The sequence below is a fragment of the Schistocerca gregaria genome, chromosome 6, assembly GCF_023897955.1.
Source record: "Schistocerca gregaria isolate iqSchGreg1 chromosome 6, iqSchGreg1.2, whole genome shotgun sequence".
NCBI classification, from domain to species: Eukaryota; Metazoa; Arthropoda; class Insecta; order Orthoptera; family Acrididae; genus Schistocerca; species Schistocerca gregaria.
In genome coordinates this window covers 4,818,822-5,395,537 of record NC_064925.1, presented here as the reverse complement: position 1 = coordinate 5,395,537, position 576,716 = coordinate 4,818,822, and the positions used below count along the sequence as shown (strand labels likewise).

At 43.7% G+C, this 576,716-nt stretch overlaps 1 protein-coding gene across 2 annotated transcripts; it reads left to right on the top strand.

Moving 5' to 3' along the window:
* The first annotated feature begins 138,595 nt into the window (after positions 1–138,595).
* Positions 138,596–517,609, top strand: LOC126279135 (protein FAM151B-like). 2 transcript variants are annotated; one of them, XM_049979636.1, is made up of 5 exons: positions 138,596–138,967; positions 315,591–315,749; positions 421,112–421,359; positions 480,899–481,285; positions 512,145–517,609. In XM_049979636.1, the coding sequence occupies exons 1-5, from the start codon at positions 138,655–138,657 to the stop codon at positions 512,295–512,297; spliced, it is 1,260 nt and encodes a 419-aa protein (XP_049835593.1). In that variant the 5' UTR covers positions 138,596–138,654; the 3' UTR covers positions 512,298–517,609. The 2 variants fall into 2 exon arrangements, with proteins under 2 accessions (XP_049835593.1, XP_049835594.1); XM_049979637.1 differs by lacking the exon at positions 138,596–138,967 and adding an exon at positions 198,212–198,353.
* Positions 517,610–576,716: the final 59,107 nt, after the last annotated feature.

Sequence of the window (576,716 nt, the reverse complement as noted above, 5' to 3'; positions counted from 1 at the left end):
TAGAGCCGTTTGAACCATTTAGAAGGCTTTGCTAGAGTGAAACTAACAGGCAGATTCTGTAAACCTAGATTTTCGGAAAGCTATCGATACAGTGTCCCAAGTCAGACTGTTAACAAAGATCCGAGCATACGGAATAGATTCTGAGACATGGCAGTGACGCGCAGACTTTGTAAGTTAAGAAATAGAATGCATGAACGGCGAGTGTTGATCACAGACAACAGTATAATCAGGAGCGCCACGCCGAAGTGTGATACCATCGCTCTTGTTCTCAGTATACTGGGAGCTTGACAATTCATGTTACACACTTCTAGAGGTTGCAGACGGGACTTATTAGATGAGCTTTTACATAGGAACCCATGTCCGTAAACATCAATCAACGACGCTACATAGCGTCAAAGTTACAGGTGACGGCAGGTGTTAATATATTCCGTGATTATGTTACAAACTTTCTAGGATGATGGAGGCAGAGAAATGTGACAACTTGAGGTAGGAGTTCGTGTACAGGAAACGAACTAGACGAAAGTTATTAGCGAAAATCGTTCTGTTGTCTCTGAAAGTGAAATTCATGTACTGGTACTGTTGTTGCTTAGATTGTAGGGTATGCAGCTTTCAGAGGTGGTAACATGACGAAAATAAGAAAAAAATGTCTAGTAAACATGGGTTCAAAAGAGCTATGAGCACGTGTTCAATAGAGGAGAAGTGTTTCACAGTAGCGAACGAGTGCTGATGGCTCCTCGGGTATGCGTTTTAGAATCCATGTTTACCAGACATTTTTTCCTCGTTTTGGTCCATACTAACACCTCTGAAAGCTGCGTACCATACAGTATTAGTAACAACAGTACTAGTACATGTATTGCACCGTATGAAGTAGCAGAACGATCTTCGCTTAACTCTTGACTCTTTCGTTTCCGATACAGAGACTGTTACCTCAAATTGATACGTTTGTCCTTCGCCATCATCCTAGAAAGTTTGTAACATCATCACGGAATCACTCGGTGTAGTCTTCATTTTACCTGAAGACATTGAAATATATCGAAAACTACACATCAGGTCAAAAAAAGTTTTAACTCCAATTTGCTTTCTCGGAAGGGGACAGCCAACGGCACCGCACTCGACACACACCCCTAACCCGTGCGTGGGCGGCGGGATAAACATTGAAATTTTCAAACCCCTGGTTTTTATCGAAAATTAAAATTCTATGGTAAAATCTACATACGTGTTGTCTGAAGCATTTTCTGCATTTCACGACAGATGGTGCTGTAATCGGAGGAATAGAAATGGGTACACAGCCGTAATTTACGACATGCTATTCATTGCACTTTCAGTTTCCAGTGGCACATTTGGCCTCACCTCCATTCTGCGAGGGCAAGACGGGACAGTATTTCATAACTTCAAACTGGCAACGCCATTCACATAGTCGTATTCCTCCGAGATATCGAACAGGGAACTTCTCGATGAGCCACCGTGGCCGTCTAGAGAACTACCACGAATCATAACAGGCAGTACACCGCGGCCGGAGCTCACGTATCGTGCCGACGTAGAACAGGTAGCGGCTCTAAACGTTACGATACTTGCGGAGTGTTTATTACCTGCACACCTACTTATGATCTGGACAACAGAAGTCTAAGTGGACGATGGATGTTGCAACCACAGAAGAAACGAAATAATCCTGATTTACGGAGAATGTAGGAGAAATATTGAGGCTGCTGTTGCCTTGTACGCCGAGCGTTTTTCGCAGAAACCTCGCTCTCGTTGTTTCTGTAAACCACTTTATCTCTGATGGCAGCGTACGGACCGGCAAAAGGAAAGGAAGCAAATGTTTTACAGGAGATGCCAGTGAAATAGCTGTACTAGCGACAGTCCACCGCAACCCACGCATAAGCGCCTGGCAAAATGCGCTATGATTCCGGTATGTCGATAGGTGGTATTGTCACAATAGTACACCGGCATAAGTATCATCCGCAACCACATGCCACTGTGTCAGGAACTTCATGGCGGGAAGTGTTTTGTGAATGGGCAAATGGAAACGACCCCCGCCTTCTGCAGAGGTACTATTTTCCGATGAGTCTACATTCACATATCACGGTAGCGTTAACCGGCATCACATGCTTTAATGGAGTGTGAACAATCCCCACTAGTTACGGCAAGCTGGCCATCAACGTATGGTGTGGCATCATGGTGAACAAAATCGTAATTTCGTATTTTATCGACAGCACGTTGAATGAAGGCAAATATCGAACGCTGCGGATCTGGAAATGCCGGTATTACTGAAGGAAATCGCCCTCAACGTTCGACAACGTATGTGATTTCAGTATGACGCTTGCACAGCCCATTACGCAATTAAAGCATTGTAGGTATTAGACCGTGTTTACACTGGTCGGTGGATCGGCAGAAGTGACCCTATTAATTGCGTCGCTGGTCGCAGGATTTAACGTCGCCGGATTTTTTTTCTGTTGTTATATTTAAGAGAAAAGGTGCACCAGCAAGTGTCAACATGCCGTGGAGACATGGTCGTGCACATCAGAAACGACTGTGCAGACATTCCCACAGATGCAATTCTCTACTGAGTACGGTCATTTGATAGGCGTACCATAGAACGTCGTAATACTTACTCTAATTGGGAAAGTAAAGTACTGTTCGTATGTCGGAGAAATACAACGTTCGGAATGGGGTTTTCAATTATAAGTTATGAGAAACTGTCCTTTCAGCATGGAGATGGGGTGTAACGTGCCACTTGATATTCAGGGGCCATTGAGTAACATGTTATAAATTACCATTGTGTAGCCGTTTCTATTTATCCAATTACAGCGTCATATGTGGCGAAAGGCAGAAAATGCTTCAGACGTATGTAGACTTTTCCGCAGAATCTTAATGTGCAAAAAATCCGAGGGTTTCCATTGAAGATTTTGAACTTCTCCTTCCCCCCCCCCCCCCCCACCATCCCCCCTCCCCCATTACCCATTTACGGGTGGGGTGGTGGGTTGAGTGTAGTACCATTGTATGTTATCCTCCGGGACAAACGTACTGGAACTATAACTGTTTTTGATGCGATGCGTAGTTTTCGATATATTTCAATGTCTTCAGTTGAAATGAACACCCTGCACGCATATACATTTACAGGCGCCAGCTTCTATGGCTTTGACGCTCTGTAGCGTCATTGGAAGACGTTTCCCGAAATGGGTTCCTACGTAAAACTCGATTCTACTAAGTCCCATCTACAACCTCTAGAAGTGTGTAACATGAATTGCGAAGGATCGATGACCCACCCGATAGGGTGAACAGCAACCAACAACTATTTACTGATAGTGACAGTTTAGTGTATGGAAAAGCGTCGTCGTAGAGTGACTGTAGAAGGATAGAGGATGACTTAGAATTTCCATTTGGTGTAACGAATGGCAGCGTGTCTTAATGCACAAAAAGGTACGTTAATTCAGATGAGTAGCAAAATAATCCTGCAATGTTTGAACACAATGCAGCAGTTGGTGATGTGCCGATTGATACGGAATGTCAAGGAAATATCTAGCTATTACATTGCAAAGCAATATGAAGTGGAACGGTAACTTATAGTCGCATGTAGAGGAGGTGTGAGAGAATTCTAGGATAGTGTAGCTGTTCCATATGGCAGACCATGTATAGAACTCTCGAGTGACTCACTCTTAAGTACTGCTCTATTTCCTGGGATCATCACCAGGTATAATAAAAGGAAGACACCAAAACGAATCAGTTACGTGCTGCAAAGTTCTCGGACATCCTTGTCACATATCAGTATATGGTACTAGTCCATTTTTCTGCCACGTTTTTGTCGTTATTTTGTTGAGAGAAACGATTTTCGTTTTCTCGTCGGGAAGGTGTGGTTCCAGTGTTTTCTGGTGCTCCAGCCCGCTCTGTGCTTTTGTTAGGTGGAGCCGGCATCTGTCGTCGTCGGAGGCGTAGACCGTCATGGCGCAGCTGGCATGCCCACAGAATTACTGAGCGTGAATCTTGTGCTTTCTGTGTATGGACATCGAAGGATGGGACGCCGTGGCACCACACAAGCAGCGCGAGAGAGTCGGTTGCTTTCGCTCCAAAATCACGGTGTATCCAATCGCTTGGAACCCAGTGCTCGGCGTGAAGAGTTTGACCTGTCGGTGGAACACCGCTACATGACAGTAATAGGTTCCTGTTGGTTAAGGCGCCTTAGCGTGTCTACAGGGTGAAGTTGCTCTTGTGTTCACCTGTTAGTACGTGTAATTGTAACAGCATTGAGTCGTCTTCTCCATGTGGAGCTTCTTTAAAGTTGGACAGCTGAAGGCTGTGAAACAATTTTCTGGGCTATTCTTCTCCTCCTCACCATCTGGTACTAATTCACACAGCTTAGCTGATTATTAGAGAAATGTAAGTGTCGCAATTGCGGTAACGGGATCCATTGGCAGACCAGCTTCCAGCTTACTTATTCCACCATGCGATTTGTGTTGCTTACTTCGTTATGATTTTTGGTCCCGTTTGTCTCATTAGCTTTGAAATCGACAACCGCCCGTATGAGAAAACCTTACTACATTTTCTCCACACAGTTTTCCATATAACTTGGTCCTTATCACACATTAGCGATATTTTGTGTAATTTCAATTGTGATTTTTAGAAAAATTTGTTCTCGGACAATTTCATGTGAATTGTATGCTCGATAAAGAAAAATATATTGCCGGAAAAAATTAGTACACCGTTGTAGTTTTGCAACAATGCACATGAAGTACATTAAATAATTAAATTTAGAGACAGTAGCACAAGCAGTCCTGAAGAACCATCAACCCATGCTGAAACACCCATATTAGTACGTGGTGTAGCGTATAGGGGATGCAATTAAAATGCTGACTTCGGCATCCAATCGGTGGTAGAGATTGCGAACCTGTTCAGGTAGTTCTGTACGAGTTGTTGAGTGACGAGTAGCGTGAGACGCTTCTCGCCTCACCATATCCCACACGGGCTCGACTGGAGACAATTCCTGAGACATCGCTGGCCAGGGGAGTTGATGTACGTCTTGTAGAACACGTTGAATTTCAAGGGCAATTTGGGGGCGCGCATTATCCTGTTGGAACAACACGTCATACGTTGAAAGAACGGCAAAAAAACGGAAAAGAAAAACAAAAGTTATTCACGTACCAAGCGCTGGTTAGCGACCACTCCAGAAACAATGTGTGAACAAGAGTTGTAGCTCATTGTATCCCAGAGCACAAGGCCTGCGGTGGGAGCCGTGAGTCTTGGACGAATGCACTCCACGAAACAGCTCTCACCATGTCTACGTCGTACGCGCTAACGACCATAACTGGTGTCTAGGCAGAATCTGCTTCCACTACTGAAACCCACGGCGCGCCATTCCGTCTTCCAAGTGACCCTCTGACAGCACGAGTCGAGCAGTGCATGTCGATGTTGTGGCGTGGACGGAAGACGGGCCAGAGGTTTGCGTGCCCGTACACCCATTGCCAATAACTGGTTGTCACTTCTGGGCTCACAGTTCCTCTTTATCTGCGTGTTCTCTGGTAGCTTTACGATCTACCACTGCTGGCTTTACAAAACGACGATCCTGGCAGGCGTCTGTGCTGCGTGGACGTCCAGAACCTAGTCTACGGTGTGAGAATGTTCACGTGAGCACTGATAAAAGCACCGCTGCACAACTGACGGACCATCAATACTACACGCTCCAGCGGCCTTATCACCAGGCGACAATTGGAGCTACGGCCACCGTATGGACGTTCTCCTGGAAGTTAAGTTGCTGGTTTCCGACGCACCACTGCCAGTTTGCTGTAACCCTTCAACCCTCACATTGTCGATGCCACACACAAATTGCCTCGCGACTCAATACTACAGCTTCCAGCGGCGTTCTCTCCAAGCGACTAATGCGGCTACCGTCACCATATTGACATTCTCCTATGAGTCATGTTGCTGGTTTCCGACGCACCATTGCCAGTTTACTGTAACACTTGAACCCTCACATTGTCAACGAAACATACAAATTAACTACCCGTCAATGCTACAGGATCTACCTGCTGCGACTAAGTCGGAAACGGTCACATTATTAACATTCTGCTGGGAACCAAGTTGCTAGTTTCCGACTTACCACTGCCAGATTACTGTAACCTTCCAACCCTCACATTGTCGATGAATCTCACAAGTTGCTTCGCCATCAATACTACCGGATCTAGCGGCATTCTCTCCAAGCCACTAATGGGGATACGGTCACCGTATGGACGTTCTCCTATGAGTCAAGTTGCTGGTCACCGACGGATCACTGCTAGATTTCTGTAACACTCGTACCATCACATTGACGATGAAACTCACAAATTGCGTCAGTACTCAATACTACAGTTTCCAAGAGACTGACCCTTCTACGGTCACCGCATCAACGTTCTCCTGGAAGTTAAGTTGCTGGTTACCGACGTTCCACTGACAGTTAGTGTAATCCCCGCACCCTCACATTAACGATGAAACTCCTTAATTGCGTCGCGACTCAATACTACAGGCCCCAGCCGCCTTATATCCAAGCGACCAATGCGGCTACGGTCACCGCATTGACTTATCTCCTGGGGTCAAGTTGCACCACTGCCAGTTTGCTGTAATACTTGTACCCTCACATTGTCGATGAAACACACAAATTGCTACGCCATCAATGCTACAGGCTCCAGGGGCCGTCTCTCCAAGCCCCTAATGAGGCTGTGTCGACCGTATTGACGTTGTCCCATGAGTGAAGTTGCTGGTTTGAGACGTATCGGAGCCAGTATTATAACACTCTTTCCATTACATAGAAGATGAAACTCACGTATTGCGTCGTTAGTCAATACTACAGGTTCCAGAGGCTTTCTCTCCAAGCGACTAAAACTTCTTCGGTCACCACATGGACTTTCTAATGCTAGTCATGTGGCTGGCTACCGATGATCCACTGCCAGTTTAATGTAACCCCCACCCCCTCACATTGACGATGAAAATGGCAAATTACGTGGCGATCAATGCCACAGGATCCATTGGACTTCTCTCCAAGAGACTAAGGCGGCTACATTCACCATGTGGACTTTCTCCTGGGAGTCAAGTTGCTGGTTTCCGACGCACCACTGCCAGTTTCCTGTAACCCTCGCACCCTCCCATTGACGATGCAACACACGTGTCGCGATTCAATACTGCAGGCTCCATCCGACTTCATTCCAAGTTACTAGCGCGGCTATAGTCACCGTATGTACGTTCTCCTGAGGGTCAAGTACCCTGTTTGCGATGCACCACTACCAGTTTACTGTAACCCATGTACCCTCACATTGCAGATTCCACACACAAATTGCGTCGCGATTCAATACTACAGGCTCCACCCTTTACATATGTGGTACAAGAAATTCATAATCAAATATCTGTTACCTAATGTATTTCGATACAACTCTCAGAATTTCCTTTTCCTTTAACATTCCTGCAAGTTGTTTAACACCATATAACAAGTTGACTGTTTTGGTGGGTTGTGTGGCTCTGTGGTACGATGTCAAACTGCCACATGTGTGGCCTTCGATTACCAGTTGTGGTAAATTTTAAACAAGGTTCCACGTTCCACGGGCTTTTTTGTGAAGCGTTGGGTAAGTGAAGACGGAAGAAAGTGAACCCGAAATGTTTTTCTTTTTTAAAAAATAACCTTGTATATAAATGATAGGTGATTAGTGAATTGTATCTTCAATGAAAAGGGATTTTTGTATGTCCAATGTAATTAGAAATTGAATGACGTACATTTTTCATTAAGATGACAATTAAATAAGTGCTAATTATCTATATTATTTGCTAATTTGTAGGTATCGAACTGAAAGAAAACTAAAGAATAATGACCGAAACTAGACTCGAACGAGCAGCCCAGCTAATCCCAGTCTCGAGTGTTGTCTTTTCTTTTTTGAAAAGAAAAGCAATATATCTTTCACACTTCATGTAAATGCTTGTAGAGCATCTGACTATATTTAAAAATATATATCAACTATGGACCTATGCTGATAATTACAGTCTACTTGGGAATCATACCCTAGCACTCCACATGAAAGGCTAGCACACACATGAGGAAATCCGCTCTCAAAAATTAGGTCCGTCTTCCGAAAAGTTTGGCCACCCCTGGTGTTGAAGCATATAAGTACGCTATAGAGGTCAGAGTGTAAACAGCTGCATCTAAGTATACTGTAAGGATTTGTTCTGAAGCACCTGGACCTAGGTATATTCTATAGGCCACTGTATGGGCAGACTGTAGTAAAGTATATTGTAGAGGTGAGTGCATAAACAACTGCAGGCATGTGTTCTGTAGAAGTCAGTCTATAAGCAACTGCGTCTGAGTATACTGTTTTGGTTGGTGTATAAGCAGTTGCATCTATATATAGTGTAGAGGTCCGTGTATAAGGAGCTACTGTTAGTTGTACCGCTAAGGAAGGTGTAGAAGCAGCTGCAGAAATGTAAACTCTATAGTTCAGAGTATAAGCATCTGCATTTAAGTATTCTGTAGACTTCAGCCAACAAGCGTCTGCGAAGTGTACTTCAGATATCATTGTATTTACAGTTGCAGATGGGTCTACTGTAGGAATCTGTGCTCAGGCAACTGTTGTAGAGGTCAGTGTACCAGCAGAGGCAGTATATTGAAGAGTTCAGTGTACAACAACTGTGGCTAAGTGTGCTAGTAAAAGAGGTTAGTGCTGAAGCAACAGCAGATACGTAAGCTGTAGAAATCAGTATATATGCAGCTCCATTTCAATATACTGTACAGGTCAATGCATAAACAGCTGCAGCCATGTGTACTGCAGAGGTCAGTGTATAAGCAACTGAAGCTAAGTAATCTGTAGAGGTCATTGTATAAGAAGCTACCATTGGGTATAATGTAGAGGTCAGTGTACAAGTAGCAGCAGCTAAGTATACTGAAGTAGACTGTGTAGAAGCAGCTGCAGCTAATTATACTATAGAGGTTAGTTAATAAGCAATTTCTGCTAAGTATACTGTAGAAGTAAGTGTATAAGCAAATGCAGCTAAGTTTACTGTATAAGTCAGTGTATAAGCAGATGCAGTTAAGTATACTGTTGAGGCCAACGTATAAGAAGCTGTAGCTAATTATACTGCAAAAATCAGTGTAAAAACAGCTGCATCTATCAACAGTACTGTAATCAGAGCAGAAGCAGCTGCAGCTGTTCAAACAGTAGGTGTCAGCTAAACTAACTGATGAGGACACTGTTTTGAAGTCTTCAGTTAAGCAATCTGTGTTGGCTAGTTTAAAAACAGATGGTGGTTAGTATACTGTAGAGATCAATGTTGAAGCAGTTGCTACTCTATGGACTGTGTCTGATGTAGATATCACTGCATAAACAGCTGCAGCTATGTCTACTGAAGGAGTCAGCGTCGAAGCAAATGCAGCTATGTGTACTGTGGAGGTACGTGTGTGAGCAGCTCAGCTATGAGCACTGCAGACGTAAGTTGAATCAGCGACTGCAGCTGGAGGACCTGTTAGATGACGATCAGTTTGGCCTTAGGGAAGGTATTGCGCTCTTTAATAGAAGCAAGGCTTAAGTAAAGTTACATCTTCATACGACTCGTCGACATAGAAAACACGTTCGACAATGTAAAATGGATACAGCTTGTCTTCTTCTATATAAACAGTTCCATAAAATCATCACAACGTGGAATCCACAAAAATTGCATTTGATAAGCTGTACCAAAATACCAGTTGTAGTGCATATAACGTGCAAATATGTGAAAAACAGTAGGTACTGTGAAGAAAAACGAAAGAGAGCCGTTCACGAGAGTGAAACATCATTGAATCATGTGTGAGTGACAGAAAGAAGGAACGTGGGTTTGCTCAACGCGCTATTTACGCAAAGGATATTCATTTGACAGCTAACATGGACACAGGAAGTGACGTTCGAGCTCATGATAATTATCCCCGCAAGTAATTCAGCCTCAGAGCATTCTTCAGTTTGAAGCACTGGTTGGATGCTGTCCTCTCAGAACGCTTCGTGAGGTCTTCAGTAACACTTCCCAGTTACACTTCCCAGTTTTCCATGGCCCACTATTAGTAATCGTACTTCCTCCGGTAACAGTTGAACGTAGTCGTCAAATGTGGAGAAGGTCTCTTGCGTGCAATTCGGTATCAAATAGTCATGCAATACAAATTCCCCGACGTTTTTGTTCGGCAGCTGGGCGAGTACAAGCTAATACTTTTAATTTGCGTGGTTGGTGATATATGACCATAATCGTTAAATGAGAACGAGTGACACAAATATTTGAGTGCTCGCCTACGTACGTATGCCTCAGATTATGTTGTACTACAATGTGAAGAAGCGGAACCTCTTCGTGCAGTGCGACAGCAATTTTTCGGTCCTTTGACGTACATTCCAAACACGAGTTTGAAGTGTTGTAGATCCTTGGATGCACCTGCTCGTAGTAATAACCACCACGATATATCGCCGCAAGTCGTGTGACTTGGCGAGATTCTTAGAACAATGTAGCGAATGGCGCAGGAAACTCGGGCGCATGTTGCTGGAAGGATTGCGTCACGGAGGTGCTGCGAAAGATTCGTAGAACTCCGAGGCGTTGCGCTAATCACACAAGGTGAGTCACGCAGCCGTAAGAGGAGTGCGCTGATCATCTCTCTCTCTCTCTCTCTCTCTCTCTCTCTCTCTCTCTCTCTCTCTCTGTACATCGTCGCTGTTGTGTCGGCTGCTGTGGGAATCAGCACCGACACAAACAAGGGAGGAGAGAAGTTGCGATGGCCGATGGCAGGAATCCAAAATTATCTATAAAAATCACTTTAAGATTAACTGAACCATTTATTTCTACAAAGAAAACATAGTTAACTCTACTTTTCTTTATTCCTGTGTCTCTTACATACAAGTACCGTATTCTCTGTTACTGCTCGCAGAATGCAGTCCAAGTAACATATTCCTATTACTCAGTACCGAACCTCTCGAAGTCTCCGACCGAACTGGGGCCGACCAGCGATGGGTGGCAGGATAGGTCAGCGTTGACAGGAGCACCGATCTGTCTTCCGAGAGGTGTGGCGCTGCCCGCTCTTTCCATTGGTGAGCGAGTCAGCACCTTTTTAGGGCGTTTTGCGGCTCTGCGTTGGTGGGTGTGAGGCCGATGCTTCAGGACTTCACAGTCGGCATTGTATACTTGGTGGTTCGTCGTGAAGTAATAGCGTATTCCTTTGACACCTAGGGAAGTTGTGTCAGGAACCTGTAAAGCTGGCCTGGAGCAATGTACGGTTGGGATGAAGTGCTATGAGGAGGGATCATCAGAATGCAGACCTCTGACTCTGTGCCGAAAATGTGGTACACACGGTAAACCGTCTCGCAGTTGCAAACATCACACTGCAAACTGATTTATAGCCTGTTAGGAGACGCAGAATTGACTGTATGTTCCAGAGGTGGTGAACGTTCAGACAGTGAAAAACTGTCACAAAATCCCAACAGCTTTTGTCACTGATGTAAATATTAATCCCCACCTGAAGATGTAGAGTTGAACCGTCGAAATGCACTGTGGGTAAAATTAACATTAACTGTCCAAACGCACTGCGGGTAAAATGAACATTAACGATTACGAGCAAGCTTTTACATTTTTCATTTAATTTATAACATACGAAAGTGAGAAGCGTCTCATTTCACCTAGACTCATTTCATTGGTAAGTTAACATGATGCTATCATTTCTTTCACAAAAAGGCACACATGTTGACTCCTTCGTACAATGGTGTCCTGGCTATTATAATTTTTTGGCCTGGGCAGATGCAAGACATATCTTTCGGGAGGCTCTTTGGCTTGCACCGGTCAATCATATGGTTTCCCGTGACATGTCGTCCTGAACTCTGTGCAGAGTGGGATCAGACTGCAGGTTTCCGAGATTCTCGTTAGTTTTACACACATACAGACTTAACACTCACACTAACACGTCTCAAAATAACAGTAAAACACAAAGCCCTACCGCACCCACATCAGAGACTCCAAAACACGATACAACAAAACATCGACCTCACATAAAGACAGTTCGCTTTACTTATGGATGATGTAGACACTGTCAAAGCATTCGAGTACCTGTAACAGAGAGCTCAGCAACATACGAGCAGAGCAGAAATAAATAAAAAGCAACACCAATGACAGTTAGTAGAAGGAAGGCAACAATAGTGTAAATGTCACATACACAGACACGAGATCCATACAGACATATAAAACACATGAAAATACAAATACCGTAAGTAAAGACAATCCGCAGCCATCTGTGTTACATATATTATCAGCAGACGCAGAGTATCCCAAGCAAATACCAGAAACGGGTATTGATTCCATAGACTAGTTCCTAACTAATAAAGAAAACCATCCTGACATATCACCAGACGCAGACTAGAAACAAGAATGTGACATACCACATGTAATCGACTATGATAACATTCAGACAAACCCAGGTATCAGTAGGTTCGGAAATAAAGATATATTTTAAACGGCACAGCGCTTAGTTACACATCTCAATCATTCAAATAGACACACATCATGCTACCCGACCATTGAGCAATTGTAAACCTCCCAACCGACAAACGTGATCTCTGCAACCTCTTGGGAGCACCATGTACATGGAGGGGAGAGGGCTTGAACTTAGAGAAATTCTTCCTCGTAAGAACAGGTGGACGCTTCTACTTCAAAGAGACCACACGTCAGTATTTCGCTTACACTAAATACCCATTCTGAAGACAATAAAACTGAATTGTATGAGGAGTACATTAGTATCCATCGAACTTGGTAGACTTCTGGACGAAGTGCAAGCGGAGGTATTCTGTCTCCAGGAAAAATACATGCATGTTGGAAAAATTCCAGGGCTTCCAAAACAGTGTTAGGAGCACATAGCCACAGCTGAAATCACTTACGGTCGAAACTCATGAATAATCAGATCTATGTACACATAGTAATCGTACGACATTGAACCATTTTAGACCTAATCAGAGGAATTGCACAGTTTTCGAGAGGTAAAAGGCTACTTATACTCACAGAAATTAAAGCCCGCTCTACGCTCTGGTATGCTGATGGAAAAGATATTACAGAACATATTATAGTTCACATCATAAATTAAAGCAACCTCTTTGTATTAAACAAGGAAGGGCAAGCGTCAACACATTGTGGTAACACTGGAGGAGTCAGTAATATAGACATATCACTAGCAAACAAAAAACTCACTATCACACCTAAGAAAATGGGAAGTATAGACAGAGCAAAGCACAGTGACCACAATGCCATAATCATTCACACAGACACGTACATGAACACACACACCACGACCTCAAAACATCAGCGATTACTTCTTAGCAGGGCAAACTGGCAAAAATTAGAGGCACAGTAGTTTTCCACTACACGCTGTCCAAGGTAGCAGAGACTACCAAACGTATCTTTTAACAGACTTACTCAAAAAGACCGCAGTCAGCAGCCATTCCATGACCGAAACAAAGATTCAACAAATAACTAAACAAAACATGAACAAGGCATTGGGACAACATCGTTAAGACACAAATACAGAATAACACACGGGAGAATCGTTTAAGTTACAGACAGAACGAATTAAGATCCCGGAAGTTCTGTGAACATTAAAACGGGCAGACGGTACGTCGACACAGGGCTGGAGATGCTCGGCAGAGTTTCTGCTGGGCAAACTCCTCCCTGATAACGAAGAAACACATACCATAAGGCCGTACATGATCAGATGAGCAATATTGACGAAAATAGAAGTATTACCATCCCTTTTGCCGGTGAAGAGGTAGCGCTAGAGAGAGCTAGGCTTAAAGATAGAAAGGCGCCCAGCGCAGATCAAATACTTTCGGAAACTCTTAAAAATACTGTGACACAGATCAGTCCCTTTGTAATGGACATGCTAAACGACGCCTTGGAACAAGCAAGAGTCTCTGCTCTTTGAAAAATAGTCAACCTGGTCACTATTAAGAAATTACAGGACAGGGACCCAACTGACCCAAAAACATACAGGCCAATCTGCCTCCAAAACACGTTGGCCACGGTACAGGAGCGGCTCCTATGGGATGAATTGGACAGGAGGATCCGAAAACAGAGAATAGTGAATGAGACACACTTGTGGGAGGTCCTGTAGCAAGAATGGAAACTCAAATGAAACTAAATGGTTCCAGAGACCTTTCCAAGTATCAAACATCTGCGATGAATATATGTAGACTGAAGCGAAGAATGAAAATCTGTACCAAGAAAGAGATTTTAGGTAGGATCCTCCATTTCGTTGAATGATGATGTGCTATTCTTACGCTAATGGAGAGCCTATGCAATGCTCCTCGAGTTTAGATAAGAATACCAAGCGGACTGAGGCGTAAATGGGAATCTGGATTGAGTAGGGAGGTGTGGTACGGTAGTCTGTGCAATTGTGGAAACCCACTGTGCCAAAGTGCCGTAGTGGGTAGCACATCTACCTAGTTAGCAAGACACCCAGGCTCGAAAAGCGATCTTGGTACAAATTCTCATTCATCACTTCAGCATACATATATACATCACGGAATCGAGACAAGTTCCAACTGAAATTCTGTTAAAATTAATCCGTTGCATGCTGAGAGTATGAAAGCCAGTGATTAAAGCAAAGGGTGTCTATTTTCATGGATCTAAAGTTTAATAGTTACATTTACCTACGTATTGTTTGAGCCTCATAAACATTTAGAAAACCATAAAATGCAGTTTTATAATGCATTTCCTTTCCATTTTCATTAATTTCTTGGTGTTTGAAAACTTGTGGAGGATGGTATAGAACCACGAGTAAGTAGAGGAAAGATAGATAAAGCCTTTAGCATAATTAAAAAGGCCTTTGGAGAAAAGAAACACCTGTACGAATGTCAGGAGCTGGAAGACAAGAACTAAGCACAGAAGGGAAATCCGAAAATTGGAAATAGTATATACAGGAGCTATACAAAATAAATGAACTTGAATGCAGTATTATAGAAAGGAGAAAGGATGTAGGTGAAGATGAGATGGGAGATATGAGATGGGAGATATGATACAGCAAGAAGAATTTGACAGAATACTGAAGGATTTAATTCGAAAGAAGGCCGCTGGAGGACACAACATTCGGTCAGAATTACTGATATCCTTCCGAGAACCAGTCATGAAAAAACACAGCTCCGATAAAGTCCACACCGATGATGTTTCGTTGAATGGTTCACACGCTGACACTTGTTGATGGCCGAGAATTGAAATCTGCAGCAATTTGCGGAAGCGTTGCACTTCTGTCTTGTTGAACGATCCTCTTCAGTCGTCGTTGGACCCGTTCTTGCAGGACCTTTTTCAGGCCGCAGCATTGTTTTACCAGATTCCTGATATCCATGGTACACTCGCGAAAAGGTCGTACGGAAAAATCCCCACTTCATCGCTACCTCGGTGATGCTATATCCCTTCGCTCGTTCGCCGACTACAACACCACGTTCAAACTCACTTAATTCTCGATATCCTGCCATTTTAGCAGCAGTAACCGATCTAACAACTGCGCCAGACACTTGTCCTACACAGGCGTTGCCGACCGCAGCTCCATATTCTGCCTGTGTACATATCTCTGTAGCTGAATACGCATGCCTGTACCAGTTTCTTTGGCGCTTCAGTGTAGGTTTAAGTGTCAAGAGGTTTTTTCCGAGGGTATTTGTGTTGTATGTGCCTTGTTTCGAGATGAAACGTGTAAAACAGTTGAGAGAAGAAGAGAATAGAAGCTTCTGAAATGTGCTGCTACAAAAGAATGCTCCAGATGAGATGCGTAGATCATGTAACTAGTGACAAGGTACTGAACAGAATTGGGGAGATAAGTAATTTGTGGCACTACTTGACTAAAAGTAAGAACAGTGCAAAAGAAGGGATCGACTGATAGGACACATCGAAGGATTGCCGATTTAGAAATGGAGAAGAGTGTAGCGGAAAAGACGAACACAATTATCAGGTCCAAAAGGACATAGGTTGCAGTAGTTACTAGATAGAGAGGCTTGCACGGGATAGGGTAACATGGACAGCTGCGTCAAAGGGTTCACGAGGTTCCGACTGGAGACCACTAGCACTCCGCTGGGGCGCGCGTCGCCACCCCACACGTGGCGGAAACACACTCAGCCGAAGGCACTCCGGGCTGCTTACTGCCCAGCTGGGGGTGCTCCCGGGGAGTCGCGCAGTAGGAGGGGCTACAGCCGGAGAGCCTCGGCTCATTCTGCCCACTGTGCGGCGCCACCGCTCCAACACCGAGCCCACATAAATAGGGCGTATGGTCCAAGTGGAGACGATGCCAACAGTTTAATCACACAACCGAACAATGCTCTTCACCACACAAATGTAGCGGCTGTGGCAAGGATCACCCCCTCTCATCCTGTGAACTAGACCCTTCCGTCACCCCCACCTGCGCCAACTGCGGTGGCCCACACTCCTCCCGCTCCTTCCGATGCAAAACACCGCCCCCAACAAGCAGAAAACGACCAAGCCCCCCTCCACCTCGCTGACACCCCGACCACCCAAGGTCCTCACTTTCTCATCGAGGACTTTCTTAAATCCATCACCTTCACACTTGCTTCCCTCTTCCAAGGCCGGCATCAAGAGATAATAATTACTCTCCGACAGGTAGCCCAAAAATTCTTCCTCAAGGACCTAAAATACAATCAAGCAGGCAATAACGTCACGAAAACAATAACCAAAACACCATACTCGCAAGCACTGAGAAGCTAAACACACATGCTAACACCCTCATCCCCCCCCCCAATCCCATTCATGGCAGTACACCCCAATCGAGAACTCACCAACCTCCTTTTTGTCAACATAGAAGGCATCCACAACCGCAAAGCCCTTCGCAAAGACTGCCTCTGCAGAAACGACATAGATATCCTTGGACCAGCAGAGACCTGGACCAAACCTACCGACAATATGAGACTCAACCGCAACTACGACCATTACGCCAAACACCGACCTGACGGCAGAGGCGGCGTTGCTATATACACCAAGACAACCCTGGCCACCCAAGAGGTCCCATTCCCACCTCAATATAAGCATCTAGAGGCAGTCATGATATCCATACCCCGCCCCAGACGCAGACGCCTCATCATACCCTGCCTATACAACCCACCAAGACTCCACTTCCAAGATCCTTCCTCCACTACCTAACAACCTGTAAAGAATACTTCCTCCTACCTGACCTGAACGCAAGACATGAACTACTAGGAGACACCACACACAATCAAAATGGATCCGACCTACTTGACTTCCTCAGCACCGAAAACGCAACAAGACTTCCCATCAATACCTTCACCTTCATAGGACACAACGGCTGCTCCCTCCCCGATCACATCCTATACAGCCCCTCCCTCTCTGATACCATCGCCCAGTATTCAATAGGTGACACCCTCACCAGCCCCCACCTACCCATCCTCTTCAGCACCACTGCCCTCAATCCCCCTCCCCAGCTCCCACTTCCTGAACGATCAAACTCTATAGCAAAGCTGACTGGGCAGAGTACAAGGAGACCATCAACAACAACCTACTAGCCCCACTATCCATTACCGACACCGACGACCTTAACCACATCAATGTCAGAATAATAGACACCATAGAGACAGCCATCGACTCAGCCATCCCCACCAAAACCATCGCCTCCTTCAAACCGCACCTTCCCCCCGAAATACTCAGACTTGTCCGAGAAAAAAGAAAGCTCTACCGCGAAATAAACAAAGACAGAAACCCCGACCTTAAAACAATCTGGAACAGGCTAAACAACGAAATTAAGCGACTAACCTCTGAACACCCACAAAAACAATGGGATGAAACCTGCTTCAAACTTGACTACAGACAAGGACGCAAATTTTGGAACAAGTTTAAGACACTCACGGGACAAAACACCGACAGGACATTCAAACTAAACGTAGACGACTCCCCCACCACCGACTCCACCCAAGTAGCAGAAGTCTTCAAAACCGTCCTAGAAGACACCCACAAATTCCCACAGGACCCCCTATTTAACGAACCATTCCACCACACAGTCACCACAGAACTTCCCCCTGCTACTCGTCTCCTCCACCGCCCCCACAGAAGAAGACATTAAACTGCAAAATGTGATCACTGAGAGAGAAATTAAAAAGGCCATCTTCTCAGGCAGAAACTCAGCTCCTGGCGAGAACGGAATACAGCGTCTACACATCCGCAACTGCACCCTCAACACCATCATCCCCCTCCTGTCCCTCCTTTTCAACTTCTGCCTCTCCCACAACACCATCCCCACAGCGTGGAAATCCGCCAAAGTCATCATGATCCCCAAACCAGGCAAACCCAAACCAGATCCCAAATCCTACCGCCCCATATCCCTCCTTGACGTCCTCCGCAAGACCTTTGAAAGAATAATTACAGACAGACTCACTCACTTTACTGACAAACTCCAACTCATCCCTCACCTCCAGTCCGGCTTCCGAAAACTCCACTCCACGAATAATCCCCACATAACAAGATATCAGAACCTTGGACAGTGCACGCTCGCTGTCTTTCTGGACATCGACAAAATCTGGCATGGCGGATTTCTATACAACCTGCTTAAGACAGGCTTCCCACCGCAGACAGTACGACTAATCCAAACCCTCTTACTCGACAGACGCTGCCAAATCCACATCAACCAAACCACCTCATCCCCTTTCCACCCCAAAGCAGGATTAGCTCATGGCGGGATTATCTCCCCCCTGCTCTACTCCCTTTACACCATTGACATCCCCACCCTCACAAGAACTACCGAACAACTCCAATTACATGCAGACGACACAGCATATTGGAACTCAGGACCCTCGACAAACACCATCAACAACCAGACAGCGACCTACCTAACCAAACTAGAAGACTGGATGCGACAATGACGCATCAAACCCTACCCCACCAAACCTCTACTCATCCTATTCAAACACCGCAATATTCATAATAAGACAAACCAAAATCCCGACCACATCTCCCTCACGCTGTGGGGCACCCAGCGTCTCCCCTCCTCCAATGCAAAATACCTAGGCGTCCACCTAGACAAGTACCTCAACATGAGCAACAATATAAAGGAGACCCTGAGCAAAGTCCGTCAACGCCAACACCTAATACGACGTGTCCTAGCAAATTTACAGGCTGTAATGATAAGACAGCTGTAAATAGCTACAAAACGTTCGTCCGCCCACTATTTGGATACGCGGCAGCGCCTCTCGCCTGCATCTCCAAAACCCAAGCAGAAAGAATCTTCCGCACCGAGAGACGAATAATACGCAGCATCCTACGACTCCCACCCTCAACCCCCAGACAAGAGGTCTTTGAGGAAGCAAAAGTCATCCCCGTTCAAACAAGACTAACTATCCTGAGAGCCCGCTATGGGAAAACCACCCTCACGTCCCGACCTGACCTACACACAAAATACACCCACAGAACTAGACACAGAAACAAACCAAAACACAAATACACATACCCACCAAGAACAATCATAAACAACACCCTCCTCACCTTTCCTGACACAATACACCAACACGAACACGCAAGACAATTACACATACAGAACAACGACAAACCCCGCCACCCCACCTCCAGGCGCTGAACCCCGACCGCCCACCACCATAAACCCGACCTAGTCGATTGCAACAAAACGGCAAATAAATCCGCCTCCACTGTCACCCTTATTTCTATTCCTATTTTTATTTCTATTTCTTTAAAAATTGTAATTAGTCTTTAAGATAACAAAACAATTATGTATTGCTAAATACTATTTTAGGAAAACTGTAATTAGTATGTAAGTTAGCAATAAATTCAAAATAAATAAAGAAAAGAAAAATGTAATACCTTCATCTCTGGCCCCAATAGAGCAATAAGCTCTCCAGCGGCCCATCCGCCTCCCTTTAGGAGCGGAAATGAATAGTCAAAAAAAAAAAAAAAGTGGAGACACAGCTGACGGTGGTTGCCCGTCTTGGCTGTACTATCTGAACCTGGAAGAAAGAGCTGGCAAGCCACATGGAAAGACACTCAGGTTCAGGTTCGGGATTCAGTTCTCTCTCCCTTTCTCTCTCTCTCTCTCTCTCTCTCTCTCTCTCCCCCCTCACCACGCCGCCACCACCCAAAAAAAAACCCAATTGATATCACTTGCCATGAACCACACGTTTAATCTGCCACAGATGGATGCGATTTTATTATTAATAATAAAATATATAAAGTGCTTTAATGTTGTACTAATAAATTATTTAATTACCATTAAATATACAACATTTCAATGTATTAATAATAATGGGTTAAAATTATTGAATAGTACAGTTTTATCATAACGTCCAAGAAGTTGTAATTCAGAAATAGGTAGCCTTTGAAAAGTATAATCGATAAATTTGAAAATACACCGTTAATTTACGAGTTAACAACAGCAACAATATCAAACGAATTTAATAACCATGTTATTCAAACAATAGGTACATTACTGGCCATTAAAATTGCTACACCAAGAAGAAATGCAGAGGATAAACAGGTATTCATTGGACAAATATATTATACTAGAACTGACGTGCGATTTCATTTTCACGCAATTTGGGTGCATAGATCCTGAGAATAATATAACGGCCTTGATACGCCTGGGCATTGAGTCAAACAGAGCTTGGATGGCATGTACAGGTACAGCTGCCCATGCAGCTTCAACACTATACCACGCTTCATCAAGAGTAGTGACTGGCGTATTGTGACGAGGCAGTTGCTCGGCCACCATTGACCAGACGTTTCCAATTGGTAGGGGATCTCAAGAATGTGCTGGCCAGGGCAGCAGTCAAACATTTTCTGTATCCAGAAAGGCCTGTACAGGACCTGCAACATGCGGTCGTGCATTATCCTGCTGAAATCTAGGGTTTCGCAGAGATCGAATGAAGGGTAGAGCCACGGGACGTAACACACCCGAAATGTAACGTCCACTGTTCAAAGCGCCGTCAATGCGAACAAGAGGTGACCAAGACGTGTAACCAATGGCACCACATTCCTCCACGCCTGGTGATACGCCAGTATGGCGATGGCGAATACACGCTTCCAATGTGCGTTCACCGCGATGTCACCAAACACGGATGCGACCATTATGATGCTGTGAACAGAACCTTGATTCATCCGAAAAAATGACGTTTTGCCATTCGTCGACCCAGATTCGTCGTTGAGTACACCATCGCAGGGGCTCCTGTCTGTGGTGCATTGTCAAAGGTAACCGCAGCCATGGTCTCCGAGCTGACAGTCCGTGCTGCTTCAAACGTCGTCGAACTGTTCGTGCAGATGGTTGTTGTCTTGCAAACGTCCCCATCTGTTGACTCAGGGATCGAGACGTGGCTGCACGATCCGTTACAGCCATGCGGATCAGATGCCTGTCATCTCGACTGCTAGTGATACGAGGCCGCTGGGATACAGCACGACGTTCTGTATTACCCTCCTGAACCCACCGATTCAATATTCTGCTAACGGTCATTGGATCTTGACCAACGCGAGCAACAATGTTGCGATACGATAAACCGCAATAACGATAGGCTACAATCCGACCTTTATCAAAGTCGGAAATTTGATGGTACGCATTTCTGCTCTTTATACGAGGCATCACAATAACGTTTCACCAGGCAACGCCGGTCAACTGCTGTTTCTGTATGGGAAATCGGTTGGAAACTTTCGTCATGTCAGCACGTCGTAGGTGTCGCCACAGGCGCCAACCTTGTGTGAATGCTCTGAAAAGTTAATCATTTGGATATCAGAGCATCTTGTTCCTGTCGGTTAAATTTGGCGTCTGTAGCACGTCATCTTCGTGGTGTAGCAATTTTAATGGCCAGTAGTGTAAAATCGGAGCTTGCTCTCACAGTCATCAGTGTTTCACTTTGCACTATGACTGTGAAGAGTAATGTGGCATGCCGAAAGCCCATCCACGTGAACAAACTGACTAAAAAGCATCCTGTGTTACACTTAGCTTTTAACCTCTAAAGTTCTTGATTATTTTCGAAAATATTTATTTACATGCTGTTTTATTTTCCGAAAGTTAGCTGTGAATTTGCAAACTGATAAACGTAAAAGTGTAAACCTACAACGGCTTTTTATAGTGTGGGCCACAGGAGGGGTATCTGGCTAACCTGTACCACTAACATAAAGAGATCCAGATTAGCATGCCAACTCTGTGAGGATACGAGATGAAGGCCAGGAAACACAAGATGTTCATCTTATAGCCTCTTTTCATTACAGTGTCTTTTCTGTCCCACTGCTCTTCCAAGTACTTTGACGTCTCTGATAGAATTGCAATGTCACTGACAAATCTCAAGGTCTTCATTCCATCTCCCACAACTTGATGTCCCTTTCCCAATTTCTCCTCATTGTCCTTTACTGTTTGCCCACCGTACAGACTGAATAACATCGAGGAAAGGCTGCATCGGTCTCTCACTCTCTTCTCAACCGCTGCTTCCCTTTCACGACCTTCCACACTTATAACTGGAGTCTGGTTTCTCTACCATAGCAGATAATCTTTTGCTCCCCATATTTTATCCCCGCTTCCTTCAGTGTGGCAAACACTGTATTCCAGTCTTCATTGTCGAAAGCTATCTCCAAATCCACAAATACTAAAAATGCTTGTTCGCCCTTCTTCAATCAGTCTTCCAAAATAAGTCGTAGGGAAAGGGCTTTGTTTCTACATTTCTACCGAAGCCAAAATGTGCTTCCCTGATGGTTGCTATTATCAGCTCTTGCATTCTTCTGCAAAAAAACCTGTCCTTGTTTCGTAACTGTGATTTATGGAATGATGATTTATTAACATTGGCACCTGTCAACATCCGCTGTCTTTGGAATTGGAACCAACACACTCTTCTCGAAGTCTGAGAGTAGCTCAATTGTCTCGTAGATGTTGAATTCTACGTGAAATAGTTTTGTCAGATGACTCTCCCAAGGATCTCCGTAATTATGAGTGAGTGTCGTCTACTCCAGGGACCTTGTTTCAACTGAGGAACTTAATTTTTTTCGGTGCTCTAGCAAATTCTTCATGTAGCGTCTTTTGTTTCATTTCATGTTCATTTACTTCCTCTTTGGTTTCTAAACTATTGTCTGCAGGTTAGCCTCCAGTGCACAAACGATCTATACATGTAACCTTTCAGCCTTTCTTTCTTGCCATCTGTGGTGTGCGTACTTTAAGACCTTCGGTACACACACCATCAGATTATATGACTTGTCGCTCTAACGAAGTAGGCGAGTGTCAGCAATATGTCTCGTGGTCTTATCGTGGCGTGTTTATCTACTGCCGTTAGCTCAGACGATGGAAATGCCACTTGCACGCTTAGAGTAGCAGATTGACGGTGACCAACTTTAAACAGACCTTGATTAACTTTCACACACATTTATTAAAATAATAAAAATCATAGATATTACGTAACTTGATTCTGGTGCGGTTTACAACTGACAATCTGAAGTTCCTTTGGTCTTGGTACGTTAATCTTATTCTCACTTATCTCTGATACTTGACAAAGCGTCTATACATTTCTCTTCATGGCTATGTACAGGAATATGATAATCTTATTACGGGCAGACTGAAAATTTACTACAGACTAATGCAGACAAATGCAGACTGACTAATCGGAGGTCTGTACACTCGTTATAATACCTCGCGCGTTCAGGTATCACTGCGCGAGTGTGTTCCGCGAGGAGAAAAGGTTCTACGTTAGCAGCAATTTCATTGGCTGCGTTACATATTAATACGCGAATCGGCGGAAGCAGAATTTGGTCCGTCTCTATGACAGCGCCATCTCGTAGTGCGGAGACGGACGAGCGCTGTGCCTGCGCTGTTGTGCTTAGCGGGGCGCGCTCTATTGGGAAAGTTGTGTACGCGCTGACTACGCGGAACTATGTACACAACACCATCGGAGCTCTCGGTACTGATAGAGCCCCTTTTTCCAAAGGGCTCTTTGCCGCGCGGGATTAGTCGATCGGATTACGGCGCTCCAGTCACGGACTGTACGGCTGGTCCCGGCGGAGGATCGAGTCCTTCCTCGGGCATGGGTGTGTGTGTTTGTCCTTAGGATAATTTAGGTTAAGTAGTGTCTAAGCTTAGGGACTGATGACATTCGCAGTTAAGTCCCTTATGATTTCACACATATTTGAACACAAAGGGCTCTTTCATTTTCCTATGGGCGGCACCTATATTTTCCCTAACCATGCACACTTCTACGGCCTAGCATTTGCCCTCTAGCCATTCTTGCTTTACCATTTTGCACTTCTTATCTCATTTTATAGACGTATATCTTCTCCACCAGCCCAGGAAAATCCAGCCGGGCAACATGCGGTGATAGGGTAAGCGGGCGGGCGGACGCCCTCGCCTGTTAAGAACAGACATGTTGCGGAGAGCCTGGTGGACTGCGGCGGGAAGCATGCTGGTAACTGATGGACACTGCGGCCGTTGGGGTGGAACGTAAGAACGCCCACCCCAAAGCACGCGAATTCCTGTGGCCTGACAACATCCGTTTTACCTGCTTTAGAAAGCAAGAATGCGTCGACAATTCCAGCACCCTACGGACACTGGGAGGAGGGCACACAAAGCGTAAAGAATTCACACAGTGAGGTGTGTGATAGAAGTCATATTAAAAAGATGTTTTCTGGGCAGTAGGGACGTTCCTTACACACTGAAGTGCTACGAAACTGGAACAGGCAAGCGTATTCAAACACACAGATATGCAAAGAGACAGAACACGGTGTTGCGGTCGGCAACGCCTGTATAAGACCACAAGTGTCCGGCGTAGTTGTTAGATCGGTTACTGCTCGGCACGCGAGCGCTGGGGCACAGCATCTCCGAAGTACCGATGAAGTGGATTTTCCCGTACGACCATTTCACGAGTGTACCATGAGTATCAGGAATCCGGTAAAACATCAAAACCCCGAATTTTCGGCAGCCGGAAAAAGATTCTGCGAGAAAGGGACCAACGACGATTCAAGAAATCGTTCAACGTGACAGAAGTGCAACGCTCCCGCAAACTGCTGCAGATTTCAGAGCTGGGCCATCAACAAGTGTCAGCGTGTGAACCATTCAACGAAACATCATCGAGATATGTACCCTTGATCACTACACGACACAAAGCTTTATGCCTCGCCTGGGCCCGTCAACACCGACACTGCACTCTTGATGACTGGAAACATGTTGCCTGGTTGGACGAGTCTCGTTTCAAATTGTTTCGGGCGAATGGACGTGTACGGGTACGGAGACAATCTCATGAAACACTAAACCGTACATGTCAACAGGAGACTTTTCAACCTGGTGGAGGCTCTGTAACGGTGTGGGGCGTGTGCATTTGGAGTGATATGGGACCCCAGGTACGTCTAGATACGACTGCCACAGGTGACACGTACGTAAGCATTCTTTCCGATGACCTGCATACATTCAAGTCCACTGTGCATTCTAGCAGGACAATGCGCCATCCCATACGTCCAGAATTGCTACAACAGGTGGATCCAAGAACAATCTTCTACCTTAAACACTTCGACTGGCCACCAAACTCTTCATTATTGAGCATATCTGGGATGCCTTGCAACGTGCTTTTCAGAAGAGATCTCCACCCTCTCATACTCTTACGGATTTATGGATAGCCCTACAGGATTGCAGTACTTATGCGTGCTCCGGAGGACCCTGCACGATATTAGGCAGGTGTACCAGCTTCTTTGGCTCATAGTACGATGGTTGGTGCTTTAACAGTGCCAAATATTTATTTACATCTAGTACAAAATAGATACGTGTTTCAAAGTTTTACTGACCTTCAAAGTAGTCACCAGCATTGTGTGTAACCAGTTGCCAGCGATATGGAAGTCGTAGAATACTCTTAGCAGTGCCAGTTCTACCGACGGTTCGAACGGCGCGGTCTATTGATTTGTAACAGTTCTGAAGCGAATGTTGTGAAGTGTTTCCTTCAGTTTAGGAACCGAGTTGAACACACGAGGGCTTAAGTCATGGGAGTGTAGTAGGTGGTATAGCACTTAGCAGCCCCATCAGTCAAACAAATCAGTAACAGCTTGCACTGTACGTGCTTGAGCATTGTCCTGCAAAATGATGGTCAGGTCCTGTAGAAAGTGTCATCACTTCTATCTCTAAGCTGGTCGTAGGTTGTGTTCCAAAAATGAACAGCATAGAGACAGAAGTGATGACACTTCCTGCAGGACTTGACCATCATTTTGCAGGACAATGCTCAAGCACGTACAGTGCAAGCTTTTACTGATTTGTTTCACTGCTGGGGCTGCTAAGTGCTATACAACCTACTGCAGTCCCCTGACTTAAGCTCTCGTGACTTCAACTCGATTTCTAAACCGATGACATTCGCTTCGGAACTGCTAAACATTTGTCGGGCAACAGACCGCAGCGCTCGAACTGTCAACACAACTGGCACTGCTAAGAGAATCTTACGACTTCCACATCGCTGGCAACGGGTTACACACAATGCTGGTGACTACTTTGAAGGTCAGTAAAACTTTGAAACACGTATATATTCTGTCCCCCCAATGAACCATGAACCTTGTCGTTGGTGGGGAGACTTGCGTGCCTCAGCGATACAGATAGCCATACCGTAGGTGCAACCACAACGGAGGGGTATCTGTTGAGAGGCCAGACAAACGTGTGGTTACTGTAGAGGGGCAGCAGCCTTTTCAGTAGTTGCAGGGGCAGCAGTCTGGATGATTGACTGATCTGGCCTTTTAACACTAACCAAACGGATCGGAGCGTGGAATGTCAGATTCCTTTATCTGGTATGCAGGTTAGAATATTTAAAAAGGGAAACGGATAGGTTAAAGTTAGATATAGTGGGAATTAGTGAAGTTCGGTGGCAGGAGGAACAAGACTTTTGGTCAGGTGAATACAGGGTTATAAATACAATATCAAATAGGGGTAATGCAGGAGTAGCTTTAATAATGAATCAAAAAATAGGAGTGCGGGTAAGCTACTACAAACAGCCTAGTGAACCATTATTGTGGCCAAGATAGACACAAAGCCCACGACTACTACAGTAGTACAAGTTTATATGCCAACTAACTCTGCATATGATGAAGAAATTGATGAAATGTATGAGGAGATGAAAGAAATTATTCAGGTAGTGAAGGGAGACGAAAATTTAGTAGTCATGGGTGACTGGAATTCTAGAGTAGAAAAAGGGAGAATAGGAAATATAGTAGGTGAATATGGATTGGTGGTAAGAAATGAAAGAGGAAGTCGTCTGGTAGAATTTTGCACAGAGAATAACTTGATCATATCTAACACTTGGTTCAAGAATCATGAAAGAAGGTTGTGTACGTGGAAGTGGCCTGGAAGTTTCACATAGATTATATAATGGTAAGAGAGAGATAGGAATCAGGTTTTAAATTTAAGACATTTGCAGAGGCAGATGTGCATTGACGACAATCTATTGCTTATGGGCTGTAGATTAAAACTGAAGAAAGTGCATGAAGGTGGGAATTTAAGGAGATGGGAACTGGACAAACTGAAAGAATCAGAGGTTAAAAAGAGTTTCAGATATAGCGTTAGGGAACGATTGACAACAGCAGGGGAAAGAAATACGGTAGATGAAGAATCGGTAGCTTTGAGAAATGGAAATAATGAAGGCAGCATTGGATCAAGTAGGTAAAAAGACAAGAACTAGTAGAAATCCTTGGGTGATAGAAGATGTTACGTCTGCCACAGACGGCCCCTGCCAGGCAGACTACACTCAAGACACCCCTGTGTACCGTATAACATACACAAGCAGTTGCAGAGGCAACCGATAGGAAAACAATTCTTCAAAAATAAACAGAACTTGCTAGCGACTAATGCGAAACTTTTTCTGCAGGGGTCGCCTCACAGACACAGTTAAGTTGAAGTACTCCGCCGACCTCCTCCGGCTTTATAAGGCCAGCGCAGCACCAGTACAGCCATTCTCCGGCGGTATTCCATAAGGTTACCGCCCTTCGATTGTGCAGTCCCCGCACTAATCGCAACGCTACGGTTTCAGGTGCGAGCCAGCCAGCCAGCCCTCCAGCAGCAGCAGCAGCAGCAGCAGTAGCAGTAGCAGCGGTCCCGACCAGCATCGCGGTCCAGCCTGTAGCAGCCAGCCACCCCTCTGGCAGCAGCGGTCCAGCCAGCCAGCCAGCCAGCCAGCCAGCCCGATCTCCAGCAGCAGCAGCAACGGCCCCGTCCGCGGCAGCAGCGCCAGCTGCGGCATTCCTGCCACTCGGCGTCAGCTTCAGATTCCGCGCCAGCAGCGTGGGACTCTGATCGTCGTCCGTCTTCGTCTTCGTCTGTCTTCGTCTTCGTCAGTCTTCGTCTTCGTCAGTCCCCAGTTTTCTTCTTCTTCTTCCCCTTTCCATTTTGTTCTGTGTACTTTTCTATATCCTTGTATCACGTCAGCTCCCACCACCACTACGACCACTACTACCACAGCCATAGTCTACACGTCCCCCTCTGCCGCCACCACCACCATTACATGGTGTGGCCAATCACACCCCCCTCTTTCCATCCCTCCTCTTCTCACTCTCCCTTCGCCTTCGCTCTTTGTCGCCCCCTCTCCAGCTTCTTCCTCCCGCTCCTCTCCCTCTGATCCTTTCCCCCCACTCCCCCAGCCTGTTACTGCAGCTCCAGCTAGGGTGGTGGCCCGTCGGGCCACTGCCCACGGCCAACTCTCCCCATCGCCTTCGCCGTCACCGCCACCGCCGTCGCCTTCACCTTCACCATCTCCGGCGCCGTCTGCTGCGTCCACGCCGGGACCCGCCCGTTCCCGCCACCTCCCTATAGCTCCTATCCCACATGTCACCACCCACCCTTCTGCCGCCGTTAAACGCTCTAGTGGCACCGCCACCTCCTCTGCTCCCAAAAAGGCCAGACCCCATTCTCCTTCCCCCTCCCAGGATGCCATGGATGTCGCCCCACCTGCCCCTGCTCCCTCCGCTTCCTCCTCCCCCCCCCCCCCCATCTTTATACAAATACCTCCTCTCCCGTCTGGATCCTTCCCTTCTCGAGGCCCGGAATATCTCCATTCTCCTCCATCAACACATCCCTGGTGCCCCCGCCGCTCTCCTCACTCCCAGACGGGATTCCGTTCTCATCTCCTCCCCCAGCCCTACCCTCCATACTGACATCCTCTCCCGCCTCCCCATCACCCGTTTTGGCCCCAACGATTCCTTCACCCCTGCTCCTTCTCCATCCCCCAACCGGCAATCCCAACCCCCGCGTCGCCCACCGACCCTCACCGCTGTGATCACTCGGCTCAGTCCGACGATCACGGAGGAGGAGGTGTTGGCGGAGCTCAAGGCGCATCCCACACTGGAGGTGCGGGCGGTCCGCCGCATTTTCAACTCGTCCGGCCCCACCCGCCTTATGCGGGTTTTCTCCGAGGACGCCCCCTCCATTGACCGTCTATTGAAGGAGGGTGCCCTCCTCTTCCAACAGCGCAATAAGGTCGACCCCTCCCGTTCTCCTCCTCAATCCCTGCGCTGCCAGAGGTGTCTGCGCTATAACGCACACCCAACAGCTGAGTGCCGCGAGGCCCCCACCTGCCCGCATTGTAAACAAACACACTTCCTCCGGCAATGCCCTAACTTACAATCCCCTCCCTCCTGCAATACCTGCAATCTCCCCCATCCCACCTACTCCCAAAAGTGTAAAGCCCGACCCCCTCTGACCACTCCTGAACAAACTGTACCTGTCCGTCCTCTGGACGCTCCCACCCTTCCTGGCAATTCCCTTCGTCCCCCCCCCCCCCCCCCACTGCTGAGGACATCATCAGGTTCCTCACCATTGTCTTACAAAACATCCACCCTTTCCAGAGCCCTCACACCCTTCAACAGGTCTCCCTCGCCGCCCATTCCATTTTCCACTTGAAAATGTATGCCACCTACTCCAACAACCAGGCCCATTTCACCTTCTCCCGTCTTGACACCATTGTCTAAATCCCTGTCATGGCGCGACAGCACTGTATCCTTTTCAACAACATCCGCTCCCTTCCCGCCAACAAGAACCTCTTCCTGCACACCCTTGCCACCCACCGCGTGGATGCCTTCCTCCTCAATGAAACTTTCCTCCAACCCCACCACACCGTCCACACATCGCCCTACCTATTTCACCGCTCTGATAATCCCCTCCCGATTGCGCGTGGTGGAGTTGCCATTGGTCACCACCGCCAGATCCCAGTACGCTCCAACCTCTCCTTCCCGACCCCACTGAACACCTGATCCTTAGTCTCTTCTTCCCTGGCCTTACCGTCACCTGCGCCACCATCTATGTCCGCCCTAACGTCCCTATTCCCTTCGACTTCCTCTCCCACATTGACCATACCTTCTCCTCCTACGTGATCGCCGCCGACCTCAACATCCATAGTTGTTCCGCCGCCCAGTTACGGCGGTGGCATCGGTTCCTCTCCTCCCTTCAAGGGGACCTCATCCCCATCCCCCAGCACACCCGTCCTGAATCCAACTCCACTCCCGATGTTATCCTTTCATCCACTAACCTCCTTGGCCGCATAATGGTGAATGTCCTGGAACCTATTGTTAGCGACCATCTCCCTGTCCTCCTCACTGTTTCCGACGGTCGTCGCCCCCGCCCCAACCCTCGTTATGACCCTCCCCCCAAAGTATATCCATGACTATGCCCGTGCCAACTGGAATGCTTACCGGGATACCCTCTCCACCCAGGTCGATAGCCACCCCTTCACCTACCGCCACCCTGACGATGTAACCCATGCCGCCTCCTTTCTCCAGCAGACCTTGTCTGAGGCCGTGGAGGCCCACGTCCCTACTGTCGCCATCCACCCCCACCGTCCTACCTTACCCCCACAGGCCGTCCTCCTCCTCCGTGAATCCCGTCGTCTCTACCGTGCCTTCCTCCACACGCGAGACCCGGACACACTCCGACGCCACAGGCAACTCCAGCGACATGTTCGTAATTTGCTCGCGGCCAAGAAACGCCGGGACTGGCGACAGACATGCACCCGTTTGAGTGCCACCCTACCTATCAACTCGTCCAAGTTCTGGCCAGCATTCCGTCGCCTTACCGGAACTAAACCCTCCCCGTACTATCCTCTCCTCCATGATGATCACCTATTCCCTGACACTCTTAGTAAGGCCAATCACTTTGCCTCCTACCTCTCCGATGTCTTTTCCATCCCCAACGATCCCCAGTTCGATTACTCCCTCTTCCCGGATGTCTGCGATCGAACTGACACCTCTGTCCCTCCCCTAGCGCCTGGTTTCCAGTACTTGGACAACATTGCACACACAGAACTCAATGCCCCTATCACTACATGGGATCTCATTGCTACACTCCACACCAAACGCAACACCGCTCCTGGTCACGATCGTGTCACCTACCGTCACCTTCGTGAAGCTCCTGTCTCTTTCCTCTCCACCCTGGCCAGGCTCTACAATGTAGTCTTGTCCACCGGTTACTACCCCGACCTGTGGAAAACCTCACGTATCCTGGTGTTCCTTATACCTGGTAAACCGCCATCCACCGTCTCCTCCTACCGTCCCATCAGCCTTACCTCGGTCTTCAGCAAGGTCCTGGAATCTATCCTCACCCACCGCATCCACCAGCATCTCCGCCAGCACCGCCTCCTTCCCATCACCGAGTGTGGCTTTCGGCCATCCTTCTCTTCCGATGACCTTCTCCTTCACCTCACTCATCTCCTTTCTGAACAGCTTAATTCCCGTCGCTCTGCAATCTTCCTCTCCCTGGACCTCGAACGTGCTTATGACCGCGTATGGCATTCCGGTCTCCTCTTCAAGCTCCAAACCTTCGCCCCTCCCATTAATTACGTCCGTCTGATCGGCTCCTTTCTCTACCGCCGTCCTTCCTACGTCACCATCCATAACACAGATTCCTACACCTTTTTACCCTCCGCCGGTGTGCCCAAGACTCCGTCCTCTCCTCCCTTCTGTACCTTTTGTATACGGCGGACATGCCGCCGCCGTCACCACCCATCCACCTTCTCCAGTTTGCCGGTGACACCGCCTTCCTTGCCCTTGCCCCCATCCTGCAGCGCTCCCAACACCTTCTCCAATCCCATCTTGACCAGTTCACTACTTGGTGCAACCAGTGGTTGCTCAAGGCCAATCCCTCCAAAACCCAGGCGATCATTGTAGGCAAAACCACCCCTTCCTTCCGCCTCCTTGATTTCTATCTCACCATCTATGGCCGTCCTATCGCCCTCACCCCCACCCTCAAGTACCTTGGCGTCACCCTCGACCGTCGACTCTCCTGGACCCCACATCTCCGGACAATCCAAGCCAAGGCACGCTCCCGTCTCCATCTCCTCAAGCTCCTTTCCGGTCGTACGTAGGGTCTAGACCCCTCCACCATACTCCACACCTATAAATCCCTCATCCGCCCTATCCTTTGTTACGCCCATCCGGCCTGGATCTCTGGCCCTGCTACCTTTTACAAATCCCTCCAAATCCTTGAACGCCATGCTCTCCACCTCGCCTATCACATCCGTCTCCCCTCCCCCACACGGATCCTGTATGATCTCATTCCATTACCCACCTGCTCCTTTTCCTTGAGAGGCTAAGGATCCAGTACACATCACGCAAACTCGATCCTCCTCACCCGCTTGTCTCGCCCATCCTCTCCCGCCCCCGCCCACTGCCGCGCATGTATTCCCACGTCCCACCCGGTCTCCATCTCTCTACCCTCCTTACCCTCTCCCAAGGTGGCTTCCGCCAGCTCCCCCTCCCTGATGATGTCCTCCTTCCATCCATATACCCCTCCTACCAACTTTGATCCTCCTTCCCTCTTCCTGTCTCTGTTCCTTTGGGCATCCTCTCTCCCTCATCCCTTTCTCCCCACTCCTCCCCCGTCCTTCTTCCCCTCTTGGCAGGTCCCCGGACTCGCACACTCTACGTGGACTTTCGCGCGCCGGAGATCATCGCCATCAGTGTCTCGTGTGTGCCGTCGTGTTTAGTGTTCAGTGTTCACCGTCGCACTCCATCGTTCACCTGTGCCATCGCCGTCTTCCGTGTTTGTGCATCGTGTCACCAATTTTAAGTGTGGACTATCGTCAAGTGTGAACGGCTCCGTGTTTGCCTTTCTGTGTCAACTGTTTTCTTGCCCACCGTTCTGTAACCTATGTGTAATCTTTCAGTTTTTTCTCATCTTGTATCCTCTGGCTGAAGAGCAGCATAGAACGCTGCTGACAGCCTGCCTGTTGTACAGGTTTTAAAATTACAATAAAGAAAGAAAAACCAGTACAGCCAGTTCCTTGCCGAGCAAGGACCAGCTCCGACGTACCTCACCGACGCTGTTGATGAATGGTTCAAATGGCTCTGAGCACTATGGGACTTAACATCTGAAGTCATCAGTCCCCTAGAACTTAAAACTACTTAAACCTAACTAACTTAAGGACATCACACACATCCATGCTCGAGGCAGGATTCGAACCTGCGACCGTAGCAGTCGCGCGGCTCCAGACTGAGCGCCTAGAACCGCGAGACCACCGCGGCCGACTCTTGATGAATGGTCGTCTACAAGTTATTTGTTTTTGTGTGTGTAGAGTGATTGTTCAAGAAGTGTAGTTCAGTTTCAATAAAAGACATTACACTGAGTGTTCTATAATACTGAGTATTCTTCAGAAGAGGTACTGAATTTAATTGATTAAATGAGTAAAATAGAAAAATGCAGTAAATGAAGCAGACAAAAAGGAAAACAAACGTCTCAAAAATGAGATCGACAGAAAGTGCAAAATGGCTAAGCAGGTATGGCTAGAGGACAAATGTAAGGATGTAGAAGCTTATCTCACTAGGGGTAAGATAGATACTTCCTACAGGAAAATTAAAGAGACCTTTGGAGAAAAGAGAACCACTTGTAGGAATATCAAGAGCTCACGTGGAAATGCAGTTCTAAGCAAAGAAGTGAAAGCAGAAAGGTGGAAGGAGTATATAGAGAGTCTATACAAGGGCGATGTACTTGAAGACAATGTTATGGAAATGGAAGAGGATGTAGATGAAGATGAAATGGGAGATACGATACTGCGTGAAGAGTGTGACAGAACACATTACATCAGAACTACTGACGGCCTTGGGAGAGCCAGTCGTGACAAAACTCTACCATCTAGTGAGGAAGATGTATGAGACAGGCGAAATACCCTCAGATTTCAAGAAGAATATAATAATTCCAATCCCAAAGTAAGCAGGTGTTGACAGATGTGAAAATTGCCGAACTATCAGTTTAAAAAGCCACGGATGCAAAATACTAACACGAATTCTTTACAGACGAATGGAAAAACTGGTAGAAGCCGCCCTCGGGGAAGATCAGTTTGGATTCCGTAGAAATATTGGAACACGTGAGGCAATACTGACCTTACGACGTACCTTAGAAGAAAGATTAACGAAAGGCAAACCTCCGTTTCTATCACATGTAGACTTAGAGAAAGCTTTTGACAATGTTGACTGGAATACTCTCTTTCAAGTTCTAAAGGCGGCAGGGGTAAAATACAGGGAGCGAGAAGCTATTTACAATTTGTACAGAACCCACATGGCAGTAATAAGAGTCGAGGGGCATGAAAGGGAAGCAGTGGTTGGGAAAGGAGTGAGACAGGTTTGTAGCCTCTCCCAGATGTTATTCAATCTGTATATTGAGGAAGCAGTAAAGGAAACAAAAGAAAAGTTTTGAGTAGGTATTAAAATCCATGGAGAAGAAATAAAAACTTTGAGGTTCGCCGATGACATAGTAATTCTGTCAGAGACGGCAAAGGACTTGGAAGAGCAGTTGAACGGAATGGGCGGTGTCTTGAAAGGAGGATATAAGATGAATATCAACAAAAGCAAAACGAGGATAATGGAATGTAGTCAAATTAGGTCGGGTGATGTTGAGGGAATTAGATTAGGAAGGAGTTTTGCTGTTTGGGGAGCAAAGTAACTGATGATGGTCGAATTAGAGAGGATATAAAATGTAGACTGGCAATGGCAAGAAAAGCGCTTCTGAAGAAGAGAAATTTGTTAACATCGAGTATATATTCAAGTCTCAGGAAGTTGTTTCTGAAAGTATTTGAATGGAGTGTAGCCATGTATGGAAGTGAAACATGGACGATAAATGGTTTGGACTAGTAGAGAATTGAAGCTTTCGAAATGTGGTGCTACAGAAGAATGCTGAAGGTTAGTTGGGTAGATCGCATAACTAATGTGGAGGTATTGAGTGGAATTGGGGAGAAGAGGAGCTTGTGGCACAATTTGACAAGAAGAAGGGACCGGTTGGTAGGACATGTTCTGAGGCATCAAGGGATGACATATTTAGTATTGGAGGGCAGCGTGAAGGGTAAAAATCGTAGAGGGAGACAAAGAGATGAATACACTAAGCAGATTCAGAAGGATGTAGGTTGCAGTAACTACTGGGAGATGAAGAAACTTGAACAGGATAGGGTAGCATGGAGAGTTGCATGAAACCAGCCTCAGGACTGAATACAACAACAACAACAAAAACATCTATTCTGTACGAGCTGTAAATTAATAGTTGCCGCTATTAAAGTTAGAACCCTCGTATATCACGGTCCACCAGAAGACACTAAGACAAAGCACAGCCTGGCGTGTGTCCCAGCCTCAAGAAGAGATGGCGTTTACAAACACGTGTTGTGTGGCTGCTCCCGGAAAAATTCGAAATGCAGAAAGACGTCGGAAGAATGTGGCAACAACGCTGGTGAAATTGTGAGAAATATGCCAGTTCTATAGATACACATTAGCCCAAACAAGATAGGAAATGTTCACCCTGCACGGAGAGGCAGTTGAGTGGGAGTGCAACACTGTGGGAGGAGCTGAGAATTGGAGGAGGAGGGACGAAGGAGTCGGTTACACATCTCGGAAGCAAGAGGATATGGCCGCTCTTCCATCCATCGCCAACATCCGCCTTCCGACACCGTGAAATCGGAACTTCGGCCACGCAACCCACAACGGGCAGACACGCGGAGGTCGTACTTGCGCCTCGCCACAAAGCCGCCGGTACGGAAGAAGGCAGCTCCGATGCGACGCGGCGTGGCGACGCAACGCCTGCCGCCGACAGCGCTGCTCGACGAACGATAACGAATAACGGTGAGACGATTCGTCGCTCCTTCCTTCACCTTAATAACAGAGTCGTGCCCACGCCCAGCCAAATTAGCCCCGAGATTTGTAATTTTCTTTTGGATTGTAGAAACGGTACTGAAATGAATACTTTTTTTAATGATTTATTCATCTAAGCAATCTGTTCCATTCATAGATCAACCCCTTAACTGCATAACCTTTCGCCGTTGATTTCATGTAATTATTGGCATCAATTAATTGTTTGCTCTAAGTGTGCGGTGATATCATTCGTAAGTACACTCCTGGAAATTGAAATAAGAACATCGTGAATTCATTGTCCCAGGAAGGGGAAACTTTATTGACACATTCCTGGGGTCAGATACATCACATGATCACACTGACAGAACCACAGGCACATAGACACAGGCAACAGAGCATGCACAATGTCGGCACTAGTACAGTGTATATCCACCTTTCGCAGCAATGCAGGCTGCTATTCTCCCATGGAGACGATCGTAGAGATGCTGGATGTAGTCCTGTGGAACGGCTTGCCATGCCATTTACACCTGGCGCCTCAGTTGGACCAGCGTTCGTGCTGGACGTGCAGACCGCGTGAGACGACGCTTCATCCAATCCCAAACATGCTCAATGGGGGACAGATCCGGAGATCTTGCTGGCCAGGGTAGTTGACTTACACCTTCTAGAGCACGCTGGGCGGCACGGGATATATGCGGACGTGCATTGTCCTGTTGGAACAGCAAGTTCCCTTGCCGGTTTAGGAATGGTAGAACGATGGGTTCGATGACGGTTTGGATGAACCGTGTATTATTCAGTGTCCCCTCGACGATCACCAGAAGTGTACGGCCAGTGTAGGAGATCGCTCCCCACACCATGATGCCGGGTGTTGGCCCTGTGTGCCTCGGTCGTATGCAGTCCTGATTGTAGCGCTCACCTGCACGGCGCCAAACACGCATACGACCATCATTGGCACCAAGGCAGAAGCGACTCTCATCGCTGAAGACGACACGTCTCCATTCGTCCCTCCATTCACGCCTGTCGCGACACCACTGGAGGCGGGCTGCACGATGTTGGGGCGTGAGCGGAACACGGCCTAACGGTGTGCGGCACCGTAGCCCAGCTTTATGGAGACGGTTGCAAATGATCCTCGCCGATACCCCAGGAGCAACAGTGTCCCTAATTTGCTGGGAAGTGGCGGTGCGGTCCCCTACGGCACTGCGTAGGATCCTACGGTCTTGGCGTGCATCCGTGCGTCGCTGCGGTCCGGTCCCAGGTCGACGGGCACGTGCACCTTCCGCCGACCACTGGCGACAACATCGATGTACTGTGCAGACCTCACGCCCCACGTGTTGAGCAATTCGGCGGTACGTCCACCCGGCCTCCCGCATGCCCACTATACGCCCTCGCTCAAAGTCCGTCAACCGCACATATGGTTCACGTCCACGCTGTCGCGGCATGCTACCAGTGTTAAAGACTGCGATGGAGCTCCGTATGCCACGGCAAACTGGCTGACACTGACGGCGGCGGTGCACAAATGCTGCGCAGCTAGCGCCATTCGACGGCCAACACCGCGGTTCCTGGTGTGTCCGCTGTGCCGTGCGTGTGATCATTGCTTGTACAGCCCTCTCGCAGTGTCCGGAGCAAGTATGGTGGGTCTGACACACCGGTGTCAATGTGTTCTTTTTTCCATTTCCAGGAGTGTATTATCTTATGTGATGTCAAATAATTTCTCACGTTTGTAAGATGGCAAGAACTATGCCCCTCACATGAAGTCATTAAAGATCACCTAACTCACGTTGAGCGAATAGTAGGGCTGAACAAAAATGACTGACAAGGCACAATGCATCTTGTAGAGGGTATAGTAAGGATGTATTGGAATAATTAATGTTGGGTGGTGGTTTTAAAGTAATTCAGGCGACATGAAAATTTTGTGGAATCGCGTCGGTTTACTGGAGGCTAGTTTATACCAAGGAACTATTCAGAGTTGACCGCAGCTGGGCTGGGCAGTGGCGAAGGGAAGCGACAATAGGCAGCTTAGGACGGCTCAAACTCTGAGAAAGCGGTAAGGGGGCGCAGCCTCCAGCCGCCTTGAGTGACAGTGAGGGGAAGTGGTTGACCCCATGCTTGTGTACCAGGAAGTAGATGGAGAACTTGTACGCCTGTTCATAAATGTCCGTCATCCTGTTTTCAGTGAAACATTCGAGAAAGCCACGCAAAGCTATGGCGGAGCGGTCAACAGAGGTCAAAATATGCGTGTTCGTTACTATAGCAACTGTATGGTGAATTCACGGTCCACAGAGCCTGAAGTAAACCAGGTGAAGAGCGACAGAATGAAATACGTCGGCCTCCGATGGGAACATAGGACCGAGGAATTTTAAGTATTCTCCTGGGAGTCAGAATTCCGGAAAAATTAGTGTTTTGTGCAGACGCTAACCTTGATGGGTGGCCTGGGTGGAGCTAAATAGCAGAGGAAGGAAAATTTTGTGGGAATTTGTTCACTTCCCAGAGCAAGCATTAGTCAGCGCTGGGCAGCGACGCATAATTAATGCGTCTTGCGCTGCAATTGGCGTAAGTGATTTTGCTGGAGGGGAAATCGAGGCGAAGAGTGGACTGACAGAAGTCTCCATAGAAATCTTCTGTTCCCAGCTTGCCTAGAATGCGTTCTTTACTCAACTTGCCTGAGAGATTGTGAGCATCTATGCAATTTAGGATTTAGCAAATGGAACTATTGAGCTTGGAGATAGGAAGATAGCTAGGAGTGAATAGACGAGTGCAGCCTTGCAGCACCACGAGGTCGGCTGACGTCCGCACAACTACGCCGCTCTGCCACGCTGTGTTTGGTGATATTGCGCCCGCTCCGGCCGCTGACCAATTTGTTGGATCAAGTCAGCAAAGTTTCCACGAGGGTTTCATGGTTCTTTTCGCACTTCGTATTATATCTGGGTCAGTGGACAGGAATTAATTTTGATTTATCGCGCTTTACTCCACGTAAACGCAATTTATTCCCACTGCCTGTTAGGAGAGTCATGTAATGTGATGATTGAAGGTCGTGAGTTAAAATAAATTTGTGATAATCGACTGCATCTGCTTTGAATCAAGTAATTGAAATCCCAAGTCACTTTCTTAATTAATTTTGTGTTCAACGTTTGCATCTGGTGTTCAATAGCTGAATATAACCTCAATGTGCACACCTTTTTAATTAAAAGGAATCAATTCTGAATCAATTAATGTCAACACTGCCACAGCAGTTCAATCAGGAGCTACAGGACCTTATTACTTTCTTTGCGTTATCCGACATTGCCGCAGTTTTGCATTCTCTGTTGATCTGATGGTCAATCAGCTGGGGTGAACACACGCCAAAACCAGATAAGTAACGTGTGGGGTGTTACACGTTCACTACCAAAATATTATTGAAATTTAGTTTGTTTTATGCGGGTACACCTGAAAAGTTGTATTCTTTTTTTAGTTGCGAGTTTTTAAATAAAATTCGTCCGTAGAACAGCAGGCGTTGTCCAGGAGAAATGGTTTTAGGTTAGATTTAAAATTTGATTTGCTACTTGTCATTTTGTTATTCGGCAAATGATCAAAGATTTTCGTTGCCGCCTATTCAACTCCTTCCTGAACCAATGATAAATTTAATAGAAATAAACAACATGTGACCTGACTGTCCTCCTCAAATTGTGATGGATGTCTTATGACGAAGTTCGTTAGCGAAGATTTGTAATGTGATGGCGTCGTTCAAATGCCTAGTTACTTGAACAGATATCTACATGACGTCCGTGGATGAACATAGCATATTATTATTACTGCTCGCTTTTGCGCAGTCAGTTCTTTCTATCTAATAGGTGAATTACCCCGGAAAATTATTCCGTAAGACATTATTGAGTGGAAACATAACAAATGTGTCAGGATGTTAATTTGTTTGTTTCTATGATTAGCAGTTGTACGAAGAGCAAAAGTAGAGGGCCTTACTTGTTTTACAAGCTCAATAGTACGCTTATTCCAGTTTGTTTTCATCAGTATTAACACACAAAAATTTAGAGCATTCTATCTTGTTTACTTATACCTGCTCGTGTGCTACATCAACTGCTGGTATGGATTTCTTTGTTGTACGAAACTTACTATAGTGTGTTTATTCCAAACTTTTGGTAGCATTCGTTTCCTGACAACAGCTTTATAATTATATAGAAAATATCATTTACAGTCTCTTGTGTTGCTGTCTCGCTAATATGATTTATTGTAACGTTAGTATCGTTTGCAAAAACTACCACTTCTACTTGTTGAATCTTAAAAGGAAGACCCGCTGGAGTGGCCGACCGGTTCTAGGCGCTACAGTCTGGAACCGCGCGACCCCTACGGTCGCAGGTTCGAATCCTGCCTCGGGCATGGATGTGTGTGATGTCCTTAGGTTAGTTAGGTTTAAGTAGTTCTAAGTTCTAGGGGACTGATTACCTCTGCAGTTAAGTCCCATAGTGCTCAGAGCCATTTAAAAGGAAGATCATTGACATATCTAAGGAATAGGAACGGGCCCAAACCTCTTGTGGGACTCGTTCTGTGATTTATCCCCAGTCACTCAAAATTTCTACCCTTCCGCTATTGTTTACATTATTCGTCACAAATTTCTGCATTCTGTTTGCTAAGTATGATTCAAAACGGCTGTGCTAAAAAAACCATCAAGCCCATAAAACTTGAGTTTTTATGGGAGAGTAACAGATGTACACAGTCTAAATCCTTGGAACGGCCTACAAAAATACCAGCTCTCGACATCTTGTTATTTAAGGCTTGTAGTGTTTTATGAGTGGATGTTTGAGGGTGTGCTGAAAAGTAATGCCTCCGAATTTTTCTGTTCTCAATGTCGTTCAAGATATTAATTGTCATGCGTATTACGCAGTCTACTTCCCTGCAGCCCTGACGCAAGTTGCAGGCTTCTGTCACTGGAGGGTTCCGAGTTGTAGCGTGTAACATTGTGGTGTGTAACGTAACTGCGTCGGTGAGTGAGAAGCAGCCTGTTGTAATTGAGTTTCTGACTGCAGAAGATCTCACCCTCACATGGAGCACCCTCTCCTCCAGCAGGATAACGCCAGACCACGTACGAGTGCTGGCACACCTGTAACACTTCGTTGCCATGGGTTCACTGTTATCGGTCATGCTCATACAGTTCGGACTTGGCCCCACCCGACTTTAATGTTTCCAGAACATAAACAACACCTTCGAGGACTTCATTTTGATAACGATGAAGCGGTGCAATAGAGGTGAGATTGCGGTTCCAGTAACAGAGTCAACCATTCTACAGGGATAGTATCAAAAAATTGGTCTCTCGTTGGGAGAGGTTTGTTTATCGTCAGGGTGCCTATGTTTAGAAATAATTTTGTAGACATGAAGAAAAAATGAAGTTAACAAAGTTTGTTTTGTTTAAAAAAATCTTAAAAGATTTCAACTAAAAATACAAACCCATTACGTTTCAGCACGCCCTGGTATAAATAGAATTCTCAGTGGTATCCATATTGTGACATGCCAAGAAAATTGTTTTTACATACACCGTGAGGTTACTACACTTGAGTATATCACTTTACAGAATATTTTGGAAAAAGATGGGGGTAATTAAATTGGACGGTAATTGCTTATGTCTGTTAGTTCGCTTTATTTTCATATTTTCTACTTTCGTGTATTAAATCCAGTGCCTCGTGTGTTACTCAAGGTTTTGTACTAAGCCTTCTCATTTTGCTTGTCTGACACACCCGTTGCCTTCACTATTTAATTTGTCAAAGCTACCCATTGATTTCCTGTTGTATTGCTCTTCTCTGCTTCACTCGCTCGTTGCGTAATCCTCCCTTTGTAACTCTCAACATCTGGTTCCCTCAATTTATCCAGACCCCATGTTGATTTCCTACTTTTCTGCAAACTTTTCTTTTAATCTGCAGTTCGTAACAAATAAATTGTAGACACTCTACATTCCAGCTTACACTCGGGTTTCGAAATCTCCATTATTTAATGTATCTGAAACCTTCCGGTGTCTCGAGATCTCTTTCACGTACATAATCTTTCTTAATGATAACTCAGTGCAAGTGTCAACATTGATTAAATTACGCTCTACACAAAATTCCATTAGGTGGCTTCCCTTTTCATTCCTTGATCCCAGGTTATGCTATCCCATCCCATTATCCTTCCTTGTCTTCCTTTTCCTCCTATTGAGTTACAGTTAAAAAAATTGTTAATCTTACACCCGTTACTCGAAAGCTGTTTGTACAAAGCATTGAGAAATGAGATTACATTACCTCACATCGTTCTGTTTCATTAATTTTTCTATACTGATCCTCCTTTTCGGACCTAATGTATCTCGTTTTAAAGAGACTATAATATGTCAACATGTTGTAATGGAATGTTGTTTCTATTGGCAGTTAGTCGAAATAAACTCTGTGTAAAATTGCAGAGGCTGTAACGCTCTTTCCTGTACGTAACAGCTGCACAGATTTCAGAGCTGGTTTTAATGAACGCGTGCTGCGAGGTCCATCGTTTTAATAATGTAAAACTCCTGTGCCCTGTTAAAGGGGATTACTGAACGAAGATTAATTTTTTGTGCTTTCGCAGCACTTGAGAATGTGAATAAAATCATGAAATGCATCATGCGTTGCATAAAAAACGAAACTGGTTGTGTTTATTTTTTGTTCGAAATCTGTGCAAACTATTGATCTACATTTGACAATAATAGGAATCAGCAATTCGTGGCGAAAGTAACGAAATTCGGCATTTGCCTGAACGGCTGCAGAGAATCCTATGGCAGGTTTCAATTAACACGGATTACCTCCTGTAGAAAACATAATTCTCTAGTACAAGTTCGACTTAAGGTCCTAACGGCAACAGTTCCTCCGAGAGGTACAACTGCCCCTCTCGCGATCGCGAAGAGGGCAAACAGATAAGTCCGGCCCTAATGGTCCAATTATCAGCCTAAGCCGAGTTCCAGGCGGCCATTACCGGGGCCAAAGTTTGCCGACGTCTGCGACTGTTGGTCACATCAGCACACAGCACAGAGCGAGTGATTCCAGGAGCGACGGAAATGTCGCGGTTCCGCGAATTAGGCGCCGTTCCGGAACGGTTCTCTGGAGTGCAGGAGTGGATCGAACAGACTAGTGAAGATCTTAGTGCTAGACTAGAGTCGGTCCTTTTTGCAAGCATATAGAACAGCTTAGACCGCGAAATATCCGTAACTCAAAACTAGAAAGTTAATTCAGTTGACACCAACAGACAAGAAGGTAAACAGAAGTAATCCGCCGAAATGTCGAATTATATCACTGTCGCCGATTAGCAGTAAGATATTGGAAGATTATTAAATGCCTCGAAGAATAAGATCTATTGACATACACACATCAAAAAATGTCCTTAGGTTAGTTAGGTTTTATTAGTTCTAAGTTCTAGGGGACTGATGACCACAGATGTTAAGTCCCATAGTGCTCAGAACCATTTGAACCACCATCAAAAAATGTTTTGCATCACCTCGGATCCGAGACTTCCAGAACCTGTACAGAAAACTGGAATAGAGATCAACATAAACAATATTTCCACCCTTTCTATTGCTGTACACGTCGGTACCCCTAATATCCAGTACCACGTCCTTTTGCATTGGTATGTGGCTGTATTCGTCGTGGCATACTATCCACAAGTTCGTCATGGCACTGTTGGTCAGATTGTCCCACTCCTCAACGGTGATTCGGCGTAGATCCTTCAGAATAGTTGGTGCGTCACATCGTCCACAAACAGACTCTTTTCAACTTACCCCACGCATGTTCGCTAGCGTCCATGTCTGGAAAACATGCTGGCCACTCTAGTCAAGTCATGCCGTTATCCTAAAGGAAGTCATTAACAAGATGTGCAGGATGGGGGCGCGAATCTATGAAGACGAATGGCTCGCCAATATGCTGCCGATATGGTTGCACTGTAGGCCGGAGGATGGCATTCACGTATCGTACAGCCTTCCATGATAACCAGCAGCATGCGTCAGCCCCACACAATGCCTCCCCAAAACAGCAGGGAACCTCTACCTTGTTGCACTCGATGAACAGTGTCTACGGCGTTCAGCCTAACCGGGTTGCCTACAAACACGTCTCCGGCGATTGTCTGGTTGAAGGCACATGCGACACTCATCGGTGAAGAGAGCGTGATGCCAATCCTGTGTGGTCCATTCGGTATGTTGTTGGGCCCATTTGTATCGCGCTGCATGGTGACGTGGTTGCAAAGATAGACGTCTGGAGCGAAGTTGTGCATCATGCAACATATTGCGCACAGTTTGAGTCGTAACAAGACGTCCTGTGGCTGCGCGAAAAGCATTATTCAACTTGGTGGCGTTGTTCTCAGGGTTCCTCGGTTCCTCCGAGCCATAATCCGTAGGTAGTGGTCATCCAATGCATTAGCGTCGTTTGGGCGGCCTGAGCGAGGCATGTCAACGACAGTTCCCGTCTCTTGTATCTCCTCCATGTCCGAACAACATCACTTTGGTTCACTCCGAGACGCTTCGTCACTTCCCTTGTTGAGAGCCATCCCTGGCACAAAGTAACAATGCGGACGCAATCGAAACGCGGCAATGACCGTCTAGGCATGGTTGAAGTACAGACAACATGAGCCGTGTACCACCTTCCTGGTGGAATGACTGGAACTGATAGGCTGTCGCCAGCCGCTGTGACCAATCAGTACTTGGCGCTTCAGTCCGGAACCGCGTGACTGCTACGGTCGCAGGTTCGATCCTGCCTCGGGCATTGATGTGTGTGAAGTCCTTAGGTTAGTTAGGTTTAAGTGGTTCTAAGTTCTAGGGGACTATGACCTTAGAAGTTAAGTCCCATAGTGCCCAGAGCCATCCATTTTTTGATCAATGGTTGTTTACATCTTTGGGCGGGTTTAGTGACATTGCTTAACAATGAACGGGACTGGGCTTGTGATACAATACCCACAGTCAACGTCTATCTTCATGAGTTCTGGGAACCGGGGTGATGGAAAACCTTTTTTTTTGATGTGTTTGTATTCAGTAGGCATTCATAAAAAAAGTCATTCCTGAGAAACACAACTGACTCATTACGCGCAATAACTACTATCGACAAGGGATCTCAAGTTTACTCCATATTTCTAGATTTCCAGAAGGCTTCTGACACCGTTCCTATTATGCGGCTTCCAATCAAGGCACTTGCTTATGGAATATCGTTACACCTGTGGTCTGGTTCGTGATTTCCTACTGAAAGCTCAGCGTTCGTAGTAACTGACGGGAAGCTAAATAGTGAAACAGAAGTTATACCTGCAGTTGTCCAAGAAGCCGTCATAGCCCTCCTGCTGTTGTTAATCCCAACAAACGATTTATAAGCCAATCTAAGCAGTCCCCTTAGCTTTTTCCCTCATGACCCTGTCGTTTACCGGCTGGTAACACCAGCAGAACTATTCTAAATACAGTGTATTTTAGACAAGATATCGGCGTAGTGCGAAAAGTGGCAGTTGGCTACGAACAATGAAACGGGTGAGGTTCTCTACTTGAGTTCTCAAAAACTTTCGTTAAATATACGATTTCATAAATTACCCAAGTGTAGAGACTGTGGATTCAACAAAATACCTGTTGCTGTTGTTGTGGTCTTCAGTCCTGAGAGTGGTTTGATGCAGCTCTCCATGCTACTCTATCCTGTGCAAGCTTCTTCATCTCCCAGTACCTACTGCAACCTACATCCTTCTGAATCTGCTTAGCGTATTCATCTCTTGGTCTCCCTCTATGATTTATACCTTCCACACTGTCCTCCAATGCTAAATTGGTGATCCCTTGATGCCTCAGAACATGTCCTACCAATCGATCCCTTCTTCTGGTCAAGTTGTGCCACAAACTTCTCTTCTCCCCAATCCTATTCAATACCTCCTCATTAGTTATGTGATCTACCCATCCAATCTTCAGCATTCTTCTGTAGCACCACATTTCGAAAGCTTCTATTCTCTTCTTGTCCAAACTATTTATCGTCCATGTTTCATTTCCATACATGGCTACACTCCATACAAATACTTTCGGAAATGACTTCCTGACACCTAAATCTAAACTCGATGTTAACAAATTTCTCTTCTTCAGAAACGCTTTCCTTGTCATTGCCAGTCTACATTTTATATCCTCTCTACTTCGACCATCATCAGTTACTTTGCTCCCCAAATAGCAAAACTCCTTTACTACTTTAAGTGTCTCATTTCCTAATCTAATTCCCTTAGCATCACCCGATTTAATTTGACTACATTCCATTATCCTCGTTTTGCTTTTGTTGATATTCATCTTATATCCTCCTTTCAAGACACTGTCCTTTCCATTCAACTGCTCTTCCAAGTCCTTTGCTATCTCTGACAGAATTACAATGTCATCGGCGAATCTCAAAGTTTTTATTTCTTCTCCATGAATTTTAATACCTACTCCGAATTTTTCTTCTGTTTCCTTTACTGCTTGCTCAATATACAGATTGAATAACATCGGGGAGAGTCTACAACCCTGTCTTACTCCCTTCCCGACCACTGCTTCCCTTTCATGTCCCTCACTCTTATAACTGCCATCTGGTTTCTGTACAAATTGTAAATAGCCTTTCGCTCCCTGTATTTTACCCCTGCCACCTTTAGAATTTACAACAGAGTATTCCAGTCAACATTGTCAAAAGCTTTCTCTAAGTCTACAAATGCTGGAAACATAGGTTTGCCTTTCCTTAATCTTTCTTCTAAGATAAGTCGTAAGGTCAGTATTCCCTCACGTGTTCCAACATTTCTACGGAATCCAAACTGATCTTCCCCGAGGTCGGCTTCTACTAGTTTTTCCATTCGTCTGCAATGAATTCGTGTTAGTATTTTGCAGCTGTGGCTTATTAAACTGATTGTTCGGTAATTTTCACATCTGTCAACACATGCTTTCTTTGGGATTGGAATTATTATATTCTTCTTGAAGTCTGAGGGTATTTCGCCTGTTTCATACATCTTGCTCACCATACATAGGCATCGCAATTAGGGTAAGGTCGTCTGAATAGGATACAATTGCTTAACGACGAAATAGAAGACAGATTTTCATTGTAAATACTTGAGAAAAATGTCTGTTTTGCTACAGATTCTAATACGTAACACTACATCCATGTTGTTCATAGTTTCATAAGATTAATCTGAGCACATAGCTGCATGGTCCAATTGGCCTTGTTCAAGCAAGGGGAAAAGGTCATATGTCTGGTGAATGGGGTTAGTGCAAACGTATATGAGGGCATGCTGGGAAATAATGCCTCTAAATTTTTAATCGAAAAATGAAAGAAACATCATTAACATTCTAAATCTTCGTGTCTTTACTTCTGTACATAGTCACCCTGGTGAAAAACCAGTTTGTTGATACTGTCACTATAGAATGTTTGACTTTGTTGACGAAGACACAACTTCACTTTTGTTTCTACTGCTTCATCACTATCAGATGGAAGTCCTCGAAGGTGTTGTTTAAGTTTTGGAAACAGATGAAAATCGGATGGGCCCGAGTCAGGATTTTATGGAGGATGATCGATGACAGCCAACAGGAGTCGTCGCATTGTTGCAGATGTCGCAGCGCCCATGTGTGGTCTGGCATTGTCATGCTGAATCATGTGTGGACGAACTCTTCGAATTCGAAACTTGATTACATCACGCTGTTACTCACTCACTGGGAAAGTTACATCACACACCGCCATGTATTGGATCCTTAGTTTTTCATTTCTTCACATGAGGCCTCGTTCATGCTGTCATGGTATTTGGACATGCACTGTTATCCGCCGGAAAAACACCGTCAGTAGTTTGAAGAGCCTAATGTCGAAATTGGTGTTTGGATGTACAATCCCTGGATGCGGCACATTAATATGAATTTTTCAGCACACTTTAATGGCGACTGGTATATCCAGAACCTGTTTAATCCTTTTGTGGATCAGCTGAAACGAACAAAACTGATTTAGAATGTTAATGATGTTTGTTTCATTTTTCAGATAAAAAAATTTAGAGGCATTACTTTCCAGCATGTCCTCATATATACTAGTACTAACCCTATTCATCAGACGTATTATCTTTTTTACCTTGCTTGAACAAGGCGAATGGAATCATGCAGCTAAGTGCTCAGATTAATCTTCTGAAACTATCAACAACGGATGTAGTATTATGTATTAGAATATGTAGCAAACCATACATTTTTCTCAAGTATTTTCAGTCAAAATCTCTCTTCTATTTCGACGTTAAGCAATTGTATCCGATTCAGACGACCTTACCCTAACTGCAATCAACGACTTATGGATATTTTTAGCAAGACGGAGCACAGCTTACATGCCTTAACAATATTGTGTTTGGTGTATGAGATTTTCGGTGGAGAGACAACAATCAACAGAGGCAGTGGAGTCAGCGAGCAAACGCGGTCGCCCCTTGTCTGTCCCTGCTCCCTGTTATTTTTACCTGGGGGGCAAATTGGAGGCTCAGGTGTGAGCTAGAGTTGCTGCCAGGCGCCTGGGCAAACAGACATTAGGTGCTGCCCCATCCAGCAGAAGCAGCAGGAACAGACTAAGTTCCTCTCTGAGCCAACACACTAATCACTCCTACAGCCGAGCCTTCAGAGATGCTTCCGTACATATCGTGATGATTAAGTGAGTAGTGATGGATCTGCCGTTGGCATCGTGGTAGCACGCTGCATACAGCCCGGGGTGTTCTGGGATCTATCACGGTTATGTGTAATTTTCTTAAAATACTTGTTTTTTCAACAGACCTAATGTGCAATATCCCTCGTTTCAAGTTAGTAATAATTATGTATTTCTCAATAACATACGTATTTACGCAGACAAATGGGACGAAATAACGTCATTACCCTCTACAACAGTGCTAAGGTCACTTCGGAAGTTTCATTATTTCTATAATGGTAAACTCCTTCCATAATAATGAAATCAAAAGGTCCCTATGACTTTTGCATGACAATAATAGGTGAGAGCTGCAACACACACTGCCGAAAACAAAATTAGTACTCCTGGATAGATGATTTCGATGTTGATCCGATGACGGCAGATACCATCGGGGGGTTAGTAGATGTGCTGATAATGGCTGTTGATATACTTTTCGGGATGTGAGGTCGTGGTCCAAGAACTTTTCTGCTCCTTACGTTTCGTCCAGGAATGCGCTGGACTTCCTCAGACGCGCTGCTCCGCTGAGTCTTGCCGACTGACTGGTCGGGTGTCTGAGAGCGACTTATATATTGTGAGAAAGGGGGGAGTGGTTCAGGAGACACGTGATGAGCAGTGATAATCCATAGGAGAGTTAAGGTTGACTATCGATTACCACCTTGTCAAAGATAAAACTTGTTAGCATTTTTGTAGAGACACTGTCCATATATCGCTCAGTTTCATAGCTTCCTCTTTCCTATTAAAATTATCGTGATGTTTATAAATTTCAATAGCTTCTCTATATAACCGTGGATAGTAATTTTGTAGATAAAACTTCGGTATCCGAAAACTTCACTTGGTTGTTGCCTGGTTGAAGAGCATGTTCCACTGCAGCTGATTTTTCTATTTTTCCAAGTCGACAAAGATTTTTATGCTCTTTACGCTTCTTTTGGTAGTACCAATAAACTTTACCACAGGTACATGGAATTTTATACACATCACATGTCGACAGGGGAGGGCGTTTATCCTTCACAGATCGTAGTACTTGACTTATTTTCTTTGTTGGTTTAAAGACCGGTTTTATGTCATGTTTTCGTAAAATCTTACCAATCCGATCTGTTACTTTTTTAATAAAAGGGAGAACTACTGTATTTTTCTGTCGTTGCGGTTCATTCTTATCTTTTGGTCTTCTGTTCCTTGGACGCAAAATTCTATTTATCTCTTTTCTTGAGTAGCCGTTTTTTTCAAAATCCTGCTTCAGATGTTTCACTTCAGCATCCAAATATTCAGGGGTACATATCCGTTCCGCTCGATCGACAAGACTTTTTATGACACCCCTTTTTTGTTGTGGATGATGATTAGAAGTTTTGTGTAAATATCTGTCCGTATGTGTTGCCTCCCAAAACCTTTATATTCCCTGCTTGTATAGGACGGTCTCATAACTAAGACACCCAAGAAAGATATTCTGTTATCCTTTTCTATTTCCATGGTAAACTGTATTTTTGGGTGAATTTTATTTAGATAATCAAAGAAATCGTCCAAGGCCTTTCTGCCATGAGATCAAACCACAAATGTGTCATCTACGTATCGATACCAACGAGATGGTTTGTTATTAGCTTTGTCTAGGGCTGATTGTTCAAATTTCTCCATGTAAAGATTGGCAATCGCTGGGCCTAATGGATTACCCATTGCTACTCCATCAAGTTGTTCATAAAATTCATTATCCTACTGGAACTGACTTGATGTTAGACAATGACTGAAAAGAACAGTCAAAACTTCTGGAAAAATATCCGCTATGAAAATCATAACTTCGTTAACAGGAATCATTGTGAACAAGGACACAATGTCAAAACTTACAAGAATATCTTCAGGGGCCAGAGTTACTCCCTCTAGTTTTTCAATAAAATGACGCGAGTCTTTTATATATGAGTCAGTTTTTCCAATAAATGGTTGTAAACAAGTTGTTATAATCATCCGGGCAGCTCGTGTACATCGGATTTATGATTATACAGAAAGAGCATTACTTCGAGAAAGGATACATTACACAAGACGAGAAATGGATTCTGTTGACTGTGAGTTACTGAAGCTTCATTTATTCTTAGCTTGTAAGATACAGATAGACCTGTGGAATAAATGATTATCTTACGTTTACAACTATGGAAGCTACGATAGAAATGACTACTAGTAGACATAAGAAAAAAGTTCGGAAAGTTGCAAGCTAATGTAACAACTACAAGTAATACGATGATGGCTGATACTGTTATAAACAAGTCAAAGAAGTGTTATCTCAAGACGAGATTTCCGTCCTTGCAAAAGGAGGAAATTACGCTATAACACCTGTCAAAGTACCACTTGAAGATATTATCGCGAATATAGAAGCAGGTATACGAAATATCCCTAAGGCAACCGCGAATGCAATTCGAATGGAAACCACTACAGTTTTAAGCCACAGCAGACCTCTAGAAAGTAATTTAACAAAAGGTGAGAGGAAGGCTCTTATGGATTTGAATGCAGATAAAGAAATAGTGGTTTTCCTGCAGATAAAGGGAACGCTACTGTTGTTATGAATACAGAAGATTACCGAAGAAAAATTTTGAACCTTTTAACGTCAGGACAGTATAAAAAACTTGCGAGGGATCCTACAGCCAGTGTACTTAGGAAAACAAATAATTTGATTAAGTCATCTACCTCTATCCGAAAAGAAGATAAAAGTGTTGAAAAGTGAAGCTATGTGTCCCCGATTGTATGGTGTTCCTGTTGTTGTTGTCTTCAGTCCTGAGACTGGTTTGATGCAGCTCTCCATGCTACTCTATCCTGTGCAACCTTCTTCATCTCCGAGTAACTACTGCATCCTTGCATCCTATTTCCTTCTGAATCTGCTTAGTGTATTCATCTCTTGGTCTCCCTCTACGATTTTTACCCTCCACGCTGCCCTCCAATGCTAAATTTGTGATCCCTTGATGCCTCAAAACATGTCCTACCAACCGATCCCTTCTTTTAGTCAAGTTGTGCCACAAACTTCTCTTCTCCCCAGTCCTATTCAATACTTCCTCATTAGTTACGTGAACTATCCACCTTATCTTCAGCATTCTTCTGTAGCACCACATTTCGGAAGCTTCTATTCTCTTCTTGTCCAAACTAGTTATCGTCCATGTTTCACTTCCATACATGGCTACACTCCATACAAATACATTCGGAAATGACTTCCTGACACTTAAATCTAAACTCGATGTTAACAAATTTCTCTTCATCAGAAACGCTTTCCTTGTCATTGCCAGTCTACATTTTATATCCTCTCTACTTCGACCATCATCAGTTATTTTACTTTCTAAATAGCAAAACTCCTTTGTTACTTTAAGTGTCTCATTTTCTAATCTAATTCCCTCAGCATCACCCGATTTAATTTGACTACATTCCATTATCTTCGTTTTGCTTTTGTTGATGTTCATCTTATATTCTCATTTCAAGACACTGTCCATTCCGTTCAACTGCTCTTCCAAGTCATTTGCCGTCTCTGACAGAATAACAATGTCATCGGCGAACCTCAAAGTTTTTATTTCTTCTCCATGAATTTTAATACCTACTCCGAATTTTTCTTTTGTTTCCTTTACTGCTTTCTCAATATACAGATTCAATAACATCGGGGGGAGGCTACAACCCTGTCTTACTCCCTTCCCAACAACTGCTTCCCTTTCATGTCCCTCACTCTTATAACTGCCATCTGGTTTCTGTACAAACTGTAAATAGCCTTTCGCTCCCTGTATTTTACCCCTGCCACCTTTAGAATTTAAAAGAGAGTATTCCAGTCAACATTGTCAAAAGCTATCTCTAAGTCTACAAATGCTAGAAACGTAGGTTTGCCTTTTCTTAAACTTTCTTCTAAGATAAGTCGTAAGGTCAGTATTCCCTCACGTGTTCCAACATTTCTACGGAATCCAAACTGATCCTCCACGAGGTCCGCATGTACCAGTTTTTCCATTCGTCTGTAAAGAATTCGCGTTAGTATTTTGCAGCTGTGACTTATTAAACTGATAGTTCGGTAATTTTTCTCATCTGTCAGCACCTGCTTTCTTTGGGATTGGAATTATTATATTCTTCTTGAAGTCTGAGGGTATTTCGCCTGACTCATACATCTTGCTCACCAGCTGGCAGAGTTTTGTCATGACTGGCTCTCCCAAGGCCGTCAGTAGTTCTAATGGAATGTTGTCTACTCCGGGGGCCTTGTTTCGACTCAGGTCTTTCAGTGCTCTGTCACTCTTCACGCAGTATTGTTTCTCCCATTTCATCTTCATCTACATGCTCTTCCATTTCCATAATATTGTCCTCAAGTACATCGCCTTTGTATAGACCCTCTATACACCTTTCTGCTTTCCCCTCTTTGCTTAGAACTGGGTTTCCATCTGAGCTCTTGATATTCATACACGTGGTTCTCTTGTCTCCTAAAATTCATAAAATAGATTTCATAAAAATAAAATAGATTTCATAAAATTCATGAAATAGATTTTCGTTTAAGACCCATAGTCAGTGCCATCAATTCTCTCACTTATGAAATAGCAAGATATTTAACAACCTGTTTACAACCATTTATTGGAAAAACTGACTCATATATAAAAGACTCGCGTCATTTTATTGAAAAACTAGAGGGAGTAACTCTGGCCCCTGAAGATATTCTTGTAAGTTTTGACATTGTGTCCTTGTTCACAATGATTCCTGTTAACGAAGTTATGATTTTCATAGCGGATATTTTTCCAGAAGTTTTGACTGTTCTTTTCAGACATTGTCTAACATCAAGTCAGTTCCAGTGGGATAGTGAATTTTATGAACAACTTGATGGAGTAGCAATGGGTAATCCATTAGGCTCTGCGATTGCCAATCTTTACATGGAGAAATTTGAACAATCAGCCCTAGACAAAGCTAATAACAAACCATCTCGTTGGTATCGATACGTAGATGACACATTTGTGATTTGGTCTCATGGCAGAAAGGCCTTGGACGATTTCTTTGATTATCTAAATAAAATTCACCCAAAAATACAGTTTACCATGGAAATAGAAAAGGATAACAGAATATCTTTCTTGGATGTCTTAGTTATGAGACCGTCCTATAGAAGCTTGGAATATAAAGTTTTTCGGAAGGCAACACATACGGACAGATATTTACACAAAACTTCTAATCATCATCCACAACAAAAAAGGGGTGTCATAAAAAGTCTTGTCGATCGAGCGGAACGGATATGTACCCCTGAATATTTGGATGCTGAAGTGAAACATCTGAAGCAGGATTTTGAAAAAAACGGCTACTCAAGAAAAGAGATAAATAGAACTTTGCGTCCAAGGAACAGAAGACCAAAAGATAAGAATGAACCGCAACGACAGAAAAATACAGTAGTTCTCCCTTTTATTAAAAAAGTAACAGATCGGATCGGTAAGATTTTACGAAAACATGACATAAAACCGGTCTTTAAACCAACAAAGAAAATAAGTCAAGTACTACGATCTGTGAAGGATAAACGCCCTCCCCTGTCGACATGTGATGTGTATAAAATTCCATGTACCTGTGGTAAAGTTTATTGGTACTACCAAAAGAAGCGTAAATACGCGACTGAAAGAGCTTAAAAATCTTCGTCGACTTGGAAAAATAGAAAAATCAGCTGTAGCGGAACATGCTCTTCAACCAGGCAACCACCAAGTGAAGTTTTCGGATACCGAAGTTTTATCTACAAAATTACTATCCACGGTTATATAGAGAAGCTATTGAAATTTATAAATATCACGATAATTTTAATAGGAAAGAGGAGGCTATGAAACTGAGCGATATATGGACAGTGGCTCTACAAAAATGCTAACAAGTTTTGTCTTTGACAAGGTGGTAATCGATAGTCAGCCTTAACTTTCCTATGGATTATCACTGCTGATCACGTGTCTCCTGAACCACACCCCCCTTTCTCACAATATAGAAGTCGCTCTCAGACACCCGACCAGTCAGTCGGCAAGACTCAGCGGAGCAGCGCGTCTGAGGAAGTCCAGCGCATTCCTGGACGAAACGTAAGGAGCAGAAAAGTTCTTGGACCACGACCTCACATCCCGAAAAGTATATCAACAGCCATGTCATCCGGTCGTGAAAGCCTTCATTCTAAGTGCTAATAATGCTTTTTCAACGTCGTCCGCCAACAGACAGCGTAGTGGCATATCTACCAGAGCGCCGTCTGTGTCTACCCTTGTAACAAGGAATGCTCACAGCAAGAAGTCTGCGTGTGGTGTAAGCGTATGAGGCAAGCAAGGAACCATGCCATGGAGAAGCACTTGTGCTTGTTTCAACCAACTGAGGTAGTTTAAAAGGGGTGAAATTGTGACCTTCCAGTTGGCGGGATGACCCTTTCGGAGAATTGCCACACTGCTGCGTCAGTTGTGCAACGGTGCAGGTGTCAGTAGTCACGTAAACGTATTTATACCTGTGGGTGACGTTCTGAACATCCACGCAGCACAGACGCCCCCAGGATCGTCATATTGTAAGGATAAAAAATGGTTCAAATGGCTCTGAGCACTATGGGACGTAACATCTGAGGTCATCAGTCCCCTAGAACTTAGAACTACTTAAATCTAACCAAGGTAAGGACATCACACACATCCATGCCCGAGGCAGCATTCGAACCTGCCACCGCAGCAACAGCGCGGTTCCGGACTGAAGCGCCTAGAACCGCTCGGCTACAGCGGCCGCCTATTGTAAGGACAGCAGTGGCAGATCGTATTCCTACCTACACATATAGCACAGCTTGTGAGCCCAGACATGTCAACAAGAACTGTTGCAAACCAGTTGTTAGAAGTAGGCCAGCAGGTAGGCAAACCTCCATCCCGTCCTCCAGTCACGCCACAGCAAGTACGTGCACGGCTCGACTGGTGCCGTCAGAGGGTCACTTGGAAGATGGAACGGCGCGCTGTGGTCTTCGAAGCAGATGCTGCCTGCACGCGAGTGACGGTCGATTGAGCACACGAAGCAGACCTCGTGAGCGCTGTCTCGTAGAGTGCATTCGCCCAAAACACCCTGGCCCCACCCCAGGTCTCATGGTCTAGGGTATGAAAAGCTTCAACTACCGTTCACGTTTAGTCTTTCTGGACTGGACCCTAACCAGCGCTCGGTACGTGCAGAATATCATTAAACCCGTTCTTTTTCCGATCAAGGTGAAAGTTATATGTTATTCCAACAGGATAATGCTCGCCCATACACTTCCCGTGAAATTCAACATGCTCTGCAACTTCCATGACCAGCGCGATATCCGAACTTCTCTCCAATCCAGCAGGTGTGGGATATGTTGGGACGAGAGGTGACTCTTGCAACTCGTCAGTCAACAACTCTTGCAAAACTATGTGAACAGATCGAGCAAGTGTGGCATAGCGTATCCCAGGACAGTTTTCGCTATCTGTATGATCGGCCAGATGCCAGAGTCAGTGCCTGCATTACTGCCGGTACAGGTCACAACACATACTACCATGTTTGTTACAGCGTGGATCGATACCTGGTATCTCAGAAGCGCTTGTGCTATTTATCGCTAAATGTAATCATTTCGTGTACTCCATATGCACTGTTGCAATAATAGATCTTGACTGAATTGGAAACCTCTAAAAGGGTGTACTGTTTTTTGCAGCAGTTTATCATAAAATTTCACCTCAGTCAGTAAAGGATTCCATACCATTGCTATGGACAAGGACCTCAGAAATTTTAAAACTATCATAGCTATCAGGGACTTATTATCACGCTACTTTATTATGACAAGCAACCTGCGTGTAGTTTGTAGGACCTCGAATGGGATTCCATGGAAGAAATACAATGAATTTCTCGCCAAACCACATTAGACATCACAGAGAGTCATGTCAGTGTGCAATCGTGAGCTGCAGAGCAATTCCAATACTTTATCGTAGTTCAGTGGTACAGGTTTTTGAAGGGCTACCGTATACAGGCTGCCACTTGAGTACAGTACACGCATCAACTTTCCACGCTTTTAGTTTGCTCTTAGTGCAGTGTACAGGTGCCTTCATTATCAGAGTAGAAACATCTGAACGCCTACTAGTCCGCAGTAACATTGGGTGTGTCTGTCTGTCAAAATGCACACTGGCTTGAGGTCCTCCGACACTACTTCTAATTTATGGGAACCACTCAGATTTATTGTCGAAAAGCATCTACACTGCTCTAAATCATCGAGTGTTTTTCCAATGCTAGGTATGTGATATACAACTGCCTGTTCTACTGTTTAATTGGTGATAATCGCATCAAAATCTGCACTTTCTCATTCCGCCTAACGACTTCTTTGCAACAGTAATGACAGCAGAGCTTCATAGGCTAGTGCCTTTCTCTTTTGCTCCTTCGTTCAATTTCAGAATGACAAATTCTTCTGTACTCAGTTGCAAATGACGGGGGTTCTATAATATCTTTGATACAAAGGTGTGTTGTGTTACGGATGTCACCGCAACAGACAACGAGAATTAAAGTCCTAAAATTCCAATATCAACTTCTCTTCGCTACTCTGTGGGTTTCCTTCAGCTGCTCAGTTTTTGCAGGTAATGGAGCTTTGCTGGTGGCTCCCTTCTGGCTATCGTCCATACTTGATTTGTATATCAATTCTGAATAAGCAACTAACAGCCCCTTTGCCAAATTTGCTTCATCAGCACAGAAATTAACCACATGCCGAAAACCACTGTCTCACTGTCTTTATCCTGTATGCATATGATACTTCTACATGCGACACGTCATGATGCATCCAGCACATTGTTCTCCTCTAGTGGTTCTGCTACAAACAACAGGTCAACAGGTAATTAGAATTATATTAATGCCAACGATATAAGGTCAACAGGTAGTCCCGTCCCCACGTTCACCCCCAGTAATTCCGTGGTGTCTTGCGGTACTTTATGATGTGAACCAGGTGATCCGAGTCTTTGTTATTTTTACCTGCAGATTAATTGCTTTGTTCTTCATGACAGACGAACGATGCAGCAGTTCGTGACTAGCGACTGGTTCCCCCAGCTGGACTAATATTCTCCAAGTTCTACTGTGCATCAACAAATGTCAGTTTTAGAGCGATGATTAAGCAGGAAATCCAACCCTAGGATCGCGCAGTACCCTTCCTCTGCATGTGACACAACTTCCATATTCTCCATAACCTAAAAACTCAATATTTAAGTTATTTCCTAGTGGATCTGGAAATTGTGCTGTGGCAAAACAACGGTGCCAGTTGTAGAGCTAAACATTAGCTAACATCCAACAGTAACTTTAAAAGCTACTAAGTGAACGTAAATAGCAAGTACATTCAATGTTTTTGTTCTGTCAATCCTCACTTGGTAGTAATATTATGTCAAGCGTTTTTGGGTTATTTCTGAGGGAAACGAAATAACCGCATTTTAAATTTGGTTCCATTCCATGCTGGCTGTCTTGTACAGAAACCGGTTATGAATTTCTTGAAATAAAAATTTCGTCTGCAAAATCTTTTTTATTTACGGAAAAAGACGCGTTTCCCCGTTTTGGGGCATCATCATATGGACGAATCTTGGTTTCCCACATTAATTTATGCGCTAAACCGATGATTCCCCAAAAGAGCGAAACGCGTAATTTCCTGTAAATAAAAAATATTTTGCAATTAAGACGATCTTATTTCAAGAAACACATTTTATATTTGTTGACAATTTCATCTCCACTTATTTAAGAATCTTCAGTGGCACATATTTTCACTTTTACTTTACGTTTTCTGCTATTGTATTTATAAATATTTCTGATCGTGGCGCTTCCTTGCAAAATATGGTTTTTTTAGTGCTACTTGCATTATGTTCCTTCTCTATACGTACTAATGGAGCTTGTAGATTATGCACATAGATGTGATTCTCTTACTTCCGTAAAATTCTTAGTTTTCTGTTATTGTGAACCAACTTCATTGAAACACATGCTTGTAGTGTACGAAAGGAAGTTTCAGAACAGTCTGCATTGTTGCCAGATTTCGAATGACATTATCAATTATGTCAGCACACAGTGCTACCGCCCACTCCTCCCTTGATATATCTGATGTCGCAGGCCAGTTGCCCTATTTATAAAATGGCGGCGAATTCAAAAATCGGTGGGAAATTAATAAAATCGACGATGGTGGACCAATCCCGATTATCCTAAGTATAAAATTAAAGAGTGAACCTCAGGACAGCCTCTGTCATGTCATAATCCTAGATGGCTAAACAAGATGGCATACCTAGACCAACAGCCCTGCATTTAAAGTCCAAAATGGCAGATTAGAACAGTCTGCCAAAATTGTGGTCCTGTTGGATGCTGAGACAGTTTGCATGGTTGGATGGCCACTTTTGCTGAGTTTAGAATCCTCTCTTAAGATAAACATGGCAGGAAATTCAAAAATCATAGGTTCTTCTCACTCATGTGATGTTACAATTCTCTTGTGATAAGAATCCACTGACTCACAGTTTTAAAACAATGTAGGAGCCCACTGGTGTAAACTGTACTTTAACAGTATCAACCACTCTCTGACATTACCATTGATTCACACGGCTTGCGTTTTTAAACACTTGCCACCCCAAGCTTCGAACCGAAGAGCTAACGTGCCCTAAGTTTAAAACTGTAGACTGTTTGGGCATTTATGGTAGGAGTGAGAAAAAAACCAATTGCATCTTTATTTAAAAATTTTCCGCACGTGCCACAGAATGTTGAGTGTTGACAGCGCTTCACTGGGCAGGTCGGAAAGTTCACCACCTCGTGAGGCCCCGTTCCGACATACGAGTCGGGCACAGCACCGGCCAGCTCGCCATAGTACATACCACCATTGGCCAGTAACAGCTCCAAGCCACGTGCGGAGGCGCTGCAGGTCGGGGGCCGTTGAAAAAGCCTAGCGGTTCTAGGAACTTCAGTCCGGAACCGCGCTGCTGCTACGGTCGCAGGTTCGAATCCTGCCTCGGGCATTTATGTATGTGGTGTCCTTAGGTTAGTTAGGTTTAAGTAGTTCTAAGTATAGTGCACTGATGACCTCAGATGTTAAGTCCTACAGTGCTTAGAGCCATTTGAACCATTTTAACGCCGGATACGAATAGCCAGCTCGACTATATGAGGTAAAGTGCAGACCAACGTCTTCTAAACCAACACAGAGCACATCTGCCGTAAATTAAAAACTGTGAAAATTAAAATATCCAAAATATTAGTTCCGATATCTGCCACTAGCATTTTATTTGAGATTCTGCTACAGGCGTAAAGTAAAATGGCGCGGAAATGTGAAAGTACAACTCATTAACCCAGTGGTTCTCAAACTTCGTCCCCCCTCCCCCCACCCTTCACAAGGAAAAACAGTATCAGCTTCCCGCCAGCTTATTTTTTAATTAAAAATAGGCTTTTTTATATTTTTTGCCTTATTTTCTGGTCTACCAAATTCAATTTAGAAGGGTTTTACGCAACTGGAACCAAAACTACATGAATTATATTATTTTTATCGCATTCTTATTTCTTCCCAAACTATGAAATGAACACTATTTAAAATTCAGCAAACAATGATTAACAGAGTATTAAAAATTTAAATTAAGGAGTTCAGTGTGATGGATGAACTTGCTTTTGAGAAGGAAATTTCTCAAGACCTGGTGCAGCAGCAGAAGCAGCCACTCGGTGTTCTTTGCCTTTATTTAGCTTTGAGTGGTAGTTCGACTTCAGAGCAAACAAAGCTGAAAAGCCAGTCTCACGGAAGAGTGTTGTTGCAAAAGGAATCAGGATCTTCATTGCCTTTTGGCTCTGCCTAGCAATTCCTTGCTAACATATATCCGAAACTCTAACAAAGACACTTCATTAGATTTACACAACCAAGAACAATAAGTTGTTCTAGCTCTTTTGTTTTGTGGAGGTGATGGTCCAGGGCATTTTTTGATAAATTTTTAATCGATTTAAATTTATCTAAATCGTCGCTGAAATAATTTGAGAACTCAAATTTTACTGTAGCGAGATGATGAAGAAACCAAGCTTTTATCTTCATTGGAAGTATCGGATTATATGTGTCACTTGACATTAGAGTAGGGAACATATCTAGAATTGCATTTGAAAGTTGGTTTTGCCACAGATCTAATACCTTTTTTCGTTACAAGATAGAACAGCTGAGGCGAATTGTTAAGAATATTCAGTTTCTAACAAATATGAGTAACGTAACCCATTTTCCGAGAGAAAAACTCCTTTGATGAAACAGTCTGCCAGAGAGTGACTTTCCTCCTTAAAGAAACAGAACACCACATTCTTCAGTTCAGACATTCTTTTCAGTATTTTACGCCTTGAAAGCCATTGAGCATTACTAAAACACAGCAATTGGATGTGTTCAGCACCCATCTCGTTTCGTAGCACTTCGAGCAGCCTTAAATTTATAGATCACTTAAGGTGTGGACTAAGTTCTTTAGCGGCCAGAGCTTCTAGATGTATCATGCAAAGAATCCATACTGCATCGGAAGCTATAGCTTTAAGTTTCGTTTGTGATTAACAGTGAGTTCCAGACATTGAGCGACTTGCAATTGCGCCTGCTTTAATTCAGCTATTCCATGAGGTCCCGTTTTGATTAAAAACAGTATTGATCATGTCGAAAACGGTCTGGGATGTAGCTGTTTAGGTGTTTTCAGTAGCGACTCCCAGAAAAGCGATTGATCTCAAATGTTAAACTCATCAACGAAATTAAAATAAGCAGTCAAATTTCAACCTTTATGAATAGTACACGCTTCGTCCACCTGAAGTTCAAAACAGTTGTTGTTATGCAATTTATCGATTAACTGCCCGAGTAAATTGTCAGAAACGTCTAAAATTCTTCTACGAATTGCATCATTAGAGAAAGGAACACTTTTCAACTGCTAAGCAAATGAGTCACCAAACGTTGGTGATACTACAGCAATCGCTGCTGGTAAAACCAGAGTTTCCGCAGCCGTGTGTGGTGCCTGCATGTAGCAGTCATATGCGGAATCTGATAAGAGCTAAAAGGGCCTTAGAAGTCACATTCACCGTTTTACTTAATTTCTTTTGGATAGACAGTAAAACACTCGGTTTCCTGAGAAAAAGTTCTTTTCATTTTCTCGTTAATTCAGAATTTCGGGTTTCAATATCTCTCTTTAACTTGTTAGGCTCTATGCTAACAGCAGACGTTCTTCACCATTGATTGTAGTTTCCATGAAGCCTAGCAATTAATATTTCTTGGTCTGTCTCCCTGTCCTCCGCCAGTTGTTAGACCACCAGTGTCTTCATGTCTTCTCTAAACAGGAACCGCTTCATGGTGAAGTTAAGTCATCCTCACGAAGTCTGAAAGACTGTAAGGAGGCGCCGAGATACACACCCAGAGCTTGAACTGCGACATCAGCCAGCTTACCGGATCGTTCAGATAACGCAAAAATATGATCGCAATTCCGCTGTCTTCGACTGTGTCTGGTGTAACACTGATGTCGGGCGAAATTCAATGCAGATCAATGGCACCGTCAATGTTCTATATATATATATATATATATATATATATATATATATATATATATATATATATATATATATATATATAATTTTTGCTGCTGAGAATACATATGTATACATACACAGGGTGTTTCAAAAATGACTTTCCAACTTTGAAAATTCATATAAATTAATTCGTAGTACCTACAGAAAGGACTGTAGAGACAGTTTGTAGGGAAATACATCAAGTGTGATATTCCTGGCTGTGGCCGCCAGTATTTTATCTTTCTAGTAGCTCTCGGTGATGCAGCTTGATACACGTGGAGTATCATATGGCACAAAAGTGGAGTGAGGTACAGGCGACAGATGATACAGTGGGCACCAGTCCCATGGGAGAGTCTGCCAACTGTAGTGAACTTCCTTCTGATTGATGGCACATTCGGGTGTTGGGTGCCAAAACACCTAAATTCTTCTATTCTTCTATTAATAATTTATATACTTATCATTCTATTTAACAAAGATTTTAGTATGAAAATCTCTCATGGTTACACTGCGAGTCTATCGTTTTTGTCTATTAAATTTCACTAGTTTTGAGAAACATAAGAGTAACGATATTAGAACTGAAGTCCTTTGGACACCTTCTGGTCGCTTTGGAGCGCCTTGGTGACGAAGTACTTCGGCTACGTTAGCCACTCTCTTTCGGGCGTTCTGGAAGTACGGACATGTTGTACCTTATATCGGAAGTTACATAGAAAAGTTACCGTGCAATTAACAAATATTTATACTTACCGGAACCTTGGTCAAGAATTTTAATAAATTTTTATCCTGCAACTGTTTTGGCTGTCATCCTTTATCGTGAAGAATTTCAACAGTTGCTGTTGCAGCCATGTTTAAAATCTTGAATTCAGAAAGCTATGTTGAGTGTTGTAAAAGACAGTGTAAAATGTGTGAATATTTAAATAATAACCAAACAGGATACATTAATGAGAAGTGTCGCCTACCATGATTGCCAATACTGCAGACCTTGCCCTCTGTAGATACTGAGTACAACCTGGCCCAGTGGCGTTCCATAAAAAGCCGAGACACAGAACTTTAGAAGACGACGGGTTGGTGGAAACAACGGTTAGAGACTCTTATTCAGCATCTCCAGATCTCTCCAGCTTCTAGATCCAAGTTCCAAAGGACGCATAATCTATACAAGTCTTGTCTCGTGTAGTTCGCTAGTGCCGAATCGTACGGTAAGGAGCGCTAGCGGCAGCTGCGTTAAATATGGCTGCCTTCACTGGACTGAGCGTGGTAGCTGTATGTTTTGGTTTGTAGAATCGAAGTCGGCGACAACAGTTCAGCGTAAATTCTATACCAAGTACACCAAAGATTCCATTAGAAGGCACAGAACTTATGAGTAACATAAATGTTTTGTATAAACAGGGTGCTCGGTAAGACATGGGAAATCATCAGGTCGTCCAAGCACCTCTGACGACGTTGTTGAGCGAGTGACACATCGTTTTTTCAACAGCCCCACAAAATCGGCTCGGCGTGCATCTCGTGAACTTTAAATCCCACATACGACTGTTTGGCGTGTGTTGAGAAACCGTTTGCATTTGAAACCGTACAGATTGACGATCGTACAAGCAATACAAGACACTGATAAAATTGCACGGCAAGGACTTCCGTGTGGATATGTTAAATCGGTTACATTAGGATAAACATTTCTAGGAGAAAATCATTTTTTCTGACAAGTCAACTTTTCACTTAAGTGGCAAGGTTAACACAAATAACTGTATGATTTGTGGCAGTGAAAATCCACATCAAACATGTACATCTACACACATACTACGCAATCCACCTTACGGTGCGTGGCGGAGGGTACTTCGTACCACAACAAGAATCTTCTCTCCCTGTTCCACTCCCAAACAGAACGAGGGAAAAATGACTGCCTATATGCCTCTGCACGAGCCCTAATCTCTCTTACCTTATCTTTTGTGGTCTTTCCGCTAAATATAAGTTGGCGGCAGTAAAATTGTACTGCAGTCAGCCTCAAATGCTCGTTCTCTAAATTTCCTCAGAAGTGATTCACGAAAAGAACGCCTCCTTTCCTCCAGAGACTCCCACCCGAGTTCCTGAAGCATTTCCGTAACACTCGCGTGACAATGAAACCTACCAGTAACAAATCTAGCAGCCCGGTTCTGAATTGCTTCTATGTCCTCCATCAATCCGACCTGATAGGGATCCCAAACGCTCGGACAGTACTCAAGAATAGGTCGTATTAGTGTTTTATAAGCAGTCTCCTTTACAGATGACCCACATCTTCCTAAAATTCTATCAATGAACCGAAGACGACTATCCGCTTTCCCCACAACTGCCATTACATGCTTGTCCCACTTCATATTGCTCTGCCATGTTACACCCAAATATTTAATCGACCTGACTGTGTCAAGCGCTACACTACTAATGGAGTATTCAAACATTACAGGATTCTTTTTGCTATTCATCTGCATTAATTTACATTTATCTATATTCAGAGATAGCTGCCATTCTTTACACCAATTACAAATCCTGTCCAAGTCATCTAGTATCCTCCTACAGCCACTCAACGACGACATCTTCCCGTACACCACAGCATCATCAGCAAACAGCCGCACATTGCTATCTATCCTATCCAAAAGATCATCTATGTAGATAGAAAACAACACCGGACCTACCACACTTCCCTGGAGCACTCCAGATGATACCCTCACCTTCGATGAACACTCACCATCGAGGACAACATAGTGGTTCCTATTACTTAAGAAGTCTTCTAGCCACTCACATACTTGGGAACCAATCCCATATGCTCGTACCTTAGTTATGAGTCTGCAGTGGGGCACCGAGTCGAACGCTTTCCGGAAGTCAAGGAATATTGCATCCGTCTGATATCCTTCATCCATGGTTCGCAAGATATCATGTGAAAAAAAGGGCGAGTTGCGTTTCGAAGGAGCGATGCTTTCTAAAGCTGTGCTGATGCATGGACAGCAACTTCTCTGTCTCAAGGAAATTCATTATACACGAACTGAGAATAAGTTCGAGAATCCTGTAACGAACCGATGTTAAGGATATTGGTCTGTAATTTTGAGGATCCGTCCTTCTACCCTTCTTATATAAGGCGTCACCTGCGCTTTTTTTCCAGTCGCTCGTGACTTTACGTTGGGCAAGAGATTCGCGATAAATGCAAGCTAAGTAAGGAGCAAATGCAGTAGAGTACTCTCTGTAAAACCGAACTAGAATCCCATCAGGACCTGGCGATTTATATATTTTCTACCCATTCAGCTGCTTCACAACCTCAGGGATATCTATCACTATGTCCTCCATACAGTAATCTGTACGAGACTAAAACGGCGATATGTTTGTACGATCCTCCTGCGTGAAAGATTTCTCAAATGCTAAATTTAAAATTTCAGCTTTCGTTTTGCTGTCTTCCGTTGCCAAGCCAGACTAATCAGTGAGTGACTGGATGGAAGCCTTCGACCCACTTACCGATTTTACGTAAGACCAGGATTTTCTTGGGTTTTCAGCTTTTGCTAAGGTATGACGATGGTAGTGGTTGTATGCTTAGCGCATCGCTCTTTTTACAGCAGCACGAATCTCTACTAACTTTTGTCTGTCCTCGTTCTCCTGATCTCTCTTGTACCGCGAGTGCAACTGTCTTTGCTCCCTGAGCATTCTCCGAATTGCGCTGTTAAGCATTGCAACATGTTCGTGATAGCCCTAAAATGAACGTTTTTTGTGCATTGAGCAAGAATGATGGGTATAGCCCCTTTTTTTCCATGAGAGAACCATCAACAGGATAGCGTACCTGGATATGTTACAATAATCTTTGATACCAGAGATCGATTAATATGACCAAGAACGAAACGTTTACTTCATTCAAGATGGTGGGCTGCCCCACTACCCGTCTGACGTCTGGAATTTTCCAGGTCAATGGATTGGCCGTGATGCGACAATTGCATGGCCCCACGTTCCCTGGACTCTATTTTTTTTTTTGGGGGGGGGGGGGGGAGATTCATCAAGGATCCCGTGTTTATAACTCCTGCGCCGGCGTCTCTACCTGAACTTACAGCAAGAATTTACGACGGCACTGTGCAAGTTACACCTCCAATACTACAGCGAGATAGCGAAGAAATTGTCTTCTGGTGCGATGTGCGCAGAATAACCAATGAATCTACATACAGCATCTTTAGTTTGAGGTAGAAAAAAAGCTAGGTGTGTTTAACTACAAAATAACACAAAATGGTTCAAATGGCTCTGAGCACTATGGAACTTAACATCTGAAGTCATCACGCCCCTAGAACTTAGAACTACTTAAACCTAACTAACCTAAGGACATCACACACCTCCATGCCCGAGGCAGGATTCGAACCTACGACCGTAGCGGTCTCGCGGTTCCAGACTGAAGCGCCAAGAACCGCTCGGCCACAGCGGCCGGCGCAAAATAACACTAAACCCAGCTCTGTATCTTCTTTCCATATATTTATACGAATTTTTAAAGTTGTAAAGTCCTTTTTGAAGCACCCTGTATATATATACACTGCGCCTCCCACACACGCCATCCCCCCTTCCTCTCCCCCCTCCCCCTCCTGGGGGTCGTTCCCACAGCCTGGGAACCACAGCTTCACCCCATATTGAAAGATGGCGGGTAATAAAAAGAAAATACCTCTCCTAAGTTTGAAATAACCAAATACCCCACATATGTACACCCAACAGCAGAGTTTTACTTCCATTGTCCTTTATGGAAATGCAAAATTCACGGATGCACATTCGTCCTTTGCAGAAAACTTATGCAACAGAATGATCTGATACTATGCATGGGATGGATGGTCGATATTGAACAGGCAGTAATCTGCCTTGACCATACCCATGCCCCAGTTTCGTCAAACACATGTAAATGTTATATGCATCCACAATGTACTCACTGCACTGAGAAAAAAAAAACACATTTTAGCACTTAATTTACTAACCGAATTGCTCTCATCAGAAACATGTCAAAAAGAAAGCCGAAAAGGATGACGAGTGATGATAGTAATGGCTGACAGATGCTTGTACACAACCTGTCATCAAGTCTAGGTCCAAGACCCTAGCACCTCCTGTCGAACGAGGAGCTGAACTGTCCCACTGACTGACACGTTTGAATTTCTTAATGATACAGCGCATGGCATCATGCACATGACTCGCCGGAGGCTGTAGTTGGGTGGTGGGAACTCGAAGGACTATGGCCGGGTCGCAGTCCCCGAAGCCGGCTGGTGTGGCCGAGCGGTTCTAGGCGCTTGAGTCCGGAACCGTGCTGCTGCTAAGGTCGGAGGTTCTAATCCTGCCTCGGGCATGGATGTGTGTGCTGTCCTTAGGTTAGTTAGGTTTAAGTAGTTCTAAGTCTAGGGGAGTGATGACCATAGATGTTAAGTCCCATAGTGCCATTTGAACCATCTGAACCCAGACTCTAGTAGTGCCTCTGTGCACCACGCGTCACAACACACACCGCTGGGTGACGACAGTACGTGCAGTCGTGTTGTTAATTGCTCAAGCATATGCACACATCCGCTCAGATGCCGCGACACGCTTCTGCTCTTTACAGTTGCCTAAGAGTGCGTATTTGCTAGGACACTGGTAAACTTTGAAGAGGAGTACAGTGACATAACGCCTTGTTAACGTTTTCTGAAATTAAATACATCGGGAAAAAATATGGAAAGTGAGGGAATGTGACATCAAAGACGACAGTTTTTATGCCTCCTCTATCCTAGAGTACTCATCCATCACAGGATTGCGATCGAAAATAATTGGCGGTGCAGTACACAGAAGATCTGTAGTGAGTTAATTGTCAGATATGGATTATGTACATTTCCACAGGATTTTTGAACCATTTCTAACAAACTTCGGTGTGAGTTTTTCGATAAGGTCACTATAGATTTATACACTGTTCAGCTGAGCCGCATTTTGTTTCTACGAATCTGTATGTTGACAATATATTAAACCCCATTCATCGTATCGTTTCTATAGCAGCATTCTATCTAGTATTCGAGATAGTACTGCATTTTCTAAGCGACTTCTCTTAAATCGTGGTGAACGACTCCATCATCGCATGTATCTAGTAGGTATATAAATCATCTTTGAAGAATTTCGGTGTGATTCCTTCAACAAAGTGACTAACTACAGGAGTGTATTCCACGTCTCAACCCATGTGGGAGGAAACAAATATTGTAGACGTCATATGTCTCTGGGAGGTCATAGTCACTCGTCAGCAGAAAACCGCCATCAGATGTTACGACTGGAGACGGTGGGAATGCTTGTCATAAATGTTTAGCTGTTAAAGATTAAAACTGGCTGAGAAAAACTTATGAAGCTGTCTGAAACTGAAATATTATTGTATTTTTATCTGCAGCGTAATGCTACCAAGATGCGTTTTTAGCGTCCTTAGACACTGAAGCGCCAAAGAAACTCGTATAGGAATGTGTATTCAAATACAGAGATTTGTAAACAGGCAGACTACGGAGCTGCGGGCGGCAACGCTTACAGCAGACAAGTGTCTAGTGCAGTTGTTAGATCGGCTACTGCTACAACAATGTCAGACTATCAAGATTTAACTGAGATTCAACGTGGTGTTGTAGTCCGCGCACGAGAGATGGGACACAGCATCTCCGAGGTAGCGATAAACATAGGGATTTTCCGGCACGACCATTCCATGAGTGTAGCGAATATAGCAGGAAACTGGAAAACATCAAATCTCCGACATCGCAGCGGCGGGAAAGGGGTCCTGCAAGAACAGGACCAGCGACGACTGAAGAGAATAATTCAACGTGATGGAAGTATAGCCTTTCCGTAAATTGCTGCAGATTTCAATGCTGGGCCATCATCAAGTGTCAGCGTGCGAACCATTCGACGAAACATAATCGATTTGGGCTTTCGGAGCCGAGAGCCCAATCACGTACGCTTGATGAGTGCATGACGCAAAGCTTTACAACCTCATGAATCGATGGAACCTGCACGTCAGCAGGCGACTGTTCAAGCTTGGTGGAGGCTCTGTAAAGGTGTTGTTTGTTGTGTGGAGTTGGAGTGATATCGGACTCCTGATACGTCTAGATACGACTCTGACAGGTGACACGTGCGTAAGCGTCCTGTCTCGTCACCTGCACCCATTCATGTCCATTGTGCATTCCGACGGACTTGGGCCTTTCCAGGAAGACAGTGCGGCACCCCACACTTCCAAAATTGCTGCAGAGTGACTCCAGGAACATACATCTGAATTTAAAAACTTACGCTGGCCACCAAACTCCCCAGACATGAATATTATTGAGCACATTTGGGATGCGTTGGAACGTGCCGTCAGAAGAGATTTCTACCCTCTCGCACTCTTACTGATTTATGGAAATCCCTATAGGATTCATGGTGTCAGTTCCCTCCAGGACTACTTCAGACATTAGTCGAGTCTATGCCACATCACGCTGAGGCACTTCTGCGAGCACACAGGGGCCCTATATGACATTAGGCAGGACTACCAGTTTCTTTGGATCTTCAACGTATGTTTCCATAGGATTTCAAAATCAACAAGATTCTATCCAACCGCCCCTGTGAGAGCAATAATTGTGACAACTTACCCATTACACCACAATGTTACAGCAAAATTCGCTGAACGTCTGCAAGCTGTGGAGTTCCATGAGAGGTGAAGGACAGGAAACAGACCCAGAACAGTAGGTCGGGTGAAGCTCTGTGTCGCTCATACACCGATTGTGCTGATATGGGACTATCAATAGATGCAACATCATAGATTTCAAATATTTTTCGGTGCTGTTAGGAAATATTATTACCTTCAACACAGTTGTGTCCTACTGGTATTTTCCCTGAGGTTGAGAGATTGCAGGGCCCTGTCACTTTTGATACAGTGTCATGTTGCTTAATGTTCTTAGGGAAGATGATCTTTACTACTTGGTTGCTACACTGGATACGATGTGACTTTATTCATATGATGAAATTGTTGGCAGTAGTTAACGCTCTTACTTGTGTGTTCTAGTGAAGGAATAGCGGTAAGCTTTACCTGCGTTCAAAGGAAGAGAGTGCCGAGTTAATTGATTAAGGGACCAATGACCATAGTAGTCTGGTCCCTTTAATCCCACAAGCCAACCAACCAACCAGTTAATTGATTGCAGTAAAAGTTTACAGCAACTGAGGACTGAGGAGAGCGTTTTTTCAGCGGAATCTGGGTGAAAACGTTTGCAGACTGCCAAGCCCCTCGGTCTCATTGTGCACACACGTTGGATGGCGACAGTCGGTCGGTGGCCACGTCCAGGTAGACTGATTAGCGCCGAGGAGTCGCTGCAGCTATGAGCAGAGCATTGATGACTGGCAATAAAGCAGAGGATGGGCCCTTGTGAGGTAGTAAGACGATGAGGCAGCTGTGAGTTTCTGCAAATATCCGTGGGACAGAACAGTGGCGCCCAGGCGTCCAGACTCTGCTACAAAACATATTTGTGAAGGCACGAGGGTTTTAGTGAGTTTATGCCCGTTATTTGGAAATTTCGAAATGGACGCAGCAGGAAAGATAACGATCTCTTTATGGGGGGCTGTGGTTCCATCCAGGTCATGCTTTTAGCAAAGACACCACATTAACGTGCGGGAAAGAGGCCGCAAAGCTGAATCTTTTTTCCTTTTTTCCAAATTAACTTTGAAAGTCACTGGTTGGTCAAAATTCTGTATGCAAAGCAGGCGCCGGTCTCCCAGCTTCGAATGCTGAGCTCCAGCTCGTGATTGACTTGGGCTAAAGTGAGTGTAGTCTAAGGCTGTAAATGTGCTATCCTTCTGAGCTAGTGAGGAAAGAGAAGAGAAAGAGAAGAATTCACTCTTGTACTGGCACTTCGCTGGTAAAGAATGGTAGGTCTTTACCTAAACGGCGAGACTTGTATCCTTTGGTAGTGTGCCTCTTAGAGCCTCTGCCAGTCACCATCTGAACCATCAGAGGTACCACTTCTTGCATCACACACACAATGAGTGAGGCATGGGTGTATTTATTTGTTTTGAGGCCGTCTAAGCATTTGACATATTCCGTCACGCATAGTCATGTCACGGAGTCAGATTGGTTTGGCAGACCAAAAAACGGGTCCACCTGCACACTGGAATCCACTGGGGATTCTGAGGCTCATAGGGAAGTACCTGTGTTGCGAATCAGCCGAACACGAGACCACATATTTGCATACTTTTGGGCGTGCGCCATTAATAACAGATTGTCGCTGTCCATGGCTGCAATCGGCGACCGCGTCATGCTGTCCCGCCCTCACCTCCAGAAGGGTAAAATATTCATTGCTATGGCTTAGGGCTCCAATATTTGCTTCTCAGCACCCTGTTCTTTGGAACCATATTTTTGTTTGTGGGGTAGTAGAGTGTAGAAGCTTCATAGTAGCGTAATGTTTCCTCCATACCACGGATTCACATTTATGAAGCCAGTTAAAGCGATAGTTCTGGTTAGTGTAGAGTGTTGGTCCCCAGACCGTAGACTGCATACTATTAAAAGCGTTTGTCAAATAGAAATATTTGTGTGGGGTTCCTTTAGCCATCTTTTGCCATGTGAAGTTAAGAATGAATAAATCAATTGTTATTTAGACCAAAACTCCTCCCAATGTTCTGATAACATTAACTTTGTCATTTGTATTAAAGTCTTGGCTGCAATTGAAGGAGCAGAAGTTTGCAAGGCCATGGTATGGGTATAGCTCACAAACATCCCATAGCCAGTGTAATCTTTACTAGATTTCACTTATCCTGTACGGGTTTCCCATGGTATCGCAGTAGAACTGGGTACTCGTTCTATGTACAGTATATAAGACGACCACTTGCAAAATTCCAAGCTGCCCCTCGTCCTGTTCGGGTTTTCCTCAAGATAATGTGATGTGGCAGTTATTTATAGCTGACCTACATTTCTTATGCAATGCTGATAGCCCAAAATAGTTGTTCCAAATTCCGTGGCACTGAAGTCATTTGCCCCACCACTTATCCGCAGCACCCTGGCTTACAAGTCATCAGACTCGACACTCGTGCTCTGTTCAACATAGTAGTGGTTGATCATCATGAAGCATCATCAGGTCTACGATCTCCAGACAGAAGAAAACTGCATGACAACTGACAACAACCCATATCACTGAGCCACCGATTTCTTCAGTAGTAGCATCAATGCATTCATCATCAACATGTTTGGCATGACATATTGAAGCTAGACATCTCAAGACCCAACATGGTGTACGTATTAAAACCGTACAAGTGTTGTGAAGAAGTTGTGTAGTTTGTAGTCGCAATATAGTTCACAATGGGCAGACTCAATCTGTGTCAAATATGTTTAAGCACTCTTCAATGAGTTGTCGAAAAAGTGTTGGGACACAAAGTTCACGAGGAGAAGGTGGAGCTAAACAAGTTATAAATGGGGTATTTGTGTTAGCCCTAAGTCTGCTAGTATTACTCTTCCAAACACGAATTCCATACATTTCGTATTTACAGTTGGCATACCTAAGTTGATTAGAATGGAATACAAGCTGAATTAAAGCCATTTGGAATAGTTAGTTGGAAAATATTTCAGACTGCTGAATGTGTTTCTAGTAGAAAAAAATTTAATGATTACACTGAGGCGACGAAAGTCATGGGAGAGCGATGTGTACATAAACAGATGGCGATAGTATCGTGTAGAGAAGGAATAAAAGGACAGTCCATTGGCGAAGCTGCCATTTGTGCTCAGACCACCACATGCGACGTGATTATGGCCGCTCCATGGGAATTAAAAGACTTTGAATGCGGAATGGTAGTTGAAGCTAGTGCAGTGGACATTAAATTTCGGAAACCATCAGAGAATTCAATATTCTAAAGATTCACAATGTGAAGAGTGGTCCGAGAACACAAAATTTCAGGCGTTATGTCTCACCACAGGCAACACAGTGGCTGACGTCCTTCACTTAACGACCGAGAGCAGCGCCGCTTGCATAACGTTGTTAGTGCTAACGGGCAAGAAACAGTGCGTGAAATAAACGCAGAAATAAATGTGGGACATACGACGAACATATACGTTAGGACAGTGCGACGAAATGTGGCTTAATGGGCAGTGGAAGCGTACGATCGTAAGAGCACGACATCGTCTACAGAGCCTCTCCTGGGCTTGTGACCATATCGGCTGGACCCTAGACTTTGGAAAACTGTGGTCTGGTCAGATGATTCCCTATTGCAGTTGGTAAGAGCTGATGATAGGGTTCGTGTGTGGTGCAGACCCCATGAAGCCCTGGACTTAAGTTGTCAACATCGCACTGTGCAAGCTGGTGCTGGCTCCATTATGGTCTAGACTATGTTTACATGGAATGGACTTGGTCGTCTGGTCCATCTGAAACGCTCATTGGTTGCAAATAGTTATGTTCAGCTACACTATGTGATCAAAAGTATCCGGACACGTGGCTGAAAATTACTTATAAGTTAGTGGCGCCTTCCATCGGTAACACTAGAATTCAGTATGGTGTTGACCCACCATTAGCCTTGATGACAGCATCCACTCTCGCAGACATACGTTCAGTCAGGTGCTGGAAGGTTTCTTGGGGAATGGCAGCCCATTCTTCGCGGAGTGCTGCACTGAGGAGAGGTGTCGAAGTCGGTCGGTGAGGCCTGGCACGAAGTCCGCGTTCCAAAACACCCCAAAGGTGTTCTGTAGGATTCAGTTCAGGACTCTGTGCAGGCCAGCCCATCACAGGGATGCTACTGTCGTGCAACCACTCCACCGCAGGCCGCGCATTATGAACAGATACTCGATTTTGTTGAAAGATGCAATAGCCGTCCCCGAATTGCTCTTGAACAGTGGGAAGCAAGAAGGTCCTTAAAACATCAATGTAAGCCATGTTGTGATAGTGACACGCAAAACAACAAGGGGTGCAAGCCCCCTCCATGAGAAACACGACCACACCACAACACCACCGCCTCCGAATTTCACTGTTGGCACTACACAAGCTCGTAGATGACGTTCACCGGACATTCGCCATACCCACACCATGCCATCGGGTCGCCACATCGTGTGCCGTGACTCGTCACTCCACAAAACGTTTTTCCACTGTTCAATCGACCAATGTTTACGCTCCTTACACAAATTGAGGCGTCGTTTGGCATTTACCAGCGTGATGTGTGGCTTATGAGCAGCCGCTCGACCATGAAATCCGTTTTCTAACCTCCCGCCTAACTGTCATAGTACTTGCAGTGGTTCCTGATGCAGTTTGGAATTCCTCTATGATCGCCTGGATAGTTGTCTGCCAATTACACATTACGACCCTCTTCAACTGCCGGCGGTGTCTGTCAGTCAACAGACGAGGTCGACCTGAACGATTTTGTGCTGTACGTGTCCCTTCACGTTTCCACTTCACTATCACATCGAAAACAGTGGACCTAGGGATGTTGAGGAGTGTGGAAATCTCGCGTACAGGCGTATGACAGAAGTGACACCCAATCATCTGACCACGTTCGAAGACTGTGAGTTCCGCGGAGCCAGCGCCCCATTCTACTCTCTCACGATGTCTAATGAATACTGAGGTCGCTAATATGGAGTATCTGGCAATAGGTGGCAGCACACTCCACCTAATATGAAAAGGGTATGTTTTTCGGGGCTCCGGATACTTTTGATCACATAGTGTACTTGTAGCTCATCTTCATCCATTCATGTACTTCATGCTCCCAAACAATGAAGGAACTTTTACAGATGGTAATTCGCTATGTCACCGAGATACAAATGTTCGCGATTGGTTTGAAGAACATTGTGGACAATGCGAGCAGATGATTTAGCCACCCAGATGGCCCAACACTGAACATTTAGGGAGATTAACCGATATGTCAGTTCGTTCACAAAATCCTGGATAACGCTTTCGTGATTATGAACGGCTATAGAGGCAGCACGGCTCAGTATTTCTTCAGAGGACTTCCAACGACTTGTCGGGTCCATGCCACGTAGAGTTGCTTCACTACACCTGGCAAAAGAAGCTCCGATGCGATATCAGCTCGTATGCCATGACTTCTGTCACCTTAGTGTACGGTTTAACGACAGTTAATTATATTTCAAAGTTAAAGTATCAGAAATGCATATATCAACAATGCATAACAATTGTAGCAAAGTATGTATAATAAAATCAGTTACTGGTGTGTTGAAGAGATATAACACATTTTCACATTTGAGGAAAACTGACAATTTTTCTATTTCATTTCTATTGCAATGTCGGAGAGGGAGAGAGACAGACTTAACAGTTCATACATTCCTTCAGTTCTGATGCTAAGGTAGAGAGACATAGTAGTTCATACATTTTCCAGTTCCTGTTGGATTTAGCTGTTCATTATTACAAGATACAAAGTTACAAATGAAAATAATGGAACTATTTCATATGTCAAAACTATTCATTAATGCACCATTTACTATAACATAAGTCTCATACTATAGCAAAAATAGGGTTCCAACACACTAAGCTTGAGGGAAGGGAGGTGCACATTTAACTCAAACAGAAATGTATCTGCATGGAAAGAAGAGAACACACATCTCTTCAAGGAAGCAAATTTTATACAGGTGAAGATTAACAAATAAACCTCATGTTCATGTGGTGTTCAGATGACGATGCACTTGGTGCTCTAGGGGTAACAAAAATTACAGGTATATGAAGATTTGGAGCAAGTTCAATATTAGCTGGATTCTTTGCTGTAATTAATACGTCTTTGTTCTGAGATAAGTAGCTGTAAAATCCTTACCTTTCAAAATTATCGTCGACAAACACTCAGAAAACCACACATCATGCTCAGTACATGGATTTTGCATTTCTTCCTAACCCTTCAAACCCCCACCACAATGGAAACACATGGTTCGATCTCCATTACTAACGTAAGTGAATGCAGCGTCACTGAGTGTGTCTGGACGTGGCTCTACCTACAGCCATGTTCAGCGTAAATGTTCTCCATTTACGAGAGGCTGACCTCTTGGGCGCCATACATTGAACTTGTCAACATCATTAGTTCAGGAGATGAATGCAGATGTATTTCCATTCTGTACAGGCTACAAGTATCGTACAAAAACTCCATGAGGTGTAACATTTTACTCATCACAGACTGTCAATAGTCTTCCCCTGACCTAACTCCTTTTCATTTTTTAATGAAATTGTATCCTTATATGATTTTCATGACATTCATGCCGTAAATCTGACAAAAGGTTGCACAGGTTTTTGATACATCTACGTACCAATGGTCTTGCCACAATGGAAACGCCGGTTTCCGTGAGGTCGCCGAAGTAAAGAACAGTCGGGCTGGGCTAGCACTTGGATGGGTGACCATCCGATCTGCCGAGCGCTGCTGGCAAGCGGGATGCACTCAGCCTTTTTGAGGCAATCTGAGCGGCTACTCGACTGAGAAGTAGCGGCTCCGGTCTCTTAAACTGTCATACGGCCGGGAGGGCGGTGTGCTGACCACATGTCCCTCCATGTCGGCGTCCAGTACCGCCTGTGGACTGAGGATGACATGGCTGCCGATCAGTACCGTTGGGCCTTCCAAGGCCTTCGGACGGAGTTTAGTTTTTTTATACAACTATGGGAACAACTACGACCACGTACCGCTTTTTCGCATACATCAGTACCTGCACGGCAATAGGCAAAATCCTGCGCTTTTATTTCGTGAACTGGCTCACTTTTTTCTGAAAACTGCGCTTCCTCCTTATTGGACAAAGCAAAATGTGTGCATATACGCATGCAACATTGGTTACTGGAACATTAAACACCGTACAATCGAATCATACGAGGCACTGGTAGGAGGTAGGCTGCCTTCCTGGAGACCCAGCCCATTCTGCAGCCCATTATACCACTACTGGGTTCGGTACCATATCACACTATCCTGTCTGGGCACTGTGTTATATTATCCAATATCGGTACTGTCTTACTATACTACCCCAACCAGGTACAATGCCACCTCGGAAGTGCTTCGTACTAGTATGTCTGTGTACTGTCACACCATACTATCCCATCATGGCAGCATATACAGATGGCAATGAAGGAGGGCAGCCTATTCTTATATATATCTTGTATGGTTGATCTATACATAATTGTAATTTTTGAATCACTAACATTGGGTGTGTGTATATATAAGGTCAACCCTCTGCCACAGGAAGTGTTAGCAGCGTGAATTTTGGAGTATATAAGGAACTTTAAGAGAAGACTACACATTTTGCTTCATCTTGTATGAAGAAAGCTCAGTTTTCAGAAAAAAAAGAGACAGTTCACTAAGTAATTACGTGGGATTTCACCTATCGTGGTGCTTGTATTGGTCCACGGCAGCACATGATCGTAGCTGTGTAATGTCGTGAGCTGAATCAAGAAGAAAGTCTGTGTACTGATTTGATGCCTGCTACCACTTAAATGTAGCACATAAAGAATACAATTCGGTTATATATCATGTATATGTAAAATCTAATATGTTACTGCATAAATTACGTTAAGGAGCTGTACTGCTGAGGGAGAAATAAGTGAAAGGAATGAGAACACACAAACATACGCACAATGAATGGCAATAAACACTGAGAGAGAGGAATGAGTTAATACTTACTTTTCTCGACTGGAGGTGGTTGCTCTCTAATGACAGTTCATGCTGATCAACTGTTCACGATGGCGTACGAAGCACGAGTGTCGAGTCCAGCTGACAGCTACTGAGGATAGACGATTACATTGCCATGGAAACTGAAACAACTATTTTGGACTGGCAGCGTTACAGAGGAAAAAATTGATCAGATACAAACAGCTTCCACATCTTATGATGTCATGAGAAAGCCTAATAAGACAAGTAGCCATCTTGGATTGGTGATCCCTTGATGCCTCACAACATGTCCTACCAACCGATCCCTTCTTCTGCTCAAGTTGTGCCACAAACTTTTCTTCTCCACAATCCTATTCAATAATTCCTCATTAGTTATGTGATCTATCCATCCAATCTTCAGCATTCTTCTGTAGCACCACATTTCGAAAGCTTCTATTCTCTTCTTGTCCAAACTGTTTATCGTCCATGTTTCACTTCCATACATGGCTACACTCCATACAAATACTTTCAGAAATGACTTCCTGACACTTAAATCTATACTCGATGATAACAAATTTCTCTTCTTCAGAAACGCTTTCCTTGCCATTGCCAGTCAACATTTTATATCCTCTCTACTTCGACCATCATCAGTTATTTTGCTCCCCAAATAGCAAAACTCCTTTACTACTTTAAGTGTCTCATTTCCTAATCTAATTCCCTCAGCATCACCCGACATAATTCGACTATATTCCATTATCCTCGTTTTGCTTTTGTTGATGTTCATCTTATATCCTCCTTTCAAGACACTGTCCATTCCATTCAACTGCTCTTCCAAGTCCTTTGCTGTCTCTGACAGAATTACAATGTCATCGGCAAACCTCAGAGTTTTTATTTCTACTCCGTGGATTGTAATACCTACTCCGATTTTTTCTTTTGTTTCCTTTACTGCTTGCTCAATATACAGACTGAATAACATCGGGGAGAGGCTACAACCTTTTCTTACTTCCTTCCCGACCACTGCTTCCCTTTCATGTCCCTCGACTCTTATAACTGCCATCTGGTTTCTGTACAAATTGTAAATAGCCTTTCGCTCCCTGTATTTTACCCCTGCCACCTTTAGAATTCGAAAGAGAGTAATCCAGTCAACATTGTCAAAAGCTTTCTCTAAGTCTACAAATGCTAGAAAAGTAGGTTTGCCTTTCCTTAACCTTTCTTCTAAGATAAGTCGTAAGGTCAGTATTGCCTCACGTGTTCCAGTGTTTCTACGGAATCCAAACTGATCTTCCCCGAGGTCGGCTTCTACTAGTTTTTCCATTCGTCTGTAAAGAATTCGTGTTAGTATTTTGCAGCTATGGCTTATTAAACTGATTGTTCGGTAATTTTCACATCTGTCAGCACCTGCTTTCTTTGGGATTGGAATTATTATATTCTTCTTGAAGTCTGAGGGTATTTCGCCTGTTTCATACATCTTGCGCACCAGATGGAAGAGTTTTGTCATGACTGGCTCTCCCAAGGCCGTCAGTAGTTCTAATGGAATGTTGTCTACTCCGGGGGCCTTGTTTCGACTCAGGTCTTTCAGTGCTCTGTCAAGCTCTTCACGCAATATCATATCTCCCATTTCATCTTCATCTACATCCTCTTCCATTTCCATAATATTGTCCTCAAGTGCATCGCCCTTGTACAGACCCTCTATATACTCCTTCCACCTTTCTGCTTTCTCTTCTTTGCTTAGAACTGGGTTTCCATCTGAGCTCTTGATATTCATACAAGTGGCTCTCTTATCTCCAAAGGTCTCTTTAATTTTCCTGTAGGCAGTATCTACCTTACCCCTAGTGAGATAAGCCTCTACATCCTTACATTTGTCCTCTAGCCATCCCTGCTTAGCCATTTTCCACTTCCTGTCGATCTCATTTTTGAGACGTTTGTATTCCTTTTTGTCTGCTTCATTTACTGCATTTTTATTTTTTCTCCTTTCATCAACTAAATTCAATATTTCTTCTGTTACCCAAGGATTTCTGCTAGCCCTCGTCTTTTTACCTACTTGATCCTCTGCTGCCTTCACTACTTCATCGCTCAAAGCTACCCATTCTTCTTCTACTGTATTTCTTTCCCCCATTCCTGTCAATTGCTCCCTTATGCTCTCCTTGAAACTCTGTACAACCTCTGGTTCTTTCAGTTTATCCAGGTCCCATCTCCTTAATTTCCCACATTTTTGCAGTTTCTTCAGTTTTAATCTACAGGTCATAACCAATAGATTGTGGTCAGAGTCCACATCTGCCCCTGGAAATATCCTACAATTTAAAACCTGGTTCCTAAATCTCTGTCTTACCATTATATAATCTATCTGATACCTTTTAGTATCTCCAGTGTTCTTCCATGTATACAACCTTCTTTCATAATTCTTAAACCCTATGCTTAGCACGAGATATTTCCACTGTAATGTCACGAGAAAACCGAGTAGGACAAAGGAAGTCTGACAACCATGCAAGCTGTGTCAGTTACAGAATGTTTATGAGCTATTAATAGACGACACAACCATGGCACCAGGGATCAACGTAGTCGTGTATAGCTGTGTTGGAATGAAGAGGTCTTTGTTAACAACATCGAACACTTGTGAACACTGTGATGTGCTGTTTATTAATAGCTGCATATGTACGTGGTCAGTACACGAGTGACATAGAACTTGTACCATCTGTTATGTTGTTGTCTCTTTGGTCTGGTCTGTAACTCTCTCAAGAAAACGTCAAAAATGATTAAGAAATCCTATGGAAAACGTACAAACCTGCTAAAAACACGTTGCTAAAAGCAGGCTGTGCAGGAAGGAACGATAGCATTTTGGGTGTTTCTGACCATCTCTTAAGATTTTTTCAGCCATAAGATTTCATTTTACTGACATGTGTGACAAGAACTTTCTAACAGTAAAATACGATGCCAGGTAGCTGCTAATGACTGACTAGTCTTTCCAGAGAAAGGTGACGCCTACATCAGCTATTTTCACCCGCATGGAATGAGGCTTTGCCGTTCAACGTCATGCTTTGATGATCGCTTTGGTTTTCTTTCTTTTTTTCATAGGATACATACTTCCTGTTTACAACCTTCTTAAAGGAGTCATGCCGCACACCGGGATTCTTCAGAAATGATTTATAAATTCAGTAGAAACATCCAATGATCGTGTGGTACTTTCGAATTTATCTGGGGGAACGCTCAAAAACCCCTTAAAAGTGCTACGATAGCCCAAATCAAATTCTAACGTTTCTCATTGCATAGACAGAATTTTTGTAGGCGGAGCTTAAAGTTAACATTGAGACCTTGATTGGTCAGATGAAAACACAGCCAGATAGTTTTTTAACCAACTTTGGTAAATTGTAGTAAGGAGAAGTTAGGAGAGAGTTGCTACCGAGACGGCGAGCTGGATGGAGCTGCGCCGGCCGCCGCCTCCTGGCGAACACCGACAAGGTAATGAACGCACGCGAGGCCGCATTTTTGAGCGCATAAGGCTTCACTCAGAACTGCAGAAGTCTCATCTGTTACACCCCCGTTTTGCGTAATACTGGTGTCGATCCTCAATTAAAGCTCATGGTATTCACATTAGCTACATAAGTTAAAATCTGAAACGTGATAATTTTTCTGTTATATAATTATTGAGAAGCCACATCAGCCACTGTAATTTACGACAAGTGAGATAAGTAATTAAAGATAACTGAGGGTCACTGTAGACCATTTTGATAGTTTTCTCTCTTGTGAAACTTAATTTAAACCTAGATTATAGATGTGATATGGCATAGGTCATCCTTCGATCCATTGTAGAACTTTGAAACCCATTCAGGGAATATTCGTTCACATTTTTGTTGAACGCAGTTGGTTTTTATCATCCTGTATTAAAACATTTCCTTTTATCAATACTGCAATTTATAAACAATGTTTTGTGAGTGGAATAAAATTTCCAGTGGTAAACTTAAATGTTTTCTCTACGTTATTTTACCAGCTAACTAAAAATAGGAAAACCTTGAACCCCTTCCACTAAATTTAGTTAGTATTAAGATTCTTTTACAGGGACTGCAGTGGAGCTGACGCTGAAATCATCAAGTATTTGGTTATGTCATCGCTAGTCTCATGTGTGGTCTGGCGTCTCCTTACCAGCAACAGGTCCCAGGTTCAAACTAGTCAACTCCCTAAAAGACACGCTCAGAGCGTCGTTGCGCGAAAGAGCATAGAACAACAGACACCACGCAGAATATTAGAACGGGTGCCCTCGCCTCATGGTGTGTATTGTGGTGAGTGGCACTCCAAGGCGCATCTTGCGTGGGGCTGGACCCCATCCACGGTACTGCTCTATGATGCAGAGCAGCGTACTGAACTGACACATCGTCAAGGAACCCAGCCGTGTGACTCGTGGGTCACTGCCTGCTACCGAGTTCAGCTTCTCGTCTGACAGGAGGGGCTACTCGCTTGCTCCTAGAGCTGGTGACAGCATTTCGTTTGACAGCTTTTATCATTCAAACACGGTGCACAACAAAGCTACCGACCGCTATTCTCGTAACAGTTGTTTTTGTCATTTGTATTTGCCGCTTTTTTATGGTAACAATTCAACTCGTGGATTAGGATAAACCTGTTTTGTTATCAATGCAATGAGTACAACGTGAAAGCATATAAGACTGGCGTGTCTTTAAGAGAACGGGGCTTGACTATGAACAAGCCAGGTTGCTGCTTTTTTTAATAGGTGCCACACATCCGAAACATTAATTTTTGTGATTTTTGTAAAAATAATAACTGAGTCCTCTGTTGCACAAGTTTTCAGCTGGAGATGAATGCTTACCTGCAAACTTCGAATTTCCCTTCAGGACAATTTCAGTAAAACTTTGTTGCAATACGTACGTACGGGCTACTATTCATTTTATACTCAGGTCAACTTTGAATTTTGCGCAGTTTCTCAGTATCGTCTACAGGATAAGCACGCTATTTGCATTTTCAAATTTCCCGCCACTTAAACTCACGATGTTGGTGGGTGACTAGAGCACCATCACAAATAATGGCAACCAATATCTTGGATATTTTAATTTTCCACAATTTTCAATTTTGGGCAGCTGTGCTCTGTCTTGGTGTCGGAAATCCTGCTCCATTACGTCACTTCATGTTGTTAAAGCAGCAGCACACATTTTGCATCCTGCAGTAGCCCTCCGTACGCAGCTGTTACCGTCAGACAGTAGACATCTCCCTGTGAGGTGGCCGGTGCTGTGCCAAACCCAAATGTCGTCACACGACCGTACCGGTGGCAAACTTCATGACCGGCATGGCAAGGCATTGTCGGCACTCGGCACTCTCTGTCATGGCTTGGAAAATGCCTAAATAAAGGCCCAACTGCTACTACCTTACCCCACCAAAATTCTTAGAAAGCACATAGTTCTGCACTTAGAGTGGCAATTGGTTAAAAATGCACAAAAGAGAATTTCAATGCCGTATGAGTGCCAAAAATCACTGTTTTATTGATCTTCCTGCCATTTTAAACTTAGAAATAGATTCTACTCTCAGCGCAATCATAAAAACTGTCCTACCGTCCCACTGCCCTCAGGTTCGCGGTCTTCAATTCTATACTTAGCACAGATAACTTGGCAATCAGGCAGAAACTCCCAGTATACAGCAGGTCCGAGAACTTGGATTCTGACATCATAGTGCTGGGGAAAACACAGAACATCTGAAAACCATGCAGACTATTCTAAGGTCTATCATATCTGACTTTATACTTAGGACAATGGAGCTGAATCCGCCGTCTTAAATTGTTTAATTTCTTCCCCAGCTTTTTTTTTTTTTTTTGGAGGGGGGGGGGGGGGAAGGACATAATGTGACAAAACAATTCCACCTTGAGTGCAAGATTTATGTGAGAGTAGCGAGCTAAACTCATAGCTGAGTTAGACTCTAATAATACCAATTCCAGCTGCTAACATATGCGAATATTACTATCACTTAAATAGAGCATCGATACAAAATACTTACATACATTATTTACGGAAGAAATCGAACTCGAGGAATTTCCGTTTGTGTTTCGGAGAAACACGAGAAGCAATGCTGACTGTACAACATATCCAACAAAATGAACTCAAAAAAGGGAAGCTTACGTTTATAGAATTTGTACATTTACAAATAGCGTTTGAAAATGTTGACTGGAACATACTTTTTGAAATTCGGAAGGTATAGGGATACAATTTAGGGAGGAAAAGGTTATCATCAACTTCTAGAGAAATCAGATTGCACCTATAAGAGTCGAAGGACAGGAAAGAGAAGCAGTGATTAAAGAGGCCAAGATACAGAGTTGTAGATTCTCCCGTCTGCACACTGAGAAAGTAGTAACGGACAGCAAGGAGAGACTTGGAAAGGATTTTAAAGTTCAGGAAGCAGGACTTTGAGGTTTTATGATGGCGGCAAAGACTTAGTTCATCTGAACGGAATACATACTGCCATGAAAAGAAATTATAAATTGAATATCAATGAAAGTGAACGATAACTGTGAACTGCAATCGAGTTAAATCAAGCAATGCAGTGGGTATTACACCGCCTGCAAAAAACGCTCGCAACACCAAGAAGAAGTTATGCGACATATACGAAAGTTGGTAGGTGTGTTTCTACATCTTAAAGATGATGTCTATTCCAAGTCCATTCCAATTTCGGGCCAGCCGCAAGAGAGTGGCGCTGGTACCGCCACAACGAGGAAGCAAATGTGCTTTGCTTTAAACACACTCTGCAACGGCGGTGAGCGTTCGTTGTCTTTGATATTGGACGTGGTAAGTTGATGCTAGTCAAGAATGCCTCTAAGGTCACAAAGACTCCATTACCAACACGTCACTCAGTTTGAAAGAGATCGTGTTACAGGACTACGAGAAGCTGGATGTTCCTTCTTCGATACTGCAGAAAGACCTCGCAGGAATGCAGCCACTTAAATGACTGCTGGCAGTGGTGGTCACGGAAGTCTACGGCCGCGATAAGACCGGACTCCGGATGGCCACGTGGCACTAGCGTTGATCGTGTTCGGCGGTCGGCTCTGGCGTATCGTACTCCATCTGCAGCAGCAATATGAAGACCAGTTGGAGCCGTAGTGACACAATGAACTGTTACAAATTCGTTACTTCAAGGACAGATCCGTGCCAGATGTCCTATAGCGTGCTTTACACTGACCTCAAACACCCCCATTTGCGATTTGAGTTGCCAAGCGACATCCCTGAGCCGAGGTAAATATTGCTGTTTTGAAGAGCGCGCCGCAGCGCGTAGTGTGAAGCAGTCGCCCTCCGTTTCTGGCTGTGTGGCCTCTGTGCAATCGCAGCTTTGATGTCTCCCTCTGGTGGCAAAGGGGAAAGGTTGCCTGTTCACGTGCATTTAAGGGGCGCTATGAGCTTTCCAGTCGGTCAGTTGGTCAGCCAGGTCAGTGTGGGGCAATTAGAGTCTGTCTGTCGTCCGGAGTGCTAGTATGTGTTAGGCCGCCAGTCTGCTCGAGTTTGGCGGTTGGATCGATCGGTTGATCGGTAGCGCACCGATACACAAGACGACTTGTCCGCCGGGAGCGTCGGAGCATGTGAGGTCGCCACGTGAGTCCAGTGGGCCGCGCCTTATAGCGAGGGGTAGTGGCTTCGCGGCCGACACGAGAGCAACAGGAGTCAACCCACGACATCGGTCTGGCCGGCGCGAGCAGCGACGCCGTGAGACGGGAGATCGGCGCGCCTTCCTGCGTCCGTTGAAGCGGCTGGCAGCGGACGGTTCGGGAGAGCGTTTTGGGGTGCTGCGCCAGGTTTCGACAATTGGTTCAATTGGCTCTGAGCACTATGGGACTCAACTGCTGTGGTCATTAGTCCCCTAGAACTTAGAACTACTTAAACCTAACTAACCTAAGGACATCACACACATCCATGCCCGAGGCAGGATTCGAACCTGCGACCGTAGCAGTCGCACGGTTCCAGACTGCGCGCCTAGAACCGCGAGACCACCGCGACCGGCAGGTTTCGACAGACATCGCAGTTTATTAGAAGTTAAGTGATCCGTGATATGTTGTTTCATTTACTTGTTAAATTCTACTTGTGTTCTTGGTCAGTCTCTCGTCTCCAGCTTCCTAGTATGTCTCCCGTCCACATTTGTTAGGCAGTTAGTGTCTGTCTGTCTGTCGGTCTACCATACGATAATAGCTGCCTCTGTTATGTTTGTCGGATTCGGTGTTAATGAATTTATTGCTTGAAGTGTAACGGCCGAATTCCTGAAATACGTTTTTATCTTGCCTATCATCTTGAGAGGTGGTATATATGGAATGTAGTCATGTTTGGCCAACCTTGTATATTTTATGTAAGACTGTACTTCATGCGTTTTTATTGAAATGGTCATTTTAGTATATAAAGTTGCGACCCTTCCATCGTAAGACTTTTTTCTTAAAATCAGGTTGCACCTTCGGTGGCAAGTTAATCTTTTAATGTTAGTGTTTTGTACCATTTCAATCCCTCCTACGGGGTGCATAGTTTATATGCTTGTGTGAGTTGTGTGTTGCAGATTTGGTGTGTTGCAGATTTGCACCAGTGTAGTCTTTCAGAGATTATTGTGAGCGGTCGTGACTACAGCCATGTCAAAATGAGTGGCAAGGTTCTCAGCCGAAAAGCTCATACAGTCAAAAAAATTTGTTCTTTCTGCCTCTGAATAAATTGTAATTTGATATTTAGAGGGTGATTTCTGATTATAATTTTTAATCTGTTTCTAAAAAAAGGGGGGGGGGCTTTAAGGAATAAAATTTCCATTTCTTGAAAGAAATTTCTTCCACGCTCACATAGTGTGATTAAATGAGTTAATGTTCTTGATGAATAGCTAGTAAATAAGGTAAATTCTTAAGAAAAGGTTTTGAAAGTAAATTCACGGTTCAAGCCCATTGTAGGGCACTGGGAAGTTGTGTTTTCTGATAAAAGCTGGTTCTGCATCGGTGCTGGTGATGGGCGTGTGTTGGTTAGAAGGAGACCAGCTGAGGGCCCGCAACCAGTCTGTCTGCATGCTGGTCCCACCGGAACTACACCTGGAGTTACGGTCTGGGGTGCGGTTTCGTGTGACAACAGGTGCTATCCCTTGGGTATTCCACAGACCCTGACTGCACATTTGTACGTCAGTCTGCTGATTCGACCTGTCGTGATGAAATTCTTTAACAGCGTACCAGGGGCTGTTTTCCAACAGGATAACACTCACCCACATACCGCTGTTGTACCCCAGCGCGCTCTGCAGTGTGTCGTCATGGTTCAAATGACTCTGAGCACTATGGGACTTAACATGTATGGTCATCAGTCGCCTATAACTTAGAACTACTTAAACCTACCTAACCTAAGGACATCACACAACACCCAGCCATCACGAGGCAGAGAAAACCCCTGACCCCGCCGGGAATCGAACTGTCAACATGTATCTCGGCTTGCTCGATCAGCAGATCTGTCTTCAGTCGACCACACAGGGGACATCATCGGACGACATCTCCAGCGACATTCACAAACAACATTAACTGTCTCTGTATTGACTGACCAAGTGCAACAGGCATGGAATTCCATCCCAGAAACTGACAACCGGCACCTGCAAAACTCAGTGCATGGACGCTTGATGCTTGCGTTCAACATTCTGGCGGTTGCACCGGTTATTGAAGTAGCAGCCTTACACATTTGCAATGGCTTATCTCGCGCTTAAGTTTACCTGGACAATTAATGCATTCTCGAAATTTCCTTATTCTACATTATTTATTTTTTGGTGTTGTGCTTTTTTTGTCAGTGTGGATTAGGAAATGAGACACTAAAAACAATAGATTAATGTTGGTATTTGAGCAGTAAAACAACTGACGATGGTCGAACTAGAGAGGATATGAAATGTAGAGTTTCAATGGCAAACAACGTTGTTGTTGTGGTCTTCAGTCCTGAGACTGGTTTGATGCAGCTCTCCATGCTACTCAATTCTGTGCAAGCCTCTTCATCTCCCAGTACCTACTTCAGCCTACATCCTTCTGAATGTGCTTAGTGTATTCATCTCTTGGTCTCCCTCTACGATTTTTACCCTCCACGCTGCCCTCCACTACTAAATTGGTGATCCCTTGATGCCTCAGAACATGTCCTACCAACCGATCCCTTCTTCTAGTCAAGTTGTACCACAAACACCTCTTCTCCCCACTTCTATTCAATGCCTCCTCATTAGTTATGTGGTCTACCCATCTAATCTTCAACATTCTTCTGTACCATCACATTTCGAAAGCTTCTATTCTTTATTTTCCAAACTATTTATCGTCCATCTTTCGCTTCCATGCATGGCTGCACTCCATATAAACACTTTCAGAAACGACTTCCTGACACTTAAATCTATATTCGATGTTAACAAATTTCTCTTCTTTAGAAACGCTTTCCTTGCCATTTCCAGTCTACATTTTACATCCTCTCTACTTCGACCATCATCAGTTATTTTGCTACCCAAGTAGCAAAACTCCTTTACTACTTTAAGTGTCTCATTTCCTAATCTAATTCCCTCAGCATCATGCGACGTAATTAGACTACATTCCATCATCCTCGTTTTGCTTTTGTTGATGTTCATCTTATATCCTCTTTTCAAGACACTGTCCATTCCATTCAACTGCTCTTCCAAGTCCTTTGCTGTCTCTGACAGAATTACAATGTCATTGGCGAACCTCAAAGTTTTTATTTCTTCTCCATGGATTTTAGTACCTACTCCGAATTTTTCTTTTGTTTCATTTACTCCTTGCTCAGTATACATATTGAATAACATCGGGGAGAGGCTACAACCCTGTCTCACTCCCTTCCAATCACTGCTTCCCGTTCATGCCCCTCGACTCTTATAACTGCCATCTGGTTTCTGTACAAATTGTAAATAGCCCTTCGCTCCCTGTATTTTACCCCTGCCACCTTTAGAATTTGAAAGAGAGCATTCCAGTCAAATGGCAAACAATAGAGTTTCTGAAAGCATAAATATTTTAAAAACATAAATTTAAGAGGTATGGAGTCTTACGTGAACATATTTGTCTCGAGTGAAGCGTTGTAGGGAAGTGGAACTTGGACGGCAAACAATTCGGACAATAAAGGAATGGAAGTTTTTGAAATATGCTGCTGTAGAAGAATGCCGAAGTTAGACAGTTAGATCGGATTCCTAGTGAGAAGGTATGAAGTCGAACTGAGAGGAAAAGGAACTGATGACACACTTTGACTAAGAGAAGGGGTTGTTGATACGACAGACACCGAGACATCACGGAACTGAAAATTTGGTAATGGAGGGAAGTGTGTATGAGGGGGGAGGGGGGAGGGGGCAGAGGGGGAGTGAAAGTCGTGCTGACAGACCAGCGACTGACTACAGTAAGCAGGTTCAAGCGGATGTGTGCTGCGGTAAGGCGGAGATCAGAAGTTTCGCTCAGGATAGACCAGCACGTAGAGCTACATTCAACCAGGCTTCGCACTGAAGTTGAGTAAAAACACCCATAACAACAAAGTATGGCCGATATCACTGTCGTTTTCGTTCGTTTCTTTGCGTTCGGTGTGTGGAACGGAAAGAAACGTTGTAAAGTTACACCGTTAATGAATTATGAAGTACATTTACCGTACCGTGAAAGCAAGATTTGCTTTTTGGTGCTTTATATATTCGTAGAACATCTCCTGTGATTCAGCTCCACACTGTAACCAAAAATGAAGTTATTTTAAGAGAACTGTTTCATAACGACAAACTGAATGTCCCCATGTAAAATAACCAAGATATGCTCCCACTAGTGTACGGATTACAATAAACAGACACTATCTTCTAATCATTTGCTCTATGCTACCTCTAGACATACTTCACACTAGGGAATTCGTCAAAAATTTTTCGATTTTTTTTTAATGTTAAGTTGTACCCTTGTCCTTTCTGAACAAAAATGTGGTTGATAGGAAAGAGAGACAGTTTTCTGAACAACGACACGCCACATTTTGTCAGTTCAGCTGCGCTTATCACGGGCACCCTCTCCGGTGGCGGTGGTGGTAAGTTCCTATGGGACCAAACTGCTGAGGCCATCCGTCCCTAGGCTTACACACTACTTAATCTAATTTAAACTAACTTACGATGAGAACAAAACACACACACACACACACATATATATATATATATATATATATATATGCCCGAGGGAGAAATCGAACCTCCGACAGGGAGAGTCGCGCGAACCGTGGCAAGGCTCCTAAGACCACTCTGTTACCCCGCGTGGCTCTCTCTCGGGCGTTGGAAAACTTGCACATGGGGTGATATTTCCACAGAAGGACACCTGCTCTTGCCTGGAAAACAGCGTTTTCAAAGTTTCAGGCGCACTTAAGAAGTCTGGCAGTTCAGCACAGCTCGCAGAACAGCAGTGAGCAACCATGTATCGCTTCAGGATGGTTCATTAACGCGTTTAAATGTTCAGATTGGTGGATCAAACTGCTGAGGTCACCAGTCCCTATACTTACACACTACTTAAACTTATGCTAAGAACAACACACACACACACACACACACACACACACACACACACCCATGACCGAGTGAAGACTCGAACCTCAGGCGGGAGGGGCCGCGCGGACATGTTTTGTCGCAAACTTATTTTTAAGACTGTTTTATTAATGAGAATTGATAATGAAATTCAGTAAATGAGAACCGACAGCGAAATTCAACATCTCTTTTTTGATTGTGCAAAGAACCTGGGTCGGCTAAGTGAGAAGCATTGTATTTCTTACGGCTGTCACAGCCGTTCTAGCATGAAATTTAAATTGACAATTTTGTATTTAGTTACCATTTTACTTAAACGTTAAGCATAAAAATGCAAAATGTCAATTAATATTACTTATATTGCTTTTCACTAAAGGATCAATGTGTTGGACAACTTTTCAAGTAATACTAATTCGAAGACAAACTCTTAAGTTGAAATCTACCAGGGTGCTTCACTGTGCGGATTTCGTTCTCTTCACTGCGTAAAAAAGAGACGCATGTACAGTCGTGAAAATTTGCGGTTTAAGAAGCTGAACTCCACGAGAATAATTTTGCTGTGAAACCAAACACGCAAACGTCACGCTGAAAGTGTAAAACTTCTAGCTGTAGGAGAGTTTCCACACTGTCAACATAACCAGAAAATCAATGAAACTGCCCAACCCTTTGCAAGATGGAAATCGGTATGGTGACTTGATCTAACTGCAGATTGATTCGTTGAGCATTCCTCTTGAAAACAAAAATGTATTTTTATAGTAAAAATTATTTAGACGTTTATTTCTCTTCTCCCCTGTGATGAATGGTTTCTTCAGTCGCATCACCTAAAAGCTTTTTTTTTTTTCATATGGGCTCCCAGTTGCTCGCCTCCAAAGCGTCTGTAATCTCTTGCATGGAGTCTATTGTAATGTTCCTGTAAACTGAACTTTTTCGTTGTGTTCAAAGTTTTGAAACACCTTAATAGAACGCTAAGTGAATCAAGAAACCATTGCATACAATAAACCTATAGACTAAGCATCCTACAATGATAAATTGGTGTTGATGCGTCCGATCACTTTGAAGTTCCTAACCCGAGAATAACACTACTTTTCATCCCTATAAAATCAGCTACCCTCTATTTTAACAAAATTTTATGGCTGTTTCACATCTTTGAAGTGTTTACTCTTAGATCCCAAAATCATTTGGCTGTATTCGAACTACAAGTACGTCTAACAAATTTTGAAATACGGACTGCATAATGGGCTGTGGCACACCGAAAGATGCCAAAGATAGTTTCTGATTTCTATCGCCATCAAACAGAACCATCTTTGCTACGAACTTGGCATAAACTCAAACTGGGAAAAACAAGTTCCAAGATTTCCAGGAAAAGTGAAGCGAAACAACTGGCAGCCAATCGTTGGAAATCAATTAATTTTCCAGTTGACTGTGTACAGTCCTGTTCAGTACAATCAACAAGCTCCAAGGAAACAGGCATTGGCTCATAATCAGATATCCCTACCACTGCCCTTCCTCAAGAACACTGTGAGTAGTTTTTTTTATTCAGGAAATTTGAGGAAAAGACTACACTGATCTTGAAATTACAAGAAGCAGCCACGAAGGGAAAACGTTATGGTGTCAGCTAATTTTAATGACTATGTGACTTCCAGTAACATTCATTTTTTGATATAATGTTCAAATTCATTTTTCCATAAGTTTGATTTACTAAGCTCAGTGCCAACTTTTTTTATCAAAAATATTAATCAGTCTGAATGAAAGTTTTGCAGGAAATAGTCCTGATGATTTTGCACATATTTTGTATTAATAGGAGCGAAAACATAATTTGTTTATTTTATCACCACATTTATGTACCGATTTCTGTGGCCGCACACTTCGGACATCGTAGCGCCTACTGCATCAGCATCCCACTTACTTCCAACCATCACGAGGTGCCTGAATCACAGGGTGTATATTCACCAGGAAAGCCTACGTCGTCTGTGTTGTCAAAACAAAGACTTACCGGCGGCCATAACACGACACACCACGAGGTCTCCACCAACGGCCGTCAGGGACCGGTACCCGTTCGTGGAGCCTGCAGAACAGTTTCACCAGAGGTCGCAGCTAGCTAAGGAACTACTCTGCTACGACAGGCACGTAATGGCAAATATTTTCGGCAGACACATTCGCCAACGGGCTTTATCAGACGGCGCACTGCCGGCAAATGCAGTTCGACGCACCGCTCGGAAGGATACAGAGCTGCCGCCCCCGCAGCCACGTCCAGACGACTCCTCTAGCTGGACGATCTCTTGGTATAGACGACGAACCTCTTGACGTTGTAGAACTGTTTGTATTTGCTCTCCGGGAAGAGTCCGGTCTTTTCTATTATTATTATTATTATTTATAATTTTTTGTTATTTTCTATTTAAGTTGATCCGCAGTTAAGGTCGAGTCGGTTGTTCTGTTGAAGATTGTATTTTTGTTTCCTTTTCGTGAGTCCAATAAATTGTTTTCGAACTTGTTTTCCGCATTTCTAATCTGCTAACTCAGATACATCACCGATAAGTAAAGAAAATTTAATGCTGGTATTTGAAATAAACACCGAAAACAAATTATTAATGTAATGAATGCACGCAACCGTTGAACTATGTCTTGTGAATGTAGCTACAAAATCTAGCAAGTGAAAATTGTGGTGTGAGTACCCAAATTTGTTTTTCAAGAATAGCTTTAAAAAATCATATCGCTTGGACGCTGGCAACTTCAAAGTCCATCATGAGAGATGCAGGGTTCCATCCAGGAACATTACTTTTAATATCTTTACGAAAAACGTTCATATATTTCTCGCTTTTTATTTGGCAGCAAGGCGAAGCAATTGGAATGGTGTTTGTTCGCTCCCAAGAACTATTAACATCGCCATGGAGTATAAACAACTGCTCACACTGCTTGCTCGGGCTCTTGAACGTTCTGTTCAGTAAAAATGATTCACAGTTTGATAAACACGCTCTTTTTTCCTGTTCGCTGGCAAACACCGATATTTTGTCATTCGATCGCCTGTTATCATCTACAAGTAAAAAACTCCTACCATCATTCATCAGTAAATTAACTTCTTGGAAGAATATGCCTACAGATTCGGTGGACTCTGGTGTAGTTCCCATATATTTTCCAAGATATTTTTGCGATGTTACAATTGTTTCGCACTTCTGTGTGAGGGTAACGATGTTACTAAATCGTAGCCTCGATTGAAGAGCTCCCCTGCTTGTTCAAAAGTAAACTGACGAAACTGTAGCATCTGTTTATTTTGCCCGCTTCTTTGCGCGAACAAAACGTTTTACCACTTCACTTGCTGCTTCATGTAGAATACAAACATGGCTACCTTTCTCTAAAACTGTTAATTTTTGTGGATAACTGTCCTTTGCATTTATTCTTCTTAACGTTTACACAACGCCAGTAAGTCACTTCCTGTTTGTATAGTCGGCTATATACTGGTACCCGTTGTAAACCAATAAAGGTTTCGCTTTGGTGGTCTCAGTGAACTCCGCTATCTTAGCACTAAAACACGGAACACTACTTGCCAGTCGGAGGTTAACTGCAATATTGAACACACCTATTTATTCTTTGAGCACTTCTTTTCAAGTTGGTCATCCTGATCAGCAGCGAGTGTAAGTAGCAGCCGAGCAATATTTCAGGGATCTGTTTACGTTTTACTTGTGGTAGAGGCTTCAAGGAAACGCTTGGTTTCAGGCCAGGATTGTGCTTATAGATGTATTTTATCGGTATTGATCGGAAGGACGGGCAGAGTAATGCGGAGAAACACTAATAAATTAGAAGAAATGAGAAAAGTGGTGAAGGCCTCCTTCCTTCACACAATTGCATCATTCTCTCGGTCGAAAGTAGGACTGCCGATATTTTAAAAAACATATCAGGCATCAGATATAGCGATATTTAAAAATAATCATTAACGACTCATGAGATATAGAAAAAAATTATCGATGTATCGGCATATCAATGGAAAGAATATCGAAGTACCGAGCTAAAAAAAGATCGGCAGCTCACTGTAAATATACTGCCCGTTTTAGAGCAGTATATTTAAGTACTGATTTATTATTAGATACTCTGTACATCAACAAGCAGCCAGCCTGCTTATCGTCCTGAGAGCAAGAATTGAAAATAAAACGGCGCACGTTTGCGCTTGGCGATAACCTCTTTACTAACGACGCTTAGTAACTGGCACAATAAAAGATGTCCGATGGGTCCGTCGTTCGGTTTCCTCGTATATCAGATTTGTCTGGAACTTCATATCGACTTCCCTGGTTTTCTTCTTTTTTCTTCCCCGCAAACAGCAGCGACCTAGCAGTCGTAGTGTCGAAATTGTGTGTTGAAGCTAAACGTTGTAGTTTCTGCTGGTTGCGTCCAACGCCGATTACGTCAGCATTTACCCTCATCGTCTCCACTGCATGGACCAATCTTGTCTATATTTTTGTTCATCAGTTTGAACAACTGTTTTTGATGAACGTCGATGTGAAGAAATAGCGCATTAATTGCGTTAAAATTGCTTTTTTTTAGTGCAACTGGTGCCATTTTTTCGCATCAGATATCTTGTTATTCCATTCACACCGCCATTCCCCCCTCCCCAGTGCAATCAGACTTCTTCTTTGGGCCATCTATACTTGCTTCACACTCACAAAGAGGGACTGAACGTGACGAAAGGTCAAAAGTAGTAAGACTCCTTCATATAGTAAAAGTAAAATTATGTTCTAGTACAATTTCAAATATTTACAGAAAACTGCGAAAAAATGTAATATGAAATAAAAATATTGGACCTCTGTATTGCCATTTCAATGTCGATATATAGTTGAATATAAAACCGATATTTATCGATATTTATTTGATGAACGTCGATATATCGATGTTATATTAACGGCACCAGACCAAAGGGACTCGAGTCACAATGGAAAAATCGGAGAGCTAGTGTAACAGGTGATGTATGCAAGCACAACCATGCTATACCGATGTAAATAGCGGATTTTATAAAAACTATGTGCCGACACTTATGTAGCAAAAATCTTGCGTGGTAAATGCATCCATAGCAGAGCTCAGAATCCTAACGAAACTTTCCATAACTCTGTATGGATATGCTTGCCTGAAACACTATTTAGGGGCCTCAAAAACCCTAAAAACTGGTTTATTGGTCCAACGTTCTGCTCCAGTGATGAGTCAGTCAGCATGGAGCAGGTGTTCAATGATAGGCCTATTAACATTAAGAATGCACTTCGGCTAAGTGAGCAGCTGGGGGTAAGGTACGCTGAGAAAAGTATCTAAGAAGTGACAAGAGGACGGAATTCAAATGAGAGGCTCTAAACGTGAGCTGAAGAACACAGAAACCTGCAATGATGAAAGATATGCACCTGGCAAGTTTTAACTTTTAATGTAGATGGAACTGATCGTATCAAAAACTTTAAACGTATTTTCCCGAAAGCATGAAATTTTTAGTTTTAGGTACAATTTTCTCTGAAGTTAGCGCATCTGTGTGAATGAAAGTTGGTACAGAAATTAATGTCATCACTTTCATTAAATTGTAGTAGAATTATGGCAATAAAACAAAATATGTGTCGAATATTTCGATATTCTTTTTCTTAATTCCAGTTTGTTAGGTCACATACGTTCATATGAAAATATACTAAAATGACAATGCTTCTGCGATTAAGTAATACAGCTTGAAGAAGATGTGATAGGTTATACACGTTTCAAATTTGGTTAGATACGAACAAATAGTTTTTGAGAAAAGTGTACAAACTTTAGCATCGTCAACCATAGGAAATATAGTCCTGACTGAGTTCCCTTAACTGTCTACATGGTTCCGACAACAACAAGTACCGATAAAATGGATATCACCTTATGTGTTGAAATTGAAAGCGATCTATAATTCCTGTAAAGGGTTGCAGAGTCACGTCTTCCATAGGAAATACTGCTCTAGTGCCTGTGACAGATATTTGTTTTGTGCTGAAGCAGTTGAAAGGTAGCATACCACTCTCTTACTTTAACGCCTCTATCCGTCTGATTAATATTCATATTTTAGGTCATTTCTCTGTGTTTCTCAATGCTACATTTGGTGGCTAATGTTTTTTTTTCTTTACTTCAGGAAATTCTGAGCAGAACGTTCTTATAACAGCATGTGTGGCCTTTAAACAACTTGTACCCGAGGGGCCATAGTGGAGGCGAAGGAGAAAAGGCAGAAAGATGGATTGTGGGCGATAAATGTTGTGGCTGCGAGTGATTTGGGGAAACAGCGCTCTGTGAATTGTACCTGCAGAGGGACCTCAGGCCATGGCACTCCACTTTCCCACTCAGGTTCTGAACTGGAGGGTGTCGGGTCGCAAAGCAGCCAGAAGTGAGTGGAGGAAACCATGTAAGAGAGACTGCTGTAATCTGAGATTTTGTGTAAACGGCGGGACGGTCGTAAAACTATAAGCAGTCTCGTGTCAGAAGTTCGGACGATGCGATCAGAGTGGCTGGTGCACGTGTTCAGCGGGGGCGAGACCGTAACCCCCCTGACATCCAAGTGGTCGCCAGGTTCTTTTAGCGTGTTGAAAAAAAAAAAAAAACCTATATTTCACAGGCACGACTGTCTGGGAAGCTTGACAGCCTTCTTACGCAAATTGGAAATGGTCCGCCTGGAAAGATTAGATTTCTTTGTAAATGAGGGACTGCTGAAACATGGCCATGCTTACCTTAAGAACGTCGCCTCCCTATTCTAAAATCTTCTTGTTTCAGAATAGAGAGATTGTGAGTCGCTGATTGGCTCCTCTAAGGATATGGAAAGAAGAGGCTTGCTCCCCCATCGTGGAAACTCCAGAGTGTCTGAATTGGCTACCAGGCCAACAGAACAGTCAAGAGGGGAGACTCAATGAATGGAGTATAGTTCGTTTGTACAACATGGAGGCGGTTTTTTTCTGCTTCTGTACGAGGCTTGGTGGAAAGTGGTTGTGATTCTTTGCAGTTTTCGTCTTCTGATCCTCCCACGGCGGAGAACTTCGGGTCTTTCCCTAGTGGGCGAGACTTGTGGTCTGTATCTTGAGGTAGACTAAGAGCCAGTTTCCAACTGTACTGATAGTGGTACTGCATATCATCTCGGACATATCGTGTGCCACGAAGGCGAACTCATTCTTCCTGAGTCAGCTGTCTGATGTGAGACAATTCCAGCACGTGCCGTCGTGCCTGTGAGTCAAATTGGTTGGCCAGACGAGAGAACGGGTGCGTCTCACACTGATATCTGCCGGGATTTCAGTGCTCTTAAGGGGAAGTTTCCCGCGTTCTAATAATCGGAACGTCAGTTCATGTTGCCTGCAAGTTTTCGTGGACGCGGCAGAACATTACAGCTGCCGCCCCTATCCCACAGCGCGTCGTTTCCTGCTGACTCCTGAATCAAGGTGAAGTATTGCTGCACCAGTATAGGGCTGTTAAATTATATTCACAGATCCTTGTTCACCGTGAACCATAGGTTTTGGTGTGCCTTGTCGTAGCTGATTCTACTGAACAGAATTTGGCCTCACGCTGGATTCCTGTAAACAAAGTCTGATTGTGTTGTAAAAGGGACAAATTCAGAGTAGAATTTGTATAGTTTCCATCCCAATGACGATTGCCAATCAAGCACCATTCCTTTCGTGGTTTATGTTTGCATTTTTTGTAAGATTTGTCAGCTCAATTGCTGACGAAATAAATCTTGCGTGAACAGCCTAGTATGAGTGTGCATAGGACACAATATTTCCGCAATCGACCATGTTGCCATTATCAGGTGCGCTGATGTACTGAACGGCGGTGGGGCGGCAGCAAGTATATATAGGACAATCCCCCTCCCTCTCCTCCCTCAGGCTCTTCCTATGAGTCGGTGCGGTCCAGGTACAGCGTCCGTTCTCCCGCCGTCTGGCCGCTGCGTCCTAGGTCTTCTAGTTCAGGAGGGTATGCTGGCACCGCTCTCGTTATTCTTCCCTCCTCCCCCGAAGTCGGTACACTCTGGGAAATATCCTTTTTCTTCTTAGTCTGGGTGATCGCGGGGTCCCACGCCTTGGTAAGGATGTAACCGCCGTCGCGATTGATTTGTGGCTCCCTTACTCTAATCTCTGTGGCTTCTTTGATGAAAAGGGTGAACAAAAGTTGGTCATTATTTTGTAAACTTAATTTGATGATTATTCTCAGTACTGAAAGTGACCGCAGACAAAGCCAACAAAAGTACCATGAGTAAATTCACTGATTTCATATATAAATATTAAGTGTGCAGCTCACGGTTTGAAGACTGTTGAGAAGATAATACTTTTCTGCCCGTAAATATAATAACATTTAGCATCCGTTGGACATATATTTAAGATAAAGCAAGCAATTCTTGCACAGTGCGAAAGCAAAGAGTACTACAGCGCATACAGAGGATGCAGTTGGTATGAAAGATTACCCTGTCACTTCACTCATACAAATTGTATTCTACCCTTCAGTGCTAATTATTTTCTCTGGAAAAATCTATTTTTAATTACTATTGGTCAAATTAATTTGACTTACTCAGATAGGTTTTTCTTTCGGCATATTACGTTGATCTGTTATGCAGTTTCTTTCAGCATTAGACTCGGTTATGCGTATGAACACAGTCATGCATTTAACAATGCTGTTACAGAATACACAGTTTTTACTTTGTGTTGTTGCGTGCAATTATCCGGAAGCCATCCCAGCTAGATAAAGCGAATAACGAGCAATTATCCATAATAACACATACCGCAATATTTACCGAAATACACTACTCGAAACGAAATAATTATATAAATTCCACCGTGAACGATATTTGTTAATTTCAATTTAAAATTACGTTATGACAACAGTGATGTGTTTCTTGTTTATTTGGAAATGATAACTCAGTTGTGACCACGTATGGCGGTGCGCCTATGTGGCAATGTCAATAAAGCCGCGTAACTCCAGTTCCTGGTGAACAATATCACGTGTGTGTCCACTTTTGAGGATATCCCCAAGGTTGCCGAAGGTCCTTATTATTACCACGAAATAAAAAAAAACTGAAACCGTCATTTATCTTCGCGCAGATATTCTTACTGCAACAGAAGGAAGGTGCGGCTTCCTCATCTAATACTTCTCAGATGCCTCAGCAGTGTGTGGTAATCCATCGACTCCTATACAAAGACATGAGCTTCGCGCCCTTGCAATTCAATGTAGCTTCAGCGTACGTATCTACAGGCAGCTTATCACTTGATAGGTTTGCCTGAGATTGAGCAGTAAGAGACTTGACCCACAGCCTACATCGCAAGGGCCCCCTCAAAGAGTGGTCTTTAGCCCAGTACTGTACAATAAACAAACTTTATGCACCTTACTTTACAACAGAACTTAAAGAACGGCATCTCCTACGGTCGCTTTTTCATGCGAAGTAGCTGCTTTAATAATATTGGCTACCTACGATTATCACATCACGATAGTCAACTTTTTACATGTCGTTTTTTACTGATGTTTACATTCGAGACTATCTGAATTATTTTCGTATGAAGGTCTCCAACGAAAATCACTATAAGAGATGAGTTTTGAAAAATATAATGAACATTCATTCCAAATTTCACGATTCTTCTATTTTAGAATAGGTACCGTTTTGCGGAATCAGAGATGGCCTTCGTTTCCGCAGACAAAAGTGAGTTCGGTTTTAGCCTCCTTAGAGGGCAACTACCTTTCATAACGAAAGTTCCTTCAAAATATCTTATTTATAATGACAACGTGATTTGACTGAATATCAATATGGCAACAAAGCATGGAATGCCTATTTAATCTTTTTTGGAGTTGCAAGTTGAAAACGTAATTTCATGGTGGTCGTCTAATGTTGCTGCACATTTATCATACCGTAGTCTGCGTTACCTCCTTCGCCTTTATAATCGCATTTGGACCGATAGTACTTTTCCCAGATGATGGCGGGAAGCTATCGTCGTTCCTGTTCCGAAACCTGGAAAGGACAAACATCTGCCCTCCAGCTATCGCCCCATTTCTCGCGAGTAGTGTATGTCAGGTTTTGGATCGTATGGTGAATTGCCGTTTAGCGTGGTGGCTGGAGTCCCGAAGCCTTTTAACACCTGCCCAATGCAGTTTCCGAAAGCATCGTTCAGGAGTTGACCATCTTGTTGCTCTCTCCGCTTATATCATGAACAATTTTCTCAGGAAACGCCTAACGGTAGCAGTATTTTTTGATCTGGAGAGAGCATATGATACCTGTTGGAGGACAGGCATCCTCCGTGCACTGTTCTCTTGGGGCTTTCGAGGTCGGCTGCCCCTTTTTTATTCGTGGATTTATGACAGAGCTCACATTTAAAGTACGGGTGAACACTTCTCTCTCCCGTACTTTCTCCCAAGAAAGCTGGGTGCCCCAGGGCTGCGTGCTCAAGTGTTGTACTGTTTTCCATCGCCATAAATCCAATTATGGAATGTCTCCTTCCCGATATCTCAGGCTCCCTCTTTGTCGACGATTTTGCGATCCACTACAGCTCTCAACGGACCAGCCTTCTTGAACGATGTCTTCAAGGATGTCTCGATCGCCTCCACTCTTGGAGCATCGAAACCGGCTTCCGCTTTTGGACTATGGAAGCATAGTTTACTCTTCTGCTCGGCCGTGTATTCTTCGGCGTCTCGACTCTGTCCACCACCGTGGATTGCGTTTAGCGTCTGGAGCTTTTTACACTAGCCCTGTGGAAAGCCTTTTGCTGAGACTGCTGAACCTCCGCTGTCCAATGGAGGAGCTGTCCTTCTGGGTCGTTATGCTAGCCATCTGTCTTCCATGCCTTCTAATCCGGCTCACGACCTGTTTTTCGACGCCTCCTTGGATTTAGGGTGTGCAGGCCGCTCTTACTCCCTACTACCATCGGGAGTCCGCTTCCGTCAACTGCTACGTTCTCTTTCCTTTCACTTTCCTAAAACTTTCTTGTCAACTGGGGGTACAGCACCGCCTCGGTTACTTCCCCGGACCTGTCAGCTCCGTGACCTTTGTAAAAAAAAAATTGTGTATTTATAGACACAATCACATGTTTATGACACAGTCATAACCGGTTTCGGCCCTACAATGGCCATCATCAGGTGCTAAAGGCGGCATACACTGAATACATTGCATTGACAACGCATGAACCTGTGTTCAGTGTATGCCGCCTTCCACAAGGTTCTATCTGCTGCCACGTGTCTTGCAGTAGCTCTGTGTAAGGAACATGTTCTCACGCTTTTGTCACGTGGTGGATGGCACCCTTAGCGAGATCGTCGGCAGTACAATTGCCCCCGTCACCACGTTGCCTCTTTACACACAGCGTGGCGGTTTTCTTGTTACGATGCTATTGTGCTGTAATACGATCTACGACCTGACACACCAAGTAACTGTTTGTATTACTGACGACCCGATTCCATACGAGCAGCAATGCTGACTGCGAGTCTCGCAAAACAACTACTGTATCTTTATCTAAGCCATCATCACGTTGCGGTGAACTCCACTGTAACTGCCGAGGCTTTCAGATAGCTGGAATTGGCCACTGTGGTGTGTGTGTTCGTCATAACATTCGCTTGGAAAGCTATCTGCAGTGCGTATTCCATCCGTGTAGAGACGTTTCACGTGTTCCACACCACCTGAAGATTCCGTCAGCAATTACGGCCTCATATTAGGTTCCACATGTGGTGTGTCTGTTCGTATGTCTAAATCTGTCATCGTATTTCTGTTATTCATTATGAAACTTGGATGGTGCGAAACTGACAAAGTGACGAAATAATATCAAAGATATAGGCTAATGGCGAAAGTCTCGTTATAAACCAGTGTCTACTAGAAAAGCATTTGTCTGCCAACATCCGAATGCTCGAACACAAAGACTCATGCCCAAATTGTGTGCTGTTGAGAAGATACGTAGAGCCAATGTACTGTCTTCTGAGGTTCGAATGGAGATTCATTATCTTTGACAAGAAGAGAATTCGTAGACGTTGACCGCATAGCACTCAAGCAGTACCTTATAGCTCTTTACTGACATCCATCAGGTGTTTGTAGGACTGAATCAGTCTCCGTACAATTGCAAACCTAACCGTAGTCCATATATGGCCAGATTACCATACATACACCTGGATCGTCACATCACCAGCCTGCCATAATTGAATGCCTAATATTAACAGCCTTCTCACTTTTTTGTAGGATGAGCCACAAATGCATGGGCTAAGTAAGCTTCCGGCCTTTGTAGAAACCAAAGTATTTGACAACTTCTTCGACTGCCATACGATAAGGAATCAGTAATATCATTCTTGTATTTGCTATCTATGCTGCACGTATTTGGAAGCCAAGGATTTGACAGGCAATATTTTCAAGGAATTCCGATGGAACGGCCCTCGAAATTTTTACATTCCATGAAGCTCAATCTCGTTGTGTAGAAGCAGAGGTCGTTTACGTATTGCATTACTTTGACATTTCCTGGCAGAAGTAAATGAAGAATTACAGTTTAAAGATTAAATAACTGCGGCGATAAGATCAAACCCTGTGGGTAACATCCGTCCCATAATTGGTGCTCTGTTGCTCAGTAAATGATACAGATTGCGGATAAACATACGAGAGACTCCAAGGTTCTTCAGGTGCTGCGCTAATCGTTGGAGCAGATTGCAGTCATTGACTTTATTTAAAAAACGGCAGGTCCTTACAACACGCGTTTCTTCCACTTACTCAGCTGAACCGATAATCAGTGCTCTGAGGCCAATGATATTATCAGAGAGAGCTGACAGGGGTTGTAACGCTGAATTCAATGGTAGCTTGATCCATGCAGTTACTTGAGGTGAAGTCTTTCGTCTGGCAACCACGACTGCTGCAGGTGACGCTAAATGGTGTTAGTTGTAAGATGACCAGCTGGAGAGGTGCATGGCAGAAGTCGTCTCAGAGGGTGCCGACAGAGCTATGGGGGGGGGGGGGGGGGGGGAGTGACCACGAAGAGCGAATAGCCAGGTGCAGAAACGTCTTTAGCAGAGTTGCGTAGGAATGTGCGAGCAGAATTTGTTCCCGGATAACGCAAAGCACAGTCCACCGTTTCAGCAGTGGGCCTCGTATTGTTTCCTGCTTCCGCTTAGATTGGTATCAGCTTGGACGGTGAAAACATTTCGCGGAAGCCCTGACGGTGGAAGGACACTAGGTGACCCAGAATACTGCAGCTTTTTAATTAAGCCGTGTACATGCACAGGACTGCGCAATTTCCTCTAGGTGCAAAATGACAGATGGTTGGTGGGCCGCAGTCCCTGACGTCACAAATCGTCAAAGTGGATGGCTGTCGATGTGCTGCCATCTTGTGTTACGCATAGAGGCTGTACGATACGTGAAGTGATGCGCAATTGGTGCAGGAGTGTTTCCTGAATTTTCAGTTGGCGGCTGTGGTTTTCTAGGCAAAAACTCCACAGAGTTTTCCGTGGTCGTGCTGATAGTGTGGAGAAGGTGTTTCGGTGGCGAACTTGCGGAGAGTGAGGACGAGATTGGCGGAGACTGTGGACCTGAAGTCTGGGCGTGAAGCTGCATCCAAACGAAAGGAGGTGACGGAAGTCCACTGTCCGTCTCGACTGTGGCAATGATTCTCGTGTTTTCTGTACGTGTATGTTGAACATTTCATAGCGCTGGCACTAGGAACCTTTAGAGTGAGCCCACTTAACTGACTTCACGCCCACGGCAGAAGCAGTTGTTGTCCGGTTCAAGCGCATTGTTGTAGTTTGTTTCCGGATTCAGTTCACACTCACGAAGTCCCTTGCTTCAACTTTGTCAACTGATAGCTTTCCTTTAAGAATACGAGATGGACCGTAATAAATGTTATATTGTCCCATATTCCATTTAATTCATGTTCTTATGAATTAATATGCCGTAGGTGCAACTGCAACGGAGGGGTATATGTTGAGAGGCAAGACAAACGTGTGGTTCCTGATGAGAGGCAACAGCCTTCAGTAGTTGTAGGGGCAACAGTCCGGATGATTGACTGATCTGGCTAACCAAAACGGCCTTGCTGTTCTGGTACTGCGAACGGCTGAAAGCAAGGGGAAACTACAGCCGTAATTTTTCCCGAGGGCATGCAGCTTTACTGTATGGTTAATGATGATGGCGTTCTCTCGGGTAAAGTATTCCGGAGGTTAAATAGTCCCCCATTCGGATCTCCGGACGAGGACTACCCAGCAGGACGTTGTTATAGGAGAAAGAAAACTGGCGTTCTACGGATCGGGGTGTGGAATGTCAGATCCCTTAATCGGGCAGGTAGGTTAGAAAATTGAAAAGGGAAATGGATAGGTTAAAGTTAGATATAGTGGGAATTAGTGAAGTTCTGTGGCAGGAGGACCAACACTACTGGTCAGGTGAATACATGGCTATAAATACAAAAGCAAATAGGGGTAATGCAGGAATAGGTTTAATAATGAATAAAAAAGTAGGAGGGCGGGTAAAATACTACGAACAGCTTACTGAACGCATTATTGTAGCCAAGATAGACACGAAGTCCACGCTTACCCCAGTAGTAGAAGTTTATATGAAAGCTAGCTCCGCAGTTGACGAGGAGATTGAAGAAATGTATGAAGGGATACAATAAATTATTCAGATAGTGAAAGGAGACGAACATTTAATAGTCGTGTGAGACTGGAATTCGATAGTAGGAAAAGGAATACAAGGGAAAATAGTAGGTGAATATGGAATGGGGGTAAGGAATGAAAGAGGTAGCCGCCTGGTAGAATTTTGCACAGAGAATAACTTGATCATAGGTGACACTTGGTTCAAGAATCATGAAAGAAGGTAGGGTACGTGGAAGGGGCCTGGAAGTTTCACATAGACTATAGAATAGTAAGAGAGAGATTTAGGAACCACGTTTTAAACTGTAAGACATCTGCAGGGGCAGATGTGGACTCTGACGACAATCTATTGGTTATGGACTGTAAAACTGAAGAAAGTGCAGAAAGGTGGGAATTTAAGGAGATGGGACCGGGACAAACTGAAAGAATCAGAGGTTGTAGAGAGGTTCAGAGATAGCGTTAGGGAACGATTGACAAGAGCAGGGGAAAGAAATACGGTAGAAGAAGAATGGGTAGCTCTGAGGGATGAAGTAGTGAAGGCAGCAGAAGATGAAGTAGGTAAAAAGACGAGGGCTGTTAGAAATCCTTGGGTAACAGAAGAAATATTGAATTTAATTGATGAAAGGCGTAAAATACGAAAATGCAGTAAATGAAGCAGGCAAAAAGGAATAGAAACGTCTCAAAAATGAGATCGACAGGAAGTGCAAAATGGCTAAGCGGGGATTGCTAGAGGACAAATGTGAGAATGTAGAGGCCTATATCACTTGGGATAAGATAGATTACTGCCTACTGGAAAATTAAAGAGATCTTTGGAGAAGAGAGAACCACTTATATAAATATCAAGAGCTCAGATGGAAAAGCAGTTCTAAGCAAAGAAGGGAAAGCTGAATGGTGCAAGGAATGTATGGTCTATGCGATGTTTTTGAGGACAATATTATGGATTTGGAAGAGGACGTAGATTAAGATGGCTTGGGAGATATGATACTGAGTGAAGAATTTGACAGAGCCCTGAAAGACCACAGTCGAAACAAGGCCCCGGGCGTCGCCAACATCCCACTAGAACTACTGACAGCCTTGGGAGAGCCAGTCCTGACAAAACTCCTCCTTCCGGTGAGCAAGATGTATGAGACAGGCGAAATACCCTCAGACTTCAAGAAGAATATAATAATTCGAATCCCAAAGAATGGAGGTGTTGAAAATGGAGGTGTGAAAATTAGAGAACTAGAAGCTTAATAAGTCACGGCTGCAAAATTCTGACACGAATTCCATACAGACGAATGGAAAAACAGGTAGAAGACGACCTTGGGGAAGATCAGTTCGGATTCCGTAGAAATGTTGGAACACGTGAGGCAATACTGTCCCTACGACTTACCTTAGAAAATAGATCAAGAAAGGGCAAATCTACGTTTCTAGCATTTGTAGACTTAGAGAAAGCTTTTGAGAATGTTGACTGGAATATTCTTTTTCGAATTCTGAAGGTGAAAGGGGTCAAATACAGGGAGCGAAAGGCTATTTACAATTTGCACCGAAACCAGATGGCAGTTGTAAGAATTGTGTGGCATGAAAGGGAAGCAGTGGTTGGGAAGGGAGTGAGACAGTGTTGTATCCTATCCTCGATGTTATTCAATGTGTATATTGAGCAAGCAGTAAAGGAAACACGAGAACAATTTGGGATAGGAACTAAAATCCATGGAGAAGAAATAAAAACTTTGAGGTTTGCTGTCGACATTGTAATTCTGTCAGAGACAGCAAAGGACCTGGAAGAGCAGTTGAACGGAATGGACAGTGTCTTGAAAGGAGGATATAAGATGAACATCAACAAAAGCAAAACCAGGATAATAGAATGTAGTCTAATTAAATTACGTGATACTGAGCGAGTAAATGAGACACTTAAAGTAGTAAAGGAGTTTTGCTATTTGGGGAGCAAAATAACTGATGATGGTCGAAGTAGAGAGGATACAAAATGTAGACTGGCAATGGCAAGGAAAGCGTTTTTGAAGAAGAGAAATCTGTTAACTTCGTGTATTGATTTAAGTGTCAGGAAGTCTTTTCTAAATAATTTGTATGGAGTGTAGACATTTATGCATGTGAAAAATGGACGATAAATAGTTTAGACAAGAAGAGAATAGAAGCTTTCGAAATCTGGTGCTACAGACGAATGGTTCAAATGGCTCTGAGCACTATGGGACTTAACATCTATGGTCATCAGTCCCCTAGAACTTAGAACTAGTTAAACCTAACTAACCTAAGGACATCACACAACACCCAGCCATCACGAGGCAGAGAAAATCCCTGACCCCGTCGGGAATCGAACCCGGGAACCCGGGCGTGGGAAGCGAGAACGCTACCGCACGACCACGAAATGTGGGCTACAGACGAATGCTGAAGATTAGATGGGTAGATCACGTAACTAATGAGGAGGTACTGAATAGAATTATGGAGCAGAGAAATTTGTGGCACAACTTAACTAGAAGAACGGATCGCTTGGTAGCACATGTTCTGAGGCATCAAGGGATCAGCAATTTAGTATTGGAGGGCAGCGTGAAGGGTAACAGTCGTAGAGGGAGACCAAGAGATGAATACACTAAGCAGATTCAGAAGGAAATAGGATGCAAGGATGCAGTAGTTACTCGGAGATGAAGAAGCTTGCACAGGATAGAGTAGCATGGAGAGCTGCATCAAACCAGTCTCAGGACTGAAGACAACATCAACAACAACAACATCATCATTCAAGTATACAGGATCCTCTCATCGCCTCTGATTATTTTCTTTGCTTATGTTGGAGGTAGTAGGAGTGGTCTCGCAGGATGAAATGCAGTATTTCGTCTCCAGTTCCATCACACGGGGCCACATTTTACTGTCACGGGCATTAAAATCCGTTGCGTTTAATTTTCATACTAGTATCACTCAAGTGGGGGCTCTTAGAGTTGCTGAGGGACAGGGGTTCATTAGAGGTACCCACATGCTTGCCCACGAGAGAGATAAGTTGTATACATTGTCTTTCCTTTCCAGGATCTAGAATTTTTTCCGATATTTTGTGACTTAGAGCACTACTGGTCAATGAATGGTGCGCAGAAGTCATTGCCTGACAGGATTGTGTTTTTCTGAATAAATACTAATTTCTGACATAATTTTTAATTAGTTACTTGTGAATTTCATATTGCAGGATTGTGAACCATTAATGCATGGTAACTATAAGGGTGGGCGCAAATTTACTAATCGATGTATTTTTTTACCGCATACGAATAATTTTGGTGTGTTCGTCTGTGGTTTCTGCACCACGGGTTGTGTTTTTGATAGCGCAGTAGTAGCACTATCCTTTTGGAATGGTTATTTATTACATATGTGTCAATATAGGAGAAATTTTCATTTCGCGTGATAAGCCATTTCCATTTAGGTCGATAATAGCGACTTGGTAAGAGATAACGTGAATGACAACAAGGAGCAAAGCACGTGATTGGTCCCATCGGATTAAGGAAGGATGGGGAAGTAAGTCGGCCATGTCCTTTGAAAGCAACCATCATGGCGTTTGCCTGAAGCGATTTATGAAATCAAGGGAAACCTGTATCATGATGGCCGGACGCGGGTTTGAACCGTCGTCCTCCAGAATGCGAGTCCAGTATGCTAACCACTGCGCCACCTCGATCGGTCAAGGAGCAAAGCACGACAGGAGCTTAAGGAGAGTGGCAACAGAGATTTCGGTCTGCATCGAGTGCAAAACTGGGAGGTAGACTAATTCGGAGACGAACTGATTAACTTCGGCGCAGGGTAGTCAGGCTGCAGTGGTGTATGCGGAAAAGTAGCATCAGACTGCGGGGAATTGTCCGATGTGTGCGATGACAGTGTGGACGAAGGGGCAGCAGTTTCACGCCTTGTGGAAACAGTAGTCTACGCCAGAAATGACGAAAAAGAAGAGCACACAAATCGATGCAATTCTCGAATTTTTCAAACAGGCAGAAGTAAAAGGTGGAAGAAAAGTGAAGAAAATTTAAAAAAATAAAACAGACAGTAGACAAAAAGCAGAAGGAGAAAGAGAAAAGACGGAGGAAAATAAAGAACTTTTAAAAGAGATGTAAGAAGAAAGGCAGAAACCAGAAGAGAATAGGCGGAAGTTCGATAACGACTTACGGAAAGTGGTAGAGATTACGAAATTACGAAAGCTCAGTAGAGAGCAACAGAATCAAAACATATGGCAGCTGATGCGAGGAAAGAACAAGAATAGCTCGTATTAGGGCACAAGTTGCAAAAAAAAAAAAAAAAAAAAAAAAAAAACCAAAAAAAAACAACGTGCGTGACAAGCCCGCCAAGTAGCTGCCGAACAGTGAAGGTACTAGCTACACTACAGGAAAATGAAAAGTAAATTGTAAAAGAAACCCAGGAACATATACCACAAAATTCGGAGAGGATAAGTAAACTGGAGCATCAGCGTGAAGAACCATCGGAAGTACGAGAGAATGACTCTCGAATCAGTACATGGCAGAGCAAAATTGTTAAAGACGTTAAAGAAACGTAAGATCACGTGAAACGCATTGAAAGTCGTTCCACGAAGAGATAGCTGCAGGACAGCTACAGCAGAAAACGAATGGGGCAAGAAGAGGATACAGAAGGAACGCAGTCAGATATAATGGCAGCTGCACATACTATAGAATCACCAGTGTGCCGCATGGCCGTTGCACGCCCATCACGAATAAACATGCTACTAGTAACCGAGCTACGACTCAGGGTATGTCAGGTAAATTCGTACCACTGCGGAGATGTGTACCACACATTAATTAGAAAAATAACGCAGGAATATGTAGTAGAAAGTGGGTTAATGATACCATACACCATACAGAAGAAATTCGCATTTCAGAAGCAAAAGAACGAACTATCGAAAACAGCGATATGGGCATCAAACACAAACATTTCCTGTCTTTTCAAGACTTTCAGAACTATAAGGGCAGTGGCGATATTTTGCGTCCAAAGCTTTGAATTGCACAGTCTGATAGGTCGACACCCCCTTCTTGGCCATTAAGATGTAAAATGGAATTCGTCTGGAGGCTCATCTACATCTACTCTACATCTACATCCATACTCCGCAAGCCACCTGACGGTGTGTGGCGGAGGGTACCCTGAGTACCTCTATCGGTTCTCCCTTCTATTCCAGTCTCGTATTGTACGTGGAAAGAAGGATTGTCGGTATGCTTCTGTGTGGGCTCTAATCTCTCTGATTTTATCCTCATGGTCTCTTCGCGAGATATACGTAGGAGGGAGCAATATACTGCTTGACTCTTCGGTGAAGGTATGTTCTCGAAACTTTAAGAAAAGCCCGTACCGAGCTACTGAGTGTCTCTCCTGCAGAGTCTTCCACTGGAGTTTATCTGTCATCTCCGTAACGCTTTCGCGATTACTAAATGATCCTGTAACGAAGCGCGCTGCTCTCCGTTGGATCTTCTCTGTCTCTTCTATCAACCCTATCTGGTGCGGATCCCACACTGCTGAGCAGTATTCAAGCAGTGGGCGAACAAGCGTACTGTAACTTACTTCCTTTGTTGACGGATTGCATTTCCTTAGGATTCTTCCAATGAATCTCAGTCTGGCATCTGCTTTACTGACGATCAACTTTATATGATCATTCATGAAAGGTTCAGTCATGGAAAAGTTGCGCAGCGTTGCAGGTAGCTGCGAAACATATAAAGAAGTTAGAGGCACGTTCCTTGCCAGTTATTGGTCACGAGAGGCGCAGAGTAGGATAAAACAGGATGTCATGATGTGCTGACATTGAAATTATCTGGCTACAAGAACCCTGTGAAATTGCTTGAATCGCTTGTCAAGAAGAACCAGATTCTGGATGAACCATGTAGTAACAGCGAAATTAACCGTTTCTGCTCGTGACATTGCCTTCCAGTTACGAACAAGTACTTTCAGGAAGGTGCAGGTGAAGGTTTGCAAGCATTCCCCGTGAACTGGAGTACGCCTGCGAAACAATCAACACACGAGAGAAGAGGAGGAACTGGGAAGGAAACTTCCTCAAACTGGAAGGCAGAAATAAGGAGAGAAGGAGTAAAAATGAGTATGGAAACGTATCGTCAGGACATACTTGTGGCCAGCAACAAGCAGAGGCACGCCATCCAGAGAGATGAAACAGCTGTAATTTTGTGGAGGAAATGGCAATCGAAACTCCGATCGAAACTGGAGAGTACCAGACCAGAGACAGCAACTGGCCGAGAATGTAAGAGTGTGGCCGCCTGACCCATCATAGTGACATCGTAATGGAAACCTCTCATGATTCACTGACAATAGACGCGGGACGGGCTGAAAACACATCTGCAGAAGGTATCAGTACGAATCGTACCATACAAATTTGGTGGAGTATGAGGATCATACCAGTTGTATTAGGTGAGAAAGAAGAGGATAGCAGGCGGGAAAAAATGGTTGAAATGGCTCTAAGAAGTACGGGACTTAACATCTGAGGTCATCAGTCCCCTAGACTTAGAACTACTTAAACCTAACTAACCTAAGGACACCACACACAGCCATGCCCGAGGCAGGATTCGAACCTGCGACCGTAGCAGGCACGCGATTCCTGACTGAAGCGCCTAGAACCTCTCGGCCACAGCGGCCGGCGTATAAATAATCCAGATCTTTTTTTGACTTATGGAATTCGATCGAGAGGGCCGCAGCTGAACAAAGGGACAAATGATACGATTGAACTGAAGAGTTTGTATCAAACAGAACACAGCGTGTCATTCTGAATAGAGAGACGCCTTCAGACGTATAAGTAATTGCTTGCCTGCCCAAAAGAGTGTTGTACGTCCATTACTTTTCACGATACACTTTAGCTGACAAGTCATGGGATACTTCCTTACATTACGTCGGAGCTCATTTTCACCAACCTATCGCAGCAACTTGACGTGTCATGGACTCAATAAGTCATTGGATGTCCCCTGCAGAAATATTGAGTCATGCTACTTCTATTACCGTCCATAATTGCGAAAGTGTTGCCGGTGGAGTATTTTGTGCATGAACGATTCATATCGGGCGACTTCGGTGGACAGATAAAAAAACGTTTAAATATGTGTGAATTCCTAAGGCACCAAACTGCTGAGGTTATCGGTCCCTAGAATTGCACTGTGCTTAAACTAACTCATGCTAAGAACAACACACACATTGATGGGCGAGGAAGGATTCAAACCTACAGCGGGAGGAGCCACGCAATCCGTGATTTGGGCCTCAAACCGCGAACCCACTCTCCGCGGCGCCAAATCATTCCCGCTAGATGTCCAGAACGTTCTTCAAACCAATCGTGAGCAATTGTTACCTGGTGGCATGGCACGGTGTCATCCATAAAAATTCCATCGTTGTTCGGAAACATAAATTCCATGAATGGCTGCAAATTGTCTCCTAGTAGCCGAACATAACTATTTCCAGTCAATGATCGGCTCAGTTTGACTAGAGTACTCAGACCATTCAGTGTGAACACGAGCCACACTATTATGGAACTACCAACAGGTTGGACAATGCCTTGCTATCAACAAACGTACATGGCTTTGTGGGATCTGCGCCACACTCAGTTCCTACCATCAGATCTTAACAATTGAAATCGGGGTTCATGTGACCAGACCACGGTTTTCCATTCATCTAGGGTCCAACCTATATGTTCACAGTCCCAGGAGAGGAGCTGCGGGCGATGTCGTGCTGTTACCAAAGACACTAGAGTCGGTCGTCTGATACCATACCCTATTAACGTCAGATTTCGCCGCAATTTCCTAACGGGTATCTTGTTCGTGCATCCTATATTGATTTCCGCGCTTATTTCACGCAGTGTTGCTTCTTTGTTATCACTGACAACTCTACGCAAATGCCGCTGATTTCGGTCCTTAAGTGAAAGCCATCGACCACTGCGTTGTCCTTGGTGAGACGTAATTCATGAAATTTGGTATTCTAGGCACACCCTTGAAATTGTGAATCTCGGAATATTCAATTCCGTAACGCGTTAAAAATTCCCATGCGTCTATCTCAGACTATCATCCTACTTTCAAAGCAGACCCTATGTTAATTTCTGTCTTGCAGCCATAATTAAGCCGGAAACCTTTTCACACGAACCATCTGAATCCAACTGACAATGCACTGCCGTTTTGTACTTTGTGTGCGCGATACTGCAGCCATCTGTACATGTGCATATCGCTCTCTCAAGACTTTCGTCGTCTCAGTTAACTCATAAATGACCCAGTAGATAATGTCGCAAGTACCATGAGGCTTTTCGCGGATGATGCTGTTGTATACAGAGAATTCGCATGAGTAGAAAACTGTAGTGAAATGAAGGAAGACCTGAAGAGGATCGACGCGGAGAGGAAGAAGTTGCAATTGACCCTCGAGATAAAGAAATGTGACGTATATTGTATGATTGTACGCTTGCAAAATTCACTGGAAGTTGTTACCCAGGACTATGCGTATGGAGCTATGTGAAGTAGAAAGACCACATAAAACTAATGCTGTAAGGCAGACACCAAACTGAGATTCATTGCTAGAATGTTCAGAAATGTAGTCCATTCACAGAGGAAGTAGATTACACGAAACTCGTTCGATCAATAGTTGAGTACTGCTCGTCAATCTGGGATCCACACCACATAGGACTGATGGAGGAAACAAAGGAGATCCAAAGAAGAGAAGCGCGTTTCGTTAGAGGTTCATTTAGTTAGCGAGAAGCCTCATGGCGCGGCCCAGCCAAGCCAAGGGCAGGCACTACAAGACAGGCGTTGGGTATCACTGTGTGATTTACTATTAAAGTTCCGAGAGCGAGCGCTCATGGAAACGTAAGCCAACATGTTGCTTCCCCGTATGTATATCTCGCGGAAAGACCATCGAGATAAAATTAGAGAGATTCGAACCTACACTGAGGCTTACCAGCGACTGGAGGAGAAAAAGAGAAAAGTGACACTGGTACTCGAAGTCCCCTTCACCGCACACCGAAATGTGGCTTGCTTAGTATAGATGTAGATGTAGTTGTAGATGCAGATTCATTTGGTACAACTAGAAACCTTTTGACGTTTAAAAACCACCGCAGTGGGGTCCTAACAGCTTGCTATCAGCTACATTCTTGATCTCCTTGAAATACACACAGCAAAAAAAGTTTTTTATCACCTCAGTTCCGAGAGTTCTGAAACCTGTACAGATAATTGGAATAGAGATTAACATAAACACGATTTCTGCCCTTTTTATTCCTCATGAAAACCACACACTGCACGTTGTACCACCAAACAGCGAGACCTTCAGAGGTGGTGGTCCAAATTACTGTACACACCGGTACCTTTAATACCCAGTAGCACGTCCTCTTGCATCGATGCATGCCTGTATTGGTCGTGGCATACTATCCACAAGTTCATCAAGGCACTGTTGGTCCAGATTGTCCCACTCCTCAACGCCGATTCCAGGTAGATCCCTCAGGGTCACATCAGCTATAAACAGCTCTTTTCAATCTATCTCAGGGATGTTCGATAGGGTTCTTGTCTGGAGAACATGCTGGCCACTCTAGTCGAGCGATGTTGTCCTGAAGGAGGTCATTTACAAGATGTGTACGATGTGGACACGAATTGTCGTCCATGAAGACGAATTCCTCGCCAATATGCTGTCGATGTGGTTGCACTATCGCTCTGAGGATGGCATTCACATATTGTACAGTCGTTGCGGAACATTCCATGACCACCAACGGCGTATGTCGGCCCCACATAATGCCACCCAAAAACAGCAGGGAATCTCCACCTTGCTGCACTCGCTGGACAGTGTATCTAAGGCGTTCAACCTGACCGGGTCGCCTCCAAATACATCTCCGGCGATTGTCTGGTTGACACCCAATAGTCAGGGGTGAAGAGAACGTGATGCCAATCCGAAGCGGTCCATTCGGCATATTGTTCGGCCCATCTGTACCACGCTGGTGTCGTGGTTGCCAAGATGGACCTCGCCGTGGACGTCGGGAGTTAAGTTGCGCATCATGCAGCCTATTGCGCACAGTTTCGGTCGTAAGACGATGTCCTGTGGATGAGCAAAAAGCATTATTCAATATGGTGGCGTTGCTGTCACAATTCCTCAGAGCCATAATCCGTAGGTAGCGGTCATCCGCTGCAGTAGTAGCCTTGGGCAGCCTGAGTGAGGCATGTCATCGACAGTTCCTGCCTCTTTGTATCTCCTCCATGTCCGAACAACATATTTTTGGTTCACTCCGAGACGCCTGGACACTTCCCTTGTTGAGAGCCCTTCCTGGCACAAAGTAACAATGCGGACGCGATCGAACCACGGTATTGACCGTCGCGGCATGGTTGAACTACAGACAACACGAGACGTGTACCTCCTTCCTGGTGAAATGACTGGAACGGCTGTCGGACACCTTCAGTATAATAGGCGCTGCTCATGCATGGTTGTTTTCATCTTTGGGCGGGTTTAGTGACATCTCTGAACAGTCAAAGTGACTGTGTCTGTGATATGACACCCACTTTCAATGTCTATCTGCAGGAGTTCTGGGAACTGGGATGATGCAAAGTTTTTTTATGTGTGTAAGTAACACTCAACTTTTTAAATTTTGGGATCCTTTTGACAGAAGTCAAGAATTGCGAGCTTACTGGAAACTGTCTTTGCCGCTGTCATTCTCGTGTCTCGATCTCTGTAAAGTTTCTACGTGGCACAGTGCAACAGTGATTCATGTGAGTACAATTCCTGGAACTGCATGGTTTCGCTCTCTTGTAATTCTACGATCCGACATGGCGGAGGAAAACTCAGGAAGGAAATTCAGACAGGCCTGATAAGAAGCGTGAGTCCTTACGCTCTCTTGTCACGTCATTGGCGTGCTTCGACGTCTTATTCAAGCGGGTCGTAGCCCGCTAGAACGTGGTTCACGCCAGCGCAACACGCCCCGTGGAAACGCACATTAATGCAGCACGTGCATGTGGAACGTATTATTCCCGATAAGCAGTTCGAGTTTCGTGGCGGGCGTTCCACGACCTGTCAACTTCTGCGGGTGCTGCAGGAGGCGGTGGAAGCAACAAAGTGTCGGCAGTGTTCCAGAGACGTCCTCTGTGCTCTCGACTGAAAGTAACACGACGGCTTCCTCTTCAGACTTTTTAATCGAGGCGCTTCCTGTACATGCGTCCGCCTCCAGCGACGAACCCTCCATGTCCCGTGAAGTGCTTCAAACATGGGCCGTCCCGTGACGTTCCGAGTGATTTGCCTCAAGAGTCGGTGCTTAGGCTGATATTGCACAGTGTCTATGTAGTCTCGTACTGCGCGTAGCTCTTCCTTTTTCATTTGACGCAGCTGTCTTTGGACGCAGCAAGAGTGCTCCGCACTGGAAACGCACTGGATGGCATAACGATTTGGGCCTCAAGTGGCACGTGGCTGTCAACACGGAGAAAGCCGAGCCATTTTACTATCATCCGTCAGACCGCGATTGAAATTTTGCAATTCATCTTTTAGTATAAGCTAGTGAGTCTGTTTTTCTGCGTATAGCAACGAATGCAAGTTTCTATTATACTGACGTTGAATTTTGTCGTGAATTCTTAACTGCGTTGATATAAATGTTAAATAGACTTGTCGATGAATGACAACCATATCGTGCTTTAGAATTTATTGGCTTCCATTCAGAAAATTATGTTCATATTTCACTGACATCACACTTCCTCTGAAAAATTTAAAAGTAGGTTTATGGCAGGGCCTTTCGACCTCTTCTGAAATTAAAATAACTCTTTCTTAAAACGTATGAACTTATGTGGGTTCTTCATTGTATTCTTCATGCTTTTCAACTACCGTAGTACGTTTAGAACAAAGTACCCATCAGCTTAAGACTTACCTTCCTGAAAACAATTTTACTCGCCATCTAACAAATTTTCAAGGCAAGTGTTCAACGACATTTTTCTTATGGAAACAGAAAGATTCCTATGCCAAACGTTCTATAATCATTGACTCGTCTTACAGTTTTGAGGTATTCTCGTATGTTCAGGACAGCCAGTGATAGACTGTATTGCATAAGCTGATGTAAAGCAGCTCTGTACAACACGCTCTTTCCGGGAAAAACCAGACGCGCCACTATGCCAGGAAGACTCTGCGTAGTTTCAAATAGAATTAGGACGTAGTCACTAGTTTCAGTCTGAAGAGGAAAACACGCAAAGTGGAAATATCGTGCTCTTGTTATTGTTTCGAAGGAAGGAAATAGTCAAGGAAATCAGATTAGGGTTTAACTTTACGTCTGCGACGATGTCGCGGTATGATGGGGAAGGAAATCGGCCGGTCTCATTCCAGAGGAACTATCCCATCATTCGCCTGAAGTAATTTCGGGAAACCAAGGAAATTCTAAACACGGATTACCTGGCGGGGTTCTCAATAGCGCTCCTCACCGATTGATCTGTCCCCGTGTCTTAACCACAGCTTCATCTCTGCCTGTGGTTTCGGTTCAAAACTGTTTTAACCAACCAGGCATTACCATAAATTCTCATTCACAAAGCGTTAGACGGACGAGTTGATCACGGTCGTGATTATTTCGTTCCACAGTTCCTTTGCTGCTTGTATGACGTGTGACGTCTCGGTGTCTGCTGCGGAATGGTCTTGAACCGTTTCAGAGACAGGCAACGCTGGCGGTTCTTTGTCCACATTCCCCAACGATGCATTACAATGAATAACTTAAACGCACTGCGAAGGGGGTCCCGCTCAATCCGCAGGCCTGGAAAGATTTTTCCCCAACTTTTGCTACTTTTCAAGATGAACGTCGCATCCATGAAGACGTAGTGAAGGAGTCCTCATCAAACTCAGCCACGATCTCCTTCAGCCATCATTGAGTTACATATGGATCGTGCAGGACCGCTAGTTCAGAAGGAATTATGGCAGGGAAAAAACAAGTACTCAGCGAAGTTTAGAAATTGCCATTAACCATCAACATTAATGTCCTTTAAAAAATGGGGAGATAAATCATCATCATCATGATCATCATCCTGGACAGTTTCCAACCTCTGGCTGGGTCTGTTTGGAACATAGGTCTCTCCATCGTCTTCTGTCTTCACCTTGGTCCAGTCTCCTCCTTTCTTCTGGACACATTCCTCTACTCCTTTCAGCCAACTGTCTCCATTGCCATTGGTCTCTTTCCTTCCAGTTTCACTTCGTGTATCCTCCAGGGTATCTAAAAAAAAAAAAAAAAAACGTGTGACCATCACCGACAGTGATGCATACACCACAACGTCCTCCCATGCGGGGTCGCGACGTTGGTAGATAGCCGCCCATGGTGGCCGAGCGGTTCTAGGCGCTTCAGTCCGGAACCGCGCGACTGCTACGGTCGCAGGTTCGAATCCTGCCTCGGGCATGGATGTGTGTGAATCTGTCTCGCGTGTGTTGCATATGTCAAGATCGGGACATCGTATGACCAGTACATAACATTTTTACTGATTTGGGGTAGACACTTGCTCCATATCAGGCTTCTGACACTCTTCCGAAATACTTCTGCTTTTCTGCCCCGCTAGTTCATTTCTCTGTCGTTTTTTCTATCTTCCTGTATCAGGCGTCCTAGGTATTTGAAACTCTCCTCAATCGTTCTCCACCAATTCTTATTCCAGTTGTTCCTCTATCCTTCGTTCTTATTGTGTTAACCATCCCACTGTTACTTATACTAAATTTCATCCCACATTCTTGTACTGTTCGTTCCCATACCTTCAACTGCTCCTGTACTTTCTCCTCCTTATTCCTCCAAATCATCTGCAAGCACCATAGCTTTCATCTTTCCTTCACCAATTACTTGTGCTACTATACTCATTATATCATCCATCAATACAATGAAGAGTACTGGTGAAAATGCACTTCCCTGTCTCAAACCAGGCTGATCTCTCTCCTCCCACTTTCACACAGCTCACACTTTCGTAGCACATTTTGAAACTTCTTAATTTAAAAAATATTTTTACTTAAACTGGTGAGTGTAATTGAATGCAAGTGTCACTTTGCTAGTAACAAACAGAACTCAAAATTTTCCTATTCATTAATTACTCACAATATTCAACGGTAGCGCGATCTGACTGATTTAAAATTAACTCAAAAGAATGGCCCTGAATTAGAAGAAATCCCATACATTTCGTAAGTCACTTACCTCACAGAAAATCTTCATTACACGAACTACAGCAATGCAGCAAACACCAATGGAAATGAGCGTTTGGCGTCATTGGCCGGGAGGTCCCTTACGGGGCAGGTCCGGCCGCCTTGGTGCATTCGACGCCACAACGGGCGGCCTGCGCGCCGGATGGGGATGAAATGATGAAGACAACACCAAGACCGTGAGCGGAGAAAATTCCCGACCCAACCAGGAACCGAACCCGGGCCCCTTAGGACGGTAGTCCGTCACGCTGACCATTCAGCTATCGGGGCGAACAGCAAACACCAGTAAAGCTAGCTAAATAAAAGATTCTAACTACTGTAGAATCTAACTAGTAATAGACATGTGGTTAGCAAAGAAAAGATTTTGTTGCAGAGCAAACAATATATACAGCAAATTTTACCTTAATAATGTGACATCCAGTTCAAAAAATCATATAATTGTCCGTGACATCCAGTTCCAAAAATTAAATAATCATTGACAAAATTAAATTTCCATGACGGACACACGACCAGATCGTCCGCTTGCGTTAACATTTCAGACATCCACCCTCCATTATTGCTAGCTATTCACTACCAACTTCCATCACTGCTGGCTGTTCACCCCCAAATGCCAGTCCAACCAGCCATAGAGAGTCTCATACAGAGTGCGCACACTGCTGTCAGACATTTTAACATGGTCTAAAGCGCTGCATAGCGCCATCAACATACAAACACGTAAACAAATCCTCCAAATAATCTGTTTTGCTACTCCTCTGTTCTCCAGGGGTTCCACACTTTGCTTCTACATACACTACCAAACGCTTTCTCATTGTCCAGGAAGGTCATTAGTAGATCTGTTCCGTATCCATAGTGCTGTTCCTGCAGTTATCCTACACCAAAATTTAGATCCACCGTGGACCTTCCTGTTCTGAAGCCATGTTGCTCTTCTCTCATCCCTCCTTCTAATTTCGCGCGAATTTGTGCTTCCAAAATTTTCTCAAATATCTTTGCCCAATGACTCATCAATGTTATCCTCCGGTAGTTCCTGCTCTCTTTTCTATTTCCCTTCTTAAAGCTCTGGACAATTAAACCCTTCTTCCAGCCTACTGGTATCATCTTCTGCCTCCACACAACTTTCATTGCTCGATATAGCCATTGTATCCTCATCTCTCCTGCTGCTCTCACCATCTCTAACTTAGCTCATCCAGATCTTATGACTTCCCCCCCTTCATCTTATCCAATGCCTCTTCCACTTCTCCCTATGTAAGGCCTTTTTCCTATTTGCTGTTTCTCCTATTTATTTCTCATCGGCTTGTTCCTCCTCATCCAGGAGAAGTTCGTACATTTTTCTCTAATACTCTGAGTGCAGTACTGTAGCATTGCCTTTGTCAGCAGGCAAGACCACCAACTCGGGATCGCTGCGTAACTCGTGGATAGTCGCTCTCTCCTCCTTCGAGATGTTCTGTTTCAGTGGTGCGGCTCTGGTGAGCGCACGGCACGTTTCACGACGTATTTCTTCTGCTTCATTGGCTGGCAGAGTGTAGATGGCCTGCTCCACATTGCTTATAATGTCCACAATCGGTAGAGATGTCGGGGTCGGGGCGAAATTGAGTTGGTAGTCTTGCTGCTGACAAAGGCAGTGCTACAGTACTGCTCCCGCACTCAGAATATAAGAGAGAAATGTACGAACTTCTCGATGACACAGCTTACAGAAGGGTAGAAGGAGACCCGGCATGTCGCCTTCAAAGAAGAACCGTTGAACTTCTCCGCAGTACCTTTGATGGAAAAACTGTCAAGACACTTCGACCACGAGCGACTGCACCGCCACGACTGTATGGGCGACCAGAGGTCCACAAGGATGGGACACCTAAGCGTCCAATAGTCAGCAACATAGGAGCAGCAACTTATGAACTGGCCCAACGCCTGACAGGTCTCCTTAGTCCATTTGTGGGAAAATGCCAACACCGCATCCGCAATTCCATCCGCTTTGTGCAACGTATATAAGAACTTCGGCTCCAGGATAGCTACTTGTTAGTGAGCTTCGACGTAGTGTCACTCTTCACTAGGATACCACTGAAAGACTTCATCGATCTGATAAGCAAGAAATTCAACAACCTAACAAGGCTCTTCGAGTTCGTGCTCACCTCAACATACTTCCTGTTCGACGGAAATTATTATGAACAGACAGATTGCGTCGCCATGGGATGCCCCCTTTCGCCGGTTGTAGCCAACTTTTTTATGGAGAATTTCGAGGAGAAGGCACTAGAAGAAGCCAAACAAAAACCAACTTGTTTCTTCCGCTACGTGGATGACACGTGCGTTGTTTGGCCACATGGACGGGACAGCTTAAATGAATTTCTCGAACATCTCAACCCGCTGCACCCCAACATAGAGTTCACGATAGAGGTGAAGCAGGATGGTGCCCTGCCGTTTCTTGACGTCCTGGTGAAACGGAAACCTGACGGCAAGCTGGGACACAGTGTATACAGAAAACCTACACACACTGATTTGTACCTAAAGGCCTTCAGCTGCCACCACTACTCCCAGCGTGAAGGCGTTTTGCGCACACTTGTTCACAGGGCACAATCGATCTGCAGCAGAACTGCAGCACCTCGAGACAACAATGCGGAGAAATGGGTACAACCAGAAGCAAATAAGACACGCACTCAGACAGACTGCGCCAAAAGAACAAGAAGAAGAAACAGAAGAACAAAAGTCATTGACGTGCATTCCGTTTGTCGGAAACACCTCAAGAAAAATCGGTAGAATCCGGGGGAACACAATGTGAAATGTGTATTCCGACCCCCTGCAAAAACCTTGACTCTTCTGGGTTCAGTGAAAGATGACCTAGGCCTTCGAAAACCAGGCGTTTTTCAAATTCCCTGTCAGTGCGGAAAATCATACATTGGGGAGACAGTCCGCACTGTAGAAGGGAGGTGCGTCATACCGAATCACGCCAGGCCACTAAATCAGCCGTGGCTGACCATTGTGTAAAGACTGACCGTACTACGGACTATGAAGAAACGAAAGCACTCTGTCAATCCTACTACTTCTGGGACTGCGTTACTAAAGAGGCCATCGAAATCCAACTACAGGACGATCTAATTAATAAAGACAGCGGCCTTCAACTTAGTCAGGCTTGGAACCCTGCACTCAGTCTGGAGAAGAAGATGCGGCCCCAGACATCGAGGACTGTCCCCGACGGCGGCAGCAGGGAGACTGCAGGCCCCAGTTCGACCCTGGCGCCGCTTCCCCCACCACCTGCAGTAGCCGCCGCGCCGGGCGCAGCGAAGACCCCAGGAGAGGAACGGTGGAGGGGATAACGGCTAGTATATATAGGGCGCCGAGAGGAACAACTCAGCATTCATCAGGAACCACCTGAAGATGGCAACATGTACGTCTGCCGAAATATTGTGGAGAAATTACGACGCAGCCCGGTCGGATACCCGAGACCTGTTCAAATTGGAAATACGCCAGGAAAACTTCAAATCACATATTCTGGTCCACTGTTCCATCCACTTTCTTCTCTCCTCCGCCATCACTCTTTTTTGCTTCTTTTTCTTGCTTGATACTCTTCTCTTATCTCTACTGTTCTCTTCTGGAACCATACCCCAAAGGCTCTATTCTTCTTCTATACTACATCCTTTGTTTTATCATTCCACCAGGGTGTTCCTTTCCATCTGTTTTTGTTGCTTGTCGTTCCACATACTGCTTCCGCCGCACTTACTAATGTTCCCTTGAATCTACCCAATTTCTCTTATACCGTTTTCGGTTCATCCTCTGGGATGCTTTCCTTTTCTACTTGTAGGTACTGTAGTCTGCTTTCTTCCTCCTTCATCTTCTATACCCTTATACGTCTTTCCTGGTTTTCTGTCCCTTTATTATCCTTAGTGCCTCTAGGTTCATTACCAGCAAACGGTGGTCGCTATCCAAGGACTCTGGTGGTATTACCTTAATGTCAATGATGTTCCTATTCCTCTCACTATCTTTTCCTGAACCAAGAGTTCCCAACCAGCAAGCCATTTCTTCGACAGAACACCAATAGTCTTCCACCTTCCTCATTTCGGCAGCCCCAACCCTCTGATCCAAGCACACTTTCGGAGCCTTGTCTTTCTCCTCCAAAGTGTGCGTTTAATTCTCCCATTTCTATCATAATCTTCCTTCCCATCTGCTTCTCCATTTCCCCTTCAAACTCTTGCTTCTCCTCAGAAGTGCAACCCACCTGCTGTGCATGCACTTGTATTACCTCTATGGTCATCCCCTTGAGTGATATGTTGGTCCTCATCATCCTATCACTTTTTCTCTTCACTCCGTCTTTTAATCCATCTCTTACTACTATTCCCACTCCATTTATCCTTCCCTTCTCATTTCCACTCCACTACAGTCGGCAGCCTTTCCTCAGTTCACTCCTTCGTTCTCCTTTCCATCTCGTTTCAGTTAACCCCAATAGGTCTAACCTACTTCTTTCCATCACGTCTATCATCTCCTCCACCTTTCCAATCAATGTTTGTATATTTAATGTTCCAAATCTTGGTCCTTGTTTGTAGACAGTTCGTCGTCAATTAAATCCGTCCTTTCCGAGGCACCAGAAATCATAATCGACTACTGGCTTGCTGGGCCTGTCGTAGCTTCACCAGAGCTCAGTAATGTTTATCTCTGGGGAATTCGGTTGTCAGCGGAAGTGCTCCTCGAGCAATTCTGAACGTGTGGCGTGTCGCATTTTCCTGCTGGAATTTCCAAACTCCGTCGGAATGCACAATGGACATGAATGGATGTAGGTGATCAGACAGGATGCTTATGTACATGTTACCTGTCAGAGTCGTATCTAGACCTATAAGGGTACCATATCACTCCAACTGCACACACCCCACACCCCACACCATTACAGAGCGTCCACCAGTGGTAACAGTCCCCTGCTGACATGCAGGATCGAAGGATTCATGAGGTTGGCTCCATAACCGTACACGTTCATCCGCTCGATACAATTTGAAGGAGACTCATCGGACCAGGCAACATGTTTCCAGTCATCAACAGTTCAATGTCGGTGTTGACGGGCCCAGGCCAGGCGCAAAGCTTTGCGTCGCGCAGTCATGAAGGGTACATGAGTGGGCCTTGGGCTCCGAAAGCCCATATCGATGATGTTTCGTTGAATGGTTCACACGGTGACACTTGTTGATGGCCCAGCATTGAAATCTGCAGCAGTTTTCTGAAGGGTTGCACTTCTGTCACATTGACGATTCTGTTGAGTCGTCGTTGGTCCGTTCTTGCAGGATCTTTTTCCGTCCGCAGCGATGTCCGAAATTTGTTGTTTTACTGAATTCCTCATATTCGCGGTATACTCGTGAAAGGGTGATAAGGGAAAATTCCGACTTCATCGCTCTCTCAGAGATGCTGTGCACCATCGTTCGTGCGCCGACTATAACACCACATTCAAACTCAAATCTTGATAAACTGTCATTGTGGCAGCAGTAACCGATCTAACAACTGTGCCAGACACTTGCTGTCTTTTATAGGCGTTGCCGACTGCAGCCCCGTATTCTGCCTGTTTACATATCTGTGTATTTGAATACGCATACTTATACCAGATTCTTTGGCGCTTCATGGTAAAAGGAGGCGGCGTGTATTGAGATGTCAGTAGAGATGCGGTCTCTGCCTGCATGCCACCTGCCAAAGAATCCACCTGGAACATTCCAACCCTTGTGAATCTGCCGAAGTCGGCTGTTGGTGACGTGAGTGAGAGGTGAAACACGAATTAGTAAACAAAGCTAGACCAAGACCAAGCAGACCTAATGTACTAACGGGCTGGGATCGTCAGCATTGCGAAAGGAGGATAAAAAAAAATATATGCGCGTAAACAGCGGAAGTAATCACTCGCACATTGCAAGTTAGTAGCTGCAGTCCAGCCAGTAGAATAATTGTGCGGACGAAGTTTTTAAAAAAAGTTATGTTCAGTGCTCAAGGACCTCCACATAAGCAGCACATTTCTGTAATCAATGCTAAGCGACGCTTGAGGTGGCGACGCCACTGGACAGTGTAGGCAACTGGAAACTAGTGATTTAACGTGATGCATCACGCAGTCCGATCGAAGGATTTGGGTTTAGCGAACGCCTGGAGAACGTTACTTGCCCTCATTTGTTGTGCCAGTAGTGAAGCACAGAGTTTCAGTAAGATAATAATAAAGCGTCGACATGATTCTACATGCTCTCTATAGGGCCAAATGATAAAAAATAAAGGCTAGTTCAGTATAAAGACGCCGTAATTCCACGGTGCAGCTCAACTGGTCGTCATATACACATAGTAAGTTACAAATTTTCGTAAAATATTCACGTCAATGGTACAACCTTCTTTCTTTAACGTTTGACAGTATTATGGAACCTTAAGAGGTAATTTCTTACACATTTCTGACATCTCCGTGTCTACATATACATGAAGTGTGTATCGTAATTAATAATGGAAACGTTGTAGGAAACATGGCTCCTCAAACAAATCGTTCGAGAGGTAATTGGAAATGTTTGTTACTCGCCGTCACTGACCTCATTGTGAAATGTCAAATGTTTCAAATTGCTCTCAGCACTACGGGACTCAACATCAGTCCCCTAACTACTTGAACCTAACTAACCTAAGGACATCACACACATCCATGATAGAGGCAGCATTCGAACCTGCGACCGTAGGATCCGCGTGATTCCGGACAGAAGCGCCTAGAACCACTCGGTCACAGTGGCCGGCGAAATATTGCCCAAGTAACTACAAACGTGTTAGAAATTTCAAATTTTCTACGAAGACCCCATGTAACTTGGCAAAAATTGCGAGCTTGGGGCAATAGTTCCGCAATGTCTTACATGCATGACGCGGCACCAGCACGTTTTGCTGCTGATTAAGACGATGTCTAAAGCGCCAGTATGGTCTAATTTGGATGGATCTGTACCTCTGCCTCCAACATCGCCTGACCTAAATTTCTCTGCCTCAGGTCATCTCAAAAGTGAAGTGTACAGCTCTCCCTTTCATACGGTTCTAGGTACTGGAAGAACAAATTATATTCTTGTCAGCACTTACCAGATGATCTGAAGTGTTGGAAATACAGGATGCTTACAATTAAACTTTCGTTATTCGAGCCACAGTACGCGGAAAACAATTTAACTTGCGAGTACTCATCTTTATAGGCATGGTGTTCAGACTTTGCGCTGCAGGATTCGCGTCGTTAGTAGGGTTAGTGTGATGACTTGCCGGTATGCGCCGCTCCTGGTACGGTGCCTTAGTACGGACTTGGATCCAAAGGACATGCAGCGCCAACGACATACACTACTATGACCTGCTTCTCCAACACGTGATCCCTGGTCCACTCAACTACTCTGATGAACGGTGGAGCTCTACCTAAAACTGCTCCTGAGGTCATTCGGATACTCTGTAAGACATTTGGAGAAACTCGAATCTACATCTACATCCATATTCCGCAAGCCACCTGAGGGTGCGTGGCGGAGGGTACCTTGAGTACCTCCATCGGTTCTCCCTTCTATTCCAGTATCGTATTGTTCGTGGAAAGAAGGATTGTCGGTATGCTTCTGTGTGGGCTCTAATCTCTCTGATTTTATCCTCATGGTCTCTTCGCGAGATATACGTAGGAGGGAGCAATATACTGCTTGACTCTTCGGTGAAGGTATGTTCTCGAAACTTTAACAAATGCCCGTACCGAGCTGCTGAGCGTCTCTTCTGCAGAGTCTTCCACTGGAGTTTATCTATCATCTCCGTAGCGCTTTCGCGATTACTAAATGATCCTGTAACGAAGCGCGCTGCTCTCCGTTGGATCTTCTCTATCTCTTCTATCAACCCTATCTGGTACGGGTATCACACTGCTGAGCAGTATTCAAGCAGTGGGCGAACAAGCGTACTGTAAACCTACTTCCTTTCTTTTCGGTTTGCAATTCCTTAGGTTTCTTCCAATGAATCTCAGTCTGGCATCTGCTTTACCGACGATCAACTTGATATGATCATTGCATTTTAAATCACTCCCAGATAATTTATTTACTTAACTGCTTCCAGTTGCTGACCTGCTATATTCTAGCTAAATGGTAAGGGATGTATCTTTCTATGTATTCTCAGCGCATTACACTTGTCACTGGCCGTGTTATATATTGAAGATATATTGGCTCCTACGTCGTGTAGCTTGTGGCTGTTGGAAGCCACTTAGGGCACTCCAAGATAGGGAACCTGGAAGACAACACAGAGAGCAAGCAAATGTGTCAGCATTTAAGTTACAGGAGTTAACAGTAACGCTAGAGTTCTGCAAATTGCGGACGCTCTAGACAGCTCTCCCAGGAGAGAAGTTGCACTTCAGATAATTAACTGGTAACTCCGTTCAGCACCGCCTAGACGCTGTTTTAAAGCGTCACAATAGAAGATGGTCATAAAAAAGGCGCAGCAAGCTTGACTCTTGCCCCTTGACGTCAGTGGCTTTAAGCTGGTTGCAGAGCTACAACAGCGGTCCCCACTGACGAAAGGACTGCGAACGAGGCCGAGTGACGTAACGCAATGGGTGTTTCTGCTCATAACAGGACGGGCAATGACGTTTAGCCTTCAGCTGAACGCTGTTGCTACCAAACTTGGAGTCGGCGTAAGTAAAGTCCAAAGTCCAGATACATGCCCGCCTACTGAGTAGAAGGGAAGCAATCTGAATGCGGTTGGCCAGAGCCAGCCTTGAGATGCAGAACCACTCGTCAGATTGGCCGGTGCCTTTAAAGCGCCGGCGGGTTGTTGGACCGACTATAGGAAGGGAGAAATGGTACGCCGCTACAATCCTTTAAAAACCTGTGCTTTTGAACGTAGGGGGAGTTCTTAGTCAGATCGTTGGGGTGCCAACATTGTCTCGCTTCTCGCCAGCCGTGGGTGGGTTCCGAAAAGTCTGTTTCTCTCTCTTGCAGTGCTGTTCTCAAAGTCATTCCTTTACTACGCTGCCAGTGATTGCCATTTCTGTTGGCTCTCTCCTCATGCACTCGGACACTGACTTGCTTTTTTTCGGTGTTTAGAATTAGCCTTCAGTGTAGTAGCTAGACTGAGTGCAAATAAACAGTTTTGATCACACACACGAGTATACTTGACTCTGCTCCTGCGAGCATTGATCAAAAATGATAGTGCATTGAGAATGGCTAGTTTCTAGCTGCATGTCGATCTGCCAATAAAATTTAAAAAGGACGACTGATAGCTGAAACCTATTATTCACATGTAAGTTGATGCACACGAGTAAGCAAAGACTCGAACTCGGGACCCTTGCCTTTTGCGGGCAAGTGCTCTACCAACTGAGCTACCAAGCACGACTCACGCCCCGTCCTCACAGCTTTACTTCTGCCAGTACCTCGTCTCCTACCTTCCAAACTTTACAAATGCTCAGTTGGTAGAGCACTTGCCTGCGAAAGGCAAAGGTCCCGAGTTCGAGTCTCGGTCCGGCACACAGTTTTAATCTGCCACGAAGTTTCATATCAGCGCACACTCTGCTGCAGAGTGAAAATCTCATTCTGGAAACATCCCCCAGGCTGTGGCTAAGCCATGTCTCCGCAATATCCTTTCTTTCAGGAGTGCTAGGTCTGCAAGGTTCGCAGGAGAGCTTATGTAATGTTTGGAACGTAGGAGACGAGGTACTGGCAGAAGTAAAGCTGTGAGGACGGGGCGTGAGTCATGCTTGGGTAGGTCAGTTGGTAGAGCACTTGCCCGCGAAAGGCAAAGGTCCCGAGTTCGAGTCTCGGTCCGGCACACAGTTTTTAATCTGCCACGAAGTTTCATATCAGCGCACACTCTGCTGCAGAGTGAAAATCTCATTCTCAATCCCGTAATGTTCGAGTACAGCTTCAGAAGCGTGTTGCTTGACACAGTTCTGTGTAATTACATATCTAGGTTCCAGGATGCAAAGCGATATGACCTGGAACTAGCACGTGTGGACGGTAGTGCGCAAGGCGAATGTTCGACTCCGGTCTATTTGCAGGATATTAGGGAAATGTAGTTCATCTGTACAGGAGACCACATGTAGGACACGAGGGCGACCTATTCTTGAGTACTGCTCGAGTGTTATCTCCACCACGTCGGATTAAAGAAAGACATCAGGCTGCTGGATTTGTTACAGAAAGTTTCGAGCAACATGTGAGTATTGTGTACATACTTCACGAACTCGAATTTGTAACATCTAGAGTGAAGACGACATTCTTTTTCGTAGAACGGTTTTGGATTGTTTTGTGGGAAGAGACCAAACAGTGAGGTCATTGGTCTCATCGGATTAGGGAAGGATGGGGAAGGAAGTCGGCCCTACCCTTTCAAAGGAACCATCCCAGCATTTGCCTGGAGCGATTTAGGGAAATCACGGAAAACCAAATCAGTGTGGCCGGACGCGAGATTGAACCGTCGTCCTCCCGAATGCGAGTGCAGTGTGCTAACTACTGAGCCACCTCGCTCGGGTTTCCTGGAACGCTATTGAGAAAATTTAGAGAATCATCATTTCCTAACTGCAGAATTATTCTGCTGCCACCAATGTATGTTTCACGTAATGACCAGGAAGGTAAGATAAGAGAAATGAGGGCTCGTACAGAGTCATATACGTAGTCGCCTTCCCTCGCTCAATTTCCGATTGGAACAGTTAGGCAAATGACTAGGAGCGGCACAAGGTACCCCCCGCCAAGCACCATACGGTGGCTTGCAGAGTATTGGATGTAGGTGTAGAACCCACAATCGTTTGAGCCCTTTTCCTGTATTCATATTCAGGTGTCCCTCTGCAATTTTCACCTCGCACACTTGCCTCCACTAGCAAATTGGCTATACCTTGATGCCTCACGGTGTGTCGAATGAACCGACCCCTCCTTTTAGTCAGTTTCTGCCGCAAATTTATTGTTTTCCCACATACCTCCTCATCAGTTACGCGTTGTATCCCATAAAATCTTCAGCATTCTTCTATAGTTATAAATAACCTTTCCTTCCTCGTATTTTATCACCGCTACATTCAAAATTTCAAGGAGTATAGTTCAGTCAACATTGTCGAAAACTTCCTTCAAAATCTGCGAATGCAACAACATACAGTGGTTGACAAGAAAGTAAAACTGATTTTTTCGCGATCCTCTAATAACCGTTTGGACGGACATACGCTATATTTCTTTTTAAGTATGGAATGAAACGCTAAAGAAACTGGTATAGGCATGAGTACTCATACACAGATATGTAAACAGGCAGAATACGGCGCTGTGATCGTCAGCGCCTATATAAGACAAGTTCAATTTGTTCAAATGGCTCTGAGAACTATGGGACTTAACATCTGAGGTCATCAGTCCCCTAGGACGTAGAACTACTTAAACCTAACTAACCTAAGGACATCACACACATTCATGCCAGAGGCAGGATTCGAACCTGCGACCGAGCGGTCGCGCGGTCCTAGACTGAAGCACCTAGAACCGCTCGGCCACAGCGGTCGGGTAAGACAAGTGTGTGGCACAGTTGTTAGATCGGTTACTGCTCCTACAATCGCAGGTTCTCAAGATTTAAGTGAGTTTGAACGTAGTGTTATAGCCAATGCATGAGCGATGGGACACAGTATCTCCTAGATAGCGATGAAATGGGGATTCTTCTGTAATGCCACTTCAGGAATGTACTGGGAATATGAGCAATTCGATAAAACATCAGATCTCCGATATCGATGCGGCTGGAAAAAGATCTTGCAAGAATGGGACCAACGACAACTGAAGAGAATCTTTCAACGTGACACAAATGCAACTCTTCTGCAAAGTGCTGTAGATTGAAGGCTGGGCCATCAACACGTGCTAGCGTGCGAACCATTCAACGAACGCTTTAGGAGCACAAGGCCCACGCGCCCACCCTTCATGACTGCACGACACGCAGCTTTACGCCTCACCTGGGCCCGTCAACACCGGCATTGGACTCTTGATGACTGGAAACATGTTGCCTGGTCGGATGAGTCTACTTTCAAATTATATCGAGCGGATGGACGTGGACAGGTATGGAAACAACCTCTTGAATCCATGGACCTTGCATGTCAGCAGAGGACTGTTCAAGCTGTTGGAGGCCGTGTAATGGTGTGAGTCGCGTGGAGTTGGAGAGATATGGGACTCCTGCAGGTGACACGATCGTAAGCATCCTGTCTGGTCACCTGTCCATTCTGCATTGCCTCGTATTTGGACAATTCCAGCAGGACAATGCGACATCCCAACGTCCAGAATTGCTATGAGTGTCTCCAAAAAACTCTTCTGTGTTTAAATACTTCTGCTGGTCACCAAACTCCCCAGACATGAATATTATTGAACATATCTTGGAAGCCTTCCAACAAGCTGTTCAGGAGAGATTTCCATCCCGGTCGTACTCTTATGGATTTATGGACTGCCATACAGCATTCATTGCGTCAGTTCTCTCCAGCACTACTTCAGACATATGTCGGGCCCATGCCGCGTAGTGTTCGCGGGGGCACTACACATTATTAGTCTGGTGTACCAGTTTCTTTGGCTCCTCATTGTATATGCTATATAAATATGTCCAGACTATATAAAGAGGAAGCATTATTAACGAAATCTCGAAAAGGAAGGAAGAGGACGAAATGAAACTTGACGGCTTGAGAGAGTATGTTACGTTTTTTTTTTTAGTTATTACAAAATCGAGTCAAATTTTCAAAGAACTGGGCAGTGTGACATACCATAGTACCTCCCTCTAGCATTGGTGCTTGGACTGGTGTCACAGAATCATCGTATCCTCTACTGAGGCAAGCTGGGCGGTAACTGTCGTAACTCGTCGTTGATACCCTGACCGCTGCCAGTAGGTCAGAGTTGACGTCTGAGCTGATCCCACATGCGTTGTGTCGGGTACAGGGTCTTGCTGGCCGCGGGCGCACCTCAGCGTCACACAGATATGTGACAAGTTGAGACGGGCTTTGTGTCGCAGAAAAATGTCACCACGGCACGTTCACATGAGAGGTAACACATGAAGACACAGACCGCTGTGTCGTCAGAGTTGCCTCAAGCAGTACGATCCGTGACCTGCGTTCATACCCTGTAGCTCCCCGCTAGTTGACTTCAGTAGTCGTACCGCGATGCTTCTCCAGACCACTGGAAGAACGGCAGCTCTCTTCAAGTTTCCGTCACATTCGCCTGAGAGTAGCGCAGAACCGCGATTCGTTGCAGACCATATTGCTACGTCATCGGCAGCACATGCTTCTTGTCCACGGCATCATCCCAAATGCAGCCGCTTGAGCTGTGGTGTTAATGCACGGTACCTTCGTTTCCTGGGTCGGGTGCTGACGGTCTACGACCAATGGCACGGGGTGACACAGGATGTTATGAGGATACAATTACTTGCTCTCAAACGGCAGTCGCCGATGCTAAGAGGTTACAATGTGACTGGTGCACGACATGGCGTCCTCTCTAATGTTGGTCACACACGATCGACCAGAATCTTGAGGACGAGTACAGCCGTACTCTCGTTCTCGCGCTGTCCACCATTGGGCCACTGTCACATCCGAATGCTCCACAAATCTGAACGTTGCACGGCTGGACCAGTTAGCTTAATGGAGACCACAATGAGGGACCATGAAATTCTGTCACGTGCCGATAATACTACCCCACGCGAATACGTGGCGCCTCCGTGCCCTTCACAGTCATCACTCAGCATCACGCTATTTACTGTCGTTGTAAACCCTACCCGACCTGATAACAACCCAAACACGAACAACACCGTGCACTATGGCGGCCTTTCAGAATGTCTCAGAGAACTGCAACTATAATCATTTACATATTGTAATCTCCCCCCTCCTTCCTTCTTCAGTCTTTTGTCCGCATTAAACAATGCCCAGTCCAAGCAATTAATAATTCCTTCTATGAAGATTTTAGAGGGGACGAAGATTACAATAAACTTTTAAGTTTACTCAGCTTGTCATGTTGAGATGGCTCCTTCTTGTCTAGGGGTCTGATTCCAGAAGATAAAAATCTAACATAGGTCCTCACGTTGGTTTGAGCTAAATAAGTTGGAAGATTGTTGTTCCAGAATTTCCAACAATTTTCTCACTTACGTATATCATACAGTATTTTAATTTTTCACACTAACGAAGCCGAAATTACATTCTTCGCATCTATTATTCAACAATACGCCCCATCACGAGGCAAGCTTACGACTCTGACACTCCGCGGAATTAACAATATTCCAAAGGGATTACAATTTTCCTTAAAAAATGAATCCCTACTGGTTTTCGTCACATTATTAATTTGGATTACTATGTCATAAATGAATCCTGAAATAAACATAGTAAGCAGTAAAGGACTGCGTAGCTAATAATAGAAATTTTAAGTGTGCAAATAATTCGTAATTTCAAATGTTTCTAAAAAAAATTTAACAGTACATTCAGAACTAGTAATTATCGATTATAACAACGAAACTAAAATATTTTATAAAGTAATTCCTTTTCATAAGTTTTAGCTTGAAATACCCACACCAAAAAAAGTTTCCCATCACCTCGGTTCCGAGAGCTCTGGAACCTGTACAGAAAATTGAAATAGGGATCAACATAAAAATCATTTCCGCTCTTTTTATTGCTCATGAAAACCACACATTCTATGTCGTACCACCATACAGCGAGACCTACACGGGTGGGGGGCCAGACTGCTGTACATACCTGTACCTCAAATACCCAGTAGCACATCCTCTTGCATTGATGCATGCCTGTATTCGTCGTGGCATACTATCCACAAGTTCATCAAGGAACTGTTGGTCCAGATTTTCCCACTCGTCAACGGCGTAGATCACGCAGAGGGGTTAGTGGGTCACGTCGTCCATAAACAGCTCTTTTCAATCTATCCCAGGCATGTTTGATAGGATTCATGACTGTAGAACATGGTGGCCACTCTAGTCGAGCGATGTCTTTTCCCTGAAGGAAGTCATTCACAAAATGTGCACAATGGGAGCTAAAATTGTTGTCCATGAACACGAATGCCTCGCCAATATACTGCCGATATGGTTGCATTATGGGTCGGAGGACGGCATTCAAGTATCGTACAGCCGTTAGACGCCTTCCATGACAATCCCACATAATGCCACCCCAAAGCAGCAGGGAACCTCTACCTTGCTGCACTCGCTGGACTGTGTGTCTAAGGCGATCAGCCTGACCGTGTTGCCTACAAACACGTCTCTGACGATTGTCTGGTTGAAAGCATATGTGACAGGCATCGGTGAAGAGAACGTGATGCCAATCCTGAACGGGTCATGCGGCTTATTGTTGGGCCCATCTGTACCGCGCTGCAAGGTGTTGTGGTGGCAAAGATGGACCTCGCCATGGACGTCGGGAGTGAAGTTGGGCATCATGCAGCCTATTGAGCACAGTTTGAGCCGTAACACGACGTCCTGTGGCTGCACGAAAAGCATTATTCAACATGGTGGCGTTGCTGTCAGGGTTCCTCTGAGCCATTATCCGAAGGTAGCGGTCATTCATTGCAGTAGTAGCCCTTGGGCGGCCTGAGCGAGGCATGTCACCGGCAGTTACTGTCTCTCTGTGTGTCCTCCATGTCCGAACAACATCACTTTGGTTCACTACGAGACGGCTGGAGACTTCCCTTGTTGAAAGCCCTTCCTGGCACAAAGAAACAATGCGGACGCAATCGAAGCGCGGTATTGGCCGTCTAGGCATGGTTGAACTACAGACAATACGAGCTGTGTACTTCCTTGCTGGTGGAATCAGCGCCTCCGTCTAATAGGCACTGCACACACAAGGTTGTTTACATCTTTGGGCAGGTCTAGTGACATCTCTGAACAGTCAAAGAGACTGTGTCTGTGATACACTATCCACAGTGAACATCTATCTTCAGGAGTTCTCGGAACAGGGGTGATGGAAAACTTTTTTTGATGTGTGTATAACATACTGTGTATAAAATTATATTAAAGTTTTCAGAACAGCAACTGAGCTAATACTGACCTGTACAAAATTCGAAAAATAACAATAGCATTGACAACTACAGTTGAGGAAAAGTAATGCTAGAAAAGGATGTCCCGTTACAAAATCCACCGATGGCGAGTATTTGAAAGAAGTTACAAGTGGCATTCAACAAGTAACGCAACACTTTTTTCTTCTCGGCCAGTGTCGGTTGAAAACATAAGGAACTTTTTTTGTGAGACATCGTGGAATACTCGCGCGTCAGGGTCTAGAGTTTGGGATGGGTAGCGGCGCTATACGTAGCATCCAAAGTGACGTGGGTAATGGAGGTGCGTTCCAAGCAGAGGACTGTAATTGAGTATTTTAGGTCGAAAACCAGAGCATCACAGAGATTCGTAGACTCTTGCATAACGTCTGCGGAGACCTGGCAGTTAACAAAAACACGGTGAGTCGTTGGGTGAGGCGTCTGTCATCCTCGTAGCAAGATAGCGTCGTGTCCGATCTCACGCGTAGCGCCCGGCCGGACACAGCTGTGACTCCCACAATGTTGTAACGTGCGGACACTCACTCGAGGTGATCGACGGTTCAGAGACACCTCGCTGCACAACTGGCCGTCTCTCTTGGTAGTGCTGACACACTCGTCCACCGATTGGGGTAATCAGTGGTGTGTGCCTCCTGGCATTCGGACCTCGCACCTTCCGAGTTTCATTTGTTTGGACCAGTGAAGAATGCATTACAGAGGGAGCAGTACGTGGATGATGGGGAGGTTATTGATGCAGCGAGACATTGACCCCGACCTCGACCTTTAGAGTGGTATCGTGCGGCCATAGAGGCCCTTCCAGATAGACGGCGTAAGGCTGTCGCACTGAACGGAGATTATGTTAAAAAACAAGGGTTTGTAGCCACAGGAGTGGCGAGTAATATAGTGTATTCGAATTCTAAATGGAACCAACATGCTATAAGAAAAAAGTGTGTTGCATTACTTATCAAACATCCCTCGCACACTGATATCCGACTACGTCTTCTTCGTGCTTGTCTGTCTTTTTCAGGCAGTGTATATCGTACTGAAATATACTGAAGTTCCAAAGAAACTGGTATAGGCATGCGTATTCAAGTACACAGATATGTAAACAAGCAGAATACAGCGCTGCAGCCGGCAACGCCTATATAAGACAACAAGTGTCTGGTGCAGTTGCTAGATCTGTTACTGCTACTACAACGGCAGGTTATCAAGATTTAAGTGAGTTTGAACATGGTGTTACAGTCGGCGCACGAGCGATGGGACACGGCATCTCCGAGGTAGCGATGCAGTGGGGATTTTCCCGTACGATCATTTCACGAGTGTACCTTCAATAGCAGGAATCTGGTAAAACATCAAATCATCGATATCGCTGCGGCCGCTAAAAGATCCTGCAAGAACGGCACCAACGACGACTGAAGAGAATCATTCAGCGTGACAGAAGTGCAGCCCTTCGACAAATTACTGCAGATTTAATGCTGGGCCATCAACAAGTGCCGGCGTGGGAACTGTTCAACGAAACATCATCGATATGGGCTTTCAGATCCCAAGGTCTACTCGTGCTCCCTTGATGAGTGCACGATACAAAACTTTACGCCTCGCCTGGCCCCGTCGACACAGACATTGGACTGTTGATGACTGGAAACACGTTACCTGGTCGGATGAGTCACGTTTCATATTGTATCGAGCGGTTGAATGTGTACGGGTAAGGAGGCAGTTTGATGAATCCATGGACCCTGCATGTCAGCAGGGGACTGTTCAAAGTGGTGGAGGCTCTATAATGGGGTGGGTCGTGTGCAGTTGGAGTGATATGGGACCCCATATACGTCTAGATACGCGCCTGAAAAGTGACACGTACTTAAGCGTCCTGTCAGATCATCTACATCCATTCATGCCGATTGTGGCATTGCGGCGTACTTGGGCAATTCCAGCAGGACAATGCGACGCCCCGCACTCGCAGAATTGCCACAAAACTGAGTTTAATCACTTCCGGTAGCCACCAAACTCCCCAGACATGAACATTATTGAGCATATCTGGGAAGCCATGCAACAAGCTGTTCGGAACAGATTTCCAGCCCCTGGTACTGTTACGGATTTATGGATACCCTGCAGGATTTATGGTGTCCTCTCCAGCATTACCTCAGACATTAGTAGACTCTATGCCACGTTGTGTTGCGACACTTCCGCGTGCTGGAGGGGCTGTACACGATATTAGGGTGGTGTACCAGTTTCTTAGGCTCTTCAGTGTAATGTTGTATTTACTGGTGAGGTTGGCCATGGATTAGATTGAAGCGGTCTGCTAGCGACGTATACAAATGGTTGAAATGGCTCTGAGCACTATGGGATTCAACATCTGAGGTCGTCAGTCCCCTAGAACTTAGAACTACTTAAACCTAACTAACCTAAGGACATCACACACATCCATGCCCGAGGCAGGATTCGAACCTGTGACCGTAGCGGTCACGCGGTTCCAGACTGAAGCGCCTAGAACCGTTCGGCCACCGCGGCCGGCGATACAGTCAAGTTGCTAGTTGTGTCCACTCTGGTATTGCAGCTGTGTAATGATGATAGGTGTTCTGTATGTGAGGAGAGGCGCTACTAACGACATCACTATAGCTTGTAGAGAAAAAGGGAGGGGGGGGGAGGCCTGGGGGTCTGAAGTATTTTTAACAGTTTGGAGGGCGAATGGTGACTTGTAAGAAGCCATTAAAAAGATCCAGTTTCCTCCCTCTTAAATGCCTGAAAAATACTGATTTGTCAGTCGGTTTCTTGAGAGTTCAAATGGCTCTGAACACTTACACATCTGAGGTCATCAGTCCCCTAGAACTTAAGAACTTAGAACTACTTAAACCTAACTAACCTAAGGACATCACACACATCCATGCCCGAGGCAGGATTCGAACCTGTGACCGTAGCGGTCACGCGGTTCCAGACTGAAGCGCCTAGAACCGTTCGGCCACCGCGGCCGGCGATACAGTCAAGTTGCTAGTTGTGTCCACTCTGGTATTGCAGCTGTGTAATGATGATAGGTGTTCTGTATGTGAGGAGAGGCGCTACTAACGACATCACTATAGCTTGTAGAGAAAAAGGGAGGGGGGGGGGGGGAGGCCTGGGGGTCTGAAGTATTTTTAACAGTTTGGAGGGCGAATGGTGACTTGTAAGAAGCCATTAAAAAGATCCAGTTTCCTCCCTCTTAAATGCCTGAAAAATACTGATTTGTCAGTCGGTTTCTTGAGAGTTCAAATGGCTCTGAACACTTACACATCTGAGGTCATCAGTCCCCTAGAACTTAAGAACTTAGAACTACTTAAACCTAACTAACCTAAGGACATCACACACATCCATGCCCGAGGCAGGATTCGAACCTGCGACCGTAGCGGTCACGAGGTTCCAGACTGAAGCGCCTAGAACCGTTCGGCCACACCGGCCGGCTAGCGACGTATACCAAGAGTTTATATTTCACATACGAACACATAGGAGGAAATTTCATACGTAAGTCAGTGGTAGCGAGTAATAACATATACGCAGTTATATGTGCAACACCCGTAGCGGACCTTTATTTGAGATCACATTATTATTTGTATCATCTTATACATTCAACCGTGTCCATTTTCGGTATTAATTGTGACTCAATTAAAAAGCATGAATTGAAAAAGCATAGTAGGGATACTTGTCTCTACGTTTTATTTCAGGTGCTGTTCAGTCGCCGTCTTTTGCAAGTTGACGTACATTTGTGCGGACGGAAATAGCGCTAAGGGCTTCCTTCCTGGATGTAGTGGAACAGCCGTTGCTGTAGTTCACAGTGCAGAGCAGATACGTTGCCGGGTTGAGAAGTGGCAGTAGAGCGTCGGCAGTGGGGAGGTAGAGGGCGGCAGCGTGCGACTGGCGGGTTATTCACGCTCGCCCCTGCCGCTGCCAGGCCACGGCACAGATACTTCGATTATTCAGCGGCCAATTGTTGCGCTACTCCACGGTTGTGGCGTGACGCAGCCGCGAGGGAGAGCAGCAGGACAAGGCAACGCCGCCACCGCCGCGCTACGATGGAGGGCGGGGAGGGGTGGCGCCTGCCCGCCACCCAGCACCCCCCACCTCTCCCGCGTCACCCTGCCGGCCGGTCTCCCCCTCCCCTCCCCCCGCGCGACCCGATAGCCGGGTCTGGCCGGTCCTGGAGGCGGCGGCGCAGCCAGTGCGGGACGGACTTGTCAGCGGTTAGCAGCAGCAGCAGCAGTAGCTCCCGTATACCAGCAGAGCAGGCTCCAGCTGCAAGTCAGGTGGCGATGGCGCGAGGCATGGCGAAGGCGGACGTCCGTCTGTGGCTGCTGCTGGCAGCGCTGCCGGCTATCCTCAGCATCGGTGAGTACAGAGCCGGGGTTCTCTGCCGTACCTGTTGGCTGACGGGCACGGGGCGGGGTGTGGCCCCACCTGCAGGCGGGCGCGATCGCCGGTCACCGCCCGGCCAATCAGATGCACATCTCCGTCGCTCTAAGGTCGCTCTTCACTCGGTTTACAGGCCTTACTCCACCATTACTATACTAAATAAAGCTGCACGTTACCACGCAGTGTACGTAAGCCAGAACTACACGAAGAAATCTCGTCTGCAGTGTAGAGCGTTCAGCAGTGAAACTTCGTGGCAGACTAAAATTGCATCTCGTAGCGGAAAACGAGCTCGGATCTTTCTCTCCTGAGGGCAGTTTTCCACCACCTTTGCATAGATACCTTACGGGTACATAGTTTCAGTGTCCGTTCCGATGGGACCATAAACGAATAGTGCTAATAGATAGAGTGCGAGAGCATCCGGCAGATGCTCATCCTACATTTAACGACATACAATGCAAGACGGGCTTACCCCTCGCAATAATATGGTGGTGAGTGCCGGGGGGGGGGGGGGGGGGGGAAGGGATATTACATGCTCACCTTCTGAATACATCGTAATGTAGTCATGTACTATTTTAAAATTTTCCAAAAATTAGTTTCTGCTTTTAATGATTTCTTATACTACATTCAGTAACTGTTGTGGATTTTTGAGTAAAACGTAAGCCCTAGTAGTGAATGTGATTTTTTGCAAGTTATGTCATATTCATAATTTGAAGTTCAGGACCCTTCTTACACAAAAAAATGGCTCTGAGCACTATGGGACTCAACTTCTGAGGTCATTAGTCCTCTAGAACTTAGAACTAGTTAAACCTAACTAACCTAAGGACATCACACTCATCCATGCCCGAGGCAGGATTCGAACCTGCGACTGTAGCGGTCTCGTGGTTCCAGACTGCAGCGCCTAGAGCCGCACGGCCACTTAGGCCGGTCCCTTCTTACACACATATACAAGTTTGATCTGTGTACACATTACGAAAATATTGCTAGGGTTACGGTCAAAATTACGAGAGAGATATGTTGGACGAAAAATCAATCAAAAATTGCTTCATCTACACTAATACTCCCCCACTTACCTGTCGGAGTGCCCTTACGCTGTCAGACGGAAAGTCATGTCGATTTGGACTCTGACTTACCAGAAATATGCATTTTTATTTCAGACTTCTTGATAGACGCCCTACAGTCCTAGAGTTCCCTCTACAAAATTTGAACAACTCTGCAGAATGTCGCGAGTAAAACAATGGTATTCGGGTTAATTTTAATGGTGTAAATTTTTTTTCGGCAATTTGCGAAAAAAATTATAATCGCAATCCCGAGTAACACATGAATGAGACGCACAAGAGTTCTGACGTCAGTTCTCGGTACCACCCCAAGAGTTCTGTCGAAAATTCCAGTGACTTTTTGTGCAGATAATAGTTTATGAGATAGCTGCAACGAAGGGGGACCCGCTTTCACTTCAGACCAAAGGTCTTTCCGCTGTGGTGAAACGGGTTCCGTTGGACCAACGAATCGAGTCCTGACGGGCTGGGCTAGCAGTCGGATGGGTGACCGTCGGTGTCTGCCGAGCGATGTTGGCAGGCGGGGTGCCCTCTCTCGTTGTGAGGCAAACTGAGGAGTTACTTTATTGAGAAGCAGCGGCTCCAGTCTCAGACTGACAGCTGCCGCCGGGAGAGCGGGGTGCCAACCACGGCGCCCCTCCACACCAGCACCCAGTGACGGCAATGGGCTGAGAATGACCGCGGTCGGTCGCTACCGTTGGGCCTTCAAGGCTTACTCTAACGGAGTTTACTGTGGTTTCACTTTCACTACTTAAAAAGCGGTAATTCCAATTACCTCACAGACTACTATCTGCAGAAGAAAAATGCCATTACGGTTCTCTGTAAGAGTCTCGGGGAGCTGGTCAGAAATGCGATCATAATCTTTTTCGAAAACTGGCAAATAATGTTTCCAGAAGGTCAAAATTTTCCCGAGTACAATCGTTTTCTTCAATAAATTCTGCATAAATATTCAAATTTTGTACCGCGAACTATAGCATTAAACAGTCAAGAACTCCGAAAAAAACTATATTTTTCGGAAACTGATTGTCAGCTTCACCAGACACCGTGACTTCTGCTACCACTGTCTTCTCCCCTCTCGCCCTTTCTTTTCCAGAGTCGAACACGGTAGGAAATACTATATTGCTTGACAGACACTTACCAGGACGCGATGTCTCGGTATTTCAAGAGCAAACCTCTCCGTCATGCACAGCGCCTCTCTTGTACCGTCTGCCACTGGATTTTGTTGAGCATATCCGCAACGCTCTCGCGCCGACTAAACGATTCCGTGACGAAACGCGCCGCTCTTCGTCAGAGCTTCTTTCCTACATTCCAAACTGATGCGGTCCCCAGATTGATGAATAAAACTGAAATGTTTCGTAAGCCACTTCTTTCGTGGATGAGTTGCTCTTCCTTAAGATTCTTTCACAGAGTCCTAGCCTCGGACCTACTTATTCAGCAGTTTGTTTTATATGTTCATTCCAGTTTAAGTCGCTCCGAATAGTTCCTCATACGGTAGTTACTGTTTCCAGTGATGTGTCACGAATATTATAGTCGTACGGGAGTGGATTTATTTTCCTGTTTTTGCACAGTACGTTATATTGTCCACATATAAATCTCGATGAATATTAGATCAGAGATTTTCCAGGTCGTATGGAAGTTCAACGACAGTCTCTCTTGCAGCAGACGATTCCTGAAAAAAACTACGCAGGGAATAAGTAATAGTGGTACTCGAAGTACGCTACAACCAAGGGTGCCTATACTATAGCTTGTAGAGAAACGGTAGGGAGGGGGAGGCTGGGGGCCTGAAGTATTTTTAATAGTCTGGAGGGCGAATGGTGACTTGTAAGAAGCCATTAAAAAGATCCAGTTTCCTCCCTCTTAAATGACTGAAAAATACCGATTTTTCAGTCGTTTTCTTAAGAGTTCAAATGGCTCTGAGCACTACGGGACAGCATCTGAGGTCATCAGTCGCCTACAACTTAAAACTACTTAAACCTAACTAACCTAAGGACATCACACACATCCATACCCGAGGAAGGATTCGAACCTGCGACCGTAGCGGTCGCGCGGTGCCGGGCTGAAGCGCCTAGAACCGCTCGGCCCTCGCGGCCACCTTTTTGAAAGAGAAACAGCTGACTACACTATATTTTTTCCTTTCCGTAAGTGCTAGAAGGGGGGGGGGGGGGGGGTGGCGAGCTCTAGGTGGTATTGATCAAAAGTAGAAGATAAGTTCTTATAAAGATACGTCCGGAAACCGATACCTGTCGAGGAACGGGCCTCTCTGCCATCCCTTCTCCATCTGTCTGTTACGTACAAGTAGTATGCTGACACGTCCTTCCGTTCTTCTTCGCAGTGAACTACGCACTCTTTCAAGTAACCCCGCTCCATTCGGACTGCGTTACGTGCGTTGACCACCCGCTCTTGCAAAGTTTGCATTTCGACGATGGGTTGGGCACAGAGCAACGCCTCTAAATGACCTCATAGCCAACTGAGTGAGGTCTGGTAGACGGGAAGGCCGCGCTACCGTATCTCGTCGACCAATCCGCCGCCCGTGAAGCGTTGGGACAGGAGATGTTGTACGATTCGTAAAAAACTGGATTGTGCTCCGTCGTGCGTAAACTACATTTGTTGTCTTTCTACAAGGATGCCGCTCTCCGGTTATCGCTGGTAATTCATCGCGCAGGAATAGGTGATACAAAACACTTGTTCGTCCGTTTGGTGAAGCGTACGGTCCTATGAGTCTGTCACCGACATTTCCTGCCCATACTCTGATACTGAAGCGATCCTGATGCCTCTCCTCCATAAGTGCTCAAGGATTTTCATCTGTCCACATGTGGCTATTGTGGTCATCTATCTTAGGAGCAAACAAAATATAGGCTGTGAACTACTAATCGTAGTATGGTAATGAGCCTTACTCGTAAATAAAATGCTGATCTTCAGCACCCGATATCTCGACAGGTATTGGCTTCCGGACACATTATTATCTGAACTTTACTTCAAGGTGTGACCAGCTCCCTTAGGAATATGAGTACGTGACACATTTTTTAAACATCTCCGATATGTAAAATTGTCCTCTCAAGAAGTTTATATTACTCATTTAACTTACGTAAATATTTCAAGTGTGACATAACGCGTTTCTGGCCAGATACGAAGCTACACCTTGTGGTAGGACCAGCAGCTGTCAACAAACACATTGGGGTCCCCCTCCCCTGTTTCTCCATCATATCTAGTTTGAAACCTGCACCCATAATTAGCTCCGATCCGAAATTTGTTATGGTGACAAAACGGTTGTGAATAGTTACGAATTACACAACAATATAATTTGGAACACACACGCGAAGCCTACGAAGATAGATTATAAATTAAAAACTTTACTTAACTTCAAAAGCACGCTATCCAGATCGTCTTTAAATCGGTGCTTTCCGAGAAATCCATGGACTAAAGTCCGCATAGAAGGTAACAGTTAAAATAAGAGTAACAGTCATATATTTTAAATGATGAGGCAGGTCTCTACGCTGCACTGTATGGAATACTTACTACAAGTGACTGTGGTTTAGTACGCAAAATCGCCCCTTATGCAACCAGCTCCAACTTATTGGTTGAAATGGCTCCGAGCAGTATGGGACTTAACATCTGAGGTCATCAGTTCCCTAGAACTTAGAATTACTTGAACCTAACCAACCTAAGGACATCACACACATCCACGCCCGAGGCAGGATTCGAACCTGCGCGGTTCCGGACTGAAGCGCCTAGAACCGCTCGGCCACAGCGGCCGACTCCAACTTATTAAGGTTCATTTTTGGGGAGCCAGCCGTTTGAGTTTGCTAAGTATTTCTATTCATGCCATAGTCTGCGGATCACCTTCTGCGATCCGCAGTGGTGCCTGATCATGTATAAGTTGTATGTCACGCTCCCCAAAGTATTTCCCACCTTCTCAACGATGCCTTTAACAGCCCCGTCGATGGGATGTTAAACGGTAATACTCCTTACTTTCAAGAATGACAAGCTGGTGTCTTGGGTCAGTATGCTTACGTTTGGCACCATTTTACTTGTAAGATATCATCATTTTCAATATCCGGAGGCGGAAGTAGCGGTAAAATTAAGGTTGTCCACGTGGAATTGGAGGCAGAATGTTGAACAGTCAAGGGTGGCAGACGCATGTTATGCGGGCCAACTAAGCTGTGACTCAGCGCAGAGAGAACTCTTTCCGTTGGCTCACAACACTCTTTGTGCCATAAAATCCTGCAACGACCGAGACTATTAGTCGATCCACGATAGCGTCCATTGTCTGGAGAATGATTCACTGAATGGGGCGTTGTGGCAGGGCCACGATTGCTGGGCGCGCCAGATTACTTGCTGGAAGTCTTCCCGACATTTCCCAGAAATGTTGGCTACTCGCCCTTGTCCTTCGGACGGCTTTATCGAGGAACACTAAATATTTTTCATTCTATTTTCCAGATCATCGATGGCACAACATCTTGCGTCGCAAGTAATGTACGTTGTGTAACACCTAATTCCATGATATATTTTACAGGGTGTATTTCATTCTCAGATAGCTACTTCTCAGTAATGTTCCTAGGTTCGAAATACGAACGTATATGCGAATGGAAATCATGTTGTCCACAAGTTGGTCAAAAATGTGTGTGAAATCTTATGGGACTTAACTGCTAAGGTCATCAGTCCCTAAGCTTACATACTACTTAACGTGAATTATCCTAAGGACAAACACACACACCCAGGCCCGAGAGAGGACTCGAACCTCCGCCGGGACGAGCCGCACAGTCCATGACTGCAGCGCCTAAGACACCTCGGCTAATCGCGCGCGGCTCACAAGCTGTCTTTTATCTTTGTTCCTTGCGACAGTCTTTGTAATAAATGAAATTACGTGGGTGTACAATCAACAGTTTTTTTGTCATTGGTGCACAAGGGTCCTGCTGTACCTACCCCAGTTCTTGGGAAGGGTAGGTGTGCGCCATTTTGAAGCCTTCATTCTGTTTACATGAGTAACGGCGCGTAATCCTTGTCTTCCTAGGATAATATACTGGTAGACCTGTAGTGGAGAGAAGGAAGATTGTGTTGTAACGTCTGTCGACGATGAGGTTATCAGGGACAGAACGCAAGCCAGTATTGGACAAGAAAATTGGCCCTGGCCGTTTCAAGGAAACCATTATAGCATTTCGGCTTGAGCGATTTAGGAGAAATTACGGAAAACCTAAATCTGGATGACCGCACAGGGAAAGGAACCCGGTTTTCCAGAAGGTGTGTTCAAATTCTCACCACTGCACTATCTCAGCTGCTGCTTGCTACTTTTCCTTCGCTTTAGAAGAATCTTCGCGACATCAGATTCTTCTATGAGCCTTTCTTCAACAAGTCTACTGGTCACCTGAGCATCCACAGAACTGAGAGAAATATGTTAAAAACTAGACATAACATAAAAAGACATTCACCGCATTGTACAGTTGGCACGATGGGTAGAATTTTCACGCTCCGTCGACATTGACACTGTGGGAACTCAGTCCGAACAAATGAAGTGCGTTAAGAGCAGTTCTCTCATGGTCGCTTGGCTTGGGACTGCTCTTCCCAAATATGGAACCACTTGGGAACTGAGGATCTCCGAATCTTAGAGTTTTGTGGCCAACAAGTGTTGCTACTTTCCCACGTTACTTCGACAGCTTACCTAGCTTCAGGTGTAGGGACGCATATACCATGTTTGTTGTTGTTGTGGTCTTCAGTCCTGAGACTGGTTTGATGCAGCTCTCCATGCTACTCTATCCTGTGCAAGCTTCTTCATCTCCCAGTACCTACCACAACCTACATCCTTCTGAATCTGCTTATTGTATTCATTTCTTGGTCTCCCTCTACGATTTTTATCCTCCACGCTGCCCTCCAATACTAATCTGGTGATCCCTTGATGCCCATATACTAGTGCAAAACAACCGATACCCGTATCTGCACTGAATCTGCTTAGTGTATTCATTTCTTGGTCTCCCTCTACGATTTTTACCCTCCACGCTGCCCTCCAGTACTAAACTGGTGATCCCTTGATGCCCATATACTAGTGCAAAACAACCGACACCCGTATCTGCACTCGACCCTGCTGGAGAACAGAGTTGGACAAGTCGTGGAAAAATGACCATTGTAATTCGTAAGAAATACAATAAAACGCTACTAAACTAAGATTTAGATCTATTGTACTCGATGTTCCTCGGAGACTTAGACTTATTTTAAGGTAATACTCCCATCAGCAACTGGTTACGAAATGATTATGTTGTTTTACAACCAGCGAGACCGTATTCAAAAATATGGCACACTATGTGTAAACATCTCTTGGTGACCAGTGCTGTGACCTGCTATACATTCATAAATATTGTCAATATTGTCATCAGATTTTTTTTTCATCTCAATGGTAAAAGTTCCGTAACTGTACCAGTATGTAATATCACGGACGTGTCTCTGTATTCTGCCCTCATTTTTTTTCCTCGGTGGTGGAAGTTATCTGGATGTTCAGGAGTATAGACTGTTTGATAATAATGGAGAAGGAATCTCATGTAACCTTTTTTACAGAAAGATCACGAATTTTCTCCTAGGGCGAACAGTGTATAGCACGATCGGCGCAAAAATATTCGGAGGGTAATTTCACCTAATATGGGTATCGTATCAATAGGGAGAAATCGGTTTGGTACTATGAATGAGAGACGAGAAAGACTAATTGAGTTCTGTAATAAATTTCAACTAGTAATAGCGAATGCTATGTTCCAGAATCACATGAGCTAGAGGTATATTTGGAAAAGGCCGAGAGATACAGGAAGATTTCGGTTAGGTTACATCATGGCCAGACAGAGATTCCGAAACCAGGAAGTCGATTGCAGGGCGTACCCAGGAGCGATACAGACTTAGATCACAATTTAGTGTTGATGAACACTAGGCTAATCTCTTAGTCAGGAGGCATCAATGCGCAAGGAAATGGAATACGGCAGTACTAAGGAACGATGAGATACGCTTGAAGTTCTCTAAGGCTGTAGACACAGCAATAAGGAGGAGCTCAGTAGGCAGTACACTTGAAGAGAAATGCACATCTCTAAAAAGGGGCAATCACAGAAGATGGAAAGAAAAACATAGGCACAAAGAAGATAACTGGAAAGAAACCATGGGTAACAAGAGAAATACTTCAGTTGATCGATGAAAGAAGGAAGCACAAAAACGTTCAGGGAAATTCGGGAACACAGAAATACAAGTCGTTGAGGAATGAAATATATAGGAAGTGCAGGAAAGCTAAAACGAAATGGCTGAATGAAGACTGTGAAGATATAAAAAAGAAATGATTATCGTAAGGACTGAATAAGCATATAGAAGAGTCAAACCAATCTTCGGTGAATTTAAAAGCAAGGGTGGCAACATTAAGTGTGTAACGGGAATTCCACTTTTAAATGCAGAGCAGAGAGCATACATTGAAAGTCTCTGTGAGGGGGAAAATTCGTCTGATGTAATGGAAGAAGAGACAGGAGTAGATTTTGAAGTGATAGCGGATCCAGTATTAGAGTCGGAATTTAGAAGTGCTGCGGAAAACTTAAGATCAAATAAGAGAGAAAGGATGGATAACATTCCATCAGAATATCTAAAATCATTGGGGGTGGGGGTGGGGGGGCAAAAAACGACTATTGACGTTGGTGTGTAGAATGTATGTGTCTGGCGATATACCATCTGACTTTTGGAAAAATATCGTCTACACAATTCCGAAGATTGGCAGAGCTGACAAATGCGAGCATTATCGCGCAATCAAATTAGCAGGTCATGTATCCAAGTTCCTGACGGGAATAATACACAGAATAACGGAAAAGAAAACTGAGGATGTGTTTATGACTCTCATTTTTTCTTTAAAAAAGTTAAAGGCATCAGAGAGGCAATTCTGAATGTGTTTTTGATAATGGAAGCAAGACTAAAGAAAAATCAAGACACGTTCATGAGATTTGTCGACCTGGAAAAAGCGTTCGACAATGTCAAATGGTGAAAGATGTTCGAACGTATGAGGAAAAAAAGGGGTAAGCTGCAGGGAGAGACGGGTAATATATAACATGTACAAGGGCCTAGAGGGAATAATAAGAGTAGACGAACAAGAACCAAGCTCGCGGATTAAAAAGTGTGTAAGACAATAACCAATGACAGACAGAGCAAAGAAGACATCAAAAGCAGACTAGCACTAGCAAAAGGGCATTCCTTGCCAAGAGAAGTCTAATAGTATCAAACATAGGCCTTAATTTGAGGAAAATAATTCTGAAAATGTACGTTTGGAGCACAGCATTGTATGGTAGTGGAACATAGACTGTGGGAATACCGGAACAGAAGAGAATTGAAGCATTTGAAACGTGGTGTTGCAGACGAATGTCGAAAATTGGGTGGATTGATAAGGTAAGGAATGAAGAGGTTCTGCGCAGAATCGGAGAGGAAAGGAAAATGTGGAAAACACTGACAAGAAGAAGGGACATGGCGGTACGACATCTATGAAGACATGAGGAATTAACTTCCATGGTACAACAGAGAGGTGTAGAGGACGTGTCAAATTCCGTTCAGCGGTTTTTTCGACGTTTTTAATCGTCACTATACCCAAAAAATATGATTAGGACTTTGGTAAGTGGTTGGCTGCTTACACTATCATTATTGAAGGAATCTGGAAACAATAAACACAACGGCCACGATTCTGTAAAGACTCGAGCTTCCATGTATACATCTTGAAACGTCTGATAAATGTTACAACCGAGTTATTGTATTAAATATTGGACTTTAAGCAAGTAAGTGAGAAAAAGCTTAGAAAATATTTGAAATTATGTTCAATGTTTATTATAATTTGCGAAGTACTGTCGATATCACACAATGGATGAACATAGTTTGAGTAATTAGCGCTCCGTTTTCAGCAGAAACTAGTTTTTCACCCACACCATTATTCATACCTCAACTGTATGTCGTATATTTATATAACTTTGCAGGTACATTGGTTATTTAAGTGGACATTGTCTGCAAAATGTGTTGCGAACATAGTCTGCCGAGAATAGATCATAAATTTAAACGTCATGCCTGATGCTGCAATTTTATTGCACAAATAGCAAAATTTAGTAAGCGATAAACTTGTTTCCTTTCATCATTTAGTAGGAGGTGCCAGGGAGAAAAAGGCTCGTAAAGGTTTGAAATTACATATGAAATTCAAAAAGTGCTCTCATTTTCAAACACTGGATGAGTCCAGTCTGGATAAATTTGTGCGGCTAAAGACATGAACACAGTTTCTAACTGTAATAGTTGACTTGTTTTAATGAATGGTATCGACGGGGCTGTGAGATTGATTCCATATTTTTAGATTTCCAGAAGGCCTTCGATAGTGTTCCTCACAGTCGACTGCCAATCATATTTCGTGTCTGCGGAGTATCGTCTCAGTTGTGTGGCTGGATTCCTGATTTCCTGTCAGAAAGGTCGCAGTTTGCAGTAACTGACGAAAAGTCATCGAGAAAAACGGAAGTAATATCTGGCGTTCCCCAAGGAAATGTTACAGTTCCCCTGCTCGGATCTACGTAAGCAGTTAGGAGACAACCTGAGCAGCCCTCTTATATTTTTTGCAGATGATGCTGACATTTACCGTTTTGTTAAGACATCATATGATCAAAACCAACTGGAAAACGATTTAGACAAGGTATCTCAATGGGTTGAAAAGTGGTACTTCAGTGTAAGTAATGAAAAGTGTGAAGTCAACCATATGCGTATTAAAATGAATCTGCTAAATTTCGGATGCACGATAAATGACGGAGATCTGACGGCTGTGAATCCAACTAAATATCTAGGAATTAGAGTTACGAATAACTTCAATTGGAGCAGCCACATAGATAATATTGTGGGGAAAGCAAACCAAAGACTGCGACTTATTGGCAGAACCCTTAGAAAATGTAACATGTCTACTAAACATATTGCTCACATTACACATGTCCGTCCTCTTCTGGAGTACTGCTGCGCTGTGTGGCATCCGCATCAGATAGGGCTGGCAGAGAACATCGGTGAAGTTCAAAGAAGGGCAGCTCTTTAGGCGTTATCGCGAAATAGGTGTGAGTGTCACGGATATGACACGCGAATTTGGGTGGCAATCATTAAAATAAAGACGTTTTCCGTTACGGCCGGACCTTCACATGAAATTTCAGTCACTAACTCTCTCCTCCGAACATGAAAATAGTTTGTTGGTGCTCATGTACGTAGTTCGAAGGAAAGATTCATGTGTTCCTTTATCCAGCGCGCTATTCGAGAGTGGAACGGCAGAAAAGCAGCTTGAACGTGATCGATGAAACAAAATGGTTCAAATGGCTCTGAGCACTATGGGACTTAACATCTGCGGTCATCAGTCCCCTGATCGATGAAACAGTTGACTGGTATTTACAGTGCCTCTCATAAGTTTTGGGACAAACATTGTGCACAGTATGTCTGGGTATGAAGGAATTTATGATGGTTAATAGATAATTAAGGATGTGCGCATGCAAGTTGTATATGTAATTACGGGCGATGAAAAGTACAATACGTATGTTTGCTTGTTTACAACAGAACAAGACCCATTTCTTACTGCGAGATATGAAACTCTGCACTTCAAAAGTTTTGGGACAAATGTTGGCAACAGTGTCAGTGTGCATGACTCTGTTATTTGTTACTTCCTTCGATGTCAGTCATTACCTGTCGAGAACTCAAGGAAACACAAGTGTGGTTTTACACAATGATACGCAGAGGTGAAAACAGCACTTTTGAACAGAGGCAGTTAGTAACATTCGACCACGAAAAGGGACGAACATGCCGAGAAATACCAACGTTACTGAATATGAAGAAAAGTACTGTAGGGAATATCAAAAATGGTTCAAATGGCTGTGAGCACTACGGGACTTAACATCTGAGGTCATCAGTCCCCTAGAAAGTAGAATTACTTAAACCTAACTAAGCTAAGGACATCACACACATCCATGCCCGAGGCAGGATTCGAACCTGCGACCGTAGCGGTCGCGCGGTTCCAGACTGAAGCGCCTAGAACCGCTCGGTCACAACGGCCGGCTAGGGAATATCGTCCGTCGATATAAATATGAAGACAGGGTAGAAAATATGCAACAGGATATTTGTGAGGAGAGAAGAGAGGCCAATAGTACATAAGGTGAAGAAAGATCCACGAATCACAGCTACACGGATTACAGTTTGAGGCTGAGGAGAAGTTTTGGGAAGAAGGCCAGTCCTAGAACAATCAGATGAGTACTGTATAGAGAAAATTACCACGGGAGAACTCCAAGAAGGAAACCTTATATCAGTCCCGCCAATAGGAAGAAGAGGCTGCTATTCGCAAGGGAACACATAAACGAGTGGTGAGATTGTTTCAGAAGAACCAAAATTTAAGATATCAGGACCGGATGGACAAATAACGGTCTGGCGGTAGCCCAATAAAGAACGGGAAGAAAAAAACACGTAAGCTACAGTGAAATATGGCAGAGGCCATGTTATGATTTGGGGTTGTATGTCGGCCCAAGGAGTGAGTGAGTTGGTCTTCCTTGACGAAACAATGGATAAAAATGTATACCTGCAGATTCTAAAGAGCAGTTTGAAGAAGAGCGCAAAAAATATGGGGATTAGAGACTGTTTCAAACTTTATCAGGACAAGTACCCCAGACATATCGCTTATATTGTTCGGTTGAGGCCCCTGTACAACTATCCAAAAGTTGTCAATACTCCTCCACAAAGTCTGGAGAATTTATGGGATGCTTTAGAAGGAAGTATTCTAGGAGTCCCCATAGAACAAGCCATCTGGAAATGATTGCAAGAAGAATGGGAAAATGAAAGTATTTCGTACTGACAGAAGCTTGTACAAAGTATGCCAAAACGGCTGACCCAAGTGTTACAACGTCGCGGTAGCAGTACGAAGTACTAATTCCTCATTATTTCCTAGTTTTTGGTTTATTTCTGCACTTTGTGCCAAAGCTTTTGCGAATGCAAATCAGCGTTATTTTACAAAAATATGAAATTATTTGTGTTTTGTGAGTCATTAAATGAAGTAAAATGTTCAATTTATTGCTCTGTGAATTTCATTCTGTCTGTTGGAATGACAAACACAATACGTTTAATTGTTTACCTGTTATTTCTCAAAGTAAAAACAAAACTATTCTGTTTGTTCCGAAATTTATGAAAGGCTCTTTTTCTGCCAGTTCCAAAGTAATCATGTAGGTGTGGATGCAGATATCGATTGTGTTGAAGCTTTAACACAGGGTTATAGCTTTAAATGAGTAGCTTATGAGAGTATCTTAAACGTTTGGACTCTGTCAGTAACTGTAGGAAATGTTGAAAAGCAAATTTTTGTTGCATCTGGAAGGCATTAGGCGGGAAGCCTGCTACTGGGTGGTGCCCAGGCTGTGCTGCTAGTGTATAACCGCGATCACCTAGGGTGTATAGAATGCGCTGAGCAGCGTAAGTTTGTTGTGGGACCATCTGCGTACACGTGTCTGTTTAGAGAACACGCAGAAAGCACAAGAGGCACGTGAGAGACGTTTAGCCGCAAGCGGCGGCTGGCGCCGGCCGCCGGTGCGCGCTCCAGAAGTTTCCCCGCCCCGCCCCGGCTTAAAGGGGCTACGCACTTCCACGCGCGCCACTCAACTTCATCTGAATCGCGCTGAACGTAGCAGTGACAAGCGCCGACGTGAATGGGAAAACGGGCCGTCCGGCTGCAGGTTAATCAGCGTGCTCGTGTGTGTGTGAGTGTGTGTGTGTGTGTGCGCGCGCGCGCACTCTGCTCTCATGCAGTCGCTCCAAATCAGTTGCATGGCACAAGTAGAGCCATGGTAGGTAGTAAACTACACAAAAACCATTTAAGAAAGGTTACTTTACGGAGACATAAATAACTCTAGAGTAAGCTAGCTGCTAATTGTCTTTCCAGGTTCAGCGTAGTTTTGTGGGGCGAAAGACACTCCACCTGACAAGCGTGAAGTGTTTGGTAAGGCAGAGGGCCGGTATTCGGGAGAAGAGCGCTTCAGCTCTAGGTGCGGCCCACCAGATTCACGTTTCCCTTCATTTCCCTCAGTCGCGGGATCGATGACCTCGTAGTTTGGTCCCTTCCCCCCAATTTTAAACCAACCAACCAGCCTTCAGTTGCTTAAGGTGGATGCTGGGTTGAGTCCCCGTCCTTGCCTGATTATACACTCCTGGAAATTGAAATAAGAATACCGTGAATTCATTGTACCAGGAAGGGGAAACTTTATTGACACATTCCTGGGGTCAGATACATCACGTGATCACACTGACAGAACCACAGGCACATAGACACAGGCAACAGAGCATGCACAATGTCGGCACTAGTACAGTGTATATCCACCTTTCGCAGCAATGCAGGCTGCTATTCTCCCATGGAGACGATCGTAGAGATGCTGGATGTAGTCCTGTGGAACGGCTTGCCATGCCATTTCCACCTGGCGCCTCAGTTGGACCAGCGTTCGTGCTGGACGTGCAGATCGCGTGAGACGACGCTTCATCCATTCCCAAACATGCTCAATGGGGGACAGATCCGGAGATCTTGCTGGCCAGGGTAGTTGACTTACACCTTCTAGAGCACGTTGGGTGGCACGGGATACATGCGGACGTGCATTTTAGTGTTGGAACAGCAAGTTTCCTTGCCGGTCTAGGAATGGTAGAACGATGGGTTCGATGACGGTTTGGATGTACCGTGCACTATTCAGTGTCCCCTCGACGATCACCACAGGTGTACGGCAAGTGTAGGAGATCGCTCCCCACACCATGATGCCGGGTGTGGGCCCTGTGTGCCTCGGTCGTATGCAGTCCTGATTGTGGCGCTCACCTGCACGGCGCCAAACACGCATTCGACCATCATTGGCACCAAGGCAGAAGCGACTCTCATCGCTGAAGACGACACGTCTCCATTCGTCCCTCCATTCACGCCTGTCGCGACACCACTGGAGGCGGGCTGCACGATGTTGGGGCGTGAGCGGAAGACGGCCTAACGGTGTGCGGGACCGTAGCCAAGCTTCATGGAGACGGTTGCGAAGCGTCCTCGCCGATACCCCAGGAGCAACAGTGTGCCTAATTTGCTGGGAAGTGCCGGTGCGGTCCCCTACGGCACTGCGTAGGATCCTACGGTTTTGGCGTGCATCCGTGCGTCGCTGCGGTCCGGTCCCAGGTCTACGGGCACGTGCACCTCCGCCAACTACTGGGGACAACATCGATGTACTGTGGAGACCTCACGCCCCACGTGTTGAGCAATTCGGCGGTACGTCCACCCGGCCTCCCGCATGCCCACTATACGCCCTCGCTCAAAGTCCGTCAACTGCACATACGGTTCACGTTCACGCTGTCGCGGCATGCTATCAGTGTTAAAGACTGCGATGGAGCTCCGTATGCTACGGCAAACTGGCTGACACTGACGGCGGCGGTGCACAAATGCTGCGCAGCTAGCGCCATTCGACGGCCAACACCGCGGTTCCTGGTGTGTCCGCTGTGCCGTGCGTTTGATCATTGCTTGTACAGCCCTCTCGCAGTGTCCTGAGCAAGTATGGTGTGTCAGACCCACCTAAGTCAATGTGTTCTTTTTTCCATTTCCAGGAGTGTATCTTCTCGAGTGTCCCTATTGAAGTTGTCTTCCACACGATGTGACACTTTTTTTTCTTTTCGTCTCCCTCTGTCTCTCTCTCTCTCTCTCTCTCTCTCTCTCTCTCTCTCTCTCTCTATCCCCCCCTCTCTCTCCACTTCCTCCCTCCCTCAAATGGTTCTGAGCACTATGGGATCATCAGTCCCCTACAACTTAGTACTACTTAAACCTAAATAACCTAAGGACATTACACACAACCATGCCCCAGGCAGGATTCGAACCTGCGACCGTAGCTGTCACGCGGTTCCAGACTGAAGCGCCTAGAACTGCTCGGGAACACCGTCCGGCCCTCTCTCTCTTGCTGTTTCCCACACGCACCAACTTTCTCTCCTGAATTTGTGAAAATTAGGTCTCGGCACTCGGTGTCTGATCGCGAAGTTGACAAAATATCCCAAGTTTAGTGTTAATTTGTACGCTAATAGCCTGTTAAAGAACATAGCTTAATACAGGTGTTGCCAACCATTCGTGACCCGCTCGCGTGTTCCACATATTTTCCTTAAGATCGCGGTCCGGTTAGTCACGTAACATCACAGCACTACTCCTAGCGCTCATGGCATTAATATTAAGCCGGCCGGAGTGGCCGAGCGGTTCTAGGCGCTTCAGTCCGGAACCGTGCTGCTGCTGCGGTAGCAAGTTCAAATCCTGCCTCGGGCATGGATGTATGTGATGTCCTTAGGTTAGTTAGGTTGAAGTAGTTCTGAGTTCTAGGGGACTGATGACCTAAGATGTTAAGTCCCATAGTGCTCAGAGCCATTTGAACATTAGTATTTACGGGACAACTAGAGTTGTAAGACTACCGTAGACTATCGCAAGTAAGCGTAGACCACGTAGTTGCCAGCCGTTGTGGCCGAGCGGTTCTAGGCGCTTCAGTCCGGAACCGCGCTGCTGCTTACGGTCGCAGGTTCGAATCCTGCCTCGCACATGGATGTGTGTGATGTCCTTAGGTTAGTTAGGTTTAAGTAGTTTTTAGTCTAAGGGACTGATGACCTCATATGTTAAGTGCGTAGAGCCATTTGAACCATTTTGAACCACGTAGTTTTCGTAGAGGCCTTGGTCATTTGCGATCTTTACAGTGTTAGCTGTACATTAGGTGTGTTGCATACTTGTCGGGCGTTACCGCGTTTCGATCGCTTTGTTTGGGAGTGCGATCAGTGCCTTATTGCGTAGATTCGCCTAGGAACAGGAAGCAGTGAACAGTCTAGGAACCGAGTGAGGGTATATAAAGGACCACTGAACATTTTTGCTGTACGCCTTTACATGTTACTCTCCTCTCTGCCAGTTAAAAATAAATGGTATTTATAGCAAAAAATGGTTCAAATGGCTCTGAGCACTATGGGACTTAACTTGTCATCAGTCCCCTATAACTTAGAACTACTAAAACCTAACTAACCTAAGGACATCACACACATCCATGCCCGAGGCAGGAGTCAAACCTGCAACCGTAGCGGTTGCGCGGTTCCGGACTGTAGCGCCTAGAACCGCTCTGCCACTCCGGCCGGCATTTATAGCAAAACTAAAACAGTCATGAACATCCTTGCTGTAAATCTCTACATGGTTATTCTCCTCTCTGTCAGTTAACATTAAATAGTGTTCACAACAAAACTGAAACTGTCAATGTTTAATTCAGGTTTTATTCGAAAGTTATTGATTTTTAGAGTGAAACTGGGCGATGTAGCAATACAAAATAAAAAATTCGGATTTATGACATAGCCCTATGAAACGGAATTTCCTGTTCAAAAAGGTAAAAAAATAAATCAAACATCGCTTCAATATTCCTTCGAACATATACAGGGTGTTTCAGAAATGACCGGCATATTTGAAACGGCAATAAAAACTAAACGAGCAGCGATAGAAATACACCGTTTGTTGCAATATGCTTGGGACAACAGTACATTTTCAGGCGGACAAACTTTGGAAATTACAGTAGTTTCAATTTTCAACAACAGATGGCGCTGCAAGTGATGTGAAAGATATAGAAGACAACGCAGTCTGTGGGTGCGCCATTCTGTACGTCGTCTTTCTGCTGTAAGCGTGTGCTGTTCACAACCTGCAAGTGTGCTGTGGACAACATGATTTATTCCTTAGAACAGAGGATTTTTCTGGTGTTGGAATTCCACCGCCTAGAACACAGTGTTGTTGCAACAAGACGAAGTTTTCAACGGAGGTTTAATGTAACCAAAGGACCGAAAAGCGAAACAATAAAGGATCTGTTTGAAAAATTTCAACGGACTGGGAACGTGGCGGATGAACGTGCTGGAAAGGTAGGGCGACCGCGTACGGCAACCATAGAGGGCAACGCGCAGCTAGTGCAGCAGGTGATCCAACAGCGGCCTCGGGTTTCCGTTCGCCGTGTTGCAGCTGCGGTCCAAATGACGCCAACGTCCACGTATCGTCTCATGCGCCAGAGTTTACACCTCTATCCATACAAAATTCAAACGAGGCAACCCCTCAGCGCCCCTACCATTGCTGCACGAGAGACATTCGCTAACGATATAGTGCACAGGATTGATGACGGCGATATGCATGTGGGCAGCATTTGGTTTACTGACGAAGCTTATTTTTACCTGGACGGCTTCGTCAATAAACAGAACTGGCGCATATGGGGAACCGAAAAGCCCCATGTTGCAGTCCCATCGTCCCTGCATCCTCAAAGTACTGGACTGGGCCGCCATTTCTTCCAAAGGAATCATTGGTCCATTTTTCAGATCCGAAACGATTACTGCATCACGCTATCTGGACATTCTTCGTGAATTTGTGGCAGTACAAACTGCCTTAGACGACACTGCGAACACCTCGTGGTTTATGCAAGATGGTGCCCGCCCACATCGCACGGCCGACGTCTTTAATTTTCTGAATGAATATTTCGATGATCGTGTGATTGCTTTGGGCTATCCGAAACATACAGGAGGCGGCGTGGATTGGCCTCCCTATTCGCCAGACATGAACCCCTGTGACTTCTTTCTGTGGGGACACTTGAAAGACCAGGTGTACCGCCAGAATCCAGAAACAATTGAACAGATGAAGCAGTACATCTCATCTGCATGTGAAGCCATTCCGCCAGACACGTTGTCAAAGGTTCATTCAGAGACTACGCCATATTATTGCTACGCATGGTGGATGTGTGGAAAATACCGTACTATAGAGTTTCCCAGACCGCAGCGCCATTTGTTGTTGACAATTGTAACTAATGTAATTTCGAAAGTTTGTCTGCCTGAAAATGTACTGTTGTCCCAAGCATATTGCAACAAACGGTGTATTTCTATCGCTGCTCGTTTAGTTTGTATTGTCGTTTCAAATATACCGGTCATTTTTGAAACACCCTGTATGAAATATGTTTCTGTTAATCATAAACAACTTTTGCACTGATCAGTAATAACAGGAAACTCTTGCCTTTCATGACGATGAGGAACGTTCCCTTGAGTACAAAATAAGAACAATAATTATAATTTTTTAAAATATTTTTGTACGTATACTGTACTGTAATTGCTGTAGTTACACAACAGTGGAGAATTTACGCATCATGTAATTTTTATTTACAAAATCAATTTGTTTTTGTAAGAGCATAAAATACACAACTGACTAACACTGTACAACATGCGGTTCTAATTATGTGCAAAACAAACAAAAGTGAAGTCGTCGGCTCCCAACTTCTCTGTCATACATTCATTTACGTTTCTTTCCCTCTCAATACTACCAATAGCACCGGTAATCCTATCGTTTGCTACGTGATTTATGTACTGCACTGTAGCAGAACTACCGAACCGTAGTTCTGTAGAGTGCTACTCTAGGGTTAACGCAAGGATACGTCACAGCATGCCAATAAATTATGTTTAGGAACTCGCATTTCTCATTCATGTTAATGATAGATGTTAATTCACGTGAACATTATATCTTTACTGACGGCGTTTTGTCGTAGCTGTCTTAAAAACTTCCATTGCAAGACGGGCTGCCAACCACTTTGAAACGCCACCGAGGAAAAAAAATAGACGCCTATAAAAGCATTTGATTGCAGCTGCTTCGTTACGTATTACCTTCAGTTTTACTATAAGTATTGTTCTAATACGTCCATATTGGACAATAATGTTAATATGAGAAATAATAGAAAAACAAAATACAAAATGAGACAAGCAGTTATCAATAACTTTGCGATGTTTGGTCCCAGGCGGATGATTGGAGTTTTTGAAATTTAGTGTGTTGATATCCACAAACTCTATTAGCAAGAAAAATATCTGTTCAAAAATACTTCTAAGCTTGATCGTAAAGGTGTAGGTTGTGTGCGCAACACTAACTAAGTCATCACTTCTTTGTTCGTTTAAAAAAAGTTTAAATCAGCTGAACTTAACATATATCGAACGTCTTACACAAAAGCCAAACTGGAAAAACTGGAACAACGGAAAGGTGAACATCAAAAATGCGTCCCTAGGAGAGTACAATGCGAGCGCTTCGTTCTTGGGCCGGCCTTCTGGTGCGAAAAGAAGCAGCGCATCGCCGCATTCTGGCTGTTTACTTACATCTGTATTTGAATACGCATGCCTATACGAGTTTCTTTGGCGTTTCAATGTACGTCAAGCGTGTCTGCATAACTGATTCCTACTGAAGAGAAGCGCCTGACTTGAAAGCTTTTTATCTAAAGGCATTCCAGGAATAAAAAAAAGACTGATTGGGAAACCTTCGGTAGTAACAGTTTCATAACAATCTTCCAGTTCATGCATTATGAATAATATCGGAAGATAAAGTATGGATAAACGGAGAGAAGAGTGCTTAATCACCGTTGCATTTTTGAAAAACATAAGCAGCTCAGGTGCAGTTACGTTTCGTCGTCTCGTGGTAAACCGGATGCCTGTAAAGCGAACAATAGCGACATCGAATCCCGGTCAAACCTTGCAATTTTTCAGTCTAACTTTTCTCTAGCCTTCACCTCACACGGATGTGAAGATATGCAACGAACGACACTTGGTTTGGATTCTGTAGGCCGCCTTCCCCCCGATATGACTGCTGAGATAGATTAGGGGTACCCAAATTGCCAAAGTTAAGTCTAATTAAAACACTTGCAGGAGGTGGCTGAATTTCAGGGACACCCATCCATCATGCCATACGACTATATACAGGGTTGTCCATTGATCGTTATCGGGCCAAATATCTCACGAAATAAGAGTCAGACGAAAAAACTACAAATAATGAAACTTGTCTAACTTGAAGGGGGAAACCAGATGGTGCTATGGCATATTATTTCGGTTATTCCAATGTGATACATGTACCTTTGTGAACTTATCATTTCTGAGAACGCATGCTGTTACAGCGTGATTACCTGTAAATACCACATTAATGCAATAAATGCTCAAAATGATGTCCGACAACCTGAATTCATTTGGCAATACGTGTAAAGACATTACTCTCAACGACGAGTAGTTCCTCTTCCGTAATGTTCGCACATGCATTGACAATGCGCTGACGCATGTTGTCAGGCGCTGTCGGTGGATCACGATAGCAAATATCCTTCAACTTCCCCACAGAAAGAAATCCGGAGACGTCAGATCCGGTGAACATGCGGGCTATGATATGGTGCTTCGACGACCAATCCACCTGTCATGAAATACGCTATTCAACACCGCTTCAACCGCACGCGAGCTATCTGCCGGATATCCATCATGTTGGAATTACATCGCCATTCTGTCATGCAGTGAAACATCTTGTAGTAACTTCGGTAGAACATATCGTAGGAAATCAGCATACATTGCACCATTTAGATTGCCATCGATAAAATGGGGGCCAATTATCCTTCTTTCCATAATGCCGCACCATACATTAGTCCGCCAACGTCGCTGATTTTCCACTTGTCGCAGCCATCGTGAATTTTCCGTTTCCCAATAGTGCATATTATGCCGCTGTTGGTGAATGACGCTTCGTCGCTAAATAGAACGCGTGCAAAAAATCTGTCATCGTCCCGTAATTTCTCTAGTGCCCCGTGGCAGAATTGTACACGACGCTGCAAGTCGTCGCTATCCAGCTCCTGGTGCATAGAAATACGGTACGGGTGCAATCGATGTTGATGTAGCATTCTCAACACCGACGTTTTTGAGATTCCCGATTCTCGCGCAGTTTTGCTGCTACTGATGTGCGGATTAGCCGCGACAGCAGCTAAAACACCTACTTGGGCATCATCATTTGTTGCAGGTCGTGGTTGACGTTTCACATGTGGCGGAACACTTCCCGTTTCCCTAAATAACGTAACTATCTGACGAACGTTCCGGACATTTGGATGATGTCGTCAAGGATACCGACCAGCATTCATAATAGCACACGCCCGTTGGGGATTTTGATCACAATAGCCATACATGAACACGATATCGACCTTTTCCTCAATTGGTAAAGTGTCCATTTTAACACTAGTAACGTATCACGAAGCAAGTACCGTCCGCACTGGCAGAATATTACGTGATACCACATACGTTTGTGACTATCACAAAGCGAAAAAAGTGGTCCAACTAAAACATTCATATTTCTTTACGTACTACACGATTGTGTAATTTCTATTTTTAAAAACGCCGTTGATATCCGTTTCACCTATGGCAGCCCCAACTAGCGGGCCAATCATAGCGCCATCTGGTTTCCCCCTTCAAGCTAGACGAGTTTCGTTCTTTGTAGTTTTTTCGTTTGATGCTTATTCCGTGAGATATTTGGCCGGGTCACTATCAATGGTCCACCCTGTATGCAAGTGAGTTATGGAGGACACTTGAAGCCCCAACTGTAGTTAGGTAAGACATTCAGAAAACAGTAAAATATTTGAACGTATGTGGACTACCCCACAAGAGAAGAGTGCATTGCCGCGTTATCTGGGGGCCATGTCACGGGTTGCGCGGCCCCTCCCGCCGGAGGTTCGAGTCGTCACTCCGGCATGGGTGTGTGTGTTGTTCTTAGCATAAGTTAGTCTCAGTTAGCTTAAGTAGTGTGTAAGTCGAGGGACCTATGACCTCAGCAATTTGTTCCCTTAGGAATTCACACACAGGGGCGACATGATGTATGTGAGTGCAGGGCGACGATGACCAACCGTAAGAAGCAATGGGACGCACCAGAAGACTCCACATAGAGGAAGAACACGACGACGCTGGAAGTTTTTCTGGGATTATTTCGCGGCCTAGCGAGTGGCGGGAGGGGGGAGGGGAAGGGGAGTATCTGCGTCAGGAGGAAAACGCCGCGGCGAGGCGGAATTTTCGGCACGCGATGAGAATTTCCGAGAAGCCGCTCCCAGTTGATCACGCAGCAGGGGTTGGGCTCCTGGCTAAACTCAGCAGCACGCAGCAGGGAGGGAGGCGCCTCGCAAACACGGCAGGCAGCCCGCCGCCGTGGAAATGCGGCTTCGCGAGACGTGCAAATGCCGCTGTAATGCCGCACCTGCCGACGCTTCTGTCGATCCTTTGTCGCTGAGGTTCGTACTGGGTTGCATTACTTGAGACGTCTTCGAGCCACTCAGGTATCTGGGAACGTTTTCGAAGTGTTCAGACATTTGTTTACAATCTGCAGTGCGGCAGTCTGACAAACGCTTTCCGGAAACGTAGGGATATCGAACCTGCCTATTGTCCCCCGTGCACGGTTCGCAGGATTTCGTATGAGAAAAGCTAAGTGTCGCTCGGCCGATACTTAATAAGTCTATGCTGATATGAGGAGAGAAATTTTTCTGTCTCGAGGAAATTTATTGTATTCGAACTCAGAATATGTTCAGGAATTCTAAAAATGTTCAAATGTCTGTGAAATCTTATGGAACTTAACTGCTAAGGTCATCAGTCCCTAAGCTTACACACTACTTAACCTAAATTATCCTAAGGACAAACACACACACCCATGCCCGAGGGAGAAGTCGAACCTCCGCCGGGACCAGCTGCACAGTCCATGACTGCAGCGCCCAAGACCGCTCGGCTAATCCCGTGCGGCCAAGAATTCTACAATGAACCGATGTTAAGGATATTGGTCTGTATCTTTGCAAGTCCGTCCTTTTAACTTTCTTGTGTACAGGAATCACGTGTTCTTTTTCCCGGTGTCTAGGGACTCTGCGATAAATGCAAGCCGTCCTTTTAACTTTCTTGTGTAGAGGAATCACGTGTTCTTTTTCCCAGTGTCTAGGGACTCGGCGATAAATGCAAGCTGACTAAGGGGCCAATTCCAAAGAGTTTCTTGTGCAAAATCGAACTGGAATTCCATTCGGACCTCCGAGTCATTTGTTTTCAACCTTACGCCTCTGAGGATTGGTAATTTTACAATTTTTTATTTCTTCTCTGACGGGCGTTAAAGTACTGGGTGACAATTATTGAACTATATGAAAAAAAGTAAATTAGTTACAAACTACCGCATGCACACAATTTATTCAACATTTGACGTCACTACAAATTTAAGTTACGGATCTTAAGTTATGACATGTTAGATATTCCTGCCATTATTGGTGATGTGGCGCAGACGAATAGAGAAACTCTGCATGGCCCGCTGAAGCGTCGGAACATGGCTGCTGCCGATGACCTCCTGAATGGCTGTTTTCAGCTCAGCAGTGGTTTTGGGGTTGTTGCTGTACACCTTGTCTATAATATAGCTTCACGACAAGGGGTCGCATGTGTTTAGATCCGGAGAATTTGGCAGCCAATCGAGGCCCATTCCAGAGAGCTCTGGATATCCAGAGCCAGAATGAGTCCCCAAAGAGCTACTGCAGGACATCAAACATTCCCCTGCTTTGATGGGGTCGAGATCCGTCTTGCATGAAGCACATCTTGTCGAAATCAGCGTCATTTCGGACAATGGGGATGAAATCATCATCCAAAACCTTCACGTACCGTTCGGTAGTCGCCGTGCCACCAAGGAATATGGCACCGGCTATTCCGTGACTGGGCATTGCACACCACACAGTCACCGGTTAACGATGGAGAGACTTCTCGACCGCGAAATGCGGAGTCTCGGTCCCCCAAATCCGCCAGTTGTGCTTGTTTCCGCCAGCCTCTGTGGCCGAGCGGTTCCAGGCGCTTCAATCCGGAACCGCGCTGCTGCTACGGTCGCAGGTTCGAATCTTGCCACGGGCATGGATGTGTGTGTTGTTCTTAGGTTAGTTAGGTTCAAGTAGTTGTAAGTCTAGGGGACCGATGACCTCAGATGTTAAGTGCCATAGTGCTTAAAGCCATTTTGCTTGTTTTCTCGTGCAAATGGCCGACAACAACAAGGCGTGCGCGCATGCGCAAACTAATTCTTATCATGCCCGAGGCCAGCCGTGTAATTGGAACTTCATAACGCAAACCATTCAGAAGTTACGACTGTACATTTTGAATTGTTGAACAATTGTCACCACTTACTTCGTTATTAGGTAAGAGGTTATCGTCGAAGAAGGCCGCCATATAGTGCAATTATTGTGGCTGTATCGTACACTATGTTCGCAGCAGTCGGGAAGGAAGTGACACGACTAGAAGCCGTGTGAATTGAAAAATTAGGCCCTGCCCATCACTCATCCAGGTATCTTACGCGTCCCGCGAGAGCGGCGGACAGGTAACACGGGCCCGCTCAATTAGTGGGACGCATAAAGCGACGGTTCCACGGGTCGACCACGCCCTGGCCGGCTCAACTTTCATTCCCCGCAGCGCGCCGTATCGTGCTGCGCGATCGCCCTTGTAGGACACTAAACTGCACTCAGCGGCAGAGCAGGCCGCACGCACTCCACACCAGCCCGCCCCAGTGTGCGTGCGCCACGCACTCTTCATTAACGAGCACTACCAGGGTTCCAGATTCACTGGCAGATCTGTCATTCCTCTCATATCTTTGGACTAGGATGCTTACACGATAAAAGCGAACTAATGTCCGCAACAGCGCACACGCACTGTAGCTAACTAGCTCTCTCCTTTCCGTGAAAAATTAGCAATTCGGTGAAACAGATTACTAAATGGGTGTGTTGCATACAAAAAAGTGATTGAGAACAATCAGGTCCTCTGCACTGAGCGCCAAACAAACTGGTATAGGCATGTCTATTCAAATATACAGTTATGTAAACAGGCAAAATACGGCACTGCGGTCACCAACGCTTATATAATACAAGTATCTGGCGCATTTGTCAGATCGGTTACTGATGCTACAATGACAGGTTATAAAGATTAAAGTGAGTTTGAACGTGGCATTATAGTCGGCGCACAAGCGGTTGGACGCAGCATCTCTGAGGTAGCTATGAAGTGGGGATTTTCCAATACTACCATTTCAAGAGCGCACTGTGAATATCAGGAATCCCGTAAATCATCAGATCACCGACATCGCTGCGGCCGGAAAAAGATCCTGCAAGAACGGGACCAACGACAACTGAAGAGAATCGTTTAACGTGACAGAACTACAGCCCTTCAGCAAATTGCTACAGATTTCAGTACCGGGCAATCAACAAGTGTAACTGTGTGAACCGCTCAACGAAACATCATTGATATGATCTTTCGGAGCCCAAGGCCCACTCGTGTACCCTTTATGACTGCACGACACGAAGTTTTACCCCTCGCCTGGGTCTGTCAACACCGCCATTGGATCGCATTCGGGAGGACGACGGTTCAGTCCCGCGTCCGGACATCCTGATTTAGGTTTTCCGTGATTTCCCTAAATCGCTCCAGGCAAATGCCGCGATGGTTCCTTTCAAAGGGCACGGCCGACTTCCTTCCCTAATCCGATGAGACCGATGACCTCGCTGTCTGGTCTCCTTCCCCAAACCAGCCAACCAACCAACCAACCGCCATTGGACTGTTGATGAAACACCGACATTCGACTGTTGATGACTGAAAACATGTTGCCTGGTCGGAAAAGTAGCTTCCAATTGTTTCGAGCTGATGGACGTGTACGGGTATGGAGACAACCTCGTGAATCCATGGACCCTGCATGTCACCAGGGGACTGTTCAAGCTGGTGGAGGCCCTGTAATGGTGTGGGGTTTCTGCAGTTGAACTGATATGGGACCCCTGATACGTTTAGATACGACTCTGACAGGTGACACGTACGTATGCATCCTTACGATCAGCTGCATCCATTCATGTCCATTGTGCATTCCGACAAACTTGGGCAATTCCAGTTTTTTTTTACTCTTCATTCTATCTATTTTCATTTACCTAGTCTACCTCGATGTCAGTGATACTTCACTGTAGCCAGTTGTTCAACACATTCATCAGGTATGTCAGCTTCATTGCTGGTATCATACAGGGTGTTTCCGTAAGAGCATGCAAAAATATAGCGCACGTAGAGGACCGTCCACTGAACAATTTGAGGTAGGGAACCTGGGGTCGGACACTGAACCAAAATAAATATTTATTTTTCCCAGATATGTTGTGCCACTTTCTGTGCTATCTTCAGTACATTATTTATCTACATTCTCAATTGACACTCTCAGTTTAGTATGTTAGTAATTTTATATGTACCATGATAATTTTATATTTTTACTTCCCTTGTCTTTGAAGTGTTGAGAGTTATTTTTCGTTTGCTATTATCGTTCTTAACTGTTATACACTTGTTATACATTTGGTGTATGTTATGAGAAGGACGCAAAGTTTCTGCTGTCGTTTCAAAGTCTTGTTAAAGCTATGTAAAGTTCATGAACAACTGAACCCCACATCGTTATAACAGCAAGTGGAGCGGTGACGGGAAACTTTCGTGAGAATCATGCTGCCATTTATCTGTTCTCCTGGCACGGTTGTTGAACTTTTTTTTATTAATATTTACTCCTGTAATCACTTGCACTCAGTTGAGTCTGCCTCAACTTAAGCTGTAGCAAGCTGGTCCGTATCGCACCTGAACGTCCATGGGGCAGATCCCCAGGTATCAGCAGTACAGCCTCCACATCTGCTGTACCAGAAACCACAGTAAGCCCGAGCAAAACGCTCCCGTGCGCTAGTAGTCTAATTGGATCTGCATTTCTTGAATCGCAGCTGATGCGCTCAAGCATTGACCGCGATGCCAACTGCGGCACCTAAGATAGCGTTGTGGAGAGCCATAACGGCACGCAACGGTAGCTTGTAATTCATGGTACTGGCTTGCACAAACTTGTGCATAATTTTCACTGCTTTTTTGTAGGTAGCTTCATGTCTGCCATAAAATTCCTCCTTTTCATCCAGTTGGACTCCCTGGTATCATCAAACCTCGCCGCGTGATACGGAGTGCTATCAGTTTTAATTGTGCAGCTTTTTGTGTGAGACTGTTGACTTCTGAGCAATAATTAGCTATTTTTGTGTGCTGGCGTGGCTAGTTTATTATTCGAACATCACTGCTGCATCTGTTCCAGCACGCGAACCTACCCTTTGCCGTCGTTCGTCCTTCCCACGCACCATGCGCTAACGGACCCAGAAAAGGGGTGTTAGGGACAGGAGAATTTTCCACTACACACTCGCGGAATAAAGGGATATAGATATATTTATTCATTTTTATAAATGCATTTATTTCATCTGGCAAGATCAGTGCATCTAACCATACTACGTCAGTGAGTAAACATCACAGTTTGTTTAGTAAAGGAGCAATATGCAACATTAATAATATTTTAATTATTATGGCAATAGGCACGATGAAACTCCCTGGCAGATTAAAAGTGTATGCCGGACCGAGACTTGAAATCGGGACCTTTGCATTAGGAAAAAAAAGAAAAGAAAAGAGAGAAAAGTTGAAAAATTTATTTGCAGTTCTCTGAATCTTAATATTCCATTTAAAAACTTCATTTTCAAAGTATTTCAAAGTATTCTTGTAATGCTTTCACACATAATTTATAAACAAAAACATTGTTTTTACACATGACACTAAGATCTTTCCCAACATTCACAGCACACGGAGAATAGAGCTCTGAAGCAGTGACCTAAGGACTAGAGAAATACATTTGAGACTTAGGAAATATTTTCAGTTACACCACATGTGTCCACTATTCAAAGAAAATACAATCCAAGTGAAAGCTTGATGCTACACAGAGTTAAACAAGAGGAACTATATATGCAGCAATGCAATTAAACAATTAATTTACCAGTTGAAAATGACCACGTAAGACATCAACCAAATGAACTACCCAAGCACGGCTCAGAACCCGTTTCAATTTACCAGGAAGTTTAATAGCAGCGCACACCCCGCTGCAGAGTGCAAATCTCATTCTGGAAACATCTCCCAGGCTGTGGCTAAGCCATGTCTCCGTAGCATCCTTTCTCCCAGGAGTACTAGTTCGCAGGAGAGCTTCTGTGAAGTTTGGGAAGTAGGAGACGAGGTACTGGCAGAATTGAAGCTGTGCGGACGGCTGTTGAGCTGTGTTTGAGTAGCTCAGTCGGTAGAGCAGTTGCCCGCGGAAGGGAGAGGTCCCGCGTTCGAGTCTCGGTGCGACATACAGTTTTAATTTGCCACGAAGTTTCATATCAACGCACAATACGCTGCAGAGTGAAAATATGCTTCTGGCATAGGAACAGTGATGAACAAATAGAATTTAAGAGAACTCAGTCTTATCAACATGGTATTAAGCAGTTTCATTATCACGTTCTCGTCGAATGTCAGTAAAGGAATCAAGCATAAACGTGGGGCAACAATACAGAAATTGAGTGGGACAAGAAGACAATTAGTCAGGGAAAGACCGAGAAAAAATAGGATAAGATGAGCAGAAGACATGAAAGAAAGAAAAGAAATAGAACGAGATGAGGAGGAAAGCACAGATACTTTACCGTTTGACAGAGATGCCCGTTTCTTGTGGGACAGGAGGGAGGAAGCTGGGATATACCAAGAGGAAAGCTACGACGATGGTAAGAGATAATGAATAATACTGAAGAATTGTTCTGTATAATACCCAAGTTACTGGGTAATTTGTTCAACAGTCGTATGGCCAAAATATAGAAGGCGATGGAGAAATATTTACTGTTGTGCAAGGGTACAGAAAATAATTGTTTAAATGGCTCTGAGCACTATTTGACTTAACATCTGAGGTCTGCAGTCCTCTAGAACTTAATACTTAAAACTAACTAACCTAAGGACATCACACACATCCACGCCCCAGGCAGGATTCGAACCTGCGACCGTAGCAGTCGTGCGGTTCTGGACTGATGCGCCTAGAACCGCTCGGCCACCGCGGCCGGCGGTACAGTCAAGATACTTGTTGTGTCCACTCTGGCATTGCAGCTGTGTAATGATGATAAGTGTTGTGTACGTGAGGAGAGGCGCTGCTAACGACATCAGTGAAGAAGCGGCCGATGAAGTAAACAAAACGTGTACAAATCACACCACCGAGGCTGTCGTTTCCAACCGAATTGAGTGTAGGATTGATTCACGTGATCATACAACCGAATGTTGCTCTCTTGCGTTGTCATCTACATCTACGCGATTACTCTGTTATTCACAATAAAGTGCCTGGCAGAGGTTCAATGAAACACCTTCATTCTGTCTCTCTACCGTTCCACTCTCAAACGGCGATCGGGAAAAACGGGCACTTAAATTTTGCGAGCCCTGAGTTCTCTTATTTTATCGTAATTTTCATTTCTCCCTATGTATGTGGGAGCCAACACAATGTTTTCCCAATCGGAGGAGAAAACTGCAGATTGAAATTTTCATGAGAAGATTCTGTCGCAACGAGAAACGCCCTTGTTTTAATGATTGCCCCTGCAATTCAAGTATCATGTCTGTGGCACTATCTCCCCTATTTCGCGATAATACAAAGCGAGCTGCACTGCTTTGAACTTTTTCGATGTCATCTGTCAATTCCACGTGATGCGAATCCCACACAGCATAACAACACTCCAGGGCATGGTGGGAAAGCGTGGTGTATGCAGTCTCTTTAGTAGACCTGTTGCACCTTGTACGCGATCTGCCAATGAATCGCAGTCTTTGGTTTACTCTGCCCACAACATTATTTATGTGATCGTCCCAGTGTAGGTTATTTGTAACTGTAATCCCTAAGTATTTAGTTGACTTATGGGGTAATCGAAATTTAGCGGATTTATTTTAGTACTTATGTGAATAACTTCACACTTTTCTTTATTCAGGGTCAACTGCCACTTTTCGCATCATACATATATGTTAACTAAAACATTTTGCACTTCGTTTTGATCGTCTGGTGATTTTAAAGGATGGTAAATGACAGTATCATCTGCGAGCAATCTAAGACTGCTACTCAAAGTGTCTCCTAGCATCGTTAATATAGATCGGGAACAATAGAGGGCCTATAACATTTCTTTGGGAAACGCCGGATATTACTTCTGTTTTACTAGATGACTTTCCGTCTGCTACTACGAACTGTGACCTTTCTGACGGGAAATCACGAAATCCAGTTGCAGAACTGGGGCGATATTCTATAGGCACCCAGATTGGTTAGAAGACGCTTGTGTGATGCGCAATAGCTAGCTCGATTCGTCACGAGTTTTTATTCCTATTTGTGCCGTATTGCGCTACATCACAGTAGCAAAGTTTTGCCACGACTGAAGAGTGGGCAAATTTCTGTTTAATTTGACGTGGAAGTATTTTTATCAATTTTTCGATCGCTTGTAGGCGGAAAAGGCCAACGGCGTTGCCACTTGGTGACACCGGTTCCTGTGAGATCACCGAAGTTAAGCGCTGTCGGGCTGGGCTAGCACTTGGATGGGTGACCATCCGGTCTGCCGAGCGCTGTTGGCAAGCGGGTTGCACTCAACCCTTGTGAGGCAAACCGAGCAGCTCCGGTCTCGTAAACTGACAGACGGCCGGGAGAGCGGTGTGCTGACCACATGCTGACCCATATCCGCATCCAGTGACGCCTATGGTCTGAGTGAGGATGACAGGGCGGCTGGTCGGTGCCGTTGGGCCTACACGGCCTGTTCGGAAAAGACATCACTTGCTGCCGCATGCTGCAACACCTTGTTCTTCTCAATTTAGATGCGCGTCCAAGATTATACCGAAGTCTTTTTCTGCTTTTTGAAAAGGTAATTAAGAAGTATTAGACCAATTGTAACACAGGAATGTTCACTGATCCACTTTTGGAGTGACACGAGGATGACCTGCTACGGTTGTTACGGTTTAGTTTAAGATGGAGGTTTTGTATCCATTTTGGTAGTGAAGGAATATGCTCATTCATACCTAATAGGGCAACAGTAGTGTTCTTAGGATTAGCACTGGAATACAACTGCATATCGTCAGCGTATTTGCGGTAAGTGTACAAGAGTGAAGGACAGATGAGCTATCATTAATACTCAGCGAGTAAAGCGATGGACCGAGGATTGAACCCTACCGGGCAGACCACCCGTTGACATCTGGCTTCCTGGTGTCGAACGACAGTATTGGACTGTTTCATGAACCGAGCTATTTCATTTTAATAAGTAACATATAGAAATCGACACAACTAGAAACCTTGCTGAAACAATACAGACCGTGTACTAAGATTTTCCGCTGTTGTCATGAACATTGGAGTGAGTGCATCAGCGTCTGTAGTGGATGTGCTGGCTGGTGACGAAGCATCCATTGCTGGGAAGCCGGATCGCCTCACGTGGCGTGCCAGGCTGGAGGTCCAGTTCACGGGGCCGCGACTCACCTTCACGTGGCTCTTGCGAAAGGCGGCGCGGAGCGAAGCGGCGTCTGTACGGCTGCAGAGTAAACCTCGCACGAGATTAAAACGAGTCTGGCGCTACGCCTAAGGCGTGCAGGCCTTCATCCTGCTCTCGCGGGCCAGGTACAGCTCGCCCTGCACGTCGCCGCTGTTCGCTCGCGTCCACAAACCTGCGGCGTTCTTACAAACGAAAACACTGTCCGCTTGCACTGTAAATAAGTATATTCTCCTGTTTACGTCTTACCTCTAATTCGGCTATTGCGTCATTCCCAAAGAATGCCTGAAACAGCGTGAATTGCTAAAAGGCCAACTGAATTTTGAGTAGCGATTTCACTCAGAAACTTAAATTGCCTTCTACTTTGAAATTTCAACCGAGTTGTAAAATCATGTTTATCGCGGGAAGATGTAGATACATACAAGTTTCCATGTGCAGAACTTCATTTTTTTTTAGTTTTGAACTTTTAATGTTATGTTAATGGGATTATTCAAAACCAGCTTTTAGTATTCAGAGCTCAATTTTCACATTCCATAATTTTTAGGTTCATTCACAAGATATTGTTCAACAGTTCTACGCATTCATTTTATGAGGAATGTTATTAATTTACTTTCAGTGTTTTTTACAATTTCCAAAATTAAATTTTCTTTAATTATCAGTACAAAGCTGAGATAATAGGAAAACTACGTTTTTGATAATATAACTGTGTGTAAGTAAGAAAAATCTCAAGAGTATTTACTGCAAAAATGTCATTAGGATTGGTTAATATTCAGCATAAAAAAGTTGACGTTGGACTTAACGGGAAAACGCAATAAAATGGAAGATCTACAGCCATCCTTACGATGTTGTTTATTATATGGCTAGGTGTTTCGGTGCTTCAGTGCATCCTCTCCAGGCCTTAACTAATGGTGAGGGAGTTCACTCCAGTCTTACACACGATTCATCAGTGGTCAATGTCTACGAACTGAATTTTTGGCAATTTGTGGTAAGGTCTTACGGGGCCAAACTGTTGAGCTTACACACTACTTCACCTAACTTACGCTATGGACAACGCACACACCCATGCTCGATGAAGGACTCGAACCTCCGACGGGGCCAGCCGCACGCACCGTGGCAAGGCGCCACAGACCTAGCGGCTACCCCGCACGGTAAACTGGTTTTCACTGACTGTCTGAAACAAATATGTTGAGTCTCCAACCATCAACTACCAACCTCCTCTGAGCGTCAGTTAAGGCCTTAACATGGTGCACCGAAGCACCGAAACACCGAAACTGGTACGCATACAGTAAATGACATCGTAAGGACGGCTTTAGAACGCCGGCCTGTGCGGCCGAGTGACTCTAGGCGCTTCAGTCTGAGACCGCGCAACCGCTACGGTCGCATGTTCGAATCCTGCCTCGGGCATGGATGTGTGTGATGTCCTTAGGTTAATTATGTTTCAGTAGTTCTAAGTTCTAGGGGACTGATGGCCTGAGAAGTTAAATCCCATAGTGCTCAGAGCCATTTGAACCATTTTTAAACGGCTGTAGGTGTTCCACTTTAATAGACCTGTGAATGGTGGAAATCCCTCAACCCTCCAGTCAGACACTAGATTTTAAAACTTTTGTAAAAAGTTAATGTTAGTACAAGACACATCCCCATTACAATTCACCAACACCATACATTTTCCCTTCCTGCTCCTGTAAGACTTCTTCTGCCTGTAATTTCAAGGTGAGGATAGCGCTTTTCTTCACTTTTCCTTCCTTGATCCGTCGTTGATCTCTGCATAAGCAGATCTTCTTCTGGGAGTGTGATAAACGTTGGTGGGACCCCTACACTCTTCACTCTGCAAACACATCATATTGAACTGTAACAAAGCTTATGCAAGACCCAAGAGTATCTTTATTTTGCCTGAGATACTTGGACTAGACGACTCTGTGCAAACTTGCTGTGTCTGGCCATCAGCACATCTTGCCCGTGCCGCATCTGATGCAAGCGTCTAATGCGCAGGCACCATCTCGACCGCTTTTAGAGCTGCCTGTGTGCCACCGCCTCCCTCAGCCCGTATTTCAAATATATCTTACACGTAATTCGAATGAATTCAAATCGTTTGGGATAGATATGATATAGCCATTAAAATACTTTTGAAAACAATTGAAGTTTTAGTGTGGAGTCTCTCACTAAGGAAACATTCGGTTCTCAATAATTTCTAAAAGCAAAATTATTTATTTTCTCTTGTATGTATATTTTTAAACTTATACCATTTTGTACTTCAGTGTGAAGTACGTTGACGTACATTTCCGTGCATGCGGCCTTTGTAGCAAGAGGCAAGGAGGCGCATCCAGCGACGCGGGGTGACTCATGCGTCCGATATCCGCGCACCCGACAATGAGCGCAGGGGCGCGAGTGAACAGTCGTGCACCTGTCCGTGGTTCCCTGCGTTTGGAGCTTTGCTTTAGTACGTCTCCCTGTCGAGAGGTTCAGTTTTTCGCACACATTCGAATTCACGTTTGAGTTAGCACTTTGGCCGAGTAGTCTGACGAGAAACCCGTGAAATATGAAGAGCGTCATTGTGTATTCCCTTGTTTCTGATTCATTAATTCGGCGGATTATAAAGCCAGCGTGAAACGAAATGGCGGTCTACAGTTCCTCACAAGTAAATACAACCGGGAAACAGCAACAGCAAATCCGAATAAAGTAAAAAGCTTTTGCTTCCGACGAGTACATGTTGCAAAACGCGGCTCGTGGCGCTGCACCGAAGCCGTCCGCTTTTCTGTACGAGCTGCTTAATCGATAAATAGTTTGTGTCGACGAGAGTTCGTACAGGAACCCTGAAATCCTGCTTGTAGATGAAATAGTCGCTTTCTCTGTCATGCGGGTACTGCAGCACCATATATTTGCCCTCCAAAGTCCCCAAACAGTTCGAGAAACTCCACATCAATCAGAAACCTTGCGCGATATCAAACCACAATGCTCTTCAGTTTAGAGGCTGAATTTAAACGCTGGGACAACGTTAGATTTCGATGCAGTAGATTGCTTGACCTGGAATTTAAAGCTGGGATACTTGTCACCAGTAGCTAAAACTGGAAGTGCCGCCACTGATATAGCTTCTCTGTAATACGTACTTTCCTTCCCTATCACTGGCCTAACAGGATCAAGTGTTACTTCTAAATCGTTGTTAAACAGTATACACCTTGCCATCTTTCTCTCTTCCACCACTTTCAAACAAGTGTTACGCTAAAAATATTAACTGTTCAAGTACTAGCGCTTCTTTCTACGCCTCTGTCTCAAAATATACCGGTAGCGGTGACAATTACTTGTAGCAAAGTGGACATTTAGATCACTGAAACAACGTGCGTAACTCCATCTGGGTGTGAATGCAATCACGCACGCACAGACGTGGAGCACTATGAATGGACCTGAACGCATGCCTCTTCTGGCGTGTGAGGTAAACACAGCAGCACGACAGTTAGTTGCAAGGCGCAGACGCTGCATTTTAAGAGATCGTCCACGCCGTGTCAGCCGTGTTCTTACGGTCTGTATGAATATGCAAAACGTTAATATGAGTGACGCGAGTACAATACCTTTAGGGGAATGTGTTTGCGCCAACGCAGTGCTTGCTAGAAAAGAAGGAACGTTCCATCGACGTCGAGGTCATTAGAGACGGAGCGCAAGCTCGGGTTTGAGAGGAAAGTCGGCTGTGCTGTTTCAAAGGAACCATCCCGGCATTCGCATTAAACCACTTAAAAAAAGCACAGAAAACCTAAATCTGAGCGCGGACCGCGACGACGGGAACACGAGGCCAATGACGCGCCACCTTGCTAGTAGGTCAGTGCTTTACACGAAAACTAGCGTCGCAGTGAGGTGTTCTTACAAGGTTGTTCATACCATTTTTATCCAACGCCTTTATGTGCAGAGAACTTGTTTTTATGTCCTCCTCCATATAAGAGGTGGTGAGATATCTTATGGACAGAAGGACCATTAATCACATTTTCAGTTTGGCAAACAAAAGATGTCAGCGCGTTGCAGATAAGACGCGAAACAAGTCCCGGAATGAGGTGGTAACACCAGGCGACGATCTTTCTGTTCCGTCCAGCCACTGTGTGTAGCAAGAGCGCTTCTCATTAATTGCATAATGCCTGACAGATTGTGATATTTTGTCGATGGCAACGTCAGTATTGACTTCCTTTTTATTTTGCCAAAAGATAGCTAAAGTTTTGTAAATGGAACCATCCAGTGATAATGTAGAATAGTTTAGGCATTCTATACAGATATTTATCTTCCGAGAGTTTTGCTGGATTGAAACAATTTCGTCGATAGTAATCCATTTCTTTCATTTCGGTAGTTTGTTGTAGACAGTAGTATGCAGTGGTCTAAAGAAATTACTGGAGCTCATTCTATGACTCCTGTAGCGGGAATCTAACAGCCATGTCGGTAGGTGTACCATCAGAAAACTCTTTGTGTAGGCCTATTTAGCATACATATTTTTATACTGCCATAATTTCCTGAGCATATTTTTTCTGTAGAAATAATTTTATTTGACTTACTTATTGATTTATTTATCCTGTCAAAATGAGAACCATCAGATCACATGCTACATCTAATGAGGCGTTCTACAATTCTTCATTGCGTTCATGACGATACACGTATTATAACACATCTAATAAGCAGTCCAACTCTTATACAACAACACAAAACAGAGTAATTCAACAGCTCTCAAACGGACAAAAGTAGTGTAATGGGTTTGCCGTCGATGGGAGATCTTCTTAACCTAACGTCTTCCATTGCATTCAGTGAACCCATACACGAGGTGTATTTCGGCAACTTCTCCAGCAGTCATCTGTACGTAGAGCTGTACATCACAGCTGACGAGCAACTGACTCAGCCGGAGGGAAAAGAGACACATGGAGAGAGAGAGAGAGAGAGAGAGAGAGAGAGAGAACAGAGTGGGGTTAAATGTTGTTAACAACAAATACCATAAGTGGATGGAACAAGTATTTCCAAACAAGACACAAAGGGCATACCTCGACATTTGCAGCGTTATTCGGATCTTTTCAGTGCAACACAGATAAAACGTACATGAGGGCGAGAAATCAAACGAAATCAAATTAGTCTGTAACCAGACCACGTGTCCGTTATACCAAAATACTCAAAAGGTATCTGTCAACAATCTTTGCTGAGGTCGGTGGTGTTCTGGTTTGGTTTAATTTGGTGGAGGAGACCACGCAGCGATGTCACCGGTCTCGTAGGACTAGGGAGGGATGGGGAAGGAAATCGGCCGTGCCCTTTCAAAGGAACCATCCCGGTATTTGCCTCAAGCGATTTAGGGAAATCACGGGAAACCTAATCAGGATCCCCGGGCGCGGGATTGAACTATCGTCCTCCCGAATGTAAGTCCAGTGTGCTAACCACTGCACCACCTCGCTCGGTCGGTGGTGTTCTGGTTCAGGTCGTGGATAGCTACTTATCTTTTGTGGATGCGCACAGGTCTTTAACGGTGAACTGCTGCTCTGTTCCAGATCAGACTTTCGCTTCTTTTCGTTATTTTAGCGGAAAGAAACCATTTCTCGACACCAGTAACGATACAGGATAGATATGCTCTGTGTTGTTCACGAGCCAATTTATGACGATCAAACAGAGATTCGCCTGCCAGGGTGGCCGAGCGGTTCTAGGCGCTACAGTCTGGAACCGCGCGATCGCTACGGTCGCAGGTTCGAATCCTGCCTCGGGCATGGACGAGTGTGATGTCCTTAGGTTAGTTAGGTTTAAGTAGTTCTAAGTTCTAGGGGACTGATGACCTCAGAAGTTAAGTCGCATAGTGCTCAGAGCCATTTGAACCATGCAGAGATTCACATATGCCACCTGCTGTTTTCTGTAATTTTGGCTGAGAGCATGCGGTACCCATAAACCCGACCATTGAACTTTCAAAAAAAAAAAAAAATGTTCAAATGGCTCTGAGCAATATGGGGCTTAACATCTGAGGTCATCAGTCCCCTAGAACTTAGAACTACGTAAACCTAACTAACCTAAGGACATCACACTCACCCATGCCCGAGGCAGGATTCGAACCTGAGATCGTAGCAGTCGCGCGGATTCGGACTGAAGCGCTTAGAATCACTCGGTCTCCGCGGCCGGCCGAACTTTCCACATTGCACGCAAATGTCTCACGATAGTGTAATGATCACAGTTAATCACCTTCTCTTTTTTTTAAAAAAAATCTTTATTGATACAACACAAGATATTAGTACAATTGAAAACAAGTATTATGGCACAAGTGATTCATGAACAACAACACTATGTTATACACAATAACCCACCACCTTATTTAATTATTGGGTCCTTTTATCATACATAACAAAGCAGCTTATACTAATTGGTTAATGGCACTTACTATGGACGGGGTTAATCTAACTATTTGACTACACTGGGTTATTCTAAGACTATCTACCCTGCATCGTTACAGGTGTGCCAGATGATTTACAGTCCGCATCTCGTGGTCGTGCGGTAGCGTTCTCGCTTCCCACGCCAGGGTTCCCGGTTTCGATTCCCTGCGGGGTCAGGGATTTTCTCTGCCTCGTGATGGCTGGGTGTTGTGTGATGTCCTTAGGTTAGTTAGGTTTAAGTAGTTGTAAGTTCTAGGGGAGTGATGACCGTAGATGTTAAGTCCCATAGTGCTCAGAGCCATTTGAACCATTTTTTTGATGATTTACAAAGCTACTATTAAGGCCTGATCACTGAGCCAATCGCAGTGAGCGTGCTCCTAGCACTGGTCTGGCCATCTGCGTAATCACCTTTGTCAGTTCTCGAGCACAATGACATGGATCGTTGTGGATTTCTGTGTTTAAACGATCTTCATAAAACATCGGAGGTCTTCTTGAACGCGGAGAGTCATCTATGTCAAAACCACCCTCCTTAAACGACGTAACTACTTTTTCGCCGTGCCCTGTCCAATGGCATTATCCCCATAAAAAGTGCGAAAGTTTCTCGCTGCCTTTGCTGCTGCACCCCTCTACTGAACTCATACAGAAGAATACGTCGGATGTGTTCCTACTTCTCCGCTTGGTACTCCGGTTTCTAGTGTCGACAGCTACACTCACTATGTCCAAAGGACAATAGGGCAATATTCAAACTCAAATATCAACAGTGAGCTACAAATAGTAAATGACAGTCGATAAATAAACCCATAGCAACCGGAATACCAACATGCATAATAAAAACGCTACAAACCTATGAACCAATCTAATATACATATACCATTCTCGCCACAGACAGACAAGCATTCAGCCGCCTTTAAGCGATTAACAAATCAGTTCTGACGTAATGACTGATACGATTCAAAGGGTTGGAAAGGGCGACTCGCTGTTTCCTGTGTCTTTCCGTAGTCCTTGATCTGACCGCCACAGAGAGGAGCCCATCGCTGAACACCACAGCACGCCACTCAATGTCCCAGGCGACTCTGGCTCTGTACCACGCTAGTTTCTGATGTTCGTGATGTGCTGTCAGCGGTAAATGGTGTGTGACAAATTTAGACCTCAAACCAACTTCCAGTAACCTGTTCCCCAACGGTTCGTGATGACACTGCGTGTAACCTCTGCTCGGATTCAGACTTTCTCATCCGCCTACTGGCCAAGGAGTCGTACGACCTACTCGTGGTGCGGAGCTCTGGGAGGATCCGTTGTTGTCCTGCACCCCTCTCCACACCACACTTTCTAAAGTCACTGCCCTACACCAGCCATCTGTGTGATCTCTCGGTACGATGTTCCCATATTCCTCATGTCAACGATTCGGCACCCCTCAGAGTCTGAAAGATTGCAATGAGCTGCAAGTGCATATGTCCACTGGTGGTGGTGTGTTGCGATCTCCATCTCAGCACTTCCAGTAAAGTTAGATACGCCGTCATGTACTCTGGCTATTCCTCCTCAAAGGAGTGGCCGTTTTCCGTACTGAAAATACCCACAATAATCTCGCGTAATGATGAAATTTTAATCCACGCCTTCAATATCATGAAAATACTGTGATTTTAAAATGGCAGCATTTATTCGCGGTGTTCATGGTATGGCCCAATGTGTTGTAATAACTGAATGGTTCTGCTGCGAACAGCAGGGTTTTTGGAGAGAGTAGCAAAAGTTTCATACGCCAATGCTTTATGTATACATTAGTGGCAGTCATTTTGAACAAATACTCTGGTTTTTATGGTGTACAAGTATGATGCACGTGTAGTACATACTCATACGTTTATCCACAAGAACATAAATAAATTTTAGTGGTTCAGTATTTTCTGGGTTTTCCGTCAAGACTCCGTCTCCGTATCTGAGTGTCGGCGCAGCTGACTCCTATGCCGGGGACCCGGGTTCGATTCTCGGTGCTGCAAGGGATTTTTTTTCCCTTGATGAGAGGATTGGTGCGGCGTGTACTCAGCTTCGTGAGGTCAACTGAGGAGCCAGAACACTTACAGTCAGGAAGTATGTATGCTGCGAGTTAAAGTCAAATGAGACCGAAAACATCTGTGCAACACGCACAAATACCCGGAAAATATGCAAGCAATTCATTCTAGATGTAAACTGATATCAGACAAATTGCTACCACCAATGATGTTTTAAATGATAAACTGAAACACGTACTCGCATTTTTAGAGGTTGCGAAGACGGATTTAACACAGCTTTAATAGTTGTAAAGCAGATGCGGATACTATGGCCGCACAAATGGCGATAACAGTGCGTCTGTCGTCATCCAAAACTGCAAATAAGAAAAATACGGAGAAAATTCGGTTATGCCCATACAGATTGATTTTGTTGCATATAAAAAACTGCAGGAAACAATCGGTGAGAAGATAAGCAGCAAAGAAAGTCATAAAGTCATACAGATGGCCAGAAAAGGGAAGTGCTCGCACCTGAAGATGGTGTAAAGGATGTTTGACGCTGTAGATTTCAGGGACCGAAAGGCAACATCAGAACGTACCAGCCAAGTGGGGTTCCTCTGACTCTACTAGTGACCTGGCCGCAACCTCAAGAAGGGTGTGCATGGTGTGTATGCTACACCATCGTCACGGACACAAGTCCGTAGAAATAAAGCCTACACGCGTTCTACGAGGCAGGTGCCGTGGACAATATTAGTAACCACTTAAGCGCGTAGGTAAAACACTAGTACATAACACAACATTCCGATTTGTGTGATGTGTTCTCAAGCGTGCTTACAGTTACTGAAACCCACACTGTCAGAACTCTTTAATCTCCACGTTAAAGTTGGCCTACCTCCCTTGCAACGCATTTCAGGCCGTATTTCCGGTTGACATTTTCCTTTGCTCCATACCCTGTCAAGGATCCTGCAGCTTGTCACCATTTAGCAACATCACATAAAATACAAAAAAGCGTCAAAGAAAATAGTATAGGCACGCGTGTCAAAATACAGAGATATGCAGACAGGCAGAATACGACGCTACGGTCGGTAACGCCTATATAAGACAACAAGTGTCTGGCGCAGTTGTTAGATCGGTTACTGCTGCTACAATGGCAGGTTATCAAGATTTAAGTGAGTTTGAATGTGGTGTTGTAGTCGGCGCACGAGCGATGGGACACAGCATCTCCGAGGTAGCGATGAAGTGGGAATGTTCCAGTACGACCGTTTCACGAGTGCACCGTGAATATCAGTAATACGGTAAAACATCAAATCTCTGACATCACTGCGACCGGGAAAAGATCCTGCAAGAAAGGGACCAACGATGACTGAAGAGAATAGTTCAACATCACAGAAGTGCAACTCTTTCGCAAACTGCTGCAGATTTCGAAGCTGGGTCATCAACAAGTTTCAGCGTGCGAACCTTTCAACCAAACATCAACGATATGGGCTTCCGGAACCGTAGGCCCAATCTTGTACCCTTGATGACTGCATGACACATCACAGACATTGGACTGTTGATGACTAGGAACGTGTTAAGTGGTCGGACGGGTCTCGTTTCAAATCGTATCGAGCAGATGGACGTGTACGAGTATGGAGACAACCTCGTGAATCCATGGACCCTGCAAGTCAACAGGGGATTGTTCAAGCTGGTCAAGGGTCTGTAATGGTGTGTTGCGTGTGCAGTTCGAGTGATATGGGACCCCTGATACTCCAAGATCCACTCTGACAGGTGACACGACGTAAGCATCCTGTCTGATCACCTGCAACCGTACATGTCCATTATGCAATTCCAGCAGGACAATGCGACACCCCACACGTCGACAGTTGCCACAGAGTGCCTCCAGGAACACTCTTCTGAGTTTAAACACTTCCGCTGGCTACCAAACTCCACAGACATGAACATTATTGAGCATACCTTGGATGCTTACAGCGTGCTGTTCAGAAGAGATCTGCACCCCCTCGTACTCTTACGGATTTACGGACAGTCCTGCAGGATTCATAGTGTCAGTTCCCTCTAGCACTACTTCAGACACTAGTCGAGTCCATGCCACGTTGTGTTGCAGTACTTGTGCGTGCTCGCTGGGGCCTTACACGAAATTAGGCAGGTGTTCCATTTTCTTTGGCTCTTCAGTGTAGAAGAAAAGTGAATCGGACTACAGATCCAATCTGGTCGCTGTACCTCAATTAGTTAGACATGTTTTGACAACTTTTGTGCTGCAGTGGCCGTAGTGGAGTTGTTGAGTGGCAGGTTAAGCGGTGGGCAGCAAGAACGCGTGACGCGGGCCACGGCTCGCACATCACGACCCGGAAGTCGGTGTCGGCGGAAGCCGCCGCCGCCTCTCCCCTGTTACGCCCCCCCCCCCCCCACCCCTCCCCACCGCCACACCGTCCAACACCCCGGACGTCGGCCACGCCCCTCTGCAGCCACGTGACCAGACGCGGAAACCGCCGCTCGCTCGCCTCTCCCGACTTCCCCCTGGGAACTTTTCCGCTTCTGGCAGCTACTTCTGCCCCTGACTCATCGTCTCGCCGCTTTTTCCTGCTGCCGGTAACCTTGCAGACTCGTTACGCTAATCGTACTCAAACTAATCGGCATTTGGCAGCGAGCGACATGGAACGATCTCGCCCAGAGTGCACCAGTGCAAGCTATACGGGTCCTGTCAGCTCCCACTGCATTGAGCCTGACAGCTGTCGAGTACGAAGCTTTTCCAGAGGCCACTGAGCTATACTTTTTTTCTTGTTTTTAACGTAGAGCAGACTTTTCACATGCTTAGAGATATTAAAGAGATCCATACCACACATAAAACTCCGAAATGTACAAGATTTTTGTAAAATACGTATGACTTTAGAGTCAAGCAATGACGTAATTGCCGAAAAAGCTGTTCTCTAAAGCTCGAACACTGCTCACCATTGATGAAAGCCACATGCAACAAAAATCAAAATGCCGTTACCTGCAGTACATCTATATTAGTCGCCAGATCCGGATGGAATCCCAATTCGTTTTTACACTCTGTGGTATTGGCCCGTTACTTTGCTATCATTTATCGCTTACCTTTCGCTTGCAACAAAGTCCCAGCCGACCGGAAAAAGCGCACGTGACTGTGTAATAGAAGAAGGATAAAAGAACTGACCCGCAAAATTACAGACCAATATCTTTAACAAAAGTTTGCTGGAGAATTCATGAACATATTCTATGTTCGAATCTCATAAATTTTCTTGGCACAGAAAAGCTTCTGTGTAGAAATTAACACAGATTTAGAAAGGATCGGTGGTGAGAAATTCGGATTGCCCTTTTCTCACACGATGTCCTGCAAAGCATGGATGAAGGTCAACAGGCAGATTACATATTCGTAGATTTCGGGAAAGCGCTTGACACGGTGGTCCACTGCAGATTGTTAGGTCTGAGCATAGGGTTTAGGATCCCAGATACATGAGTGGCACGAAGACGTCTTAAGTAATAGAGCCCAGTACGTAGTCCTGGACGGCCATTGTTCATCAGAGACAAGTGTATCGTCAGGGGCGCCCCAGGAAAGTGTGACGGCACCGCTGTTGTTCTGCACATACATACCGTCTGACGGATAGAGTAAACAGCACTGCGATGTCTGCTGATGACGCTGTGGTGTACAGAACGGTGTCCTCGTTAGGTGACCGTAGGAGGATTCAGGGTCACTTAGACATAATTTCTGTTTGGTGTGATAAATGGCACCTACATCTACATCTACATCTACATCCGTACTCCGCAAGCCACCTGACGGTGTGTGGCGGAGGGTACCCTGAGTACCTCTATCGGTTCTCCCTTCTATTCCAGTCTCGTATTGTACGTGGAAAGAAGGATTGTCGGTATGCTTCTGTGTGGGCTCTAATCTCTCTGATTTTATCCTCATGGTCTCTTCGCGAGATATACGTAGGAGGGAGCAATATACTGCTTGACTCTTCGGTGAAGGTATGTTCTCGAAACTTCAACAAAAGCCCGTACCGAGCTACTGAGCGTCTCTCCTGCAGAGTCTTCCACTGGAGTTTATCTATCATCTCCGTAACGCTTTCGCAATTACTAAATGATCCTGTAACGAAGCTCTAATTGTAGAAAAATTTAAGCTAATGCAGATGAATGGGAAAAACAATCCTACAGTCTTCCAATAAAGTTTTAGTGATGTACTATTCGCTACAGTAGCATCCATTAAATACTTGGGCGTAACGTTGGAAAGCAGTGGGGAAAGGAACGAGTGGGTAATGATTGTAGAGGGAAATGGACTGCTTCGGTTTATTAGAAAAATCTTAGAAAGTATATGAAGGTGACACTGTACAGAACATTTTCGCGACCCATTCATGAGCACTGGTAAAGTTTGAGAGCGCCACGAGATCGGACTAAAGGAATCTATTCAGAGGTAGGCTGCTAGATTCGCTAGGAGTAGATTCAATCAATACCCGGGTACTAAAATGCATTGTGAACTCAAATGGGAATCTCTAGAGGGAAGAAGACGCTAATGAGTAAATTTAGATAACCACCATTTCAAGCTGACTGCAGAACTATAGTATTCCTGCCGACGTACATTTCGCGTAAGTACGTCGAAGATACGAGAACTAGGGCCCGCGTGGTCTTTAGTCGGGACCGGTTTGACGCAGCTCTCCGTGCCACTCTATGTTGTGTAAGACTCTGTATCTCCGGATAACTACTGAAACTTACATCTCTTGGTCTCCCTCTAAGATTTTTACCGTCCACACTTCCTCCTGTGCTAAATTGCCGCTCCCTTGATGTCTCGGAATGTATCCCATCAATGGACCCCTTCTACTAGTCAAGTTCTGCCGCAAATTTCTTGTCACCCCAATTCTATTCAGTACCATCTCGTTAGTTACATGATCTACCCATCTAATATTCAGCAATCTTCTGTAGCACCACATTTCAAAAGCTTCTATTCTTTTCCTGTCTAATCTGTTTATCGTCCATCTTTCACATCCATACAAAGCTACACTCCAAACAAATGGCTACAGAAAAGACTTCGTAACACTTTAGTTTACATTCGACGATAATGAATTTCTTTTCTTCAGAAACGCTTTCTTGCCATTGCCTGTCCATCAACAAAACTCATCTACTACTTAAAGTGTCTCGTTTCCTTATCTAGTTCTCTGAGCTTCAACCGATTTAGTTCGAATACATTTCGTTATCCTTGTTTTGATTTTGTTGATGTTAATCTTCTACCCTCCTTTCGAGACACTGTCCATTCCGTTCAACTCCTCTGCCAACTCCTTTGCTATCCCTGACACAATTACAAAGTCATCGGCAAATCTCAAAGTTTTTGTTTTTTCTCCCTGAACTTTAATGCGTACTCCAAATTTTTCTTTCCTTTCCTTTACTGCTTGTTCAATGTGCAGATTGAATAAGTTCGGGGATAGGCTACATCCCTGTGCCAATCCTTTGTCAACCACTGCTTCCCTTTCATGCCCCGCGAATCATGCAACTGGCGTCTGGTTCCTGTGCGAGTTGTAAGTAGCCTTTCGCTCCCTGTATCTTACCTCTGTACTTTCAGAATTTTGAAGACAGGATTCCAGTCAACATTATCGAAAGGGGGCATATAGACAGTCGTTTTCCCAGCGCTTCTTTTGCGAGTGGAACAGCAAAGTTCCCCCGATAGTGGTACAGGGTACCTTCCGCTATGCACCATACAGTGTCTTAACGGAGTATGTATGCAGATACAGATATAGATGCTTGGATACGCGGATGACCAGCATCACAGTGCAAGCGCACAGAGTAGATAGGAATAACGCAACCTACATTTCGTGTATAGAGAAGGATTACACAGCGCATTTTTGCTTTGTGGCATGACGGAGTGGCTTTTGAATGCTGTTTGTTGACGAGAAGATCGTCTTACGCCTCTTGCACGAAGGACAGACGTCTATTAGCACGTCTCACAACTATAGTTCCAGGGCAAGAAGACCAGGTGCTATCGAGACAGTTCCAAGGTACTGTTGCTCACGTCAGTCGGGATCCAGCAACTGTCAGACGAATATCCACTACTGGCCATTAAAATTGCTACAACACAAAGATGACGTGCTACAGATGCGAAATTTAACCGACAGGAAGAAGATGCTGTGATGTGCAAATGATTAGCTTCTCAGAGCATTCACACAAGGTTGGCGCCGGTGGCGACACCTACAACGTGCTGACATGAGGAAAGTTTCCAACCGATTTCTCATACACAAACAGCAGTTCACCGGAGTTGCCTGGTAAAACGTTGTTGTGATGCCTAGTGTAAGGAGGAGAAATTCCGACTTTGATAAAGGTCGGATTGTAGCCTATCGCGATTGCGGTTTATCGTAGCAGAAAGCAGCGCTTCATAACATTGCATTAAGGTAAATCTCGTGCATGTACCGACTCAATAGCCGACTTCACTAACACACGAGCCTGCGGTGACGCGCGATTCCGGGGGTACCCAGTTCGCATCCTGGTGGCGAAAGAAATCTTTACCATCAGTATTTGGCCGGCATGGGGAGCTAAGGTGGTGTGTTGTTCCTGAACGCCCCAAATTCCACCACAGTTTCTCTTGGGGTGAGGGCATGTGGCACTGTTAATGGAGTACGTTAAGCCCTACACGCACATCCAAATCTGCAATCAACAAACAACTGTGCAGTGCGTAGCAAAGGCTACTTCCTACTGTACCAGGGCCTCTTCCTTCCTTTGCCGGCCGCGGTGGTCTTGTGGTTCTAGGCGCTGCAGTCCGGAACCGCGGGACTGCTACGGTCGCAGGTTCGAATCCTGACTCGGGCACGGATGTGTGTGATGTCCTTAGGTTAGTTAGGTTTAAGTAGTTCTAAGTTCTAGGGGACTGATGACCATAGATGTTAAGTCCCATAGTGCTCAGAGCCATTTCAACCATCTTCCTTCCTTTCATGTATGGAGCGTGCTGTAATTAGCCTAATCCCTACAGGAGAGATACGTGGGAAACTATACCATATTCCTAGATTTATCGTTTAAATTTGTTTCATGAAATTTGTAAACAGTCTATCTTCAAGCGTTTGCAAGTTAAGTTTTTCCAGAACCCCGGTCACGCAATTTAATGCGTCAGACAAACCTGTACCATTTGTGCTGTCCTTCACACACGTTACAGTGGCATTAATGTGACCACCACCTGTATTCGATGTCAATGTGTAATAACCACTCACAGCAGACGCCAGATGGTAATAGCAGCAGTAGCGGGTATTAAAACGTGTCAGTGTTGGGGGGGGGGGGGGGGGGGGAGACACTCGGAGAACAAAGCAGTCGTAGTCGCAATGAGGAAACGTGATCACTGGCATTTCAGCCAAGGATGGAAGCATTACCTAAGCGGTAAAGTTTGTAAACAATTCGCGTGCCGTCGTGTTTAAAGTATACCGCTCACGGCAAAATGACGATATCCAAACCAGCCGCAGAGGCAACTGTGCTACGCCGCGGGCCATAGATAACAAGAATTAAATGTATTCACAGTTGCGAATATGGACAACCATCAACTGTAGAATGGAATGACGACAGTGAAAATTTATGCCGCACCGATCCACGATTTCCCGCTTATCTCGAGCTGTCGCCTTACATTTCATTTTTGTCCACTGCGCTAACTACTTTTTTTAAAAGGTATAATAGATGAGAGGTCGTGCTTGGAGGTATCCATTTGGCCATCAGTTCACGACTCTCGGCCAGACCGAAATTTCCATGTGTCGTCAGCCATGCATGTCCAAAGGAAACGTTGCATCGTAAGTCAGAAAAACACAGGCACTGCAATAACGTATATACCCGCCAACACCGGGAAAAGCGACTTTCAAGTAAAATGTCTCGCCTGTACTGGAATGTACGTAATGGATGTACGAGTACAGGCCGTAGACGCATGGCTGACGACATATGAAAGTTTCAGTGTGGCCGTGAATCGCGTCCGTATAGCCAAATGGTAATGCGACCGCTCGCCATAGGCTCGCAGTATAATAGATGAGAGGTCGTGCTTGGAGGTATCCATTTGGCCATCAGTTCACGACTCTCGGCCAGACCGAAATTTCCATGTGTCGTCAGCCATGCATGTCCAAAGGAAACGTTGCATCGTAAGTCAGAAAAACACAGGCACTGCAATAACGTATATACCCGCCAACACCGGGAAAAGCGACTTTCAAGTAAAATGTCTCGCCTGTACTGGAATGTACGTAATGGATGTACGAGTACAGGCCGTAGACGCATGGCTGACGACATATGAAAGTTTCAGTGTGGCCGTGAATCGCGTCCGTATAGCCAAATGGTAATGCGACCGCTCGCCATAGGCGAGAAATCCGAGTTCGAGTCAGCCGGCCGCTGTGGCCGATCGGTTCTAGGCGCTTCAGGGCGCAACCGCGCTGCTGCTGTGGTCGCATGTTCGAATCCTGCCTCGGGCATGAATGTGTGTGATGTCCTTAGGTTAGTTAGGTTTAAGTAGTTCTAAGTCTAGGGGACTGATGGCCTCAGATGTTTAACTCTCATAGTGGTTAGAGTCAACTTCGGCACAATTTTTCAACGTCATTCCATTCTGCAGCCGATGGTTGTCCATATTCGTAATTGCGAATACATTTAATGTATATCATAACGGCTGTAGTCGCCGCAGTGGTTGTTCCTTTGGATATGCACATATGTCCATAGGAACTTTGCATCGTAATTGAGAATAGCATAGGCTCTGCAAAATCGTATAGAAGACGGAGATGTGTACGGGCGAATACAAACGCAACCGTCGAGCATCTGACCGCGCGGATGAACCGAGGGCCTACCAGCAGTATCTCCTCAACGACCGTTCAGCCAGCATTGCTGTGTATGGGCCTCTGCAACGGGCACCCATGCTGACTGCTGTCCGTCCACGACCAAAACTGTAATCCGCACACCAATTTTCCAACTAGACCTCTACTTAGTGCGACAGGTGGTCCTTACATATAAATCACGTTTTACGCTCCATCGGACAGATGGCCGTTGGTATGTACAGCGTGGAAGATCTGAAACCAAACAGCCTGCAACAATAGTCGAAGGCGTCCAGATCGGAATACATTCGCTGGTAGGAAGGCAGGGTGGATCAGTACAAGTTCCTGGAGACCATATTCCTACACCGAGCGAGATGGAGCAGTGGCTAGCACACTGGACTCGCATTCGGGAGGACGACGGTTCAATCCCGTCGTCCGACCGTCCTGATTTAGGTTTTCCGTGATTTCTCTAAACCACTTCAGGCAAATGTCGGGATGGTTCCTTTGAAAGGGCACGGCCGACTTTCTTTCCTAATCCCACGAGACCGATGACCTCGCTGTCTGGTCTCCCTCCCCAAACAATCCAATCCATATTCCTACACACAATTCGTTTTCCCTCGTCACGATGCCATCTACCAGCAGGACAACGCGACTTGTCTCAGCTCGCAGTGTACGCGCGTGCTTCGAAGAGCACCAGGACAAGTTTGCCGCACTCCCCTGGCCGCCCGGATTTGAATCCAGTCGAGAATCTGTGGGACCGCCGGTGTTCGTGCCATGAATCCTCAACCGAGAAACCTAGCGCGACTGAGAAAGGCGCTGGATTCGGCATGGGTGCACTTCCTTGCCCGCACCTTCCAGAACATCACTGACTCTCATCCTTCACGTCTCACGGCGGTCCACTTTGAAAAAGGTGGTCATTCAGGAGTTTTACAAAGGTCGCATTAATGAGACTGAACAGTGTTGTTCAGCATCTCTTCTGAGTTTTGTGTGGCAGGGGTTCTATACATTACAGCAACATTCTAGGACGGACTGCGCGAATGTTTGGTAACCAGTCAACGTCCTTTGTACACTGATTGCATTTTCCTAATGTCCTATCAAAGACACTGAAGTGTGTCACCTGTTTTAGTTACAAATTGTTACACTCAGATAGCTGCAGCAGTTGACATATTCCAGGTGTGACTCATTGATATTATAATGATGATGAGGTCCCATACTCCGAGAAGCGTAGGGGACGATGCGGAAGACCCGCACCGTTACACTATGCAAGGTCCTAGTGGAGGTGGTTTGCCACTGCCTTCCTCCGACCGTAATGGGGATGAACGAGGATGATGAAGACGAGACAACAACACCCAGTCACCTCGAAGTAGGAAAAATCCCTGACGCCACCGAGAATCGAATCCGTGCGCGGGTTAGCGAAAACGCTACCGCAAGACCACGAGCTGCGGACATTGATATTATAATCATGGGATAATACGTTTACCTTTTGTTTTTCTGAAGTGCACAATTCTGCAATTCTTATCATCTAAAGCAAGATACTAATTTTTACACCACTTTAAATTGCTATCAGGATTTGAGTGAATACTTGTACAGATTCTTTCAAACAGTGTTTCATGACAAGACACTGTGTCATCTACGAAAAGTGTGAGATCACTACTGATATTGTTTGCAAGTTCGCCGGCCGGGGTGGCCGAGCGGTTCTAGGCGCTACAGTCTGGACTCGCGCGACCGCTACGATCGCAGATTCGAATCCTGCTTCGGGCATGGATGTGTGTGATGTCCTTAGGTTAGTTAGGTTTAAGTAGTTCTAAGTTCTACGGGACTGATGACCTAAGAAGTTAAGTCCGATAGTGCTCAGAGCCATTTGAACCATTTGAATTTGTTTTGAAGTTCATTAATACATATACAACACGAATAACATATGTCCTAAGATGCTTGCCCGGGGCACACGTAGAAGCAACTTGTACATCTGTCGATGAGTTTCCATCCAAGATGCCGCGTTGTCCCAACCAAGAAAACATCAGTCCAGTCACAGATTGGTTCTAATAGAACGGGGCAGTCTATGTGTTGGCATCGGGTTTGACCTTCGATTTAGTGCGACAAGCACCAAACTAGACACACTTGCATTACACCCATACGTAACGGAAACAGAACTCCCATACATGACTTAAAAGGTGTACAATTTACGCGGGTTAAGGATATCACTTGCGATTTGCCAGCTGAACCTATCCTCAGCGGTGTCCCACCAAACAATGCCATGCGACTCTGTCTTTCTGCTAAACATTACAACTGGACTTTGTGAGAAAATGCACTTGCGTTAGGTGCTCGTCAATTCAGTGTGTGGTTTGCTACCTGTGGGCCACACTACGTACTAGGAAGCTTCCTCAGTGCGTGTGAGCCGAGCGCACGCCGTGCTCGCGTCCCGCGTCACGTTCACATTCGTGTCGTCGGTTTGACGAGGGATGTTGGTGCCCCCGCGATTCCCACATCTGGATATCCTTTGGATACGGGACTCGACAGCTCCCCACGCTCAGCTCCCGGTGTGAGGAGAAAGGTATGGCACGGCGCAGCAGACCTCAGCACGTGATCAGTAAGCGGCGCACGTCTCAGCGGAAGGACCTTGGTTCACACAAAGAGTCGTCCTGGCCCGAGTAACACACAGCGCGTCTGAAGCGCACCTGGAAACCATCCCGCTCTGTGTAATGAAGACCAATTGTCGCACCGTTTTATCTGCAGATGTAGCTTTCTAACAAAAGGCCCTCCTATATGCACTGATGTGCCAAGACGTCATGGCCATCTGTTTAATAGATTGTCTGACCGTGTTTGCAACTAAATACATCACTGATTCTGCGTATCAGGGATCTGACAGTTTGTTGGTAGGTTTGTGGAGGTATGTGGTATTAGATGTCTACGCACAGGTCATCTAATTTGCGTAAATAACGGACTGCTGATTTGCGTACCCAGTAATGGCGCCTGGTATCGGTTCCATAGCATTTACATCAGGCGAATTTTGTCTCCGTTACATCAACGTGAGTTCACTATAATGCCCCTCAAACCCCTGTACCACGGTTCTGACTCCGAGACATGGACAGTTATATAGCTCCAAGATGACGTCGCAGTCGGGAAGACATCAGGCATGAAGGACTGAAGATGGTTTGCTGCTGTCAGCGTGTCTTCGATTACTGCCACAGATCCCATGCAAGCGCAGTAGGATGTCTCCCATAGCATAGTACTGCTCCCACCAGCCTATTCCATAGCGCGGTGCACGTTTCGAGCCGCCATTCACCTCGATGACGGCGTTTGTGGAGACAACCATCGACCTAGTGTTGCAAAAAATTTGATTCATCCGAAGAAACGACACGTTTCCATTGAGCAACGGTTGAATCAAATGGTTCAAATGGCTCTGAGCACTATGGGACTTAACTTATGAGGTCATCAGTCCGTTAGAACTTAGAACTACTTAAACCTAACCAACCTGAGGACATCACACACATCCATGCCCGAGGCAGGATGCGAACCTGCGACCGTAGCAGTCGCGCGGTTCCAGACTGTGGCGCCTAGAACCGCTCGGCCACTATAGCCGGCACTGTCGAATCCCGATGGTTGGGTCAACATGTCAACATGTAGGGCTGCTCTGCTGCGGAGCTACATGTGTGCAATACTTTTAGATGAACGGTGTGTCGAGAAACATTTGCGCATGCACCAGCATTGTACTCTTTCGGCAGAGATGCCACAGATTACCGTCTATCCTACTTTACAGACCAGACAGACAAGCCTCCGAAACCCACGTTCTGTGAAGAGTCGTGGACAGCCAATCATCTATCGTCTACTGGTAGTTTCACTGTTCTGTCTCTTTCTGCTGATGCTTACGACAGTAGCACGTGAACATTGGCCCAGCTTCCCCGTTTTCAAGGTCGTTCACAGACTGTGCGTAATAATAATCTGCTCTTTTTTCAAAGTCGCTTATCTCAACGGATGTCCCTCTCTTCGCCAGGGTGATGCCACAACCGTGTCTGCTCCGCTTGCAGACTTTTCTTACTGCCTGACGTCCCCGCAACGCAACGAGGCGGCATCCAAAGTCGCCGTGGGCAGAGGTCATAAAGTTTTGGCAGATCGGTGGTTGTCCTCCAGACGTACAATATCTAACTTAAGTTTTCTGATACTGTAGGTTGATGGTAAAATGTTCATTATTGATTAAGTGGGCTTTGAAATCAAAGAGTTTCAAGGAAACGAACGTTCAGGCTTTGAAAGTGAATATAGCACAATGGAAAACTTGTTAAATGGCGAACAGATCTACACTCTCCAGTCAGATTATGTAACCACTTGTCAGAAGGCCGAATAACCACCTTTCGCCGAGCGGACCACTGCAAGAAGTACAGGAAGAGAGTCAGTGAGGCTGTGGAAGGTACCAGCAGGTATGTGGATCCATGCCGGCTCCACTGCCGTGGACAGCTGCGGTGAACTCATGCTGGTGCTCTTCGACCCAAGCACGTGCACTGCTAGCTGTGTGACACGTTGCACTGTCCTGCTGGTAGATGCCACTGTGGCGAGGAAAGAAACAACTGCTTGTAGGGTGGACTTGGTCCCAAGGACGGGTACATTCTTGCGTTGATCAATTGTGCCTTCCATAGCGATGAGATCATAGAGGGAACACCATGAAAACGTTCACTTGGCCGTAACGCTCCGTCCTGTGGCCTGAATTCTTTACCTTCAGACTTTCGCCCTGTACAAGTCAACGGCCATCACTCCGCTAGCGCATAAAACGTGATTCATCTGGGCGCTCAGTCGTGGCATTGACGTAGAAATCCAACCCTCCTTCGCCGATGGACAGAAGTAGCATGGTCGCCTGCTGCAGAGGCCCACGCGCAGCAACGTTCGCTGGATGGTAATTGAGGACACACTGTTGGTGGCCACTTGGTTCGTCTGGCTGCTCAGTTGCTCAACAGTTGCACATATCCGCAGCCGTCGTTCACCCCTTTCATCAACAGCGAGCAGTGCAACACAGTTGCTTCGGCGCCTGTTTCGGATACCACCATTTTGCGATGCACGGTATACTTTAACCACGGCGGCTCACGAACAGTTTACAGAGTTAGTCGTTTCGGAAATGCTTCCAGCCTTGGCCCGAAAGCCAACGATCACGCATCATGCATCACATAATTCGCTCCATATCCATATTAGAACAACAACTGCGCCGTTTCCAGCGTTTCCCCGACATGTTTTATGTACCTTCCTGCCACTTCTCATCTGTGCGTCGTTATTACACTTGACGTCGAACACAGGCGGTGGTCGCATTTAGATGACTGGACCGAGTACGTAAGTAAGCAACGTCTGTGAACTGCCGTTACATCACAGACTCATAAATTTTGAACACTTGTATCTGTTTCAACAAAATCTGTACTAACAGAGCCATTCGGATGCCGAGCATTGATTCACTCTGTGATACACACCGAATCGCCAAAAAACTGGTATAAGCATGCGTATTGAAATGCAGAAATATGTAAACAGGCAGAAGACGGCGCTGCGGTCGGCAACGCCCATATAAGACAACAAGTGTCTGGCGCAGTTGTTAGACCGGTTACTGCTGCTACAATGGCAGGTTATCAAGCTTTAAGTGAGTTTGAACGTGGTGTTGTAGTCGGCTCACGAGCGATGGGAGACAGCATCTCCGAGGTAGCAATGAAGTAGGGATTTTCCCCTACGACAGTTTCACAAATGTACCGTGAATATGAGGAATGCGGTAAAACATCAAATCTCCGACATCACTGCGGCCAGAAAAAGATTCTGCAAGAACTGGACCAACGACGACTCAAGAGAATCGGTTAGCGTGGCAGAAGTGCAACCCTTCCGCAGATTTCTGCAGATTTCAGTGCTGGGCCATCAACAAGTGTCAACATGTGAACCATTGAACGAAAAATCGCCGATTGGGCTTTCGGAGCCGAAGGCTCACTTGTCTACCATTGATCACTGCACGGCACAAAGCCTCACGACTCGCCTCGGCCCGTCAACACCAACATTGGAAAGTTGATGACTGGAAACGTGTTGCCTGGTGGGACGGCTGTCTTTTCAAATTGCATCGAGCTGATGGACGTGTACGCCTATGGAGACAACCTCATGGGACTGTTCAAGCCGATGGAGACTTTACAATGGTGTGGGGCGTGCGCAGCTGATGTGGGACTCCTGATACGTCTAGATACGTCTCTGACAGGTGATACGTATGTAAGCACCCTGTCTGGTCACCTGCATCCATTCACGTCCCTTGTGCATTCCGACCGACAATTGCAGAGGACAGTGCGACACCCCACACGTCGACAATTGCTACAGAGTGGCTCCAGGAATACTCTTCTGAGTTTAAACACTAACACATGAACATTATTGAGCATATTCGGGATGCTTTGCAACGTACTGTTCAGAAGAGATCTCCACCCCCTCTTGTTGTTACGGATTTATGGACAGCCTTGCAGGATTCATGCTGTCAATTGCCTCCAGCACTGCTTCAGACATTATTCGAGTGCATGTCACGTCGTGTTGCGGCACTTCTGCGTGCTCGCGGCGACGTTACACGATATTAGACAGGAGTACCAGTTTTTCGGTTTAGTTGTACATGCTTCTACAGCCGTTATATTCTCCTCTAACTGATCTCACATTGGGAGTGAATGAATAATTGTAATTTTGTATGCTTCCTCCTGACTGTGTGACAACAATTTTAGTCGTTTTGTCCACATTCGTATCTGTTAGTACGTGTAAGGACGCTGCTAACCTCGGTTTGGAGCGCCAGTAAGTTGCAAACACACACAACACACACACACACACACACACACACACACACACACACACACACACACTTAAACCCACGTGCCATTTTCCATATTATCTTTTGCCTAACTCATTGTCTGCACTTTTGCATTTTCTCCATTCGTCAATTACATATTCAAAATCTCGTGGATATATGTGGACGGCAAGATAAATGACGTTATTGGAAACGAACTAGTTTAGCACCTAAATTAAATTTAAGTCTTAGCAACTCTTTATCCGAAAGTGTTTATCTGGATTGTAGACTTGTGACGTGCACAGTTAAGAATAAAAGAGAAGGTTTTGAAATGTAGTACTACAGAGTAGATCGTTTGACTAATGATGCGGTATTGAATCCAGTGTGATTTCCCTAAATCGCTCCAGGCAAATGCCGGGATGGTTCCTTCAAAGGGCACGGCCGTCTTCCTTCCCCGTCCTTCCCCAATCCGATGAGACCGATGACTTCGCTGTCTGGCCTCCTTCCCCAAACCAACCAACAACAAACCAACTTGAATCCAGTCTGGGTGGAAGAAATTTGTGGCACACCTTAACTAAAAGAAAACACTGAAGCATCAAGAAAAAGTTAGTTTGGTAATTGAGGGAAGTGTGACGGCTGAAAGTTGTAGAGGAATAGCCAGGTTGGACTACGGGAAACACATTTAAGAAGATGTGAGGTGCAGTAATAGTGTGGATATGAAGAGGCTTGCACAGGAAGCGCGGAGAGCTGCGTCAAACAAATCCTCAGACTGCGAGATTCCCGAGATGCGTGCAAACAACCTGTCCCTTGTTTTAGTGGAGGCGTCTTTCCTCCCTCACTCTAAGCGACACCTTTTCACCAGTTATACTCTCTACCAATCTAATCTTCAGCATTTTGCTGGAGGATCATGTTTCTATAACCTCTATCCCCTTCCTCTCTATAGAGTTCACCGTTCACGTGTCGCTTCCATACAAGGCTTCTCTTCAGACAAATACTTTCAGAATTGACTCCCTGACAGTTAAATTCAGTGAATATACAATACGTAGACAATTGGAGAAATTGATCATACAGCGTTCTTGTAGATCTAATATCTGTAAAGTACTCTACACAACACTTAAGCTAGGTATTCTAGTGGAGACAACCCAGTCAGTCTCTTGTCTCTCGTAGAAACATTTCATCTTGGATGTTCAAAGTATTGCCTCAGAGCAGCGCGTACATATTTCTGGTCTGGTCTTGAAAAAATGGATGTCACTCAAGGGGAGTTATCGGCTGCAGGACGCTCGTAAAGATACAGAGGTTGTAGATGTCGTTGAAAGGTGGCATTGAAATTTTCACATTTGACGTAAATTCACGTCCCTAAGTTGCGAAAGTGGCCAGGGAAACGTTACAATACGTGGCACCTATCTCAGTTTCCACACTGTAAATTCCTGTATTTAGTGACCTGAGGAAGATATTCCGAACACTAAGGTGTACTACCCGTATGGCAGAGGCTGCTCCACTGATGGAAAGACTAGTACTTGGGGAGTGCTAAACGTTGTGTACTTATATGGGACAAAAGGCTATGCTTGTTCTAATGTCTAGAGTTTATTTTTATTATTTCAAGCGAATTGACCTCTGAGCATCACGCTCTTTCCCTTTGGAGTTTTCTCTGCTTCCAGTACTCCTTCATACGTTTTACGCGTGCTTTCTTTGTTCTTCTGTCCAAATTCGTCGATTTCTTTTAGGTCTCCATGCAGGCTGAAACCCTTCCTAATTCTGGTACTCTCCGGAACGCTTTCCAAATTCTGGTAGACTTCCCTGTTGTTTGAAGTTTTACATTCGTCTTCAGTTCGAAAGGTGGCCATGATTTTTCTCAGAATTCTTCTTTCCAAGACCTCTAGTGTCTCCAGGCTGTACTGCATTGTGCATTGTGAGGCATTCAGTAGCTGTCATATAAAATGAAAAATTCATTAGATCATCATCAGATAATTATTAGTATAATTATGTAATACATCCACGATACCAGGAATCACAAAAAAGATTTCTGCGAATAATTTCTCATATGCAAAAAGAAAATTTGAGACTATCATTTTCTCCAGAATTCAGATACGCTCTAAACTCAGTTTGACGGAAAAATTGAAAATACGTATAAAGCTGGATACCATCTCCAGAGACACCATAAAGATCTAGTACCCATCAGAAGATTGACTCCTTGTTGTCACAGATGCCTCAGCAATCGAAAGAGATGGAACTGAAGGTGCAGAAGCACAAACCCAGCTCGTTTGCTACTGCCATAACAGTGACAGTTACTGCTGCAAGTTGGACGCCGAATGGAAGATCATAAATGATGTTTTGCATTAACTTTTTGTACGGATTAAATACCCACTGCTTTCCAAACAAGTTAAGACAGGATAAAGTGATTGCTAAATTAATTTACAATTCTGATGGGTAGATTTTAAGAATGACAAGGATGACAGCTACTGATTAAAAATTTCGAGAAGTCCGAAAATTTTGTTTATTTTCATTATGTTTCACCTTGTATACAGGTATTCTAATTTTCATCTGCAGATCCTCTGAATACTGATCGCTTTCAGTCTTCTGATACATTCCTTTGAATGACTACCTATTAATGTCGTTCCCTACAGTATGCCATTATTGGTTTATTTATTGTACCTCTGCGCCGGTGCGAATCCAAGAGTTTGAAGGGGGCGGGGGAAAGTGATCACGGGGTCATACTTCGCAGTTGCTTCCGTGGTGAGCTTGCAGACTTCTAAAACTTGGTAACAAATGTTCTTCTGTTTCTCTAAACTGCCGTTTTTGAACTTTATACTGGAGCAATGTACTAAGTATTGATGTAATTAAATTATCATTGTTATTATTATTATTATTATTATATATTTAATTATTTTTTAAAATTATTATTAATTAACAACTAGTTGTCCAAGCTGGCATCTGCAAAGCCTGTTAAGCAATACCGTCACATCCTGCAGATGTAGACTGCAGAAATATTGGTACAAATATATCTATCAGTAAATGCATCCCTTCATTATATTAGGCAATTTCCATTTTCCTTGCTATAGTTTTTCTAATAGTACAAGTTTCGGAGACTGAACTGTGCGCTCCGTGAGACTCATTTGTCTCTCTACGAAGTTCCCTTTACGGGCGGCAGATGCCGCTGACGTTGCGCGGGGAGCAGACGATGCAAGTGAGGTTATGTACACTCTGTGGAAAATCTCAACGATTTGTTTTTAGTAAACAATGTCAAGAAGTAATTACCCTCACAGAGGATATTACTCTGAAGAAGAATTATGAGAAGGTACCATAACGGACGTTTTGTACAAACGCTTGTGAGTATTTTCAGTTCGTCTCTTAACATCAATCAGAAGCTGACTTGTTGTTAGTTGTTCCACGCGGCATTTCAAGGTAAATAAAAAACCGCGATATAAAACCTTTTGAAAACTGTATCTTGCAGTAACTGATTTTCCACTTCTGAATTTTGCATGGTTTTACACATCGTTCCTCACTTTTCCTTCCTTTTTTGTAAAAGTAATCCTTCATGTACTCACTAAAATTTATATCTTTACAAACAGCTGCATATTAGTCCCATTGCTAGTTAGACTTTATTACCATGCAATTTTCAAACTTGTCGAAGAGCTTCAGACAGTTAAGTTTCTGTACTATGCTTTTGTACCCACGAATATGCTATCAGAAATTTCCTTCTGTTTCCGCTCAGTAACACCTGGAGGACGTAACGACAGAACGCGTGGTGGCTTAAAGTGTCATACAGTATTTTTCAGTGCAAACAGTTTGGTCCTTTAATGTCTTCTGTGCTAATTGTCGCGAGTAACTGATTTCACTGGCGCGATTTTGTTGTTCTCACAGACTCTACAGTGTAGACAACGAAACAATTAAATTTGAGATTCATTGTACAAGACTTTTGCTGCTGCGAGAAGTTATCACTCAGCTCTTTCTCCTATCGCTTCAGTATCCCACAATTAATAAGTTATTCGAATCTGTACAACGACGGTATATTCAAAATCAGTAGCATGTACTGGGAGATAAAAGATGCCAAAAGAAAAAGAGATGTATTCAAAGTACACAGAGAATTTGACTCACAGATGTAGAAACTGAGGCGAAATATCAGGGCTGGAAGGGAGACAGATTGTGTTGCATGATATTATTGACAACACTGTTGTTGCCTGAATGCTTCCTGTTCACTTTTATTGTACTTTTCGTTTCGCTAATGTTTACTATCTCTCCCGTTATAATTATGTTGTCCATTTTCCTGTAGGCGAGATCGTTGGGGACAGCAAATAATGACAGAAGCACAATTTCAGTATGCAGTTAGGTACATGCATGATATTTAGAAGTATATTTGAATCTCAAAAATTCAGAATAATTAACTTTTTGTGATTAAGCTTACACGTAAAACTGTAGTACAAGATCCTGATACTAGTCACTGCCTCGAAAAAAAGTCTATGTTTCAAGTGCAGTCTCCAGTAATTTCCATAATATCAGATTTACTGTATGTTTATCTGCAGGAAGTATATTACATTGAGTGAACAGTTATCTACAAGACGTCTCAAATATTTTGTCGTCGTCCATAACAATGTGTGAAAACAAAATGTCTCCATCTTCTCGACAACGGCAAAAAAACGCTCATTTGTTTGCCATTTATTGCTCTTTGTATTGGTCGCTAAGCATTTTCAGTGGCACCTTTCACACAATTTGCAATATCTGAGTTTTGTGGCGAGAATTGTTTATCCCTAAAAACAACTTTGCGTCCTTCACAAGGAAATTCATCAGCCAGAACACAAATCTTTAATCAGATCACAGGTTTTTCTCCCCTTGTTGCACAATTCATCGGTCCGGATACTGGGTTTGCCATCCCTCTTCATCTCTACTTTAGTAAAAGTCTTGTCTTACCTTCCCTTCACTTATAACTGCAGGCTCAAAGCAGGCACTATTGACGAATTTTGGCAACTGTATACGCTTTTTCACTCACAAATCAAATTACGGCACCCTATCGTAATTAGCGGAACAACGATTTTGGAAGCCATTATTGAGATTCTTCTGGCATTCTGGACGAAACTGATGGTTCAGAAGTTTTTGTTTTTCCAGCCGTTTCCTCCATACACAATATTCCGACTACTCCGCCAGCTGTCTTCGCCAGATGGTGAGCGCAAATTCGTTGCCCTCTCTATTTGGACTCAATGTTTGACATGTAATGATAAAATGACAACACGAGCGCAGGTCCATCAGCTTGTAGACAGAAACCATTGTTTGCTTTCACCGTCAAACGACTACTGCATTAGAATAACGATTTCCGTGGCTTCGTAAAACAAACGCAATAGGTGGCACTGCGTCCGTGCAACTGTGTCCCGAATTGCGTAACTTAAATATAAGAAAACAAGCCTTATGTTTCGAACACGCCTCTTATTTGCTGTATTCTTAAACCTTCTATGTTTCTTATCCACCCAAATACTGAAGCAACCATGACTTTCTTAAATGGAATGAAATATATTTTTAATGGCATTTGAAACCATTTGGAAAGAGGGGCCCACTGCCAAAACGACTCATTCGTGTACGGCGGACATAGGGTACGTCGTCTGTGATGCATGTTTATACTGGCCCCTGTCGAATTTTCTGCGTTATCACACGTGCCTCATTCCCTGTGGGACCAGAATGTCCTATTGGTTGCATGTCCCGCCGTATAAGCCGCGCAATAATGCGTCCCATATTCACTTGATATCCATGTCTGTTGAATACGCGTGCTTCCTGGTAGCTCCCGTATGTGGTGCGGTGACTGTTGTGCAATTAATTTCTGTACCATTCACTCTAGAAGGTGTCGAGTTGTGACAGATAATGGGTGACGTTAAGGAGGGGACCATGCATTTCAGCATGAAAAGAGATTTTTTTGTAAGAAATTGGATTTAATTACTTTTCAGTGTAATAGTGAGTAGGGTAGAACATAGTATATTTTTATTCTAAAAGAATAATTCAACAAAAATTGATATTTCACTACGTAGAATTTGGTCTCTGCAGTTTCATGTGTGTACTGTGTACACTTTCTGTGTTCATCGGGAAACTGACTGCCGCTTAGCCATTACTGTGGAATGCTGCGCTATGTTCTTCTGTACACAGACTGGAGTACTGTTGCAGTTCAAGGGTATTACTCCTACATTTGAGTACTGAAATGAAATGTGTGGCTAGGACCGCCCTCCGGGTAGACCGTTCGCGTGGTGCAAGTCTTTTATGATGCTGATTAAGACAACACAACGTACCTGCTATTATGTTCTGGCTGGTCGCTATATCTATCTTTCTGTGAATTTCAAACACTTTATATCATTTTAGGCTGCCGAACCTTTTGTTCTGGATCGACTAATCCTATGAAAGTGTTTTCCCTCCATTCTTAAGCCAAATTGATCGTTATATAAGAGCTCCTCAACTTTATTTTCCATTGTTCTGTGTGTTATTTGCTTCAACAGCTATGCACGAGCTACTAAGATGTTCAGCATTAGTAATCCACGACAAATACTTCCTTAATGATGCAACCAACCCCATTTTTATTTTGTGTCCGCGTGGTTCCCAATCATTTCAGCATCGCCATTTGAAGCTGAAATTTTGCCAGATAAATATTTGCATTTTGGTGTTCTTTACACTCTGGCAAAATGTTGATAGCAATAGTGAAAATTCCTCCACGTCTCCTTCTGCTGTGTGGTTATTTTTAGCTGGTTATATGTCCTTAAGGAAAGTGTGTTGTGTATCAAGTTTTGTCGTACCCACAGCTAGGTGAATTATCGCTAAGCCGTCGAAGGAAGACTGCCATTGCGTTCATTCGTAGTGACGCACGTCATCTTTCAATTCAGTATCTTGTTGAATCACAAAAAAGATATAATGTTTTCAGAAATATCTTTATCGCTGTTATTACTATATATTTCCACCTAGCAGTAGATCATTCCAAAGTCACATGTGGAAATCAGAATGGTTACAGCAAAAAGATTTCCCATGAACATTCCGATTAATTCGACCGTGGCATCCATAATATGGTAAACAGTGGTCTGTCAGTGAGTAGGGTGACGCAGTATTCGCTGACAGTCGCCTGACGAAGAATATAGGAGTTTACTGGACATCGGACTAGCTTTGAGACTGGATTCAGAATTTAGCGGGATCAGAGTGGCTGTTGGCGATTGATGCTGGTGTATACAGGGAAGTCGCAGTGCCAGGAAATGGTTGCAAAATGCAGGAAAACGTGCAAACGATCGCCGCTTGGTACAGGGACGACCAACATTTGGCCTTGAAGGTAAAGGAAAGCGGACATACCCATTACTGTGCAGGTACACAACTGGAAGTTAATCTGTGCAAAGAGTCACAGCCATTAAATATACAGAGTCCTCCCGGAGGATTGGTCAATATTCACGGACATGACAGGAATTATCACTCGAAGCCAAAAAGTCTAGTGAACCTGGGCTCTAAAATGCGTACCTTAAGAGCTATGAGCACTTGTTCTTCTTTTCTACTTTGTAACACAACTCTTCTAATGCACAAGTGCTCATAGCTCTTAACGTAAGCATTATAGAGCCCAGTCCGATGCGAATTAAAGACATTGACTTCAAAAACTAGGCTGAGATTTATTCAATGAGTTCTAAGGAAAAGTAATCCACCCAAGAAAGAGCGTTTCACCGATACTTTAATGTGTTTCGTTAGTTTGAATTATTTATCTGGCATAACTGATAGTCTCCTGGGGATTCAAAGGAGATGAGCGCGTTTCGTCAAAGGTTCATTTAATATGTTTGTGCGAGAATAATGCTATTTATTTTTTACAGAAAAAGTACGGTGTCTAATAAAAAGTTCAGACAGGCAGGTACTAGAGATGTTGAAATGTCACGATATTCTCGCAACAGTACAGTGAAAAATAATGTTTGTATATTGCTCCAGAATATCAGGGGATTAAAAAACAAAGTAGATAAGCTTCTTGATGGTTTAGAAGGTTTAGAAACTGAGGGTGGAATAGATGTACTATGCCTGTCTGAATATCACATAGTCATAGGTATGGAAATGGTAAATGTAAGCGGTTATAAACTTCCAGCACACGTAAGTAGAGACACTATGGAGAAAGCTGAATTTGCCATATATGTTAAAATCTGCCATAGTGCGAAAAATTTGGAAACTAAAAATTTTTGCATTGAGCAGCATATCTAAGCACGTGCGTGTGAGCTTAAACTAAATAATGGCACTTTTCCTCTAATTGTAGCCATGTATAGGTCCCAATTGGGAAATTTTCAACTACTTTTCATAAACTTGGATTCTTTATGGTGCTAACTGACCGACAGAGGAAAGCAAATTATTGTTTGTGGGGATTTCGATGTAGATTGTCTTAGAGAGTCCTGTAGAAAGCTTCACCTCGAAGTATTACTTGGTTCTTTCAATTTGATGTCAGTTATTGACTTTCCTATTCGGATGATACAGAAAAGCAGCACACTGATAGATAATGTTTTCATAGAACAAGATAAATTTAATCAAATAAAAACGTATTGTGTTAAGAATGGCCTGTCTCATCACGATGCACAGCTAGTTACAGTATATGATATAGCTTCATACAGTAATCCAAAACAGTCCTCCAAAATAGTGCGTTCAATTAATGATTTAACAATCGAAAATTTTAGGGAAAGCTTGCAACAGTTATATTGGGATGAGGTGTACAGGCAACCTGATGCTAATTTAAAATTTAACCTATTTCATGATACTTTTGTGAGTATAGTTGGTAACTACACTCCTGGAAATGGAAAAAAGAACACATTGACACCGGTGTGTCAGACCCACCATACTTGCTCCGGACACTGCGAGAGGGCTCTACAAGCAATGATCACACGCACGGCACAGCGGACACACCAGGAACTGCGGTGTTGGCCGTCGAATGGCGCTAGCTGCGCAGCATTTGTGCACCCCCGCCGTCAGTGTCAGCCAGTTTGCCGTGGCATACGGAGCTCCATCGCAGTCTTTAACACTGGTAGCATGCCGCGACAGCGTGGACGTGAACCGTATGTGCCGTTGACGGACTTTGAGCGAGGGCGTATAGTGGGCATGCGGGAGGCCGGCTGGACGTATCTCCGAATTGCTCAACACGTGGGGCGTGAGGTCTCCACAGTACATCGATGTTGTCGCCAGTGGTCGGCGGAAGGTGCACGTGCCCGTCGACCTGGGACCGGACCGCAGCGACGCACGGATGCACGCCAAGACCATAGGATCCTACGCAGTGCCGTAGGGGACCGCACCGCCACTTCCCAGCAAATTAGGGACACTGCTGCTCCTGGGGTATCGGCGAGGACCATTCGCAACCGTCTCCATGAAGCTGGGCTACGGTCCCTGACACCGTTAGGCCGTCTTCCGCTCACGCCCCAACATCGTGCAGCCCGCCTCCAGTGGTGTCGCGACAGGCGTGAATGGAGGGACGAATGGAGACGTGTCGTCTTCAGCGATGAGAGTCGCTTCTGCCTTGGTGCCAATGATGGTCGTATGAGTGTTTGGCGCCGTGCAGGTGAGCGCCACAATCAGGACTGCATACGACCGAGGCACAAAGGGCCAACACCCGGCATCATGGTGTGGGGAGCGATCTCCTACACTGGCCGTACACCTCTGGTGATCGTCGAGGGGACACTGAATAGTGCACGGTACATCCAAACCGTCATCGAACCCATCGTTCTACCATTCCTAGACCGGCAAGGGAACTTGCTGTTCCAACAGGGCAATGCACGTCTGCATGTATCCCATGCCACCCAACGTGCTCTAGAAGGTGTAAGTCAACTAGCCTGGCCAGCAAGATCTCCGGATCTGTCCCCCATTGAGCATGTTTGGGACTGGATGAAGTGTCGTCTCACGCGGTCTTCACGTCCAGCACGAACGCTGGTCCAACTGAGGCGCCAGGTGGAAATGGCATGGCAAGCCGTTCCACAGGACTACATCTAGCATCTCTACGATCGTCTCCATGGGAGAATAGCAGCTTGCATTGCTGCGAAAGGTGGATATACACTGTACTAGTGCCGACATTGTGCATGCTCTGTTGCCTGTGTCTATGTGCCTGTGGTTCTGTCAGTGTGATCATGTGATGTATCTGACCCCAGGAATGTGTCAATAAAGTTTCCCCTTCCTGGGACAATGAATTCACGGTGTTCTTATTTCAATTTCCAGGAGTGTATTTCCCTAAGAAAACGGTGAAATATAATTGTAAGAAACCATGTAAAAAGCCATGGCTTACTAAAGGGATAAAAGCATCTTGTAAACAGAAAACGGAAATGTATCTTATAGCTTGGAGGAGTAATGATTCCAAAACGTCAAACTTTATAAAACTACTGCACTATATTAAGAAAAGTTATTAAACAGTCCAGAAGTATGTGCATTATGTCTGAGATTATCACATATAAAAATAAATTTAAAACAATTTGGAATATTGTTATAAGGGAAACAGGGCAACCAAGAGCGCAGTAAGACTGCACTTCTATCAAATTAAATGAAAATTTTGTTAACAAGAAGTAAGAAGTAGAAAACAGTTTTAATAATCACTTTTTAAGGTTGTAGAGAAAATAGGATCTGGCTGTTGATTAGAAAATGCAAGGCAGGATGTGGAAGAGACAAATAAGTAGGATTCTCAGTCACGTATGTAGTAGCTCATTGAAACAGGATATTTTTCCAGATAGACTGAAATACGCTATTTCTACACCTTTGCACGAAAAAAAGTAGGTCTGACGCTAACAACTAGTGCCCAATCTCACTTGTGATAGCCTTGTCCAAAATTCTTGAAATAGTGATGTATTCAAGAGTAGCATCACATATTTGTAAAAATGAAGTACTAACAAAATGTCAATTTGGTTTTTGGGGAGGCATTTCAATAGAAAATGTTGTATGTGCTTTCATTGATCAAGTATTTTGTGATCCCTCAAAGGCTCTTGATTGCGTGAATCATTAAATTCTTCTAGATAACCTTAAGTGTTGTGGTATGAATGGGACAGTGCACAAATGGTTTAATTCATATTTAACTGGAATATTGCACTGGTCAATCGAAATCTGTCAAAAAACTATACTTTTAGTACGTAAACATCATCAGTGTAAAACCAGTTTCCTTCAAGGTCACAAAGACTCGTCTTTCTCGACAATACCGTGCACGTAGAGTTTTTCTTTTCTGCTGAAATTCCTCAGATGTTGTCCTCGGCTTACACTCTGCTGACGTACAGTATAATTATTTCTTTTAATGGTGGATCACGTTTGTTCCTCGTGATAATCTTTACTTCTGATGTTAAAAAGACATAGCTTCCGTTTGTATTGTTCGGTTAAAACATCCGCGTGCTGCTCCTCCTCCTACATCTACATGTAACTGCGCAGGCCACCTTGCGGTGTGTGGCGGAGGGTACTTTGTGCACGTGTCGCTTTCCCATCTTCCTGTTCCAGTCGCGTATGGTTGGCGAGAAGAACGATTGCTGATAAGCCTCCGTGTGGGCTCCAAGCTCTCTGATTCTATCTTTTTGGAGGTGTAGGTGGGAGAAAAAACTAATATATAGGTTTACTCTTGTATATAGGAACGTACGGTCTCGGCACTTTTACCAGTGGACCACACTCTGATGCAGAATGCCACTTTTGCAGCGTCTGCGACTGCAATTGTGTGAGCATCTGCATGACGCTTTCACGTTTACAAAGAACTTGTAACGAAGCGTGCTGCTCTTCTTTGGATCTTCTTTACTTCCTCTATCAGTCATGTCTGGTACGAAACCCCGACTGACTAGTAGTATTCAAGTATTGATCGAACGAGTGTTTTGTGGGTTTCTGCCTTCGTTGATGTGTCTAGGAATCCTGCATACTCGGTTCGCTAGACAAACAACCAAACAACTCGTATTAATGAGTTTTATTATAATAAGACAAGATACAGAACTTAACTTTGTTATATGTGTCTTCAGACTAGTCAAACACAAGTCTGTGCTACAAGGAGATTCCTAACAAAGTAACTAACGTTGTAGCTGCTACCGACGTGGGCTGCCACCATTCGGGCGCGGCGCTTATGTCCTCTTCACGTAGGGGCCGCTGCTGTCGCGTTGTCGTCCTGGACGGAGGTCGGTCAGCGTGCGACTGGCTGATCTCTTCTCGCAGCCGTCTCTTCTCTGTTGTTCCCGACTGGCTAGCCGGCGCTGACTTCACTCCATAACACATTTCTTGGGGATTCTTCCAGTAAATCTGATTCTCGCAACTGCCTTACCCACGATTAACTTTATGTGGTCGTTCCGCTTGAAAAAAAAATTGTTCAAATGGCTCTGAGCACTATGGGACTTAACATCTATGGTCATGAATCCCCTAGAACTTAGAACTACTTAAACCTAACTAACCTAAGGACATCACACAACAGCCAGTCATCACGAGGCAGAGAAAATCCCTGACCCCGCCGGGAATCGAACCCGAGAACCCGGGCACGGGAAGCGAGAACGCTACCGCACGACCACGAGCTGCGGACGTTCCGCTTGAAATCGCTCCGTATGCATACTCCTAGATATTGCGTGGAAGTGATATTCATTTCATATCCATACAGGTGTTCGCCAAGGAGATGGAATGCCCCCCCCCCCCTTTCTGTTTAACATGGTTCTGGAAAAAACTGTGAGGAGATGGGAAAAGGAAACGAAATGGATTCAGCTTGGGATTAAAAAAGAGTAGATGATTAGGGTGAAATGTCTGGCTTCCGCGGACGATGTTTCCATTCTAACGAACAATAGAGAGGAATCCAAACGTTCATTGGAAAAACTACACAAAACCTCAAAGAACACTGGTTTACAAATCTCCTGCGAGAAAACACAGTATATGGAAAACAAACCTGTAGATAATCTCACCATTACTACCCAATACGGGAAAGTGGCACAAGTTGCCCACTTCAGGTATCTGGGAGAGATAATCCAACCACCAGGACTGAACTCAATAGCCAATAACGATAGAACCTCCAGATTACAAAAATCATATAAGCTCAGTTGGAATCACTATAATAAGAAATCTACTTCTGTCAATGCGAAACTAAGGCATTACAACACAGTAGTCCTACCAGAAGCACTTTATGCTGCAGAAACTACAGTGATTCTTGGTCATACGAAGATCAGAGAGATTGAAAAGCAGGAAAGAAAAATTCTGAGGAAGATATATGGACCAGTGTTTCGGGAAGGAATTTGGATGAAGAAGACAACTAGAAAGATTTACAAAGACATAGAAACAATAACATACACCATTAGACAGAGAAGGATGACATTTTATGGACATATCAGCAGGATGAATAAAAGCAGGCTCATAAGACAAATCTTTGAGATAGTAAACAAGAGCAAAAACAAGACAAAGTGGATCACTCAAGCAGAAGAAGATGTTAAAGAACTGGGGATCACACAAGATAACATAAACAACGGAACAGTTTAGAAACATTATACAGAAACACGCACTTAAACATGGACACACGGAGAACAGAACGGGAGAAAGATGGTCGGAAGAACGGAAGGGAGAACACGATGATCGTATGAAGAGAATTTGGGAAGAACGAAGAAAGAAGAAGAAATCATGACTGCTCAAGTTCATTCGCTCTCTCAAAAGGGAATAATCGAAAATAATGATAATAATAATATACTTTTGCGTCTGAAGACTTCTGTACGTTGACATGCTGTTTTCTGTTAACTAGAAACTTTTCAGTCAGGTCACAGAGTGGGCCTGATGCCGCGTACGGTAGTACTTTGTTCATGAGGAACCATTGCGGAACGGTACCGAACGCCTTCCGGAAGTTAAGCAATACGGCACAAACCTGTGCACTTGTATCTACTGCTTTCTGGATCTCGTGGACAAACAAAGCGAACTGGGTATCACACAATCGTTTTCGGAACGCATGTTGATTCGTGCAGAGGAGATTTTCGGTTCCCAGAAATACAGTTATAAGCGAGCATAAAACGTTTCAAATTCTACAGCGTACCCACGTCAGAGATATAGGCCTATAGTTTTGTGCGTCTCTTCGAGGACGCTTCTTGAGAACGGGAATGATGTGTGGTTCTTTCCAGTCACGACGAACGAGTGATCAAATGTGTGTGAATTTCTAAGGGACCAAACTGCTGAGGTCATCGGTCCCTAGACTTACACACTACTTAAACTAAATTACACTAAGAACGATACACACTCCCATGCACGAGGGAGGACTCGAACCTGCGGTGGGAGGGGCCGCTCAATCCGTGACATGGCGCCTAAAACCGCGCGGCAGCGGGGAACGGTTCGCTCCTCTAGAGACCTACGCTCTTTACACGCAGCTGCCTTCTTTCTTCTCTAAAACACTGTCGGCGCGCCGCTGGAGCTGTAGAGTTCACCTCTAGGAAGGACACGTGTGAGAGAACGCTTCGGCTTCTGTCGGCAGCATTCTTCTTACATTGCACACTCTTTCAAAAATGGATATCGATCTTATGAAAGAGAAATCTTGACGTCAATCGCATAAAGGCATTGAAATAAACTCGATGGTGACAAGTGAAAATTTGTGGCAGATCGGGACTCGAACCCGGATTTTCGGCTTTAGGCGAGCGGCCGCCTTAACCACGTCGGCCATCCGAACTCGTCTCTCGCCCAACCCAACACTGCCAGGTTAAATCGTCGCACAAAGTGTCTCTGCAGCGCCTCCTCTCCGCTGTACTCATTCCTCGCACCATGGTGTCTGATCTTTCGGAAGAAGAAATGCCACATATACAACAGTAAAAGCACAACACTGCCTTCGGTTGCATGCAGCATTCAAAAACAGGCAGGAAGATAGCAAGATTAGGCGGCCTGCGGATAGGCTCGGGAAAAAAACAACCGGTTAGAACCAATACCGGTATTTTAGTTCTGAATAACCGGTATTTTGTGGTATTCGTTTGCCCTTCGTTATAATAGGTGTCTTTTTTATTTTTTACTAATAACCGAGTTAAAAAAAAATATCAGGTGCTAAAATTTTCGTTCGGAAACAAACCATTTTTTAAAAAGGAGTAATTTTTATTCATATAATTTGCAGTGGCCTGAAATACTGCGGTGTTATAGAAAATGATAAAAGCGATCAGTGCTGTTCAAATAACAATGCTGACAGAAATGAGCAACAATCGTACGACGTAATAATTGGTACAGCATAATAGAGTAAACGTCTTCTGACATTTCTGTGAAATAATAGAAGAGGAAGGAAATTATAGTGAAAGTACTAAATTTAAAACTTACAACATTTCATTCGTAAAATACAACAACAATAGAAAGCAGTTTATATGCTTCCTTTACCTGCTCTGATTCCTTGAAGACGGGCAAATGAACACGAAAAACAGAGTTCTCCAACATCAGTTTTCGTTAACACTGACTGTTCGTAATGCCTAAATAGTGGTGTCATCCCCGATTACAACATAGTTTTGGGGCAGATCTTAAAAAAAATTAGAATCAGTAGGAAAATATTGAAGGTGGCAGGTGTAAAATACAGGGAATGAAAGACTATTTACAATTTGTACAGATACCAGCTGGCAGTTATGAGAGTCGACGGAAATGAAAGGGAAGCAGTGGTTGAGAAGGGAGTGAGAAATGGTTGTAGCCTATCCCCGATGCTATTCAATCTATGTATTGATCAAGCAGTAAAGGAAACAGAAGAAAAATTTGGAGTAGAATTTAAAATCCGTGGAGAAGAAATAAAAACTTTGACGTTTGCCGACGACATTGTAATTCTGTCATAGACGGCAAAGGACCTGGAAGAGCGGTTGAGCGGAATGCACAGCGTCTTGAAAGGACGATATAAGATGACCATCATCGACAGCAAAACGAGGATAATGGAACGTAGTCGAATTAAATCAGGTGATGCTGAGAATATTAGATTAGGAAATGATGTACTTAAAGTAGTAAATGAATTTTGCTATTTAAAGAAAAAAACTGATGATGGTCTAAGTAGAGAAGACATAAAACAAGACAGGCTATAACAGGGAAAGCATTTCTGAAGAAGAGAAATTTGGTAACATCAAGTGCGGGAAGTATTTTCTGAAAGTTTGTATGAAATGTAGCCATCTATGGATGTGAAACATGGACGATAAATAGTTTGGACAAGAAGAGAATAGAAGCTTTCGAAATGTGGTGCTACAGAAGAATGCTGAAGATTAGATGGTTAGGTCACGTAACTAATGAGGAGGAACTGAATAGAATCGGGGAGAAGAAGAATTTGTGGCACAACTTGAGTAGACGAAGGGATGGTTTGGTGGGACACGTTCTGAGGCATCAAGGGATCACCAATTTAGTATTGGAGGTCAGCGTGGAGGGTAAAAATTGTAGAGGGAAATCAAGAGATGAGTACACTAAGCAGATTCAGACGGATGTAGGTTGCAGTAGTTATTCGAAGATGAAGAGGCTTCCACAGGATAGAGTAGCATGGAGAGCTGCATCAAACCGGTCTCTGGACCGAAGACCACAACAAAGAGAATACTGGTGATTTTTTGTTGTATTCAACTATTTATCGCTTTTCGACAAAAGCAGTGAACGGTGGATGGACTAAATTTCCTTTTATTTGCCTATTTAATTTAATATTTTGATCCGATGTATCTTGAAACTGAGAGAGTTAAAATTTTTCAATCTTTGTTCGAGTACTACTTTTATTACCGGAAATAGTAGGGATAAAAAAACCGAAATTTCTTATTTTGTGAGGTTTTAAGAGTCGAGTTAAACTGGCGTGGAGAAATAGATATAACCGAAAACCGGTTGTTTCAACAATAACTACCATTCCAGTGACTGCGCAACGTCGGGTGCCTTTGTTGTGCGCTGAAAGGAACGCACCCAGGGGGCTTTCGAAGAACTGGTGTAAACGAAATATACCTGTTTTGTGTGTCTTGTGCAGCAGGTCGGAGAGTGTGGCTGTAATACAGCAGAGAGCGTGACGGTATTCGCGGTGGGTGTTTGGCTGGCCGTGGCGCCTTCCGCCGTGTGCAGCACCTGTGCTGATGTCGAGGGGGGGCGGGGGGGGGGGGGGTGGCACCTTTTGTGGCGGCTGCATAATCGCTATCGCCACCAGCCGGCTGTCAGCGCCGCTTCCGGTCGCCGCTCGTGACTGGCGAGGGACGAGCCGTGTTACAGCCATCCCTGCCACCTGCTGCGGCAGCACTCGCCCCACTTAGCCGCTGCCTGCCGTGGTACAAATAACGTTAATTACAGACTAACACGCCCTCGAGGCTAGCAGTTATAGTCCTATATGAAATAATTTTGAGTATATTTTGATTTGTGATTCTGTGTGTTTTGCGGACGAGATATACCAAGTAAAAATGGCTCTGAGCACTATGGGACTTAACATCTGAGGTCATCAGTCCCCTAGAACTTAAAACTACTTAACCTAACTAACCTAAGGACACCACATACATCCATGCCCGAGGCAGGACTCGAACCTGCGACCGTAGCGGTCACGCGGTTCCAGACTGAAGCGCCTAGAACCACATGGCCACTACCGGCCGGCTATACAAAGTAGAAGGCATTAACACACTGGTATTGAGGTGTTCTCCATAATTTCTGCTGGTCGCAATTGCAATACATACCTTTGCTCTGACACTTACAGTGATCGCATAATAGGTATAGCCCACTCCAATATCGGATTTAAAAAGCAACAAAGCACAGCAACGTTGAGTATGGGATGACTAAAGAATGAAGCACCTGCTGACGGGCAAGATATCTCAGAGAGCTGTAAGCTGGGAGCAAATAAGATGTATGTATCACTGAAGGAGCGCAGGATGTACTAGGGAAGAAGTAACAGAAGCCACGGATGACACAAGAAGAATAATAGAGTCTCATAAAAGAACCAAATAGTACGATAAAAACAGATTATCACCCGAACATAATGTACCGACCGAAGTAACTATGTGCCGCATAGAAAAAGATAAATGGATCAGAGAAATAGGTATGGAGATGGAAGAAGACCTAGCGAAAGCAAACACACACGAGGTGAATCAAAAAGTACGTCACCACGGTTAGAATGAAGAACTCGTAGCAACACAGTTAAAGATAAAAAAAGTAACATTTTGCTTGAAAAAATAGTCGATACACGGGGAGAATACACTGAACTATATCACGGAGAAGTAGTGAGAGATGTCCCGGTTACGTGAGAAAAGCGGAAGAAGTGGAAAATGAATTCACAGGACTGCCAGTTACCAGATCAAAATCCAACAAACTGAACGACGACAACAAAGTGATTGGAAGAGATTAACATCCCTGTTGTCACTAAAGAATGCTGGAGGTAACGCAAAAGAACAACTGTGCGAATCTGTGTGTGTCTTCTGTGAGGACGGATCATACCAATAGAACTAACAAAAGGTAAATAATTACCATATCTAAGATAGGAAATGCCAATAAATGTTCAAATTATAGAATTTTGGTATTACTAAGCCTTGCGTCTAAAACTGTTCTCAGTATTGTCAAGAAAAGCGTAAAAGATAAAATTAACAGAAATTGAAGGACGACCATTATGTATGTGGAAAAGGAACAAGGAGAGCTATAGTGATACTACGAATGATGTTAGAAGAATTTAGATGGAAAGAAAAACAAGGACCACATTCATTGACCTAGAGAAGTCTTCTTATTGAGTGGATTGGAAGATACTTTTGTAAAACTGAAGGAAATCGAAATAGACTGGAGAGATAAAGACTGATTCTCAGTCTGTGCAGAAAGTGGACTACAGCGGCACTAAGAAAGATAGTAGTAGAGGATCATCTGTCCGACAAGGTCCTTATCTTTCGTTATTTATTTAATTTGTTTGTAGGAAGGGCTATACAAACAGTCTAAAGGAGCACCAAAGGGATCAAAATTAATGGTGAACAAATACGTTGTATTCGATTTGGTGATGATTACCAGATTCCGAGCAGGCCGTGAACTGCGTGTTAAAAATGTCTTCTGATGTCTTGGGTAACCACAAACTGAAAATAATCGCCTACAAGATTAAAATAATGTTTATAGATAAATCGAACAGACAAATAAAAGCAGACATTAAGACACGAAATAAAATGCTAACCCAAGTAAATGAATTTTGCTGCTTGGGGAGTACATTAACAGATGTCATGATATTAAAAGAAGCACTCCAGTTACTAAACAATCATTCAGCAATAAACGTAATTTGTTAACAGACCACCACCTTAATAGACACAAAGGAAGATATTCAAGGAACACTTATTTGGAGCATTTTAAGCTATGTTTACGACGAGTGGGCTCTGCGGAAACAAGAAAAGAAAATAATAGAGGCAAGATGTGGATTTGGAGAAGAGCCAGAAAATCATACTAGACTGACAGGAAATCTTATGAACAAATACCAGAAGAAATTAAAGTGAAAAGGACGTTGATTAACATGACACAAAGAAGAAAAACTAAATTAATTTGACACTTAATTCGAGCTTCACAAAAATCATCGTGGAAGGAAAAGACGTGGGCGGAAAAACTGAGGTATAGCTTGCAAATCAATATCACAAAGTGTTGTCAGTGACATGAAATGCACTGTAGCAACCTCACCCGAATGGTGCTGGAGGCGAGGGTTGGAGAAGATGACTTAGGAAAGCGTTGCCTTTACTGTCTGACGGTGATGTTGAATTGCATTTACTTCCGGAGATAGAAATTTTCTCCAAAACTGAGTTTTCTTTTGTAAGGGGGCTCTTTGTGCTATGTCTGAACAGTTCTTCGTGCATGAATGCACCAGAGATGCGTGGGGTGGTGGTTAGTGTTTAACGTCCCGTCGACAACGAGGTCATTAGAGACGGAGCGCAAGCTCGGGTTAGGGAAGGATTGGGAAGGAAATCGGCCGTGCCCTTTCAAAGAAACCATCTCGGCATTTGCCTGAAACGATTTAGGGAAATCACGGGAAACCTAAATCAGGATGGCCGGAGACGGGATTGAACCGTCGTCCTCCCGAATGCGAGTCCAGTGTGCTAACCACTGCGCCACCTCGCTCGGTACCAGAGATGCGGCGAAGAGCGATCTAGCCTGTACAAGTAGTCTGTGTCTAGCAACGTAATGTAACTGACCAGCCTGTTGGAGATCTCTGGGGTGATTTCATCTCGAATCATACAGGTCATGTCAACTAGTGGTAATGAACTTCTCCGAAAAAAAAATGTATTTTAGAACTCTATATCATAAGTCGTAAGAAATAAAATATTTTCGTTTTATGTTAATTTTTGTAAATGGTGCGGCCATTTGAAAAATGTGTACTTTGTATATAACCCTTAAAACAGTAGAGAATAAAAAATATTTAATTAATAACCAGAAGTACTGGAGACCTGGCAGAAGTTTCGCGTTAAAGCTCTCTCCTGGTGTATTAAAATTTAGTTGACACCCACACACTTATGAGCTTCCTTTATCTTACAAATTTAAGACAAAAATATGAAATTTAATATAATTTTTCCACTTTTTTTTCTAATTAGAGAAGTCACAGAACACTATTTTTTGTGTCACATTACCAGGTACTACTGACGTAATTATAAAAAGTATCTTCTCTGCTCCAGCTGTCTGTATTATGTACGTATTTATTACTAAAAATGTAAAAAAATGCCTTTTTATGAATTATTTACTTGCAAACAACCATCCGAAAACTTTTGAGAATCACACAAAATATTCTTTGTTTAATATGTTGGTTGTCTGTGCAAAGACAGTGGGCAAAAATTTTTCTGTGTAAAGTGTTAAAAATGTTTCAACATTATGCATATTTCGCGTCACTGAATTTCTAGTGTAGAATATGCAAGTTGGCAACACTGTTTCAAGCGCTCTTCTGTCTATAATAAACGAGTGAGAACTTGCATGTAAACCATTTTGCATCGAGTTTTGTATTTTTTAAACTTTTTGTTAGATACAATGTCAGGGAGGAAATACAGTAGTGAAAGAGTGAGGTGTGTTGTACTATGAAAAAATACACAGGAATATGGCGTTAAGAAAAGAGAAAAACACTTCAAAGTTGTTGGAAATCTGTCAGATGTATTGCAGAAATATCTTAGCCCTCAAGTAAAGGCGTTAGCATCATATCCATTGTGCAGTAATTGCTACACTCATTACAAGAATAAATTTAGTGACAACCCACCTCAACGATCACTATCACCCATTGTGAAACTGAAGAAGACAGTTTACATGTTTATATTCCTGGGTGTGAAGTAGTTGAAGCGTTGAATGTTAGAATTTCTGCTGTAGCCCCTACTATATCCCCCCTGGAATGGCAAGAAGAGAATAGTATGTAAAAAGAAAAGTGGAAGAAATTGAAACAAGTTTTACACAAGCGACGTCTTCAAATCTTTGTGAAGTGTATAATGTAGATGCACTTGATGCAGAACCTGAAGATAGTGATGTGTACACGAAATGTGATGTGTGGTTTCAAAACTTAAGTACTGCTACCTCAGCAGCCACCTATACTGAGGATGTGCAATTACTGACATTGATACCAGGTAGCTACTCTAAGCAGCAGATACAGAAATACATACCCTCTTTCCCACATTATTTAATTTCAAAAGCTCGTAAAATAAAGAACGAGAAAGGTATTTGGGCATGCCTAGATTCTGTGGGCGTCCGTTGAAGATGATACGCTTTGCTCTGGAATATTACCGAAGTGATGACCATGATTGCAGCAGGCGAAGTTCTAACCAGGCTGATGTTATCTCTGTTAGTGAACATGGTGAAAAAGCTAAAAAGATATATGACAAGATTGATAAGAGAAGCATATCTCCTAATGAAGAAGGAGAACCCGATTTAAAAACTTGTCTCACCAAATCTACTTCTTACTAACAAAATGGGCAAAAGGCCAGGCAGTGACGGAAGTATGCACGTGTATATACTACACTAATTTGAGACTTGTTTTTTTTCGCCATAAGCAGTGTTCCAGGAAAGAAGTACACAGAGATGGACCTCATGCTTTAGTGTACATGTCAAGAGCCGCAAGATAAATGTTGGTTACAGTAGTGCAACGTGTCCTGGTGCTGAAGCGATGACTGTTGAAGCATTACACCATCACGATACTGACAATGGCGTAACGTAGGCATTGTGTGAGGGAGGAGAGTTGTTGAAGAAGACAGTAGAGCCAGAGAACTTCGTTACAGAGGATAGGCATGGGATCATGAAAGGAATAGCTCACTATCATATCTGGAGGATTCAGGGACAGGCCATAGCAGAAAGTAAAATGAGCCACATCCCAGAATACTGATTCATTACTTCATCATTTTGACTTTTCTGAGAACTGGTCTGTTGCTTTGTAGCAAGTTACCACTGGCACACATCACACGTACCAATATTCACATGCGCTGCTCACTTCCTTGGAACATCACACTGTTTTGCTATTGTCAATGATGATCTCGTTCATGACAGTTGACATGCATGCTACGCTGTCAGCATGATAATTGATGACATAGCATTCAGAAACCACGCATTTCCTAAACGTGTATGTGACTGATGGTGTTTCATCTCATTTCCAAAACCTCTTTCAGTTTTGTGAGCTTGTTCAACACTGTAGTACATGACTAAGACAAAAAAAATTGACGTTTTCAGCAACAGGTCATGGAAAAAGTGCATGTGATGGGGTAGGAGATCTCTGTTAGATTTCAACTCCAGCATGAATCTTTTGATGCTATACGAGATGCTACTTGATTTGAACACACCATATCAACATTACTAATAAACATGAAATTCGTAATTCTAAATGAAATTACATTGATGTAATTCCGTTTAAAAAAGAGGGAAGAGTGGTCTGCAATAAAGCCTGTGGTAGGAATTCAATCAAGCCACTATTGGGTTTCATCCCGAAGTGGCACATACATTGCAAGAACGGTTCTTCACGCCTGTTACTTTGCGCGTGAAATGCAGAGAGCACAGTATACATTAGAAGACTTTGTAGTTAGCCTCTTCATTTCTTGTGTGAATGACAGTCAGAGGTGAGTGGGACAGATAATGAGCGTTTCTCATGAGCTGCAAGATATCAACGTTTCCTTTATGATACCTCACGGTCCTGCTAATCCTTTCAAATGGTCATCATCAAAAGATCAGCGTATAGTTCCCATTTCCCAAGTGCTGCTCTTTTTGGATCTTCCTTGTCCATGTGAAAATTCAGCTCGGCTACACAAGTTCAATTAGAAGCGGATGAAAACAACAAATGAACTCTTTTCAATGTATTTTAGGCAATTTTAATTAATGGAAAATCATGAGAAGTTAAATCATGACAGAAGACGATAATAATTTGTGAATACTATCATAAAAAGAAAAATGGACACAAATGTTTTGTATCTCGTTTTGTTATAAAATGCTTTCGAACAGAATTATGAATTGTTTTCCCTCGCGCTTATAATGTTGTAAAGTAATTATTTTTATTCAGAAATACTTGTTTTGCATTTACTTAAAATCAGCGATCAGTTTAAATATTTTTTGACCCTGAGATTAGATTTAGGTCTACCTAAAAAATTTGTCACATTTTGTCCAGACAATTACTGGCCACTGTGGTTGTACATTCCCTAAGTAAAATGACCAGCTAACGTACCATAAAATTTTTTGAACATTTAGGATTTTGGAGAAAATAATTTCTAAGTAACTAAAAATTTTCAGTTTCTTTCATCTCTATGTACAAATATTTTGACGGTTTAAGAAATTCATGCACTAATGCCATACCTGACAGTTAGCAGTCGTTCTACTTTATCATTACTCAAGGTAGTTCACATTCTGTGACTATTCTTATTTTAAAAACACAATTTTGAATTTCGCAAAAAGTTAAAAAATTTCATAGTTTATTTTTCCAAAGAGAAGAAAAGCTCAGAAGTTTTTATTTATTAAGGATGTCTCGTAACACTGGGAATAAAGCATTTATTAAAAATAAATACAGATTTATATCCCTTCTTGTTTCCGTATTTTAGTTTTTCAATTTTCCCTTTCGTTACACGACATTTTCGCAAATACTCTTATTTAGAGAGATCTGTAGAGTTTTAACAAATCGTCAGCAAATCATGCAGAACTTCAACACATATTTTTTTAGCAGAATTTGAAGTAGTGATGTGACACATTTACTTTTGACCTGCACGATTTGAGATGAAATCGTCTTCTGGTTCATGTCCACACTGGAGCATGTGTGAGGTTTTCAGATGTAATGATCAGGTCGCAGCTAATGAAAATGTGTGTCAAACGCGGACTCGAATCTGTATTTTCTGCTTTTCGCGAGCAGTCACTTTAACCATTAGTCTGTATGAGAACGGCTACAGGCCACAATTTCTGTGTATGTCGTATGGGACGTTAGACCGTTCATAACAAACTTTGAGGGTAAAATAATGAGCTGTGCGTTCTGTAAATGTATTGTGTATTCATAAAACATGTTCGAGACTTGCAAAATCTACTAACGAGTTGTTTGCATGACTTAAGTTGCCAAATGCCATTTTTTTCCCTTTCTAGATACGAACAAAGGTAAAACCAGCATGATTATATTTTCTTAATTTCACCTACTCGTACTTAAAGCGGAGACATTGCTGATACAGATCACGTACCAACGGCTTTATCGTCAGACGGTGTACTTACATGCAGCGCTCACTTTTTTACTGTTTTGTGCGGTGAGGCGGTCGTGTTTATAATTTCGTTTCACAAGTCGTGCTGTTGCACAGAAACTGAAACCTCTTCCTACGGCTTACGCCGTGAGTTGACAACACAACTGCACCTGTTAATGAGATTGTCAGTTCCAGCTGTGGAGGAGGTTGGGCGGCCTTCATAGGATCATCTGGGGGCGGGGGGTTAGCAGCAGCAGAAAGGAACACCGGCCAGTTGAAACAGGAGGCAAAGTGTAGGCAGGACGGACCAGTAGTGGTACCTTCCGTTAAGATGGTGGTGCTACGTTTTGCACTTCTTTGACACTAAAAGAAGACGTCTTTTCGGAATTTATTTTTGTGTTGTAAGTATACGATTGCGGAATCAGTATGGACGGTATACGAATGTGATGAAAGTTATCATTCAGCTCCGTATGCTTGCGAATTTTACATCCGTAGGCTATTAACGTATTTTTTGTTTCTTAGTGCTGGTTTTTTCATCTGAGTTCGTGATACTGAAGCAGCTGCTTCTCTTCCTTCCAATGGTCTCTCTAATTTTCCTATAGGCGCCATCCATCTTTCATTTAGTTGTACATGCTTCTATAGTACTGAATTTGTCCTTGAGCCCTTCTGCTTAGCTATTTTGCTGTCTCATTTTTTAGTCGTTTATTCCCTTTTACCTGATTTGTTTGTTGCGTTTTTATATTCTCTCCTTTCATCAATTAAAGTCAGCATCTCCTATGATATCCAACGATTTCTGTTAGGTCTCATCTGTTTTGCTCCAGTTCTTCCTCCCACTTTTGAACATAACGCCAGCATTACTTGCCTGGTTGAGGACGTACCTACCATCGACGTTAAAATGTCTGACGAGAGAAATGCTCTCTGTGCGACGTGACGCTTCTGTGTAGATGAACGTTATGACCCTATGTTAATTTACCAGCTTTGCGCGCTTGTTAAATTTAATTACTAGCGGATAATAAGACTTACATGCAGCACTTGTTATTTTACTGTTCTGCGCTGTGACTCATTCGTATTTATAGTTTCGCTTTGCATGTCGTGGTACTGTTTCCTGCGGTGATGCTTACGATAGCGGCAGGACAGGAAACGTCGCAAAAACCTTCTCTGGAAAAAATACATTATGTTACTGTGCTCCACTTTTGTCACTAGTCTGTTTCGCAACAGCTTCGTTGGCTTGTATAAGTGTCAGAAAGATGGAAATTAACTGTGACTCACGACACAACCGTAGTATGTGGGCACGAGATTCATCTCACAATAGTCACTTTCTTTCGTCAGAGAAGATAAAACAAGTATGTAGTGCTTATAAACTATCTTTTTCCTTTTGAGTGGAAATGAGACAGATGGCGCATAACTCTGGACTCGTATTCGGAAGGCGAGGGGTCCGAGTGTGCCTCTCCAGTTTTTTTTCCGAGTGTCCCGAAAGTAGAGTCGAAATTTAAGAGACCTCAAAAAATTTTGAATAATAAAGAGGTAGATTTAACGGTTTATTGGTGAAGAAGCAATCAAGAAAAAGTCGAAGGGAGAGTATCCCCTCCAAAAACGGAAATAGAAAATATTTCTGGAGTTTCGATAATAACTGTATTTCTTTAAAAAGCAACTACTTGATCTGTCAGTCTATTTATAAATGATATCACGTCTTTTTTGGAAAGTTCTTCACCTATTTCTCCCTAGAAAGCAACCGTCCAATACCCAAATTAAAAGAGAATGACGCTTTTTGTGGAAGTTTATAACCACAGACAAGTCTGTTTTGTTCCCTACATCGACTAAACCATTTTAGTAAACATTCTTTATGACACAGCAATACACCTTGCAGTTGATGTTTCTCCTTCAGAATTATAGACGAAGTGGATGGCAGAATTCCAAAAGTTTTGAAGCACCTTTCTTTCTTGCACATTCCATGCTTGTTTTCTGCCAGTATCAAACAGGCACACATCTTTGCAGTCATTTTTACAACTAATTTATGTACTGTGGTATTTTACCCTTTGTTGAATAAAGAAAATAGTATCGCAAAAGTAGAATGGCGAAACAAGTACGGAAACATTTGTCGAAAGAAAAGCAGGAGTCGACTATACCGATCGATGGGCTCAACTGGCAGGAGAACAAAATGGCATCGATTTTCAACAGACAGTTGATCATAGATAAATATGAGCTATTGGAAATTTCCTACTACTGTCATGACATGGGGCAGTTTTAGCCGATGTGTGTGAAGCAGGATGACGGGGTGGAGTAGTGAGGTAGTGGAGCAGCTGAGGTGGAGCAGCTGTCCTGGCTGCGGGCTGCAGGGGCCGGCATGCGCGTGAATCACCGGATGCACACGAGTGCTGTGGGGAGTGCCGGTGTGGGGAGGGAACAACGTGCTGTACCAGCCGGCTGCAGTGAGGTCCTGCTACGGTCGCCACATTCCGCCACCGCACAACAACACAACTCTCAGCGCAACTCGGATGTTATCACTTCTCCTGTCCCACCGCCACGTTTGCACGCGTAGTGCATGGCCAAATTAAGTCATATTACGAGGGCATCAACTTTAGTCCGCGCCTGACTGATTATTGTTATGCAATTAAATCATTAAATAACCCAAGTATTTTATTGGCAACAGGGTTCACAGCCATCACAGATTGTCTATTTGTTAACATTCTGCCGCAATTAATTTTATTGGATGGGTTAAATAATCCTTTTATTGCTTTCATCTTCACGCAGTTTCTCATGTGAGGTCATTTTCAAAAGTGTGTAGTAAAGGGAGCGGGAGAGCTTGCGAACCGCCAAGTGCTACACTATAGTGGATAGCATTGCAACTGCACGCTAGCGGATGGAATTGGAACAATCTTGGAGTAGTAATGCTTACTCATAAAGCAGCGTGTTAGTGTAAAGATGACTGAATTGAGTGCTTCAGGCCGTATGAAGGGTAATCGTAATTGTTCAGTCGTCGGTTGTCACTTCACATACCTCAGCTGTCCTCCTGAAACGAAGCTTTACTCCTTTCCAAATGAAAAGCAACACGCAGCTAGAAGGAAAGCTTGGATCACGCCGTTGAAGAGCTGGAGTACAGTAATTTAAATACTTCTACTATCATAAAAAAGTAATTGTGAGGTGGAAGTTCAAATAAGTTTATAATTGCAACGGGTGGATAAACACTGTATAACGGAGTATTGTGTACGTTCTGGTTGTGGTGTTGAAGCTGAGTTAATAAACCCTTTCTAGGTTACACACCCACAAAAAATTAAAAATGTTTCATATTTTACGTTCATTGTTACCTTGTGTTGATACTAATTGCACATTAAGCAAAGAGAATAGGAGTTAGTTTTGCTGCTCTAGTGGTGTTTTTAAACTGTTATAGGCCAACAATCCCGGCTGGTTTGAAATCTATTCTGTACCATTTATATCAAAAACCAAGGCGTCGATATTTTAGCCACAAAAATCTACGATTTTTTTATGTGGAAGATCTTAAATGCGACGTGTCTCATTTCACATTCTGGAAGCCAGCATAAACTAGACTTGTGACATCGGACGCCATAGCCAAGACACCCACTGGACTACAGCAGGCATTATCCGTCTCTCATTCATAAAGCTTTCCGCTCTTGCCGCTTGCGGTCACAAGTGCTGTGGGAGAAACTCGTAAGGCTAGCCAGACTTCATAATTAAAGTCACGATATCAAATATATCAGTGTCGCGATATCAATGTAGCTCAAGATACACTGGACGTATTGTACGTGCATCGCATTCGTGATGTAGCATCACTGGTGACGGAGGCACACTTCGTGTCATGTCTTTAATTATGAAGTCTGGACAGACACCTGCATTTCTTCCGTTTCGTGATCCGGTGACTGCTTGGACTCTAACCCAAATATGGCCATTGGTACAGTCATTTGATAATGGCTTCACAGCCGAGACTGAGCGGTAGTGAAAGCGAAATAATGGGACTTTTCTTTGCCCACCCAATACCATCCAGTGTTGGATATGTTATAATTTAGACATTAAATAAAATTTACGAAGGAAAGGATATTCGTGTTAGGGCTCCGCGTGTCTTCCTTTACAATGCTCAAATTTGAATAGTGCGTATATTTCCTTCCTTATTCTTTTCCTAGACATCTTCAAGATCAGACCAGGGGTCCCTCGATGCTTACCTACACCTGTTTTCTGCTATGCTTTACGGGAATTTGTGGAAATTTGTGATAAGTTCTATGGGACCAAACTGGTGAAGCAATCAGTCCCTAGGCTTACACACTACTTAAACTAACTTACGCTAAGGGCAACACACACACACACACACACACACACACACACACACACACACACACACACACACACACACGCCCGAGGGAGGACTCGAACCTCCGACAGGGGGAACCGCGTGAACCATGGCAAGGCGCCTGAGACCGCAAGGCTACCCCGCGCGGCTATGTTTTAAGGCTTCGGTAGATAGCACGTAATTGGTACACCACTTTCCCAGTAATTAGTTTCGCTTTGCGAAAATAGATGTGTTACATCGTGGTACGAACCCGGAAGTGACACGCAATAATATTACAGATATCATTTCGGTGCGAAGTAAACTTTGATAAACGGTGATCGCCGTAATTTTGGCGTTGCTTCCGTAGACGTGTTGTATATGTGTGAAGTAGGGAAATTCACTTGGCGACATATGCAGGTGGAGATAACATGTTGGTAGTGTTGGTTTTGTGTAACAACGGAAGGTGCATAGTGTTTGTTGAGCAAGATTGTAGTCGACCTCGTGTCGTCCACGTAGTTCCACGGTGTTTTCGTAAGTCGACGAGCTTTGCTGTTTGTTTTCTACACTGGCAAGCGTATTCAAATGGTTCAAATGGCTCTGAGCACTGGGGGACTTAACTTCTGAGGTCATCAGTCCCCTAGAACTTAGAACTACTTAAACCTAACTGACCTAAGGACATCACACACACCCATGCCCGAGGAAAGATTCGAACCTGCGACCGTAGCGGTCGCGCGGTTCCAGACTGTAGCGCCTAGAACCGCTCGGTCACCCCGGCCGGCTGCAAGCGTATTCGAGCACGGCATTGGACACTGAGTTGAAAATGCGGTTCTGGATCGTATCGACCCACTATGAAACAGTTTTCCATTGCTTCATGTCTCACCTGAAGCAGATGCTGCCAGTGGGTTGTTCATTATGGCAGAGTCGAGTCTTCTTGAATTTGTAGCCAATTTCAGTTATGAGATTTTGGACTTGTTTCCCTTCGCCATCTTCGGTGGTGTCCAAGGCACAGGCAATAACAAAGGCAATAAATTGCTCGAATGACACTGCGACCATTATGAATTTTTACGAAATACATCGTCTAGCTCTCGTAACGTATTTATTTGTTACATCGGTGATATGTTTCTGCTGATAATTAAAAGCAGTGCCAAAGGCGCGGCGTCGTCTCCGCATTTCAGCGTAGGTTTTATCACAATTGGCACCGAACGTTGTTTCACGAGTCGGGGCATAACAGCTTGACGCCGTACGTGTGACAAGAGAGCGGTTTGTTTCGTTAAGCAACCGGCCGGCAGAGGGCTGGAGAGTTCCCTGTGGCCCTTGGCTCTGGCAGCCCTTCAGCCACCCCTGCCCTGTTAATATGCGTCCGGGCGATGAGTGAGGCCAAACTAGTCATTAAAATGCACATACAAACGAAGCCCGGCCTCGTTACCGCAAACGCTTTCCTGTCGCGTTGATTAATCATTACACTGTCTGCGGCGAGACGCGGCGCACAGTTTGCACACTGCAACTTCGCGTCGCCCGGTCAGCTCCCCGTCGAAACCTTAAATTACAGCGCAAAGTGCCGCATCGTAAAAGCGGTTAACTTCCAGGGCGCGTTAAGAAAGATGGCAACAGCACTCCCTCGCGTGCTCTCGGTATCTCACGGAGAAGCGTAATAAACGCCGAAGTAGAGTACCGTGTATACTTCAGAGTTGTATCCGCTTTGTCAGCAGAGTGAGGAAAACGGGCAGTTCCAGGTGCGTGTCAACATCTATTACTTTATGTATGTTTTCTTTTGGTCGTCACGACACTTTGTCTCAAATAAAAATATGTGTAGAACACTGATTACTTCTGTGGAACTAACAAGTGCAATTCCGTAATGTTCTCTGAATGAGAACTTCAGGAATAAGTGTATAGGTAATTTCACTATTAAGTTTAAATATACATGAGCAATTAGATTTAATGGCGAAAATATTTCCGCCTATTTCTGACGCAGTCTGCTTAATTTGCAGCAACTTAATCACCGTTTCTATAGCGACATAATTAGAGGGAAGATTCACTGTTCCTCTCTTCTTTACGTTTAGCGACTATAACAATCAAATTATTTCTTATAAACTGATGACGAAATATAAATTGTTCAATGTTTTTGACTGATGCTCACGCGAGATGTCTTTCATAGTGTTTCTGTAACGACCCAGAATCAGCGAACATGTGTAATTCTCGAAGCAGAGAGCAAAGTATTGCACGATATGTCTCGACCTGTAATGTGGGTGATGTTCAACGCTTTGCGTCCCTGTTGTGTGGCAATAAGTGTAAACGTTGGAAAAGGAGACGTTAAAACTAGATCTTGATTCCTAGCGCATTCCTCTCGAATAGTACCAAGGCGACGGAGTCTCTTAAACGTTCCCCTGTGTAGGTTTGCCTATGCGGTTCGGACTACAGGTCCAAAACTTCAGTCTTGGTTTCTGAAAATTATTCGAATCCGTTATCGTTCATCTATACGAGCCAACTTACGTAATATAGTCAAGAAGGTTACAATTCTGTCCGTTCTGTAAACTCTTAAGTCTCCTTTTGTGGAAAACGGCGCTGTCTCTGCTGTTTTGTATGAACAAGGTACTTTGCTCGGTTGACAGCTTTGATTTATCAGGTGTCACAGTGACTGTTGTGCCCCCATCCATCTGCACTCCCGGGACGTCTTTATGCAGGGTGTGTCTCATTTTCAATGAAAATGCCACCGTGTTTGAACCCGCGTGTGTGTTTTTTAATTGATGAAACTGAAAGAACAGCGTTCCTTACTTCCTTCACCAACTTTGGGTAAATTTTAGATGTTCAAAAACCATCAAAAGCAGAGAATTTCACAGTTTTGTCTGTAGATTTGATGATATTTATGTACTTTTCGCTGCTTCCAGGTAGAACACATTTATAGTTAAGGTTGGAAATTTTTTTAAAAAAAGGTTGGTTTGCTCTACTAATATTGATATGTTTCGAGCCAGATTTCGGCTTATTGGGCCATCATCAGGAAATAACTGATTACGGTTTTCAAGATCACTATTCTGAAGGAAACCAAAAGTTAGAAACAAAGGCGTTAACAGCACACAGTGAATTTTCGGTCATAATATTAGGTGAACATTATAGCGAGAGCTCATGTGTCTTCTTATGCACTAAACATGTAAAATTACAATGTATAAGATCGATATCATCAAACACAGTACATGACGGAATCACACAATATTGAAATCTACAGTGAAGCGCCAAATAAACTGGTATAGACAAGCGTATTCAAGTACAGAGGCAAGTAAACAGGCAGAATACGGCGCTGAGGTGAGCAACGCCTATGTTCGCGCAGTTGATAAATCCGTTACTGCTGCTACAATGACAGGTTATCAAGATTTAAGTGACTTTGAACGTGGTGTTTTAGTCAGCGCACGAGCGATGGGAAACATCATCTACGAGGCAACGATGAAGTGGCGGTTTTCCCGTACGACAGTTTCACGAACGTACCGTGAATATGAGGAATCCAGTAAAACATCAAATCTCCGACATCGCTGCGGCCGCAAAAACATGCTGCAACAACAGGACCGACGACGACAAAAGAGAATCGCTCAACGTGATAGGAGTGCAACCCTTCCGCAGACTGCTGCAGATTTCAATGCTGGGCCATCAAGACGTGTCAGCATGCGAACCAAAGAGCGAAACATCGTCGATGTGGGCTTTCGGAGCCGAAGTCCCACTCGTCTGCCACTGACGACTGCACGACACAAAGCCTTACGCCTCGCCAGGGCCCGTCAACACCCACATTGAACCGTTCATGTATGGAAATATTTTGCCTGGTTGGACGAGTCTCTTTTCAAATTGTATCGAGTGGATGGACGTGTACGGCCATGGAGACAACCTCATGAATCCATGCACCGTTCATGGCAGCAGGGCACTGTTCAAGCTGGTGGAGGCTCTGCCGGAGCCATATGGGACCCCTGCTACGTCTAGATACGACTCTTGACAATTGACACACACGTAAGCAACGTGTCTGATCACCAGCACCCAATCACGTCCATTGTGTATTCCGACGGACTTGGACAATTCCAGCAGGGCAATGCGACATCGCGCACGTCCACAATTGCTACGAGTGGCTCCAGGGACACTCTTCTGGGTTTAAACACTTCCGCTGGCCACCAAAAAAAAAAAAAAAAAAAAAAAAAAAAATGGTTCAAATGGCTCTGAGCACTGCGCAACTTAACTTCTGAGGTCATCAGTCACCTAGAACTTAGAACTAATTAAACGTAACTAACCTAAGGACACCACACACATCGATGCCCGAGGACGATTCGAACCTGCGACCGTAGCGGTCGCTCGGTTCCAGACTGTAGCGCCTAGAACCGCACGGCCACTCCGGCTGGCGCCATCAAAAACTCCCCAGACATGAACGTTATTGAGCACATCTGGAATGCCTTGCAACGTGCTTTCAGAAGAGATCTCCACCCCCTCGTACTCTTACGGATTTATGGACAGCCCTGCAACATTGGTGGTGTCAGGTTCCTGCAGCACTGCTTCAGACATTAGTGGAGTCCACGCCACGTCGTGTTGCAGCACTTCTGCGTTCTCACAGGGACATGATATTAGGCAGGTATACCAGTTTCTTTGGCTCTGGAGAGTATAAGTTGTGTGAATGTCATACTCAAAGTTGTGAAATTAATTGGCTGTTGTAGAACTTCTTTGTCGACTTTTTGTACCTATGACAGTCCTTCAGTATATGTTTAGAAAAAACAAAAAAAAAAAGACTAACTATGAGGTGTTCGTATATCGGTTTATAAATATGAACGAAGTTACACCCACAACATGACTCCTCCAAGAAGCCACTTTAACGAAAGTCCTCTGGAGATGAAGTTGAGACTTGATTAGTGTATTGCGCAATATGCACCAATATCTACAAAGTGACGTTGCAAGCACCAACAGCGCCACGAACCGTCTCGTATGCGGTGCGTGGCGCTCGCAGCAGAAGTACTTGGAGGTAATCAGAACTTTGCGGAGTTGCAGCAACCGTTTCTGCGCGCGGTGTTGGTGTACGGTGCGGCGTCAGGTGTTGCTAAGCAGACCGCCCCTCCGGCATGTCTGCCGCGCTTAGTATGCAAGCAGCGGGGCAGTGGCGGCGCCGCGAGCCGCCAGCGAATACTAACGACCCGCGCGAGGTCTGATCTGCAGGTGTAGCCATCTGGCGGCTGCCGACGTCGACAGCTCCTTCCCGGTTGGCACGCTGGTACTCCAATGCGACCCCAGCTGTCGAAAGCTGGCTCTGAGCGCTATGGGACTTAACATTTGAGGTCATCACACACATCCACGCCCGAGGCAGGATTCGAACCTGCGAGCGTAGCGGTAGCGCGGTCCCACACTGTCAAGCGGCTAGAACCGCTCGGCCACACCGGCTGGCTGTTGACAGCTAAGCCGCGTCCTCAGGCGCCCGATTTGAGTGCTCCGAGAACATCTTATATGTCGAGATTCCAGGAACTACAACTGCGCACTGAAAACCACTGTGAAGTGCCTGGCAGAGAATACTTCCCATTCTAGCACATACTTAGCAAGTCTTCTCCTTGTGCCATTCACCTAGTAAACACTTCTCATTTTCCCATGTTTATTGGGTGCATCGGTTGTGACATCGTACTGTAGAAACTTCCAGTCCTTACCAGCAGTGTCGCAAGAGCAAACTGGGATCGTTGGAACTCATTCAAACAATGGACACTTTGAAAAGCAACGGCCGTGACAATGTTATCGACGCTGGGAAGTTCCTCCTGAGATAACGCGAACAACTTGGCCCCACTGCGTAGAGATATCCGAGCGTGTCGTACAGAAAGGAAGTCGTTAGTTTTAGTCTCGTGCCCTGTTGCAACACGCGCGTCGGAAAATAGGTTCAGTCCGTGGGGCGTGACTGCCTTTGTATTGTTGCCGGGTAACAATTGGCGTCCCAAGTGCCCAATAATCAACACGTAGCACCGATCCGTAGCACGCCCGGAAATCTACCGAGTGCAGTTTGAATTTTTGCGAGGTTGGAACGGCAGGAAATCGCACTCTTAATTGGTACAGGATGTAGATCAGGTGTTCGCCATTCTGTCAACAACATACACTCAGGAGACTCGAGGGAAAGAAATAGATGTTTTCACGGCAACACATCTCAAGTTTCGCTTTTTACTCGCTGGTGATCTGCATCACATACGCCAGATTTCAAAATTCCGAGTACGCGACGATACAAAATTAATACAGTGATTAAATCGGTTATAACTATTTAATGCGCAGTGATACCTCGATAAGGATTACAGAGTAATAGTTCGAAATTTCGATCTTTACGCAAGCGCAGTGAATCGGAATGCGTGGAGATGCATAAGTGAAAAGTTGCGTGTCATAACTGAAAATGGCTCATCCCGTACAGAAGGCATTCTGCGCGTCAGAAATTAACAGCTGTTTTCTGTCATCATGCTGCACAGAGGAATTCTTCATCGATACAATACGCACCTCCAATCGCCTTCTTGGGGCACTTCGTGTACAGGCCACAAGTGGCCCATCGGGATCGGGACCATCCGACCGCCGTGTCATCCTCCGAGGAGGATGCGGATAGGAGGGGCGTGGGGTCAGCACACCGCTCTCCCGGTCGTTATGATGGTATTCTTGACCGAAGCCGCTACCATTCGGCCGAGTAGCTCCTCAGTTGGCATCACGAGGCTAAGTGCACCCCAAAAAATGGCAACAGCGCATGGCGGCTGGATGGTCACCCATCCAAGTGGCGACCACGCCCGACATCGCTTAACTTCGGTAATCTCAGGGGAACCGGTGTATCCACTGCGGCACGGCCTTTGACGTCGCACATTTTTAAATCAACGTATTCTTTCAAAACGTTTTATCGATCGTGCTTGACATGGAGACACTGTATTCTGCTCTTGTCCACCGGTATCTCCGGACCTGACACCTGTGGATTTCATGTTATGGAGCTTTGAGTAAGACTGTGTATATGTACTTTCTCTACCGAACACAATACAAAAATTGGACATTTCTAATGCGCTAGAGCCGATGATTCAAAATGCATTAAAAATGAGTGGCATGGCATGGATTCGTGCGTAGGTGATGTTCGTGTGACTATGAGTGATATAGAACACTTAAAAAGTATGGCAAAGATTTTTTTTAAATTTTCTTTTACATTGTGTAATTAAAGTAATCACTTTTTTATCTTGTATCACAAAGCTTTATTTTCGTAGGATCTACAATTCGTATATAAGTCCAGTTTTCTGTAAGCAAGCGACTCCAAAGAGGTCAATGAAGCAAAGATAGAGAGATCTCAACTGCTTAACCTACTGTTTGTTGACTTATTAACAGTTACATTATAGTAGTCACCAGAAATAACGTTTATAGTTTAAGTCAACAAGTTATATATCAAGAAGTAATTTTTTTATTTTCTTCTTTCTATCTTATTAATGCTATTGATTGTTTTAGTAGTAGCAATCGGGGCAAAATATATCTGAAGAACTTCATTACCTCAGCGCTTCAGAATATTGCTACACAGTCCTTTTGGAGCGAGGAGAATGAGAAAAATAATAAATGGGGCACTCAGACCTCCGACCTTAGGCTTTGAGCGGTAAGCTCTCGAAGCACGAGTGAGCTTCATCTCCGCAGTGTCCCAGAATGTCTGCTCTCTCTGGAAAGGAGCATCTAAGAGCACACCACAGGCTGCACTTGCCAGACTGGTATTCAACCCGTCATCAGTGGCATATGCTATGCACGTCTGCACCACCCGAAGTGTCTGTCAAGTATAAAGTTGCTGGTCCTTTGGTACACGTCATTTTTAATCAGCATAACGATTTTGTACTTGACAGTCACATCTGTTTGTGTGGACATACACAATATATGCCGTTGATGACAGGCTATATGCCTGAATACCGGATTGACAAGTAAGTACGCTATCGGGAAAGATTGGAACGCCCTCGAGGATTGTGTTCAGTGGCGCCAGAATAAAATATGTGCATACTGTGTGGTTGTACTGTTAGTGACTCATGTGTCACGGTCATTGGCGATCAGATGGCCCGAAGGAAGCGTGTCTGTGCACACTGTGTTGTGATTCTGCAGACAGTAACTGTGTTGAGTTTAGAGGTCAACACTGTTTGCACTATTCATTCTTGGGTACAGTCATACCCAACAGACGAGTACTGACCAGCTTGAGTCATTTCCCGGAGCCGCATTGTTGACTTGCGGAAAGCTGGAAGGAAATATCGACGGATTGCTGCAAATGTTGGGCACAGTGCTTTCAACGGTGGTCTGTAGACCACCTTCCTCACCTGTAGACCAGTTTCTGTACGCCAGTCTAGTACAGACGCACTTAAGGTCGACACACGGCGCGAGCAGCGGTGGCCGACCAGCCGTCATCCAGGGGCGAGACCGTTACATTCGTGGCACCTGCTGTGTCGTCAGAGATCACTGGGAAAGGGGAAACGTCCGCTTGCAGCAGGATTAAATCACCTGCACCTCAGGCCAGGATACCACTGACACGCCGACACTGCCAAGGGTGGCTACTGCGTTATCGTAAAAGAGTCGACTGGATAGTCGAAAGCGCTCTGTTGTCTTCATCGATGAGAGTAGATCCTGTGTGTATGCAACCAATGGACCTATATGTGTGTCGTGTGCTTCCTTTTCCAGAGTGCATTTTCCCACGACACGCAAGTACCAATCCCGGCTTCATGGCGTTTGGGGCCATCAGCTACAACTCGTGAACACATTTGGTGGTTCTGCAGGGTAAAGTAACCAGTACCCACTACATTTCACATGCTGTTATCCCCGTGCTACTGCCATTTATTGGACAGGAAGTCGATGTGCTTTTGCGGCCGTAGAGTACGTCCACATATGGTTGCTGCAAACGCAGCGTGTTCTTCGTGACGTACAACAACTGTCCTGGCCAGCAAGATCACCAGCTCTCTCGGCAATTAAACTCGTGTGGAAATCAAGAAGTGGGCACTTAATCGATCTCCAGGCCCTGCAAGAACCAATGCCTAATTCCAGTGACAGGCGCAAGATGTTTGTGACAGTGTATTGCAGGACGCCGTTCGTCACCTTTATGATCGCTTGCGAGAATGCTCGCCTGCTTTGCCACCAGAGGGTGGTACGCTGTGTATCAATGTTACTATTTGGACACCGTTTACTGTGACATGTATGTTCCATTTGGTCTGAATTTGCTATCAAGTACTCTTATAATGATGAACTGTCACATCATCTGCAATAATGTGACTTCGTCTTCGAGGGTGTTGCATTATTTTCCGACGGTGTACGTTTAAAGTGTAGCTCATAGAGTACGCGGAGATGTCCTTTATAAAATACACTGCCGGGAAAAAAATTGGCAGATTTGGAGAGAAAATGTCCATTTGATCCGATGACGGCATATACCAATAGGGGGATGGTGAATGTACTGATCATGGTTTCAACATCGTGGCCAACAAACAGCATAGTGACATAGTTGTCAGAACGTCATCTATGTCTTCCCTTTAATAGGTAATGCTCAAAGACAGAAGACTCAATGTGGTGCAGATGTGCCAACAAGCAGGCAACCATGACATAGAGACGCACTCGGGAGTCCTACAGCCAACTGGGCCAGTTTGGAAGGAATAAAATTGTGGCCTTCCGAGTGGTTGTACGGTCCTTTCAAAGCACTGCCACACAAGTGGGACGTGGTACGTCAGTTGTGCAACGATGCTATTATCAGAGTCACGTGAACATTCTCACATCCGTAGATGAGATTCTGGACATCCACGCAGCACCAACGCCCGCGAAAAACGTCGTATTGTAGGCACAGCATTGGCATATGGTACAGCTACCACGGCACAGATAACAGCGATTGTGAGCCCAGGGTCATTAGGAGTGGGGCTAAAGGCACGCACCTGTAGGCCCGTCTTCTCCTATCGAATATGTACGGGATGTGGTGGGATGAGAAGTGACTGTTGCAACTCGTCAGCCAACAGCTCTTACAGAACTGCTTGAACAAGTCGTGCAAACGTGGCTTAAGGTATCCCAGGATTAGCGAGTGTACTGCCGCCTTGGAAGCTACACGACGCACTGATATGTTTGTTTTCTCAGAACAGATTGTGCTATTGATCTGTAAGGTTAATCATTTCATGCACTCCGTATGCACTGTTGCAACGATAAATCTTGAGCGAAGTGGAAATCGATAGAAAGGAGTACTTTTTTTCGCAGCGTAGATAAAAGCTGCGAGATTCACAATATAAAAGATTATGAGCTGTTGTCTTTGCAAGGTAGGCGTGCAGGTACTGGCGGAGATGGGTCGTGTGTGGATCGCTCAGCCGATACACTACTTGCTCGGGAAAGGCAAAACTCCAAAGGGTGGAGTACTGGTCCGGTAAACAGTTTTAATCTGCCAAGATGTTACAGTGAAGGAGAAAAGAAAGCGGGGAACTACTTTCGTAGTAGAGCTTTTCCAACTGATATTTTTAAGCACTGCTTTAATAGTCCAAAGTAGCGTAATCTTTTGACATTTGTACCACAGCAGCGAACACGGCGACCCCGACATACTGGACAAGCCGCAGACGAATACTGTCGCGGCGCTCGCCATCAGATATCGCGTGATGTAAGCCCGGTGTAGTGGCGGTGAAGGATGGCGACGCTTCCCCCGGGCCGCCCCCGTCCTCGGTCCGCAGCCGCCCCCGCCTGGAGACGCCGCCCCACTGACCCGGGGTCCGCGCCAGCGCCGCAGCGCCGACGCCCACCACTCGCGGTAATTGCGCGCCGGTCCGCCCCCGCGCGCCGCTTCCTGCTGGCGGAGGGAGGGCGGCGTCGCGTGAGGCGGCGGGCGGTGGCCGCCCCCTGCGTGTCTGCCCACCCACCTGCCATCTCCGGCCTGTTTACACATTCCAGGCGCGGCGCGGCGGGCCCAGCGGAGTAATGGTGGCCTAGTTTCGCTTTTGGATTCCAGAAGAACTAAGGAACACAGCGTGACCGATAGTGCCGTAATTATTAGCGTGAGAAAATTATGCACGATGCGGGAGGTGGGCAAAATAGAAAACTAACCACCGGAAGCACTTTCTCGAACCGTAGGCGACCATGTGCACTGCAAATACAGGACACACATTATCTGATCAAAAGTGTGTGGACAGCTATTAATATGAGGCGTCTTGAGCCTTTCACCTTTAGGACAGTTTTAACTCTGCTGCGGTCACTTGCAATTAGGTGTCTGAATGTCTGAAGTAGTGGCACTCCATTATTCTTAAAGAGCAGAAACTAAAGAAGGCAGTGACGTTGGACGCTGGGGTCCGGAGCTGTGTTCCAGTGGCTTCGCTTCTGGACTGTCGGCAGATTGGACCATTGCAGGGATGTTATTGTTCACAAGCCATTGCGTCAGAGGTGCTGCTGCATGACAGGATGCATTGTCTTGTTGATACAATCAGTCATCATCTCTGAAGTGTTCCTCTAGGGCGTGCAGTATGCAGTGCTGTAAACTGTGTTCGTATCATTTCACACTTGGCACTTTCTTCACCGCAGTAAGAGCACCACAACCTAACCGAGAAAAACACTGCGCCTCCTACAGCACGTTCTTCAGCCACTCGCGCAACCCGAACCCTCCCGTCGGAATTTTAATTTTAGACGGTATAGCGTGATGATTTATGTTTGGTGGGTGGGCCGCTCAAGTGCGCGGTCATCAGCGCCCGTAAAAACACCCAATTTTTACACAGTCCAATGTAGCCACTGTCACGAATGTTGATGATGGTGATAATGAAATGATGAGGACGACACAAACACCCAGTCCCCGGGCAGAGAAAATCCCCCACCCGGCCGGGAATCGAACACGAGACTCCGTGATCCAGAGGCAACAACTCATGACGTGAATCGTCACTTTCAGACACTCGTTTCCGGTCAACGACGATCCACTGGTTTCGCCGTTTACACCACCTCAAGCATCGGTCAGCACTAGCTGCAGAAACGCGTGGTTTAAGAGAAGCTCCTCGGTCGTCATGCTCCATTCTTTTTGGGTCCCTGTGTACTGTCCTTGTCCTAGCTGGACTGCTGGTAGCATTGTTTTGAACTCACAAGTGATACCGACGGCCGATTGCATGCGATGTATTAGCCAACCTCTGCAGTGCTCCACGGCCCCTATCCGCCAGTATATTAAATATTCCCGGTCTCTATATTAGCTGTGGTTGTTCCTTCACGATCACAACACTATCAACCGCATTGACAGCTTTAAAAGGGTTCAAATGTCGCTGATGGGTCTGTTACTGGGATGACACCCTCTGACTAGTCCACTTTGTAATTTACGGAGCTCTGCTGACCCAGTCCGCAGTCAGTGCTTTGCTTCTCTACTCTGACAACACAGTATTCCTCGCCTCCAGTCATACCCTCGAGTCCGTCTCTTGTGACGTCTAGTAGTGACGACATTGCACTGCATCTCTTTCTGAGAAGCGCGACGCAAAGTTCCTTTGCACGCGGTGCATGCATCTCCAGCACGAACTAATTCCACGCTACAGTACCGAGCGGATGATATGTCTACATGTTCTGGCGTGCCTGGACCTTGGTAGTACCTTCTGCAACTAGCCACGGCGCTTATTACGTGTCGAAACGTGGAGAGATATGGATACATGTCAATTTTCTATACGTGTCGTAGTTTTCACACAGTCGTTTCCTGAACTCCACAGCTACGCAATGAATAACCCTGTATAAAAGGGTACCGATCTGGCGTGTTGAACCTCTAAATTCCAATGTCTGTGTCCACTGCTAATATTACTGAAGACGTAATCGAATTAATTGAAAGGATACTGATGGTATTACATTAGGAACTGAAACACTAAAACTAGTAAGATGAGGTTTGTTATTATGGAAACAAAATAAATAGCAATGACGGAAATAGGATGAATGTGAAATAAAGATTTGCAATAGCGAGAAGAGATTGTCTGAAAAAGAGAAATAGATGAACTTAAATTTAAGTGTTAGTAAGTCTTTTCCAAAATTTTCTGGGCCTCAGGAATGGACTATCGTGAAACGTGGCTGATAACGACTACAGACAATTGCTTTCGTGGTTTTTAGTCTACGACCGGTTTGATGGAGCTCTGATGCTATTCTATCCTGTGCAAACCGCTTCTTCTCTGGTAAACAACCGCATCCCACACTTATATCCAAAATCAAAAAAATTGAAAAACAGGAAAGAAAAGTTCTGGGAATCTCAAACCTTGTAACCTTGGACCCAAATAAGAAAGTGTTCTACTGACGATGAATTAAAAGAATAGGAACTCTATGAAGTTTTATTTAAAAAAAAAGAATATAGTCAGGGATCGGCGATTACAATTTAATTGTTAATTCCGTAGAATGAGGAATAACAGGCTTATAAGGACATCCTGAAGTCATCTTTACCCGTGAAGAACCGAGACATCTGGCTAGCAGACATTCGTGTAGACCTAATGAAAACTGGCGCTCACAAAGAAATATCTACACGAATTTCAACTAGCACAAATTTCCTGAGTAGCTTCTTCGACAACCTACAGGAGAGATTGGAAGGACAAGAAGTTCAGTATAAGTTCAAATGAGATCCCCAGTCCGACACTGGACGGACGAGAATTTGCTTAGCTGCAAAAGTGATAGAAACCGATGAGTCCAAGATCAGGAAGATAGTACAGACACACAGACCAACCTCGGTCAGTTTCTGATGGAGATGTGGTACCTATTTATCGCTACCCAAGTATTTATTGTCATGCATGTGTAAATCGTCTGCACTGAACATCCGATACCTCATGTTTTTAACTGTCCGTTGCTAGTTTACAGACTCCATAAATTAAGTTGGTGGGAAATGGCTACTGAATTTCTTCGTAATGTTCCTTCGAAACGTCGTCAGTGACGAAGAACAAACGCTTGCCGTTCCTGTCACCATGGATGTGTGCCGACTTCTGGAAATCGCTTGCACCAACAAGGCTCTATCTGATTGTCCATGTGGTCCGGCTCATGCATCAGACATAGATGGCATTGAATTCGATCAGCGTTTCAGTATGTCTTTCGATTGCTTTATCACAGATGTAATCTTGCAGCTGGTATAATAAACGATAAGATTACAACTACGATGCAATCCGGAAATACTAGGTGTCGCATACGGTAGAAAAGCCTACCAATTGCCTTTTGCAACGTGTTGAAAATTTACATTCTCGAAAATCCTCAGTTGGAAAATGGTACTGACATTGTTGGAGCGACTGGGTGTAATGTGTATTTTACAGAATTAACAGAAACCTGTTTGAGTCAAGGACTCGTATGTGACACTAAATACACTTTACTGCTGGCTATGGTTGTGCGTTATTTACTAAAGTATTCTCAGGCGTGAGGTCACTTTTTTCCCTCAGTTTTATTTACACAACATAGACGCTAAATATACTCTCAATCAACTGAATATTTGCTGTGTCGCTAATCTGAATACAGTACTTAAGGGTATTTTTGTTCTGTCGTTGCAATTTCAAAAATGCGTGTTTTTTTTCCGTCAGACGCGTTTCGCTATGTTGAGATACAGCATCATCAGTGGTGATGATTTTCGCTTGATTTCTCGCTTACATCGGGAAGTGCCGTCTGCTAGCACATCGTTGATGTTTTTCTTCTGTAGAAACTGGTATTTGTGGTCTAATTTGTGATTGTTCTGCAGCACTACGCATTACTCATGCTTTCCACACGATACTTTTTCGTACATCACTGTTTACTGTTTGTAAGCTAACGTAAAATGGAACACCTAAAAATTAACATAAGAAATGCATAATGGTGCAGAACAACTGAAACTTAGACCACAACTACCAGTGTCTACAGAAGAAAAACATTAACGATGTGCTAGCAGACGGCATTTCCCGATGTAAGCGAGAAATCAAGCGAATATCACCACCAATGACGATGCTTTACCTCAATAAAGCGAAACGCGTCTGATATATATATATATATATATATATATATATATATATATATATATATATATAGTAGTTGCAGCGACAGAACAAAAATACCCTCAAGAATTAAAAAGCAACTGCTGACAATATGGCCACACAAAAGACGAATTGAATGCAGTAGCTTGCTGTTGACGTGACCGGCTTGTTGTCAGATCTCGTGATGGCCGTCGGCGCAGGATGGTCAAGATCCGTGATATCAGCCCATTTGATCGCTGTCATAGCACTGCTGCCGGGCATGTAGGATACTGAAATCCAAGGTCGTCCGGATACTGTTTCTCACGAAATATCGGTGTCAAGTGGCGATTCGAGACAAAACATCGGTGACAGAGGCAGCCGCCGTGAGCACCAGCGCATTGATTTCATGTTTTGCTGTCGATTTCTGTGGAGTGTTGCAGCCAACAGACTGGACACTTTATTTGTGGACATCGGCAACTGGTGAAAAGCCATACCATGTAGGGCAACTTATTTTCTATAGTAAACAGCAACCACCTCCCTACAGGGGTACTGATTGACATGGGTGCAGAGGCTCGTAGTTTGGAAACAGGTTACTTGCTCTGTTGAGGCGCAGTACAGTACACGGCTGTTAACGCCGATGGCCGTGTGAGAGTGTCCGAAACCACACGACGCGATTCATCCCGCAGAAACTTGCCTTTCGTGTGCCCTCGAAACTTCCGTGCCGTCACTTCTGTGCTTGTGCCGGACGGGGACTCGAACGCGAGACCTTTGCCTCTCTACCGACTGAGCTACCCAAGCACAACTTGCAACCCGTCCTCACAGCTTTATTTCTGCCAGTACCTCGTCTCCTGTCTCCCAAACTTAACAGACGCTCTCTGTATAATTTGCGGGACTAGCACTCCTGGAATAAAGGATTTTTCGCAGACATGGCTTAGCCACAGCTTAAGGGATGTTCCCAGAATTAGATTTTCACTCATATTAGCGCACAGTTTTAATCTGCCGGGAAGTTTCAGTATTAGTCTGTACTGTCAAATATGTTATTAAGAAATGGTGTTATCATGTGGAACATTTCTAGGTAAAAGTGACCTGTGACAGTCTCTTCAAAGAAATGCGGTGCGGTCCGAGTGACCCTCTTGACGGGTGAACACACAAGAGTGATGCTCCAGTAGATTGACATGCCTTTCTTCAGATACGTATGGATTTTCGTTAGCCCAGTGCAAACAGTTTGGTGGATCATTATTCCGCTAAGTGTGAAGGTCGCTTCATCCGAGCGAAGAATTAGATCTTGGAAACGTTCATCATCTTCAAGCATGTTGATGAACTACTCGCAAAATTAAATCACCTATCAGGATCATCCTACATTAGAGCATGGAGAAGTGTCGTGAACAGCTACTTTGCTGATCCCAGTCTCAAGACAGTATCGCGTCTTAGGCTTTCTCTAGGATTGTGCGTACGCCTGAGTCCCTAAATTAACACTTTCGTTGTCTGTGCAGGGCCTGTTTCTTCCGCTACTCCCTATCTTCACATCATGCACTATTCCGCAGGCTTCAAGATTGTCTCAGAGAGACTAGGGAACAGCTGCTTTGTTGACACTTAAACCAATTCTCATTCATTCTTCAGCGGCAGTTGCAGATTTTTAGTACATTCCAAGTTTCGATCTTTGTGAATCATCTTCAGACCTATGTACTTACGTCAAAAACCTGGCGTATCTGTGCTATATCGTACACACAACGGGTGATAGACCGAAATATGTTATTCATTAACCTCATATGAGGTTAACCTGGCGTATCTGTGCTATATCGTACACACAACGGGTGATAGACCGAAATATGTTATTCATTAACCTCATATGAGGTTCTGACACAAACACAACGGATTGCTGACGCAACTATATAGATCTGAAGATGATCCATAGAGACTAAAACATGTTATGTATTAGCAATTTTTGCAACTGACATTGAAGAATAAATGAATTTTTTTTTTAAATATCGATCTTGGATTCTTGCAATTGTTAACCGTGAAGGTGTTGGTGTACCAAATTCAACTCTCCAACGTAATCGAATTTCTCACATTCTCTGTTTGCCAGTATCACAGTACCACTCACTTCCGTTCTTCAAACGTTAACGCCATGTCTGTTTCCAATCCTGCAACAGATGTAAGTGTTGCTAAGTTTTTCATTGCGTTCTGAATTGTTATCCACACAAAACTATTTCTATCTTCTTTAATTAAAGAAAGATGCATTTTTAAAGAGTATATATTTTGCAGTGTATACTGACAGTTTATGGTGACACATGCGGCTCTGTTGGTAAGTCGGCTGAAGGCCATGTGGGTATTACTGTGAGATTTGATGTCCGGTCTCCAGTTGGTCTTAGGAAAAGATTTTTAACGCGTTTAATCTGGGTTTTATAGATAGCATTTAGTATGTGCGGGTGCATTTCTCAATTTAGTTGAAATATATTAAAATGCACTATCTTTCTCGGCTGGCAGAGTTCACATGTTTGTAGGAGAATGCGATCTTCAAGAAGACTCCTCATGCTATCGTAATGGTCAAACCTACTCTGGTTGATTACTGCCTTTTGTATCGGAGCCGAAGTGCCTTACAAAAGATTTTTATGGTTTAATTTTAGGTGTGAGAATCTGTGGCGAATGTGTAGCGGCGCCTTCCATAATATCGTTTACTCAGGAGGACACAGTGCCCTCTGCTTTCCAGTCAATGTGAACCGCCCAGTGTCCGAACGAGCACTGTCTTGTGACAAAGACGGCGAAGTACCACGTCCGTTATCTTCTGAAGGTACGAAGAAGGTTCGAGCTTGTGGTATTATTTACCTCTACTAAAAATGAAATTTACGTGCTGTTGTTAGGAAAATGTTAGCTTTTTAATAAAAAACGTGTCAGTTCAGATGTTAGAAATGGAGAACAGGAACGCGGCAGGATGTCGCAATAGTATGTCATCACAGAGGAAGCGCGAAACAACTGATTTTTATTCCATTTAAATATCATTCAATTGCAGGAGCTTCGTTCTGTACCTTCACGCGTTTAGTTCTTAATGAAATGTAGTATGGATACAGCGATGTAGTGGTTGAAATTGTAGGGTTTGTATCGGTAGACGATATAAAGTAGACGTTTTAAATTACTGGCTATGATCAATAACGATTATCTTCATACCAATCTAGGATACACAAAAGAAATGTGCATAAATAAACTAAAACTAGGAGCAATACAGAGTGATCAAAACTATTACAAATAACATCTACATCACAAGTGAAAAACTGCAACAGTATTATTTCAATTATTTCACTACAGGCTTAATTCTATCGGGCAGTTCTATTATTTTATTATTGTATTGTATTGTATTTTAACCGGGGACCTAGAAACGACGGAGAGGCTCCTTCCCCGCCGCAGCCGCAGTGGTCCACAACCCCACGACGAATACCGCAGTCCAATTCCCCCCTTCCGCCACCCCACACCGAACCCAGGGTTATACTATTTATTATACTATTTCATTGTTTCCGGGAGAAAATTAGATGTGACTGCGGAAATGTGCGAAGAACACTAGCTGAATTAGCGAAGGAAATAAAGACGTGACGAAAACTAAGATGAAAGTTACTTGAAATATCAGTCAAATATCGGAAACGACGTTATCGCCATATCGTGAACACCAGTTAATGCAGAGCTTTGTTGTTGTTCCTTCGTCATACGCAACTGTAAACTGTGTATGAACGAAAGGCAGCCAGCGAGCAAACCCCTTCTGTTGCATGTACTGTTGTTGCAAGACCACTACCATAAGGCTTCACTAAAATTAATTGTTGGTCTTCCAGTTTTATATTTTATGACACTGCCATTCTCGGCTGAAAAACTGTATGACTGTTATAACATTGTAACAAAATTATGTTGTCCTACGGTGATATTTAGGTGCTTTTCGCGTCGAAGTTTCCCATGTTTTACGTAGATGTTATTATTAACTAGCTTCGAACGGATGGCATTAAGTGTCTACTGCCAGACCGTTTTTGTGACGTAGCGTATTTTATTCGAGAGTCACTGCGTAGTGTTATGAATAAATTAAGGAGAACAACGTTGCTGTTGTTGTTGTTGTGGTTTTCAGTCCTGAGACTGGTTTGATGCAGCTCTCCATGCTGCTCTATCCTGTGCAAGCTTCTTCATCTTCCAGAACCTACTGCAACCTACATCCTTCTGAATCTGCTTACTATGTTCATCTATTGGTCTCCCTCTACGATTTTTACCCTCCACGATGCCCTCCAATACTAAATTGGTGATCCCTTGATGCCTCAGAACATGTCCTACCAACCGATCCCTTCTTCTGGTCAAGTTGTGCCACAAACTTCTCTTCTCCCCAATCCTATTCAATACTTCCTCATCAGTTATGTGATCTACCCATCTAATCTTCAGCATTCTTCTGTAGCACCACATTTCGAAAGCTTCTATTCTCTTCTTGTCCAAACTATTTATCGTCCATGTTTCACTTTCATACATGGCTACACTCCATACAAATACTTTCAGAAATGACTTCCTGACACTTAAATCTATACTCGATGTTAACAAGTTTCTCTTTTTCAGAAACGCTTTCCTTGCCATTGCCAGTCTACATTTTATATCCTCTCTACTTCGACCATCATCATTTATTTTGCTCCCCAAATAGTAAAACTCCTTTACTACTTTAAGTGTCTCATTTCCCAATCTAATACCCTCAACATCACACGTCTTAATTCGACTACATTCCATTATCCTCGTTTTGCTTTTGTTGATGTTCATTTTATATCCTCCTTTCAAGCCACTATCCATTCCGTTCAACTGCTCTTCCAAGTCCTTTGCTGTCTCTGACAGAATTACGATGTCATCGGCGAACCTCAAAGTTTTTATTTTTTCTCCACGGATTTTAATACCTACTCCAAATTTTTCTTTTGTTTCCTTTACTGCTTGCTCAATATACAGATTGTATAACATCGGGGAGAGACTACAACCCAGTCTCACTCCCTTCCCAACCACTGCTTCCCTTTCATGCCCCTCGACTCTTATAACTGCCATCTGGTTTCTGTACAAATTGTAAATAGCCTTTCGCTCCCTGTACTTTACCCCTGCCACCTTCAGAATTTGAAGGAGAGTATTCCAGTCAACATTGTCAAAAGCTTTCTCTAAGTCTACAAATGCTTTTGCCTTTCCTTAATCTTTCTTCTAAGATAAGTCGTAAGGTCAGTATTGCCTCACGTGTTCCAACATTTCTACGGAAGCCAAACTGATCTTCCCCGAGGTCAGCTTCTACTAGTTTTTCCATTCGTCTGTAAAGAATACGCGTTAGTATTTTGCAGCTGTGACTTATTAAACTGATAGTTCGGTAATTTTCACATCTGTCAACACCTGCTTTCTTTGCGATTGGAATTATTATATTATTCTTGAAGTCTGAGGGTATTTCGCCTGTCTCATACATCTTGCTCATCAGATGGTAGAGTTTTGTAAGGACTGGCTCTCCCGAGGCCGTCAGTAGTTCCAATGGAATGTTGTCTACTGCGGGGGCCTTGTTTCGACCCAGGTCTTTCAGTGCTGAAAAACGTTAAGTAAGTGAATATCGTCACTTACATGTACATTATGCGATGTGAACAGCACACAGCACACGGCATAAAATTTGTCTGGAAGCATGACTGTTGACATGTTCCACGTTGAATTGCCGTTAGGAGTGATGTCCCATGGCAATGATGGGTGCACATCATGACGTGAGAAATATATTTAGAACCAGTGTGGATACTGTATACGTATCGTGTGTGTGTGTGTGTGTGTGTGTGTGTGTGTGTGTGTGTGTGTGTGTGTATGTGTGTGAGAGAGAGAGAGAGAGAGAGATTCAATATGCATCAGAGGCTGGCTGAGGTGGCACAAATAAAAATAAAAATAAGAAAAAACACGCATGGTGTACATGTTTAATTCGTTTTACAGATCTTCTTTTGTGATGCATTGTTTAGACCCATTGCCGCAATTCTTTGTCGTGCATTCTTTGTGGCAGACCTCTTCGCCATGCCACGGAAAGAATCGCTCCATCTGTAAGTTTTAAATCAAGGAAACGAAAATAGCTGAAAGTTGAGTCATCTGCTGCATTTCTGGAAGAGCGTACTGTGTGTAGGCGAAACAGAGTTGCAGAAGTAGTTTTTCGGAAAAGTTTTACTTGTAGCATAAAAAAAGAAAACGCCACACACCTGGGTATTTTCGTGTTTTTTCACTATACAGTTGTTCTTAAAAGATTGCGGCGAAACTATTGATTAAAAAATTTGATTATTTCAGATTGCCTCCCATCACGGCCTGATAATGGGGTGGTTATCTCTTCGTTATTTGTCATACTTACCACTATACTATAAAACTGAGTAACTCACTGCCCGTTGTACTAAATATCTGCAGTGAGTTAAGAGAGTGAAATGTGATTGCTGATCTGAGAGCAAAAGTCAGCAGTCTGATATTGTAGTCATATTTCGAAATTGTTATCTCTACATCACTGAGAAATGAATGCTAGGTTAAAAGGCAGAGTGAAGAAGTGCCTAGTTGAGATTTGATCCCACAACCTATCAGTTGCCAACCTCACGCTCCGCCGCTTTTTGTTCTCATCGTTTGGTCTGGGCAGACGTCACAAGAGACCCTTCAAGTTCATCGTTGAGAGCTTCACTCATCCTTTTTATAACAAAGGACAGCCAGCCCCCTGACCGAACACACTTGAGCTAACGTGCCGGCTGCCGCCGCTAGATCAACACATTTCTGCTCTCTCGAATTAGGCGACTGCTTACTAGGTGGCAATGGAATCGTTCTCACAACTTAACTTTAATTCATCATATTCAGACAATTTGTGTGAAATATTTATAAATTACATGCAAGAAAATTCCTCGTGAATCAGAATATATGTTAGTCAAAACCGGATCAAAATCCCTACAACAGTTCCTGAGATTAGCCTGCATATATAGGCAGATGCGAGCAAACTACTTGAATAGAAGGGGTGGTATTTTCTTATGATATTGAACAGCCCCCACCAACTTTCTTCATTCATTTGAAGATGATCATAACTGACCGTTGGGCAATCAAGTAAAAAGTAATAATTTCTTACGATTAAAAAGTTAAACAAATTTTAAATTTATGTAGTTCGCTTCCAACTAACCCTTGAGAAAAATTTGCCCATTCTGTGTTTTCAAGAATTACTCTTTTTTTAAACTAATGAATGTGTTTGTACTAGTATTAAGATATATCAACGATTCTCAGCAATACGCTTACGTATTTTAATATAAACTATCCCAGAACGTTTAGCTTGATTTAAAGAGGTCAAAACTCTAGAGTAACCTTCGACACAGACACAATATTTGATACATGCATACACACAATCAAAGTTTTCAGTCGTAAGTAACTTCATTTAATTTTGTCAGAGTGGGCATCGCTGGTCACACGCAAAGTATCGAAGCAGTACTCGACATCGTGCCAGACATTTTGTAGCATTTAAGGGGGACTCTTTCAATCGTTTGAATGATGCTTTCACTCAGTGTGCGCATATCCGGTACATTTGTTGCTTGCACCCCGCTCTTCACATACATCAAATGGAAAAAAAAGTCAATGGTGTAATGTTTACCAATCTTGGACCATTCCTTCCAATCACCGATAAGGAAATTCTTCATTCAAATGCTTCCGGACGTATGTTGCTCAGTGAGTTGGTGCTGCAGCTACTTTAAACAGTACATTACGTTTCATTTAAGTGGCGTTATAAACAGATCTAACTCGCGTATTTCAGATAATAAAAAGCCAAGGCTTGTGAGGAGCTCATAAGGAATAGCCCGGACGGCAGCGAGACGTAGCTGGTGCTGGGTACTTGGATATGCTTCAGAATTTTGCTACATATGAAAATATTATTTGCTGTAAGATCATGTTAATGTCAAATTCTTGGCGTTGTTCGAAATCGCCTGGTTTTAGTTCTTGTAAAATCGAAAATGTGTAACGCTACAGTTACAGCCGTTTGCTTAACACTGTACGCATGGTCTTCGGTACTTACGTGAAGCACGTCTCACTGATTCGAGTGGTGACCGTATAAACAGCATCCGAATGCTTCCGATAGTCTCTGCAGACGTTGAAGGCCACCCGCTGTTTGTCTTATTTTCAACTGTGCCCGTATCTAAAAACTTTTGAATCCATGCCTCAGTGAGCTTGACATTAGTGCAGTTTTGTCTTAAGTTGTTCTGAGTCTTCGTCGTCGCAATGAAGACTCAGAAAAACTGCACCATGATTGCAGATTTCGTCACAACCAGGGACATAACATGTTGTACTTTTTCCTACACCGATGCCTCCATTTTACGCTTAATCGGTTGTGGCGCTCCCAGGGACAAATTCAGGAACTGAAACATAGCGTCATTAGAGTTTGGAGAGTTTTTCGACACAATGAAAACGGTGTATCATAGATATATTTCATAGGTAACTGGTAAGTTAGTTAAACATTCTGTGACCCTGAGTCGCGTTGATATGATTCAACAACGTACTCCTGTGGGCTTACTCATCTGCTTCCATCACACGGCCGGTTTATACTTATTACTTTTTGCTTTCAGAGACTGTTTAAGTTAGACGCATAAAATTAATTTTATACCTAAGTAGACGTATAATCTCGCGATAACAGAAACAACAAGCTCAGTTGCCGTAGTGGCATGGTGTGCGGCGTCTGTGAGTGCGCATGCGCAATTCATCATGCAGAGAGTGTGTGCTTTGTGGAACTAGGCCGTTGTTTTCCTGCGCAATGGATAAACTGTGCGCTATGCTCGCGCCAGCTTATCAGCATAATGTGTTTGCGCCGGTGCCGGATGTCGGCAATACGTACGTGAAACCCCGTTGCTACGGTAACGAGACGGTTAAAACAGTGAGGCATCCACCGGGATGCGGTGTGAAGATGTCAGCCTCCTTTTTTTGAATTATTTATGTTCTTACTAAATATTGACACTTTTAATAGGTTTGTGTATTCCATCCAGAACGTAGGCATTTCACTCATTAATGAGAAGACAGATTGCACCAGTATTTACTTCCGAATCCACTACTGCAGTCCGCAAGCAATATGACAGTCTGTGGCGGAGGGTACTTACCACTGTCACTTCCGCCCTTTCCTATGAACGGTCCTTGGGAAACACGACTGCTGCTCACACTGGATATTCTCTAGTTCTTCTATCAATCCTACCTGATTCAGAACACAGACAGACAAGCCATACTCAGTTTTGGACGAACGTGGGTTTTGTTAACTACCTCCCTTGTGTGTGGACTTCACTGCTAGTCCAGTGAACGAAGCAAAACTGGTGAAAAAAGGGGGGTCACAAATGTTTGTATAATTGTGTGAGGAAGTGTCATGAAAAAGTACTAAAAATCCCCACCGTTGGGGTCTGAGCGGGGGAGGGAGCATTTAAAGGTCACTTTATTATCTTTTTCATAACTCGAATGCCGAGGCCTGTATCGGAAATGTCTCCTAGTATACAATTTTCCTACAAAAAGTTGCTATTGCTTTTTTCTCTAGGACTTCGCGGTGCAAGGGTTGGAAAAATGACATTCATTAAAAATAGTGTTTTAATGGTACAACATTTATGTTTACTGTTAAATTAAGTGGGTTAAGAACCATGGATCTTGCCGTTGGTGGGGAGGCTTGCGTGCCTCAGCGATACAGATGACCGCAACGGAGGGGTATCTGTTGAGAGGCCAGACAAACATGTGGTTCCTGAAGAGGGGCAGCAGCCTTTTCAGTAGTTGCAGGGGCAACAGTTTGGATGATTGACTGATCTGGCCTTGCAACATTAACCAAAACGGCCTTGCTGTGCTGGTACTGCGAACGGCTGAAAGCAAGGGGAAACTACAGCCGTAATTTTTCCCGAGGACATGCAGCTTTACTGTATGATTAAATGATGGTGGCGTCCTCTTGGGTAAAATATTACGGAGGTAAAATAGTCCCCCATTCGGATCTCCGGGCGGGGACTACTCAAGAGGATGTCGTTATCAGCAGAAAGAAAACTGGTGTTCTATGGATCGGAGCGTGGAATGTCAGATCCCTTAATCGGGCAGGTAGGTTAGAAACTTTAAAAAGGGAAATGGATAGATTAAAGTTAGATATAGTGGGAATTAGTGAAGTTCGGTGGCAGGAGGAACAAGACTTCTGGTCAGGTGACTACAGGGTTATAAACACAAAATCAAATAGGGGTAATGCAGGAGTAGGTTTAATAATGAATAGGAAAATAGGAATGCGGGTAAGCTACTACAAACAGCATAGTGAACGCATTATTGTGGCAAAGATAGATACGAAGCCCACACCTACTACAGTAGTACAAGTTTATATGCCAACTAGCTCTGCAGATGACGAAGAAATTGAAATGTACGATAAAATAAAAGAAATTATTCAGATAGTGAAGGGAGACGAAAATTTAATAGTAATGGGTGACTGGAATTCGAGTGTAGGAAAAGGGAGAGAAGGAAACATAGTAGGTGAATATGGATTGGGGCTAAGAAATGAAAGAGGAAGCCGCCTAGTAGAATTTTGCACAGAGTACAACTTCATCGTAGCTAACACTTGGTTTAAGAATCATGAAAGAAGGTTGTATACATGGAAGAACCCTGGAGATACTAAAAGGTATCAGATAGATTATATAATGGTAAGACAGAGATTTCGGAACCAGGTTTTAAGTTGTAAGACATTTCCAGGGGCATATGTGGACTCTGACCACAATCTATTGGTTATGACCTGTAGATTAAAACCGAAGAAACTGCAAAAATGTGGGAAATTAAGGAGATGGGACCTAGATAAACTGAAAGAACCAGTGGTTGTACAGAGTTTCAGAGAGAGCATAAGGGAACAATTGACAGGAATAGGGGAAAGAAATACAGTAGAAGAAGAATGAGTAGCGCTGAGGGATGTAGTAGTGAAGGCAGCAGAGGATAAAGTAGGTAAAAAGACGAGGGCTGCTAGAAAACCTTGGGTAACAGAAGAAATATTGAATGTAATTGATGAAAGGAGAATATATAAAAGTGCAGTAAATGAAGCAGGCAAAAAGGAATACAAACGTCTCAAAAATGAGATCGACAGAAAGTGCAAAATGGCTAAACAGGGATGGCTAGAGGACAAATGTAAGGATGTAGAAGCTTATCTCACTAGGGGTAAGATAGATACTGCCTACAGGAAAATTAAAGAGAACTTTGGAGAGAAGAGAACCACGTGTATTAATATCAAGAGCTCAGATGGCAACCCAGATCAAAGCAAAGAAGGGAAGGCAGAAAGGTGGAAGGAGTATATAGAAGGTTTATACAAGAGCGATGTACTAGAGGACAATATTATGGAAATGGAAGAGGATGTAGATGAAGACGAAATGGGAGATACGATACTGCGTGAAGAGGTTGACAGAGCACTGAAAGACCTGAGTCGAAACAAGGCCCCCGGAGTAGACAACATTCCATTAGAACTACTGACGGCCTTGGGAGAGCCAGTCATGACAAAACTCTACCAGCTGGTGAGCAAGATGTATGAGACAGGCGAAATACCCTCAGACTTCAAGAAGAATATAATAATTCCAATCCCAAAGAAAGCAGGTGTTGACAGATGTGAAAATTACCGAACAATCAGTTTAATAAGCCACAGCTGCAAAATACTAACGCGAATTCATTGCAGACGAATGGAAAAACTGGTAGATGCAGACCCAGGGGAGGATCAGTTTGGATTCCGTAGAAGTGTTGGAACATGTGAGGCAATACTGACCTTACGACTTATCTTAGAAGAAAGATTAAGAAAAGGCAAACCTACGTTTCTAGCATTTGTAGACTTAGAGAAAGCTTTTGACAATGTTGACTGGAATACTCTTTTTCAGATTCTAAAGGTGGCAGGGGTAAAATACAGGGAGCGAAAGGCTATTTACAATTTGTACAGAAACCAGATGGCAGTCATAAGAGTCGAGGGGCATGAAAGGGAAGCAGTGGTTGGGAAAGGAGTGAAACAGGGTTGTAGCCTCTCCCCAATATTATTCAATCTGTATACTGAGTAAGCAGTAAAGGAAACAAAACAAAAATTTAGAGTAGGTATTAAAATTCATGGAGAAGAAGTAAAAACTTTGAGGTTCGCCGATGACATTGTAATTCTGTCAGAGACGGCAAAGGACTTGGAAGAGCAGTTGAACGGAATGGACAGTGTCTTGAAAGGAGGATATAAGATGAACATCAACAAAAGCAAAACGAGGATAATGGAATGTAGTCAAATTAAAGTAGTAAAGGAGTTTTTCTATTTAGGAAGTAAAATAACTGATGATGGTCGAAGTAGAGAGGATATAAAATGTAGACTGGCAATGGCAAGGAAAGCGTTTCTGAAGAACAGAAATTTGTTAACATCGAATATAGATTTATGTATCAGGAAGTCGTTTCTGAAAGTATTTGTTTGGAGTGTAACCATGTATGGAAGTGAAACATGGACGATAACTAGTTTAGACAAGAAGAGAATAGAAGCTTTCGAAATGTGGTGCTACAGAAGAATGCTGAAGATAAGGTGGATAGATCATGTAACTAATGAGGAGGTATTGAATAGGATTGGGGAGAAGTTTGTGGCACAACTTGACTAGAAGAAGGGATCGGTTGGTAGGACATGTTTTGAGGCATCAAGGGAGCACAAATTTAGCATTGGAGGGCTGCGTGGAAGGTAAAAATCGTAGAGGGAGACCGAGAGATGAGTACACTAAGCAGATTCAGAAGGATGTAGGTTGCAGTAGGTACTGGGAGATGAAGAAGCTTGCACAGGATAGAGTAGCCTGGAGAGCTGCATCAAACCAGTCTCAGGACTGAAGACAACAAAAAGAACAAATATTAAATGTGTGTAGCACGTATAATGCAGTAGCGCCGTATTAAGGAATAAAATGAGTTCTGAGCGTGTCACAGTGTGGAGTGGGAGGGGTGCAGGGTAGAAGCGCGAGAGACTGTAGGTTGCCGGTTTGTAGTCACCGACTTCCCTGCTTCATAAGTCTGCTAAATGAAGGTCGCGGCGATTCTCCACTCTGTGTACCGCACTGCGTCACAAAAAGCAATTAAAAGTTGTTTCACAACGTTGTACCGACCCTGCGCAGCGCGCCTCATGATGGAATACAGATAAGAGTTACTTATAATACAAACCCAAGAAACGGATATGCACAGAACCTACGTAAATCCCTGCCCACCGTTCTAGACTGCTGGAGGGGAAACTGATTCTCAGTCGTCCTGCAGGGCAGCTGTAGCGTTCTTCCAGGAGATGCGATTTCCCCCACCACGAGTGCTGCTCTTTTTCCAATTTACAAACGGGCTATAACTCTCCAGCATTTCGTGTCCAGTTTTCTTATGTGAGCAGACAAAATAACTTCACTCAGCTTGTGCACACAGTGGAGTTATTTTCATTTTATTAAATGAATACTAATTTCCAGTTCTTAAGTGAGATACTTTCCTGTAACGTTGGGGATCTTTAGTACGTGTTTCATCACACTCCTTCATACCACTGTACAAAACTTTGCGACTACACGATTTTTTCCCTTGTTAGAGATTTTCTGGTCTTCGTCGTGTGCACTATACCTGAGAATTCTTCCAGTGAATCTCAGTCTGCCTTACCTGCGGCTGGTCTTACCGCGATCGCGCCACTTTAAATATCTCCGTACGCGTACTCACAGGTACTTTGTGTATGTGACTGCTTCCACTGACTGTTCTGCAATCGTGACGTCATACAATAGTGGGTTCTTCTGTCTGTGTATTCACAGTACGTCACATTCGTTTACGTTGAGGTTCGTCTGCCAATCCCGGCAGCAAGTGTCGATCGTCTGCAAGTCTTACTGCATTTTCCGTCAATTTTCTAGCTTTGCGACTTGTCTGTGTACAACGGCATCATCCGGGAAAAGCGTCATGGAATTTTCGACGTTATGCACTGGGCCATTCCTGAATACTGTAAAAAGTAATAGTGCTGTAACAATCACTTAGGGTACGCCGGATGTTGATACTATGTTTGAAGATCTCTCTTGGTAAAGAACGACGCACCGCGTTGTGTTTGCAAGGAAGTCTTCAATTCAGTTCAGTCACAAAACGCCCGTAATTTATTCATTAGGTGTTGAATTTTCAAAAATGCTGAAACAAGTTTTTCTTTTATTTGTCACTGAGAAACCAAATACCACTTTTCGTAGTTTAAGCTTCAAAACTGCCTTAATAGCGACATATTTTCAAAAAGCCTTTCATTCCCGTATTTTATCCGCTTAGGAGTATAATTTCGGATAACCCCTTCGTAAACGATGCCTACAGTATAAGATCCGCACCGTCTCCAAATTTCAAGTTTCCGTCATTGCTGGTTTGTGCAGGGCGGTGATGAGTGAGTGAGTGAGATAGTCAGTCAGTCGGGACATTGCCTCTTATATAGAGACGCGTAGGCTCCTTTTAGTATTTTCCATGCCAAAAGTGAACTGTGATAAGTAATATTTAACAAAGAAAACTCTGATTTTCACGCCAGGACGCCGTAGTGCTTCCCCTGCGTATCGATTCGCAAGCGAGAATAGTTCTCAGGTTTCGTGTACTTCCCCGCAGTCCAACTTCTCACAATGGTGCCATATTGGTCCACCCGCCATCACTGCATTGTGGGAACCAGCTCTTCCTACACAGAGCTGTCGTATTCTGCAGTGCTGATTGAGGCAGCAAATTAGTTCCGCACCCTGCAGAGTCCCAGTACATTGTTGTTGTTGTTGTTCGGCTCTTCAGTCCACAGACTGGTTTGACGCAGCTCTCCATGGTTATCTTGTGCAAGCCTCTTCATCTCCGAGTAACTACTGCAACTTCCATCCTTCAGAATCTGCTTAGGGTATTCATCTGTTGGTCTCCCTCTATGATTTTTACCCTCCACACTTTCCTCCAGTACTGAATTGGTGATCCCTTGATGCCTCAGAACATGCCCTACTAACCAATCCCTTCTTGTAGTCAAACTGTGCCACAAATACCTCTTCTCCTCAATTCTGTTCACTACCCGCAGTATAGGGCCGCGTCACTGTAAACTACCAAAACAGCTGAAGTGCCGACGTTTCGACCGACTTGCTGCGGCCTTCTTGAGGACGGTACACCGGTGAACTGCGTTGAAGAGAACCGTAGCAGGTCGGTCGAAATGGCGGTACTTTAGTTGTTTTAGTAACGCAGCCTTATACCGAAATTTTTTTCCAAAATTACACCTATCATGGAAGCTTTCCAAATTGTAATACAGACGCGGGCAAAAGTATTCAGACACTGGGAGTAATCAGAGAATTAAACCTTAAATGTGTTTCCTCAAAACATATATTTTATTCTTTGCATATGTGTAATATAATGTCAGTCTGATCATATACAGAACAACAAGTAGCAAAACACGCCTTATTTATATATAAAAAAAGAAAATCGAAACATACAATGGTTGAAAGTATTCAGACTCTCAGCAGTCAGTGTTTAGTGATGTGTCCCTTCCTCTGTATTACAGCCCTCAGTCTTTGTGACATGGAGTAAACAACCTTTTTCGTTACATCGGACCCGATACTCACCCAATATTCTTGTATCAATGCACTTAAATGTGTCAAACTGCTGACATGTAGTTTGTGTAGTCTCGTTTTCGCTTCGTTCCAGATGTTTTCGATGGGCTTGGGGTCCGGAGCATGCGGTGCGGGAATGAGGCAATGACGCGTGTTCTGTAGGATCCACTGTTTGACCATTTTCGCCGTTTGCTTAGGATCGTTGTCTTGTTGGAAATGAAAGTCACCTCGGAGATCCAACTTCGGAGCACTTTTCGTCAGATTTTGTTTGATTACATCGAGATAAACAAATTTGTCCATGGTCCCTTCAGTAAAGACAAGCTCGCCGACACCTCTGGAAGACATACATGCCCACACCATCAGTCTGACGCCTCCAAGTGTGATGGCTGCTTGCATGTTTTTGGAGTCCACACTAAACTGCGGCCATCCATGTGGCTCAAAGTAAATTTGCATGGATTACTCCATAGAATCTTGACTTAAAAGATCACATCCTTGCCGACAAATTATTGTGCAAAAACCATCCGCTTTTTTTCCGTTAGACTTACTGACGAACGGTTTGCGCCATGACACTCTGGCATTGTACCCAGCACTGTCAGGCATCTGCGCACTGTTCTAACACTAACTTAAGTACCAAAGCCTTCTGCCAGTTCTGCCGCTATAGCAGGGGCCCCGTTTTTCATCATTTAAACTATCTTCCTCTTGTCTCTATTCGTGAGTTTCTGAGGTCGCCCCTGTCGTGGACTATTGACGAGAGTTTTTTTCTTCTTTTCATTTCTGGACGATACTAAATATAGTTTTTCGGCTTTGCTTGACGACCTTGCCTAGTTCTGCGTAAGATTTTCTCTCGCTATGCAGCCAAACAATAAGCCTTCTCTCTTCCACTGTCGTTTCCCTACTTTTACGGACCATGGCGCTACGATGGACTTTTTTGACGAGACCCGTGCTTTCCTGCAGTACGAGACAGCTGCCTTGCGTACACTGCTTGCTGCCGCCGAGTTGTGCCTTCAGGCTCCGAATAACTTCGCAAGGGGGCCGGTGTCTGAGTACTTTTGTCCCGCTTGAAACACACGCCTGTGACGATAACACAGAACTAATCGTATCAGGTAGAGGGTACGGTGACATTCACACAGTCGACGTCTTTCGAAATATTCCCTGCATTATGGCACATACGCGGATGCACATTCCGTGTACGCTTCAGTCACAGTTGCTCGTGAGAAACGCATGTGAGGTGCTTCTGAATACTTCTGTCTGCCTCTGTATGAGTCTCCTCTCAGCGCTGTTCACGTGGGCCCGCTGACATCGTGCTTAGCGTGAAGTAAGACTCAGCTGAGCCCATCGACGGACGCGGGGATCACAACCCACACGACCAGCAACATTGCAGAACGACGCTCTAGAAGCCGCGGCCCTGCTGTTATCACATTGTGACGCATGTGGTGAGCGGGCATTTCTCCTTCCTACACATCGCGTAACACCAGTTTTTGACTAACAGCCATTATTCCGAAGCAATTTGTGAACGAGAAACCCGCGCAGTAATCTTATGTACAGAGTGTGTATGACGTTACTGTTGCCAGCTTCATTGAATGGTATTCATTAGCACATCCATGCCTGTAGTGCACTTCATGATAATCTGGCGTTTGTGGCACGCTGTCTTCATGATGCTGCAATCTTAAGTAATAGCAGAGTAGTTTCTTGGTAAAGCGTACAGTCTACTGTCTTTCTTTTTAGGTGCGTATTTTTCTCATGTTGACCGTCACAAGAAAATCAGATGATTAAAAAGTTTTTGAGAAAACAATTGCCTTAATAAGCAAGACGAGGAACTAATTTAAATTCCATCTTTGTTCCACGCCAGTAATTTAATTTGAGACGACTTTGCGTGACGCCTTTCAGACTCATCGCTTCGATTGTTGCCGATTAAAACATACAATTTCCTTCGCCGCAGAGCGATATTTCATCCAAGGTAATGGGAATTTCGTATATGACGTTCCTGTCTCCCGATGTCGTTGTCACTGTTTACGTATCACGGACGATTAATGTCTTGCCTTCTCGTTTTAAAACCTACGCCACCGTTGACCTACTACGGAGTTCAAGGGCATTTCCTAACTGTTCCATTTTACGATGAAATCCATTTTGATCCATAATCATGAAATTGTATGATTGAACTTGGACTGTACCGAACTAGTATCGGTCTACTACCTAATCTTCAACCGAAATTATAGGCAACAGACAATGGGATAAAATGTACCAATAGGGCTTTTTTTTTATTTATTGGCTTTCGGAATGTGCCCATACGCTCATCTGAACACTGGAAAAAGTATATTACAGTTTCTTTGACAATTCAAAGCATACATTGCTTTAAGTCGTAGTCTCGTACGAAGTTACTCAGGCTTAACAAAGGACACATTCCAAAATAAAACAAATTTTACATTCGCAATACACTGAAGCGAGTAGTAGTTTCACCATGGTTCTGAGCACTATGGGACTTAACTTCTGAGGTCACCAGTCCCCTAGAACTTAGAACTACTTAAACCTAACTAACCTAAGGACATCACACACAGCCATGCCCGAGGCAGGAGTCGAACCTGCGCCCGTAGCGGTCGCGCGGTTCCAGACTGTGAAACGAGTAATGAAGACGAAAATATAACACAGGATACAATGAGATTGTGTGCTATAATAAATCATACTGGTAACACAATCAATAAGAAATGATAAATCGCCATTAGTCGAATGACGAGTTTCGGTTGATTTTCTGTCTGAGGTCTAATTTCTCTCTTACTTTCGATGTCGTTATTTCGCTAGACGTATGCGATATCTGTCCATATTATAATTTAAAGTCCCCCACCCCATTTTTCTGTCTGTATGTGAAGCCTAATCTCAGGAACTGATGTAGGGTTTGTGATACAGTTTTCACTGATAGGTGAAGTTCTGTGTATACAATTTATTCCTGCGACGCCATTTTGCCGACCGCGGGCCGCTACTGGTGTAATATGTTGACTCTGTGGGAACGCACGCTCTTGCAACTATAAAAATAAAACTGTCCGTGACGCACAATGAGCCCTCTTGTAGCGTCTTCCGTTGGAGTTTTTTCAGCGTCTCCGTTACTGTCTCACACTTTCTGAACGAACCCCGTGACGAAACGTGCCGCTCTTCCTTGGATCTTATTCCCTCAATGAATCCCATCTTGTAAGGATCCAAAACTGACGAACAGTAGTCAAGAATCGGCGGAACAAGGATTTCGTAAGCCACTTCATTCACCAGTGAACTTCATTTCGTTAGAATTCTCCCCATGAATATCGGTCTGGCATTTAGATATTTTACATTTATATCCATTTCCAGTGAGTGAGTATGTACTCGATTCACCGGCTCGTGAGGAATACGTTAAATTTAATTCAGAGTTAACCGCCGCTCCCTGCATCAGTCGTCGATCCTCTGGAGGTATTCCCGTACTTCAGTACAATCTCGATGATTTTGCGACTTCACAGTGTACAATAGATGGGTAGTGAACACCCACGCACAGGTTCCCACGTCATCCACCATATCACTTACATAAATCGGTAATACTGACGGCCCTAGCACACTCTTCTGCGGTATTTTCTTTACCTTTGAAAACTCAAAAATGTTATAGTACTCCGCAAGCTGGTAATTTCTTTCTTATTCGACAGGACGCATATCTATTGGATACCGTCCGAAGGTATGGTTCAAATGGCTCTGAGCACTATGGGACTTAACATCTGAGGTCATCAGTCCCCTAGACTAAGAACTACTTAAACCTAAGTAAACGAACGACATCACACACATCCATTCCCGAGGCTGGATTCGAACTTGCGACCGTAGCAGCAGCGCGGTTCCGGACTGAAGCTGCTAGAACCGCTCGGCCACAGCGGCCAGCGACCGAAGGGCGGGCAGGGGTTGGGGAGGTGGTGAAGGAATTCAGTATCAACAAGCTCTGGGCGCGTGAATGTACAGAATCTGATTCACTAGACTGCCAAACACGTCTTGGTTTCTGCAAAGGAGATATTTGTCCTCCAGAACGTAAGTCAGCCATATGGGATGACAAGTATGTGCAACTCTCCAGCGACCTGTCTTGTGAACAAAAATGACTTGCCGGTTTTCAAATCGCTTACCACTGTTCGTTGATGCAGCAACCTAAGCCAAAGTACTGCTTAAACGGGGAGCATAATTCGTATGAGTTAGGCACCCGAATAGTTCTAATCGCCATTTTTCTCGTGAGCAAGATTATTTGATTTTCCATTCCGAGTTCACATATTTCCGAATCTAGTCTTTCGTTTTCCAAATGGTCATTTAACGGAGGAACTACCTTTCACGGTGAAACAATTTCAGAAGGCTGAATTAGTATCTTGACCTTCTTCGTTTCATAATAGATGACTTTGTGTCAGACGAAAGCGTCTTTGGATTTTTCGTCAGATCAACAGTCAGAATCTTCGTTTCAGTTTATTTGTACATTCCACCTATTGCTCTTCGTCCGTTCATTTTTGTAACTTTTACCTTTAATCTAACAACACTTTGACTTCAGTTAAATCCCTTTGCTTTCGTAGAAACTTTGTAACAAGGCAACTGAACTACGTCTTCACTGACATATACATATCTAAGAACTATTGTAGAATACGTTCAAAAATTACTTTCTGTCTCCGTTCCTGAAATCTGCCAGTCTGTTAGTTTAGATATGGAAAGCTGAAATCTCGCCCTTTTACCAGTGCGCGATCAATAAATTTCTTCAACTTTTCTATTGCGCATGCTGCTATTACATCTCCTGAGTCAAATGACCTATAAGAGCATACAGCTACCACGTTTAGCCCTTTCTGACTGATCCATTTCTTTCTGTTAACTCACCCTGGGGGAAACAGATTTGTATTGACAGTCTACGCCTGATCTTGTACAGGGTGTTCAAAAAGGTTCAAAAGGCTCTGAGCACTATGGGACATAACGTCTGTGGTAATCAGTCCCCTAGGACTTAGAACTACTTAAACTTAACTAACCTAACGACATCACACACATCCATGCCCGAGACAGGATTCGAACCTGCGACCGTAGCGGTCGTGCGGTTCCAGACTGAAGCACCTAGAAACGCTGGGCCATTGCGGCTGGCTGGGAAGTTGAAATCTCGCCCTTTTACCACTGCATGATCAATAAATTTCTTCAGCTTTTCTCTTACGCATGCTGCTATTACATCTAATGAGTCAAATGACCTATGAGGACATACAGCTGCCACGTTTGGCCCTTTCTGACTGATCCAGTTCTTTCTGTTAACTCACCTTGGGGCAAAAAAGGTTTGTGGTGTTGACATTCTGCGCCTGATCTTGACAGGGTGTCGCAGGAGGAATGGTAAGTATTCAGAAACATGACTGCAACAATCATTCGAAACAAAAAAGTCCAATAAACAGCGACTGAAAAGCTATAAACACTCGCTCATCTTCACTGATGTGGAACACATCTGTTCCACTGAATTTGTGCTCATAGAATTTTGGATCCCATTATTACTAGACTGTTTTGCTAAGAATGATCGTTCCTGTCGTAACTCCGAATGTGAGCCATTCCTCCTGGGACACTGTGTATATCGCGGATGCATACAGTACCTTCCCGCCATCACACTTTTGGCTACGCACGTACGAGGGTCTACCGGCACGGATGCAGTTAGTTTCTTTCTCCAGTAGAGTAGCAGTTTCGTGGGACGGTGTAACGCAACTGGCGTTCCCGAGTAAACGCAGCCTTTGGTGGAATGGGACGGTTAGCGGCAGGGAGCTAATGGAGTCGAGGCGGCAGCTCCGTCGGCTGTGTTTCCAGCAGTCATTAGTGGCCGCGCCAGCCGGAACCTGGAGTCACTTTGTCGTCCGCATCGCCAGTCCACACTCTGCCGCGAAATGCCACGCTACGGGTAAACGGAGCCGCGTCCTACGCACATTCGGAACCCTAAGGGTGGCATATACGTTACTGGCCATTAACATTACACCTACAAGAACGATAGAAAATACTGAAATTCAACCTCTTGTGCTATATAATATGACAGCAAGAATCTGTAGTAATAAAAAAACGTCTTGTCTGTACATTGAAACACATTTTAAGAGAAAAAAAAGAAACAAATGACGCCCCACAAAGGATTTGCCTGAATAGGAGGGAAATCGATAGATGCGATGTACATTTACAGACAAACAAATGATTACAATTTCCGAAAAACTGGATCATTTATTCAACGGAAAGAACTACACAAACTGAGCAAGTCAGTAATGCGTTTGTCTACCTATGACCCTTATGCAAGCAGTTATTCAGCTCGGCATTGATTGATAAAGTTGTTGGCTGGTCTTCTGCGGGGATATCTTGCAAAATTCTGTCCAACTGGCCCGACAGATCGTCAAAATCCCAAGCTGTCTGTACCGCCCTGCCCATAATGTTCCAAACGTTCTCAATTGGGAGAAATCCAAGGAACCTGGCCAGCAAGGTACAGTTTGGCAAGCACGAAGACAACGTGCAGAAACTCTCGCCATTGCGAGTGGGCATTATATTCGTGAAATGTAACCCCTCGATGGCTCGCCATGGAGGGCAACAAAACGGGGCGTAGAATATAGTCAGTGTACCACTGCACTGTAAGGGTTCCGCCGATGACAACCAAAGGTGCCGTGCTATGAAATGAAATGCCACCCCATACCATCCTGCTGGTTGTCGGGCCGTACGGCGAGCGACAGTCAGCTTGGTATCCCACCACTGTACGCTGTCTCCAGACACGAGTTCGCCGGCCATCCGGGCCTGCAGTCCCATCCACTGGAGTAGAGCTGCCTCCGTTGTTGAGTCTCGCTTCGAACTGTGCCCCGATGACCGGCGAAGGCGTTTCTGGGGCCCTATGCTGTATCTTCCCGCCATTTTGCCGATCGGCTCGGTACGCGAGCTCACCGAACGGTCTTGCTCTCGAACAACATTATTCATCAAGCATTTCGAAAGTGATGCCGAACGGTCCTAGCGAATCGAAACGCTGTTGTCAGTTCTCCTCGCGCCAACCAATGAAAAGCAATCTGCCTCAGTTCCGCGCATGCGCACTGCAGCGCCACAGTGGCACGAACTCGAAGAGGCTAGCAGCCGACACAACCATGCCATTCTTCACAGTACCGAAAAGTGTGGTTAGAGTACGTAATACTGTACATATTTTGCTGACCACAGGCTTCCATGCATGCATAATAATGATAGAATATTTACCACGTTCTGGAAACTGTCATAAATGTCACATTCTGTCATTTTATTCTGATTTACATCGACGTCTTGTTTTGGATTTTACGTTTCGGAATATGAGTTAGGAGTGGAGTGTAGTACCACATTGTACAGATACACCGACAGAATCACCCGAAAAATCCGTCATTTTTTCTGTTTTCTGTCGTTACTTAGTTGCCTTAAAATTCATGGAGGTACGTTCCGTCTATGCAACTAATTGAAGGCAGTTTGTTTATTGCCATACGCGTTTTGCTTTCTTTATTCGTCATAATGCTTCACAAATAAAAGAAGCGAAAGGCGTATGGGAATAAACTGCCTTCAATTAGTTGCATAGACGGAACACATCTCCAAGAGCCCGAAAAATTGTTTAAGAGAGTGTCAAAGAAGAAGAAGATGCATAGAATGTGGTTGAGGCTCGAGCCTAGAGATCCAAGTGGTGAAGCAGCCTACTTCCCTATATGATACATCAACAATTTGGTTCATAACAACAAAACTTAAAAAAAAGTCTTTTCGAGAGCGTGTGACGAGTGCAGCTATAGAAGTTCGTTGTAGCTTATAATATGCATCTGATGAATCAAACTGTTTCATATATGGTGCTATAGTCTAAAAATATTATGGCGGGAACATTTCATTTCCGTCTACTGTTGTTAACGATTCGATCGCACATAAACACTTGTGACAAGCCAAAGTATAAAGACGGCTGCTGCTAGTCTCATTCGCAGAAATTCACGTTGTGCTCTTAGATTCCTGTCTGACCACACTCTCCGAAATCGCTACGTATTTCGAAAAAAATTTGAATTATTCGTGACAGGAAGAAATATAAATGTCACTATCAGTTGTTTCACGCACAGTAATTTCATCTTTCATTTCTTGAACATATGGAAGTCACGAAATCGGAGACCGTTACTGACAAAACACGGTCTTACGTGTAAATTACAACGAATATTTCAGAAAAATGTTTAACTTTGAGTATTAACGAAGTCTCAGAATGCGTTGCAAACACGAAGAGGAAAAGAATACTTCGCATCTAAAAGCGTACGAGCCAAGGTCGTTTGCCACGTAAGTTGGCCACCTTAGCAACTCCCCTACTACAGTTTGTACGCTAGTATTGCTAACTTTACGTAATTCCGGTCGAGAGAGACGCAGGCCGACGTCTTTGCGAGTGATGCGGGCGTAATCCGTAAATGCATGACAGTTTTCAAGTGTTTCCTCTATCAGACTTCACAAAATTCCTTTGCATTGTCACTTTAAAGTTAATGGTTAATAAGTAAACCAATTGCGGAAAAGAGTACGCGAAGTCACTAGTAATTTCAGATAACACTCATTTAATATACGTAATCAGAACCGATGTCTCGATATTTATTGATCTTTAACCTGTTACTTGCATTAAATAACTGGTATTTTGAGAGAATATTGACCGAAAACATTTTTTATGTTGTAATCATTCACAGTAAGGACCTAACCTAACCGTATTTCTAACAAAGGAAAATAGTCTATTAGGAACTCACTTTCCGACCGAAAGCGTCCTATGGTGATTCTTTAGTAACACAATCACTAAATCCAAAGATAAAACCGCTTAATATGTTTAAAATAACAAATTATAGATCTAAATAAACCACAGCTATCTGAACGACAGGGCCATACCGAAATCAATTCAATGTGTGATATATTACGGGACTTAACTGCTAAGGTCATCAGTCCCTAAGCTTACACACTACTTAACCTAAATTATCCTAAGGACACACAGACACACGCACACCCATGACTCGAACCTCCGGCGGGACCAGCCGCACAGTCCATGACTGCAGCGCCCCTAGACCGCTTGGCTAATCCCGCGCGGCATACCGAAATCCCAAGCCTCTCGGTACAATTGTCGGAAAACCGGCGGAAGGACCGTTCGGTAACAGGTCTCAGAAGCTTACTGAATAGTAAATTCGGATAAAGAACCGAAAATGACGTCACTACAGAGACTAACCTACTGCACCGACCGGTATATAGAATAGGGCCCCTGGAGACGTCCCAGACAGCGGTGAGAAACCAACCTGACCTGTGGGTCGCCGTACGACGCGACAACCAGGAGTGCTGGTCTGGGGTGCCGTTTCATTTCATAGCAGGACGCTTTCGATTGTCATCCGTGGCACCCTTACAGTGCAGCTGTACGTCGACGACATTCTATACCCCGTTTTGTTGCCTTCCATGGCAAGCCATTCTGGGCTTACATTTAAGCAATATAGTTCCTGCCCTCACACGGCTTGAGTTTATACTGGTTGTATTTGTGCTTGCCAAACCCTACCTCGGCTAGCAAGATCCGCAGATCTCTGCCCAATTGAGAGCGTTTCGAGCACTCTGGGCAAGGCTCTGCAGCCATCTCGGGATTTTGTCCATCTGACATACAATTGGACAGAATTTGGTTTGATATCTCTCAGGAGTCTGAAACTGTAATCGCTGTTTGTCTGATCATTTATATCACATCTACCCGATTTCCGCTCCATTAGAATAATTTCTTGGTGGTGTACAATTTTTTTTGAGTGAATTTTCCAAAAACTGATTGCTGTTGATGTACAGAGTGTAACAAAATATAGTATTTTGGAAACCTTTGTCTTTTTGTTTGTTTGCACACGCTCATCTGCAAAAGTAGTAGACGAATTTATATTGGGTTTTTACATACAAGTAGACCATAGCATGGGCCAACTTATAGGCTTTATTTCATAAGAATCGGTTTCCCGCATCCCACTAGGTGAATACCGGGCTCGTCCACATGCTCCGCCTCAGATACACGCTGCGCAAACATGTGGAACACTTTCTCACACTTGCATACAGAATTTACTATACATTACGGCAGATAAGGTACACTGCTTTTGTCCTGGGGAGTGAATAGGACACTGATGACCTTAGCTGTTTGGTCTCGTTAAACGCTTTGTGATTTGGGGGTCTGTTTCTTACATTTTGGTTTCGTTTTGTTTACGAATAAAGATACCTAGAAAACGGTCAAGTCTTTCTCAGTACAAAAGAACTTCAAAAAGACTGAGGAGTATGCGGTCTCATGAATCCAATGAAGATCATGAGGGGATTCTTGTCTCCTCTTTGGAAACTCGTGCTGAAATGCTGCTTTCCATATTCAATGCCAGCAGTGTATTTGCGTTTCAGAGATGCATGAAAAGTAAGAACTTGTATTTGGACCAGTGACAGTGACTGGATGATAGTGACTGTGTGGTGGAGTGTGGTGTGGTGGTTAAGACAGTAGACTCACTAGTTCAGGTCCCTCTCCCGATAGAGATTTTAGGTAGTTTCCGTAAATCACTGGAGACATATTCTGGAATGGTTCCTTTAAATAGAACATGACCCATTTCCTTCCCAAATCTGAGTTAATGTTCTGTCACCATCCGCCTAGTCGTCGACTATGATTTTTATGATCTGTTGCTTCGTGTTCGAAATCATGAGCAGTGTCACTCTTGTTGAGCGATTGCACGGATCTGTGAAATGGCCCATACAAGTGGGAGACACGCATTCTTTAACGAACCGTGATTAATCTGGCTTTACTAGGCGATGCAGTAGCTGTGTCACTGGTCGGCTTCCACCATTTATACTGTCGAAAGAAAGTCTCAAAAAACGATTTACACAGTATTGACTGTATGATGGGGCATTGTCTTGTTGGAAAATATCTGCCAGTCTGTTTGTTGCACGGCGTATCAAAAATGTTCAAATGTGTATGAAATCTCATGGGACTTAACTGCTAAGGTCATCAGTCCCTAAGCTTACACACTACATAACCTAAATTACCCTAAGGACAAACACACACACACACACACACACACACACACACACACACACACACACACACACACACACATGCCCGAGGGTGGACTCGAACATCCACCGGGAACAGCCGCACAGTCCATGACTGCAGCGCCCCTAGACCACACGGCTAAACCCGCGCGGCGAACGGCGTATCGCAGGGCACAGTCTGACAGCTAAGAATGCTCCATTAGTGCCAGTCTACCTTACCTGAGGTTAAGTTCTACCTGCAATGATCTTGTTCGCAACAGTATTTTAAGATCTAATCATCTTTCCAGGATAACACTACAGATGATTAACCAACACCAACTGGCAGCGCTGTGGATGTGCGTCGGTCAGTTAGGGTATCGTGTTCCAGCAATCACTCACCAGGCTTATGGAATCGCAAATCAAATAGCTGTAGTTCCTATCGCTTACAGAAATGTGTGTGAATTCTTAAGGGACCAAACAGCTGAGGCCATCGGTCCCTAGACCTACACAGTACTTAAACGAACTTAAAATAACTTATACCAAGAACAGCATCCACACAGGACTTGAACCTCTGACGGGAGGGGCCGCGCAATCCATGCATGGCGCCTCAAACCCCGCTGCCACTCCGCGCGGCTATAACTTGGCACTTGGAAGGGTACTAAGAGAGGCCGAGCGGTTCTGGGCGCTTCAGTCCGGAACCGCTTTGGTGCTGCGGTCGCAGGTTCGAATCCTGCCTCGGGCATGGATGTGTGTGATATCCTTAGGTTAGTTAGGTTTAAGTAGTTGTAAGTCTAGGGGGCTGATGACCTCAGATGTTAAGTCCCATAGTGCTCAGAGCCATTTGAACCATTTGATACTGAGTGATGATGCTATAAGAGAAGAGATTAACTGGTGTTTTATTTCCAGAATGTTATGTTAAATGACTCTTCTGTTGTCGATAAAACAACATAATAATAAATGAAAAATACAGTTCATTTTCACCATATCACGCTCGATATCTGTCCCAGGATAGGGATTTTCACTGATTCCAGAACTCTGCAATCGCGTTTCTTCACATGGTCTCTGACTTGAAAACTAGCCTGTTCCGAAAAGTCTATCATTCACAACAACTCAATTTCTTGCCAGCATTAGATCAGCAAACTGTTTCCAATGGACGCAATAAAATCATGAAGCTATTACAGTTTGCAACACTGTAAGCGAAAGCGCTTTCACGCAACGCTGTTCAGAGCGGATTTTGAACGTATGCGCTCCCTCGCTGCTGGACGAATGAATTTATTCAAATAAAAAGCAATATACGTGATTCTGAGTGACCAATGTTCGGTGATTTCTCTCATTGCTATTCTACATATACTACCCGCCAAAACTGTGCATTCTATGTGCAATACATTTCTATGACTGGAAAGATATCTACCGCAATCAGTAGAAAGACACCATTGCGCATTGTCCATTCTCTTGAACAATAGCATTGTTTCTTCCTATCTCTACTCCACTGAAGTAAAAAGAATGAATTATTTGTCAATCTCTCGAGAATGCTCTCGCGTTACGCTAATAAAACTAGTTGTATTTACCAGCGTGTAAATCACATTACTGCATACATAGTTTTGCGATCGTCTTTTTTCCAGTTCATTGCCGATTTAATTGTGCATCTTGCGTTCACGGTTTTTTACATGGTATCTAATGGCGAACTTTTTACTTTTGCCTAAATTCATTTATAGCAGAAGAAACTAGCTATAACCAAATGCCCAAACCTCACGAAGTGCTACGCATTCAACGCACTGAATGACGTGTATAGTCTTTGACGTGATATCATTAATGAAGTGTTCGGCCTCCTTCCTGGTGATTGTTTTGTAATCTAGAGTGTTACGAAAACTACCTGGAAATCCATTCGAAATACCGGCCGCACTTATATGATAAGACAGTCTAGGTAACTGGAAGGTGTTATTTGGTTGATAAGACAGGCTAGTAGCGACGGGGAATCCCCGATGTTACAAGTTAATTGTTATTAGCCTGATGCGAGGCTGGTTTTACACTCGTCCCTCTGTAACTGTTGAATGTGACGGTGGCAAAATTGCATAAGAATCTACCTCTTTGCGATACTGATGTTGGGCGGTCGTGTGCAACAGGTAACTATGCGACATTGGCTCGTACGACAAGTTCACTGAAGTCTTGTTGTCGGGCTGGAATAAAGTTGTCATCTTCAGAAGGCACATTGTAGTTATCGGAATGAGACGTTCGTTGCACGTATTCCCAACATACTATCGGCTGGAACCTCGACCAGCACAGTCATAAAAAGTATTTGCTTTAATCTAAAGTCGCCTTTTTAATTTTTTATTTTATTTATTTGTTTTTTTTTTTAATTTGACGTTTCATTACAGTTATCCTGTTGCGGGAATTGACTAGACTCGCTGGCTGGCAACTCCCGTAACTGGCTACGGCAATGGAGTCTTCTCTGACAGACTGATCTCCTCCACCCTTTACTGCTTCACTTTGTGTCCTGTGACTCTGAGTCACTCTCGACTTGGTGCTCAGTGCCGTGGTTCTGCAGCTAATTGATTTGCGATTCCGTAACCCTGGTGAGTGGGTGCTAGAACACGATCCCTCAAATTCTGTTGATTAATCATCTGAAATAAGATTAGATCTTAAAATTGTGTTGCCAACAACGTCATTGCAAGCAGAACTTAATCTAAGCTGAAAAATCACGTATAAAAGACCAGCTATGGTCTCTTTAAGAAATTCGCCCAAAATTCATCTGCTGCTAGTTAATAAATGATGCGACTGGATTCGAATCCTTCCTGCTCATGGTTATGACTCCTCACGTTAGTTGTCAGTTAGACGGCACCTAGAAGGATACTGTGAGATGCTGCTATAAGACAAGAGATTAACTGGTCTCTTGTTTCCACAATGCCAAGTTAAATGATTCTTCATCGGTTGTTGATAAAACAATTTCGCAGTTAGAAATGAAAAACAGATTAGCGCGTATGTGTATTGATTTTTTCTGTTTACCAGTTTTTGGCTTGAAAGAGCATGTTCAGACTGATGAAGCCAAAAGCTAGTTAACAGAATAAATCGATACACAAGCGCAGTATTGTGCTTTCATTTACAAAGGTGCCTTGTTGTTAAGGGATTGGTTTTCCTTTTCCGTTTTCCAGAGTAGTCACATTCAGCCCTGTGCAGTGCAGGTTGCCAATCGAATTCACACATACGCGTGTTATATAATTCGAGGTGAGCGTATCAGTTGTTTCTCCTCTGAGTGCTCAGTATTTGCAACAGTTCTGTGACGAAACGCTGTACATTTTTCATTTGTAGACACACTTTTCATTTTTAAATACAGTGTTTGAAAGTGCCGGGGTTGACTGCCTTTGGTTGTTGGAATTAGATATATTTCAGTAATCCTCCAAGTGTTATGTGATTTCTGAAGTATTCTCAGCAGCCTGAGTACTCCAACAGTTATGGACATGTCATCATTACCCCATTCCATCAGTTACTGCCTTGACAATTGCTGAAAAAGTTTCAGCAGAAAAAGGAAATCGTAATGTCTCCAGAACTGATAGAACATTCCACGTGTTATTTCTCATGTCGTGTAGCAACTTTCTTACCTGTGGAGAAACTCGGCGAGTGTGGTGCGCTTTGTCACCACTGAGTATCGACATAGAGAGCTAGTGGAGCGCAGAGATTCCGTGTGAGGACGCAGGGGCGGCGCCTTGCTGACGTGCTGCTTGCCACCTGCGTCACATCACCCTTCATCAGGGTAATGGCCTCCCCATGCCCCTCTCCCTCACCATCCCCTCCCCATCTCCAGCACTCCGCCTTGCGTGTTCGGGTCCCGCCCACTGCCTCGCAACACCGTAGTTCTCCACCCACACAACAGTAGCCGAGCTCTGCTGTGCTTCTGTGTGCCTCCTCAGTGTGTCACGTTATTCTCTAGACTTGGCAACAAATGGCCAATGTTTGCTGATCATCCAGATGAGTGATAAACTGCCTTTGTGTGTATGCCTTCTATATTTTGCATGCTCGTTAAAAGAAAGAAGAGAGATGAACAATTTACAGCATAGAGAGTGGAAGTGATGTTTATAAGAATCGTACTATGTTAAAAACCTGTTTTGAATAACAGGGACCTAGGAGGTGGTGGTACTCTTGAGCCAAGATTGATACACTTCTGGTCTAAACGGTATTTGCCAGGGCTTAGGCATCCGGAATGATGATAAAATCAAACGAGTGTTGTTTTTTTCTGTTAACTTACGGCTCACCTGCGATTTTCCCAAGTAAAAGTAGCCTTAGTCATTAAAAGTGTAGTAACATTGGCATAACTGCACTTGTGGTTACGTCGTATCGAGGAAACCACTGGTTTCCGCAGATTTGTTTACGAGAATTATTTGCTTATTTCACTGTAATCTACTCGTCCCTTTCGTTTGGTCCTTTAATAGTTGAACAGCCTCTATTACGCTCCATTAGTGGGTTATACGACACGAAAGTGGGTTAGAAACACAACGAATCTGTTCCTTCCCCTACCACTCAGCAGCAGTCATTAACGTCGTGATGCGTGGGTAGTGGTTTTACGTAATCCATATTTTCCCCCCGACTTTTCCCCGAGTAATTTCTTCCTGTACTCCTAAAATTTTGGAAAGGCGCGAAGAAAATTTCATTAAACAATGAAGTGATCGGTGTCATAACAGAGAATTTTATAGGACTTGAGTAATTCTGCTTTTCTGGGGCAAGAAAAAACACAGGTACACACTGGACAAAGCCGACGAGAAAGACTGTTGTAAAAATAAATGTTTCTTGGATTTTGCGTTAGTCTGCCTACCCTTCTAACTTCTGTGTACAATCATGAATGATTACACTTATATTTTGGGGTTTGCGGTGGAGGCCACTGTTAGGCTGGTAGGGGTACGTGGAAGGTGACAGTTAATGAACTACACGAAAAGAAACGTAAATTAGGTACAAAATAGGGCGTGCATACACTTTAGTCAACATGTAAACCTCACTACAGATATTCGGATTTAGGGTATGACATGTTCGATACGCCTTCCGTCGTTGGCGATGATGTGGCGCAGACGAATAGCGAAATTCTGCATGACCCGCTGAAGGCTCGGCAATGGTTTTCGGGTTACTGCCGTACACCTTGTCTTCAAAATAGTCCCAAAAAAAGAGTCAGACGTGTTCAGATTGGAGAATATGGCAGCCCATCGAGGCCCATGCCAGTGGCTTCTGGGTACCCCAGAGCCCGATTGCGCTCCCCAAAGTGCTCCTCCAGGACATCAAACACACTGCAGCTTCGACGTAGTTGAGTTCCGTCTTGCACGAACCACGTCTTGTCGAAATCAGTGTCGCTTTGGTAATGGGGATGAAATCATCTTCCAGAACCATCACGTACAGTTCGGTAGTCACCGTGCCATCAAGGAATATCACACCGATTATTATGTGACTGGACACTGCACACCAAACAGCCGCCCGTTGAGGGTGAACAGACTTCTCGATCGCGAAATGGTGATTCCCAGTCCTACATATGCACCGAATTTACTTATTGACCAACCCATCCAAATGAAAGTGAGTTTCGTCGCTAAACCGAACAACAATGCGTGTACTAATTCCCACCATGCCATGCGAAGAAAAAAGTTTAGAAAGCAGCGTAGGAGAACATGAGGCTGTTACAATCAGAGTTAAATGTATTTCGCAGTATTTCGCAGCCCTCGAATTCACTTCCTGTCAGAGGCATTCAGAGTTGTATCGCTTGGAGGATGACTGCTGAGCGTCACCTGCCTCTGATTGTTTCCTAATGCAGTATTTAAACATGTTGATAAGACTAAAACGAATAACATCCTAAAATGTTATTAAATAGGTTTTTAAATTATCATCTTGACAGCATTTGATTTATTTGATGTGTTTCGCGTCAGGAATGTGGGCTAAAGAGCAACGCCTTACGGAATGGCATTTTTTTGCGTCGTTCCGACTGTGCGGGAAATGTCTGTAGAAAGAGCGGGTCTGCCTGCGTCTGGAGTGGGACGGATCGTTTACATGCCGAGTAAACAGCCTCTGCTCTCGGAACGACATTAGAAATGCAGATGAAAGACGAGTCGTGCGCGGCAAGGGCTCTCCCTAACGAGGCGGGCCCAGGCCGCGCCTGCTGTACCTGGCCGGCTGTATTCAGAGGCGACCGCGTCTGCGAAAGAGGCACCGCCGAGCGATACGCCCGTCACTGTTTCCGTTGCGGAATAAAAATAACTATCTATGCAAACTGAGAGAAAACTTCACTGCTATTTGGGCCATTCTGACTTCGCCGTCAAACTACGTGACTAAGGGACGCACACTGAAGAGCCAAAGAAACTGATACGGCTGCCTAATTCGTGTAGGGCCACTGGGCATGGAGAAGTGCCGGAACACGACGTGGCATGGACTCTACTAACGTCTGAAGTAGTTCTGCAGGAAACTGACCCCATGAATCCTGCAGGGCTGTTCGTAAATCCGTTAAGACTACAGGGGGTGGAGGTCTCTTCTCAACAGCACGTTACAGGGCTTCCAAGATATGCTCAAAAATTCTCGTGTCTGGAGATTTTGGTGGCTAGCGGAAGTGTTTAAACCCACAACAGTTTTCCTGGCGCCACTTTGCAGCTGTACTGGACGTGTGGGGTGTCGCATTGTCTTATTCAAATTGCCCAAGTCCGTCGGAATGCACAATGAACACGAATCGATGCAAGTTACCATACGTGTCATCGGTAGAGTCGTATCTAGACGTATCAGAGGTCCCATATCACTCCAACTGCACACGTCCTACACTATTACAGAGCCTCCACCAGCTTGAACAGTCATCTACTGACATGCAGGGTCCATCGATTCATGAGGTTGTCTCCATACACGTACACGTCCATCCGTACGACAATTGGATACGAGACTCGTCCGACCAGGCAGCATGTTTGCAGTCATCGACGGTCCGATGTCGGTGTTGATGGGCCCAGACGAGGCGTAAAGCTTTGTGTCTTGCAGTCATCAAGGGTAGACGATGTTCCGTTGAATGGTTCGCGCACGCTGACACTTGTTGATGGCCCAGCATTGAAAGCTGCAGCAGTTTGCGGAAGGACTGCAGTTCTGTCACAAATGGCTCTGAACACTATGGGACTTAACATCTGAGGTCATCAGTCCCCTAGAACTTAGAACTACTTAAATATAACTAACCTAAGGACATCACACACATCCATGCCCGAGGCAGGATTCGAACCTGCAGCCGTAGCGGTCGCGCGGTTCCAGACTGAACCGCCTAGAACCGCTCGGCCACTCTGGCCGGCTGACACATTGAAGGATTCTCTTGAGTCGTCGTTGGTCCTGTTCTTGCAGGGTCTTTTTCCGACCGCAGTGATGTCGGAGATTTGATGTTTTGTCGGCTTCCTGATATTCGCGGTACACTCGTGAAATGGTCGTACGGGACAATCCTCACTTCATTGCTACCTCGGAGACGCTGTGTCCCATCGCTTGTGCGCTGAATGTAACACCACGTTCAAAGTCACTTAATTCTTGATAAGCTACATTGTAGCAGCGGTAGCCGATCTAACAACTGCACCAGACCGTTATTTTATACAGGTGATGCCGACCGCAGCGCAGTTTCTGCCTGTTTACGTGTCTCTGTATTTGAATACGCACGGCTATACCAGTTTCTTTGGCGCTTCGGTGTATTAGTATATTAAGCTCGGTTTACACTCTAGTGAATGGAGGCGAACTCAAGGGAACGAACAAACAATTCGGGAGCGTACGATACCGTTTTGTCGCACCTGTGAAGAAGCGTTTTCACAGGAGAGAAAGCAAGAGAACGCGACAGACTGAGCATAGCCCATGAATGCTGATTCGTTTTATTTTCCTAATAATCGGCATACAGGGTGCACCACTATATAGTTAGTGCCGAGATGCCAAAGTTAGATATTCACAGAAGAATCTTTTGCATGTCAAAATGCGGTGGTATAAGAAGAGATTAGGTGTTTGAATTCGTATGAAAATGCTTTCATTTAGTGCACTTTGAATTGTAGCTCCAGCTTTCCATAACGTTTTTCCAAAACTTTATGCGTATTTCGATTGACACTTTGTGCTGGTTTCACGTTACAACTGAGAAGGAAAGTAGTGCGCCGCGATTTTTTCTTTTTCTTTTTCTCAGCCGAAAATATTGCTACGAATTCGAAACGTTACGTATGTATTATTTGAAGTCTCCTTAGTGAGGGCGCCAATTTTCCGTCACTTCCGTAAATATCGTAGCTGCAGAAGAGTTTCAAAATGGCGTCTGTAGGTGGTGTACGTTAGAAGCAACGTGCCGTCACTGAATTTCTCACTCCACAGAAAGAAACTGTGGGGAATATTCATAAACGATTGTGCAAAGTCTATGGAGCACCTGCTGTCGGCAAAAGTACAGTCAGTCGCTGGGCACGGAGGGTGAGGTGATCAGAAGGCGGTTCGCCGGAGCTCAACGATTTGCAGCGGTCGGGGAGACCATCCACGGCTGTCACGCCTGACATGAAGGAGTGAGCTGATGTCATTCGCGAAGACAGACGCATTACGACTCGGCAGTTGGCGCTGCATCTGTCAATCAGCAAAGGATGTTGACACAGTGAAGCACTGAAGGACAAGGATTGGTACCGAGAGGGCATTGACGCCATTCACGCTCTTTTTCCGCGCTGGAGGAAAGCCATAGAACGGGATGGAGATTGCGTCGAAAAATAGCGTGTGTAGATAAAACAACATTCTTTCGTGGTTGTAATTCTCATCATGTTCAATAAAGAATTGTTGAAGAAAAAAATGCGGTGCATTACTTTTCTGGGCAGCTCTCATAGTTTCTTATGTCTGCAGTGATATATGCGAGGCACGTGAAGGATTTTGATAAAGTACGTATAACTAATATAATGACAAATGCGATTAATGAAATGTGAAATATAGTACATACGAACTCGTATATAGTCTACCTGATAAAATATGCTATAAAAACTACTGTGGAAACCTGAAACTAACTTTCGCGTGATGCATCAGTGCCAACTGAAATAGCTCGATCAGTCTTGGACAATACACCGAAAGAACTGCTACAGCATAATAGAGATAGTAATTGAAAGAAATACGCAGTGGGACGATGAGAAATGACACTCTTATCCAATAATCACATGGAAGTCACGGCGTGGACATTACAAAAAGAGAGGAGCCTTTATTAAAAGAGCGTCTCAAGGGCACGGACGGCAGCGCGTGTTGTGCGACGTGCTCCTGTACTGTGGTAGAGCGCTCCACGCCTCCGCCAGCGCTGTCGGCGAGTCTTCGGCGGTGGCTGGTGCACGTGGACGTGCCGCAGCACGTCCGCCCAGCGCACCTCTCACGTGCACAGTGGAAAGGTGCACATTGGGAAGGAGTACAGTGTCACCATAACGATGACCAGTGAGTGAGTCCACGTGTTCAAAGATATGGATGTTAGCGCGCTCGTGCCTGACAGCATAACACATGGACCACCAAAACCACCTTGATGGACAGTGCTGGACACGGCGAGAGACAGAAAAAAGGTAGTGCACAGAGAAACGTTGTCGAACATGATGGTGGGCAGGCATAATGTTGCATGGTCGTACTGCCCTCCAAACCTTTGAATATAGCACACTCACCACAGAGCGATGTTGTTACGCTGTGCTCTTTCCTCATCTGCTTCTTTTGAGGGATCCATTCGGCCCTGACTTCATTTTTGTGGACGAAAGTGCGCGATCGCGCCGAACAGCGGAGATGGAGCTGCTCTTGGAACGGGAGGCTATTGAGGAATGGAATCCAGCAGTTGTCAGCCGTGGTGGTGGAGGAATGGAACGCGCAAACGCCTGAATTCCTTACGAACTTTGTGACCAGCCTAGGAGCACGCAGTGCCGTCCGTGGTGATTGCACGCCCTATTAAGAACCGTGTTCCGTGTTTTGTAATGTCCAGTGGGCCATCTGTGTCTTTGAATAAATGTGACATTTCTGTTCGTCTCATTGCGTATTTTTCCAGTTACCTCGGCCGGAGTGGCCGAGATGTTCTAGGCGCTTCAGTTTGTAACCGCGCGACCGCTACGGTCGCAGCTTCGAATCCTGCCTCGGGCATGGATGTGTGTGATGTCCTTATGTTAGTTAGGTTTAAGTAGTTCTAAATTCTAGGGGGCTGATGAGTGGTCCAAGTTTCATCAACCTACGTTCCTTGACACTGGCGCATCACGTGAAACTTACTTTCGTCCTTAACTTCATTACACCAGTGTAGTTTGAAAGAGGGTAAACTACATAATCGAGAGCAAACGATTTTTATTGATCATCAGAAGTGCCGAACACGACAGTATGCATGAGCCACGTAATTACAGCTACTGTGATCGTAAGCAACGAGAATAATCACGTCGTTTGTATATTTTTAATTTTAATCAGCGTAACGGGTACGGGTGGCTGTGGTGATCTACGGGGTAGAGCAGCAGATTCTGGTCCTTGTGATACAGGGTTCAATCCCGGATAGGAGTGGGAATCTTTACTCGTTCGAGGCTCTCGAAGATGGCCCCAGATAGATGGAGGATCTTCCCCAGAGGTGATAGACGGCACTGGGGCGATGTGGATGAGGTCGCGACCCCCGCCCCCCTCCACCCTCGGCGGGGAAAGCCTGCAGTCAGGCCAGTAGGGCGCACCACAGACTTTACCTTACCTTATAATACAAAGTACATTCTCTCGTATTTCTTTTCGTACGACGTATGTGCTATGGATCTCTAGGATCTCAGAAGCACCCATGATATCTGTATTCTTCTGTAGAGAACATTACAGTCTCTTCACGCCCCACGACTCCCCTGTCATTAACAACAAAAGTAGACAAGATGACAGACGAAAGCTTTGTAAACTACTGCTACCGAAGCGGAGAGGACCCATACTTCCTTATATGGTTCACAAGCAGATACACACCCAGCGGAACACGAGCTAATCCTGGGAAATGCGAACCGAACGCGGCCCAATGCATCCCGCTCGCGATCGCCACTGTTTATTCCAGAGAGAATGTTTGTTCTCTTGCGTTCCGTACTCAGTAGTGTGACCCACGAACGCTCAGCCACCGCCTGCACTGCATAGACACTGATGTGTACAACTATTTGTTTTGTATAGTTCACCAGAGGTATTCAGGAGGGTTTAGGTCAGTTGACCCGGGTTCCACAGAAGCACGCTTAATGTCCATGGTGTATTCCTCCAACTCAGACAGCGTCCCCCAGTGTTACCCGCTCAGCACCCGAACTCGTCAGCTCAAACTGCTGCATCAGCACGGGTACGCCAACTCAGCAACTAGCGGCAGACCCGTCATTTTAGCTTGGCCTTTCCCTGCATCACCGCAGGAAGCCGCGTTGTTTGAGTGTACAAGTGCTAAGCTGCAGACTTTTTTACACTTTTCTTTACATAATTTACAAAAAGGTTAGTTATTTCAAGAGCGCCAATTGATAGAAGGGGCGATGATAAAGTACTAAAAGAAAAGAGCGTATATAATAATGAACATCATTTGCAAGTATTCGTATGCAGAAGATATTTTTTTAAGGTAACGATGACAGTGAAGCTTTGTACGAAACTTACTTCCAAATGTGCAGACTGCCTATTTCAGTATTGTACATTTTGATTCTGGAAAATACAAGTACTTTTGTCTTGTAGGTATTTCGCACGGAACTAGAACCAACGAGTCTGTTTATAATTTTCTCAAGTAACTTGCAAAAAAATTAAACAGAAGTGAAACACGAATGAAAACTCTGGCACGATATCAAATTCTGCAAAACGCAGAGAGCTTGCCAACCCAAATACGATTTTCTAAGAGGTAGCGAGGTGTGCGATAGTACATCTTCTGTCACGGTGCTCATTAGTTCACAAAATACATCTGCTTCCTTATGTAAATCGGAGAGAACAGTAACGAAGCCAGTTCCTTTATTTGCACTCGATTTCCTTTCTTTTTTATTGTTTAGGTGTATTGTCGACTAGCAGCCCGCTCCAGCTTCACGCGGCAGCACCAAGCATCTATGATCTCACAATTTGTTTGTAGTATGTAATGGGGAGTGACATAATGCGCGACGCCTACGGTGAAAGTTACAGCGTGTTTCGCTTACGGAATCAGGTTCCAAAAAGAAAATTAAAACCTGATGTTCTCGAGTTGCAACATGTACCGCCCCACGCTCTTCATTGGATTCTTTCGACCGTATTGTCCTCAGTCTTTTAGCCATTCTAGAGAACTGAGAAAGACTCGACCGTTTTCTAAGCATCTTTATTCGCGAGCCAAACGAAATCAAAATGTAACAAAAAGACGCCCAAATAACGAAGCAAACAAATTAAATTAGTTTTTCTTAGCTAAGAAGTCAAATATAAAGAGAAGCTATCGAAAGAAGCGAAGTAGTTTCGTAAAGCTTTTGATACAGAAAGCGAAACCAGTAAATCCGTATACCATAGCCCAATAAATTATATGGTAGTTTGTATACGTAAATACGAAAGTGCAGCGATTAATTCTGTCACTGACGTAAAAAAGATATTTCAGTCACTGAGCTAAAAAAATTAACAGTGCCATCTATTGTTTCCTTGGTGTACTACGAGACTAAGAGCGCTGTCTGTTCGTTCTTTGGTTTACTACAGTAAACATTCGAACTACAAAGCTCAGCAGACTCCTAAAACTTTAAATTAGGATCTGTTTTTTTTCCGTGATCCCATGTTGACGGAATAAAGCCTATACGAGTATGTTGCCCAAAGCTACGCACAAGCTACCTGTGAAAACACCAGGAAAATTCGTCTAGTAGTTATGGAGATTAGCGTGTTCAGGAAAACAAACAAGAAGTTTCTAAAAATAGTTTTTGTTGTATTCTATTGCACTTCGTACATCATCTGCATCAGTTTTTAGCAAATATATTCAATCTACAGGTACGATAGTTTTACAGCCATATTATCAGTATAGATACAAATTTCTCTCCTACTGCACATGGAAAGTGAGTCTGATTTCCCACGCACCTATACAAAATATGTGATCCCTTTCTATCGAAAAAAAAGGCATTACAGGTACCTTTTCTCGCTATCTCCGCCATTACTTTTGAATGAGAATTTTATTTGTAGCTCTGTTTCTATTTTGTTTTGGAAATAGATGTATTCACATTCCTTCGCAAATTTAGTTCGACTGTGTCCAATGATTATGTCGGATTGACGGCTTGTCTGATGGAAGGAATGGTTGCTTGAGAATGAGGTTGCTACCTGGAAACTATTCACAATGATAGAAAAAAACTAGAATAATACAAAAGTCTATCTGCGGATCATCTATTTCCAAAAGAAACCATCTTCCTCGAGAATTTCCGACCCTGTTGTGCAGTACATTGTCGCTTTCCAATAACTTCTGGTATACTGCGCATATGAAGTAGAAGCGCCTGGCCGCTTTTATTATAGATTACGTTTACACTATTCTGGACCTTCACTACCACAATCCACCTGTCTGGTAGCAATTTGCAGTAACTTACTTTCTCGGCGGTGGATTAGCATTAGCATTAGCTCTGCCGCCAGCTAAAAGCTACCTCTGCGATAAGGTAGCTTTAACGGACGCACATATTTGGCGGAAAATCGCTTTTACGTAGCCTCCTACCTGAAGAGCAAGTTGGGAAATTCGAGTACGGAAATCAATGGACCGCTCCTCTCAGCCTTTTCTGAACTGCGGAGTTTGTGTCCCCCTGTTCCTCACACCATTCTCTACTCACCGGGGAAGTGCTGGAGTCAGACACTGGACTCGCATTCGGGAGAGCGGTGATTCAAACCCCCGTTTTAGCATCAAGATCTGCGTTTCCGGTGGCGTCTCTGAATCACTTAAGGCGATTCCTGGAATGGTTCCTTCAAAAGGACACTCCCGATTCCATCCCATAATGTCCTAATACGAGCTTTCACCTCGTCTTCAAAAATGGCTTTGAGCGCTATGCCTTCTGAGGTGATCAGTCGCCTAGAACTTAGAAATAATTAAACCTAACTAACCTAAGGACATCACACATATCCATGCCCGAGACAGGATTCGAACCTGCGTCCTTAGCGGTCGCTCGGATCCAGACTGTAGCGCCTAGAACCGCACGGCCACTCCGGCCTACGTTAAAACATAAGACAGACGAAGAAATATTTCGTTTTGCATCCCATAAAATAACCGAGTAACTTTCTACACCTCCTCGGGCACTGATATAAGAGCTGCCGAAAGACAATACAGGATCTCGCGATGACAAAAGACGTCACTTCCCACACTGTTGCTATTTTGAGATTCAAACTTGCGGCTCTTAAACTCATATTACCAGCAGCGCAACAATTTATCGCGAATATTCACGTGCAAGGATTCTCTTAGAACTTACCGTCAAAGTTACAGCTGCGGGTGCTCTTCAGTTTCACTGTTGGGTATTCTTTTGCAACATTGGAGCCATTTCTCCGAGCGACTGTAATGCTGCGTTTCTTGGAAGTAATCCACTTGCATTGCGGTAAATCCCCGTCGGCAAACAACGTGCCGATTGAGTCAGCGAGGAAAAAAGAGATTCAGCTAGCGGCTTGTTAGGCATGAGGAAGTAGGCAGAAGTGGCCGGTGGCTTTCCGCGAAGGGCACACGTACCTGCTGCCACTTGGTGTCCGTCGTGACGCTGAGTTCTGTGTACTTATAATCTTCCTCTCTTAGAAATACAGGTTATATCTAAATATCCAGTAAAGATGTACATAAATACACACTGAAGAGCCAAAGAAACTGATACACCTCCATAATACCGTGCAGGGCCTCCGCGAGCACGCAGAAGTGGCGTAACACTACGTGACATGGACACGACTAATGTCTGAGCTAGTGCTGGAGGGAACTGACACCATGAATCCTACAGGTATGTCCATAATAATCCGTAACAGTACGATGGGGTGGAGATCTCTTCTGAACAGCACGTTGCAAGCCATCCCAGATGTGCTCAATAAAGTTCATGTCTGGGGAGTTTGGTGGCCAGCGGAAGTGTTTAAACTCAGAAGAGTGTTCCTGGAGCGACTCTAGCAATTCTGGACGTGTGGGGTATCACATTGTCCTCCTAGAATTGCCCAAGTCCGTCGGAATGTACAATGGAAATGAATGGGTGCAGGTGATCATTCAGGATGCTTACGTACGTGTCACCTATCAGAGTCGTATCTAGACGTATCAGGGGTCCCATATCACTCCAGCTGCACATGCCTCACACCATCTCAGAGCATCCACCAGTTTGAACAGTCCCCCGCTGACATGCAGGATCCATGAATTCATGTGGTTGTCTCCATACCCGTACACGTCCATCCGTTCGGCACAATTTGAAACAAGACTCGTCCGACCAGGCAATATGTTTCGAGTCTTCGACAGTTCAATGTCGGTGTTCACAGGCCCAGGCGAGGCGTAAAGCTTTCTGTCGTGCAGTCATCAAGGGTACACGAGTGGACCTTATCGATGATTGTTCGCTGAATGGTTCGCACGCTGACCCTTTTTGACGGCCCAATATTGAAATCTGCAGCAGTTTGCGGAAGGGTTGCGCTTCTGTCGCGTTGAACGATTCCCTTGAGTCGCCTTTGTCCCGTTCTTGCAGGATCATTTTCCGGTCACGGCGATGTCGGAGGATTGATGATTTGCCGCATTCCTGATATTCACGGTAGACGCGAGAAATGGTCATACGGGAAAATCCTCATTTCATCGCTACCTCGGAGAAGATGTGCCCCATCGCTCGTGCGCCCACTATAATACCACGTTCAAAGTCACCTAAATCTTGATAACCTGCCATTGTAGCACCAGTAACCGGTCTAACAACTGCGCCAGACACTTACCGTATTTTGCCTGTTTCCACATCTCTGCATTTCAATACGATTGCCTATACCAGTTTCTAAGGCGCTTCAGTGTATATTCTTTCTACATTGCCGGAAGAAATGAAACCGCCTCAAAGACAATGCCATGTTGTGAACATGTCAGGTGATAGTAGTTCATCATTGTACGAGTATGTGATAGCAAATTTAGACCAAATTAACCATACGTCACAATAAAGGGTGTTCAGTCGTATGAATACACAGTGTACCAGCTCTGGTGCCAATAGAGGCGAGTATTTTCCCAAGTGAAGGATCGTAAAGGCGCAAATGGCATCTTGCGATAGATTGTCCCAAGCATCTTGCACTTTTTGCTGCAATTCCGCAGTGGCCCTTTCAAGGCCTGGAGAAGGAGAAAGTTCTCGCTTCATAATGCCCCATACGTATTGACCTGCCGAGAGATGTTTGATCATGCTGGCCAGGATAGTTGTTGTACACCACGAAGAGCACGATGCATCGCATCAGCCGCATGTGGACGTGCACTGTGCTGCTGAAAAAGAACGTTACCTACCTGTCGAAGAAATGGCAGCGGCACAGGGATAACAGCCTGTAGAGTGTAGCAGACGCTGGTTACTTTATCCTACAGAAACACGAAATGTGGGCGCGACCTGTAAGTGATGGCTCCCCACACCTGGATGCTTGTGATCGAGCCTGTGTGTCGTGAATGAATGCATTCCGGATTAGGTATCTCATCAGGTCTGAGCCATACACGTGTACGTCCATCAGTCACATACTGAAAGAACGTATTCTTTATCACTGCAGACAACGGCGCGCCATTCCACTCTCCAGCCGAGTCTTTTCACAACGCCAGAGGAGCCTTCCTTGGTTGTGTCGTGTTGCCAGTGGCACACTGGTCAGAGGGTCACGTGATTCTAGTTCTGACGCAAGTAGGCGGTCCTTCGTGATACATCAGGTGGAACATGTCCCCGGATGGTGTTCCATTGGCCACCGATGCTCGCATAATGTGTTGTTCTTGACGCCTGGCTTTACTGTGCGGACGTCCACAACCTGGTTTTTACTTGTGGGGTTGTTTGACAGACCACCACTGTACTGTGTCTAACATGTGCAGCTGTCTTTCGCTACGTCCATCCAGATTCTCCTAGCCCCGCAATGCGACTGTGGTCAAATGGCTTAAGCTGTTCAACAGAAGCACGTACTCGATGGTTGAACATATTTGTACCCTAGAGTGAATGTTGAAAAAACTGTTCAGATCTAAACATAGGACGGTTACTGCCTGCAGAGTCAATACACAGCGTACAGACAGGCCTCGTAAGCGCTATCGGAAGGCCGATGACTGTGACAAAAGAATCACTAACACTACATTCCTTGGTGCCAGTGACCAAAGTCTTTGGTCGTGTGCATTTTTTCCCCGGTGGTGTATTATCTAGTTACATTAACCATATGTAGTTCCATCTTACATATAACCACAAAGCCAACATGATGTTACATGAAAATTAAGCACACCGCACCAACAATTGCTGACCACCGGCAGGCATCACGATCATATCATGTAACACCGCTGTCAACCTTGATAATCACCTAAATTTGTCGAAGAAGACAGTGCACAAGATTCTGTTGGTACGCCATATCCAGCTGGACCACTTGTTGATGATAGATCCCGTAGAGATACCAGATTGTAAGGATACTGATCCCTAAGTTTCGCCCGCCATTCCGAGTAAACACAAACATTTTGTGCGGGATTAAGATAGGGTATTTTGTGGCATGGTCAAAGTGTGATAGGGTGCTCGAGGGTTGGGGATATGCGCGAATGCGTACAGCCCTAAAAGTATGCGGCTATCGCCATTCGGAAGCTGGGAATGTCCAAATCACGCTCAGCTTGAAGATCAGAGGAAAGGACAAGACCTGGACACCGAGAATACTGAAATAAACATCCTGGTTCGTGTTCAGAATAACCTGAGTGAGTGGGCCTAAACAATGGTACGAAAAACAAGCCTGAAACACCACACAACCACTTCCAGCTTGAACTGCGACTTCCGCACCCTGTACGTTTATTGCTTCATTTGGACGTCGATGACCACCGTTTTTTCAAATGAGTCAAAATCACGGCTCATGGGACTATGCTCATTTGCTGTCCATTTTCTGTATACTTCGGCCCACTGAAGGCATCGCTGTGAGCAGTGATCTTTTGCGAGAACCTTACTCCAAATGTCTCTTGCACCCCAGTTCCCTTCACCCGCGGACGGGTTAAGTTAGATCTGCACTCAGTATCAACAATAGTTACTGGCGAGTTTGAAACCGATTGTCAGTGACAGAACGTGACATTCTCCTCTGGCCCATATCTGTTAGGCTCTTTTTAGGACCATTGTATATGCGAAGGCCGAGTTACACAGCTGCGAGTCATACACCATTCTTTGTAGACATGATGGAAACATCGTCTGCTATTGTGTCACGTCCTCAAGTCGACCGCTGTCTCGTAAGCGCCACACCATAGCACTTCACTGTCACGAAGCACATCAGCGGTGGAGAGTCACGTGACGGCTCGCTACCATTCCTACACGATGTACTCGTACAGCGCTTCAGAGCCACCAATGAACTCCGTTAAGGGGGTGACTAATAACTTTCACAATAAGCACCATAAACACAAAGGAAATAACTACAGTCACGCTACGTACATTTGTAAGCGTCCTGATACTAATGTTGAGAAAGAGATTGACAAAGTTGTTTACCGCCAGTTGACGTCAGTCAGATGTGCTCTCCTCCACGAATCCTACAAGATCTGTAGTGCACTCAAGTGAGAGCACATACTAATCTGATATCGGGGGTGCTCAACACGCTACATTGTGGGATTGTATTACTATTTAGGCAGACCTTACACCTCAGTATAGCATGGATGCCGCAATTTTTTGTGATCTGTGCCGAACACGTAGTGTATCAGCATATTGAAGTTTTATTTCCTGTGAAAAATTTCTTTAGCTTTCGTTGTTTCTATCAGTAAACTCCATAGAGCCCGCCCGGTTAGCCGTGCGATCTAACGCTCTGCTTTCCGGTCGGGAAGGCGTGCCGGTTCACGGCGCGAATCCGCCCGGCGCTTAGGTTAGGTTAGTGTTTTTTAACGTCCCGTCGACAACGAGGTCATTAGAGACGGAGCACAAGCTCGGGTTAGGGAAGGAAATCGGCCGTGCCCTTACAAAGGAACCATCCCGGCTTTTGCCTGAAACGATTTAGTGACCTCAGTAGTTGAGCGCCCTTAAACCCCAAACAAATAAATAAATAAATAAACGATTTAGGGAAATCACGGAAAACCTAAATCAGGATGGCTGGAGACGGGATTGAACCGTCGTCCTCCTGAATGCGAGTCCAGTCCTCCCGGCGGATTAGTGTCATGTCTGGTGTGCCGGCCAGCCTGTGGATGGTTTTTAAGGCGGTTTTCCATCTGCCTCGCCGAATGCGGGCTGTTCTCCTTATTCTGCCTCAGTCACTCTCTCTCGGTGATTGCTGCGGAAACTCTGTCTCTACATACACGTACACAGTAATTACTCTACCACTCAAACATTTGGGGTTACACTCGTCTGATGTGAGACGTTCCCTGAGGGGGGGGGCTACCCGCACAGTAACCCTGGGTTCTGTGTGGGGCAGCGTTGGGGAGAGAGTGGACCACTGTGTCTACGGCGGGGACGAAGCCTCTCCCTCGTTTCTAGGTCCCCAGTTCAGTACAATACAGTAGAAATACGATTGCTGTGCCATTAAGAACTGATCAATTTTATTATACACTCCTGGAAATTGAAATAAGAACACCGTGAATTCATTGTCCCAGGAAGGGGAAACTTTATTGACACATTCCTGGGGTCAGATACATCACATGATCACACTGACAGAACCACAGGCACATAGACACAGGCAACAGAGCATGCACAATGTCGGCACTAATACAGTGTATATCCACCTTTCGCAGCAATGCAGGCTGCTGTTCTCCAATGGAGACGATCGTAGAGATGCTGGATGTAGTCCTGTGGAACGGCTTGCCATGCCATTTCCACCTGGCGCCTCAGTTGGACCAGCGTTCGTGCTGGACGTGAAGACCACGTGAGACGACGCTTCATCCAGTCCCAAACACGCTCAATGGGGGACAGATCCGGAGATCTTGCTGGCCAGGGTAGTTGACTTACACCTTCTAGAGCACGTTAGGTGGCACGGGATACATGCGGACGTGCATTGTCCTGTTGGAACAGCAAGTTCCCTTGCCGGTCTAGGAATGGTAGAAAGATGGGTTCGATGACGGTTTGGATGTACTGTGCACTATTCAGTGTCCCCTCGACGATCACCAGAGGTGTACGGCCAGTGTAGGAGATCGCTCCCCACACCATGATGCCGGGTGTTGGCCCTGTGTGCCTCGGTCGTATGCAGTCCTGATTGTGGCGCTCACCTGCACGGCGCCAAACACGCATACGACCATCATTGGCACCAAGGCAGAAGGGACTCTCATCGCTGAAGACGACACGTCTCCATTCGTCCCTCCATTCACGCCTGTCGCGACACCACTGGAGGCGGGCTGCACGATGTTGGGGCGTGAGCGGAAGACGGCCTAACGGTGTGCGGGACCGTAGCCTAGCTTCATGGAGACGGTTGCGAATGGTCCTCGCCGATACCCCAGGAGCAACAGTGTCCCTAATTTGCTGGGAAGTGGCGGTGCGGTCCCCTACGGCACTGCGTAGTATCCTACGATCTTGGCGCGCATCCGTGCGTCGCTGCGGTCCGGTCCCAGGTCGACGGGCACGTGCACCTTCCGCCGACCACTGGCGACAACATCGATGTACTGTGGAGACCTCACGCCCCACGTGTTGAGCAATTCGGCGGTACGTCCACCCGGCCTCCCGCATGCCCACTATACGCCCTCGCTCAAAGTCCGTCAACTGCACATACGGTTCACGTCCACGCTGTCGCGGCATGCTCCCAGTGTTAAAGACTGCGATGGAGCTCCGTATGCCACGGCAAACTGGCTGACACTGACGGCGGCGGTGCACAAATGCTGCGCAGCTAGCGCCATTCGACGGCCAACACCGCGGTTCCTGGTGTGTCCGCTGTGCCGTGCGTGTGATCATTGCTTGTACAGCCCTCTCGCAGTGTCCGGAGCAAGTATGGTGGGTCTGACACACCGGTGGCAATGTGTTCCGTTTTCCATTTCCAGGAGTGTATTTTATAGGCCAATGAAACGACATTTGGCACTGTGATCTTCCCTGGCATGTGTCGTGTTATCGTACTGTCGCGAGTCTTCTTATCACGGTGTCCTATCTTCACATGGATCTCACTGATCTCTGTCTCCCTCCCCCCCAATCTTATTGGTATATGAATACATTATTTAACACACTTTATACGTTTGATGAGTGTGTTGGTCCTTCAATGTGTCAGAAGTCTGTTTTCTCCTACAGTGTACAGTCTGAGTGGAAACCCTATTGCACTTGCTTTTTTTTGTCAGTAGTTCTAAAGTGTTCAAATGGTTCAAATTGCTCTGAGCACTATGCGACTCAACAGCTGTGGTCATCAGTCCCCTAGAACTTAGAACTACTTAAACCTAACTAACCTAAGGACATCACACACATCCATGCCCGAGGCAGGATTCGAACCTGCGACCGTAGCTGTCGCACGGTTCCAGACTGCGCGCGTAGAACCGCGAGACCACCGCGGCCGGCTTCTAAAGTGTGCGAGGAAAGCCGAGGAGGCACTTAGAATAGGAGGAGGAAAGGAAATGTCGCTTTTTGTCTCGGTCATAATGAGAGAGATATTTGCAGTCAAGTTGTGTCCTTCAACGCAACGAAGAGTAAGGAGTTCTCAAACACGCTGCAGGCAGCGACTTCCTTCTAAGGAATCGCATTAAACACACTGTTCTGTCTCTCTGTTCATTTCCTTGTAGATCGTGGTGCAGAGAGCCGGCCACAACTACAAGTATCCTTCCTGGTTTAAATATTCGATTCAGTTGCGTCGACACTTCCTGTGACATGAATCCGAGAAGTGCAGTAATTTTTTAGCGTCTCGGAAGACACTTTCTGCGACACCGCCTTGTCCTCATTGCCTTGTCCAATCTGTAGACGGAGGTCCCTCGGAGGAAGGAACAGCACAGAAAATGATAGTCTCTGTGGCAGGCTAGAGTTTACACCAAATTCCACGGAATCGCGTGGAAACTGCGTTAGTTAGCGACACTGTTCCTGTGACGTGTTTCGCTTGTCAAGAAAGACATATATGCAGTGTTCCCTTTATTTAAATATGGAGTTTACATAGATAATAAATTTCTCACATTCAAATATGAAACACGCACATACTAAGAATTATAGATCACTGGCAAAAAAGACATGTACTGCAAATAAAAAAAATGGAAGGTAATGAATGTTTAATGACGATTACAATATATATAAACAGTAAATAAAACCTATTTTTTGTTTAACATCACAATGTTCAATGTGTGTCTGTTACAATGCGATGTCCAGAGAATTGCGCTATTGAATTGCTTCAGTTGTTGCTGCTAGAACAGTCGCTTCGAGTTTCCTGCGTGGGCACTCCATTACTGAGAGCAGTACTGTTTGTCCTAGAGCGGTAGGATTTTCAGCCATTTTTCGCTGAAGGAGTATCGCCCTAGCTCTAGAATGCCCTGTTCTGAATTTGTCCAGGGGGCTCCATTCCTGGAAGTGCTTTGGTTGGGTCTCTGTAAGCCGCGTGGTTCTGGTTCTGAAAGGATATTCATTCTGATCTCCATTGTTGTTTCAAGCCGAATGTGGATTTAATGTCATGCCATGTCATCAAATGGATATATGGCTGAACTTCCCCCCACCCCCCTCTTGACTCAAGTATAGTTGGCGCATAAGGCAAGGAGTGACAATGTTAGAGAGAACAGGGTGTCCGAGAAGAGTCACGGATTTGAGTTTTCGATATATTAGCTTCTTTGTCTCTATCTTGTTTGTATGATAGCTGCTACTCTACAAAAAAAGAAACTCCGTTCGAACAGACATGGAAAGGCCCAATGGTATGGACTGACCGCCGTGACTTCCTTAGCCCATAGGCGTCGGATGCGGATGTGGAGGAGCATGTGGTCAGCACACACAGCTGTTCCGGCAACTGTCAGTTTACGATAATGGAGACGCTACTTATCAATCAACTAGCTCCTCCATTTGCCTCACAGTGGCTGAGAGCAATCCACTGGCATCTGTGCTTGGCACACCGGACAGTGACCATCCATGTGCTCGCGAAGGCCGGCGACGCTTAACTCTGGTGACCTGCAGTGAACCGGCGTTACAATCCGGCAACACTGTGTTGGCTTCCACTCCATGTGGGAGAAGAACAATCAGCAACAGAGTTATCCAGTGCCTCAGCCACTACGCGTTGCGTGCCCTCCCCGGTTTGTTCCAGCAAGTTTTGTAATCAAGCCGTCTATGGTCTTCCGTGTTTGTTGTGTGATTTCGAGGCACTTTCTAAAGTCGAGGAAGCAATCGGAATACCCCAAGCACTCCTGTAGAGTGCATTTAGCTCTTTACCTGCTGTGCTGCTACGCAGATAAAAACAGCATAGTTCAGTTTTCTGAAGGTTCTGGTATACTCTCATTGGTATTCGCTCGCCTTGCCATGTCATCAGGATAAGAGAATTGATCTATAGCTGCTGTAAAGATACAACAGTCTATTTTAATGTTTTAGTTTTCCGTTTGTCAGCAAGCTGTTGCCAAAACTTTGTCTGTCATGAGAGTCAGAGAAATTCTGATCTAGTTCCATTTTTGAGGCAATCTGATCGAGACTGGTAAACTATTCAAAGAACTCTGCATACCTATCTTTGCTTCGTTCGTGAATAAAGATAACTGAACGCTCCTTGTTGCGTAAGACATCCGTTTAACAGTTGTATGTCGCGAAGTTCCATTTGACGCCATAACGTCACGTGTTTAGTAACTGCTTCTTGTATGTCAAACAGTCAGGTGGCACAGTGGTTAGCACACTGGATTCTCATTAGTGAGGACGAGGGTTCAAATCCACGTTCGCCCATACATCTATAGGTTATCCGTGACATCTCTGAATAGTTTAAGATGAATGCCAGGATTGTTGTTCTGAAAAGACTTCACTCCCCAGTCCCAATTGGTGATCCATCTGTGACAACCTTGCTGTCGAACGGGCAGTAAGTCCTAATCTTCTTCCTTTCGTTCATTCGGAGGACAGATCAAGTAAATGTCTTCCACTGACAGAAAAGCGACTTTTAATTTATTTTTTAAAATAAACAAGGATGAAGTAATTGAATGGATAGTATGTTTGACCGAGTTTTTAGATATTTTAAGAGAGAGTATTCTGCTGTACCAAGGTGGTTACACAGCTGTTGTCAAGGGCGATATTCAGAGGAGAAATTTTGAAGTCCTTGAGACCAGACGTTGGATGTCTGAAAAGGCGATAGATTTTCCCCTTTTTTTTTTTTTTTTTTTTTTTTTTTTGCCAACTGTCTTTGTAAAGAGTGGAACGGTTCTAGAGAGCGAGTAAATTAGGAAGTAAAGCGTGATGGCGAATTTGCCCACCAAAAATAACATTTCTTTAAAATCACATTTTTTTCCAAGAAGCTCTAACTTCCTACTCACGAAGTTCATAGGTACAACTAATCCCAATTACCTTTAGGGCATACATAATACTCCCAGTCATCTCTGGAAAATACAAAGTTTTGGAAAGGTGATTTTGTTATATGTCTAGTAACAATTGCTGAATACTTAGTAGTTACACCGAATGAAAATATGAAAACAGTAAAGTGTTACAAACAAACAAGTTTCAATAAAAGACAGTTGGTCTAAAGACTGCGTAACAATATTCATTGCACTATCGTCGTGCGTTTTAAGCACGATAAACTTCTAGTTTACACTTTTGACTACTTAAGCCCCCTGGCAGAAACCTATATGCTGTATCATGAAAGCAGATTAATTGAAGTGCTTTCAAATGTCATAAAAACGGAATTATCGTAGAAGCCAAACAATTACCCGAGGCGACATACTCTGTCTAAAAGTGACCAGATAGTGATTACAAAACGATTCGAACAACAGCTCTTAAAATAATCACGTAGTGATAACAAGTAATTCAGACAACTGGTCTTGCCTTCAGGCAAAACATTAACACACTGTCCTTTTAAACAGAGTTCCAACACGGTGCCCACAGAAAGAAGACTATGATGCGTTCTGTGTAGCCGATATCAGACAGCGTGGCGTCCACAGTTTCAGTAGGTGTGGCGCCAGCACGTGCCCCCATCAAAATGCTCGCCCTTCGCTACCGTACAGTCAGGCAATATCGATAGACGTAGAACTCGCCGTATTGCCACACATTGCCGTCTTTATCCAACTCGGATGCAGAAACAAACCACAAGCTTTTCCTGATGCTCGGCTGCGTGATTGTTGACCTCAGCGCTGCCACTGGTACAATTTACAGCCCTCTTCTTCATACGAGCGTCGTCTCCAAGCTTGTCGTTTACTGAGCTGAAAAACAATATTCAAATGTGTGTGAAATCTTGTTGTTGTTGTTGTTGTTGTTGTTGTTGTTGTTGTGGTCTTCGGTCCTGAGACTGGTTCGATGCAGCTCTCCGTGCTACTCTATCCTGTGCAAGCTTCTTCATCTCCCAGTACCTACTGCAGCCTACATCCTTCTGAATCTGCTTGGTGTATTCATCTCTTGGTCTCCCTCTACGATTTTTACCCTCCACGCTGCCCTCCAATAGTAAATTGGTGATCCCTTGATGCCTCAGAACATGTCCTACTAACCGGTCCCTTCTTTCTTTCAAGTTGTGCCACAAACTCCTCTTCTCCCCAATTCTATTCAATACCTCATTACTTATGTGATCTACCCATCTAATCTTCAGCATTCTTCTGTAGCACCACATTTCGAAAGCTTCTATTCTCTTCTTGTCCAAACTATTTATTGTCCATGTTTCACTTCCATACATGGCTACACTCCATACAAATACTTTCAGAAACGACTTCCTGGCACTTAAATCTATACTCGATGTTAACAAATTTCTCTTCTTCAGAAACGCTTTCCTTGCCATTGCCAGTCTCCATTTTATATCCTCTCTACTTCGACCATCATCAGTTATTTTGCTCCCCAAATAGCAAAACTCCTTTACTACTTTAAGTGTCTCATTCCCTAATCTAATGCCCTCAGCGTCACCCGACTTAATTCGACTATATTCCATTACCCTCGTTTTCCTTTTGTTGATGTTCATCTTATATCCTCCTTTCAAGACGTAATTATGGAACATAATTGCTAAGGTCATCAGTCCCTAAGCTTACACACTACTTAACCTAAATTATCGTGAGGACAAACACACACACACCCATGCCCGAGGGAGGACTCGAACCACCGCCTGGACCTACTGACTCTGCACACTCGACCATCGCCTGTTTTTATTTTCTTGTCATTCTGGCCAACCGTGCGGATCCACACATAACTTTTTTCTCCTTGGCGACAGGCGGAATCGAGGAAACGAGAGGTAGCACCTCGACGACGCACTCTGGCGAATGTGATTTACCGAGCCGTCGATATTCATGGCTCAGATAATACTGGAGATAGGGGGGAGATTAAGATAAGTAATTGAGAATTCGTACATCCAAACAATATAGAGACGTCCAAATCGGTGGCAAGTTCTAGTGATGGATTAGTTTGGATGGTGACGATAACTAAATGCAAATATCTGCAGAATTGGTTAGAAAATTAAGTCACCAGCAGCAGAATCTCCAAGTTAAGTGCATCCTATCACCTGACAAAAAATATATGTATATGTAAAGTATGTATAGTGGCAAAACAATTCGTGTAGCGTTAACTACAGAAACGTCGTCATAGTAGACAAACCAGAATTGCTATACATTGGAAGGACAAAAGAAAAAGAAGCACCGAAAAGTATACTCAGTATAGGCTGACGACATAAATCAAACGGAAAAGAAATCGTCAGAAAAACAATGTAAACTGAGACCGAACAGCATAAAAAACTACTCGAGTACAAGGTACCGAGGAAATCACAACGCCGGTTAACTGTGGATATGCGGATGGTTAGTGTGGGGAACATCACGAAAACGCTATCCGTACCTTTACCCTTGTAACTTCTCTGTTTTGATGAGCTGTAACGTGGCTGACATCGCTCAACAGAGCTACTCAGAGGAGCTGAAAGAGAGACAGAATCTTGCTGCCTCCCCAGCCTTGGCGCCTGTATTTACGACACTGCCTATCTGTTTTTGCGAATTCTTATTTCCAAGAGGTTTTGACTGACATTCAAAATGTATCACGTCCCATTAGCAAACAACACAGTTGTTGCTTGTGCGTCGTGTCACTTAGAACAGATACAGGTGTTACCATTGCAGCAGAATATTTTCTCCATTGCGTGCCATCATTTGCGGTAAACTTTATGTCGCCATCTAGAATTATATACGAAATATTCAGTGTGACCAAGTGACATTGTGTCTCTACGTATACGACTACAAATAATGTCTATCACTAAAGGGTCAAAACAATCGACCAGACTCAGTTGCACATTGGCGTATCTAATGGCCTCCACAAAAGTTTGTGTTTCAGCATTTCAGATAGTTACTGACCGAGTTTAAAAACTTGGAACTTTACCATAATCTGCTCATTAAGACGTATAATCGTACGTTAGAGGTTTACACAATAATTAAGTATTAAAAGTTAGACATTATGTGTACATGGAGTCTCAGAGGAAAAATTCAGGGATATCGCAGGAACGACCATTCGAAACAAAACAAAAAAACTAAAATATGCGTAGATTAAGACCTGTGAGCACGATACGATGAAACAAATCTCACCTGTTGCAAGTTCTTTGCTTTCAATATTTCGGAGGTGGGATGGACCAAAATAAAAATAAAAATGTCCATATACATGAGTTCTAAAGTGCGTACCTTAAGAGATATGAACACTTGTCCATTTCGCTACTGTGAAACACGTCTCTTCTACTGAACAAGTGCTCGTAACGTTTAAGGTGTCCACCTTTGATCCCATGTTTGCTAGGCTTTTTCGCTTCGAATGTTCGTTTGTGTCATAGCCTTGAATATTTACCATTCCTCCTGGAACACCCTTATGTCTTCAGGCAATGTAACTCACCGCTCTCAAATTAGGCACACTGTTCATCCAGTATTTGAGAATGGAATACGTAGCAACTTCCGACAAACTTTACAGAAAATTTCAAACCTTTTCGTAACTTTTTCTCGCTGAAATCCTCCACAAAATAGTGAAAGAATAATAATTTATCGCTTACCACATTTTCACTTTTCATGCAGTAAAATTTCAGGAAGCATAACGTTTCAGTTTATTACTTCCCTACCACTAACTCATACGCAGCATCGTTTGCAGACAGTATCTAGCAAAGGAAAAAACTTCCAATAAAAAATTTCTGCGTTTGTGGCCGCATTGTCAGTGTATAAAACTACCGACGTTTCCGTCCCTGTTGAAAGTGACCATCTTCAGGGCGTCTTAGTTTACTGCTGAATGAGAAAACTTTATTTCTAATATACCTGCGGGCTTGGATGTTATCTAATTGTTATAGGCTGTTAAGGGTGAACGGGAGGGATTTCAGAAATCTATATTCGTGTTTTTATTATTTCTTTTCATTGATGGAAACGCGACGTTTTGATTGGTGTATGCATTACTGATTGTGACTAGTGGAAATCAGCGAATGGGAAAGCAGGCGGCAACTGTGACGTGGCGTTGTTTCCTTGCTTTCTAGCTCTGGCCGAGACGCGCTTCACGTGAGCTGTCGTCCCGTAACGCTGTCATTGCTGGCAGCCAAGACGTCGGAAGTCGGTACCCGTCTTCTCTGTTCACGTTGGCAGGTCGCTTGCTATTTCTATTGCCTCTCTAAACTTCCTCCTGAAAGTAAGAGGCTGTTTCGCCAGTACGCGAGATTCACCAAAATCAATCTGTTTGCCGCACTCATTCCGGTGTTCTGCCACCGCTGACTTGACGTGCTGTCTTAGTCGCATATACCCGACATGAAAGATGTATCCAACGTCACGTCATAGTTGCCGCCTGGTTTTGCATTCGCCGATTTCCATCAATCACAAGCAGTAATGCAAACACCAGTCAAAACGTCGGGTTTCCACCAATGAAAAGAAATAATAAAAACACCAATAACGATTTCTGAAATCCCTCCCCTTCAACCTTAACAGCCTATCAGAATTAGATAACAGCCGCGATTGCAGGTATATAAGAAACAAAGGTTCCTCATTCAGCAGTAAATAAAAACACCCTGCAGAAGATCTCTTGCAAACAGGGAACGAATCGTCGGTAGTTTTATATACCCAGAAAAAAATTTATTGAATGTGACAGTGGCCGCAGAAGCCTACTTTTATAAAGGAAAACTCGTTCATACAATAACAGAAAGCAAATTCAATTTAGGAATAGTTTTACAGATCATAACCGAAGCACCCCTCAATCTTCAGTATGGGGAATATTATTATGTGCTGCGTGTCTTCTTTGACGTCCTTTTGTAGCATTTGCACGTTTTTTGGTGTCTGACAGTGCTTTTTCCATTTTTGTTGCATTTGTTTACAATTTGTCACCTTAGTCTGGTATAATTACTGTTGCCGTCACAGGTTCGAATCCTGCCTCGGGCATGGATGTGTGTGATGTCCTTAGGTTAGTTAGGTTTAAGTAGTTCTACGTTCTAGGGGATTTATGACCACAGATGTTCAGTCCCATAGTGCTCAGACCCATTTGAACCATCTGGCATAATTAGTATCAAGCACCCAGCGGAGATTTCAAAGTGTTTTTGATGTCTCTGTACATTGTCATGTTACGTAGTAATGCAGTGCCATTAATCCTCCATGACTGCCTTGCTTTCCGTCAATATCAGGTAGTATGTATAAATGACTAATAAGCCAAGCAGTAAGCGTGCATTTTCATTTTTTCCGGAAGCAGCAGCTCTTGTGTCGTTACTGTATGAGGTGGTTTCTTCCGTCCATTCCCATACGACCCACGTTTCCGAGTTTTTCAGTCTGCTGTTTCGCAGTTTACATCAGAGACTGTGACGGATTCGGTTTCGAATCCGAAACACACTTCTCGGACTGCCGGAAATATCCTCGTTAGTCGGTGTGCAAACTACATTCACTTTCCCCATCCCATCACGTTTCTAGCTGTGGTCCATGATCAGTGGTTGGTCGACACATCAGTGTCCCGCTCTGGGTACGTACATGACGACACGAAATGTAGTCCACTTATAACTGACAAGAGCCCTTAACGAGCAGGTAATTCGGTGTGGCCACGATCGATGGTGCCACGGGCTGCTGCTGTGGTTCCCCGCACTGCTTCCCCTACGGCCCCAGTAGTGCGGCAGCCAGTCGCTCGTTCCGACAAACAGGTTTCCGCAGAAACATACCCTTGTGTGGCCGTGCGTCTCTAATGGCAGACAATAGCCGTTCGACTTCTCTCACCGAGTGAAGCGGCCGGTGGGCAGTAAGCCTTTGTTTGCTGAGGCCGCTACGTTGGTTGGGAGTGCTGCGCATGTAGTGCTCAGAATTTGGTTGCAGGCGTATTTACGCTGAACGAAAAAATTAGAATTTAAGTCTTGGTCCTCCATCACTTTCGGATGGTAAACAGGAAGCGCTACTTGTTTGTAATACCATTATCAGAGATCAATTAGGAAACTTACATTTTATGGGAAAATAACTTCATTAGACGTCTTGCTCTCCATGTTTCGGAGATTGTTTCCATAGTTCGGGGAAAACTGTCACATCATTGCAGAACCGATAACTATCTTTGTTTTTAAATTGCGATTTAGTACAACCGTATAATTGTTTCCCGCAACTTACATTCCAAGGTCTCCTATCTTTATTACCTCCCGTCTGCAAATTCCTCCCTGAAATAGCTTTTGTAACTCATTGTACCATTTTTTTCTGCGAGCCTACTTTTTCTTCTGTTAGTTGGAATCCATTCGCTCTTACCACAACGGCCTACATGTCCACATCATATCAGTCGTTTTGCACCGACTGTATCCATTACAACGTCTCCCACGTTCATTCTATTACTGTGTTTTCAGTTTTAGTTTCATTCTGTAGTGTCAAGTAAGGCAACACCTCCAAAATCCCAGCCCCATCGACAGTAAGTTCCTCTTATTATTTCTACTCATTTTCCACGTTCTTGCTCCATACGTTGCTATCGTTTCCACAACAGTTTTAAAATACTCATCTTGATTTCTCGCCTGATATGTGTGCCTCGTAGAACTTCATTTAATTGTTTTGTTGCTTGTCGACCTTGGGCAATACTGTTCTGAATTTCACTTACACAAATCCGGCAATTTAAAAAGTGTAGAGCCGTTACTACCCCAGAATCTAAGATCAGGTCTTGAATTACTCATCCAACAACCAAAGATTCCGTTTTCTCTAGATTAATGGTTAAACCGCATTTCCAAAACTGTCTTCACAACTTTCTAGCCTTTTTGTTTGCCATTGTCATCTTCTGCGAAAATGATTCGGTCACCAACAAAATGCAATGTGAAGAGCTTGTCATTATTTATAGACACACCCGTACTACGACAGGAGCAGATTCAAAAAGCATCGCTCGTGCATAACTCGGCTTGCCCTTTTTCCACTTGATAGCCCAAACAGTGGACGAAGTACAACAAGCAGATGCCTTATTGTCAGATTTCCGGAAAGCGTTTGACACAGTGCTGCACCGCAGATCGTTAACGAAGGTTGGAGCATACGGATTAGATTCCCAGATATGTCAGTGACTCGAAGACTTCTTGTGTGACAGAACCAGTACGCTGTCCTCGACGGCGAGTGTTCATTAGAGTCGATGGTATATTCTAGGGTACCTCAGGGAAGTGTGGTAGGACCACTCTTGTTCTGTATATACCAAAATACATAAATGATCTGACGGCCAGGGTGAGCAACTATTTGTATCTGTTTGCTGATGACTGTGATGTAGGGGAAAGTGCCCTCCTTCAGTAAGTGTAGAGGATAGAAGATGACTTGCACAAAAATTTTTGGTTCCTGTGATGACAGCTTGCTCTAAATATAGAAAAATGGAAGTTAATGCCGATGGGTGGGAGAAAGAAACCCATAATGTTCGAATACTGTACTTGACACAGTCACGTCCTTTACATATCTAGACGTGACGTTGCAAAGCAGTGCGAAATGGAACGAGCACGCAAGGCTGGCACTAGGGAAGGTAAAAGGTCGACTCTGATTTATTGGAAGGTATCAGGAAAGTGTAGCTCATCTATAAAGGAGACCGTGTATTAGACGCTCGTGGGACCTATTATTGAGTATTGCTGTAGTGTTTGGCATCCGCACCAGGTACGGGTTACAACATTCGAGTATTACGGAGATGCTTTGTGAAAGTTGCTGCTAGACAGTTCCTTTTACAGGAAGTTATCACAACTTGTGTTACACAAGGTGTTTCGTGTGCGACGCAAGTGCTGCACCAGGCGGTGCACGGGAATCTCGATACACGGATCAGCCAGAAAATTGTGACCATCTACGTAATAGTTGGAATGTCCGCCTTTGGCAGGGATAACAGCGGCGACGCGTCGTGGCATGGAAGCAGTGAGGTCTTGGTAGGTCGCCGGAGCGAGTTGCCACCTCAGCTGCGCACAGAAGTTACCTAATTCCCTTAAATTCCGGGGAGGGGAGCTATGAGCTCTGGCGCGAAATTCAATCACATCCCTGATGTGTTCGGTCGGGTTCAGATCGGGCGAGTTGGGAGGCCAGCTGATCAATTGGAACTCGCCGCTGCGTTCCTCGGACCACTCGACCACACTCCTGGCCTTGTGACATGGCGCATTATCTTGTTGAAAAATGCCACTGCCGTCGGGAAACATGATCGTCATGAAGTGGTGTACGTGGTCTGCAACGAGTGTACGATACTCCTTCGCAGTCATGGTGCCTTGCACGACCTCCACTGGACCCGTGGATGCCACGTGAATGTTCCCCAGAGCATAATGTATCCCCTGTCAGCTTATCTCTGTCCCGCAGTACAGGCGTCAAGGAGCTGCTCACATGGAAGACCACGGATCCGCGCCCTCCGATCAGTATGGTGAAGAAGGTGTCGGGATTCATCAGACTACGCAACGCTCTGCCACTGCGCCAACGCCCAGTGCCGTCGTCCACGTGTCCATTTCAGTCGTAGTTGCCGGTGTCGTGGAGCTAACACTGACACATGCACAGGTCGTCAGCTGCAGAGGCCCGTCGTTAGGAGTGTTCGTTACACTGTGCGTTCAGACACACTTGTACCCTGTCCAGCATTAAAGTCTCATGTTAGTTGCGCCACAGTTCACCGCCTGTCCTGTTTTTCCAGCCTTCCCAGCATACGACGTACGACAATCTGTAATGAGGGGTAGCGCCCAGCCCCACGACGTCTGGACGTGGTTTCACTTTGATTTTCGCCGGGTGTTGAAGACATTCACCACAGCACTTCTCGAACACCCGACAAGTTGCGCAGATTTCGAAATGCTCGTGCCGAGTCTCAGGGTCATCACAATCTGCGCTCGCTCAAACTCAGATATATCTCGCGCCTTCCCCATTCTACACACAGACAGCACACTCGCTGTTACTACATGGCAGTCAACCCTCGACAGGAGCCGCTGCTGTCGGCTGGACGGGTTTATATCGATAGTAGGTCGGTGCTCATAATGTTCCGGCTGATCAGTGTAAAGGGCAGGCAGGCTTCGATCGGCGCATCCGCTCAGGCCCGTTGCTAGGACTCTGCCCAATGGCTTACCGAACTAGACGAGCTGGGAACAGCATTAGGAGGGAGTCCGAAAAAAACGTAGCACCACTGAGCATTTCAGACTGGTGATGCGCTAACATTGGCCCACGCAGCTAAGTATACGCTCAAACCGACACCTAACGAAGTTACACTAGTGTGTCAACTAACCGATCCAGACACTGTTGCTCGACGTCAGTATTTCAACAGGCTGTCGCAATCTCTTCATGGTGGAGAGGCTGATCCCGAAATGCACTTCTTCATGTTAATGATAATTCCGTGTTGTTAAAGAGACTGAAGCCACATCGGTGACTTGCTTCTTCCTAACCTACCCCAGTAATTGTACCGGGAAAAGACGATCTGCAATTTAACGCGGGTTGCGTACCACATGTCGTTCCTAGAAGATCTTCACATCATTGAGAGGTGTAGGTTAGCCTAAAGGACTGATGTATACCGTCATACGGCCGGGATTCGACCCCACGGTCTTTCGGTTTTTCTGGCACGTGCGTTACTACTAGAGTAGCAAACTAGACTTTTTCTTGGTGAAGCATCGCTGTGTGTATCGCGGTAGGTGAACTAGCAGAACTGTAAAACTCGTAATAAGTTACATGGAAGACGTCATAATGATGTTGACACAAGAGCGCATCACAGATTACTTGACCGAACTTTGTGCACCTAACAAATTCTTCTGATCGGTGTGTGAACAAACCCAATCAAACCGTATGGTTCCAGAGATCTTTTCAAGTCTAGTTTCTGTGATGTATATGTGCGGACTGAAGAGACGAATGAAAATTTGCACCAAAGTTGTGATTCAAACCAGAATCTCCTGCTCACTAGGCGGATGTGCTAACTACTAGACCAACTCCGCACAGTGGCTTTTCACAAGTGCACGGACTGCCCTGGCACGCCCCTCTCTTCTTCTTCTTCTTCATCGTCGCCTTGTCCCACGTCACATAGGGTCGGCGTTGCTCTTCTGGATCCTTCTCCTCCATAGTACTCTATCCATTGCCTCGTCCTTCTTCCATCCATTCTCCCTTAGGTCCCCGAATATCTTATCCTTCCACCTCAACTTCGGTCTTCCTCTCTTTCTCGCTCCTTCAATCCTTATATCTTCAACTCTGTTTCCGATATACTCTTCCCCTTTTCGCTGTAAGTGTCCGTACCGCCTTAGACTGATCTCTTGTATCTTTTTCCCCATGGACCCTACTTTCACAGCTCCTCTGACAAATTCATTTTTAATCCTGTCCTCCCATGTTACCTCACACATCCACCTCAGCATCCTCATTTCCGCCACTTCCACCTTCCTCTCCTGGGCTGCTATGGTTGGCCATGTCTCTGCCCCGTATATCATAGCAGGCCTTACCACCGACTTGTACACTATCCCTTTCAACCCAGTGCTCACCTTCTTGTCACACAACACCCCACCTATTTTCCTCCAGTTGTTCCAACCGCAATTTATTCGATGTTGTATCTCGCTTTCCAGTCTTCTGTCCCTCTGTATGTACGACTCCAGGTATTTAAATTTGGAGACCGATTTCAGCTCATCACCCTGGATCTTGCAAGACCTCATCTGCACATCCTTCAGTGCTAAATATTTTGACTTTGTCCTGCTAATTTGCATCCCTCTTTCTTCTAGTGCCTTCCTCCAATCCTCCAGCTTTTCCTCAAGTCTGTCAATGTTGTGCTCACAAAGAACCACATCATCCGCAAACATCATATTCCACGGCGCTTCCTTCTTCACATCTTTCACCAGCACATCCATAGTCAGGTCAAAGAGGTAGGGACTAAGCGCAGATCCCTGATGTAACGCTACTTTTGCCCGCATCTCGTGGTCGTGCGGTAGCGTTCTCGCTTCCCACGCCCGGGTTCCCGGGTTCGATTCCCGGCGGGGTCAGGGATATTCTCTGCCTCGTGATGGGTGTTGTGTGGTGTCCTTAGGTTAGTTAGGTTTAAGTAGTTCTAAGTTCTAGGGGGCTGATGACCATAGATGTTAAGTCCAATAGTGCTCAGAGCCATTTTTTTTAACCATACTTTTACTGGAAACTCCTTTGTCATGGCCACACTACTTCTCACCTGTGTCATTGCTCCTCTGTACATTTCCTTCACCACCCTCACATACTCTGGCACGCACTTCTCTCTCATGCTTTTCCATATTTCGTCCCTTGGGACTCTGTTGTATGCCATATGTAGATTGGCTTGTAGCTCCCCGTGTCTCTCCACTATCCGCCTTAAAGCATGCATTGCATCAGTAGTTCCTCTTCCAGGCATGAACCCAAACTGTTCTTCACACACCACAGTCTCCTTGCGTAATCTTACTTCTATAACTCTTTCCCAAATTTTCATTGTGTGTGCCATCAGTTTAATACCTCTATAGTTACTGCAGTCCTGCACATCACCTTTCCCCTTGAATATTGGAATCAGTACACTAGTTCTCCACTCGTCTGGCATCTCCTCCTGTCGCCAAATCTTCTTCATTAAATCCCAAAGGAGCTCAATTCCCTTTTTACCGAGACATTTCCATATCTGAACGGGGATCTAGTCTGGGCAAACTGCCTTCCCATTTTTCATCTTTTCAACTGCCCGTTCGACTTCATCTCTACTTATATCCATCGTTAATCGTTCGTTTGCCCCTCCTTCCTCAGCCCACGTGGTATTCCCCCTAAACTCGAGCAGCGTTGCAGAGGGTATCCAACTGTCTCGGCCTTGGTACAAATTTCCATTCGTCGCTTCAGTCTGTATATACACATACACCGAAACGTGTTTTCAGAGGACTAACAAGTGAGAAAGCCTGTATGGTTATTTCATGCAGGACTCCAAGAGCACACAGAGCCAATGCGCTCATGACAGTATTACTAGGTGTTTTCATTACAGTAATTAACTTATCACCAGCACTAAGTAACACTTTAGTTACAGTTCACGCACATATGTTGGAGCTGATGCTAGTGACACAGCAACCTGAAGTGTTGAGTGGCAAACGGTTTTCTTGGACTTTGTTGGGTTTGCCAACTGCTCTTCGTCACAAACATGAATACCGTGTGGCAGAAAGAAAACCCCCTTACCACCGAAAGTAGTTGCTGCCGTGAGCTGGCTTGGTTTCACGCAGCAGCTACTAAGCTCCCCCTCAGGGTTGGAATATGGTTAGGCAACATTACTGCGAAATGATTGCAACACAGATTAAGAACAATTTACAACAATTTATTGAAAGGTACTTTACAAATACACTGGTGTAAAACTGAAGGAGGAAAGTAACTTTCGTTGATGCGCCAGTGCCAATATAGTTCGACGGGACTTGGACTATGCATAGAAAAAACTGCTACAGTACAGCACAGAAGGTAACTGAGACAAATACGCAGTGACACTTTCCATTCAAAGACAGTAATCACACTGAAGTCACCGCAAGTCATGATGGTCCACAGGGCATTACAAAAGGTGGGACGTGGGTCTTAACCCTTCCACTGTTAAAATTTATTTTGCATATATTCGAATAATAAAAAATCAAAAACTGTTTTTGTAATCTGACGTACTTTGAAATCCGATGAAGTGTAAGAGATGTGACCCACAGACCTGACTACATCCTGGTTTCCAGGCGACTATAGGATTGTCAGAGTGAAATTTTTATTTTACAAAAAAGGTTTTATCACCATAGGAATTGTGGAAAAATATGTAAGAGATCAGTACCGAAACACATTTATTCTGACAAATAAAAATACGAAAAATCGCTCACAGGCTTACACCATAACATTTGAAGCTGGCTTTGACGTACTATACGCCAATGTTTGCTACAGTCTGCGAAGTTTTGTGGGGGTGTATGCCCCACAACAAACAAATTATGTAGAAACCAGGTGAATTACTGAGGCGTATAGTAATTTTTCAAAATAACGTCTGTGTTGTATAACAAAACAGAGTTAGCTACTTCAGACATTCCTAGAATGGAGAAGAACGTGATCTCAGCAGATTTTCGTGAAACATAGATACTGTGCCACCTTTGAACACAAGCCGCCCCATTTAAGCACTTCCACCCTTCTGTATATACGATACGATATTGCAGTGTCTGTGTTATTCTGACGACGGTGCACTGCGGCGACCCAAGCCGTTACGAAGCACATAAGATGTATTCGCAGTTGCGAATAATGACTGTGATCAGCTGGAGAGCAGAATGACGACAGTGAAAATTTGTGGACCGGGACTCTAACCCGGATTTCGCCCTTATCGCGTGCGGTAGCATTGCCGTTTGGCTATCCGTGCACGCCTCACATCCAGGCCCAAACTTCCATATGTCGTGAACCATGCGTCTACGATCTGTACTCGCACATCCATTATGTGGATTCCCATACAGATCAGACGCTGTGCTTGAAAGTCGCACGACCGGTCTGATCTGTATGGGAATACAGATAATGGATGTGCGAGTACAGATCGCGGACGCATGGTTGACGACATATGGAAGTTTGCGTTTGGCGGTGAGTGCCGTACCGGCACAAATATTCACTGTCGTCATTCCATTCTACAGCTGATGGCAATCATTATTCGCAATTGCGAATTCATCTGATGTGTTCTGCATATTCGTCCCATGGTCAGTAGTATTTTTCTACAAGTTTCGAAAGCATCTCGCTACATCATAACACTAAACAGATATGAGATATAGACGTCCCAAAGTTCAAAATTGCGCATTACTGTAGTGGGACATATGTGTCCCATCAACCACGAAAGGGTCAACAGGGTATGTGACCGCACGGGCAGCAGTGTATGCTCTACAGCGTGCTCCCGTACTGGACACAAAGCTGGTAAGGGGTTCTTGTGGTTGGGCGCTCCATTCGTCTACGACTATTGGATCTTCGTCAGCGCATTTGGCCGTGCTGCACTTCGTCTCATCCACGCACGCCATACGTGCTCGATTGGATTAAATCGGCGGATCGGGCAGGCCAGTCTCATTGTCAGCCACAAAAATGAAGTCAGGGCCGAGTGCACCCCTGGTGTTCCTCGGTGCATGCCGTGTCTCGCCATATGAGCTGAAGTCCAGCATTGTCTAACATGATCGCTTCGGTAGCGTTACGTTGCCTCTGACCTCCAGATCTTTGAGCACGGTACACGCACCGGTCAGCAACATCGTGACACTGTAGTCCTTCCCCGTTCGCGTGTTTTGAGGGGTGCGTCCGGCCCTCAGTTCATTTTTATGGATGACAGCGCGCGGCCGCGCCTAACTAGGCAGGTGGAGGAGCCCTTGGAGCGATAGAACATTTGACGAATAAATTGGCCTGGCCGTTCCCCCGACTTATATCCCGTCGAGAACGCGCTGGATACGTTGGGAAGACGTACACTTCCACCAACGGTCATTCAGCATTTCTTACTATGTATAGTCCAACTTTCATCGAGCTACGTTGCTTGGTTGTGAACATCGTGCAAAAGTTCCTTTCGTCCTTAAGTATCGCACACGAGTGCACTTAACCGTGGTATGAAGACGGTGCGTGGCAATATTTCGGTATTCACTAGCGCTGATCTGCCTTTAACTCTCGAGAAATCCTGAATCCAGGTAACGATAATTACAATCACTTGAAGAATGTCCTGTTCGGCTCTTCTTGTCGGTCCTCATGCCGTCTTGAGGTACCACTGATACTGTTTAGACACTGTGCTGTTTCACATGAGCCGTATTTCTGCTTATACCGGGTGGTTCCCCCCCATGAACCATGGACCTTGCCGTTGGTGGGGAGTCTTGCGTGGTTCAAATGGTTCAAATGGCTCTGAGCACTATGGGACTTAACTGCTGTGGTCATCAGTCCCCTAGAACTTAAAACTACTTAAACCTAACTAACCTAAGGACATCACACACATCCATGCCCGAGGCAGGATTCGAACCTGCGACCGTAGCAGTCGCGCGGTTCCGGACTGCGCGCCTAGAACCGCTAGACCACCGCGGCCGGCAGGCTTGCGTGCCTCAGCGATACAGATAGCCGTACCGTAGGTACAACCACAACGGAGGGGTATCTGTTGAGAGGCCACACAAACGTGTAGTTCCTGAAGAGGGGCAGCAGCCTTTATAGTAGTTGCAAGGGCAACAGACTGGATGATTGACTGATCTGGCCTTGTAACAATAACCAAAACGACCTTGCTGTGCTGGTACTGCGAACGGCTGTAAGCAAGGGGAAACTACGGCCGTAATTTTTCCCGAGGCCATGCAACTTTACTGTATGATTAAATGATGATGAAGTCCCCTTGGGTAAAATATTCCGGAGGTAAAATAGTCCCCCATTCGGATCTCCGGGCGGAGACTACTCAAGAGGATGGCGCTATCAGGAGAAAGAAAACTGGCGTTCTACGGATCGGAGCGTGGAATGTCAGATCCTTTAATCGGGCCGGTAGGTTAGAAAATTTAAAAATGGTACTGGATAGGTTAAAGTTAGATATACTGAGAATTAGTGAAGTTCGGTGGCAGGAGGAACATGACTTCTGGTCAGGTGACTACAGGATTATAAACACAAAATCAAATAGGGGTAATGCAGGAGTAGGTTTAATAATGAATAGGAAAATAGGAATGCGGGTAAGCCACTACAAACAGCATAGTGAACGCATTATTGTGGCCAAGATAAATACGAAGCCCACACCTACCACAGTAGTACAAGTTTATATGGCAACTAGCTCTGCAGATGACGAAGAAATTGATGAAATGTATGATGAAATAAAAGAAATTAATCAGATAGTGAAGGGAGACGAAAATTTAATAGTCATGGGTGACTGGAATTCGAGTGTAGGAAAAGGGAGAGAAGGAAACGTAGTAGGTGAATATGGATTGGGGCTAAGAAATGAAAGAGGAAGCCGCCTGGTAGAATTTTGCACAGAGCACAACTTAATCATAGCTAACACTTGGTTTAAGAATCATGAAAGAAGGTTGTAAACATGGAAGAACCCTGGAGATACTGACAGGTTTCAGATAGATTATATAATGGTGAGACAGAGATTTAGGAACCAGGTTTTAAATTGTAAGACATTTCCAGGGGCAGATGTGGACTCTGACCACAATCTGTTGGTTATGACCTGTAGATTAAAACCGAAGAAACTGCAAAAAGGTGGAAATTTTAGGAGATGGGACCTGGGTAAACTGGAAGACCCAGAGGTTGTACAGAGTTTCAAGGAGAGCATAAGGGAAAAATTGACAGGAATGGGGGAAAGAAATACAGTAGAAGAAGAATGGGAAGCTTTGTGGGATGAAGTAGTGAATGCAGCAGAGGATCAAGTAGGTAAAAAGACAAGGGCTGCTAGCAATCCTTGGATAACAGAAGAAATATTGAATTTAATTGATGAAAGGAGAAAATATAAAAATGCAGTAAATGAAGCAGGCAAAAAGGAATGCAAACGTCTCAGAAATGAGATCGACAGGAAATGCAAATTGGCTAAGCAGGGATGGCTAGAGGACAAATGTAAGGATGTAGAGGCTTATCTCACTAGGGGTAAGATAAATACAGCCTACAGGATAATTTAGAGACCTTTGGAGAAAAGAGAACCACTTGTATGAACATCAAGAGCTCAGATGGAAACCCAGTTCTAAGCAAAGAAGGGAAAGCAGAAAGGTGGAAGGAGTATATAGAGGGTCCATACAAGGGCGATGTACTTAAGGACAATATTATGGTAATGGAAGAGGATGTAGATGAAGATGAAATGGGATATCTGATGCTTCGTGAAGAATTTGACGGAGCACTGAAAGACCTGAGTAAAACAAGGCCCCCGGAGTAGACAAAATTCCATTGGAACTACTGACGGCCTTGGGAGAGCCAGTCCTGACTAAACTCTACCATCTGGTGAGCAAGATGTATGAAACAGGCGAAATACCCTCAGATTCAAGAAGAATATAATAATTCCAATCCCAAAGAAAGCAGGTGTTGACAGATGTGAAAATTACCGAACTATCAGTTTAATAAGCCACAGCTGCAAAATACTAACACGAATTCTTTACAGACGAATGGAAAAACTAGTAGAAGCCGACCTCGGGGAAGATCAGTTTGGATTCCGTAGAAATACTGGAACACGTGATGCAATACTGACCTTACAACTTATCTTGGAAGAAAGATTAAGAAAAGGCAAACCTACGTTTCTAGCATTTGTAGACTTAGAGAAAGCTTTTGAGAATGTTGACTGGAATACTCTCTTTCAAATTCTAAAGGTGGCAGGGGTAAAATACAGGGAACGAAAGGCTATTTACAATTTGTACAGAAATCAGATGACAGTTATAAGAGTCGAGGGGCATGAAAGGGAGGCAGTGGTTGGGAAGGGAGTGAGACAGTGTTGTAGCCTCTCCCCGATGTTATTCAATCTGTATATTGAGCAAGCAATAAAGGAAACAAAAGACAATTTCGGAGTAGGTATTAAAGTCCATGGAGAAGAAATAAAAACTTTGAGGTTTGCCGATGACATTGTAATTCTGTCAGAGAAAGCAAAGGACTTGGAAGAGCAGTTGAACGGAATTGACAGTGTCTTGAAAGGAGGATATAAGATGAAAATCAACAAAAGCAAAACGAGGATAATGGAATGTAGTCGATTTAAGTCGGGTGTTGCTGAGGGAATTAGATTAGGAAATGACACACTTAAAGTAGTAAAAGAGTTTTGCTATTTGGGGAGCAAAATAACTGAGGACATAAAATGTAGACTGGCAATGGCAAGGAAAGCGTTTCTGAAGAAGAGAAATTCGTTAACATCGAGTATTGATTTAAGTGTGAGAAGTCATTTCTGAAAATATTTGTATGGAGTGTAGCCATGTATGGAAGTGAAACATGGATGATAAATAGTCTGGACAAGAATAGAATAGAAGCTTTCGAAATGTGGTGCTACAGTAGAATGCTGAAGATTAGATGGGTAGATCACATAACTAATGAGGAAGTATTGAATAGGATTGGGGAGAAGAGAAGTTTGTGGCACAACTTGACCAGAAGAAGGGATCGGTTGGTAGGTCATGTTCTGAGGCATCAAGAGATCACCAATTTAGTATTGGAGGGCAGCGTGGAGGGTAAAAATCGTAGAGGGAGACCAAGAGATGAATACACTAAGCAGATTCAGAAGGATGTAGGTTGCAGTAGGTACTGGGAGATGAAGAAGCTTGCACAGTATAGAGTAGCATGGAGAGCTGCATCAAACCAGTCTCAGGACTGAAGACCCCAACAACAACAAGCGGGTGGTTATAATTAAACTTACTTTCCCTGTTTAACACGTTATAAAACGGAAACTAGTTACGGTATGATTACCAATTTTGGTAGTATTAATGTCCAGGGTACTGGGTGCATGATTTTCATGCGTCGCAGCGCCACCGACCAGTTCCAACTATGGCCACCAGGTACCGTAATCAGTCATCGTGATTTCTAGCCTCACACACCTGACCAGTCGCAGTGCACTAGTTGGCGTGTAAAGAAGATCTTGAACGAAAGGAGCAGGGCATTATTGGTGAGGCTGTATCATCAAATCTGCAGCTGCACTTCAGGAATATTGCAGGCTGAAAGGATTACCGAAGGGTCCTCTTTCTCCGCCTGCTGCGCGGACCATGATGAAGTAGTTCTAATCAACTGGAGAAGTGGACATCTCTCGGGGAAGAGGCCGATGACCAGTTACACCACAGCTGGTTGATGAAATCGCTGTTGCTACGGCAGACAACGCTGCGCGCAGTTCCCGCTGCGTCACGACAGTTGAACATCCCGTGGTCCAGTGTGCTTCGAATCATTCTCAAATGGTATCCGTACAGGATCCACATCCAAAAGCAGCTTGTACCACAGGACGTACAACCACGTATTGACTCGCCTCTCCACTTTCTCGCAGGGACTGAAGTTGGACCATCCTATGAACAGACGAAGCTAATTCTCTGTGACGGGTGAGGTGAATACACAGACTTGCCCACTGTGGAGACCTTCACCTTCAGTCACGGTGCATGAAGTTCCTCTGTGTAGTGAACGTGTCACCGAATGGTGTGGCTTCACGGATATGTCCGTTATTGGCCCATTCTTTTTTTAAAAGATTGGCGCTCAAGGACCAAAGGCGTGCAGCGTTTCAGCGATATGCTTCGCCAGCACGTCATACCCGCCCTACAGGAGAGAGACGCATTGAACCCAAAAGTTTTCAAGCAAGATGGAGCCCAACGGCACATCGCTGCTGAAGTTCACATGCTTCTCCAAAACACATTTGGAAAGGATGGAATTATCAGGCGACCGTTTCCAAATGCTTGGCCGTGACGATCACCTGATCCCACTCCCTGCGATTTCTGGTTATGAGGCTGCCTGAAGAACGGGGTTTACCAGCGGAACATTCACACATGTGCTGACTGACTCGCAGTATATCAAGAGAGGTAGCCAGCATACCTACGGACGAGCTTCGTTCTGCTGTGCGGAATGCAGTCCTGCGCTTTGAGACTCTTCTGGACACTGATGGGCGCCGTATTGAGCTCCTTTTGCAGCAGAAATGGTACGGGTATGTGTGTTGTACCGCAGCAGCACATAACAAGTGTTTCAATTGAATTGATTCTGCGTTGTTTCTCTTTCCCATGTCCTTGACATTGGTGCTACCAAGTTTGGTTCTCATACGGTAATTAGTTTCCGTGTTACCACATGTTAAATAGAGAAAGTTTAATTATAACCACCAGGTATATACGTTTTGCACATGGATGTTCAGTGGGGAACTATTTATGTGACGTACAGCTGCTTTCTGAGCTTCCTACTAGGTATATCAACCTTTCCTTTAATTGTAGCTGCAGGTTGCCTTAGCTCATTGAGACATGTGACGTAATAAAATAGAAATTATTGCAAACGCGCTAAAATAATTCAACACAATACCAGTTTTGATAACTTCATCTCTCGATGATAACTGTAGACGGTGCTAACAAAAACACTGCAGATCCTTTCTGTCGCCGAAGCAGATTCAAAACGGGACGCTAACAACCGCCAGCACAGCCGCTGTCGCTGTAACAAAGCTAGAACGAGCAAATAATTGACCCGTAAGCCACCGTTTCAGTGTTTGAGCGCTGTTCTTCTCAGATTTGACTCAGTTTCAGAGCATGCTACTTACAGTATTGCCGTGCCTCCTTACGCCAGGTGTGGCTGTAGCCAGTCTGGCTGTTTTTTCGGGGCTCCTCTATCTGCCTGCCCGCCGGTCACACGTTGCCGTGTTGCATGCGCGACCACATTAAAGCGGGGATTGCAATTTCCTGTAAAAGCAATTTCGTGGCAGGCGGCGCAGTCGAGGCCGCTCGCCTGCGAACCCTGGCGGGCTGTGCCGCATCCGCAGACAAACTATGATAACTCTTTGTTTGGAGGAGGGGCGGCGTTTTAATTACCCAGACCGGCCACTCCATCTCTGTGTTGAACTTTCGCCCGCCCTGTGTACCTTCGTCAGCCGCACCCCCTCTTTCCTTTTCCGTCACTCTCCTTTTTAATAAAAGGAGCAAAACTCTCTCTCTCTCTCTCTCTCTCTCTCTCTCTCACACACACACACACACACACACACACACACACACACACACGATGGAGGTATAAAATGTTGGGAAAAATAATCATAAACAGCCGGTGAGATAGAAACCTCATGATCAATCGGCAGCAATTTACATGTTAGCGCCGTGATACCGTACTTTCCTTTCGGTCAACTGATGGCCGTTTCGGTTTCTTGAGGTGTCCACTTGCCAGGTGCTGTTGGAATAACAGAAACCGATCACATGCCATTCCAATACAAGCACTGGTTCGAGTACACGCTGAAACACTTGAAATTATACGCAGAGTTCTCATGAAATCATTCACATTGCGATTCGTTTTCCTTACTCACCACATCGCCGCGTCTTTCCGAGATAGGACACGAGAGGCAAGACACAATAATATCGTGGTTGGGTAGCAAAGTGGACATAACAGATTGGCAATAGCAAAAACACCTTTGACCCTAATGTATATATTGACCCTAATATATATAGGGTGTTTCAAAAATGACCGGTATATTTGAAACGGCAATACAAACTAAACGAGCAGCGATAGAAATACACCGTTTGTTGCAATATGCTTGGGACAACAGTACATTTTCAGGCAGACAAACTTTCGAAATTACAGTAGTTACAATTGTCAACAACTGATGGCGCTGCGGTCTGGGAAACTCTATAGTACGATATTGTCCACATATCGACCATGCGTAGCAATAATATGGCGTAGTCTCTGAATGAAATTACCCGAAACCTTTGACAACGTGTCTGGCGGAATGGCTTCACATGCAGATGAGATGTACTGCTTCAGCTGTTCAATTGTTTCTGGATTCTGGCGGTACACCTGGTCTTTCAAGTGTCCCCACAGAAAGAAGCCACAGGGGTTCATGTCTGGCGAATAGGGAGTCCAATCCACGCCGCCTCCTGTATGTTTCGGATAGCCCAAAGCAATCACACGATCATCGAAATATTCATTCAGGAAATTAAAGACGTCGGCCGTGCGATGTGGGCGGGCACCATCTTGCATAAACCACGAGGTGTTCGCAGTGTCGTCTAAGGCAGTTTGTACCGCCACAAATTCACGAAGAATGTCTAGATAGCGTGATGCAGTAATCGTTTCGGATCTGAAAAATGGACCAATAATTCCTTTCGAAGAAATGGCGGCCCAGACCAGTACTTTTTGAGGATGCAGGGACGATGGGACTGCAACATGGGGCTTTTCGGTTCCCCATATGCGCCAGTTCTGTTTATTGACGAAGCCGTCCAGGTAAAAATAAGCTTCGTCAGTAAACCAAATGCTGCCCACATGCATATCGCCGTCATCAATCCTGTGCACTATATCGTTAGCGAATGTCTCTCGTGCAGCAATGGTAGTGGCGCTGAGGGTGTGCCACGTTTGAATTTTGTATGGATAGAGGTGTAAACTCTGGTGCATGAGACGATACGTGGACGTTGGCGTCATTTGGACCGCAGCTGCAACACGGCGAACGGAAACCCGAGGCCGTTGTTGGATCACCTGCTGCACTAGCTGCTCGTTGCCCTCTGTGGTTGCCGTACGCGGTCGCCCTACCTTTCCAGCACGTTCATCCGTCACGTTCCCAGTCCGTTGAAATTTTTCAAACAGATCCTTTATTGTATCGCTTTTCGGTCCTTTGGTTACATTAAACCTACGTTGAAAACTTCGTCTTGTTGCAACAACACTGTGTTCTAGGCGGTGGAATCCCAACACCAGAAAAATCCTATGTTCTAAGGAATAAACCATGTTGTCCACAGCACACTTGCACGTTGTGAACAGCACACGCTTACAGCAGAAAGACGACGTACAGAATGGCGCACCCACCGACTGCGTTGTCTTCTATATCTTTCACATCACTTGCAGCGCCATCTGTTGTTGAAAATTGTAACTACTGTAATTTCGAAAGTTTGTCCGCCTGAAAATGTACTGTTGTCCCAAGCATATTGCAACAAACGGTGTATTTCTATCGCTGCTCGTTTAGTTTGTATTGCCGTTTCAAATATACCGGTCATTTTTGAAACACCCTGTATATATATATTTCCTGGAAGTACTGATTTGGAATGAAACCTTAAATGTAAATGAAATATATGCGATAAACAGTGCAGACATTATAAACTTCTGAAATGTGGCGGTGCAAAAGAAGAAGATTTGGTAGGTAGACTGACAGACTAACGTAGCGACACTGAATTGAATAGCGGAGGGAGGGAATTTATAGCACAACCTGATTAATTAAAGGAATAGGTTGACATAATACATATTGAGGCACATTGGAGTAGTTATTTTGATAGTGGAGGGAGGGAGCGTGGGAGATAAACACAGAATTGAGGCAACAGCCCAGTCTAATGTGATAGTTGAATAAAACCAATCTTGGGACTATACAGCTATCACAACATTTCCCCTTTGCGCTGTCGCACGTAATATCGTATCATATTACATGACGGTTCACTGAAAAGTAATGCCTCCACCTTCGTAACTCTTCAACTGTCGGCAGCATTGGTATGCGGCAGGTACTGTATTGGTCTATAGCCTCTCCTCTACAGTTCCAGTTGGCGGGAAGTCTTAGCATTGAACGGTTGTGTTGTTACAGTGTAAAGTATGGAACCTTATGCAGACGGTCGTTCAATGCGATTTAAGCAACGTGCAGTCAATGAATTCTTTACAGCAGAAGGTGTCACCCCAAAAGAGATTCATCAGAGAATGAAAACAGTTTATGGTGATTTGAGTACTGTGCGTCGTTGGGCGAGTATGTTTAAAGATGTTGAGGCGGGAACATCTGACCTGCGTGACAAACAAAGAACTGGACGTCGTGTGACAGCAACCACCGATTTTCACAAGCAAAGTGTTGACATATCTATTCAGGACGATCGTCGTATCACTCAGAGAGAAATCGCAAGCACAGTCGGCATTTCAGAAGAACGTGTGGGTCACATTATTGCTTTGCTTGTCCATATTGAAATATCTGTGCACTATGGGTACGCCGGCTGCTGACCGAAATGAAAGCGCACAGACTTGAAATTTGCCAGGGACTCCTCTAGCGTTACGAGAATGATGATGACGCCTTTCTCCATTAAATTGTGACAGAAGACGAAACGTGAGTACTGCATTACGACCCGGAGACGAAACGTCAGTCTATGGAATATCGACACAAAGACTCGCCCCCAGAAAAAGACATTAAAGACACAGCCTTCAGCTGGAAAAATCATTGCCACAGTGTTCTGGGACGCAGATGGTGTTATTTATGTTGATTTCCTTGATCGTGGAACAACAACAAATTCAGAGCGTTACATCACAACGCTGCAACCTCTGCAACGACGGGTAACAAGGGTCTGAAAGGAAAGAGGAAATGTTTTCCTGCAGCTTTGCAATGTCAAACCACATACTTCACGCGGCACCACAGCAGAGCTTCATAGACTGAATCTCACCACCGAACGGCTTCCTCCATAAAGTCCAGATTTAGTTAGTGCCGTCAGACTCCCATCTGTTCCTGATAATGAAAGACGATCAGCTGGGACATCATTATGCTTCTGACGAGGATATTGAGAGAACTGTGAGACTGTGGTTGCGAAAACAGAGTGTCGACTTTTTCCGTAACTGCTTCAGAAAACTTGTTCATCGTTGGCAGAAATGTATCCAGTTGGCTGGTGATTATGTGCAAAAGTGAATATTGGTAATTAAAGATCACATTCTCTTATTTCCGCATTTGATTTATTAAAATATTCCCATCCAAACCCTCGTACATCATCAAAAATTTCCTGAAGGATGTTCTTTTTACTTAGGAATGGTGGCTAGGAAAAGATTTTAATGTCTATGAAACAGTAAACCAAAAGTGGATTGATTTGTTAAACCGTTTTTATTAACGGACAGTACTGCACACATAAATTACATGTCTAGAAAGTTTTGTAATGAGTAATGCTCCGTCTTCTGACAACCAGGTATAAACTGTAAACAATGGTGAGCTCCCATGAGTACACGTCACAGACGATTGTGTATTGCTTTTCATCCGAAGTCTGTGTAGGTTAAGGGACAGCCTGTACGTATCACAGGCGTAATCCAGTATCCATCGTCTACTAAGGCATAGCGTGTTGTGTATGCTCGCTGTTCCGTCCGAAATGTACTGTGACGCTGTGTGATCGAAGAAATTACTGGCGTTATATTCAACAGTAGCTTGTAGTCAGAGATTTCTATTTGCGTAAGCAGGTTTCGCAACAGATACGAACCACTAATCAGTTACTGAAATTTTAAAACATTTTATTGTTTCTACCCACTGCCATTTCCGTCTCGGAACTTTTTTGCGTCATTGCTTCATTGTATTTCGTGGTGAGCTGTCGAATGATAACAAGACTGTGATGTTCTGCAGTGACGACAATTTTAATTGATATACGTAGATGCGAAATAGAAATGAAAATGGAGGTAAAGCTCAAGTTAAAAATGAAATGATAAATGTATGGTCTATGTACTTACGATAAAAATGACCCAGTTATTGTCGGTAGCATGCATATTCCGTGTAGCGAAAAATATGTCGTGGAAGTACTTATTACCGTGGCGTGTGCGTTTGCCACTTCGATCACGAATTTTTAGAACTGTGACATTTGACAGTCTGATCTGACATAAACAACTCTTGTTTGAACAAGAACTGATAGCATATAGGGAGGAAACAACATGAATATATAGGTCGTTTACATTACGCGTTAGATATAGGTTGAAAGAGATGACACTATCATCAGTAGATTATCGACAGTAGCGGAATTACTATTCAACTAACTGCAGATACTAAATGAACATATTATAAATTATGTTTTAAAAATGTGTCATGAATTGGATTCGTGGCTGGTAGGTGTTATAAAACAAATTTTAACAAACGACCGCGGAACTTTCATCATGTCATTTATGTTACAATAGCCTTAACTCGTCTCTGCTTTGTATGTATTTAAGCACAGCTTGGAACCTACCTATAATAGAAATTGTTTGGAAGACTACATTATTTCATCCAAAAAGTACGATTGTCCTCAGTCCGAAGATTTGTTTGTATACGTCAGTGTTTTTCTCGGCGCCCTCGGAATTTACTTAAGCCAACAAGCTAAAAGGGCACCTTGGCACTTACCCAACGAGTCATCCAGATTATTTATTTGTCGAATACACTGTTTGTTTATAACCCTATTGTTCACTTTCGGCCGCAAAGCTATTTTCAAGTGGACTTGGCAGGAACAAGGCGATTAATGCAAGTTATATGAAAAACTGGTGTTCGGTTACCGTTTGGGTAGTATTCATAGAACTCTACAGTACTTTCACTTGGAAATAGTCTGTTGTCGAAATTGGGGAACAGTGAAGTAAATAAAACTACCGTCAGCAAAGACTACAGGTATCGGTTGATAATAAAACAATCCTGAGCAAATAAGCAGTCTTGGCTAAATAAGGTGGTCCTTAAAAGAAAATTTGGAACGTATTACTGATGCAAAAATTCTAGTGATGCTCGCATTTGCTCGCACGACTACTTTTGTAGACTTTTGTCGCTGACAGATGGCTTTCCTTGTGTGGTTTCAGGCGGTGGTTCAACCATCGTGACGATGGCGCAGGAGATGAAGCAAGGTCCACAGTTTGAGGAGATCACCAAGTACTTCGAGGGCATCGCGGATGACCGCACCAAAGTGACGTGGGCCCACCGGGTCAACAGCCGGCAGGCGCTGACCAAAGCCCTCAACGGTGAGTACGCCGAGGCAGCCGGCAGCACTGGTTCCCTGTTCACAGCTGTGCCGCTCTACAGAGCTTACGTCACTTGCTGTTATTTTGTGTTTGGCAGATAAGTTTTTTATTACGTACTCCTACAAGTTTCATCGCAATTTTTTTGTGTTCCAGCGGCAGCATAGAGACAGAAATTAGATAATGTTATTCATTAGGTGTAAAAGTATTTTTGGTTGATTACTTTTGAATACATTATGGGAGTGACAGTGATTAATGTGTTACAAATATTTACTATTAAAAACAGTCTTGATCACGATTTATTTATTAAGGTGACCGGTTTCGACCACTACTGTGGCCATCTTCAGACCATTGAATAGGAACCTCTTTCTGCTGGAGATCTTCAGACCACTGAATAGGAACCTCTTTCTGCTGGAGAATCACTACATCACTAGTGATTCTCCAGCAGAAAGAGGTTCCTACTCAGTGGTCTGAAGATGACCACAGTAGTGGTCGAAACTGGTCACCTTAATAAATAAATCGTGACCAAGACTGTTTTTAATAGTAAATATTTTTGGTAGGATGAAGTACACTGTGTGACCAGAAGCGGCCGGACTCCTGTTAGTGTGCGGCAGTGATATGAGGCGTGCCTCCCCTTTATGGCGACTTGAACTTGTCTGGGATCCCTTGCCGTAAGGAGTGTGAATGTCTGCATCCCACCCTTCTTCAAGAGCGGAACACAAAGAAGGAACTGTTGTCGGACGCCGTGGTCTGGTGCGATGTCGACGTTGATACTCATCGCAAAGTTTTCCATTGTATTCAGGACGGGACGATGGGCATGCCAGTCCATTTCAGGAATTTTATGGTCCACGAACCAATGTCTCGCAGATAGTGCTGTGACAGGGCGCTCTGCCACGCAGGTACGCGATTTTGTGAAATGTGTCCGTACGCTTCCGCAATTTCCGTCTTCTTAAGCTCTGTACAAGAACCATTGAAAAACCGCGAGTAGCATTCCAGTATCGTTAACACTACCTCGTCCATACTTCACTGTTTGCACAACACGTGAGGGCAGGCAACGTTCTCAAGGTGTTCGCCAAGCCAAAACAATTCCTTCGGATTGCCACGGGGTACAGAGTGATTCCTCAGTCCAATTGACTCTTTCCCAGTCACCCAGTGTGCACTGACGTTGCTCCTTAGATCACCTCATGCATCTTTTATCAGTGACTACAGAAATTCTTTGTACAGCCATTGTGCTAGCTTCATTTCAGGTAGCACTTTGAAACTCAGGCTTGATTTCATCCGACTGTCTACACCGAAACTGCGCAATGCTCGACGGTCCCTGTTCGGCAGTACATTGCGGTCTGCCTGTTTTGGTTGTTGCAACGTAAAACAATATCGATTAGCAGATACATTTTTTATTGCGTACTCCTACCTACCTGCAACACGTTATCGGTGAAACTCGTGCTACGCGTCATGTTAGCCGCGCGGGATTAGTAGAGCGGTCTGAGGTGCTGCTGTCATAGACGGTGCGGCTGATCCCGGCGGAGGTTCAAGTCCTCCCTGGACATGGGTGTGTGTGTGTGTGTGTGTGTGTGTGTGTGTGTGTGTGTGTGTTCAAAATGGTTCAAATGGCTCTGAGCACTATGGAACACAACATCTTAGTTCAGAAGTCCAATAAAACTTAGAACTACTTAAACCTAACTAACCTAAGGACATCACACACACCCATGCCCGAGGCAGGATTCGAACCTGCGACCGTAGCAGTCCCGCGGTTCCGGACTGCAGCGCCAGAACCGCGGCCGGCTGTGTGTGTGTGTGTGTGTGTGTGTGTGTGTGTGTGTGTGTGTGTGTGTGTGTGTGTGTGTCCTTCGGATAATTTAGGTTAAGTACTGTGTAAGCGTAGGGACTGATGACCTTAGCAGTTGAGTCCCATAAGATTTCACACACATTGAAAAACATATTGAACACGCCATGTTGGCGAATATCCTCATGTGAAAACTCATGAATTGTCCTGGAGACAATATTCTGTTCATCCTAAGAATGAACCTGATATAAATATTTCGCCATGTATTCTTCCGCGCTTTATTCAATCTCATTGGATTTCGCGTCACGTGGGGCAGAACCCAATCTGTGTCCAGTACAGCCGCGCGGGACCAGCGAGCGGTCTGGGGCGCTGCAGTCATGGACTGTGCTGCTGGTCCCGGCGGAGGTTCGAGTCCTCCCTTCGGCATGGGTGTGTGTGTTTGTCCTTGGGATAATTTAGGTTAAGTAGTGTGTAAGCTTAGGGACTGATGACCTTAGCAGTTAAGTCTCATAAGATTTCACACACATTTGAACATTTTTGTCCAGTACAGTCCGTTTTATGCTGTGTTACGCGCACACAGAATAGGGGATAATGCGGGCCAACAGCTTTACTGACGCATTAAACTTTGACAGCACTGTCCATTCAGCTGGTCCAACTAACCTGCAATGACGTGAGCAATTGCAGTTCAGGCGTAAAAAGAGACGAGCAGAGAAACAATATAGCTTAGAATGTGATTTAATTTTTATAAAGACTCAAATAATATTCGGCGAAACTCCAGCACTACCGCACGCTTCTCAGGTGACCAGACGGAAGGCGTAAAATGCTCTCGCTTTCACCTAACATAGTACTCGTACCCTGATTACAAACAAGAGTGATGAAAATTCCCAACTTAAGCACAGAGTAATTTTTCTGAACGACCTACTCTATATGTGTGATGCAAAAGCATACTGCAAGGTTTCACCGTATTGTTAAATACTGAAGCCAAAAGGTATTAATTAGAGTCTGTCGTCTGGCAATCTCTTAGCTCCTTCCTTATCGGAAGCTGATAAATGCATTTCAACTATGGAACTGCCTTCTGCTACACTGATAACGAGTCGATCAACGAAGCCAGGCTGGCGCCCTATTCTCTCCTCTTCTTTTATGACGCGCCGTTCTATATACCGCCTGAGTTCGCCAGTGACGTCTGAAAAAGCTGCGTGCGCTTGTTCCAGTACGTTTGGCAGCTTGACAGTCTTTGGGCCAAATCTTAACTTGGATCCAGGTCAGTTCTGTCGGTTTCATGTAGTAGTAGCACAGTGGCAAATGTAAAAATGCAGCGCCTGTACGGAGTGCTCGATGCTGTGAAAATGATCGTTTTTCATGTTTCTACGATACACATCTGCATCTGTGGTTCGTGTGAGACTACGTCTGTGGTATAAAACAATGGACATAGTCCAAATAAAGAGTATTTGGTTTTTCATTTATGTCCTAAAAATTAAATTGTTATGTTTTCTTAAATTAATCAACCTTTATTAACAATCTTTCATAAAATATCGATGATTAAAAATTTATATTTGAAATGAAAACAATAAGTTCGCGTGCAATGTGTAGTTAGAAACATGGAGACGTGCATTATTCATAAAAAATGAAGATGAATTTTACAATTACGAGATGTAGGTATTTGAAATTGAACGGAAAAAAAGAATGACCAAGGTGATACTTGGAGCAGAGAGCCATGAACTCACTACGTTATCAATCTACCACGCTTCGTATTCCGCTATACATCCACGGTGTATTTGTATCTCAACTGTGTTAAATACGGTCCCTTGGAAAACTTCAAAGCCGATTTTTTCTATGAAAAACATTAAGAACAACCTATTTCACACTACTGCCTACCCGTGTTCCACAGACATGTTATTATACGGAACAGGAAGCAGCCTCAACCATTTTGATGCTGCGTATTAACAGCGCGTCAATCACAGTACAACAGTACGGAAACTGACAGTACACGATTTTCGTAATAAGAACTATATAGGTAAATTAAGAAAAGCTTTGATGGCTGTTACCGCATTAGAATATCTTAAAGTTTCATTTAACGTAAGTAAGCAAAAAGATATCTTGTAGATAAGTAGGACCTACTTCCAAGAGCGCAACATCAGTGCACGTGTGCTACGGCTTCTGACCAATCATCGCGTTTGTGTTTGTTCACATGAGATTTATTGTGATGGTGAGTATGGTACAGGAGCGTCTCGCTCGGCTCACCACGGAGGTGAGCTGCCTGTAGCCAGACGTCGGTACGCTGAGGCCTGTGGTCCCGGTGACGAGCTGCCGCGTCCCTCTGACGCCGCTTACTGTTCCGTGTCCGCTGTCTCGATCACCCCAACACCACAGTGCCTTTCTAAATGTCAGCAGATATTGTTCGTATTTAGTCTAGATACCAGGGTCAGTAGGGTGTACGAGCAACACCGACTCAAAGTAAGCCTCGGCGCTTGTTGGTGACGTCTCGTCAGCCAGGCACGGCGAACGCCAGGTCTGTTGCAGGCACAAACGCCTGGGCGTGCGTATCACTATAAATCTCTTATTTTTGGACAAAATGTTTGGTATCGTTTTGTATTCTGCAGTTTTATTTAGATGAAAGATTTTCTTACTATCGTAAAGCTACAAACGAAGATCATAGTTCGGTATTACTGAATCCTGTCGAAACAAACGTAGATCAATATGAGAAGACGCTTTGCCCCATTGCAAGCTTCCGAAATTTTTCATTCAAGTAACTATATTTACTTGATCCATTTTGCTATCGAAACTTACCCCAACCACCTTACAATGAACTCGTTTCTTTTATTCATTTATTTATTTTCGTTTGACATCGTCACTGGAAATGTGAACTAATTTACGTGTGAAAATGTCCAACTGTTGCCAATCATTAGATTACAGTCGTTTTCAACGAAAGAAATTCTAAACAGGAAACAAAATAGCTCCATACATCGAAAATACTGCTGAGCTTAAACTTTTTTAAACATGCACATTAGAAAAGATAAATATTCCCCTCTTTCAACTGAAAGGAGAAACTTTATAAGATAAAAAAAATTTATTTGATAAAACAAGTACCTCTCTTTTGCCTCTTATTCTGTACCCCACCCCCTCCCCCAACGTGTACAATCGCAAGATATTTCTTTAACATTCAGTGCTCCTCGCCCCATTGTCAACCAAGATACCTAAAGAAGACCATCAATATGCTCACAGTTTCTTGTAAAAGCAACCCAGTACAAACGTTAACTTCCTCACATTTACAAATAAGGTAAAGAAGCACGAATTCTGTTGCTGCTGGACCATGAAGTTGTTTTTGTATGTCAATCATTAAAACAGGTGGAAATTTAAGTTCAGGAGTACACTATTTGTTTAGAAGTACAATGAATTTCACAATTAATAGATTGCAGAAATCTCTCAGAACAATATGTGTTGGTCAACTACCGCCAATAGTTTCATATTTTCCTGTGTCAGAGAGGGAGACACCACCATTATGAGTATGCTTGCAACAGACCCGGCGTTCGGCGTGCCTAGCTGACGTGACGTCACCAACAAGCGCCGTGGCCTTCCTTTGAGTCGGTGTTGGTACGAGGCACGTGGACAGCGAGACGTGGTGAGTAATCACTGTGAAGGAGACGAGGATGCCTCGTACACGTGTGAGGCAGCGTTATCAGCGCCCTGGCCGCTTGGAGCGTATCCAATTGGCCGGCTGTTCGGATCACGCAATATACAGGTTTTTGAGGTATTTTCATTTGACAGTGGCCCAGTGGTGACCGGAAGGGAAGTTGAGTGCTCGGTGCAAGAAGCTAACTGTAACACCTTCACATTTGTGTTTGCCATGAGGGAACAAGTAATGTACTCCCTGAAACATTGTGTGTCATCCTGCAGTAGCGGGACGAGGGAATTACCGGTGCATGCATAGCCTGGCGTTATCACCACAGCGCGAACCGCTGCGTTTTGCGGTGATGCCGCCACGATGAAGCATGACCTGCCGATGAACGGCGTCGCATTGTGTCGAGCGATGAGTCGCGGGTTGTGCACAACCCTGGACGACAATCATCGACGACCTAGGCAGAGGTCCCATTTCTCCTTAGTAGGTCTGTTGCATTTTCTAAGTGTCCTGCAAATAAAATGTAGTCTTTGGTTGGCCTTCCCTACAATGTTTTCTATCTGTTCCTTACAATTTAGGTTGTTCGTAACTGTAATTTCTAGGTATTTAGTTGAATAACCGAAGTTTAACGGATTCCTTTTAGCATTCATGTGGATGACCTCACACTACTTGTTATGTAGGGTGAATTGACAATTTACAGATACCTTTTCTAAATCGTTTTGCAGTTTATTTTGATCTGCTGATGACTTTATTAGTCGATAAACGCCAGCGTCATCTTCAAACAACCGAATACGGCTGCTCAGATTGTCTCCCAAATCGTTTATATAGATAAGGAACAGCAAAGCGCAAATAACATTACCTTGGGGAACGCCAGAAATCACTTCTGTTTTACTCGACGACTTTTCGTCAGTTACTACGAACTGTGACCTCTCTGATAGGAAATCGCAAATCCAGTCACATAACTAAGACGATAGCCGGTCACGGTGGCCGAGCGGTTCCAGGCGCTTCAGTCTGGAACCGCGCGACTGCTACGGTCGCAGGTTCGAATCCTGCCTCGGGCATGGATGTGTGTGATGTCCTTAGGTTAGCTAGGTGTAAGTAGTTCTAAGTTCTAGAGGACTGATGACCTCAGATGTTAAGTCCCATAGTGCTCAGCGCCTTATGAATTTTGAACTAAGACGATATTCCATAAGCACGCAGTTTTACTATGAGTCGCTTGTGTGCTACAGTGTCCAAAGCCTATCCTGCAATTAAAATTATCTCTACAAAACAACATTTTTGTATCATTGTAATTTGGTTGGCACTGGATTTGATTAAAATCTCCAGCCTTTTGGTCTTGGAAATGTATCTGGGAATGTGGAGAGAAGTCAAGTTACAGCAAGTTCACTACTGTCTATTAAAACCACAACACCGTACACGCAAGAAACGTCAGACTGGCATGAAGTGCACCACGTGCTTGTAAATGCTAACGATTACCATTACAGTGTAATCGCAAAGAGTAGGTAGATGTATAAGGAGAGGTAACCTACTGCGTTTGTCATTCGGAATTCACATTAGGATGTTGGTAGTTGTGAGAAGATGGTGTTACGCCCCGTGCAAGAAGGAATAGCGTCTGCCACTAAGGGGCTGAGTTTATCAGTGGCGGGTTCGCGATCTTCTGGCAATGCGGTTTATCGTCAGTACCCGTCTTCCAGCAAAATATCACAACAAAGCTTTTTTCCCATACTGTCCTGATGTGCCATGATGTAGTACGTGTTCGGCTATTGCTCTCGCTAGCATGCTTCACGCTTCCGCATCCCCACATACCCTCCCCCCTCCCCATACCCCCCCCCCCCCCCCCCTCCACAGGCCAAGAGACTGGCGCGTCACCATGAGGTCGCGAGACACTACGGTTGATGACGTCTGGCATGGACTCAAGGTCCAAGTCACGCACCAGGACGTATCCGTACCTATCACGCTAGATCGATTCGACTTCATTTCGTGGCGGGTTGGAACCGTTGTCTCTGCCAGCGGCGGTAGCTCTGATCCACACGCAGCCCACCCTCAGATCAAATGTAGCCATGTATTCTCTCCAATATAGTGCGTACTTAAATAACATTACGTCACTTGCTATTCTTTCTGGTGTTGTAGTCTTACTTGTCAGCGATGTACGTTTCATTCCTTGCTGTCAAAGTATCACACTCAAAGTACTAATACCGAAAAACGGTAGACGCCCTACACAAATGAAACGGTTGTCTGCAGTATGTCCACCGGTGACTCGGATGCTTAAGCAACAGCCTTACACGTAAACTGAGAAATGACGCTGGAAATTACTGTCCGCTACAGTGTGAATATTATCGCCAGTCCAAGTGAGACATTACTTCCGTTCACTTTACTCTTTGCTATGGTACCTCTTGCACCAATTCGATATTAGCAATTACCCATTCAGGATTCTGTGATCGGTATTCTGTCGCAGGAGACGTCGCATTTCCATTGTAGTGACTGTCGCCGTACCCTGCACATGCAAATGCTCACGGCATCACAGCACTGAATACGAACTGCGCTATTTAGCCGCTGCAGTCGTTCCAACTCACACCAACGAGAACTGTAAGATACCCCACTCCATCCCTTTGCGCAAGCGCTATGTGTATCTCACAACGAGACCAGACCAATCGAATATATATATATATATATATATATATATATATATATATATATATGTGTGTGTGTGTGTGTGTGTGTGTGTGTGTATTTGGAGTTATAAGTAAATTTCAGGACTTAAATATCTGTCACCAAAGCACTTCGCTGCATCTCTCAAAATGCTTGGAGTTATCCAGCGTCTTTAATACCTAGACACCAAGGATTGTTTGTTCCACGGGTTGTGTCACACTATGCTACAATGCTTGTCTGCCGCTTTGGGGATCTGTGTTCAGTTCCTAATCAATGGAAATTTTTGAGTAAAGGTGCTGGTTCTACCAACATTTCCATGAAACGTAAAATACATAAAGATGAAAAAAGTAATTTATAAATTGTTTTTTTAAACTTACACAATATTTTATAAAAGATTGGTAGTTTAATAATTTATATTTGCAATGAAAACTGGATTTTTGTGTTGTGGTATGCAATGAGAAATAATAAGACGGGTATTTTTCGTAAAATAGTTAAATAGGTATGTTTTAATTACCATATATTTTATGAGTTTTATATTTAAATGCTGTAGGTATTGAAAATTAACGAAAAAAGAAAAAATGATCGAAAGGAGAATCGAGCCAGCGATTGACAGTCTCCATAACTAGCCATTTTTTTTACATCTTTATGTATTTTACACTTCATGCAAATGGTCATAGAACAAGTGCCTTTGTTTAACATTTTGAGTCATCTGGGAATCGAACCCAGGCCGCCAACATCGTTGATAGGCATTCTACCTTAGAGCCCCACACTCTGTCGAAATGTTGAACTTACTTTAGCATATTAAAGACGCATGGAAAACTTCACACTTGACTTTTTCGATAATTTTTTAGAGTTACATCGAAATGGTTTTTATGGTTGATATTGGAAATTTGTGGTAACTGCTAAGGTCATCGGCCCCTGAGCTTACGCACTACTTAATCCAACACAAATTAACTTACACTGAGGACAAGACACACACCCCTGCCCGAGGGTGGACTCGAACCTCCGACGGGGGAAGCCGGCCAGCCCGTGACAAGACGCGTGAGACTGCGCGGCTAGCCCGCGCGGCTGTGGTTCATACCTGAGTTCTGAATTTCACGTGCCATAAATTTAAAAAGAGTTACAAAACACGATTTCCATGTGGTCCCGTGATGACGTGTGCCTCAAAGTAGCCTATGTGCTGAGTTTCAGGCAGCTGTATTTCAGGAATCCATTGAGTACGGAACAGTTGTTCTATAATGCCATCCCTTCAAAGTGGACGACGCCACCGCCTGTTGTGGGTGTTCTCTGTTCAGTCTGGCGGCCAATTAACGGTATGGGGTGTTGGGTGCTGTTACAGTTCTGCTTTATTCTACATCTGCACGTACGAGTACACATCGCAAGCCACTGTGCAGTTCACGCCGGCGGCTATTACGTATCAACACTAGCTACTTTGCATCATATGTTGTTTAATAATTTAGCCAGTAAAAATTTTTGTTTTGCTCCGCACGGGATCTAATCTCTCGTATTCTCATGACTCCTGAGCGACGTAAATACGGTGTCCAAAAGCTATTAGGAAAACTGAGGCATATTTACTTGCTCTTCGCGGCATAGAGTATATTAATATACTTCTACAAGGGCGAGGATTGGGTGTTTGTGTTGTCCTCGTCATTTCATCATCATCATCATCATCATCATTCATGACACTTGCTAGACGATTGTGAAAAAATTGGATTGAGTAAAAACTGGGACTTTGTACGGGCGTTGATGACCGCGCAGTTGAGCGCCCCAAAAACCAGACATAATCCTCTTACTTCTACAACGGCAGCTTTCGTAACCTTTAAAATGTTTAGATGATACTCAACCGAGCAACCCATGCGCGCAAAAGCATCTGTAGCGTCATGATTATGACATCCACAGTTTTTCTCCGGATATCGCTAAAGTCACGGTAAAGCCCAGGCATTCACAACCTCATTCACCAAGTCTACCTCAAGAACTCCAGAATTTCTACTGTACGTCCGAAGATCGCGGTGGCCTCTCGGCGTCCCATCCATCAGAGTGGATGTGTTCGGTCTAGAAAGTCACCAACACGTAAACTTCCGTGCAGTGGTGCACCACACTGCAGGGAGGTCGCATTTGGCTGACAGGAAAGAAGGCAGATTGATAAAGCATGCCCAGATAAACGATTCCCGTTCCTCTTTGCTCGATGAGGAAATATGGTCCAAATATGCTCTCCTTCATTAGCGCACACCACACATTTACCTTCTCACTGTCTCTCTCATGTTCCCCAAAAGTGTGGGAATTTTCCGAATTCCAGAGCCGAATGCAGTGCCGAATAACCTTCCCATATGTGTGGAAGGTTGCTTTGTCAGAGAAAACGACGTTTCTAAATGGTTGGGTTTTCCCCGATTCGGTCCGTCATCTTAGTATTCGTGGTGAAACTACAAGTGGTTACCCTTCAGTTCTTGCACAGTCTGAATAGTTTGAAGTCATTTGTCAACTGATGAGACAGATATGGAGGAGGAACTTGTGATACCAACTGTCAAGTGTTCACCGTCTTAACATCTAAAACTCACCTCGGAAATTTCCTTGGACAGCAATGGATGATTTTGCTTCGTACTACATCACTCATTCGTCTCTCTCTCTCTCTCTCTCTCGACGTGTAGCCATTACTACTAATTGTTTACTAACTGAAACAAAACAAAAACGGAATCGTCTAGGGAAAAATATACAAAACCTTTTGAGTTGCTTTACATGATGAGTTCTCGTGGTCCAGCTATTCTGTACCACCGCTGTGTACGAACTTGGTTTCGTCGGAATAATACTTCCTGCAGGGTGTTGCTGAAAGAAAACTGTTCACTACTGATCACTACTGAAATAATCATTTTACTCTCTTCTTCAATGATTCTTCTATATTTGAACAACTCGAGCCAAACGACAGCTCTATTTTTACAATATCGTTGTCACTAATGACAGTTACATAGCTCAGTATACATTGAAGGGTTTCGGGAAAATTCTATGATCAGATTAAGAAAATTCACTTGCAGTCTTCATTTTTTCCGACCCTTAACAACGTTCGTGACCCTCATGCTCTGACGAGTTGACTTCCGTAGGTACCGTCAGAACACCACTCGTCATCCACGCCCACTGACCTTTTTTTCGTTTTTAGTTGCCGGTTTTGGTCGTTACGTATCTATGTTTTCCTCACCACCTGCGAGGGAGCACACAGTGGATGCTTTTCCACAGGCTTACGCTACACCAAGTTGACATAGAACGTGACCACCATCGGCTACACTAAGAAACCACAGTGGAACATGATGTTCTAGTGAACATCACGTTACAGCTGCGAGTTTCCGACTTCCACTGACGTCTGCTGCCGTTGCTACTTGATAGCTACTCCACTAATTCCCAAACAATAAAAATCATGTTTTTATAAAAATTATACAAGTTTCTTGGCCAACTTTTGTATAGAACAATGAGAAACCTTTCGTAGAACATCAAGATGTGTTATAGGGGAGGACATTTAGTTATTAAGTTATACCTTGCCAGAGACAGGCCTTACTGCAAAGAATCTGCCTGCAGACGGATGAGGAAAGTCGAGCTTTGCTTTCAAACTGTGGGGACGCGTTCTCGTTAGGCAGCAGCAAATAGCAGTGGGCAGCTCGGATTAGAGCAAAGCGTGGCGGCTAAAATGGGCCAGGAATCAGGCATTTGCCTTTAATATCCACTTTACCGTCACTAATGACCTCGCTGTCGACGGGACTCTAAACACCAATCTCACTTCCTTTTTTGTCTTTTTTTATGTTCTCTTTCGTAATCCGCACGTGTGCAGCTGGTCGTTTCATTTGCTGCCTGTGGCGGCCGTGCTGGTGAACGAACATAAAGCCCCGCCGTCGACGAGCGCCTTTTGTCCGGTTCTGCAGTGCGTGATAATAATCGCGCAATAGCCTTCAAAGGGAGAGGTCGGAATCGCGGCTGCTCTCTCTAGCTGGAGAGGCGCCGCTGAGTTCCGCACCTTCAAAGGGCTGGCGAATCGTGAAGCGGCTCGTCGCCTGCCTCCTGGCCGCAATTCCCGCTAAATGCGGAGAAAGCTTCACTTGGAGTCGACGTGGGTGGCAGATACTCTAAAGAGCGTCACCATGCTCCATTTGTAGTTCGGATCTCAGTTTCCCACAGGAGCGAATGTTCACAGCAGTCACGCTAAGTATAAATCAACAAAAGTGTCGATGATAGTACACCATCCACATTTACTATACGCTCAGTGGGCCTTTCCTGGAGATAAAGGAATCGGTGGAAGTCGGGTGACATCGGGTCGGTACAGAACCAGAGATGCTGAATAAAAAGAGGTTGGCTGTGAAGAGAGGAAAGCGCGAAGCCATCAGTGACCACCGTAGCAGAATACTGTCAAATGATGTTTCACTAAACCCCACGAAATTGACGTCGTATGTAACGGCTGTTAGTGGCACCGAAGTTAGTGTCCACTCCCCTGCAAATGAGACATGAACTGAAACTGAAGGTAGCAAAGCAAAAGCAGAGATGCGTAACTCCTTTCTCAAATATTCCTTTACAAAGGAAGACCCAGGAGCATCGCCTCAATTTAATCTCTGTACCACTGAAAAGATGAGTGAGGTAAGTACCAGTGGCGTTGAGAAACAATTGACATAAATAAAACTGAACAAAACTCCATGTTCCGATGGAATCCCTATCAGATTCTATGCTGAACTTGCGGGTGAGTTAGCCCCTCTTTTAACTATGGTCTATCGTAGATCCCTCGAAAAAAAAATGAGTGCCCAGTAGCTGGAAGAAAGAGCAGGTGACCCCGATTTACTAAAAGGGTAGCAGAAATGATCTACAAAACTATCGTCCTATATCCTTGACATCGATTTGTTGCAGAAACTTAGAACATATTTTGAGCTCAAGATTAATGACATATCTCGGACAGAATAATCCCCTTCGTACCAACCATCATGGAATGCGGTAAAAATCGATGACGCGATACGGATCTCGCACTTTTCCTCACATGACATATTGAAAGCTTTTTATCATGGCAGTCGGGTAGGTGCAGTATTTTTTTAATCAAAATATCCACGGGTATACTGCCGGTCTATAGTGTCCAACGGGCACAATATTTCGGCGATCAAACATGTCGCCATCATCAGGTGAACTGACGGACTGAGCTCCTGTGAATGCGCCGGCACGGAGATCCGTACGCTATGGCTGCTCAGGGGGAACTGGGTTCGGTCGCGGCGGCGGCCGATTTAAATACCCTCCGCCCGCGGCGCGATCCCTCCGCCGTCCGCGCCCCGCGACACGGTAGCGCGGTGGAACAGATTGCGACGGAAAGCTTTTGACTCAGTACCACGTCCGCCCTTATTATCAACAGTACGATCGTGTGGGGCATCAATATTAATTAGTGTGGATTGACGACTTTTTGGTAGGGAGGACGCAGCATGTTATCGAGGATGGAAAGTCATCATCAGATGTAGAAGCACTATCATGTAGTATACTAATGACCTTGCAGACTATATAAATAGTAAAATCAGGCTTTTTGCAGATGATACGTTATCTGTAACGAAGTTCTATCTGAAAGAAGTTGCATTAATATTCACTGAGTTCCTGCTAATATTTAAGTCTGATGCGAAGATTGGCAACTTACTTAAAATGTTCAAAAATGGAAAATTATGCACTTCAAACAATCAAATAACGAAGTATCCTTTGACTGTAACATCAACGCGTTCCAACAAGAATCGGTTAAGTCATACGAATACCTGACTATAACACTATGTAGGGTTATGAAACGGAATGCTATCAATCTACAAGGAAGGCTGCTTATAAATTACAAATCACTCGTGCAACCCATCCTAGAATATTGCTAAAGTGTGTGGGAGTAACAGGGGACATTGAACGTATACACAGAAGGGCATTTTGGCAGCACGAATGGACACAGGTTTGTTTCATCCGTGTGAGTTTGTCACAGAGATGCTGAAGAAACTGAACTGGCAGACACTTGAAGATAGACGTAAAGTACCCCAAGAAGGCCTACTTACAAAGTTTCAAGAACAGGCTTTAAATGATGACTCTAGGGATATACTACAACCTTTTACATATCGGTCTCATTCAGATAGTGAGAACCAAATTAGATTAATTACAGAACGCACGGAGGCATTTAAACAAGCATTCTTCTTGCGGCCCATACGTGAATGGAACGGGAAAAACGTAGTAACTGGGACAATGGGACGTGCTCTCTGCCACGCATTTCACAATGGTTTGCCGAGTATGGATGTAGATCTATACTACAACGTTTCTCTTTACATGTACGTACGAGAAGTACGGTTATTTCAATTGTTTCTCCTTTCTTTTCTTCGACAGTGTTTTTCTTTGGTTTCTTTCTTTTCTTTTTTCTTCTTTTCAAGGGCTTTCGATACCCCGTTGATCTTATGATTTTCGTGTTTCATTTATAATTGGTTCCACGCCTGGCTGTGACCTGTAGATGTGAAAAATCGAATCTGCACTGCGATTCTCCGTGTAAAGTCAGTTCAAAGGTGGAAAAAAGAAATGACGCATCACCTCCAATTGAATCATGCCTAGTAGAGTATTACGCAGTTCAAACTGCCTTATCTTTACAAGGTAGGAGGTGACACGGATCTGTCGATTATCCTCCGAGCAGTCCTCAGTTTTGGAGCGGTTTCGCATGAAAAGTCCATGTTTCACTGTAAAAAGTCATTCTTCGCAGTACGCGCTGATTTTGAGGGTTACGCAACACCGTGACTGCCCCGTCCACTACTAGGAATGATGCGCGGTATTCCCTGTCAGTATGTAGATCATCAAACTCATTTTGTCACCCTTAACCGGCTTCAGATGTTTTTCTGCTGAAGGTACACTAGATAGGGACTGGTTGCCGGTCATCGGCAGTTCAAGCTTTCCGATTCAGACACAATGGAATCTCCCTTTTTGAAACTGAAGTAGAACATTTGCAAAACAGTTCCATTTTTGTGTTTTGCAGACGTTCTGTAAATAATTTTTCAACTTTTGTATTACTTTTGCTCTAGCTTCGATTTATTTTACTGAAACATCATTATCTCTGGGTGCATGTGCTTTCTTCATAACGGTAATGGCTTTACACACCGCCACAGTATCCAGAACGCAAGTATTTTTATTGTTCCTGACATCGTACGACACACTTATGCACGATAGCTTTCCTTAGCGTTACACCATACCGGTCCCCAATGGGGCACGCCGCAAGAGACCGGAGGAAGGCAGAAGCAGAGAATCAGTCTGCTCACGTGCCCTGCCCAGGACTGCAAGGCGCTGTCGTCCAGTGACTGGTCTGGAAGACCGCTAGAGATATCGCTGAAAAGTGGTTGCCGTGTAAGTATGTGATTTGGTCATAAATTTCTTCTTCTCTGTTTCATGTATTGGGGTCTTCCCCAGTCACAGTGTGACACAACTGTAGCTCAGTCTTCCCAGATTTCTTAAGGCTTCTGGAGTAGAGTTTCTTACTTTGTGAGCTAAACTTTCACTCTTCATTTTGCGGAGAAAGCCACTTGCCGGCCGCGGTGGTCGTGCGGTTCTAGCGCTGCAGTTTGGAACCGCGGGACTGCTACGGTCGCAGGTTCGAATCCTGCCTCGGGCATGGATGTGTGTGATGTCCTTAGGTTAGTTAGGTTTAAGTAGTTCTAAGTTCTAGGGGACTGATGACCTAAGATGTTAAGTCCCATAGTGCTCAGAGCCATTTGAACCATTTTTTTGAAAGCCACTTACGGTTCGAAATTCTGACGGTAGGTTTAGTGTGTTAAAACCTATGCAAACGCCGATATCTTATATTTAAACTTTCCATCGTGATGGAAATGCAGTCTTATGGTAAGCTGACATTACGAATAAGTTGGCCTCTGACCGGAAAAATGGCACAAGTGGTTCAAAATGGTTCAAATGGCTCTGAGCACTATGGGACTTAACATCTATGGTCATCAGTCCCCTAGAACTTAGAAGTACTTAAACCTAACTAACCTAAGGACAACACACAACACACAGCCATCACGAGGCAGAGAAAATCCCTGATCCCGCCGGGAATCGAACCCGGGAACCTGGCACAAGTGCGCGCTTAAGTTACCATACAAACTTAATTACGTATGTACATAGTTCATGCATAGGCTCTGATGACTGAGTGTGCCACTGTCAAAATATGTCACATAAATGGCGGTATCTTTTAAATGCATTCACCAGGGGCTTACGTTTTACACCACCAGGGGACCGTAAACGCTAGTATTTAACATAAATTTCAACTTGATACCTCTACCCGTTCTAAAGATAAAGGGGTGTTAAGACTGGCTGACTGACCGACTGATTCACAGACAACAAGTGATCGTAGAAGCGTTCTGGAATCAACACACAGGCTGAGTTGGGGGAAAGTAGGTGACCTTCTTTTGTGTGTGTGTGTGTGTGTGTGTGTGTGTGTGTGTGTGTGTGTGTGTGTGTGTGTAGTGGTCGATTTCAGTCTACCTTCCGCTCCACAGATGCACCCGGTGTATGTAGATCGGTTCGATATGAGGTATTTGTTTCATAGGATCACAGCATGGTGTTTTCACACTCCAGCAGTAGCGGTTACTTAAAAACCTGTTGTGTCGGCCTTAATCTAAGGAAGAATCTTCCGAGAATGTGTTATATAGTCAAACCGGTACAGAAGTGAATCGAATCGTTTTATATGTTGTGCTGTAAAAGGTTCTTCAAAGGTAGGTGAGCTGATAAAGAACGAACAGGTTCTACCCAGAAGAAGAGAAAATATGGAAAACACCGACAAGGAGAAGGGACAATAGGCTAAGAGATGTGAGAAGAAATCTGGGAATAACTTCCGTGGTACCACAGGAAATTGTAGAGGGTGTAAACTGGAGGGGGACAAACAGGTTGGAATATGCCAAAAAAATGTGGAACGTAGGGTGAAAGTCCTACTCAGAGATGAAGAGGTAAGGAATTCATGGAGGGCAGCATCGAACCACTCACAAGACTGATCAAAAAGAAAGAAAAAAGAAGGATATGCATACGAGGGCGTGCTAAAAGTAAAGCCTCCAAATTTTTTATTGTGTTCTCAATATCGGTTCAGGCATTAAACGTCATTCATGTTATTCGGTCTACTTTCCCGCTTCGCTGACGCGAGTTGCAACGTTCTGCCACTAGGGGCCTCCGATGTGTAGCGTGTAACATGGCTGCGTGTAGCGTAGTTCATGTTGGTGCGCGAGCAACAGCCTGCTGTAATAGTGTCACGGCTCGGCCACATCCGATTTTCATCTGTTTCCAAAAATTAAAGCACATCGTCGAAGACATCGCTTTGCTAGTGGCGAACCGGTGCCAGCACAAGTGGAGTTGTGCCTCCACCAAACATTCTGCAGTGGCGTTATCAACAAAGTGGTCATTAGTTGGGAGAAATAAACTGAACTCCCATAGAAATTGATACAGGCATGTGAATTCAAATAGAGAGGTATGTAAACAGGCAGAAAACGGCGCTGCGGTTGGCAATGCCTATATAATGCAAGAAGTGTCTGGCGCAGTTGTTTGATGCGTTACTGCTGCTACAATGGCAGCTTATCAAGATTTAAGTGAGTTTGAACGTGGTCTTATAGTCTGCGCACGAGCGCTGGGATTCAGCATGTCCGAGGTAGCGTTGAAGTGGGGATTTTCCCGTTCGATCATTTCACGAGTGTACCGTGAATATCAGGAATCCCGTAAAACATCAAATCTCCTTTATCTCTGCGACCGGGAAAAGATCCTGCAAGAACAGGACCAACGACGACTCAAGAGAATCCTTCAATGTGACAGAAGTGCAACCATTTTGTAAACTGCTGCAGATTTCAGTGCTGGGGCATCAACAAGTGTCAGCGTGCGATCCATTCAATGAAACATCATCGATATGCGCTTTTGGAGCCGAAGGACCACTCGTGTACCCTTGATGAGTGCACGGCGCAAAGCTTTACGCCTCGCCTGCGCCCATGAACACCGACATTGGACTGTTGATGACTGGAAACACGTTGCCTGGTCGGAGGAGTCTCGTTTCAAATTGTTTCGAGCGGATGGACGTGTATGGGTATGGCGAACCTCATGAGTCCATGGACGCTGCATGTCAGCAAGAGACTGTTAAAGCTGTTGGAGACTGTAATGGCGTGCGGTGGATGCAGTTGGAATGATATGGGACCCCAGATACGTCTAAATACGACTCTGACAGGTGACACGTACGTAAGCATCCTGTCACATTCATGTCCATTGTGCATATCGACGGAGTTGGACAATTCCTGGAAGACAGTGCGACACCCGACACGTCCAGAATTGCCACAGAGTGGCTCCAGGAACAGTCTTCTGAGTTTAAGTACTTCCGATGGCGACCAAACTCGCGAAATATGAACATTATTGAGAAAATCTTTGGATTGCCTTGCAACGTGCTGTGCTCCACCCCCTCGTATTCTTACTGATTTATTGGTAGTCCTGCAAGATTCGTGGTGGCATTTGCCTCCAGTACTACTTCAGACATTAGTCGAGTTCATGCCACGTCAAACTGCGGCACTTCTGCGTGCTCGCGGAGGACCTACACGATAGTAGGTATGTGTACCAGTTTCTTTGGCTCTTTATTGTATGTTCGGCGCTGGGGTGAGTGTGTTGAGAAAATGTTGACGTGAAGAATAAAAAAATGAAATGTTAATAAAGTTTATTTTATTAAAAAACTTGAAGAGTTTTCACATAAAAAAATTAGGTGTCCTTTTTAGCACTCCGTTATATATATGATGTTTCAAATTGTTTGCCTCAAACGTATAGGGCTGATAGATAACGTTATCGGAAACAAGTTTTGTTAGAGACAAAATGTCCTGTGACGCTTCGCAGCAATGCTGGCCTTCTTTTAACTGAATATGCCAGTTCTGGGACGACGAGATTTTACGTAACTAGCGTAAGCAAATGTGCCGTATGTGTGTAGTACCGACTGCTGTAAATTGCTGAACTGATGTTCAACAAGAAAACCTTGAGAATGGGTTTTTCTAAGCGGAGAAAAATATTTTAGAAGGTCAGTCTACCTTGTTTCATGAGGATCAGATGACAGGATTAGACGCAACACACGCCCTGCTTCCTCTCGTGGACTCAAGCAATTACAAAAAACGCCTAGCGTCGCTCTGAGGTCTCGGCGATCATATTGTTTCTAGCAAAATTTGTTCCGCGTGTCGTGATGTGTCGCCCCTAGTCGTACGGATGGAAGACTCGGGAGTACCCTGTGTACACAGCGGTTTACGACCTGCGCGTTCTACGCTGCCTCCGCCCCCGCATCTTGTGGGATGTTTAGTGAGGCCGCGGAGCGCGCTAAAGTGCTAAGTGAAGCGCTGTCTCGGTCCCCGCAGGGGCGCGTCGGGCATAAGTTGGCGGCGGCGTCGCCTCCCCACGGCGCCGTTGTTACCTGTTCACCCGTACTCTGGCGCCGCCTCCTTATCCCCGGGGCCCGGGCCACGCAGCCCGGCCAACTTCCCCGAGCAGCGCGCATTTCGCGTCGCCTGCGCCCGCGGCGCTGTTTGTTCTGTAGAGAGAACAGCGCGAGGGCTTGCGGGGTGAGGGAGGCTTAACTCTTCTTCGGCGCCAAAAGTGGATTGCTCGCCCCTTCAGCGGTGCTCAACTTCAAAGAAAATCCCGCCCTCTCCCGGTGGCGGCCAGGAGCTCACGCGCAACCGCGGCAGGAGTTTGTGTAACTGCCGCGATTGCGCGGGGAAATAAGGCTAGAGGGGCGGGGGTGGATTCCCTGCGTCTAAACGTGCAAGCGCCCGCTTTCAAACTCGGGCCCGTGAATTTTTCTTCGACATTGGCAGATTGTATGTTAGCTGCCGTCTACCGCCCCCTGGCACCCGCGAATTTTCTCGGCCTAGAGAGTCTCCCGTACGTGACCAGCGGAGTTTCCAAAAGTAAGGGGCAGTATAACCACCGACTTGGCCCATCCTTCACACGATTGTAATGGTTGTAATACATCTCTCTCTCTCTCTACTAGCATACGCTTGTCAAGAGTTTGTGATATATCGTGTTTCGTTTAACGAGCCTCTTGTGCACCGTACCAGAGCGCCAGACGCCGAGCAGCTGGGATCAGCCTATGAGAAAAACCCAAGATATAGATTTTAAAAAAATCATATTTTTGGCCGGCCGGGTAGCCGAGCGGTTCTAGCCGCTTCAGTTCGGAACCGCGCTGCTGCTACGGTCGCAAGTTCGAATCCAGCCTCGGGAATGGATGTGTGTGATGTCGTTAGTTTACTTAGGTTTAAGTAGTTCTTAGTCTACGGGACTGATGACGTCAGATGTTAAGTCCCATACTGCTCAGAGCCATTTGAACCATACCTTCGGACGGTATCCAATAGATATGCGTGCTGTCGAATAACGAAGAAATTACCAGCTTGCGGAGTACTAGAACATTTTTGAGTTTTCAAAGGTAAAGAAAATACCGCAGAAGAGTGTGCTAGGGCCGTCAGTATTACCGATTTATGTAAGTGATATGGTGGATGACGTGGGAATCTGTGCGTGGGTGTTCACTACCCATCTATTGTACACTGTGAAGTCGCAAAATCATCGAGATTGTACTGAAGTACGGGAATACCTCCAGAGGATCGACGACTGATGCAGGGAGCGGCGGTTAACTCTGAATTAAATTTAACGTATTCCTCACGAGCCGGTGAATCGAGTACATACTCACTCACTGGAAATGGATATAAATGTAAAATATCTAAATGCCCTTAGGTTAGTTAGGTTTAAGTACTTCTAAGTTCTAGGGGACTGATGACCTTAGGAGTTAAATCTCAGTGCTCAGGACCATTTTTTTCATATTTTTGTTGGTATTTTCAAAACAATCGAAAAGCAGCGGAATTCGAAGAAGTTTAAGCGGTAAAAGAAGCAGAAACACCGGGCGACAGACAAATGTTCAAATGTAGTCTGACTGCCGAGCCCCACTTTCACGCGGTTGCCAATCGCAGCACATGTTTACCGAAGATGAGCAGGGCGGTATGATTACAGTCCTGCTTGTTTTTAATTTAATCTGTTTATTTTTTAACAGTGTCACGGGAAAGCTTACATAATGAAGAGCGGAGCAGGTCGCGGATCGGATCGATAGCCACACTGTGTACGTCTACGCCCACGTGAGCCTTCTGCAATCCACGCTATCTCTCTATTGCCCTACTTTCGTATAGGATATGAGTAAAGTCAACGATTCATTCTTTCCATGCGAACTCTGATTTGTTCCGTATTATTAAGCTTTGTCCCTATGTACGTAAGAGTCAACAAAAAATTTTGCTTTCGGTGGAGAAAGTGAGTGAGTGGAATTTCGTGAGAAGATCTCACTGCAATAGATGATTCCTTTATTTTAATGACTGCCATCGCAACGCGCGTATCATATCCGCGACCGTTCCTTGTCCGTTCGAAACTAGACTATGGGTGCTTCGTTTATACATCTGTACGTCCGTCCGTTCTACGCCATCTTAATAGAATCCACCATCAGTGGAATAGTATGCCCACTGGCGCCTCTTACGCCAGCCCGGCCGAGAGCCTGTATGCAGAAGCTGCCGAACTGCCACTATCACACCGGCATGGTGCCCTCCTTAACGGACACGCATACCATTCGTCTGCCGCGCCCGACCACCCATCCCATGCCTGGCTCTTCGATGGCTCCCTTGACCACCATGAGCGTGTCCTTCTGCGTTACCTCCCAAAGTTCTCTTTCGGCTACTGCTCCGGCAGCTTAACTTCGCCCTAGCTGCCACGTTCCCGACGGGTGTGAACGCTTCACCGCCTTTGCTTCGTGCTGTGGCCCGTATTCATCTTGGATCTCATTCGCTCCCGAGGGACATTACTCCAGATTCGATCTATCGCTGTAAGTTTCTCGAACTTCACACGCAACTTAGCGTCAGCATCTTCGTGTACGTTGATGACTCTAAGACGCGTCGGGTTTGCCTTCCTGATCATTTTCGATATCGGCTTCCAGAACACTGATCTTCGCCCCCTATCATACCATCCAGTATGTGCAGCGACACAGGCTTTTTAATTGTGTCATATCCTGCAATTCTCTCAGTGCCCTGAGAGCCTCTGTGTGCTGTACACAGTCCATCCCTTAATGCAACCTATCCAAGAATGCTTCCATTTGCTCACTCTTGAGGCAGTCGCTTTGATGTCCATGTGGCTTCCTGGTCACGTCGATCTGGTGGGAAAGGAGGCTGCCATCACTGCTGGGAAGACTGCAGTCCTATCTCGACTAGCGATTAGCTCTTCAGTTCCTTCCGATGACCTCCGTGTTGACGTCTGTCGCCACATGGTGTCGCTTTGGCGTCACCACTGGCCCTTTCCCAGTGGATGGCCGAGCTTCTCTCCGCCCACTCTCCGCGAGGAGATCATTTTAGCTAGCTTGTGTATTGGGCACTGTCTTCCTAGCCATCGCCATTTGTGAACTGGTGATCCCCCACCACTTTGAGCTCATTGTCATCAACCATTGACCGTTCGCCATTTCCTGATTCAGTGCCCTTTTTTTAAACACTTACATTCCCGCTTGTGTTTGCCGCCTGACATATCGGCCGCTTTAGAGAACGACGCACCGGCTGTCGGCCGCGTTTATCAAAAAATGGTTGAAATGGCTCTGAGCACTATGGAATTTAACAGCTGAGATCATCAGTCCCCTACAACTCAGAACTACTTAAACCTAACTAACCGAAGGACATTACACACATCCATGCCCGAGGCAGGATTCGACCGTAGCGGTCGCGCGGTTCCAGACTGAAGCGCTCGGCCACTCCGGCCGGCACCGCGTTTATCCGCCGTAGCAGTATAGCAAAGGACGTTTCATCTTTGGTTCGTGACGTTCCTTGCATCTACGGCGTATTTGGTGGACCTTCCTCCACGGGGAAGTTGTTTTCAGCTCTCTTTCCTTCCGTCGATCGGGCTTAACGTATAGTCTCTTTCATCTTCATTTACTTATTGGAGTTCTAAGGTTATGACATGGGCACTTATGACCTCAGTTGTTTTTGTGCCCTGAAGCAAACCAAATAAGACGAAACAAGCTGTCCTTCTTTGAACTTCTTACATGTTCTCCTTCAGTCCTGTCTAGTAAGGACCCCCTAGCACACAGCAGTACTACTCCAGAAGAGGATGTAGAAGCGTAGTGTAGACAGTTTCTTTAGTAGATCCATTGACTCTTACAAGTCTTCTGTCAATGAAAGCAGACTCTGATTCGCCTTCCCCACAACATTCTCTGTGTCATGGGTCCAATTTATATTACTGATAATAATAATCCCTAGGTATTTAGCTGAATCGACAACTTTTCAAATTGTGTCATTTATCGTGTAATTCAGATTTAACGTATTCATTTAGTAGTCCTGTGTATGGTTACTAAAAGCAGAAATGCAATGACTAAAGAAGCATTCAAAAATAAGAGTAATTTGTAAACGAACAACTACCTTACTTAAGAAACAAGAATTAAAACATTTATTCGAAACTTGCTACCTACGGTTGTGAAGAGTGGACTCTGAAGAGAAAAGGAAAGAAAACAATAAAGCGGTGGAGATGTGGATATGGAGAAGAGCTATAAAAGTCATAGGGTGAAAGTAAATCCAATGAACAAATACCGAAAGAAATTAAAGAGAAAGGGGCATTGATTAACATGACACACATAATAAAACACAAATTAATTGAACACCTGATTTGACATAACAGCTTCATAAAAGCATCTTCGAAGGCAGAATGCTGGGAAAAAAATGAAGAGGCAGATCCAGGACACCCACATTACAAAGTATTATCAGTAGAATGATCTGTAGCTACTACAACTGAATGGTGCTGATGGCGGGGGACAGAGAAGGACGGCTACATCAACAACGTGGTGGCTTTAGTGTTTCTAATAACAGTAACAATAATAATAATAGTAACAATAATAATAATAATAACAATAATAATGGAAGCCTGCGGGCTTTCGTGGCCGTTGTCATTACAGTTAAAATCTTCTGGGTAGTTAGGCCACATCATATTTCCTCTAAAATAATAGGCGTTTCCACCCTTCTGCAGGGATCTTCTTCAGGATGTTCCGGTATCCACAATGTTCTAGCAATAGTGGACAAAATGATTCAAAAGGCTCTGAGCACTATGGGACTCAACTGCTGTGGTCATTAGTCCCCTAGAACTTAGAACTACTTAAACCTAACTAACCTAAGGACATCAGACACATCCATGCCCGAGGCAGGATTCGAACCTGCGACCGTAGCAGTCGCACGGTTCCGGACTGCGCGCCTAGAACCGCGAGACCACCGCGGCCGGCAATTGTGGACACCGGAAGATCCTGAAGAAGTCCCTGCAGAGGGGTCGAAACGTCAATTATTTTATAGGAAATATGACGTGGCATAAGAGCCCAGAAGATCATGACTTTTATAATAATAATAATAATAATAATAATAGTTGTGATGTGGGGGACGCCACATGATCGATATTAATTCAGTGGCGCAAGCATTATTCTTAGCAGCGGATTACATCTTTCACAAGCACGCTATTCTCACACGTTTGAAATGCGTACAGTTCTTTTCATAGACCCGAGGATGAAGTAACATGTCTCCCGCGACATCCTCAAGTACATGGTTGAACTACACCGTTATCCAACCGTATTTTCTCTGGTATGAAAGCAGAACTCTACATTCGGCACAATCGTTTGATCACTGACGTCATCCACTCAATCGCGATGCAGCTGGCAGTTGATATACACGCAGGCAAGTGACGCGCAGCAGCCACCGAGAGCAGTCGATTTTGAGCATGAGGTCGCTCGCGTAGCACGGGCCCTGGGTCAGCTGGAGACGGTAGCGACAGCGACGGAGTCCAGACACAAAATTCAACTGAAGCAAAGCTGCCAAATCAATAATAAAAGCAAAGCCTTTATGACGGGGTGAAGCTGGGAAATTGAAAGACAGAATTACTACACAGGGAAAGATACTCTGCCTGATAAGTGTTTACAATGTGGAGTGAAATTTACAAGGCCTCATAACATTTCTACACCCTCTGGTCTGGAGGGATGGTGAAGGGTGTCATAAAAGCCGTTGTATCCTGTACCGAGGCAAGTTGGTCCACAACTGTTGTACCAGCTGGTCTATAATATCCTGAATACTGGCAGTGGGATGGCGTCGACATCCGAGCTGGTCACACAGCACACGACCTACAGACCTAGCTGGCCACGGTAATACCTTAAGACCACGCGCGTAGTTCATAGACACACCTGCCATGTGTCAACGAACATCGTCCCGTTCAAAAATGGCGCCACAATATCGTCGGGTAAAAGTTGACACACGACGACACAGGAAGTCCGAGACATACCGTTCTCTCGTCGGAGGTCCTTCAGTTACTACCAACCGTGATGTGACATGGTACGCGATGACTCACCACGCCAGACGCCAGGAGTCAGAAGTCTGTGCCTCTCCAAAACACTGCATGAGTGGGATGTCTCCCGAGGTCGCCGTCATATTACACAACGATGTTCGACGGGGACAATGCAGAACCACAGTTTTTCAGTCAGCACAGTGCGACGTCACCCACGAACAGTCTATGCTGCCCTGTCACGCCACCACTCCAAATGCAGCCGTTTGTATTCTGGTGTTAACGGCAGCCTACGGCATGCGGTGGCAATTGCCTGGTTGGACTGCTGCTGGTCTCCGACCAAAGGTGCTGCAGGACACAGAATGTTGCAAGATCCCATTACTTGTTCTCGGACGGCAGGGTCATATGTGAAGGGCTTGCCATGTGCTGGAGCCACAGTACGCCGCTCCCGGCCTGTGGCGATCACACGTAGACGACCGAACATTGACGGCGAATATGCCTGCTCTCACGCTCCCACGGAGTGCGACATCGGGGCGCTGTAACATCTGAATTTGGACATTGCAAGATTACAAGAGTTTCCCAAATGCAGATACACGATGGGGCTCCTTTCACATTCTTCCAGCTGCTGAAAACGTTCCCTCACACGTGTACACGCGGCTTCTGCAAGCCCCTCGCAATGAGCGCTCCGCATCTGTCGTTAATCACGCCCCTTATATAACGAATGACGGTCGGACCAAGTAGGACATAATAAGCGGCGTTCCTAGCCAAGAGAAGTCTATTAAAAAGAAACATAGGCCTCAATTTGAGGAAGAAATTTCTGAAAATGTACGTTTCGAGCACAGCACTGCAGGGTAGTGAGGCACGGACAGTGCGGAAGCCAGAAGATAATTTAAGAATTTGAGGTGTGACGTTACAGAAGAATACTGAAAATTGGGTGGCTGATAAGGTAAGGAATGGGGATGTTCTGCACAGAATCGGAGAGGAAAGGAATACATTTGTGGAAAACACTGACACGAAGAAGGGACAGGATAATAGTAGATCTGTTAGGACATCAGGGAATAACTTCCATGGAACTAGATGCAGCTGCAGAGAGTAAAAACTGTAGAGGAAGACATATTGCATCGCATCCAGCAAATAATTGAAGACGTAGGTTGCAAGTACTACTCTGAGATGAAAAGTTTTGCACAAGAGAGGAATTCGTGGCGGGCCACATGAAAGTAGTGAGAAGACTGATTGCTGAGAAAACGAAAAAAATAACCTACTGGGCCTGGTAACGACACTACATTCCAAGAACGCTGATTCATTCTGCTGAGTTTCCTACGTGCCACAGAGAATGGCATATATGTTCAGTCATATACCTGCTGGTGGTGAGAACGTGTTCGAAGTTTACATTGAGATCTGACTGTGTCCTCTGACAGCTTCACGTTTTTTGTCAGATAGTCTAATTACATGCAAGTTACAACTGTTTTCTTTAAATATGTTCACAGTGTTTTCGCTGGAAACTCTGTAAAACGATATCAAAGATCGCCGCTACTTTATCCTCTTCACTCCTGAGATTTTTCTTTTTTTTTAAAAAAAAAAGTATTTTGCACGAAACTAATAAACAAGTATGACAAGCGCAAATGAAATGTTGTTTGATGATTCACTAAGGCATTCACGTCTCATTTATCGTGAAAAGATACTAGTGTTTGATACTAGTATTTACTTCGTATTTTCTTTCCCCTTCGTTCAATAAGAAGTTTTTATCCAGTAAATTGTATTTGAAGATGCACATAGACAACAGGAGTCTTAATGTCAATATTTTTTAATTATACCGATTCCAATACCGATTGTTGTTGTTTTATAATAGGCTTCAAAACAATTTATTGTTCGCAATACGTAAATAAATTCCACATTTGACGCATACGTCTCTTATATTGGAACTCCTGCCACGTCTCCTGCATTTTGAGGCATTTCTTGCCTCAAAAAATTTTGATGTTTAGCCACCATAGCGTAACTTAACTTCTGAAACTGGTTGCATCAAAGCTCTTCTTGGCTTTTTATTCACATTTTTTGCAGGGACGTCCTGTTCTCCTAGCTACTGGCACGAGATGTTGACATTCTTATTGTTTTTATCAGTCAGTTTCATCAAGCTCAGAACGACAATCTGCAGTCAGAAACAAGAATTCGTCATACTTTCAAACAGATAATTATGCTTTTCAATCATTAAAAAGAACTTGCAGTTGCTCATCAGTTAATATTTCGCGCATTCCTGTAAAGTGTGTGATAATGGTTATTTCAGTATTCCAGTATCGAAGGCCAAACTGAAATTAGCATATTGGATTGTGACACGAGGTCCACTTAGGAGAACGTTCAGAAAATGGTTTATTTCATAGTAAAGAACAAAATTTATACAAATCTTTACTAATTCTCAACATGCAGAATAGCGAACGTCAGGTAAAAAACACAGATTCTATTCTCAAGATAGCTAAGGTAGATTCTCAGTTTATCGTTTAGACAAAATGATCATTTACACAACTTTATCGTTTGTACAAGCAACGTTTTCCTGCGTTCGATCAGCTGTAAACTGAAACACACCGAGCGAGGTGGCGCGGTGGCTAGCACACTGGACTCTCAATCGGGAGAACGACGGTTCAAACCCGCGTGCGGCCATCCTGATTTAGGTTTCCCGTGATTTCCCAAAATAGTTTCAGGCAAATTCCGGGATGGTTCCTTTGAAAGGGCACATATCTACTTCCTTTCCTAATCCGATGGCCCGATGACCTCGCTGTTTGGTCCCCTTCGCCCCCCCCCCCCCCCTAAGCCAACCAACCAATGAACCGACCAAACTAACACATGAATCGTGCCACGCAAGTTGCTGCGGCCTAGTTTTAAAACTAAGAACTAGTGATCATTAACTAAAACTTCTTCGCCTTCCTGACGTTTCGTTGCCGGCTGCGGGCGACATCTTCTGAGGTGAGTCGGCGACTGGCTGCTAAGCACTGGTGGTCCCACTTATATAGAACGTTTAGATGGCGCCACCACTCGTCTCGTGCTTTCGACTTTAAAACTATCTCTGGCTAGTGCCATCTCTCTCGATTACAGGTAATCGATTGTCACTTCGTTGGTACAAAGTCGATCGCCATATCATGTCTAGTTTTAATCCTTCTTCTTTTCTATTAAAATTATTTCCGTGCTTGTAGGTCTCTATAGCTTCTCTTCAGCATGATTCCATATCACAAAGGTGTCACTCACGTATCGATGTCATTTCAAAGGGCTTTTTTTGGCCGACTGCAACACCTGTTGTTCGAAACATCCCATAAATAAATTAGAAGAGGAACTGAGTGATTTTTTGGTGCACATAAACAGTTTAAATCCAACGATACAATTCACCATTGAGAAAGAGAGTAATGGACAACAAAATTTTTTAGATGTACTGGATATTAAACGGGCAGATGGACCTCTAGGGCACCAGTTATAGGAAAGAGACACGCACCGATTGTTAACCTACATAAGAATTCGAATCATCATCTTAGGCAGAAGAGAGGAGTTATAAAAACTTTAGTGGACAGAGCTAATAACATTTGTGAGCCAATTTACTTATAAAATGAATTAAGCCATTTGCGAACAGCTTTCAAGGGAAATGGGTACACTGACAAGGAAATAGATCGAGCACTCCACCCTAGAAGAAAAGTGTCCGAAAATACACGACAACAACAACCGTCGGCTGGAAAAGTTTTTCTTCCATTTATTCATAACATCACGGACCGTATTGGTAAAGTTTTGGCCAAGTTTCAAGTGGAGACAATCTGTCGACCTACCAAGAAAATTAGTGAAAGTTTGAGATCGGTGAAAGACGCACGACACCCATTAGCTACCCCAGGTGTGTATAAAATTTCGTGTAGCTGTGGCGTGGTTTATATTGGAACGACTAAAAGGAGTATTAATACCCGTCTAACGGAGCACAAAAGGAACTGTAGATTGAGACAGATTGAGAAATCAGATGTAGCGGAACACGTTTTCAAAGACGGTGATCACGAAATAAAATTTAGTGAGACAAACGTCATAGCTAGGACCTCACATTATTACACTCGCATGTATTGAGAAGCTATAGAGATCTACAAGCACGGAAATAATTTTAATAGAAAAGAAGAAGGATTAAAATTAGACATGATATGGCGATCGACTTTGTACCAACGAAGTGACGATCGATTACCTGTAATCGAGAGAGATGGCACTAGCCAGAGATAGTTTTAAAGCCGAAAGCACGTGACGAGTGGTGGCGTCATCTAAGCGCTCTATGTAAGTGGGACCACCAGCGCCTAGCAGCCAGTCGCTGACTCATCTCAGAAGATGTTGCCCGCAGTAGGCAACGAAACGTCAGGAAGGAGAAGAAGTTTTATATATGGACCACGGCAATTCAGCCCGGAAGTTTTAATTAATGAAGACGCCGGCCGTGAAAGCTTACATGCTGTGATAAGAACTAGTGAGTTCGCAACCACGCACCATCGGTCTATAAGCGGAAAAATACTCCTATCTACTGGGGAAAAAGTTAATGAACGAAGGTCCACATGTGTGGACCGAAGGAGCGAAGAGGTTAAACACATCTACTACGGGTCTGCCCAACTCTGTAGTCTTGGACTTGGCTGTAGGAACAGTTTCGGCTCTACCACTCGACGAGCCTCAGAGGTCAGCCGTTCAGACAGCAGTGACTGGCTGGCTGGCTGGCTGCGGTGTCAGCGCAGGGCTAGGGAGCTGATCGGCGCTTCTCTGCGAATCGTTCAGCGTGGGCGGCGGGCCGAACCAGACTCACATCTCAGCGCTGCCGCTGTCTGTCTCTGCTGCCCGGCGGGCACAAACGAAACGCCGCTACTCGTCGGCGTTGCACTTTCCTCTCGTCCTTAGTCGGCGTTGCACTTCCCTCTCGTCCGTAGCTCGGAGCTTCCGCGGCTGGGTGCCAACGTTCCCTCGCGTCCGTGACGGTGTGCGGCGCACCAGACAAACTTCGCGACTAACTGCCCCGCAAATTAGTCGGAGACGTTTATGGGCCAACCTGGATTACTTCTTCACGCTACTACAAATTGAGAATCGCCCTGAGTGAGGTTCGACATCCTCGCTTTTACTCCAGAGATAGAATTAAGCTTCACAAATTCAAAGTCAATAATTAAACGCCCTCTAGCTAACTACTTTCGAGTAAGATTCGGAGATGGGACCATTGGACTGGAGTAAGTTCACCGCTGACAGTCCAGTGCCCCGTCTCCAGTGCCTTACTAGCAGCTCCCGCCGTTAATTAGACAACAGCGAAACAGGTACACAGTCCAAAGTCAGTAGGGAAAAGGTGACTCAAAAATACGGCGCTGCCATTTGCACGGCAACAAGCGAAATTTATTGCCATGAATTAAGCGTAACCAAGTCCGTCACTTGCGTGCCAGAGGGTACTTAGTAGTACGGTGCCTCTTGTTAGCGATTGTTTCCCGTTCCAGTCACGTACGGAGCGTGAGAAAATTGACTGCTTTCGTGGTGAGGCAAACGTACACCCCAATAACGTTATATGCAGGTGTTGTCATCTAGCGAGAAGCTTTCTGAAGTTTTCAAAAATACCAGGGACCAATCGGGCGATATACAGAAGGCTGTGAGCGATAAAATGTGGCGGGGTATGTCTATAGTAGGGGTGTTGAGATTTATAAAAATATCGGGATTCAGACATATCTATATTAAATATATATCTATATTAAATATATCCTCTCGATATATAACGGGAAATACATCGACGTACCTGCCTGTGAAAATATTGGATGCGCATAGTAAATATATTGCCAGTTTTAGAGCTGTATATTTAAGTACTGATTTATTATTAGATATTCGGATACATCTTGTCATTTATGTTTCTATACATCATTTCGAGCAATTGTTTTTGAAGACGGCGATGTGGATAAATAAAAATTGTTTTTAACGCTACTGCTGTGCCATTTCTTCACATCGGAAATCTTGCTATTCCATTCAAACCGGCACCCCCCCGTGCAATCGGACTACTTCTTTTGTGCCACATACCCGTGATTCACACAGTCAAAGAGAAAGATTGGCTGTGATGAAAGTTCAAAAACGTAATAACACTCTTTCCCATAGTGAAAGTAAAATTATGTTACATTGCATTTCAAACGAACAACATCAAGTATTTACTGAAAATTGTGAAAAAATACAATATAAAATAAAACATCGGCACTCGAAATCGTAATTTTGATATCGATTTACCTCCAATATTTATCGATATTTAATCAAAAATTATCGATATATTGGTATTCTATAAATAGCTCTAGTTTACAGTTGGTACAATGGCTCTATTTTTAGAAAATTAAGTCAAACTACTATGTTTCCGATTCCAAGAATGTCTGAACCTGCTAATTATGTTTTGTTGTACGAGGCACGTTCGATAACGTAAGCAACATATTTTTTCTCGGTGTGAAAAATGCGGAATATGTTGTGGGACATCGTGGAATATTGCCACCTCAGTTCCTACAGCTTCATGATGTTCTGATAGGTGGCGGCGGTATGCGAAGCCTTCAAAATGGGGTCTCTAAGGAGATTGCTTTCGAAGCAGATAGCTGTCATTCAGTTTGTTTTGGCGGAACACCAGACAATGTCTGATATTCATTGGTGTTTGTAGACTATCTAAGGATACTGCCAGTGAACAAAAGCACGGTGGGTCGTTGAGTGAAGCGTCGGTCGCCATCGCAACAAGATCGCGCAAACCTCACAGGTCTCCCGCACGCCGGCCGGGCGCACACAGTGTGACTTCGGCGATGTTGGAACGTACAGACACTCTCTTTCGAGGTGATCGACGGATCGCAATCAAACACCTCGCTGCTCAGCTGGATGTAGTTGGTAGTGCTGACAAACGCGTTTAGCACTTGGGGTACTCAAAGCTGCGTGGCTTCCTCGCAGCCCAACAGGAGACCATGAAGTGTTGAAGGACGAAACATTTGCCTCAATGGTGGATGCAGTCCGCGGGAAGCAGTAACTGGATGATAGAGAGGTTATTGATACAGCAAGACGATTTCTCCAAACAGGCCTTCTGCGTAAGGTGACGTAAAGCAGTCACATTGAATGGGAAGTATGTTGAAAAATACCCTTTTGTAGGCAGAAGATTGGAGATTAATATGATGTATTGGAATCTTGAATAAAATCAACCTGCTTTCTGAAAAAAAGTGTGTTGGACTACTTACTAAAGGCCCCTCGAACGTTGTACACTTTGTTTTCAGACATTACTGCACTCTTCAGTGACCCTGCTGATTTATATGTAGTGGGACCAGTACGTCGAAGCAAAATTCATGGAATATAAAAAACATTGGTATGCGATACGACCAAACCATCTTCAAACTTTATATTGAAAATGTGTACTCGTAATTTTACGTTTTTGATTTCATGAGGATCAATACGTTTTGGTACTTGTGAAAGTATATGTCTTCGAATCGCGTATCAAACATTCTCTGTGGGGGAGGGATCAGTAGGTTGGACAGGCCTGTCAAGGGTCTGCACGTTCCTCAACGTGTTTGTGGTGTGAACTGCAGCGGGGGTTCTTGCATTGTGTCTGTGCAATACGCTGCTCAATAGCGTAGTGGTGAAAGGTACGACAAGAGAAACTACCAGTCTTGCGAACACTGACATTCGCTTCAACAACTCATAAATCGCTCTACTATGGACTGACCGCCACAAACACAAGCGAGACTCATAGCTGAAAACCAAGGAATTCCACTCGAATGTCTCAGCTGACTCCACACCGTGCGAGTCTCTGTGAAATGGTGCCAGCGGTGAACGACTTATGGAAACTCCAAATCTCAGCCTTCTTCAAATCATTTCTTGCCAAGAGTCAGTGGCTACACGCTGCCTGCAACCCTGCCCGGACGGTGTAGTCATCGTCTGTTCATCAGAGCCAGTGGAACAGTCCTGGTGTAGTTCTACAAAAACCTGAGGCTTCCTTCATGCCACGCTGTTTTCCTGAGTCCATATACACTCAAGGAAGAAAGAAACTGGTACACCTGCCTAAATATTATGTAGGGCCCCTGCGAGCACTTAAAAGTGCTACAACACTACATGGACACGACTGATGTCTAAAGTAGTGCTGGAGGGAATTGACATTGACACCATGACTCCTGCAGGGCTGCGAGGGGGTGGAGATCTGTTGTCAACAGCACGATGCAAGGCATCCCAGATATGCTTCATGTCTGGGGAATTTGGTGGCCAGCGCAATGGTTTAAACTCAGAAGAGTGTCCTGGAGCCACTCTTCAGCTGTTCTGGACATGTGAGGTGTCGCATTGTCCTGCTGGAATTGTCCAAGTCCGTCGGAATGCACAATGGACATGAATGGATGCAGGTGATCAGGCAGGATGCTTACATACGTGTCACCTGTCAGGGTCATATCTAGACGTATGAGGGGTTACATATCTCTCCAACTGCACACACCCCACACCATTACAGAGCCTCCACCAGCTTGAGCAGTCCCCTGCTCACAGGCAGGGTCCCTGTAGTCATGAGGTTGTCTCCATACCCGTACACGTCCATTCGGTTGATGTAATTCGAAACGAAACTCCTCCGACCAGGCAATATGTTTCCAGTCATCAACAGTCCAATGTTGGCGTTGGCGGGCCCAGGCGAGGCGTAAAGCTTTTTGTCGTGCAGTCATCGAGAGTACACGAGTGCGCCTTCGGCTCCAAGAGCCCATATCAATGGTTTCGTTGAATGGTTCGTACGCTGACGCTTCTTGATGGCCCAGAGTTGAAATCTGCAGCAGTTTGCGGAGCGGTTGTACTTCTGTCAGGTTGAACAATTCTCTTCAGTAGTCGTTGGTCCCGTTCTTGCAGGATCTATTTCCGGCCGCAGCGATGGCTGAGATTGGATGTTTTAGCGGATTCCTTTCACGGTAGACTCGTGAAATGGTCGTATGGGAAAATGCCCAGTTCATCGCTACCTCGGAGATACTATGTCCTATCGGTCATGCGCCGAGTATAACACCACGTCTTGATAACCTGCCGTTGTAGCAGCAGTAACCGATCTAATACCTGCGGCAGACACTTGTTGTCTCACATAGGTGTTGCCGCCCGCAGATCCGTATTCTGCCTGTTTAAATATCTCTGTATTTGAATGTGTAGGCTTATACCAGTTTCTTTGGCATTTCAAGGTAAAAGAAACGCGTTCTACATTCATTGCACTACAACCAAGTGTTTCTGCGATTTGTCGGTATGAAGCTGCCGTGTCCCTCATGCCGGATAAAATGACAAAGTTTTGATCGTCATATCCCAGAGGTAGGGAAGCGCGGGAGTTTCGGTAGCGTTCGGTCAGGATGTTCACGGTGTCAACACTTTCCGTTTCCCTGAGTGTAGATGCTCTTCTTCTTTGTTGTATTATTTCTTGTTTATTGCCCACAGTGAAACACCTAGTGCTTTCCTATTTGCTTGTAATGCTCTTTTTGTTGTTTATTAAATCATTTTTAGATCTAATCTTTTTGCATTTTTTAGTACTAACCTTTTTACATCCATATATGACTCACAAAACTTTGAAAATTATCTTGATTCGATACAAACGGTTATTAATCATTTCTGTTGTCTGTAATGTTAGACAATGAATGCAATTTGAAAACTGCCGTTTCGTTCCAATGAGTGTGTCGCTGTTAACAAGGCTATTGCCAGCGAGGCGGGCACGCGGGCTTAAAGCGATGTCGCCCATTAAATAATTAAGGTTTGTGTGAAGACCAGTTTCACGACTGGCTCTTGAACTTCATAAGCTAATTATGATAACTTGTAGATGTTCGCTCTGTTTATTCAAATTTTTCTAGTCACGTCCGTCAACAACAATACCAATGCTGAGATGACGCCATTTCAAATATTATTCAACAGTTGTGTACTGGTGTCACCAGTAGACACGGCCTATGAACACGGCCTCGTAAAATACGTGGATGTCGTCGATCTAGTTCCAACTGCGACCGTTTTCATTCAAAGAAGATGCCATTACCGGCTGAGCTATTAAGGCACGCCTAACTGCCCTTCTTAGAGCTTTGGTGTCATCATCTCTCCTGTACTGCAGAGCCAGAAAAGTGCTTCACCGCCAATTTCTGGCTCAGTAAAGGAACAGTTACTCACTTTTTTTGCACAGCTGAATAAAAAAAATTTCACTTGTCGAAATGCCACCTACTCTATTTCATTAATAATGAATTTATCATTAGATATTTGTTCTAAAAATAAGATCGCAGTAGCCTCTGCCTCTAGAACTGAAGTCATATTTCGTGTCTCTGGAATACGCCCTCAGCATAAGAGATATACCATAGTTCCCTGGTTGCGTGATTACGTGAAACATTCCGGTATGGTAGCGAGATTGAAAAGTCTTCGGCGGAAAGGCTGGTTAATTCAAGCCGTTCACGAGAAAATGTAATACAGGCTTCGCCTATCAGTGAGCATAAATCATGAAGGCAATTTTTAAATCGGCTGCGGTCGGCTCCCGATCGTTATGTTTCCGTGCGAGCTGCCGTCCGCCAATTTCTGAGCAATATCGAAAAAAGGAACGAACTGGTTTCCCGTGCTGTAAGCGATTTTAGAGGTAAGTTCATTGTAAGGCCAGAATAATAGATGAGAAGAGGAAATTAAGTGAGTTTCATTGCTGCGAAATGGAAAAGCCTGACTGTACTTAACAAGGTAAAAGCAGTTGTACGAAGTGAATTTTGGGACAAGTAAAAGCGAACATTTGTCTCCACAAAGATAGATGGTGAAATTGTCGGAGTATACAATATCGTGATTTTGCTACGTAATACATCTGGCGTCCTTACAAAAACGACATGAATTCGGAAGGATTGGCTACTACTCAATAAATTGTTACGGAGTAAATCGATTATATAACGGATACATTTATTTATTATAACCATTTTTTTCATTTACTATACGCTGAGTTATCAACATGGTCTGCAGGTAGAAATAGTTTGGTTCGACTAAATTCTATTCACAAGCTCTCAGTCCCCAGCGTAGCTACTCGTATGGACGCAGCGGTGTGCTGCAGCCTCGCTTACAGAGATTACACTCCCTGAGAGCGTACCAGCAGCCAGCAGAGCCCAGCCGTCATTGCTCTGTGTTTGTTCGCAGTGGGTATTTCGAATTAAACAGACCCGCCGTGCGTTTCGAGGAACACGCATTTAATATCGCAAGCACTCAGAAGATGCGAAAAACGCGACTATGACTTCTATTGTGTCATCCTAGATCGGGAGGTTTTCCAAAAAGCACCGAACTGAGCGATGTCGACTTCTGTAATAGATGCGTCGACGTAAGGAGGCCAAGAATATACGAGATCCCGTGCCTGGGTAAACAGCTGAGGCGAACATACACATGACGCCAGACTAGATCAGCTGAAAAATCTGTTGGTAACCACTGCCACGAGGGTGACACAATGTCAAGGACACCAGACCGCCGTTCTCCCGTCAGCCTACTGGTACTCTAATACGTCGCCGGTCACGGAGAAGGAAGATTAGTGTTTAACGCCAGTCGCAGAAACTGTGCGAACAAAGTGGTGGGGGCTCGAAGCCGAGACAGCTAGATTGCGCCGCGACAACGTAGGCGAGTGTTTATGCTGCCGCTGACGGCCGGAACAGCAACGCCGTACAGGTCCGTATCCGTTGTTCGTTTTGTGAGAGTAGACTCTGGTAGACAGCGTCCCCTGAAATGACGTCACACTCTTCCCTTCTTAATGGCCGGCCAGAGTGGTCGAGCGGTTCTAGGCGCTACAGTCTGGAACCGCGCGACAGCTGCGGTCGCAGGTTCGAATCCTGCTTCGGGCATGGATGTGTGTGATGTCCTTAGGTTAGTTAGGTTTAAAGTAGTTCTAAGTTCTAGGAGACTGATGACGTCAGAAGTTAAGTCCCATAGTGCTCAGAGCCATTTGAACCTTGTTAATGCGGTGGCACTTCAGAATCTAAGTTACGCATGTCGTCCTGCTTAGATCATTGCGCAACAAGAGCGGTCCGTTGGCAGAACACAGTACGTTTACGGGTTTGCTGGAGACACAGTTTCGCTGCGGTAAGAGTAACAGGTGCAACACAGTGTGCGAGCGATGTGGCAAGACAGCTGGAAACGCACTGCGAAGCTGGAGTACGCGGGATGGTACGGTTCCTGTGAGCAAAACGTCTGAGTTGCACACAAATTCATCTTGAAATCGTGGCGCCATGTGGACCAAATGCAGTGTCACAGCCAGTCGCAATGAAATGGTGCCAATAATTTGAGCGCGTGAGTGGAGCTGATCCACCCCACGGTCCGTATCTTGCACTGTGCTATTTGCCCCTTCTCGATGATATGAAATACTGCCTTGTTGGAGAGGGGGGGGGGGGGGGGGAGGGGAGGAGAGATTTTCCAAGAACGAGGTTGTGCAGACAGTAGTTCGCGAATCCAAGGAGCGGATTTCTATAGTCGAGGAGCTGAACAATTGGTAGAACACCCCGACCGTTGTCTACAGACCTGGTGACCGTGTTGAGAAATAGTATCATGTTGTCTGTATCACTTCGGAGTGTAGCGCTGTATTCAGCAAAAGTTACTTGGCCTCTCATGCTAATTAGAAGCTACAGTTTGAAGCCGCCTTGTAAACTGGCTCAGCGGTTCCTACAGCATTTCAAGACAGTTCACGAAACTCTGTCTCCAGAATTTGTCACAGCTGCACAAACTTAGATGTGTCTGGTAAATTTGCAGAGATCAAAAGGGTTTTAAAAAATTAGGTTTTCTGTATCAGGGTGCTTTTCAGATAGTTAAACAACATGAATGCATCAGTCACATCTACATCTGTATTGCGATAGAATACTTTGCGTCCATTGTCACTGGGCTCGTTTACTGTGCTAGCCGTGAATGGTGGATCGGACGGAAGATTTCTAGTAAGCGTCAGTCAGGACCCGCATCTCTCTAATTTTACTACCGTGGTCTTTTCGCGAGATACACCCAGGCTGAAGCTCTGTATTGATTAACTCTGCTAGAAACGTACGATATCGGAACTTTTAACACCAGATCGCACCGCGATGCGGAACGCCTTCCTTCTGCCTTGTGCCACTGAAGTTTCCACAGCATCTCGGTGATACTTTCGCGCTTACAAAATGCAGTTCTAACGAAACGTGCTCCTCTTTTCTGGATAACGCAACTCATTGATGAGTAGATTCATTGTTGTAATATAGTAATTAAGTCATTTAAATGCCTCATTATATCAGTAAGTAAGTTTAGTCCGTTACCCATTTGTCATCATTCAGTGATATACTACGTTTATCATAAGATTAAACCAGATGTAAACATTACGTCATGTATTCTTCCGCCTTTGTTTGAATCTCATTGGATTTCGTTTCACGTGGAGCGGAAGCCAAGCTGTGTCTAGTACAGTCAAGAACGATGATAAGGATACGTTTTATGCTGTGCTACACGTACATAGACTGCCAGATAATGCGAGAAAACATGTTTACTGACGCATTAAACTTTGACAGCACTGTCCATTCAGCTGGTCCAACTAACCTGCAATGATGTGAGCAATTGCAGTTCAGGCGTAAAAAGAGACGAGCAGAGAAACAATATAGCTTAGAATGTGATTTAATTTTTATAAAGACTCAAATAATATTCGGCGAAACTCCAGCACTACCGCACGCTTCTCAGGTGACCAGACGGAAGGCGTAAAATGCTCTCGCTTTCACCTAACATAGTACTCGTACTCTGATTACAAACAAGAGTGATGAAAATTCCCAACTTAAGCACAGAGTAATTTTTCTGAACGAGCTACTCTATATGTGTGATGCAAAAGCATACTGCAGGGTTTCACCGTATTGTTAAATACTGAAGCCAAAAGGTATTAATTAGAGTCTGTCGTCTGGCAATCTCTTAGCTCCTTCCTTATCGGAACCTGATAAATGCATTTCAACTATGGAACTGCCTTCTGCTACACTGATAACGAGTCGATCAACGAAGCCAGGCTGGCGCCCTATTCTCTCCTCTTCTTTTATGACGCGCCGTTCTATATACCGCCTGCGTTCGCCGGTGACGTCTGAAAAAGCTGCGTGCGCTTGTTCCAGTACGTCTGGCAGCTTGACAGTCTTTGGGCCAAATCTTAACTTGGATCCAGGTCAGTTCTGTCGGTTTCATGTAGTAGTAGCACAGTGGCAAATGTAAAAATGCAGCGCCTGTACGGAGTGCTCCATGCTGTGAAAATGATCGTTTTTCGTGTTTCTACATCTGCATCTGCATCTGCATCTGTGGTTCGTGTGAGACTACGTCTGTGGTATAAAACAATGGACATAGTCCAAATAAAGAGTATTTGGTTTTTCATTTATGTCCTAAAAATTAAATTGTTATGTTTTCTTAAATTAGTCAACCTTTATTAACAATCTTTCATAAAATATCGATGATTAAAAATTTATATTTGAAATGAAAACAATAAGTTCGCGTGCAATGTGTAATTATAAACATGGAGACGTGCATTATTCATAAAAAATGAAGATGAATTTTACAAATAAGAGTTGTAGACATTTCACGAAAAAAGTCTGAGGCGGGACGTGAACCAGCGAACCACGAACTGCAATAAATTAGCATACTATGCTACCGATTCCGCTATGGTACTGCCGTTGGGAATGTGTATCTCAACTGCATCAATAACATCCTTGGAAAAGTTCAAAGCTGATTATTTCTGTAAATTTATGAAAAATATTAAGGACAACCTATTTCTCGGCACTTTTTAAGCTTGTTCCACACTCGTGTTTTACTACGGAACAGGAAGCAGCCTCAACCATTTTCATACTGCGTATTAACAACGCGATAATCAGAACAGAATCGTGCACAGACTGTGGTTGTACGCGATTTTTAAAATAAAAACTACATAACAAAACCATGATTAAGAGAAACGCTGATGGCTGTTAATACATTGCATTTAACGTAAGTTAGTAATAACGTATGTAATACATAAGTAGGACATATTTCCAAGAGCGTAGAAATACCATTGTATGTGTGCTACGGCTTCGGACCAATGATCGTGTATTACATAAAGTTGATTCTTATGATGAACGGAGTATACAGTAGTTGTGGCTCTCGTTTCATTTCCACTGTGTGTCGGGCAGCCTATCACGCGTGCCTCACAGGGGCAAGAATTGTGACGGCTCTTAGGCGGTTTGTGATTCCCATGTAACAGCCTGCGGTAAACAGGTTCAACGCAGCTGACATGAGGCGTCTATGTGTCTGACTGAACCCGGAGCGATACAGCCAATAGACCGGAGGAAATACGCTGCGAACAGTCGTCACTTTCATCTACATCTACACACATACTCAATAAACCACCATATGGTGCATAACGGAGGGTACGTTCTACCACTACCTAGTTATTCCCTTCGATGTTCCACTCGCAAATACAGCGAGGTAAAAGCAACCTGCTGTATCCGTACGAGCTCCAATTTCTTTTATCTTCGTGATCCTTACGCAAAATGTGCATTGGCGGCAGTGGAATCGTTCTGCAGGCAGCTTCAAACGTCGGTTCTCTAAATTTTATCAATAGTGTGGCACAGAAAGAACGACGTCTTTCTTCCAGGCATTCTCACTTGAGTTCAAGAAACAGCACCGTATACTCGCGTATTGGTTGAACCTATGTAGTAATAAGATCACAAAAACTCCACTGAACATCCATCACAAAAAAAATTGAAACGTGTATGGCACAAAACTAACAGCCATTCGCTTAGCTGCGTAGACACACCACATCTCGAAGGTTATACAGACGTCAAAATTAAAATAAGTCCAAAAATGGTTCAAATGGCTCTGAGCACTTAACCTCTGAGGTCATCAGTCACCTAGAACTTAGAATTACTTAAACCTCACTAACTTAAGGACATCACACACATCCATGCCCGAGGCAGGACTCGAACCTGCGACCGTAGCTGTCGCTCGGTTCCAGACTGTAGCGCCTAGAACCGCACGGCCACTCCGGCCGCTTTAAAATAAGTAAAATAAAATCATAGTGGTGTCACAGCATAAGAAGGAAGCAGAAGTCCACTCTCAAACACAGTGAGAAAACCACATTGTTACTAGATATGAGTGAGGAGCCTCATTCAAATAAAGACTAATCCGCTGCTGTTGTTGTTGTTGTTGTTGTTGTTGTTGTCTTCAGCCCTGAGACTGGTTTGATGCAGCTTTCCATGCTACTCTATCCTGTGCAAGCTTCTTCATCTCCCAATACGTACTGCAGCCTACATCCTTATGAATCTGCTTGTGTATTCATCTCTTGGTCTCCCTCTACGATTTTTACCCTCCCACTGCCCTCCAATGCTAAACTTGTGATCCCTTGATGCCTCAGAACATGTCCTACCAACCTATTTCTTCTTCAGGTCAAGTTGTGCCACAAACTTCTCTTCTCCCCAATCCTATTCAATACTTCCTCATTAGTTATGTGATCTACCCATCTAATCTTCAGCATTCTTCTGTAGCACCACATTTCGAAAGCTGATATTCTCTTCTTATCCAAACTATTTATCGTCCATGTTTCACTTCCATACATGGCTACACTCCATACAAATACTTTCAGAAACGATTTCCTGACACTTAAATCTATACTCGATGTTAACAAATTTCTGTTCTTCAGAAACGCTTTCCTTGCCATTGCCAGTCTACATTTTAAATCCTCTCTACTTCTACCATCATCAGTTATTTTCCTCCCCAATTAGCAAAATTCCTTTACTACTTTAAATGTCTCATTTCCCAATCTAATTCCCTGAGCATCACCCGACTTAATTATACTACATTCCATTATCCTCGTTTTGCTTTTGTTGATATTCATCTTATATCCTCCTTTAAGGACACTGTCCATTCCGTTCAACTGCTCTTCCAAGTCCTTTGCTGTCTCTGACAGACTTACAATGTCATCGGCGAACCTTAAAGTTTTTATTTCTTCTCCATGGATTTTAATACCTACTCCGAATTTTTCTTTTGTTTCTTTTACTGCTTGCTCAATATACAGATTAAAAAGCATCGGGGACAGGCTACAACCCTGTCTCACACCCTTCCCAACCACTGCTTCCCTTTCATGTCTGTCGACCCTTATAACTGCCATCTGATTTCTGTACAAATTGTAATTAGCCTTTCGCTCCCTTTATTTTAACCTGCCACTTTCAGAAGTTGAAAGAGAGTATTCCAGTCAACATTGTCAAAAGCTATCTATACTTCTACAAATGATAGAAACGTAGGATTGCGTTTTCTTAATCTAGCTTCTAAAATAAGTCGTGAGGTCAGTATTGCCTCACGTGTTCCCATATTTCTACGGAATCCAAACTGATCTTCCCCGAGGTCGGCTTCTACCAGTTTTTCCATTCGTCTGTAAAGAATTCGCGTTTGTATTTTGCAGGCGTGAGTTATTAAACTGATCGTTCGGTAATTTTCACAATTGTCAACACCTGCTTTCTTTGGGATTAGAATTATTATATTATTCTTGAAGTCTGAGGGTATTTCGCCTGTCTCATACATTTTGCTTACCAGATGGTAGACTTTTGTCAGGATTGTCTCTCCCAAGGCCGTCAGTAGTTCTAATGGAATGTTGTCTACTCCTTGGGCCTTGTTTCGACTTAGGTCTTTCAGTGCACTATCAAACTCTCCACGCAGTATGATATCTCCTATTTCATCTTCATCTACATCCTCTTCCATTTCTATAACATTGCCCTCAAGTACATCGCCCTTGTATAGACCCTCTATATACTCCTTCCACTTTTCTGCTTTCCCTTCTTTGCTTAGAACTGGGTTTACATCTGAGCTCTTAATATTCATACAAGTGGTTCTCTTATCTCTAAAGGTCTCTTTAATTTTCCTGTAGGCAGTATCTATCTTACCCCTAGTGAGATAAGCCTCTACATCCTTACATTTGTCCTCTAGCCATCCCTGCTTAGCAATTTAGCACTTCCTGTCGATCTCATTTTTGAGACGTTTGTATTCCTTTTTGCCTACTTCATTTACTGCATTTTTATATTTTCTCCTTTCGTCAATTAAATTCAATATTTCTTGGATTTCTACTAGCCCTCGTCTTTTTACCTACTTGATCCTCTGCTGCCTTCACTGCTTCATCCCTCAAAGCTACCCATTCGTCTTCTACTGTATTTCTTTCCCCCATTTCTGTCAATAATTCCCTTATGCTCTCCCTGAAACTCTATACAACTTTTGATTTAGTCAGATTATCCAGTTCCCATCTCCTTAGATTTCCACCTTTTTGCAGTTTCTTCAGTTTTAATCTGCAGTTCGTAACCAATAGATTGTGGTCCGAGTCCACATCTGCCCCTGGAAATGTCTTGCAATTTAAAACCTGGTTCCTAAATCTCTGTCTCACCATTATATAATCTATCTGAAACCTGTCAGTATCTCCAGGCTTCTTCCATGTATACAACCTTCTTTTATGATTCTTGAGCCAAGTGTTAGATATGATTAAGTTGTGCTCTGTGCAAAATTCCACCAGGCGGCTTCCTCTTTCATTTCTTAAACCCAATCCATATGCACCTACTACGTTTTCTTTTCATCCTTTTCCTACTATCGAATTCCATTCACCCATGACTATTAAATTTTCGTCTCCCTTCACTACGTAAATAATTTCTTTTATCTCATCATACATTTCTTCGTCATCTGCAGAGCTAGTAGGCATATAGACTTGTACTACTGTCTTAGGCGTGGGTTTCGTGTCTATCTTGGCCACAACAATGCGTTCGCTGTGCTGTTTGTAGTAGCTTACCTGCATTCCTGTTGCTTTATTCATTAGTAAACCTACTTCTGCATTAGCCGTATTTGATTTTGTATTTATAACCTTGTATTCACCTGACCAAAAGTCTTGTTCCTCCTGCCACCGAACTTCACTAATTCCCACTATATCTAACTTTAACCTATCCATTTCCCTTTTTAAATTTTCTAACCTACCTGCCCGATTAAGGGATCTGACATTCCACACTCCGATCCGTAGAACGCCAATTCTCTTTTTCCTGATAACGACGTCCTCTTGAGTAGTCCCCGCCCGGAGATCCGAGGGGGGGCCATTTTCCCTCCGGAATATTTTACCCACGAGGACGCCATCATCATTTAATCATACAGTAAAGCTGCATGCCCTCGGTAAAAATTACGGCTGTAGTTTTCCCTTGCTTTCAGCCGTTCGCAGTAACAGTACAGCAAGGCCGTTTTGGTTAGTGTTACAAGGCCAGATCAGTCAATCATCCAGACTGTTGCCCCTACAACTATTGAAAAGGCTGCTGCCCCTCTTCAGGAACTACACGTTTGTCTGTCCTCTCAACAGATACCCCTCCGTTTTGGTTGCACCTACGGTGCGGCTATCTGTATCGCTGAGGCACGCAAGCCTCCCCACCAACGGCTAGGTCTATGGTTCATGGGGGGCACTAATCCGCTAGTGGGCATATAACCAGCTGTTCGCATATCGAAAGTATTTCTGTCGAAATAATCCATATAATCGCAATTTTATACCTTATCTTGACTAAAAATACGTTCGCGTGCATTTTTCTATTTTTTTAATATGTTAATAATACCACACATGAATAGTTAGACGGCCAGCAGGAGATACGCTTTATATGCACGACTTTTACTCCTCATATCCACTGACCATGTGATTTTCTCAGAGTGATTGAGTGTTAACTAATGCTTCCTTCTTATAACGTGATATTAGTTTATATTACACGTTTTAGTTGTGAGATAATCTGTATAGGTGAATGTCATTAGTGTGTGTCCGTAGATCGGGAAGTGGGCGATGGGAGCCGAAAGTATTTTAACAATCAAATGGTTCAAATGGCTCTGAGCACTATGGGACGTCATCAGTGCTCTAGAACTTAGAACTACTTAAACCTACCTAACCTAAGGACATCACACAACAGCTAGTCATCACGAGGCAGAGAAAATCCCTGACCCCGCCGTGAATCGAACCCGGGAACCTGGGCGTGGGAAGCGAGAACGCTACCGCACGACCACGGGATGCGACTTTTAACAATCGAGGTGCCGTCTCTTTCTTTCCACTAACCTCTGTATATGAAGAATGCTGTTATTTTGGTAATCTTAGATGTCTTCTCGTTTGGAAATGGATGTTTGGAGTTGGAAACCGATTGTTAAATAAATTTTACTTTGCAAGTCAGACCGTGTGATGCATTTATCTAATCTGACCACTCGCTATTGCTCCGTGCCATCACGCAAATATTACCTAAAACCCTATTCTTACTTTCCTTTTCTCGAGAAAAGCGCTCTATAGGCTGATTTATCGACTTCGTCGCTAGGCACCTTCATGGAGAAACGACATATGGCTCGCTATCCTACTATTGTCTCTCTTTTCTTCCAGTCCACCTCCGATTATCATTATTGTAAAGCTTCTTCTTCTTTTACTTCATTTTATCTGTTTTCCTGTGTATGTTCATAATCTGGTGTTTTGCGTGTGCAGTGCCGTGTTGGAGGGAACGTTTGCAAGATGCGAGATATTCTTATAGCCTGCACCGCACTCGTAAAAGCGAGCTGGGGCGCTGGTTATCGCCGCAGTATCTTAACTTTATTTTTGCGCCACCCGTTTTTCACCGACCTTTCTCGAGTCGAATATTGCATGTCAGACGCAGGGAAAGGCATTTCAGCCGCCTGTTTAAGCCCGGTAATCTGCACGGACGCGGTAACAGGAAGCAGCGGTGTTTCTCGACCGCCGTACACCGCTTCCGGTGTTTGCGCAATGCAAAGGCCCCGATGGCGAGGGTCACAGTCGCTTATTACGGGTGCGAGCGGCGTACATGCGTGGGCGTCACACACCAGCGGCGCCTGTGCAGTCACCGACGCTGGCACCAAAATGCGTCGACGAGGTGAGAAGTATGCAGTGAGCACACTGCCTGCCTCGCTGCAACTGCAGCACGATGCCGTATGGCGCTCACTGATCACTAGCCTTGTTGGAACTGACTTGACGGCGCACTTGACTGATTGTCTCGTATTCAAGTCACTCTTCTTCGAGCAGACATTTCCCAATACGACCGAATAACTAACTAGGCTGGACATGGCATTCGTGTTCGGAAGTAACAGGTTTTAAATCTCTCTCTTCGGCCTATTTGTGGCACCACATTCACCGATTAATTGGACACAATATCCACCCCGAGACTTTCCGTTAATTCAAACAACCACTGTTTTTAATGTGGCGGTACAGGAATTTTTTTCTTATTAAGTGCCTTCTTTTAGTGCCTGTCTCGAATTTCTTCTGCTCTGTGGTGCCCGCTCAGAAATAGGTGAACTGTGGCTTTACGTGTACAGGGCGTCCCGACAGGAACGGTCAGTATTCAGGTACGTGGCAGGAACGACCATTCGAAGCAAAACCGTTCAGTGCACATCGGCTCTAAAATGAATACCGGAACAGCTACTGGGCACTTCTTCATTTTCGACGCTGCGAAACAAATCTCTTCTACTTTGCTTTCCATATTTTGAGAATTAGTACAGTAGAACTCCATTATCCGAACTCCAACTATCCCGATCGCTTTGAAGAAAAAGAAATTTGGACAGTATAACTAAACGTGTTGGTTTTGTTCGATAATTATTACAGTCTGCATTATACTGTACGTTTTAAAATCGCCGGCCGCGGTGGTCTCGCGGTTCTAGGCGCGCAGTCCGGAACCGTGCGACTGCTACGCTCGCAGGTTCGAATGGATGTGTGTGATGTCCTAGGTTAGTTAGGTTTAAGTAGTTCTAAGTTCTAGGGGACTGATGACCACAGATGTTAGGTCCCATAGTGCTCAGAGCCATTTGAACCATTTGAACGTTTTAAAATCAATCCTCAGTGAATGTATTAGAGGGCAAAATCTTGCCGTGAAAAATGAATACAGTGCGCTCATTGCTCTTCGCGAGGTCCGTCATTCAGTGTGGGGCCCCATCATTCTGTGTGCTGATCTGAACGTGTACTACACTGATTTGTCGCTATATGTTCCGTCTTCCGTGTCTTTTGTTTTGTGCGTATCTTTTAATTTAGTTTGCGGCATTTGTCTTTTAAAACGAAACGCGTGTTCTTGTCGTTGGCGGATAAAATAAAAGTTCTTAAACAATTATACAAAGATATGAGTGATAATCAGTTAGCTGAAATGTTTAGCGTGGAAACATCAACAATTTCAGACTTAAAAATGTCCTCGATTTTAAACATTGTCTCTGTCCTTGAGAAATGAGGAAAAAAAAGAGAACTTGAGGAGGCGGTGTTTCAGTGAATTTGTACCAGCGGACATTGGCAATCCATCTTTCAGGACCGATTGTTAGCGAAAATGCAAAACTTTTGCCGAGAAAATCCACATTTTGTCTCTATTTAGAGCGAGCAATGGCTGAAACCCCAAAGAATTTGAGATTTTCAGAGCAAATAACTTGAATTCAAAATCGGCTGAAAGCCCAAACTTAAGGCTAAACAACATTAATTTAAAGAAGAAACAAGTCCTTACGTAAAACAGTTTTTAATTAGGCAAAACTCAATCAAAACAGAAATTAAAAGGCAAAGCCTTATCTTAAAACAGTTCTTTAGTTAGGCCGACGGCGCAAGGAATCAGAAGGCGTAACACTTAAAACACCATAACACTTTTTTTTTAAATTCCATAGGCCTTACGTGAAACAGTTCTTTAAATTAGGCTGAAGGCCTAAAGAATCTTACGCTTTAAGAGAAAAACAACCTTAATTTTTTTTAAATCGGCTAGAAGCCATACTAGTACAAACAATAAGAACAAATTTTAAGAAAGGCAGTAGACCCACGGGTGCTCAGATGTTCGAGGGCCGTCCTGTAATTCAAACACTGACGCTCACTTAGGTCAGACTGGCAGTCGGGCCAACCATTCACGATCCGACGACAGCCCAACAGACCGACAAGATAACTTCCACTTCACCCGACCAAGGCACAACAGAGAGTTCAACGGAACAACGTAGAAAATATTGGCGCCCACAACCAATGATACATGGAGCTGTCAACCTACACACCGTGCTGTACAGCAACAACACGATGAGGAAACTACACTGCCTGAAATTTACGTCAACGCCCAGGGCACGTAATCGGAACGTTAACGGCCACAAGGCAGAAGATTCCGCTGGTGCATTTCAGTTCAAGTAACCAAATACAGTGAAACTCCACCGAAGGGTAGCTAGAATTTTCCTACTTGAAAATCACGTTGTTGCTCGCAGGAATATCTCAACAGCCGACAACGAACTCCAAACGACACAATGTGAACAGTCTTGACTTGCTGGTTGATTAAATCAAAACTCAACCTTCGTGTCTTGTGTCGGTGAGCCACGGACCTCGTAGCAATAGGAACAGCCCCACACACCTCCACACCACGTAGAGACCGCCAGCGGCCCTGGTCTAACTACGTCTCGCGGAGAATTCCTCGCTGCTCCACGCCAATCGACCGACTGTCCAGGCCCAGAAACGGTGAAAGGACCAAGAATACGTCGGCCGATGGGACGACCAACCGAACGACCAACCAACGGTCGTCCCGCTCCAATCTCGCTCCGTCGGACAGTTCATGTGTGTCGCCAGTGGTCGGCGAGCACTGGCTGTCCGCGCCTCATAGACGCTCCGTCCCAGACTTCACTGCTGCTGCGTCCCGACTGCACTGCACGTCCGTCTCCAACTGACTGCCAGACACACGACTACCCGGAAATACTATCGGTCGATGTATGGTACGACAGTGCACTTATCGATACGCGTTGCTGCTGCCACTCACGGGCAAGTAAGGCAGGAAGTTAGTGACGCCAGTAAATGAAATAAGAAAACGAGGCGGCAGTGCCGTAATAGAAGATGGCAAACAATAATTGGGATAAAGGCGAGCCGTGCAAGGCTCAGTATATAACTTTATAAAATTAGCAGTGAAAATGTTTTATTCTCCTATTGTGGCAGTAGGTTGCATAACTGAATTGCGTGCTTCATTATCACCTGTATCTCGCGTGCAGTAACAACAGCGCAGCGGCAGCAACAGCAGCAGCAGGAGACGTTCTGTATCGCTTCATAAAAAGAGCAGTGGAACATTACAAGTTTTGCATACGACAAATAAACATTCTTATTTTCTAGAAAAGAAAAGAGCTGAAGCGTTTGAGAAGCGGTGCTCGGGCAAATGCATAAAATTAAGTGGACTAATAATAAAACGAAAAATCTCTCCAGAATCAGCGAAGAAAGGACATGTGGCAAGTACTAAACAGATGAGGGAAGATGGTGGGAAAATATATAACGATATTAGGGAATATCTTCCGTGTTACTACATGGAGCCAACCCCGAAAAAAAAAAACGGAAATACTAGGCGCCGTTGGAAATAAGTGCTTCTCTGAGATGAAGATGTTGGCAGAGGAAAGCAAGTCGTGGCGGGACATGTTAAACCAATCACAAGACTGATAAGAGGTAGTGTTTCTCTGTGTGTGTGACTACATACATACATACAGCATGGTAATGGGAGGTTGGCCACTGAGTGGTGTGGCAACTGTCGTGTAGGAAACCTGTACAGGAGCAGAAATGATTAGCGAACAACCAAATGCAGCAAACAGAATACTGCAAGATGAAAGAGAGAGGGAGAGAGATAGAGAGGAGAGGGCGGGAGATAATTATAGGTGCGTATGATAAACCGCTTCCCTCAAAAATGTTTCTCTCCTTCATACCTCCTCCGTGTTACCACAGATGACGTGTCACTGACATCATTTGTACCAAGACTGCAGTACATGCGAGGTGCCTCTTTGCTTCCACTGCCATGAGTGGAAGTTCTAAAAAATTTTCTGCAACCAGCAGACTTCTACAGTTGTCTCCTGCGTAGAAAAGAGCAGATACTTCGTGAATCTTGAGGCTGTAAGGAACTCTTAGCGAGGAACTATTATTTCAGAAATAGTTAAATTTCCAATTAGTTTGTTTATACTGGATGCCACTTGCTTTATTAGCAGGACACGGGAAGCTGCCCAATTACATTCCACTTTAAAGTCACAAATAATTTATGTTCTTCAACAAATTTAATGAACTGCTTATTTCTGCACTTACAATCACACTGTCCTCACCTACACGCTAAGACTTTATTTCCAATACGGCAAGATGAAAGAGAGTCTTAACCTGACACTGACCGCAGCAGACAACATGTCTGTCCTCTGAGGCTTCCGAACCAGCTCTGATCTTACAGCCGAAACATTTCGCCCGCCATCCAAGTTACGAGCCATGCGAAGATCACCGAAGCGCTTCGTCTGCGTTTTCCTTTACCAGTTGTTTATTATTCTGCTGGTTATTAATACTTGTGAAATAAGGAATGATAGCACGCTATTGAGAGATGGTTCTGAAATTCAAGTAAATACGCTGTCTAGTTTAGTTCAATATTAATAACAGAAGATTGGCATTCTGGCGCGCAACTATCGAACGCAGCAGACAATCGCAAAGAAGGACCTCAATTTAGGGGGGTCTATCTCACGATACACGTACTGAACAAACCATCTGTCATCGGTACCTCGCACCACATTACGTCATCTCGCCACTTCTGCCTTCTCAACTGTTGTAAGAAGAGCTTCTTATACCTGAATATCATGGCTGTAAAGCGAGAAATATTACTAGAAGATTCACTTACCTTGTATTTCTCCAAACGTACGAAGACTCCTAACAGACATTGAAGCTATCGACGTCACAAGGAAGAGGCTGGAAGCGCCATTGGACGAAAAGCTGCCGCCAGCCGCGTTGATGATTCCGTCCCTATAACACCTGTGCTGTGCTGCTGATACGTGATACCACAGTGTGTGCTCTCGCTGTGACGAGTTTGATCAAAATTGATCACCCTATTTGCGGAGGAATGTGCACTATTTGCTACGGACGCTTCCTTGTTCTCGGATAGCCGGGGAACTAGAAAAAGGTCGGTTAGAAGAGAAAGGAAATTTGTGTGTTTCCCACTTGTGTTCAGTTATCTACGGTCACCTACCAAAGCAGGACCCATTTAAGTTGTCATACATGTGCATTCGACACTCACACTGTGCAAGTAATTTTTGCGTAACGTTTTCTGTGTGTCTTTGAAAGACCTCTGGGTCTTATCTCCTTTCTCCCGACTTCGAGAAGATTTCTGTAGTAAACTACTAGTCTGTTGCCAGCTTAATGACATAGTGCAGTATCACAAAATGTCTCAACCTCAAACCAGTCTGAAGAATGATGACCCGACACAAAATAATGTATACTCTCAACAAATGGATAGTGTACCTTGGATCTACTTGCTCTCCGAAGCTCCCCTTTCCTTCACGTACGCAGCTCGTGGTCTCGCGTCGCGTTCTCGCTTCTCGAGCACGGGGTCCGGGGTTCGATTCCCGGCGGGGTAAGGGATTTTCACCTGCCTCGAGATGACTGAGTGTTCGTGCTGACCTCATCATTTCATCGTCATTCATGAATGTGGCGAGATTGGACTGAGCAAAGGTTGGGAATTTGTATGGGCGCTGAAAACCGCGCAGTTGAGCGCCCCACAAACCAAACAGCGTCATCTTCATCTTCTCTTGACGCCCTCTGCCCCTCCCATCTCTTTCCCCCTCCCCTTCTTCCCTCCTTCCTTTCTTCCATTCCTCCACCCACTCGCCCACTCCTACCCTTTTCGTATTCTCTCATAATCCGTTCTTTCTTCTCTCTTCCCTCTGCTTCTTCCCTCTTTCAGTTTTCCATCCCTACCTTGTCCCCTCACTTCCTTCGTCCCTCAATCTCCCCCCTCTTTCCTCCTTCCACCCTCTCCCTCTTGCAATCTCTCTCTCTCTCTCTCTCTCTATTTATCTCTCCCCCCCCCCCCCGTCATTTGGTAGGTCAGGCACAGAAGTAGAAAATTACCAGTTCACAATGCTACCACTTCGACACTCCAGTGCCGTAGAAGGAGCGGTGGAGCGCTGCCGGACTGCTGCTACTTGCCACGCAGACGCCACACTCGTCCGGCTGCCTGCGGCCTTGGGCCAGCGCGTCGCTGCGGCTGAGTACGGCAGCTGCTTAGCGTGCATTTGCAGGCAGACAGCAGCGGCGCTGTTCTGCAGACAATGGTTCGAGGCGGCTCCCCCTGCTGCGCCGAGCCGTGCTAGTCTGCTATCTGCGCGCACAATTGGCCCATCGCCCTTGCCGCAGGGCTTCGCGAGCCGAGCCTCTGCTGAATGGCGCCTTTGTCACGTGACTGACAGCGCCTCTATGGTCGTCTGCTCGCCAACCAAAGGCCGATGCACCACTTGCGCAACTGAGACTGCCATTTACACATCCACTGAATAAAATGTCCGAGCATTAAATAATAAAATAGCATCAATTGAACACCAGAAAGCCATCTATACGACGGAGGTGGGTGGAGTTTTCGTGTCGTGACGCATCACTTCATTATTTGAGTCTGCTGGATTGCTGTCAAACCAGCCGTACAGTCCTTACTGAGAAAGAGCTACGACCTATTTAACTAACTAGCTGGGAAAATCGACATTACCGAGATATTTGTTTATTCCAGATTTCCTTCTACCTCTGTATATCTCCTCCTCCCCTCTCTCTGTGCATCTCCTACTCCCCTCCTCCCACCTCTCTCTACCCTTCAGTCCCTGGCCATCTCCTTTATCTAGTTCCTCTCTCTGTTCTTCTCCTCCCTCCCCCACCCTCTACCCAACTCCTTCGTTCCCATCTCTCTGCCCATTTCGTCTCTTCTCCCCCCCCCCCTTGTCTGTCCATCTTTTCTGCCCCCCCCCCATATTATCCATCTTAATCACGTTAATTAAATTTCCATCACATTAAAACCGAAGCGCTTCACGCGAACAAGCTTTCATCAGCAGACACACTCCATCATAAGAGTCAAAATACGTCAGTGGATAAAAGCAAGCCGTTCTATTGAAAAAAAGGGACAATTTTGAGTCAAAGTTGGCCTCGTTTATGTCTCTGAAAAATTTGCTATTGTTGTACGGTTTTATCCGTTGAGGTATTAAAACGCTAGTGGATTGTACTGTACACAGGTGGTGTTGAGGGAACCACAATGGGATGTGATGCACTAAAAGCAGTACACGAACTTTGCTGTTTAAAGAGCAAATTACCAGACCTCGGATGATGTGGAGAACACATAATGCAGACTGGCAATAGCAGGGAAAGCACAATGAAGGAGACATGGAATACACATAAGAGAGAATCTATTCTGAAAATAAGTATCTGCTATGAAATGAAAGGTGTACGATAAACACCTGAGACAAGAGAAGTATAGAAGCTTTTGAAATGCTGAAGATAATGTTGCTAGGGCGAGTAACTAAGAAGAGCTATTGAACCGAACCTTGAGCAAAACAAATTTGTGACACAATTTGTCTGAAAAAAGGAACTGGATATCAAACGAAATTTGTGACTAGACTGAAGATTTCGTGGCAAAGAGGACGTAGCGTGTTATCTTGGATGGAGAATCATCGTCAGATGTAGAAATAACTCCATGTGCGTCCCAGGGAAGGCCGTTGGCACCCATGATTTTCATGGTCTATATTAATGTCCTTGCACACAATTTTAATAGCAACTTGAGACATTGCGCAGATGATGCGTTTATCCATAATGAAGTACTGTCTGAAAACAACTTCACAGATAATCAGTAGGATGTCGCTGATCTCGAAAATAGATGCAAACTATTGAGATGTTTTTGTTGTTGCAGGTTGATTTTAAGTGATCGATATCGAGATACCAAGTCTTTACTTGGTCCCTGTAATAACAGGTACCCTCATTTTCTATATTTCCCGGTCGCCGTCTTGTTTTCTCTTGTTGCTTTGGTCCTGCTGCGTATTTGACCGCTGACGTCTTTTCCGACTGCGGATGGGCGAGGGCTACAAAACAGCTTCTACATTTCAATAACTCACTACGAAATCGCAAAACACGGTTTCAGTAATTCTTCTATTTTCAAATAAGTTCTCAACTCACAGCAACTGATAATTAACAAAGCTTTTCAGATAACGTATTTATATATGATGCTCCAAATGCTTGACCAAAACCGTAAGTTCGTAATTAACTCGAGACAGTATAGCACAGAGTCCATATAACAACATTCATTCTTCTTTAGTGCTCGACCGTTTTCGTCAGGCCCCTTTCTTCTTGAGTCCACACCAACCACAAAGCATGACTGCAAAGTGCAAGTGACCTCTCACTGGCCAGGCTAAACTATACATTCTTCGTCACTTTCTACGCTGTTCCCGCAGTTTTCCTTCTCACGTCTGCACATAAGTTCCAAAAAACCTGGCCACAGTTGATGCTCTTGACGCTACTGCTAATTACAGTCACATTTTTCACACGCACATCTTCTGTCATTCTGGTAAAAGGAAAGTAAGACGTGTTGTTATGCTTTATAGCAACATGTACCTCTACACTATCCAAAGAATGCCTACTTAAAAAGTTCCAGACGCCAGCTGTAAGTGATGAATCTAGGAAAAATGTGGAAAATTATAAACAACAGCGGAGGAAAATGTAAAACCAAAACCCATAACTTCAAAACCAAAAGTGAGGGTAAGTGATTGCAGATGCTCAGCCGATTGCGAATAGAGTCATAGAAAATTATGTGAACATAGCACCAAATCTAATTAGAAATATGTGAAATTCAAATAGTAAAAACATAAAAGTACTAATCTGTGAAAAGACGAAGTTTCTGTATTCACGTCAGCAACCAGACTCTGAGGTGAGAAGTGTTATTAATAAATTAAAAAATAAATGTCTAGTGGTATGGACAGAACTCTAGACGAGAAATCAAACATTGTTTCACCAGTATAGATTCTTAACTAACTGGTATTAATAATACTTCTTCCAGGACACCGTTGTTTCCATCCCATCTAAAGAAATCTATAAAAAGGCACGCTACACAAAGGGTATTGCAGCTGGCAGTTGTTTATAGACCAAAGTCAGTACTGACAGATTTTTCTAAAGTGATTGTAAGAGTAATATGAAAGCCTGGCGTATTTCATGGATAAAAATACTGTATTCAGTAATGCTCAAAATGGATTTAGGAAGAACAGATCAACAGAAACAGCAATCTTTCATTTCGTGAAAATAATCCTAAATGCCCTGGGTACATATGAATTAAATTGTGGGATGTTCTTAGATTTATCCAAAGCTTTAGATCTAATGAGCCATGAGTTACTACTTATGAAACTAAATTGTTATGGGACGCAGGTAACGTCCGTCAAACGATACAAGTTCTGTCACTCCTATAGACAATAAAGAGTACGAACATATCATGGAGGCAAGGAATACCATTCTGATTACAAAAAAGTAACTATCGAGTGCCGTGGGATTCTGCGTTAAGCCCTCTGTTGTTCCTGATATCTATAAATGATTTGCCAAAGCATCTGAAGGTCGCGGGGAGACTGATATTTGCCGATGACACAAGCACTTTTATAAGAGAACCCCCTGAGGATGATCTGCTCTAGATAGTCTCTGAGACGAGAAATGAGGAAAGAAAATGGTTTAGGAATAACGCTTTGGTCATAAATAAGGAAAAACGATATGGATGAGTTTTTAGTAATATTAGAAATAAAGCTAGAAGCAGCTAGAAGCTGAGATAGGGAACTACACTATTGCATAAGTTCCATACAAAGAATTTCTAGGCATATGGTTGGATGAGCACGTGAGTTGGGAGAAACATCTAGAAGTTTTGAATAAAAAACCAAGTAAATGCTGCTGTGTGCTAAGAACACTTCGGGACTATTATAGCATTGAATTAATTAATTTAATTTGTGGTAAGTCCTTTGGGACCAAACTGCTGAGGTCACTGGTCCCTAAGCTTACACACTACTTAATCTAACTTAAACTAACTTACGCTAGGGACAACACACACAAACACACAAACACACACACACACACACACACACACACACACACACACACACACATGCCCGAGGGAGGACTCGAACTTCTGACGGGGGGACAGCATTGAACCATTATTGTCTACCTGTTATATGAACAGTTTGTTTAGATGTGGTATGATCTACTGCGGAAATAAACATATGGCAAAACAAAATTTCAATCATCAAGAAAGGGATATCAGAATAAGAGAAAAATTTAAGAATTTAAAATAATGACCCTTCCTAGCTTACACTTTTATCAGTGTTTGCGTTTTCTGAAAACTCAGCAAGAATTTTCAACGTTGAACAGTCAAGTTCATTACTATAGCCGGCCGCGGTGGTCTAGCGGTTCTAGGCGCGCAGTCAGGAACCGCGCGACTGCTACGGTCGCAGGTTCGAATCCTGCCTCGGGCATGGATTTGTTTGATGACCTTAGGTTAGTTAGGTTTAAGTAGTTCTAAGTTCTGGAGGACTGATGACCAGAGTAGTTAAGTCCCATAGTGCTCAGAGCCATTTGAACCATTTGAACCATCATTACTATAAAATAAGAACCAGAGATGATTTCCACAGACATCCACAAGCAAGACTTTTACCAAAAATGTTTCCATTATCAATCAAAAATACTTTTTAATGCATTTCCTGCTATTAAGAACATTAATGAATTCCATAAATTCGAACTAGAGCTAAGACAATTTTTAATAACACATAGCTTTTTTAACGCTGAAGAATATCTGAATATGGGAAAGTAAAATTATTTACATATTCTGCTGCATTTACATTACATTTGGAAACAACTGATAAATAAGGAATTTTAGTGCAACTGTCCCTGGCTATGTATTGACTACATCCATACACTGTACACTATTAACGAGTGAATAACGAGATTGATTGATTGATCGATTTCAACACGTACAGAGGCCTTTAAGCAGTCTTCTTCCTGTGCTTCATTTGTGAAAAGAACGGGAAGGACCGTTAATAACTGGATCAGTGGAAAGTACCCGCTGTCATGCTCTGCGCAGTTGGCCGCGGGGTTTTGTCGTGTTCAAACACAGAATGGAAGGAAGGCATAGGGGTTACAGGTCAGTCCGCATGTTTGAGTGGTTAGGAGCAAATGTAGAAAGGCAAACTTCCAGTAAAGGCAGGTTGATTGTTTGCAATAGCACCCAGCACTGTCATCAGGTACCGACGTGGGGCACGGATTTTGGGACTTGCTAAGTTGCTGGCAGCAAGAGAATCGAGGATACTCTGTTGTCTGATCAACACTGCTTGTTTGAAATCAAACTAAGTACTACACTAAAGGCTAGTTCTAAACACTGGAAAAAGCAAGTCAGTGTCTGAGAGCACGGAGTGAGTGCTAGCAGAAATAGCAATCACTAGCACCATTGTAAAGTACTAACTTTGAGAGCAGCACTCCAAGTGAGAGAAACAGACGTGTCGGAGCTTACCGGGGCTGGAAACTAGCGACACTGAGTTGGAGTCCTAATGATCTGACTGAGAATTGAACAAAGACGTGCATTTGTAAAGCATTGTGGCGGCGCACTATTTCGCCCTTCCTATAGTCGGCCCACAAACCCACCGGCACTTTACAGGCTTCGGCCAATCTAAAGAGTGGCCCTGCACCTCCAGGCCGCCTCTGGCCAACCGCATTCAGATTCCTCCCCTTGTCCTACTCCATAGGTAGGGACGTTTCTGGCCTTTACATTAAGAAACTCGTAAGTTTGGTAGCAATATCTTTCAGCTGAAAGCTAAACGTCATTGCCCATCCTGTTATGACCAGCAACAACAGTGTTTTACGTCACTCGGTCTCACCCAGAGGCCTTTCGTCAGTGGGGACCGCTGTTATAGCTCTCTAACCTGTGTAACCCCATTGACGTTGCGTTTCTCAGGAACAAGCGTCAAGCTCGCTGGGTCTGCTAAGAAGTGCCTTTTTTATGACCATCTTATTCTGTGACGCGGTCTGTCTTCGCGGTGGTGAATGTAGTCACAGTTAATTCTCAGAAATGAAACTTCTCCCCTGGGACAGCTGCCCAGAGCTTCCACATTTTGTAGGTCTCTAGCGTTACTGTTTAATTCCTGTAACCTAAACGCTAACACAGTTGGTGTTCTCTGTGTTGTCTTCCTGGTTTCCTATCTTGGAGTGTCCTAGGTGGCGTCCAACAGCCATAAGCTTGACAATGTCGAAGTCATTTCATCGTCAATGTATGACTGTTTGGAGGTATATGTAGATGTAGAGATCGATAGAAGTGATCCTGAGTCATCAAAGAATACTTAATGTAGAGGGGGAGTGGCGAAAAACAGTTGAGAGAGAGCGAGGACTGAGTTCATGAGGCAGGTTGAAATACACTGAAGAGACAAAGAAACTGGTAAACCTGCCTAATATCGTGGAGGGCCCCCGCTAGCACGCAGAAGTGGAGCAACAAGTCGTGGCATGGAGTCGACTAATGTCTGAAGTAGTGCTGGACGGAACTGACACCGTGGATCGCGCAGGGCTGTCCATAAATCCGTAAGAGTACGAGGGGGTAGAGTTCTCTTCTGAAAGCACGTTAGAAGGCATCCCAGATACGCTCAATGATGTTCATGTCTGGGGAGTTTGGTGGCCAGCGGAAGTGTGTAAACTCAGAAGAGTGTTCCTGGAGCCACTCTGTAGCAATTCTGGTCGTGTGGGGTATCGCATTGTGGTGCTGGAATTTCCCAAGCCCGTCGGAATGCACAATGGACATAAATGGATGCAGGTGATCAAACAGGATGCTTACGTACGCGACACATATCGGAGTCGCATCTAGACGTATCAGAGGTCCCACATCACTCGAGCTGCACACGCCCAACACCATTGCAGAGCCTCCACCAGCTTCAGCAGTCCCCTGCTGACAAGCTGAGTCCCTGGATTCATGAGGTTGTCTCCATAGCCGTACACGTCCATTCGGTGGATACAATTTGAAACGAGACTTGTCCGACCAGGCAACATGTTTGCAGTCGTCAACAGACCAGCGTCGGTGTTGACGGGCCCAGGCGAGGGGTAAAGCTTTGTGCCGTGCAGTCATCATGCATAGAAGAGTGGGCTTTCGTCTCCGAAAGCCCGTATCGATGATGTTTCGTTGAATGGTTCGAATGCTGACACTTGTTGATGGCCCAGCATTGAAATTGCAGAAATTTGCTGAAGGGTATGACTTCTGTCACGTTGAACGGTTCCATTTTGTCGTTCTTGCAGGATCGATGTCGGAGACTTGATGTTTTGCCGGATTCCTGGTATTCACGGTACACTCGCGAAATGGTCGTACGGGAAAATTCCCACTTTATCGCTACCTCGAGGATGCTGAGTCCCATCGCTCGTGTGCCGACTATAACACCACGTTCAAACTCAGTTAAATCTTGGTAACGTGCGATTGTAGCAGCCGTAACCGATCTAAAAAGTGCGCCATTCACTTGTTATCGAATACAGGCGTTGCCAACCGCAGCGCCGTATTCTGCCTATTTACATATGTCTGTATTTGAATACGCATGCGTATACCAGTTTCTTTGGCGCTTCAGTGTAGATGATGCTGTAGTTACGGAGACACGAGGAGTCTTGCACAGGATGGATTTGCGTGGAGAGTCGCACGTAATCAGTGTTTGGACGTATGTACCCGTCAAAACGTCACTCTGAATCTTGTGGTGGTGTCGTGTACATAGTTCCGCGTAGTCAGCGCGTACACAACTTTCCCACTAGAGCGCGTCCTGCTAAGCACAACAGCGCAGGTGCAGCGCTCGTCCGTCTCCGCACTACGAGGTGGCGCTGCCTTAGAGAGGGACCAAATTCTTCTTCCGCCGATCCACGTATTAATATGTAACGCAGCCATTGGGATTGCTCCTAACGTAGAACGTTTTCTCCTTGCGGATCACACTTGCGCAGTAATACCTGAATGCGGGAGGTATTATGACGAGTGTACAGACCTCCAATTAGTCAGTCTGCATTAGTTTGCATTAGTCTACAGAGTGTTACAAAAAGTCACACTGGTACGTTCTGTTGCTGTGTGTTTCCATTCCATGATTAATGTGATTTGAAGCGAAGTAATGAAATGAGCTCTAACATGGAAATTAAGCGTTTCCGGACACATGTCCACATAACATTTTTTCTTTATTTGCGTGTGAGAAATGTTTCCTGAAAGTTTGGCTGTACCTTTTTGTAACACCCTGTATAGTCAAGTTTCTGTCTGCACCTAATAAGATTATCATATTCCTGTACATAGCCATGAAGAGAAATGTATAGACACTTTCGTCAAGTATCAGAGGTATGTGAGAATAAGATTAATGCACCAAGTCCAAAGGAACTGCAGATCGTCAATTGTAAACAGCTTCCAGAATCAAGTTAAGTAAGGTTTATGATTGTTATTATTTTAATAAATGTGTGTGAAAATTAATCAAGTTCTGTTTAAAGTTGGTCACCGTCAATCTGCTACTCTAAGCGTGCAAGTTGCATTTCTATCGTGTGACCTAACGGCAGAAGATAAACACGCCACAATAAGACCACGAGACATATTGCTGACACTAGCATAGAGCGACAAGGTCTTCAAGTACGCACACCACAGGTGGAGTGTCCTCCCAGAAACCCCCTCAGTTTGACTGAGTTGAGATTTTGAGATGCGGGCGAGTCGAATTATTGGCCCAAATGACAACGGCGACCTGGGTGCCAGCGAGCTGGGGAGCAGCAGTGAGAGCAGCCCCCAGCGGCGGCGCGGCCGTGTCGCCGACCTGGAGGGCTGAGGGCTGCGTCGAGCCGCGCCGCCTAGGCCTCCGCAGGGGACCGTCGGCCGCCCGCTGTGCTCCGCTGTGCCCCGCTAATTCGCCAGCCCAGACCAGCACAGCGCGGCCGGCCGGCGCCGCCCGCCACGCCTTTAAATTACCTGCGGCGCCTGGCCGTGCCCACCGCCCTGCTCCCTGTTCCTCATTTTGCCTGCGCTCGCCGCTGTTATTTCGCACACAACTTCTTCATCCACATTTACACTCAGCAAGCCACCCAACGGTGTGTGGCGGAAGGGACTTTACGTGCCACTGTCATTACTTCCCTTTTCTGTTCCAGTCGCGTATGGTTCGTGTCGTGGGAAGAACGACTGTCTGAAAGCCTCCGTGCGCGCTCGAATCTCTCTAATTTTACATTCGTGATCTCCTCGGGAGTTATAAGTAAGGGGAAGCAATATATTCGATACCTCATCCAGAAACGCACCCTCTCGAAACCTGGCGAGCAAGCTACACCGCGATGCAGAGCGCCTCTCTTGCAGAGTATGCCATTTGAGTTTGCTGAACGTCTCCGTAACGCCATCACACTTACCAAATAACCCTGTGACGAAACGCGCCGCTCTTCTTTGGATCCTCTCTATCTCCTCCGTCAACCCGACCTGGTACGGATCCCACACTGGTGAGCAATACTCAAGTATAGGTCGAACGAGTGTTTTGTAAGCCACCTCCTTTGTTGATGGACTACATTTTCTTAAGACTCTCCTAATGAATCTCAACCTCGCACCAGCCTTACCAACAATTAATTTTATATGATCATTCCACTTCAAATCGTTCCGCACTCATAGTTCCAGATATTTTACAGAAGTAACTCCTACCAGTGCTTGTTCCGCTATCATATAATCATACAATAAAGGATCCTTCTTCCTATGTATTCGCAGTACATTACATTTGTCTATGTTAAGGGTCACTTCCGCCCACAACTTTCCCCAGTATCCTTTCACGCCAAAGGAAACACACGTTCCTACCCATTAGTACTGTATCCCGCAGGAGCATCTCGATATCGGATTATCTACACTCCTGTACCTATAAAGTTGTCGTTCGACATTGTTACCAAAAATTGAGAAAAGTTCTCACTCGATTTGCTTCAAATGTTTACACGACGCTCTAATAAGCGACCAGACATGTCTTTAATATCATTAGCAAAAATCTCAAAAATTCTTCACCAGTTTACTTCAGATTTTTACACGATACTCTATGAAACTAACATTGACTACAAACTCTTTAAATATGCGTGTTTTATATATAATCGATACTACTCTTTTTTGACGATGTTAGCAAAAATCTCGAAGAGTTCTTCACCAATTTCCTTCAGGTTTTACACTATACTCAAATAAACATTCAGACGGACATAGGCTTGTATGGTGTATAACTACGTCTGTGTGCTATATAATGGCGAAATTTTGTTGCCAAAAATCTCGAAAAATTCTCTAGAATGTGCTTTATATGGTACTCTAACAAACGTTTTGACGGATGTAGGCTACAAACATTTTAAATATGCACATAAAATCTGTACTATTATATAAAGACAACGTGTTGCATAATGTCGTTGCCAAAAACTCTCAAAATGTTCTTGACCTAATTAATTCAAATGATTTTTACACGCTCGCTAGTAAGTATATAGACAAGCGCAGGTTGTATTATTTTCTAAGCAACAAAGGACAGTTGTTCTGTTAAAAGCAACCGCGAGGAACAAAATTTTGTGTGTGTGCTCTGTAAAAATGTGCAGTTTAATTTTCTTTCCTGCAGTCATTTTAACTACAGTAGCAGTGCACATATACACAAGACTAGTTGTTTCTCCACTCGTATTCTTTCTCCTTAAACACAATCGTAAACGAAAATTGTATATACATCATCGTGCTGTTTCGTTTTCTTCTTCGCAGTCTCTTTTAAGGGAATACAGGAAAGACGTATTATGCCTTCTCGTCTTATAATTAGAATACTACTACGGAATCTCAGTCGTCCTTAGCTTTCAGATCCCACCAGTTCTCAGATTAACACTGTGCGAAATAATGTCGTTCAAGCTACAATCTTCACATATTTACATTGTCACATTGTTAAGTCGGTCATATCATGTAGATAATTTATGTATTCATTTTGTGCGACTTCGGTTCCAGTTAAGTATTCGTTGTCATTAAAACAAACAAAACTGCAGTTCAGTGCGAGAGGAGAAGAGATGATTAAGTAGAGGGCATGGGGGAGGAAATGGATACAGAGAGGAGGAAGTAGAGAGGGACAGACATAGAGGGAGCAGGAACAGGTGGAAATAAATGGAGGGGAGGAGAAGTTCGACAGAAAGGGGAAGGTGTGAGGTCATGAACAGGGAGAGGGAGAGAGGGAGGATATCGACAAAGAGGGTCGGGGTAAGAGGAGTTGATCAGATAGAGCGGGAAGAAGGAGATTAGCACGTATATTCATCTCCATACATATTTAGCAATTGGAAAGCATTACCAGGTTCACTTGTGTATCATAAAGGGGAAAGAAACCTTCAACGATTATTCTAAGAATAAACTTACGTTTAGTGTTTTAGTTGCGATACTTAGAAGTATATGGCCTCTGGATTCCTCGTCTCTAATGGAAGGTCATAAAGAGCAAGGAAGGACCATCTGTGCAGAATTTGCTTGTGCGTTACGAGGCTGATCGTGACAGTTTTTTGTCGAACATCGTCACAGCAGATGGAACATATGCTGATTACTTCCAACCGAAAACGAAACGGCGCCGTACCACCTCTCCTCGGAAGAATCAGTTCGAAGTCGTATCCTCGGTGGGTAAGATCGTGGCGACGGTCTTCTCGGACTTCGATGGCGTTATTCTGTTTGGTACCCTCCCTCTCGGTGGAACGACCAACTCTGAAGTGATTGTCCTACCATCACGAAATTGAAGAAACGACTTTAGTGTGTTCGTCGCCACAAAAGTGCAAACGAACTTCTGCTTATCCACGAGAACGTAAGGCCTCGCACAAACTTGCTCACCCGAGAGCAGCTCACGTGCTTCACCGGACTGTTCTTCCTCATCCACCCTACAGCCGGGATCCCGCACCTTCCGGCCTCCATCTGTTTGGCCCAGAGAAGGATGCGCTCCGCGGTAAGCAGTGCGTGGATGGTGAGATGGTTATCGATGAAGCAAGACTTTGGCTCCGGCGTCGACCAGTAGAGTGGTACCATGCTACCATGCAGGTCTTCCCTGTAAGGTGGTGTAAAGCCGTCACATGTAACGGAGATTATGTTGAAAAATGCGGTTTTGTCGGCAAAAATCTGGGGAATAATATGGTGTATTGGAATCCTGGATAAAGCCCACCACCTTTCAGAAAGAAATATGTTGCGTTAGTTATTAAATGTCTCTCGTAATTGAACACGAAAATGGTTAGCATTTCGGCGGAACAACGTACAAAGACGGTAGCTGTGAGACCATCTACAGACTGTACATAAATAATGATTAAGCATCGGGTTTCCTAATTCAGAAATCGCGTTTGAATGTTGTTTGTTTGTGAGTAGTTGTTTCGTGTTAGGAGCAGGATCGTGGCCTACTGAGACAGTGTTTCATAGTAGACGTATATTGCTGTTGACTTTGGTCGGATCCACGACTGCCATGGGAATGTGGAATCGAAGGATATAAATGGTCACAATCAATATGGAAATATTCTGTGGTGCGCATGCTGTGCGCTCTATTGCCGCCAAAATTCATTTTAGAACCGCACCACTTCAAATTGCGCTTCAAATCTTCGTATAGCCTCACCCCTGTGTGTCGAATGCTCGCGACACTATTTTGCGGCGGTTGTCCGTGTGTCGGTGTGTGGCGCGCCCTCAGTTCCCTCCCTGTGAGCGGCCCACCGCTCTCGCGTCATTTGGACAGCTGACCGTGTCGTGGCATTGTGGCTGGCTGCAGCTATCTGGGAGAGGGGGTGAGGCTGACATTAACTGCCTGAAGTGATAAAAATATACGAATCAAGTAAGTACCGTTTAAAATTTTAAAAAATTACATCTTCACTTTTACGTGAAAGCCTGGACCTTGGTCTACATTTCATCTTAATTTCCACTTATTTTTCTCCACTATCGCATGACCAACTTCTGAAAAAATAAAACATTTTGGTCAATGCTTACAAGGCTTCACCAAATGTAGCAACTTAACTCACCCACTGTCATAACATTCCTCTTTGCGGGATAAACTGTTACAATATGCGTGACCGGAAGTAATCTCAAGTTAATTATATTCCTGATAGCTGAGCATAATGAGCAAAATATGTGTTTGATCTGTAATAATGATGGTACAGTATAAGGCACTTAGTTTTAAAATAACTCTAAAACCTTCTTGTGCAAAAATTATTGAAAAAAATGTAACAGCTAGCCTCAGTCGCTCTTGCATACCATGTTCTGCAATACATATTACAAAATTAAAGTCGCCTGTCGCATTTTTCTCTCGGTATATGAAGACTAATCTCAGGAGCTACTTGTAGGGATATTGACACGGTTTCCACTAAAACGTACATTCATTCGCAAGACTCATTTGGGTATATAGTTTATTACCGCTTCACCAGAGAAGTAAATGGCTCTGAGCACTATGGGACTTAACATCTGTGGTCATCAGTCCCCTAGAAGTTAAAACTACTTAAACCTAACTAACCTAAGGACATCACACACATCCATGCCCGAGGCAGGATTCGAACCTGCGACCGTAGCAGCCGCGCGGTTCCGTCTGAGCGCCTAGAACCGCTCGGCCACCGCGGCCGGCACCAGAGAAGTAGGCAGTTTGTGCTGCACGTGCGAAACCGGAGCGGGTCGCTAGTAAGAGTTATGCTCCCTGGCCCAGCACAACTCAGGTAGAGAACAATGCGTTTGGGGAGGACATCTTCAGGGAAATTATTTTTACAACAAAAACATTATGTTACTTAAATATGAAGATTTTAATATTAAAAAGTCAGTTCATAATTAAAACAATCAGTCTGAATGGTCTACACTTTATTTTGTAAAGAATCAAAAATTTGCTATAGATGAAAGAATAGAGACAGTGAGAGGACATGTGTAACAACTAAGAATATTTACACTAAAAAGTGCATATCGACAAATTGAGAAACAACACATTACAGCGTTGCCGTGAAGCTACGATACACGTGCGGAATATGCAGACAAATGACTAGGACCAAAGTGGAAATTAGTAAAATTCGAAAAATTATGAGGAAAGTCATAGAAGAAACTAATTTACGAAACAAAGATGAAACACTATAAAACACGGCGAAAATGTAATTTGTTCGTCATTTATGCAGAATTACTGATGGCAGGTTAACAAGATCATCATTAAGTATCTGCGGGGACAAAAAACTTAAGAAGCAGCTAGACCTGAAAGATTTAGAAATGCACAGCATAAAAGGTGTTGAAGTAACAGAAAGAATTTTTTCTTAAAAAACGTGTTAAAAGTAGGATTCCAAGGTAGGAGTGACAAGAGTGTACTTGTAACTGTTAGGTGTGAAGAGGTTTGAGAAAAGAAGGAACATGGTGAAATGATGAAAGAACATTGGATCGAAAGAGAACAGCAAACGAGTAGAAATTCAAATTTGAACGGATTCCGAAGCTGACCATTGGGAAAAGAAGAACCGATTCCACAGACCGAACGTGAGGAGAGGGGCTAGTGTAATTGTTTAATACAAACCGTACAAAAATGCACGGAAGTATGTTTTTTAACACAAACCTACGTTTTTGTTTTTTTTTTAAACGGAACCACGTTAGTTTTGTTAGCACATCTGAACATAAATACAAATACGTAATCAGTGCCGTTTGTTGCATTGTAAAATGTTAATTACATCCGGAGATATTGTAACATTAAGTTGACGCTTGAAACCTCCGACGTTCAGTTGCGTGTTGTAACAAACACGGGCCACGGTCGCCGAGCAGCATCTGCAGGGACATGTTTACGATGACGACCGTGTTTATGAGTGTGGCTGTAGTGCACTGTTGTGGTTTGGTCTAGCTGTCGCAGTGTCCGCATGTAGCGCTTGCTGCTATTTTTATTCTGCATTCATCTCCGCACGCAGACCAACTGTAGTACACCATGTTACCAGACGTCTGTGATAGTGTAGTGTTGTAGGAACTGTGACCATGGTGTATTCGAACTCTGAAAAAGCGGAGATGATACACATCTATGGCGAGTGTCGACGAAATGCAGCTGAAGCCTGCAGGGTGTATGCAGAACGGACAGAAAGCATCAAACGTGGCGCACATTGCAAAACATCTACCACCAACTGCATGCAATAGGTATGGTTGTAGCACGCAAACGGGTCCGTAACAGGCCCGTCACAGGAGAAGCGGGTGCAGTTGGTGTGTTAGCTGCTGTTGCCATGAACCCACACATAAGTACATGGGACATCGCGAGAGCCCGTGGATTTAGTCAAAGTAGTGTCATGCGCATACTGCATCGTCACCGCTTTCACCCGTTTCATGTGTCGCTACATCAGCAATTACATGGTGATGACTTTAATCATCGAGTGCAATTCTGTCAATGGGCATTAACAGAGAATGCGTTGCAGTTCTACCTGTTTACCGATGAAGCGGGTTTCACAAACCAGGGGGCAGTGAATCTACGGAACATGCATTACTGGTCCGTGGACAATCCTCGCTGGCTCAGACAGGTAGAGCGACAGCGACCGTGGACTGTAAATGTATGGTGCGGAATCATTGGCGACCACCTTATTGGTTCTCACTTCATTGCAGGGGCCCAAACAGCTGCAACATACATCGCGTTTCTACAGAATGATCTGCCAACGTTGCTCGAAAATGTCCCACTGGAAACGCGTCGACGTATGTGGTATCAGCATGATGGTGGTGCACCTGCTCATTCCGCAATTAACACTAGGCTGACCCTTGACAGGGTGTTAGACGGGCGTTTCATAGGACGCGGAGGACGCATAAATTGGCCAGCCAGTTCTCCTGATCTTACACCTCTGGACTTCTTTCTGTGGGCTACGTTAAAGGAGAATGTGTACCGTGATGTGCCTACAACCCCAGAGGATATGAAACAACGTATTGTGGCAGCCTGCGGCGACATTACACCAGACGTACTGCGGCGTGTACGACATTCATTACGCCAGAGATTGCAATTGTGTGCAGCAAATGATGGCCACCACATTGAACATGTATTGGCCTGACATGTCGGGACACACTCTATTACACTCCATAATTGAAAAGGGAAACCCACATGTGTACGTGCGCCTCACCCCTCATTGTAATGTACATGTGCGTCAGTGAAAAAGACCAATAAAAAGGTGTTAGCATGTGGACGTAATGTGCTGTTCCAGTCTCTTGTGTACCTAAGGTCCATCACCGTCCCCTTTGGATCCCTACGTAATTCGGTGCTCTCCGATACACACGATCGAACAGCGGAGGAGTGGTACTCAAGCGTCAACTTTAGGTTACAATATCTCCGGGTGTAATTAACATTTTACAATGCAACAAACGGCACTGATTACGTATTTGTTTAAATGTTCAGATGTGCTTACAAAACTAACGTGGTTCCATTTAAAAAAAACGTATGTTTGTGTTAAAAAACATACTTCCGTGCATTTTTGTATGGTTTGTATTAACCAATTACACTAGCCCCTCTCCTCACGTTCGGTCTGTGGAATCGATTCGTCAATATTTGATGTGGTTTACGAAATATATCCAGCGGTAACGTTAGGTGACTCACCCTGTATTTCCACTTTGAAATGCATAATGTTTACGGGTGGTGCACGAGGCAGACTTTATCCTAGCCTGGCGACTACATGTGTCCTCGAGCGTAGCCTGTACTATGAAATCAAGCGCTCCAAAATAGCTCTAAAGTATGTCCAGTGTAAAGACGCAGGCCCGAGGTATCAAAATTACCCTTTCTTGCTCTTTACCGGGTTAAGGCCCTGACCTGCCACTGCGAAGCCTTGGGGGAGGGGAGGCGTCGTTCCAGAAGATTGACAGCAGCGTACGTCGATAAGACAAGTGCCGCGATATTACCGCGTCCCGTCCTATTGAGGTGTCACTGATACAGACCCGCGTCGCTGCCCGCCTTGTAACCGCGCCGCCCGCCCTCGCGGAATTACCGGGCCCTTTTCTGCAGGCTGGCGTGACGTCACACGGCCTGATGAAAGGCTAGGGCGCTGCGATAGCGTGCGCGCCTGTTTGGGCCCGGACGGCCGGCTGGCACGCTAGGCGTATTCGTCTTCCGCACAGTAGGAGCTGGCGTGGAACGCCCCACGTCCGGAAGGCGCCGCGGTCGATGCGGGCTTGTTTACCACGGGCTCTGCCTTATTCAGCACCTCTGTTGCACCCTGTACCACACGCGACACGTTGCCTGCCCGGCCACACCGGCGTTTTCTACACAATTGTTTCCAGTAGTTTGGCCCAGCCGTATCTTCGATTGCAAAAGGAAGAGTGAGGCGGTTGTAACCTCCGCGTGACACAGTACTCGTTAAAGCCTGTGCTATGGGAAGCGGGGTTCACCTTATGAGAAAGGATTTTCGCACAGAATGGTGGCAAATCAGATTTACATCCACTCTGTAATAACAACGATCCGTCAAGCAAGTTCGAAATGCAATTACACGTCAGGATGGACCAAAAGCAACCCAGAAGATACTACTAATGTGATAATAATACGATCGCCAGCCTAATTAGGCATTAACTGAGTTTCTTCCCTGTACAAGTTGGTATATATTCATGCAAAACAACAACTTGTAACACTGCATAATGTAGTAGAATTTCAGAACTAGAAAATCTATTGAACTGATAGTTTCACGTTCTGTACTGATATGGAAAACCATGAATACATAACACTACACTATAATGTTTACTACAAAACTTTGTACTGTCTATTAATCGAATTAAAATCGGGCATATGTTACCCTAGAAACTGTACTTTCGTGCCACACACAAAGTGTCAGTTTTGATAAAGATAAAACACTGATAAATTTTGACTTTTATATTGACTTTAACTTTTGCTAGTCAAACCAGTTTAGAACACTTCAGAATTCAAATGAACAGGGGGGGGGGGGGGGACACGGACAACCTGAAACTGTTACGACCGCTTGTTTAAAAAAAAATGATTACTGAATTTATTATGCGTTCAAGATTTCCAGTATAGAAGTAACTACCCTTTTCATATTATTTACTGCTCATTTACATGTCTTTAAATCTGTCTCGAAATAATAAACTTCATTACTATATCGATACTAAAGTTATCTTTCGACTTCGTTAGACCTTCGCTATTCATTTACTGGTTCATTAACAAAACATTTCTTTCAACACCATTCTAATGTAAGTAGTTCTGCAAATAATTATTATTAACACAATTTTTAATTTTCATTTCGGGACACTCGGATTGCACAACGTTTGGAAAAGACGCTGCCTAGATTAGTTGTGAGTATAATTAAATGATGGAAAAGTTCTGATAAAGTTTAGGTTATTATCGCACCAAACAAACGCAGTTTCTGATCCATACGAGTACAGTACTAAAAGTTTCAACGTGCTAGTATCGATGCGGCGGTTGGCGGGCGGCAAGATGGCGAGGTACAGAGCACACATACAACCACAGCTATGGCTCTTGACGTATCGGCACTTTAATTCTTCTTAGCGTCGTAATACTTTTCCATTTAGTGCCTATGGAATTTTGCCGTGCTGTGTAGGCGTTGGAACGGCATACCCGAGGCTCAGTGCAGCTATGTCTTCCAGGAGAGCCTCCTCGCTCCAGAAGGTGTTGCTCAAACCAATGCCAAATTCCAATAACTTCTGTGCCCGTTCTGACGTGCAGTACCCGCGCTCATTTTCCCGCGCTCGCCTGCCATCCACCTTTTACCGCTCCCTGACAGACCGGGTATTCACCAGAGGTTTTGCATTCTACACTCCTGGAAATTGAAATAAGAACACCGTGAATTCATTGTCCCAGGAAGGGGAAACTTTATTGACACATTCCTGGGGTCAGAAACATCATATGATCACACTGACAGAACCACAGGCACATAGACACAGGCAACAGAGCATGCACAATGTCGGCACTAGTACAGTGTATATCCACCTTTCGCAGCAATGCAGGCTGCTATTCTCCCATGGAGACGATCGTAGAGATGCTGGATGTAGTCCTGTGGAACGGCTTGCCATGCCATTTCCACGTGGCGCCTCAGTTGGACCAGCGTTCGTGCTGGACGTACAGACCGCGTGAGACGATGGTTCGTCCAGTCCCAAACATGCTCAATGGGGGACACATCCGGAGATCTTGCTGGCCAGGGTAGTTGACTTACACCTTCTAGAGCACGTTGGGTGGCACGGGATACATGCGGACGTGCACTGTCCTGTTGGAACAGCAAGTTCCCTTGCCGGTCTAGGAATGGTAGAACGATGGGTTCGATGACGGTTTGGATGCACCATGCACTATTCAGTGTCCCCTCGACGATCACCAGAGGTGTACAGCCAGTGTAGGAGATCGCTCCCCACACCATGATGCCGGGTGTTGGCCCTGTGTGCCTCGGTCGTATGCAGTCCTGATTGTGGCGCTCACCTGCACGGCGCCAAACATGCATACGACCATCATTGGCACCAAGGCAGAAGCGACTCTCATCGCTGAAGACGACACGTCTCCATTTGTCCCTCCATTCACGCCTGTCGCGACACAACTGGAGGCGGGCTGCACGATGTTGGGGCGTGAGAGGAAGACGGCCTAATGGTGTGCGGGACCATAGCCCAGCTTCATGGAGACAGTTGCGAATGGTCCTCGCCGATTCCCCAGGAGCAACAGTGTCCCTAATTTGCTGGGAAGTGGCGGTGCGGTCCCCTACAGCACTGTGTAGGATCCTACGGTCTTGGCGTGCATCCGTGCGTTGCTGCGGTTCGGTCCCAGGTTGACGGGCACGTGCACCTTCCGCCGACCACTGGCGACAACATCGATGTACTGTGGAGACCTTACGCCCCACCCGTTGAGCAATTCGGCGGTACGTCCACCCACTATACGCCCTCGCTCAAAGTCCGTCAACTGCACATACGGTTCACGTCCACGCTGTCGCGGCATGCTACCAGTGTTAACGACTGCGATGGAGCTCCGTATGCCACGGCAAACTGGCTGACACTGACGGTGGCGGTGCACAAATGCTGTGCAGCTAGCGCCATTCGACGGCCAACACCACGGTTCCTGGTGTGTCCGATGTGCCGTGCGTGTGATCATTGCTTGTACAGCCCTCTCGCAGTGTCCGGAGCAAGTATGGTGGGTCTGACACACCGGTGTCAATGTGTTCTTTTTTCCATTTCCAGGAGTGTACATATCCTAACACATTGCCTACGTATGGACCAGACGCACAATTTCAATTTTAAATATCTTACAACAGCTTCAACATTTGTTACACTTCAATTCTATTACATAATTACTTGACATTTGACATAAACATTAATATTAACATTGAAACTTATTTACAGTTTTCTTAACATAATGACATGAAACAAAAAAGAAATGAAATCAGAACATCAATTACACAAGTTTATCGAAAAATCAGAAGAAAAAATTACTTATATGTACAATAGTACAGCGTCGTTGTTGTTACACGGTGATACTAAGGTTTTTCCCGGTATGTATTACACTGCAGAACCAAAGAAACTGGTAAACCTACGCAATATCGTGTAGGGTGCCGCGAACACGCAGGTGTGCCGCAACACGAAGTTGCATGGACTCGACTAGTATCTGAAGTGGTCCTACGGGGAAATGACACCATAAATCCGTAAGAGTACGAGTCTTCTGAACAGCACATCGCAAGCCATCCCAGATATGCTCAATAGTGTTCATGTCTGGGGAGATTATTGGCAAGCGGAAGCGTTTAAACTCAGAAGATTGTTCCTGGAGTCGCTCTGTAGCAATTCTGGCTGTGTATGGTTGTCACATTGTCCTGCTGGAATTGGCCAAGTTCGTAGGAATGCACAGTAGACGTGGATCGATGCAGGTCATCAAACAGGATGCTTGCCTACGTTTCTTCTGTCAGAGTTATATATAGATATATCAGGGGTCCCAAATCACTCCAAGTGCACACGCCCCACACCATTACAGAGCCTGCACTGGCTTGAACAGTCCCCTGCTGACATGCAGGGTCCATCGATTCATGAGGATGTCTTCACACCTGTAGATCCCCGCCCGCTCGACAGAATTTGAAACTACACTCGTCCGCGCAGGCATCATGTTTCCTGTCATCAAGAGTCCTATGTCGGTTTTGACGGGCCCAGGCGAGGCGTAAAGCTTTGTGCCGTGCAGTCATTAAGGGTACACGAATGGGCCTACGGCTCCGAAAGCCCATATCGATGATGTTTCGTTGAATGGCTCGCACGCTGTGATGGTCGAGCATTAAAATCTGCAGCAATTTGAAGAATGGTTGCGCTTCTGTCATGCTCAACGATTCTCTACGTTGCTCCCGTTCTTGCAGGATCTTTTTCCGGTCGCAGAAATGTCGGAGGTTTGATGTTTACCGTATTCCTGATATTCATGGAACACCCTTGAAATGATCGTTCGAAAAAATCCCCACTTCATCGCTACCTTGGAGATACTGTGTCCCATCGCTGGTACGCCGACTGTAACACCACGTTCAAACTCACTTTAATCGCGATAACCTGTCACTGTAGCACCAATAACCGATCTAACAAGTGCTCCATTCACTTGTTGCCAAATATCGGCAGCGCCGTATTCTGCCCGTTTACATCTCTGTGTATTTGAATACGCATTCCTATACCAGTTTCTTTGGCACTTCAGTGTATATCAGCTAAAACCATTTAAAAGAAGATATTTAATATTTGAAACTACTCATATTTTAAACTTTGAATAAATTGCTTGGAAACAATTAGACCTCTTGAATAAGATGCACGAGATTAAAATTTCAAGAGTATTTCCGTAGATATGTGTAACTACGTGGATCATTTACACTCTTCCATGGTTGTAGCTGGAGCAGAAAAGTCGTTCAGAATTCTGGCTTGCGTTATAAACTGTCTCAGAGCAACTACGGATGAATAACGTTTCACACATTTAAAGACCTTGCCAACTGATATAATTTGTAAACACTTTCGTGCCGTCATTCAGACATCTGCTGAACGAAATGGTCGCAAAGCACCATTGATAGTGCTGTAGGCAAGTTGGTTGTGGTGTGGTATCCGTTGCATGACTCGTTACGGATTAAATGCGTGTGTGCTGATGTCTGGTACTGAAATGTGTGGCCACGTCAGAGAACTAGCGGTTCAAAAATGGTTCAAATGGCTCTGAGCACTACGGGACTTAATATCTTAGGTCATCAGTCCCCTAGAACTTAGAAGTAATTAAACCTAACTAACCTAAGAACATCACACACACATCCATGCCCGAGGCAGGATTCGAACCTGCGACCGTAGCAGTCCCGCGGTTCCAGACTGCAGCGCCTAGAACCGCAAGACCACCGCGGTCGGCAGAGAACTAGCGGGAGCAGAACGCTCCATATCGCAGTGTTCCTGACAACTGACATTCGTCAGTGTACAGTTCAGCAGAGTATTTAGCCTTTCGTTTTAAAGCGAAATGAAAACAAACCAATCTAAAAAATAAAAAGAAATGGAGCAAACATACGTTTTAGAATAGTTCGTTATTCAATAGCATCTGAAGTCAAACTTGTAAGTTCGTCGGCCGTTTGAGTTTCTCTCTTCCTATGCAGGTCTCAGTCTAGCTGTCATCCAGTTTCTTAGCTGTAGTGGTCTTGGGTTCCTGATGACTGTTCATCAGTACCTTTCAGAGCAATATTTATTACTATCGTTTCATTACTCCATGGAAGCGATATGGCGTTTACTGATGTACCCGTATTTAACCTTTCTACACTCATTCATTCATCTGAGTTGTGTGTTTTTTCAAAATTGCAGTGAGAAATTGGAGACATGGCCTTAGGACTATTTTTTATTTCATTACATTCTAAATGATTTTGAGTGTCGTAGAACATCATACAAGGCGTATCATAATAATTACTTCTTCTTTTCTGAAATAACACAGGACATCAAATTTTATATGTTATTGTTAGTAAAGCAGTGCCCAGTAATACATAATTTTGAAGTTACACTGGTATGAAGGAAACTGTATATTACAAAAAGTGTTGGATGGAGTTCCTAGCAAAATGAGTGAATTTAGAGCATGGTCTTAGCAAAGGCACGTCACGCAAACGCGTTATAAACCGTCTTCTTTCTCCGAAAATATTATGATTAAATATAATTAAAATTGCAAAGACATTTATAAATTATTTAAATTTATACTTACCGCAGTAAATTTCAATTCTCATTGAAAATTTGTATGGGAATCAGAAATGTGAACGCAGCAAATGTGCCCGGAAAAAATTACTTACTGCAGACAGGAAATTTAAGTGCCAGTTCTCTAATCAGGAAACTGGTCTTTCCGCACTTTGGTAGAAAAACAATGTTATTAATTTTAATACCCAAAACTAAGTAAACAAATTTTGCAGAAGATATTCTGTGACTTATAATAACAAACTAACTTCAGTAGTCCATTGTTTTCATGGTAAGAACAAGAGCTGAAAAAGCGTCAAAAATCTGAGTAATGAACAGTGGCTTTTGTACAGAAAGTGAAGCATTTGCAGACTCTGAATTATTTATAAGTAAAGTTTATGTTCACGCCGTCTACGACATCAGAAAATTAGGAACATTTACTCTGGTATACCTGTATGTAAGTTTCGTCGCTTCAGTTCGCGCTATTTCTTCGGCGACATCTGGTTTCTAAATATGATACAATGACATGTCGTAGTCTGTGTAATTTCCTCGAATGCTCACACGGCCTGCCATACAGGATAACACTGCACCCCAAGCGCAGTCGACGTTAGTGCTCTTAATAGCGACTCGATGATACACGTGTCTATACTAGAGCGTGCTAGAATAATTCAACCTATTGCGCCATGAACAACCGTTAGTCCGCTCGGATTCCGCCGGCGATATCTCGCGCATCGTATAGTGACGTTGTATTCATGTTCACATTTGTGAACGTACGAGGGCTGTTCGGAAAGTGAGGTCCGATTGCTCGCGAAATGACAAATACAGTGAAAATCAATTTTTTTTTAAATTATTATTCTCCACACTTAGCCTCACCTTCCAGCTACATCTCTAAATAGTCGCCGCCCCCACTTTGAGATTTCTCGTGGCGTTGTACAAACTTTCCAATACCCTCGTCACAGAAAGCAGCCGCCTGTGCTTTCCGTCAATTCCCTACGCTAGTCTGCCTTTCGTTGTTTGTGCCAAAATGTTGCTACGTAGCCAGCGGTTCATGTGAGCAGAGATGAACAATGGAGGGAGCCAATTAAGGGCTACATTGTAGGTGATCAAACACTTCCCATCGAGAACGGTGCAGGAGCATCTTCATTGCCCATGTAAAATGGGGCTGACAATTGTCTTGAAGAAATGAACACATGACATTTATGTTATGTGGGCTGTATAGTTTCAGGCGAGATCTCTCACCAGATGCACATACGTGGCGGGAGACGCTGTTGTTTTAGGCATTTCTACGTGGTCACTTTGCGCTATGAACTGGAAAGAGCGACGTGAAGCGATCGACAGGCGCATTAAAGACACTGCCCAACACATCTGTGCAAAGTTCCATCGGATTTTCGCAGTGGTTTTCATTTCGCACCTAATCGGACCTTAGTTTCCGAATACGCCTCGTATGTTTTGTTTTTAATAAGGATTTATGTTTATTGCATATTTCATTGTGTATTTCCGATATTCCCCTAATTGTATTACGTTAAAATCATATCAAACCTTCTTTAAAATAACAATACAATTTGAGTACTGTACTTGGAGATGCAGCCCAGACACGAATCCTGCCGCAGGCCAAGTCCTGGCTGTCGGCGGCGCAGGGGTGACCACGAGAGGCCTTCCCTCCAACATTTCCTTTGCCACCGTTACAATTATAGCTGCCTTTACATAGATCAGTAACCGATGCAATATTTTCACATATTACAATACATGTATAGAAATGGTTCATATTTAGTACAAAATCTGAAATAAAGAAAAAAACAGTGACAGAATAAATACCAAAGTGGGCAAAACCTTGTCTACCTTGTCTGTAAACGACTGAAAATCACGAATGATATAAAGTTCTGGTGTTGAAGGTCCTAGAAATATTGTGCTGGAAAATGAAATCAGCAATTCGGCAGAACACGCGGAAGCATAGGTTGATAGGACTCTTCCTCAGGCATCAAGGAAGTGGAAGGGAAGTTGTAGAATTCTCGGGTGCCCGGTCAGGTAACATCGTAATTACTCCGCGGTAGTATTTCGGCAAACATACTCCTAGGCATTTTGAGGTGGCCCCTTATGACTGCTGCTCCGCTTCTGTGGACGACCCACATATGTTGTCCGTTATCCCACCCCCTCCATCATTCCGCTCGTGCCGCTGTCCGTGCTGCCGCCGCAGTGGGTGGTGGCGGTGGTGGGGGTAACAGTTCACAGCTGCAGGGACTCCAGCGTCCACACAGTCGCTGTCGGTGCGAACCTCACTGTAAGGGAACGCTTCTCTTTTCTTAGGCTCAGTGCCGTGTTTCACGCCTGACTCAGTCGTAGGTTCCTATCTTTGTCGATTAGAGAATCCTGAACCCTAATTTCAATGGCCTCTTAAATCACGCAATCCCGCAGGGTGGAAGACTGCCTAAGTGTTTCGGTGTCGTTGTAATCCATAGTATGGCCAGTTTTTATACTACGGTCGGTCACAACTGAATTGGTGGTCTTGGGTAACTCAGTACGGCGTGTATGTTCACGACATGTCTCTTGTACTGTGTGTACAGTTTCCACAATGTACGATTTACTGCACTGGCTGAGCGTTTAGTAGATCTGTGGCTTCGAAGGCCTACATTATCCTTCATTGAACATAGACGGCACAATGAAATGCGTCAGACCAACAAAACAGCCCTGGCCGGTCGTACTATGGACTACAACAACACCGAAATACTTAGGTAAACTGCCTCCTTCTGGCATTGTGTCATTAAAGAGACCATTGACATTAGGTACCAAGGTGATCTAATTAACAAAGATAGAAACTACGGTTGAGTCAGGCGTAGAAAACTGCACTAAGCCTAGAAAAAGAGAAGAGTTCACGTACAGTGAGATCCGCACCCGATAGTGATATCGTGGAGACTGGAGACCTGAGTTCGGAGTCGGTCGCCGCTACCCCCAAAACCATCATCCAACGTGGCGGCCGTATACGTAGCGATAAGAACGGAGTGTTAGAAGGGGTAACACCCAGCATATGAGTGGGGAAGGGGGGGGGGGAATTCAGCTGCTGTTAACTATGGGTTTTTGCAACCTGCAACGCCTTTAGAGAACGTTTGCAGGATTTTGATATTCTGTCGCTTGTTGCATGCAAACTGTTAGCTCTATGGGAAAAGTGAAAAGAACTTTTATGTGAAATTTAATTTAGTTATATTTTGTACTAGGACGCGTTTCCACTAGATGCTGCACTTTTCGAATTAATCAAGAAAACTTAGAAAAGAGACCTAAAAACGTTTTTTTGCTTTTTTTAATCATTCGAAAGCTGTGACTTCCAGCGAAATTGTATCCCTTTATAAAATTTAACTACTTTTAATTTGCTACATAATAGTGGTTTTCATTTTTTTCTGTAGGACAAATAGCTCGTGTGTAGTGAGTGACAGAATACGAATATCTCGTGTGTGGGTTTTGAAGGTGTTGCAGGTTGCATAAAACTTGTAGGTAGGGGCAGATGAATCATCCCGTGTAGGAGGCCAACAGGAGCGGAGCCACAGTCGTCATGGACTGCCCGAAGATGTCAACGAGTCTGTTTGCCGAAATGTCGTGGTGTAATTACGAAGTTACCTGGCCAGAAACACTAGAAATAGGCCAGGAAAAAATCGGATCGCGTAAGTGGAGGGAGTTGTTGGGAGACAGAGAGAGGGAAGAGGGTGGACAGTGTTTTTGGAACACAAAGGATCGAGTTGATGAAGGCTGCAGTGATTATGAAAAGATGAACAGAATTAAGCAGGATAGATTAGGGTGCAGAGGTGCACCAAACGAGGTTTCTGGGCGAAGAACGTAACACTTTTAATTTTAGCGGATGCTTCCTTTCGTTAGTAGACGTGTGACATGCTCGTGACAGTGAGAGCCTCCTCTACCTTTGCAGCATAACCAGGGGTGAAGAGGTATGGGGTATCGAATAACCCAGTAACTAGATACTTGGAAGTTTGCTGCCGCTACGGCTAGTTCCGCAGCGAACCGCCTGTGTAACGGCGCCGACAGGTCTGAACGAGAGACGACAGTGGCGCGGGCTACTAACTCGCCTCCGCTGGTGGGGCACGAGTGGCGGTTATGAACTGCCGTATCGCGGCGGCCGCAGACGGCGATTAAATGTCGCCCCCTGCGGCGTGGCGCAGCCGGGTCGCGGCCGCCTGCAAAGGTCGCCGGGTCACGGCATTTGCCCGCGTCGCGGGGCTCACCCTCGACAGTCAGTAATCTGGCCAGCCGCCCGCCATCACGCTATCGCCCAGTCCTCCAAAGTGCTTCTTTTAATGCGTCCTAGACCCACCGCCACAGCCGGGGCGCTGACGGAAGCCTGCGCGGTGCCACTACACTCCATTTCGAATCGTGGCGGTGGAAGAAATAGTTGGCCGAAAAGGGGTGGTGTAGAGTTTCTGATCACCAGACTTAGCGCTAGTGTTCTGCGTCAGACTCCAGATCTCTTTGCAGTGTGTCGTTAGTGACACTGTTGATGTCGATGTATCTGTCGGGTGGCCGAGCGGGTTTAGCCGAGCGGTCTAAGGTGCTGCAGTCACGGACTGTGCGGCTGGTCCCGGCGGAGGTTCGAGTCCTCCCTCTGGCCTGGGTGTGTGTTTGTCCTAAGGATAATTTAGTTTAAGTAGTGTGTAAGTTTAGGGACTATTGACCTTAGCAGTTAAGTCCCATAAGATTTCACACACATCTGAACATTTTTTCTGTCGGGTGTGTACGTTAAGCCTGTCGTTCCCGTCGGCGCTAATAGAGCTGTTTGTAGGGCGTGTGCCGGCACCAGTTTTCAACCCTCCCTACTCTCATAATCATAGCAGCACGAACATGACACCGCGCTATATAACACCGTTCATCACCACTTACACCCAACATACACAGTCTCTCACTTCACGAACAAAAGGTACCATGCCTCGTGAAGGAAGAAAAACCATTCTAGTTAGGTACTAGGCGTCTTCCATTCAGCCGCATGACAGGATTTTGACCGTACTAACACTTCTGCATGTACATGTACATTTACTCCCACACCTACACCGTGCGGTGCATGCTGGAGGCTACTGTGTACCATTGCTAGTCATTCCTTTACCCGTTCCACTAGCAGATGGAACGACGGAAAAACGACTGACTGATATCTGTTATCTTCTCTTCGCGATGCTCGCGCGAAATATACGTTGGTAGCCTTAAAATCGTTCTGTTGTCCGTTGCACACGCCGTTCTCTAAAACTTATCATCACTGTTTCGCAAAAGTAATGTCTTTCTGCTTTCAGGGATTCCCATTTGAGTTTACGTAATAACTCCGTAATACTTGTGTGCTTGTCGAACGAAGCAGTTAGGTTAGTTACATTTAAGTAGTTCTATGTCCTAGGGGACTGATGACCTCAGATGTTGAGTCCGATAGTGGTCAGAGCCATTTGAACCGTTTTTGTAATTTTGCGAGGCGGTTCTTTCACGTTACGCACACTTCCCCTTTTTTTTTCTTTTCATTCGCTTGGGAAATTGCGCTGGCTAGGGGATCCGCGGTAACACAAGCTAAGCAAAGGACCAATTGCGTAGGAGTTACTCGCTGTTAAACCGAATGAGATATCGGTCTCGACGTGACGATTCGTGCTTTTTCAGCGCTTTCAGCTGCTTCTTAACCGGAGATGCATATTTCAGTGTGCTCCATACGAGACTTTATGGGAACGCCTCAGTGTTGCCACAGCTCTTATAGACGACTGTATTTCCAGTCCCGTAGCTTCGGCAGCCTCTTTACCACCGCCGTTGAAAGCTAGAACGGCGCAGTTGGCTCTCCTCCTGCCGTACAAAGTGTTGTCAGCGCGTGGGTGGCGAGCGGTTTGCCGGCCCAGGATGCGCCTCGCGGCTGGCTGCTGGCGCGTCATCTCGTCTCAGGTAACCGCGGGGCGTGGGCGCCTCCGGGCCGGAGCGAGGCTCTGCGCATGCGCGGGCCGCGCCCATTCACCCCACGAGGCGCGCGCCGCGCGTACGCCGGGCATGCAGAAGCCCCGCGTATCGACCGCCGCCGACCACTGCGACCTTTGGCTGGCGGGGGCCGATGCCGGCCCGCGGCTCCCGGCTAGACGGCGGCGCGGCCGGGGCGCCAGCGCCGCGCGCCTGTCACACCGCCTCCTCCTGTCCCCCCTCAACCCCCAAGCGCTGCGCCCACTACCTTCTTACAACCTACTTGCAGCACTGCTCATCCAGCCTCTCCTTCGTCTTCCGTCGACAGTTTTGGCAATAAGACCGACGTCAATTCCATTTAAACCTTACGCTACAATTCGCACCTACATGTCCCGCGATTATCAGGTTGTTGTTGTTGTTGTTGTTGTAGTGGTCTTCTGTTCAGAAACTGGTTTGATGCACCTCTCCATGCTACTCTATCCTGTGCAATCTTCTTTATCTCCCAGTGCCTACTGCAACCTACATCCTTCTGAATCTGCTTAGTGTATTCATCTTTACCCTCCACGCTGCCCTAAATTGGTGATCCCTTGATGCCTCAGAATATGCCCTACCAACCCATCCCTTCTTCTAGTCAAGTTTTGCCACAAATTGCTCTTCTCCCCTATTCTATTCAATACCTCCTCATTAGTCACGTGATCTACCCATCTAATGTTCAGCATTCATCTGTGGCACCACATTTGTAAAGCTTCTACTCTCTTCTTGTCTAAACTATTTATCGTCCACGTATCACTTCCATACATGGCTACACTCCATACAAATGCAGAAATGACTTCCTGACACTTAAATCAATACTTGATGGTAACAAATTTTTCTTCTTCACAAAAGCTTTCGTTTCCATTGCCAGTCTACATTTTATATCCTCCGTACTTCGACCATCATCAGTTATTTTGCTTCCCAAATAGCAAAACTTCTTTACTACTTTAAGTGTCTCATTTACTAATCTAATTCCCTCAGCAACACCCGACTTAATTCGACTACATTCCATTATCCTCGTTTTGCTTTGGTTGATGTTCATTTTATACTCTCCTTTCATGACACTGTCCATTCCGTTCAACTGCTCTTCCAAGTCCTTTGCTGTCTCTGACAGGATTACAATGTCATCGGTGAACCTCAAAGTTTTTATTTCTTCTCCGTGAATATTAATACCTACTCCGATTTTTTCTTTTGTTTCCTTTAATGCTTGCTCAATATACAGATTGAATAACATCGGGGAGAGGCTGCAACCTTGTCTCACACCCTTCCCAACCACTGTTTCCCTTTCATGTACCTCGACTCTTATAACGGCCACCTGGTTTCTGTACAAATTGTAAATAGTCTTTCGCTCTCTATATTTTACCCCTGCCACCTTCAGAATTTGAAAGAGCGTATTCCAGTCAAAATTGTCAAAAGCTTTCTCTAAGTCTACAAATGCTAGAAACGTAGTTTTGTCTTTCCGTAATGTATTTTCTAAGATAAGTCGTACGGTCAGTATTGCCTCACGTGCTCCAGTATTTCTACGGAATCCAAACTGATCTTCCCCGAGGTCAGTTTCTACCAGTTTTTCCATTCGTCTGTAAAGAATTCGCGTTAGTATTTCGCAGTCGTGGCTTATTAAACTCATAGTTCGGCAATTTTCATATGTAGCAACACCTGCGTTCTTTGGGATTGGAATTATTATATTCTTCTTGAAGTATTAGGGTATTTCGCCTGTCTCATACATCTTGCTCACTAGATGGTAGAGTTTTGTTAGACCTGGCTCTCCCAAGGCTGTCAGTAGTTCTAATGGAATGTTGTCTACTCCCTGGGCCTGGTTTCGACTGATAATCAGGTAACCAGTGGGAACTTTCTGCATGTTATTGCCTTGTATGAATATCCCACTCGTAAAGAGAAGAGTGCAAGTAGTTTGCAGCAATGTCATTATTACAGACTGCGCTTGTACACTGTGCTGCCTTTACGTTTCTTTCATAACCCTCTACTCCGTACAGGTCGTCGCCTAGAATTAGTTTCCACCTACAGATTTGCAAAGTGGGCTGCTGCTGCTGCTGCGCCTTCCCGGACAATTCGTGTCAGTAAACGGCATTGACTGTTCACAAACGACACCCATCTTCAGCACTTGCAATGTGAATTGTGAACAACAGCGGCAGGATGTTTATAGTGCCCGTAACATAGATGATAAATATAACGGTTTCCTTAACGCATTTCACATTCTCTTTGAGAGTTGCTTTCCATTAGAACGTTCTAAACGGGGTATTAGCAGTAATAGGCAGCCTGGGTGGCTGACTAGTGGGGTAAGGCTATCTTGTACAACAAAGTGAGAATTATGTCGAAATGTCAGAAGTAGTCACTATCAAGCTACAATAGCCCATTACAAACAGTGTTGTAAGGTGCTTAAAAATGTTATTAGGAAGGCAAAAAGTATGTGGTATGCAAAGAGAATAGCTAATTCACAGGATAAAATTGAAACCATATGATCAGTTGTGAAGGAAGTGTCTGGCCAGCAGCACATGGTCGACGATGTAATGTCAGTTCATAGTAAAAATATTTCTCTTACTGATAAATCACATATATGTACAGTATTTAACAATCATTTTCTGAGCATTGCTGGTGAATTAAATAAAAATTTAGCTTCTACCGGAAATCATATAACTCTCTTGGCAAATACGTTTCCAAGATTGATGTCTGAAATACTCCTGTGTGATACAGACAAGGGGGAGATTGAGTCAATAATTAAATCACTGAAGACTAAGGACTCTCGTGGTTATGATGGGGTGCCTAGCAGAATATTGAAGTACTGTGCTGCGCATGTTAGCCTGTATTTAGCCATATTTGTAATTTTTCCTTTAGGAATGGTCAGTTTCCTGAACGATTAAAGTACTAAGTAGTAAAGTCGCTTCGTAAAAAGGGAGAAAGGGAAAATTTAGAAAATTTTAGACCAATTTTTATGTCATCAGTGTTTGCTGAAATTATTCAAAATGCTGTGAATGTAAGGATAAGTGATCATTTTATATCACACGATTTTCTATCAAATGTACAGTTCAGCTTTAGAAGTCGTTTAACAACTGAAAATGCTTCGTTATCTTTTCTCTGTGAGGTACTGGCTGGGTCAAACAAAAGGTTTCGAACGCTACGCATATTTTTTTTATTTAACTAAGGCGTTTGATTCTGTTGATCACAAAATATTACTCCAGAAGTTGGACCATTAAGAAATACATGTAGTAGCTCTCAATTGGTTCACTTCTTACTTTAGGAACAGACAACAAAAAATCATTATTCACAATGTTGATAGTGGCTGTGATGTGGGGTCTGAGTGGGGTACTGTCAAGTGAGGGGTGCCCCAGGGATCAGTGTTGGGGCCACACCTGTTCATTATTTATATAAATGATATGTACTCGAGCCTTATGGGTAGCTCTAAAATATTTCTGTTCGCTGATGACACTAGCTTGATAGTAAAGGATGTTGTGTGCAACATTAGCCCGGTTTCTAATAGTGCAGTTCATGACCTAAGTTCATGGCTTGTAGAAAATAAACTAACGCTAAATCACAGTAAGACTCAGTTTTTACAGTTTCTAAAACACAAGTCAACAAAACCTGACGTTTTAATTTCACAGAATGGGCATATGATTAGAAAAACTGAGCAGTTCAAATTTCTAGGTTTTGAGACAGGGAGTCAGCTGTCGTGGAAAGCCCACCTTCAGGATCTTGTTCAAAGACTTAGTGAATACTGCCATTTTTACTATTCGAACGGTATCTGAAGTGAGTGATTGTTCGACATGAAAATTAGTCTACTTTGCTTATTTTCATTCGCTTATAGTATTATATTCTGGGGTAACTCTTCCCATTCTAAAAGTATGTTTCTGGCTTAGAAACGGGCGGTGTAAGTCCACGAACCTCTTGTCGACCCCTATTCACGAGTCTGGGTATTTTGACATTGGCCTCTCAGTATAAACAGGGTGTTTCAAAAATGACCGGTATATTTGAAACGGCAATAAAAACTAAACGAGCAGCGATAGAAATACACCGTTTGGTGCAATATGCTTGGGACAACAGTACATTTTTAGGCGGACAAACTTTCGAAATTACAGTAGTTATAATTTTCAACAACAGATGGCGCTGCAAGTGATGTGAAAGATATAAAAGACAACGCAGTCTGTGGGTGCGCCATTCTGTACGTCGTCTTTCTGCTGTAAGCGTGTGCTGTTCACAACGTGCAAGTGTGCTGTGGACTACATGGTTTATTCATTAGAACAGAGGATTTTTCTGGTGTTGGAATTCCACCGCCTAGAACACAGTGTTGTTGGAATAAGACGAAGTTTTCAACGGAGGTTTAATGTAACCAAAGGACCGAAAAGCGATACAATAAGGGATCTGTTTGAAAAATTTCAACGGACTGGGAATGTGACGGATGAACGTGCTGGAAAGGTAGGACTACCACGTACGGCAACCACAGAGGGCAACGCACAGCTAGTGCAGCAGGTGATCCAACAGCGGCCTCGGGTTTCCGTTCGCCGTGTTGCAGCTGCGGTCCAAATGACGCCTACGTCCACGTATCGTCTCATGCGCCAGAGTTTACACGTCTATCCATACAAAATTCAAACGCGGCAACCCCTCAGCGCCGCTACCATTGCTGCACGAGACACATTCGCTAACGATATAGTGCACAGGATTGATGACGGCGATATGCATGTGGGCAGCATTTGGTTTACTGACGAAGCTTATTTTTACCTGGACGGCTTCGTCAATAAACAGAACTGGCGCAGATGGGGAACCGAAAAGCCCCATGTTGCAGTCCCATCGTCCCTGCATCCTCAAAAAGTACTGGTCTGGGCCGCCATTTCTTCCATAGGAATCATTGGCCCATTTTTCAGATCCGAAACGATTACTGCATCACGCTATCTGGACATTCTTCGTGAATTTGTGGCGGTACAAAGTGCCTTAGACGACACTGCGAACACCTCGTGGTTTATGCAAGATGGTGCCCGGCCACATCGCACGGCCGACGTCTTTAATTTCCTGAATGAATATTTCGATGATCGTGTGATTGCTTTGGGCTATCCGAAACATACAGGAGGCGGCGTGGATTGGCCTCCCTATTCGCCAGACATGAACCCCTGTGGCTTCTTTCTGTGGGGACACTTGAAAGACCAGGTGTACCGCCAGAATCCAGAAACAATTGAACAGCTGAAGCAGTACATCTCATCTGCATGTGAAGCCATTCCGCCAGACACATTGTCAAAGGTTTCGGGTAATTTCATTCAGAGACTACGCCATATTATTGCTACGCATGGTGGATATGTGGAAAATACCGTACTATAGAGTTTCCCAGACCGCAGCGCCATCTGTTGTTGACAATTGTAACTACTGTAATTTCGAAAGTTTGTCTGCCTGAAAATGTACTGTTGTCCCAAGCATATTGCAACAAACGATGTATTTCTATCGCTGCTCGTTTAGTTTGCATTGCCGTTTCAAATATACCGGTCTTTTTGAAACACCCTGTATATTCCTTACTGTCATTTCTTGTTAACAATATTAGCTTATTCCCAAGAATAAGCAGCTTTCCCTCAGTTAATACTCGGCAGAAATCCAGTATGCATTTGGATCGGACTTCCTTGACTCTTGTGCAGAAGGGTGTGCAGTATACTGCTGCATCCATTTTCAGTAAGCTACCACTCGAATTCAAAAATCTTAGCAGTAATCCACGCGCTTTTTTCAGTAAGCTACCACTCGAATTCAAAAATCTTAGCAGTAATCCACGCGCTTTGAAAGCGAAACTGAAGCGTTTCCTAATGGGTCACTCCTTCTATTCTGTCGAGGAGTTCCTTGAAAAAGTAAACTGATTCTTTTTGTATTTTTAATTGCGTTGAAACTTATGGATTGAGTATTTTCGGGTACATAAAGATTTTATTTTTATCTGTTATTACTTTTATGTCGTAATTTCATGTACTGACATGTTCCATGACCTTGGAAATTTGCTCCTCAATTTGGTCTACGGAACTTGACGTATAAATAAAAATAAAAAAATTAATTAAAAACTGGCAAAGACGCTCTATCAGCTGTTATATATCTACTACCTTAACGCCTGCTGCTTCCCTTGCATAGACTGTGCGGTCTGCACTTATTTTTCTTGTTTGGTTTCTTGTTTCCACTTAATCGAAATTTTATGTTGATCACAAATTGCAACATTTTCTAAACTTTTAACTCTAATTAAGACCATAGAAGCATGGTCTTTTCCGGATGTACTTCTGACCTAAAAGCGTTTGTCTTAGCTGTAGTGCGAGGGGTTCGTTAGTTATGCCTTTCGCGTTCTTTTGGTAATATGGCCACAAAAGCTTTCATCGCCTAACTCATATCTCTTTGTATCTAACCGGGAAATGAAATATCAGTTTTCATAGATTTAGCTCTGAAGTCTTTTTAATATAACGAAATATTTCTTTGAAAATTTTAATCCCATATTTCCCCTTAGGGGTTGAATTTCGAAAAACAGTGACACACGTATTGTTTGTGACAGAGAAACCAAATACAAATTTTAACAGACTGACCTATGAAAATGCTTTCATAATGAAATAATTTCAAAAAAATTATCATCCCTTATTTCACTTCCTTGGGCGGTTGAATTTCCTAAAACAACGAAACACGTATTGTTTTGATCATTTCTGACGGAGAAGTCAATTACCGATTTTCATAGATGTAGCGTTAAAAATCTTTTACTAGATCTTTACTAATGATTGATTTCCAAAATAAGCTTTCACCTATTATTTTACTCTGTCAGTGATTGCATTTCCAAAAATGCTGAAACGCGTATTTTTTTAATTTGTGATCGAGAAGCCAAATACCGAATTTGCTTGTTCTAGCTTCAAAATGTCTCAGTTGCGACATACTTCGAGGAAGCCTTTGATCCCCCATTTGTCTCCCCTTGGGAGTGGAAATTAGAAAAATGCCTTCGTAAATGAGGCGTACACTGTGAGATCAACCCCTCCGCAAATTACACGTTTCTATCCTTAGCGGTTTGGTCTGGACCATCATGAGTTAGTCAATAAGGACACTACCTTTCATACATATTTACTTTTTGCAAGTTCGTCTTCTGTAATCCGGGAGATACGTGAGAATAACCCTTTTATGCCCCACCCCTCCCCACGTCTGAAAGCAAAACTGCAGAAAATATTTTTTTTTTAATTGTTGCTTCTCGCTATAACATTACTTCAGATAACGCTGCCTTAGTATCTTTCAGCCCGAAAAAATTGATAGTGAAAGAGTTAAGTGATTGTGTTGTCTTGATGTGATTTAAACCTTCATGATAAATGAAAACGTTGTTTGGAATCGGGGCTAGAACTCTAAACCTTGTCTCGCCCGGGCAGTGCTCTAACTGAACCGAGTCACGACCCGCCCTCACAGCTTTAGACCCTCTAGAAGTACCTCTCTGCTACTTTCCAAACTTCACAAAACATCCTTTCATACAGGATGGTTGTAATTAAACTTTCGCTACTTGGAAAGGTCCCACGAAAAACAGTTGGTCGTAGGACAATGAAAATTTGTGGAAACATTTGAGAGGACATACGGGAGTAAGATGATGAATAAAGGCTTCGTGATGACTGGGTGATGTGTGATGTCCTTAGGTTAGTTAGGTTTAAGTAGTTCTAAGTTCTAGGGGACTGATGACCATAGATGTTAAGTCCCATAGTGCTCAGAGCCATTTGAACCAATTTTTGATGAATAAAGTAGTGAAAGAAACGCATTTTAATTTCCGCATGAGAGGCTAACATTTGTTAATTCCGTAGCATGTTTACTCGCCAGGTTACAAACTTTGCCCCATGTGACGGCCATCTGCATCCATGAGAGCCTGCAACCGCGTTAGAGAGAGCAGTTTCCGACGGTGGATGGTGGCCGTCGTGACACCGCCAGTGCATTGCTAGCGGGTCACACATAGCGTCCAGCGTTCTCAGACACGGCAGCAGTAACTTCTTCAACAATTGGGCGTCGGCCTCTCACAGCAGCGATTCCAAACTCGTCAGTTAGTTCGAAATTTCGAACCATGTTCTTCAAGCCCCTGCGTGGAAAGAGGACTTTTCGGCGTTCCCTTAGTTGGTTGACACTCGCGCCAGCCATGTTGCCGTTGTTTTGATGAAAGAGCTTAAGTAGTAGGGCCCTGCTCACCTTGTCCACACGCGTGCTGACTGCCTGCAACTGAAGGCACAACTGACAGTAGTGTTTGTCCCCGGCGTCGCAGTGCATGTACACACGGCTAACGACACTAACATTGGTAACAACACGTATCTTGCAGCTCACAGTCTGGACACAATTCTTGTAAACTGAGGTAGCCATACGCTGTTTCAAATAGCGAAAGTTTAACTACGAGTGGCGTTCAACAGGGAATGCAACACTTTTCCCTCTGAAAATAGGTTGGTTATACTCAGGATTCCAGTGTACCACATTATTCCTCACTCTTTTAGCTACAAAACCCTTTTTCTCAACATAATCTTCGTTCAACGGGATTGCCTGACGCCATCTTACTGGGAGGGCCGTATGCCCGCATGCAATCACTCTGCTGGCCGACGTCAAATCCAACGCCTTGGTGCAACAGTAACCTCTCCATCATCCACGTACTGCTTCCCCACGCAGTGCATCGTACACTGAGGCAAACAGATGAAAGTCGGAAGGTGCGCCAAGTTGTAGAGTGGACGGGGAAGAGCGGTCCAGTGAGGTTTTCAGAGCTCGTCACGGGAGCGCACACTTGTGTGAGGGGTTACGTTGTCGTGGAGAAGAAGTTCGTTTGCATTTTCGCGGTGACCAACACGCTGAAGTCGTTTCTTAAATTTCCTCAGGATAGTACAGTACGATGCAGAGTGGATCGTTGCAGCGTGAGGGAGGACATCAAATAGAATAATCCCTTCACAGACCCAGAAGACCGTCGGCATGTTTTCTACCAGGTGAGGGAGCGGCTTTCAACTTTTTCTTTTGAGGAGAGCTAGCGTGGCGCCACTCCATGGAATGACGTTTTCTTTCCGGTTCGAAGTGATGAATCCACATTTCATCGCCTGTGTCGAGGTTGGAGAAGAAATTGTCACGACCAGACTCGTAACGCTGGAGCATCTCCGCACAGGTGGCCCTTTGTTGCTATTTATGGTCTTTTGCTAGGTGGCGAGGACCCCGTGGGCACACTTCTGACTACCCCCGCTGATGGTCGAGTGAGTCACCACTACCAATAGAGAAGTCCAGTTCACAGCGAGGTGTTCCACTGTGATTCGTCCATCACCTCGAATGAGAGTGTCCCCACTTTCCAGTAATGTAGAGGGCACAGCTATGTACGGCTGGCCGGCACGTGGGAGATGAGTCAGGTCTCTGCGACGTTGTGATGACACACGGTCCGCCCGACTACTCGCCGTGCTTTTGTTCGCTGCCCGGTTGCCATAAAGGTTCTGCAAGCGCCTATAAATGTCTGCGATGCCCTGGTTTTCCACCAAAACAATAGCAGTGACACCACTTTTCTGGAACGCACCTCCATTACAGAAGCCATTCGAAGGCTATGTACGAGGGGCGTTTGAAAACTCCGTGCAAAGTCCGAGAGATGGCACCACCCGCGCGTACCGAGGTCGTGTTTAGTTAGTAGCATCTTTGGAAAGAACACAAACCAAGTTTCAGCCATATTGGTCTATTTCTTTGTGTTTGGCATTCGTGTGGATCAAGGAAGTCGAGTGATTGTCAAAAAATGGACGAAAAAGACTTTCGTGTGGTGATTAAACATTACTTTATGAAAGGCGAAACGCCTCAGGAGAGTAAAAAGAACCTTGATAAACATTATGGTGACTCTGCACCTTCGGTTAGAACAGTTTATAACTGGTTTCACAATTTTCGGAGTGGCCATATGGGCACAAGTGATGCTGAACGTTCTGGACGCCCTGTGGAGGTTACGACTCTAGAAATCATTGATAAAATCCATGATATGGTGTTGGACGACAGAAAAGTTAAGGTGCATGAGATTGCTAGTGCTGTGGGCATCTCTAATGAACGGGTAAATAATATTTTGCATAAACATGTGGACATGAGAAAGCTATCAGCAAGATGGGTTCCGCGATTGCTCACGCTTGACCAAAAACGGAATCGTGTGAAGTGTTGCAAGGATAGTTTGCAGCAGTTCAGGAAGAATCCGCAGGACTTTATTCGTCGTTTCGTCACTGTGGATGAAACATTGATACGTCGCTATTCTCCTGAGACCAACCAACAATCTAAACAATGGATTACCAAGGGAGAATCTGCACCAAAAAATGCGAAGACCATTCTTCGACCGGAAAGGTTATGGCGACTGTCTTTTGGGATTTGGAAGGGATAATCCTCATCGACTATCTGGAAAAGGGTAAAACTATTACAGGCGCATATTATTCAACGTTATTGGGTCGTTTGAAAACCGAACTGCAAGACAAACGCCTGCGACTGAACCGCAAAAGAGTCCCTTTCCATCACAACAATGCACCAGCACGCACCACAGTAGTTGTAATCGCAAACTTAATGGAAATAGGATTCCAACTCGTTTCACATTCCCCCCCCCCCCCCCCCCCCCCCCATTCTCCGGAGTTGGCTCCCTTGGACTACTATTTGTTCTCCAATTTGAAGAAATGGCTGGCGGGACAAAGAGTTTATTCAAACGAGGAGGTGATTGCAGTAACTAATAGCTATTTTGCAGACTTGGACAATCCTATTATTCTGAAGGGATCAACAAATTAGAACAGCGTTGGACGAAGTGTATAAGTCTAAAACGAGATTATGTCGAAAAATAAAGATGGCTTACCCCAAACACGTAAGTAGTTTTTATTTTCGCATGGACTTTTCAAACGCCCCTTGTATAATGCCGCCACCTATTCGAACTTCATTGAACTATAGGGGCTGAAACGGGAATATTCTACGATGTCCCCCAACAAATCTCGCATTTTTTCAACCTAAATTGGCCGAGAAAAAAAAGTGTTGCGTTATACTTGTTGAGCGCCCTTCGTATGACCACCCTGTCCTTTTCTGAATTAACACTCCTCGGAGAAACGATATTGTGACAAGTAGTCCAGCAAGTTACGCGGAAAAATGCCGTTGATAGGTAAGAGAAGGTGTCAGGATGGGTCATGACTCGCGGTTGTATGGCTCATAACTGTCAAGTAGTTTCAGCTCTATTGCAGAGTTCTTCGTCTTTCGTACCGGTCAGTCGTAATCGACCTGCACCTCCTGGGACTGAGAACGCTTAAGGCGTTTCTTTCGCTATATTGTAGCCATCTAAACTCGACAGACGTTGGGTAATGAACGAGGGAGCGAGCGAACAAACTACCAGGACCATACAGACCCCTACCGACAGCCACGAAAACCGATAACTTACAGTTTCTATGCATAATTTAAAAGTTTACCCCAAATTTTCATCCACGTTGACAGTATTTTTCTATCCTACTCTGTTCTAGGGAGCACACAATTTACTGGTCACTCGCAGTGGCGGTGACGCAGAGATTGGCGGAGTAAACGTGCCGTTCCTGACGTGGATGGCGGCCGTGTTCAGAAAATGACCGGCCGGCCGAAGTGAAGGTCGTCGTAAGCGCTCGCTAACAGTCCACGGAGCGATTCGAATCGAAAAATGTAAACACGGGCAAGATCAGTCTCTCTGCTAACACTGGCTCCCACCAAAGGCTTCAGAGGACGTCGAGATCTGCCGGACAAGTGCGGCAGCGGAAGGGGCCACGTGACTTGTGTGCAGCGGCGCCCACATCTACATGCACATCAGTATTCTGCAGGCCACTTGACGGTGTCTGGCGGGGGGTACTTCTGATGTCACACTCTAATACCCCCTTGCCTGTTCCGTCAGCGAGTGGTACACGGAGTGAACGATTGTCAGTACTAGCTCTAATTTTTCGAATTTTCTCGTTACGGTCATTTCGCGGGAGATGTGTAGGAGGAAGTAATATGTTGTCCGACTCTTTCTGGAGCGCACACTGTCGTAATTTCAGAAGTAAACCACGCCGTGATGCGCATCGCCTCTCTTCAAACGTCTGCCACTGGAGTCAGTGGGCATATATGGTAATGCTCTCGTCTTCGATGGGTCTTCCCTACCTGTTCTATTGGTCTCAACCGGTAAGGGCACTAGAGCGATGAGCAGTACTCGAGAAAAGGCCAACAAGTGTTTTGTAAGCCGGCTACTGTTTACGAAACCGGAGAATCACTCTCTGAGCCTTTGTCCCTATTAGTGCTCGGGCTGGGGAATTCGAATGACTGTCAAACACTGAAGATTAGTATTCTGAACCTGGACTAATTTTTTCAAATACCTCGTGTTTCCTGTCACTCTTTCGCAGTTGTTATCCAGTGCTGTTATCCTTCTACACGAGATCAGACATTCCTCGTCTTTTCAGTTGCGAAAGACGAGTAATAGTCGTTGTTGCCTACGAGGTAAACGGTGGTAGGGAGCAAAATCCATTACTGCTGTAGGGCGGCAAAGCATATGGCGGTTGATGGTGACTGGGCTCCAACCAACAGCCATACCTGAGTCGAAGGGACGAATATAGACCGCTGCCGGCGCCTGCGTCTACTCAAGATGTTACCGACAAAGAACTCAGAGAAACAAGTCCGGGACCCCCTAACGCGAGAGCCGATAAGAGCGGCAAGTGTCCGGGTACTGAGCGACTTAGTTATCCCGCAGTAAATACTGAAGCACGTGACTAAAAGCACGTCACATTCTTCCAGCGCTGTCGGCCAGCTCTCCATAAGGCGTGGAACTCTTATCGCGTAGACAGCGTTATCTTGGGCCTTATTTTGTATGCATAAGGTGCATTTTTCAGGTGACGTGTTTTCTGGGTCAGCAACCGGTGTCGCGTGTGCGTACAGGTTGCAGTATTCGGCCACCCCCATCTGATCGCCTGGGCGCTTGAGTGATCACGTGGTGGAAAAATTTCTGGCATACCGCGGAAACGTGCCGTGACCGAATTACAGGCGTGCATATACTAACTGCTTAGAAACGTCCCTCCATCACTTTTACTGTGCTCCTTTGACAGTTGTCTGAGGATATTTGCAATTTCCCACTATCCTTGATATTAAGTGAGCGCAAACAATTGCTGATCATCACGTGCTTTATGCGAACCCAGCTCTTTCCTTCCGTTCCAAATAAAACGTTTTTAAGATAGAACTTAATGTGCCTGTCAGGAAGAGAAATTTCACTCTAATCGCGATATTCAAGATAATGATGTTATAGGGTCAGCAAAAGACGAAGCATAACCAGTACGTTAGGAGCGACTGAGTAGCGCTGCGGTACGCTGGTACCAGACATCGCCACCCGGGCCTGCACACATCACGCGAAGTGGCGAGTCGGTCGTCGGTGGCTATTTCACAGCTGCTCGAGGTCATTGGCTGTTCCTTAAGTCTCAAAGCACTGCAGTAAAGTACAGGAAATTTTATCGTGTTCATCATCATCACCATCTTCTTTTTCTCCTTCTTTATCCTTCTCCTTTTGCCTGTTCCCGTTTCTTCTGCCGGGTTGGCAGTGTTATGTAGGTTGAGGCAATTTCAGTGGTAGGTGGTGGCCGCATGCCCTTCCTGACCCCTCCACTCCCCCCAGACTGGATTCTGTGTACCCACTGTGTCTGCGTCTAGAGAAAATCTATATTCAAGTGTGAGAACGTTCTCCGTAGCGTGTGCCTGACTCTGGTCGTAGATAGAAGCTCGGTATTTACCTAATTGGATGTGGGAAAACCGCCTAACAACCGCGTCCAGGCCGACAAACTCACGATCTCTCGTCTTTAATGCGCGAGGCGGATTAGATCCACGGCAGGCTTACTTCCTCGAATCCCGGAAGCGGTGCTTTAAGGCGCTCGGCTCTTCGAACGACTACTCATCGTCTCATTAACCATTTAACGTCCACTCTTCTAGGCCTCTTCAACTTCTCGCATCCAAGTCAGCCCTGATCGTTCCTGCATAAGGTGAATCCATCGACTGTTAGGTCCTTTCTTATCACAAGGAGCCCAAGGCGTACATCCACCGTCCATCTTCCATCATTTCGCCTCGTTGTATGTCCAGCCAGTCTCCATATCAGTTCATAACAGTCGGCGACTTGTCCTCAATTACTGTCATTCCTCTTATCCATTCCTTTGTTCTTCTGTCCCTTATTGTAACGCCCTGCATACATTATTCCATTTTCGTTGAGAAGACCTCTGTTTTTGTCCTGCTTTATTTCCACGGGTAGAGAAACGGTAAGTGGAACACCAGGCCGCCCTACGAAAGTGTCTTGGAAGTGACGCTGTAACGAGGTGTATTACTAACAATGACGGACACGCGGCTAGTTTCTAATACAGCCGATAACAACAGACACCGTGTGGTCGGTAACCAGTGGTAGGCCACGCCTACTGCTGTGGGCCGGACATGTGTAAATCGGCATTTGCCCAGACATTTGGCCAAAGCAGTTTTAACTGCCCAAAATCTGGACGTTTAGAAAGCTTTTTAAAAATGTGTGTGAGATCTTATGGGACTTAAAATGCTAAGATCATCAGTCCCTAAGGTTACACACTACTTAACCTAAATTATCCTAAGGACAAACACACACACCCATGCCCGAGGGAGGACTCGAACCTCCGCCGGGACCAGCAGCACAGTCCATGACTGCAGCGCCCCAGACTGCTCGGCTAATCCTGCGCGGCAAAAGCGTTTTAAAGCTTTTACTGCTACAAACTATAATTCTCCAATTAAAATAAGGGCAATGCTTCCGACATTGGAAGTTAGTAAATGCTTACAGGTAAACCTACGTACATGATTTATTGCCTTTATTACTAAGAACGAAAGGAAGGAAGAGAGAAACATGTCATGTTCACTAGCATTCCAATTTGCTGTGCCAAGGAAATACGCGTATTACTGACAGCTACAGCCGATAATCATGTACAATGAGACACACACACAGACACACAGACACACACACACACACACACACACACACACACACACACACACGCACGCACGCACGCACAGGCACACACCTGCCTAATATCGTGTAGAGCTGCCACGAGCACGCATAAGTGCCGCAGCACGACGTGCCACGGACTCGACTAATGCGTGTAGTAATGCTGGAGGGAATCGGCACCAAGAATCCTACAGGGCTGTCCATAAATCCGTGAGAGTACGGTGGGGTGGGGATCTGTTGTGAAGGGCACGTTGCAAGGCATCCCAAATATGTCCAGTAATGTTCGTGTCTGGAGAGTTTAGTCGCCAGCAGAAGTGTTTAACTGAGTGTTTAAACTCTGTGGCAATTTTAGACATGTGGGGTGTGACATTGTCCTGCTGGAATTCCCAAGTCCGTCGAATGCACAGTGGACGCGAATGGATGCACGTGATCAGACAGGATGCTGACGTAAGTTTCACCTGTCAGAGTTGTATGTAGACGTGTCGGGGTCCCATATCACTCCAACTGCACGCGCCCCACATCATTACAGAGCTTCTACCAGCTTTAACAGTCGCCTGCTGACATGAGGGTCCATGGATTCGTGAGGTTGTCTCCATATCCATACATGTCCATCCGGTCTGTACAATTCGAAACGAGATTCTTCCGACCAGGCAATGTGCTTCATGCCATCAACACTTCAGTGTCGGTGTTGATGGGTCCAGTCGAGGCGTAAGGCTTTGTGTCGTGCAGTCATCAAAGGTAGAAGAGTGGGCATTCGTCTCCGAAAGCCCATATCGATTATGTCTGACACTTGTTGATGGCCCAGAATTGAAATCTGCAGCAGTTTGCGGAAGGGTTGCAGTTCTGTCACGTTGGAGGATACTCTTCAGTCGTCGTTGATCCCGTTCTTGCCGGATCTTTCTCCGGCCGCAGCGATATCGGTGACTTGAAGTTTTACCGGATTGCTGATATTCACGGTACACTCGTGGAACACTCGTACGGGAAAATCCCCACCTGGCCGCGACGTCAGAGATGCTGCGTCCGATCGCTCGTGCGCCTACTAGTACACCACGTTCAAACTCACTTAAATCTTGATGATCTACGACTGTAGCAGCAGCAACCGATCCAACAACTCTGCCAGACACTTTTTTGTCTTGTATAGGCGCTGCCGGGCGTAGCGCCGTATTCTGCCTGATTACATAGCTCTAAATTTGAACACGCGTGCCTATACCAGCTTGTTTGGCGCTTGAGTGCGTAACAGTCTGCAAATCAGTAGCTCCCAATGTAGTAGGTTCCCGAGCCAGAGAAGGAAGAGCGCAAAATGAATAGAAGAATGTTGGATCCAGTTACAAGTACGAGATTCATAAGAGAATTCATCGAAGGAGTTGACAGTAAAGTATTTTACACAAAGTCGAAGAAACTACTCTGCAAAAGGAGGGGACGATTTTATAACCGCCTCAAATGAATGGACGAAGACGGACTGATGTGACATTTTCGACACAAAATGCAAAACCGGAATGATCAGGAAGAACAAATCCAGTAAAAAAGTAGCTAGCGATCTTTCCTCACCTCCTAGTAGCTCTCAGTACGAATCGCAGTGATGTGAGCTCCACGAAGTTGCGAACGTGGACTCCGTCTCTATTTCCTGCTATATCCGACATCCTCTGTAATCTGGGTCGTTCACTCGGTCCGAAAGCGTCACTGAGGTGCTTCACAAACTCCAGTGGCACACGCTACAAGAGAGGCGATGTGCGTCACTACTGTCAAATTTCCGAGACCTTACGGTCTCAGAAGAGTTAGGCGACATAACTGCACCCTACCACAAACATCTCGGGAAACGACTACGATGATAATATAACGCGAATTGAACCTCATACAGAGATAAACAGGCAGTCTTTCTTTGCGCGCACTAGACGCGAATGCAACTGGGAAAAGGGTTTAATGATTGTGTCCCAGAAGTTGTCTCCGCCACACACCGTAAGCTGTACAGGTGTAGGTGTAGGGGGAGAAGCGATGCACGACGCCCTGCTACACGAACCTGAAAGGCTCCGACGTGTTCTGAGACTCCTGAAGAAAGAGTTCAGGGAAGGACGGGTTTACAATTACGATACCGACGGATCGAACACACTTGTGTAGTCCTAGAACGGAACATTCGCCACTGTTCGGGAATGATGCAGCGCTATTATTAGTATTGAAAATAAGTGACTGACTAAAGTCAGAGGGAACTGGATCTCGCGTGGCGGAAACCATCGCGGCTGCTGAGTCGAGTATTGCCCTGCTATTGTGGGTTCGCCACCATTAGTCTTGCCGCGGGCCACGTAAGCACCTGCCATCCGTCTTCCGCGCCGAACGCCGGCCGGCCGATCTGCGGAAGCCGGCAGGCACGTCCACAGGCCGTAATGAATGACGGCGCTCCCACACCGCCATTAATCACGGCAGCGCTCCCTCCCTGTGAGCTATCCGCGCTGACGTTTAATTCCGCCGCCGGCTTAATCCCAGGCAGCGCAGTGAATTCCAGCGTGTCACTCGCTGGGTGCGCGACAGGTATACCGCCAGCTACCTGGCGCTAAACGTCCCCTGCTGTCCGGCGGGTTTAGCGACCCCGCCACGTCACAGCCGGACCACGAAGAGCACTCACTGTTCTAAGCCCGCCTGCTGACCTCGTGAAGACTGACTCAGAGCACCCGCGATAAGAACAGGCGATCGGAGACTAAACATGCCTTACCTCCTTCCTCACGTAATCAAGCGCGGCTGTCAGCTACCGGCGATTCTGCCGATAATAACACTATGAAGCAGTTTTTCCTGAGGTTATTTTCTGGTGTCATATTTTGAGACGGTAGTATGAAGATTTTAGTAAGTTACAACTAGAAATATGGTTCTGCGAGTGATGCGCATGAGGGAGACCTTTTTCTGCTCCTAGGAGAGGGAAAGTAGTATTAATAGTTCGCTTCTCCACTTACAGGAAAAAACAAGATCTGCTAGCTTTGGGCTACATCATCCACACAGCCAGGTAAACCTGTTTAATGACGACATTTAATTAAAATTTTCGGAAATCATAAGTGACTGATAAAATGGTTGGTATCTACACACATCAAAAAAGGTTTTGGATCACACCTGTTCCCAGAACTCCTGAAGGCAGACGTTGACTATGCATATTGCATCACAGAGACAGTCCCTTTGACTATTCAGAGATGTCACTAAAACAGCCCAAATACGTAAAAACCAGGCATGAGCAGCGCCTATTAGACGGAGGGGATCCGACAGCCGATCAGTTCCAGTCATTCCACCAGGAAGGAGGTACAAGGTTCATGTTGTCTTTAGTTCAACCACGCCTAAACGGTCAAAAATGCGGTTCGATCGCGTCCGCGTTGTTACTTTGTGCCAGGAAGGGAAGTGTCCAGGCGTCTCAGAGTGAACCAAAAATATGTTGATCGGGCATGTAGGAGGTACAGAGAGACAGCAACTGTCGATGACAGGCCTCGCTCAGGCCGCCCAAGAGCTACTACTGCAGTGGATTACCTCTACCTACGGATTATAGTTCGGAGGAACCCCGACAGCAACGCCACCATGTTGAATAATGCTTTTCGCGCAGCCACAGGACGTCGTGTTACGACTCAAACTGTGCACAATAGGCTACATGATGCTCAACTTCACTCCCGACGTCCATGGCGAGGTCCATCTTTGCAACCACGACACCATGCAGCACGATACAGATGGGCCCAACAACCGCTCAGGATGGACCGCTCAGGATTGACATCACGTTCTCTTTTCCGATGAATTTCGCATATGCCTACAACCAGACAATCGTCGGAAACGTGTTTAAAGTCAACCCGGTCAGGCGGAACGCCTTAGACACATTGCCCAGCGAGTGCAGCAAGGTGGAGGTTCCCTGCTTTGGGGTGCCATTATGTGAGGCCGACATACACCGCTGATGGTCATGGAAGGCTCCGTAACGGCTGTACGAGACGTGAATGCCATCATCCGATCGATAGTGTAACCATATCGGCAGCACATTGGCGAGCATTCGTCTTCATGGACGACAATTCGCGCCCCCCATCGTGCACATCTTGTGAACGACTTCCTTCAGTATAACGACATCGGTCGCCTAAAGTAGCCAACATGTTCTCCAGACATGAAACCTATCGAACATGCCTGAGATATATTGAAAAGGGCTGTTTATGGACGACTTGAGCTACCAACGACTCTGAGGGATCTACGCCGCGTCGCCATTGAGGAGTGGGACAATCTGGACCATCAGTGCCTTGATGAACTTGTGGATAGTATGCCACGACGAATAAAGGCATGCATCAATGCAAAAGGACGTTCTACTGGATGTTAGGGTTCCCGTGTGTACAGCAATCTAGACCACCACCTCTGAAAGTCTCGCAGTATGGTGGTACAACATGCAATGTGTGGTTTTCATGAGGAGTAAAAAGGGTGGAAATGATGTTTATGGTGATCTCTACTCCATTTTACTGTACAGGTTCCGGAACTCTCGGAACCGAGGTAATGCAAACCTTTTTTTGACACGTTTATATGTAAATAGAACAAACGTTCTCTCACGTGCTACTGCTTTATCAAATACACAGAAACAGCTGCGAACTCTGTACCATCTCTTCGCAGTATCTTACTGAATCTGTTCCAAGTCCTCTTTGCCACTCATCTGACATACACTACCGTTGTTACCCTTCTTACGCCTATTCAAATGATATTACTTTACAAGCATTCCTATTGCTGAACTATCTTGCACTTTTCCATTGGCAACAAGCATACCCCATCACTTTCACCCCACGCTCACATCATATAATAAACCATAGTTGTAGAGCAACGAGATAATGTAATAAACTGACAAAGTTCCAATAAAAACAAGGAAACAATATTAAGAATTATTACGTTAACTACCTGCATATGAAGCGAGGTAAAAAGACAAATAACTGTGAGAGAAATTACTGAGTGTGTGTTTACATTGGATATTGATAAATTGAATTTATTTTCTACAGTTTTCACAATCCATGTTAGTTTAACTTTTATTATTTAATTTTCTACAGTACAGCGCATTGTACGGAATGGACACTGTCTTGAAACAGGGATAATGGAATGTAGTCGAATTAAATAAGGGAAGAAGATTAGGAAACGATACACTTAAAGTAGCAGGTGAATTTTAGTACTTGGGCAGCAAAATAACCGATGATGGGCGAAGGAGAAAGGCTATAAAATGTAAACTGGCAAAGGAAAGAATATCATATCTGAACAAGATAAATTTGTTAATACTGAATATAAATTTAAGTGTTAGGAAGTATTTTGTGAAAGCATTTGTATAGAGTATAGCAATGTATGGATGTGAAACGTGGGCAATAAACAGTTTAGACAAGAAGAGAATAGAAGCTTTTCAAATGCTGAAGAATAGATACGTAGATCACATAAATAATGAGTTGCTGAATGGAATAGAGGAGAAAAATTTGTGGCAGAAGCTGACTAGAAGAAGGGATAGGTTGATAGGACACGTTATGAATCATCAAGGGATCACCAATTTAGTACTGGAGGGAAGTATGGGGGTAAAAATCGTAGAGGGAGACCAAGAGATTGTATCACCTTGTTATTGTTTTGAATTTGATGGCTTCCAGACATAAATGCCTACTATGGCCTTATCTTCGATCGGTGACAGTTTCTGGTAATGAAAAGTTGGTTGAAGTGATATCTGGACAACTCGGTGGAAACGGATGAAAGTACGTGAGGTCAGAGTGACTATAGTACCAAATGGGATACACTGCACGGCACGATGCAGTTGAAGGAACGGGGTAAAACAGTGTGCTTCAATCAGCGAGCAGTTGGTGTGCGTTTTGGTCGTGTTTTTCATTATAATATGGTCCTGAGACAACGTGTGAATGGCTTCACGCGGGGCAGAATCATCGGAAAACTCAAAAGGAGGACGAAGTATGCCGAGTGCAGCCCAGAATTTATCGTATTGCACACAGCCATGTTCCTAGTGCACGAGGAGCGTTGCGAAGCACAAAGCACTGCTGCCCGGAGGCGGTGAGGTGGTCGACCGCGACCAACTGCAGCAGCAGGTGACCGCTACATTCTCCAAGCGGCGAAAAGGGACGCGCGTGTAGACAGCGGGTGCAACTGCAGCCACGTCTGCAGGCTGCAAGGCACGCAGTCCCATACTTGACAGTGGCACGCCGACTGCGTCGCGGTGGGCTCTTCACCCAGCGAGCAGTACGTCGTGTTCCGCTGACACCCGGACATCGGCGACACCTTTTGCGATAGTGCCAAGGGTCCGGATCAACGAGCAGTTGGGTCGCGTGCTCTTCTTGGGAGAGACCACATTCAGTCTGAGTAGTGAGTTTGGACGTACCGTCACAGGACGACAGTGGAAACATACAACGCACCTAGGAACATCTCGAAATATGTGAGGCAGGTAGTATGTGGCGACGCATAGTGCTGCAAGGGCGAACTGACTTCAAAAGCTTTGAACACGGTCGGCACACAGGGCAACGTTATTGTGACACTGTACTCCTTAAACACGTGCGTCTTTTCGAGGGTGCATTCGTCCCAGACTTTCTCTTTATAGATGAGGATGAGCGAGCGCATTAAACAGCGCTGGCGGAGGAGCTCTGGGAACGAGAGGATTTTTGACGAATGAACTGGCATGCTCGTTCCCCCTACTTAAATCCCAAGGAGCACGTGTGCGACGCGTTCAGAGACGTACTCCAGCACGTCCACATGCACGAAAGATCAGCCAGTAGTTGTCAGCCGCGCTGGTCGAGGGACGGAGCGCCCTACCGGAACAACTCCTGGCCAGTCTCGTGGCCAGAACGGCAGTACATTGCAGAGCATGGAGCATTGCCCGTGGCGGCACACACCCTTTAAAGAACCGTGTGCCACGAGGGTATCATCATGAATCGCGGTCGCTTCATTGTATTGTCTTTGAATAAATGTTTCATTTTTTTCTCGACTGCGTACTTCCTTCACGTGCCTTTCTACTACACGGTACAAGGTTTCATCGAAATATATTACCTGCCTGTGACTCATGAAGCGAAAGTTACTTTCCTTGTTACGTTTTCCACACTAGAATATTACAGTCATTCCAGTGAAAACTTCGTCATGGTACTCACACGAGGCGTCTAGTTACAACACAACCATTTACGTCAGCAATGACTCCCACACTACTGTGGCTATTTGGTAGGTGAGGTGAACATTTATTTAAAATTTACACACACACACGTACTGTGCCCTGACAATTATTGAACTATATGAAAAAACGTAAATTAGTTACAAGCTACGGCGTGCACACACTTTATTCAACAAATAAACGTCACTACAGATATTCGGATTTAGTTTATGACGTGATCAGTACGCCTGCCATCATTGACGATGATGTGGCGCAGTCGAATAGCGAAATTCTGCATGACCCACTAAAGTGTCGGAACATCTGTGCAGTCCATGACAGTTTGAATGGCTGTTTTTAGCTGAGCAATGGTTTTGAGGTTATTGCTGTACACCTTGTCTTTAACATAGCCCCACAAAAAGGAGTCGCGTATCTTCACATCCGGAGAATATGGTGCCCAATCCAGGTCCATGCCAGTGGCCTTTGGGTGTCCCAGAGCCAGAATGCAGTCCACAAACTGCTCCTCCAGGACATGAAACTCTGTCCTGCTTGCGTGAACCACATCTTGTCGAAATCAGGGTCACTTTAGATAATAAGGTTAAAATCATCTTCCAAAACCTCCAATCCCCGTTCGGTGGTCACCGTGCCATCAAGTAATACCGCACCGATTATTCCGTGACTGGACATTGCACACAACAGAATCACACGTTGAGGGTAAAGAGACTTGTCGATGGCGAAACGCGGATTCTCAGCCTCTCAAATCCGCCAATTCTGCTTATTGGCGAACCCATCCAAATGAGAGTGGGCTTCGTCACTGAAGCAAATTCCTGTCATCGCCGCGGCCAGCCGCGCAGTCTGAACGTCCCAACGCAAACCCCTCAGAAGTTATGACGATTTTACTTCATATAGTTCAATAATTGTCACTCTCTACTTAAGACAGTTCTAAATACTTCACTGGAAAGGAAAGTCCATATAACATTCACAGATTCCGATAAACGGTTGGTTGTTATGTCACATTCCGTCTGCCCTACCCCTCCTACCTCGCTGGCCCGTAATGTTCAGACAACTTCCCTTTCTGTAAAACACATTTCTGCTACCCAGACTTAAATGAGGGCCCAGTTAGTTACGCAGTTCTTCAAGTAGGTGGCGTCTGCTGTTCGCCATTACAATATTCTTGATTCTTTTCATCATCTCTTCTTATCTTTAAACGTGCAACCGATAATTAATGCTGCTTCTCTTCCATCGTTCAATGGCTATTCTTCTTTTCATGATAAACCTCCACAATCTTTGAAATAATTTTCCATTTGAAATATCTCGGTTTCTTGTCCGTTTCCCTTTCTAACGCGACTCCATTACCGTTTGCTGAAACTCTCTTCATTGAGTTGTTAACTACTCCAAAACAACTTCGCTTTAAAGCTTGCTCAACGCAGTACTTTTTTCTGACCAATTTTCCACACGTCCCAGTGTGAAAATTTCTTCAGAACACTTCTTCTGATACCATTACGTGAAGTATCCTTTCACAAAATGTGCCTCTACCAAACTCTATTCACCACTAACTCCCTTTCAGCTGTCTTCTTGTTCATTTAGTGACATAGATGTTAATTTTGTCCTAACGGGCGTAGTACTTCATTTGCATTAGCCACAATTTTTTGTACTGATTCTACATATCCAACATGTTAACATTACACAAATGTGCAACAAAAGCAATTCATTTACAAATAAGCATACTTACAAGGGCGTGCTGAAAGGTTTATGTGAAAACTCATAAAGGTTTTTAAATAAAACGAGCTCTGTTAAAATTCTACATCTTTATTCTTCGTGTGTACATATTTATTTCTTAACATAGTCAACTTGGCGACGAGAACATATCTCCCAACGAGAAACGAGTTTGTTGATTCCGTCGCTGTAGAATGTTTGAGTTTGTTGACGGGGGCAGAACATGACCTCTTCTTGCACTGCTTACTCAATGTCAGAGTGACGTTTTCGAAGGGATTCGAATTTTCTTTATCGCGGTCGTAGTTGTACTTGTTGCTAAATACAGCATAAAGATAGCCTAAAAAGTGTTTCCATAAAATAAACCAAAAGAGGTCGAATCAAACAAAAGAAGTCGGCGTAATTGGCAGAGTTCGAGTCCCGGTGTGGCACTCGAATTTTAACTTCTCACATGTAATATAATATCACTGATATTATAGAAAACAGAAAGAGACATCACTTTTATTCTCTTTGGAAAATTGAATTGGGTGTAATGAGAACTAATAATTAGTGATTGCTACTTCCGGTTAGCCGCTGGTGCTGAGTTGTGTGTGTGTGTGTGTTAAGTGTGTGTGTATGTTGTGTTGCAGACGACACCCTGATGATGTTGGAGGCGGACGTGAGCTTCGGCAAAGTGAACAACACGGGTGAGGAGATGCCCGTAATGGCTCACGCGGCGACCGACAACATCGACCTGTCCCTCGCAGAGTTTCTCAAGGTCGTCAACGAGACTGTGGCGCCGGGGAAGGTGAAGAAGGGAGTCAAACTCGACTTCAAGTCGGAGATGGCCTTCAACAAGTCCAGGGACATCATCCAGGAGGCGCGCAAACAGATGGCGGTGAGTGAATGCCGCTGCCGACTGCTCCCTCCACCCTGTAGCAGTCCTACCAACGCTTCTCACACCTCCAACTCAGTGCGAGGGTACATGTAACTAGAAGCCTCGCCAGATTAAACTTTAGACTGAAAATGAACGTAGCACACTTCTTTTCTACAGCAACGAATGTTAATAATATTTATTGTAAATAACATTTAATTAACGTTCAAACGAATACAGTTCACATGTTTTATGAAGCCAAGAAATAATAAGTCAGTGGCACTGTTGGTACTGCTGATGTTTGACACACTTATTTCGTATATTAAGTTTGGCCTCGGTCAATACACATGAGAAGTCGAAAATCAACTTCAGCAACTGCAAGTTACCTATGGCGATTGGAATCAGTACTCCTAACTATTTTCTCATTTCTCTCTCAGTGTGTACATCAAGTCCGGGAACACTTTCAATTACTTATTGCACACGAACCAAACATTGTACAGATATGTCATTTTTAAGTGAAACCCTGAAAGTTTTTTTCTTTTTTCATGTATACCGCCACAGCGTAGTTTCGTAAATTGCCGTTAGTCGCCGCTAGTCGCAAACATGGCGAGTTCAGGTGTGGAGCGAGCTTTCTGTGTGTTGGAGTTCGACAAAAACAAGTGTGCTACAGCCGTTCAACTGATATTTAGAAACAAGTATGGTACGAACCCACCAACAAGGAAGGCCATTGCTAGTGGCACAACAAATTCGTGCCGGCCGCGGTGGCCGAGCGGTTCTAGGCGCTTCAGTCCGGAACCGCGCAATTGCTACGGTTGCAGGTGCGAATCCTGCCTAGGGGATGGATGTGTGTGAAGTCCTTAGGTTAGTTAGGCTTAAGTGGTTCTAAGTTCTGGGGGACTGATGACCTCAGATGTTGAGTCCCATAGTGCTCAGAGCTATTTTTGAACAAATTCGTTGTGACGGGTTGCTTGTACCCGGCAAAGAGAAGCGGACGACTCAGTGTGAGTGAAGTGAATGTGGAGCGCGTACGAGAGACATTCATAAGGAGTTCAAAGAAATCGGTGCGTCGTGCATCCCGTGAACTCGATATGGCTCCAATGGCAGTGTGGAAAGTCCTGCTACAGAAGCTATGAAACCGTTCACATTGGAGATAGTTCAGAAGCTCAGTGATGATGACAAAGGCAAGCGTTTTGAGTTTTGTTCGCAGTTGCAACAATTGAATGAGGATGGGGATGGCATAGTTGATCGCTTAGTTTTTAGTGACGAAGTCACTTTTCACACTAATGGGAAAGTGAACAGGCGTAATTGTCAAATCTGGGGTACAAAGCATCCACACAAATGCATTGAATTTGAGCGTGATTCCCCAAAAGTAAATTTTTTTGTGCCTTGTCATGTCGAAAATTGTACGGGCCATTCTTATTCGCTGAGAGCACTGTTACTGGATATTCCTTCTTGGACACGTTGCAGCAATAGCTGATGCCTCAAATGCAGTCGGGCCCTCCGTTCATCTTGCAGCAGGATGGGGCTCCATCATATTTTCATCGTGAAGTTGGTGGGTACCTGAACACGGAGCTGCCGCATCGAATGATAGGGAGTGCTACAGAAGGGGACAGCTTTTTCGTGAAATGGCCTATCCGATCGCCAGATGTCATTCCGTGTCACTTTTTTCTGTGGGGACACATTAAAGATGTGGTGTATGTGATGTAGCAGAGCTCCGGGAGAGAATGCGGGAAGTGATTGCCATAGTCAAAAAATGGTTCAAATGGCTCTGATCACTCTGAGACTTAACATCTTAGGTGATCAGTCCCCTAGAACTTAGAACTACTTAAACCTAACTAACCTAAGGACATCACACACACCTATGCCCGAGGCAGGATTCGAACCTGCGACCGTAGCAGTTGCGCGGTTCCGGACTGAAGCGCCTAGAACTGCCCGGCCACACAGGCCGGCCTGCCACAGTCGACGATGCCATGCTGAGACGGGTATGGGAAGATTACTGTATTGACGTCTGCCTGGTCACTCATGGTTCTGATATCCAATGTTCGTATTTAAAGTTCGGCGCAAAGATCTCTAGAACTTTCCTCTGTAATGGTGCCGCCCACAGGCTCTGTGACGCTGTAGACAGCAAGGTGGAGACACATGGGGAAAGAAAACGCCAGAGCTCAGAAGTTCCTGTGACGTGTAAGGTGGGTTGATGACGTCACATTAGCACCTAATCTCGCCACCGTGGGCGTGTCACATGATGGGATGGTCATCACAACTCCTGTTACCCACACTTCATACCTTCTTTCGATGCCTGTGCAACGGAGGTCAGAACAGCGACACCCAGCGTTGAAATCAAGCGGTTTTCTAAGGGGTGGCCGAGGAAAACGTTTCAGACACACCGCCGTTCAGGTTTCAGCGGGTGGCATTAGCGGTGTCAATGAAACCGCCTATTCTTTCAGGGTGTTGATTTACACACATTTCGCAGTGCTATAAGCAACAGGCCGACATTCTTGACAACGTTCGACACTGCTGCCACCCCCTGGGCGTTTCAACACTACTCGAAGCCACCGAGAGACTGCAGGCCCACTGAACGTGATTTAGCCCCGGTATTCAGTGTGGAACCACTAGAGAGTGTTGAAAACCATTCGACGAAATCTGAATGTGATTTGAAGCCGCAATGCGTTTTTATGCTTTGTTGTCCTTCCTTTTTCGTGCCCTCGTGAAGCGTGACAACGGAGTGGTGCAACATTAAGATGTGCGTGAATAGAACGGGAAATGGTCCGTCTGTGACCCTCACTTAGGCAGCACCCCCGATGCTTCGCACGCACGTTAGATGAGCACGTTACAGATGTATGAGTCAGAAACTTTGACACACATCCCGTTTTGAGGCTGTCCCAGCAGGCAACCTCCACATAAGGGGTGTCGAAGGGGTTCGTCAGGTGCTAGATGAGCCGAAAGGGAGAATATATCAAAGTTCTTTACACGTACATTTGTAACGTGCTCGACTAAGGCGCGTGGATGGCACTGAGAGGTTTTCGAACTGAGGGATCATAAAGCGGACCCTATGCCGTTTTATTCACGCACATCTTAATCTTGTGTTCTCGACCGCGATCACGCCACAGGAGGTCGCAGAAAAGGAAGGACGACAAAGCATAAAATCGTATTTCGACTTTCAATCATGAAATTTTTGCGAATGGTTTTGAACAGTCTCTAGTGGTTCCACACCGAATACCGGACCTAAATTTGTGGTCGCACTGCACTCCAGTGATACGAAGCCTCACCATGTCCCTACAGTAAGGTTGAAACACCCAGAGGGTGGAAGAAATGTCGCACGTTGTCAACAACGTCAGCTCTCGGTGGCCAAAGTACAGTATGCCTCACACGAGGCTCAGCGGCAGTCACTTGTGAAGCCTCCCACCCTGGGAGGACCGCTCCACTAGCGTTGTGCAAAGCTTTAGCAACTTTCGTAGCTCTTGTGAAGTTAATTAAAGACAAACTGAAAAAAACAGTATTTACATATTTGGAATCTATGATATTCTCTTTGGAATTATATCAGAAAGTTTGTGTTAAGCTAGTTTTCCAATGCCCTACTTTATGCTAATGCCCACCATCTTTTCCTACAAATAATAATTTTTTTCATTCAAATCATTATTAAAAAACAAAATTAGATATCTTAAATACTATCTAAATAATTTTTGCCCGGTAAGTACGTGAGCCTATGCAGCGCAAAACGGTGGCGAAAATACCACTGCGTGGACTGCGTAAACTAAGCAGTTGGCACGACTTACGTTGAAATATAGGACTGCAGTCGAACTGAAATATATGTACATTATCACAATTAAATGCTCTCTGCTGCATGAACCTCGAAAATTAATTTTCTTGTAGCGCATTTCAAAATGGCGGGCACTTTAAAACTGAAGTACTGGAAATGGAGCTATTTTGTTGCCTTTAAATGTAAATAAATAACAAACATTAGGAAAAATGTATTGTTTGTAATCATGCGAATCAGTTCAATAGACGTTGTCTCTAGAAATACGCATTAAAATTTTGAGTTCAAGTTCTCTGTATACAACTCTAAAATTTTTCAACTTACCCATTAATCTAATAGTCTTGGCCCACACAGTAAACCTTCGTCTTCTTCGAAGATTTCACTTTCTAAAGCCACAGTTCTAGCCTTGATGCAGCTCTGGAACGAAAGCCGGTCCCAAGGCTTGAGGCGTTTCTCGTCTGTTTCGTGGCGAATGACCAAGCCGCGGTGCCGATAACAACTACCAAGACTTCCATCTCATGCAGGAGACTCTGAAATGTGTCGTTAAAAATGGCGCGCGTCCGATTGTTTGTAATATGGATGACTTTTACACTTCTAAACATGAGTCAAGGAACATAAGTGCAAATTAATGAGTTCATTGCTTCATTAGCGTTCTCCTTATAGCCTCCGAGTCACCTGTCCGTCAAATTGTCGTCAGTGAGATCAGCAATAGCTTTAGTAACGTCACCCAACAGTAATGGTGTATATTCAGAAGTGTCGAGTGTCCAGTTCATCTCAGCTTCCATCTGTTTACACCAAGTTTGAGAACATTAATCGTGCGGCGTGTTTTGTCATTCGTTGAAATCCTGTAATAAAGTAATGCCATAACCTCTTTTTCCATCTCATTTTTGTCGAAAGTATGTACTTGAGCCACCTGTTGGGCAAGTGGAAAACCTTTATCGACATCTTCTTCGAACTAAAATGTTACTATAGCTTTACAGAGAAGGAGATATCGATCGCACTCTCAAACGACCCAAGCGCTGAGAAATGCTAGAGTCGTCGTATGCGCGCTTCCACTGAAACGCGACTTTCCGATAATGAGAATAACTTCCGTACAAAATCTCTTCAATCGCAGGTTTTTTTTATTATTATTTTTTTATCTGGTGACCAGAAATTGGTCTAGAACGCATAGCGCTTTGGGCTGGCGGCAGATGCAAGCAGCGCGGTATCCCCCTGGCGGGGAACCAACGAAACATTTGAAAATACGGACAGAGGCTTCAACCGAGAGAGGTGGTGCAGTGGTTAGCGCAGTGGACTCTCATTCGAGAGGACGACGGTTCAAACCAGCGCCCGTCCATTCCGATTAGGGTTTTTCGTGATTTCCCTATATTGCTTCAGGTAAATTCCGGGATGATTCCCGTCGAAAGGGCACGGACGACTTCCTTCCCCATCCTTCCCTAATCCGATGGGACAGATGACCTCTCCCGAATCAACCAAACAACGGATGCTTCAATATCAGTGGACCAGAGCTGTGCATCGCGCCACATTTACCCGCCTGAGTCCGGCTGCGACCGACCGCGGGTAGTAGGGATCTAAACTGTACCGGCAACGGAGTGCGAGGGCAGTGAATCCCTGTCGAGGACCACCGCTCGTCGGGTAGCCGGCTGAGGCCGGGCGACAATAGGACTCGGTGGAATTGAGAAACAGGCAGCGCCGGGCAGACGGCACTGACTGGCCACACACCTGCAGAATTGCTTTCTAAATCGTCTGCACTCCTTTGGGAATCGTGAAGGTTTGATATGCTAGCAGCAGGCCGTTCTTGGTTCTTTACAAAGAAAAAACACGCGTAATGTAAAACGATGCATGTAACACAAAGAACAACTTACTGTAACACGGAAGTAATTCAATTCAGAGCAAATGGTTTACTATACCTAATGTTTTTATGGTGCTTCGTATATCACCTGTACCACACCAAAAGGGCTGATGAAGTTTTTGCACAATGGGTAGGTCTCGTACGCAATACTACAATATTTAACACTTTTCTGTTGTTGTTGTTGTTGTTGTTGTGGTCTTCACTCCGAAGACGGGTTTGATTCAGCACTCCACGCTATCCTGTGCGAACCTCTTCATCCCAGTTTTAATCTACAGTTCATAACCAATAGATTGTGGTCAGAGTCCACATCTGTCCCTGGAAATGTCTTACAATTTTAAACCTGGTTCCTAAATCTCTGTCTTACAAGTATGTAATCTATCTCAAACCTTCCAGTTTCTCTAGGTCTCTTCCACGTATACAACCTTCTTTCATGTGTTAGCTGTGATTAAGTTATGCTCTGTTAAAAATTCTACCAGTCGCTTTCCTGTTTCATTCATTACTCCCATTTCGTTTTCACCTACTACTTTTATTTCTATTCCTTTTCCTACCATCGAATTCCAGTCCTCCACGACTATTAAATTTTCGTCTTCCTTCACTATCTGAATAATTTCTTTTATCTCATCATACAATTCTTCAATCTTCTCATCAACTGCGGAGCTAGTTGTCATATAAACTTGTTCTACGGTGGTAGGCTTGGGCTTCGTGTCTATCTTGGATACAATAATGCGTTCACTATGCTGTTCGTAGTAGCTGACCTGCGCTCCTATTTTTTATTCTGCAATGCCCGTATTTGATTTTGTATTTATAACCCTGTATTCACCTGACCAGAACTTTTGTTCCTCCTGCCACCAAACTTCACTAATTGTTCAAAATGTTCAAATGTGTGTCAAATCTTATGGGACTTAACTGCTAAGATCATCAGTCCCTAAGCTTACACATTACTTAACCTAAATTATCCTAAGGACAAATACACACACACACACACACACACACACACACACACACATTCCCGAGGGAGGACTGGAACCTCCGCCGGAACCAGCCGCACAGTCCATGACTGCAGCGCCTAGACCGCTCGGCTAATCCCTCGCGGCCTTCACTAATTGCCACTATATCTAACTTTAACCTATCCATTTCCCTTTTAAATTTTCTAACCTACCTGCTCGATTGAGGGATCTGACATGCCACTCTTCGATCGTTGACCGCCAGTTTTCTTTCTCCTTATAACAACGTCCTGCTGGGTAGTCCCCGCCCGGAGATCCGAATGGGGGACTATTTTACCTCCGGAATATTTTACCCAAGAGGACGCCATCATCATTTAATCATACAGTAAAGCTGCATGCCCTCGGTAAAAATTACGTTGCTTTTAGCCGCTCGCAGTACCAGCACAGTAAGACCGTTTTGATTTATGTTAGATGTCCAGATCAGTGAATCATCCAGACTGTTTCCCCTGAAACTACTAAAAAGTCTGCTGCTCCTCTTCAGGAACCACAAGTTTGTCTAACCTCTCAACAGAGACCCCTTCGTTTCAATATTCGAAAAGAGCGCAAATTTTGTGAATAAAATGATACATTATTCAAGGCCATGGCTAGTTCAGTGAAGGGCGAATAAGCAAATATATTTTTAGTTCTAACAGGGATTAACTCAGAATAGAGGAGAGATGCAGCGAAATACAACGTTAGATACAAATTGGAAGGTGCTTCCCTACGAATGAGAGACGAAGGGACTCATTCAACGACTTGTAAATGAATGATCTACCTTTTATTTATGTTTGTTCTGTATCGTAAAAGCCACAGTAACATTTATACGCTGTGATGTATTTATTTTTGCCAATAAACAAGCTAATTAAAACTTAAAGGTCAGATCACTGTTTGCTCTTTCCAAAATCCAACGTCACAAATAAGAGTTTCCACGAAACAAACCTCGGCCTTCGAATGACCTTTGATAATCACCTTTAAAATCATCGTTATTGGTAATAATGCGTGACCCTTATGCCCCTTCCAATATGCGTCTAACATTATATTTTGGTGTATCCGTCCTCTATTCCGAGTTAATCACACTAGAACGAAAGACGTATTTGCTTATTTGACCTTGTCTGAACCTTGCCATGACTTTGAATAACGTATTATTTTATACATGAAATTTTCCGCTCTCTTCAAACCTCAAATCAAATATTAGGGTTAAAAAAAGTCTTAAACCTCCAAATAACCTTGAAAATACGATCAAGGTCACGGCAACTAGTAATAATGCGTGACCGTCTTTGCCACCTACAACTTTTATCTGAGATATTTTGCTGTATCCATCTCCACCCCGAGTTATCCTCCATTATCGATGAAAATGGTCCACTCTGTATATTCATTAAAGTCTTTTATCATTATCAATATTACTCTCTTCTCCAAAAAAATAGTAAAAATCGTGATAATGAGAAGAGGACCAAAACCAAACTTTGCAGAGACTTCGGAGCGAGGTGCTGAGTTATTAGCACAGTGGGCTCCCATCGGGAAGGACAGTGGGTGAAGCCGCGTCCAGCATCCATATTTAGGTTCTCCGTCGTTTCCCTAAATCGCTTAACGGAAATGTCGCGACGGTTCCTTAGAATCGATCCTATGTACAATTCCTAAGCGAATTGTTGGCGTCCATTCAGTCACTCATTGATTAGTCTGGTGTGGAAGTTGAATATAGAAAAACGAAAACCAAAGCTCTAAATTTCACGTTTAACAAGTCATTCGCTCAGGAGAATCGTACAGACATACCGCAGTTCGACCATCGAAGAAACTCCGGTATGAACTACACAGTAGTAATCATTCTGCGCGCAGAGAAACACCTGAAACAGTTAAAAACAGACGGAAATCCATTAAGTTTTACATAGAGCACTCTACCGCACTGGCGTCTTACGTAGCTTGCATTTATCGCGAATAACTCTGCCAGCGCAAAATCGCACGCATCTGGGAAAGAAGCACAGGTGACTCCTGTGTACAACGGATGCACATAATTACGGACCAATATTCGTAACATCGGTTTCCTGCAGAATTCTCAGTTCGAATCTAATAAATTTCCTAGAGACGGAGAAGCCTGAGTCCTTTAATCGTCATGGCTTTAGAAGGCATCGGTCGTGCGAAACTCAGCTTTCCCTTTTCTCATATGATATACTGAGATCTATGCATGGAGTACAACGAGCAGATTCCATAGTTCTCAATTTCCGGAAGGCATTTGACACGGTGCCCCACTGCAGACTGTTAACAAAGATAAGAACAATTGTAATAGCTTCCCAGATTTCTGAGTGGCTCCAAGACTTCTTAAGTAATAGAACCCAGTATGGTGTTCTGGACGGCAAATGTTCATCAGAGACAAGGGTTCGTCAGGGATGCCCCCGGTAAGTGTGATAGAACCACTATTATTTACTATATACATAAATCATTTAGCGGACAGGGTTGGCAGCAATCTGCGATTGTTTTCTGATGGTGCTATGGTATACGGTAAGGTGATTGTAGGAGGAAACAAGATGAATTAGAAAAAATTTCTAGTTGGTATGATGAAAGGCAGCTAGCTGCAAATATAAATATATAAATTAATGCAAATGAATAAGAAAAATAAACCGTAATGTTCGGATGCAGCATTAGTAATGTCCTGTTGGACGCAGTCACATCGTTTCAATATCTGGGCGTAACTACTGCGAAGAGGTATGAAATGGAACGAGCACGTGAGGATTGTGATAGGGAAGGTGAATGATCGACTACGGTTTATTGCGAGCATTTTGAGAAAGTGTGGTTTATCTGTAAAGGGGACCGCATATAGGACATTAGCGCGTCTCATTCTTGAGTACTTCTCGAGTGTTTGGGATGCACATCAGGTCGGAATGGAGGAAGACATGGAAGAAATTCAGAGGCGGACTCCTAGATTTGTCAGTGGTAGGTTCGTACAACGCACAAGTTTTACAGAGATGCTGCGTGAACTCAAGCGGGAATACCTGGAGGGAAGGCGACGTTCTTTTCGAGGAAAACTATTGAGAAAATTTACAGAAGCGCCATTTGAAGAAGACTGTAGAACAATTCAAGTGCTGCCAACATGCATTGCGCGTGAGGTCCACGAAAACAAGTTAGGAAAAATTATGACTCATACGGAGGCGTTAGGCGGTCGTGTTTCCGTCGCTCTATTTTCGAGTGGAACAGGAAAGGAAATTAATTGTAGTGGTACAGGGTACCCTTCAGGGCACACCGTACGGTGACTTGCGGAGTATCTATGTAGCTGTAGAAATGGCTTAGCCGATTTTCTTCCCTATTCTTCATACAACCCGAACTTGTGCCCCGTCTCTAATGACAACGATATCGAGGGAACGTTGAACCTTAGTCTCCCTACCCTCGTTCAAGGCGATGACATCAGTTCAGATAGGTATGAAATATATGGGTGCACTTTTATTCAGCAACCTGCCGTATCATATGTAGACGTGCAGTGTGTCACATGAGGAATGATTCAGCGATGTGAAAGGAACGATCATTCGAAGAAAAAAGTCGAGTTAACATGGCCTCAAAAATGGCTACCTTAAGAGTTATGAGCACTTCTTCATGTTCGATACTGTGAAATAAACTCTCCTACTGTAATCTCTTTGCTTTCCATATTTTGAGAAGTGGTAAGGTGGACGAAAACAAGTAAACAATGTTCAATAAACTGAAATTCTAATGCGCATACCTAATGAGTTATGAGCACTTGTTCATCTTCTCTACTGTGAAACACAACTATCCTTCTAAATGAGTACTCTTTTTTGAGCCCGTGTGTAGTAGGCTATTTTTGTTTTTCTGGTCAATACTAACACCTCCCAAACATACAAAGCAAAGAGTTTACAGTAGAAGAGATTTGTTTCACGGTAGCGAAGATGAAGAAGTCCTCATAGCTCCCAAGGTACGCGTTTTAGAGTCCGTGTTTACTATAATTTCTTGCTTTGAATAATCGTTCCTGTCCTATCCCCGAATATTTACCATTCCTCCTGGATCACTCCTAATATTGAAGAACCTGCCGGATCATATAAAATATGGAGTGGATAACATGCTGTAGCTTAAGATTGAATTGAAGGAGTTTCTGTTGAGTGAATGCTGCTGCTTCGTGGAACAGTAGATTTGCAGTAACTCAAGAAATTAATGTTTTGCGTTATTTTTAATTAATTATAGCACTACAACATTTCATAATGTTAATTCATTTAATTGGATTGCACGTAAATGAAATGTACATCTTTCGATTATTTCCGCATCCGAAGATCTCTCCCTGCGGCATACGAGGATCACGGCTGATGTAATGTGACCTAATGGCCGAGATGCGTTCTTTCGCTGTGTAACGAGAACAATAACAGCCCACAATAAGGGACGCAGATTGCGTTTTTCACGCAAGGCTGTGGTGGCCGACTCCGCCTGTAAGCAGGTGCGCATCGCACAGCTGTTCACCTTACGATTTTTTGTAAACCCTCGTCGCCAGTCTTGTGAAGGCCTCGTCGCTACTGCTGTGGAGGCCGAGTTGCCACTGATGTTACGGTAGGCCGAGTGTGTGAGTTCCTCAAACGGCTTCTGGTGCAGTTCACTGCTAAGATATGTTCTCCCTGTCACTATTACACAGCTGTGCCCAAGGGTCAGGTAACAGGATAGGACAACAAAGGTTCTACAACACTCCAACAAATTGGTAACAGAGTCACGCACATGAGTGAAAAAGATTTGCTTATATTTGTGACTTGATGAATCAAGTTTGCAACACTGCACGTGATATAACACAAAAAGGCCCTCAATGGCTAAATGCAAATAATCATAGGAGAACTTGACAGTACGTAGCAAATGCAATTACAACTACTGCCTGTTCACTTCTAAGAGTTCACTATACGACGTTCCCTGTCGAAGTCAGTCCTGGACGACGATCTATAACCATGGCGACAGCTGCTCTTCTATCTTCCGAGTAGGCTTCTGTCCGTTGTCGTGCGGTCATTGGCGGATTTTAGTCGCTCGGCAATTGGCCAAGGCTCAAGTCGATACCTTCATCCTCAGCGCCGCCCGTGGCGCTGGTGGAAATCGCGCAAGTGGCGAGTCTCCACTGGCGCCAGCTCGCATCTTTGCGCCTGTGGTGCTTTTGCACTGGCCGTGTCTTGTTCGGACGACGCAGCACGATTTCTTTACACGCTAGTTCTAATCTGAGGAGAACCGGAGAAGACAACTTATTTCAACATGAGATCAATCTTGAATACATACAAAGCGAAATCATGTCGGAAGACGCAGTTCGCTGCCGCGAACACTGCCTGTGCCGCTGAAACGACCACTGCCCATTGAAACATCTTACTGACGGTATATCTGCGTTTCTGTTCAGTGTGACCCCAGAATTGAGTAGAAATCGTAATACGATGAGGCTTCCACTGTCATTCTTACATAAAACCAAAATCACGAGGGCCATATATGGGCGCCCAAACTTGCAGAACGTCCGACATGGTTCGAATTTAGAGGAAGTCAGTTTGCACTGGTGTTTCAGATTCGTGAAGTCCCCTTCTGGTATGGAACACTTTAAAGGTAGATTAGTAGAAGAAGATAATTTTCTTTCCGTTTGTCAGTAGTCCAGGTTGTTAGTTGCTCCTCTTCTCACTGATTTACATTTACCAATAGCGGATCTGCTATGAACCTTTTTTTATTTAGAATAACTTTTGTACACGTATGGACCTCAGTAGTTACTTTCCTCACTTATATCGTATTATCAGTGGGTGGTTACCAGACCACATATCCAAAAATTCAGGGTTTCAAGCACCTGTTGGTCTTAGGGTCTTCTTTTATACATACTTCTCCCGTCTTTCATCTCTTGAAACGGTCCGTGAGCGTGACAAATGCGAAAGTGCACAGCATTATAATGTTGGTCGCCACAACAACTGGCTACTGAAGTCAGTTCCAAGGTCAAAAGAAGACTAAAGCATGCCACATTCTATACGACAGCACTTCAGTGCTAAAATCATCCTCGAGCTTGAAGAAAGCTGTAGCTTACCTACCCTGTTTCGTGCCTTCCTCTCTCTGCCAGTAAATTTAGTTTTACTTCCGCTATTGTGTTTGTCGTACGTCATTGTCATTGAGCAGTGCGTGCCACACAAAGCTTTGATGTATTTATATGTGCGGTAGTGAACAGTTATTGTTTTATCAGTTGAAAATATTTCCGGCGCTTCAATTGCGGCACCAAAAGATACAAATTATTCTTCACTTCCGACGTTTCGACAGTTCTATCCAGTCGAAGACGTCATTGAAAACGTTCGCCTCTCGTCACACCGTAAAGTCCAAACCGCAGCTGCTACTTCTGTTGTGCTTTAAACCCGCTGCTCAGTGGCCGTCAGCAGCTCCACGTCTTGTACAGCAAACACGCCTCCTCCTCCGCTGCCCGCCGAGACGTTGCTGCATCCGTACTGAGCCGCAGCGCCCTGTCATTCACACTCCTGAGACACCACGCCATTACCAGTCTGATGGTGACAAGTTGTTCTGTTGTCCATACATTGAGTAGCGGTAAACCCTCTCCCCCGCGATTCTTTAAAGAGTCTCGGCTCTCTGAAAGATAGTGAGCGTCGAGCTTGGAGTGGAAGTACCAGGCGAACAAATGAACATCATTCACATAAAGACTCAAAATTAATGTTCACTTAAGCAAGGACACCACTGATTTAATTAAACATCCAAATAACACAAGTAAGTGCCAAAACTGTACAATAAGACAAACGTGCTTAAGGAACCAGTGAGGTCCTTTACAATAACCTGATAATGCGACCAGTACTGGAGTTCGCGCAGTCACTGCCCGTACCATAACATCCAGAAAGGCGCTCATTACATCGAATACACTGAAACGCCAAAGAAACTGGTAAGCATGCGTATTACAGATATGTAAACAGGCAAAATACGGCTCTGCGGTCGGCAACGCCTATACAACACAGCAAGTATCTGGCGCATTTGTTAGATCTGTTACTGCTGCTACAATCGCAGTATCAAGATTCAAGTCAGTTTGAACTTAGTGTTACAGTTGACGCACGAGGTAGCGACGACGTGGGGATTTTCCCTTGCGCCCACTTCACGAGTGTACCGTGAATACCAGGTATCCGGTAAAGCATCAGATCTTCGAAAACTCTGCGGCCGGAAAAGATACTGGAACAACAAGACCAACGACGACTGAAGACAAATGTTCGACGTGACAGAAGTGCAACCGTTTCGCAAATTGCTGCAGGTTTCAATGCTGGGCCATCAAAAGTGTCAGCGTACGAACCATTGAACTAAACATCATCAATATGGGCCTTCGGAACCGAAGACCTACTCGTGTACCCTCGATCACTGCACGACACAAAGCTTTACGCCTCGCCTAGGCTCGTCAACACCGGTATTGGTCTGTTGACGACTGGAAACATGTTGCCTAGTCGGACGACTCTCTTTAAGATGGTGGAGGCGTGTACAGTTGGAGTGATATAGAACCCGTAATACGTTTAGATAAGTCTCTGACAGGTGACACATACGTAAGCATTCTGTCTGATGATTGTCATGAATCCATGGACGCTGCATGTCAGCAGGGGACGGTTCAAGCTGTTGGAGACTGTAATGACGTGCGGTCTGTGCAGTTGGTGTGATGAGGGACCCCAGATATGTCTAGATATGACTCTGGAGGTGACACGTACGTAAGCATCCTGTCTGCCCACCTGCATCCGTTCGTTTTCATTGTACGTTCCGAAGAACTTGGGCAATTTCAGCAGGACAATGCGATACCCCACACGTCCAGAATTGCGACAAAGTGGTTCCAGGGACAATCTTCTGAGTTTAAACACTTCCGCTGGCCACAGATATGAACATTATTGACCCTATCTGGGATGCCTTGCAACGTGCTGTTCGGAAGAGATCTCCACCCTCTCGTACTTTTACGGATTTATGGACATCCCTGCAGGATTCGTGGCACGTCGTGTTGCGGCTCTTCTGCGTGCTCTCGGATGCCCTACACGATATTAGTTGTACCAGTTTCTCTGGCTCTTCAGTGTATAACAGATTTACGTGAAAACCGGGGCAACTTCTCTGGCCATTCTTAAGGGATTCTTCCAACAGGACGCGGTCGGTTTTGTTTGCCGTAGTTTTGTAATCCGAGCTTGTGCTCCGCGACGCTATCGACAGGACGTCAAACTCCTGTTCTCTGAGGGACGGCGGCAAGGCCGAGTCCCTCGCTCTGGGCCAAGGGCTGTCGCTCCACTCAGACTGCACCTCCGAAACTGTCCCTGCACCAGTCTTCTGGAACATTGCTGACCACTTCCGTCGCCGGACGGAGTGCATGAGTGGTTCTAGGCGCTACAGTCTGGAACCGTCCGACCGCTACGGTCGCAGGTTCGAATCCTGCCTGGGGCATGGATGTGTTTTATGCCGTTTGGTTAGTCAGGTTTAAGTAGTTCTAAGTTCTAGGCGACTGATGACCTCAGAAGTTAAGTCGCATAGTGCTCAGAGCCATCTGAACCACTTCCGTCGCCTTTTGCGTCTTCGCTACTAATCGGCTGCTGTTCTGCTAGATTGAAAATCTCACAAGGAGCAAATGAAAAGCTGGATTCAGATGTGCATTGCGTCAAAGAACGGCGAATTTCCTACGACTAATTTTACAACTTATTTATTAGACATCAGTTTATACTTTGTCTCAGCTTAAGTTATCACGTAAAATTCTGTTCGTAAATGAAAGCGGTGAAGGAAAGAAGGTGTTTCTGCCACGGCTCATCTTTACTGTGGAAGTCATTTCGCAAGAATCGTTTGTTACTAGTCAAGCGTGGAACAGTTCGGAGACGTCTCGATGCTTCTTAACAGCGTTACTGTACCTGGTTACTACTTCTGCAGCGTGATTTCGTTTGCCGGCAGAATAACTCTGGATGAAGTGCGCCATCGTTAAAGGGGAACAGGAAGGGGAATGTCGTGTTTCCAGGAAGCCGCGGCGACAAAAAGGGCGGATTAAACTTTGAAGGGGAGTCTGCGGGCATGTCTGTCGGCCGTCCGCTCTCTGCTTTCACCGGGCGCGCCATCCATCAGCAGGGCTGATTTATTGCCTCGCGGCGGCGTCGGGTCGCACAAGATGGCAGCGGGGTTGGAGAAGACGCCGGCGGGTCTGGGGAGGGTGTGGGGGTGACGGCGCTGGAAGTAGGGCAGCGCCTCTGGTTACCACCTCCCTGGGCGGGGGAGGGAGAGGCGTCACCGGAGGAGACCGTCAGCGCACGCGCGCTGCCTGCCTCTAGAGTGCACCTCGCGCCCGTCCCAGCGAGCTGACCTGCTCCCCTTACGGCTTTCCCCTTTCTCGCAGAGTCGGCCGGGAGTAGGTTGCCGTATAGGGTGGAACGATAGAGGGGCAGAGGAACTCGTACAAGGCGAGCGAGGCTCGCACAGAAAGCTGCGCACGGCCCTGCGCTGGTACTAGATGCCACTGTGCAATCACGTCTGTGTTGTGCAAGGCACTGCAAAGTGCGTGCCACAGAGCCCTCGATATTTCATCTTACTTACATCTGTTTCTAGATATTCGAACAACAGTAGTCTCACATTGAAGTAGTAGTAGTATTTGTTGTTGTTGTTGCTGCTGTTGTTGTCGTGTTCTCTCCGAAGACTGGTCTGATGCTACTCTACCCAGTGCAAGCCTCTTCATCTCCGAGTAACTACAGCAACCTACAACCTCCTGAATCTGCTTACTGTATTCATCTCTCGGTCTTCCTCTACGAGTTTTACCCCCACACTTCCCTCGAATACTAAATTGATGATCCCTTGATGCCTCAGAACGTGTCCTATCAGCCGATCCCTTCTTCTGGTCGAGCCGTGCCACACGTTTCTCCTTTCGCTAATTCTATTCACTACTTCCTTTAAAATTCTGTTAGAGACAGCAAAGGACTAGGAAGAGCAGTTGAACAGAATGGACAGTGTCTTGAAAGGAGGGTATAAGATGAACATCAACAGAATCAAAACCAGGATAATGGAATGTAGTCGAATTAAGTCGGGTGAGGCTGACGGAATTAGATGAAGAAATGAGACACGGAAAGTAGTAAAGGAGTTTTGATATTTGGGGAGCAAAATAACTGATGAGGGCCGAAGTGGAGAGGATATAAAATGTAGACTATCAATGGCAAGGAAAGCGTCTCTCAAGAAGAGAAATTTGCTAACATCGAGTATAGATTTAAATGTCAGGAAGTCGTTTCTGAAAATATTTGTATGGAGTGTAGCCACGTATGGAAGTAAAACATCGACGATAACTAGTTTGGACAAGAAGAGAATAGAAGCTTTCGAAATGTGGTGCTACAGAAGAATGCTGAAGATTAAATGGGTGGATCACATAACTATTGAGGAGGTACTGAATAAAAATGGAGAGAAGAGAAATTTGTGCACAACTTGACTAGAAGAAGAGATCGGTTGGTATCCCATATTCTGAGGCATCAAGGGATTATCAATTTAGTACTGGAGGGCAGCGTGGGGGGGGGGGGGGGGGTCGTAGAGGGAGACCAGGAGATGAGTACACTAAACAGATTCAGAAGGATGTACGTTGCAGTAGGTACTGGGAGATGAAGAAGCTTGCACAGGATAGAGTAGCATGGAGAGCTGCATCAAACCAATCTCATGACTTATCTACGCATCTAATCTTCAGCATTCTTCTGTAGCAACACAGTTCGGAAGCTTCTATTCTCTTTTCATCCAAACTGTTTATCATCCGTGTCTCACTTCCATACATGGCTACACTCGAGACCTATACCTTCGCCGGCTGCGGTGGTCTAACGGTTCTAGGCGCGCAGTCCGGAACCGCGCGACTGCTACGGTCGCAGGTTCGAATCCTGCCTCGGGCATGGATGTGTATGATGTCCTTAGGTTAGTTAGGTTTAAGTAGTTCTAAGTTCTAGGGGACTGATGACCACAGATGTTGAGTCCCATAGTGCTCAGAGCCATTTGAACCATTTCAACCTATACCTTCAGAAAACACTTCCTAACACTCAGCTCTATATTCGATGTTAACAGATTTCTCTTCTTCAGAAATGTTTCCCTTGCCATTACCTGTCTAAATTTTAGGTCCTCTCTACTTCGACCATTATCAGTTATTTTCCTGCTAGAATAACAAAACTCATCTACTACTTTAAGTGTCTTGTTTCCTAATGTGATTCTCTTAGCATCACCTGATTTAGTTCTGCTACATTCCGTTATCCTTGTTTTGCTATCGTCGATGTTCATCTTATATCCTCCTTTCAAGACAATGTCCATTCCCGTTCAATTGCTCTTCCAAGTCCTCCAAAGTCATCTGCAAATCTTAAAGTTTTTATTTCTTTTCCATGAACTTTTATTCCTATTCCAAATTTTTCTTTAGTTTCCTTTACTGCTTGCTCAGTATACAGATTTAATAACATCGAGGATAGGATACAACCCTGTCTTACTCCCTTCTCAACCACTGCTTCCATTTCATGACCCTGAACCCTTATAACTGCCATCTTGTTTCGGTACAAGTTGTAAATAGCCTTTCGCTCCCTGTACTTTACCCTGAGACCTTCAGGATTTCAAAGAGATTATTCCAGTCAATATCGTCAAAAGCTCTACTAAGATTTGAAATTCTATATGTGTAGGTTTGCCTCTTCTTAAGGTATGTTGTAAGGTATGTCGTTGGGTCCACATTGCCTCGGGAGTTCCTACATTTCACCGGAATCCTGATCTTCCCCGAGATCTGCATTCAAATAGATTGGATTGCAGAATGGTTGCTCGACTGGCGATGCTACTTATACATTCGCACATCAAATACTAGAATATTTCCAAGGTGTTCGATTGTGTAGATCATGTTACATTGCTAGAAAAACATACGTTTTATGGAACTGATGGCTTTACAAACAAAGCGTTTGAATTTTACTCAAGAGACTGCAAAAAAAGTTGTGCTGAATAATTCAAACAATGTTGGAAAGATAGAAAATGTTAGTGACTGGGGAGAAATCGCAGAGGGAGTCCCACAATGTTCAGTTATTGGTCCACTCTTATTCCTTATACAGCGTGTTTAACTTGAGACAACTAAATATCTCGAAAACAATCAATCGTAAATAAAAAAAAAAGTTCTCGGTGAAACGTCTATGCTACAACTGGTCACCTCCTAACCGATCCACCTGCATGGCTGGGGCCATCTTTGTATTTTCAAATGGCAACCCCCCCTTCCCCACCCTACCCCCGCCCCATTTTTACTGCTTACTCAGACCACTGTTTTCAGTTCGTGGTAGATGGCGCTGTAATCGACCAAAATCGACCAATATAAGTGTACATGTTTTTGCAATTAAGAACCGACGCATTTGAATCTACATTTCATTCGCAATATAAATGTAAATTTTGGTGTTCTGACGGATGATATTTATGTTCGAAGTACTTTAGTGTTGCAAATGTGACTGTATAGTACAAATAATATAGCCAGACTCAGGCATTTCTGCAAATAAGTTGCTTGTGTGGTAATTTATTTTTGTTTACTGGACTGAATGTGATGAGTCCCCAGACTATTGGAATGCTTGGTTTCGGTGACCGTGCTCGAGTCCTGCTATCAAGGTGACTGATTTCGCCGTGTGTTTCCGTCCAACCGCCGTAACTCTCGCGCTGGCCAGTATACGGCTGCTGGTGGAATAAAAACCACAGCCGTTGTAATAACATGGAAAGTCGGTGAAGCTGTAGTGACAGACGCACCAGCCATTGGTATTCACCGAATTCAACCTCCCCAGTGGTAGTTAGGTGCAAGGGAACTCACCGATATCAAGCATCCCGACGGAAACGGGAAACTGCTACATGCAAGCCGTCGCTCCTGGATCACGCTAAACGTAGCTTCCAACCGAACATTGAAACGGCTAAGCATACAGGGTGTAACAAGAATTTCTGGCACAAATTGCAGGACACGTCTCTCAACGTAGACGAATAAATTAAGCTTTATGAACACGGCTCTGTAAACGCTTTGTTTCCATGTTACAACTCATAAACCACACACTAACAGAGCGCACCAGCGCACCACATGCAACACTTTCTCAGGTGAGAAGCCTCCGTGGGCACTGATACAGGCATCAGCGCGCCGCCGTAGTGAATCTCGGATGCGCTGATGTGTCCCGGGAGTATTGCATATGGTTTTTCAGCATTCCACAATACGCGCACGGATACTCTGAATGTCTTGTACTGAAATTCCATACATAGGCGCATTCAAATGCTCCCACAAATAAAAGTGAAAGAGCATAAAGCCGAGGCAACTGGTCCATTTCTTGGTAGAGAGTCTATTATATAGAAGCCGACGGACAATAGCACTAAAATGAGGGGGTGCTCCATCGTACATGAAGTACATGTTTTGTCTCACATGTGAAGGCATATCTGCTAACAGATCAGGCAGAACATTTTCTACGAAATTATGATAACTGTGTCCGTTGAACCTAAGCGGAAGAAAGGTAGGCCCTACCAAACAGTCACCAACAATGCGAGCCCAAACACTGACAGAAAATCTTTTTTGATGACTTGCTTCAATAGTTGCTTGAGGAATAATGTTTGCCCGTACATGCCAACTGTGAAATCTATCTCCTTGAAACGACGCCTTATCCGTGAAGAGCACCGTTGCACATTAATTAGAGTTGACACTTTGTTGCTATTCGCAGAAGAGTACCCGTGCAGGAAAGTCAGCTGTTGGTGTCTGCACACGCTGTGAATGGTACGCGTACCACTGGTCCTGGCGTTGCAGCTACACGTCTTTTCCTGACGCTAGGGTCGTCACCAACTGCATGAAGAACTGCCGCTTGTCTTTGCGGTGTCCTCGCCCTTCCCTAAGCCGATGATCCACGGCTCCAGATATTTTCCTGTGGGGGCACCTGCGCCCTGGAAACCTCTCCCGGTACAAACGTTCTGCGTTTGTGTACACTGCAAATTGCACGAGACAAGTCTGCGTAGTAATCCGTGTGCTTGCTTCGGTCGTGCTGGTCGCTGGTACAGTGATGTTACCTGTAAACAAGTAGTGACGTACTTCGCATGGCGACGGGGACATGTAGTGCAAAACATTGGCGGTGCACAGAGTAACCACACGTCACCAAGAGTGCATGTTCCCCATGGCATTATAGTTCTGTTTGTGTGTGTTTGACATGATCAATCGGAACAAAGCGTTCCCAGACCCATGTTCGCGTAACATAATTTCTTCGTCTACATGTGAGGAATGTGTTTTGCGGTTATTGCCGTACGTTTTTGTTACACCATTTATTGCGCTGTAGAATCAGACTTCATTTCCTCGTGTGTTCCTAAATTTCTCCGGAATCCTGATCTTCCCCGAGATCTGCATTTATGTAGATTGGATTGCAGCATGGTCGCTCGACTGGTAATGCTATTTATAGATTCTCCCATCAAATACTACAAACCTTAAATAATAAAATACCGCCAGTTGGTATTTTTTTGTTATCTTTCCAAGGTGTTTGAATGTGCAGGTCATGTTACATTGTTAGAAAAACAACACTGAACTAAATTTAGAACATAAATGTCAACCGTCAGCACACAGAGGTTTACATTTACGAAGGGGGACCCAAAAGAAACCGGATTCTTGTCATAAAAAATTTATTGCTGAAACTTTTTACAAAATTACTTCAGTCACCTTCAAAATACTCTCCATTACATGCGATGCACTTGTCAAGTCTTTCCCACTGTTGGAATCTTCAAGTTTGTTATTATCCAGTGCCCTCTGCGAAGTTGTCCTCCTCCACATCGTCATAACGCTCCCCTTTTAGCGTTTTTTTTTTTCATTCGTGGAAATAGGAAAAAGTCGCACGGGGCTAGGTCCGGCGAATACGGAGCGTGGGGAACGACAGACCACCTCTGAGATGCCAAATAGTGGATCACTCGTAAGGCCGTGTGTGCTGGAGCGTTGTCGCGTTGCAGGAACCAGTCATATGATCGCCAAAGTTCCGGACGTTTCCTCCTCACATCCTTTCGAATGGTTCAAATGGTTCTGAGCACTATGGGACTTAACATCTGTCATCAGTCCCCTAGAACTTACAACTACTTAAACCTAACCAACCTAAAGGCATCACACACGTCCATGCCCGAGGCAGGATTCGAACCTGCCACCGCAGCGGTCGCGCGGTTCCAGACTGAAGCGCCTAGAACCGCTCAGCCACTCCGGCCGGCTCACATCCTCTCGCAGACGGCTTAAAACATCCAAGTAAAAGTGCTGGTTAACAGTCTGACCAGGGGGTACGAATTCCCGATGCACAATTCCACGAACATCAAAAAAGACAATGATCATCGTCTTCACATTTGACCTTACTTTACTTGCTTTTTTTGGTCTGGGAGACTTGGGAGTCCTCCACTGGCTTGACGCTTGCTTGGTTTCTGGGTCATACCCATAACACCAACTCTCATCCCCTGCAATGACTTTGTTCAAGAAGTTTGGATCACGTGCAATCTCTGTTTTCAAGTCCTGACACACATTCATGCGGATAGTGTTTTGATCCTGTGTGAAAAGGCGCGGAACAAATTTAGCAGCAACACGTCTCATGTGCAAATCCTCACTCAAAATCCGCTAGGACGAGCTCCAACTGATTCCTGTCTCTCCTGAAATTTGGTCGATCGTTTGGCGACGATCCTCGTTGATCTTTTGGCGGACCTTTTCAATGTTCTCCTCATTTCGCGATGTTGAAGGGCGTCCAGAACGAGCTGGGTCTTCAACACACATCTCACCACGTTTAAAGCGCCCAAACCACTCGAAAACCCGTGTGCGGCTCATAGCGTCCTCCTGGAAAGCTTCCTGAAGCATTTGGTGTGTCTTCATTGCAGTTTTTTTAAGCAGGAAACAAAATTTCACACGCACACTCTTTCTTCTTTTAAAGTTGCCATAACGACTTCTCAGAGGTAACCCGCCAACAGTCAGAGAAACACAATACCACACTTGCACGTTCAGCTCTACACTGACGCTGTCTGCACAGCTGTTTCATGAAGGTCTCTACTAGCACCATCTAGCGTGAGAATCCTGCACTACGTCTACGAGTGGCAGCGCCCTCGGAGTCCGGTTTCTTTTGGGTCCCCCGTCGTATATTGTAAATGAAATATAGGATCAAATGCATCGGTTCTTAATTGCAAAAACACGTATATTTATCGATTACACTTTCGCCTGCCACGAATGGAAAACAGTGGTTTGAGTAAAGCGTACGTATTTTTTGGTGTAGAATTCGAATGTGCAACTAAAATTTGGGGGGGGGGGGGGGGATTTGAAAATACAAAGTCGACCCCGGCCACGCAGGTGGGGTGGTTAGGGGGTGGTCAGCTGGAGTACAGATAGATGTCGCCTTTACTAATATACGCATTTCACCTAGAACATTTGTTTTTCTTACGATGCGTCGTTTTCGAGATATTTATTTGTATCAAGTTAAAACAACCACCTTGTATATGCAAATGATCTTCCAGTCAATATTCAACAAGCAGAACTGGTACTTTTTGATTCCAATGGCTCTGAGCACTGTGGGACTTAACATCTGAGGTCATCAGTCCCCTAGACTTAGAACTACTTAAACCTAACTAACCTAAAGACATCACACACATCCATGCCCGAGCCAGGATTCGAACCTGCGACCGTAGTGGTCGCGTGGTTCCAGACTGAAGCGCATAGAACAGCTCAGCCACCCCGGCCAGCGGTACTTTTTGCAGACGATGTTAGTGTTACAATATATTCCACTAGAGAGAAAGTGGGACAAGACATTCTCAATTTTGTTTCTCAGAGAATTATTAAGTTGTTCTCTGAAAACGGATTCTTCCTTACTGTTTTACAACAAATAGTGATACCAACAACAGATGTAGCACTTGAACATATCAGTAAGTAGGGTAAAGTGCTCCACGTTTTAGGGTTTACATATATATGAAAACTTTAACTGGAAGAAGCATGTTACTGAGCTTCTGAAACAATTAAGTTCAGCTGCTTTTGTTCTTCGTGTAATTGCTAGTCTTGGAAACAATCGAATCAACCTCCTGGAATATTTTGCATGTTTCCACTCAGTAAAGTCTAATACAATGCTTTTCTGACGTAATTCATTATTTTAGAAGAAACTTCTGATTGCGCAAAAGCGATAAGTAAGAATCATTTGTGGCGTTCACCCACAGTCGTCATGTAGGTACCTCGTCAAGGAGCTAGGCACTTTAACCGCACCATAACAATACATATATTTTCTAAAGAAATTCGTTATTAAATTATCCATCACAATTTGAGAAGAACAGTGAGGTACATACCTGTAAGACTAAAGGAAAAAATAACTCATTATTAAAGCTGCCTGGGGCTCAGCATGGAGTTCAGTACACAGCAACAAAAATTTTTGAATATTTGCCCAATACCATTAAATGTCTGACAGGGAGCGAAGCATATTTTAAACCTAAAATCATTTATCCTGGATAACTACTCCTACTCCAGGGACGAATTTTTATTTACGAACTGATAGCGTGTAAAAAAAAGTTAGTAAATAAATACAAAGTTAAGTGTAGTTCCATAAGTAAGGCTAAAAAATAATGTGTTCATTAATTTTAACATTAAATTTGTAGACATGTCCTGTAAACTGACTCGTACCGCATAGTTTTGATAACAGAAACGTTGAAATGATCTACGGAACATGTAACCAACTAATCAGTCACATTCTTTCTATTCTGGTCGTGGCTGGAGAGTGTAAAAAAAACCCTGTAAATTCCTCAGTTAGCTATCTACATCTACATCTACATCCGTACTCCGCAAGCCACCTGACGGTGTGTGGCGGAGGGTACCCTGAGTACCTCTATCGGTTCTCCCTTCTATTCCAGTCTCGTATTGTACGTGGAAAGAAGGATTGTCGGTATGCTTCTGTGTGGGCTCTAATCTCTCTGATTTTATCCTCATGGTCTCTTCGCGAGATATACGTAGGAGGGAGCAATATAATGCTTGACTCTTCGGTGAAGTTATGTTCTCGAAACTTTAACAAAAGCCCGTACCGAGCTACTGAGCGTCTCTCCTGCAGAGTCTTCCACTGGAGTTTATCTATCATCTCCGTAACGCTTTCGCAATTACTAAATGATCCTGTAACGAAGCGCGCTGCTCTCCGTTGGATCTTCTCTATCTCTTCTATCAACCCTACCCACTGCTGAGCAGTATTCAAGCATTGGGCGAACAAGCGTACTGTAACCTACTTCCTTTGTTGTCGGATTGCATTTCCTTAGGATTCTTCCAATGAATCTCAGTCTGGCATCTGCTTTACCGACGATCAACTTCATATGATCATTCCATTTTAAATCACTCCTAATGCGTACTCCCAGATAATTTATGGAATTAACTGCTTCCAGTTGCTGACCTGCTATTTTGTAGCTAAATGATAAGGGACCTATCTTTCTATGTATTCGCATCACATTACACTTCGCTACATTGAGATTCAATTGCCATTCCGTGCACCATGCGTCAATTCGCTGCAGATCCTCCTGCATTTCAGTACAATTTTCCATTGTTGCAACCTTTCGATACACCACAGCATCATCTGCAAAAAGCCTCAGTGAACTTCCGATGTCATCCACCAGGTCATTTATATATATTGTGAATAGCAACGGTCCTATGACACTCCCCTGCGGCACACCTGAAATCACTCTTACTTCGGAAGACTTCTCTCCATTGAGAATGACGTGCTGCGTTCTGTTATCTAGGAACTCCTCAATCCAATCACACAATTGATCTGATAGTCCGTATGCTCTTACTTTGTTCATTAAACGACTGTGGGGAACTGTGTCAAACGCCTTGCGGAAGTCAAGAAACACGGCATCTACCTGTGAACCCGTGTCTAAGGCCCTCTGAGTCTCGTGGACGAATAGCGCGAGCTGGGTTTCACACGATCGTCTTTTTCGAAACCCATGCTGATTCCTACAGAGTAGATTTCTAGTCTCCAGAAAAGACATTATACTCGAACATAATACGTGTTCCAAAATTCTACAACTGATCGACGTTAGAGATATAGGTCTATAGTTCTGCACATCTGTTCGACGTCCCTTCTTGAGAACGGGGATGACCTGTGCCCTTTTCCAATCCTTTGGAACGCTTCGCTCTTCTAGAGACCTACGGTACACCGCTGCAAGAAGGGGGGCAAGTTCCTTCGCGTACTCTGTGTAAAATCGAACTGGTATCCCATCAGGACCAGCGGCCTTTCCTCTTTTGAGCGATTTTAATTGTTTCTCTATCCCTCTGTCGTCTACTTCGATATCTACCATTTTGTCAACTGTGCGACAATCTAGAGAAGGAAGCACAGTGCAGTCTTCCTCTGTGAAACAGCTTTGGAAGAAGACATTTAGTAATTCTATCTACTTGTTTATATGCACAGGTCACTTCACTACGATACTATATGGGCACTATATTACTTCCTCCCACATTCGTCTCGTAAAGTGACCCAGAGACAGGAAAATCACGTAAATTAGAGGTCGTACGGAGGTTTACTGGCAATCTTTCTTCCCACCTGCCATTCGTGAGTGCAACAGGGAAGCCGGGAAGAGGTAGTGGTGTGAGAGGTACCCCCACCGTACAGTGGAAGGTAGCTTCCGGAGCAGAGACGTCGATGTGCTACACGTGTTACATTAGTGCAACAGTAAAACACAATTAGCAGCTAGTAGTAAAATATGATGACTTCCATACGCAATGGTACACGTGTTACTGTGTATGACAGAATGCCCACCCGGTAGCACTGCCATCTACCCCTCTTTCCTGTTCAATCAACGGCGCGTGAACACAGCGGCTGCCGGTAAGCCTCAGTGCGTACTCCGATTCCCCTGTTCCCTGTTTCACCTGTCTCGAGGTCGTTTCGTGAGTTTCTCATGTGGAACTAACATACTGTGTGTCTCATCTTGAAGCTCGGTATTTTAGCAGTAAATATTTGTCAGTATGATTGATACGTGTAGGTATGTACTCCCTTATAGGTCTAATTTCACGAACATTTGTGCATTTTATTCAGTGCTCTTTTATGGACTCTTGTGTGCAACGTGCCATTCGTTTGTGTCAATATTTACCAGAAGTCTTTTAAATAAATAGCGTTACTCTAGACAAAATGCTCTTTGCACTCGATTACGTGATTTTAGCTGGTACAAAAGACGATCTGTAACGTGGGGTGTGTCTTGTTTTGAAACTAGCGAATGAGTGGAGCTTAAATATCTCCCACATCAGACGTAAAAGTGTTAGCATTTAGTGGATGTGAACCAATTTCGACGAAAAAGTCACTAACAACAAAGCACTAGCAAAAGTCAGGTACTTTATGTTGGGTGTGATACGCACATATCGAATGACGATGTGAGTAGATAAACCACCGAAATTTTCATATCTATGTAGCACAACGCGAAAATGTTGAGGTACGGCAAAAGGAAAGGAGAAGCAGAAGGGTGAAGTGGGAGTGGAAGAAGAAGCGAATGAATCAGAGGGCGCCTAAATGTGAAGTGGATGGGGGTGTAGGAGAGGAAACGTTGAAGAGATTCGGTCTGGAGTGTGGCGAACATCAGTTCTATCAGACTCACCTCTCCTTGATATGGATTCCCGTGTTTGTTGTTTTCGGCTTCTAGATGCAGCCATTCTCGCTGTACCTTGACTGGTTATGCAACGAAAGTGTAAAGAGAACTGTTTGAGTTTGTTATTTCGTTTGCTGTGGCGTTGCGTTGGTCCGCGCTGAAACAATGGAGAAGGAATCGTGCTATTGATGCAAGCAGTGCAATTTGGGACTGTTGTGTTTTTCATGTTCTGAATTTGTATCACGCAAAAAAGATTTATTGAAAAGTTTAAGTTTTACTTGATTTGAAAGCTATCCTGATTTCAATAAACGAGTAAAGAACCTACCCATCAATGAAGATTCTGTAAAAATTGGGTGATGTGTGCAGAGGGGAGGAACTAGTATTCCATAGACTCTAAAGCAGAGCCGCAGGGCCGTTTTTGTTCACATATATAGTGTCATAAGTGATCTGCTCAGTGACGTCGGAAGCTCAGTGAGATTGTCCACAAACGACACTGCTGTCTTTAGGAATATTTGAATGCCAGAAGACTATGGTTTTTTGCAGAGTGAGTGCGTTCACAGGATCGGCGAGTAGCAGTTCAGCGGGTGAACATAAACAATGTAGCATACCGCGCATGAATAGGCTACGAGGTCCATTGCTGAATGTGGCTATCAATTCCGCCTCAAACACACACGGTAGCAGAAAGCGTATATCTAGTACAGTTCTAATTAAGGTGCCACTATAATCTCTAGCAGCAACTAATAACACACTTGCTTCACAGGGCGCCTCTAAAACAGAAATGTGACTACACGTTATGGAATAATGCATAGCATTTATTGATAGTGATGATACAAAACTGTACTTGGTAACAGTTTGATACGTGGTATTTCATGTCCTGTATCTAATACAACGAAATCTAAATAGCTTTTCTGTCTGCTGGGAGTCTGTGATTTACTCAGTGTGACTGAAGGTGTTAAGCAGACACGCGTAGAACACTGATCCTATTCTCCTGAGAATAGCGACCGCTGTGCTGGAACTGTAGTCTACTGAACGGAACTGACGTAACTCGCACTCAGTCATCGCCGCACGACGGGCATTAACAGACTTTGTACGTAGAGTGGTAGTTGGAGCTAGATGTATGGGTTATTCAATTTCGTAAATCTTTAGGGAATTCAACGTTCCGAGATCCACAGGTCAAGTGTTTGCCGAGAATACAAAATTTCAGGTATTACCTCTCACCACGGACAACGCAGTGGCCGACAGCATTCAATTAACGACCGTGAGCAGCGGCGTTGCCGTAGAGTTGTCTGTGCTACAGACAAGCAGCACTGCGTAAAGCAACGCCAGAAATCAACGTGGGACGTACGACGAGCGGACGTATCCGTTAGGACACTGCGCCAAAATTTGACGTTAACGGTCTCCGGCTGCAAACAAATTCAAATGGCTCTGAGCACTATGGGACTTAACATATGAGGTCATCAGTCCCCTAGAACTTAGAACTACTTAAACCTAACTAACCTAAGGACATCACACACATCCATGCCCGAGGCAGGATTCGAACCGGCGACCGTAGTGGTCGCGCAGCTCCGGACTGAAGCGCCTAGAACCACTCGGCCACAGCGGCCGGCCCTCCGCAGCAGATGACCGACGCGAGTGTCTTTGCTTGCAGCGCTTGCTGACCATATCGGTTGCCCCTAGAAGACAGGAAACGCGTGGATTGGTCTGATGAGTCCCGATTTGAGTTGGCAAGAGCTGATGGTAGGGTTCGAGTGTTGCGCAGACCCCACGAAGCAAAGGACCCAAGTTGTCAATAGGGCACTGTGCAAGCTGGTGGTGGCTTCATAATGATGTGGGCTGTGTTCACATGGAATAGATTGGGTCCTCTGGTCCAACTGAAACGATCATTGACTGGAAATGGTTATGTTCGGCTACTTGGAGAACATTTGCAGCCATTCATGAAATTCATGTTCCCAAACGACCATGTCGTGTCACCGGCAACAACTGTTTGTGATTGGTTTGAACATTCTGGACAGTTCGAGCGAATGATAGGACCGCCCATATCGCTCGACGTGAATCCCATCCTACGTTTACCGCCAAATCTTTCGCAATTATGGACGTCTATAGAGGCAGCATGGCTAACTATTTCTGCAGAGGACTTGCAATGACTCTGTGAGTCCACGCGATGCAGAGTGCCTGCACAACGCCGGACAAAAGAAGGTCCTACGCGGTATTCGGAGGTACCTCGTGACTTTCGTCAACCCGGTGCGTACAGAGGAGTCGCTACGCTAGAAATGCACGAAGGCCTACAAGTGATCGAGGCTTGGTGCAGGGAGTGGCAACTGTCCCGCAACATAAACACGCGTTACGTATTGCGAATAAACAAACAGAAAGACCCTTTAAGGTGTAATTACAAAATTCCAGAACACTCACTGGAAGAAGTTACTTACGTAAAATATCTAGGAGTAAGCGTACGGAGCTACTTCAAGTGGAACGACCATATAAAATTAATCGCGAGTAAGGCAGATGCCAGAGTCAAATTCGTTGAAATAATCCTCAGGAAATGTACTCCATCATCAAAGGAAATAGGTTACAAAACACTAATTCTACCAATCCTTAAATTTTGCACACTACTATGGAATTCTAACCAGTTAGGACTGATAGACAACACTGAAAACATCCAAAGCGGCACGTTTCGTTAGAGGTTAAATTAGTAAGAGCGAAAGCGTCACAGAATTGGTCAGACAACTCAAGTGGCAGATGCTGCATCACGGTTCGGTCTAATATTAAAAGTTCCGGGAGCGTACATCGCTAGAAGAACCCACCGATATATTGCTTCCTGCAACGTGTATCTCACGATAGTACCATGAAAATGAAGTTAGAGAGATTTGACCCCGCACGGGGGCTTACCAGCAATCTTTATTCCCACGGACCACACGCGATTGGAGCAGGAGAAGATGGAAGTGACAGTGGCACACAAAGTACCCTCCGCCACACACCATAATGTAGTTTGCGGAGTATAGGTGTAGATGCAGACGTAGGCCTGTCTGGGGTCTTTCGTAGGGGTGTTGCAGTGTCGGGGAGTCTGATTCCTGTGGTGTTATGTTAGGAGTTTACTTGTTTATTCCGAGCAATAATTTTAACATGAGACGGAACTGTCTTAAAACATATCGCGCTTTGAGATTACGGAGGAAAGAAAGAAAATTCAAATTACATTTTCGCACACGTTACTTTATTTGCTAGAGAAAGGCGTACCGTCCAAGAATACCGGCTGCAGATACGAACATAAAGTTACAAACGCTCTTCTGCTGGTTCTGTTGTGCCGTACTGGGGCGGGCCTCTGAAAACTGGTTGTCGAACCAGCTACGTCTAGCGGGTCGACATTAGGCGGCCGGCGCTGACATTCTCGTGAATGCCATCGGCGTCACAACACTCCACGGGTCAGTCTGTGCGAAAACACCGCTGCTGCCTGTTCTCCACACAAAAAATGGGGTAAAGGGGGTGTAAAACTGATAGAGTGGGCGAACAGCGCGAGGTTGGATCTGTGTCGCGGAACTGGGTACGACTTGCACGCTGTTGTCGGTATGCAGCTGCATGCGGTGCACACGACAGTGTGAGCGTCCTCCTATGAACACACACGTTTTCGTTTCTCACTCCCTAACTAGAAGTGTTGTAAGGCAGCAGCGCATTCGCGAAGTTTGTGCAGTTGCTCTTTGCCACGTCAGATCTTACACATTTCCATCAAGGTTAAATTGCTCTTATCTACGTACTAAGTTCTTGCGTGTCGACTGTTGCGAACTTTGTCACGCCAGCGTTCACGTTTCTAGGAAGGGCTTCGTCTACGAAACGCAATATCGCAAGAAAACGAATGTGGAAAAACGGCATTTTTGCGAAGTGTCGACAAAGCTGCTCTATATCTCTGTTTACAAAATACAGCGAATTTTCTCGCTTACGAAATTAATTTTTAACGTTTCTACTTTCCGAATTGTGACACAGAGAAACCTGCGATAGCAGAATTACTGAAATGTCTTTCGTTCCCGTCTAATGCCGCACTTTTTACACAGATAAACGGTTTCGTTCAATTATGGAACACCTTAGGATGTAGGTTTCAGCTGCTGACTTAACTACTCTGCAACTGCCATATACGGAGGTGTTCTCTACTTGAACGAAACCGGTTACCGGCGAAAAAATGGCGGCATTAGAGGGTAGCAAAACACACTCAGTACATTTAAGTGCTCTCAACAGCCGGCCGGAGTGGCCGAGCGGTTCTAGGCGCTACAGTCTGGAACCGCGTGACCACTACGGTCGCAGGTTCGAATCCAGCCTCGGGCATTGATGTGTGTGCTGTCCTTCGGTTAGTTAGGTTTAAGTAGTTCTAAGTTCTAGGAGACTGATGACCGCAGCAGTTAAGTCCAATAGGGCTCAGAGCCATTTTGTTTTCAACATTTTTGCGGATTGTTTGCTTTTCACCAGTTTGTACTGGATAATTTAGAGGTAAAAGAGAGTAAATAATGCTCATTTTAAAACTCCTGTCTGTAGCACGAAACATTTCCACAGACCGACAGACCTTTTTTTTTTTTTTTTGTAATAATGAAACCATTTTTACCTGAACATGTACAGCGGGCAGCCCGCACTGTGGCGTAGTTTCCTCTCTCTCTCTCTCTCTCTCTCTCTCTCTCTCTGTGTGTGTGTGTGTGTGTGTGTGTGTGTGTGTGTGAGTGTGTCCACTGATCAGAGACTGCCGTCTGTACCTGTCATGTTCTGCGTCCAGTACTCAACATTTTCCATTCGTACCTGCCAGCTAATTAGTTCAGTTCAGCAGCTACTCTTACGGTTAACTGTTCATATTTTAAGAAACCCAAAGCGTTTTTACTCATTTATGTCAAAATAGCACAGCAATTATTTCCGAATTTTCTTTCAGTAACTCTGGCGTCACACGGTGTATACAAACCCGTTTTGAGAACGACAAGATAATTAAAATCACTTCAGCATCAGAGCCGTTTATCATAGGCAATCTGAACCACAAGACCTCATTTTTTGCCAGTAAACACGAAAATATCACAAGTAGTAAGTTTTTAACATTCATGGTGGTGTCTGTTTGTTCTATATCGTGTCTCCCTGCCACTTTCGCGCAACGACGCTCTGAGCGTGTTTTTTAGGGAATTGACTAGCTTGACCCTGGGACCTGTTGCTGGTAAGGAGACGCCAGATCACACATGACATGTAGAATTCAGAAGAGTTCAGTGAGACTAGCGATGATATAACCAAATACTTAATGATTTCAGCGTCAGCTCCACTGCACTCCCTGTAAAAGAATCTTAATACTAACTAAATGTAGTGGAAGGGGTTCAAGGCTTTTCTATTTTTAGTTATCTGGTAAAATAACGTCGAAAAAGCAGTTAAGTTTACCATTGGAAATTTTATTCTACTACAATGGATCGAAGGATGACCTATGCCATATCACATCTATAATCTAGGTTTAAATTAAGTTTCACAAGAGAGAAAACTATCAAAATGGTCTACAGTGACCCTCAATTATCTTTATTTACTTATCTGACTTGTCGTAAATTACAGTGGCTGATGTGGCTTCTCAATAATTATATAACAGAGAAATCATCGCGTTTCAGATTTTTACTTCAAGTGGCAAATGTGAACACCATGAGTTTTAATTAACGATCGACACTAGTATTACGCAAACAGGGGGTGTAACAGATGAGACTTCTGCAGTTCTGAGTGAAGCTTTATGCGCTCAAAAATGCGGCATCGCGTGCGTTCATTACCAGGTCGGTGTTTAGGCAACGTCAGGGCGGCGGCGGGCAGCACAGCTCCGCTCACCTCGCCATCTCCGAAGCAACTCTCTCCTAACTTCTCCTTACTACAATTTACCGAAGTTGGTTTAAAAAAAACTATCTGGTTGTGTTTTCATCTGACCAATCAGGGTCTCAGTGTTAACCTTAAGCTTCGCCTACAAAAATTCTGTCTATCCAATAAGAAACGTTATACTTTTCGCGGTGGGGCAATGTTTTTAAAGTTTGCAACGTAACAGAGACGCGAAAAAGTCTCACGCTAAAACTTGCAGCTGGTGTGGTCCTTTTAGCGTTATCGTAAGATCTATACTGTTCTTCTGGTGGGCTCTATCTTTTAAAATGTGCTGGGGGGGGGGGGGGGGGGTCCTAACGTAACAGAGACGCTAAAAAGTCACACACTGAAACTTGCGGGTGGTGTGGCCCTAGTGGTTAGCTGGCGACGTGGGTGTCCAGTCCGTCCCTTATCGTAGGGCCTTCTAGCTTAACACGGTTCTGCTCTCGGCTTCTGTTCTCGTTTCTCCCCTCGGAACTGCGTCTGTCTCACGGTGGGAAGGTATGACATGCATTTAGGCATTCTTGTGTTAGTCTGTGGTATTCCATTTGCTCACTCGTTACTCGTATTACTTTGGTTAATTTAATGTCACGATTTATTCGGAGCTATGTGACATACTACTGGATTTGCTTATAATGTCAGGGTTTTCATGGAAGGTGTTGGATTTGCCTGACACCTTGCAAGTTAAGCAGACAGGTGTCATTAAAGTATTTTTACCCGTTTTAGCGCTTCTACTGTGCCCTTTGGAACGTCGTATTTCTAAAATTTCTGGACAAGAATTTCGGGAAAATCCGGTTTCCCACAGTTTCAAGAATTACTTTTGTCATATCGTAGGCCACTGCGTGACTCATCTTTGTACAAATGGCTATTTTTCCGTGTTTGATGGCATTACTTCCGACTGGTCTCTCATCGCAAAACAGGGCGGTAGCGTTTTCCAAACAGATGTGGGGACTTATTTTCTCAAACATGACGGATATGGATCATCTATGTCATCTGGGATGCGCTTGATATTGTCACAGCGACAGACCCGATGTATTTGTCGGGTGGAAGATGAGAAGTATATTTGAAGCACCGTTTCTGATACAAATTGGTGTAACTTGCCCACATGGGCGACCTCGAAATGTTACCTGGTAAGTGACAGTTACGAGTCCGTTAAGGGCTGCAGTGTGGTGTGGTGTAGTGTAGCATTGTTTGCGATGATGGTGGGCGAAGGAAAACGGAGATGCCGAGTACTGACAGACAGATAACTCCGCTTGAAAATGGATCCCAAATTGCTCTGCCAACTAATGTCTGCCCAAACTGATTGCGGTTAAGTTTTTAGCCCAGAACACAGAGGTTCAGTAATTTGATCCGTACCTGCTCGTTCGCAGCTTCTGCTTGACTGTCCCCAGATTGGAAGGAAGGAAGGGAGGATCGGAATTTTATGTCCCGATTATGAAGTCAATAGAAATACTGAACTATCTTAAATGGAGAACGCTGCAGCATGCAGCAGACCGTGCCTTTGTTTAAGGAAATATTGCAGTATACTTCTCAAGCGATACAGGGAAACTAAGGCCAGTGGAAATGTCCGTGTAAGACTTTGAAGGAAGTATACTCGTGTGTGCAAAACTGGAGGACGGAAGTATCTTTCGCGTGATGTGTCACTGCCAAGTTACTTTGCTCGGTGAAACTTGCACCATACGATGAACGGACTGCGGCAGTGTAGTACAGAATGTAACTGAAAGAAATAGAAAATGGACGAACAGAAATAACATGTTTATTCAAAGATAATAGATACATTGAAGGCGGTGCGATTCATGATGTTCCTCTGTAGACTGTAAAAGCTGGAAAATGTTTCTTAGTAGGGCGTGTGACTGCCACGGACAGCAATGCCTACTGTACAACACGCTCCCAGGCTGACCACAAGGTTGTTAAGGCAGTGTAGTACAGAATGTAACTGAAAGAAATAGAAAATGGACGAACAGAAATAACATGTTTATTCAAAGATAATAGATACATTGAAGGCGGTGCGATTCATGATGGTCCTCTGTAGACTGTAAAAGCTGGAAAATGTTTCTTAGTAGGGCGTGTGACTGCCACGGACAGCAATGCCTTCTGTACAACACTCTCCCAGGCTGACCACAAGGTTGTTAAGGACTTCTTGTGGTAGGGCGAACCATTCCTCTTCCGGAGAGGTCGGCAACTGGTGGATAGTCGTCGGTGCATGTGGACGTGAAGTAATCATCCCACGCGTCCTCGATTCATTTAGGTCGCAGGACCGGCCAGGCAATCCTCCGAATATACTTTCATTTCAGGAGTCCTTCATCTGCCCTGTTCGATGCATTCGACCATTAGATCGTCAGCGTCAAATGAACCCCTAAAAAGACGCTCGTGGTAAAGGAGTAAAATGTCATGATAAAGGTGACCAGTGTGTTATCGTGTTTAAAGATTGGAGGTTAAAACGCCCATCCAATATTACGCTTCCCCACACCATAACACGTGGACCACCAAAACTATCAAGGTGGACATGATTCTGGACGTACTTTCATATGGCGAGAGATGGTAAGTGACGCAGGAACGTTGTCGAAAATAATGGTTTTGGTCGTTCAAGTGTTATGGTGTGAGGAGGTAAGAGAATTTCTTCTTGTCGCCTACTACGTAGGCTTCAATTTAGCCTTATTAGTTTCGTCTTTTCTGTGGTTCACTCTAAATTCATATTCTGCGCTAGCTTTGTTATCAGCGAATCTTATCATTCAAGTCCTCACGCGCAGAATTTTACTCAAAGTTCTGAACCCTTCTTTTATATCCGTCGTTGGTTCTTAGATGCTCAAGCTGAACTTTAGTGTACATCCTTGTCGTACATCCTTTTTCATTCGAGTTACTCGTCCTTGGCCGTCCATTGTTGTTGTTTCCTCTCGGTCGCTGTACACATTATGTATTACCGTGTAGCTTATACACAGTTTCTAACAACTTCAGACATCTTGTACCATTTTAGGTTTCCTCGATTTTCTTAAAATCTCGTCTCCATTGTCAATCGCAACGCCATTAACGCGTGTGTGATGCCTTCACCTTTCCGAAAGCCAAACTGATCGTCTTCTAACAGCGCCCCACTTTTCTGTTTTCAGCCGCTAAATGTGCAGTAAATATTGGCACGGCGGAAAGTCGCTCCCTGTGAGTTTGCAGAGGGAGGCGAGTCACGCAGCTCCTTCCTGTTTGTTACGTTGGTACTCCCAGACGGCCGCCGTCGGCCACGCCCGACCGCCCACGCCGGCGCTGCTTGGGCGCGCGGCCGCCGCGCGGCAGCACCTCCGCCTGTCGCGTGACGTCATTACTGGCTCCTGCGCCGCGGCCGTAATACCCCGGCATTAGGGGGGAGACGGCCCTCTCTGCATAATCACCTCTCACGTCATGCTTAGCGCAGCTAGGGAAGGGGATGGAGGTAGGGGCAGGGGTAGGGGTAGAGAGCTGTCGCCAGAGGTGGCGAGCGCCGACTTAGGGGCTCGAGGGGAGGATCACGACGGACCAAGCGACCGTGTTAACACCGGCGCGCGGCCCCTGGTGTCTAGGCAGCAGGCGTCACACGTCTAAGCCCCGCTCTGCAACTGTCGGGAGCAGTCAGTTTCCAGCTGCAGTCCTCTCATTTGCAAGAACAAGTGGCTGTTAGCTTGGGTTTTGCATGTCGACAATTGTTCACTGTAAAATGTGCAATGAGGTGAGCCTCCAGAAGCTCTTTTATGTACGCTTGTTGACGAAGGTAGTGAAGTACCTGGAGGAGGAATAGTAAACGAAATGAAATGTCACTTGTTGAGTGGGTGTATGATATAATTTCAGCTATTACAAAATCGAGTCATCGACCCAAAGAACTTGGATGTGCGAGCCCACTTATCAATGACATTGCACAACGTTGTCGGCATGAGAAAGAGGAAGCGAGGGCGTTAGTGAGAAAGAGATGCTTTTATAGAGAGGACAGAGGTAGATGTGTCCCGACCGTGAGAAATATTCTCCACCCTTCGTGGACAACAGCTCGGCTAAACGTCGGTAACTACCTGCAACAGCCAGATGCATCGGCAATATTACCAGGCCATACCACAATATTGCCTTGTTTTGCACAGTGTTGGCGGCAACATTATTGTGAACACGCATTGCTGTAAAATATGGCCGATGTAAATGCACCTGTACACACTCAGGAGTTTTCGTCCGAGTACTTCTGGGCGGAGACGAACTCAGCAGTTGAGGAAGTGAGAGGGAGGGGCCACTGAAGTCCCTACCCGAATCAGCAGTCAGCGCTTCAGTTGGGAGCGCACGTGCATACAGCACGACAGACGAGTCCTCAGCGCTTTGGAGGACGACAAATGTTTGCGGGAGTTTTCAGTCTCATCTTAGCTCATCCCAACGTTTGCATTTCTTTTGCGTTCCTTGAGAAAAGTACGAACAGACTCTGACATTCGTATCAGTAGTGTTGATTCTGAATCCGAGCCAAACTTACGGGAAAATCACAACAAAATTGTACTTTGGCTTAATCGTGAAATGGACGGTTTGCACTTGATCTGTGTTTCATACAAAGCATAAATGCTATCCTTCTGAACGGAAGCTCGTTATTATTCAGTTTCTTTTCTTTCAACAGTTTTTCGTTATCCTTCTGTAAAACTACATGCAAATCAAACATGTTATTATCTTTTTAAACACTGTTCCGTCATCGTTCTGTCAGTTAAGGTAATTATTATTTTTTTGTTTTCAATGAAACTTTGTGTTGATCAGTGACTTTGTGGGAAAGTGCCACTCTAGGGGTACAAGATTTCGGTTTGTATCACTGATCAGTCCTAGACGTCACTTTTCACTTCTTCCACCAGTCCTAACGGTCACTTTTTACTTCTTCCACCTATGGAAATGGTTAATGTGGAAAATATCGAGCATCAACATGGTGCGGAAATGTTAAACTGTAGATCCTACGTAACCGGCAGCAGTTAGTTCAAAGGTCAAAGGTTGGATCTAGAGAAAGGCGTACCATCTCTAACAGGTCCACGCACCGTGCTATAAAAATCAATATTGTGGATGGCACCTTTCAATTAAACGGTAATACTAGTCTTTTGTTTCAATTGGTTACACCCCTCCAATAGGGCTTACGAACGTTTTGCAAGGAGTGGACAATCTAGAATCACAAATGCAGCCAGCTGCGGGGTTTGGGTGCTGGCGTTAATGGCAGTTTTGGCAGAATTGGGGTGCTGCGCATTCCGTGTGGGCTGGTGCTCCTGGGCAGTGTTGAGTGGCAACTGCTTGCCGCCGTCTGGTCCCTGGCCCCACTGCAGCTGCCTACCGCTTGACAACGGTCAAGCAGCTGTTGGCCCAAAAGCCAGTGGATGTCTACTCACATTACAGAGAAGATTTTACTGAGTTTCCGCTAGACGTTCGTACACAACTGTCAGTGGTTTTATTTCCATTGTCTCTCCCCTGTACCGATCTGACGAAGGATTGCATATATCGTCTTCACAACAAAATTAGGCTCCCGTCGAATTTTCGCAGTAAAGTCAGTGCGTAACTCATGATGGAAAGCCTCTCTCTAGAGGACTATCGTCCGCTGGAATGCTCTTCACTGCCGCCACAGTCAGCTCTGCGCATGTTTCTCTGTGGGTTCATTTATAAGACTGCCACAGGTCGCGGAGCTAAAAAGCGTAGTGACACATTTCCCGTGGCGAAACATTATTTTTCTCAATGTGTTTTTGTATAACACACGCGTATGTATTATTTCTTGTAATAAACAAGTTTCTTATATCTGCACGATACTAAATGACACAACTCTCAAATGAATAACAAATTTTAATTTATTTCGCAAACAATAGAAACCACTTTTGAATTGTCTTCAAATACAGGTCTGAGAAAGTAGCGAATACAAGAAAAGCAGCTGACAAAACAGGACAGGAAATAAACTAGAACTGACATAAATAAGCAGTGATTTGGTTGAAAAGTTGAGGTGCATTAGAGAGACAACGCAGGTATTCCAAGAAATAAATCTTCAATGGCTGCAGTTGAGTTCTTTTTTTACTTATTCATTCTGTAATAACCAACTGGGTGGGCAAAGCGTCATTGTGAAATGCTCATCAACATTATCATTTAATCTTAACAATTGTAAAGGCGCCATAAACATTTAAATGAAGGCCAGCATTACATAGTCTCATCGAAATCCAACGGGGCTCAGGTCACATCGTCACTGGCAGTGATGAAGTGAGTTTAGATGTGATCCGACTCTTGCATACAAACGTTGATACGATGCCAATTTATGGTTCTTTCTGCACGGGCGTACATAATTTTGTGCTTCATTACCGTATTTTACGGCGTCTCTTCATTTTTATATTTTTATTTATTTTTTTATTACGCTTTGCGATCGTGGTAAGTTTTTGTTATGACTCTGACCTCCTCAAAATGAGTTATGACATAATAAGTAAATAAAGAGAAGTCGACCGATGTTGTGGAAGTTTTTTTCCTGCAATATTTCTGTCAGATATTGACCTATGATAACTCTCACTGCAAAAATGGAGAGCATCATGGGCAATGAGTGAAGTTTGCAATAGAAGAAGCGTGGCAAAAAACATGAATACGTACTGAAGATACGACGCAGCTCGCATCTCAGGCAACCGTTATCTCGCAATTTATACTGGAGGCGGATGCTAGAAATTTGAAGCATTGCCCGACTCCCTGTCCAACGAGCCACAGAATGTGCCGAGGTGGGCGGCTTGGATGTCTCATCGATACACATAGCCATTACCGTACGTGTGACTATAGCGGAGAGGTATCTGCAGAGAGACCACACAAACGTGTGGTTCCCCACAAGGGGCAACAGCCTTTCCAGTAATTGCAGGCTAACAGCGAGTATGGTTGACAGATCTGATCTTTTAACGTCAGCCAATATGGCATTGCTGTGCTGGTACTGCGAACGACTGAAAACAAGTGGAAACTGTAGCCAGGAAGAGAAATTCGTTAACATCGAATATAAATTTAAGTGTTGGAAAGTATTTCCTGAAGGATATGCCTGGAGTGTAGCCATCGGAGGAAGTAAACGAAGACGATAAACAGTTTAGACAAAAAGAGAATAGACGCTTTGTAAATGTGGCGCTACAGAAATATGTTGAGGAGAAGATGCGTAGAACACGTTACTAATGAGGAGGTACTAAATAGAATTGGGGAGGCAAGAAATTTGTGGCACAACTTGACTGCAGGAAGGAATCGGTTGACAGGACACATTCTGAGACATCAACGGATCATCAATTTAGCATTTGAGGGAAGTGTGGGGGGTAAAAATCGTAAAGGGAGACCAAAAGATGAATGCAGTAAGCAGATTCAGAAGGATGTATGTTGCAGCAGTTATTCGAAGATGAAGAGCCTTGCACAGCATAGAGTAACGTCGAGAACTGCATTAGACCAGTCTTCGGACTAAAAACCACAACAAAACAACTCGAAACCATGCGCTCTGTATTCTAGAGAAGTTACAGCTAAAAGTTTCGGGCAAAGTAAAGTTGTGGTTAAGTCACTGCACGTACTTAGGAAACAAAGGATTCAAATATGCGTCAGACTATTTTGATTAAGGTTTTGTTCTATTTCTCCAAAATAATTTGGGGTATAGCTCCTCAAAAGAAATTGACAGCTCAGCCCTTCTTTCAACTTTCTTTAATGTGAGGCAGTACTTCGTCTCCAAAACCATCATCCAAGTTGAGAAGACTTGTACTTTTTAGCGTAACCTAGTAAACGCACAGAATCCTAATGAAGTATTAGAACTTTTCTACCTTTTATCTCATTTTCTCTATTCCATCACTTAGAGCGAGCTCTGAAAACAAATATCACCACTTCTCAACCTGTATGATTTTTAAAACTTATTCAAATGGTTACAGTATTAAACGAAGTCAAAATGTGTAACATGTATTGATTTACGTGTCGATGCTGAGTATGATGCATATACTGCTGCAATAGGGTGATGAATTTTTACCTGTTCCTTGTTAACGTAGTACGTTATTAGTACAATTTTGCGAAAAGTAAGAAGAGTATAAGAACTTTGACTTTGATGGTGTGAAAGGGAAGTAAAGAGAGTTGAATTGAGAAGTTATTGGGTTTACATTTTATTAAATTGGAAGTGAGTAACGGCACTTTGATTTATGGAAGAAATTAGGTACACTTTGCAGCCGCCCGGTGGGGCCGGCGGTTCTAGGCGCTTCAGTCTGGAACCCCGCGACCGCTTCGGTCGCAGGTTTGAATCCTGCCTAGGGCATGGGTGTGTGTGTCTGATGTCCTTAGGTTAGTTAGGTTTAAGTAGTTCTAAGTTGTACATTCCCCAAGGGGGGGGGGGGGGGTGGTGACTAGCAGTCGCCTGGTAGCCGTCCCTCCCCATTTGATTTACAGAAAGAAAACAGGACGAAGAATTTTAACAGAATAAAACTGCGACAAATTCTTGACATGGTGATGCCTGATGTAAGTTCTTTTGAGGGGATGTTGATAACTGGGTCTATTGCTAACAGTAGGAAAGAAATTTGGTTAAGGGAGATATTTCGAGAGAATATTATGTGAAGAGAATACAGAATATTTTAGAACTGGCAGCTGAGATGCAGGAGCTGAGCAGGATTATAGTCAGGCAGAAAGACTATGAGACAGAGCCTCCATTTGAAACTCTAGAGGTGTGATAGGTTACAGTTAATAGGTTGGGTAGATCTCAGGTGTAGAGTGAAATCGTTAAAACTGGACGAGGAATGTACATACTCTTCAGTAGGCCAGGGTGGTCAAGGATGAGGGGTGCAATAAAATTTTTCAAGAGACATGGGCTAGGCAAGGGTGTTGCAGGTGCTTGAGCAGGCGTGGTATTGATTAGGAAATTGCCAGGGCTATCTTTGGGAATGTGCGTGTACTGAATGAGAATATTCGCCACTGTCGTGTGTAAATTCAGTGTGCCAGTAGCCACAGTAATCGATCTTATTGATCGAACTGTCGTCCGCGTACTCTCCGACATGGAGCACGTCTTTGGAGGAGTACGTAGTAACAGCGTAGCCTCGCGTACGTCTAAGATGCAGACAGCTGTTTCCGTCTTGTTGAGCGGCAGGGGAGAGGATATTAGGCAGATCGAACCCGGCCGTGACCGGCCCCGATCGGGCAGTTCCCGGAGCGCTCACGGGCCCTGGGGGCGCGGCCGTCGCCGGAAGCTGGCACGCTACACGCGAGAGGGAGAGTGCCTGGCGAGTTGTGCGCCTTCTCCTGGTAATTGGCTATTAGCGTCTGTGGCGAGAGAGCGAGGCCGCTACCGCCAGCCGCCAACTTCCCGGCCGGTCGATCGTCGAAGCGAGGGCCACGCCCAGGCGGTGCGATGGGCAACACCCCGCCAGGGGCTCGGGCAGGAACTGGGTCACTGGCAGGTGGGCTGGCGCGATGCTGGAACCACAGCTGTCTGCATGCGCTGCCACTGCGAGGCAACACCCCACTGCACAAGTGAATACAGTAGCTGCGCTGAACACAACCGAGGATTCGCCGATGCCGGAATCCATACGTTCGTGCTTGTTATGAAACGTATGCATGTATATTCCACGTCTCCTCCTAAACCACTGGATCGATTTGAACCAGACTTGATACATGTATCACTTACTGTCCGGGCAGAATCGCTGTGTGTGGTAAGGACCACCTCACCTGCCAAACAGGTAGACAGTGGAAAAGAAGCCTAGCTCACGGCGCGCAAACAGCCCGGCTATATTTATCCACAATTTCAGAACGAGAGTGCTTACTGACTTGTGACAAACTTTACACATAATTTCAATCCTTGACGAGACTTTTTCTCGTTGTCACCCCCACAAAATGATGAAAGGAAAAAAGTTTATCGCTTACTACACCTTCGCTGTTCCTTCAGTAAAACTGTCACATGAGACATGACGTCTTAATTTATTACTTCTTTACGACTAACTCTATTCACAACACCTGTTAGGAACAGTATTCGCATTATAACACCACTGAATGTACCTGCAAAAATATATCACTGTACGGAACAGCAAAACTACAGTGGAGATACAGGTGAAATAGGTGTACAAATATGTGTGAAATATGTTAAACATACACTCCTGGAAATTGAAATAACAACACCGTGAATTCATTGTCGCAGGAAGGGGAAACTTTATTGACACATTCCTCGGGTCAGATACATCACATGATCACACTGACAGAACCACAGGCACATAGACACAGGCAACAGAGCATGCACAATGTCGGCACTAGTACAGTGTATATCCACCTTTCGCAGCAATGCAGGCTGCTATTCTCCCATGGAGACGATCGTAGAGATGCTGGATGTAGTCCTGTGCAACGGCTTGCCATGCCATTTCCACCTGGCGCCTCAGTTGGACCAGCGTTCGTGCTGGACGTGCAGACCGCGTGAGACGACGCTTCATCCAGTCCCAAACATGCTCAATGGGGGACAGATCCGGAGATCTTGCTGACCAGGGTAGTTGACTTATACCTTCTAGAGCACGTTGGGTGGCACGGGATACATGCGGACGTGCATTGTCCTGTTGGAACAGCAAGTTCCCTTGCCGGTCTAGGAATGGTAGAACGATGGGTTCGATGACGGTTTGGATGTACCGTGCACTATTCAGTGTCCCCTCGACGATCACCAGAGGTGTACGGCTAGTGTAGGAGATCGCTCCCCACACCATGATGCCGGGTGTTGGCCCTGTGTGCCTCGGTCGTATGCAGTCCTGATAGTGGCGCTCACCTGCACGGCGCCAAACACGCATACGACCATCATTGGCACCAAGGCAGAAGCGATTCTCATCGCTGAAGACGACACGTCTCCATTCGTCCCTCCATTCACGCCTGTCGCGACACCACTGGAGGCGGGCTGCACGATGTTGGGGCGTGAGCGGAAGACGGCCTAACGGTGTGCGGGACCGTAGCCCAGCTTCATGGAGACGGTTGCGAATGGTCCTCGCCGATACCCCAGGAGCAACAGTGTTCCTAATTTGCTGGGAAGTGGCGGTGCGGTCCCCTACGACACTGGGTAGGATCCTACGGTCTTGGCGTGCATCCGAGCGTCGCTGCGATCCGGTCCCAGGTCGACGGGCACGTGCACCTTCCGCCGACCACTGGCGACAACATCGATGTACTGTGGAGACCTCAAGCCCCACGTGTTGAGCAATTCGGCGGTACGTCCACCCGGCCTCCCGCATGCCCACTATACACCCTCGCTCAAAGTCCGTCAACTGCACATACGGTTCACGTCCACGCTGTCGCGGCATGCCACCAGTGTTAAAGACTGCGATGGAGCTCCGTATGCCACGGCAAACTGGCTGACACTGACTGCGGCGGTGCACAAATGCTGCGGAGCTAGCGCCATTCGACGGCCAACACCGCGGTTCCTGGTGTGTCCGCTGTGCCGTGCGTGTGATCATTGCTTGTACAGCCCTCTCGCAGTGTCCGGAGCAAGTATGGTCGGTCTGACACACCGGTGTCAATGTGTTCTTTTTTCCATTTCCAGGAGTGTAGAAATCAAAATTTTACAGTTCAGGTGAGTTTTCAAGTTGCGACCCTCCATGCAACACTCTAGTATCATAACCACTACACCACAGTGACTGTGCTACTCAGTTTCTTCTGCGACAGTATTAAGAATTGGACGAACCCAGGCAAAGCTATAGATAAAAAGCTCCTCTTAAAATACTGGATCGTTTCCAACCCAACTTCGTACGCGTGTTAGTTGCTATGTGGAAAGAAATACTGCGCTGGTGAGAATCTCCAAATTATGATTGGATTGGGGATGCAGGTAGGTGAGATGGACAGACAAGGAGGGATAAGGAGGAGATGGACACAGATAGGAGCAAGGAGGAGACAGACAGATAGAAGGGGGCGGGTGTGTGGAGATGGACGGAGAAAGAGAAGAGGAGGAAATGGACGGAAAAAGGGAAGAAGAGGAGGTGGATAGAGGCGGAGGAGAATGGAGTGAGAATGGGGACAGGAGGAGACTGACAGAGACATGGAAGAAGCTAAAATGGACAGAGAGGGGGAAGGAGGAGGCTGAAATCGCTGAAATCGAACAAGGCTGCAGAGCCAAATGATAGTCTACGCCTAATTTCCTGCTGAATTAGCCCCGTCTTTTAACCATAATGTATGGTAGTAGGGCTCCAGCCCCAGAAAAGAGCGGAGTCAGTGGCACCTTATCGGCTGTACACAGACTGTACGCCGGCCGGTGTAGCCGTGTGGTTCTAGGCGCTTCAGTCTGGAACCACGCGACCGCTACGGTCGCAGGTTCTAATCCTGCCTCGGGCATGGGTGTGTGTGATGTCCTTACGTTAGTCAGGTTTAAGTAGTTGTAAGTCTAGGGGACTGATGACCTCAGATGTTAAGTCCCATAGTGCTCACAGCCATTTGAACCATTTGAACCATGCTTTTATAGATCTCTGCCATCGGAGCAGTAGTGGTGGAATATTTGAGGGGAAACAAGGAGAATAGTTGAAGCCAATTTCCTGGTCGTGTTGTGATATTAGGGGACTTCAACTTACCAGTTGTAGACTGGCAGGCTCAAGTGATGAGGGCGAGTATCAGGGACTGGGAATCATGTGAAATTGTTTTAAATCCTTAACCGAAAATTACTTTAGCAGTCAATCAGAGAAGCTTACATACGCTGGTGACAGATAAACCCTAAATTTTCGAAGCAGTTACCGTAGAACGGGGAATCTGTGATCACAAGGCCCATTGCAGCATTATTCAATACGGCTCTAAACAGGAATAGAAAGAAAGGTAGGAAGATCCTTTTGCTTAGCAAGAGCGACGAAAAACAGATATCATACAACCTGAGTTGTCAGCATAAAGTTTCATCTCCAGCGTTAACAACGTTGAATATCTATGAACAATGCTCAAGACCATTGTACAATGCGCTTTAGACAAGTATGTGTCGACCAAGATCGTAAGGGACGGAGAGGACCCGAAGTGTTTCGACAGCGATCTTGAAAAATCGTTGCGAAATCAAAGAGAGCTTGTCGCACCTTTAAACGTAGTCAAAGCCTCCCAAACAAACAAAAACCAAACGAAGCCAAAATTAGCGTAACGAGGGCCATGCGTGAAGCGTTCAACAAATTTGAAAGTAAAATTCTGTCTTCCTACTTCAGCTAAAACGGTAAGTTTTGGTTTTTTGTTAGTTAACGGATGGAAGCCATCTATCCAGACACTGTAACCATACTCGCAGTGAAAGGAAGAACGACACAGAAAAGACCAAATTACTAAACATCCTTTTCCAAAACTGATTCATAGAGAGAGACGACACTGGCTTAAATCGTCGCACGAACGACAGAATGACTGATATCGAAATGGGCAAAGTAAAGCAACTGAAATTGCTCATCGGAGGGAAGGCCACTGGACCTGACGGGATAGCAGTACGATTCTACATAGAGCATTCGAACGAACTTGCGCCTCTTCTAGCAGTAGTGTACGGTAGATCTCTGGAAGAGCGAAGCGTTGTTGATGATGCGAAAAAAGTTCAGTTCATTCCCGTTTTCAGGAAGGGTCCTCGTAGAGACACATGAAACTGTAGGTCTATATCTCTAACATCGATCTGTTGTACAATTTTGGAACTTGTTCTATACTCCCTTATTAAGGCAATTATGGCGACCGAAAATCTACTGTGTAGGAACCAACGTCGGTTCCAAAATCAACGTACATGTGAAACCCAGCTCGTTCTGTTCGTCCACGGATCCCAGAGATCAGTAAATGTAGTCGCCCAGGTAGTGACTTCCGGAAGGCTTTCGATACAGTTCCGCACTGCCTCCTTAAGAACAAAAAAAAAATAGATACGGAACATCTGAGAAATTGTTTGACTGGATTTAAAAGTTTCTAGCAAACAGAACACAGCTTCTCATTCACAATGGAGAGAAGACTTCATATACAAAAGTGTCCTCGGGGGTACCCCAAGGGAGTGTTATAGCTACATTAATTTTCACAATACATGTAAATGACGTAGTAGACAATATCGTTAGTTCCATGAGGCTTTCGCGGATGATGCTTTTGTGTACAGAGAAATCGCAACTCTAGAAAATTGCAAGTCCCAAGGAACATTGCATCGCATTTTTGACGACACAGGCACTGCAGTATCGTATTTATCCGCCGGTACCAGGCAGCGACTTTCAATTAAAATGACCATCCCTGTAGAGGAATTAAATAACGTGTTCGAGTGCAGGTTGTGACGCAAAACGACGACATGTGCAAGTTTGGGTCTGGCCGTAAGTTGTGCGGGGATAGCCAAAGCGGTTAAGGCGACCTGTCGCTTAAAGCGCGAAATCCGGTACGGCACAAGTTTTCACTGTCGTAATTGTATTATAACACTAGCGGTTGTTCGTACTCGCAGCTGCGAATGCATTTCATGTATTTCGTGACGGCTGTAGTCACCGCAGTGACTGACACGTCCGACGGAACATTGCATCGCACTTAACAGCACGGGTGGTGCAGTGTCGTATATTCAAATGAGGTTTAAAAAAAACCAAGACCAGTACCGCGCCTGAGAGAGACAGTGACACTGTGACTAGCTGGATGTGTGAGAGCGGTGGGCAATTGCCCGTCCGGAATTTTATGGCCTCGAGACGAGAACTGTCTGTTTGGACATGGGGAACTGACCACGTATTTTACAGACAGACGCTTATCGTTCTGCCTCAGTTCTAACTGTAGAAAACGGTCAACCTGTACCCTTGCGCTCTCACGAGGTACAGAAGAAACTGTTCGGAACTTTAAGTACATTTTACCGCTTGGCGTCATTTGGAGCCAGTTTTCAACTTTTCTTTTTCAGTTCCTCCATTCCTCACGAATCTGCTTATTCCGGTCTCCTTTCACTTGGAATTTTTAGTAAGAATTTGGGCTGCAATCGAAATATTGGGAAACTCGGAATGAATTCCTAAACAGGTTCAGTCATGGATTGATCTTGGGGGAACGATGCCCCGTATGTAATTAGATGGACCGATTATTCACTGTTAATTTTCCCTTTTTTGTTGGAATCTCGCTTTGGCGCTTACGTACGGGTCCCGACTCGTGGCTCGTCTGGTGGAGAAGTTGCGCTGCGAAGCTTATAAGACCGTCGCCTGCCGGTACAGAACAGCTTCATCTGCGAACAGCCTCGTGGTGTCAAGGTCGCTATCCAGGAGGTCATATATGTGCAGAGCGATTGGACAAAAATATGGAGACACCGCGAGAAATGTGTACTCGAACCTAAGTGCAGGTGTTAGCCAAGCCTGTAAGTTGCGCTGTTGTATGTGACCGCGAACGGCATCTGCACAAATGACCTGAACACTTTGCAAGTGTCAATCGTGGTCAAGACATTCTGTGTAGGTGTAAGGGCGTTATGGCAGAGCAAGTCTACTAGAAGGTGACCAAATCGGTCGTGCTCGTACAGTGGGTGCTACCACAAACAAGGTAGCCGAAGTGCTTGTTGTTCCGAGAAGCACGAAATCGGCGTAACATCATCCACCAGGTCACGACGCAGACACTGTGTGTGTCGAGCGATCGTGATAGACGGTTACAGAAGAGGACTGGGCCAAAAATCAAGAGGACGACAGCTGCAAAATTCACTGCAGAACTGAGTGCTCCACCCGCGAACCAAAAAAGAAAAAGGGAACTCCGTAAGTATGGAACTGCAGGGCGAGCTGGAATTGTACAACGGCTCGTCAGTGATACAGGAAAACGTCGTGCCGAAGACATAAAACCGGCACTATGGATAAGTGCAATAAAGTCATTTGGCGGGGAGTAGTATGTAACTAGAAACGCTGTTTCTAACTTGTGGTCTAATTTACATACCATGAGTGAAACGTGGCAGGGGTTCGGCGACGGTTTGGCCACTATATCGTGATATTCCGTGGTCCCCGTGGTCGTATTAAAGTCCAGTATTATGTGAGCATTTTGCCCGATCGTGTCCATCCCGTGGTACAATGTTTGTTCTCCAGCGGTGATGCTCTCTTCTTAGACGACAGAGACCCTGTCCACACAGGTCGCATCGTCCAGGAGTGGTTTTGTGAACACGAGGGTGAATCGTCTCATGTCCCCTGGACACAGTAGTCGCCTGTTGTCAGTACTATTGAGCCTTTGCGTTCTGCTTTGGATAGATGGGAGCGTGATCGCTGTCCATCTCCATGACATGAACTTGTCATTATTTTGCAGGAAAAGTGGCAAAAGATTCCCTTGAAAACCATCCAGGACTTGTATTTATCCATTCCCAGGCGACTGGAAGCCGTTTTGAATGCCAACGGGTTTTCTGCACCGTATTCGACATGGTAATGTGTTATGTTTTGAAGTCTCCATGTTTTTGTCTGCCACCTGTATATTGAGAACAACGGCTATCTTTAGGCACACCAAGACGCCGCCTTCGCATCTGACGATGCCCTTTCATTAAGCTGAGTTGTACTCGCTATAAAATCGTCAATCCAGACACGTATGTGTTCGGATATTCCGTAGAAATGCATTTCGCTTGAAAGGCGGCAGTGGGGAAGTGTATCAATAGCTTTCTGACAGTATACAGGGTGTTACAAAAAGGTAAGGCCAAACTTTCAGAAACATTCCTCACACACAAATAAAGAAAAGATGTTATGTGGACATGTGTCCGGAAACGCTTAATTTCCATGTTAGTGCTCGTTTTAGTTTGGTACAGGCGGACCAATTCCATGGCCTCCACGCTCTCCTGACCTCAACCCTCTTGACTTTCATTTATGGGGTCCGCAGCTCGTGATCGTGCGGTAGCGTTCTCGCTTCTCGCGCCCGGGTTCGATTCCCTGCGGGGTCAGGGATTTTCTCTGCCTCGTGATGACTAGGTCTTATGTGATGTCCTTAGGTTCGTTAGGTTTAAGTAGTTCTAAGTTCTAGGGGACTGATGACCATAGATGTTAAGTCCCATAGTGCTCCGAGCCATTTTTTTTTCATTTATGGGGGCATTTGAAAGCTCTTGTCTACACAACCCCGGTACCAAATGTAGAGACTCTTCGTGCTCGTACTGTGGACGTCTGTGATACAATACGCCATTCTCCAGGGCTGCATCAGCACATCAGAGATTCCATACGACGGAGGGTGGATGCATGTATCCTCGCTAACGGAGGACATTTTGAACATTTCCTGTATCAAAGTGTTTGAAGCCACGCTGGTACGTTCTGTTGCTGTGTGTTTACATTCCATGATTAATGTGATTTGAAGAGAAGTAATAAAATGAGCTCTAACATGGAAAGTAAGCGTTTCCGGACACATGTCCACATAACATATTTTCTTTCTTTGTGTGTGAGGAATGTTTCCTGAAAGTTTGGCCGTACCTTTTTGTAACACCCTGCAGAAAGATGCTTTCATGGAACAACAGAAGCAGGTAGATTCCACACGATCAGTGCTTTCTGAAACTGCAGTTAATGTTAGTTCTCGAGACTTTGAAAGTCGTTTTTCGCGGGATAACTAGCGTCTCTTTTTTTTTTTTTTTTTTTTTTTTTTTTTTTTTTTTTTTTTTTTTTTTTTTTTTTTTTTTTTTTTTACTCTAACGTCTGTAAAAACTCTGAGGGTACTGTTAATATTGTCTGCAAAGTCATAGTTACAAGATGAATAGCAAGGTCCCAGTACACTTACATGGGGCGCGGCCGCGGTGGTCTCGCGGTTAAGGCGCTCAGTCCGGAACCGCGTGACTGCTACGGTCGCAGGTTCGAATCCTGCCTCGAGCATGGATATGTGTGATGTCCTTAGGTTAGTTAGGTTTAAGTAGTTCTAAGTTCCAGGGGACTGATGACCACAGATGTTAAGTCCCATAGTGCTCAGAGCCATTTGAACCATTTGAACATGGGGCGCCCCTAAAATTGCTTCTACTTCTGTTGACGAATTTCCGTCCAAGACAACGTGGTGCCTCTTCGGCGCCAAGAAATTCTCAACCCAGTCACAAGTTTACCTGTTAATCTGTATGATCGTATTTTCGGTAATAAACATTAACGTGGTACTAAGAGAAACGCTTTTTGAAATAAAGAAATACTGTATTAACATTACCTTGGTCAATGGCTTTTAGGAAATCATATGAGGAAAGAGACAAAACTCCAGTTATTGAGCGGTTTTGTTAATGCAGCTGAAACCTTCCCGTCTCCTCTATATCTCTTTTGTTAATATGCAATAACCGTCTCCTCTATATCTCTTTTGTTACGCTACCTTCCCTTTTACAATAACCTATGTAACCTTCCCTTCTCAATCTTAGCATACAAATTTAATTGCTGCTTTTTAAAAGCGATTTTCGGATTATTTCGACGAAACATAGAAAGTGTCGTTGTCTTGGCCCTCAGCCGTTATCTACAATAACCCACAACTGTTCCTTACGTTTTTTACTGTTACTGCTACATCGAACTGCGACATGAATATACTTACTCTGTTTTACTATACTCTATTAGCTGCTGGTGGTCTGTCGTAATAAGTGGCTGTATTTATTACCAAAGCTGACGTTATTCTTTAATTAATTTGACTGAAGTTACGTAATTCATAGTTACACTTTTTCTTGACAACAATAAAATTTTTGCAAAGTTTTATGTTGATGGTTTTTGGGATGGATTATAATCAGTAATGCAATATTGCTGGCAAAAATTAATTATATTCTGAATGAAATGATTTTACAAACGTTCAAATGGGACTTACTTTTTACAATAATCTTACAGCTAGCAATGCGCAAACGTACCTTCAGTAGTCTTGAGTTTCTCAAAAAATTAATTCAATAATATTAGGTCCTCTTATTATAATAGTTAGCTGATGTCTCTGTACATCCGTTTATAATCTCTTGTCAATCGTACCTAGTAGCTGGCAGGCACACTGCTCCTCTCAACCTCTCGCTTCAGACCTGCTACCAAATTGGTTCAAATGGCTCTGAGCACTATGGAACTTAACATCTATGGTCATCAGTCCCCTAGAACTTAGAACTACTTAAACCTAACTAACCTAAGGACATCACACAACACTCAGTCATCACGAGGCAGAGAAAATCCCTGGCCCCGCCGGGAATCGAACCCGGGAACCCGGGCGCGGGAAGCGAGACCTGCTACCGACTCGCTTCACTTCTCGCTTACTACTGACATCCTACGAACGCTAAAGTGCGGTTTCTCTTGCCAACAATGCTTTCTGGTGCAGACAATCCCTGCTACCATTACAAAATGTATCAATGCGCGGTCTTTCCCGCTCTTTTCTTAAAATGTATCGGTACGCGGTTCCTCAAAAATACTTTGGTGCAGATATTCCCTGCTACCACAATTATTTCCAACATGGCAAATATTAAGTATTCCTACTTAATCCTATTAATAAAATATAAACATCTTTCATAAATTGTGATTTGACAATAAACAATAGAAATATACACGTCTTACACAGCTATTTAATATTAGATTGGGCGGTTGTGCCTCGAACCAAGCCAAGAGAGGAGTTGATAGTATCCCCATTGCCACACGCCCCGTACCAGCGCTACCTAGATATGGCACTGCCCGTACCGAGTATAGATGTATCGCGTCACGTCTCGACGTTACAATAGCGGTTCTACACACTGTAGCGAGGAAGGCGAGACGTGAATAACTAACAGAGCTTGCGCCCGTTCCTTACGTCAGTCTACACAGCACGACAGATGAAAGCTGATGGTACGTCCGGCGTTAGCGTTTCACCAGTGATGTGCTCTCCAGTCTACCTGAACCCAGCGTTATGCCGACTGACGTAATGATGACAGTTTCACGTCTAGCTGTCATTATATGCCACGATAAAAACATCGGTCCGATGTATGCCATGACTTTCTGTCCGGTAACTGTAGTTCGGAAGCACATGTTGCCTAACCATTGTTTCAGGGTGCGTCACGAAAATATAAGGTGCGAACGAAAAGTTTCCGCTCGTAGGCAGTACGACCCAGAACTGGTATGCCAATCAGGCAGCTTCAGTTTCTACTTCGGTGGATTTGTGTTTCTTGTATACTACGACAAATACACCACCTCCATTTCTCACTTGCCTATCCTTTCGATACACATTTAAATTTTTCCCAAAAATCTCACTGCTGTGAATTTCAGGTTTCAACCAGCTTCCTGTGCTTACTATTTGTGAGTTTCACTGCTTTTCGTGAGCGCTTTCAAATTCTTGTACTGTGTTGCAAATGCTTCGGCAGTGTACCGTTAGGATTTTAGCACTCTCACATGTGGGAGGCATTTCCTTCCATCTTACAATGATAGGCCTACTTCTGGGTTTCCTACAGCTTAAGATCGAGGCGTTGCAGGAAGAACCCAATTATCTAGTTCCGCTATCTGGTAGATCACACAGTATCATAGCAATTTCGGCGACGCAGGGGCTAATCACATATAACGCCCACCGTCAAAGGAGCTGATATAAACAATCCATCTCAAAACTAGCACATTTCTCATCTCTTAAGTCGAGCAAAATAAAAGAAGGATGGATAATAATAACAGGAGAGCAAGCTATCACTGAACTGCAGGGGAGTAGCCTCCTGCCAATCTACAAGGACAGGAGGAACATAAGGTATGGGTAATAATATTACAACTCTTCCAGTATGATCACTTAGTAAGCCAAGGATTTTTCCCCCGCGGCATACTTATCTCAGTGGTAGAGCACTGGTCTCGTAAGCTTGGGGTCGTGAGTTCGACCCTCACAGAAAGCATTCACTTTTTTAACTCTGCATCTGGGAGCAGAGCTATCTCTCCCCGACATAAGTCTTTGGGTTCCCGTCGCCATACTGGGTATGTCACCTGCATTGCACTTTTAATCTTATCAGTAATGAAGTCTGCATTGTGTATGTGTACAAAATGAAACGACGAATGAAAATTTGTACGAAGGCCACAGTTCGAACCTGTGTGTCCTACTCACTAGGCAGATGTGCTAACCACTAGGCCGCCCGGCACAATGACTTAATACAATTGCACGGATTACGCTAGCACGCCTCGCTCCATAACTAATTATTTCTTTAAGAAACAATATTTCAGTCTATTTTGACTTAATGAAAGGTGACTCAAAATTGTAACATTAATAAGCAATCATTCCGTAACAAATCGTTTAGCAGTCTCATAGTGCTTTCGGCAAGATGAATTTGTAATATGAAGGGATGTCCCTTGAACCAGATAATGTGCTATGGTATAAATCATATGGCCAATTGATCTCAAAAACGTACGCGTGTTTTATCGCATATGCATACGTGTATCTCGTAACGTACCATTAAGGGGGGTTTAGCAAGACCCCTCGTGTATTTATTGAAATTTCGTGCTCTTGTTTACATTGAGAGGATTGTATATGTACCATATGCACAACGCCTGTGGTTCAAAGGAAACGTGGAGTATGATTCAGAGAGACCGGGCGAGGTGGCGCAGTGGCTAGCACACTGGACTCGCATTCGGGAGGACGACGGTACAATCCCGCGTCCGGCCATCCTGATTTAGGTTTTCCGTGATTTCCCTAAATCGCTCCAGGGAAAAGCCGGGATGGTTCCTTTGAAAGGGCACGGCCGACTTCCTTCCCCGTCCTTCCCTAATCCAATGAGACCGATGACCTCGCTGTCTGGTCTCCTTCCCCAAAACAAACCATGATTCAGAGAACTATCTGATTTGTGGTAACAGCAAATTACGTTTTTTATTTGTGAGTACGGCTTTCAGGTAACTGTAGGACACTGCAGGTGGCGAGATGTGGCTCGATGACCACACAGTGTCCAAGCTGATCGTGACATCTTCTTCAGTTTTGCTTTTGTGACACGATATGCATATGTATATGTATATAGCATAGACTTTTGACGCTTTAAAAGGTCTCCGTAAGCATACAGTTTCATTTGATTGAAGTCTTTATTGATAATTTTATTTATCAATAACTGTTGTTTGTTTCAGTGACTCACAGTTTGTCTGGTTTCAGAAGTTTGACTCCAAAACTGCATATCTGCAAACATGGGTGGATAGATCCGTGAGGACCAGGGAACGAAAGAATAAGCGTTATGAAGTGAAAAAAAGTCACGGTCAAATGAAAACTAAATGATAACCAAAACAAAGGTAGTCTGTTGGAAGGTTCACATACGTGAAATCAAAATCTGCTGCTGGGTATCTTACAAGGCTATGTTGGCCACCCAGCGAGTTGTAAGCTGCTCGAATGCTCCATGGCACGCCGTCCACAAGATAGCTGGTCTCTGCTGTTGTTCCACTCTCTGATGGGGGCCCTCCTGAAGTCGAAGTCATCCAGTGTTCGACGCACTGCGTGTTTCAACTGGTATCCAGCCATCTAAACCAGGTCCGTGTCAGCAGATATGCCAGCCCATTCCAGTTGACAGATTGCTGCTGCCCCCAGGAGGAAGGTGTCGGGTTGCGCTCACTGTGCTAGTGTGTTATCATTACGGAAGATGGACCGGTTGCCGAAGTGTCGACTGTATGTCTGGAAGAACTTGTCGCGATACTATACAGCCCTCAACTTACCCTCAATACTGATAATTTCACATCCTCGCACGATACTGGCTCGAAACGCAATTGACATAGTCAGATGTCAATGTAACTTCTTATATATACACATAATCTTCGGTTAGAGTTGCAACTGTCTGTGACAGGTGCAATGGCCACAAGAGTGCGTTAGTGTTGTTACTGTTTAGTGTGCTTACCAGGCCCATGGCAGGTGATACATAGGTGCTGAGCCACCACTGTGAAAGACTGAAGGATTGCCGTATCGTGCGCCAAACCCATTGTTGCCCTTTCACACACGTGTCTGCCTTCCGACAACAGGTAATGGATTCACTGCAATAATGTGTGTCTTGCAGACAGTAGCAGCAGGCGGGCTGGGGAAACCCCACCCCGCGTGTAGGAAGCCGTCAGCGCCACAACGCAAGCGGCTGCATTGGGGCTGGGACGCACGGACTGTTGATGAATGGCGCCGCATTGCGTTCACTGATGAATCTCGGTTCTGCACTACAGCAGACGACGGTTTAAACCTGCGTCCAGCCATCCTGATTTAGATTTTACGTGATTTCCTTAAATCGCTTCAGTCAAATGCTGGGACGGTTCCTTCGAAAGGGCGTGGCCGACTTCCTTCCCCATCCTTCTTTAATCCAATGAGATTGATGACCTTGCTGTTTGGTACCCCCCCCCCCCCTCCCAAAATCAACCAACCCACAAACTGCCTCAGACAATCATCATCATAGAGAGTGGCAGCTACCTGCAGGGCGATCTCCTCCAGCAGAGAGGATCAGCACTGTTTACTTCTGGCGTCACGGTGTGGGGAGCCTTCAAGTACGATCAGGTCACAGCTGTCAGTGATTGAGGGAACTCTGATGGCAAAACAGTATGTCACGGACATCCTTTCTCTTCATGTGTTATCTCTGATGCGACAGTATCACAGTGCCATTTTTCAACAGGACAGTGCTCATACACACAAGTCATCTGTCTCTTAAAGCTGTCTGCGTGATGTTGATGTATTCCCATGTCTGACGATACTTTCGGATTTGTCCCTGACAGAACATGTATGGAGCCAGCTCCATCTCATGCCAGGATCCAGGATATGAAGGACCAGTTAGTACAAACATTGTGGGCCAGCTTTCCTCACCAGAGCATGCAATGGTTTTATTACACCCTTCCTATCTGAATTAATGCATGCATCAGCGCCAGAATGGGTGTATGTCATACTGACAAGTGGGTTTATACTGCCAAGTTCTATGTAAATATGGCTCGATTTTGTAATCACTGCAGTAACATCACATACCCTCTCCTACGACACAGTTTCATTTCGTTTCCTCGTTTTGTGTGTTTCACTTTTTGTCATGCAATGTTTTTACAAATAAATAAATAAATCGTTGGAAAAATGCTATATTGCTGTGTGTACACATACAGAAATATGTATTTGTATTTACTATTTTACAAACTAATACTTTTTGCCAACTAGTCAGTGGTTCAAGATGGAAAACATCTTCAGACCACATCTGGTATGTGTAAATACGACACTAGTGATGTGCTATGATTCTTGAAACATTTTGTGGTGTAAACGGAGATTTCACCAGCTATTTGTAACTTCTAGTTAAATAAAAAGTCGATTGTGACAAAAAATTACTATCTATGAGCTGTCGACGACATAATGATTGGTATAATGAGTTTTCTCTGTAGTGTTGATTAACTTGGAACTTCATTCCCGGTGAATGAAATGTTTGTATTATGAAGAGCTGACACTCAGAAGACTTTCAGCTATATGGCTGACAAGGGAGTGGCCAAATTGGTAGAAATCAGATTAGGTTAACAGTTGTTGACTGCTTGCCAGTTGCTGCCAGCCTTATCTGACAGAGAAAGCTGTGTTTATTGCATCTCACTTGTTAATCAATGAGACGATTTCACCTCAGTTAATCATCTATCATTAACTCTGCATCTCTTCTGCTTTCGTGGATGCATCTTCCCTGAATTTAGTGTTTTCTGAAACCTAAAGGTGGCAAAGACCAGGAAGCAGTCAGTACTGGTTGAAGTCAGTTGACTCCTCAAAGTCAGAGGCATTGTTCACCAATCACCTCCTTGTATTTCCTAAATAACTCTCTACAAGGACTACCATACTTTATCCATTCACAGATTTGACAGATGTGCTAGCTGTTCACTAAATCTAATGGCTAATGCCATAGAACTCACCACATAAATTATGTGTAGAAGAAATTGGCCACCTTGAACTAATAATAACAATTGTCCTCTTTTCTCTCATGAATAAGGAAGATAACTACTTGGATCACAGCAGACTCCCATTCACAGATGTTTCATATGGTGACCACATAATCATGTGACGTAGTTTACATAGAAGCAGACCTGGCAGTTGATATGAGTGTAGTGGGTAGTTGTACCCATTCAGAAAATGCAGAATGCGTAAAATACCCACCCTTTTTGAGGAAATATGCATCTGTACACCAAGAGAAGATTTGTGGAGCAGTTGTGCTGGCTGCTGTTACTATGACATACCTACATCTTAGTGCGTCTCTCCTACTTTTGTGTGAGCTCTTCTACCAAATAGTAGCCAGTCCTCTCCAATACACTGGTTAGCAGCCATATCTTCTCCTGGAGCTCTGGTCTTCCAAATAGTAGTGCATCCATTCCTAAATGGGACAGCGTTAACATGGATATGTGGTGTCAGTACTAATGTAACATAGTGGTGTAGCTGCTGCTGCCCGTTTGGGAGCTCTGCAGTCCCAATGGTGCAGCAGCTTACTTCAGCAATGAGGCTGCTGCCAATCACGGTGAAGGGTAGCAACCATAGTGATTGGGACAGCAGCTCCGTCAACATTCTCTCAGTGTCCAAACACGTGCACTTATGAAAATATTTGATTGCGGTAACTAACCAAAAAAAGAATGAGGATACGTGATACAGGGTGTTTTTGTTTTGGGGAAATAGAATACTTATTCTGAGTGCTTACTGTTGTCAAGCTTCTGTTAAGTGCTTACTAACTGACTCATCATACACCAGTTTTCCATTATAAAAATAATTAATAAGATTATTTAATACTGAGTGTTGCAAGATCAGCTCTTCTCACAAGCTTAACTCTATCATATTGTTGTTTTGTGTGTTTACTGTGACATTACCAATAAACTAGGTTTAAATGATGTGTTCAACATATTTATTCCACTATACATGAAGCATACCGCAGTTTTTGCATTGTGCAAATGATTTCCATGCATTACATGTTAATTTTTGCATTAAGAATAATTTATAACTTCATTGTCATTAATATCCATAAAATATGTCATGTTAGTAGTAGAAGTAGTAGTAGTAGTAGTTGTTGTTGTTGTTTATTTACCCAGAGACAATTTACATTGCATGGATTTCATCAGAAAATACATGGTATATAAAAGTAAATTGTATATATAGCATCCTACAAATACAAGGATGCACAGTACCCTACACAGTTGTACATTAAAACAGTGTGTACAATTTTGATTAATTGCATGAAAGATATTTTTCATGTATTATTGTTAAGATTTAAATAAAAACACATAATAGTAGCAACACTTCTGTCCAAAATGCTAATTCAGATCATAGCAAACATTTGACTGAAAATACTATTGCCACTTACTATGGCATATAGTATCAACATAGTACATGAATATAATTACCTGCAACTAGGTCGGTGAAGGTACTCGTTTATACTGTAGTAGCAGTCACTCATTAAACACTGAGAGGGAGACTGAAATAACTCTTCCCATGCAATGACCAGATCACCAGAATAATATCGCATTCTGTCATCATTGTCATCATTATCAGCATCATCATCATCATCATCATCATCATCATCATCATCATCATTACTGTCATCATCATTTGATAATGATAAAGGTGATTATACTCTTTCTCCTTCTAGTGCTTAAGAAGAAAAAAAGAAGACGATAATGATGATGATGATTATGGGTTTAAGGGCCACATCATAATGCTTATCGACACCATTATCAAAACAGACCAAAATAAATTCAGTTTAAATGTTAAAGCCTTAAATTTGACATGATAAAATATTTGTTAAAAGTTTATTACCTGAGTCTCAGTCTAGTGCCTCATACTCATTGATGAAAGTTTCTTCTGTCACAGAATTTTAACAAGCTACTTCACACTTGAGTGGCATTGTACTAACATCTGTTAGTGAGCTGAGCTATGAAGAAGTGTGTAAGTGAATAATAATATTGTATGGTTGACAAGTGATGCTTTGCTTGACCCCAACATCTGATTTTTTTTTTGCAGAAACCATATCCACTGTGGCTGAATGCAGACATCCTGGTGGGCCCAGTGGGTGCTGATAAAGAGAATGTGAACCCAGATGTGTTTCTGAATGAATCCAGCATCCTCTTTCCATCAGCTGGCCTGTCAGTGGGCTGGACTACCAAGGTTTCCTCTGGTGACTCTTGCTACACTCAAGAGCACCTCAAGAATATGTTGGCCTACCTACAGAAGTACAACCTGAACAACTCCGATAATGTTACCCTGGCTGTGAGAGCTATTTATGCTGGCCGCTGCTCTGAGAAACTGGTTGAATGGCTGGATTCAAATCTCAAAAATTCCACACTTACCTTATGGACTGGTGATACAGATAAGGTCGATCCTGAACCACTCAGAAACCTTGTCACAAAGGTAAGACACTACTTTATTCTTTTTAGGTGTTTTTGACTCCTCCGGTCACATGTTAATCTTTACTAGGTAGTCTACTATTGTGTAAAGTTGTTTTAATTCAGTAACTGAATTGTCTTCAAGATGGCTACATGGTTAACAGCTGAAATATTGAAGGAAAAAATATCGCTGTTCTACATGTATGCCCAAAAGACAATGAAATGGTACCATATAATGTGTTCCATAATTTCCTGTAATTTTATCCCTCTACATCTCCTTTCAGTACCAAGTCTCTTTTCCTCAGACATTATCTGATGCATCACAAGTGTCAGTACTTTATTAATATAAACATAAGTGTATAGGCCTACAGTAAAATCAATACTTTACTGACATGAGACACGCCTGATTCCAGTGGACTGCACTACTGCTCTACATTTATAATACTGTGTATTTATACTCGTATTCTAATGTGTATTACAAGTATGTCCACATTTTTTTATTACACTACTGGCCATTAAAATTGCTACACCATGAAGATGATGTGCTACAGATGTGAAATTTGAGAGGAAGAGGATGCTGTGATATGCAAATGATTAGCTTTTCAGAGCATTCACACAAGGTTGGTGCCGGTGGCGAACCTACAACGTGTTGACATGGGGAAAGTTTCCAACCAATTTCTCATACACAAATAGCAGTTGACTGAAGTTGCCTGGTGAAACGTTGTTGCGATGCCTCATGTAAGGAGGAGAAATGCGTACCATCATGTTTCCGACTTTGATAAAGGTCAGATTGTAGCCTATCTTGATTGCGGTTTATTGTATCACTACATTGCTGCTTGCTTTGGTCGATATCCAATGACTGTTATCAGAATATGGAATTGGTGGGTTCAGGAGGGTAATACAGAATGCCGTGCTGGATACAAACATCCTCATACCACTAGCAGTCAAGATGACAGGCATCTTATCCCCATGGCTGTAACAGATCATGCAGCCACATCTCAATCCCTGAGTCAGCAGATGGGGACGTTTGCAAAACAACAACCATCTGCATGAACAGTTCGACAATGTTTGCAGCACCATGGAATATCAGCTCGGAGACCATGGCTGCTGTTACCATTGACACTGCATCACAGACAGGAGCGCCTGCGATGGTGTACTCAACGACGAACCTGAGTGCACGAATGGCAAAACGTCATTTTTTTTTGGATGAATCTAGGTTCTGTTTACAGCATCATGATGGTCGCATCTGTGTTTGGCAATATCACGGTGAACTCACATTAGCGTGTATTCGTCATTGCTATACTGGCATATCACCTGACATGGTGGTATGGGGTGCCATTGGTTACATGTCTCGGTCACCTCTTGTTCGCATTGATGGCACTTTGAACAGTGGACGTTACATTTCAGATGTGTTACAACTCATGGCTCTACCCTTCATTCGATCCCTGTGAAACCCTACATTTCAGCAGGATAATGCACGACCGCATGTTGCAGGTCCTGTACGGGCCTTTCTGGATACAGAAAATGTTTGACTGCTGCCCTGGCCAGCACATTGTCCAGATCTCTCAACAATTGAAAACGTCTGGTCAATGGTGCCCGAGCAACTGCCTCGTCACAATATGCCAGTCACTACTCTTGATGAACTGTGGTATTGTGTTGAAGCTGCCTGGGCAGCTGTACCTGTACACGCCATCCAAGCTCTGTGTAACTCAATGCCCATGCATATTAAGGCCGTTATTATGGCCAGAGGTGGTTGTTATGGGTACTGATTTCTCAGGATCTATGCACCCAAATTGCGTGAAAATGTAATCACATGTCAGTTCTAGTATAATATATTTCTCCAATGAATACCCGTTTATCATCTGCATTTCTTCTTTGTGTAGCAATTTTAGTGGCCAGTAGTGTACTATGCTTACAAGTTTATATCTTGTGCCTTCACATCACTCATTATGTAGATTGATCTGATGAAGGTCTATTATGCAAACTACGAGGTGCATTCAAGTTCTAAGGCCTCCAATTTTTTTTTCTAATTAACTACTCACCCGAAATCGATGAAACTGGTGTTACTTCTCGACGTAATCGCCCTGCAGACGTACACATTTTTCACAACGCTGATGCCATGATTCCATGGCAGTGGCGAAGGCTTCTTTAGGAGTCTGTTTTGACCACTGGAAAATCGCTGAGGCAATAGCAGCACGGCTGGTGAATGTGCGGCCATGGAGAGTGTCTTTCATTGCTGGAAAAAGCCAAAAGTCACTAGGGGCCAGGTCAGGTGAGTAGGGAGCATGAGGAATCACTTAAAAGTTGTTATCACGAAGAAACTGTGGCGTAACGTTAGCTTGATGTGCGGGTGCGTTGTCTTGGTGAAACAGCACATGTGCAGCCCTTCCCTTTCTCGATCATGTCATCAGACCGGCTTGTGCAAGCCCGAGGTAGTTTCGGTTTGTTGTCACACGATGTTCTGCCTTCATTCAACTGTCGCACTCACGAACGCACTTTCGACACATCCATAACTCCATCACCACATGTCTCCTTCAACTGCCGATGAATTTCAATTGGTTTCACACCACGCAAATTCAGAAAACGAATGATTGCACACTGTTCAAGTAAGGAAAACGTCGCCATTTTAAGTATTTAAAGCAGTTCTCATTCTCGCCGCTGGCGGTAAAATTCCATCTGCAGTACGGTGCTGCCATCTCTGGGACGTATTGACAATGAACGTGGCCTCATTTTAAAACAATGCACATGTTTCTATCTCTTTCCAGTCCGGAGAAAAAAAATCGGAGGCCTTAGAACTTGAATGCACCTCGTAATCACAAAGAAAAATTTTTTTTGAAATAGCATTATAGGGCCATTTGGAGATTTCTTTTCTGAACTACTTGATAGTCATGGGTACTTTTGCAAAAGTGAAATAAGATAAAATTTAATCATGTCATTAAAAACACTTTGAAATCAACGACCTTCAGAGAAAAAAATCTCTAACAACAAAACACATAATAGCTTATTTGTTACTCACACTTGTTGGCAATACAGATTGCTGTCAGAGAAGTTGTCTGTAAACTGTGTCGACAGTTAACTGTATTCCTGAAAAATAGTTGGTCAATAATGGAAGGCTCTTTCATGACAGGCTGCATATGTGTTCACAACGTATCTGAGACAAACTCTAAACAAATCCCATTGGGTTATGTCATGCAAGGTATATCTTGATTTGCAAGAAATTCATTCACTAGTGTAACTGGACACACATATTGACTGTCACCCAAAACCTGACTGTCCTGCCCAGCTTCACCTCTGCAGAGCCATGCATGAGACCTATACCTGTACCTGTGGCTGTTGACAATGTACCTCTGGCCATGATAAAAATTGAGAAGGTTTTTGTGTCAAACAAACCTCTTACCTTCCCAAAGCAGACTGCCATCAGCTGGTCTCTTTCCACAGTACTTGCTACTCTATTACACCTGCTACTGTACCCCCAGAAGAAGATTATTCTGTAAATAAAAACAGGATTGACATACGAAGCGAACAGTCATCCATTCATGTTGCTGAAGATGCCAGTAAACAGTCCAATTTATGTACTGATGCAAGCAGAACTCTCACTGCTGGATGCCTGGCATACACACTAACTGCTCTTTATCAATAACACTGTTTTCATGTACTCAGTCTAGTTGTACCTGCATCTGAGAACTATTGTCATTATCTTTTAATGGCACTTTATGGTATACTTGCTGTAAAACCTGTCCGGTCTTCAAGTAGCACATTTCCTCCTCCCTCTGTCCATCTCTTTCCTCCCCTTCCATCTTTCCACCTCATCCTCCCCCCCCCCCCCCCTTTCCCCTATCCACCTACGTATGTGATGTACATTTCACACACATATAAGCATCTACTTCATAATTATCTGCTGTTTTACACCATACAACTCCAGAGACAGTGTTAAATTTATCTGTGAACTTCAGCCTTGCAGCTTGATCATAGGTCACAAAACACATTGACAAATATACTGGAAAAATGACTGTATATGTGCCTCCATATGAGCCATAATTCCTCTTTTCTTATCTTAATCTTTGTGGTCCTTATGCAAAATATGTATTTCTGGCAGTAGAATGGTTCTGTCTGTAGTCACCTCAAATTGTGATTCTCTAAATTTTCTCAGTAGAGTTCCTCATAAAGAATGTCACCTTGCTATATCTCCCATAGGGAGATGCTTTATAAGCAGTAGTAAGACACAGGTAAACAAAAACAATGGTTTATTATGACCAAATAGAGAGTTTTAATAACAAATGGAAAACTCTTCTCAATAAAATAATACAATTTCTCAGACACCCACTCTCGCTGACCATCACATTATCTATCCGTCTCAGCTGCGCCCACCTGCATGTGTATCCCCTACCAAACAGGTAAAGCACGCCTATACTATATTGCAACACTCCTGTTTTTCAGGCGGCTTGAAAAACGTTTTTTGGCCCCGACATTTATTAGAGCTGGGAGATTATAAACACTATGGTTCTTTTATATATATGGACATGGCTGAGCATAGAGTGGGGGAAATAAATAGTGAGAGAGGTGGAGGATGAGATGGACAGAGAAGGAGCGGAGAAGAATATAGACAGAGAGAGTTTGGAGGAGAAGATGGATATAGAGGGTGTGGAGGAGGATGAGATGAAGAGAAGGGAAAGGGTAGAGGACATGAACAGAGAGAGTGGAAGTGGAGATGGAAAGAGAGAGGAAGGGGGGAGGGGGAGGAGAGGTGGACATAGAGATGAGGCAGAGGAGTTGGATGCGGGAGGGGCAAGCAAGGAAGGGACATACAGAGAGGAAGGGGAGGAGGAGGTGAAAATAGAGAGGGTGGAGGGGGAGATGTAGGAGGTAGATGAAAGGTGTAGAATCATGATTGGCAGGCGGAGAAGGGAAAGGGGCAGGAGGAAATGAACAGAGAGAAGGAGTGGAGAAGTTGAATATAGAGGAGGGGAGAGGGTAAGGAGGGGCAGACAAGGAGGAAGGAGAGGAGGAGGTGAACACAGAGGGGGGGGGGGGGGAGTTGCAGGAGGTAGATGGAAGGTGTGGAATGGTGATAGATAGTTGGAAAAGGGAAAGGAAGAGGATGAGATAGACAGAGAGAGTGGAAGGAGGAACCACAGAGGTGGAGGAGGTGATGAACATATGGAGGTGGGAGGATCAAGTGGTCAGATAGAAGGGGTAGGAAGAGGTAGACCCAGAGAGGAGGAAGGAGTAGATCCATGCAATATATGTGTTGAACATGTACATGTGTGAAGCCAGAAGGAAAAGGATATGTATATGAATGTTGTACTGGTGTCCCAGGTGAAATGATTGACATTCGGGGATATTACAGGAAAACTCAATGAAGCAAGAAACTTTGTATGGATATAAACCTAATTTCTGATGGTTTCTAAGATAGAACACATTTAATTTACATTTGTTTTTGTGCAAGTGGTGCACACATACAAGTTCTTTTGACACTTTATTCTAGACCAACCTATATAATTGGTTCCAACTTCTTTGAGTTATCTCCTGCCAAGACCATTCAGTGTGCATTCATCCATGCTGTGTTGTGAGTGAAGTCATGTGGGGCACTGAGAGTTTATCAGAGAGAAACATCAGTTAACTGTATTTGTACACACACTGGTTAAAACGCCACACATCTACACTAATGAAGAATATGCAGATATGGTTTATGTTTATGCCTTCTGAGATAATAGTACTCCTGATGCTGTTGAAGAATGTCATTAGCACTTTCATCCACATCATGTTCCTGAGCATACAGTGTTTCTTAGAATTTTCAGTGCATTATGTCAAGAGGGTATTCTTCCATGTTTCCAATTTTTATCTGAACATGTAGTTCAACAACCTGTGCAGGAAAAGCAACACATTGTTGAAATGGTGCAGCGTAGTCCTACTACCAGCACATAGTGACTTTTGGAGAATGTAGTGCCCCACAAACACATTTATGGTGAATATTACATGCAACTTTTACCCAATTCATATACAGTGTGTCCACAATGTTCACATTGGGGACAATGCCACACATCTTAAGCTTTGTGTTGATTAAATGGCAGTTGTCATTTATTTCCATTAATGATATTCATTGATAAAGCCAGATTTAGAGATAATGGAATCAACAGCTCAGGTACTTATCATCAATGGCTGCAAGAAAATCTACATACAACAATGGACATCAATTTCCAATATCATTTCTTGATCAGTGTTTGATGCGGCATGGTTGCTAATGTGTTCATAGGTCCAGGCTTTTTAGAAGAGTGAATTATGGAATAGAATTACTTGCATTTTTTGGAAAATTCATTTGTTGAAAGCCTTTGGCCACACAGACTACAGTTTACATCCAGCATAGCAGAACCCCTCGATATTCTATGAGATGTTTGAGGGAACATCTCAACCACACTTATTTAATCGATGGCTTGGTCGTGACAGTACAATTAACTGTCCACTGAGATCACCAGACCTTACACCATTAGATTTTTGTTTAAGAAGTTGGATGAAGTCTTGAGGATGATGAGGCACTCAGACACGCAACACAACATATCCTCCTGAGAGTGTGCCGATAAATTGAAGTTAATGGTGGGATATTCAGATATTTATTGTGAAATGTACAGAAGCTGTTATGTGATGGGTATGATTATGTGATAAAAACAGATATTTTTCAGTTGCATTATTATGATAAGGATTGTTGGTACTCACCATATAGTGGAGATGCTGAGTCACAGACCAGCACAACAAAAATACTGTCAAAAAGTAAGCTTTTGGCCCACAAGGCCTTTGTCAAAAATAGATGACTCACACACACACACACACACACACACACACACACACACACACACACACACACACACGTAACTCACACCCACCTAACCACAGACTCTGGCAGCTGAAGCCTGACTATGAGCAGTAGCAGCAGTGCATGATGGGAGAGGCAACAGAGTGGGGCTAAGGAGGAGGCCAGGGCAGGAAGGGGGAAGGATAGCAGGGTAGGGGGTGGAGGATGGTGAAGTATACTGCAGGGGAGCATGCAGGGATGAGGTGGAGAGAGGGTAGGGCAGTGAGGTGCAGCTGGAAAGTTAGATGGAGGGAAGGGTGGAAGAAGAGAGGGGGGAAGACAGAAGTAAAAAGTGAAGTAAAAAGACTGGATGTTTTACTGGAATAGTGGGCTGTGTAGTGTTGGAATGGGAACAGGGAAGCGGCTAAATGCGTGAGGACAATGATTAATGGAGGTTGAGATGACGAGGGTTATGGGAACGTAGGATACATTGCAGGGAGAGTTCCCAACTGCGCAATTCATAAAAGCTGACGTTGGTAGGAAGGATCCATATGGCACATGCTGTGAAGCAGTCATTAAAATGAAGAATGTCATGTTGGGTGGCATTCTCAGCAACAGAGTGGTCCAGTTGTTTCTTGGCCACAGTTTGTCAGTGGCCACTCATGCAGACAGACAGCTTGTTGGTTGTCATGCCCACACAGAATGCAGTGCAGTGGCTGCAGCTTAGCTTGCAGATCATATGTTTGGTATCACAGGTGGCCCTGCCTTTGATGGAATAGGTGATGTTTGTGACCAGACAGGACTAGGTGGTGGTGGGAGGATGTATGGGACAGGTCTTGCATCTAAGTCTATTACAGGGATATGGACCACAAGGTAAAGGGTTGGGAGCAGGGGTTGTGTAGTAATGGACGAGCATATTGTGTAGGTTCGATGGATGATAGAATACTGCTGTGGGATGGGTGGTAAGGATAGTGGCAGGATATTTCTCATTTCAGAGCATGATGAGAGGTAGTTGAAACCATGGTGGAGAATGGAATTTAGTTGTTCCAGTTGTGGGTGGTACTGAGTTACATTCCTCTGTGGCTGGACGGTGAGACTTTGGGGGGTGACTGGAAAGATAAGGCATATGAGATTTGTTTCTGTAAAAGGTTGGGAGGATAATTATGGTCTATAAAGGCCTCAGTGAGACTTGCAGTATATTTCAAGAGGAACCGCTTGTCACTGCAGATGTGATGGCCACATATGGCTAGACTGTATGGGAGGTACTTCTGGGTATGATACGAGTGGCAGCTGTCAGAGTTGAGCTGTAGGTTTCATGTGGACGGAGGTACTGATGTAGTCATCTTTGAGTTGGTTGTCAACATTTAGGGAGATGGCTTCTTGGATTGAGTAGGACCAGGTGAAGCAAATTGGGGAGAAGCTGTTGAAGTTCTGAGGAATGTGAATAGAATGTCCTCATACTCGTTCCAGATTGCAAAGATGTTATCAGTGAATCTGAACCAGATCAGGGTTTTAGGATTCTGGGTGTTTAGGAGTAATTTCTCTAGATGGCCTGTGAATAGGTTGACATAGGATGGTGCTATGCAGGTGCCCATAGCTGTACCCCAGATTTGTTTGTGTGTAATACCTTCAAAGGAGAAGTAATTGTGGGTGAGGATATAATTGGTCATGGTGACTAGGAAGAAGGTTGTCAGTTTAGAATCTGTCGGGCATTGGTAAAGGTAGTGTTCAATAGTGCTAAGGCCATGGGCATTAAGGATGTTAGTGTAAAGGTATTTCAGATGAAATTTTGCAAAAATCACGTTGTAGTGTTTAGTAACTGTTGTGCAAGTGTAAATCTGACAATGTACTGAGTAATAAACAAAATAAATAACAACATAAATTCAATGTGTTCTATCTCAGGAACCATTTGGAATAGGGCATATGTCCAGATGAAGAAGGAGGAGAGTATTAGATCAACAAACATAGAGGAGGCAGGAGGAGACTGACACAGAGAGACAGGGGAGGAGGGAGTGGAGAGATAGAGGGGGTGCAGGAAGAGATGGAAAGAAGGAATACAAATGTGATGGGTGCCTTCTGAAGACTGCAATTTCCCATGTGACTTGCATTTTTGGTTATGATAAATAAGCCACAGAGGCAGTGGATTTGGTATCTACATTTTTGTCTGACAGACATCTATACATTACATGCTCTGTGATGGGATACCAACCTGACTGTTGCTAGCTGTAAGGTCTGAGAACCAGGAATGATGGTCTGTGGTTCCATTTCTTTTTCACAGCAGCATGACTTGGTTGTCATCCATGGCAGCCTTACAGCACAGCAGTACTCCAATGATATTCTATGTCCCATTTTGTTGCCCTTCATGGAGAGCCATCCTGAGCTTACATTTCATGAAGATAATGGTCATCTGCACATGACAAGAGTTTCTACTGCTGGTCTTTGTGCTTGCCGAACCCTATCTTGGCCGTCAAGATCACCAGGTCTCTCCCCAGTTGAGAACATTTGAAACATTATGGCTGAGACAATCCAACTGTCTCAGGATTTTGATGATCTAACATGCCAGTTGGACAGAGTATGTGATGATATCCCTCAGGTGGGCATTCAGCAATTCCATCAGTATCAAACTCAATAATAGGCTGCATAAGGGTGAGAGGTGAACTAATGCATTGCTGACTTGCCGAACTCTTTGTGTTTTTCTGAAATTGTTATCATTTGTTTGTCTGTGCATGTACATCCAGCTTCAGGCTTCCATCCCATTTCAGTAATTCCTTTGTGATGTGTTTTTTTAGGTTATGAGTGTATATCATCATTTAAGATGTTGCTGAACAGTACTGGGTGGAATACAAATAGCGGGAAGAATAAATGTAGGACTCACCATGTAGGTAGGGAATTGAGTGGATGATAGGTATACAAAAGAGATTGAAATTGTTGCTGTGCTTGTGTGTATCTGTATTTCTGTTATACTTGGCCTGAAGAAGGATGCTTACTGAAAGCTCAACCACAATTTGAATCTTTTATATATGCTCGTTGAACAATCAGCGCCTCTACTGTATGATGAGTAGTTATCTTCCCTCCTTCCATTACTTTCATTTCATTTTTTCTTGTTACCTGTGTTACTAGTCTTACATATTCTTTTCATGTACCAGTATGATAATTAATTCATGCCAGATGAAGCTATCCTGAAAATATCCACTATCAGCAATAACCGTAGTGACTAATTTTATAATTCTTATCCAGATTTATCTTCCAGATATAGAGAGATAAAAGATGTATTCATCACATAACATACAATTTCAAATAACTGTTGATTTCATGTATTGGAGATATATTAGGATTTTTACTTTTTTTCTGAGCTATTGCTACACAGTTATGTACTGCTGTTTCCACTGTATGAAAGTAATGTATAATTTCCTTGTTCAAATTGTAAAACTGTCCTCAAGAAATTCTCCAGTAGGATAGTAACACTTTTCCACCAGGCAGTATAAAATAATCTTTTCTGTGAACCTAACTCCATCATAAATATGTTGATGCATTTTGTTTTCTTGTAAATATTTAACCCTGTACACTCTGGTGTTTGGGCATAGAGTTTTAAATGGTATGTTGGGAATTTCAAATTCTCTCCATAGTGAATACTGGAGTTGTGGATGAAAGGGAAAGAGTTATTTGGCAATGTACATGTTCCATTGTTTTTTTTTTTTAAATGCAAAGGGTTTCGTAGCTTTTGCTGAATTTCCCAAGAAAATTATGCCATTATGAATACTCGACACATAGCAAGAGTGATAGACTATCTTTTTTATGTTAATGCTTGTGGCACATGGCAAAATATACACTGCAAAAGCTATGCTGTTAAATTTGTTTGCTAAGCAGTCTATATGTGCCTTCCAATTTAAATTTTTATCAATATTTAGGCCTAAGAACTTCATTTGGTTTGCTTCTGTGATAGCCTGACCATTGCAAGTCACTTTGTTCTAATAATTTATCTTCATATTGCATCATTTTGGTTTTAGATGCATTTAGTTTCAATCAATTTTGATGGAACCAAGATTCCAGTTTCTGTACAGTATTTATGCCACTTTCTAGAATTTTATCAGGCACCTCATTTTCAATTAGAGCTGACGTATTGTCAGCAAATAAAACTGAATGAGTGTCAGTAGCAAGTGGTAGGTCATTTATGTAGAGGAGGAATGAGTTGGGGCACAATATCAAACCCTAAGGGACTTCTTGGCCAGTTGTTTTGTAGTTTTAGGGATCATTTCTTGAATTATTTATTTATTTATTTATTGTTCCGTGGGACCACATTAAGGAGAAGTCTCCATGGTCATGGAACGAGTCAATACATGAAATTATAACACGATTGTAGAAACAGATAAAATGAAATATAAGAAACATATTCAGGTGACAAGCCGTTAGTTTAAATAAAGAAAATCAAGAATGTAACACTGGAATTAGCTTAATTTCTTAGCTCTTCCAGGAGCTCCTCGACAGAATAGAAGGAGTGAGCCATGAGGAAACTCTTCAGTTTAGACTTAAAAGTGTTTGGGCTACTGCTAAGATTTTTGAGTTCTTGTGGTAGCTTATTGAAAGTGGATGCAGCAGAATACTGCACTCCTTTCTGCACAAGAGTCAAGGAAGTGCATTCCACATGCAGATTTGATTTCTGCCTAGTATTAACTGAGTAAAAGCTGCTAACTCTTGGGAATAAGCTAATATTGCTAACAACAAACGACATTAAAGAAAATATATACTGTGAGGGCAATGTCAAAATTCCCAGACTATTGAATAGGGGTCGACAAGAGGTTTTCAAACTTACACCACACATAGCTCAAACAGCCTGTTTTTGAGCCAAAAATACCCTTTTTGAATCAGAAGAATTACCCCAAAAAATAATGCCATATGACATAAGCGTATGAAAATATGTGAAGTAGACTACTTTTCGTGTTGAAATGTCACTTATTTCAGATACTGTTCTAATGGTAAATAAAGCGGCATTTAGTTTCTGAACAAGATCCTGAACATGGGCTTTCCACAACAGCTTACTATCTATCCGGACACCTAGGAACTTAACTGTTCCGTCTCGCTTATAATATGCCCATTCTGTCTGATTAAAATATCAGTTCTTGTTGAATTGTGAGTTAGAAACTGTAGAAACTGAGTCTTACTGTGATTTAGCATCAAATTATTTTCCACAAGCCACGAACTTATTTCATGAACTACATTATTTGATAATGTTTCAATATTACACACAAGATCCTTCACTATCAAGCTGGTGTCATCAGCAAACAGAAATATTTTTGAATCACCTGTAATACTAGAAGGCATGTCATTTATATAAATAAGAAACAGCAGTGGCCCCAGCACCGACCCTTGGGGAACGCCTCACTTAACAGTGCCCCATTGGGACTGAACATCACTACCACTCTCAATATTGCAGAGAATTACCTTCTGCTTTCTGTTCTTAAAGTAAGAGGTGAACCAATTGTAAGCTACTCCCCTTACTCCATAATAGTCCAACTTCTGCAGTAATATTTTGTGGTCAACACAGTCAAAAGCATTCGTTAAATCAAAGAAAACACCTATGTTTGCAACCTTTTATTTAATCCATCCAAAACCTCACAGAGAAAAGAGAATATAGCATTTTCAGTTGTTAAGCCATTTTTAAAACCAAACTGTACATTTGACAGCAAATTATGTGAATTTAAATGCTCCAGTAACCTTGTATATACGACCTTCTCGATAACTTTAGCAAACACTGATGGCATAGAAATAGGTCTATAATTGTCAATATTATCCCTGTCTCCCTTTTTATAAAGTGGTTTCACTACCGAGTACTTTACTCGGTCAGGAAACTGACCACTCCTAAAGGAAAAGTTACAGATATGGCTAAGTACTGGGCTAACATACATGGAACAATATTTCAGTATTCTGCTAGATACCCCATCATATCCATTAGAGTTCTTGGTCTTTAGTGATTTAATTATTAACTCAATCTCCCTCTTGTCAGGATCATGGAGGAGCATTTCAGGTAACAGTCTCGGAAGAAGTGAAATGATAATTAAATGGACACCCTAGCTGCAAACAGGTATTGATGTACTTCATTAGGGACATGTTGAAAATGTGTGCCCCGACCGGGACTCGAACCCGGGATCTCCTGCTTACATGGCACACACTCTATCCATCTGAGCCACCGACGGCACAGAGGATAGTGCAACTGCAGGGACTTATCCCTTGCACGCTCCCAGTGAGACCCACATTCCCAACATGTCCACACCACTACATTTGTAGTGCACCTAAGAGATGTTTGCCCATCATACTCATTACTCGTGGCAGATTAATCTACCAAGTCCCGTACGAGTTCAGGCATAGTGTGTGCACGTTCGCACAAGAAGGTCAATGGCCGGGAAGCCATATTTTAACTGTACATGACGATAGTATCTGTTCCTGAAAGAACAGTTACTGTAGATGACCATGCAGCTTTGCTAGAAATGAAATGATAATTAAATACACACTATGCCCAAACTCGTATGGGACTTGGTAGATTAATCTGCCACGAGTAATGAGTATGATGGGCAAACATCTCTTAGGCGCACTACGAATGTAGTGGTGTGGACATGTTGGGAATGTGGGTCTCACTGGGAGCGTGCAAGGGATAAGTCCCTGCAGTCGCGCTATCCTCTGTGCCGTCGGTGGCTCAGATGGATAGCGCGTGTGCCATGTAAGCAGGAGATCCCGGGTTCGAGTCCCGGTTGGGGCACACATTTTCAACATGCCTTAATGAAGTACATCAATCCCTGTTTGCAGCTAGGGTGTCCATTTAATTATCATTTCATTTCTAGCAAAGCTGCATGGTCATCTATGGTAACTGTTCTTTCAGGAACAGATACTATCGTCATGTATAGTCTGTATAGTCTCGGAACACTTTTTTCTACGAGCGCTATATGATTCTCTGTTCGGACTAGGTTTCTATTTAGTTCACCTGCTATATTCAGAAAGTGATTATTAAATACTGTACATACAGGGTGTTTCAGAAATGACCGGTATATTTGAAACGGCAATAAAAACTAAACGAGCAGCGATAGAAATACACCGTTTGTTGCAATATGCTTGGGACAACAGTACATTTTCAGGCGGACAAACTTTCGAAATTACAGTAGTTACAATTTTAAACAACAGATGGCACTGCAAGTGATGTGAAATATATAGAAGACAACGCAGTCTGTGGGTGCGCCATTCTGTACGTCGTCTTTCTGCTGTAAGCATGTGGTGTTCACAACGTTCAAGTGTGCTGTGGATGACATGGTTTATTCCTTAGAACAGAGGATTTTTCTGGTGTTGGAATTCCACCATCTAGAACACAGTGTTGTTGCAACAAGACGAAGTTTTCAACAGAGGTTTAATGTAACCAAAGGACCGAAAAGCGATACAATAAAGGATCTGTTTGAAAAATTTCAACGGACTGGGAACATGACGAATGAACGTGCTGGAAAGGTAGGGTGACCGCGTACGGCAACCACAGAGGGCAATGCGCAGCTTGTGCAGCAGGTGATCCAACAGCGGCCTCGGGTTTCCGTTCGCTGTGTTGCAGCTGCGGTCCAAATGACGCCAACGTCCACGTAATGTCTAATGCGCCAGAGTTTACACCTCTATCCATACAAAATTCAAATGCGGCAACCCCTCAGCACCGCTACCATTGCTGCACAAGAGACATTCGCTAACGATATAGTGCACAGAATTGATGACGGCGATATGCATGTGGGCAGCATTTGGTTTACTGACGAAGCTTATTTTTATCTGGACGGCTTCGTCAATAAACAGAACTGGCGCATATGAGGAACCGAAAAGCCTCATGTTGCAGTCCTATCATGCCAGCATCCTCAAAAAGTACTGGTCTGGGTCGCCATTTCTTCCAAAGGAATCATTGGCCCATTTTTCAGATCCGAAACGATTACTGCATCATGCTATCTGGACATTCTTCGTGAATTTGTGGCGGTACAAACTGCCTTAGAAGACACTGCGAACACCTCGTGGTTTATGCAAGATGGTGACCGATCACATCGCACGGCCGACGTCTTTAATTTCCTGAATGAATATTTCGATGATCCTGTGATTGCTTTGGGCTATCCAAAACATGCAGGAGGCGGCGTGGATTGGCCTCCCTATTCGCCAGACATGAACCCCTGTGACTTCTTTCTTTGGGGACACTTGAAATACCAGGTGTACTGCCAGAATCCAGAAACAATTGAACAGCTGAAGCAGTACATCTCGTCTGCATGTGAAGCCATTCCGCCAGACACGTTGTCAAAGGTTTCGGGTAATTTCATTCAGAGACTACGCCATATTATTGCTACGCATGGTGGATATGTGGAAAATATCGTACTATAGAGTTTCCCAGACCACAGCGCCATCTGTTGTTGAAAATTGTAACTACTGTAATTTCGGAAGTTTGTCTGCCTGAAAATGTGCTGTTGTCCCAAGCATATTGCAACAAACGGTGTATTTCTGTCGCTGCTCATTTAGTTTGTATTGCCGTTTCAAATATACCAGGTCATTTTTGAAACACCCTGTATATGCGACTTATCAGTAACACGGACATTCCCACTACACACTGATTCTATATCCCCTACCTGTCTCGGCAGACCAGCCACTTCCTTTACGACTGACCATATGGTTTTAATTTTATCCTGAGACTTAACTATTCTATCTGCATACCACATACTTTTTGCCTTCGTAATAACTTTTTTAAGCACCTTACAATACTGTTTGTAATGGGCTGCTGCATTTAGATTGTGACTGTTTCTAACGTTTTGATATAATTGCACTTTGTTCTACAAGATATTCTTATCCCTCTAGTCAGCCACACAGGCTGCCTGTTTGTGCTAGTACCCTGTTTTGAATGTTCTAATGGAAAGCAACTTTCAAAGAGCATGAGAAAAGTCTTGAGAAAAGCATTATATTTATCGTCTACTGTATCAGCGCTATAAACATCTTGCCACTCTTGTTCCTTGATGAGGTTTACAAATGTCTCTACAGCAAGTGAATCTGCTTTCCTAAACAGCTGATGACTATATTTAACATGTAATGCAACACAAAAATCTTTTAGAGTTAAAATTTGTGCATCATGATCTGAAAGGTCATTCACCTTTTTGCTAACAGACTGCCCTTCTAGTAATGAGGAGTGAACAAAAATATTGTCTATGGTTGTTCTACTGTTCCCTTCCACAAAATGCACATTCGTGTTGCCAGTCTGAGTGGCTATCTTTTCCAGGTCACTATCTATGTCATACTCCCCATCCCTATCAATACTATTACCAGCCCCACCCACAATCACTACCTGATCCTCTTTAGTAAAATCCCTACATAACCCCCCTATGTTAACAGTCACCTGAGCCAATCCTGCATTAGGCTTCACAATGCTGGTGACCTGGTACTCACTCCCCAAAACTTCCTGCAACTGCTGGCCTACACCTCTACCATGAGAACTACCTAACAGCAGAACCTTCTTCTTTCTCTTAGACTTTGCAACTGTCCTAGCCACCGTAACTGCTGAGGTCTGCTGCATACTTCCTACATCTACAGCTACTAGAGATTCCTCTCCACTAGACTCTGACAGTTGGTCATATCTATTACAAACACCAATAGTAAAACTATCTGAAAATCTCCTTCTCCTAGCAGATCTCTTGCCAACAGCCAGCTCCCATTCCCCAACCCCCTTCTCCCTCCTCATCCTATCTAGCTCATCCTGTCCGTTTTTCAACTGCACCTGCAGGTCTTACGCTCCTGCTCCTCTATTGACTTACTCTTGCTACATAGAATGCCCACTGGCTTCCCCACTGCATTCCCCCCAGTGAAAATACTTCGAACAAGTCTCACACCGCAAACCACTACTCACGAACCTACGGCAAAGCCCATACTTCTCACTCATGGTTAAATTTTCTTCAGTTATTGAAACAAGAAAACAAAGTTCCGCTACTACAATAGGAAGATGTTAAAAACTGACTACCATAATCACAAACTTGCTCTACAAGGGAAGTAACTACTATTATTGACACTATTAATCAACAACAAATGAGAATATAACAAAATACTAACACAGAAAGAAAATCAAACTTCTAATGACACAGTAACGAAACTGAAAGCAGTTCGCAAAAATTTCTTCTGAAGTTATTTCACCGGAAAACACTAAGAACACCGGTTGAAGACTACTAAAGTTCCTAAATAAACTATTACACACAAACAATTAATTAGTACTTAGCTTTCGATGTGCCGCTACAGCTGCAACTGGTCAGCGCGGAATGTAAACATGGTAAGAGGTTAAGTTGCTCTATACGAAACACTCACAAATATCAGGTCACAACACAAGAAAGGCAGAGGTGAACAAAGAAACCACTAATAAGTCACTTATATAGTAAATATTATCACAAAAACCGTTAAAATATATATCTGAAACCTAAAAATATATAAAAACTTGGAGAGCAATCTCACACGCAGTCACGCGCTTATGACGTAAGAAGAGGTAATAATTACTCTTTGTTTGCTATCTGTTAAGCAAATAGTGAATTATTGTAAAGCAGTGTGTCTGATTCCATGTGATATGTGATTTGTGTAAGAAGTAGGGAGTGGCTCACTAAAACTAAAGTTTTTGTAAGATCACAGAATATTCCTGTGAATTTTCTACCCTTATCTGCTGAGGAGCATGTCTTCTGAGAAAACTTGTTGTTACGGTTACAGTGATTTTTACTTGTTGGAGTCTGAGCTGGTTTTTAAAAATTATGTCATTTACAGTAAGACATTTTTGAATTGGTTTTGCTGCAACCTTTTCAAACACTTTAGAAACTACTGGCAGAAGAGAGATACGATGGTAATTCCCCATATTTTCCATTGATCTTTTTTTTTTTAAAAAAAATATTATTTTATCTCAACATAGTTTAATACATTTGGAAAACATCCTTGCTCAATATATTGGTTTATGGTAACTGACAGTGGTTGTGAAATGATATTATACACACTCTTGTTTACAGATATGGGTATTATGTCCCACTCAGAAGAGGTTTTGTTTTTCAAAGAAAATTTCATTTTCCGCATCCCTTTGGGTGATTTTTTCAAAGAGATTGAAATATGTGTTTGGATCACATTGTCTAGGTAAGCTGTTATATCTACACCTGACCTCACAACTTTTAAGAAGAATTCATTGAGGGAATATTAGGGAATGATTGACAAGAAAATGGGAAAGGAATACAGTAGAAGCAGCATGGGTAGCCTTGAGAGATGAAATAGTGAAAGCAGCAGAGGATCAAGCAGGTGAAAAGAAAAGGGATAGTAAAATTCTTGGGTAACACAAGAGATACTGAATTTAATTGATGTAGGAGAAAATATAAAAATGCAGTAAGTGAAGCAGGTGGAAAAGTATACAAACATCTCAAAAAGAGATCGACAGGAAAAGTCCAAAATGGCTAAGCAGAAATGGCTAGAGGCCAAATGTAAGGATGCAGAAACTTATATCACTGGGGGTAAGATAGATGCTGCCTACAGGAAAATTAAAGAGATCTTTGGAGAAAAGAGAACCATCTCTATGAATATCAACATCTGAGATGGAAAATCAGTCCTAAGCAAAGAAGGGAAAGTAGGAAGGTGGGAGGAGTATGTAGAGGGTGTATACAAGAGCAGTGTACTTGAGGGCAATATTATGGAAATGGAAGAGGATGTAAATGGAGATGAGGTAGGAGGTATGATACAGCGTGAAGAATTTGACAGAGCATTGAAAGGCCCCAGGAGTAGACAACATTCAGTTAGAACTATTGATTGCCTTGGGTGAGCCAGCCATTTGGTGAGCAAGATGTATGAGACAGGCGAATACCCTCTGACTTCAAGGAGAATGTAATAATTCCAATTCCAAAGAAAGCAGGTGCTGACAGGTGTGAAAATTACTGGACTACCAGTTTAATAAGTCACATAAGTCACAGTTGCAAAACATTAACACAAATTCTTTACAGTTGAATGGAAAATTGGTAGAAGCCTAGATAAATTAAGGGGAGTAGGCAAAAAAATCAAATATATGCCTATTTTGTAGTGCTCATCTTCCTGAATAGTTTGATGTATAAAACATATATATATATGAGAGATTACAAGGCACATTATTTAGACTTACGTGTACCAAGATACAGTGCCACACCCCTTTGAACAGCTTCTTCAGTCATATGTAAGTGTATTTCTCTCTGTAGAATTCAGATGTTTATATTTGCACCAGAGATTGTCATACATGAAACAAAGGACCTTGCAAAAAAAAACTTATTGAAGAAATATCTTCATCACGATACCCAAAGCCCGAATGAAAGTTTTAACCAATGTGTATGGAAAGGATTGCCAAAAACCATTTTTGTTGGAAGAAAAGCACTTCCTGTTGGTATTTACGATGCAATTTCATGTTTTAATGATGGAGTGCAGAGCACGAAACATGTTTTAGAGGAAATGGGAACTAAGTGCGGAGTGAACTGCATGAAAGTTTTGTATGCAACAGACAGAAAGCGTGTAGTAAAGGCAGATAAATCGTTTTTGAAGGTGATAAAATCAAGAATAGTGGATCATAGGAATGTGAAAAGGAAGAAAACTTATTTAGAAAATGAAAAAGAACCTGCCTATGCTGCTGGACAGTTCTAAAAGAATGCCAAATACAAGCAGAAACTTTGACGGCCTTTTTCCGTAAAATACAAATTTCTGTACTTAGGTACATGTAACATTCAAAATAAATAACCTTTTACTTTCAAGCTTGGTATGGTTCTTAAACACAAACTCCTTAATGCAAAACTATAGAATTTGAGTTTTTCAAACAATGGAAAATCCAGGCTGGAATGTAACAATATTCTGGGAAATAAAGTTGCTACTCATGATATAGGGGAGATGCTGACTTGCAGATAGGCACAACAAAAAGATTTTTATGTTGTGCCTATCTGCGACTCAGCATCTTTGTTATATGGTGAGTAGCAACTTTCCTTCTCAGAATATTGTTAAATTTGAGTTTTTCTAAACATGAAGTTTAAAATGTAAGAGCTCATTCATTTTTTCACAAATTAAATACACCTGTAAATATGATTTGTGTGCTATGCAAAATTCATCGGAGAATCTCTCTTACTTATGAAGAAAGGTGTACCTATAGCAACAAATGCAGCCAATAGTAAGTGAAAAAATGATGAAATTTCACATGTAAAAAAGATTTATTTTGTTACATTCTTGAACTTCCACTGCTCCACTGCTATTTGTGTGAATATTGAATCCTTCTTGGCCATACTGACAAAGCTCTATGAATTTATTTGTAAAAGTCTAAACAGTGGAAATTAAAATGTCCTGTGGTGCCTCTTCTGCTCCAAGTCAGCCCATTTGATGTCCTACCCCTTCAGTCCTACATTTATAGCATTTGCAGACTTAGAGAAAGCTATTGACAATGTTGACTGGAGTGCTCTCTTTCAAGTTCTGAAGGCAGCAGTGGTAAAATACAGGGAGCAAAATGCAATTTACAATTTGTGTAGAAAGCAGGTGGCAGTTATAAGAGTCGAGGAACATGAAAGCCTATTCCAATTGTTATTTAGTCAGTACATTGAACAAGCAGTGAAGGAAAGAAAAGAAAAATTTGGAGGAGGAATTAAGGTCCAGGGTTTACTGATGACAATGCAATTCTGTCAGAGACCGCAAAGGGCTTGGAAGAGCAGATGAACAGAATGGACATTGTCTTGAAAGGGGGATATAAGATGAACATCAACGAAAGCAAAATGAGGGTAATGGAATGTAGCCAAACTAAATAAAGTGATGCTGAAGGAATTAGATTGGGAAATGAGATACTTAAAGCAGTAGATGAATTTTGCTATTTGGGCAGTGGACATTGTCTTGAAAGGAGGATATAAGAAGAACATCAACAAAACAAAACGAGAATAATGGAATGTCGCTGAACTAAAGCAGGTGGTACTGAGGGAATTAGATTAGGAAATGAGACACATAAAGTAGCAGATGAATTTTGCTATTTTGCTAGCAAAATTACTGATGATGGTCAGAGTAGAGAGGATGTAGAATGTAGACTGACAATGGCAAGGAAATCATTTCTGAAGAATAGAAATTTGTTAACATTGAGTATAGATTCAGGTGTCAGGAAGTCTTTCCTGAAAGTATTTGTATGGAGTGTAGCCGTGTATGGAAGTGAAACATGGGTGATAAACAGTTTAGACAAGAAGAGAATAGAAGCTTTTTGAAATGTGGCGCTACAGAAGAATGTGAAAAGCAGATGTGTAGGTCATGTAACTAATGAAAAAGTACTGAATAGAATTGGGGAGAAGAAGAATTTGTGGCACACCCTGACTAAAAAAAGGGATTGGTTGGTAGGACACATTCTGAGGCACCAAAAGATTATCAATTTAATATTGGAGGGAAGTGAGGAGGGTTAAATTCATAGAGGGAGACCAAGGGGTGGATATACTAACAGACACAGAAGGATACAGGTTGCAGTAGTTACTCTGAGATGAAATGGCTTGCAGAGTAGCATGGAGAGCTGCATCAAACCAGTCTTTGGACTGAAGGCCACAGCAACAACAAAATCATGACTTCTGTTTGATTTTTACTCGTTATGGAGTTCCCTTTTTCTGGCACTAAATATTTTTATTCCTATTGTAATCCACTAAGTTTATTGCTTACTTCCTTTTGCCAAGATCTAGGAGGAAAAGATTCATTAAATATATCTAAAAAGGAATTTGTCATAGTTTATGATGCTTGGGCCATAGTGGTCTACAGGCCAGAGAACTGTACTTAGTTTATTATGGAATAAATACATATTTCTTTTGCTGAAATTCCTTTTTATATACATTTCTGGAGGCTTTAATTTATTTACCTATGGGAGCTCAATAAACAGAGCTGGATGAGCCAAAATAATTATGTTTAAGCGGAACTTGTTTTCATTTTCAAATAGGTAATTTGTAATATTATTGTCAATGCAGTTCATTGATTTGCCATTTTTTCTGGTGCATTCAGAAAAGTTTAAAGTGAAATGAGATTTCTCTATTAAGCCAAAATTTTTTGTAACCACAGCTATCAACTAACACATTTAAGTTGAAATCTGCTACAATCACATTTCTTGCATTCTTTCTTAAGCTTTCCTAGCAGGCATAGGAACTTAGCTGAGACATTTTTGTTGTACCACATACAAGAATTATGTAAATTGGTATAATCACCTTATTCAGACTACTTAATTCTATGGAGAAACTCTCAAACATATTCTTTTTGTTTAAATAATTTAAGTCTTCTCTTACTTTATAACTAACTGAAGGAGCAACAAGAATGTAGGAGCCTCTTCAAGATTTGTTTCTCCTACAAAAACTGCTAGCTGCCTTAAAATTATTAATACCGTTTAAAATTTGTAAACAATCTTCTGTTAGACAGTGTTCATTTAGGCATATTATTTTGATATTTGCACATTCTGAAATTTTTGAGTATTTGAGGTTTGGTGGTTCTGCTGTTACACTGCTGATATTCCAGTGCATCAGTAGAGCATTTTTGTTTTTGACTATGATTTCACTTGCATCACCTCTTTGGTATCCATACTTTTTTTTTATTTTTGCATGTGTTCCTGTGCTTTGTCTCCCCCATCATTCTGTGTCAGTTTCCCTTGCTTTTTATGATTTCACACACATCTGTGAACATTTTACTAAAATTCATAGAGGCTAACCTATTGAGGTGTAGAACATCCATCCCCAGACATTTATTATTTAAAGACTTGATTGGGTCAGTAAACACTGCGCAAGACTGTCACATTGTTCTCTGATACCACCATTTATCCTATTCACGTAAGTATCACTTACCAATCTTCTGTGATTAATTGCACCAAATACCAGTCTTGAGATTGCGTACACAGTTTTTGCCAACATAATCAGATTCCGTGTTTCAGTGACTATATCTTCCTCACTGCTGCTGTGGGTGGAGTTTCTGGCCACACAGGTTGAAACACATTCAAGATTCTCAGCATTTCTAGTTTTGTTCGCATTCTCAGTTGTAGTTTTTAACACACTCAATATGTTTTTAAAATGTCAGTTTAGCTGATGAGATCAAATTCCAAGTCAAACAGCAATCTTGCAATCTGGCACAACAGCATTTTTAACAAAGAATTGCCTATTAACAGGAAATCATTTTTGTCACCTCCTTTCTTTGATGGACTGACAAGTTTGTCCTTTTTATTATAGCTAACCATTTTCCATTCATGTTTATCCCTTGCTGTTCCACTGACTGACTTCTCTGTAATGTTATTCATTGTACCATTTGCATGTGAAATTTTATCATTTCACTCACTAAAGTATCACTGAAACCTTAACTTAAAATGCACCCAGAGGCGTAACTCAGTGAGAAAAATCTGTAAGACTCATCATGATCATCATCATCACGATTTTTTGGTCCATTCTTATCCATTACATAATTAAGTAGTAAACTGAATGTAGGAAAAGTCAAACTTGAGAAACAGTTGGAAGGGGGGGGGGGGGGGACAAAGACAGATTCCAAGTAACAAATGGTAATGGTAGAAATTATCCAATGGCGTTTCATTGTTCAAGAATTCTTTTACTGAATAAAAGCACTGTTCTATCTGAAATGACTTAAGATTATTTTCAAAGGAATTTGTAATGTTGCTGCTGTTTTCAGTCACTAGGTAGGCCATTGAAAAATTAACTGTTATCTGTGTACCACTTTTCTGACATAATACTGTTCTAGGTTGAGACATGTGGATATTACAGCTGTTCCTTGTATTGTACCTATAGATCTTTTTTCCATAGACCCCCAGATCTGTTTACAAGATACTTATATTCGACTATTATTTGATATCTACATCAAATAAGCAGATAAGTTGGTTTGTAAGAAGCCTTAGCATTTTCACTATCTGACATGGTGCTCACCATTTTGAGCCTTTTTATTTAAATCATAGTATGTTAATTTTGATCAGTGAAGGCAGTTGTTACTTTACACTATCCTTCATTTTCACACATTTAATCTGAAGTTAAAATGATAAAATTAATAGGAAATTTGACTTTTAAAAACATCTGTTGCTTTATCTGTAATACGAAATAGCTGCTGTTTGACTCCTTATTTACTTGACTGGACTAATTTCTTTTTTAGACTAATAGCTGTGTATGTACTGTACATAGATGTCTGTTTACAATGAATACTGCTGCTGGGTGTGCAACTGACAGAAAGCAATAAAACTTAAATCTATAGAGCCAGACAATTTGTAAGAGAAGGGACAAATTAGGCAGGTTTTTAATTTTCTTTGAATTTGTAGTGACTCTAGATTCGTTGATTTGTCAGATGGGAACCTGTTTTAGATCTTAGCACCAGAATACAGAACCCAACTCTGAACAATAAATTTTAAGGTAAGTTGGAGATAAAAATCATTATTGTCTACATTGTGGTAATGTAAATCATAGTTTATGCAAATTGATTTTTATGATTGACAAAAAAATAATGTTTGGGAGTAAATAATGGGTGAGAGATTGTGTTGATTCAAAGATATTGAAAGGAGCCTCTTTCGAGTAAGATAAGCTATTACTTACTTTCCACAGTGTAATGCTTCATTTTGAGAGAATACTTCATTCGCTTTTCCTGTATTGCTGTTGGCTATAATTTCATTATATTACAGGAGTGAAACAATAAAAAAATTAAAAATGTAAGTTGGAAAATCAACCCAGTGATAGATAGTTCTAATTACCAAACTAGCCAAACTGAGTTTCATGATTAATTTATCTCTATGTTTAATTTCAAACTTTTTATTTCATTTTGTGCATAATTATTGTTATTATTTTCTGGTATTGGCAGGTCAGTTTTATTTGTTTATTTTGCATTAAATGAGATTATTTCAAATGAAGACTTGAATGGCTTGTTGTAAACAAATTATAAGCTTGTTGAGATATGGCCTGTGTTACATCTAATTTGGTGTGTTTATGTCATTGATTAATATACAAAATACAATGGAATGAGTCTGTAATTGGAGGATATCGTCTTACCTCCATTTTTATGTGATAGGAAGTAACCAAAACTTAATTATCACTCCTGAAAAAGTAAAGTTATGTAATTGATTTTTTGCATGCACTTGTCTGCACACTTTACATGCATGCACATTGATATCTGTGAACCCCAGTACCATAGGACACTGCTACAGGAGTCAAATAAAATGCTGCAGCTCATTGATAAAGTAATCATGTGGCAGTAGATATTGAATGTATACATAAAATGATTTTTTACCTGACAGTGATTCAGATTCCCCACTTAGCATGGACATAGACATGTCTAGGTACTAAGGCTGTGAGAGGGGCTGTGGGCTGCAATCATAAGAGGAGCTGCCACTGGGATACATTTGGCCCAGGCTCATGGTGTTGCTCACTCCTTGCTGAGTTTGTAGCTGTTCATATTGCACCACTGCACAGCCAAGCTGACTTAGTGTGTTTCCTGTCAAGTGATTAATTTTGAACTGTCGTATTGCTGCGCTGACTTGCTATGTCTGAGACTTGTTAGTGCTTCATTCACTCAATGAACTCAGTCTATCATGTGCATATAGGAATGTGTGTTCATTTCCCTGTGGTTTTGTGCACCTGCTGGAGCAAGTGACAATAATACTTTCTACCTACATCGTAGAGGGTAGAAAAAAAGGGCAGGATTGTTTGACCTATGGGTAAGCTACACAGAAATGCTGAAGAAACTGAACTGGCATACTCTTGAAGATAAACTATCTTCAAAAAGTCTATTTACAAAGTTTCAAGAACTGGCTTTAAATGACAACTCCAGGAATATACTACAACTCAACTACACATAGCTTCTGTAGGACTGTGAGGATACAGATAGATTACTTGCAGCACACATGGAGGCATTTAAACAATATTTTTTCCCAGGCTCCATGGTACAAAGGGATATACCCAATGACATACACTTCAGAGTGGCTTGTACAGTACAGACATAGATGTGGATATGGCAGTGAAGTTTTTAATGATGGAGTTCTTGCATAAATATTTCCCGGTTCACTTACCATGTCAGATTCAGATAAAATTCCAAGCTTTCAGTGATATGCAGCAACATCTTTGTCACGGGATGAAACTGACTGTTGTGAACTCTCAATGTTCCCTCTTTTACACCCACATAATAGCATCCAATTGGCTGGATTATGTCATAATGGTACGTAAAGAGGTGGTGTGCTCTAGGTCCATAGATTTTGCTTGCACTCTCTATTAAGCATTCCCTGCAGAACCATTCATTACATCAGGTAGTGAACTGCAAGAAGTATTCCTCTGTGTTTTTTCCTCATCAAGTGCACACTTCCATGCATTGCTAAGTGCATAGCCAGTGTCTCTACTGAAGTTGTTTTCACAAAGTCCCAGTGGTTCAAAGCATGAACAAGTATTGAAACAAAATCTTGTGCTTATTTAACACACTATGCTCCACCACCAATGATTTATCCAAATGCTTGTGTTTCAGGTGGCATTGATGCTCTTTGCAATGTTCAGCAACCATCCGTATAGACTAGCCCACGTAACTATTGCCACACTTGCATATTCTCGGCACTCTCAGGCCCATATTACCTTTAATGGGTCGTAACATTTCTTTAATTTTTCTGGGGGACCAGAAGACTGGTCCGATTCCTTGCCTGTTTAGGACTCTACCTATCTTTCTAATTGTTGCACCATAGAATGGAATCTGCACTGTGTGACGGTCCTCTTGGCTTGTTTGAATTGCATTGCTTCTCGGCTTTCTCAACAGCTGTGGTCTAACATCATAAACAAAACACCTATTCCTTCTAAACGCCATCTTCAGATGCTTAATCTCAGAACTAAGGTGGTCCATGTCCAATATAGCTCTGGCTCTGTGTACTAAGGTGTTCAGCATAGCTTTTTTCTGACATAGATGGTGAAAGTTACACACGTGGAGATATGGATCTGTATGTGTTGGTTTTCTTTCACAGAATGGCTGAGTCATTAATCTGATTTCCATTTAACACACACATCTAGGAAAGGTAACTTGCCACCCTTCTCCACCTCCACCGTAAATCTTATGTTGGGGTGCAAATGATCAATGAACTGCTACAGTGCTTCACTGCCATGCAGCCAAATTAAAAATGTGCCATCAAAATATCTGAAGAGCACTATTCAACACTCTTTCTTCACAACCTTCCATGAAAAAGTTTGCTATGGCTGGAGAGTATGGCAAAGACATGGGTGCTTCATCAGTCATTTCATAATAATTTCCACTGTACAAAAAGTATGTGGTTTTCCAAGTGCGCCAAAATAATTTCAAAAATTCTGGGGAGAAATGAGTGTCAATTTGTGTGTTGATGTAGATAATTTGTTTTCCTTATTTTAAAGGAAGAAGCAGTGTGACAATCCTCACTGAGTTGGTGGAAGTGTGGGCAACAATGCACCATCTCATGAGACAGTAGTTAGATGTTGCAGATGCATCTAGACTGGCTGTGGAATGGTGGCCCATAGTCATGCTGCAAAAGTGAAGTTTGAAGGTCCTTTGACTAAACTAGCTTCTGTTCTCAAGGAGTTTGTTATTTATCTTATATTTTGACTTCCAAAATCCATTTTATTCATCCAGCTACCACACACTTGTGTTGACACCAATATGCTCCCATTGACCGGATGATGCTGGTTTGCTTGAAATTGCTTTTACAAAAATTTCTGAACCAAACACAAAACACTGAAATGTCCAGGATGTTATAACAACAATATGAGAAGAATAAATTGCCACTCACTGTATAGAAGAGGCGTCAAGTCGCAGACAGACATTGAAAAGATTACTAAACTTTCAGGAGTCAGATAAAAAAGTCCTTCTTCAGAAACAAAAAATGCACACACACCCACACAAGTACACAACTCAAACACAAATAGGTGCCATCTATGGCAACTAGGCAATCGAGCCCAAGTAGCGGTAGATGGTAGGTGGCTCTGTGTGTGTGTGTGTGTGTGTGTGTGTGTGTGTGTGTGTGTGTGTGTGTGTGTGTGGTGGAGGGGAAAGGTGTTTATTCTGCTTCTTCAAACTTTTTTGTCTGAAAATGCCTCATTTATGTGGTGAGTATCAATCCATTCTCTTCATGTTGTTGAAGCAAGTATGATGCCTTCCACCTAGCTATATCCTATTAGAGAGTTCTCCACACAGCAGAATTTTAGCTGTTTGTATCTAGCCATCAAAGCTCTTGCTGACAGATTAAGCTGTAAGTGTTAGGCATACTTGCTCAGTTTTTGAAACTTTGTTCCTCTGTGAGATCTCCAGCATCCTCCTGAGACAGCAGAAAGGAAAACTGTTCTGTCTGTGTTATTATATCATTATGGTTGTCTGACTTTCACTGTCATAAAGAAGCAGACTGATTATACGAGTCTCAAACTTTGTTATTTTGACGTGGGGAGATCATGTCAACAGTAGATCAGGAGACTCTGGAGCCATATAGTGATCCTGCATATATATTGAAGACAGGAGTGTGCAAGCACATCAAAAAGACCCATGAAAAAACCTTTCCAGTAATTGTTTGGTGGAAAATACCTTCATCTGCCTTTGCAGTTACTGCAGTCCTCCTTTCACTCATAAAATATGACAATTTTAACAACACATAGGGTCAGTGGAATGTATCCCTCTTCCAACCAGAGGCAAAGAGGTGCATTCAGATGTTGAGGTGGAGCAGATTTTCTGCTTTTTAAGTTTCCCCTAAAAATATTCATTATCTTACGAAGGCAACATTTAGAATGAAATAAAATATTTACAGTTGATGGTAGCACAGTTTACAGCTGATGGTAACACAGTGCTCTTGCAAAAAATTGCATAGAGGTAAAGCAGGTCATAATTTTTCACAAGTAGGCTTTTCATGTCCTACTGGCTGTAATCACATTTATAGCAGTCCTACTCTCAGGGGAATGACCAAACAAATTTCAAAAGGGATTAACATTTGAAACACGTGGCTTACAACAGAAAAAGAATATTTGTACAGAACAGATACTTGAGGTATAATCATAGATTCTCCAAATGGCAGTTCAAGTATTACAGTGTTGTTGTGCTTATGTTTCAGGACATTTAACCTTTAATGTTGCATGTTACTAATAGTAAAACAATAACTTTTTGTAAAATGTGAAACATGACCTTCATGGCATAAGAGAATGATGTTTTGAATTCTGTCTCTGAATCTTCACCAGAAATGGATGGGAAGTCCTATATTCACTATAAAAATGTTTAGCAAGTAGCAATGTAGGTTACATTAGTCCTATGCTGCTTGTTTTAAGGACCAGTCAAATTCAAATGAGACAAATGGAAAATAATAAGTAAACTGTTTATTATTTCAAAAGTAATCATCACAATTTTTAAGACTTTGCTACACTGTAAGACAAGCTGGTCAATGGCTTCATGAAAAATGTTTGCACTTCTCTACAGAACCATGACTGTACCCAGGTTGGCACCTTTTCATGTGAAGCATTGCAGCAAAGTCAAAACAACCTTGGCATCATATGAGTGGGCAGTATCATGCAACAGAATGATGCCATCCATCAACTTTCCTGAGCATTTGGACTACATGGGGTGCTTCAATTTTTGGAAATTGTTCATGTACATGTACATTGTTCATGTAAATTTATTGTGACACTGTGAACCAGAAAGTCAATGAGCAGCAGGCCCTTGCAGTCAAAGGAGGAGGAGCTTATGTGACCTATTGTTTCAACTATACTTCATAAGTTTTGCTGAGAAGCTCTTACACATCCTCCGTACAGACCTGATCTCTCCTCATGTGATTTTCATCTTTTTGGAGCCCTGATGAAAGACATTCATGGGTATTGATTTGCATTGGATGAAGAGATGTGCACCTGAGTAAAACCATGGTTCCATAGGCAACTACAGGCATTTTATCCAAGAAGGTATAGACTGGTTGCCTCACAGTGGGGTAAATGTATTGACAGTTATGGTGATTACTTTTAAAATAATAAACAGTTCACTTACTTTTTTTCCACTTGTCTTGTTTATATTTGATTGCCCCTCTTACATAAGCAGATCACAATTTCTGAAATACGGAGAGGTTGGAAGTGACAGCAGAGCTTAATGATGAAACCATATAGAGACACAGATCATGTAATTGGAGTGGGGAAGGAAATTGGCTGAGTCATTTTGATGCAGATTATCCCCACATTAGCCATAAGGAATTTAGGAATGGCTGGGTGGGAAACTGAACCACCATCCTGCTGAATCTGAATCCAGTGTTGTACCACTGCACCACTTCACTCAGTCTAGAATAGCGCAGTTACTCTGATGCTGCCGTTCACTGGACCTTTTATAGCAGAGAAAGTTTAAATGCTTGCATAAGTAACAATGTGTATGGCAGATGAGGAATGTTTAGTTACAGGTCACCGAAAGGGGAACATAGAAAGCAGGAGTGATATAAACTTTAATGCTGATGGAGGGGAATAATATTTTCAAAATCTGGGCACGAGGGATGTAGCACAGCCAGGGCACATACGCGTAACAGCTTATAATAATAAATATTTTTTGTACACAGAGGGTACAGTATACTATTATTCTTATATTTACAACCAGACAGCAGCAACTTAAATTCTGAAACTGGCAACCTGTCATCATCATTTGCATGTACGTACCAAAATGATGTATTCCTGCACATATTGTTTAATAGTATGACAGATGATATTTTTTTATTTTTCTATTTGTCTTCTTAGTTTTCTTATTTGTAACCTGCTTCTTAAGGAGTAGGGGGAATGATGTGTGTGTGTGTGTGTGTGTGTGTGTGTGTGTGTGTGTGTGTGTGTGTGTGTGTGTGTGTGCGTGTGTGCGTGTGTATGCGCGCACGCGACTGTGCGGTTAATTTTATCTGTATATTTTTGCAAGGGGTACATAATTTTTGTGCATTAAAAAGTTGTGTATTTTCTACTCTGTTGAGTTGGTTTCTGTGTTTTGCCATGACTGTATTTTTAATGTGAGTAGTATTTATTGTATTGATGTTTCATTGTGTGAATTAAAGTACCACAAGTCATTCGTTCTGAAAAAAAGGAAGCACTGAAATTTGTACTATTTGTAGGGATGTCACTTTATCCTGTTTTTCTATATATTGCAGGTGAGCAAGAGGCGCATTTATGTGGATTTGCCAGAACCTTTACGTGGTCAAGTACTGAATACCACAACTCCAGGATCAAGCAGCAGCAGCGTTGGAATAATAATCTCTCTTATTGTCCTTCCCTTCACTCTTGCTCTGTGCAGACTTCAGTAAATCATTTATAGGCACTGCTGAACTGTTTAAGGATTTCCAGTAAGAGGTCCTTTGAGTCAATGTTATTTTAAAAATTTTCTGCTCGAATGTTGCTTCTTGCTGAATTCTTGGTAATATGTGAACCAATTGTTATGGATAGTATTAAATATAGCCCATGATTGAGATCAAACATTTTTTGTGTGAAGTCAAAAGTGTAATGTTTACAGTCATTAATGCAATTCCTCTATGATTAGAGCTTATAGTAAGTATGTTAGAAGTATTTATAGTATAAACATTCCCCTCATATCAATTCAAATGGTTTTTCTAGTTTTGTTATGAAAAAGAATGAGGCAAAGACTTTTGTATCTGTGATCTGAGAATCTTTTGTGTTAATCAGTGTCCAGTGCAGATGAGTTCGTCTATTATGTAAATTGTTTTACCAAGAGCCTGTTCACCTAAAGTGAAAAAGAAGAGAGAATGAGTCAGCATCAATCATCAGCACTATTTACATTAGAGCATCAAATGTATAATAAATAACTTCAATATGTTTGGCTAATTTACTACTACCATTATCTATACCTGTTTCATTGGATGAAACTTGCTATCCCTGTTTGCCATATTTGAGATTGCTGTTGCTTGGTTCTCTTATTTCTTGTACAAACGTAAGGGCTTTACATCAGCAATATAGATAAGAAAATGTTTTGTTTTCTTTCTGTCTGCAAGTTTGAAATGTTGAGGAGCAAATAATATAGATAAGCTATACCTAGATATGCTTGCAGCTGTATTCATAAATATGTTGTGAGAGGAAATTTAAGCTTTGTACTGATTGCACAAAGTGCAAAATACTCCTATTGCAGAGTTTACCAAACTTGACACAGACCTTATACACTGTAAGATTTGGACTGCACAACAGTAGAATGTGGCAAAATTATATTAGCAAAATAGAAATATGTTAATTTCTCATAATATTCATCATATCCCATGCTTCTGAAAGAGTTACTAACCACAGTACATAGAAATCAGTGTAAACGAAAATGGTTATATGTTGTAACAGATCATTTTTGTGGCCAGTAATTGTTCTCTGTATATAAATAAATATTTTTCAGTTCTCTCTACATTTTACTTGTGTATTTAATTCTTTTTATTTTGGCCCTGAAATCTTAAATCATTTAATATTTCTCTCTTTAAAAAATCTTCATTATATGTAATATGAGATGATTTTTTTAAAAGCAGTAGAGCTTTGTAGAGACCAGAAGAAATGAAAGCTTGAGTCTTTATAAAAGTGTGAAACAATTTAATGAACATTATGAATCTGCTATACAGTCTGCAAAGAATGCTTTGGATTGGACAGTTTTTACTGTAAAAATATTTAATAAATTTTAAGTGCAGTCAGATGTATAAAATATCAGTAATGTAACAAGATAGTGAATGTTTTCATTTTATTCATCAGAGGTACTTCTTAACAACAGCAAAAATTCATCAGTTTACTAATTTAGACATGTAACAGACATATGATGTCCAACCATAGCCACCATTGCATAGCAAATAGGGAAAGAGAGACCATGAAGTGTAAGTTCAGTGTGTTATATGTGTCGTACCTAATGTTTATACTCTGTGTCGTACCTAATATTTGTACTCATTGTATCTACATCACATTGGCAGGAGAGGCTTGTTCTGCTGATAAGTCTAAGCTGCTTTCTAAATGAATTATGACAGAATTTGTGTGAATTCAGATATCGAGAATGGCTCTCTAGATAAATTATTTGCAGTGGGGTAGTAGGAAAATGTGTGATTTGACATATTGTTAGTGTAATCTGTTCTCATAACACTAAAAAGAAAATAACATTGGTACCTTAATCTGCTGGTGTATTTTGATGTGCTCTTCATTAACCATGGAATTAACATCCCTAATTACAATATTTCTCATTAAAATGATGTGAAGTATTTATGTCCACTTCCCAATATTGGTAAGATAGGCCTATGCAAATGTTTTTAACAAGAAGGATTTTTAATAACAGTATGCAATAGCTAAACTTCACAATCAAAGGATTCAGTGATACAAATATAATGCTAAAATTAATGAACTGAGTACTTACTGATACTTTCTTCAATATGCCAAACAGCAGCTAACAACATTTAATGTCACAGAAATTAGTTGGAGATGAAAAAAAAACTCACTTAAGTTATTGTGAGCTTCATACACATCAACATAGCTCTACAAATCACAATTCTATTTTTTTTGTTATTCCAGAAACATATCTTAGTTTATTGTTATACAAACATGGTATTCAGTATAAAGAAGTCATTTTCACAATATTGCTCTGTTGCTTGTATCGGTGTGTAAATACCAGCTTGGTATGCTGACAGGTAGATACATAAGCAGAGGTCCAGAGAAGTATTTTTCTAGAAATAGGACAATATGTGTGATAACAAGTGTCCCAAATGACCATTTAAATCACAGTTTTTGGCAATGCTGTACAGTAGCTGCTCCATAGTTAAATGTAGGCTTTAAGTACTTGGTTCAAACTTTTCCCTTTTTCCATATAACAATACTGATTTAAAGCATCAAGCTTTTGTCTGCATCAAAACCACTATTTCTTGTCCTTGAAAACAACTGTAATGTTTTAGTTCAAATTTTTCTTGTTTCTGTGTGTGAAGAATCAGGTGATGGCTTTAACTTAGCTGGCAAAGATTAGAAACAAAAGAGAGCAGTTGTAAGGAAATGAGAAGTATTGGCCCGTAATCTTCTGTTATTTGAGAAGAGATTTACTGGATTTTGATTTTTATCAACATTGTTAGCTGATCAAGAACAGGAAAGTAAATTTAATCTCAACTTTTCCTATTACAACTTTTTCAACAAATTGGTTATTTTGTGCGCTTATGTACTTAATCCTTTGCTACAGGTAGTCATTGTTAATAAGTGATCTATTATTTATTTGTGTGTGTAACATGTGGCAATTTTAATCTAATTTTCTTTGGGCATCATGTGGCTTTGTTAGCATTGACTACCACAAGCAAATGTTACAATTTAAATACATGCTGTGGCATCACAGAATATGAATCAGATTATTAATAAAAACAACATAAAGGCAGGTGACCAATTGGACAAAATTATTTTCTACATTCAACAGGCGGAAATACACCAACTATACTTGGAATGACTTCTTGAGCATTGAAGCTGCTCAGATTGTTCATTCTTTCTAACAACTTCCATGTTAAATCAGATATGGTAGTGTTGTTCTTGTATTATAAAAGGTAAACTGAACAACAATTTTCTTTTGATAGAAAATGTACTGTACATACTTTGTTTTGTGCTAAATATCAGCATGATTAAAATATGACAAAAATACATTAATTGCATGCAACTTTTTTTTTAGAGCCAAAGAGAATTTTTTCTACATTTTTTAATGTACTAAATATGTTTGTTTATCAACAACCAGAGTTTTACTGTGTTTTCACTTTTAGGCTTGGAGAAACAGCCACTTGTTGTTTTGTTCTGGGTGGCTGTATTATCTGCAGATTTATACTGTACTTTCTTGTTTGGTGAAAAATGAGTGTGCTTATAAATTCTCTCTTAGCTCATGATGCAATGTGCCCTACAGCATTGTAGCTATCTTATAGAATATGTGTGTTTCTGACTTCTATTGTTGTTGCTGATGTTTATTGTAATATTTAAAAAAATGTGATACTGAGTCTGTGTAAAAGCTATTTGTCAGAATCTATAGTCATAGACAAAAATATAGTAAAGTATTATGCAACAGATTCTGTTAATTTTGTATGTTGTAGATTTGTCAGTGTGGTGTCTTTTTGCAATAAAACATCCTAATTTGTGTAAAAACTTCAAACTGTTTCATAAAAGTTATGGTAACCTACAAGAAGTATATTCCAGATTTACTGTTACTTCTGCATATCTGCCTGTCAAATTATTGGGCTTACATTAGTATATGAATGCATTCAGAATGTTTGCTGACATTAATTGATTTTCTCTTAAAACTGATGACTCCTGATTCAGTAATTGAAAGTTTCACAGTAAACAAGTGAAAGTAAGTTACATTGCAGCTCATGTAATACCTGTTTTTCTTTCATCTGCAATGTGCTTCACACTAACTTTTCGGCTTGTCTTGCGGGTACTTTACAAGTGATAGTGGTTCAGGGCTGAACTCAACAGGAGAATTACAATCAAGTTCTCCCATCAGTGGTTCATAGTTTATATTTAGTTATGAAAGAAAGAATCAAAATATATTAACACCTGACTAGAATTATTTCATTGCTTCATGAACAATAGGACTTAGTGTTTAATGCTGTAATAACACTGTCCTTCAAAAACCAGTGTCTGTTGAGGTAAATTTGTGGCATTCAGCCACATGTCATATTGAGCAACAGAGAAAACAAGAAGAAGTGTGGCAGAAATAGATCACGGTTGTAATTCTGAAACCAACAAATAAGTCCAAGAACAATCCTAGAAGAAATTAAAGAACATCCTAAGAACAGAAGTAACTGTGAGCAGAATATGCTGCATAAGGAAAACCTTTGAAAACATTGAAAACATTTTTGATATCAGTACTGAAAAATAAAGATGAAACCTGGAGAATTTGCTCATTCTGGTTCTGTTGGGGCAAAATGCTTGTATTGAGTATGTAAGAATTCATAAAATTCAAAAGGTTTCAAATTTATTGGCATTCTATCTGGACTTGTAATACTTCTGCAATAAAAAACAGTCATTCAAAACACATGGTGTGGGCTACCGTGCTTTTATTATATGGTTTGTTTTTATTCATGTCACTAGCAGTCTATGAAATACTTCATAAGATTGTAAATGGAAGAACTAGTTCTATTAACATTATTTTAAGAATTATCTTCTGTTATTGTGAAAAATCAACTTCAAAGACTAAAGTAAATCATGGTAATATGGGATCAGAAGTTAACTTAATCTTTTGAATGTTGTGAAATCATGGTAACTAGTTGTTTATGTCAGATGCACTATTTTTAATATGTGTTAAAATTATCTAATAAATAATAATAATGGAAATGTCTGCATTTTTCTTAGACTGCACTATACTATAGCTTTTATCATTATAGTAATATCATAAATTAAGAGACTGGTGTAAATCACAGTTCTCACTTCAAGTACTCGATGCAGCTACCTGAAAAGATATGTACTTGACCCAATTTGGTCAGTGGTGTGATGTATAAAGTGCTATTTGATGGAATTATAATAAATATTTGATACAAAATCTGCTTTTACTTATGAAATGCCTGTAACCATTATCAACTCACTTTGTTTTAAGTATGCTAATAAAATAACTGATGAATAAAGATATAAGATGACCATATTGTTAATAAAATTTCTTGTAAGCAAGTATGTGTGTTAAGACAAAGCCAAGATAACTTTACTGCTTTGGAAATAAAGAACCACTAGCTCACATACTAACAAAAAGTTAGAGAGCCTGTACATATAATTATAACAGTTTTGCATTAGTATCTTGATTTCTTACAACTTATTGCTCTGAGCTGTAAATAGAGAACCTGATCTCTTCCTGAGTGATTTTCAGTCCCTCATCATTGTTCATTTACAACTTGGTGGGATCTGTTCAGCAGTACCTCAGAAATTCATTAGGTACCTACATCTCATCAGTTGCTGTAGCCAGGATCGACTCGCATATTACTCCTTGACTCATGTTCTCAGACTACATTTCCATGTTAGTCTCCATGCTGGAACTTCACACATTTTATTTATATCCACTTGCAATAAAATTAAATTCTTTTGTTAAAATACCAAAAATAAGCAGAATGTACTTCGTGCATGAATTCAGTTTTGTTACTGATATTCACTTCATAATAACATTTTACTTTTGAAGACCAAAACAATAAACTGGTCTGTGTCAATGCCACAGGTACTTGCATGCCACTATCACATGCCAGCTTATTATGGGCCATCTGGAGGACTTTATCCTATCCAGTCAACACCTAGAATACCTCGTCTTGTTCAGACTCATTACTGACATGTTCATGATCTGAAATCATTATAAGGACAGCCTTAACTCTTTCCCCCATAACCTCAACACCTACTCCCAATTGTGCTTCACCTGGTGCTTGCCAGCTCAATGAATCACCTTCCTAGACTTTGATCTCCACCTCTCAGATGATTCCACAAATACTTCTTTTCATATTATAATGGTTAGGGAGAGTGATAATGTGAATTGTTCAGATCTGACATAGTTATAGTAATTCATGTGTAGAAACACCAGAAATTGTAAGTCCAGAAATGCACACAGGTATAGATGTGAGCAGGTTAACAAACATTGTGGCAATTCTGGAACGTTGAGTGAAGATTCATTCTTTCAACTTTTGGTGTATGGCTTGATATTTACCTCATCTTCCCAATTATGTACAACAATGGCAGCACAGCTGTGTGGAGAGTAGGGTGTAGCTCAGTAGGAGAATGAAAACTTGTGACTTCTGCATATTATAACTTTTAATTAACATTTTCAGCCCCCGGTAGCTGAGTGGTCAGTCCGATAGAATGTCAATCCTAAGGGCCCAGGTTCGATTCCCGGCTGGGTCGAAGATTTTCTCCGCTCAGGGAATGGGTGCTGTGTTGTCCTAATCATCATCATTTCATCCCCATTGATGCGCAAGTTGCCGAAGTGGTGTCAAATCGAAAGACTTGCACCCGGCAAATGGTCTACCCGAGAGGAAGCCCTAGTCACACGACATTTACATTAACATAATATTGGGAGAGTGAAAGTACATATGTCTTTACTGCACCAGCTCAAAAGGTGGACAGATACAGAGATTGGTGAAAAAACAATTGAGGTACACAAAACGAGCATATTCAGATATAATCATACCTCCCTATGATATCATTGAGACATGGGGACAGCGTGAATAAGAATCATTACAAGTATTTATTTATATGTGTAGGCCCCCATCCACCATCACTGGATGTCAGTATACAATGGTGGTGCATTATTATCTGCACCTTTTTTGTACTTGAAACTTTTGGCCAGTCAGGGTCCTGTGACCGTTACTTATGGCCAAGTTTACTTCATTTACTCCCAGAATGTGCATTACATAACATATGTATTTAATTTTACAAATTATTACTACTATTACAAACAAAATAAATTTCAAGTGTTGTGTCAACAGGTGCATTTGAATTCAGAGTCTGTAATTTGATTATTGGAATGTAACTGCTGCTGTTGCAACATTGTCCAGCTTTTGTACCTCACATGATGTACGCTCCACAAGCACTTCAGTTTGTTAACACTGTAGTTAAGCTGTGCTGTCCATGAGTGTGCTACAATTTCATTTATTTACCCAAAGTCAAGTAAAGTCTTCATCCCACTGCTGCAATGTGGTGTGCTGAGGCTTGTGCATAGCAGAACCATAGGTGCTGTGGCAAGAAGATTCATCATTCATGGCGCAGGCATTTGTTCCTGTCATAATCCATGTTTCAGTACTTGAACCAGGCTCACACTATAAGCTTCCTGAAGACCCTTGAATATGTTCAAGGTAAGCCTCCAATGCCTTTATTCATTGCCATACCCTCTCTGTGGTAGAGCATCTTGTTGATACCCAAGTCCACCAACGTTATAAATGTTCATTACTCTCCAGCACTGGCATACATTTCTTTATGGGAATACATGGCATTATGGGTCTCAAACCCTCACAAAATGTTCTTAGCTCATTTACAGTTATAAGGCCACATATGCGGACCTGGAAAACATATTCAGCTTTACATTGCATCATATACATAGTTTTTACATTTCAGCACTGTTACCATAATGTACATTTAAAATATATTGACATGCCGGGTTTTCATATTTCATACTCCATACATACACATTTTCAAATGGCATTTACATTTCTTTACATAAATATTTTACAAAAATTTACATAAACACTGTACAGAAAATATACATACAATACAATTAATATTATGTACATTTCTTATGATTTTATGTCATATAACATTTTTCAGTTTATACAATATCATTTTTATGACATTTTGCTCTTGCGCATTACCCTTTGAATGTTCATTTTTGAAAAATCTGTATTCACAGTCTCATCTTACTTTAACAGCTACAGGTTGTCATTTTTTTCAATCTCATTTTCCATTATTGACAAAATAGTTGCATCCAACATTATCACCCTGATGCATGAGTTTTGTTTTCATACATCACACCTGACACAAGTATCCATCATTGCAGATGCTGAGGAAAGAAAGCTCCATAACATGAAATTGCAATAAGCCTGCATAACTATGTTTAGCTATGCCTCTGACAAGTTTAGTAGGATGTTCCTGCTGGAATTGCTGCAAGGGAGATATGGCTGCCAGTTGTGTTGGTTGTTCTTGCCATGTTGTTCATTAGTTCTTGTGGGGTCTGCCTGCACGCTGTCACCCTGTGGCTGTGCAGGTCTCTCTTCAAAGATAAGATCAATGTAATCAATAACTGAAGGGAAATTCACTATATCATGCTCAGGACTGGTGTTTAATTTCTCATGTATGTTATAGTCTGTCAGTAAACTCAAGGGCGAGTGAGCAAGTCCCCACTCTGCCTACCCAGTGACATCACAAGGTGCTTTTGCAGCCTGTTTCACAACACAGTACCAATCCCTGCTGTGCCATGCACTTTAAATCTGTGGTGATGCTGTGTACAGATATGTCCCAGCAGTGTTTTCTTTTAGATAAATGCATTAAAACCATAAGGAATAGGAAAGACATAGCTTTATCCAAAACACAGCATTATAGAGTAAATAATATTAATGTAGAAATGGAAGTCAGGATTCTTCTGGAAACATAGAACCGAATGCCTGTTCATGTGAAAGCATGTTCCTCTACTGCTATTCATAAAATAGACCCTATATAGTGCACTCAATCTGTAGAATTTAAGGCTTGTTCTTATTCCATGTTTCTACAAAAAGGTATAAGTTTTCTTTGAAAGACTGTGTTGAAATGTAACAATTTTGCAACATGAAGCGTGTTTAACAAATAGTGAGAAATTTATAATTTCGTGTTGTTTATTAGACTGATTCACACTATTCTTTTTGTCACTGTCTTCATAAACATGTCCGATAGTGTCTGTGCACTGTTATGCATATTGGGTAGTCTGTCTATTGTCAGATGTCAAAAAAGTTATGTTTGTTTTGATAGTATCAATGATTATTTGTTTTGTATATAAACAGATTAGAGAATCGGTATTCCATTTTGTTATAAGAATGGAATAATGTGTATTAAATTTTTAGTCATGTTACATATTGCTTTTGGTGAGTCTGCTATGTGTAAAACTAGGGCGTACAAGTGGTATAAACATTTCAAAGTAGGCCTTAAAGGGGAGCAGATTTACAAGCATAGATGAGATTAAAAACGCAATGTTAAGAGAGCTATAAATTATCCCGAAGAAACAGTTCCAAAAGTGTTTTGGGAAATGGAAAAAGTACTACCGTAAGTGTATAATATGTAATGGGAAATATTTTTAAGAGGATAATACTGTTGTAGATTAACAGATGAAGTTCTTGCAAAATAATAATAATAATAATAATAATAATAATAATTAATATGTGACTGCATCTTGTATGTCATGCTTTTTATATAGTGGAAACAAAGGTGATGTGACTTACCAGACAGAAGCGCTGGCAGGTCAAACACACAAACATACACACAAAATTCAAGCTTTTGCAACCAACAGTTGCTTCTTCAGGAAAGAGGGAAGGAGAGGGAAAGATGAAAGGATGTGAGTTTTAAGGGAGAGGGTAAGGAGTCATTCCAATCCCGGGAGCGGAAAGACTTACCTTAAGGAGAAAAAAGAGCAGGTATACACACACACACACACACACACACACACACACACACACACACCACACACACACACACACACACATATCCATCCGCACATACACAGACACAAGCAGACATCTGTAAAGGCCAAAGATATATTTTCCCACGTGGAATGTTTCCCTCTATTATATTCATATTTTTATATAGTAGTTCAGAATCAGTGTACATATTTCAAAGGAAATTTCAGCAGTGTCTAAGATAGCTTTAGAATACATGTTTTAAGCAATATTTCTTAAAATCGGGTCAATAGTAATGGAGATAGAGATTTAGTGACAGAATATGGTAAAATGCTGCTGTTCCATAAGCATCAAAAGTTTTATGTGATTGAATCTCATTCTATTAGCAAAAAATTAATTAATTTTAGCATGAAGTTCTTAAATTATTGCTGATTTTGTACAACTAGTGATAAAGGTATTTATTGATTTGGACCACATTTGACTGCATTTATCTTGGAAAACTGTTTAACACTTTTACTAACATGTAGTACATTTTTACCAAAAGAAACTTTATTGTTTATGAACATAGTTGGGTTTGAAAGCATACACAAATTATTCATTGCCTGTTTACATGCATCACATTTTAGAGATCATCATCTACATTGTCACTGTCGTTATTGTCATCACCATCACTTTCTAAATTAATAACTATGGCACCCAGTATGTCTTCAATAATCTCATCCTTAACAAAGTACTCTCTTTCAAGTTACTCTACATGGAGGCAGTATGCACTCCATTCATTTTGAATTATAGTTTCAAACCTGTAACAACTGGGACAAGTGTTTGTATATGTTTTTTTTATTACTGCAAAATTTAGTTTGGAATAAAAAAGGGAAATTCAGAAAATTGCTGCATACTTTCTTTCACCTGCTGCAGCGACTTCATTATTTAAATATCTCCAAGAATATTTCTTCCTCTGACAAAATTTTTTAGTGTTGCTCATGCTAGTTCAATTGGTTTTAAGTCACAGTTATACAGTGAAAGTTGGAGCACAGCGTGTCCACGAGCTTCAAATATTTTATTAATTTCAAATACTTTGTCTTCCAGCATATGTTTTTCAAATTAAATCAAATACTTTTGTTTTTGTTGAAGCTTTGTTATGTTACTTGCTGTGATATGAAGCATTGTCCATAACAATAACTCAGTTCAGGGCAGATTCAGAATTACTTTAGTCAATATCCAATTTGAAAATGTTTCGTAGTTCATTTGCCCACGGTAGTCCCTTGTTGCACGCCGTGCCTTATAAATTAGCTGTGCATTGGGTAAACATCAATATTGATTTAATATTGACCACAATAATCCTATTGCATCCACTACCATTGTCCATAATGCCACAAATGCCAGGACTCTTCCAACATTTCCTATAAATAATGTAATTGTCCACCGAAGTTTCATCAGCTTTAAAGAAGTTTCTGCCTCGCTTCCTTAATTTCTTTGCTTGGATCAGGTAGTTACATTGGCAGTCTATTATATCTGTCCCCTCTATCAGAATATTTTGTTTAATTATTGACACATTTAAAGAACCTACACAATATCAAGTGCACCAGCCACCAACAGTACCTAACAGCTGTCATCCATTCTTCTTCTTCCTTACAGCCTCACCATCTGTTGATGCTGCATCTGCAGTGGAAAGCTGGAGTTTCAAAGTATGCTGACGATCTTACCAGAGCCTTTATTGACAGACTATACCCTCATCTGTAAACAGATGTCCTGTGCTGTCCCCTCCTCTATCACCAGTAAACATGTTAAGCAACCATTGACTGGCATTCCTATCATCAACCAGTATCATCATGCCCTAGAAAAGCTCAACCACATCCACCACCGGAGCTTCAACTACCTATCATCAAGCCTTGAGAAGAGGGATATCCTACTCAGAATCATGCCCGCATCACCCAAAGCAGTGATCTGCCACCCACTCAACCTACATAATATCCTTGTCCATGCCCATTTGAATTCTGGTCAAAATCCTGCACACTGTGGGTCATTCCCTTGTGGACATCCCAGGTGCATGTTCTGTCCTATAAACCCACCTACCACCACCTACCACTGTACAGACACAGACATTCCCTTCTCAATGTAACGTGGGGCTATGTCTGAAACCAGACATTTTATATATCAGTTATACTGCAATTACTCAACAACATTCTGTGTGTGCATGACAAGTAACCAATTGTGTACTCACATGAACGATCACAGCCAAACTTCGGTGAATCACAGACTTGACCGTCCAGATACTGAACGTATGGCACACCCCAACACAAATGACTTCAACAGTTGTTTCATTATGTGGGCTGCTTGGATGCACCGTTCCAGCACAAATTTCCTATACATGTCATCATCTTTGTTTTTTGGCCTCTTTTTTTGCAGTTATACATATAAAAGCTGAATAGATTAATTATCATCTTTTGGAGCTGTAATGAAAGCCTTATTGAGCCCAATTGCGGTTCACTTTATTCTAAAGCATGTTCAGTGATCACTGTAACAATGTGGTATTTTCTCTTACAGTTTTGTTTCTTGTGGTTATGACCATTTTGTACACTTTGCTTACTACTATAAACAGTTTTTAATCTGCACAATGAGGTTTTCACTCTGTGGCGGAGTGTGCGGTGATATGAGACTTCCTGGAAGATTAAAACTGTGTGCCATACCGAGACTGAAATGGGGAGCTATGCCTTTTGCGGGCAAGTGCTCTACCATCTGAGCTACCCAAGCACAACTCATGCCTGTACTCACAGTCTGGAAGGTAGGAGATGAGGTACTGGCAGAAGTGAAGCTGTGGGGATGGAGTGAGAGTCTTGCTTGGGTAGCTCAGATGGTAGAGCACTTGCCCATGAAAGGCAAAGATCCTGAGTTCAAGTCTCAGTCTGGCACATAGTTTTAATCTGCCAGGAAGTTTCAGTTTTTAAATTTTTTTGTCACATTCTTCTTCTTCCACATTCATGTGGCTTATCTCTGTTTACAAGAAGGATTCCCAATGTGATCACAGTTTCAGGAAAATTAGCAAATATCTTCATTAACTAAATAGAAGAAAGAATTTTCCAGAAAATACTACCAGGAACATACAATATACTGTATTGCTGGAGATACTTGGCTGATATCCTCTTTTGGAAGATGAACCAAAAAATTAAATAACAACTACATGGCCAGCCGGGGTGGCCGAGCAGTTCTAGGTGCTACAGTCTGGAACCACATGACCGCTACGGTCACAGGTTCAAATCCCGCCTCGGGCATGGATGTGTGTGATTTCCTTAGGTTAGTTATGTTTAAGTAGTTCTGAGTTCTAGGGGACTGATGATCTCAGAAGTTAAGTCCCATAGCGCTCAGAGCCATTTGAACCATTTGAACAACTACATGGAGAGAGAAACATAATAACATAATACACAAAAACATAAAGTTCATCTTAGAGAACAGACACATCAAATAAATTTCCTTGATATAACCATAAGAAAGAAAAATAACCAACACTCATTCAGCATTTACAGAAAAAACACCACAACAAACACAATATTACACCATAACAGATACCAAGAATCAAGATAACAACACTGAACAAGAAAATCCAGAGAAACATGAAAACAGAAAAACAGCACCACACAAATCCAGGGACCAAAACACCTACCACACACATGCACACCAACATCACCATCACTAAAACGCAAGAAAACAGCACGGAAACCCAACAGACAAACTGGTACCCCCACACACATATGAAAACAGACTGACCTGTTAGCAACAAATAAACCTGAGTTAATACCAGCATCAAAACTGATATAGGGATTAGTGAACACAGGGTTGTCGTAGCAAGACTGAATATTGTAATCTCCAAATCCTCGAAAAATAAGCATAAAATATACATATTCAAAAAAGCACATGAAAATTCACTTGACATCTTCCTGAGAGACAATCTCCACTCATTCCAAATTAATATTATAAGTGTAGACCAGATGTGGCTCAAATTCAAAGAAATAGTATCATCAATTGAGAGATTTATACCAAACAAATTAACAAACTATGGAGCTGATCTTCTTTGATACACAAAACGGGTCAGAACACTGTTGCAGAAACAACGAAACAAACATGCCAAATTTAAACAGATGCAAAATCCCCAAGACTGGCGATCCTTTACAGAACCTCAAAACTTAGTGTGGAGTTCAATGCGAGATGCCTATAACAGTTTCCACAACAAACTTTGTCTCGAAACCTGGCAGAAAATCCAAAGAGATTCTGGTCGTATGTGAAGTATGTTAGTGGCAAGAAACAGTCAGTGCCTTCTCTGTGTGATAACAATGGAGATACTATCTAAGACAGTGCTGCCAAAGCACAGCCTTCCGAAATGCCTTCACAAAAGAAGACAAAGTAAATATTCCAGAATTTGAATTGAGAACTGCTGCTAACATGAGTAACATAGAAGTAAATATCCTTGGAGTAGTGAAGCAACTGAAATCACTTAATAAAAGCAAGTCTTCTGGTCCAGACTGTGCACCTGTTCCTTTCAGAGTATGCTGATGCATTAGCTCCATACTTAACAATCATATACAACCATTTGCTCGACAAAAGATCCATACCCAAAGACTGGAAAGTTGAACAGGTCACACCAATATTCAAGAAAGGTAGTAGAAGTTATCCACTAAATTACAGGACCATATTGTTAATGTCAATATGCAGCAGGATTTTAGAACATATGTTGTGCTCGAACCTCGAAGGAAATGGTCTATTGACACACAGTCAGCATGGGTTTAGAAAACATCGTTCCTGTGAAACACAACTAGCTCTTTATTCACATGAAGTGCTGAGTGCTATTGACAAGGGATTTCTGATTGATGCCATATCCCTGGATTTCCGGAAGGCTTTTGACACTGTACCACACAAGCGACTCTTAGTAAAATTGCATGCTTATGGAATATCGTCTCAGTTATGTGACTGGATTTGTGATTTCCTGTCAGTGAGGTCACAGTTTCTAGTAATTGATGGAAAGTCATTGAGTAAAATAGAAGTGATTTCAGGCATTCCCCAAGGTAGTGATATAGGCCCTTTGCTGTTCCTTATCTATATAAACAATTTGGGAGACAATCTGACGCTGTCATTTATCAACTAATAAAGTCATCAGAAGATCAAATCAAACTGCAAAATGATTTAGAAAAAATATCTGAATGGTGCGAAAAGTGGCAGTAGATGCTAAATAATAAAAAGTGTGAGATCATCCACATGAGTGCTAAAAGGAACTTGTTAAACTTTGGTTACACGATAAATCAGTCTAATCTAAAAGCCATAAATTCAACTAATTACCTAGGTATTACAATTATGGACAACTTAAACTGGAAAGAACACATAGAAAATATTGTGGGGAAGGCAAACCAAAGGCTGCGTTTTATTGACAGGACACTTACGAAATGTAACAGACCTACTAAGGAGACTGCCTACACTACACTTGTCTGTCCTCTTTTAGAATACTGCTGCATGGTGATGGGATCCTTACCAGATAGGACTGACAGAGTACATTGAAAAAGGCAGCACATTTTGTATTATCATGAAATATGGGAGTGAGTGTCACAGAAATGATACAGGATTTGGGCTGAAAATCATTAAACGAAAGGCATTTTTCGTTGCAACGGAATCTTCTCACGAAATTCCAATCACCAACTTTCTCCTCTGAATGTGAAAATATTTTGTTGACACTACCCTACATAGGGTGGAATGATCATCATGATAAAATAAGGGAAATTGGAGACAGTAGAGAAAGATTTAAGTGTTCATTCTTTCCGCGCGCTATACGAGATTGGAATAATAGAGAATTGTGCACATAATTTCCTCTGCAAGGCACTTAAATGTGATTTGCAGAGTATCCATGTAGATGTGGATGTAGATGATACAAAACTGTGAACATCCTCAAGAAACGAGAATAAAAGTAGCATACCAAAGCAACAGCACATTACAAAAGTGTCTGAAAAAAGGGAGACTGAACTGATGTGTACCAAAAGTCTCTCATTTGCCTATTCCAGTGTAACTGCTGTGATGCTCTATACCTAGTACAGAAAGGCAGAATTTTTTAAATAAGGTATAAACAACACAAAAGAGCATGGAAATATGGCACCAGCAATTCAACATTTGCAGAACTTCTCCAGCAAGAAAACCATCACCCTATCACTACAGAAAGGGACATGAAAAAAGTCAGATTCAGCAACAAGAAACAACTCCTACACCTACAAGAAAACTTCCTGCTACCTCATATTCCTTCCTTACCCCATCCCCACCTCCATCAGCCCATGCATCTGCTTTGAATAATCAATAATCAACAATCAGTCTCACTGCAACCACAGGAGCATAAGTTTGGGTGTCTGTGTGGTTGTGTGTGTGAAGGTTGTGTGCACGAACGTGCTACTTTTACTAAAAAAAGTGCAAGAGTTTGAAAGCTAAGGTGGACACCATTCTCTGTTCTATGTTTCTATGCTTCATATATCAGTCCACTAGAAGGTGAGTGGTTGCCCTTATTTTACTTAATATTCAGGAACTTTAAAAGAGCTCTGTTCACTACATCACATTGCACATCAATAAATTCCAGTCTGATTGTACACCCTTTATTTAATGTTACAGTTCTTTTTTCCATGCATTTAAGTACATTATTGCAGAACCTCCATTTCGTCACCCAGTAGCATCCAGCATTCACAGCCTGCGTCCAGAGTTCAAAGCCAGCAGGTGAACACCATGGGATGCATACAGTTGCCCTGTGATTCAGAAAAACTCATAAACTCACAATATATTGGAATTAATAGTAACATATTGTGATAAAGGATAAGATTGAAGGTTATTCTAACCAGTGAGTAAAACTAATTTCTAGCTTTCAAACAATGGAAAGGCTAGATTGAAATATCAGCAATTATAAAGCTGACTCACTGAGTTGCAGTTAATGAACCAATGAATAGGAAAAAAAAATCTAATTAATTAACTATCGAATAGGTGGAACTGATAACTAGAACTAACCTATATAGGAGGCATTTCTAGTTACCGATTCCAATATTACTGTTTTGTGATAGCACAGGGAGCAATTACAATTGCAAAGTTCTTATTACATTTGACAAAACTGTTTAAGAAATGATCTTGTTGGTGAACTATCGAATATGATTAGAATTTCCAAAAATTAAAATCTTTACAAACATTACTACATGCTCAAAAAAATAAAATTCAAAAATGACAAAACCTCAAAAATAATAATCAGTAGAACTGATATATCAGGAATGAAAGTAAAATTAAGAGAAGTATAGCAAAAACATTGAAAAGGAAAACATAAAATTGGCTACATAAAAAAAAACTTATCACATATGAATTTTCAAATGAGTGGAAGAATGAGGCTGACAAGAACAACAAAATAATGACATAACAAGAAATAATAATGTTAGCAGGTCAGACGACAATGAAACATTCAAAAACCAGAGTAACTACTCAAAAAATTAATAAGAAACACAAACTGCCTAGAATGAGTGAGGCAACATCAAAATAAAATGCAAAATTTTAAATTATAAAAAAATGATATAATATGTCAATCAAATAAAATAAACCCACCATTGTACCCAAAAAATATTAAAATGACAGAAAAACCTCCCCCAAGAGAATTGAAGAAGGTACCCAACCCAGAGACCATAGTAACACAAAAAAACATAAAACAAGAAAAAAATATGAGGCCCACCAACACCAAACTAACAAAATGAGGCTTGCACATTTTCTGACTATTTTTGTAAGTGCTAGAGATACACAGTAACCTTTAGGAATACTCTTCCTCAAATAATATTCATCCAAATGGCCTTGCAATGCTGAAATCTATCTGTTGCCTGCCCGACAATAGATTTTACAGTCCCCCCCCCCCTCCCCAATACCCCTTGATAGTATTGGTACATTTACCCATTTTGTAATCTCTAAACTGAAATTCAAGACCAAATTATGATAACCCCTTTCACTAAACCTCTTGTAGGAAGCAAACCCATCTGACATGAGTACGTGACCTTCTTCCACATATTCTTCTATTAAAGATGTCAACACTTCCTTCATACGATTTTGCATGACCCTAAATACAACATCAGCACAATCCCCTCCAGAAAATACTACTCCAAAAACCCAAAGCCAAACACCTCATGCCCCTTTTCATACTTCCTCTTTCCAAAATTCAACTTGTCTATTTCAAGTGTAAAAGTGTAACCCCTGCTGCCCCCCCCCCCCCCTTTTCCCAATTATCCCCTGTACCTTATAAATTCCCCACAGACTTCTCTACAAAATGAAAACCAGTCAACTACAGTGCCACACAGAAACTCCTGTCTCGTGCATGTCAGATTTACAAGAATATTGATAGCAAAAATAGTAAGTTAGCATGACTATTACTTCTAAATTCAGTCTTGATCTTTTGAACCAGGTCCCCCTGTGTATAGACCTCCATATATTATTTTTTATGTATCTCCACATATATTCACTGGAAATTCACGAAGATGCAACCTTTGTTAACACGATGTGATTTCCACAAACACTGCACTTGCAAAATTCTGCAATAATGCCCAATGACTGCAAAAATCTTATGGTAGAGTCACTCTCTCAAGGAGAATTTTCACTGTAAACACAACTGACTCATTCATAATGAAAAGTAATTGCATGAGAGATCAAGATCTTATAAACCACAACTACTTTCATTGACAAAAGATACTGAAAACAAATTATGATATGAAAGCAAAACAATGTACATTGGATTTTTAATATATGCACATAACGAGGAAATCCAGAGAAATTATTTAACATATACAACTACAAGCTGCAGCATAAACAAAATAACATCACACATCACATCATTGGTCAAAGCCGACAGGTGGAATCAGACACTGGAATTGACCCCTTGCAGTGTGAATGTGTGTGTGTTCCTCTTTTCTCACAAAGGCTTTGGCCAAAACTTAATGAGTAACAGTCCTCTCATTGTGTTTGTCTAAAATTCAATGTGTCATCTTCATATTGAGTCGCAATCAATCCTTTCCATAATTGTTAATTGCTAGTTTTCTTCTCTGTGATCTTTAAATCATGGCAACTATGCAAGCCACACTATGTGATATTAGTAAGACTTGCCAAAACAGCTTCTTTTGGATAGAGCATGACTTTCATAAGGAATTGTCCTTCACACAAAGGAAAAATCTTAGTTTGACTATCAGGTTTGGAACTTAATGGATAACTACAAACCAACTCCATCTCCCTCCTACTGAATATGACTACTACACATCTATTCCATTGTTTCTTTTGGTTTCCCCTACTTTCTGCAATTGCCTGTGAATATTTTTCCTGGTTTCCTTTTCTAAGCAAATCACTCATCACAACAACAGTTCTCTCTTACTCACTTGTCTAGCTACTTCATGGGGTACCATTAAGGTCATGGAATGCACCAGATTATTCAATACATTTGAATTACACAACCAGTTCCATCTATTTCAAGTGTCTTTCTACATTTGTGCCAAATGTCTAAATTCTCTCGCCACTCTCTCCACTAGGTTCACCTGAGAATGGTAATTGGATATCAATATGTGTTTCACTTCTTGCCGAGTTAAAAACGCCTTGAAAGCTTGTGGCAAAAATTGTTTATCTCTATCAGGCAATTGCCTTCTTAGCATATCAATGTGTTTAAAATAATAGTCTGTCAGATATGTTATTACTGACTGAGTGGTGGCTTACCATATTGGATACAACTTTGCCAACTTAGACCTGTCTGTATTCTAGTGTTACAAAGTTATATGCTAGACTTCCATGGCCACAAGGCATTGAACCAAATAAAAGAAAAAAAAATCCACATCCATTGAGTCCAATAACCAGTAGGTATTATGGAATACTATCGTGAATATCCAAGACGATTTTACAACTGTGGCTCACATTCAACCTGGTGCACCTCTTTCTGCTGTGGTGAAGCCGTGTGTGCAAGATAGTGAATCTTTCTCAGCAAATGATTATGTCGTTATCATCGGTGGTACAAATGATGTGGCTAAAAACCAAGCAAATGATGCTATCAGGCACATGAAAATAACACTCGGTAAGTTGACTGGCACGAAAGTAATTGTTGTTGACGTTCCACATAGACATGATCTAATGGACCAATCTATTGTGAACTTGGAAGTGCAAAAGACAAATGTTAGGCTTAATACAATATGTAATAAATTTCGCAATGTGTCTTTGGTAAACATCAGTAAACTAGAAAGAAACCTGCACACAACTCATGGTATGCACATGAATAAGAGAGGTAAAAAGTTTGTGAGTAAATTAATTATTAATGAAATCAGACGAAACAATACACAAAGCAGTGTAAATAAGTGCATTGCTATGGAATGGCACAACCCACTCAAACAGGACCTACCACACAAACAGCTACTGCTGACAAGCCAGGGAAACTTGTAAGCCCTGCTGGACAGTCTGGTAGCTCTAAATCTCCCTGTATGGTCCAGCAGGAGAAACTCAGCCCTAATATCATACAGCGGAACCCTTGTAGTCTTAAAAACAATCAGCCTGGTAGGGTGACACCCCCATCAAGTGTTCAACAATCCAAACTCACATTCAAATTAATTCAGCAGAACTTTCAAAGTCTTAGCAATAAGCACAATGAGTTGGATACCATTGCAGCAATTGATAACCCAGATGTTTTAGTTATAAGTGAACACTGGTACACAGATGAGCTAATCAGTGTATGTAAGCCACTCTCCATGATCTTTTGCTCTGCCTTCAGTAGAAAAGAGAAACGTGGTGGTGGGGTAGCTATCTTTGCTACCAGCAGTAGTAATTATAGTGTGTAATAGATGTAAGTGCTTTCAGCATTGAGGGAATAATAGAACTAGCAGCAATTAATTATAAGTGGGGGAAAGAGAACTTAATTATTATAGGCCTATATAGACCTCCATCTGGTAGCCTAGATATTTTCTTTGATGTTCTTAACGACCTGCTTGTTGACATTGACAGTAAACACTGCAGTAAAAATGGCTGGGTTAACATAATACTAACTGGAGATATAAACATTGACCTGTTGTCCAATGACTCTATCTCTAAAAAACTAATGCTAATACTAGCACAGTTTAACTTAACATTTCTGATAAATGAGCCCACTAGAGAGGTCAATAGTATCACATCATGCATTGACAACATTATAACTAACATGTCCCACTTTACATGCAGTGCATCAGTTCTGAAGCTTGCCATTTCTGACCACCACGCAATACAGGTATTGATAGAAGCTGAAAATCCTCATGTCAATAGAAAAGAGAAACAATATGTAACAAAAAGAATCACCAATGATGACAATGTTAAAGATCTCAACAGTTTGCTGAAAAGCTTACAATGGGGTGAAAAAAACAGCATTACTTTCAGTGAATTTGCATCAGATTTTTATTATTGCTTCAGTATTTCATGCCCAGAAATGACCTTTACAGTAAATGACTGCAAAAAGAGACAAAAAAATAACTGGATAAATCATGAAGTAAAAACAGCAAGAGAGAAACTTAGACTTTTCCAATATGCAATGGTAAATAATAACAATAATAATAGACTAAATGTAGAATTTAAGAACTATCATGATTATTATAAAGATCTGCTGCTAGAAACTAAAAGTAAATATGTAGCCACAATGTTAAGGAACTCTACTAACACTGGACTAGCTGTTTGGAAAGTAATAAATAGCTTTAGGGATTGTAAGGACAGATCTACTAGTGATTTTACTATAAACCATAAAGGGCGTATCATGAAACTTCAATGTCAGATTGCAAATGTTTTTAATGAGTACTTTTCTTCTGTTGGAAAATCTGTCAATGACCATTTTAAGAATCTTCAGTATAGATATAAGGGCATTCCAATCAAACAAAGCATATACTTGGCCCCAACCAATAGCAAGGAAATCCAAACCATAGTAAGGTCATTAAAAAATACAAAATCAGCAGGCTATGATGGATTGTCTATCAGTACACTGAAAAGATGCATAGACAACATATCTGATGCCATGGCCACAGCAGTAAATGATGTAATTGCATCAGGTTGTTTCCCAGATAGTCTAAAGATAGCACAAGTAACCCCGATTTACAAGAAAGGTGATAAATCAAAAATTGAGAACTACCGTCCCATCGCAATCTTACCTGCATTTTCTAAGGTAGTTGAGAAAGTTATTTATACTAGATTAATGACATTCCTGAGTCAACACAATTTAATATTTGAAAATCAGAATGGCTTTATGAAAAACAAGTCAACTTCAGTAGCCGCAGCACAATTAATAGACAAAATAATAACTGCCATAGAGAATAAGGAGTATGTAACTGGAGTGTTCCTTGATCTAGAAAAAGCTTTTGATTGTGTCAACATCACCATATTACTTGACAAGCTATGGAATCTGGGTATTAGAGGAACTGGCTATGATCTAATAAAATCCTATATGTGCAATAGAAAACAATTTGTCTTGCTTAAAACAAAAAGTGGGTCTTTCAAATCTAAAATTACTGATATCGAATATGGAGTGCCTCAAGGTTCTGTCTTGGGACCCCTTCTTTTCTTAATTTATGTTAATGACATACAGTATTGTTCCCCTAACTGTAAAAAAATATTGTATGCAGATGATACATCAATTGTGTGTAGACACGAAGACTATGACAGTATGGAGGTGCTGTGCAACAGTGTAACTAATGAAATAGTGAAGTATTTTAATGAAAGCCATCTAAATGTAAGTGCTTCAAAGACTGCAATGATGGAATTTAACACAAGGAAACAAATAGAATTTGGTATGAAATTATCCATAGGAAATGACATTGTGAAAAAAGAAAAATGGACAAAGTTCTTGGGAATTACAATCCAGGACAGCCTCAAATGGGACATGCATATCGATTCCTTAGCCTGTAAGCTGTCGAAGAATGTATTTGCTATAAATATGATGAGCAAATATTGTAAGGATATGGGTGTACTAAAAACTGCTTATCATGCACTATTCTCATCAAATTTAAACTATGCTGTAGAAATATGGGGTGCAACAACTCAAGCCAACCTAAGCACATTATTAATACTACAGAAAAAAGTTATCAGAATTATTTGTGGTGCCAAACCCAGAGAATCATGTCGAAATCTGTTCCCAAAATTAGGAGTGCTTACCATTATAGGTTTATACATATTGAAAGTTATATTGCTCGTTAAAACAATAAATCCAAATTTCAACTGTGACCTGCACCAGTACGATACAAGGCAAAAGTTCAGATACCATGTAAATAGCCACAGAACAGCTTTATATGAAAAAAATGCACTTTATGCTGGGCTGAAGCTAGCTAATGCCCTACCAAAAAGTTTCACAACCCTTCCTAGTAACAAATTAAAAGATCAGCTAAAAAAAATTCTAATTGAAAACCCTTTTTATTCCTTAGACGAGTACTATATCTATATGAAAAGTGCTTCATAAGTATGTCAAGCTCATAGTTTAAAGTAACTTACAACTAATACGATGTTGATAACAACAATATTTGTAATATTGTGATTGTATACTACCAAATGTAAAATGCATCAAATGTAAAATTTATTAATACAAACAAACCATTAGTTTTTAAATTTATAAACTGATGTATTCAGAAGAATAATCTATATGATGTCCTGAAACTGTATTATTTCTAGGGATTGTATTTGATTATTCGATGTTGAATAAATATTATTATTATTATTATTATTATTATTATTAGTAATATGGGATGTTCTGGTTACTTTCATTTTCTGGCATATGCTGCACTTGTGCAGGATTCTTTCGTCCCAATGAGTCACATTTTTGAAACAATAGTATTTACTCACATATAGTAAGCACTTCTTAGTCCCAAAATGTGCGTAGTCCATATGTAAGTACAATATGGAAAGCTCTGCACCTATTTATAGTAGGCATAAAAGACATCTATTATTATTACAAATTTTCCTGGAAGTAATATTGTTACATGACTTCCAATCAGTGGTGTCAATATTTGTACAAGATTTGTCTTGAGTTGCCCTGTTATTCTATTGAATTATTTATCCTCCCTTGACATGTATCAATGTTTCTACACCACTGGCCATTAAAATTGCTACACCAGGAATATGACATGCTACAGATGCAAAATTTAACCAACAGGAAGAAGATGCTGTGATATGCAAATGATTAGCTTTTCAGAGCATTCACACAAGGTTGGTGCTGGTGGCAACACCTACAATTTACTGACATGAGGAAAGTTTCCAACCGATTTCTCATACACAAACAGCAGTTGACTGGCGTTGTTGTGATGCCTCATGTAAGGAGGAGAAATGCGTGCCATCATGTTTTCGACTTTGATAAAGGTCGGATTGTAGCCTATTGTGATTGCGGTTTATCCTATCACGACATTGTTGCTCGCGTTGGTCGAGATCCAATGACTGTTAGCATAATATGGAATCAGTGGGTTCAGGAGGGTAATACGAAATGCTGTACTGGATCCGAACGGCCTCGTATCACTAGCAGTCAAGATGACAGGCATCTTATCCGCATGGCTGTAATGGATCGTGCAGCCACGTCTCAATCCCTGAGTCAACAGATGGGTACATTTGTCAGGCAACAATCATCTGCACGAACAGTTTGACAATGTTTGCAGCAGCATGGACTATCAGCTCGGAGACCATGGCTGTGGTTACCCGTGACACTGTATAACAGACAGGAGAGCCAGCAATGGTGAACTCAACATCAAACCTGGATGCACAAATGGCAAAACATCATTTTTTCAGATGAATCCAGTTTCTGTTTACATCATCATGATGGTCGCATCCGTGTTTGGCGACATTGCGGCGAACACACATTGGAAACCTGTATTCATCATCGCCATACTGGCATATCACCCGGCATGATGGTATGGGGTGCCATTGGTTACACGTCTCGGTCACCTCTTGTTCACATTGACAGCACTTTGAACAGTGGATGTTACATTTCAGATGTGTTATGACCCGTGGCTCTACCCTTCATTCGATCCATGCGAAATCCTACATTTCAGAAGGATAACGCACGACCACATGTTGCAGGTCCTGTACGGGCCTTTCTGGATACAGAAAATTTTCAACTGCTGCCCTGGACAGCACATTCTCCAGATCTCTCACCAATTGATAATGTCTGGTCAATGGTGGCCGAGCAACTGGCTCTACGCCAGTCACTACTTGTAATGAACTGTGGTACCGTGTTGAAGCTGCATGGGCAGCTGTACCTGTACACACCATTCAAGTTCTGTTTGACTCAATGCCCAGGCATATCAGGGCCATTATTACAGTCAGAGGTGGTTGTTCTGGGTACTGATTTCTCAGGACCTATGCACCCAAACTGCGTGAAAACGTAATCACATGTCAGTTCTAGTATAATATATTTGTCCATTGAATACCTGTTTATCATCTGCATTTCTTCTTTCTGTAGCAATTTTAATGGCCAGTAGTGTAAAAAAGAAATTAGAAAACACTCTTAAGTGCTGATTGTTCTCCATAAATTAAACATAAAATCATATCCTTTCATGAACATTTGAAGTCACATGTATCCATACAGGAATTTGAAACATTGCATCTGATACTTAATTCCCACATTCTTCAATATATCTTATCTGGAGTTGAAGTTCCAGTAAGTACAATGCCCATCCAGTAAGTCTTGAATGTAATAATTCACTATTCATTAAAAATGTCAGATCTTCATGATCAGTAATAACAGTAATTTCATTTCCTGCTAGTAAATACTCCATTTAACACATAGAGCTTCCTTTTTGGTAATACCATGATTTCATTCATGTCAAATTAGTAATCTACCAGAAAATGCAGTCAGGTAATGACCATCCAGCCCTTGTCCTTTAATAGTTCAAAAGACAGTACATCCCAACCCGTTATCTGATGCCTCTGTACACATCCAGAAAGGAAACTCAAAATTTGGATAAAATAATAGTGGTACATTAGACAATTATTCTGAATTGTATCACACTGTTATCTGTAGATACACACTCCTCCAATTTCTTTTAGCTTTCATCCAGTCCTATAACTGCAGAGCATCCATTGTTTGACCTTTTACAAAGTTATGATAAAAGCTTAAAATTCCTAACAAAGCTATCAGCTGCATTTTGTTTTGTGCCTCTGGCTCATCCCTTCAAAGAGTAAAATGAAGTACTATTTGGGATTCCTTAGCTAATGGCAGCATCCAGGAGCACTCTTAGTGAAGCATTATCTCTTTCACAGATAATAAAGGGCTGTTGAAAGTACTCTCTGCTTTTTCTATTGTTCATAATTGCTCCATACACTCTAACTCTTTTTAAGTTTCTTTAGCTACTACTGAGTTTGGATACAGTTTCACAGAAAATTGAGTGTGATTTTTTTATCTTTAATTTACACACAGATTCCTTTATAAATCCAGGTTTTGAAGAAAGGATATAACGATATCTTCTCAGACAACAAAGAACTTGTCTTGCTTATTCAGTATTGTTTTAACATCAATAATATTAGAAAATTCGTCCTGTACTGTAACATCTCCGCAATTATTCTGACTATCTTTTTTGCCTTCATTTTGTTTTAGTTATCATTAAACATACATTAGCTGCAAAACTTGTTTAAAGTAGATTAAGGTAATATTAACTCATTTCCTGTTAACTTTAATCCCTTAAAGCCCCACATCATATAGAAAACTGATAATTACTCTGCCAAAATCAATTGCAGAATGATGAGTTATCATCCAGTCAACACCTACAATGAAAGATGTACCTATAGAGTTCAGCAGAAGCATACTAATTTTAATTACACCACTATCTGAGTTGAGTACAATATTAATAGTTTTCTGTTAGATTTGCCAGGTAATGATTGGTTCAAAGAATCTCCCAGAGGCTCTTCCAACAACACATCTCAATTTTGTCCATCTGCGAATCCAACCAGTTCTTTGTTGTGTTTAGTCTGACTATTACTATATTCTGTTGTTTTATAATTATTTTAGAATAACATTGAGTGTTCTGATTATGGTTCTCACTAGTTGAATTCCTATTCTGACACAAATGGGAATACTGTCCCTAATTTCCTTTCTCTGTCGCCTCTGTTTTATTTTCATTTGATAAATCTCTATAGGTTGGAGATCCATCACTTTCCTTCTTCCTAACATAACTTTTGCGGACAATGATTGTATTTTGTTCTGATTTTCCAACTTTTCTAGTGTGTCTAGCTTCTCTAAATAATATAATAGTGCGGACACTCCAGTGATTTCTTTCCCCAACACCTTCTCCTTTACAAGCACAGTGAAAAAGATGCGTTTGCAGTGCTACATGCACTTGGTATGTTTTCACTGTGTCAAATCTGTTAATTACTGTTATAAAACTTGCTGGTGAAATTGTTCTGATGGTCCAGCTCCTTTGTCCCACTGTCATGTATGAACTTCCTTTTCTTCTGGAGATCAGTCCTTACTGGGTGATGCTGAAATGACAGATAATGATAGCTACTTTGAGCTATTAAATAATCTCTGGGATGTCATTTGCACTTCTCTGTATTTAAATCTTCAAGTCTCACAATGTCACATACCGATGACTGTAACTCAAAATAGCCTTAACCACACCTTAACACATTCTGTTACCTAAAGTCTGACCCTTAGGCTGTACATCACAGTTCTTTTTAACATAAAAGCAATTAATTTGTTTAGGGTCCTCTTTGACATTATCTTCAGCAGCTCTCTTACTCAGCCATCCATGACTCCGCCAACTCTGAGTGCCAAAGCATACATATAATCTCTAACAGCAAGTGAATGTTGTGTATCACACAACTACTCACTATTGCCCTTGTTGTTATGGTGCTTGCACCATCTGTACAAACAAAACATGGGGTACCTCTTTCTCATACACAGAAATGCCCTGCTAAATTACACAAGAAAAGGTAGTCTACTGTTAAACACTTCCTCTAAATGATCCTCCCGTATTGGTTCATCCAAATGTTTTATTTATTTGAATATCACTGTTAAAGGTGTCGGTAGCTTCCCACATTGGGTGGTAAGGTGTACAAAAGTTACTCCAACTTCAGCTTACACTGTGCTCCTTCTGACCAATACTTATTTTTAAATTGTCTCTCAGATTCACTATAGGTGCAAAATTTGTTTTGATTCATCATCCCCCACAGGAGTACACTGCCTTCTAGATGACTAATATCAAGTGAATCCTCTGTGAATCGCTCCATAAGTTAGCAAGTTCTCCCTTAAATAATTTGAGAAAAATTACTGGATCTTCCTTTATATTTGGCTTAAACACAGGGAATCCATGTGTCCCACTTCTTCCTGCTTCAAACATTAATTCCTCCCATTACTGTCTTTATGTTCCAGTACATATTCATTCTCACATATCTTCCTGTATTCAAACTGTACTCGCTGGAATGTTAAACCTCTGTCTGTCTACAATTGAAGAAAACATTCTATAAGATTATTTGATTTTGTTAACTTCCTGATTCATTAATCACTACTAAATGTCCCACACTTGCAGGTGTCATATAACCCATACTGGTTTTTATTAGATGATAATCTTCAACCTTTTCTGCATCTTATTTGCTTATGTTGGTCACTTTTGCCTAGTCTGGCATTGATGTCCTTAATGTCGGTCATGCTATTATGCACATTTAAATCTAATTGTAGTACCTCATGTTTGACTTCTCATCGGGATTCAATAGTGTTTGCAAAATAAATTAGGAATCTATCCCAATCTGTTAGATGCTATATCTTCAATAGTTTCTAATCACTCATCAAAGAATTTGCCATTTTTATTTATAATACCATTTATCCATATATCCAAATAGTCTGTTCATTCTTCCATCTTGTTCAAGACAGTCAAATCTAATATTTACTTGAGTCTGAAATTAATCCATTCTACTTTCTATGAATTATACTGCTCTTGGGGGTCCACAATTACCTGCAATATTAGCATACATGCTTTGTCTTCCTTAACAACTGCCATTACTAATATTTGTTAGGTTAACAGTCCCATAAAATTAATTCATCTAACAAAGTACTGAATTTTTTGAGCTGCACATGGGAACACATTTGTTTCTCAGTTGCAGTCACATAGCACTTACTGTACACAAATTTTATATTTATTTTGTTTTGTGTGATGCAAAAAGCAACTTTTCATACACTGTCAGGCCTATGGATAAAACATAATCCACATGATAATGCTGGTACAAGCTCCCACAGTTTAAGCTCAGCAAATGAATGTTACAAGATCTATGCCCCGTCACTCATAGAAACTTTGAAACACACAATCCATTGGCATTCTTTGATCTTTTCCCTGGCCTTTATCCCGTATCCATGTGGGGTTGGCATGTTAATTACTGAATTTGGCATTACTAGTGGAATAGGATAGCTAGATGCTATTCCTGTCACCTAACCCCTCCCCCCCCCCTTTCCCAGTTGGAATTTGTGTACTCCATCTATTTGCATCTAGTATTATCTCATGTGAAAGTGCATGAAAGTTTTCTAAATGTTTGCAAGTTATGTAACTGAGGTAGGACATGGGTACCTACCTGGTACCCAGCTGATTAGATGTAGGTAACCACCTAAAAATGACATCCAAAATGGCTGGCACATCAGTTCTTGCTATTAATTCACTGGGTGCACTCAATGAGAACTGGTGTGGTAATGTGCACAGATATCTGGGCATGTTACAATGTGTTGGAATTACTAATATCATTTTGTGGTTCTATAAATGATAAATGATGACTCACTTTTCATCTGTCTTAAAGAGAACAGGCACTAAATTTTTCTGCTCTCACACCATTTCTGTTTATGATGAATTATTCTTCATGTCCTACACGCATTTTTCCAGGAAGCTTGATCAGCTTAACTTCAATATGTGATCTACCTTACTTTTCTCCTTTCTTAGCTACACACCCAATATAAATTTGTCTTATAGCTTAATCTTTTCAATATATGGCATACCTAACAACTCCTTCAATGTGTTCTGTAGTTATCTTTCTTATTTTACTTATCTTAATGAAAATCAGTTGTTAACATTAACTGAATTTTCCATCAGTACTTGGCAGAACACAATAATAATAATATTGAAATGGAAGAAAAACATTTCCTACTGTTCTGCAAAATATATTGCAAATCAGTTATGCAAAACAATTCCTTTTTATCACATAACTAAGTGACACTGCAGATTTAGTCATGTGATGTGGCCCAAAATTATTTTTAACATTTCATGACAATGTAAAGTGACATAAGATGAATGTCTAAAAAAATACATTGTCATGACATGTTGAAAATAACTTTTGTGCCACATCACATGACTAAATCTGTGGTATAATTTAGTTCTGTGATAAAAAGGAATTGTTTTGCTTAACTGATTTTCCATATGTTTTGCAGAACAGTAGGAAATGTTTTTCTTCAATTTTAATATTATTATTGTGTTCCACAAAGCATTGATGGAAAATTCAGTTAATGTTAGCAATTGATTTTCATTAAGATAAGCAAAATAAGAAAGATAACTACAGAATGCATTGAAGGAATATTTAGGTATGCCACATATTGAAAAGAATCAGATTTTGAATATTTTCAGCATTTATCTTAGCTCTGGATCAGCTGTAGCCTCTAAAGATCATTAAAACTCACTCATTGTGTCCTATAGTCTTAGGTTTGCAATAAAATGTGTTCCATTTAAATAGTACTTTCTGTTAACAAAAAATAATAACTGAACCTGGTTTTGGATGATCCAGAATGTACTATACAAAAGGTATGACTGAATGAGTAGTGCTGGCACTAGACTTACACTCAAGAGAATATTGTTTCAAATCCCCACCCAGTCATCAAGAACTTGTTCTTCCACGATTTTCCCTAACTTTCTTAAATTGAAAACTGGGATAGTTTCTTTGAAGAGACATCTTCAGTTTCCTTCCACATCCTCCCCCAATCTGATCATTTGTGATGGACATTTAAATTTAATTATTTTCTCTCTCGTATCATCAGTGTAATATCAGGACACATATTGTAGTACAGAAGTACTACAGCAATGTTCAATAACTTCTCCAGATAGGTGTAGCATTTTGATGCATGGAGGCAATGATGGTGCACTTCAAGTTACCAAGTCCATCATCAAGAGTACATAATAAGTCTTGCACAAAACTACATTTCCCAAGCTAAGACCGCTAATATTATAACTAAAAAACGTTCACTTTGTTCAAGCAGTAAAGAACAGTCAGTGTTGTGTAGTGAAAACTGTCCACATCGCGGTATGTCAATAAATAGCATCACCCAAGAATGTCCATCTGTTACAACAATAAAAAATATACAGAAACATGTATTTCGGGTACCACCATGTTAAACAACAGAAAACAAAACAATATCGACCAGCTGAGACTGTGCAAAAAATATCAACAGGTCCTTATACTCGGCGACAGTCATGGTCGTCAAATTGCAGAAAAAGTGTCTAGCCTTTTACCAAGCTACAATGTCATGGGTTTAGTGAAACCAGGAGCTAGTTTTTCGGAAGTAACAAAACCAATTGAAAACTCTTGTAAAAACTTTGGACCATCAGACCACGTGGTAATTTTTGGAGATGCGAACGATGTTGCAAGGGATCAAGCCAACGAAATAAAAATAGCTCTTAAATGTGTACCGCAGCAGACAATCCACACGAATGTGTTAGTTATTAACCAACCACAGAGGCATGACCTACCTTCCTGGTCATGTGTGAATCAATTAGTGATTAAGTTGAACTCTGACATAAAGGATGTTTGTGGAAAATTTGAGCATGCAAATGTAATAGATGTAAGCACTCTTGAAAAATCCATGCACACCAGACACGGACTTCATCTAAATTATGCTGGTAAACAATACCCAACAGAGAAAATATATAATTTCGTAAAGCATTACACTAGAAAACGTACCAGTACGTTGGATAATTGGCTCATAACAGGCAATGAAAGCTCAACAAACAAAGCAGAACATGTTAAAGGGGTCCAAATTGACTCACAAGGAAGTATGAAACCCAAGGAAAGAACGAATAACACAAAAATGGGCCAAAACACATTAGATAAATGGCTGGGAAGAAACACACACTGAGGGACAGGTAGACGTTTTTTTAGAGTAGCTGAGGGTGCCAAAGGGGAATGTGTTACAGAAGAAACTTATACATACACTTTAAAAGTCGTTCACCAAAATGTACAGTCCCTACCAAACAAACTTGATGAAATAAATGTGCTTCTTAGGAATGAGTGGAAGGAGGTAGCAGTTTTATGTTTTTGTGAGCACTGGCTAGAGAAGGACCATTTACAGTATTCGAACATAACTGGTTTCACTCTGGCAAACTACTTTTGCAGATCAATATCAAAGCTTGGAGGAAGCTGCATTTATGTAAAAGAAAACATAGACTATAAGATAATAGACTGTGTAAATCACTTAGGAAGCGAAAAATACTTTGAAGCCTCAGCTACTCAAATAACATCAGGAAAAACTATAATAATGTGTGTTTACAGATCACCCAATAGCAATGTAAATATTTTCTTTAAAAGCTTGACCTTGCACTAGGGAAACTTAAAAATACTTGCAAAACTATAGTTCTGTGTGGCGATTTTAATATTGACCTCTTAACATAGAGCCACCAAAGAGAAAAATTCCTTAATATTATTCAGGAATATAACCTTTGCACTAAAATAAACTCCCCTACACACGTAACAAAAACTAGTGCTACACTTATTGATCAGATCTTTGTAAACACTGACAAGCACACCTCAGAAAACTTTAATACCGGCAACAGTGACCACAATGCACAGCTACTTGCCATATGCGGAAGTGTTGATTTGTCTAGGAATGGAAGTGTTATCTACAAGAGAAAATTCAGCATGCAAAATATTGAGCACTTCAAACATATGCTAAGTACCCACTCATGGAATAAAATCTACAACAGTTACAGCACAGATGAAAAGCTGGATGATTTCATGGACATTTACAGACATTGTTTCGAAATTACATTTCCAAAAAAGAAAAAAAATTGTAAAGGCCCCAGCAAACCCAAAACTTGGATTACATCAGGGATCAAAGTATCATGTAGAAGAAAAAGAGAACTTTTTGCGCCATCAAAAACAGATAGCGGCCCTGAATTTGTTCACTACTTCAAAAAATATAAGTTAACTCTGAGTCGTGTAATAAGGGAAGCAAAATTAAGGGAAAATGACAAACTTATTATGGAATCATCAAACAAAGCTAAGACAATGTGGAATATGGTACAGACACTTACTGGAAAGGTGGAAATACACAAAAACATTGTATTGTCACATGCTGACAGCAAGATCACTGATCCAAAATTAATCGCTAACCACTTCAATTCTTACCACACCAATATTGCTCGTGAGTTAGAGAAGGATCAAATGGGAAAAACATCAAACAAAATATTACAGGAAACTTCTGGAAATAGTGTAATAAATACATCCATGTTCCTCCGACTAATAAGTAGGGAAGAACTGTTAAACAGCATAAAGTCATTAAAAACAAATATTCAGCCGGAGTCTACGATGTGCCAGACTATATTATAAAAGTATCAGCTGAACAGATACCCACACCACTGCTAGATATATGCAATTCTTCACTATCAAGTGGTATTTTCCCAAAACAGTTAAAAACTGCAAAAGTTGTACCCCTTTACAAAAAGGGCGATTGGCAGCAGATGGTCAACTATAGGCCTGTGTCACTCCTATCAGGTTTTTCAAAAGTCATTGAAAAACTAGTTCTGCTACAACTAACTGATTTCTTTAACAAAAAAAATATGATATCAGGATGTCAGCATGGCTTCAGGCCTCAGTGCAGTACTGAAACAGCCACTTTTAGCCTCATAAATCGTATTTTAAATTCAGTGGATAATCACAAAACTGTTTCGGGGATTTTCCTGGATTTAACAAAAGCATTTGATCTAATAGACCATGAAATTCTCCTACGAAAGCTAGAGTGGTATGGTGTAAGAGGCCTGCCACACGAGTGGCTGAAATCCTACCTAGAAAATCGCTCTCAGATAACAGAGGTAAAACACATAGGAAATAACGAACTCCAAGCTTATCAATCGAAACCTTCCACATTAACCCACGGTGTACCACAAGGCTCAATGTTAGGTCCCTTTCTCTTCTTAATTTTCGTAAATGACTTCCCCCTACACGTTCAACACTCCGAACCAGTGCTGTTTGCAGATGACACAAGCATATTAATTGAAGGTGAAAATGAAATGGCTCTAAGTTTAAATGCTAAAGTCACAAATGAAAATGTCACAGAGTGGTTTATGAGGAATAAATTACTGATAAACCCTCAAAAAACAGTCGTCTTACACTTCCATACACAACAAAATAAACACCCATTAAAACCAAACATGTCCATGGAAAAACAAAGAATTAACAGTGCCACTGAAACAAAATTTCTTGGCATCTACTTACAAGACAATCTTAAATGGAATTCCCACATCACTTCATTAAATTCTAAACTATCCAAAATGACTTATGCAATGAGGATTATATGGAACAACACAAGTCCTGAAACAGTTAGAGTGGTGTATTACGCTTATATACACTCCCTATTGAGATATGGCACCATATTCTGGGGAAATTCTCCTCATAGCATAACCACATTCCGGAAACAAAAAAAGATTGTGAGCATAATGAAAAATGCTAACAGCCAAAAATCATGCAAACCATTCTTTAAAGAACTGGGGATTCTACCCCTACCATGTATCTATATACTAGAAGTTGTAATGTTCCTAAAAAAAGCGTGCTAAAAAATGGAAATGTATAAACAAAATCCATAGCTTTAAAAAATCTGTAACATCATATCTCTTGGAAAACTGTTTTTACTCAGTAACACAGTACCTTGAAAAATAAGTTAATTTTGGTTGAAACAATATAAAAATGTAATGTAACAATATAGAAATATAAAAATGTAACAATTTATAAATGTAATGTACACAATCAATGTAACAGTATATTAATGTAATATCATTTTGTCCAACATCTAAGGTATGGTATATGTACCACAAAGATTCAGGACGTAAATAAATAAATAAATAAATAAATAATCAGTTCAGACAACACACTACAAGATTTTGATCATTGGCAACATCTCCCTGTCATTTTCCAGTCTCAAATTGTATGATAAATGGATGGACCAGAATGGCAAGATGGTAGTGTTCAACTGATGTAGTATACAGAATGTAGTAAATACGATCCAGTGGAGGTCATTATAGACATATCTACTAGAAAGTATTTCCTCTTTACCAATGAGACCTACTTTTTGCAACAGGCTGAAAATTAATTTACTAAACTAAGTACAAACCTTTGAACTTAAAGAACTGAATTTATGTAATCACATTTAGTGATATTGTGATATATTGTGTAAATGCATTTATTCACGTCCTTGGTGAATTTTGTTTCATAGGCATTAGGCTATGGTCTAAGGCACATTTATGTACCAAACATTTCAGCTCTAATGCTGGAGACATCATTAGAGGCCATAATAACTCAGACAGCAGTTTCAAACATAAACAAGCTCATACATGTCAGTATAATGGTTAGGTTGTGGTATAATCAGATTGTGAAGTCACAGCAACATGTGTTATGGGACTTGTAATGGGGAACAGTTTGTGCTTAAAATGTAACCAGGTTTAGTGGCTACATTTGCATTTCCTTTGCCTGAAATAAGATTTAGATTCAATTTACACATGCCAGGTGGGCCATGTTGACTTCATCAAATAAATTACGAAGCCAAACATGTCAAAGTAGTTTTAAAATCTGTTTTATTGCACCACAAACTGATTGGGTTTGGTGCCTAAAAGATAACATAAGACAGGTGCTTATATAGATCATAACAGTAGCCAAATTATGTTATACATTGTTTCATTCAGACTTATTTGAGTTTACAAATGAGATTTGATTACTTTTAGGCTTTTATAAAACTGGTTATAGAGTTTGGTTTAACAATTCACTCCAATGCACTTGAATCAGTTAGCATACCAAAATATTACAATTCTCATGGCAAAATTGAATGAAAGGTGTATCCATAAGAATGTTTTGATTGTTAGTGTTGATAGTTTCAAATACAGATTGGTTTTAGTTCCTAAAATAAATTCAGTGCCTTTACAATTATATGTTTCAGAATTACTATCATTTTTCTACATACGACCATTGTTTCATTATTTAGGAGTTATTTTTAGTTGATAGTTCAGTATGTTTATAAATTAATTACAGTTCATCTTAACTTGTTGTAATAAATATTGTGTTGACCTATTTTCATCAAAACAGTACACCAGTAACATTACAATATAAACACTTTCATTTACGTCTCATCTCAGTATCAGATTCTCTACTATTGTCAGAATCACAATTTTCATTAAATGTTGTCCTATTTTGCTACATTAACTCCCATCAAAGTATCAAGTGTATATTTGTGAAACAAAGTAGTTAGTCTGTTAATCATATTACTGTATATAAATTTATTATACAACGAACAGTTTTAACCAATATACATGTATTATTAACAGATATTTTTTTTCACAAATGCCTTCTGTTTATCTTTTTTCTACTCATGATTTTATAAGCATACTCAAAAACTCATGTTTGTAGTGTCACTGAACAGCATTGCACTTCTCTTCAGTTCCAATCAGATGCTTTGTCTTTCTCTGAAATCAGCCATAGTCTCCATTAGTAACAGTTCAGTCAAAACACAACTACACAATATACATAAAGTTTAAAGACTGATGCATGATTAAGCCTTCCAGTTTTTTTACTGCACTATCAAAAGTCAAATTCCTCAAGTAATTATATTACTAGTACACATACACTCCTGGAAATTGAAATAAGAACACCGTGAATTCATTGTCCCAGGAAGGTTAAACTTTATTGACACATTCCTGGGGTCAGATACATCACATGATCACACTGACAGAACCACAGGCGCATAGACACAGGCAACACAGCATGCACAATGTCGGCACTAGTACAGTGTATATCCACCTTTTGCAGCAATGCAGGCTGCTATTCTCCCATGGAGACGATCGTAGAGATGCTGGATGTAGTCCTGTGGAACGGCTTGCCATGCCATTTCCACCTGGCGCCTCAGTTGGACCAGCGTAGTTGACTTACACCTTCTAGAGCACGTTGGGTGGCACGAGATACATGCGGACGTGCATTGTCCTGTTGGAACAGCAAGTTCCCTTGCCGGTCTAGGAATAGTAGAACGATGGGTTCGATGACGGTTTGGATGTACCGTGCACTATTCATTGTCCCCTCGACGATCACCAGAGGTGTACGGCCAGTGTAGGAGATCGCTCCCCACACCATGATGCCGGGTGTTGGCCCTGTGTGCCTCGGTCGTACGCAGTCCTGATTGTGGCGCTCACCTGCACGGCGCCAAACACGCATACGACCATCATTGGCACCAAGGCAGAAGCGACTCTCATCGCTGAAGACGACACGTCTCCATTTGTCCCTCCATTCACTCCTGTCGCGACACCACTGGAGGCGGGCTGCACGATGTTGGGGCGTGAGTGGAAGACGGCCTAACGGTGTGTGGGACCGTAGCCCAGCTTCATGGAGACGGTTGCAAATGGTCCTCGCCGATACCCCAGGAGCAACATTGTCCCTAATTTGCTGGGAAGTGGCGGTGCGGTCCCCTACGGCACTGCGTAGGATCCTACAGTCTTGGCGTGCAGCCGTGCGTCGCTGCGGTCCGCTCCCAGGTCGACGGGCACATGCACCTTCCGCCGACCACTGGCGACAACATCGATGTACTGTGGAGACCTCACGCCCCACGTGTTGAGCAATTCGGCGGTACGTCCACCCAGCCTCCCGCATGCCCACTATATGCCCTCGCTCAAAGTCCGTCAACTGCACATACGGTTCACGTCCACGCTGTCGCGGCATGCTACCAGTGTTAAAGACTGCGATGGAGCTCCGTATGCCACGGCAAACTGGCTGACACTGATGGCGGCGGTGCACAAATGCTGCGCAGCTAGTGCCCTTCGACGGCCAACACCGCGGTTCCTGGTGTGTCCGCTGTGCCGTGCGTGTGATCATTGCTTGTATAGCCCTCTCGCAGTGTCGGGAGCAAGTATGGTGGGTCTGACACACCGGTGTCAATGTGTTCTTTTTTCCATTTCCAGGAGTGTATATACCAAAACTGAGTCATATATAAAGACTTTTAATAGCTAAGATGTTTTGTTCTAGCGTTGGGAATGCATGTGGTGTGGAGTCAAAGTATTCAAGATAAAGTGCTAACTGAATATATTACTAATTAGAATCAATTCTGATATTTTGTCAACTAATGAAGTAGCATTCACAGTACAATAGCATAGGTCAATCACTTCAAAATGTAAATAGTATTTGTTTATGACATTTCTTTGATGTAAATGAGATGGCTAAGTGTTTCACACACAAATAGTTGTCAAGAAAATCATCTATTCAAAACCACAATCATTTTGTTGTCTACAAAAGATGTGAAGTGTAGTTACTGTAGAATGAAATGGAAACTGTTTCACTGTTTTGAAATATTGTTCAAGAAGGTAGTTTATTCAGATGAGTATCAGTGTGAATTTTCAGTGATTGCAAGTTCCTTAGCCTATACATGAATGGTTTTGTACCATAATATGCATTTTATAACATTACATAAGATTCATCTACCACAGATAGTGTAGCTTGTCACAAATGATAACAATTTCATCTCATTACTTTTGTTGTAAGTATAAAAATGAAAATAATCACTTATTGACAATGTAAATGGATAGATAAAAAATGCACTCATCAAGCCACACTGGGGGAACACACACGAAAAGGGTTCAATTTTTACAAGTTTTTGGAGCCAGTGGCTTCTTCCTCTGGCAGAAGAGTTGAAGAGGAAGAAAGAGGGGTGAAGTTAAGATGGAGGCTTGACACAGATATTAAGCTTTGTGGTTGATACAGCCCCCCCCCCCCCCCCTGCAGTACAGAGTACTACAGATGTCCAAGGGTGAGGAGGAGTGAGCATTGACATCAGTGGAAATCATATACGTAGGCAGGCACATCACAGGTACTTAATCTCGAATGAGGTGGGTTGTGCAGGTGGAACTGCAAGAGGCAGGTCCACTTTGTAGTCAGTCAGCCACCGTGGCCGGATGAGAAGGTGACTGGCCCGGGAGTAAGCGGACAGTGCGGTCGACAACGTGGTGGAGGCGTGAGTGGCCCTTAAATGGATCAAGCCATCCATAAAAATGAAAGCACATAAAGATGCTCGGTCACACTCGCACAGGAGTGTGAGGTTGTGTGCAATGTTGACATGTAAGGGACTGTCCAATGGCGGGACCTCGGTATCTGTCAAAAGAATAGAGCACTCAGTCAACGTATATCACTATAGAAATGTCATCCACTTGGTGTGGTGGCACACTGCAGGACAAACTGATAGTAGGTGTGTGTGTCTCCAACACTGGAGGTGAGGGCGCAAAACCTTTGCAGGGCGAAACAGAGGGCAAGGTCGGGAAACCAGCAAACAATGGCAAACAGTCTTCAGCGGAAGATGTGTGCGGTGAGGTTGATGGGTGCATGTCTTCATTCTCAATCAAGGATGGATCATCTGCAGAGTCTGACTGCAGTAGTGTGAGACCATCAGGGTCAACAAAAGTCAGTTTCAGGGGATGCAGGGAAACTGTCTGTGTGTGGTCTTTAACCATGATACCAAAAGTCATGTCCCCTCACTGCAGGACCTTGTAGGGGCCACAATAAGGAGGTGACGAGGCTGCCTAACTGCATCATTACGCAGCATGACATGGGAGCAGTCAGAGAGTGTGGTAAGTGACTGATGGGTGGGTGCAAACATGTTTGTTGGAAATGCGTGCGCATCCAGATAATGAAATATGGGGGGGAGGGGGGGGGGGGGGGGGGGGAAGATCCTTGCTAACCTGGGGAAGAATAAGTTCCCCAGGTAGGACCGGATTCTCACCGAAAACAAATTTGGATATAGTCCCCTGTACATCAGGTTTATAGGTCAAGCATAGACCAAGTAGCACCCACGGGAGAGCTTCCGACCATAGACAATCATGGCATCGAAGGGCCATCTTGAGGGTGTGGTGCCATCTCTCCACCATCCCATTGCTTTGTGGGTGATAGGTGGTAGTGTGTATTTTTTAATACCATAGATATTGTAGAGGACGGTGAAAAGGGACGATTCGAACTGTCAACCCTGATTCGTGGTGATAGTGGTCGGGCACCCGAAACAAGTGATCCACGAACCAATGAAAGCCTTGGCTACCATCTCGGCAGTAATGTTAGGGAGAGGGACAGCCCCGACACAGCGAGACAAATGGTCGATAGTAGATAAGATTTATCTATGGCCCTCTGAAGGAGGAAGAGGCCCAATCAGATCAATATGTACGTGACAGAATTGTCCTGCGGGAATGTCAAATGTGCCCAGAGGCGGGGAGGTGTGGTGGTTGATCTTGTTGAGCTGGCAAGCAAAGCAGCTGCATGCCCAGGTTTGACAGTCCCGTTTTATATTCTTCCGAACAAAACGTTCTGACACGAGATGTCTGGTGGCTCGAACGCCCGGGTGGGCTAGGTTATGCAGGGCATCGAAAACCTGTTGGTGCAGCCCGGGTGGGAGCAAAGGGTGTAGGGTGCCGGTCAAAGAATCACACCACACCTCGTTGGAAACGCCAGGAAATTTAGCCTTTGTGAAGACAAATGGTGTTTTTGGGTCTTGTAGGAGAGCCTGAGAATCTTCATCAGAAGCTTGTAGGGAGGCCAGCTTGGAAGGATCAATGATGTGGGAAACAGCACTGATCCTTGAGAAGAAATCTGCAGCGATTTTATCTGCACCCTTGATGTAACGGACTCTGTTGTGAATTGAGAAACCAGGTCAAAGTAGCAGTAACGTTGAGGGGGTGGGTTGCAGAACACTTCTGTGAGTGGTTTGTGATCGGTGAGAATGAAAAACGAATGTCCTTCAATGTCAGGGCGGAAATGGTTGATTGTCTCGTAAACAGCAAGGAACTCTCTATTGAATGCAGAATATTTTCTCTGAAACATAGATAGTTTCCTGGAAAAGAAAGGAAGGGGAGAAACTGTGTCAGCGTTTTGTTGTTGCAACACTGCCCCACCATGATGTCACTGGTGTACGTAGAGATGAATAACTCAGGGTTCTGGGTGAATGAGTGTCTTAGTGTGAGCTAAAGAAGTCTTCAGGGCCTTGAAGGCATCTAGCATTGGAGCAGTCCAAGAGGTGGGTTTGATACCGGAAGTTTGTATGCCTGATAGTGTTCCCGTCAGGGGTGCCTGAACAGCGGCGGCGGAAGGCAGATGGCGGCGATAGTAATTGACGGTGCCGAGGAAATGGCATAGCTCTTTGTAAGTAGCTGGGGACGGCAGAGACATGATAGCCTGCACATGAGGTTTGGGGGGCTGTATTCCATCAGAGGACACAGAGTACCTAGGAAGGAGACTGACATCTGACGTCTGGTACAACCGAAACCTGTCTTTGTTGACTTCGGCACTGTTGGAGTTCAAGATCTGGAGGACCATAGACATATGATTTTCACATTCCTCCATTGAGCTGCTGAAAACGAGAATGTTGTCCAGATAAGCAAAGCAAAACTTGAACTGTCACAAGATAGAGTCAATGAAATGTTGCCACGTTTGCACCGTGTTCTTTAGGCTAAACAGCATGAAGTGGTATTGGAATAAACCGAGCAGAATGATAATAGCCGTCTTAGGATTGTCTTCCAGCGCCACGGGAATCTGGTGGTAGGCATGTTTACAGTCAATAACACTGAAAATTGTGGTGCCCGATAACATATTAGTGAAGTCATTGATGTTCAGCACTGGGTAATTGTCCATGACGGTATGAGCGTTTAAGTGTCTGTAATCACCGCACATTCAAAAAGATCTATCGTGTTTGGGGACGAGGTGGGTTGGTGAAGACCAGTTGTTGTCTGAAGGTTGCAGAACATCTCCCGCCAAAAGTTCATTAATCTGCTGCCGGGTCATGTGGAACTTGACAGGGTCGGACCTAATGCCAAATAGGAGGTCTGGCAGTGGTAACTATCTTTGTGTGTCATTCCATCAGTGACGGAGGGAACTGAGAACTGCACACGAGATCGGTTAACGTCCTGGTGCTGAAACTTGGGATGAGTAGGGCACGACAGGGTGCAGCCGTTAGCGCGAGTGGGAAAAGGTAGCACGAAAGTCACGTGTCTCTTACAGGAGCATGGCGTGCGCTTGTGTGGAGGGGGTGGGTGCGCGCGCAGCGCCGAGCAGAGTGGAACGGGCAGTGACTGTCCACTGTTAACCTTGCACTGGACAACCGGTGTGTGCGAAAGCAACGCTGGCATTGCATGAGGGGCCACAACGGCTGCTGGGTCATGTGGCTGGCAAGTGAGAGAGGGGGAATGTTTATCAACACGCACTGTCCGAGAGGTGGATGAGGCCAGCATGACGAGGTGGGGGGGAACATCACACGCAAGCAAAGTTTGTGGACTAACCTGGTGAGGGTTCGAGCTAGGCTCGGGCACGCAATCTTGTTTTGGTGGTGGCGCCGTGGACTGCAGTTGCAGAAGCAAGGTACAAGCTGCGACGAGCTCGCTGTAAGTGGATGCGATGCGTTGTTTCAGATTCTCATTGTCCTGACGGAGTTGCATCGCTGAGTCGTATGCTGACTATAGGTTGGTAACGCAGGTCATAATGTTTGATATCATATGTTGCAGTGGAAACAGAGCGTTGGACATAGGTGCGGGTACACGGTATGTGAGTGTTCATAGGATGGTGGAGCACTGAACCCTGTATGATGTTCGGAGATAGTTCATAATGAGACAAAAAATCCATACTGAGAATTGGTTCATCAATGTCGGCAATGTAGAACATCCACAGAAAACGTAGAGAAGGAGATTGGGTCACCATAACGCAAAGAAGCGGGTGGAACCATCGAAGTAGGTATGATCAACATGTCAGCAGCAGTGTCGACCAGAAAGGCTGGACCTGACGCAATGCCAGTCACATAGAGACGGCCACTCAGCTGGGCGGACATGTGAATGGTGTGTAATGTAAGAGGAGACCTGTTAGGTTCCCTGCAGGACTTAGTCCTACGGTCGGCGTTTGGGTGTTGGCATGACAACCTGCGCTTCTTGGCATCGTTGCTAAACACTTTGTGGTACTAGCACAAAGGGTGAGCTGGGTGAGGAGGAGATGGAGATTGCAACAATGTGGGCAGCTTGTCCTCGTTGATTTGTTCCGCTAAATAGACCAGTACATAAGGCACGGGTGCAATCCTGGAATGCTCGGACAGTGGAGAGAGTGAGCCGATGCTGCCAGGAGAAGTAGATGAGGTGACAGTGGAGCGAGCCATGCCTCTGCTGGCTGAAGGTTGATATGGGGGCTTGGCTGTGCTGACGAATGGTGTGGAATGAACTGGCTGATGTTGCCGCAACACTGAATACAACTGGTAAGCGATGCATAGGTGGGAACCGATGGACTCAAACAAGTGTGGTAACAGATGGATCTGTAGGTTGGTAGATAGTTTGGAAGACCGCACAGCCCATAGCGTGGCGTCAGTCATGGTATGTTCGGTCACGAGAAATCAAAGGCGGCACCAGAGTTGTAACGGGGTGCATTCCCCCAGGTGTTCCTCATAGAGAATCTTGATTATTAACTCTTGTGGCGAGCAGGCAAGTCGTTCCATGATAGTCTGGTTTGCAAACTCTTAATTTGGTGCAGGTGGTGGTGGAAGGAGCAGTTCACAAATCAAATCTGAGTGGTCATGGAGGTGTGTGACAAGGCAGAGAAACTTTGAGTTGTCATCAGACACATGATGTAGCTCAAACAGATGCTCAACAAGCCCAAACCATGATGCCGGGTTGTCCTCGTATAAGGGTGGTAGCTTGGGCACGACAGGAGGGGGTGACAACGGCGGCTTTAGTGTTTCCTGGGGTAGTGGCTGAACTGAGGTTAAGATAGAGGTCGGTGCAGTAGGCCCGGATTCAAACCAGAGAAGCAAATCCATAGTAGCAGCCACTGGTATAGTTGACTGTGTGTCACGAAAACACAATGCAGCAGGAACAGACGGTACCGTGGAAATGGGCAGAAGGACGGCACACGAGGGGGGGCCCAGAAACTGGACCACAAGTGACAAGTGCTGGATGGAAACGACCTGCTTCCAGAACAGGGTGAGAGATTGGCTTGGCAGACACAGATGGTACTGTGGGAGTGGCAGGCAGTTGAGTGACCAGAAATAGGGACCCTTACAATTGAGGGTGGAACGGGGAGGATGGGGGGGGGGGGGGGGGTTCAGAATGCCACCCGCGTGGAAACTATCTGATGCATAACATGCCTGTAGTGCGTATGTCAGGCCACTGAAGTGAGGTAAGGGGTCCATGTTATACGAAACACTGAATTGTGCATGTAAATTAGACACAACTGCAACACCAAGTGCACGGAATGGATCCGGCGCGGTTTGTAGCAACGGCGGCATTGCACATGGCCCGACAGTAACTGATGTAGCTTGCTGGCGGGCAGCTAAACATCTGTTATAATGGAGATCACTTTGTTCTTGAAACACTCGATTTGAAGAGACACAATTTGAAATATTGTTCCGTTCACATTTCACTGTTGGATGGGCATAATCCGGGACATGAAGGCTGAGTCCATTGTTCGCTCTAACAGCATAGTTGTCGACCGTTGAAAATTAATGAGGTTAGCACACGGCATTGGTTGAGAATGCGAATCTCTGTGCGTAAATGATGAATACACCGTTTGTGAAGAAATGACAAAACTCGGTAAATGGAGTTGTGCTTCCACATCTTTGAACAAGGCATTGTTTGGCATGGCCATTGCATAGTGCATATAACCTGCTGCATAAAGACTGGTGCGGAAGACACGAAACACGAACGAACTGCAGGGTCACCAGTATGGGAACGGGCTCGGTAATCGGGATATAGAAAACTTAATTCCCATATAAGTCGTAGGTTGTATATATTTACACTTGACACTGCATCCGTGCAGAATGAAGTACAACAAAGAACTGACTAAAGTAAAGTTAAGATGGAGGCTCAACAGAGCACTTAGAGTTCACAGATATTAAGTTTCGTGGTTGATACAAACTATCGGCACCACAAGACTATTTGGTGACAGTCATGCACGCAGTACGGTGCAATTATTGATGAATAATGTAATACAATATACAGCAGTATTTGTGTTTCTGGCATTGTAAAATATGAAGAAAATTTTGACAGTGTAACTGAGAGTGTTAACAAAGAATTGCTTTATCTCACAAGAAATTTTGTGTTGCACTTATAGGTAGCGCTAATGGCACACATAGAAATGAAGTTAGTGCCTTTATTTAAAAAAGTGTTCACAGTGCTCCAGCTCTTGCATCTCACCAGTATTACTTAACAGCTCTGCTGCTAAGGTATGACCTACCAGCCTGGTCATGCCTAAACAAAGAAAGCAGATCAATTAATCTGACAATTGCTAATTTTAAGTTGTCAGACATTAACATTTATGAGAAAACTGTTTCATATGGCACAGTATGCATCTCAACAAATGTGGCACTATGATGATAGCTTCAGACATTCCTCTCATAAATGAAGGCAGAAATAAATTTTTTACTATCCTGGCTGCTCCAAAACTGGGGCACTATAGAGTGGAACAGTTTCCATGGAATGTGGTCCAAAAGTAACAAACTGACATGGTAATTCAATGCAGAAATACAGACTGCCAGATATCAAACTCATCGTTCATTATATGTTATCAAAATATCCAATCAATAAATAACATACAGTTAGAAGTTTAAATCTACCTGCCAGACAGCAGTATCGATGTTTATGTTATTTGTTTATCAGGGTACTGGCTCAAAAATCAAGAAATGTCATTCTTCAACTTTCCAAATTATATAACTGGCAACAGTATCCACTGATTTAGCAGCATTGAGGGGGGGGGGGGGGGGGGGGACATTCGGGGAGGCTGTCTAATACTTGCCAAAAAGAGCACCATATTCAGCAGATCCAATAAAACTGACACCCCTAAATACTGAGAAACATTATGAGCATTGTACTATGGGAATCAAGCGTAATGTAATAAGAATATCTATTTACAGTTCTCCTGATGGCAACATATCCTACTTTTTGAACAGGCTTGAAAGTGTAATGTGTTTTTACAAATTCAGAGATGAGGAGATCATATTGTATGGTGATTTTAACAAAAAATTTTGGTAGCATTTCATGTACAGTGAGTGATGGCATTGAACATCTAGCAACTTTCAGTGTCCAGTCACAGTAAAGGATACAACAAGAATAACATGTAATTCAAGCAGACTCAAACAATGAAAATCCATGATACAATAATGACATTATCATGAAAAGGACAGATTGCTACTCACCATATAGTGAAGATGCTAAGTGGCAGTGAGGCACAACAATAAGACTACTAAACATGTAAATTTTCAGTCAGAAGAAGTCATTCCAGCCAGAAGAAGTCATTCTGGAATAAATAACACAGAGTCATGAAAATGCAGCTCTCACACACATGATCACTGTCTCTGGCTGACAACGCCAGATTGTGAGCAATTGTGCATGATGACAGAAGCAATCTGGAAGGTGGGGAGGCAATGAGGGGAGGGATAGCAGAGTAGGAATGAGGGATAGTAAAGTGATACTTGTGGGAGCAAACAGGGATGTGTTGGGGAAGAGGGTAGGCAGCTAGGTGCAATCAGGAAGGAGGTTAGATGACAGCAGGGGTGGGGGGGGGGGGGGGGGGCATGGAGAAGGAGAGAAGTAAAAAGACTGTGTGTGTGATTGTGGAATAGAAGGCTGTATAAAGCTGGAGTGGGAACAGTGAAGGGGATAGGAGGGTGAAGAACAATGATTAATAAAGGTTGATGTCAGGAGGGTTACGGCAACATAGGATATATTACAGAGAGAATTCCCACCTGCACCATGCACGATTCAGAAAAGCTGGTATTCTTTCCAGCTGTGAAACAATCATTAAAATAGAGAACATTGTGTTGGCAGCACACTCAGCAACTGGGTGGTCCAACTTTTCCTTGGTCATAGGTTGTCAGTGGCCATTCGTGCAGACATGCAGCTTGTTGGTTACCACGCCCACGTAAAACAAAGCACAGTGGTTGCAACTTAGCTTGTAGATGACATGACTGGTTTCACAGGTAGCCCTGCCTTTGAGGTGATAGGTGATGCTTGTGACTGGACTGGAGTAGGTGGTGGTGGGAGGATGTATGGGACAGGTCTTGCATCTAAGTCTATTACAGGGATATGAGAAATGAGGAAAAGGGTTGAGAGAAGGGGTTGTGTAAGGATGGACAAGGATATCGTCCTGGGGAGGTTAGTGGGTAGGACATTCCTCATTTCCAAGCATGAAGAGAGGTAGTTGAAACACTGGCAGAGAATGTGATTGAGTTGCTCCAGTCATGGTTGGTACTGAGGCATGAGGTGAATGCTCCTCGGTGGCCAAACACTGGAACTTTGGGAGGTGAAGTGTGGTGGGAGAGATAGGGCACAGGGGATCTGTTTTTGTACAAGGTTAGAAGCGTAATTACAGTCTGTGAAAGCCTAAGTCAGAAACTTGGTACATTTTGACAGCGACTGCTCATCACTGCAGATGTGATGGTCATGGACGGCTACACTGTATGCAAGAAACTTCTTGGTATAGAATAAGTTGCAGCTGTTGAAGTGGAGGAATTACTGGTGCTTGCTAGGTTTGACATGGATGGAGATACTAATGCAGCAATCTTTGAGGTGAAGGTCAACACTGAGGAATATGGCTTGTTGTGATGAGAAGAACCAGGTGAAGAGAATGGGAGAGAAGGTATTGAGGTTCTGAATGAATGTGGACAGGCTGTCCTCACCCTCAATCCATATCAATGATTCTGAGCCAAGTGTGGGGTTTTAGATTCTGAGCAGTTAGGAAGATTCCTTTAGATAGCTCATGAACAGGTTGGCACAGTATGGTGCCATGTGGGTGCCCACTGGGATGCCTCAGATTTGTTTGTAGATGATGCCTTCAAAGGAGAATTAATTGTATGTGAGGATGTAGTTGGTCATGGTGACCATGAAGGAGGTTGTAAGTTTGGAATCCTTTGTGCATTGGGATAGGTAGTGTTCAATAGTGGCTAGGCCAGTGGCATTAGGGATGTTAGTGTAAAAGGAGGTGACAACAATAGTGACAAACAAGGCACCATGTGGCAAAGGAACAGGAACTGTGGAGAGCCAGTGGAAGAAATGGTTGGATCATTTTATATAGTATGGTAGGTTATGGATAATGGGCTGAAGGTGCTGGTCAGCGAGAGCAGAGACTCTCTCAGTGGGGACATAGAAACTGGGCCCAGTGGGGCATCCAGTGTGGTTGGGTTTATGGGATCTAGTAAGCATGTAGAAGGTTAGACTACAGGGAGTGATAGGGGTCAGGAAAGAGATAGACTATGGGGAGAGAATCTGGGATGGGCTTAAGGATTTGAGGAGAGAGTGGAGATCCTTCAGGATTTCTGGAATGGGGTCACTGTGGCAAGGTTTGCAGGTGGAAAAATCGGACACCTGGTGCAGTCTTTCCAACAGGTAATCTTCGCAGTTCAAGACAACAATGGTGAGGCCTTTGTCAGTAGGTAGGATAATAAGATTAGGATCAGATTTTTAGGTGACTGATTGTAATTCTTTCTGCAGATGTAAGGTTATCTTCCATGTTGGAGGATTTGTGGAATAATGGTGAAGAAATGATTGGGGTTAAGAAATTCTGGAATGTTAACAGGGGCTGAGTCAGGCTGGTTTCAACATAGGTCTTAGTTTGAGTCTGATTGGTAGCATTGGTGGCGAAAAAGTGTTTACATTTTAGGAACCAGGAGAAGGAGAGAAGTACTTTAACAAGTCCAGCATGGTTGAATTTCCGAATGAGGCAAAAGGTAAGGCTTCTGGAGGAAAGGTTCTTGACTATGTTTCACAACTGTTTAGGTTCTGGATTACGTATGGTGGTGGAAGGAAGTTTTTGAGGGTGATGTAAATGTAGTAGGCCTGTGAGGATGGGTTTCTTTCACTATGAGAGGATGTGGAGGAGCTTTGGAGGTTGTTGTATAGGTGATGGATGGTGATAGTCCAAGGCGGGACTTGGAAATGAACAAAATTGGTTCAAATGGCTCTAAGCACTATGGGACTTAACATCTGAGGTCATCAGTCCCTTGGACTTAAAACTACTTAAATCTAACTAACCTAAGGAGATCAAACATATCCATCCCCAAGGCAGGATTCGAACCTGTGACCGTAGCAGCTGTGTGGTTCCAGATTGTAGCACCTAGAACCACTTGACCACAGCAGTTGGTGGAAGTGAACAACTTGGAGTGTTTTTTGAGGTGGCATTGTTCATGCTACTCTACTTCCTGGAAGACAAGAGTTTCGAGGTGTGGGATACGATCCAGAAATTTGGGACTATACAGCAGGAGAATTTTATGGATGGAGAGGATGTGCTGCAAGGACTTTTGGACCTGATTGACATGGTTTCGTAACACTATGTTAAGGAGTTAAGCATTGGTGAAATCTGAACAGATTGAGGTCATTGTGGAAGGGATTTCAGCTGAAGATAAGTAATTTTCTAGTACAGCAATTCGGGGGGTGGGGGTGGGGGGGGGGGGAGGGGTTTCCAAGTGTCAAGCAACAATGGATGGTTAGTATGTGGGACTGCATTCTGGCTGAAGACAAGGAAACTTTTCTGTATTGGCATAGATGGAAGCAGGAAGGATCCATGGGGGAGGATAAAAATGTGTAAAAATATGAAATATCATAGAATTATGTGAAAAAAAACAAGCAGTTATATAGATTCAGTATACCTGGATCCAGAATCTCTCCTATTTATTAATGTCCTGAACTGGTCCAGTGGACTCTCTGATTGTCAGGGTATCTTATTATAGCTTAGTTTAGAACAAATAGAAGATGAGTCATCAATTACTTTCATTTGCAGAAGGCAGATCAAAAACCCTAGCAATATCAGCATGTTTAGAAATATACTTCAATCTCAGTCACAGGGTATTATTTACAAGAAAGATAATGTAGATAAGGAAACTTCACTATTCCTTGACACACTTGGTCATCATTTCAATATGGCCTTTTCAGTAAAATAGATCAAAGTGCAATATTCACCAGGAAAACTGATAATGGGTGGATCACAAAGTGTATAAGAATGTCATGTAAGATGAAGAAGTCACCTTATTAGCAAAGTATAAAAACATATGATCCAAATTTCCACAGTTGTTTCAAATTTTACGAGAAGGTTCTTCACAAAGTAAAATCCAAAGCAAAACAACTAGCAAATAAAGTTTACATAAATAATCCTACATAAGTACTCATAATAACAAATGTAAAGCTTTGTGGGATTTTGTCAGAAGAACCTTACAAACTGATATCAAACAGAAAAAACCACAATCTCTTCAATATAATGGCCAATAAGTAACAGACACCAAACATATTTGTGATGCATTCAGTAAACACTTTTCTGAAATTGCTAGCAGTCTTTCAGTTGGTCACTCTCCACTGTTCTTGTTGTGGTCTTCAGTCCTGAGACTGGTTTGATGCAGCTCTCCATGCTACTCTATCCCGTGCAAGATTCTTCATCTCCCAGTACCTACTGCAGCCTACATCCTTCTGAATCTGCTTAGTGTATTCATCTCTTGGTCTCTCTCTACGATTTTTACCCTCCATGCTGCCCTCCAATACTAAACTGGTGATCCCTCGTTGTCTCAGAACATGTCCTACCAACCAATCCCTTCTTCTAGTCACGTTGTGCCACCCGCTCATCTTCTCCCCATTAGTTATGTGATCTACCCATCTAATCTTCAGCATTCTTCTGTACCACCACATTTTGAAAGCTTGTACTCTCTTCTTGTCTAAACTATTTGTCATCCACATTTCACTTCCATACATGGCTACACTCCATACAAATACTTTCAGAAACGACTTCCTGACGTTTAAATCTCTACTTGATGTTAACAAAATTTTCTTCTTCAGAAGCACTTTCCTTGCCATTGCCAGTCTACATATTATATCCTCTCTACTTCAACCATCATCAGTTATTTTGCTCCACAAATGGAAAAACTCCTTTACTACTTTAAGTGTCTCATTTCCTAATCTAATTCCACCAGCATCACCCAGTTTAATTCGACTACATTCCATTATCCTCATTTTGCTTTTGTTGATGTTCATCTTACACCATCCTTTCAAGACACTGTCCATTCCATTCAGCTTCTCTTCCAAGTCCTTTGACGTCTCTGACAGAATTACAGTGTCATTGGCGAACCTCAAAGTTTTTACTTCTTCCCCATGGATTTTAATACCTACTCCGAACTTAGCTTTTGTTTCCTTTATTGCTTGCTCAATATACAGATTGAACAGCATCAGGGATAGGCTACAACCCTGTCTCACCCCCTTCCCAGCCACTGCTTCCCTTTCATACCCCTTGACACTTATAACTGCCATCTGCTTTCTGTACAAATTTTAAATAGCCTATCGCTCCCTGTATTTTACCCCTTCCACCTTCAGAATTTGAGTGCTAGAAACGTAGGTTTGCCTTTCCTTAATTTTTCTTCTAAGATAAGGCATAGGGTCAGTATTGCCTCAGGTTCCAATATTTCTATGGAATCCAAACTGATCTTCCCCAAGGTCGGCTTCTATCAGTTTTTCCATTCGTCTGTAAAGAATTCGCGTTAGTATTTTGCAGCTGACAGTTTGGTAATTTTCACATCTGTCAACACCTGCTTTCTTTGGGATTGGAATTATTATATTATTGTTGAAGTCTGAGAGTACTTCGCCTGTCTCATACATCTTGCTCACCAGATGGTAGAGTTTTGTCAGAACTGACTCTCCCAAGGCTGGCAGTAGTTCTAAGGGAATGGTGTCTACTCCGGAGGCCTTCTTTCGACTCAAGTCTTTCAGTGCTCTGTCAAACTCTTCACAGAGTATCATATCTCCCATTTCATCTTCATCTACATCCTCTTCCATTTCCATAATATTGCCCTCAAGAACATCGCCCTCATATAGGCCCTCTATATACTCCTTCCACCTGTCTGCTTTCCCTTCTTTGCTTAGAACGGGGTTCCCATCAAAGCTCTTGATATTCATGCAGGTGGTTCTCTTTTCTCCAAAGGTCTCTTTAATTTTCCTGTAGGCAGTATCTGTCTTACCCCTAGTGAGATAAGCCTCTACATCCTTACATTTGTCTTCCAGCCATCCCTGCTTAGCCATTTTGCATTTCCTGTCGATCTCATTTTTGAGACGTTAGTACTCCTTTTTTCCTGCTTCATTTACAGAATTTTTATATTTTCAACTTTCATCAATTGAAATCAATATTCCTTTTGTTACCCAAGGGTTTCTACTAGACCTCGTCTTTGGACCTATTTGATCCTCTGCTGCCTTCACCACTTCATCCCTCAAAGCTACCCATTCTTCTTCTACTGCATTTATTTCCCCCATTTCTGTCAATTGTTCCCTTAAGCTCTCCCTGAAACTCTGTGCAACCTCTGGTTTAGTCAGTTTATCCAGGTCCCATCTCCTTAAATTCCCACTTTTTTGCAGTTTCTTCAGTTTTAATCTACAGTTCATTACCAATAGATTGTGGTCGGAGTCCACATCTGCCCCTGGAAATGTCTTACAATTTAAAACCTGGTTCCACAATCTCTGTCTTACCATTGTATAATCTATCTGATACCTTTTAGTATCTCCAGGGTTCTTCCATGTATACAACCTTCTTTCATGGTTCTTGAACCAACTGTTAGCTATGATTAAGTTATGCTCTGCGCAAAATTCTACCAGGCGGCTTCTTCTTTCATTTCTTAGCCCCAATCCATATTCACCTACTATGTTTCCTTCTCTCCCTTTTCCTACTCTCGAATTCCAGTCACCCATGACTATTAAATTTTCGCCTCCCTTCACTACCTGAATAATTTCTTTTATCTCATCATACATTTCATCAATTTCTTTGTGATCTGCAGAGCTAGTTGGCATATAAACTTGTACTACTGTAGTAGGCGTGGGCTTCATATCTATCTTGGCCACAATTATGCATTCACTATGCTGTTTGTAGTAGCTTACCCGTACTCCTATTTTTTATTCATTAATAAACCCACTCTCCACTAACAAAGTATTTCCTTCCAAAGTCTAACTGGTCTGACAAGTCACTTTTTCTAATACCTGCAACTTTAGAGGAGGTTCTCCTAATTATTAGCAATATGAAAATTTCCTCCCATCTGGCCTTGGTTTATCTAGTTATGTAATAAAACAGTTTACTGATTGTTATAACCTTTAATCACAATAATTGCGTGGATATTCACACTCTCTCTTAGAACAATAGCTGATCACATGATTACAATTCAGTCTCTCGTATTCGACTGCCGTGCCGTGACATGCGGCCGGCGCCGTTCGTAGCTAGGTGGCGCTCCCGCGCTCAGCCGATTTGCGGAGCGCCTCTATCACTGTTTGTGCGTACTGTCGTGGCGGCACTGTTAAATGTTGTGGTACTATCACAACACTTTTCCCCCCTTGAAAAAAAAAAAAAAACACTCACTTCCTTGGAGACATGGACAGCGCGGAGACATCCATGGCCTCTTGTGAGGCCCCAAGGAGATCCCGCGCAGAGACACGAGAGTATGGTCGAAAATGTCCAGGACGGAAGCTCGTGCGTGGAACGTGCCTCCTGAATGAGATGATGGGTGAAAACCCCGGAGCAGCATCCATAGGTGTCATGGACCTGGGAGTGTGCTCCAGTGAGATGGGTCCCGGAGAAGGCGGCGTCGCGACTGGGGCCAGTTCCGGCGTACTCAGAAGCGGCAGCGACGGCGGCTGCATCAACACGGACGGTAGATCGGCAGCAGCGACAGGATGGGCGTATCTGGTCATAATGGCCAACAACCGTGCCGTCGCCCGTACGGATTTCACAAAGCCAGCGGCCACGAAGAGCCTTGACCACCCCTGGAATCCATTTAGAGCGAGATCCATACCCTCGTGCCCACACGTCGGCGCCCACCGAGTACTTTCCCGCACTAGGGGACACAGTACAAGGCCTGACAGGGTGAAGCAGGTGCAGTAGAGTGCGCGGTTGGCGGCCATGCAAGAGTTCAGCAGGGCTGCGATCACCCAGAGGCGTGAAGCGATAAGAACTCAGAAATTGCAGCAGGGCGTCATCTGTGGAAAAATCACTAAGGAATTTTTTCATCTGGCATTTGAAAGTGCGGACAAGGCGCTTGACCTCCCCATTCGATTGCGGACGGAAGGGAGGTGCGGTAACATGATGAATCCCTTGTCCAGTACAAAAATCACGGAAGGCCTGCGAAGAGAACTGAGGGCCATTGTCCGTGACGATCGTGGATGGAATACCTTCTAGCGCAAAGATTTTGGACAAAGCCAGCGTCGTCACCGCAGTGGTGGGTGACGGACATCTAACAACAAACGGAAACTTCGAGAAGGCGTCAATCAACAGTAGCCAATAAGTACCGAGTAAGGGGCCAGCAAAGTCGGCGTGCACCCGTTCCCATGGCTGAGCTGGATCAGGCCACGAAGAGGGCATTGTACAAGGTGCCGCCAGTTGTTGAGCACACTGGCCACACGCAGCAACCATATGGGCGATGTCCAAATCAATACCGGGCCAATAAACGTGCCTGCGGGCCAGGGACTTAGTCCGAGAAATACCCCAATGGCCTTCGTGCAACAGTTTGAGAACATCTTTGCGAAGAGAGGCTGGCACCACGACCCATGGAGATGTGCCATCCGTGGCCAGAAGAACAACACCATCACGAACAGACAGACAAAGGCGCAAGGCATGGTAGTTGCGAAGGGGATCCGATGCCCGGCCCTTGGTCCTGTCCGGCCAACCTCGTTGAACAAAACCGATCACCCGACGCAGGACCAGGTCCCGCGCAGAAGCCGACGCGACCTGCGAACCGGTAAGTGGAAAGCCCTCGACCGCACGATGTTATTCCTCATCAATGTGGATACAGAGGAGTTCATCACGATCGAAAACAGGGTCTGGGCCCATCGGCAATCACGACAATGCATCAGCGTTGGCGTGCTGGACCGTGGGGCGATAGTGAATCTCATAATGAAAACGAGACAAGTATAAGGCCCAACGTTGCAGGCGGTGAGCTGCCTTATCCGGAAGTGACGCCTAGGGGCTGAACAGAGAGACCAGCGGTTTGTGGTCGGTGATGAGGTGAAACTTAGAACCATACAAAAAAACGCTGAACATTTTTAGAGCATAAATGATAGCGAGCGCCTCCTTTTCGATTTGAGAGTAACGTCGTTGCACCTCGTTGAGGGTCTTGGAAGCATAGGCGATGGGTCGTTCCAACCCATCCTCTTACCGATGGGTGAGAACAGCCCCTTGGCCATACTGTGACGCGTCAGTCGCCAGAACCAAGTGCTGACCCGGACGATATGTGGCAAGACAAGGCGCCGACTGCAAATGAGCCTTCATGCAGACAAAAGCCTGCTCACACCCGTCGGACCAACAGAAGGGGACGTTTTTGCGTAACAGCTGATGGAGAGGATAAGCTACCGCCGCTGCGGATGGAATGAATTTGTGATAATAAGCAATCTTGCCTAGAAACACCTGAAGTTCTTTGACCGTAGACGGCCGGGGTAGAGCGTTAATGGCCGCAACGTGCTGACGGAGAGGACGTATACCCTCACGGGACAAGTGGAAACCAAGATACTCAATGGAGGGTTGGAAGAACTGTGACTTGTCCAGATTGCACCTCAACCCAGCCGAATGCAAAACCCGAAACAGTGAACGTAAATTACGAAGGTGCTCCTCAGTGGAGGCTCCCATGACAACAATGTCATCCAGATAGTTTATGCAGCCAGGAACGGAAGCCATGAGCTGTTCCAAAAACCGCTGAAAAATGGCCGGTGCGCTAGCGACGCCAAATGGTAATCGCTGGTACTGATACAACCAACAAGAAGTGTTGATAACGAGAAATTCCTTGGAAGGAACGTCCAACGGCAACTAATGGTACGCCTCCAATAAGTCAAGTTTGGAAAAGAACTGGCCCCCAGCGAGCTTGGTAAACAACTCCTCAGGATGGGGAAGAGGATAAGTGTCAATGAGGCTCTGAGCGTTGACGGTGGCTTTAAAGTCACCACACAATCGCAGACTCCCGTTTGGTTTAGAAACCACCACGATTGGCGATACCCATTCGCTGGAGGTAACCGGAAGGAGAATCCCTGAAGCTGTTAACCTGTCTAGCTCAGCCTTGACAGGTGCACGCAACGCCACCAGAATAGGGCGTGCCCGGAAAAACTTAGGGCGAGCCGTAGGTTTAAGAGTAATGTGGGCTTTAAAATCCTTGGCACAACCCAGACCAGCAGAGAACACGGACGAAAATCCAGAACACAATCCATCCAGCTGTTGATACGGAATATCCTCAGATATGAGGTGCACATCATCATCAATGGAGAACCCGAACAACTGGAAAGCATCATAACCGAACAGGTTTTCAGTGCCCGCATGATCCACCACATAAAACGTGAGGGGCCGAACAACAGACTTGTAGGCAGTGGAAGCATCAAACTGGCCCATGATAGGCATTTTCTGTTGATTATAAGTCCTCAGATTTCACGTAACTGGAGACAAAGGAGGGGAGCCCAACGCCAAATACGTGCGAGAATTAATGAGAGTTACTGCAGAGCCAGTGTCCACTTGCATGCGGATGTCTTTATTCAGAACACGAACAGTAACAAAACAACTTATTTGTTTGAGAAAGCACACAGTGAACATCCATGTCCGACGCCTCGTCCTCGTCGACAGGAACTTTATGGGACTGACACACAGAAGCAATGTGGCCTTTTTTCCTACATGAATTACACGTGGCCCAACGTTTTGGACACGCTGCCCTGTTGTGCTGTACGAAACAATGGGGGAAAGAAGGAAGTGCGGAACGAACCGGCTTCTGTGGTTGCTGGTTTCGCTGCGAGCGTTGCGGCCCAACGCGACGTCGTTGACGCGAGTGAACCGCTGCCACATCGTCGGTCTCCTGTGAAACAGGCAAATTGCCCGTGTCGAGAGTTGACTGTACAGCGCCTACATCACACCACGAGTCGATTTGCGCGCCAGCAGCGTGAGACACTTCAAAGGATTGAGCGATGCTTAGAACTTCCGAAAACGACGGGTTTGGCAGTTGGAGGGCCCATTGCCGAACTTCTTTATCAGGAGCAAACCGTAGAATAGCATCCCTAACCATTGAGTCAGCATAAGACTCGTGATGTGTGTCCGTGACAAACTGACATTTCCTACTCAGACCGTGTAGTTCCGCCACCCAAGCCCGGTAAGATTGATGGGGCTGTTTACGACACCGGTAGAACGCCACGCGGGCGGCAACGACGTGGGTGTTTTTTTCGATAATAGGCAGACAATAAGCCACACATTTCTTGGAAGGACAGGGAGGCGGGTTCCCGCAGAGAGGCTAACTGAGATAGCAGCTGATAGACTCGAGGGGAAATCCAAGATAGAAATAACGACTTACACATAGGAGCGTCGACAATGCCGAAAGCCAAGAAGTGTTGCCGCAAACGCTTCTCATAATTCTCCCAGTCTTCAGCGGCCTCGTCGTAAGGAGGGAATGGAGGTGGAGAAGAGGAAGACAGACGATGAGTAAGCGACGTCGAAAACACCTGAATTGCTGCCATCTGCTGTGTTTGTTGAGCCTGAATAATAGCCGTCAGCTGTATTTGTTATTCAATGAGCGCTTGCATAAATTGTTCCATGTCTGCCCCGTCACGAACACGCAAATCCACAACGCAGTGAAAATATCCCATCCTCGTCGCCAAAAAGTGTTATAACGTTTAATCACAATAATTGCGTGGATATTCACACTCTCTCTTAGAACAATAGCTGATCACATGATTACAACTCAGTCTCTCGTATTCGACTGCCGTGCCGTGACATGCGGCCGGCGCCGTTCGTAGCTAGATGGCGCTCCCGCGCTCAGCCGATTTGCGGAGCGCCTCTATCGCCGTTTGTGCATACTGTCGTGGCGGCACTGTTAAATGTCGTGGCACTATCACAACACTGATGAAATAGTACACCCACTTTGCAACACAATCAACTACTGTATGGATACAGGTGTTTTCCCTCAATCACTGAAAATCGCCAACATAGTTCCATTATACAAGAAAAAGGACAAACATGAGGTGAACAACTACTGACTTATAAGGCTCCTCCCAGCTGCGTCCAGAAGATCAGAAAAAAATGTGTATACTCGATTAATATCCTTTCTTGAAAATAGCTCCCTACTAACAGTGCAATAGTTCAACTTTTGTAAAAATAAATCTGTCAATTAGACTCTCTTTTCATTTACTGACCAGATAATACATATGTTTAATGGGAACCACTATGCTTCTGTACTTTTCATTCGTCTGACAAAGGCATTTGATCTAGTCAATCACACCCCACTCCCACATAAACTGGATGCTTATGGTATAAGAGAAATCTATAATGATTGGTTTCAGTAATATCAGTCAAACAGATGGCAGCTGGTAGAAATAATAACAAATAATGGAAGAACAAGGTGTGCAAATATAATACCAATCACCTCAAGAGTCCTACAGGGTTCAACTTTAGGCCCCCTCCTCTTCCTTCTGTTTATTAATGCCCCCACAGAACACCTATCCTCAACAACACCTGTGTTATTCACTGATGACACAAACCTCCTCCCTTGGAACATTTCTCCATGGCAGATGAGACATCATACAAGCCTCCTCTGTTGTAACGTATCTTCACAACAGATGAGAGCTGACTTAGTTGACAGCTATGAAAGTCTCTTACACTGGCTCTATGAAAAAAACCTCTAACTTAATACAGAAATAAAGCTTACATAATATTCTATCAAAGATCCATACAACACATTATGGACCATTGATCAAAGGCAAGAAGTTATCAAACAGGTTAATGACACTAAATTCCTTGGGCTATGGATAGACACAACACTACAGTGGAATGTCCACAGAAATAAACTACTGTGCAAACTGAGTACCCTCTGCGATGCCTTTAGAGATCTCAGTCGAAGGAGTGACATGACTGCTTTTAAAACTGTGTACTTTGTACTAGTAAACTTAGTCATCTCATACTTAGCAAACTGCAAATAGAAAATAGTAATAACACATGAACTAAATGAAAACACCAGAACAATTTTTTCAGATGGAGGAATAATAAAACTTGGAACTCCTCAGTGATTCATTTTTGGGTTATCCTTTTCCTGCTGTCCATAAATGACCTAGACCTCAGCACTGAATCACAAATAAATACCTTGTTTGCAGATGACACCTAGCATCCTTCTTACAGGGACAATTCTAGTACCTCCCTCTGCGGAAGTCAAAAATGCTCCAGAACAAATGGACATGGCCAGCCTATAGAGGGCTCCGCATCTGCGGCGGTTCTTCCATGCAGCGGCTCTCTCGCAGCGAGGGCACCACCACTACACCACATGCAGACCACGGCCAATAGCCACTCCCTCCAGTTTCATATATAGGGACCCGCTCTGCTATAGTCCAGTCAGTCTGGTACTCACTCTGGATTGTGTCTCTATCTCAGCGGTACTGCGTTCTGGTCATTGCTCGTTGTTGATATTTGCCTGGCTATGGTTCCGAGTGGATTTATTGTTGGTGTTTGGTGTTGTGGTTTCTACAAGCCTCCATTGTTTATCTTTCCCTTGTTGTGTCATAGTCGGTCGTTGTCGAGTGTTGTCGATTGTTGTTGGTCTGTTGTCCGACTCGTCCTTGTCTTTACCCGGTGGTGCGTGCTCCACCGCAGGCGGCTTGCCCGCCTGGCGGCTCTGATCCCGCAGCCCAAGGAGTTCCTGCGGTTGGTTTTGTTTACTACAATTACTCCAACTTGACTACAAGAAAACATAAATAATGTTACAGATGAGTTAAATGACAGGTTTGGAGGAATAAACCAGTAATAAGTACATCCAAAACAACTGCTCTTAGTTTCTATTTAAAAGGGGAAGTGCTCAACACCACTGTGACAAAAAATACCAATAGAATTACATCCTCATAGAAAACAAAACTTTTAGGCATAGGGCTTCAACATGATTTTAAATGGCACACACACATAACAAAAATGGATATGCCACTCAAGAAAGTATGCTACAGCATTTTTTTCATTGCACACAAAACAAGCTTCCACGCTGTTGGAATTGCATACTTTGCCTTATTCTACAGTATTCTAAAGCACAGAATTATATTCTGGGGTAGCAAATATGCTAGTTCAGTCAGATTCTTGACCTAGAAAAGATGATATTAGAAAAGGATAGATTGCTACTTACCATATAGCAGAGATGTTGAGTGTCAGACACCACAACAAAAGACTGTTAAACATTTAAGTTCAGCCAGAAGGCCTTCTCTCTCTCTCTCTCTCTCTCTCGGAACAGAAGGCTGTGTAGAGCTGGAGTGAGAACAGGGAAGGGAATAGGTTGGTGAAGGACAATAAATAATAAAGATTGATGCTGGTTGAAGTGAATCTTCGTCCACCAAGAAAAATTTTCAGTTTTGGGAAAAGATAAAAAGTCTGATGAAATCATATCATGTGAAGAAGGTGGTTGTGGCAATAATTCATACCTTAGTTTGTGTAATTTTCTCATGGTGATTGCACATGTGTGCAGGTGGTCATTGTCTTGATGGAAGATGACTTTCTTCCCTGCTAAACCTAGCCTTTTTCCGAACATCTTTTGTTGAAATTTTCCAGGAGGTTAGCATAGTATTCTCCAGTAATTGTTTGCCCAGTGGGGTGATATCTGTAAACAGAATCCCCTTTGCATCCCAGTACACTGATGCCATTACCTTCCCCACTGAATGGATTCTTTTTGCTTTCTTTGGTGGCAGAGAATCACCATGTTTACACTGCTTTGACTGTTGTTTTATCTCTGGAGTATAGTAGTCCACCCAAGTTCATCTGTGGTCACAAACTGGCACAAAAAATCTTGTTCAATTCTCCTAAAAGGGGCCAAACATAGTTCCAATATGTCCATTCTCGTGTGTTTTTGATCCAGGGTCAAGAGTTCCTGCAACCATCTGCAAATATTTTTTTTTCATTTCTAATTCTTCAGTTGAAATGATACATACCCTTTTAGATGACATCTGGCAAGTGTGAGCAATTTGACACACTTTTAATCAGCAATCCTCCATGACCATTTTGTGCAATTTGCAATGATTTCTGGAGTAGTGAGACATCATGGCCAACCACTGCGTTAATCATCATCTAAGCTCTCCCGGCCAAATTGAAATTCATTTGTCCACTTGGCAACAGTTGAATATGAAGAAGCAGAGTCCCCTGTGTATTCTGGAAATCAGCATGAATGCCATTTGCTTTCATACCTTTCTTTATGAGGTACTTAATGCTCGAATCACAATTTTTTCCATCTTCGCAAATAACTATGCGGGAACAACAACAGAGCCACGTTACAACCACAGCTCTCTTCGAAGGGCACTGACATGGCAACAGTCCAATGAATATCATGTGAACAACTAGTACTGACCTCTCCTGGTGATTCTGAGAACTTTTCAAACCAACCTCGTGCACCAAGGATCTCACTGTGGCCTTAGATCACAATCACCCTTCCAACCTTTTACAAAAACCGATCTCCTGTGCCTTTTCTTTCCAGTCACCTAACACCTCCTGAAGTCCCTCCATCTGGCCACAGAGGAGCATTCCCCTTGTGACACAGTACCACCCAGGACTGGAGCAATTGAATTACATTATCCTCCAGGGTTTCAACGACCTCTTATTGTGCCCTGAAATGAGGAATGTCCTGCCCACTATCCTTCCTACTCCTCCCACAGTGGAATTCAGCCACCCACTGAAGCTACACAATATTTATGTCCATCCTTACACAACCCCTGCTCCCAAACCCTTTCCTCATGGCTCATTTCTCTGTAATAAACATAGTTGCAAGACCAGTCCCATGCAGAATCCCACCACCACCTACTCCAGTTCAGTCACAAGCATCATGTAACCCATCAAAGGCAGGGCTATTGGTGAAAACAGTCACGTAGTCTACAAGCCGAGATGCAACTACTGTGCTCTGTTCCACATGGGTATGACAACCAACAAGCTACCTATCTGCATGAATGGCCACTGACAAACTGTGTCTAAGATGCAGCTGGACCACCCAGTTGCTGAGCATGCTGCCCAAATGTATATTAACATGATACCAGGCAAAAAGACAAACTCTGTATGCAATCAGTAAGGACACAGATGGTTGACATGAGGTAGATGAAAGACTCCACTACTTCCAGTTCCTTTAATAAACCTGTGAGTTGAACCTGTTCTCCTTGATTAATTACCTTGAGTTTTGACTTGCTGTGACAGAGGTACAATCTAAATGATAGGCTAACATCTTCTAACTCGGCTAATAGCTCAACAAGTTCATCTTCACTGCTGGCTAAAAACATAGTGTCATCACCAAATTAAACTTAAACTTTGTGTTCTGCCACACGGCAGGTCTTGTCATGGGGGAAGCCTTGTCAGATAGGTCTACTGCATAAGCATCTAGAGAAGTGATCCCAGTAATGGTTTCCCATTGCCTTTCACTGATGATGATGAAATGATAATGAGGACACCAAATTGGAGGCTGTTAATAGCTCTACAGCAAATTGAGATGCCTTTAGTCCAACCGCCACCAGCATTCCTAATGACATGTTCTGCATAGATGTTGCACATTTGGGAGGGATAGAACACAACCCTGTCTGACACCTTTTGATATATTGAAGAAATCAGATATGCCAGCGTTTGCCTTCACACTTGTGAGGTGATTATTTTATAGGATTCTGATCAGTGCTGTCACATGTGGTGGGACACCAAGCTCTGCAAGCACTTGCCACAACTTTTCCCTGATGAGACAGTCAAAGACTTTCCTATAGTCAGGGAAGTAGATGAAGACAGAAACGCAGAACTCTCACATTTCTTGATTATCTGTCATATGTTGAGAATCTGTTTACAAGTTCCTTTTATTTCAACAAAACTTGCTTGTTGAGACGAATGGTTCAGTAGTTGGAGCAGTTCCTGGTTGACCCTTTCTGATACACGGAGATGAAGAGTGACTTCGACCAGTCTTCTGGCCACTCCCCAGTTTTCCCTGTACATGTATACATTAAATGCAGCACATCAGCATCTTCCTGTCCCATTTTCTTAATCATCTCACTAGACGTACTGTCTAGACCAAGGGATTCTGTTTCCTCTTCACAACAGCTTGTTCCCTGTCTCTGATAGGGTTGCCATTCTCATAGCCTGCCAGCCAAGTACAAGGATTAAATCCATTGATGATGCTTTTTGAGTTTCTTGAAGAGAACATGTACTTGATGATGATAATAATGTTGTTCTATCTCATCACAGACACCATTAATGAAGTCTGGTCTGTCCTTTCTGCAATTCTGTTGTATGCCTGTGCACACGTTTTTAACGTCTTGATTCTGGGTGGTGTGAATACCAGTTCTTCAGACTGCTTCTTTCCTCAATAAGTTGTAGTGTGGACTGCGATATCCAAGGATTTTTGCACTTTGTGGTCTTTCTGATGTCAGATGTGATGAATAAAGGGCTTCCTTCAGTTGGTCCCATGTTTGTGATGCTGGTGCATCTTTATTAAGACTGATGTGGAGTTTTGGTCTTACAAGCTCACCAAATTTGAAAAGAGCTTCCTTCTTTGTAAGTTTTAGTTGTCTTTCACCCTTCATCTTGGTGGATTTGAGCTTAATCCAAATTTTCATGGTCAAGAGATTGAGATCAGTTATGCAGTCAGCTCCAGGATAGGTCTTAGAGTCTAACACCAAAGTCTTCCAATGTCTTTGAACTAGGATGAAGTCAGTCTGTTTCTAAATCTACCACCAGGTGATACCCAAGTGTACAGTCATCTTGAGTGATGTTGGAACATTGTGTTACAGACAGTCAAGTCTTTACTCACACATAAATCTAGTAAGAACCTTCCTGGTTATTTCTCTCACCTAGACCATAAGGTCCAACCACAGATTGTAAGTGTGTGTCTTGGGTAGTGTTTCCAATTTTAGCATTGAAGTCTTCTTCAATTATTGCCTGTTATTTGTTGGAGGTCTTGCTAAGGATTTGTTCCAGTTGTTCATAGAACTCCTCTATCTCCTCATCCAAAGCTGCAGCAGTAGGAGCACAGATTTATAATGTAAATGTAAATGTATGTTTATTCTGTCCTTTATAAAGTGCATGTATATTTAGAAATCTATGTAACAAAAAGGTTTATGCTTCTTCAGCTAATTTTTGCTATAGCTTGTATCCCATATAACGAACATGATTTTGGAGGTAAATAAATAAATAATTGTAAGAAGACTGTTATACATAAATTGAAGGTATTTTACATTTCTTTCATTTGTTCATATTGGAAGTAGCTGGAGTTGGAGAGGACTAATCAGGGAAACCTTTCATATATTTTTTGTGGCATATTTATGTGTTAATTATTCATTTGCAGATTGGTGAATTACATTTTGAGACAGACATTTTTCATTTCATATGATAAGTTTGACAATGGATGGTGACATGCGTATTGGTGTAGTTTTATAATCAGGTAGTCAAGTCATTTTATAACATAAGTATCTCATTATTTGTATTAAGGCAGGAAAAGCTAGGGACTCCAGA

What these genes read in the sequence shown, in the direction of transcription:
- LOC126279135 (XM_049979636.1), top strand. Translation starts at nt 138,655, where the DNA reads ATGGAGGGCGGGGAGGGGTGGCGCCTGCCCGCCACCCAGCACCCCCCA. An exon ending in GCTGACCAAAGCCCTCAACG is followed by an intron (nt 315,750 to 421,111) that starts GTGAGTACGCCG and finishes GTTGTGTTGCAG; the next exon opens with ACGACACCCTGATGATGTTG. An exon ending in AGGCGCGCAAACAGATGGCG is followed by an intron (nt 421,360 to 480,898) that starts GTGAGTGAATGC and finishes TTTTTTTTGCAG; the next exon opens with AAACCATATCCACTGTGGCT.